The sequence below is a fragment of the Rhinolophus ferrumequinum genome, chromosome 9 (genome assembly GCF_004115265.2).
Source record: "Rhinolophus ferrumequinum isolate MPI-CBG mRhiFer1 chromosome 9, mRhiFer1_v1.p, whole genome shotgun sequence".
Classification (NCBI taxonomy): Eukaryota; Metazoa; Chordata; class Mammalia; order Chiroptera; family Rhinolophidae; genus Rhinolophus; species Rhinolophus ferrumequinum.
The window spans coordinates 18,527,370-19,097,099 of NC_046292.1; the positions used below are offsets into that span (position 1 = coordinate 18,527,370).

The following is a 569,730-nucleotide window of genomic DNA, read 5'->3' on the forward strand; positions in this document are numbered from 1 at the left end:
CCAGGCTGGCCCCAGGACTATCTTTCTTGAGGATGAAAGACCACATGGAGAGGGAGGCCTAACCGTTTCTACTGTCCCAGCTAAACCCAGACCTCAGCCATTCCTCCAACTGAATACAGCTGCCCAAGAAAGCCCTGGAAAAACCAGCAGAAAAATGCAACCAACCCACAGAATCATGAGAAATAATAAGTCATTATTATTTTAAGTCCTAAATTTTGGGTGTTTTTTTATGCAGCAGTAGCTGACTGATACGTAGGGTCACAGTAAATACCACAGAATAGTATTTATGTGCTACTTCCACCTGATATTCTGTAGCTCAGATAGATCCGCTGTAGGGAAGGAATACAAAAATACAGTGATTTAAACAAGATCATTTCTTTTTCTTATATGTGAGAGGTCCGAAGTAGGTGGTTCAACTCTGCCCATCCTCAAAATGGCTCTTCCATCTCTGGATCTAAACTGACTGCTCCAGCTCTTGCTATCTTCCCACCAGTAGGAAGAGAGAAAAATGAGGCGAATGCATGCCCAATCATTTTAAGGTCAAAACCTGATGAGGCACATGTCATTCCATTCACATTCCTCTGGCTCGAACTAGGGCATACAGCTTCACCTACTTGCAAAGGAAACGGGTATATGCACAGCTAACATATGGTAATTCATTTTATTAAAAAAAGGAGAAACTAAATATTTGAGAATAACTAGAAGTCAATTCCATGGTCTGCCTCCAGGGTGAGTATTCTCATCAATATACGAGTGTCCCATAGACTAGATGGTTTTATTTTTCACTGTAAATCAATACGGGTCATCAAGTGTTTATGTACCAATTGGTTAGGATGCTTTAGGCTGCAAGTAACAATATTCAACTAAAAGTTGCCTAAAGAGTTGGGAGTTTTAGTATCTTCACATATGATCTTAGCCAAAAAGCTGCGAAGAAATTATTATCTAAAGAGGCCTTGATATAGACCATTTGGAATCAATAGTTCTTTTTTCTTTCTGCCCTGCCATCTTCTGTGTCAGAGGTCCCTCCTTCATGGCAGAAAGATGGCTCAAGTGGCTCCAGGCAGCATAGTCACAGACAACAAAAATAACAGCTATCACGTATCGGGTGCTCACCGTGTGCCTGCACTATCTAAACATTTTAGGTGTATTCACTCATTGGATCTCCACAACAACCCTATGAGGAAGGCACCTTTATGATTTCATTATGCAGCTGACGAGCATGAGGCAGAAAGATCAAGTAACTCACTGACGATCACACGGCTAATCAGAGGCAGAGTCATGCTTTTCACCCTGATTCTGGAGCCCCCACTTTTAATGGCTCAGCTGCTCTGCCACAGACAGCGTCCCAGGACAGAAAGCTGGGGCAGGGCTTGCCCTAAATTGGCTCTCTCACCTTTAATTAGAGACAAATGCTTCCCAGAAGCCCCAGCAGACTTCCCCTTCTATCTCATTGTCCAGAACAGGATCACATGCCTACCCCAACCCAATCACAGTGGGGGGGAGTGGGAACACATATAATTATCTTTGACCAGTCATCATCCTCCCTGGGGGTGGGGGGTGGGGGGTGGGGGGTGGGGGGTGGGGGCTGGCTGGGCACATTGCCCTCGCGCCTGAACAAAAACCGCCTCTTTCAACAAGGATGCAGGGGGCAAACATCTGCCTGGATGACAATGTTGGAATCGGGCCTTTGCCGGGGGTTCCCAGCTCATTGGGACTGAAATAAGGTTGGCTCAGACCCCAACCCTCACCCTCCACCAGGCTTCTGCAATTTCTCAGGCTTACACTTGTGTGGCTCTCGTTCATTTCCTGCTTCTGCTGAATTCTAGCAGCTGTTCCCTTTATTTTTGCCCTGGAATCGACTCAAAAGCAGGATGCAGCCCATTTCTTCTCCCAAGGATCTATACCAGGCTGCTCTGTGAGCAGAATTTCACTGAAGATGTGTGGGTCTCGGGAAGTTACAGCAGCGCTCAGCATACAACTGGAAGCGGCACTGAGACATTCTGTTCTAAAAGCTGTGGCCACCAGGCATTCCTCATTCACCCTTCACCCAACCCCGACGGCTCCCTGCTGCCCCCACGGGGCTGCCTGCTCCCAACTGCTGGCTCATCTTCCACCTTCCCTCCTTTCTTTTTTTTTTCTTTCTTTTTTTTTTTAAAGATTTTATTGGGGAAGGGGAACAGGACTTTATTGGGGAACAGTGTGTACTTCCAGGATTTTTTCCAAGTCAAGTTGTTGTCCTTTCAATCTTAGTTGTGGAGGGCGCAGCTCAGCTCCAGGTCCAGTTGCCGTTGTTAGTTGCAGGGGGCGCAGCCCACCATTCCTTGTGGGAATAGAACCAGCAACCTTGTGGTTGAGAGCCCACTGGCCCATGTGGGAATCGAACCGGCAGCCTTCGGAGTTAGGAGCATGGAGTTCCAAACGCCTGAGCCACCGGGCCAGCCCCCCCTCCTTTCTTTACAGCTGCCCCCAACCTCATCTCCCCTATGGGCTTCAGGTTCTCTCTCTTGACACCAAGTAATTCAAGCAACTCCACCCTTTCCAGCCTCTCCTCCTCCCATATGTGCTACCAGGCTGCCTTTGCTAGGCCAAACCGAATAAGGGGCCTCAGAACAAAAGGGCTTTTTATTTAACAGGGTCTGCTCTCCCGAGAAGGAAGCTGTGGCTGTAAATACCAACCCTCCCTCTGGACTCCTCCAGGTGCACTTTTCGGAAATTCAAACTTCAGAATAAGCTGACAGCCAAGAGGGTCCTCCCCCTGTTGGGGCCTCAGTTCCCAGCGAAGGACATGGCCACTTTTCCAGAACTTGAGGAGGTAAAATCAAACTGCATTAAATGATACTGTCTTCCTGGACTTTTCTAAACCCCTGTCTCCAAAACTGGTGCCTCTGGACACCTTCAGGGATCACCCCACCTGGCCAGTGAGTTCTCTGCCTCTGGGGTTCAAAATCCCCAGTGATTCCTTTTAGGAGCCTGTTGTGAGCAACTGTGAGAGCTGAAGGAGAGAGAAGAGGGTGGGATCTCCTCCCTACTTTTACAGAGTCCCAGCACCCCACCAATGTCCCTAGAATCATCTCAGGACCAGGATAGTTTGGAACGGAAGCCCAGTGCCCACCCCAGCCCACAAGGAGGCTGAGTCCGCCCTAGCTCCCTGTCCCCTCCCCCCCACACACACACAACCTCCCAGGAATGCAGGTGTTTGGAGCACCCAGCCCCAGGCCCTAGCTGTCCCTGTTTTCTCAGGGTTTGCTCAAATAAGCAACTGAGCTTATCTTCCAGCTGGGGGCTCAGCCTCAGTGTCCTCACTCACAGGCTCAACACGGGTGCATTTCCAAGAGTTTGGCCACAGTCAGGACTAGGGCTGAGTAGGGGAGGAGGAGTGGAGGCAGCTGCTTTGTTCTGGTTGCCCCAGGGTGGTGGTGGGGGAAGCTGGGAGGGAGGGGTGTGTTGGAGAAGGAAAGGAGGAAGGGAAAGGATCTGGCTGGGCCTCTGGAGTGAAAGGGCGGTGAGAACCTGGTGAGACCGCCCCCTTCCCCCGTGTCAGTGTAGCCTCCGGGCGTTTGTAGCCTCTTACATGTAAGTAGCCTCTTGGGCTACTTTCCATGGTGTGCTGTGTCTTTAGTAAAAGTCCTGCTCACACTACACCCTGCACCCACGGTTGCTCTGGGAGCTAGGGAAAATGTTCTCCATCCCTATTCCCTCATTTGGGTCAATTCCTGGTTAGAAATAAAGGCAACAGCTGCAAGAAATCAGCCGAAGCAGGACAGCGGCCATGAGAATATAAACCCTGAGAGCTGGCGAAATCTCCAGGAGGTCCTCACATAGTGAGAACTGGGGTTTGCACCATCCCATCTCAGTCTCCAGGGGCAGAGATGATAGTGGGTGACAGGATTCCATCTTTGGGGCAGACATTCATCCCTCAAAGTGTGGTCCCTGGACCAGCCCCACTAGCAGCATCTGGAAACTCGTGAGAATGCAGATTTTTGACCTCCCATAGAACTACCTAATCAAGCTTACGGGGTGGGGCCCTGAAATCTGTTTTAACAGACTCTCTAGGTGCTTCTGCTGTACGTGGAGTTCCAGAAGCACTAGTCAAAGCTAAAAGTCTTATTTGTTGAGGTGTTATATAACTAGGGCATTCTATTCCCTCTCTGCCAGTTATTCATTTAGGGGCAGGTGTGGGATCCTGTTCTGGTCAACGAGACAGTAGGGTCTTCTGGAAAGAAGCCCCTCTATCCCCTCCCTTATAAACAAGGAAGACACCTGAGGAGAAGCCTTGCCCTGTTGGTTTGCTGTTGGATGCTGTCAGAGGCCATGCAGCAAGGGGTCATAGTGGGGGCTCACAGGCTGCTGGGGCGTTCATCCTAGGAGAGAGGGCAAAGGGCAGCGTGGGGCAAAATAATAACAGTAATAGCCGCTAACATTTCCCAAGGGCTTTCCACATGCTAGTTGCTGTTCTAAGCCCTTCACTTTAGCCTATTTCACCCTTGTAACAGTTCTATGAGGTAGGTCCTGTTGTTCTCATTTTATAGACAAGAAAATTGAGGCACAGTAAGGTTTAAATAAATTGTCCGAAGTCACACAACCAATGGATGGAGGTCAGGATTCGATGCAAGCCATCACACGTGGTGTCCACGGTGGGAACCTTGGCCTTTTCCTAAGTGCAATGGGAAGCTGTTGAAAGGGTTTGAAAGGACTTGCCTTTTAAAAGTCACTAAACTGCTTTGCTCATAAAATTCTCCGGGTGGTTGAGGACAAGCCAGACACACTTGCATGGCCTGTTCTTCAGCCTCTTTCATTTGTCTCTGAGACATCACCCCCATAAACAAACCCAGAGGCTTGGGTGACTGGGATGAGGGTGACTCAGAGGCTGACGGGCAGGAGAACCACAAATCCGTCATTTTGTGGGGGGAAAAAGCAGCACCAAAGCACTATGATATTACCGTGTTTCCCGGAAAATAAGCCCTAGCCGGACAATCAGCTCTAATGCGTCTTTTGGAGCAAAAATTAACATAAGACCCAGTATATTATATTATATTATATTATATTATGGACCCGGTCTTATATTATAGTAAAATAAGACTGGGTCTTATATTAATTTTTGCTCCAAAAGACGCATTAGAGCTGATTGTCTCGCTAGGTCTTATTTTTGGGGAAACACGGTAAATAGAAGAACAGAAAGATGATCTTTGGAGAGTAGAATTGGTGGTGATTTTTTTTTTAAATCTGAATTTTCGCATTTTCTACTGGTTGACTATGTATCACTTATTATTTAAAAGTGAATTTTATTATGTATGAAAAGAAGGAGGAGGGGCCAGTTCTCAGCGCTCTCTGCTCTCTGGGGTGGGAGTGGGGGGCGGTGGGGGGTGGTAGGGCTCTGCTGCTACCAGCTTTAGCTGAAATAGTATAATGATGGCTGATGCTTGGAGACTGTTGACAGCTTGCCAGTCCTTCTCCATGCTTTATGTGGCGTGTATTAACTCATTTAATCCTCACTAGCTTGACCAAGTCACAAAGCTGAGGGGTGGCAGGCTAGAGTCCAGGCTCTCAACTATATGCTATTCTGCTTCTGGAAATTGTTTTCAAACCCCCTGTGGATGAGAGGCCCGTCCTTCCCTCCCTTCCTCCACAGTGAAAATGGCCTCCATTCTGTGCTGTGCAGGATCACTCAGGTGGGGTGTAGGTGCTGGGGGAGGAAATAGAGGAGACCGGACAGGAGTATCCAGCAGTTGTTTGACTCCTTGGAAGCCCAGACAAAACGTATTCTTCCTGTGGGTGTTGGTCCACGGAACCACTGGCCTAGACCCCAGGCTCCTGGGACTTTCATGTATGTGTGGGTGAAGAAGGGTGGTTATTTGAGGGCGGTAGACATCTGAGCATTGCAGTTAAAAATTTGTGGCTTCGAATTCCAGCTCCACCACTTATCAGGTGTGAGAGCTTTGGCAGTACCTCACTTTTGTGAGTCTCACTTTCTTCATTGGTAAAATGAAGATCTTGGCAGTTGTCAGCATCAAATAAATGGCTCTAAGCATAGTGTCTGGCACATGGTAAGCTCTTATTAAATGTTGGTCATTATTATTATTTAACAAGCATTTATGAAGCATCTACTTTGTGCCCAGGACTGTGCCAACAGCAGATGCCCACCCCTCTTCCTCCCGAGGTGCCAGAGCCCGGCAATTGCAATTTCAGGCTCCAAACACCTACAGACATAAGAATTCAGCAGAAGCAAGAAGCCCAAGCTAGAAACCCCTAGCATATCCACAGGGCACATATGGGGTTCGAGCAAAACTTACCTCAAAGTTTTGGGAGTAACCAGGCAAGGCTAATTTTTCAATCTGTGTGGTTTCCGGATGGGTGTGTGACCCTATGATAGCAAATAAGGAATGGTAGGATCTACCTCACAGGCTTGTTAGAAGAATTAAATTCATGATTATGTATAATATAAAGTACTTAGAATAGTGACTGGCACGCAGTAAGTATACAATTGATGTTAGCTGATTTTATCTTTCACTTCTACCATCCTCTCCCTCTGTTTTAGCCACTTTAGACACCCTTTCTGTGCCTTAAATCACCATTTATAAACACTTAAATATCTACATTTTCTTTCCTCCTTTGCAGCATATCTAGCCATATGACCAAATTCTGGCCAATGGAATATAAGTAGAAGTGGTAAGTGTAACTTCCAGGAATTGCCCTTAAATAGAGAGATTGTGTCTTGTTCCTCCCCTTTCCTCTTTCGTGCTAGATGAAACATAGACATGATGGCTGGAGCTGGAGCAGTCATTTTGGGCCATGAGGCAAAAGCTGAATGTGGAAGATTTTGCAGCAGTGAGATAGCAAATAGAAAAAGTCTATGTCCTTAATGATTGTGGTACCACACACCAGCCTGGACTGCATTCTTAGACATTCACATAAGAGAGAAGTAAACTTCTGTCTTGTTTGGACCCCTGTTGTTTTGGATATCCATCACTCATAGCTTAGCTCAAACTAAGATAGGAACAGAACTTGGATTTGGACCCAGGGTTTCCTGACCCCTGAGGCATTCCACCAGTGTAGATGGCAAGCTACCTGAGTGAGAATTACAGGGTGAAGAGCTTGGTTAAATTGTGTATTTGAGTCTCACCTCAGCTCTGCTGATTTAGATTCTCCAGAGCTTGGGCCTGGGCAATTTTATTTTAAGCAAGCTGCCCATCCAGATGTTTCTGATGTACACTCAAGAGAGAATTCTGAGTGTCATTGTTTTTCCTCTAGTAAGTCTTAAGAAAATCATTTTGATCCCTTGGGTGGAACAAAAGGCAGGTAGAGCCGAGGGGCCTAACATAACAGGGGTTTCTACGGAGGGGAGGGCTTGTGGGCAGAGGTCTAGGGTCCAGAACCTTAGCTAAGCTGCATCTGTCTCCCAAGGCAGGTGCTGTGCAGCCCTCTCCCAGGAGGCAGCTCTGTCACTGGGAGTCCTTGATGGTGTGGAGGACCAGCCATCTCCTCACCCCTGCCCTCACATATGGCAGTTGCTCCAAAGTTGGAATTGCCCGAGTGTCTATGGCATACAGACAGAGATGCCCTGTGGAGCCTGGGACAAGCCCTAGGAAGCAAGGAGCCAGGGTTTCTGTGCAAAGCTGTGTCTCCTTCTGCAAGCCACTGTTCTTTTGAGAAAAAGTTCATGCCTTTCTTAGCTGTTGGGCCCTGGGGGAGACAGAAAGCCTGACATGAGGCGCCTGGGGACCACATGATGAGAGCTGAATGCTGTCTGACCTTGCTACAAAGTCAGGTGTGCCCAGCAGCAGCTGTCGTCAAGGGGAGAAGGCACACGTGGGAGAGGGACTGGGCCCAGGCACGTCCTGAGGCCCAGGCAAGCTGCTGGGCATACCGCTCATTCCCCAGAGTCCCTCCTGGCCTTCTAGCTGCCTCTCCCTCTACCCACACCTAAGATACAGGTCATTAGGACCAGTTGCCCAAAGATTGAAAACTCGAGCCAGTGCCATGCAAAGAGCATGGGAGACAGTTGCAGCAACATTCGGTGAAGACTGGAACTCATGGGCAGAGCCCCAGCAGGTACTGGGTCCCTGTCTGAGGCTGGAGGCATCATGCAGCAGTGGGTCTCTGGTCCCCCGCCATGTTCTCCCTTTTCATTGGCAAGTATGAGAATGACCTTGGGCATGATGGAGTGTGGGGGAATGAATGCTAAGCAGTCTGAACTTCAGTGTCAGCTGTTTGGGGTGCTAGCCAGGAGGCCTTGGCCCCTGTGCCCCACCTCACCCTCATCCCATGGGAGGTTGAGTTTAGGCACAGCCCCTCCTTCAGGAATAGGGAGCCATCAGTTGGCTTGCTAGTTGCCAGGCAACCAGGATGAGCCTTCGAGGTCATTTCTCAGACAATTCTGAGCTCTCTCCACAGCCTGTTAACAGATGGTTCCGCAAGCAGTCAGCCCCAGCTAGAAATCGATTGCTGTGGCACTGCTGCCCATTTCCGGCAGTGACAGTGATGAGAAACCTTCCCAGGGCTTCCAGAACTACACTGTGTCATCCTTTTTGTATGGAAAGAAAAGTGGGTGAGGTCAGGCTCTCTGTCAGCTCTGGGCAGTGGCTGGTGGCCTTGTCATGTGGGCAGGGCCTTGGAAGGAGGGAGATTGGAGGATTGGTGACAAGGACGTGCTGTGTGCTAGACTCTCAGATTGGGCCCAGATTGGGAGAGAATGCTTGTCCCAAGTGACTGTCCAACAAAGGGCACCCCTTGAAAGGTAGCTCTTAACAATCAGGGGACACACGTGGGTGTCACCATCTTCCCTTCTCTGTTTTTAGGACCTAGACAAAATTCAAGAAGCTAAGCCTGAGCTGGGCCTTCCCTTTGATACTTCTAAATTGCAATGAGACTTAAATTTTAATACAAGAAATACAGACCATTCAGAGGCTTTTTCTTGCCCCATTATCCTGATCTAAGATAATACTAAGTAACATTTGGATATTATTCCCTGGGGACAGAACTGGCCATAACTTGGTTGTGACTCTTATCATTTGAGATGGCTTCAAGTGACATTCTAGTATGACTTGCATGTCTTATTTGAGGTATGAAGAGCCTCAACTTTCTAATAGAAATATACAGCATTTCCCCCTCCCCTCCCACCCTAGGACAAGGACAAAATTCCTTAAGAATTTTGCAGACATCACGTTTTCTTTCCCCTTGTAATACGTATAATTTATCTTCTGGTATAACTTGCTTAATAGTGACAGTTTGTTAATTCCATCTGTTTCCCCAGAACAGGGTAAAATGTTACATGGTGATGTACTGGGTTCTGAGAGTCTCCCATAAGCCCCAGCTGGTCAAGAACCTAATCAATGGGCCCAGGAACAAAGTGGCTGTGAGGGCAGGAAGAGGCTCTGCCTGGCCTCTGAGTGGCCAAAGCTGTGCCTTTGAGGCTCAGCCAGGCGTTTGGTGACACCTTGTGCTTTAGAAAAACCTACACAGTTCTTCCTTCTTCTGTGTTGGGAAAAACCCAGTTCTTCCTTATTATGCGTCCTTCTCCTGTGTTTTTCTTTCCTGTGTGTCTCCTTTCCTGTGTGTCTCTCACACAGAGCACTTCATTTTTGACACTTCTGGTCACCAAATGTGTGGGAGTTTTTTCCCCACACCAAGCAATTTTGCGCAATACCAGCTGAGTGTCCTGTAATTTAGCTCAATTATGACACCATTTACCTGGAGATAGTGTCAGATCCCACAGGTTGAGAGCTCAGTCCCATGAGACTGTCCTCACTTCAGATGCCAATCAAAAGTAGTAAGTCCCCAGGTTACCCACAATGTCTGTCCAACATGCCTACAAATTGGAGGTTCCCATGACCTCTTCACCCTTGGATTTGATTAATTTGCTAGAGAGGCTCACAGAACTCAGGGAAACATATACTTGCCTTTACCAGTGTATTAAAGGACATGAGGGGGCCAGCCTGGTGGCTCAGGTGGTTGGAGCGCTGTGCTCCTAACGCCAGGGTGGCCAGTTTGATTCTCACATGGGCCAGTGAGCTGCGCCCTCTACAGCTAAGATTGTGAACAATGGCTCTCCCTGGAGCTGGGCTGCTGTGAGCAGCCAGAGGTTGGTGTGAGCTGCTGTGGGCTGCTGAGTCCTGCCGTGAGCAGCTGGTGGCCAGCGTGAGTGGCCGGCAGCCAGTGTGAGCTGCTGTGAGCCAACGACTGGTGACCAACTGCCTCAGCCGGGGGGGAGTGCAAAGCTCATAATACCAGCATGGGCCAGGGAGCTGTGTCCTACACAACTAGACGGAGAAACAACGGCTTGAACCAGAGTGGGGGGTGGGGTGGGGAGGCGTAAGAAAGGGAGGAAAAATATATGAGGAAGAACACAGATGTACAGCCTACGTATCTACATAGGACGAGGTCTGGGAGGGTCCCGAGTACAGGAGCTTCTGTCCCTGTGGAGCTGGAGAGTGTCACTCTCCTGGTACGTGGATGTGTTCACCCACCTGGAAGTTCTCTGAGTCCCATACTACTGAGATTTTTATGGAGGCTTCTTCAGTAGGCTTCATCAATTATTAACTCCATTTCTAGCCCCTCTCCCTTCCCTGAAGCATGAGGGGTGGTGCTGAAAATTCCAAGCTTCTGATCATGGCTTGGTCTTTCTGGTGACCAGGAGCCATCCAGGAGTGTACCCAGTATCATCTGATTAGAACAAAAGATGCTTCTAGTGCTCTTGTCACTCAGGAATTCACAAGAGTTTTAGGAACTCTGTTCCAGGAAGGGGGTGGGCAGAGACCAATACATGTATTTTCTACACAAACTCCCTCCTTCATGGAAGGGCATTGTCCACCTGCAATAGATCCTATTGCAGAGTTGGATTTGCTTTCTCTTCTTCCCTCTGCCTCCCTCTGCACCTCCACTCATAAGCTTACTGAAGCCACTGTCGGGCATTGTCTAACACCAAGAAGCTCATGTTTCTGTGAAGACTGAAGACGTGTGCCAGTAGGCCAGTGCCCCGGGGTTCACTGGTCTTTCCTTGTACCCATCCCAGAGCTGAGTGTTGTTGAACATCCTACTGCAGGCTCAGTTATGGTGTGAGCTGAGGGAGACCACCTTGTGAGACCTGCTGATCTGCAGATTGTGGAGTACACTCTGCACTAGTAACAACTTATGATGCTATTTCTCCTGGGGTCAAATACGTGGGTCCAGGGGCCAGTGGGGGGGGGGGTTAGAGTGGTACATACTTAGCACCCAGAGGGAGAACAAGGTCCATCAAGAGATGCAAAAATGATTTGTCTTAAGTGGAATCTGAGACTGTCACTGGTCACTGAGAAAATAAGTAATAAGTGAGTTATGGTATTGGCTGGGGTGTTGACCTTGACTATGAAAAGGAAATGGAGGCTACTATAAAGAAGACATGGAGAGGAACCTGGAGAGAGCTCAGGTGGGCTGGGATCATCTCGACACCCACTTGTTCCTCCATGCCTGGTGGTAAAAGTAAATGGAGGATTTTCACCTTACATGGGTGAAAATACACCCAAGGGTTGTGATTCTTCAAGAATATAGCTTTGAGTCATGAATAAATCCTCCAGTTGTGGGGCTGGCTAAAGGCACAAGGTAGTGCCAGAGAGAAATAGTGCCCTTAGAGGACCAACAGGAACGGAAGCCCCTTGATGGATCTTGTAATGTTCACGTGTTGTTGGTGGGAGGATAAAATGGCTCAGCCACTTTGGGAAAAGATTCTAACCAATAGAATAGGGTAAAGGTAATGGAATGTCACTTCCATGATTAGGTTACATAAGATTGTAACTTCTGTCTTGCTAGCAGGCTCTCCCTATTGCCTTCTTGGCTTGTACCCTTTAATGAAGCAAGTGGCTATGTTGGAGAGGTCCATGTAGCAAAAAACAGATGGTCTCAGGCCAATAGCCAGCTAGGAATTGGGACCCACAGTCCAACAGCCCTTAAGGAACTGAATTCTGCCAACAACCATGTGAACTTGGAAGTGTATTCTTCCCCAGGTGAGCCTTCAGATGAGACCCTGCCCTGGCCAACAATTGCAGCCTTGTGAGACATCCTGAACCAGAACACCCTAAGATGAGCCCAGACCCCTAACCCACAGGAATCATAAGGTAATGTGGTTTTGTAAGTTGCTAAGTTTGTAGCAATAGATTACTCGTTATAGACTATTCAGAGATATAATTTCTTTTTGATTCCATTTTGGAAAGTAATAGTTTTCTAGAAATTTGTCATTTTGCCTAAATTTTCAATTATATAGGTATAAAGTTGTTCATAATATCTTCTTTCTATTTAAAAACCTGATTGTAAAATATAACTCACATACAGAAAGGTGCATTAAATATAAGTGCACGGTATGATGTATAATTATAAAACAAACATCTGTGTAATCACTACCCATGTCAAAAAATTGCCAGTGCCACAGGAATCCCTGTGTGCCCCTTCTCAACCACACACCTTCCTTTCCTCTTAGGGGTTATCATTCTTGTATTTATGGAAATCTCTTCCTAGTGTTATAGTTTCACAGTTCTTTATAGTTTATCCATCCTTATACAATAGTTTAGATGTTTCTGGTTTTGAATTTGATATAAACGACATGATTCCCTATGTATCTTCTGTATTTTGCTTCTTTTGCTCAGCACTGGATTTGTAACATTAATCCACTTTGTTTTGAGGTTCTAATTTATTTTCATAGCTGTCTAATATTCAATGATATGATTATAACAAAACTTATCTACTTTGCCATTGGTAGGCATTTGAATTGTTTCCAGTTTTGAGCTACATAAATAATTCTTCTCGGAACATTTTTGTACATGTTTCCTGGTGCACAGAGAATGTGTGTCTTAGGGTATTTTTCCAGTAGTGGTTTTGTTGGGTCACAGAGGATGAGTATTTATACCATTTTACTGGAAAATGCCAAACTTTTCCCCAAAGTAGTTGGGCTAATACCAACTGTTTATAAGAGTTCTTTGTGTCATACCTTTGTCACTACTTGGTCTTGTCAGACTTTTGAATTTTATCTAACTGGTATGTGTATAGGGATCTTTCAGGGTAGTTTTTGCACTTCCCTGATTATTCATGGATTTAGGTATTTTTCCATGTATTTATTGGCCATTTAGGTTTCCTTTTTTGTATGTGAAGTACCTATTGAATTTATTTGCCCATTTTTCTTTTTTTTTTTTTGAGATGGTCAATGATTTTTATTCTTTATTCTGTTAGTGTGTTAATGTGGTGAATTGCATTGTATGATATTCTTTTTTTTTAATTAAAATTTATTGGGGTGACAATTGTTAGTAAAGTTACATAGATTTCAGGTGTACAATTCTGTATTACATCATCTATAAATCCCATTGTGTGTTCACCACCCAGAGTCAGTTCTCCTTCCATCACCATATATTTGAGCCTATTTTTCTATTGAGTGGGCTTGTCTTTTCTTGTGAATTTGTCGGAGTTCTTTATATATTCCAGATAGGACTCCTTTATCAGTGACATGTGTTCAAGTATTATTCCATTGTAGGACTTGTCTTTTCATTTTCTTTATGGAGTTTCTGAATTTTGATAAAATTAAATGTATCTGTCTTTTCCTTTCGGTCACACATGGTACCTTGTCCCCTTGTTCGCATAGTTAACACTTCACATTTTTAAAAACGTAAGTTGTTGAAATCTTGGAGGCTTGGGATGATAGCGCATTCCTTCAGAGGGCATTTGCATTGCTTCTGTCAGGTGCTGGGGGCACCACAAGCCCACGGTCATTTCAAATTAAACGTTCACTGAATGTTTGTAGACCCCGACAGGTGATGTGAATTTGGTATGCAATTCTGCATAAGGGACAGCTTCAGGAGGCAACTTCTCGGGGGTATGATTTTTTCCTCCTGCAAGGTCTTTGTAGCACCATGGCTTGGTTCCTTGCAGTCCCCTGCAGGTGCAGGGTTGGCTTCTTCTGGTTCACTCTTGCTCTGAGAGTGTGGACCTTTGGGGTCTCTTATCAGATTCTCCTTGGTTAGGTCTGGGACTTTGTGAGACCATCAAACCCAAAGCCCCTCTCTGCCTGGTTGGCAAATGTTTGCAGGGAAAAACAGCTCCAGACGTTGGCTTACCGCTCTCATTTCACTTAGATTTTGCCTAGTTATTCACTATAAGCTTGCCATTTCTTTTCAGGAAGATGTTTTTAGGAAGATGCTTACCAGAAACATCACTTCCAAAGACTTATGTACTAAGGTATTAATTGGCAAATTAGTTATAAGATGTAAAAATTAAGAATAGGTAATACTCAAAATGGGGGAATTATTAAATTATGGTATCACATATGGCAATTACCATGCTCATTTTCTAAATGACCCCTTATGGCAAAGACTGCTAGCAGTCCACCAAGGTCTACTCTCCTTTTGTATTAGTAGTAGAATTATACAGCTGGCCAGATGAAACCTGCATTTGCCAGCCTCCTTTGTGGCGGGGTGAGGCTATACGATAGGTCGTTGTCAGTGGATGCGAGCGGAAGGCCGCAAAGCACAGGCCTTAAAATGTAGATGCATTCTCCTTCATGTCCATTTCCTTTCCACTGGGCTAATATGGACCGTGTTTTGACCATGGAGATAAGGACATCTTAGGGGATGTCAGAGGAAACAAGATAGAGGGGACCAGGTCACTGAATGGCTACAGGGACACAGCAGCCTCAACAATCTGGACCACTTATTTTAGGATTCTTACATGAGAAAAAAACAAACTTCTGTTAAGTCACTGTATTTGGGGATATCTTTGATACAGCTCTTCAGCCTTTTCCCTAACGAATACACACCCATTTAATAAGGCTCCTATTTCATGGTGGTGTCCAGTTCATTGACCTCAGTTCTTATCTGTATCCTCCAATCTTTACTTCTCTTTGGATCTCTTCTAGATTCTATAGTTTTCTTCCCCCCCCCTTTTTTTTTTAAACTTTTAGTTATTTAAGTGTGTTTTTCCAGGCTCCATCAGCTCTAAGTCAAGTAGTTGTTTGAATCTAGTTGTGGAGGGCGCAGCTCACAGTGGCCCATGTGGGGATTGAACCAGCAACCTTGTTGTTAAAAGCACCGCGCTCTAACCAACTAAGCTAACAGGCCGCCCCTAATTCTATAGTTTATTATGATAATCACGTCCCTGCAAATATGAACTCTGTAGCCCCTCTTTCACTTCATCTTACTTGGCAAATCCCATCCTCTGGTGCTTGTGCTCAAGTATCTGAAGAGCACTGATAAAATCATACACATGGGCTGACTGATTTACTCTTCTCAAACATCAAATGGACTCAACATGGAAAATTCTACTGTATTTTTCTAATAAGTACATGTTCCTTCTCCACTCTCTCAAGATGACTGTTTCATTTCTTTTCCTCGTTCCTTAAATTTCCTACCTCCTTTCCTAGATTTATTCTCATTTGGTGACCTTGCCTCCTTCTTCACCGAAGGAATTAGAGCCTTCAATCACACAGACACTGTTTTATCTTCCCTCCCACTAAATCTGCAAACCCTTCTGCTTCTGCGTGCCCTGAAGAAGCTGTCCCTGCTTCTGACTCTCAATCTCTACCCCTTTTATGTTCTTAAAGTGTTTTCTTTCCAACTGGGAATATAATAGCTTACAAATATCTCTAATATCTCCTATCTCCCCCCTACAAAACAGAACAATCATCGGTAATAGTTTTCTGTTCTGTGTGGCTTAAAACAACATGAATTTATTATGTCAGTTTCTATGGGTCAGAAGTCCAGCATGTTTTCGCTGGACTCTCTGCTCAGGGTCTCACCAGGCTGAAAGCAAGGTGTTGGCCAAGGCTGTGATCTCCTCTGAGACTAGGGTTCCTCTTCCACCCTCACTAGGTTGTGGCAGAATTCAGCTCCTTGCAGTTGTAGGACTGAGGTCCCCGTTTTCTTGCTAACTGTCGACTAGGGGCCATTCTCAGCTCTTAGAGGCCACCAGCTGTTCTCTGCCATGTGTCCCTCCTCACAATGTGGCAGTTTGCTCCTTCAAGGGCCAGTAGAATCTCTCTTTTAAGGGCTTGTCTGGTTAGGACAGGCCCACCAGAGTAATCTACATTTTGATGAACTCAAGGTCTGATGAGGGACCTTAATTATACATGTAAAATCTTTCACCTTTGCCATATAATGCAACCTGATCACAGGAGCAATATCCCATCATACTCACAGATCCTGCCTGTACTCAAGAGGAGGGGATTACACAGGCATGTACATACACCAGGAGGCAGGAATCAGAATTCTGCCTATCACAGCACCCCTTGACTCTTATCTCCTCCAGTTACTGCCTCCAGTCCCTTCTCCCGGACAAAGCAATCTTAAAAGAGTAGTTCAGACATGTCTCCATTTTCCATCCGCTCTTCAACCCAGTCCAATCTGCCTTCCGTTCCCTGAGATTGACCTTTCAATTTATTGGTACTCATCTTGCCAAATCCAATAGGTACTTTTCTCTCTCTCTCTTTTTTTTTTTTTATTAGTTTCGGGTGCATAAAACAATATAATAGTGATACATTTACACCCCTCACAAAGTGATAACCCCCAATCTACCACCCCTCTAACATCATATATATTTGTTACAATTCCATTGAATACATTCCTTATGCTGTATTCCATATCCCGTGACTCTATACAGAGGGTGCCAAAAAAAGTATACACTTTTAAGAAAGGAAAACTGTATTAAAATTGTAATACTCAATATGTACCAATAACAAAAAATGAATACAAGTCACGTCTGACTTCTGCAATTGCAAGAGGTGCTCAAAGTGGTTCCCATCAGCATCCAGACACTTCTGATTACAGCGAACTACTGTTTGAGCAACGTTGACCAAAGTGTCCACTTGCATACATTTTTTTTGGCTCCCCTGGTATATGGCACTTTTCATTTGAATTTTTTCTTTCTTTAAATTTTTTTTATTATAGAAAACTTCAAACATAAGTAAAATAAAGAGAACAATATAAGGAATGTCCATGAACTCAAACAACCAACTTCAATAAACATCAACATGTAGCTAATGTTTCAGTTTTACCCCACAATTTCTCTCCCCTCTACTCTTCTGGGTGATTTTAAAGCAAATCCAAGTTATTTATATCATTAGTAAATAAATCAATACTTCAGTATGGATTTCTAAAAAAATTATTATTGTGTAAAATATGACCACAGGAGCATTGTTAATAAGAAAATTAACAGTAATTCCTTAATATTACCTAATACCAGCCTTCAAATTTCCCTGATTACTCCATAAATGTGTTTTACAGTGGCTTAGTTTGAAATAAGATTCAAACAAGAGCCATTCATTGTATTTAGTTGATATAGTCCTTACATTTCATTTAATCTACAATTCTCATCTATTACATCTATCTATCTATCTATCTATCTATCTATCTATCTGTCTATCTATCTATCATCTAGCCTTTTTTTTTTTTTGTCTTGCTACATGTTTTTTTGAAGAAATGTGATCATTGTTCTAGAATCCTCCACATTCTGGATTTGGCTGCTCAAACCCCTGTGGTGGTATTTCACGTGTTCCTTATCCAATGGGCCCTTTTCTGTTATCAGACTCATGGTCTCAGCAGCATTTAACACTGCTGCCCACGTTTTCCTCTTTGAGATACTCTTCTCTCCTGGTTTTGGTGATACCACACTCTCCTGACTTTTCTTCTGCCTCTCTGGCCAGTCCTCCTCGCTTTCTTTCGCAGTTTGTTCCTCTCCCACCCAGCCTTGAACTGTTGGTGGTTCCTCAGTGGCCCAGCAGGCCCCTTGTCCCTTCACTATCCATGCTCTCTCCCTAGGTTATTTCATCTGGTTCTGAGGATTTTGATGCTATTTGGATACTTTGAGACGCATACCATTTGATCTCCAGCCCACACTTCTCCCCGAAGCTCCAGATCACTTACGTGGAGAGTTACATGCTAGTTCCACTTGGTTCTCTCACTGGCATCTGAAACTAAACATGTGCTAAAAGGAACTCTAGATTTCCTGCTCCCCAATCCTGTTCTGTCTCTGGGTGAATGGCAGCGCCTCTGACCAGTCCCTAGAGCCTGAAACCTGGAGTTTTCCTTGATTCCTGCCTTTCCCTCACTTCTCATATTCAGCCCAACAGGGTCTGTCATTATACCTTTAAATTACACACCATCAGCGCCACCTGCACCCAAGTCCTGGCCACCATCACTGCTCCTGTCTCCTTATTTCCTTCTTCCATTCCAGAACCCTCTCAATCAATTCTCCATATGGCCCAAAGCAATCCCTTTAAAAGCATAAATCAGATCACATAACTACCCTGCTTAAATCATGTGACGAAGTTTTCAATGCATTTCACATAAAATCATGTCTCCCCTGGCCCAGGTACGAAGTCTGTGTCATCTGAGCACTGCTCGCCTCTCCTGTGCTTCTCTCCCTCTTGTTCTCCAGCCACGAAAGGCCTCTCCCAGGTTCTCAAAAATGTCACAGTCCTGCCCTTCCTCTGACCAAACGTTCTTCCTACTACTCGTCATGGCTGGTTTTCCTCCAGCTCCAGCCTGAACGGTGCCTTCTTCTCAGAGGCCCTTCCCCCACCACTGAATGGAAAGGTCCCTCCTGGTTTCTCGCTGTGTCCTTCAGAGCACTTAGCATATATATACTGAGCTGTGCACTTGTCTACTGTCCATCGGCCCCACTAGATCAAGGTCTGTTTCACTGTTGCACGAATGGTGAACTTGTGGAGAACAGGACCCTGTTTGAGGTGTCAGGTTGGGCTAATGTTAACCAGCCAGGCTCCCAGAAGCTGCCTCAAAGCAGCAGCTCTGGATGCTACTAATTATTTAGAATGTGAATTCCAGGGTTGGTGGCTAGATTTAAAATATATATATATATATATATATATATATATATATATATTATATTTAATTGGAGATAAAATTTCTATATAGTAACATGCATAAATCCTATGTGTACTATCCAATGAATTTGACAACACCCTGATCAAGATATAAAACACTTCCATCACTCCAAAAATCCCCCTTTCAGTCAATCCCTAAACCCCATAGGCAACCACTGTTGGTGGCTGGGTTTTTATATCCTGTTCAGGCAAGGGCAGGGGACTGTTTCTATAATACTCCAGCCTATCCACATATCTTGACACCGTGATTTTTACCAATGAGAGCCATTTCTAATATGCAGTGTGCTAACTGGCATAGCCTCTGGGGTTGATGAGAAATGAAATGAGCTGAAGCTCTGGTAGTGGCCAGGACTGGGAAATGGCCCCACTGGTTAAATGACAGCTGATAACCTCCAGCCTCTCCCCTCTCAGTGTGAATTCCCGATCGGAGCAACTGTCTGTCCCTGGAACAGAGCTTAAACTAACACACATCTAACACCACACTGTTTATGCTCAAATTCAGACACTACGGCAACGTAGAACCAGGCTAGGCAAAGGGGAGCTTGGAGGGCTGGCTGGCAGGGCTGGCAAGCCCGCCAGTGGACCTGGGGCTGGTGGTCTGCTGAAACAGTGAGTGTGGTCGACGTCGGAGCACACATCCATTAAGCAGACTCAGACCAAATTACAACAGTTTCCTGACCACCTGCCACCTGGTTTCAGAGCCACCTTTGACCTCCCCTTCTGCCTGCCATAATGCAGGTAGTTTCAGGGGCTCCTCTGGAATGGAAGGAGGAACAGCTCCAGAGATGCATGACCAAGGCTGCCTCCTTTCTCTCTGCAGCCCCCAGACCTTCCATCTTGAACTCAGGGACTCCAGCTGCTGGGTTCAATTCCCATGGTCCTCCTTCCTGAAGTCCCTTAGTCCTGGGGGCTAAGGAGGTGGTTTTCAACTCTCCACAAGTGTCCCCTCCCAAACCCTACCCTTTCCCTGATCACGGAATGCAGCACACAGTGAGACCTCAAAAAAAAAAAAAAGTTCCTTGATGGAAAATTGCTTTCCTGTCTCTCACGTGATCCTTTTATTTAGATACTGTGGGCAGAAATTAGGAATCCCTGTTACAGACGAGGAGATGAGGCTGAGTGTCTGTCTCAGCAGCCTGCCATTTCTTCCAGGATGGGGCTCTGTGTTTCCCTCTCTCCCCACCAACACACACACACAAACACATGCACACACACACACATTTGTATGCATGGGCTCTGGGCCTATTTGCAGAATTGCATGGGGGCAGCTAAGCCTTAGTTTCCTTATCTGTAAAATGGGACATCGTGTCAGATGTTCTCTATTTGCCACTACAGGTCCACTCTTCATCTTTCTCCATTCTGCTCTGGTCAACAGAGGCTGACCTTTCCCAAGGCTGCAGCTCTCACCGGGTTCCAGGACCTTCCCTTGCTCCCTGGGTGGTAAAAGCTTCCTGCTGCTGCTTTACCAGCTTTTCTTGGCTCGTTTAACTCTTCCAACACTTTGTAGTTGTCCTTTCATCAAACCCTTTTCGATGACCTCATTAAGTGTGCCATCTGTTTCCATCCAGGGCCCTGACTGCTACAATAATTGGTGCCAGAATAGCCCTGGGAAACAGATCCTCAGATGGGATTCTGGGATCAGGGATTGGGTTGCTCACACATCTTGATTAGAGAGTGGACAGCCTCCTTGACAGGGGGTAATGGACAATGGTAATCTGTGGCATGTAGCGGCATCACTGTTACTGACTCAATGACTGGTGGTGGCAAGAGATGGACTGGTAAGATATTGGGAGAACAAGTAAGTGCCTGTGGCCCTTTGTCACTATGGTGACAGTAGTGATTACAAAGACTGGAGTGGCCTTCTGCCGCTACATCTGATTGCCCTAGGAAACACACACACCAGATTGAAAGCCTTGACTGAATGAGTTACATTGGGATTTAATTCTCACAGGCCTGGAGGCGATGAGAGGTGATGAGCGCCCCTGTAAGACCGCTGTCCAAAGCGAAGTCACCGGAAGATTTTTATGGTAGGAAAGGCTGTTTCCTTAGACCAAGGGCAGGGGTGCTGTCTTCACCAACAAGGAAGATTCAGGGGGTGCTGGGGTTTCTTAGTTCCACCCAAATGTCCTCATCCCATGTCTGGGGGTCCCATTCCTTCTGAACCAGTGCCCTTCCTTTAGCATAAGAGACTTGGTGGGGTTGTTCTTTTCACTGGCTCTGCAACCCCGGGATCCTGACAGCGGGGCCCAGGCGTGGTCCTTTGCCATATCTGCCCTGTGCCTACACAGCACAAAGATCCCTTCAGAGTCACCCCAGGGGCTTTCTGAATATCCCTCCTTGTATTGAGTGGCAAGTTCAAGGCTTTCAATCTGTTCTTAGCCCAAGTAGATCCAACGGGACCACAGACCCTGACCTGCAACTCTATCACTGTGAAAACAGCGAACCAAAAGCAATAGCACCTCCCTAAGGGAAACTCAAAAATTAGTGCCACCATCAGAGATCCAAAATATGTAGAGGTGGTCATTCCTATCAAGACTCCATTTAACTCACCTATTCAGCTGGTGCAAAAACCAGGTGGGACTTGGAGAATGACTGTAGATTACTGTGAAGTTAGTTAGGTGTGATAATTGCAGTTGTGGTTCTAGACATTTTTACTGGAACAAATCAACACAACTTTTGGCCTGGTGTACATCTTTGACCCCAAATGCTTTCTTTTCTATTCCACTAAGTAAAGATCATCAGAAATAGTTTGTCAGCGACAGCAGTATGTCTTCACTCTACTACCTCAGGGCTTTATCTCGTCTCTTGATTTCTGTCATCATATAGTGTAAAGGGACACTGATCATCTTGATATAGTTCAAAACATTATGCTGTGCCATTATATCGATGACATAATGGCAACTGGGCCCAGTGAGCAGGATATTGCAAACACTTTAGATTCTTAGTAGAGCATATGTATGCCAAAGGAAGTGTGATAAATCCCACAAAAATTCAGAGGCATGTCATGTTAGTGAACTTTCTAGGGTATCCAGTGGTCTGGGGCATGTCAGGGTATCTCCTCCAAAATGGGAGATAATTGCTGAACTTATCCTGCCCACTACAAAGAAAGAGACAAAATGTTTGATGGGACTCTGGACTTTTGAGGCAACATGTACCACATTTGGCTTTGCTGTTCTGCCCATTAACTGGAAAACCCACAAGAATACAAGCTTTGAGTGAGGCCTGCAGTTAACGTAAGACTCTGCAGCAGGTCCAGACTGCAGAGCAAGCTGCCCTGTCACATGAGCTTTATGACTTGGAAGTGACTATGGCAGAAAAAGGTGCTGTATGGACAAGCTCCAATAGGAGAGTCGCAGTAGAGATACAGACCCTTAGGGTTTTGGATTAATTCATGCCCTCCTCTTCCAATAACTAGTCTCCATTTAAAAACAGCTCCTGGCTCACAGCTGGAGGTGGTAGAGGCTGAATGCCTTACTGTGGGACATCAAGTAACCCATGCAACAAGGACTGGACGTTATCTGATCAATGTAATCATAAAATTGGACATGCATGTTAGCATTCTGTTATTAAAGAGTATACATGAGGTCTGAGCAAGTCAAGAAGGCACAAGGAAATTGCATAAACAGGTGGCTCAAATTCTGATGGTACCTGCTCTTATTGCTTCACTGCTTCTCCCTCAACCCACAGTTGGGGAAGTTGCTATGACCAGTCAACATGGAGGCAAAAGCAGACATGACTTCTAAGTGAGTCTGCATGGTGTGTTAGCACCAGCCACAAATGGACCACTGTTGCATTAAAGCCACATTCAGGGTGTCTCTAAAAGACTGATGAAAGTCTATCCTCTCAGTGGGCAGAATTTCTGGTTATACTGATTGTCCATTTTGCCCGGAAGGAGAGATAACCTGAGGTACAAGTCTACTTTCATTCATAAGCAGTGGCTAACAAGTTGACTGGCTGGGCAGGGACTTGGTGTGATGCCAATTGCCATTGTGGTTCTAGACATTTTTACTGGAACAAATCAACTCAATTTTTGGCCTGCATACCAAGATTGGAAAATACCAAGATTGGTCCAAGGGAGAGATATATGGATGAACTGCTTGAAATGGGCGCAGGTGGTGAAGATATTTTTAATCCACGCGAATGCATCCATGGTGAAGGAGGCTTTCAATAATCAGGTGGAACAAGGTGACCCATTCTATAGATGTCAACTTCTTTCCCCAGCTACTCTGGTTATTGCTCACTGGGCCCATATACAATGTGGCCATGGTGGCAGGGACAGGGGCTGGTGAGAGTGGTAGGCAGAATAATGACCTCCCAAAGATGTCCACGTCCCAATCATTGGACCTGTGAATATATTTTATAGGCGAAGAGTGAATCAAGGTTAACAGAGAGAATTAAGGTTGCTAACCAGCTGACCTTAAAAATAGAGAGATGACCCTAAATTATCTGGTTGGGCCCAATGTATTATAATAATCAAGAGTCTTTAGATGTGGAACCTGGAGGCAGAGTCAGTGTGAGTGGTGGGATGGGAGAAAGACTCCACCGGCCATGACTGGCTTTGAAGATGGAAGGAGGGTGAAAGCCAAGGGATGCAGGCAGCTTCTAGAAGCAGGAAAAGGCAGGGCAAACAGATTCTCCTCTAGAGACTCCAGAAAGAAATGCAGCCCAGACAACACCTTGATTTTAGCCTTGCGAGACTCATTTCAGGCGTCTGAACGCCAGAACTGTGAAATAAATGTGAGTTGTTTTCAGCCACTAAGTTTGTGGTAATTTAGTACAGCAGCCACAGAAAACTAACACACCTAGGCTCAACACATTTCCTTCACCAAATCTGATCTGGCAACTGGCATTGCTAAGTGCCTGCCCAAGCTGCCGGCAGCAAAGAGCAAGCTGAGTTTTCTATATGGCATCATTCCGAGGCAATGGATCTCAAAGTGGGGATCTGGAACCTCTGGGGGATCCCCAAGATTCTTTCATGGGTTCTGTGAGCTTAAGTAGACTTTTATATTGATACTAAGATGTTCTTTGCCTTTTTCACTGTCATTCTTTCATGAGTGAGTAGTGGAATTTTCCAGAGGCTACATGATGTGCATACAATAGACTGAATGCTAGAGGAGATTTAAGCCAGACTAAAGTGACTTTCAAAAATGTCAAATAATGCTACTCTTCTCACAATTTTTATTATTTAAATTTATTTAACTTGTTTAATATTTTAAAGCTTTAATTTCTATTCCAGTAAAATAGATATAACCCACATAAATAAAAATGCTTTGTAATGTTTAAGAGTATAAAAATTTGAGAACCACTACTATAGGGGGACCATCTATTGGCAGGTTGATTACACTGACCCCGTCTTTCGGGAAGGGAACAGTTATTTATTACCTCAGGGTAATAAACATGCTTTCCTGATACGGACTTGCCTTTCCTGCCTGCAATGCTTCTGCCAGCACCATCATTTCTGAACGTTCCAGAATGCTGATTCATCACTATGCCATCCTGCACGTTGTCTATCTTCATTTTAGGTCTCACCCATGGAACGCACTGGACTCGCTTAGCACAGTTGACTGGATTGAACAGTGTTATGGCGTCAGCTGGGAGACACCAAGCCGGCAGTAAGGTGGTCAACAGGTAGGATGCAGTACACACTTTAAGTAAGTAGCCAAAATATGGCTCCACCTCTCTCACAGCCAGGATGCAGAGGCCCAGGAACCAGGGGGTAGAGATGAGAGTGTCTCCTCTCACTACTGTTCCAAATCACCTGCTGGAGACATTTTTGCTTTCTATCCCCTCAACTTTGTGTTCAGCGGTCTGGAGTCCTTAGTACCCAAAGGAGGAATATTCCCTCCAGGGAACACAGATGTGGTTCCTTTAAACTGGAAGTAAATCTTCCCACTTGTCATTTTGAGCTTTGTATGTTGCTTAACCAAAAGGTGGAGAGGAGGTCAACTGTTCCAGGTAGGGTGACTAAACTGGGTGACCGGAAGAAAAATGGAGGGCGGGCAGGAGGCTACGTCTGGAACCCAAGACTTACAGGCTGCCTCAGTCTCCCATGTCCAACAATGACAGTCAGCAGGAAACTTGGAAACCCAACAAATCTAAGACCACTAAGACCCTGAATTGCATAGGAAGAAAGGCTTGGGACATCCCACCAGGTCAAGAACTCAGTCAGCCAAAGTGCTGGCAGCTGGTAGAGGAACATGGAAACGGGTGGAGAGAGGGTGCATGATGGCTAATTTTGGCCTCGTGACCAGCCACGGGGGGGAGGGGTTACCAGTTTTTTGTTATTTCCCTCTGCAGTCTTATTGACAGATCCCTAGTGGTAACTAATGTCTTAAGTTAGGCTCGAGGTGAATATTCCTGATGGATGACAGGACGTGGGGAGGATGACAGCATGTGGCGGTTGACGAGACTGTCTACCCTAATGGCAATGACCTCCCCCCCACTTCCATTTTAAAAAGTTGAGGTGAAATTCACATAACGTAAACTGAATCATTTTAAAGTGAACAAACAATGGCATCCAGTACCTTCACAACGTTGTGCAACCATCACCACAATCTATTTCCAAAACTTTTTCGTCATCTGAAACTGAAATTCTGTAACCATTAAACAACAGGGACATTAGTTTTTCATCTGAAGGATGAGCAGTTGGTGGGGGGCGGGGGGCGGCAAAAGGAATGGCTCTGCCCGGATATCCTATCTCCCCTCTAAATTCACTCTCCCCTGGCTCCATTTACTGGAAAGCTGACCTGTGTGGACTGAACTCAGTGAAGTCACTCAGGTGGCTTTCCTTCTGGCTTACAGCCCGCTTTGGCCAAGGGGAGGCTCTAGCAGGATCCAGATTAGAATATGTATCCCCTGGGTCCCTGCCTGGGACTCACCTCGAGTTGTTCCCCCATGGCTGCGGTTCAGGCAGGGCAGCCCCCTCCCATGGTAACAGCTCCCTCCTCTTGCCCTTCAGGTCTAGGGGTTGTAATGGCTTCCTTAGTGTGAGACCCCTGGGTCCCATCCCTGGAAGATTCCCTTAACACTTCCCACACCTCTGTAAAGAATCCCTTAGTTGAAGGCTCGTCTTTGAATGTACCATCCATTTCTTGTTGGGACTCTGACTCATACAGAAGTGGATGGTGTGGTCCCTCCCGATGGTCCTTTTGGCACTGACCACTTCAGAGTCAAACAGCTCTGTACACAGGTCCCAGGCTGGGTGAGAGTTCCTTTCCTGGACAGCCAAAGCCCCACTGCCCTCTGGTGGTCAGCGCCTGGAAATGCAGGGATCCAACTTCGGCTGAGCTAAGTTCCCTGGACGCCTGCACGGTGCTGAGCCCATTTCATCCAGGGGTTACTGGCCCCACTTTACAGGTGAGAACCTTTCCACTGCCCTTAGTACAAACCAAAATCTTAACCGTGGGCTACAAGGCCCCATCTCTGCCTCCCTCCTGTTACTCTGACCAAGCCACACGAGTCTTTTCTCAGATCCCAGGGGGTTAGCTGTGAAGCTCCCAATTCTAGTATTCGGCAACTCTGCAACCTTCTTCACCTGGTTAACCTCAGCTCATTCTCTAGTCCTCTCCTAGGATATCTCCTAGGAAAGTCCTCCTGGCCATCCCCTCCCCACCCCACCTTTCACTGTCATTCACAAACACATTAGGTTTTTCCTGGTCTGTATGTATGTTTGGTCGATGTGGTTCTTCCCCCAGAGGTTGAAGGCACCTGCGGGCAGGGAGCGTCTCGCTTTGCTCACAGCTGTATCCCTGGTGCCTGGTACACAGTCATAACCACAGCAGCAGCTGACGCGGATTAAGCCTTTCTCTTTGCCAGTCATTGAGCCAAGTCCTTCAGGCCTCCAGGCAACCTTCCTCCCCAAAGTCCCTGGTGCCCAGGAAGTAGCCCTGAACTCTATCAAAAACTCACACGGATTTATTAGAATATGAAAAAGATTCGGTTTCTTCTGTACAGGCGGCAGAGCAGCAGCAGCTGTGGTGGCTTTGAACATGGTTGTCCACGTTACCCTTGCATGGTGACTCCTGCCCCAAACTGCGCTTGCATGGAAAGGAGGGCGGACAGATGAGCACCCACTGCCTTCCCAGTGCTCTGGGAAGAGGGACACTCTGACTATTGCACGATCCTGGGGAAGGGAGTACTAGGGGAAGGACAGGCACCAATAAACCTGCGCCTGGCCATCACGGCAGTGGGGGTAGGAGCACGTGCCTGTGAGCAAAGGCCTCTGGGAGCCCAGGACTCTGCCCACCAATCAGCCCTGGCCTGGAGGGAGACGATTAGGGGAGGCCTTCTCCCCTGAGGACTGGGCTTCCAGAAGCTGGGTGCGGCGCACAGAAGAGAAAGGTTCCTGGGGCCAACGGGGGGAGAGGGTGATGACAGAAAGAACAGGCCAGCAGGAACCGAGGGTCAGGCCCAAGAGCAAAGAGGGACCAGGAGGTCCAGCATCTGTGAGTTAGAACCATGATTGGGGTTGGGAATCAGAGCCTTGGGGCCACAATTAGGAGCCCAGGAGGCAGAGAATCGATTTGGGGGAGTGTTAGCCAGAAGTAGACGGTAATTCTCTGGAGCAGGGAGGGCCAGAGCTTCATTCAGCCAGTGCTTTTCAAAATGTTTTAAAAACAGGAATGGCCTCTGTGCAAATAGGTCATACATGGAAGTGTGAACAAACAAAACATAAAAAGGCGGCACTTTCTGGAGCCTGACAGTTCCTCCCTTGACAGCAGCCCCAGGCGGGCCCCGTGGTCCCTGCTGCAGCAGTTTGGAAAGCTGAGTCACATCACTGTCCAAAGTGCTCCAGCTCCATACAGAGAAGCTCAGGGACGCAGAGATGCCCTCAGCCTGCAGCTGAGTAAGGACAGGTAGGTGTGGCTGGCCAGGGTGCCAGAGCTGGCAGGAGGGTGGGCCTACCATGGGTCACTGATCCCTCCCTCCCTCAGATGCCTGCTCCCCCTGGTCTTCTCCATTTAATGGAGGTCCTGGCCTAGGCCAAGACAGGCCTTGGCTACTTCCCTTCCCAGGTGGGATCAAGGCTGGGCCAGAGGCTCTTTGGTTAGAAACTAAGATTGGTTTGAATGAGGAGAGTGATGGTGTAGCGGGGGCCTCCGAGGTCTGGGAAACTCAGAGGCCCTCCCCTGGGAACAGGAGAGAGCCTGGACAGGGAAGGGTCTGCCTCACAGCCCAGCAGCTTTGACAAAGGGACTGGGAAGGCAGTTCTGGTGGGAGGGTGGGTGCTTCCCAGGAGGCAGGGGGAAGCCGTGCGGTGGGGCTGTGGGCCCAGCTGCCATGCAGTGGGGAGAGGAGCGATCCAGGTCAGGATGGAGGAGGGGTGCACCCCCAGCTTCCAGCAGCCCCTGCTCTGGTGGGAGAGTCTGTGGTAGGACAGGCACCGCCCACTGGCCTCAGTGTTATTGCCCCTTGGGGATGAAAGGCTCCCCCTCCCCAGGCTCAGGGTGGGGGCCTGGGTCACTGAGGCAGCGCTGTATCCTCTGGGAACTGGGGCTGTCACTTGGCCCAGGGGTGAAGACATCGTCAGTGCCTGGGGAGGAGGGCTCCTTGGTCCGTATCATAATGCCCCCGTCATCGTCTTCATCCTCAGCCACCCTGGGGTCCCGGTTCAGCCCGAGGACCTTGCCCTTCAGCTCCTCATTCACCAGGTCCACAGACTCAGGCGACTGTGGTGACGCTGGGTCGATGGTGATAACAGGCAAGTCAGCCTTCGGCTCATAGGCCAGCGGGTCTGGGGGCCAAGAGCAAGGCACCAGTTGGCTTCTGCCCCTGAACTCTGCCCAGCACGCGTCCCACCTCAGCCTGTGCCAGCAACTCCCCCAGAACCTCCCTGTGAGGGCAGCGATCTGGGATGTTTCGGAATTACTCCAGGGGGGCCTTTGGGAACCCTCATCAGAGTTTCTCTTCTCTCAGGCTGGGGCCTCAAAGGCAGGACTGTTCTTCTCACAGTAGGGCCTCCGGCGGGTGCTGCTCCTCAGACCAAGCATTAGGGCTCTTTCCTGAGTCACCACTGCCCCAGGGGCCCCGGCCTGAGAGAAGGCCTGCCCTCGTGCCCCCGACGGGTTGGAGACCCCGATGGTGCAGACCCCTCCTGTCTCCCTGCCAGGCACCCACCTCCCTTCCGTCCTCAGTGTCACCCCACGTGGAGCACCTGTTCCTGGGGAGGATGACAGGGCCATTCCCCAACTCCACCTGATGGAGGAGGAGCTCATGACTTGGGAGGAAGAAGCCTGTGCTCCCCACTGGTTCTCTGAGGCCCTTCCTGTTGGAGCCTCATCTTCAGGAGTCAGTGGCACCGAGCGCCCAGCTGCGAGGCCCCTCACCAGGCACCCTGTGCCCTGCCTTACCTGAGCCAATGCGGGCCCGAGACATGGTGGGTGAGTCCAGCTTGTGGGCTGGCACTGTCAGGTAGTTGTTGATCTGAAGGAGAAAGAGCAGACAGCTGTGAGCTTGGGCAGCCCCTCTGGATGGCACCCAAGACTGGTGGCCACAGGCATATTCAGGACGCTCGCTCCCTCTTGGCAGTTCCTCACTAAACTCTTCCACCTGCCTGAGCCATGCTGGCACTTCAGGGGTTCCTGAGGGCTCGGCCCAGTCTCCCCTCAAGCTATGCAATCTCCTGGGCAGCCCTGAACACTCCTGCGCTGCCCTCCTGGTCCCAGTGGCACTGCCCCAGTCTCTAGCTCTACACCTGCCCCTGACGTACAGACCCATACAGTCAACTCAGGAGTGGACACCTGGGCCCTGGATGACCCCCAGGTATCTCAATGCAACATGTCGAAACTGAACTCAGTTCCTTATCTTCCCTCACATTTTTGTTCCTTCCTGGCGTCTCCTGTCACCGCCACCACTACCAGCTACCCAAATCAGAAGGCTAGACATTACCCAGCTCCTTTTTCTATTCCCTCAGCCCCACCTAAAACTGGTGACCAAGTCTTGCTGGTTCTACCTCCTAAATGTCCCTTGAATCTACCTACTCCTTTCTATCTCCCCGTCACCACCCTAATCTGGACCACCTCCACTCCTTTCCATGTCACTCCCTTACCGAGAACCCTCCATAGCTCTCTATGCCTGTAGAATAAAGCCCAAACCCTTACACCATTCACAAGCTTCCTTGAAAGCTGAGCCCTCTCAGTTTCTAGAATGGGCCACTTTCTGTGATTGGGAACTTAGGCACACGTTCTTCTTTCTTCCTGAACCTTCCTCTGCCCACACTCCCCTCACCCTGGCTCTGGCTCCTAAGTTTGCCCTGACCCTGCCCTGTTCAGGGTGCTCAGGGCCCCCGGCCCTGCATGGGCCACTGCGTGAGCAGCTCGTAAGGGAGGAACTGGGCTGACTCATCCAAGAATTCAGAGGCTACACTGCTGCTTAGCACGTCGGGACCACTCAACAAATGTTTCCTGAACAAATGTGTGCCTTTCTTTGTGCTTTTGGACAGCTGTCTTTCCCCTTGGGCCTTAGTTTTCTCACAACAAAATGAAGGGCTAGAGCACATGGAGACTCTTCTAGCACAGAAGCCTGAGGATGTGATGAGGGGCCTGGCCTCTTCACTGAGCCTAACGGGGAGGAGGTGGAGAAGGCTTTCTGGAACCTGCCTTGGGTATCAGCCTTGACAACAGGTAGAGGAGGCCCAAAAAACCCAGATCAGAGTGCTCTGTCTTCAAAAGGGCTTGGTGGGGAGTGCGGGACGAGGAGGAACCCAGAGACCCCGAGAAAGGAGCCACCCCAGTCCCGGACACACCTTCTGCTCCAGCTGCCGGGCCTTCTGTCTCCGGAGCAGCATCTGGTTCCAGGCCTCCTCGTACGGATCTGCCACCAGCGTGTGTCTATTGTAAGACCGCAGCTGTGGGAAGAAGAGATGTCAGGCAGGGCAGGCCCTGGAAGCTGGGCCTGGAGCGGCCAGGGCAGCTCTGGGCATGTGTGCGGAGAGGCCGGAGCAGACAGAGAGACACGGGGCTCCTCTACTGTAGGGGGCCCGGGCAGGGAGCAACCCCTCACCCGCTGCCTGGTCTTCTGCAAGTTGTTCCTCAGGATTTTGCGGATCTCCTCTTCCTTGTCCTTGGAGAGTGCTGGTAGGATGCGGTCTGCAGGCAGGGACTTGGGATGGATGTTTCTGGAACAACATGGCACAGGTTAGATCCTCAAGAAAATTCCTGTGACCCTGGAGCCTGCTGGACTGGGCCAGAAGGAGGTCACTCTGGGGACGGCCCGGGGGGGTGGGCTAAGCCTCAGGTCCTCAGTGCGGCCCTGCAGCTCGCTCGCCAGCTGTCACCCCCTCCCCAGGGTGGCCTGCTCCAGGGTGGTGTCGAGGGGTTAGTGTGGGTGCAGAAGCAGCCAGGTTGGTTATTAGCACTCACTGCATGGAGACGGTGGAGACAGCAGAGGGGATCTTGCCCATGCCACCACTTTCCACCAGCTCAATAGCCTGCTTCATCTCCATCTTGTGGTAGAAAGCGATGAGCTGGGGCTCCTTGGAACGCTCGCCGGCTATCAGACACTTCTTCACATACTTCTTATTAAACCGGTTGAGCCTGGTGGAAGAAGGGAGGAGATGGATGGAGCCAGCTCCCGGGGGGGGGGGAGACACCCAGGCCCCGGGAGACCCTTACCTGCCCCTCCCTGCCCACCTGCCCGCCAGGCCTGCCACCTACTTGTCCTTCCAGTGGTGGTGGCCGTAGTGGCCACAGATGTCCTCGATGCCTGTCAGAAGGTGGTCCAGGAACTGAAACGGGCCCAGGGCCAGGTCAAGCCTCACTACTGGGCTCCTCCCCTACCAAGACTTCTGAATAGGCCCCCCCCACATTCGAAGCTAGTGTGGCTCTGCTCAGCCCGGCCCTGTAGGTGCAGGAGCAGCCAGGAGATGGCGCCCATACCTCACTCAAACTGAATACCAGGGGCACCTCAAGCCCTTGGCTACTGGGGCATGGCTGAACCCCCTTCTCTGATCCCACCTGTGCCTGATGCCTGGAACAGGTATATACTAGAGGCAGAGATGGCATGATATCCCCTCCTTAGGTTCCCGCTGCTCATACCACACCTTCCTAGGAGGAGACCTGCTGACTTCAAGAGGCTTAAGGACTATCCGGCACTGGGATAAGGGAGGAGGGACTGGCAAGGCCTAGCTGCTCCCCAAGCCTTCTCCTGCAATTGAGGGCCCGGCTTCCAATACCTGTGTATGGATCTCCTCATTGATGGAGCGCTTCGTTTCTTGCTTTTTCTTCACAGCCAACAGGTCTACCAGGGGCCGAATGGTCATTCCCTGAGGGGCAGGTGAGTGTCAGGCCCTCCAGGTCTACCCTGGCAGGGAGGCCACAAAGCCTCCCACCTTCCCCCAGGGTCCCTGAGGTCACAATGCCCTCTGCTCTGAGGACCCTCATCTTTCAACCTTCATGCCAGCACTTCTACCTTTGAGGTAGGTCCTCAAAGCCTCCTTTTTCCTGAAGTCTGACAGCCTATCCAGCAGAATGACTCACACACAGGTCACCTAGCTTGGGCCAGGGGTCAGAGGGCCTGGGACAAGTGTGGGCTCCACCACAGATGCATTCTGCAACCCAGGGAAGTAAGGCCTGGCTAATGGGGAGAACCACCTGTGCTCTGCTTCCCTCACAGGACTATGACCAAGGAGCACCTAGTAATAGCACCAACAGCTAATTTAACTGCACACTTGCCATGTGCCAGAGCCAGTTGTGTTTTACTAGTATTAGCTTTAATACCCACAACAACCATATGAGTAGGTCTTTTCATTGTCCCCATTTTAAAGATGAGGAAACTGAGGATCAGAGAGATTGAGTAACTTTCTAAGGTCTCACAGTAATAGAGCTGGATTTGAGCCCAAGCAGGGAGATCCCTACCTCAATGATGCCTTCATTGAAAATGGACTTGGTAAACCATTAGCATATACAACTGCAAAGTCAAGATGATAAAATATTTTTGAAGATGAAAGCAGGTCAAGAGGACAAAAGAGGCAGCCTCCTCTCCTCTTAAAGGATAGGAAATAAGTCCAGCCCCAAGAGGTTTCTTCTACATGTCTTTCTCCTGGGAAGGCAATGATGTTTCCCATCTAGGGCTTTCCAGGATTAGTGTCAAGGAAAGATGGAGGGGATGGTAGAGAAACAGAGGTCCTGACAGGGTGTTTCTCACTTGCCCAAGGTCACAGCTCAGGTAAGGTGGGATTTACACCACCCCAGGCTGGGCTTCCTTGAGGACTCAGGGCGGGTGGTGGTGGACTCTCAGCTAAACCTGGGTCATTCAAATGTACAGAAATCACTGACCAGCAGGCTGGATGGATTCTTTGGGATTTAGTCCAGTCCCTTCACTTCCCAGATGGGGAACTGAGACCCAGAGACGGGAGCAGGGTCTTTCTCAGACAGCAGCAGAGCCTGGGCTCACTCCAGACGTGCTGCTGCCCAGCTCAGTGACCTTCCCAGTTCCCCCGTGTTGTGCTATTTTATTCCCATTTTACAGAGGCATAAACTGAGACCCTGAGAAATTAAATCACTTCCCTAAAGCCCTACAATGAGCATCGTGGGCCTACTGACTGTACCCACTTCTCCTCCTGCTTGCTGGGTTCCCAAGTTAGATAGCATTCTGGCAATTTTATATTCCAATTGGTCACTTTGCAATGACTCATTATCACAACTCCCCCTTAACAAGTGAGGAAACTGAGGCCCAGAAGGGGGAGTGGCTTGCCCAAGGCTGCACAGCAAGCTATTGGTGGATAAAAGACTAGAACCATGGCCCCCTCTTGGGTCATGTGCTTCCTCTTTCCACTGGCAGAGTCAGGGTCCCCAGGCAGGGCTGTTCCACCCTGTCCAGCACCTGCACAAAGACGGTGAAGAAGATGACGGTGATGATGGCGGTGAGGAACAGGTCACACATGGGGAAATGCTTCTTGTCCAGGAGGTAGCCCAAGGAGAAGGCGATGGCCCCTCGCAGGCCCCCGTAGGCGATGATGAACTGGTCCTTGGGGGTCAGCTTCACGATGCGGAACTTGTTGATGAACCAGGTCAGGCCCAGCACGCCTGCCAGGGAGGGGCGAGAAGAAGGGTCAGGCTGTCTGCAGCCCGGCAGCCCCTCCTGGCTTCTGCACCAGCAACTTCTCTGTCTGGAGGAAGCCTCCAATGGTAAGCCCACCCTGCTCACTCATTTCCTGGGTCCCTCAGCCCAGGGTGCTCTGAATCCTTCAATCTAAGAGCTGAGTGGGTGCTAAGGGGCCCCCAACCTGGATGTACTTTAGAGGCATCACAGAGGCCTCCAGTGGCCAAAGGTTGGGAGGACGATGGGAAAAGAGATGAAACAGTATTGGCCACAAGTTGGTATCTATTAAATATGACGGGAACATGGGGTTGCTTTTCTCTGTGTTTGAAATTTTCTGTAATGAAAAGTTACTAAGACATGCATTGGTCTGGGTCTAACCTCAACCCACAGAACTGGAATCTCGGGAGGACGAGGCCCAGGAATTAAGGGGTTTTAAAACAGTGGACCAAGTAAATGTGACGTCCAGTCGGGCTCAGGCACACAGACCTAATCTCAGAGAAGAGGTGAGAGAGATCCAGAGTGGGGAAGGGACATAGTCACTGAGGTGAGGTGTGTCTGGAAAGTGTAAGCAGAACCCAGGGATCCGAGCCTGCTCCCATGTGCAGCCCTGGATGGCAGTTAGGCTTGGAGGAGCTGCACACAGCTTTGCCTTTGCACGTGCTAAAGTCATCTGTGCCAATGCATCTGTGAGAATGCAGAGAACACTCAGGCCTGGGCTCTGGGGGTCTCGGTCCCCTCCTCAGATCCCGACAGGCTCAGAACTAGAGTGTCGCTGAGGCCCCTCCACTCTGACACACTGCGACTGTCTCCCCAGAGATCCCAGACTCCCCACAGAGTGGGCTTCTCTCCCTCTAAGGCCCAGCACGGCCTCAGCATTGTGGAGAGGAGTGGGGGAAGCCCCTGCTGTGCAGCTGTGCTGTGCTGGGAGCAGCCAGGGGCGAACCCCAGCCCCTCTACAATGCCACCCACACACACACACATGTCCCTCGGGCCCAGGACCTCACCCAGCACTCGGGCGATGAGGCAGAAGAGCAGGGTGCTGATGACAAAGGTCCAGTTCCAGTGGTGGGAACCAGCCACGGTGGAGACGCCGAGGAAGATGAAGATGAGAGTCTCGCTGACGCTGCTCCACATCTTCAGGAAATACTTGATGGTCGTGTGGGACTTGTGAGAGATGTTGGCCTCCACATAGGGGCGCATCACCACTCCCGAGGCAATGAGTCTGGGGTCAGGGAAGAGTGAGGTTCGGGGTTCAGAGTCGAGCTGCACCTTCCCAGAGCCCCTCTGCTGCCAGGGAGGCTGCCAGCTCCTCTAGGGGCTTTCCACGCCCGCTCTCTCAGTCCGCTCACTCAACCCTACAGGCAGGCATATTCTTACATTTTTCAGATGACGAATCTGAGACTTGGGGAAATAAAGTCGACAACCCACTGTCACACTGCCAGCGAGTGACAGCTAAGACACAAACTGATTATCTCCAAAGCCTATGCCTTGCCCGTGAGGCCACGCTGCCTCTCTGCCTAACAGGAGTCAATGACGCACACCTGTGGTCTAGCGTTCACTCCCCATAGTGTGGTGTCCCCTGACGCGGGGGCATCTCCACAGGGAGCTCCGTTCTGAGCAGCAGCCCAAGCCCTCCCAGCCTGGAGTCCACTGGCCTGGCCTCCACACTGTCACCCCGACTCCCCCAATCCAGCCCCACCTCTGCACTTCCTACTGGGAACACCTTGGCACCTCACTGCCTCTGCCTTCAAGACCCAGGTGAGGCCTCGGGACCTCCAGGATTCCTTGCTTCAATGGAAGCCTCCAGTCTCCTTGCTGGAGCTGCCGAGGGGAGCAGTGAATGCGAGTGCCTATATATAGCTACGACCAAGGGGTTCCCTTTAAGACAAATGAAGGAAAGACATAGCAGAGCTGAGACTTCCCAGAACTTTAAACAGTGCTTCCAGGGGCAGTCCCAGGCCCCGGAGTGGGGAGCTCATCTCTTCCCTGGTGCTGGAGGCTGGATCCTGGTGAGCTCCCTCATGACCCTACAAGCCTGGGAATCCCAGCAGGCGGCCTCCCCCTGCCGCACCCAGACTCACGCCATGATGCCGGACAGGTGGAAGAGCTCAGCTGACAAGTAGGCCATGTAGCTGTAGAGGAAGACGAAGAGTGGCTCGATGACACGGATGTGAGCGGTGAATCGAGAGGTGAAGGCTGCGATGACCCCGTAGACCACACCCACAAAGACCCCGCCCAGGGACACCACGAAGAAGCTCAAGAAGCCAAGGACGATGTCCACGATGCCCAAATGGTTGTAGCTGGCAAACTCCTCAAAGAGGTGATACAGGACCTGGGGAGGGTGTGCAGGAGAGTCAGTAGGAGAGCGGGGCCCTGACCCATGGCTCCCGGGGGTCTAGCCAGGGTGATCCCTTCTCCTCTGATGACCACAGCCACCAGAAGAGGCCACGTGGTAACACAGAAACCCTAGTGCCAAGCAGGTGCTCAGAGCCACTGGCCAGCGGGCCAGAGGGTCTGGCCTGAGGCTTGGAGTACCTGCTGGTTAAGAGCACAGACTCTGAAGTCTACCTTCCTGGGTTGGAACTCTGGGTCTGCTGTCCCCCAGTGTACACACGGGACAAATTACTCAATCTCCCTGTGCTAGTTTTCCTATCCACAAAATGGGGGCAATAGTAGCAACCTTCCAGGGCAGTTGTGAGGATTAAATTAGTCAGTAAAGGCAGAGCGCCTAGAACCGTGCCTGTGACAGTGGCAGCTGCGACTGGCACTGCTCAGTTTACCTCTGTTTGACCTTGGGCAGATCATGTCCCTCCTTCAGCACAAAGCAGGGAAAGTTCAGGCAACAAACTAGAACAGGACTTCTTAACTAACCTCTGAGGCTTTCTGAAAATACACATGTCCAGGCCATACCCTAACTTGGACTCTCTGGAGGTGGACCCCAGAAATCTCTATTCAACAAGCTCCCCAGGTGGTTGTGATGAACAACAGCCAAGTTCAGATGCTATGGAACTGGAAGCTCTCGAAGGCTCCCCCGCCTCCTGGACTGGGAAGTAAACAGTCATTATAACACGACCGTCAGACATCTAAGTGGCACTTCATATACTGTAAAGCCCGTTGACAATGGTCATCCTGCTTGACACACCACAGCTCTGTCAGGTAGGTCACTAAGGATGCCTGCTCCCTTGCTAACTGAGCTCAGAGTGGCAAAGTGACTTGCCAGAGGGCCCCTAGCCTGGGAGCAGCAGAACTGGGCCCAGAACTTGTTCCCTGACAGCAGTGAATGGGGCCTCCCTGTTGGGTTGAGCTTTAAGGTTCTGCCCTCTTAGGAGCCAGCTCCCTGGCCTACTCCTAGGCAGTGCTGCCAGGAAACCAGATGGGGAGTTTCCAGGCCTGGGGACTGCTGAGGATCCCTGCGAGGGAACCTTCCAAAGCTCCCAGTACCTGGGCAGGACCTGGAGATGGGTGCAGGAGGTGACCTCCAGGGCAAAGGACCGAGACCACACAGCTCACGGGCAACCTTCAGGTTTACTGTCTGGGAAAGGAGGTGCTTGCACCACACCCAGAGCTCCAGAAAGGGCCCGACCTGGGCCAGGCAGGAAGGAGAGATGCTGAGCGCTGGCCAGTCCCATGCTGCCTGGAACACAGCCGTCTGGGAGACAGGGCAGGGCTCTAGCAGAGAACGGCAGGTGTGTCCTCAGCCCTGGGCTGCCTAAACTCACCCCTGGCCTGAGGAGATCCATGGGTCCTTGGGTCCATCACCTGGGCCAGTGGGGCGGGTACAGAGGGCAGGGTCCTCCTTTCCAGACAGTGACTACTGTCAGTGGGACTAGAGAGGCAGTGCAGCATAGTGGTAAGCAGATGGGCTCTGGACTCAGACTGGGAGGAACCCCAGCCACATCACTTATCAGACCTTGGATAAGTTCCTTAGCCTTTCAGTGCCTCAGTTTCCTCACCTGGAAAAACTGGGAATAACAACAGTGCTCACCTCATGGAGTCTCTATGCAGATTAGATGAGGCAATACATATTCAGACAGGAAGTGCTCAATGAACACCAGCGATTACTACCACCATGCCACGTCCTTGGGGAGGTGAGGCTATGGGCCCGTGGGGGCTAGACTGAGGTATCCACTGGATGCAACCCCACACCCAGGCTCAGCGGGAGGACTTTGTCTTTGGCACCCATCAGTTTCAGACACTAGTGCGTGTGACTCCTATAAGATCCCCAGAAGGATGACAGGCTAAGTACAGATGGGGAAACTGAGGCACCATGGTAACCCTGGGCAAGAGGGGGTACTAGAAGAGACCAGGACCAAGACAGGTCTGCTCAGGCCAGGCTGCTGCTCTATCAGCCCCATGAGGAGCCGATGAGGGCAGCAGGGGAGGAAGAGGAAGCCAAAGCTACCGGGCGCAGACAGCCAGTGTCTGTCTCTTCTTTGAGGTGCAGCTGCCTGAGGGGCTGGGGTAGAGAAGGGGGAGTGCATGTGCAAGCACACATGTCCTTGTGCTTTCCTATGTGTGCAGCTGCTGAGGGGTCCAGCTGGGAGGGGGGTGGGGGTGTTTTCACAACACAATGTGGTGTGCACATACACGTATCTGTTTCCTGAGGAAACTGGCTGGGAGGAAGGGCATGTGCAAACATATAGAGAACTGCCACGTGCAGACCCCGCATTGGGGCTGTCTCCTCACTAGACCCTGGGAGGAAAACACTAACTACTCTGCCACTTTGCAGGTGTCAAAGGTGAGGCCCTTGGAGGTACAGTCACTTGCTTAAGGTCACTTAGTAAGCAAGTGGCCAGCCCTTTTTACTTATCACTTTCTGGAGGTTTGGGGGGCAAGGTCCCTTTCCACAATCGCTGCCCCAGAACTCTGCACAAACCGAACTCTAAAGACATAGCCCACATGAAAGCTGAAATGCCCCTTACAGACTAACTGGTCTATACAGGGTAAACTGAGGTACAAAGAGGATAAGTAACACAACCAAGGTCCCGTCACAATCCAAGTCAGGGATGGACCACATGACCTGGTAAGGCCAAATGCTCAGGCCCCGGAGTCAGACAGACCTGGCTTCTACCTTGGTTCCATCATGTTCTATCCAGTTATTTAACTTCTTTGGGCCTGATTCCTCCTCTGTAAAGTGAGAACACTGAGCACCTCCTACGGTTGTCACGAGATTACATGAGACCATCCATCATCCATGTCACGTGCTCAGCACGATGCCTGGCACACACTAGGCAGGGATGGACTTGCTGTTTTATTCCTATTACTAGCGGGGACGCGGGTCACTCTGCACTTGGATTCGGGTCCCTGCCCCTCACCACAGTGACGGCGTCATTGAGCAGCGACTCTCCGAAGACGAGTATATGGAGCAGCTCGTTGATGTGAATTTCCTCGAAGACGGCGAGCACGGCCACGGGGTCCACGGCCGAGATGATGCTACCAAAGAGCAGGTTTTCCAGGAGGCCGATGTTGTTGATCTGCTCGCCGCCCACCTGGCACACGGCGTACATGAGGCCGCCCAGGAAGAAGGCGTTCCACAGTGTGCCCACCACAGCGAAGATCAGGATGGTGCCCAGGTTCTCCGTGAACTGCCGCAGCGGCAGGAAGTAGCCCGCATCCAGAATGATGGGCGGCAGCAGGAAGAGGAAGAAGACGTCGGACTGCAGGAAGGGGGGTTTCTCGCCCACGCCCTTGATCAGGCCCCCCACCAGCAGCCCCACCACAATCAGCAGGCAGCTCTCCGGGACGATGCTCGAGATAGTGGGGATCACATGGAAACCTGTGGAGGGAGAGAGAACAGGAGGCTGTGGGCTTGCAGGGAGCCAGGAGGACAGAAGGTTGGGGACAGGGCTGGAGCTGAGGCAAACAGCTGGGGAGAGGGGCACAGACTCATCTCAGAGGGCCGTTCTGTTGACTCTCTGACGTCAGCTTCCTCGCCTGTAAAATGGAGGTGATAATACCACAGGGTTCACAGGATTGCTCTTTAAACTAAGTGACAATGTTTTTAAAGCGCCTGTTTCAAAGGATATACAGTTGCTATCGGTCACTGTCATAAAATAGCAGAAAGCAGCAGCTGTGTATGCCTCCAGAGGGTGAAAGGTGAAAGGTTCAAGGTGAAATTATACACTGATCACCAAGGCTCCAAGTACCTAGGGGCATTACCTACACCTGACCTCAAGCCATCTTTCCAGGCACAAGTTCAGGGAGGCAGGTGTTTAAGTGGAAGGCAGACCACCGATTGGTGGAGAAGTGACACGGGAGACAGAAGGCAGCACAGAAGAATCAGAACATCAGCGCAGAAAGGAGCTTGGGGATCATACCGCCCGGGGTCTGCAGAAGGCACACAGCAAGCTCCAATCCCAGACTCACATGCTTTCCTGCCAAGTCCAGAGTGCTGCTCAAGAAGCCAACAGCAATCAATCAGTTTGGCATGAGAAACAACCTATTTATAGCCACCCTGTTTCTAGCCCAATCCCTCCTAGCTTAAAGATGGGGCAACTGAGGCTCAGAAAGAAGGGACTCGCCCAAGGTCACATAGCAAATCAGTAGCAGGACCAGGACAGACTCCAGGAGCAGATCCCCCCAGCTCCCATCAAACTCCACAGTCCTGTAAATCAACTCTTCCTATCCCCACTCCCCCTCAAGGCATGAACACGCCCCTCGGCTTGGGACCCCCCCCACCATCTCCTCAGAGCAGGAGCAGCAGGCTCACCTTGGGGCTCCAAACCCACAGCTGGGAGGCAGCCAAAATCCCCTTCAGAGAGGGCCTCTCTCAATGCCAGCTTTTGCCCCAAGTGCCCTCTGGGTTTTGGGCTTGTTTTGGGGTGGGGAGGTGGCTGGAGAAGCTGCACGGTGGGTACCATAACCCCCAGGGTCTGCTTGGTTAAGAGGGTATGACACTTTGTTCAAGGGGAAAGCTCTCGCTTTCCTCCCATCCCTGTAAGCTCTGTGCAGGCAGATTCCATATCTGTTTATAATTATATCCCCAGGGCTGGGGACACTGTAGGTGCTCAACAAATATTGACTGATTTGAAAATGCACAGGGCTGCTACCCACGTGATTCCCAGCAGCCTTTCTGGCCAGGCCTCTGCTCTCATTACCCCTGAAATCCTTGGAAAGGAGAAGAACATCCCTCCCCATGTCCAAAGCGCCTCCTCCTCTCAGGTAACGATAGTGCCAGTATAGCTACAAGTCAAGACTCACACTGAAAATACTATTTAGGCCCAGTGCCGAGCACCCAGGAGACACTCAAAACATGTCAGGAAAAAACCCACATCTCCATCCTAGATCAGAAGAGGACCCCAAAGCCATCATATGCATTCGTTCTCCTGACTTCAAGACAGACCTGACCAAAAGTCACCTCTTCTGCTGAAAAGTCCCTAAGTCTTTGCCGTTTCCACCAGTAAAGCCCCAGTGGGAAGGGGTAGATCACGTTAAGCCCAAACCTCTCTTGCTGTAGAGGTCAAATTCAAATGTTCAGCATTGCCTCTGTCACTAGGTCTTGTTTAATGTCCCATGCTCCCCTCTGTCAACTCTTAGGTTTCAGCCTTGCCAAACTCTTTGTAATTTCCCGAAATGAGCCACATCCTCTTTTACCTGCAGATCTTCGCCTAGTGTCTAGTTTGTCTCTTCAGAGCACCGTTCCTGTACCTCTCCCCGCACTGTGTGTGGCTGACACCATATCTGCCTGCCTCCTTCTCCTCCAGGAAGCATTCCCTGACCACCTGTCTACCCAGGTTAGGGCAGGAGTCATTCTCTGGTGTCTCTCGTCATCTTCAATCCACAGTCATCACCCAAGTTCCTCTCTCTCCCTGGCACCCAGTGAGGTCAGACAACCCCTGCAGAAGTGATGGAGACAGGACAATGGCACTACACCCCCGAGACCTGTATGGCCTCAGAGAGGAGACAGGATGGCACAGGGGTTCAGGGGAGCAGAGCTCCTGCAGGCACAGGCCAGGAGCCCAGCTCTAGCCAGCTGACCTCAATATCCCGTCCATACCTGCCCTGGAGCTGACCACCAATGGCTGCCTCAGGAAAAGGCCGAGTCTAAATTAGAGTCCAGCGCGGGCAGATGATACTTTCCACCTCCACCTAACACGTAAGATTTGTAAAATGCCTCCCCACCCGTCTATGCCATCAGTCCAACCCAGAAAGCTATCCTGTCTCTAGGAAGTTCCAGATAGTGCACTAGAGACCCAGACACAAGTAAGCCATAGCCCCTTGTGGGGGGGGGGGTGGGTGGTAATGTGAAACAAGACAAGAGCAGTCACATGAAGAATGTTCCTTACTCCTAAAGGTGCACCATGAGCCAGGCTCTGTGCTGGGAGCCTGGCACATACCATCTCTTTCGTCCTCACAACAGCCCTGTGGAATAGATGTCCCATTTTTCAGATGAGAAAGCTGGGGCCTGGCAAGATTCAGTGGTTCCCCAGAGTCTAAGGGAGAAGTTCTATTCTAGCTTAGAGCATCTCCTACTTGTAGCAAAGAGAGCTCATTAATCCTTTACTCAACTGCCAGGTATTTCCTCCCAGCCAGGCCAGAGCTGTGCATTGGGGACACCAAGGTGGCTCAGGGTCACAACCTCCATGAGGAGCTTTGCCCAATCTTGGCCCCTTTGGGCCATCAGGCCTCCATCACTAGGTGAGAGACAGCTGGCATTCTTACCTGACAGATCAAAACCTGGAGCTCAGAGGAGGCAGGACATGACCAGGCCACCGAGGCCTGGCTCCCACGCCTCCTGACTCAGATGCAGTGCAAATAAGGCAACTCCCAGAGTACCTAGGGCTGGAGCTATGTTCTCAGAGTGGGTCCCCCGGGGTCTTCCTGTGTTGGCCCTGCCTCTCAGTGACCAGAAGGAACTCTGGGCCCTGACAGGCAAGGGAAGGGAGGGCTGAGCTCAAGCTGAGGAGGAAGGTCTGGGATCCACTCTGGGCTCCAAGCCCACGAGTAGGCAGCACGTTACTGGAGAGCAGCTTCCAGGGGCAAGGGGGTGGATTCTGTCAGGCGCAGAAGCTCAGGGAAGTGGGGGATGCAGGCCTGTTCTGGCTTGTTCCTCTCCCAAGGCCCTGACTCCACCAGATGTCCCAACCCTGCATCCCTGAAGAGTCCCCTCAAAGCTCAGGAAACTTGTCGACACCAGGTGTGATAAAAGGGGCACAGGTGGGACCCCTGGTCCCCTGACAAAGGCCCAGCATCGCGGAGAGATCCCACGATACCAAGAAATGAGGCAAAACTCCCAAGGCCTGAACTTGTGGCACTGGTGATGTCACCAGGATGGAATCAGGGGTGGGGCAGTTATAATCAGACCCAGAGCTGTGAGGGCTGGAACAGACCATGGGGAACATACTAACCTTCCATTACATGGTCAGGGAAACTGAGACTCAAAGGGAACCAGTGACCTGCTAACGATCACATGACTGACTCCACTATGAAAGCCCATGAAGTTCCAAGTCCAATGAGCCCTCAGGCCACATGGTCTCCTGAGAGGGTGTCTGTCATCCCAGAGCAAGGATGGGAGAAGGTGTGGAATGCAACACCTGCGAGCCACAGGGCAAACCCGCTGGTTCAGTTTGGGGCCGGCTCTCCTTCTAGGTGAAGAGGCTGGGGGTGCGGGGGGCGAGGTGTTTCTCAGTCTGTGTCCACTGACAGGTGGCAGCTGGGCAACTGGGGGTACTGGGGGGGGCGCATACACTCACCCCACTCTCACTCTTTTACACACTCTCTCACTTTCACACATGCACACACACTACCCACTCTCTTACGTACACTTGCACATACGCTAATCCACACTCTTACACACTCACCCATACTCATGCTCCCTCTGACACCCACACCCACAGGCTCGCTCTCTTACACACTCACTCTTACACATGCTCATAGTCTTACCCACACTCTCACTCTGACACACTCTCATACACACATGCATACTCCGTGCACACACACACACACACACGTGCACACATACTAGACACTTGACGGAACTCTGAACCGGTGAGGGGCTCCTGGCACCTCTGCAGCTTTTCTGCTCTTCACCAGGAGAACGTTTTATTTACATCACTTCAGACTTCCAATCCACCGAGACCAGCGCAGAAGCAGGCAGACAAGGCTGTTCTGTGTCTTCGTTGCCAGAGTGACCAGACACCCCTGGTCCCCCTTCCAGCATCTCTCCCCTGGCCTGGGTGATGGGGAGTGCTGGGAAGAGGGGCATCCTTGGCCCACCAGTGCTAGGTCACCAGGGACCCAGGGGTATGCAAGGGGCTCTGCCGCCCTAGTTCCAGGCCCGAGGACTGTGAGGCTGCAACTCGGCCAGGTCCCAAGGGATCCTGGTTGCACAACGACTCCATTTCTTTAACTCCCTCTTCAACTGCCCCAGCAACCAGTCCCAACCACAGTACTGAAAGGTAGTGTCTCCCAACGAAAGCCTGGCACTCTACAGTTTACGGCAGTGTGCTCTGATACTTTTTTAAACTCATTTGCATCTCACCACAGCTCTGGGAGGTCACAATTACTATCCCCTCATTTTGTAGATGAGGAAACTGAGGCACAGAAAGGTTAAGCAACTTGCTCAAAGTCAAGTAGCTGGTAACTGATTCAAACCCAGGCAGTCTGTGTTCTTAGCCACTCACTACATTATCCCTGGTTTTATTCTTATTTTGCTTCTTTTGTTTTTAAGGGGAGCATTAGCACCCAGGACTAAAGAAGCCCCACGTAAGATTCCCAGAGGCTCAGACGTGGTATTTCTTTCCACGAGCTCTTCTCCAGGGAAGTCTCTTACCACTGCTCCCCTTCTACTCTGGTAGCCTAATGAAGTCCTTCCTATCTTTTAAGCCTGTCTCCTCCAGGAAGCCTTCCCAGTGAACCCAGCCAGAAGGGGGTCAGTCTTTTCCACTCAACTCCTAGGGCAGGAGGTGGGAATGATCAGACTACTCAGCCCCTGCCTGCCTGATGTGTACTCAGCTCCGGGCTCCACTGGGCTCGAGTGTCCTTCGGGGTAGGAGGGACTCCGATTCTTCACACCATCAACATCAGCGGTGAGGACCAGGGAGAAAGATAAACCAGACTCAGCTGCTGCCCCAGCACGTTCCCAGACAGACCAGCAGAAACAAAGACACGTGGCCCTAGCCACCCTGCCCTGGGTTCTAATCAGGGTGCAGCCGCTGACTAGCTGGGTGACCTTGGGCAGGTTATGTTGTATCTCCTACCTTCAGTTTCCCCATCTGTACAAAAGCCTGTTTCAGAGGGTTTCTGGAATACAGGAGGAAATCAGGTAAAGAACGCCAAACAATGCCGGGACTCAATGTTAGCTATTATTATAATTTTCTTCAAAACTCAAGTATAACATGAAATCACTCTACTTATCATGACCTGTTGGTGTGCACTTGTCCATCACTGGGCTTTAAGCTCCCTAAGGGCGGGAGCTTCCTAGGCATCTGGATCTCCAGTTTCCGGCATAGAAGAGGCATTAACTATTTGTGAATTGACACACAACTGGCTTTTAGATGTGAAGTGTGGGAAAGAGGACGGAGGTGGGGATGACGCTGAAGTGTGAGGAGCAGGAGATCCTCCCAGAGCAAGGACCACTTGAGTTGAGCTTTGAAGCATCAACAGAAGTTTGTCAGAGAGAGAAGCAGGAGAAAAGCCATCCTAGAGTCTGTATCGTCTAAAGGGCCCAGCACAAGTATCCAGCACATAGCAAATGGATGTGTGGGTAATAATTAAATGAAAAAACAAGGGAAGAAAAAGATAGACAGGAAGGCAGGCAGACTTCACCAAGCCTTTGCCAATAGCCAAATATCAGTGCTGTTATGCACGTTAAAGGAGATGATGTATGTAAGACACTTAGCACAATACCTGTTACACGTTTTGTGTCTTGGTCCCTCCTCTGTAACTGGCGTGATGATGCCACCCCAGGGTGGTGGTAAGTGTCACTGAGATACTTTATTTAGAGCTCCTGGACCATGGGGTTAATCTACATTAACATTAACCCCTGTACTCCAATTGCGAGGAGTCCCCAAACCCCATCTGTGCGCACACAGAGGGAGACGCGTCTTCGCTTTGAACTTCTCCCCACTGTTTAAAACCCAGAGCAGGTGTCACCCAATGAATGACAATTTTTAAAAAAATTTAAACCAATGATTCACCTTAAGATACAATCTCTAGTACAGAGAAGAAGAAAAACACTGGACACTCAAGAGGTCTGATGCGAGGCATTGCGCTGGGGCCTCTTACGTAGCTCCTCTCATTTCATCTCATATTCAGACCCTCGTTTGAAAGATGAAGAAACTGAGGCTCAGAGAGACGAAATGACTTGCCCAAGGCTACCTAGCTGGGAAGTGGCAGAGACAAAATTAGAACCCAGGCCTCCTCATTGCCAGTTCTCGTGCCACCCTGAGTCAATGAAAATTAAGCCCATCAGGATCAACAGGAAGAGCATTCAAGTCTGCAATATGCCTCCCCTAGAAAAACAGCCAGAAAACAATCTGTTCTGTACCTGGATAGGAATCATTCCCCATGTGGGGATGGCGGGGGGAGGGGCAGTCTTCTCAGTGCATTTCCCTGCCATTCTTCCAAACGGCACCTCTATTTCTCGACCCACATCTCAGAGAGATAGGGTCCCACCCTCTGGGAACATCAAGTCCGGGTGGGGAATTAGCTAAAAAGCCAGCTGAGAACACAAGCAGCATATGCTGGGCCACCTGAAGCATGATAAAAAAAAAGCAAGCTGGGCCAGGAGGCCAAAACTAGGGTTCAAGGCCCGGCTCTGCCCTTTGGTAACCACTCGGCGAATCATTACACCATGCACGGGCCTCAGTTTCTTCGTGTGTAGACAAGTGAGAATCAAGGGACTGGACACAGAAGCACCATGTGCATTGTGAAGTGGCAGACAAATTTCAGAGATGATTGATAAAGGAGAGGTAAGGACAGAAATACCACAGGCGCTGGAGGTGACCCGGCAGCCAAGGAGACTTGAGAGAAATAAGTGGAGTGACACAGCGACTGGGAGACCTAGCAGGAGAGGCTGCTCCACAGCAGGTACATTCTGATCAGGATTCCAAGTGTGGCAGCTGGCCAAGGTCAGGATTAACCTTTAACACTTAACCTCCCATCCACATTAACCTCTGTACTCTAGTTGCCAAAAGTCCCCAAGCCCCATCTGTTCACACCCCCTTCTTCACCTTGAACTTCTATCCACTTTTCAAAACCCAGTGCAGCAGATGTCACCTCCTCTGAGAAGCCTTCCTGGAAGCACCCAGGCTGAGTCAGGTGCTCCTCCTAGATGAGGAGCCAAGAGCTCTGTAGCTGGTGTTCTAGTTGGTTTGTTATCCCAACACATGGCCCTGAGCCCCACAAAGGTGACTGTTCAGGAAAAGCAGGTTAAGGGAATGACGGTTGCTCCCTAAAGGACTGGGACTGAAGTTGGGTCTCAAGGGTAGGGAACCAGTGGAGAAAGAGTATGAACAAATGAAAAGAGAGGAAATCTCAAAAGTCTTCCAAGGGCCCTGCAGCATCACCCAGCTAGCCTGGAAATGAGACTGTGTGTGAGGGAGACGCTGGCACACAGCTGGAGCAGGTCGGCCATGCCAGAAACTGAGCCAACGGGCCCACGCTGATGCTGCAGGTCTCAAAGGGTCCCCTCACCTTCAGGCCTGGCCCCGAATGTCCCTGAGCTGGCCTTGAGCCTGCTTCTACTCCTGCCCTGCCTTGCAGTCCCACCAGTCTTTCCCCCCAGGTCTCAAATACCGGTTACTACCCCACCTGCTCCCCCATGAGCTGGGGCAGCACCTTGAGGACCTCTAGGTACCCAGCCGCACCTGAGCTCTCCATAAACATTTGTTGAATGAAATTGACTCCAGCACATTCTCCCCACCCCCCACAGGAAAGGCCAAGGCTTGAGAGTCCCCATGCAGTGAGGTGGAGGATGACTCACACAGGAGAGGGGGGCAGGATAGGGACCAGGAAGTAGCAGTAAACAGTCCTCGTGTGTTGACAAGCTCCACAGAGGCAAGAGGCAACAACAGGCCTGGCCAGGGAGAGGTCTCCAGGCAGCCAGGAGGAGTGGCAGCTGGGAGAGGCAGGGCCTCAGGCTCCAGAGATTCTCATGGCTGCTGTGGGTCCCCAGTAGGTGACCATGTGATACACACTGGGGCCTTCTGATTTTTTCAAAATGGAAATATATTGCTCATTTAAATTTAAATATATCGCTCATGGTCATTTAAAGCTTTTTTTAGTACATAAGTGCATTAAGTAGAAGGTGTATAACTTCCCAGTGGTTCTCCTTTCCCTATACCTACTGTACAAGCGCGCCCTCCACCAGACCCCAAATCTACTCTGTTAATAGTTTGGGATACAAAATTCCAAACTTTTCTGCATCTATAGTTTTAAATTTTTGTATAAACGGCATATTCTACATACTGTGTTATAGCTGCTTCTATGAGGCAGAGACTGCACCAAGTACTGCAGCATCTCATTTAATTTTCTCAACAACCCTAATGACAGGTACATTATTATCCCCGTGTTAAGATGAGCAGAGAATGCCGGAGGGATGACCACTTAGCTGCCCCAAGAAGACAGGGCTACAGAGCAGTGTTTCAGACCCAGGATGACTTTACCCCCCAACTCCCACAACCCCTAGGGAGGGACCTCACTGCCTGCATGTCCTCGCCTGTGCCCTAATGTATTAACCAGTCCCTCCTCCATAGCGTTCGGGGGATGGCAGGTTTCTCACTCTGAGACCCTCCACTAAGCCCCAGGCAGGACTTGCCTCTGTCGCTGGCAGTGAAACCAGAGGGCCTCAGTTTCTACTCTCTCTGCACCTTCACCTGACCCTGCAGTACCACTGGCATCAGAAAAATCTAAATCACATCCCTTGCAAAGGAGGCCCTTCTTGGCTTCCCGAGTTTCACCGTGAGTGTGGAAGGGGTAAATAAAAGCACAGAATGCTTGAGCTGGAAACGAACCTGGGATTAGTCTAGTTTCAAGCTACCATCCCCTTCCTTCTCTGGGGCCCCAGGTGTGGAGCTCCCAGCTTGGGCTCTCCCCTCCCTCACCCATCCCCCTCTCTGGCCTTGTCCCTGACTCTTGACTCTTGCAGACAGTAGCAGGAGCTCCAAGCACCAGTCTGCCCCACACCTGGAGTAGGGGAAGAAACAAGAGGCTTGATAAGACAGGTTCCATTTCCAGAAACTTTAGAGCTATGGGAAAGCTGGGTTTTTCTTTTCTTTTTCTTCTGGGGGGGAGGATAGAGATTGCAAAATGCAAATTTTGCAGAATTGAGTATATCAAATACTTATTGTTCTTGGTGTCTCTTCCAGTTGAAAGTCACTTAGCTTAGAAAGCCTAACAATGAATTAAATCTATTATATATATAACTTGAACTTGTGTGCGATATCATCATACTTAGAGAGGTGGCAGTAGGAAAGCAACACAAAGAGAAATTCTACCATTTCCAGGATAATAAGCCCTGCAGAAAACGAGTCAGGCGCCCCATTTTCAGCTGCTACTGGGGAGGGAGAGGGAGCTGCAAAAAAAAAAGAACAAACCTCAGGCAGGGCTGCTGGGTCAGGGAGAGAGAACAGATGCCCAGGGAGGCATGGAGCCCCTCCCAGCTCAATCAGCTACAGAGTTTATTATGTGCTTCATAGTGTCTGGGATGGTAATAAATAAGGGGTGTTGGGCACCCCTCAACTTGGGCTTTTGTCTTTTCTGGTCTCTCAGAAGGGCCAGAAAAACATTAATCAGAGAAAATAACTCTCAGAAGACAGAGCTTGGAGTAGGTCCGAGAAGATGGGATGGCTTCCTGGAGGGGTGGGCTTGGGATGACCCTTAGCTGATATGTCTGGGTGTGTATGGGGTGGACCTGCAGAGTGGCAGCGGCACAGGAACTGAACTCTCATTTTCCCACCTCCAAACCTGCTTCTCTTACAAGGGTCCCTATCTCCCAAGAATCATTCAGTTGCTCAGACCCCAAACCCTGGAATCATCTCCATTCCTTTCTCTCAGACCCCACATCCAATCCAGCGGCAAACCCTATTGGCTCCACTCATTCCCCTCTATCTGTACTGGCCTCCTTGCTTTTCCTTGAGCACAAATACAGTTCTACCCCAAGACCTTTGCATTTGCTGCTCCCTCTGCCTGACACATTTTGCAGCGTATAGGTGGGCAGCAGATTCTCCCCTCCCCCTTCTTTTAGGGCCCTGCTCAAATGCCACCTCCTCGGGAGGTCTTCCCCAAGCCTCTCTATCGGCTCACCCTGCGTTATCATTCTTTACAGCACTTACCACTTCCTGACAGTCTGTATGTGCTCACTGATGGTTTCCCTACATACAACACAAGCTGCGTGAAGACACACTGTCATGATCACTGTTGTTCCCTAGCACCTAGAATAGTGCCTGGCACACAGTAGGTTCACCATCAGTATGTGCTCAATAGATGAATATCTCCTGTCCCAGCAACCTCACAAGCTTATTTTGAGGATCGTATGAGATCACAGATACGAGAGTACTGAGCAGATCCCGGCCTTGTCTGGGTGGGTGGGAGAGCGCCGCCAGCCTAAATACCTCCAAGGGCAGAAACTAGTCACACTCGATCCTGCAGAGCCCAGGGCTTGTGGCCCTCCTTTGAGAGTCTGCTCACACCGTGTGCTTGGTTGGCTGTCTCCCCCTCCAGACCGCTCAAGGGCAGGGACCCGGTCATGCTCATCTTTGACACTCCAGCACTTAGCACGGAGTGTGGCACACAGCAAGGATCAAGCCTTGTTTGTTGAGCCTGTGTGACTATTCAAGGGAAGAATTCCTGGGACTTAACCTAATCTCCAGTGTCTGGCACTCAGATCATGTGCACTAAACGCTAGCTGAACTGGCCGGAACCCGAAGGAAGGGTGGAATTAGGCAGACACGAGGAAGGCCTTCTGGGCAAAGCAGTGACACGTGGAAAGGCAGGACAGGGGGAATGGGCATGGTGTAGGTAGAGGATTTCTACTGGGCGCAGATGACAGTGAAGGCTGGAGAGGAAATAATTGCCTACATGGCCATAAAGCAGTCATTCCTCTGGTCCTCACTCAAACCCTGGGCAGTAAGCAACAGATGAGGCAACAGAAATTCAGAGTGGTCCAGACACCCAATATCACATGCATAGCAGCAGAGTCAGGTCACAAACCTGGGACTGCTGACTCCCAGTCCAGTGCTCACCCAGGGCCAGAGTGTAAAAGGCCTTAAATGGGCTGTCCCGGTGGCTCAGATGGTTGGAGCGCTGTGCTCCTAATGCTGAGGTCGCAGGTTCGATTCCCACATAGGACAGTGAGCTGCACCCTCTACAGCTAAGATTGTGAACAACAGGCTGCCGTGGGCTGCTATGCTGCCATGTACTACCAGGAGTGGCTGGCAGCCATCGTGAGTGGCCGGCAGAAGGCAAGAGCTGCCGTGAGCTGCTGTAAGCGGCCAACCGACGACCGGCGACCGACTGCCTCAGCCGGGGGGGAGCGCAAGGCTCATAATACCAGCATGGACCAGGGAGCTGTGTCCTACACAACCAGACTGAGAAACAACGGCTTGAACTGGGGGGGGGGGGTGAAAGAAGAGGGGGAGGCCTTAACTATCCTTGAGAGGGCATTCTGAGTCAACCTGGTAAGCCAGGCAGAGCCCCCGGAGGGCTCTGACCTGGGGATCAGCGAAAGGTCCTGCCTGCACGCATTTTGGGGAGGAAGTCAAGGGAAATGGTGCAGGCCACCAGGGCACAACACCCTGAGGTGGGGCAGAGCTGTTTCTAGGCTCCAGGGGCAGCTGCCACTGCCTCTGGTATATCCTACCAGGATGGGTGAGCTCTCCCCCACCCACTTCCAAAGGCATCAAGAGACCAGACAGCTGCATTCAGAGAGCGGCAGGGCTTGAGCCAACCCCAGGCTGGGGATCAAAGACCGGAGTTCCAGTCTAGACTCTGCCACCAACTCACTAGGTACTTTGAACAAGGCTTTACGTTTCTTTGGCCTCAGTTTCCCTGTCTTCCGAGGCAGGTTGAGAGCCTTTCCACCTGTGACATCTGACTGATGAGCTCTCTGTCCGTGCCAATAAGCCGTGTCTGGGCCCTTTGCACAAGGCAGCATGGGGCAGTGTCAAGAGCCCTTGTCTGCCACCACGGGAGCTGACTTCTGTCCCACTGCTAAACCTGAACTTCTCCGTGATCTCTGACAAATCACAACACTGCTCTGAGCCTCACTTCCTTCCTCTCCATCATGGGGATAACCAATGCTCACTGCCCAGGGTGGCTGTGAGGAAGAGGAGCGAATAGAGGTAAAAACGCTCAGAGAAAAACAAAAACAAACATCAGTGAGTGGCAGAGATCAATGTGACAGCTCCGCTTTCAAGGAAGACACAGGGGGACAGAGGACACATCTTAGATGGAGGGGTGAGATGGCAAGGGGCCTCTCTGTTCCTGGGGAGCACAGCCTGTCTGCCCTCCAGGCCTACTCTGTGACCCAGTGTGGCTGCCACCTGACTTGGGTTCCACAAGAGCACAGCAGGAAAATCATGACACCAGAGGGGCTGGGCCCTCCACTGGAGCAGAGGCCACTCACTGCCTGGCTCACTCTGGAGACTCAGCCCAGCCCCACAGCCAGGCCCCAGTGAGAGCACATTTACCAGTCGGGCAGCAGCCTGTAGCAGAGGCAGCTCCTCTCAGAGGCTGGGCAGCCGCACTCTGGGGGACTGAGGCAGAGGGGAATGGGCCTGGGCCAAAAGGAGTACTGGGCCAGTGGAGGTGGGACCACGTGCAGGCTGGGAGACCCCAGTGAGAGGAATGGGAGGAAAACATCTGGAAAAACAAGCAGTAATGTTTCCTCAGGGATCTTCAAACCAACCTCAGCCATTAGTCAGGGGAGGCGGGGAGTCCCGTGTGAAGGGAAGCTCGGTCTTGGGAACTCAGCGGCCTGGTTCCTGGCTCCGCCATCGGCTAGCTGTGTCTCCTAGGCACATACTCATCCTCTGAGTCTCAGTTGCTTCATCTGAAAAGCGGGCTCATAATCATTTCTATCTCAGAAGGCTGTTCTGAGGATCTGATGAGATGTACTTGGAGCAAAGGGCTGACAAAGCGCTCAACAACGGGCACGGATCTATCTCTGTATCGCTGGTCCCCAGGCCCAAACAGGGCCTGCTGGCACCAGAGCACAGTTGCCAGGAAAGCAGCCAGAGTCAGGAGACTGGGCCACACTCTGAGGCAGCCCCTCCGAAGCAGAGCTGGGCACCCTGCCCCTGCTATCGTTGGTTCTAGGCTCAGCCCTCACTGGCAGGAGCCTCTAGAGGTGCTGAGGGAGGCTGAGAGGTAGCAGAAGCCTCTGGAGCCCCACTGAACCTGCTTCTTCTCCCCTATAAAATCTGTAAAACTTCCTTTCAGGGTACCTGAGTAGAGGTCACAACAGCTGTGGATGTGGTTGGCCACGCAGAGCAGGTTCCCTGAAACCTGAGCAGCAGTTCTCTCAGACCACCTAGCAGGGTACGCAAAGCCAGAGCTTTCCCCTAAGCAGGTACCCGAGGCATCCATGTCCAGGGGATGCCCTGAAAGTCTCCCTCACACGTCTCCTGAAAACAGTCCAGCTGGCTGAGCATGACAAAGAAAGGGGACAGAGGGCACACTGGAGGGCCTCTCTCTGCCTCCCTTCTCTACCCATTGGAGACGGTCGGTCACCTCAGGCCTCTAGGAGCCAGGAGATCTACTAAGTGAATGGGAGAGCTGAGCATGCTCAGAGGAGGCTGCCCTTTAGAGGACACTGCAGAACAAAGATGAGGACATGGCCAGTTGCAGGCTTTGGTACCAGTGCCAGGAGGGCCCAGGGCTCCAGGAACAGCAGAGGGTGATCAGGCGTATGTTGGCAGAGAAGAGTAACACTAAGAAGCCACCGGAGGTTAGAGAAGGCAGGGCCTTCTGAGACCATTCCAATTCAACCCCTCCATTTCACAGATACAAAGAATGAAGGCCAGAGAGGGGCAGAAACTTGGCCGAGGTCACACAGCGAGGTGGTAGCAGAGCCAGGATTTACACCCAAGATTCATACTCTAAACCAGGGGTGTCCAAACTGCGGCCTGCGGGCCAACTGCAGCCCGCAATCCATTGTTAATTGGCCCACAGCAAATTCCAAAAATATATTTAGTTTACTTAAATAAACCAGGTGAGGCAATATGTACTTTACCTCGAGTGAGTGGCCTGGCTATTTGTATATTTTACCGCATATGGCCCTTGGTGAAAACCGTTGAAAAAAGTTGGGACACCCCTGCTCTAGAGTCAGTCCTCGTCTAAAACACAGTGCCACCCCTCACCTATTCCCACCTTCGTTTAGACGACCTTTTATCAAGCACATGGTGATGCTTTGAACTGCATGATTCTCCTAGTTCTGATGTAGATATCACCATCATCATTCTGCAGCTGACCAAACTAAGGCAGCGAGAGGTGAAGGGACTTACCCACGGACCTATAGCTGGTGTGATTCCAGAGCCATAGCCCAACCAAGCTTCCTCCAGCTTTGAGCCATGGCCTTCTGACTTTCTGTCCTGCTGTGCTGGGAGCAGGAGCCCCGGTTCACTTCAGGCTGTCACACACGTGCTATGTGACCTTGGGGGTGAGCCACTCACTCACTCTAAACCTTTGGTTTTCTCAAAGACCCCCCTAAGCAGAGCCAATATGCCCTGGTTCTGTGTGTGCTCTGCCAGCAGGAGAACCAGGAGCTGTCTGGTACCCTAGTGAGGAGGAATGGAACTCTTCCGGGAATACCTCCCAGGCCTGGGTCTGGCCCGCAGGGCCCTTGCTTACTGCTACGTGCACTGCCTTGGGGGACATAGTGCAGCCCTCCAGCTACACACCACCATGGGAAGGGAGAATTATCACCAAGCCCTATGTTTCTCATTTAGCCTCAGCAATGCCATGAGGTAGGCATTATTTCCATTTTCCAGAGAAGAAACTGAGGCTCAGAGCTTAAAGAACTTGCCCAGGGCCAGCCCGGTGGCTCAGGTGGTTGCAGCGCCGTGCTCCTAAAGCTGAGGTTGCTGGTTCGATTCCCACATGGGCCAGTGAGTTGCACCCTCTACAACTAAGATTGTGAACAATGGCTCTCCCTGGAGCTGGGCTGCCATGAGCAGCTGGAGGTCGGTGTAAGCTGCCATGGGCTACCGTGTGCTGCCATGAGCGGCTGGTGGTCAGCATGAGTGGCCGGCAGCCAGCGTGAGTGGCCGGCAGCCGGCGAGAGCTGCTGTGAGTGGCTGACTGATGACTGACGACCAACGGCCTCAGCCGGGGGAGCGCAAGGCCCATAATACCAGCATGGGCCAGGGAGCTGTGTCCTACACAACCAGACTGAGAAACAACAGCTTGAACTGGAGTGGGTGAGGGAGGCGAAAGAAGGCGGGGGGCAGGGGGGAGAAACTTTCCCAAATGGCACACAGCCAGCATGTAACAAAACTGGTACTTGATCCCAGGCCTGCCTGATCCCAGAGGATAAGCTCTGCCCTCACGCCAGGCTGCTCGATAGGAAACAGCCTGTACCTGCTTCCTGATACCGCTCTGGCCCTCCGAGCACAGGTTCCGGGATCTGGCTCCGATGTGCTGTGTGTAACAGCCTGGTGGGAGGCTCAGAGATCACCAGTGACGAGCTGAGTGAGCGTGCCTTGCCTGCTGCTGACCCACGCACAGAAGTCCCTGCCCCACGCCCAGTAAGAAGTAAAGAATGTCTCCATCGACACCTGCTTCCCCTTGGGCAGGGCCCTGCGCAGATGCCTGTGGCTGGAGAAACTGCGGAAGTGGCCACGCACGGCAAGACAAGAATGGCCTGGGACTCAGGCCGGAGCCCTGGTTCTCCTCAGCTCCGTCACCCAGCTTCCTCATGAGGGGCATGTTGATGACGACAGCACTCACTGAGGGCTCCTTAGTCCTCACAGCTACCTAGTGAGGGAGGCGCTACCACGCCCACGTCACAGATGAGGAACCCTCAGGCTCAGAGAGGGAGGTCACTTGCCCAAGGCCATCTAGCTGGCAGTGGCAAGTCCAAGCAGGGATGGAGCCCAGGAAGCTGACAGAGAGGTGACAGGTTCTCATCCTCTAGGGCGTTTCTCAACCACCTGAACCACAAAGGAAATGAAATGGATAACTATTTTCTCAATTCTCCAGAGGATGGACTGAACTACAACGGTCTCAGAATGTTCACGGGAGCAAGCTGGGGACCTCAGTATGGTACCACCTACGGTTGCTACCAATGGAATGGGATAAACACTGTCCCTGAGTGCCAGTCCCCACACTAGCTCTCACTCCGGTTTCCTAGGATTCAAGGTCGTTCAGTTCCACCACTTTCTGGTGTATGTGGCACTGGGTTAGCAAGTTAACGTCTCCAGATCCTGGGATCCTCATTATAAAATGAGGACACCTCCATCCACATCGCAGGGTCAGGTGAGGCCCACCGAGGTGATGTAGGCAGAGGACCCACAACAGTGTCGTGCCAGCAAGTGCTCCAGCGGTTCCTCCCACTCTGTGCAGGACTTCTGTGACACCACCGCTCACTGACATTCGAATGTGGATCACTCCACAACCTCGCCTGAAAGCAGATACCAGGGCTCGGAGCCTCTCCCCAAACCCCACCCTGGACCAACAGGGCACTCCCAGGCGGGCCCTGCCCGGTTCCCTGGTATCACTGCCACGGGCGCTTTCATATGAGCTGCGGCTCCGAGAGAGGCAGGAGCCAGAGCAGGAGGAGCCACTTCCGCTACTGTGTGCCTGGTACTACCTGCAGTAGCTAAACACTGCGGAGAGTGGGGCCCACCTGGGCCAGTGCTGTGCACACCTTATCACACCAAATTCTTCCTGGGGAGGAACTGGGTGAGTGAGGCACAGGCCCGAGCCCGCAGCAGTCAGGGTGTGGTTTCCAGACTGTTGACTTCAGCCTAGGCCATGCTATAGTCACAGGCCCGGAGGACCCCTCTCTGGATCCTCTTACAGAAGCAGTGAGAACTACGGGTCAGGACGTCTGAACACTGAGCTAGAAGAAGTCTAAGAGAATGCTCAGATCCAGGCTGTCATTTGCCGGAGAGGACAGGGAGCAGGGGTGCTGGTCTGGCTTCTTAGGGAGAGGGAGCAAGCCTGCGTGGGGCTGGGGGATCGATAGAGGCCTAGGTGTGGGGTCTAGTTAAGACAGGGAAGGCAGACTGAGGCAGCATGTTCCTCCCCATCCAAGGCCCCTCTGCCCCACCTTCCTGCTTCCCCACCTTTTTGGGCCAGAGGATGGTGGGCACAGATCACTGCCTGGAAGTTCTACTTAGCCACTCCTGTAGCCTCGGCCAGGGACTGGGGCTGGGAAATTTTCTGCAGTGTCCTTCCTCCCCAGCAGGGAGTCCCTGAAGATAAAAAGTGGGCAAGCGAGAGCCAAGCTCTGGCCCAGAGAGGCTGGGAACCGGGGGTGGGTGTGGGGCTGGGATGCCCTCCTTGGTTTGGTTCTGGCTCCCCCACTTGCTGGCTCTGTAGCCTTCCCTGGGGCCACGGTTTCTTGATGTGTAAGAGAACGAGTTGGGTTAGCTTCTCAGAGGCCTCCTCTAGCTCTGATGTCCCATGACTTGACATAATCACCAGCATACATGCATCAATTTCCATTTTGCTCTGAGATACTTTATCTCATTTAAACCTCACGGCATCCCTCTGAGGTAGATATGAGTTCTCCTATAATAAATATGAGAAAACCAAAGCTCAGGGCCTTTAGGCCCAAGAACACACCCAGACAGGGTGCAACAGAGCCAGGGCTTGCACCCAGGGCTCCAGAAGCCACACCCTGGTTCCAGAGAGAAGGAAGCCTGAGAGCAGCCCTGCCAGGCAAGGGAGGAAGGCCCTGAGGGACAGGTTCAGGAGCTCATTCCACCCTGTCCCTCTCCAAGTTGCTCCTTCCATGCAGATAATGGGATTCTGAAAAGATCAGACTTACTAAAGAAAGTCAGTTGCAAAAGAGAATGGATAGCATGGTTTTATGATAATACTATTTTTATGAAAAAGAACTTCACACAACTGCAGGGAAACGTCCACGCAGATACACTGAACTGTGAAGAGTGATCAGCTTGAAGAGCAGGGGAGTGAAAGGAACGTGGCCTGTGTTTTTCTCTTTGTAGACTTACCCTGTTTCCCTGAAGATAAAACCTAGCCGGACCATCAGCTCTAATGCGTCTTTTGGAGCAAAAATTCATATCATATATCATATTATATAAGACCGGGTCTTATAGTAAAACAAGACCGGGTCTTATATGAATTTTTGCTTCAAAGACGCATTAGAGCTGATGGTCCGGCTAGGTCTTATTTTCGGGGAAACAGGGTATGTAGTGTTTGGATTTTTTTTTTCCTTTTTACAAACAAACAAGAAATCTAGGGGGAAAATTTTCTGAGCACCTGCTCTAAGTAAAAACTCAGCGTTAAACACTTTCTTGTAATAGATTATCTCATTTAATTTTCACAAAAACTCTATGCAGTATAAGAATGTTCACAGTAGCTTTATTCATAATTGTCCAAAAAGGGAACCAGCCCAAATGCCCATCAGGAGAATGACCCAACTGTGCACATTCACACAAGGCAATGCCACACAGCAATAGAAAGAACATTACCTCGGGTACATGCGCCAACAACGAGGAACCTCACGGAGACGTTTAGCAAAAGAAGCCAGACCTGTTGTCTGATTCCAGTTATGTGAAGTTCAAGAAGAGATACAACCAACGGATGATGACGAAAGTCAGAATAGTGGTTTCCTCAGGGGAATATGGGGTACAGACTGGAAAGGGCAGGAAGGACTTTATGGGGGTACACGGATGTCCTCTATCTGTATCTGGGGGTTGTTAACATGGATGCCAACATTCATAAATAATCAATGAGCTGCACACCTTAAGATTAGTGCACTCCACTGTATGTACGCATATGTATGTATGTATGTATGTTATTTCTCAATTAGAAATAGAGGGGGCAAAAGGTTTTAAACAAAACATGCAGGGGAGCATTGTCTCCAGAAAAACGACACTCACGGGTCAGGTAGTCAGCCTAAGGTCATACAGCTGGCTGGTAATGAAACTGTGATTCAAAGCCAGGTCTGTTGGACTCTGATGACCTTAAGCCACCAGGCTATACTGACCCGACTGTGCCAAAGGATACCTTGAATCTCCACCATCTGGGCCTGCACCCATTCAAATGTGGAGACCTGCTTGCTCCTCACTGCTAATCACTGGTCACTGTGGTTAGTCATGTGGGGCCTGGCGCCCCGGAAGCCTCAGCACACTGACAGCTGCGGTTTAACTGGCAAGGCCAAATGGGAGCAGAGGCCAGGCCCACAACTAAAGCTGTGGGCCCACTGGGAGCTAAGCTGGGGGGAGTGCTCTGTACCCGGAGAGGGTGCCCCTGGTACACCCACTTGCCATAACAGGCCCTGGCCCACAATTAATGGAATTTCAGAAGTAGCAGGACAGATGAGCAGCAGAACTGGGCCTGGGTGTGGCTGTGACACCTGGCCCAGTACTCGGGCCGCTGGGTCACACTGCCTCACACTTTCCCATTAGCACCCCAACCCGTTGACTCAGGAAAGTCTGACCGTGGCAGTCAATCTTACCCCTCGTACCCACCAAGGACTAGGAGTAGAGGAGCGTTGAGGAACTTGGCTCTCCTAGAGCTACCCACACTCTGCTTTAAATTCCCAGCCTGCCTGAGCTCCCCTCCCTCCCCCTCCAAAGGGAGCCACCTCCCCCTACTTGGCATGTGTCCCCCTCTCCTGCTACACCCTCCCCTCCCCCCCTCCAACTCCTACACAATCTTTGTCCCAAACCGTTTCCTGCAGTTTCCCATCTGATCAGTTTCTTAAGAGGGATAATTACCCACAGAGAGAGGAGGCGGAAAATGCCCAGAGCCAAGAACACGGGGAGAAACTTCATCTAGTCCAGTCTCCACCTGCCAGGACAGGCTTCGTCCTCAACACAGGCCAGTTATGGTTACGCCTCCCCCCAAACCTCTGTAGTTCCCACGACTACAGGAGAGTCCATGCTCACGTGCATTGAATCAGAGGCCTTCCTGATCTGTCCCTAAGTGGGTTGGAGCCTTGTCGCCACCACATTTTAAGTGGCAGTGCCAGACCGAGAGCCGTCTGCTGCCAGGACCCACACTGCATTGTGCTGCCTCCCTGTGTCACTTCAGCCTGCCTTGTCTTTTAGCTGTTTACAAGTCTATCTCCCACATAAAACTGTCAGCACCGCAAGGCTGGGAACCTTCTCCCACACAGCTGTACCAACACATAGTAGGTGCTCACAGGCAAGCTGAAGAGAAAATGGGACAACCAGGAGCAGCCACCTCACCTGTGCAGAAGGAACAGAGGGAAATGGGTGGGAAAGAAAGACCCACTTACACCATCATAGAAGAGCTCTGAACTAAGGGTTGGGAGACCTCAGCAAAACCCCAGCTCTGCCACCACCCACTATGGCCTATGGGCAAGTCATTTCCGCCCTGGCCTTCTGCTTCCTCCTCTGTGAGATGAGGGGGTTGGGCCAGGCTCCGTCATCGTTCACAAAACCTTTACGAGCCCTTACTGCTAGGTGCTCTCCACAGCACTGTGCTGAACCTCCACAACTCTGCACAGCAGGTGCAAGAGCCAGGATCCAAGTCCAGGCCTTCTGCTCCCCAAGCCCCTGTCATTTCCATTATGATTCCTGGACTCCTAGCTCTGTCTCTAGGATCCCTCCCAACAATAACGTCTGATTCTCTGCTGCTAGGCCTGCCCTTTCCAGGCCTGCCAACTCCCCAGGCTACGTAGGACCATAGGTTTCAGCCGGAACAGGCATCTCAGAGCCCTAGTGCTCAGCGGTGCCACACCTCCCACATGACAGGTCTGGTGACTGCCTGCCTGCGGGCTTTGGGGCTGGGCAGAGGGGACAGGAGTCCAGCAGAGACTGGCACCCACACAGCCCCTCCCTCCGCCACGTGCCCTCATCCACTCCGGTTCCCTATTCACCCCTCCCTGGGAACAGCTCCCAGGCCAGAGCTTCCGTCCCACTCGGGCCTCGCCAGAGATGCAGGTTTGGAAGCTTCGCTCTTGATGCTCTCACTGACCCAGGCGAGTAGCTGTGGGCCAGGGACCTGCTTTGCTCTGCGGCCAGCCCAAAGCCAGACTCTGACTCCCAAGCTGCTCTGCATACCCCTCCCAGGTCAGACCACGTCATCCTGCTTCAAGTCCGCGACGGCACCACACAGCACCTAGAATCCAATCCAACGCCAACTCAAGGTCCACAGGCCCAGCATGATCTGGCCTTTGCCTTCCTTTCCGTCTCCTATCGCGCCACCCTCTCTACTCTAGTCCAGGTTCCCTCCTCAGGTCCCCTGGTCTTTGAAAGGCAGCTCCTTGGCATTTGCTCAGCTCAAAAGCCATCTCCTTAGAGAGGCCTTCGCTGACCATCCCAAGTAGCGTGTCTCTCACAGTGATTTTCTTCAGGGCCCTCAATGCTGCCCGACGTTGTTGTGTCCATCCTTCAACACCCCACACTGGCGTGTGTGCCCCTGACACAAGTCTCCTCATCTTGCTCCTGGCTGTGTTCTGAGCACCCAGATAGTGTCTGACATGGTGGGGGTGAGGGGTTGGGGTGGGTGCGCTCCACATTAGACTGGGTGGCCAGGGAGACCCCTCTGGAGAGATAGTTGATCCAGGGCCTAACTGAGGGAGCCGGTGGTATACGGGCAGTCTTCTCGGCGAGGCTAGGGAAGCAAGTGTGGTGACCACACAGAAGAACAGGCCTCGCAAGGCTCAGTGCGTTGGAAGAACCCAGGGAGGCTGGTGTGAGTGGAGTGAGAGAACGCAGCACGGAGTGGAGTAGAGAGAAGCGTAGGCCACGCCTCCCCTGGATTTCTACCCAAGTTCATCAGGAAGCAACGGAAATGTTTTTAGCAGGGGAGCACCGAGTTCTGGTTTACATGTTTAAATGATCCCTCTGGCTGCTCTGTAACGCTGATCACAGGCAGAGCGGAGTAGAGCCGGGCGACCACTCAGGAGGCCACTGGAGTCACCCTGGTGAGGCTAGGACAGGGAGAGCAGGAGTGGAAATGAAATGAAGGGGCAAGCATTCAATCTGGGGAGCCACCCGCCAACCTGAGAAGCCCTGGCTAATCTGCATCCCTCTGCTGGAGTTCCAGATGCTCAGGAATCCAGCCCGGCCCACCTACCCAGTCTTCTTTCTCACTGAGCCCCAGCCCAGCCCCACAGCCCAGCTGGCTGGGCCTCCTCTCAGGCGCCCACTCTGCCCACTGCTCAGAGCATCAGCTGCTGCTGTGCCCCTCACGTGCTCTGCCACCCCCTCCTCTTCTGAGGGCCTGGTGACCACACCTACACAAGGCTCTGCTCCCTGCTCGTTCCAACCACAATTTCTCCCCTCCCTGAAGTCCTTCTGGACTTTGAGACAGTGGCACAGCAATCATCACGCACTTAATTATTCCGTTTTCCCTTCCGGAGGTAGCGGGAAGCTGGATAAAGGCAGATACCACGACTCGCACCCTTCGGGGTTGTCATGACACTCAGACAATGTGCTATGTGGAGCACTCAGCACGAGGCCAGGCTCTCAGTGGGTCTCAATCCAGGATTGCTCCCTCCTTGCCACCTACGTCTGGCAACACCCACCTGGGGCTCACTGCCCCACAGACGCTTAGCTTTACGCCCAGCCAAGCAGGTGGGTGAAGTATGCCTGGGGGTGAGGTGCAGGGGGTGAAGAATGCCCCAATGGGTGTCCAGAGCAAAGGGCAGTGGCTGTCTCTGCATTATCTATGGCCTTGCATTATTCATGTTACCGCGCCTTTCTCCAGGCAAGCCCAGCAAACTCCTGCTTCACCTTCAGGCCTCAGCTTAAAGCTCTGGGAAGCCTTCCCTGATCTGCCCCACACCCAACGCCTCCCATGCACCCACAACTCTGTGGGCCCCTGCGGTGGCACTTCACAGCACATCTCAAGTGCCCGTTTACATGTCAGCCTTTCCCTTGAGGCTGGGATTATATTTATTCATCGTCCACCTTTAGCACAGCATTTCTCAGTGCTTGCTGAGTGTGTCTCCCCTTCTCCCAACTAGCAACCACCTCATACACTTTAGCTCATGGTCTCAGCAGCCCTGGTGACATTCAACCCTCCCCCACTGTCCTCCAGCCCACACACCTCAAATCATCTGCCACTGCTAGACTCCACTTTCATCTTCTCTTCCTTTTAACGCTACTGGGACAGTGGCACCTCCCATTTCTGAGCACTTACAATGTGCTCGGGGCTTCAAAGACATTACCCCATTTGACTGGGGAAACTGAGGCTCAGACAGGGTGATGCAGTTACGAAGTGGCAGGACCTCCTGCCCTTAACATTGGCACAGTTCACTTCGCACCTCATCCTAGCTGGGTCTATTTTAAAAACCACCATTTATTCTGCAAAATTTCGTGCTTCTACAGCTGCACATCAGGTTGTCATACAAAGTCATGCTTTGCTCATTAAGTGCTTGAAGTGATAAGTCTTGTTACTCCAGCGAGGTGGTGAAATGACTGTTAAGTGGGAGAAATAGCACAGGACTTGGAATGGGAAGCCCTGGATCTAGCTTTAGCTTTGCCACTGTCAGCCCATATGACCCTACACCAGTCACCTGACCTCTCTGGGCCTCAGTTTCCTCATTTGTAAAAAGAGAATAACAGCACCTCCCCACAAGGTTTCCCGATGGATGCTGGAAAGTGCTCTGCCCACCTTAGGGGTGCACTCATTAAAAAGAGAAGTATCTATCCCCAGCCAGCTCAGCCCTGCACTTGGCACAGCACAGGACACGCACCAGGGCGTCAGTCAGTCTTGCTGAGTGATTATTCACAATTGCTGGAAGATTTGGGAGTCAGAGAAAACAAGCCAGTATTTCTCTTCCTCCTGAATCCTAGAGGGACTCCTAAATGCCACCATTTATTGTGTTCAGAATGTGCCAGACTCTGTGCTACTCATCTTACAAGGGCACTCTCCCTGCCACGTTGCAGATGATCAAATTGAGACTCAAAGAGGGGAAGTGATTTGCCCAAAGTTATGGTGCTACAAAGTGGCAGAGCTGAGATTTGAACCCAGGTCAGTCGAGCTGCAAAGCCTATGTTCTTAACCACCCTGTTTCCAAACGCAACTAACTACTCTGGGACACTCCTCTGCAATCCAAAGGTCCTGCCCCAAGGAGAAGCTCCCGGCTGTGCCCAGGGAGAACTGTTTCACTCAAGCCTCTCATCCAGTCCAACCTACCCTTCAAGGCCTCGTTCAATGGTCGCCTCCACAAAGCCTCACCCCTTTGTGGATCGTCCCCGGTGAGGTCTTTCTGCCTCCTCTAAACCCTTACAGCATTCCATCTGCACCTCAAATCACACCCACTTTCTACTGCCGGACTGTTCTGCGTCTTTATCGCATTTCTCAGACCAGTCCCTGAGCTCCTCAAGAGAGCAGTTCTCACACATCTCTGCTAGTTCCCACCAGCCAGACAGGCCCGGAAGGGTGGGGAAGGGTGCTTGCTCCCCTCCCCCACTGAGCTGTAACTTGAGGCTGGGGCTGTGCTCAGCTAGGTGAGCTGGCTCCGCCTCATGTTGGCAGCCTGCCTACCTGGTACAGCATCCAGATTCCTGTGGGCCCTGGCCAAGGACCCAGGAGAAGATCTCATTCCCTGGTTTTATGGCAGAGATGCTATAAAAAGCACAGCACCCAGGCTCAACATTGGCTGTGATGGAGTACAAAGGCCTGAGGAACTTAGCGGGTGAGCGCAGAAGCCTCTAGGTTAGCTCAGAGGTCCCGAGCCTTGTACCTGGTTCTCCTGTAAGGACCCGTGTGGCCAAGGCCAGATGGTTTCCGTTCCAGGAACAGCTCTCTGATAGACACTCCAGCAGGAAGCTGCCCTTTCTTAGGCTTAAAGGGCCCTCTAGAGAGTTACCAATGCTTAAATACCAACGTCTACGCCAAACAGCACAGCCTCTCCTCTTGGTCTAGCTCTTATTGCCTAAAGACCCCTGGGTTAGTTGACAGAGCAGAGAAAGCCGTCTCTCTGCCATTGATTCCTGTGTGGCTGTGAGCACATCCTCGCTGGGCCTCAACAGGAGAAGGAGAGGACTGGATCAAAATATCTCTGGGGCCACAGGCTATGATAAGGTTCTTTCTACATCTAATATTCTAGAGATAGAATAATATTCTCTACTTTCACTCCCAGAAGCAAAGTGGGAGCGGGAGATGTGAGCCCTCAGTCCAGGAAACAGCACAGGGCCATCAGGGCTGTCTGGCAATGTGCCCTCAAAGCCTGGCCCCTTCAGAGGCAATCTCTTGCTCCTGTTGTCTCAAAGGCAGCTACTCTCCTACAGAACCTCAGAGGTGTGTTTGGGCCCTAGCCACTTTAGGAAAAAGGACAGGGGACTGAGTTATCCCCTAGGGTATAAGCTGGGCTTACCATGGAAACCCAGCAGAGCCAGGGGACAGAAGGAACCCAGTACTTTCCCAGCCTGCACAGGGCAGGAGGAGCCTGCTGCAGCTGCTTTGATCCCCAATCCAGAAAAGCATTTCTCTACTTTACAGAGTCCTTTTCCTTCTCTTCTCCCAGGACACAGCTTACTTATTCTAACCGGGTCCATTCCCCTTGCCTCCGAGTTCTGTAGTTGCTCAGGCAAACCCCACTCATCCTGTTAAGTACCTTCTCCCCTCAGCATCCTAGCTCGAGCCATACAATTTCCTACCTGTGCTGTCTCCCTTGCTTGTTGTCTTAGGTTCCCCAGGGAGACAGCGGGCTCTCTGACGACCCATTCATTTCACCCCCTAACCCTGGTCTGGAGGTGGAGATGACCACGATTCTGTACTTGAGGATTCTGTGCTTTGACGTCAGGGCTCATGACAGCAGTGGCCCATCCCCTAAAGCGTGGGGCTGTGGCAAACCACTCTGAGGGCCTCACAGTCCTCAGCCTGCCCAGGTCTCAGCAGAAAAGCTCCCATGCCCCTCTGCCTTTCCTGCTGGAAAGGCCTGGAGTGGCAAAATGACTCACCATACGTTAGCCGTACATAAGGAGGCAGAGCTAGGACTGGGTGGACCCAGGTCCCTGATTCCCAGCTTAGAGCAATTTCCCTTGACACAAACGGCTTTATGAAAACTAAATCTACCCTCACACTCCCACACTCATATATGTGTAGGGAACGTCTGAAAAGATCCACAGGAAAGTTAAAGTGGTAATCTCTGGGGAGTATGGCAGTGAGGGTGGTCAGAGAGGCGAGACGGTATTCTTTTACTTTGTACCTTCATACCCCTCTGTACTGCTGGGGTTTATTTGTGTTTGCTTTTTTTTTCTTTTTACCAGGAACATGTTTTATTTATTCATATTATAAAAATAAATCTGCCACAAAAAGGAGATTCTGGCCCCAGCCCACTCCCAACACACACATAAAAACAAAAAGAAGCCATAACTCAGCCTGTCCAGGTACAACTATAAATTAAGGAGATTGCCTGCTTGTGTGGTTTATGGCTACTAGTCTCATTAATTCACAGTCACAGTGTGGTTGATGGCTTGAGGAATCTTCCCGGGAAAAGCTTAATTCAATTAGGGCTCTCAGCAGCTCCCTGAGGAAGCTCTGGTATCTTGCTTTTACTTACACAAATCAAGGGCAGGCCAAACAGACCCAGACTGTCCCAGGGAGACCCCACCCCGCCAACAGAGGAGGCCCTGGCAAGACCCTCCATTACAGCCAAGCTGAGGGAGGCCGAGGGCAGGCAGGCAGGCGGCTACGGCAGCACCACTTACGCGTGAGCTGATGCTAGAGCCACACCGTGTCACTTTCTGGGCTCAGTCAAACTCCCCGGCCTGGCATTCAGTCTGGCAACTAGCCTCTCCAACCCTTGCTCTCCCTCCTCTCTGAGCAGTCAAACTGGTTTCTGTGTGCCCAAAGGCTTCACGTGGACCCTATCTCTACCTGGAAGTCAGTCAAGCACTCATTCATCCCCCAAATATTGAGGAGCCCTTCCTCTGTGCCAGGCACAAAAACAAAGGCTCTGTCCTCAAGGGGCTTACATTCTTGTGGGAATCTGCACTAAGAATATCTCTCTCTGCCCTGCCTGCTTATCTAATTCCTCTCTATCCTTCAAGATTGGCTCAAGTTCCACCCCCTCTGAGAAGCCGTCCCTAACCATCCCTGTCCCCAGGGACTGATTATTCTCTCAGAACTTTGCTTCTGCCAGGAATCCAGCCCTCCACACGGATCAACCATTTTTCTCCAGGGCCGGGGTTTCACTCTGCTTGGTTCCTGCAGGGACCAGAAGTTAAACGCTGATGGCTGATTTCAGCTGACCTGCCTCTTCGACCCCAGCTTGAACAGACGAATTAATTAGCTGCTCTCAGTCCTGGCTGGCCAGCTCAAAGATATAGCTTTTGTGAATTTTGCCTGGCACGAGGTGAGTGCTATGAAAGTGTTAGCTATTTATTATTTTGGTGAACTTGTGGGCTCTGCCTGACACAGCTGTGATGTCACCTCTCCACCTTTAGTGGCCTGGTCTCAAACAGGCTGAGCACTGTGGAAGGGCAATCTGGGCTTAGAGGTCAGTGTCCCCCAAGGGACCAGGAAGGGGGCCTGGAAAGGCACAGCATTTCTCATTCTGAGCCTCATTCAGAGCTGCTTAAGGACACATCTTTTCAGGAAAGAGCTTGCTAGGGTAATTTGGGAAACTCCAGATTTTCAGCAAGTCAGTATCAGAAAGCAGGGGTCAGGTCTGGCCTCACAGACCCCTAAACTGGCCCTGCCTGTTGGATGTGCTTTAGGGGGAAGAAAATGAAGTCAGCATGATCCCAGGGAAGGGGGGCAGCCCACTGATCCAGGCCCAATCCAATACTTAGTTTGGTTAAAATTAGATTAGCCCATAAGATTAAAAATACCCACATATAATCACAGGCTGCCTTAAAGTATCAGTTGATGTTTATCAGCATCTAAAGAGACGGTTTGGCCCAGCGCGGTTTGTGCAGACAACCTTGGGGAGACATGTCTGACTCAGACATTTGCAGGGGGAGTGAGTGCTGCAAAACGAGGCCCACACAGGCGATAGATGACTCAGGAATAACCCAGGTCCTGGGTTTGCTGAGTGAGCCTTCTCTCCCACCACGGAAGGGAAGGAGGCAGGTGGGGGGGGAGAGGGAAGGAGGGAAGGAGGGAGGCAGGCACCAGCTGTGTACAGGCTGGCATTCCCAAAGGGAGCCTGTGGCCCCTCAGCTATAGTTCCCAGCCCCTCCTGTATTTCTAAATACCAGCCACCTCTGAGAAGGGCTATTTGCTTCACAGTGGGACTTGGAGAGGGATCAGTTTTCCCCTTAAACCCAAGAAATGATCCAGAGAGAGCAGCCAAGACTTGAAATACTAAAACCTTTCAACCTTCCCTGTTCAAAATGATTATGGAAAAAATAAAACTTCCCAACTGAAAGGAAGTCAGGGCACGATGATAACAAGAACATGGGCTCCTAAGCCAGACAGATCTGGGCTTAAACCCCAATGTTTTATAGCTGTGCAAGTACCTGACACAGTCTCAGAAACAGGAGCTTAGTAAGTGGCAGCTAACATAACAAACAAATATTTAACACAAATATTATAAATTAGTAAACAGGCTCAGAGAGATTGTGCTTTGCCTAAGGCCACACAACTAGGCAGCAAAGAACTAAAAGCAGATCTCGGGTCTCTTGACCTGCCCCCTCCCACTCATCCAGCATGCTTTCTGTTGTAATTCACTTCTCTGCCTCCCCTTTCTCTTCCCAGAGGACCTACAACACTTCGAAGTTTTGCTGCTTCACAGAGGCTCTGAGAATGAGAGGTCCCAATGCTGAGTTCATCCCTCACGCTCCTCCTTCATGCAAATACACGTGTGTTGGAGGGGTTGGTAAGAACTCCAACCTGAATTGACCTGGACTCTAGCTCACCCTGCTCCGTCAGCCCTCCCTCCGGCAGGAAGAACCGGGGTTCCTCCTCCTGACAACCATTCAGGTTACTAACCTGGAAGTGTCTGGTCATTTACTCTCCTCAGGGCCCTTTTGGCTCTCTAGTTCCCCTTGATCTTCGCAGTGACCCAGAATGACAGCCAGGCAAGAAAGAGGATGGCGCCTTGAATGAGGAGTCCATGGATGTGTCCTTTGCCACTTACTTGCTAAGTGACCTCAGGCAGGTCACACGCTGAGACTCAGTTTCCTTAGATGTAAAATGGGTATATCAATACCACCTACTACTCTAACCCACAGGACCACTGAGACCATCAGAATTAAATACTGTATATGCAAGTGCTTTGGAAACAAATTACAGTACCAATGAGAATGATTACTGAACTCTGCCTGCCTTTTAGAGCTAAAGAAAGTTGGGCCACCTGCTCCCAACACACAGGCTGTCGCTCAGGTGACCCTGTTAGGCCCCTGAGGGTGACCAAAAGGAGCCCAGCACCCTTCACGCCCAGAAGCAGGGGATCACAATCAGATTAGCCACCCCCTGCCGGTTAAAAGAAACCACCCTTTACCTGTCACCCCTCCTGCCCAAGCAGGGAAAAGCAAGCTCTGCTCAGACCACCGAGAGTGTGCCAGCAAAGGGAGGGCAGGCAGGGTCACTACCAGAAGCAAGGGATAGGCCCAGCCCGACTGTGGGATTCAGGTGCACCCACTTGGACTCACAGGGACAGAGGATGGGCCCAGAGCTGGCACAGAACCCCTCTGGCTTTCTCAGGGCAGGGAGAGCATTCCCACCAACCCCTAGAGGGAGTCCTACAATTCCCCAACACAGGTGTAGAGTGAGTGGGGTACCTGCTTAGTGCAGGGCCGTGTGCATCTGCCGAGGGGAATGCGAGGGACCGCAGATGTAGCTACACCCCTCGAGGAGGCTGTGCCAGGATTCAAACAGAAAGTAAATAGCAATTCAGCATCACAGCAGATAACCTCTTTGAGCTGTTTCCTCATCTGCCCAACAGAGGTAGCCTTCTTCTCATATGCTTTTAGTAGGGATTAAATGAGATCACTTTTATAAAGTGCCTGACACTACTCTGTAGATACTCAATAAATGGTAATTCTTATTAAAACACACACCCAACAGAAGAGATGTCACAGGGCAGGCTAGGCCTCATGCCAAAGTTGTGGATAAACAATAAGGGAGACGGATTCAGGGAGAGAAGTGAAAGCAACTGCTGTGGGCTGGGAAGACCGCCCAAAGGGGGTGGAATCCGAACAGGCCCTGAAAGCTGCACAGCGAACTGGGTGCTACACTGGGCATTCCCATGGTCAACCTCTACATTGGTCCTAGGAGGCGGAGACAGCACTCACCTTACCGACGAGGCACGTCAGGTTCAGAGGAACGAGATCCGCGGCCCATGCTCACACAGGTGTGGAGGGGTGGACCCCAGGCTTTCTGACCAGGCCTTTCCTTTCTACCAGAGCTGGAGGGGCAGGGCAGGGCCGAGAGGAAGGGTGTGCCTCGTGGGTGCTCAGCTAAATGAAGTCTAGGCAAAGAGACCAACAGAGGCCCTTCTGGAGACACACGTCCTACCTGAAGTCTCCCTCCCGGGCCCCAGCTGACCTCCCCTTCCATTGTCCTGTAGTCAGTCAGCTGTTTTCCCAAAGAGAAAAAAGTCACTTCTTTCTTTTTAGAGAGTCCCATCTGGGCTTCTCGAGAGTTTCAAGGTGACCTTTAAGTTAGTTGTTCCTCTCTCCTTCTGAGAAGTGGGAAAGGCGGGTTCTAGTCTTATTTTTACAGGAAACCAGTGGCTGGGTCTCATATCCACGCAAGCGAAGTGGGCAATAATGACCCCCATTCTTCCCTACTCAGACTTGTTCTAGGAGGAAATGGCAGGATACACCTTGCAAAGACGAAAACAAGCTATAAGATGCAAAGGGACAAAGGAAGGCTTTTTTTGTCTCTGGTCAGGAAACAAGATGAATACCTGCTTTATGGGCTCCCAGGCCTCTGCCAGGAGTTCCAGGTCAAGGATATGGGCAAATAAACACAGTGGGTGCCAGTGGTGAGCTGGGTTACAGCGAGGCTCTCCCCGGGAACAAGCCCTGGACTGGGAGCCAGGTGAACTGGGGACAAAGCAGAATTTAGGCAGGGTCCAAATCACAATGTGTGTGTGGGGGGGGGACAGACATACCCTAAGACTTAGTTGGGGTCATTCTCCGTTCTCCTAGTGGTTTAACTCCCCCTCACACCACAAGCTCCTCCCCACCAAGGAAAAAGCAGGAATGCCTGACTGTCAGAGAGAGAAAAAAGGCCCAGAGAAGGGAAGTGACTTGCCTAATGTCACCCACTGAATCAGTCAGGAGAGAAGCATCTCCTGGAAAACCTCAGCTCCAGCTTCACCCCTCCCCCACCCACCTCTGACACTGAGGCCCAGCTCAATGATTAGGATGGGAATGAGGACTGCACACAGCACTTTCTAGTCTTGAAGGACGAGTATCTTGCAAGGGAAGCAGCTGCCACAGGTGACAGAATGAGGGCTCCCACATAGCTCCCACCCACGCTGGGGCACTGAGAGAATCGGCTAGACCCCAAAAATCAACGCCTGGATTCTTGAACAGAGGAAGCACGGCCTCAGCCCCCCACCCTGTCCCCTAAGTCAGCTGGTGCCATCTCTCCTCCCACCAGGACCAGCTCCAGGGCAGCTTAAGTGAAAGGAAGAACACAGTCGGTAGGACACTCCCAAAACCCTGAAACCTTAAGGAAAGACAGCTGGTGGCAGCCTGGGGTTGAGAGATGATTTGTAATCCTCCAGCCTCAGAGGAAGAAGTAGGAGGCTAAGTGATTTGCCTGAGGTGGTTAAAATACCAACAGAGGCAGTTGCCACTCATTGAGTGCTCCCTATGGCTACGAAGCCAGCTCTATGTGCATTAATTTACGTCATCGTCACATCAGCAGTACTATGGCTAGATTCTCTTATTTCCCCCATTTTATACATAAGGAAACTGAGGCTCAGAGAGGATAAGTGGCAGGGTGGTGGAACCCTTATCTAACTTCAATTCTACACCAGAAAGGTAAAGGAAAAAAATGGGCTTTCACTTTTGCCACCTTAACAGGGACCCTTGAGATCTTTCAGTCACCTTTCTCTCTACTTTCTTCCCCGAGATCGTCAGATGCTAGGACTCCTCTGTTTTCAGAGGCAGAAAAATGTCCTTCTGAGGCAGAGACACGGACTTTTGGAACTGCAAAGGCCTTCAGAGATCATATCCAGCCTCCTTTTACAACGGGGAAACTGAGGCCCAAGGCTGAGTTATTTGCCAGGGTTACCCAAGTCAGTGAAATGGCAGAAATGGCAGACATGGAAGGGGACACAAAGATCGACAGACAGGTGGAAATGAGTAACTGGCCCAAGGTCACAGACAGAGATGGGATGAGAAGCCAAGTTTCCTCACTTCTGGACTGATACCCTCACCATGGCACCATCTCTGTTCTCCAGCTGCCCAGGGTCCCTATTACAGGTTCTGGGAGGGACAAAGCCTAATCCCATTAGAACTGGAGACATCAGGCCTGCAGGGACAAACTCCTGATTGCCCAAAGTAGGATTTTTGTGGTCATGCTATTGCCCCCCCAGGAATCACTGAGACCTGCAGTGCGTGTACTGGCCCCCAGCGCTCTAACACAATGCCAGGTGTGGTTGGGAGGAGAGTGATTCAGAGACGATGCGTGTGAGGTCTCTTCCTGGTCTCACACAAGCAAATGACACATCATGGTCACTTCAGTTTCTTACCACAAATTAAGACACAGGTTTAATGACTCAATTGATATGGTCAAAGGTAGACATTCTTGCCAGTTTCACAGGTGGACGAGACCTGCAGAAAAAGGCCCCAGCTCGTTCAAGGTCATGTATTTGTCAGAATCGGTACAAATGGCTCCCCTTGCCCAGTCCTTGATGCCAGGAAGCTGGCTGCCATCAGGGTACAGATGCCAGTGGCCCAGGTCCATCTATAGGCCCTGCTACTGTCACAGCAGCCAAGCACCGCACCAGGAAGCCAGATTCTGGCTCTGTCAAAACAGGGTGCCTTCCTGCAGCATGTCCCAGAGCCTGCCTCCTACCAGCCTGGCATCACCAATCAGCTCCTTCAGGTCCTCGGGTAAGCTGCAAGGCTTTCTGCCAAGAGTCACAAACGCCCCAAACCCAGACCAGCAGAGTCCCTTGCCTTCTACAGATTAGCTGGGGCTAAAAAAGCAAAGGCAGCTTTCAAAGCACCCCCCCACCCCGGACACACTTCCAGGGACTTGTGAGTGATGCAGGTCCCCGAGAGATAAATCAATCACCCAGCAGAACAAAGTGCTCAGGCCGAGCAGGGAGACAACTTTTCAGAAGGGAACAACTTTTCTGTCTCCTTCTCCCAAAAAGATCGTTTCAAAGTCTCTTCAGACCAGAGCATCCCGAGCCCCTCCACCTGTCCCTCTTCCACTTGGTCGAGCAGCAGGCCAACACTACTGGCCAACCCAGGCAGTACCTTGAGACACAGCCGGGTGGCTGCTAACCTGGAGGTGAGCTGGGGCCAGACCAAGCTTCAACCTCCTCCACCCCCAAAACGGACTTCAGAAATTTCCAGGGCCCCCTGTCCCATAAACTGCATAAGGAATGGCATTCCTGGGCCGGAAACTGACTCAGGGGCTCCTGACCAGCCTGGGCAGGCAAAGCTGACAGATAATATTCCACGGATAAAGTAAGGTAAAAAGGTAGGGATCCCTTGTGTTCCAGCACACTGCTAGGTCTCCAGCACGCAGGTACCCTGCGATACTAAAACTCCTTAAACAGGCCAAGTAGAAATATACTCCATCCTGGAACACCCTCCCATGAAGCGTGTAATTGCACTGGTTGCTGTTGACGGAGCAGAATGTGCCACTTGCTGGAAGACACTCCTCTCTGCCTTCCACGCAGCTGGGAGCCTGGCTCCCCTCGGGGTCTGGCCCAACCAGAGGAGACCTGCCAAGCCTGGAAGCCTTGCTGAAAGGACCCAGTATCAGAAGCATCCCATGCTCCAATCCCCCTCTTTCCCATGCATGATGCTGGCTTCAACCTTGGGAGGCCTCAAACCACAGAGCTCAAGTCTGAGAAGGACCAAGATGGCAGAATGGAGGTTGCCTACATTATAGGAGTCCAGACCCTAACTCCTGGGCAGCCTCAAGTGGTAAGGATGGGGCAAGAAGCTCACCAGGCTGGTGGCAACAGAAGCAGTGAAGCAAACTGGACTTACCTATCTTCATGAGGCAGGCAAGCAGGATCCAGAGGGAGATCTCGAAGGGTCTGCGCACATGTGAGTAGTCGATGTCCAGGACTGGAAAGGCCTTTCGTTGTGTGCTGTGTTCAGTGCCCGAATGGTTAACAGGGTGGCTCTGGGGGGTGGTCTCCGGTGGGGCGGTGGTGACATCCCCAATTGAGCGTTCCCGTGGTGGCTCTGAGCCTCGGATGGTGCTGGCAGTAGGACTGAGCTGGAGGCCATGGCTCCTGAGAACAGGTAGCAGCCCCACCAAGGCTACCATCACCAGCAACGAAGGGAAGATTCGAGGTGGAGAGAGGCCACAGATGCCAGACCACAGAAGCATCCTGCCGCTCCCTTGGCCGAGGAGGCCTGGACTCTTAGCAAAGTGAGAGTCAGACCTGGGACATAGGCAGCAAGGGGTCAGCAGGTGGGAAGAGAGCCTGGAGTAGTCTCTAGGAAAAGTTCATGTTTTAGAGAGGTCGTTTTGCGGAAGCAGTCCTCTGGGGGTGGACAGAATCTGGGTTCTCAATCTAGAACTCCAAACTGGGGAAGAGGCAGAAGGACCCAGGAAGGACCACAGGAGACCTAAAGGTCTGGAACTCCCGGCCAGGGAAAGGAGAGAGAGGAAGGGACAGGACAAGTTGGACCCCAGGCAAGGAAAAGGAAGAGGGGAGGCTGGGACCCTCGGCTGAGCAAAGTGACTAAGGAGAGAGAGGGGAATAGACTACGGGCAGGGGCAGGAAGCCGGAGCTCAAGGAAGGGGACAGAAGGCGGTGGGACCCAGTCCAGGCAAAGAAGAGAGGGGTCTGGGAGCCCAAGCTGCGAGGAAGGAGTGCAGCCGGAAAGCGGTCGGGAGCTTCCCCACCCAGAGAAGCGTCGGGGTGCAGGCGCACCTGGCTGAGATTCCGGGGAAATGGAGGGAGGAGGAAGGCGGAGGCAGGCGGCCTAGCGGAGAACGCTTCGGCGAGGGCTGGGAGCGGCTCGCGGTGGGCCAGCGGCTGCACGCCCCTCCTTGCGGCCCCGGCCCAGCTTCAGGTTCTCCGCGTCTACTCCCAGTCCTACTCCCAACGCCGGGCTCAGCGCCGGCGGCGGTGGACTGATGCCTGGCTGAGCCGGTCGCTGCCATTTATAGGTACCAACGAGCAGCCAGCGCAGCGGGCTAGAAGGAACGTCGGCGCCCACGCAGCGCAGCGACCCCTTGCCGCCGAGGGAAGGAAGTAGCCTGTAGCAAGAGAAAGGACAGAGATGGGGGCGGAAAAAAAGTCCTGAATCCACAGAGATTCTAACACGGGTAAAACGCTTTACTATTTACAAAGCGCTATCACATCCACACCCGCAGTCTCATGAAGGCTTCCCAATAGTCTTGCGAAGGATGTATTAGTATTTTATGTATTTAGTTACCCTGTGACCTTGAGCAAGTTACTCCCTGTTCCACAGCTTTCTCATCTATAAAATGGAAATGGTAGCAGTACCTGTATCAGAGGGATACTGAAATGACTCAATGAGATAATCTGTGTTAAGTGTTTAGAACGGAGCCCAGCACATAGAACTATTATTATAGTTCCAGTTTTGCAGATGAGGAAATGAGTGGAGAGAGTTGCTTAGCTAATATGTAAACTAGTTTGCCAGGGCTGCTGTAGCAAAGTACCACAAACTGGGTGGCTTAAAAAAAACAGAAATTTATTGTCTCATATTCTGGAGGCTAGAGGTCTAAAATCAAGGTTTTCTGAGGGCTGTGAGGGAACATCTATCTGCTCCATGCTTCTCTCCTAGCTTCTGGTGGTTTGCGGACAATCTTTGGTGTTTCTTAACTGTTGGCAGCATAACTCCAATCTTCACATGGTGATCTCCCTGTGCCTCTGTCTCTGGGTCCAAAATTCCCCTGGATTAGGGGTCCACCGATTAGGGGTCCACCCTAATGACCTCATCTTAAATTGATCATCTTCAATAATACTATTTCCATAACACTATTTCCATTTCCAAAGAAGGCCACATTCATAGGTACTGGGGGTTAGAACTTTAATATTCTTATTTAATATATATATATATATATAATTTTTTATTGGGGAATAAAAATAATTTGTGTATTGGGGAACAGTGTGTTTCTCCAGTGCCCATCAACTCCAAGTCGTTGTCCCTCAATCTAGTTGTGGAGGGCGCAGCTCACTGGCCCATATGGGACTCAAACCAGCGATCCTGTTGTTCAGAGCTTGTGCTCTAACCAGCTGAGCCATCCAGCCGCCAAGAACTTCAATATCTTTTAGGAAGACACAATTCAACCCACAGCAGTAGTGGAATTGAGATTTGAACGTATAGTGTTGGTTGGAATTGGTAAGATTCAAGAGGTCATGGCTGTACACTGCAATCATTGGAAAGCTTTTAACATTTTTTTAAATTAGTTTCAGGTGCACAAAACAATGTAATAGACATTTATCATTTCTATCCCTCACACAGTGACAACCCCTTCCCCCATCCACTACCCCTCTGACATCACACACAGCCATTACATTTCCACTGTCTCTATTCCTAATGCTGTACTCCACTTCTTGTAACTATATATATGGAAAGCTTTTAAAAACTACGTTGCCTGGGACCTATCTTCAGAGATTTGGATTCAGCTGCTCCAGGGAAGTGCCCAAACACGATGGGTATTTTTTCAGAAGCTCGCCCAGGTGATTCTAATGTACACTCAGGGTTGACAACTGTGGAAAATACTGAAATGCCATCCCTATTTTGCAAAAGAGCAAATCAAGGTCAAGAAAGTCAAAGTGACTAGCTTGGGATCACAAAATGATTTTAAAGGGGTTCATTTCAGTTTAGCAAATATTTACTGGGCCTTTTGACAAGGCTTTGGCTGGACTCTGGCAACACAGAGATAAGACATGGGCAGGAAGGAAGTGGAAGTGATTTTGGGAGGGGTCACGAAGTGGGCACAACTAAGGCTTCTCGGGTGCTGATAATATTCTATTTCTTTACTGGGTGGTATTAACAAAGGTTACGCAGAGGTACTTGTTTTGTACACTCATGATTTGTGTACTTTTCTTAAGATATGCTATCCTTTCATTAAAAGTTATTTTAAAATAATAAAGTGATGTGATAGTGACTGAAGGAGCTGACATTAAACTCAATTCTCTGCACCTCACATTCTCCTGGCACAGGCCCGGCCACTCGGGAGATGACAGAAATGCCTAGAAGAGCCGTCAGAGAAGGCCAAGGGCCTTGTGTCACCTGGGAGCAGGTGAAAGGATAACATCAGCTATACTGGAAATAACCAAAGAGAGGGGCAGCATGTAGGGCAAGGATGAGAATAATGACAATAATACTTTACAATGGTTCAGTCCTTTATAGTTCACAACCAAATGCTCCAGGTTTATCAGTGATCCAAGTGCTGGTGCATAGTGAGGGCTCAATAGATAGTAGCTATTATTCATTTTCATTTTACGATGGAAAAGCTAGGACTCAGAGACATGAAGCCATTTGGCCAGGGTCACACAGCTGTTAGGTAGCAGATCCAGAATGTAAGTCAACTTTCGAATGTCTGAATCCAGAGTTCTTTCAAAACACCACAGGTTCAGTTTAGAAAAAAGAAGAGAGGGAAGGAATGGAGCTAGTGGAGGGACTTTCCACAGATGACATTGGGGCCAGAACCCTGAGATCTATAGTCCTTTCCGGTCTCAAGGGCAGCATTCACAGCTGTGCTCCCATCCTCCCTACTCTCCAGCTCTACCTCACTCATCCTCAGTGAGTGCTTGGGAGGTAGCAGATCCTACAAGAGGCAGCCCTGAGATCCTCCACCGCCTGGAGAAGGTTATAGCATCATGACAGAACTGGGAAAGAGCCCTTGAGAAAAACTACCTGGGACAGCCCACGGCCAAGGCCCAGCCGAGGCCAGGCAGTATAGCATAAGAATTAAGTACGTGCACTGTCTAATGTGGATAGCCAGATTTTCTAAGTTCAAATCCCACAACCACCACTCACTAGTTGTAAGACCTTAGTTAAATCCATTAATCTCCCTGTTCCACAGTTTCTCCCTCCATAATGTGGGGACCATAATAGTGGCAATCTCATGAATATATTATGAATTATATATTATGAATATAATATGAATATATTAACCAGTGCACTTAGAGCGGCACCTAGCAAGTACCACGTATATTTACCTGATTATCTTTATTTACATGTACTGAGGGCCTCCAAAGTAGACTTTTGGTGGTAGGACCACCTGAAGTTACATATTCAGTCACAGAGACACATGGACAGGATAGAAAGAAGATCCTCACATCTGTGAAATTGGTCCCATGATCAGACCACATCACCTGTAGCATGCTATGAATTTAATAATTTTCGATAAATTACATCATAGTGTATTGTGCATACTAAAAGCATGATTTTGTTATAGGTAATCAGTTAACATGTACCGCAATGTCTGTACCTTTGTTTGAGCAAGTCCTCATTTTGTAACCATTCCAGGCCCACACTGCTCTTGACTCAGGGAGGCCATGTCTCTGCAGGTCCTTCCCCCTGCAGATCTAGAAGAGTCTCAGGATCCTGGGCCCCAAATGGCATCTGGTCCTGCATAGGCCATATCTGTTTCCCTATCCCCTCACTGAATTCTTTCACTAAAAGTGATGGGAATTTTATGAACTTGCTGTCGCTGTGACATCAACAGCTACGTGGCAAATAACGTGTGGTACTAGGAAAGGATCCACCGGGCCACTTACTAGTTGTACATGACGGGCAAGTCACATTTGGTTTCTGTCATTCAGTTTTTCATGTGTATGAAAGGTGGGTGGGGTCGTAATTCCTGACTTGTAAGGTTATTACGAGGATTAAAGGGCTGGTGCTTGTCAAGCTCAGTTTACAGCCCTGCAAGTCTCTCTTCTTTCGGTCTCCCCGTCACTCACTCCACCCCAATCACCCTGCTTCCTTGCTATTTCTCAAACACTGCCAGCCCCATTTCTGCCTCAGGGCCTTAGCACTTGCTGTTCCTTTTGCCTGGAACATTCTTCCCCAGATCCACTTGGCTCACTCCCTCGTATCCCTCAAGCCTTTCCACAAATCTCCCTTCTCGGTGTGGCTTACTTGCTACATGATAACTCTAGTCAATAGTGATGCTTCCCCTGGGAAGCCCAGCCGGCACCATTACCACCCGGTCCCCAGCCGTTATATGGCTTCTTTTTTCTTTGTTCCATAACTCTTTTCACCTTCTCACATATGACATAATATTAACCTGTTTCTATATTTTATTGTTTACGGCCATTTCCCCTCATAGGATGTGAACTCCAAGAGGACAGGAGAGCCCTCATGAATGAGTGAATGAATGAATGAATGACAGGATATAGTATTTGCACATAAGAAAACCAAGGCTCCAAAAGGAGAGTCGCTTGTGGACACAGAGCTGGGGCGCCAGGTGTGGATCCAAGTCTGTCTGACTCTGAAGTCCAAGCTTTTCCCACTTCTTTAGGCTAAGAGCCACCATGAAAAAACATGTACACCCTGGGCAACTAGAAGAGAGTTGGGAGGATGGTAAGGAGTTAGAATTTGTGATTCAGCAAGTGGCTTTTAATTAAGCTGAGTTCATGATTCACTCAATAAACATTTAGTACCTGCTATGTACAAGTCCCCATGCTTCCTGCATAGGAGACTCAATGATAACTCTGATAAACACCCATCAGTGAACTTGATATTCGTATGTCCACTCACCAGCTGAACATCCCATGGGCACCTCCATCTCCATAGGTACAAAGCACAGCCCCAGCTTCCCCTGAATTTGCTGCCACTCCACACTCTCACGTACAGATTGCCTGGCCTTGCTCGAGAGGTTAGGATTTAGTAGACTGGAGGGGAAGGTCCCAGGATTTGAATTTTTGATAAGTGCCCTTGAGAGATTTTGATGCAGATGTTCCTGTTCATACTTTGGAACACTCTGGCCTGGACTATTAAACTTTTTTTGAGGGGAGGGCACAGGAAAAAAAAATAAACTTTTTATTGCTCCCAGCTCCAGTCTGCCTTATACACAGCTTTGAGGGAAAACTTTCTAAGCCATGATCATCCCCTGTTTAGACAGCTGCATTCCCCCTTCCCACCGTGGTTCTCAATGTCCTTCATACATTCAGGCCCACAAACTTTTTCCCCCCTAATTATTTATAAGAAAATTTTACAGTATGAAGATAACATAACAAACACCAAATTTTCCACCTGTCTGAATTACCTGTTGTTACAGTTTGTTATATTTGATTTCAATACTTTTTTTTTTTTTAAAGATTTTATTGGGGAAGGGGAACAGGACTTTATTGGGGAACAGTGTGTACTTCCAGGCCTGTTTTTCCAAGTCAAGTTGTTGTCCTTTCAATCTTAGTTGTGGAGGGTGCCGTTCAGCTTCAAGTTGTTGTCCTTTCAGTCTTAGTTGTGGAGGGCGCAGCTCAGCTCCAGGCCCAGTTGCCGTTTTCTAGTTGCAGGGGGCGCAGCCCACCATCCCTTGCGGGCGTTGAACCGGCAACCTTGTGGTTGAGAGGACGCACTCCAACCAACTGAGCCATCCAGGAGCTCAGCAGCAGCTCAGCTCAAGGTGCCTTGTTCAATCTTAGTTGCAGGGGGCAGAGCCCACCATCCCTTGCGGGACTCGAGGAATTGAACTGGCAACCTTGTGGTTGAGAGCGCACTGGCCCATGTGGGAATCGAACCGGCAGCCTTCGGAGTTAGGAGCATGGAGCTCCAACCGCCTGAGCCACCGGGCCGGCCCTCAATACTTTTTTTGCTTTTGCTTTTATTTTTTTTTCAGGTATCTATATACTGTTTTATCAAATTTTAAAGTCTCTTTGAACCTTCATTGACATCAGCCTCTATCATGAATATAATGTACGTCAACCTCCATCAATGACAGGCAACCTCTATCACGAGTGTAATGTATCATTTTGACCCTTGAACATGTATGTCATCACCCCACACTCCCTTCCAGTTACTGCCCCAAACTTGAGATTGTTTTCTGTAATGTCTGCATCATTTCTCTTCTCCCAGTCTCTCAAATTTGGTCCAGTTAGATTTTCACCCCCATAGGGTGAACCTAAATTGCTCTTGTGAATGTCATTAATGACGTTTGTGGGGAGGAAATGTCTCTTCCTCCACCCATCTTAGGTTCTCCAGCTGGAGCCCTATAAATTAGACTGGCCAAGGACAGATCAACAATAGAAAATCAAACAGAAGTTCATAAACATGTACATCGTGTACCCACAGATGAGTGACTCAAAGGTTCAGTAAGAACTCAGGCTTATATACCATCTAAGCAAAGGAACAATACGTTTTTTTTGGTTTTGTTTTTTATTTTTTTAAAGATTTTATTGGGGAAGGGGAACAGGACTTTATTGGGGAACAATGTGTATTTCCAGGACTTTTTATTGGGGAACAGTAATGTGTTTTTCCCAGGACTCATCAGCTCCATCCAAGTCAAGTTGTTGTCCTTTCAGTCTTAGTTGTGGAGGGCGCAGCTCAGCTCCAAGTCCAGTCGTAGTTGTTAGTTGCAGGGGGCGCAGCCCACCATTCCTTGCGGGAGTTGAACCGGCAACCTTGTGGTTGAGAGCCTGCGCTCCAACCAACTGAGCCATCTGGACACCCAGGAGCTGAGCGGCAGCTCATTGACTTCATTCTAGTTGCGGAGGACGCAGCTCGCTGGCCCATGTGGGAATTGAACTGGCAGCCCTGTTGCCCAGAGCTCGGGCTCTAACCAACTGAGCCACCCGACCGCCCCAACAATACATTTTTAGAGAAGTGACAAGACAAAGGAAAAGGACATGTTTCCAGAAGCGGTAAATTATGGGAAAGCAAATATGTGGGAAACTATTGGTAGATAAAGACTAGTTAGTAGTTTGTTCTGTCGATTCCTCTGGTGCTGTCTCTAGGCTGATAAGGGTCTAAAGTTGTCTCTGGTGATTAAGTTGTGTTTTATCTAGTAGAGAGGAGAGGAGGACACTTGTAAATTTGTATCCTGCTTTTATGCAAATGGGAAGGCAGAGAGCTTTTCTTGTATCTGCTTCTTCTTAATTGTCTTCAGTTCAAAATAATCCTTATGCCAAAGTGACATGTTTTGGGGTGGCATATTCTGCCACCCTCCACCTCCATGCTGCTCAATCAAATGGTCATTTCTCAGTCTTCATCTTTCTTTACCTATCAGCAGCCTTCAATACATTTGGTCACTTTCTCCTTCTTGAAACACTTTCCTCAGCTGATGAGACCCACTCTCACCAGGTTTTTCTCCTGCTTTTCCTCCTGCTTCACTGGCTGTTCCTTCTCAGTTTCCTGTTGCTGAATCCTTCTCCCTTCTCCTCTTCCTCCTCAGCCACACCCTCTGAATATTGGGGACCAGGGTTCAGTTCTCATCTTTTCACTGTTCTATATCAATATTCATTTCTCTGATGAGCTCATGCTTTCTTGTGGTTTCAAATAACATCTATATGCAGACCATGCACAGATTTTTATCTTCTCTGCTCTAAACTCCAGACTACCATATCCAGCTGATCACTAGACACATCTACCCAGTTGTCCAACAGAAATCTCAAATTCAGGATGTCCAAAACAAAACTCCAGGCCTTCCCAGCCCCTCCCAAACCTGTTTCTCTCACTGTCTTCCCCATCCAGTAAACAGTCACTCTATCTTCTCACTTAGGCTAAAAACCTGAGTCATCCTTATCCCCTTTCTTTTTCTTTCTTTCCTTCTTTCCTTCCTTCTTTCCTTCCTTCCTTCTTCCTTTTCTCCCTCCCTCCCTTCCTTCCTTCTTTTTTCCTCTCCTCCCTCCCTCCTTTCCTTTTTTATATAAGTTTCAGATGTATGACATTATAATTCGACATCTGTATACACTACAAAGTGATAACCTCCAAAAGTCTAGTTACTGTCCATCACCATACAATAACCCCATTCACCCCTTTCACACACCCCCAACCCCCTTCTCCTCTGGTAATCCCCATCTGTCCTCTGTATCCATACATTTGTTTTTGTTTTATTTTTTGTTTGCTTATTGTTTATTTGTTTTAGATTCCACATATGAATGAAATCATATGGTATTTGTTTTTCTCTTTCTGACTTATTTCACTTTACATTATACCCTTAATTTCCATTCATGTTGTCACAAATGGCAAGATTTTGTTCACTTTTATGGCTGAGTAGTAGTCCATTGTATTTACGTATCACATCTTCTTTATCCATTTGTTTATCGATGAACGCTTAGGTTGTTTCCATATCTTGGCTATTGTGAATAATGCTGATATGAACATCAGGGTGCATATATTTTTTCAAATTAGTGTTTCGTATTCTTCGGGTAAATATGCAGAAGTGGATCATATGGTAGTTCTATTCTTTGTTGAGGAACCTCCATACTGCTTTCCATAGTAGCTACACAAATTTACAATCCCACCAACAGTGTACAAGTGTTCATTTTTCTCCACATCCTCTCCAACACTTGTTGGTTCTTGTCTTTTTGATAATAGCCATTCTAATAGGGGTGAGATGATACCTCCTCATTTTGATTTGCCTTTTCCTAATAATTAGTGATGTTAAACACATCTTTTCAGGTGCCTGTTGGCCATGTGTGTCTTTTTCAGAAAAAATGGCTATTGAGGTCTTTTGCCCATTTTTAAATCAGATTATTTGTTTTTTTGTTGTTGAGTTATATGAGTTCTTCGTATATTTTGAATATTAAGCCCTTATTGGATGTATGATTTACAAACATCTTCTCTCATTCATTAGGTTGCCTTTTTTTTTTTAATGAAAGCACTGTGCAGAAGCTTTTTAGTTTGATGTAGCCCCACTTGTTCATTTTTGCTTTTGTTTCCCTTGCCTTTGTATGACCTCCTTTTCTTTCCTTCTTTCTTTCTTTCTTTCTTTCTTTCTTTCTTTCTTTCTTTCTTTCTTTCTTTCTTTCTTTCTCTTTCCTTCCTTCCTTCCTCCCTCCCTTCCTTCCTTCCTTCCTTCCTTCCTTCCTTCCTTCCTTCCTTCCTTCCTTTCTTCTCTTTCATGTCAATCCTCAGCAAATGCTGTCAATTTGATCTTTGAAATATATCCAGACTGCAACCACCCACTTCTCACCACCTCCACTGCTACCACTCTGGTCCAAGCCACACTTCTTGACCAGAGTTTTACAGGAGACTCCGAGCAGTTTCGTCTCAACAAAGCAGCCAGAGGGATTCCTTCTAAAGCCTAAGTCAGATGTTGTCACCCCCTGCAAAGTCCCCTCTGAGGTCCTTATTATGACTTACAAGGCCCCACCCAATCGAGCCCCCCCATCTCTCTGGCCTCGGCTCTGACTCCTTCCCCCTTATTCCCTCTGCTTTAGCCACCCTGGCTTCCTTTCTATTTATTTTTCAAACACTCCAGGTTTACTGCTTCTGCAGAGCCTTTGACCTTGCTGTTCCCTCTGCCTGGAATGCAGTTACCCCCAGATATCTGCATGGTTTCCTTCTTGGAAACTTCCTTGGAGGGTTTGCTCTGATGTTGTCTCTTAGTGAGGCCTTCCCTGACCCCCACAACCCCCTTTCAAATGTAATACCCCCACCCCACACTTCCTTTTTTCTGTTCCTTCTTTTTCTCACAGCTCTTTCACTGACATACTACATATTTTTATGGCCTGACTTGCCCTCACTAGAATATAAGCTCTACCCCACAGGGATTGGAGACAGAGAGCATAATCGTTGGTAGGACAGACTTGGAGCCAGGCTGCAGTAGATTTGAATGCTGTCTCCATCACTATCTAGCAGTGTGACCCTAGGCAAGTTACTTAACTTCACTGTACCTCAGTGTTTTCACCTATAAAATGGAGGTAATAATAGAACATATGTCATAAGGTTACCATGAGGATCACATGAGTTAATTCAAGGAAAGTGCTTAGAATTATACCTGCTATAGAGTAAATGCTACATGTGTTTGCTGCTATTATTATTATTATTATTATTATTATTATTATTATTATTTCAGAATGCTTGGCTCATAGTAAGTCCTATACAATTGTTAGCTTTTATTGTTCACTGCTGTATCCTCAGAACTGAGAATAACACTTGGCACATAAGAATGAGCTGTTTAATGACTGAATTAAGATACACGTATACATAAACAATATATAGTATTTTGAATGTCTTTTAAATTTATATCAATGGCATCATATCATATATATCCTTCTTCATCTTTACTTTTTCTCTCAATATTTTATTTTTATATCTAGCCATGTTGATATATACAGATCTCGTTCTTTCCTTTTAACTGCTGTATAGCAAATATTCCATCATATTAATATATCTCAATTTTTAAATCTGCTCCTCTATTGATAAGCATTTGAGTTGTTCCAATTTTATGTTATTGTGAATAATACTGCATCAAACACCCATATACATATCTCTTGGTTACGTGTGTAAGAATTTCTCTCCCTCTATACTTGAAAATGGAATTTCTGGATTGTAGGGTTTATACGTTCTTTGTTTTCCTTAAGTAGCTTTTGCCCCTTACCTGCAAGTATGAGAGAACCATTTTCCCCAGATCCTCAATACTTGTTTGAATCAGACTTTATTCTTTGTTACTTTGATGGGAAGAAGATAGTATCCTCTTTTTGAAAACAAACTTTTTACTATGGAATCTCTTCAGATCTACAGAAAAATTACAATAGTCAGGAGAGTTCTCATATACCCCTCACTCAATTTTCCCTAATGTCAACATTTTATGTTACCGTGGTAGATTTGTCAAAACTAAGAAGACAACATTGGCTTATTACTATTAATTAAACTCCAGACTTGATTCAGATTTCACTAATTTCCTTTTTCCAGGATCCCATCCAGGCTAATACATTGCATTTAGGCCTCATGACTCCTTAGTCACCTTTAATCTGTGACCTTGATAGTCTCGAGGAGCACTGGTCTGGTATTCTGCAGGATGCCCCTCAGTTTGAACTTATCTGATGTTTTCCTCATGACTAGACTGGATTTAGGGAAAGAACGGCACAGAGGTGAAGTACGCTTCTCATCACATCCTATCAGGAGGCACATGCTACCCACGTGACTTACTACTGGTGACGTTATCACCCTCAATCACTTGGTTATTGTGTGGTTTCCAGGTTTCTTCATGTAAAGTTACTATTTTTCCCCTTTCCACACTCTATTCTTTGGAAGTGGTATCTAAATATTTTAATTTGCATGTCCCTGCTGTTGGGAGTTCGTCTTATGAAAATTGCCTGTTTGTGTCCTCCGCCTATGTTTCAACGTGTTTGCTTGTCTTCAGTTCTTACCGATTTCTAGGTTTTATTTGTATATAAATTACAATGACCTTCTCCCAGGGAGTCAGTATTGTAATTTTTTTTAAAATTTAATTGGGGAACAGTGTGTTTCTCCAGGGCCCATCAGCTCCAAGTCATTGGCTTTCAATCTAGTTGTGGAGAGCGCAGCTCACCGGCCCATACGGGAATTGAACCAGCAACCTTGTTGTTCAGAGCTCGCGCTCTAACCAACTGAGCCATCCGGCTGTTCTTTAATTTTTTTTATAATGCCTTTTGCCTTGTATAAGTTTTTTCCATACTTACATATTATTTCCTTTATTCTTTGTGCTTTTCGAACCACCTTTGAACACCCAGCCATGATTCAGCAATCCCCTGATATCCATCGGCTCTAGTGACTATTCACATTACCCCTTTGCCTGGAATGCCTTTCCTCCCTTTCACTTCCAGGTAAGCTTCTACCTACCTTTAATGTCCTAAACCACGTGAAACCTCCTGTGCAAAGCCCTCCCCCATTCCCCAGGTAGAATTAGGTTGTTGCTCTCTCCACAGTGCTCCCACACACATTGTCCCCATCTTTGTTACATCACATATTGCATTCTGTTATGCGAGTATTGCCCTGTGCGTCACTGTTGGAGTGTCTTCTGTCCCACTAGATTGTTATTACTCAAGGAGAGGGACACCATGCACTTCATCTTTGTAACCAAGTATTGGACATGATGCTGTCAATACTTATTAGATAAATGAGTGAGGCCATAGTCTGGTTCAGTTTTCAGGCTTTGCTCTTGTGGCCCTTCTAAGATTTTTTTTTTTTTTTGAAACTCTGCACCCACCCTGTATTTGTGAGGATTCCCATGGAGACAAATGGCACACTCAAATTAAGACAATTCAAGAAGTTTGTGTGTATATACACACACACACACACACACACACACACACACACACACACACACACAAAGGGACTAATTTAGAAGGTGTGGTCAAGGTGTAGGAAAATTAAAGGGACCATACAGGAAGCTGGGACAGGCCGTAGCCACCGATTTCTCTGCCTTAAGAGGAGCACTATTTTTCTGTCCAGGGACGGAGCCAGATTGACTAGACCTCCAGAATTGGGAACCGAGGGAATCGAAACTCTGACGTCACTCTCTCCTCCTTCCCGCCACGTCCTGCCAAGACTCCCTCCCCATTGGCCAACCCCAAGCCAAGGCCAGAAGACACAGAGCCATTGATGTCCTCCATCCAAGTCAGCCAACCAAGAGAGAAAACGAAGGAGGAGACTGGAGCTGCAAGTCCACATGCAGGATATCTGGCATATTTTTAAATTGATAACTAAAATGTACATCATTGAAAAGGATATACTTCCTAGCATATTGTGATTACTAATATTTTAAATAAAACTGTTCCATCATCAACTGAATGTAAGTACCATCATGATTTCATACTCACTATCATTCATTTCAAGAAAATACCAGAACAAGCTCCACTTTGACAGAAATGCTACATTATTATTTTCTTGTTGAATATATAGTTACATTTTGCTTCTTCTCACAAAATGTTATCCTAGGGTGATATATTTTATGCTCGAAAGTCTGTTACTGATTACCTGATTCATACTTCAACAGAATTTTATACATAGAATTGCAATATGAAAAAATATGAAATTTAAATAATTTTAAATTTTAATGGACTCTATGTCTTTAAAATTTCTTCTGGATTGAAGTATCATCAGTATTATTATATTAGTACACAATTGATCAAAGCACCATAACATATCTTTAAAAATTAATTTTATTAGGGTAACATTGGTTAATAGTATTATATAAGTTTCAGGTGTACAGCTTTGTAATACAACATCTGTACACTCCACTGTGTGCTTACCATGCAAAGTCTCGTCTCCTTCTGTCACCATACATGTGACCTCCTTTACTCTCTTCATCCTCTCCCCACCCCCTTTCCCCTCTGGTAACCACTGTTCTGTTATCTGTATCTATAAGTTTGTTTGTTTGTTTGTTTTGCTTGTTCATTTGTTGCTTTTTGTGTTATATCCCACATTTGAGTGAAATCATATGGTTCTTGTCCTTTTCTATCTGACATTTCACTTAATATGATAGTCTCAAACAATATCTTTTGATAAATAATTATTAAACAAAGAGTAAAATGATATTGGAAATGCATCTCTTACTGAAATAGGTATTTTGCTATTAGCTCATATACTTACAGATAAATATTAGTTATTGTTGGAATGAGGCTGGATTTAGCATCAGTTTTATGTCTATATGTTTATAAATAGTATCACTGAGAAACCATGTTCACATAAATAATTCGATGAGAATGGAGGAAGTTTTGTTACAATAAAATCATATAGTGTCCTATCATTAAAAGTTATTTTTAATAACAACAAAATTAGAAACTTCTTTGACATTACTGAAAGCAAAGAACTAACAATTGCCAACTTGCACAATGACTTATTGTCCAGTCATTAGAGTCCTTCACCTTTGATTGATGCCCTGGAGGTTTTTACTCCCCGGGTAATGCTGTGGGTAAAAACCTGAATTGGAGAAGCTTTTGTAAAGTGTGAGCTAGGGAAGCGGGAAAGGAGAAAATGGACCTGGACATCAGCATATGTTTCTCAGGAAAGAGCAAACATAAAAACTCAAGATCTGGACGTCGTTCTTGGAAGTATCTGTGCCATGTACCCCTGCCTGCAAGGTGCTTCTAAATCTGGCAGGGTAGTGAAGGAAGCAAATTGCCAAAGTACAAATTGTACTGAGGGGTTGGTGAGTAGCACTGGAGGCATTCAGAGAGTTTATTTCCAGCTGTGGGGTTCCAGGAAAGGCTTCAAGGATAAAGTGGCATGCATATTGCTTTTCAGGTTCTATAGGATTTTAACCAGAGATAGTAGAGAGCACTCCAGTTGGATGAAGTGGGTGAATAGAGGCTCAGAGACAAGAAACCAAAGGGCACGTTTGAGGAATAACATTTTGGTAGAACCAAAGTGGAAGTATAGGCAAAAACTGGGAGAAAAGGCTGGAGACATAGAATCATAAACTCTCAAAGCTAAAATCGACCTTACAGATCACTTAATCCAGCCTCTACTGCTACCATCACCACTCCCTCAAAATCTACTCAGTGCTCAAATACATCTGGTCATGGGGATCTCACTCTTTATAGAACACCCCTGTACAATAGAAATATAATGTGAGCCACATATATAATTTAAAAATTTCTCATACCTACAAAAAAAATATAAAGGAACAGGTGAAATTAATTTTAATAATGTTTAAGTCAACATATCCAAAATACTATTCTTTTGACATGTAATCAATATAAAAAAAAACTGTTGAGGTAATATTACATTCTTTTTTTTTGTACTAAATCATCCATGTCATACCAGCCACATTTCATGTGTGCTCAATGGCCCATGTGGCTAGTGAATGAAGCACAGATCTAGAGGGAACCCATTACATCCTCAGACCACTCTAGTAGTTTGAAAGTTTTCCCTTGGATGGTGAAATAACGCTGGCTTGATTTCTCATTTAAACACCTGTATCTTTCAACTTACCGCCCATTGGCATATATTAATATAGAATCGGGATAGGAATAAGTACTAGGTCATAGGGTACTCATATGAGGGGCACCCAATCTTGGCCTTGTAGGTTTCAGGAGAAAGATACAAAGGAATGAACATGATCAATGCTAAAAACAGATTTGATTATGTTTCGTTTATAATTATTCTTTAGACTGTATTTATATGCTTGAGGTATTCTTCTGTACATATGCTATATTTCACAATTTTAAAACATAGGTCTGCTCTCCAGGAGCAATAAGCAGTGATCAAACATCCAGATTTTGGCTTCTAAAAGCCAATATCCAACAAAAAGAACCAGAGATCTTTGGAGAAGCAGCTGATTCTACGGCTGGGGCAGAGAAAAGACAGGATGAGCCCAGAGCATCTTGTAGGGCCAAAAAGTAAGGAAGTGCTCAAAAAACAAAAGGGTGGAGGCATGGCAAAGGAACACAGGAGTCAACCTGAAAGACCTCCCAATGGCCAAAGTTTGGAAAATTTGAGCAACAAAATAAGTAACAGTATTGAATTATAACCCAAAGTATAAAATAAATGTGTGTTGAGTCCATATTGATATACATAAATGATTGAATAAATAAATAAATGGAGGTGAAGAGACAAATCTTTGAAAAATTCCAAATAATTTATGTGGATGCTATCCCTTCCAGAAGGGTGGAGCTTAATCCCCTCCCTACCCTGTGAGTGTGGGCAAGAGGAGACTTGATGACTAGATTAAGAATAGAGTCTGGAAAGGGCAGAGGAAGTAGGAAGGGGAAGTGGCTGGAAGTGACTTTACAGTGAAGAAAGCTGGCAAATATCACCAAGCGACAGAGGTTAACATTGCCAGTAATAAGTCATGTGGGCATAATAGGATGTGATGAGAAGGGTACTTTCTGTGCCATTCTTCCCCTAAACTCATAACCCAGTCTAGTCGTGAGGAAAACATCAGATAAATCCAAATTAGGAACATTCTGCAAAATACCGGACCAGTGCCCCTTAAGACTATCAAGGTCATAGGAACAAGGAAAGAAACTCACAGACCAGAGGCGACTAAGGGGACATGAGGACTAAATGCAATGTAGTGTCCTAGATGGAATCCTGGAACAGAAAAAGGACATTAGTGAAAAACATAGTGAAATCTGAAATTTAGCTAACGATACTATAGCAACGTGGATTTCTTAGTTTTGACAAATGCACCTTGGTAATGTAAGATGTTAATATCAGGGGAAACAGGGTGAGGGCTACACAGGAACGCTCTTGATTATCTGTGCAACTTTTCTGTAAATCTAAAATTATTCCAAAGGAAAAGTTAATTTTATATATATTATATATATGTGTGTGTATATATATATATGTGTGTGTGTGTATGTGTGTGTATATATATATATATATATATATATATATATATATATATATATGATGTGTGTGTGTGTGTGTGTGTGTGTATGTGAGAAACCTAGGAGAGAAAGGGATTAAAAAAGAAAGGAGGTCTTGCTTATTCCAAGCCCAGGCCTCTGAGGAGGCTGCATCGCAGGGAGCTTTGGGAAGGGGTAGGGTAGTGTAGCTGGCCCAACAGAAATTATAAGTTGAGTCCAGGTTAAGCCTCTGGGACTTTATCCTGTGGCGGTGGGGAACCTTTGAAGGCTATTGAGTAAAGGTGTGGCTGATTACACAGTGACTCAGCCAAGGTCACACAATTCAGCTTCCCAAGACTCTCTACCACCCTCCCCTCCCCAGTATCCCTTCCTTCCTGGTACTTTTCCTTCTTTGCCTGCAGAGGCCGAGCTCTGGCAAGAATCTAAGTCACTAGCACAGAGATGATCACCTCCACTGCCCACCCTGCTCCCCGCACCCCATCCTGGTTCAGTGGTCTTCAGAGGCTCATTTAGAATCTCAAATTGGTAAGGCTTGGATCTGCCCACCCAGCACAGATACCCCAGGGCAAGGAGTTGCAGGGTGGAGCTTATATAAAAATGGACAGGCCCTTGGTTGAGTCATTTCTTCCACCACACCTCCTCTGCTCATTCTTTCCTTCCACAGTAAAATGAAACCTGTCCATTGGCGGGGGAAGAGGGCTTGGGAGCAGAACAGGAGGCTTCATGACTGAACCTTGCATATTGTGCCACCAGGAAAACTGTCCATTATCAATCTCTCTTCAACGGGCCTACTTGGAAACAAATATGTCCAGGTCAGAAGCTGGGGGCTGGGGGCAGGAAAAGAGGGGAGAGAAAAAGGAGGTATGGATAAAAAAGGGGGTTCTACGGAAAGTAACCTCACAGGGTAATCTGACCATAAATTCCTAACTGGGCAGGTCATGGTGGGTAGTTATGCCCCAGGCCTGTAACTTCTTTAGTGGAAGGTTTTTAAGCCAGCCCTGTCCATTTTCTTGTGCATATAGGTTAGCACACCTTTGAAATGCCAGAAGTAATACCCCTCGAAAGGGGTATTAAACCTCAAGATTACTATCTGTAATCCAATCTCTGCCTCGCTTTCTCCAATCTTCCTTAGTGCCCTCGTTATAAGCAGCAAACTATTATTTTCCAGAGCATTTGAGATCTTGCTCCCTGTCCATATATTGTCAGTTTGGCTCAAATAAACACTTATAAAAATTCTCTACAAGTTTGGACGTTCTCAGAGGTGAAGGAATGTATCAGCGTATGCTTTTCCTGCCAGCAGTGGTAGCAATGAGAATTCAATGCTAGAATGTATCAGATTCTCACACCTCAATTAAACAAGTTGTATCCATCCTACGTCTTTTATCCCTCCATAGGAGAAAAACAGAAAGGCTAACACTATTGGGTAATCTGTTCTGTGCCAGGCACTATGCATAATTTCATTTGGTCCTCAAAAACAACTCTGTATTAATATACCCATTTTATAGATGAGACAGCTGAGGTTCAGGGAAAGTAAGTGACGTGCCAAAGCTTAGGCAGCTGGTAAGTGGCAGAGCTAGGAGAGAACAAAGCCAGTGTAAGTCTTTAGAAGCATGGGTTTGAAAATGATCTTAGGGAATATCACCTTTCCGGGGAGGAGGCAATGTTTTTATGGTAAAATCCAAAATTTTTACTGGGTATCCAGCTCCCATTTCCGACCTCATCCCCTTCCATGGCTAGAGTGGCCACAGCATGCAGAGAACCTCTCACCTCAAAGCCTAGAAGGGTATCTCCAGAAAGGTATCCCCCCATATCACTCCCTCACTTCATTTGGGTCTTTGACTAAAAATCAGAGAAGCCTTCCCTGATCAACCCATCTAAGCAACAGCCTATATCACACATATCCCTTTATTCTGTCTCATTTGTCTTCATAGCACCTACTACAACTTGACATGTTTATATACAGTTGACCTTTGAACAATTCGGGAGTTGGGGTGCCCACCCATCACACAGATGAAAATCTGCATAGAAGTTAAATCGACCCTCTGCAAAATCAGATTCCCAAGCACCAATGGAAACTCCGTTGACCTTTGAACAACACTGACTTGAACTGTGCAGGTCCACTTATACGTGGATTTAAACTGTACTTATTTCTCTTATTGTCTGTCTCCACCCACGAGAACATAAACTCCAGGAGGGCAAGGACCTGGTCAATTTGATTCACTGCTGTAATCCTAGTGTCTGACACATTGTAGGCCCCTAATGTGTTGAATGAATAAAAAGGGAAATTCCACTTTCTTTCACTAAGAGCACTTCACCCCTTAGTCCCTATCAAGTGGTAAATCCCCTCTCACCCTTTGCTCTCCCTTCAGAGACTGCTTCCTCCTCACCTTCCACAGCCCAGGGATTGACATAGCCACCCATGCAGCTGCTCTAGCCAGAAACCAGAAGTCATCCTCAACTCTTTCTGCCTGCCCCCTCCACCCCCAGTTTCCAATCAATCACCAGCTCCAGTCCATTCTGCTTCTCACATTGTCTCCCAATCTTCCATGTTTTCCAAGCCATGCTATGCCCCCTCCACCAGGCAGCCCTCCTTTCTTGCCTGGGTTGCTGCATCAGGTTCCTCACCAGTCTCTGCCTCCAGTTTGGCCCCCGCCATTCAGTCTCCACATTACAATCAGAGTGATTGGTCTAAAGGTCAAATCACCTGGGTAAACACCCCATTGAGTCCTCAGCGGCCTGATATAAAGTCCAAGATCTTAATGTGACTTACAAGGCCCTGCCCTATCTGGCCACAGCCTCACTTTTAACCACACTCTGCTCCTGCCTGGTTGAACTGTGCTCATTTCTCCAAATGTGCTCATGACATTTCTTTCTCCTGGGAGCTCTGGCCAACTCCTGATCATCGTTCGGGTCTTGGCCTAGATGCCACTTCCTTCAGGAAGCCCTCCGGCCTTTTCTGCCCCACCAGGCTGGGTTAGGAACATTTGATGTATAGAATCAGGACATCCTCCCCACTCAGAGAGATCCCAGTGGTCACCTGGTCCAATTTCTCACCCTTTCCCATTGCATCCCTGATAGGTGTCACTGCTTAAACACCCTCCATTGCTTCTCCAATGCCTCTCACCCTTCAAGACCCATCTTAAGTCCAGACTCCTCTAGAAAACCTTCTGGAGAGTAAAAAGAAGGCTGCCACTGATTCAGGGTGCTCCTAGCTCAAGTCCCACCTTTTTCCTTTCCTAGTGCAATGTTGAGCGTGTCACTTTGCCTGTGAGAGTCTCAGTTCCCTCTGTAAAATGGAGATGACAACATTAATATTCACCTCACGGTTGTTATAAGTAAAATTATAGATGTTAAAGGACAGTGTAAACACTGAAGTACTCTGAAGATGGTCATTATCTCTCCTGGCACTGTGCTCCTGCAGTACTCACAGGCCACGACCCACCATTTTGCACTTAATTATATCCTACCTTCAATTACCTGCTGTTGTCCTGTGTGGTAGCCTGCTGTTTACAACCAGTACAAAAGCCGGCTGCAATCACATCTTCTACAGCTCGTTTACATCCCCTAGAGTTCAGAGATTGCTGACAAGCAAATAGTCGGGGCATGTTGTTACTGCGATTGTAACCAACTACCATTTATTGATTACCTATTATGCACTAAGTATTTTACTTATTATTTCTAGTTCTCAAAACTACCAAAGAGATAGGTATTTTTATCTCCACTATGGAAACTGAGGCTCAGAAAAATTAAATAACTTGTCCAAGGTCACAGAACTGTTATGACCTTGGGGTCAGGGACCTTGACAATCTTTCTGGTACTGTCTCCAATCAATGTTAAGGAGCTTGTGGCTTTCTCCCTACTGGCTCTTCTCTCAGTCATCAGCTGAGCTGTGTCTAGACAAAGAAAAAAAAATCAAACTGGGGGCTTGGCAGAGGAAGTAGCTGCCATGCCATGAACCAGACACAGGGACAGGAGACATGTGACATGTAAATTAGATATGGTTCCACCAAGAGCACAGTCCCAAAGCCTTGGTCCTGTGGATGCAGAGGGTGAGAGGTGGTCAGGAAAAGCCCTGGGACATCTAGCAGTGTCAGCACTGAACTGCTGCCCAAGACTCTGTGTGAGGAAAGCATATGGGAGTGGGATCTGATGGCCCGAGTTTCCATCCTCCTCTGCCAAAAATTTGATCCAGGAGGAGGAGATGCAGGGTTCATAGTGCACCACTAGGTGGCGATATGCAAGGAGGACACACAAATTACCCGCGTAGAACCATTCAAGATGAATGATTAGAAGGGATTTCAGAACAAGCAACTGTAAAGTAAATGCCTCCTTTTACAGAAGAGATGTGAGGCCCACAGAAGTTATCCAAGTTTCCAAGTTTTATGGTTGAGCCAGTAGCAGAGACCCAGGTCTGTCTATTTCTTTTTTTTTTTTTAATTAAAGTTTATTGGGGTGACAATTGTTAGTAAAGTTACATAGTTTTCAGGTGTACAATTCTGTATTACATCATCTATAAATCCCATTGTGTGTTCACCACCCAGAGTCAGTTCTCCTTCCATCACCGTATATTTGATCCCCTTTACCCTCATCTACCACGCCTCCCTTACCCACTGGTAACCACTAAACTATTGTCTGTGTCTATGAGTTTTTGTTTCTCATTTGTTTGTCTTGTTCTTTTGTTGTTTTTTGGTTTATATACCACATATCAGTGAAATCATATGGTTCTCTGCTTTTTCTGTCTGACTTATTTCACTTAGCATTGTATTCTCAAGATCCATCCGTGTTGTCACAAATGGTCCTATTTCATCTTTTCTTACCACCGAATAGTATTCCATTGTGTATATATACCACAACTTCTTTATCCATTCATCTATCGAAGGACATTTTGGTTGTTTCCATGTCTTGGCCACCGTAAATAAAGCTACAATGAACATTGGAGCATACGTGTCTTTATGGATAAATGTTTTCAGATTTTTTTTTGATAGATACCCAGGAGAGGGATTGCTGAATCATACGGTAATTCTACTTTTAATTTTTTGAGGAAACTCCACACTGCCTTCCATAGCGGCTGCACCAGTCTGCATTCCCACCAACAGTGGATGAGGGTTCTTTTTTCTCCACAGCCTCTCCAACACTTGTTATTATTTGTCTTGTTGATGATAGCCATTCTAACTGGGGTGAGATGATATCTCATTGTAGTTTTTATTTGCATTTCTCTGATGATTAGTGATGTTGAGCACTTTTTCATATGTCTATTTGCCATTTGTATGTCCTCTTTGGAGAAATGGTCTCTTCAGGTCCTCTGCCCATTTTTCAATTGGGTCGTTTGTTTTTTTGTTGTTGAGTGCATGAGTTCCTTGTATATTTTGGATATCAGCCCCTTATCGGAGGCACTGTTTGCAATAATCTTCTCCCATTCAGTTGGTTGCCTCTTTATTTTGTTGATGGTTTCTTTTGCTGTGCAGAATCTTTTGAGTTTGATATAGTCCCATCCATTTATTTTAGCTTTTACTTCCCTTGCCTTTGGAGTCAAATTCATAAGATGCTCTTTGAACCCAAGGTCCATAAGTTTAGTACCTATGTTTTCTTCTATGCAGTTTATTGTTTCAGGTCTTATGCTTCAGTCTTTGATCCATTTTGAATTAATTTTGGTACATGGTGACAGATAGCAGTCCAGTTTCATTCTTTTGCACATGGCTTTCCAATTCTCCCAGCACCATTTATTGAAGAGGCTGTCTTTTCTCCATTGTATGTTTTTTGCTTCTTTGTCAAAAATTATCTGTCCATATTTGTATGGGTTTATTTCTGAGTTCTCAATTCTATTCCATTGGTCTACGTGTCTGGTTTTCTGCCAATACCATGCTGTTTTGATTATTGTTGCCCTGTAGTACAAGCTAAAGTCAGGGAGTGTGATACCTCCAGCATTGTTCTTTTTTCTTAAGATTGCTTTGGTTTTTTCGGGGTCTTTTGTGGTTCCAAACAAATCTGATGATTTTTTGTTCTATTTCTTTAAAAAATGCCATTGAGATTTTGATGGGGATTGCATTAAATCTATATATTGCTTTGGGTAATATGGCCATTTTAACTATGTTCTTTATTCCAATCCATGAGCACGGAATGTTTTTCCATTTCTTTGTGTCTTCTTCAATTTCTTTTAAAATGTCTTGTAGTTTTCAGCATATAGGTCTTTCACATCCTTGGTTAACTGTCTGTTTCTAAGTTCAGTACGCTTCACCTCTAATGCTCATCAGATCACACCTAGATGTCCATCTACTTATGGTGTGATCTTATTCAAGTCGGTGACATTTTTCTGAGCCTCAGTCTTCCTGTCCATAGAGGATTAGTCTAGATCTGTGATGTCAATATGGTAACCACTAGCCCCATGTGGCTATTTAAATTTAAATTAGTTAAAACTAACTAAAATTTAAAATTCAGTTCTCAGTCACACTAGCTACATTTCCTGTGCTCCGCAGAGAGTTGTGGGTAGTGGTTATCATATTGGACAGCACAGATACAGAACATTTCCTTAACTGCCGGTAGTTCTAATAGTGTTGACCGGTATTTAAGGTCCTTCCAGCTTTAGTATCCTATGGACCCTCTGCGAGAGCATTGGAGGATATAGGATTAAATGCGTAAGGTTTCCCAGCTCTCAGCCTGAGTTTTTCACTACATACAAGCACTGGGGCATACAGAAGAAAATAAGATGGAAAAAAAGCCCTTCTTTCGTGGAGCTGACATTCTAATGGGCCTAAGGTACTGAATCCAAAAACCACACTTTCTTCAATCAAGGTACCGTAGAACAGGGTGTCTTAAACTTTAACGTGTATACATCTCTAGTTGAAATGCGATTTCTCATTCAGTAGATCTGGGGTGAAACCTATGAACCTGCATTTCTGACAAGCTCCTTGATGATGCCAGTGTTATTGGTCCCAGAACACATTTTAAATAGCAAGGATTTGGAGAATTTTGTGAAAAGACAAAATTGGTATGTGTGAGTCAACTAAAATAATGTGTTTATATTGTGGATCTTCCTGGGAGGCCTGCATTCAAATCTCACTCCCGGGTAGCCCTTTCTTCATGATCCTCAAAACTAACTAGGTTACGAAGGCTCCTGTGAGCCGCAATCATTCCTCACACTTCCCCTAGCCTGGGGCTATTCATGTTACATTGCCTTTCCTTTTTAAAACTTTGTCTCAGTCTCCCCCATGGAGCTATAACCTGAGTCAGTCTCACTCACTGTTATACTCCCAACACTTAGCCCAATAGCAATACCAGTTTGAGTTGTGAGAGTTATATAGGTATCTTCTTTATATATTCTCAATTTAAGTCCTTTATCAGATATGTGATTAGCAAGTATTTTTTCCATCTGTGATTTGTCTGTTCATTTCACAGTAACTTTGTAAGAACAGAAGTTCTTAATTTTGACGAAGTCCAATTTATCAATTGTTTTCATGCTTTTGTTTTCATATCTAAGAAATCTTTGCCTAACTCAGTTATAAAACTTTTCTCTTCCATTTTCTCCTAGACGTTTATAGTTGCGGTATTATATTTAAGTGTATGATCCACTTTGAGTTAATTCTTATATATGATACAAGGTATGGATCAGGAATTACATTTTTGGATATGGACATTTAATAGTTCCAGTACCATTCATTGAAAAAAACTATCTTTTTTCCATTCAATTGCCTTTGCAACACTGTTGAAAATCAACTGGCCATATGTATATGGGTCTCTATTCTGTTATGTTGATTTTAATATCTATCCTTTCACCTATATCACACCAGGTAATGTGACTCCTCCATCTTTGTTCTTTTTCAATAGTGTTTTGGCTATTCTGGCAAAGGATTGCCTTTTAATATAAATTTTAGAATCAGCTTATCAAATTCTATTTAAAAAATCCTGCTGAGATTTTGGTTGAAATTGCTTTGAATGTATTGATGGTAGAATGGATTTATGGTGGAAAGAATGTAGTTGGGTCTTGCTTTCTTAATCCAATCTGATAATTTCTGCCTTGCAATTGAGCTATTTAGATAATTTTTAATGTAATTTTTGATATGGTTCAATTTAAACTGTCTTGCCACTTGTTTTCTATTTGTCCCATCTGTTCTTTTTTCCTATTTTCCTCTTTTCCTGCCTTCTTTTGTATCAACTGAGTATTTTCTAATGATTCCATTTTATCTCTATTATTGATTTATTAGTTATTAGGTATACTACTTAACATTTTCGTGGTTACCCTAGGATTTATAATATTTATATTTATATTTATATATATATATATTTACCTCATCACAGTCTACTTTCAAAGAATATTTTACCATTTCTCATGTACTGTAAAAACCTTACAATAGTATATTTCGAGTTCCTTCCTACATCTTTTGTACCATTACTGTCATGCACTTTATTTTTAAATATGTTATAAACACCACACAAGATATTGTTGACTATTTTTGCTTCAGTCAGTCAATTATTTTTTAAAGAGACTGAAAATAAGAAAAATGCCTTTTATATTTACTTGTATTTACCCTTTTCAATAACTCTTCATTTCTTTGTGTAGCTCCAAGTTCCCTCTGGTATCATACTCCTGCCTAAAGAACGTCCATTCCCTTTTCTCATTGTACGTCTGCTGCCAGTGCATTTTTCCCAGCTTTTGTTTGTTGCCCTCTCAGCTTTCAGCAATCCTGCATACCTGCACCACAGAGGATGCCTTGTCTACACTCTTGCCCCTCTCCTGTGGTAGCCTGCTGTTGCTCGTTACCTGGTACTGTGCTGGTCATGGTGGCAAGGAGTGGGGTGGGTTTCTCTGTTGTCCTGATCCAACCTCGGTCTTAGGCAGGCTCTATGTGTTTGGCCCTCAGGCTGGATCCTTCTCAGCATCCCTGCCCCTCCTCCTTGTGGAAACCAAATTCTGCCTGTGTTTGTGGATCATCCACAGTATTCACTGACCTCAGCTTGGTACTGCCATAGGATCCTGGGCCCAAGAAGGTTTCCTGCCCCTCCTGGGAAGGTAGCAGGTTTTTGCCCTTCCTCCAGCTGCAGTGGGGCCTCATTTGTGTCTTGAGCTGAGTTTTCTATACACCCACCACCCCAGGCAGAGTTTGCTCCTGCTCCTCCCCCAGAAGAACCAGATCTTTGCTGAGAAAGACCTGGGATGAAAGGGTCTGCTTTCTTCTTATCACCTTTGCTTTGTTGGAAAAAAAGCAGGATCTGGAGAAGCCTGAGGAACTTTATGCTCATCCCTCAGCAGCAGCCAGTTATCTCCTGCACGCCTATACCACTGAGGGGGCTCTCTCTGGTCTCCCGCTATGTCTCCAATCTTTCTTGTGAGTACCCACTAGAGGCCCGTGGAAAAGAACCTGGAGGAAGTGAAAATTCCCCTTGCCTGGACCCCCAATCTATACTAAACTGACATGCTAACTCATGCTTGGTCTTAAAAAAATTGTTAAAATTTTAGCTCATTTCTTCTTACCTGCTTGTCTGACAGCCATCTCTTTCTACTGTGCTTTGACAAATGTGATACAATTTGTGGGTCCCATCTCACCTTTGAGAGGTTTCTCCCTCTTTGGTGTTCTACTGACTTGGTTGCTTTGCAACTCAGCTCTCCGATGCGCTCAAGAATAACTATGACTTTGTAGATGATTTGCCCTTTTCTCCTTGTTAGGGTGGGAGTGATATTCTTGGCCACTTCCTTCATCTGAAGTAGAAGTGAAAGCCTATAAACTTTCTTGAAACTTGCTTTTTTGTTACTGATCAATGTATCTTGGACATCTTCTTATGATAACAATAAAGGATTTACATGGGAAGTCAAGACCACTCTGGTCACAATACACAGGAATGTTGCCAAAAATAATTCCTGGGTCCAACTTTGCTTCACTTGTGTTAGACACTGTGGGGCAAAATACCCATTCATTCACTCAATAAGTATTTACCGAGAGCATCTTGTGGGCAGGTATCCACTAGGCTAGCTGTAGATTCTGCAGGCAGACATGGTCCTGGCTTTCACAGGGCTCACAGTGTAGCAAAAGTGGATAGAAAAAAACATCATCACAGGTGTGGTGTCACAGAAGAGGATGTAGAGGGTGCTATGGGAGATTATGACCCGGGATCGAACCTAATCTTGGTCAGGGAGCCATTTCAGATGAGAGCTGAAGGGTAAGTAGGAGTTAGCCAAGCAAAGAGAAGAGGAATTCTGGTTACTGTGGGTGCATATCAAATGCCCCCAAACCTTATTGGCATAAAACAACCATTTATGATGATCACGCGTTCTCTGGGTCACGAATTCAGGATGGCCTGTCTTTGCACCAGTGTTTGGAGCCTCAGCTGGAAGACCTAAAGGCTAAAGCCTGGAATCATCTATAGGCTCATTCACTCACTTATCCAGTGATTGTTGGCTCGGGGCTCAGCCCTGCTCCACATGGGCCAGTTTGGGCTTCCTCAGGTTCCAAAGGCAAACATACCAAGAGCCAGGCAAGTTAGTATTTAGCCTCCCTGTGCCTCAGTTTTCTCATTTTAAAAATGAAAATAATTATATTACCTCCCTTCATAAGGTTGTCAGGAAGAGTAAATTAGTTAATATTTGTAAAGTGCTTAGAACAGTGCCTGGCACTGCTATATAAATGTTTGTTAAATAACTAAATTGACTTAAGCATAAAAGGGAATGAATTAGCTCTTATAACTGAAAATTCCCAGGTATCTGTCTTCAGGCTGGATCCTGGGGGTCAAAGTGTATCATTAGTGTTCTCTCTCTCTCTCTCTCTCTCTCTCTCTCTCTCTCTCTCTCTCATCTCAGCTCTGCCCTCCCCCCCCATCTCAGCTCTACTCTGCTCTGTGTTCATCTATCCTCAGGCAACTGCTCACCTACTGTTGGCAATGTGGCCACTGCAGCTCTAGGGTTGGAGGAACTAGAAATAGCTACCAGTCCAGAGGACAGAAATACCTCCTTGCCATTGTAAGAAAAGCCCTTCTATTAGCTCTGATTGGTCCTGTTTGAGTCACATGACCATGCCTCAACCAATCACTGTGGCCTTTAGGAAGGAGTATGCTGCTTGGCCAACCTACTTACATATGCAGACCTGAATTCAAGATGTGGAGTTAGTCACCCCAAACCACATACTAAATATGGGGGAGGGGTGGTTCCCGAAGGAAATTCCAGGTTTTCCCCAAAGAATAAAGGGATTAGATACTGGATAGGCAAACAAGCAAACAAAAAAGTCTTTTATACTAAACAAACTTGTAAATATCTAAGCTCTCCAAGCCTCAGTTTCCATGTATGCAAACTGAGTACGGTGCCCACAGAATAAAGTCATGGAAATGATTAAATGAGATAAAGATGGAATAAAACTTAGCACCATACCAGCCATACAGTACATCCTCAATAAATATTAATTATTATTGATAATATCCATGTTAGTAGTAATGGCGGTGCTTGGGTTTAAAATTAAGTTTTCTGATTTTCAGGCTAGTGATCTTTATACATTTCAATCAACTTTTTATAAACCCTCTTATCTCTATAGCATTTTATAGTATACAAAGAGACTTCACCTACAATTTTCTTACTTAATCCTTACAGTAACCATTACTCTATTCAAATGTTACATATTTGGAGAATTGGAAGCTCCGTTCACTTCCTCAACAAAGACTAAGTATACATCACCTCCTATGGAGAGTGGCTTCTCCTAATGCTCCAGCTTCCTTCCCTATTCCCAATTATCTAGACTCTAAAGCAGTGTTTTTCAAGTTGCAAGTCATTATCCATTAGTGGGTCATGAAATCAATTTAGTAAACTTTTACCAGCATTTGAATTTTTAACATGAAAGAAAAAACGCTGAGTGCATCCCAAATAGGGAGCCTGCGTACTGGTTTGTGAAACCCTCCTTCAATTACACATCTGTGTATATATGTGGATATTGGGTCACAGGGTTAAATAGAATTGGTTCCCTCTGTGAGGCCTTGGTAAAAAAGCTGAAAGTCAGTGACTAGTAGAGGATCTCAAACTTTCGTGTCCTAGGACTCCTTTCTAATTTTAAAAATTATTAAGAACCTCAAAAATTTTGTTTCTGTGGGCTATATCTATTGATATTTACCATATTAGAAATTATAGCAGAAAAATTTTACTCCCAGGAGTACACAAGCATACATGCCATTGGCCATCAGATTGTCATTGTCATATGTCGGGTAGCCTCTGGAGAACACTCATGAGAAAATGACAGTGGAAAAGGCAAGTGATTTTTTAGCACTATTATGGATATTGTTTTGAACTTGCAGACCCCCTGAAAGGGCTTTGGAGAATGGTCTACAGGATATTTCTGGTTAAATGTTTCTGCCAAATTTCTAACTCACCCTTCCCAAAATAAATTCATCATTTTCTACCCCAAATCAATAGACTTTCCCAGACTTTTTTGGTCATTGGCACTACTCTTCTTCAGTAGCCAGGACTCAAACTCAGGATTCTGTTTGAGCTGTTTTCTTCATCCATCAGAGTCAGTGCCACCAAATCTCATCTACTTCTCTTCTGTCTTCCAAGTGGACAAGGCCTGGAATTATTATTTGGGAGGCAGCCTTGTGTAACAATTAAGAGCATAGGTTGCAGTCATACAGAACTTGCTGTAGAACTTTGGGCAAGTAACTAACAAGTGGGCAAAATTCAAAAGTACTAAAATATATAGAATAAAAAGTAAACCTTCCCACCTTTGTCCCAGGGCCACTCTGTTCCTCACCTAAGATGTAGCCATTTCTTGAACATAAGCTCTCAGAGTCTCTCTTAACTTTCTGCATGTCAAACTCCAGGCACACCTGGAGCCCCTCCCTGGCTCTCCCCCAACAAAATAGAATTTGTTGCTCCTTCCTGTTGGGAAACTCTACAGAAACCTTACAAAACTTACCAAATGGATTGCTTTGAACATAGGTGCCTTTATCTTTCTCTGTATTATGAGTGAATAGAACAGTGCCTTTTGCCTTTGAAAGCCCGATGTCTACCCATTCTGTGATTAATGCAGCGTGTGTGTTTAGTGAATCTCTGATGACTGTAGTTCCCCTGATCAAGAATTTTCGGAGGGGTGGTCAGATGGCTCAGTTGGTTAGAACGCGAACTCTCAACAACAAGGTTGCTGACTCAATTCCCGAAGGGGTGGTGGGCTGTGCCCCCTGCAACTAAAGATTGAAAATGGCGACTGGACTTGGAGCTGAGCTGCGTCCTCCACAACTAGATTGAAGGTCAACTACTTGGAGCTGATGGGCCCTGGAGACACACACAGTTCCCCAATACTCCCCAATAAAAATTATTTTTTAAAAAAGAGAATTTTCAAAGACTCTCCAGTACCTGTGGGGATATAGTCTACGTTCCTTATATGAGCTTTCCAAGGCTCTCTATTAAACATTAACTCCCCTGTCCCAACTGATCCCCTGGGAAAGCTGGCTCCCCTGGGAAAGTTGGCTGTAGACAAGATGGTGTCTAATTAGAGCATGTCCACCACACTCTGTCCTACTGCCAGGTGTTTGCCTGTGCTGTTGACCATCGGTCGAAATTCTGAAATCAAATATTACATGATGTCATGTGCTATTTCCTACGAACAAGAAATTTATCTATTTATCCAATATGTAAATTTTAAATATTTCCCGCAAGAAATTGTCTGATTTGGAAACTTGAATGAACTCAATCCCATTGCGGCATTCTTTAGAGCAACAAAAGACAATGGAAGTACCCTAAATGTTTACCAATATAGGAATGGTTAAACAACAGTATAGTATCTTTACTCAGTCGTATACTATACAACTGTTAAATGAGATGGACATAGATGTGTTGATCTGAATATACTTTAGATGGAATCACGCTGCGTACCTGGCTTCTTTCTATAGTGCTATGTTTGTGAGGTTGTTTGCTCCTTCTCACTGCTACACAGTATCAAACTCTATGAATATATCCATTTATTTATCCATTCTACCACTGATGCCTATTTGGGTTGTTTCCAGTTTTTGGTTGTTATGATTTTGTTGGCTGTTATGAATATTTTTGTGCATAACTTGGTATATATATATGAACGTAACTTACGTTCAAAGTCCATCTAGAGTGCAGAATATGCATGTGTGTTCAGCTTTACTTGATACCGTCAAATGGATTTCCAAAGTGGTTGTATCATTTTACATTCCTACCAACAGTGAATAAAAGTTCCAGTTGCCTCATACCCTCACCAAAACTTGGTAGTATCAATCTTTTTAATTTTAAATATTTTTTGTGGGTGAGTAGTGAAAGCTCATGTCATTTTATTTTGTATTTCCCTGATGACAGAGGTTGAGCAACTTTTCATATGTTTAATGACCATATGAATTTCCTCTTTCAGTATGTCCCTCCCTGTTCAAGCATCTTATACATTTTTACCTTGCCCTTTATTTTAAAGGTCATCTGTCCTTTTGTTATTGATTTATAGTAATTATACATCGTGAACACAAGCACTTTTCATTTACATGTGTTGCAAATATCTTCTTCCCTTTGTGGTTTGTCTTTTTATTGTAGCAGTAAATGAGGTTGCCCATTCTTCCCCATCTTTGTCAGCATTGAAATGCAATTTGATTACAAAGAAAAAAACAGGGCCGACCCAGTGTCTCAGGTGGTTGGAGCTCTGTGCTCCTAACTCCAAAGGCTGCGGATTCAATTCCCACATTGGCCAGTGGCCTCTCAACCACAAGGTTGCCAGTTCAACTCCTCGACTCCCCCAAGGGATGGCGGGCTGTGCCCCCTGCAGCTAAGATTGAACAGGGCACCTTGAGCTGAGTTGCCGCTGAGCTCCTGAATGGCTCAGTTGGTTGGAGCAAGCCCTCTCAACCACAAGGTAGCCAGTTTGACTCCCACAAGGGATGCTGGGCTCCACCCCCTGCAACTAACAGCGGCAACTGCACCTGGAGCTGAGCTACAGCTTCCACAACTAAGGTTGAAAAGACAACAACTTGACTTAGAAAAAAGTCCTGAAAATACACACTGTTCCCCAGTAAAGTCCTGTTCCCCTTCCCCAATAAAATCTTTCAAAAAAAAAAAGAAATAAACTTTTGCCCAAAAGTATTTCATTGTCATTTTTTAAATTAATACACTTTATTTTTTGGAGCAGTTTTAGGTTTATGGAAAATTGAGCAGATTGTACAGAGAGGCCCATATCCCGGCTTTTTATCCTCTCCTAAATTCCCCTATGACTAACATCTTGCATCAGTGTAGCACATTTGTTATAACTGAAGCAACATTGATACATTAACTAAAGTCCCTAGTTTACAAAAGGTTTCACTCTTTGTGTTGTACAGCAATAGGGGTTTTAATAAATACATAATGTGGGCAGCCGGTTGGCTCAGTGGTTGGAGTGCAGTGCTCATAACACAAGGTCACCAGTTTGATTCCTACGTGGGCCCAGTGGGCTCCACAACTAGATTGAAGACAACGACTTGACATGGAGCTGATGGGTCCTGGAAAAACACACTGTTCCTCAATAGTCCCCAATAAAAAATAAATAAGTAAACAACAAAATAAAATAAATATATAATGTCATATATCTACCATTACAGTATCATACAGCAAGTTTCACTGCCTTAAAATTCCTCTTTTCATTCCTCTCTTCTTCCTTCCTCCCCGAACTCCTGTTAACCACGGATCTTTTTATTGTCTCTATAGTTTTGCCTTTTCCAGCATATCATTTAGTTGAAATCAGCTAATATGTAGTCTTTTCAGATTGGCTTGTTTCACTAAGTAATACGCATTTGAGTTTCCTCCATATCTTTTTGTGGCTTGATAGGTTTTTTTTTATCACTGATTAATATTCCATTATATGGATGTACCATGGCTTGTTTATCCAACTCACTGTTCAAAAGACATTTGGGTTGCTTCCGGTTTGGGGCAGTTATGAATAAAAAGGCTATAAATATCTGTTTATATATTAATAAAACGGCGATAAATATCTGCAGGTTTTCGTGTGAACATAAGTTTTCAACTCATTTTGGTGACTACTTAGTATTGCAATCGCAGGGTCCAACGGTAAAACTATGTTTAGCTTCATAAGAAACCACCAGACTATCTTTCAAAGTGGCTGTGCCATATTACATTCCCACCAGCAATGGATGAGAGTTACCATTGCTCCATATCCTTGCCAGCATTTGGTGGTGTTAGTTTTCTGGATTTTAGCCATTCTAGTAATAGGTGTATGGTGGTCTCATTGTTTTAAGTTGAGATTCTCTAATAACATCTGATGTTGAACAACTTTTCATATGACTATTTGATACCTGTATATCTTCTTTGGTGAGTTGTCCAGATCTTTTGTACGTTTTAATTGGGGTTGTTTGTTTTCTTATTATTGAGTTTTAAGGAATCTTTGTATATTTTAAATACAAGTCTAATACGTCATATGTGTTTTGCAAATATCTTTTTACCAGTTTGTGGCTTGTCTTTTTATCCTCTTAACAGTAACCTTTTGTAAAGCAGAAATTTTAATTTTAATGAAGTCCAGATTATCAATTTTCTTTCATGGATTTAAAAACTCATCACACGACTGAGGGTCACCTAAATTTTCTCTTTTGTTATCTTCTAGAAGTTTTATAGCTTTATATTTTAGATGTAGGTCTATGATCCATTATAAGTTAATTTGTGTGAGAGATGTAAAGGCAGTGTCTAGATTTTTTTTTTGTATGTGGATGTCCAGTTATTCCAGCACCGTGTGTTGAAAAGACTTCCCTTTCTCTATTGAATAGTCTTTGCTTCTTTGTCAACTGACTATTTGTGTGGGTCGATTTCTGGGTTCTCTATTCATTCCATTGATCTATTTGTCTATTCTTTTAGCAGTACCATAGTGTATCGATTATTGTAGCTTTACAGTAAGTCTCGAAGTTTGGTACTGTTAGTCCTCTGATTCACTGGTGTTTTAAAATTTGAATTTCATAATTTCAATGTGTGCTACACGCATACTGCTAATTTCTTGCCAAGTAGATGTTGGTATATGGTATACTCTATTTACAGAGGCATAAAGAGGCTAAATAACCTGCTTATCCAACACGTCACAGAATATTGGCTTTTCAATGTTATTTCAAGAATAACTGGCTCTCTGGGGAAGGAACACTGCTCTATTGCCTACAACTATTCCCCAGTACACATGAAAACACTGGGACTCTATTTGATCTGTCTTTTGTGAGTTTGATTAGCGTAAGTCTTCTCTCTGGTTTTGATTGATACTGGGAACTCTAGCACCACTTAGAATCTAACCATATGGAACTAGGCATGGCCCCCAGACTATGAGTTTGGCCAAAACTCTCATCTTAAAAAGTTCTATGGCAGATTACTCCTGATTGGGTAACCCAATATCCATTCATTGATCTCCTTTCCTTTGTCTCCTCTTGCAATACAGAGGCTGGACGTGCTAAAAAATCACTTTTCAGACTTTCTCAGATCTACCTTATAGGTGGTTACAAAATGTAGTTCTGGTCAGTGAGATATAACCAGAAATCTGTTGGGGGCTCCTAAAAAGTTTTTGCTTTCTTTGTAAAGTCAGCTAGAATTTCTCCTTGTTCTTCTTCCCTGGAACATACTAGATATAATGCTTGGCGCTGTAGCAGCCATTGTTACTACAGTGAAAAACTAAAATTAAGGATGCTGGAGCAGAAAAAATAGAAATGAATTATGTTGAACAGCTGAACTAATTACATCACCTACTTCAGGACTTCTTGTTATGTGAGAAAACTCAAACTCGTGTTAAAGCCACCATTGGTCAGGTTAAGTATTACTTGTGACTGAAAACATTCTCTGCCAACTGTTCTAGTGGGGCCATCATTGCATAGACATTTTTGGAATGCTTCTTTTGGAAATGCCATGGAATTCCTTGACATAGTCTCTTGAATATTCCCACTAGTGGCAATCTTTGCCCCTTCTTTGGCTGGATTGGAAGGAAATGGAGACACTTCATTTAGGAAAGCGAAGACACAGTAGGGATAGGAGAGCTGTATTCATTACCTGTAGCTTTAAGAGCAAAAGGGATCATTCTGACAACCACAACTGCTAACTCTCACCAAATCGGCTCAGGGCCCTTACAGTCTACAGAAATATCACCTCATTTAATACACAAATCTACGTTGCCACATCAAGCAGAGCTGAGACAAATAAATGGAAGTAAGAACTTTATTGTTAATAAGAACTGCCTAATGATCAGAGGAGTGCCAACAAGGAAATGTGTTGCCCTCTGAGACAGAGAACTTGCTTTTCTGGTAAGGGCTGAGCAGAGGAACAAAAGTGCTGAATAGGGCACAGATTAGGGCCCACCTGACTCTAAGATTCAGACCCATGTTTGACGAGGTTGACTAAGTCTTTCTTAGTCTAGCTAAGCAGAGTTTTCGAGAAGGAACAGAAGATCAGTAAGATAATTGGGAGTAGGAGAGTGATTCTGAGGAGAAGGGAACAGCCTGAACACAAATGCAGTGTGCTCAGGTGAGTTTGGATATTCTCGATGGACCAGTTGGACTGGAGTGGACAGTGTGGGCCCCTGGTGATTTGTGACCTTAGACAAGTCACCAAACTGTTCTAGGTCAGTTTTCTCCTTGGTAACATGAAGGGACTAGCTGAAATCAGTGGATCTCAACCTTTTCTCACAGTGACCTGGCCTGTACTCCCAAAGGCTTTACAACCACAAATCCTAAAGGAAGTGAAAGGAAGTAGTACCTGTTTTTTGTTTATTTGTTTGTTTTAACAATGAGATTCTTTTTGTTTTTATTAATTTCAGGTGTACAAAGCAACATAATAGTTAGACATTTACACTCCTCACAGAGTAACCCCCTTCCCCTAAACAATGAGATTCTTGTAGGATAATAATTACCACAGTACAGGTATAAACCTTTGACTTTTAGACAGGCCTGTGAAAAGATGGATTTTTTTTCCCCTCATTTAATCTTTAATTTTTTTTTTTTATTTATTGGGGAAGGGGAACAGGACTTTATTGGGGAACAGTGCATACTTCCAGGACTTTTCCAAGTCAAGTTTTGTCCTTTCAATCTTAGTTGTGGAGGGCGCAGCTCAGCTCCAGGTCCAGTTGCTGTTGTTAGTTGCCGGGGGCGCAGCCCACCATCCCTTGCGGGAGTAACTGGCAACCTTGTGGTTGAGAGTCCGCATTCCAACCAACTGAGCCATCTGGCCACTTGGGAGCTGAGCGGCAACTCATTGACTTCATTCTAGTTGGGGAGAGCGCAGCTTATTGGCTCATGTGGGAATCGAACCGGCAGCCCCGTTGCCCAGAGCTCGCGCTCTAACCACCTGAGCCACCCGTCCGCCCATGAGCATCTTCAATTTTAGATTAAATACGCCCCCTTTTGCCCTGAAGTCCAATCAGGAGATGGTATCAGAGACTACCTCTGCAGAGCTGATCAGTTGGGGTAACATCTGATGCTCTTAGGAGAGAAAAAGGAGCTGCATTCACTGCCACAAGCCTTATTTGATTAATCTTTGTCTGCTTCCAAAAGCCAAATCAAAGAATATTGGAACTGGTCACTGAATTAAATATCGACACAGTATAATAATTGCTTCTAGAGTGTCCTAGACAGATGATTACACATCTTATACCTGAATACTATCAAAGACAGAGAGCTCACAACCTCCCAAAGTAGCCCAGCTCTATTGGTTAGAAAGTTCTCCCTAGATTAATCTGAAAACACCTATGGCTGGGAGGGGTGTCTGATTCTAAACTTAACCCTCCTGTGAGTCTCTGTTTCTTCTACGGAAAAGGGGAGTGAGAATAATACTTGACTCATAAGGTGGTTGTGAGGATCAAATGAGTTAGAGTGTGTGTGAGAATGTATATATGTGTGTGTATATAAATACATATATATACACATATATATATACACATATGTCATACATGCATACATACTCTTATTACCGTGTTTCCCTGACAATAAGACCGGGTCTTATATTAATTTTTGCTCCAAAAGATGCATTAGGGCATATTTTCAGGTGATGTCTTATTTTTTCATGTATAACAATCAACGTTTATTCAAATACAGTCATGTCATCTTCTTCTGGAACATCGTCATAACGTACTAAATGCGTCCATCTGGCTGACGGTCTTAACTGTGGCTTATTTTCGGGGTTGGTCTTATTTTCAGGGAAACATGGGTAGCAGAAAAGAGAAAGAGTGCTGAGAGAACAAGTGAGCTCCTGGTAGAAAATAATCAATAAATAATAACTGCAGCTATTATTAATATTCTTCTTCCTGTCATCCACTCCCAACAAAAAAGTTCATTCTGACAACAAATATTTACTGAGTGTCTGCTCTATGCCAAAGACTGTGCTAGGAGTCACAGAAACCTCACCCACACTTCTCTGTTGGTATTTCCAAGATCCTCTGTGACAATGCCAGCATAGAACAAGGGTTTAAAATGGGGGTTGTGGATTCAAATAATCCAGGATTTTATCCCAACTATACCACTTCCTAGCTATGTGATTTGTGAGAGTATTGCTTCATTCACTGATAAACATTAACTCCCATGGTAAATATTCAATAAATTTTGGCTAATTCAGTTTAATTGACCCAGTAACCCTAACCAGGGTTTCAGCCTAAGGAGCTATGAATAGATAATCTCAAAGTTTCTTCTAGTCCCCAAGTTTATGATTTTGTATATTCAGTGGAACATATGAGGGGAGAGATCAGGAAGCATGACCCACAACATTTTTAGGAGAAAGGCATTTCACAAAGCTAACTTCACAAGGGTAGGTTCTAAGTCCACCATATGGGGAGAAATCACCCTTTGGGAGCTCAAAGACTAACTCATACTCTTGATGTGAGCAGAGCAGGAAAAAACAAGCAACTCACGGAGTGATAAACAGGGGACAAACACTATAAATGCTAAATATGTACAGTCATTAGCCACGTAACGATGTTTTGGTCAACAATGGACCCCATACATGACAGTGCTCCCATAAGATTATAATGGAGCTGGAAAATTCCGACGGCTTAGTGAGGTCATCTGTAACGTGCAAAGTATTACTCACGAGATTGTGGTGCTGCTGGTGTAAACAAACCTGCTGCACTGCCAGTCATATAAAAGTATAGCACACAATAATTGATCATGATAATAAACAACTATATCGCAGGTTTATATATTTACTATATTATACTCTTTATTATTATTCAAGACTGTACTCTTTCTATTTATAAAAAAAAAAATGTTTGCTGTAAAACAGTATGTCGTGTTGGCACCGGTAGACTTGTGTTTAACAAACCTCTTGATTGGATTGCACTATTTTCTCTTGTGCTTGATTTAATCTTGTGTTGTTTTGTACAGTAACAGGCTGTATAGGCTTATAGCCCAGGTGTGTAGTAGGCTATTGCCATCTAGATTTGTGTAAGTATATTCTATGATGTTCACACAACAAAATCACCTAAGGCTGCATTTCTCAATGTTGCATATCCCTATCATTAAGTAGCACATTACTGTATATTCAATCTTTCCTGAGGTTTGGTGCTGCTTGATTCTCACTGGAGGGAAAGATAGTGTTCAAAAGCTCAGACTCTGGAGTCAGGAAAATCTGGGTTTCAATCTGGACTTGGATGTTATCAGCTATGTGACCCTGGGCAAGTTGCTTGTAACCTCTTAGGCCTCAGCTTCCTCTGCTGCAAAACACAGATAGCAACAGTACCTATCTAAGGAACTGTACGCATTACAGTGCTGACATAGTAATGCTCAATAAAAGCCAGTTTATTATTGTTACCCCAACAAATTTTCACCCTATAGGTGAGTAACAAGTGTTCCAATCTCAGAAGATGGCACTCACTGTCTGCCTTTTTCTGACTTGACACTCCTTGTGGGTGGGGGCCTGGTCTCTGCCTTCAGAAGTTAAGCATGATGCCTCCCTTGTCACCTCGGGAACTTCCTTAGAAAGGAGGTTAAAAGGTTGGAAACAGCTTCTTCCTCAGCAGTGCCTCTACCAGTTTCAGATGTATCTTGTCCTCTCCCATCAGCCTGAGGGTTCCCAGAGTGTGTGTGGCTGGCTCCCCTCCAGGCTACTCCGTGTAGAACTGATTCCCTTTTATTCTCTTCCTTCAAGCCTAGGAGACAAGAGTTTGGAATGTGCAGCCTCCCAGAGCAGGAAGGAGTAAGCTGAGCCTAGCTGTGGGGAGCCCTGGGGCCCCAGCCTGAGGGTCCCACAATTCTGGGGCTCTCAGAAGTCATGAGGAGGCTCTTAGCAGGACTGTGTCGGGCTCTGGGGGACAATGGGTTGCGTGTGAGGCTTCTCCCAGAAGAGACGTAAGGAAGCATCTTACGTGGATGTAGGGTGGGAGATGCGTCTTTGTAACTAATGGCAACTGGGTGGGGTGGCCCACTCTGCCGCAGCTCTTCGACGGAGGAAAAACTACGACTCCCAGGATGCCCCAGGGCTTAGCCCGGCTCTCCCGCCTGCCCACTGGCTGCGGGTTCGGCGAGCGAGCGAAGCGGATTGGTCGCGGTGGTGCGGGGCTCCCCCACTAGCAGGTTTAGTAGGCGGAAGCCGGCAGCAGACGTTGACCGGGCGCGAGGGAGGGCGGCGGGGGGGCCCAGCTCGCCATTCTGGAAACGGCCAGGCGCTCTCTCCGTAGCGTTCCCGCTGGGCTGTGAAGCGCCGGGGCGGGGCGGATGACTGCGTGGCGCAGGCGCGGAGCTGGGCTTCTCCTGGGTCCCCCAGACAGCTGGAGGAGATAAACAGTGCTGGAGGAGGGAGGGGAGTGCGTGTATGAGAGCGCGCGAGGGAGTGTGAGTGTGTGTGAGCGCGGGTGTAAGGCGGTACGCAGGGGGCGGGCGGGAGGCGCTGTCCGGCCCCGGCCAGGCGCCGGGCGGAGAGCCTGGGAAGAGGCTAGAGCTGACCGGGCCCCCCAGCCCCCTCCCCGGGATCCGTGCCCCCCCCTCCCCGGAGAGGGGCCGGGCCCCCAGACGGACATGGGCTCCTGAAGTTGCGCCGCCGCGGGGTCCTGGGAAGAGGCCTGGACAGGTACGAGGGCCGCACCCCTTGCCTTCCGGGCGCGGAGGCGAGGACTGGCTCCCGCAGCTCCGGCACACCGGCCCGCTTGCTCTGGGCCGGCCCAGCCCCTGCCGGTCCGGGGGCCTGAGCTTGCCCGTCTCGGGGCTTCGGGGTGTCCCGAAAGGGGTTCAGGCCTTACTGGGGCGTTAGGGCAGATGGGCCTGGGTGGAGGGCTGACCGGGACGGTGGCGAGAGAAAGCTCTGGGAGTCCGGGGAGGCTCTGCCGTGGGAGAGATGGAAATCGTCCCATCCCGGGACTTTGCGGAGTTTTTGTTTGACATCTGATGTGGCGCGGGTCTCAGGAAGAAAGGGGCACGCAGGTGGAAGTGCCGGGAGGGCAATGTTTGACCTGATCTGTTCTCTTAGTTTCTCTCTCTCTCTCTCTCTGTCTCTCTCTGTCTCTCTCTGTCTCTCTCTCTCTCCTTTCTGTGTGTGTGTGTGTGTGTGTGTGTGTTCGTGTTCAGGCTTCTGGCAGTCGCAGATGCCTTCAGTGACCCATCCTGGCACCAAACTGAACTCTGCCAAGGTGTTTCCACCAGGCGACTGTAGCGCCCGTACAAAGGGCCTTTACTTGGGACCGGGCTATTCATCACCCACTTCAAAGGGTAAATAGGAAGTGTGGAGTAGAAGAGAGACTGCGAACCGGCAGGATCCAATTCTTTTTACTGAAAGCTGTAGTGGGACGCCCCCTTGCCAGCCAAGTTGAATTTGCTTAGTGCCCTCTGGCTCTCTTCCGCAGGTGTACTACCAGGGTCTCTAGAAAGGAGGTATCGGTACTTATGACTAATGTCTAATAGCCTCATTTGACTGTTTTCCCCGAAGTCTTTTTCTTTTGTGACTTTCTGTAACTTATCTCTTGAGGTAGTGGAGGAGTTTAAAGTTTTCCTAAAGTTTGTGAGTTTAGAAGCCCGCTAGGATGGCTGTAGCTTCCCCATTCTTCCCAAGGATAAAGTGACAGTCCTTAAGTGTTCCCTTTAAACAAAGCCTGCCAACAGTTTTGAGAAGAAAACTCTTCTGAGGGCACATCTTGACTCAGAGACATTATGAAATCCCCACCTAGGGCACAGGTATGCCCAGTGGCCTGCCCTAAGCTTTTCTGTACCTTACAGTCCTTCTTGAGTGGCTAGTCTCTGTTCACTAAGGTGAGGAACTACTTAAGGCTATTTCTGGTTTTAGTTCTGGCTTATTCTTCTTTGTAATTCCTTATATTTTTAAAGGGATTGAATTGAATCTTGGCTGTTGCTAGATCAACTGTCACAGACCAAGGAATAACTAGTAGGGCTCCTTTGAGCTGAGTCTGAAACTAACAATGGATTTCTTTATCGTAGATTGTTGTATTTCATTGGCAGGGGGGAAACATCCTTTTTTGCCACAGCTTGTGATCATGCTGCTTTAATTCTGGGGTCCTGCTAATCCTTCCTTCTTTTGACCTATTTTGGGGGCACTTATTTTCAAGTCACGTCTCAATTTCTAGAAGCAGTGCTTTGGGTCAACTCTGCAGAATATTTGAACAACAGTCTGTATTTCTGCTTGGGACCCCTTCTTTTGGGGTTGCGGAAGGAAAGAGAATATGTGTAATGATTATGGTAATGGTGTTAACATTTACGATTTGCCAGTTTTGAGTTTGAGTTGTTACACAGCTGACAATTTTTCTAGCTGGAAGGAACTCAATATTGACTTATGGAACATCCTATGTAGGGTATTTTCCCACACCTGGACTTAAGGATCTGGAAAGATGCAACTAAAGATCTTGAAGCCCCCCCCCACTTCCCTCCCCACTAAACATTTGTGGATCTTGAGGGACCAACTGCTGGGAAGACCCAGAACTGTGACTTGAATTATTTTTATTTTCTTCTCTTCTTTTTGAATTAGGAAATGTGGCCCACATGTGGAGTCCTGGGTCTTAGAGAGGACACCATAGACAACATGTAATATGGTGATACTTAGATTTTCTTTTGGGTCACTGGTTTAATGATATGTCCTGTTTTCTTTCTTCTTTCATCCTTACCTTTCCAGATTCTCCACTGCATCTTTGGGCTGCCATTTGCAGATGGCCCACATAATTCCTTTTTAGACAACTAAGAAGAAAGCTCTTCAAAACCCCAAGCCCTAGAAGTTGCCGTCAGAAACCAACCCCTTGGTATTGTGTTTAATTCTGACTAATATGCTGTGAGAGATATGTACTAATTGGCTTATAGCCTATAAAGTGACCGGTGTTCATTGGAAGCCTGGTATATGTTGGGCCATGTCCCATGTAGTGTTCTTACTTTATCTCATTTAACCCTCATGACTGCCCTGTGAGGTTAAAATCATTTTTCCTGTTATACATATGAAGATACAGGTTCAAAGATGTTAAGTAACTTACTTAAGGTCATACAGCTAGTAAGGGAAAGGATCAAAATTCAAACCCACGTCTGTGTCCTCTGGGACTGTGGCACATGAGGAAGAGCTTAAAGGACCGAAGCTCACAGCCTGGGGGATCATGATAACTGCTTTCACATACTTGAAGAACTATCCTGCAGAAAGGGAACTGAACTTTTTCTGTGTGGTTCTGGAAAGCAGCACTAGCATCAAAGGATGGAAATTCCAAGAGGGTAGACAGCTTGGTAGGAGAGTATTTGGCTTCCTAAAAACGAAATGGGCTGCCTTGTAAGGGAGTGAGTTATCCATTATGGGAGGTATTCAAGCAGAGGCTTTGCCACTTTTTATCAAGGATGTGATAGAGGAGTTCATACTTATGTAGGTAATTGGACTAAGTGATCTGTTAGTATTTTAAATTCTGTTATGTGAAAATTATATCAAACTACTATCATTTTGATCTGTGAAAAACTAAAATGTATGTAACATTACTTTGTGCCAGGCTTGCTAGACACTTTTCCTATAATATCTCATTTAATCCTCTGAAATCCCCTATGGGTAGGTACTGTCATTTTCCCACTTTACAAATGAGGGAACAGAGGTTCCAGAAAGTTTTAAAATATGCTGGATGTTACACACCTGGTAGTAGTAGGGCTGGTATCTGAACCTATGGTCTGTACTTTCTTAGCTGTGTGACCTAGGGTAAATCATATATCCTCCTGAGCTACAGTTTCCTCTGTGAAACAAGACTTAGGACAGCACCTACCTTACAATGAGTTTATGAGGACTAAATGAGGTAATATACACTTTCCACTACACCTCACTGATTGTTCAGGTTTAGGGGTAAAAGGGGACCACTTTGGTTTCTTCAGGGTGAATTCAGACCTGACTGAAACCCTGAGTTCTAGGGTTCATTCTTTGTGCTATTAGAAATAGCTGCTGACTCCTCAAAGGGCTTTGTGACATTAGTGACTAATACCTTAAAAACATGAGGACTGAATAAGAGGAGGATTCAGCCAACAGGTTGGAGTATAGGAGGCAGTGCCAGAGACTTTGTGGAAAGAAAATTCTCACCCTATTGTAGAGTTAGATTCAGAGATCACTGTTTGCATTTTTGTATTTAATGTCTTATTTTAGGATGAACAAGGTCACAACTGCTAGAGTTTTGACGGAGCTGGATGCCAAGAATAATAACCTTTAATCCTTCCTGTAGCCATCTGGGGAGGTATTAGCCCCATTTTCTTTGGGGGAGGACAGAAGGTATATAGCAGCTCTCTAGAGGCAGTGTTAGTATCAGGACCTTGGTAAAATTTTGTCCTTCTTCATAACCCCCAGGTTCTATTTTCAGAAAGCCTGAAACTATGCTTATCCCTGAATGTTTTAGGGAGGATTTCTCAGAATGAGAGTCAGGCATTTCTGGTCAGGTAACTTCATCAGTTGATGTCTGAGTGTTTGGGTGCCGTTGGCTTACCTGTTCCCTCTTGAGTCAGACATCTGTATGTAACACAGCTGCAACTAAATTAGAAGGAAGCATTTCCAAATTGATTGGCTTAGTTTTCCTTGACCTTTATGCTAGGAGTAAAGTTAGAGGGTGAAACTTTAAAGGCTTCCTAATGAGACGTACTTTGAATTGTGGCAGGATTCCAAAAGATAGAAGTCAAAGACAAAATCCAAGACTGGATGCTCTTAAATAACGGTGAGAGAGGCCAGTATTATCAAAATATACTCCTGTTTCTCTTTCTGTTCCCTTCCACTACCATAAGGTAATTGTGGCCCTAAGAGAAGGAAGGGAAATTAGCTATGATCACTGAAAAGCAAAGTTCTGAAAACATCAAGGAAATTTTCGCAAAACTCAAATGGCAAAACAGAACTCGTTCAGGCAGAGAAGACATCAAGGTGAATTTTCATCCAGAGCCTTTCACAAAGTGCAGGATTTCTTAGGATGGACTTCCACAGAGATAGCTCCAGTCTGCCCCATTGAGCCTCAAAGATGGCAAAGAACGTTTCCTACCTCTCCTACCATCCCCAACTTGCGCAGATATTGTCTGTGTACCAACTTAGTCTACGTCCCTGAAATGTGCTCTTTAAGTTTGTGTTTGAGGCCAGCAGAGTCAAGGTGATTGTGATTCCTTAGCTGAACTTGTAAGGAATGGTCAGAGGCAAAATTTCTTTCAGATAAGGCTACTTGGACATCATCTAATTAAAGATAGTAATAGTAAGTATTTTTTAATGGCCCACAGCCTGTGTCCTGGAGTTAAACTATCTAGTTTGACTTTCCATTTAATACCTCTAACTTTGGGCAAATGAACTTCTCTATGCCTCAGATCCTTCATCTGTAAAATGAGGGTAATAATAGTACTTGTCTCGTAGGTTTGTTATGAGGAGTCTTGTCAGAGAACACTTGTAAGACGCTTAGATGTTCAATAAATATATTTACCAGGCTCCGTGTCAGGCATTTGACATGAGTGGCTCTTCCATTCCTCATCGCTCTGCAAAGGTAGGCATTATCGTTCACATTTTACAGATTAGGAAACCGAGGTAGACATGCTGTTACACAGAAAGTAAGTGGCAGAACTGGGATTGGAACCTTAGGTCTGTCGGACTCCACAGCCCAACTCTTTTTATTTTATCATGCTAGTTCCAATGACCTTTATGCATTGGAAATACAATTTTTTTTTCTTTTCTATAGGATTGCTCCAATAGAAAAATCACCACAAATAGAGTGAAAGGAAACTTGCATACATATTTTGCATAGTTCAGAATGTTGAGAAGGGGTCAGCTGTCACTCCTGCTGAGGGGAGCTCGCTGCAGTGGAAAGCAGCATGTCCGGAGGAAAGAGAATACAGATGCCTTGGGTTCCATGTCCACTCCATTGCTACTAGCAGTGTGTCCTTAGAATCATAGCATAGTGGCATTGGAAGGCGGTTTGTAGCTCATCTCAGAGTCTGCCTCTCATTTTACAGATGGGGAAATAGGCTGAGAGAGTGACATGCCTCACTCAGGGTCACACAGCCAGGTGGAGACAGAGCCTGGCCTGAAGCACAAGACCCTAGACCCCCGTCCAGTACTTTGTCCTCAGTACCACAGAACGTCATGCTTCAGCTCTCCCTTGTTACATGGGGATGATAATAGCTTTCAAGCTTCCTCACAAAACTGTGTGAAGTTCAAATTAAAAGCGTGTACGAAAGCACTCTAATAGGTGTAAAACACTGTATGTGTGTAAAATAGTCATTCAGCAAGTATTTACGGGCACCTGTTAAGTCCACGTCACCCCTTGGAGACCTAGGAGGATCAATACATGAATCAGATGAAGAGCTGGCTCTCAGGATGCTTTCAGTCTTTTAAGAAAGAGAAGCCACATAAATAACTACAGTTCAAGGTAGAAGACAGACAAAGAAAAGGGTGACAACTAAATTTTCTTTTCAGAAGTTGTGATTTTGAGGGAGAGAAAAGAAGAAAGTTTGAGGACTTCTTTATATTGAGATATAATTCACAAAAATGTAGCCTTTTAACATGTACAATTCTGCAGTCTTTAATACATTCACAAAGTGGTGCAACCATCACCATTTTCTAACTCCAGAACATTTCATCACCACGCCCCCGAAAGAAACCCATATGCTTTAGCTGTCACCACCCATCCCAATCACTCCTATCTTGTCCCTCAATCCTAGGCAACCACTGGTCTACTTTTTGTCTCTACAGCTTTTCCTGTTCTTGACACTTCATATAAATTGATTCTTACAGTGTCCTTTTGTGACTGGGTTCTTTCACTTAACATAATGTTTTCAAGTTCCATCCATGTTGTAGCATGATGCAGTACTTCATTCCTTTTTATGGCTGAATAATTAATACTCCATTATATGGATATACCACATTTTATTTATCCATTGATGGACAATTTGGGTTGTTTCTACTTTAGAGCTATTATGAGCAATGCTGTTATGAACATTCATATACAAGTTTTCATGTGGACAAATGTTTTCATTTCTCTTGGGTATATACCTAGGAGTGGAATTTCTGGATCATATGGTAATTCTATGCTTAACTTTTTGAGAGGAGGCTTTTCTTAAACAATTTCTTTCTTATTGGAAATAATACTGTCACTCACACTTAGTAAGTATTTACAGCATGCCAGTTATCCCATATAAATCTCACAGTAGCCCTAAGGTAGGTGCTGTTATCTCTATATAACAGATGAAGAAATAGCCACTGTTTCTTGAGCACTTACCACTTGCCAGGTATTGTGCTAAGTGTTTTACAATGCATTATCTCATAAATAGGGTTCCCAGTAACCCCATGAGATATATGTAGGTATATTATATATACCTATATAGCAGGTTAAAAAAAAAAAAAGAAAGAAATCCAGTACCTGAAAGGTAAATAGTTTTGCCCAAGAGCACAAAACCTAGTATGTAATAGAGCCAGATTCAAACTCAAATTTCCTTCAGTCCAAAGCTAATTCCTAACAGCTATTTCTATATTATTATAAAAGAATTAAATGCTTACAATAGAATACTTAGAAAGTACAGAAAAATCACCCATTGTCCTAACAAAGAGATGACCACTGGCTAATGATTTTGGCGCATATCCTTTTTACAGCATTATAGATATGTGCACTTTTTGGTTTGTCTTTTTTCCCCCCAAGTCTGAGATGGCCATATGTATGTCTTGAACCTGATTTTTAAACTATATGTGATTTATGGTTTTCCATTTCATTAATCAGTCTTCCATGTTTTGAATGACTATAATAAGAAAGAAAGATTTTCAAAAGGACTTTATTAGAGAGAATGGCAAATATACACAAAGTAAACAGAATAGAGCAGAATAATGAACCCCCATGCACCCATCATCTTATTTCAATAACTGTTAACATTCTGCCATTCTTGTTTTATCTATACCTCCCCTGCTTTCCACCCACCCCATTCCATTTGTTTGGTAAAATTTACAAAACATTAAAGTGCTCTAATCTTTGACTGTACAATTTTGACACGTGGATATACCCGTGTAACCCATGTCTTCACTGCCCATGTAACCACACTCCCATCATATATAGGACCTTCCTATTACTCTAGAAAGTTCTCAGGTGTCCTTTCCTTGTCAATCTCCATGCCCCAGGCCACACTTTTTTTTTTTTTAAACCATAGTTTTGCCTGGTCTAGAACTTCATATGAATGGACTCATACAGTATATACTTTGTTATGTCTGACAACTGTTGCTCAGCATATGAGAGTCATCCATATTTTTGCCTGTATTAGTAGTTCCTTTATATTTTTTCATATAATAACTTTATTGGGATATAATTGATTTATCATACAATTCACCCATTTAAAGTGTACAAGTCATGGTTTTAGTACATGCAGATATGCACAGATATGTGCAACAGTCACCACAGTCAGTTTTAGAATGTAGTCATTACCTCAAAGAGCAACCCCAAACACAATGAAATACCACTTCATACTCACTAGGATGGCTGTAATTTTTTTAAAAAAGCAAGTGTGGTGAGGATGTGGAGAAACTGGAACCCTTGTACATTGCTGGTGAGATTGTAAAATGGTGCAGCTGCTGTGGAAACCAGTTTGGCTATTCCTCAAAAAGTTAAACGTAGAATTGTCACCTGACCCAGCAATTCCACTCGTAGGTCTAGACCCAAAGAATTGAAAACAGGTACTCAACCAGATACTTGACCATGAATGTTCATAGCATCACTGTTCACAACAGCCAGTGGATGAATGATGGATAAACGCAGAAGGAATGGCGTGCTGACACCTGCTATAACATGGATGGACCTCAAAACATTATGCTAAGTGAAAGACGTCAGACACAAAAGGTCACAGATTGTAGAATTCCATTATATGAAAATCGAGAATAGATACAGAAAATCCATAGATGCAGAAAATAAATTGTGGTTGCTAGGTGCTGGGGGGGATGAGGGAATAGAGACTGACTGCTTAATGGGTATGGGGTTTTCTTTGGGGTGATGGAAATCTTTTGGAATTAGCTAGAAGGTGGCAGTTGCACAACATTGTGAATGTACTAAATACTGCTGAATTGTACTCTTGGAAATGATTAATTTTGTGTTTTGTGGATTTCACTTCAAGTTTGTAAAAAAAGGAAACACATATCCTTTAGCTATGACCCCTCTGTCCCCCATCCCTTCCAGCTCCAAGAAACCAGAAATCTACTGTTCTATTTCTATAGATTTTCCTATTCTGGACATTTCATATAAATGGAATTACATGATAATGCAGGCTTCTTTCACTTAGCATGTCGTCCAGGTTCATCCATGTTGTAGCATGTATCTGTACTTCCTTCCTGTTTATGGCCAAATACCATTCCATTGTATGGATAGAATACATTTTGTTTATCTGTTCATCAGTTGATGGACATTTAGGTTGTTTTCACCTTGTAGCTATTATGAATAATGCTGCTATAAATATTCTTTACATATTTTGTGTGGAGTTCCTTTGTTCTCAACAAGTCACTTTTTTCCCCTTCTGATTTTGCATTTCACAGCTAGCAGAGGTGATAAAGACATCCAACTCTCTGTGCCCCACCGTCCTACAGTGGAATCCCAGTGTCAGCTTTGTCTCTCTGGTAGGGTCGGAAGTAAGGAGAAATGTTGTAACCGTGCCGCTGAGCATAGATATCAGGGCTTGTCGGCTCTTAGCAGAATTCAGATTTCTTGAGCACCTACTATTGATCTAGGTACTATTTTGTACTTTCATGTATATTTCATCATTTTTCCTCAAAACAGCCCATTTGAAATAGGTTAGCACCCCTCATTTTACAAATGAGGAAATTGAAACTCAGAACAGTTAAGTAACTTGTCTGAGTACCAGGTACTAACTGGCACAGCGAGCTGGCTGGAATTCAGGCCCACGTATTTTAAGTCTGTGTCTCTTCTGGCCACATTATCTGGAGCCCAACAAGGCCTATGGCACACCTGACATGAGTGGTTCCTGATATTTGTTTGGATATTATCAGTCAATCCTTAGTTCCAAATGAGCGATCTTCCCAGGTGTACTTTGTTCTAAAGGCTGGTTGACCTCAGGCTATTATGTTACTGGTACCCTTTGCATTATGAAGTAGATTCATTCCTCCAAATTGAGCTGTTAATTGAATTTTATTTTCTTATTAGCTTCCTTTATAATCGTAGAGTCCATTGAAGAAAGTATCCCAGTAGCCTAAGTTCAAAGTTTGTGGAAGAGATGGGGTTAAGTGGTGACATGCTAGGCATTTTAGAGCTCCAGGAATACCTTTCGGGAGGTGTAATATCTGCACAGCAGCTCATATTTTCGTTATAACATTGGATCATAGGTTTTCCTCAGTGCCTTAGGTAGTTTTATATTTTTCATATTCCCAGCTCCCTGAAACTGGCTTTCTTTTCACTGAGAATCAACTAGAGCTGGCCTGCGAAATTCTAAATTACAGTAGATGCCATTCTTAAACCTTTGTACTCTAACTAGCGAAAGTTTTGTTGAGCTCTCATGTTCTGCAAACAAATTAGCCCTCAATGTTATCAGAGCTTTCAGTGTGAGAATAAGGGTATGTTCAGTTAACTGAGCTGTCTTAGAATGGAGACTGTAACGTTAAAAGTTGCTTGTGGTTTGTTTCAAGTCCTCATTTTTCATTAGTGATTTCCAAGTTGTTTTCTTGGTCTACTGTCATATGTTTAGTTTGTTTTCCCCACTGTTGTTTTATGCTTTCTTCTAAGATGTAGGAATAAATGAGTATAAACAATATTTAATTTATTATGCTGTGTTTGTTCTTTCTAAATTTAATGTCCTACCTATTAATTTGGTCGTTCAGTTAAATTAGCCTTTTTCGGTCCCTCTATGGAGCTCTGATTACAATAGCCTTGGGGCCATTGATAGTCAATCATTGACAACTATATTGTGTGCTCTTGAACAGAAGGGTCTGTGATTGGCTTGTGCTTTGCCATATTTTCAAACTCTAGCTCAGTACCTGTCATAATAGGCATTAAAAATTTTATCTTATAGATTCTTGAAGTCACTTACTTTAAGTCTTTTTTGCCTTTCGGCAGAACTGAACATTACTATGTACTTTGCTGCACCAGAGATTGAAATCCTCAGGATGTAGTCTTTTTTAGTGTTTAATCATATAGTAACTTCCTTTCGTCAATTCCAAATCATTAATTCATGTTATTCCATATCTATGAGTTCTTTACTCTGTAGAACTATTTTAGAGCCCTCCCTAAAATATGCTTTTAAAATTTGACCATGATTAAATCTTCTCATATTCAAATAACCATGTATTGACCTGATTATTTATATTTGAGAGACTTTTGGACTGAAGTATGAAATTACAAGTAGTTATGCCTCTTGGTAGATTTGAGGGTATTTCTCTCCTAATGTTAATGTTTTAAATAATCTCTAGTTAGAAATATTTCCCGGTATGCTTGTCTCCCTATAGAAGTTTGTGGAAGCCACTGATTCCTGTTTCCTTGAGAGGGGAGAAGGTGGGCCATGCTCCAGAATGAGCTATCTGCCAGTATGCTATCACTTCTTCTCAGGATGGCAACAGAAATGTTCACCAAAATACCCACTGAGATTTGTTGTTTGGTTTTTTTAAACCTCTGTATACTAGGCTGATACTGTTTTAAATCCCAGTTTCCATTTTACCATTTACCTGCATTATAGTGGTTTTATTGCTTGTTTGATTTCTCCACTTTTTCCTTCTCTTGGTTCCTTTTAGTATTTCCAACCCCCACACCAATCTTAGCTAAAGCCCCTTACTTTGAGTCTATGCTCTCTTAATGTGGCTACCATGTCTTTCATCTCAGTATTCCTCCCTGGTAAATTCTCAGTTAATGTTTTGAGAAAATTAATGAATGTGCCGTGACAATTTAGTTGGCTCTTGTGGATTCTCATAGTGATCATTACTCTAGGAAATTACATACCATGGTGGTTAAGAGTGTGCATACTGCTCTGGGTTTGAGTCCCTGCTCTGGCTCCAGCTAATAAGCTGTGTGACATTGTGAAAATTGTTTTATGTCTATAACTATTTCCTCATCTGTAAAATGATAATAATAGCAGCTGCCATACAAGCTTTTTGAGCCAGTCTTCCTCTGCGGCCTTAGCATAAGTTGTTCTCTCTCCTCAGAAGGGCCCTCCTCTAGTTCTTTGAGACTTCTTGTCACTCATGTTTCAGCTTAAGAGTCACCTTCTCAGAGAGCGCCTCTGTATTGGGCAGGATTTGTAGTTGTAAGCAACAAAAACCAACTCCAGCTGATTCTTGAAAGGATATTAGGGAAACACACAAAGTATGGAAGGCCACAAAGCCAGGCTTGAGGAGTGGGCTGGGACAAGGGAAGCTGGGTAGCAGCCAGGAGCCCCAGCCAAAGTCACTTACAGAACCTGTCCATGAGGTCTGTGCTGTCACTTACACAGCTTACACCACTACCACCAGCGACTGGACCTTCAGGGCCACTATAGCCTCCCCTTGCTGCCAGCGTGGACTCTGTTCCCTCGGATTCTTTAATCCTAGTTAAGGTCTGGGGCTGATGTGTCAGGTTGGCTTAGCCAGGACCATGTTCATACCCTTTAGCGTCCAGGGAGGCTCAGAAAGAGAATCTTAGTCTCCACCATTCTTACTTCATAGTGGGAGGGCACTCTGCCTCCCACCAGACTCATTAGATGGGGAATTCCCAAAATATAGGAAAGGGTTCAGATGCTGAGCAGCCAGAAAATTCCACAAATGTGCACTACATCTTCTTTAACCTCAGGTCTAAAAGTAGCCCATCAGTCACTTTCATATCAACTTGTTTTCATCATCGCACTTTTCATTACTGGGTATATTCTTATTTGTATTATTGTTTATTATCTATTCCTTCCTGCTAGAATGTAAGTACTGTGAGAGTCAGGAACTTGCCTGTTTTGTTCACTGCTATATTTCCTGGGCCTGGAATAGTTCCTGGCATGTAACAGAAGCTTCATGTGCTCATTTCTGGAATGGATAAATGAATGAGTAAATGTAAAGCACTTAGCACAATTCCTGGTATGTAGTAAGTGCATAATAATATTTGCCAACTTACTATTTCTTAACAAATAAATTATTAATATTTATATTCCTTTTTTAAAAAAAATTAAAGAAAAGATTTTGTACTTAATATTTCATTTGACCTTCCCAGCAGTCTTCCAAGGAAAAGGTTGTTGGGGGTACTGAATGTGGCTTTTTCTGGTGACGTGTGCATGGCCCTTCGGTGTTTGTTCTCATGCTTCCTGTGCCTGTGAGTCACAGAAATGAGTGCTTACCTGGAGAGGTTGAGAGCCCTGGTCAGGGGCCACGTTAAGTAGTCTACTTAACACCAGATGCACTTGCTGACTTTGGTGTTCTTTCCATTATAATTAGCTTCACCTCATATTCTTGGTAATTGTGGGGGAAATCGCTGGGGCTTTTTGGCTCTGATCATTATATCACAAGCTAGAGCCATAAACACAGTTGCAGGCCAGCGTTTAGTTTATATCAATTTGTTCAAATTCACATTTTTAATTTGCTGGCCAGAGGCCTCTGGAAAAGGCATCGTGAAATTGTCATTGTTTGCAGTTGGCATCCCTAGATATTCTTCGTGCTCGCAGGTTTTGTGATCTGAAACAGTGCCAGTGACTCCCATATCCTTAGTAATGCTCGCTAAGAGGCAATGCTGGATGGCTTGGCCACATCTTCAGGAAAGGTTCTTGACCATTCAAGAGCTTTTGGTCCCAAAATAGATTACGGGGGCATAAGCCCCAAAGAACTCCACATGGGAACATCTAGTCAGACAGCAAGTTTTTTCATTGCTCTACTGTGTGCCTTGCATTAAGAAAAAAACATATCTGCAGTAACATAGTATTTATATAGTTTCCTTTTGTGGTTAGATGCCAAAGCAAAGAAAAAAGTCTGCTAACGGATCAGGTGGAGAAGGTGTGATTTCAGGAGAGTATGCAAGGAATCTTCAGGAGGCCAGCTGATGGAAAGCCAGGGCCCAGAGATTCCAGACGTGGCCTCAGGAGGTCCTGCTGGCTTGGAAGGGTTGGCAGCGAGGCCTGGTGAGCCCTGAGAGCCATCATCACAGCACAAAAGGCCATCAAGGGGAAGAAAGACTAGACTTCCTGTGTGGCTCCAGAGGTGGAACCAGGACCAAAAGTAGAAATAACAGGAGGCAGAACTTTCTTTTAAAATCTAGTGATTTCGTGTTTTTCTCTAGTGTTTTATTTTTTTATTTTTTTCCCCTTTTTCCGCCTCCCCCCCTCCTTTTCCAGTTCAAGCCATTGTTTCTCAGTCTAGTTGTGTAGGACACAGCTCCCTGGCCCATGCTGGTATTATGAGCCTTGCGCTCCTCCCCCAGCTGAGGCAGTTGGTCACTGGTCCTCGGTTCGCTGCTCACAGGAGCTCATGGCACCTCTTGCCGGCTGCCAGCAACTCACGCTGGCCACTGGCCACTCACGCTGGCCACCGGCTGCTCATGGCAGCACACGGTAGCCCACAGCAGCTCATGCCAACCTCCGGCTGGCTGTTCACAGCAGCCCAGCTCCAGGGAGAGCCATTGTTCACAATCTTACCTGTAGAGGACACAGCTTACTGGCCCATGTGGGAATCGAAGCAGCGACCTCGGCGTTAGGAGCACGGCGCTGCAACCACCTGAACCACTGGGCTGGCCCATCTAGTGTTTTATTTTTAATTGCAAAAATTAGTGTACTTTTATAGAAAAAAATGTGAAAACCTCAGAAAGTAGATGGAAAAATCAATCATACTATTATACAAAAGTGGCTATTATTATTTTTCATATTTCCATTTTAAACATAACTGTGATAACATTGTTTGTTGAAAGGACATCATATTATTAAATAAACATTTGATGTGATATAAGCATTTTTCCTTTTCCTTCAAAAGTAGCATTTCAAATTCTGCATAATGTCATGTGGCTATAGATTATTTAACCCTCCCTCTATCATTAGAAATTAGGTGGTTTTAATTTTTTTGCTTTTACAAAATCTGCGATGAATATGCTTGGGTATGGAAGTTTTTTATTTCTTATATCTTATGTTTTCTTATGGTAAATTATCAGAAATTAGATTACGAGGATTTCTAACTGTCAGAGTTGTAGAACAGGAATAGGTTGCGTCAAGAGGTCATGAAATTGAAAGCCTAACTATCGGGATATGGAAGAGGGATTTCTTACCAGATTGGATCTTGGTCATGGTCACTATTATATCTCCTGTCCACTCTTTGATGCTGAGATTCTGCTAGAGGGTTGCATGTTCTGTCTGTGATATTGATGTGGTTTTGGGGAGAGCCACGCTGACGGTCAAGGACTTGAAGTATAATTAAAAGTTTGCCGCAGATGCATACTGAGCAAGTGAAATGACATCTTTCTTGCTGTGTGCTTGTTCTTATTTTCAGGATATGCTTCCATCTTCATACTCATATCCAACCTCCCCATTTTCTGGTGAAGCATAAAGGACTCCTTCAGTGTTTGTTGCAATACTTCCTGTGGCAGTGAGTCATTGTCTCCTCCCACCCCCACCCTCTTCACCATCCAGAGGTTTTTCAACACTGTGGAGCAGGGCCTGCCCACCATGTCATAAATCACAGGCAATAGCCAGTTCACTGGGGAGCCCAGTGGGCTGTTTTAGGGGTAGAATCGGGTCTCCGAAGCCACCTTATTCCATCCCACAAGGTTTGATGATGTTTTCCCCCCCAGGTAATTAAATGTGTGTCGTGTGGACCTGGGCTTGGCTGGAATGCTCAAGGGTCCTGACGATCCTTCTATAGCTTCCTGCTGTTGAATCCATTAAGAGAAGATGGCAAAAGTCAACATAACTAGAGACCTCATCTGTAGGCAGATCAAGGTAAGCTACCCAGACCTCTGAACCAGAGCATGAAATCCTTTCTTCCCCACAGGTTCATTTTACACTGAAGAAACTGAGGTCTAGAGTCAGTGACTTGCCTAAAGTCACATAGCTAATTCGTGGCAGGCTCCAGACTAGAAACAAGCTCTCTTGACTCCTTTATTCCTTTACCCAAGAACATGGAATTCATGGCGATTCCTCTGTCCAAGTGATTGTACCTGGGCTGCGGAGATTACTGGAGGCTGGGGAAAGAGGGAGCCATCAATGTGTTGTGTGTGTGCGTGCACATTTGTGTGTGGGGGGGTGGGGGGTGCAGCAGGAGTAGCTGAAGCTTCTTAGTGTTGCTCCAGCTGCTTAGTTGACCATATAACAGAACCCGAGAGTTGTAGTCCCAGTTCAGTTTAGATTCTCTTCTCTTTTTTGAGGATCTCCTGTACCAAAGCCTGCATTGACCTCTGCAGGATATACGTAGAAGACACTCCAATACTGTGAGATGCGTGGATGATTGGTCAGTCAAGTTCATTTAAGGAGGTAGCCTAGGCTTTGTCAGGGAAACCCTCAGTAAAGGAGCTTAGGGGTTTAATGGAAGAGCTTCGACCCAGACAATATACGCTGCTCTAGTGAGAACCCTGAGCTGGGGTCAGTAGCTTAATCTCACCACTGTCCTAATTAACTACCTATAAGACTTGAGTCATTTTACCTTCCTGTGTCTCCATTTTCTGTTAAATGATAATTTCTGTCAGCCTGCAGGCCGATCTTGAGAATGAAATCCGAAAGAACATGAGAAAGTTCTCTGAAAAGGTTAAGTGCTAAAAAAAACTTTAATTAAAAATCTTTTAAAAATTAAGTGACGTATGCAGCCTCAGCTGTGGTCTCCACCAGAACAATTGAGTGTATGCCTCTATAATCTTGTGTTCCGTATGTTTTTCTCTGCATCCCTGAATCTTTTTGGAACTTTGTCCATTTGTGGGTTTTTTTGTGATTTCATTAGACAGGACCATTTCCCAGAGGCACAGAATCATAGAGTTGGAGGGACTGTGCAAGTTATTTTTTTCCTTCATATATCCCGTACAGTATGCGTCCTAAATATCATGCCCACCCTCTCCAACCTAAAGGTGGAAACATTGCCTATTTGTTGTTTCCAACTTTATTCTTTCCTTTTTTTCAGTTTTGCTTTTTTTTCGTTTTTTTGGTAACCTGACAGACACAACTTAGTGCTTAAGTATATACTTTCCTATTCTCTAATCCCTAACCAAATATAGTACGTTCCTGCAGGCCAATCTCTTATTATCTTTTCTGGCTCCTGTGGTGCCTGGCACAGTGCTGGATATATACCGTAATAGGCACATAGTAAATCATGTTGAATTAAATCAGTGAAACTATGCGTTTGTTTCTGTCCCCCAGGAGCGGGGTGCCCTGAGTTTTGAACGGCGCTACCATGTCACTGACCCCTTTATCAGACGGCTGGGCCTGGAAGCAGAGCTGCAGGTAAGAAATCCAGTTTGCTGCCCTAGGTGCAGGTGGCCAGCTCTCCATTCTCTGCCTACAGAGACTCCGCTTGGCATTTTTCAAGTCATAAACAAGTCTTTCTCTGGAGGTCATACCTAAAGGTTACGTCTCCTTTCCGACAGTTTTATTAAGCAGGTAAATCTGAATCAAGATTAGTCATTGATATGGTCACACAGAAATTCTTTTTGGGTTATATTACTTGCTTTGTGCTTGGAAAAAATCTATTGAATTGCATACCACTGTTTTTACTATTGACTTGGGCAATAATGTCTTTCCTTTGTATAGGAATTTAGAGTTTACAACGCGTTTTCACACACACACACATTCTTTCTCATTTTAGCTTCAAAGAAATGCTGTGGGAAGGTAGATAGGGAATAGGTATGACAGGGAATAGGTATGACAAAAACCAAAACAAAACAAAAACAAAAAACAGGTTTAGAAAGGCCAAGCACCTTGTCCAGTGTTGTCCTGTCCAATCCGTGGAGAGCTAGGCCTTCAGTCTGGAAGTCTGCTTTTTCACTATATCTGACACATAGACACTCTGTAATGTTAGTTCCATTCCCTTTTCTTCCTCAAAATCATGTTTTGAGTCCAACTTTTAGCTGTTCTTTCCACTTAGCGTTATGTGCAGGTTGAGTAAGAATTCTCTGGTTCCTTCAGGTTTAGTGTTTGTAAGTAATCGTGTAGGTCTCAGAAAAAGACTAGAAAGAAATTTATTGAATGTTAACCATGTTATCTCAACGTAGTGAGATTATAGATGATTGATATTGCTTTCTTTTAATTATAAACTTTTATCCATTATAAAATATAACTACATTAATAATAATAGGGAAAAGATAAGTAAAAATTACTTCTTAGTGCCACTTTCTAATACAATTACTATTAGCATTTTGTATGTTTCCTTTTATCTTCTGTGTATTTTTACATAATTGTAATCATACTTTACATTGAATTTTGTATCTTTTTTAAGTTAACATATAATAATCCTTTTCTCCATGTTACCAAGTAGCCTTCCCAATTTTTATTTAAAATTTTTTTCTGATTATAGAAGTAATAAATATCATAGTAGAAAATATGGAATAGACACAAAAATATAGAGAAGAAAACAAAGTCATTTTTGATTCAACCATCTGGAGATAAATATTGTTAATACTTGATATACTACCTTTGTGTATTATGAAGCAGAATACTGGTTAAGAGATGGGCATTGAAACTCGGTAAATTTAGTTTCAAGACCTATCTTCTCTACAGATTTGTAGCCCTGTGCAAGTTACCCCTAGTTTCCTGATCAGTAAAAGAGAGCAATAACTGAGAATTGTTGCAATGATTAAGTGAGATTTGTGAGAAGCACTTAATGCAGTGCCTGGCTCATAGCAAGCTAATTCAATAAAATAGCAATCATGATTCTTAAATCTTCCAGGTTTTTTCCATGCTTATGTAAATTTTTTCCCTACAAAATGGGGCTCTTACCATTTACATAGTTTGGTAAATCCTTTTATACTTCTATATCATGATTATTTTCCCGTATCTCTAAAAAGTCCCTGAAAACATAATTTTTTGATACATTTTATTATTTATCCTTTACATTTTTGAATTTCCATGTTTTCTTCAGAACATAACTCAGAGTACATCCCTGTAGTACAGTTGGGCGGTGGAGCATGGAAGATTTTACCTCCAAGGGGACATTTGGCAATGTCCAGAAACAGTTTGGTTGTCAAAACTAGAAGGGTGCTATTGGCACATAGTGGGTAGAGGCTATGGCTGCTGCTCACCCTCCGACAATGCACAGGACCACAAAGAATGTGCCACAAAGAAGTTTGCAGCCCCAAATGCCAATAGTGCCGAGGCTGAGAAACCATGCTCTGGGGATGCTGAGTAGATGGTGACCCCTGGCCGGCTAGCTTCTCCTTTTAGCTGCGCCTCCACCTAACCCATATTATCTTTGCCATCTCTTCTTGGTTTGATAACTTTGTCCAGAATAGACTTGGAAACTTTGATGACTACAAACCGGATCCCATGTGTTGTTTCCCAAAGTCTGGAACTCAGAACCAATTACGTTAAGGTGAACTGTTTCGATTTGCACTTGCCTAAGGCCCACTTGCCCAGGACCTGTGGGAGCAGTGCACTGGATGAAGCAATGTACACAGGTTTAGGTGTTGAAAAAAAAAAGACCTAGTTTAAATCCCAGCTTTGTCTCTTACGAGACTTAGAGAAGTGAGAGCAGATGGAAAGAAGAAGAGTGAGATAAAAGATAGATTTGGGAGACAAACATGTTAAGGTTGGAAGCCTGTTGGATAGCTTTGTGGAGATGTCGGGTAGGATGGTGCTAATCAGGAGTGAGCTCTGAACTATAGGCAGAAACTGGAGACTTCAGATGTCCAAGGAGCCTTAGAGAATAGGGTCCAAGACCTACTTCTGAGGCACTCCAGCTTTCAGAAGTTGATTACAAGCTAAGGAGATTTTTTTTTTAAAGCTAATCAAGAAAGAGTAGTCAGTGAAGTAGAAAGGAAACAAAACCAGGAGATTGTAAAGGCCAAGTAATGATAGTATTTCAAGAAAGATGGAGTGGTCAGTTGTACTCAGTGCTTCTGGGTAAGATGAGGACAAAACAATGACTGTGGTCTTGACTAGAGCAGTTTTATTGGAGTGGTGGGAATAGATGCCAGGTGGGAGGGTTGAGGAGTGGATTGGAGGTAAAGAAACAGCAACTACAAGTATAGACAACTCTCTTTTCTCTTTGTTTTTTTTTTTAGGAGGGTGATAGAAATTAATTAATGAATTTATTACAAACCTTTTCCCCAATTGAAAGGAAAGATAGGATGTAAGCAGTTAAAAAGAGTAAACTGTAAAAGTTTTCTTGCCCCTCCTCATCTACTCTTTTACTGCTTCACATCAAGGTCATTTTAAGTAAAACTAGTTTTACCTTTCTTTCTTCAGCTAACTACCAGAGCACCTGACTTGCACAGATATATCAACGTTTTCTCTTGTCCTTTGTTTTCTGCTTATCTTTAACCAATGGGGAGTCATTTCAGGAGATTAGAGGAAGAGTGACATTTTTTTTTATTTCCCTTGCTTCCTCCTTTTAAAGTCTTTTTGTTTGTTTTTTTCCCAGCTTTATTGAGTTATATAGACAACTCTTGAACAATTTTGTTTACAAAAGGAAGTATGGAGGTGTAGCTGGAGGTGTCTGTGGGGTCAAAGGAGGGATTTGTAGAAATGCTACAAGAAATGCTAGAGCATATTTGTATGTTGATGAGAGAGAAAGGGATTGCTGATATAGGAGGACAGAATAATTGAAGGAGCACACAGTCCTGGGGAAAGCTGGCTGAGATAAGATCCAGAGTTCAAGCAGCGGGCTTGGCCTTTGATGAAACCAAAGACAGCTGTCATTGTTACAGGGTTCAGGAGGTCTGAGATCAGGAGAGAGGCATAGACTGGGATAAAACCTGGAGAGTCATTGATATAGAGATAGTCTATAATAGCAGTTCTCAAAGTGTGGTCTGCAGATTCCTGGGGATTCCCATGACTTTTTCAAAGAAATCCATGGGGTCAAACTACTTTCGTAGTAATACCAAGGCATTAATTGAAAAAAAAAAACCACAAAAATTAATTCATTAAAAAACTTGCCTCAAAAAAGTGGTGATTAAAACTACTGTCACCTTAACATGAATCAGGGCAAGTAGCATCAAACTGTCATTGAATTATTCAGCCCATACACATGAAATGACCTCCCCAAAACTAGTTTTACTTAAAATGACCTTGATGTGAAGCAGTAAAATTATTAATTTTATTAAACTTCAACCCTTAAGTACACATCTCTTTAATATTCTGTATTATGGGGTGGAAAGTACCCATGAAGTGCTGCTGCTGCATGTTGAACTATGATGGTTGTCTTGAGGAAAAGTACTTGTGCAGTTATTTGAGTTGCAAGCTCAACTAGCCACTTTTTTCATGAACACTGTCTGAAAGAATGACTAGCAATGAAAACTGTGGTTATTCAAGTGTGGGTTTTTGGCAGACCGTTTCATAAAAATTAATAAAATGAGTTATCCCTTCAAGAAAAACAACTGACAGTATTTGTTGCTAAGGACAAAATTTGAGCTTTTAACTAAAAAAAAAGAATATAGGAAAATGTGTATCTGTTACCATAAGCTTGATAGATTCTCAATATTTAACAGACTTTCTTTGGTTTATTAACAAATGTCAACAATTTTGTATAATGAACATTAACATTTGAAGATCTTCAAATTCAGTGAGTCGCTGTTTTGAAAAATGACCAATGTACAATGTAACGAAATCATACATGTAAAAGACCCATATATAATGCAAAATAGACCAATGCGTTTTAATGTAGCAAGGTAACAATAGTTCGTTTATGTGGTTTCAGATTCTACATTGTAGCTTTAAGAAACCATTATTTCTCCAAGGTTTAGTGTAGTATCAAAGAAAGATATCTACAATTACCTGAAAAGACTATTGAAATATTCTTTCCTATTTCAACGACTTATCTCTGTGAAGCTGGATTTTCTTTATGTGCTTCAATCAAAATAATGCATTGCAACAGAGTGAATACAAAAGTAGATATGAGAACCCAGTAGTCTTCCATTAAGCTAGACATTAAAGAGGTTTGCAAAAATGTTAGGCAATGCCACTCTTCTCATTAAATCCTTTTGTCTTGGGAAATGTAGTTACTTTTCCTTTAAAATGTGTTAACTTTATCATTCTATTGGTATTTTAAATTAAATTAATAATATGAAATATTTCAGTTTTAATTTCTAATATATCAATAGATATAGCCCATGTAAATAAAAGTTCTTTGGGGATCCTCAATAATTTTTACTAGTGTAAAGAGATGTTGAGACTAAAAAGTTTGAGAGCCAGTGGTCTATAGAGCCATGAAATTAGATGACTGGATAATATTACTTAGAGAGAAAGTAGGAGGAGAGAGAAGAGGGCCCAAGACCAAGAGCCAAGGTGTCTGAGCATTTAGAGATTACCTATTTCTTCTCTGCTTCTACCCACAGGAAACAGAAAGAATAGGCATAGAGGTGGGAGAACCTGAGGAGAACATGGTATCATGGAAGCCAAGGAGGAGGGAAAGCTCAGCTGTACTGATTTTTATAATCTTAACCCCCAAAAGGCTATCTTATTTTCCTCTTTTCTAGTTTGAGGGTGGAGGGGAGACCTCTTTGTGACCCCACACACACACAATATAGTAATGAAAATGCTGTTAGAAGCCATATGACCTTGGATAAGTCCTTTAACTTCTAGCTCTCATTTCCTCATCTGTAAAATTATACATACACATACATATATATTCATATATCTATAGCTATATCTATATATATCATATATATACAATTATACATACACATATACATATACATGTATATATGTGTATGTATATATGTATGTATATATGTATATATATGTATGTATACATATATATACATATATACATGCACATATACATATATATCTATATATATGTATATGGGTATGTATAATTTTATATATATATCCTGTTTGTCTCTTAGGTTTTGTGAAGAGGAATAAAAAAGTTAATTTATGTAAATCACTTGGCGCAGTGCCCAGCATATTGTAAAATTCATGCTATATAGCACTCAAATATTAGCTATTATTATTGTTATTTATAGAAAGCTTTTAAAGTTTCCTAAGATGCCAGTTCTCAGATGTTTATTTGATGACAATTAACTTTTAAAAACACTTTAGGGTCATTTCCTTCCCTTGTTTTATTTCCTACCCATTGTCACATAACCCCATATTGGTTAACAACGGTTGATTTTTGGCATTAAGAAGAGGTAACTAATGAGGGTTGGAGGTATCATAAAAAAAGTAAAGTCAACAGTAAAAGCTCCTATCTGTTTGTGGTTATTGAGTATAATGTTTTCTTCTTTATTATCTGGGGGAAACGTTTTTCCTGGATTTCCTAATTTACTACTTTATGTGATTTTGAAAAATGCAAAAGGAAGCAGAGAACTTATAGGAGTGCTAAACATTTAGTAGATGCTCACTAAAAACCTATTGGCTTGATTGGCTTTTTTTTATTTTCTGTATTAGAGTTAGCTTTCTCAACCTTATTCAACCATACTATTTCTCTACCTTCCATCTTAATAATCTGGCCTGATTTTTGCTTTTTGACTCCTAGTTTCCATTTTGAGTTACTTTAAAATTCAGAGCTTAGCCAGTCTGGTATCGTGTTACTTTTTCTGCATATTGGTAGAATTTGTACTCTCAGAGATGCCTACTTAAAAAGCATCCAAATTAATTGGGATAACTTTATTTTTTATTTATTCTTTCCATTGTTTTCATCCTACAGTTCCCCAAGCTTCTGAAAAATCTTCTTTTCTGAGCTAATGTTCTTTAATTTTCATATTTCTTTCCTGATAGTTGCTGTCTTCCTGTTTTCTATGACCAGTTTGCATACACCTTTAGGTTTTGAATTATTTTGTCCCTAGTTCTTTCTTCATAAGGAAGATCTGAATCAAGAAATATATCAATCCCATTGCATTCTTCCCTTTTTTATATTAAGAAATTGTCCTTGGCACTCTCAAATCTTGGCACTTTAGGTTTTTAAACTAAATCATGATCTAAAACCACTCAGAATAAAAAAGACTCCACTCGTATCTCTTCTTTGACTGGAGTGACATGAATGATACCTCTTAAACATATTTTTCTTTAACCTAGCATATGACTGTTAGGCCCTTTCTTTTTTTATTATTATTTTTGATTAGGTAAACATTGATGTGGTTCTAATTTTAAAAGCTTAAAAGATCATCTCTCCTTCCCACTCTTTTTCCCAGCCACCTACGCATAACTTACCTCCCTGGAATCAATTAATCAGCTTTAATATCCTTCCAGAGAAATGTTATGCATAAAATTCTCACCTTTTCTCACAAATGTTAGCTTAACATATTTACTGGTTTGTACCTTACTTTTTGGATTTAGAAATATGCTTTTTTTATTTTACCATATCAGTACATAAATATATTTCTAATTTCTAATTTTTTCATGGCTTCAGAGTATTCTGTTGTGTGAATGTGCCATAATCTATTTAAACTGCCTCAGTGATGGACATGTAGATTACTTACAATCTTTTCTATGTACGACATTATCCTTTGCAACATCATTTGGCACATGTGGGTGTGTATCTATAGGATAAATACCTACGAGTGGAATTAGTACGTCACAGAGTATATGTATCTGCAATTTTGATAATTAGTACCAAAATGCCTTTCATAGAGTTTGTACCAATTTATACCCCATCACACTCCTTCACTCTTATTTCAAACATAATGCTTAGCAACTTTTGTTCTTTCCCTAATCCCAGTCTCTTCTCCCTCATGTATCCATCATGATTCTAAGCAATTTCACAAATGAATGAAACATGATGGGCTGGAGAGATCTTAGTTCGGCTTCCTAAGAGAAATGTAGTCTAGGTTGATACCTGAACGATGGATGGAAGGAACTAGCTGGATATGTTGGGGGCGGGGGCGGTATACAGAGAGAAGTCGTAGGCTGGGGGCACAGAATATGAGTGATGCAAGAGAAAATAGAGGGCACTCAGTTTAAGAGAACACAGAACACAAGTGGAAGAAAGATGTCAGATGAGGTTGATGAGATGAGTGTGGGTAGGATGTTCATAATAAAGGACATTGTGAGCTACGAGTCTGTTGAAGACTGTGGATTTTATTATCCTTAAGGGCAGTGGAGAGCCATTGAATGGTTTTTACCAGGGAGCAATATAATCAGAGTTAAGCTTTTTAAAAAAATTAATCTCGGGGAGCGGCGGGTTAGCTCTGTTGGTTAGAGTGCAGTGCTCTTAACAATAAGGTTGCCAATTTGATCCCCACATGGGCCACTGTGAGCTGCGCCCTCCACAACTAGATTGAAACAACTACTTGACTTGGAGCTGATGGGTCCTGGAAAAACATATTTAAATAAACTTTTTAAAAAGTTAAAAAAAAAAAAATTAGGCCCGGCGCGGTGGCTCAGGTGGTTGGAGCGCCGTGCACCTAACGCCGAGGTTGCTGGTTTGATTCCCACATGAGCCAGTGAGCTGTACCCTTGACAGCTAAGATTGTGAACAACGGCTCTCCCTAGAGCTGGGCTGCCATGAGCAGCTGGAGGTCAGCGTGAGCTGCCTTGGGCTGATGTGCTGCTGTGCTGCCATGAGCTACCATGTGCTACCAGGAGCTGCCGGCGGCCAGCATAAGCGGCTGGCAGCCGGCGAGAGCTGCCGTGAGCTGCTGTGAGCGGCCGACCAACAACCAGCAACCGACAGCCTCAGCCTGGGGGGAGCGCAAGGCTCATAATACCAGCATGGGCCAGGGAGCTGTGTCCTACACAACTAGACTGAGAAACAACGTCTCGAACCGGAGGGGGTTGGAGGAGGCGGAAGAAAGGGGGAAAAATTTAATCTTGGCTTCAAAATGAAGACTGCTGAGGTTTCAGCTGGGACAGCCAGACCAGTTAAGAGGCCATGACAGTGATTTCGGAAGAAGTGATGGGTTGCCTGAACTAAAAAACAAACAAACAAAAAAAGTAATCTGGATGGAGAGAAGTCAGTATTTTGAAAGACATTTAAGAGGTAGAATTAACAGAATTCTTAGTGACTGTGGAAAGTTAGGAAAAAAGAGAGTAGTCAAGTATGAAGGTCAAATTTCTGGGCTCGAGTGCAGGGTAAATGGTAGTATCGTTCACTGAATTGGGGAGCACTGCAGAATGACTAGGGTTAAGGGGGAACATGGTGAGCTTGATTATGGCTGTTCTGGAGCTGTAGGCGTTGTGTTGTCTGGAGCTTTCTGGATAGATAGTTTGAATATTTGGGTCTGAGCTTAGGATAGAGGTACACACTGGAGATGTCGATTTGGGAGCAGTCAGTAGCGTATAGATTGGAACAGTAAAAGTGCGTTGTGATTACCTTTGGGAAGTGTGTAGAGTGAGTGGGGGAAAGCCTAGGATAGAGAAATAAAGAAGACCAACATAAGGGCTGGATGGACAAAGAAGAGTATGCAAAGGGTGTCACGAAAGCAACTAGAGGAATAGGAAGGAAAACAGCAGGTAATGTTACAGAACCCAGATGAAAGTTTCATTGAGGAGGAAGTGCTCAGCACTAACAAATACTGTTGGGGCAAAGTAAGATAAGGACTAAGAAGTATGCATTGATTTAGGGCAAGGGAGTGACAACAGTAACCTTGGCAAGAGGTTACTTTTGTGCTGTGGGTTGAGGAATACAGTCATAGGCCACATAATGATGTTTCAGTCAACGACGGACCGCATATACGACAGTGGTATACAATACAACCTAGGCTGTACCATCCAGATTTGTGTAAGCACACTCCATGATGTTGCACGACAAAAATCACCTAATGACATATTTCTCAGAATGTGCCCCCACCATTAAGCAGCGCATGACTGTATTGGGAAGTGAGGAACGGAAAATATCAAGTACAGGCTTCTCTTTTAGTCTGGCTACAAAGGGGAAGAGAAATGGAAGGCTATAGCTAGATGTGGACTTAGCATTCAAGGAAGGACTTTCTTAGATTAGAGAAACTTGAGCATGTTTAATCCCAAGAGGAAAAAAATCAGTAGAGAAAAAGGAAAGCTGAAGGTACAGGAAAGCTAGAAGATTATCTGGGGTTGGGGTTTTGTCAGATGAATGTTGCAAGAGAATGGTTGTAGTAATGAATCGTGGATCGTTAGCGGGGATAGGGAAGGAAGTAAAGACATGAGGTAGCATGTAAGGAGAGAAGAGACAGGTTGAATGGACTTGAGGACTTGCTGAGGATGAAGAATCATTGAGGCATGATGAATATATATATTCATATATATATATATGTTCTCTTTTTTCACTTACCAATATATCTTGGAAATCATTCATATCAGTTCATAGAGTTATTTTTCACTGTGTAGTAGTTTATTATGGAGATGAATCAAGATGTGTTCAATGAATTTCCCATGTATGGGCTCAGAGTTTTTTCTAATAGTTCGTAATTACAGCAGTACCATAATGAATAACCTTGTGCATACGTATTTTAGTATTGCCGGAGATGTATCTTCTAGGGTAAAACCGAGAAGCAGGAGTGCTGGACAAAGGGTAAATGTGTGTGTGGCTTTGTTAGACGTTGCCACATTTCCCCTCATGGGGGTTGTACCATTTTACCTTCACAGCAGCCATGCCTGACCGTGAGTGCCTGTTTCTCCACAGCTCTGCGACAGACTGTGTGGTTAAACTGTGGAATTTTTTACCATTCTGACTGATGAAAAATGGTATCTGAGCATTGTTTGTTTTTAATTGGGGAATATTGGGGAACAGTGTGTTTCTCCAGGGCCCATCAGCTCCAAGTCGTTGACCTTCAATCTAGTTGTGGAGGGCGCAGCTCAGCTCAAGTCCAGTCGCCGTTTTCAGTCTTTAGTTGCAGGGGGTGCAGCCCACCATCCCATGCGGGAATTGAACCGGCAACCCTGTTGTTAAGGGCTCGCGCTCTAACTGCGCCATGCAGCCACTTCTCTCAACATAGTTTTAAGTTACATTTCTCTTATGAGTGAAATTGAATATCTTTTCCTTATGTTTAAGAGCTATTTGAATATAATTTTGCCAATTTTGGTGTAACAAAGAAGGGAATAAATTTATGTATGTACCTGCATATTTTTGCAAACACAGACACAGAATGGATAAGCCGAAACTAATGAAGTTGGTCACCTCTAGGGGGCTGGAAGGTAGAGGAAGGGGAGTAACCCTCCTCTGGACCTTTTTGTAGAGTTTTTGCTTTTAGAGCCATGTTGAGGTTTTGCACATTCAAAAAGTAAAATGAAATCAACAAAGATAGAGAGGGATGCCAACTAACCCAAGTAATTTTTTAACATAATACTTTGACTATATGTATTTTCTTCGACCATATTTTAAAGATAAAATAAACTTTAAGAAAATCTTGATTGAACTCTAGTTAGTAGATTTGTCATTTGTGGTGGTTTTGCTCTAGCAATTTCATAACTATTTGGTGTGTATTATAAAATTGAGCAGAAGAGTAATTATATCAGTGTTGTTGGGATAAATATATCAATATTAATATATAATAAATATAATACTTATAATATTGATATACTAGATATATCAATGTTGTTCCATGCTCACTGTTGAAGAACAGAAATTCAAATACGGAATAGGGAAAGGCAAAGAAGAACTCTGAGGTATTGAATTGGAATTAGCACTATCAGTATGAATTCATGGTTTAAAAAATACGTAAATATTAATGTTTATATATTATTTCCAGCTCTGTTTTCTGAAAAGTTTCAGAGCAATGCTACCTCCATAGCTATGATTTACTGGTTTCTAAATACCACTCCCCACTAAAAAGAACCAGGGATGCGTGGAGAAGTAACTGGTTCCAGGTCTGGGACAAGGAGTGTACAAGATGAGCCTACAACATCCTGTGGCAGAAGATAAACAAAAAGTAAAGAAATAATACGGAAGATGATAGGAATATATCATAAGGACACAGGAGCCAGCTCGAAGGGCATACTACTGGCCAAATCCACGACAATTTGAGCATTAGGATGAATAATGACAGTAATGAATTAAAACCTACTAAATAAAAAATATCTAAGATTGCACTAATAGGAGATGAGGGGAGGGAGAAAAGAAAGTGGGGGGGGGCAGAGAGGAAAAAAAAATACTTCATTTTAGTAGATTGCCAGTCACTAAAAATGAAAAAATGGAAGAGCTAGAAAATCAACATTTTGTAACCATTATACCATACTATACCAATAATTGATGCAAGCAAGAATAATCAATGAGTGATTAAAACTACTGGGTGGAAGTTTGATAAAGGATAGGATATTTGCATAGTGGGGAAGTATTTTCCTCACAGATAACTAAGGGAGAAATAGTAACATTATAGTGGAGAAACCTGGTGATACCACCTTAACCAAGACAAATAAACATCATATGCCACCTGATAATGGGCACCGAGGAGGACACATGATCACTTAGGTAGGTAGTACTTCTGTCACAATGCCTCACCTAACACTAATCACTAGGAAATAATCAGACAAATCCAAACCAAGAGACATTTCTCCAGAACAGCTGATATATTCTTCAAAAATGTCAATGTCATAAAAAACACAGAGGGTTAAGGAACTGTTCCAGATTAAAGGAGAATAAAAAGAAAATGACAACTAAATGCACTGTGTGGTCCTGGATTAGATCTAAGATCAGGAAAATCAGAGGGATATTATTGGGACAGTTGGTGAAATTTGAATATGGACTATATATTAAAATAGTATTGTATCAGTGTCAGAGTTTCTGATTTTAATAAATGTATTCTGGTTAAACAAAAGAATGACCTTGTTCTTAGAAATATATGAAGTAGTTAAATATGTGCAGGGTCCTGAAGTGTGCAACTTACTCTCAAATGGTTCAGGAAAAAAAGTGTGTGTGTGTGTGTGTGTGTGTGTGTGTGTGTGTGTGTGTAGAGAAAGAGAAGGAGAGGGAGGAAGAGAAAGAAAGCAAATGTGGCAATGTTAACTATTAATGAATTAGGGGAAAGATATACCGGGGGTACCCGGTATATACATGACTTGTATTCATCTTTTGTTATCGGTATATATTGAGTATTACAGTTTTAATACAGTTTTTTCCTTTCTTAAAATGTGTATACTTTTCTTGGCACCCTCTGTATATGGGTGTTTTTGTACCATTTTATAAGTTTGAAATTGGTTCAACATAGAAAGTTACAAATGTCCATTAAGAAAATACAGAGAACTGTTGTAGTGACAGCAACTGCAAGATCCAGAGGGAGGTCAAGATTAGAGGATTTATAAATTTAATATTTATTAGGATTAATTCTAAGATGTTCTGGTGTATAGACCAAACCACTTCTCTATATTCCTTGGACATCGTTGCTGAGTGTTCCATATCCTCCTTTAGTTATATGCGCTAGCTCGTCTTGTCTCAGTGAGTTTTATTGTCATAACTGAACAAGAGCCAGATATCCTGGGATTCCAGTTTGTGGCTTGCAGTCCTAACTTTTGGGGGTGGGGGGCACTTGCTTTCATTTTTGGTAGCATCAGCAGGATTTTCCAAGTCTGCCCTAAAGTGCTGATCACACTTTGATCCATTCTACTTCTTTCACTTGTGGGATTTCTTGGCACAGTATTAGACACATGGGAGAGAGAGAGAGAGGAAAAGAACCTGACTTTACAAATAAGAAGAGTAAAACCGAGCATTTCTAAGGTCATATAGTGGTAAAAATAAGAGTAATAAGATTTATATTAGGCCTGTCTGGATCCATAGTTCATATTCTTTCCTCCTCAACCATGTGTCTACTGTTTTAAAGGACTTAGCAAGTATTCTTGTCTTGGTGGATTATTCTCTTGCCTTATTGGTTTTCTTAATATTTTCCTTAAACAAGTAGCAAGCATTATATATCTCACCTTCACAATCTGGCTTGATGCTTTTTGTTTCTTATTTAAGTTGAACATAAATTCACTGGAAACAAGTCAGGTCAAACTAGATTGGTTTTCTTTTTTAATATAGTTTGTAGACCAGGGCAGTCTCGTAGTGTAACCTGATTCTAACAAGTATAGCATAACCTAATTCTAACAAAGACTTGTCAAGAGTTGTTTTGCAATATCAGTTTAGAGAAGTAAATTAGATACCAATTCACCCTCAAAGAAAAAGATGGAGGGGCGATCTGACTTTGTGAGAGATTTCAAGGACTATCCTTTAGATTAGTAAATTATGGCTGTTTGTTGGTTTGTTTTTTAAGTTTATTTTTTATTTTAAGTGTACAATTCAGTAGGTTTTAGTATATTCACAAAGTTGTGCAGCCATCACCACTATGTAATTCCAGACATTTTCATCACCACAAAAAGAAATCCTTTATCCATATTAGCAGTTACTCCCTCCCTATCCCTTAGCAACCACTAATCTTTTTGTCTCTGTGGATATTGCTCTTCTGGACATCTCATATAAATGGAATCATGCAATATGTGGCTTTTTTGTATCTGGCTTCATTTACTTGGCATGATGGTTTCAAGATTCATCCATGATGTAGCATGAATCAGTACTTTGTTCCTTTTTATGGCCAAGTACCATTACATTATATGGATATACCACATTTTATTTATCCGCTTATCAGTTGGTAGACATTTTGGTTATTACCACTTTTTGGCTATTGTGAATAATGCTGCTATCAGCATTTGTGTACGGGTATTTATTTATTTTCTCTCTGGAAGTATTTATGCTTTATATTTTATTGTAAGTTGCATTTTTCTAAGATTGCTAAAATCATAACATCTATTTGTATCTAACGTATAAAGAATACCAGATTTTCATGCACTCCACACATTTTCTCATTGAAGTCTACCAACTCCAATGGCTTAGAGGATTAGAGAGGTTAAGTAACTAGCACATAATTACACAGCTGTTTGAAATTGTAATCCAATCCATATTTTCACAGTTCTCAGAAAAATAATGTATGTCAGGATTCCCTTGGAAATGACAACTTGAATATGAGGACTGAAGTCCTGTAGAGTTGCCCCTTTTTCTGTGGGAACAAGGTTCAACCTCATAGTTTTATGTGGTTTGTTACATCATTTATCATTCAGGGTTCACCTAGAGAAGCCAAATCAATACGATGTGTGTGTGTGTGTGTGTGTGTGTGTGTGTATATGTATATACACACACACACACACACACACATATATGCATATATATGTGTATATATACACACACATACGTTTTATATACATAAACATATATGTACATAATATATGTTTATGTATATATGTATACCTATATACACATATATAGAGAGAGAGATATCTTTTTTTTTTTTTAGTTTCAGGTGTGCAAAACAATTTAATAGGCATTTATCATTTATATCCCTGGTTTTTATATAAACATGTATTTTCAGTTCTCTTAGTGTATACCTAAGAATGGAATTGCTGGGTCATATATGGTAGCTCTCCGTTTAATTTTTTGTGGAACCACCACACTGTTTTTCAATTTTGCATTCCCACTAGAAATGTATGAGCGACTCAACTTCTCCATATCCTCACCAATAATTATTATCTGTCTTTTTTTTTTTTTAAGATTTTTTTTTTTTATTGGGGAAGGGGAACAGGACTTTATTGGGGAACAGTGTGTACTTCCAGGACTTTTTTCCAAGTCAAGTTGTTGTCCTTTCAATCTTAGTTGTGGAGGGCGCAGCTCAGCTCCAGGTCCAGTTGCCGTTGCTAGTTGCAGGGGGCGCAGCCCATCATCCCTTGTGGGAGTCAAACCCAGCAACCTTGTGGTTGAAAGGACGCACTTCAACCAACTGGGCCAGCTGGGAGCTCAGTGGCAGCTCAGCTTAAGGTGCCGTGTTCATAGTTGCAGGGGGTACTGCCCACCATCCCTTGCGGGACTCAAGGAATTGAACTGGCAACCTTGTGGTTGAGAGCCCACTGGCCCATGTGGGAATCGAACCGGCAGCCTTCGGAGTTAGGAGCATGGAGCTCTAACCGCCTGAGCCACCAGTCCAGCCCCTATTATCTGTCTTTTTTATTATAGCCACCCTAGTGGGTATGATGTGGTATTTTATTGTGGTTTTGATTGCATTTCCCTAATGACTAATGATGTTGAACATCTTTTTGTGTGATTATTGGTCATTTGTATATCATCTTTGGAGAAATGTCTATTTGGATCCTTTGCCCATTTTTTAGTTGAGTTATTTATCTTTTTATTGTTGAGTTGTAAGTGTTCTGTATGTATCCTGGATACTAGACCCTTATCAGATATGTTTTGAAATTTTTTTCTCCCATTCTTGTGGGTTGTTTTTTCACTTTTTTAATAGCGCCTTTGATATACAAAAGTTTTTAATTTCAGAAAAGTCCAAATTATCTCTTTTTTTTCTTTTGTCACTTATGCTTTTGGTGTCATATTTAAGAAACCATTGCCTATCCAAGATCACGGAGATTTACACCTATGTTTTCTTCTAGAAGTCTTATAGTTTTAGATCTTATATATAGGTTTTTGATCCATTTTGAGTTAATTTTTATATATGATGTGAGGTAGGGGTCCAACTTCATTCTTTTGCATGTGGATATCCAATTGTCCCAGCACCTTTTGTTGAAAAGACTATTCTTTCCCCCATTGAATTGTCTTGGCAATCTTGTTGGAAAGCAGTTGACCTAAATGTAACGATTTATTTGTGAACTCTCAACTCTATTCCATTTATCAAAATGTCTGCCTTTATGTCAGTACCATGCTGTTTTGATTACTGTGGCTTTGTAGTAAGTTTTAAAATTGGGAAGTGTGAGTCTTCCAACTTTGTTTTTCTTTTTCAAGATTGTTTTGGCTATTCTTGCCCCTTGCATTTACATATGAGTTTTGGGATCACCTTGTGAATTTCTGCAGAGAGGTTAGGTGGGATTTTGATAGGGAATATGTTGACTCTATTGCCACCTATTTCTATAAATAAAATTTTATTGGAACACAGCCACACTCATTCGTTTATTGTCTATGGCTGTCTTAGTGATTAAACAACAGAATTGAGTAGTTGTAACAGAGTCCGTATAGCCTGCTCAGCCTAAAATATTGGCACTTTTTCTGTAAAGAGCCAACCTCTGCTTTAGATGATGGAGTAAATTCATGTTCCGAAGCACCAAAGGGAAGATCTAGGAGTCATTCATTAATTCAGTCATATGTTCAAGCAAATACTGAGTGCCTACAATATGCCAGGAATGTTCTAGCCTCTAGGAGATGAATAAAGACCAACACAGTTCCTGGCCTCATGAAGCTTCTTGCTATGGCCTATAAGACACCCTGAGAATCTGGCCTCTGCTCACCTCCCTGAGCTCATCATGCCTTACTCTACTCCCTTCATCACTGTGCTCTAGCCACATAGGCCTTCATTCTGTTTCTTCAGCTTACCAAACCTATTGCTACCTTTGTACTTGTTCTTCCCTATGCCTGGCAGGCTCTTTCTCCTGATCTTTGTTACTTGCTCCTTCTCAAACATCACTTCGTCAAAGAGGCTTCCCTTGACCACTATAGCTTAAGGAGTATCCCATTACCGTGTTTTATTTTCTTTCTGAACTCATCTTACTAATTTATGTGTTTATGTTTTCTTTCCTACCACCACTAGAGTTCTCTGTCTTATTTACCACAGTAGCCTTTGCATGTATGAGTACCTAGCATATCTTAGGTGCTCAAATAAAAAGACTGAATGAAAAAAGATCGAATGAATAAAGAGAATTTTCAGGGATATATAACGGATACAGGCTCACTATAAGGGAAAACTTTCTAATATGAATTATGGTTGTTGACTTGCCCTACTATACTTATACTTAGATTTTTAGGCAAAACATATAGAAGTTTAAATATGTATTAAATTGCTCCTTTTCATGACTTCTAGGAGGATTTTTCCTCCCCCAGTAATCGTAGTTCACATCAGGCTATACTGTAAGTCTGGAATTATCACAGTGCAATGGAAAGAACATATTTGGATTTGATTTCCAATTCCTCCACTCAACAGTCAAAGTGGCCAAAGTGTTTTACAAATATTGACTTGTTTCCCACAATAGCCCTATGAGGTTCTGTATAATTATTATCTCCTTTTTCACAGATGTAGAACCTGAGACACAGAAAAGTTAAAGAACTTGCTCAAGGAAACACAGCTTGTACACATGAAACCACACTTACTGTACTTTATGGACAATTTAACATATTTTCAAGGGTAATTATGTGACGCATTTATGTGACAGGGCTGACACGTAATACTCTATGTTTTAGTTATTCTTATTACTATTGCTATTCCATATAGTAATTCTTAGGCACACTAAAATTTGAGAAACTGTTGAGTTAAATTAAAGAAGCAACAAAAGGAAAGATTTTATGGAGATTTCTGGATGTTCAGATCATTCTGCCTTGAAGATAACTATCAAATCATTAAGTGAATGGAGGGTGAGTAAAGAGTTTTGTTTGTCTTCAGGACTCACTCCATTCTGTTATATTACATTTATGTGAGTTTAATACATGCTAATGAACATGTATTGTGAAGTTTGAGTGAATTGATACATGTGAAAGCTTAGCACTTACCCTGACGTTTAGTAGGTGCTCAATTAATGTTTGCTGGATTTTAATCTAAATCTTGCTTTTCAGACTCATATTCACACTGTTAAGGAGTTACAGAGAAGCACTGGCTGTCTGTTTCCCATCTTTCCTAGTTGGCATTTCTTGCTCAGGCTCCACTGAACATCTCTAACTTCCATGCTCTTTGGCATTGACCTTTTAAGTGGAACTTCTCTACACAAGGGTTTAAGTCTGAAGTCAGTGGGTGAGGTAAACATGTACGATGGGGTTGCAGTTAAGAGCGGGTCCTTACCTGTAGTTGTGCAAACGGCCACAGGCTTGGTTGGCAAGCCAGGCAACGTCCTACAACATCCTTTAAGCTTGTTCCTAAAGCCTGATGTTCCTGTCTTCTTCTAGGCTACCTCTCTCCTTCCCCTGTGATGGTAGAACTTTGTCTCCTGTTGCCATAGACATGTCCTTGTCCTACGATTCATTCCCTTTTCTCCCAGGACCTTATACATAACGGGTGTTGAATAAGTGAATTGTCTGTTTGGGCAGAACTTCGGGTAGCAATTTAATAGCTGCAGAAATAAGTCTTTTTAAAAAGTAAGTAAATAGGAAAGAATCCAGTTGTTCAAGATGTGTACCCTTTGTGAGTATCCTGGCCACGCGGAAGGGTCTTTGAGAGCGGGGTCTGGAAAGAACACATACAGGTTGGCAAAAGAAGATAGCTCCAGGAAGCCAGCGTGTACCAAAGTGTGGTAGGCACCCTGCATATGTGACATCATTTTATCTTCACAGTGAGCTTGTCAGGTTGACATTAGCATCATCCCCATCCCAAATGAAAAACTCTGAGGCTCTGGGACTCTGAAGAGACTGCCCACACGCCTCGGAAGAGGCCAAGCCAGAGTTGAAGCCAAACAGCTCTTTCACTTTACAAGTCTGCCTCTCGCTGACCAGCCTTGTCTCCTCAGCTTAGTCTTGTAAAAAGTACATTTGGAAAAGAGGATCTCTAGTCTCTTTGGTTATACCAGGATACACATTGATTTGCAGACTTCCTAGCTGTTTGCTTCTCTTTTTGTGTTCCCTTAATGCAGTGGGTCCCGCCTTTTTCCCCTAGCAAGAATGACTTTTATTATTTTACCCCTGCGATTTCCACATTTTTGGTAGATTGTTAGCTAATAAATTGTATTTATTAATAATGTTTCCCATTTTAATACATTTTTTCCACACCATGACTGCTAATCTGAACTCCAGATTTTATATATTTCCAGTCAAAGGCAAAAAGCCATGACATCGCGCCTAGTCTGGGCTGCCCAGTCACCTACCTGTAAAGGTTTCCCACACCCACACTGGGCTTTTACAATACATCAGCTCACCAAAATTGGAATGAACCTAACTGTACAACACTAAGGTAGAGATGAATATGGTTTAACCTTTGGAGGAGTATTCTACAGCCATTTCAAGAGATGTTTATGAGGAGATCATAATAACGTGGGGAAGGGCGAATGTTACAGGTTTGGAGAAGAGAAACTAAAACCGCATCAGCTCTGTGAGCACGGGAGATGTGTCTGTCTGCCTCACTCTCCGAACCCAGTACAGTACTGGCAGGCACACTGAAGTTTTAAGAGAGATAGCCCAGAATTTAAAAGGGCAGTATGGCAACATAGTTAAGAGCCAAGCTCTAGAGTCTGTCAGACCTGGGCTTACGTTCTGGCCTTACTGTTTACACAATATGGGATGTTAACCTTTTCCTCACCTGAAAAATGAGAATGGTAATGGTGCTTCCATCACAAGGTAGTTGCAAAGGTGACCTAAAAGCATAGATGAAGGGCACCATTTTGTCACTGGTACAATGGTGAGAAAGTCCTTAATATATATTAATACTACTATTGCTGCTATTATTATTACCTTTTTTTCCCTCTTTATTGAGGCATGATTTACATACAAATAAAGTGCATAGGTCTCAGGTATTGAGTTCGACCAGTTGACACTTGTGTAACTACCGCCCACAACGAGATAGAAAGTCCTTCCATCACCCTGGAAAGTTCCCGTGGTGCCCTTTACAGCCAACCCTGCGACCTTAAGCAACCACTTTTGGCTTCTGTCTCCATGGATTAGTTGTGCTTGTTCTTATACTTAATGTAAACAGAATGATATACTGTATATTTTTGTGTTTGGCTTCTTTCGCTTAGCATGTTTTTTGAATTTCATCCATGTTGTTGCACGTATCTATAGTTCTTTTCCTTTTTATTGCTGTGTAGTGATACACGGAGATGGATGGACTACACTTTGTTTATCCATTCCCCTCTTGATGACCATTTGGGTTATTTCCAGTCGGGGGCTTTTGAAAATATAGCATCTATGGATATTCTTATACCACTTTTTGGGTGACAAATGTGTTCATTTCCCTCAAATGGAATTACTGTGTCATAAGGTAGATTAAAACTCAACTTTATATGAAACTGCCGAACAGTTCTCTAAGGTGATGGTAGCAATGAGCTCTCTTCTTAATCCAGGTGGAAATAGGGGGGCATTTGAAGTAGTCCCGCACAGCCAAAGACTTTAGAGTCATATTAACCTGGGTTCCCAGCTGGGCTCTGGTGTTTGCCATTTGTGTGACCCTGGGTAAGTTATTTAATATCTGGGACTTGGTCTTACCTGTAAAAAGGAGTGGTAATCAGATCGTGTATGTGAATATCTAGTATTCTACCCAGCAGTGGAACACTAAGGTGGGGACCGTAGTGCAGGCTCTAAGGCGGTCCACAGTCTGTAAAGAATTTTTTTATTAGTCTCAGGTGTACAAAACAATGTACATCCCTCACAAAATGATAACCCCCTATAAAGAATTAAAAAGCAGTAACAAAACAAAACAACTGAGTCCATTTGCTTTTTATCACAAGTACCTATGATTCTATGCAGTATCAGTGATAAAATGCTTCTCTTTGCCTCTTTCTCCATGCTACCTAGAATACATAGTAATTATGAATATTTAATAAAGTTAAACAGGAACTAAGAATTAGGTTGTAATTTGGAACTTAAGTGAGATTTGGAGCTTTTATTGCAGAGTCTTTCCCTGTATACTTTGTTTTCTCCAGGTTCCTCGTGTACAAAGCTCACTCTAGAAACATTTCCAGGATTCCAGGGAGACACCAGAAGTCTGTTCCTCTCTAGGAACCCTCCTTTTAGTTCCTTAAAAGTTTGACATTTAGGGGTGGCCGGTAAGCTCAGTTTGGTTAGAGCGTGGTGCTAATAACACCAAGGTTGCTGGTTCTATGCCCACACGGCCTACTGTGAGCTGCGCCCTTCTTAAAAAAAAAAAAGTTTGAGGTTTTTCTCCCCTTCTTTTTATCCACTTTTTAATTCTGATATGTCATATGCATATTTTCTTCCATTATATTCTTCAACATAATTATAAATCGTGCACCTATATCTAAACCAGCCTTACCTTAGCTCGTCTTAAGCACTCCGTTCCTTGTAAAGTAGCTTCCCAAACACGTATTCTAACTTATAAAGCCTTTTATTAATATTTTTTGACAATACAGTTGATCCTTGAACAACACGGGGTTAAGGGCGCCAGCCTCCACACAGTTGAATATCTGTGTATAACTTTTGACTCCCTAAAAACTTAACTACCCTCAGTATCTGTGGGGTATGGGTTCCAGGACCCCCGCGGATACTCAAGTCCCCCTACAAAATGGCGTAGTTCAGTGCATACAGTCAGCCCTCCCCATCCACAGACTCCCAACCGCTATTTACTGATTCTACCCACTAGAGTACCAGTTTATTTTAAAAAGATATAATTCAGGAACAGTCACACAGGAGAGATGCACAGGGCAAGGTATGTCGGGAGGGGCACAGAGAGCCTCCATGCCCTTTCTGAGCAGGTCACTGTCCCCAAATCTCCATGTTGTTACCAACCCAGAAGCTCTCTGAACTCCGTCCTTTTGGGGTGTTATGGGTGCTTCATTACATAGGTAGAATTGATTAAATCATTGGCCATTGGTGGTCTGTTCAATTTACCCGGAGGTCAGGGGTTCGGAACTAAAAGTTTCAACCCTCCAATTATGTGGTTGGTCCCCCTGGCAACCAGCCTCCATCCTTAGGAGCTTTCCAAAAATCACTTCATTAATAAACTCAGGTATGGTTGAAAGGGGGTTGTTATAAATATCAAGTCATCTTTATCACCCTTATCACTTAGGAAATTCCAAGGATTTTAGGAGCTCTGTGTCGGAAACGGGGATGAAGACCAAATATATATTTCTTACTATAAATCACAGTATCACAGCAGGTTACCTAACCTCTCTGGGCACTGTTTTTCTTATCTTTGAAATGAGTAATGATACCTGTTTCTTAAACAAGATAATGGATGTAGAGTGCTGTATTAGTTCCTGTTGCTGCCATAACAAATTACCACAAACTTAGTGGTTTAAAACAACACAAATTTATTATCCTACAGTTCTGTAGATCAAAAGTCTAACAGGTGTCTCACCAGGCTGAAAGCAAGGTCTTGACCGGGCTATGTTGCCATTCCCCACTTCTCGAAGCTGCTGCCTTTCTTGGCTCCTGCCCCGCTTCTTCCATCGTCAAAGCTAGCAGATCAAGTCCCTTTTACACCTACTCTCTCTGTTCTGTGCCACTAAGGAAGCTCTGACTTTAAGGACTTGTGTGATTATCTTGGGCCCACTGGATAATCTGGGATAATCTTCACATCTCAAGGACCTTAACCTTAGTCACATCTACAAAGTCCCTTTGGCCACCTAACAACATATTCATAGGTTCCGGAGGATCAGGACATGGATAGCTACAGGGGCCACTGTTCTGCCTCCCACAAGCGCTTAGCACTGTGCCTAGCTCTGTAAGCCCTCAGTGGGCAGCAGTCATTCAAGGCCCTGGTACTCTGGGAAATTGCCAACTGCAGATGTGCCCCCAGGCACAAGTAACTTACAGCCTGGTGAGAAAATGAGAGGGCTGAGGACAGAAATGATTCTAACCCAGGAAGTGACCAAAGCCGCCAGTGAGGTTTCAACCAGCTGCCATAGGAAAGTGAGAGGCCTCAAGTCAGCAAGTGATGTGACAAGTTCGAACAGTAAATGTGTCAGGAATGTATGTAAGTGCAGAACCTGGAAGGAACTGGGTTTCAACCAAGATGAGAAAGGTCATAGAACAAAGGGAAGAAGGCAGAGGAAAGGCCTTTTCGGACTAGACAGTCGGAGAATTAGATTTGATTACGTCTCTCGCTTCTTCCTATTATTCCCACTGAACTCATTTGTTCATTTGTGCGACACATGCATGCGCCAGGGACGGTACCTGGCCTTGGGGATGCAATGCACACAGTACACAAAAGCCTGCTTTCTCAGGGCCCAGTCTGGTGAAGCAAATAACCATGTCGACTCAGAGCCGTACTACAGTGTGACAGTAGTTGCCCACCGGAAGGGTGTGCTTTCCTCCCAAATTGACGTGACAGGGAAGGCATGTTGAAGGAAGTGCCTGTAAGCTGAGACCTGAAGAATGAGTTGGAGTTTGTCAGTGAGGAGGCTTTGGGCCACAAGTATCAGCCCCACTCAAATAGCCTGAAACACTAATGAACTGATCGGCTCACTAAAGTGGAAGCCCAGTAGGAGAGGAGGCATCCGGGTTGGTTACCGGTCGCTCTGGCTTCATTTTTCTCTGATTCCCTTGGCTGGGCTGCCCCTGCATGAAGATTTCACTCTCAGGTTAGCTTCCCTCATGGTGGCACTTCCAGGTGTCACATCAGTACACCCCGCATCCAGAGGAAGAAAGGCATTTCTTTCATAGACTCTCTCCTGAGAATGAGAAAACTCCTTTTCCAGAAGCTCCCAGCAACTGTCCCCCCTGCATCTGATTGGGGTCACTGGCTCATTTTTGAGCCAATCCCTGTGCCCAAGTGAATGCTGTGTCCACTTTGGCTTAGGCTAAGTTTTTCAGCCTATCACTGTTGAAAGAACAATGGATTTACATTTCCTGAAACACATGGTCTGACTTGGGGCAGGGAGATAATTAAATGAAAATCAAGGTACCATTAGGGATGAGGGACCGGGAGAGAACAGAAAGAAGAGCATGCAGGAATGCCTTCTGACCTGTTTTCTCCTTCTCCCATGTAAGACTTGTTTCTTCAGACCTTCTGCTTTTCATGGATTCTATTTCCTCATAACTCTAGCTTTGCCATGATTTCTCTCTGTGCTGGCTTTCAACTTCAGTATCTGTTAACTGCCTCTCTCTCTCCATGTTTCTCAAGTCAAATCCCCAAGCTCAAGACTCTGGCCCAATCTGCCTTACTATACCAGACTCCACATACTGGAAGTAAACTCCAGAAGGTCAGGGACTTTGCTTTGTGCACTGCTATACCCCCAGCATCTGAACAGTACCTAGCACGCAGTGAGTGCTCGATAAATTAAATATATGCCGAATGAATGAAAGATCAGCCTTCTAGTTAATTGGCTGCCCTTGGTTCAGATGCTCCTCTTGGCAAATTTTCTGTGACTGAGGTGATGACCCTTGAAGGGACTGTTGACATGTCCCTTCTAGTGGTAGGAGCAGATTTGTTGGATTTCACTTCCATTACTTACTATTATCTGAACTTCAGTTTACTTTTCTGTAATATAGGATCCATGACACCTGACCTTTATGACTCGGGTGTTCAATATCAAGTGAGACCATGAATATGAAAGTACTTTATAAGATACTAGGCAGTTTAATTCAGTTCCGGTCACTCACATGCACCTGGAAAACATTGACGATGGAAAGGTTAGTTTACCTGTTCAGTTCCACTTCTAAGTGTTGAGTTCCCCAGGAGAACCTCTAACTGGCTCCCTTCTTGTCCCTTTCTGTTTGCTTCCCCAGGGTCACTCAGGATGTGTCAACTGTCTGGAGTGGAATGAGAAAGGAGAGTAAGTATGAGCTGGAGCATGTAGTGGGTGCTGGAGAAGGGAACGGGGAGGTTGAGAGAAGGGGGCTTTCCTTCCTCTTTCTAGATCTAAGGAAAAGAGTGGACCCAGGTGAAAAGAGACTGCTGCTCTCTGCTACTGTGTTTCCCTGAAAATAAGACGGGGTCTTATTTTTGCTCCAAAAGATGCATTAGGGCTTATGTTCAGGGGATGTCATCCTGAAAAATCATGCCAGGGCTTATTTTCGGGGAAACACGGTACTTAAACAGTGAAGCTCAGATAGATGGAAGGTTGAATGACCATCCAAACCCTTTTTTTTGTTTGTTTGTTTGTTTGTTTATGAGCTAATGGAAAGTTTAGGAATAATGGAAAACTCTCCAGATAAAATAGAAGAGAATCAACTAATGTTTACAAGATAACCTTAACTTCTGTGACATCTACTGTTTTTCAAGTTCTGTGTGGCCTAACTCCTTATCATCTGGGAATGGGGGGTAGGGGTAAGGGACCCACGCACTTGAGGAGAGGTCAGAACCCCTCACTCTGCTTGCAGCTTGCTGGCCTCTGGTTCCGATGACCAGCACACGATTGTGTGGGACCCACTGCACCACAAGAAGCTGCTCTCCATGCACACGGGACACACTGCAAATATCTTCTCTGTCAAGGTGAGCAGGATAAGCCACAGAGCAAGTGAACAGGGTGACGGGGCTGTGCACGTGGTCGTATTTGCATGTGTGTGTCCCATGTACTCCCTGGGGTCACAGACACCTTTGTAATCTGATGCCTCTGATGGTGGTTCCTGAAAAACCATCTCTTGTCCATATTCGACTTCCTCTCTTAGAGCCAACAGGCCAGCTCTAGATGAATTTATATTTATGTGAGTGGTGATGGTGGGAGGTATGGTTCTGAGCATGAATTTAGATACCAGGCAGACCTGTGTGGTTCCCTTACCTGCCTCTTGAAAGCTGTGTGAACTGTGTGAAATCACCTGACCTCTCTGAGCCTTTTGCTCATCTGTAAAAAGGAAGTAGCTAAGGAAAATCCCCTGGATTCATGAATAAATAAGCAAATAAATCATTTAATTTTTAAAAAGGAAGTAGCAGTCCACAGGGTTGATGTTACAGTTCAAGGAGATGATTGATTTAAAACAGCGTCTGGCACAGCTGCTTTTAGCTGTTGTACCTTTCGTAGGAAATGGGTCTGCTGATTTGTTGGTGGAGGGGAGTTGAGCTAAGGAGAGGTGGGAAGGGAACTTACAAGTGTCTTCAGACCTCTGAAGACCTATTATGTGGGAATGACATAAAACGTGTCCCTTTTGGTCCCAAAGAACAGACATAGGTCCACAGAAGCAACTGTGGGCCTGATGAAGGAAAGAATTGTCTGACACTTAGAGCAATTTGCAAAAGGTAGAACGGGCCCTCTGAGGATGTAGCAAATGCCCTAGCTCTGAGGGATTCTGCCTGCTGGGAACTCAGTTTGCCAGGTTTAAGATTAAGGTTGGAGGAAATGACCGTTAAGGACTTTTCCAGCTCTGAAATGCTATAATAGATATATGTATGTAAGAGTGAGGCTGTCCTTTGGAAAGCCTCACTAATCTAAGAAATATTTTCCTAATTAATATCAAGAGGAATTATAAGATACCTGAAGAAGAAGGCAGATTCAAGAGCTCAAAACCTACTTATTTCCCTAAACCCAAGCTCTGATTCTCGTCTCCTGTCACAGGGACCAATTGTAGGTGAACTTCTGTGATTTTAGAAACAGAACAATGCTGATTCGCCTCTTTTGTGGCAAACAGAGACTGCTTCCTGCCCCTAAGAAGTGATAGGTCCAGTTTGAGTATGTGTGGTCACATCTGGGGAAGGGACCTAAGCCATCAGTTTGGCATCGTAGAGCACAAACCGTTGAGTTCAGAGAGCAGAATTTGATGATAGTTTTGATACTCCCTAATAGTAAGACCTTGAGTGAGGCGCTTATATTCACAGACCCTCAACCTCCTCTTCTGTTTTAAAAAAAAAAAAAAGTGTGGAAAGGATTCCTCTCTCTCCTGGTAGTAAAACACTATACTTACTAACCCGCGAGCTCCCCCTGGTGGCAGCTACAGTGTGTGATGAGTGTGGCGCAGCCACAGGTTCTTCCCAAGGGCTCACCTGTTTATTTCTTTTGTGCACAGAATACATGCTGTCTCCAGACAGGATTAAAGACTACTAATTGCCTCTAAAATGTATTAAATTCCATCAACTCCATCTAGCCCTTGTCCCAGTGAGCCATTAGAGTGTGGGAAGAGTGAATTCTTGCTCTTACATGAACATTTAAGTCAAGTGGGACTATAGTTGTTTAAATGCAGAAAAATAGCCCCCCGCACCCCAGCACCCATACAACCTTGCTGTGTGTTGGGAGAAACTTTTCAATTCAAAAAAAAGATAATTCAATCTTTTGAACTCAAGAAAGAAGAGAACTCAACACCATACCCAAATATTTTTCTTCCCTCAAAACGAGGTGATAGAACAGCATACTTTTTAAAAGATATTATTAAAAGCTGTTTATGGCTGTTTTGTTCTTACCATGTATCAACTGGAGTATTTCGTTCTCGACTTCATCAGAAGGTGGGGTTCTTGTTCTTTTTAGTAGCCACATAGAGATGTATCCTTTTGACACTCAGCCCTTCCCCAAAGTCTAGCATTTGAGCCAGTTCCAACATTTGTCATTCTATCGAATGCTGCTCTGAGCATTTACGCACAGGTCCCTTTTTTCTTTCAGAATTATTTCTCAGAAATGGAAGTTTTGGGTCAAAAGATAGAAATAGTTTTTACCTTTGCTACCTATTGCCAGATCGTTCTCCAGAAATACTTAAATCAGTTTAAAACACCCACTCCCTTAAAATACTGAAAGTCCTTTTCATTTTAAGACTAATTTATTACCTAACCCCCAGGTTATTAAAAGTGGTCATGAGGCAGTAGGGCGTATGGGGGGTCACACAGAGTTTGAACACAGTTCTGTTGAATGTTAGTGCTGAACCTCAATTTTTAATGAGGTTAGAAATTATTTTAAGTACCAATAAGGTAATGCACCTGCCCTGGTAAATGCTTAGTAAATGGTAACAGCTATGATTACTAGCCACTCAGCTCTTACCTGGGGAAGAATCAGAGGAAAAGTTTTCCTTAGGTAGTCCAACTTGACATAGGTCAGGCCCAAAGTAAAGGTGTGTGTCCCAATTTTGACCTTTAGGCCTGGGGACTGATACTCGAGATCCAAAGTTTTCTTGGCGGGTTGTCTTGGGTGGGCTTATTTTCTTACCTGATGTGGAGAAGGAAAGAGGGTGCTAACATCCAGGCCAGTCTCCTTCGGGGCCCAGCCCGACCCCCACTGCCTGCCAACCTCGTCTTGAATCTCTCTGGAGCAGTTCCTGCCTCATGCTGGGGACCGGATCTTGATCACGGGGGCAGCCGACTCCAAGGTGCATGTCCACGACCTGACGGTAAAGGAGACGATCCACATGTTTGGGGACCACACAAACCGGGTGAAACGCATCGCCACGGCGCCCATGTGGCCCAACACGTTCTGGAGTGCTGCTGAGGATGGGCTTATCCGGTAAGGGCCGACGCATGATGGGGCCTGTGCCTCCTACTGCGTGCTGGCTTCCCACGCCCACCTGCCCACAGGCCCGGCACCTTCCCTCCAGCAGAGGTCCGGCCTTGTTAGACTGCCCAGGGCAGCGGTCTGTGGACAAGCACAGCTGGGAACGTTTGCTTACCCTCCGCTCACCTTCCGCACTCTTTACGCTCTCCTGCACTACGTCCCGGCCCACCAACCTTCTCTCCTCACCTCACATGCAGTCTGCCTCCTCTGGGCTTTCACACTGCTGTTCTCTCTACCTGGTTATCTCTGTCCCCAATTCTTTCTGTGGCTGACTCTTTCTCACCTGAAGGAGATCTGCTTAAGAGTCACCTCCTCAGAAGCACCTTCTCTGACCACCCTGTCTAAAGTAGACATTATTCTTTGTCTCAGCACCCTGTTGTATCCTCTGTAACTTTAATCTTCATCCAGTTATTTTATTTTAGTTACTTGTTGGTTTACTTTTGTGTCTGTGCTCCCTCACTGAATAGTAAACTCTCCCGGAGCAGCTCCATGTCTGTCTTGTCCTTGGGTTGGGTCCCTAGAGCCCAGCACAGCTCCTGGCACGTGGAGGCACTTGATATATTTCTCTTGAACGACTGGTCAGTGGGCGTATGCCTGTGAGGGGGAGAACCGGCCAGAAATAGGCAAGTGGACCGTCCCCTTTCCAATGGCCCGTTTTATCACACCTTTGCCTCTACTTCCCCTCATTCTAAAATGGTCTCATGCCCTTCTTTAACGCCTCTGTTCAGATGTGACCTTAGAAATTTTTCTTTGTCTTCCCAACTTGCTTTAACTGCCTCCCTTAAGGTCCTACAGGACTTTGTGCCCACTTCCCTGTTACACAGGAGGAGAGGTATCTAAGTCAAGTATGAACTGGAACACAGCAGCTTCTAAAGCAGGGCACTGAGGCCAGGCAGACCCGAGGTCAAGTCCTACCTCTGTCACTCAGTGTTTGACCGGGGCAAGTCACTTCACGCCTGCACCTCAGTTTCCTTGCCTATAAAATGGGAACTATCATAGTATCTCCCTTGTTGGTCTGAGCTTTGAAATTGAGATAGTGCCTATAAAACCTTAGCGTACATAGTACAATACATCCTCACTTAACGTCATCATCCTCACGTAACGTTCCGTGACTTGAAGCGAAACGACATACCATGAAAACAAGTTTACCATAGACTGATATAAACAAAAGTTGAGTTCCTACAGCATCTCATCAACATAATAATGAAACAACGTTGAATGGAGGAAAAGACACCATTCAAGCACCTGTACTTAGAAGATTAGAAGACGGAAAGCGCTTGGTCAGTGACGAGTCCAACTGTGTTGTACTTGGCCTAACTGACGAGGCTGTGTCAGGGCAGCATCTTGGGCACTGGGTCGGAGCCTAAGCACTGAGGTTCAGGCACAGTCAGGCAAGGTGTCTTGGTAGAAGGCGAACAAAGTGGCCTTCCAGAATGGACAGGATTTGGATGGGCCAGGAAAAGCAGAGTGGACTCCAGCTTGAGCAGAGCTTGTAAAGGCAGGGGTAGACGTGGCACATTCAGGATAAACACAGACTTCTGTGTTTTTATTGACCCACGTTTAGAAAACTGAAGAACAAAATCGGAGAGGGATATGAAATCAGGTCTTGAAATCCAGACTGAGGAGTTTGGTTTTAAAAGTACACTCATTAAAAGTACACTCATGCTAAAAATATTGAAGATTCACTGCAGCTTTGAGCTGCAGAGTTAGCTTAGAAAAATAAGGTGAACAGTGAAGAGATCGTTGCAGACGTCCAGGCGCAGTAGGTAGGTGAGCACACTGAATTCCTTCCCACTCTCTGCCTGTGCTGGTGTGATCGGCGCCGGAGAAAGCTCCCCCCGCTACAGCAATGGGCGTCTGCTGCTGCCAGGTGGACGTTTGGCGTGACCTTTGCCACCTGGATGGGACTCTTGGGCTCCTCTTGGCTCTTGGTGTTTCTAGGTAGCTTTTAGATGATCTCCAGATCCTCTTCTGTCACCTTCATACTTCTTTTGTTTCCTGCAAGGAACTAGATTTACAATGAAGAATTAGAATTAAGGAGCAGAGCAGCCTTAGGAAGCCATCCCAGCTCTGCATTTACTAGCAGTGTCGTCCCAGGCAAGTTATTTAACTTCTTTGAACCTCAGTGTTCTAATGGTACCTAGGGATGGTGTGAGGATTTAATTAGATAATACGTGTGCAACACTTAGGGACAATACTGGATACAAAGCAATTTCTCACCAAGTGTTAGTAATCAGTAGTAATAGTACTCAGTAGCAATAATACTGACATCTGGTTTTGTGTATGTGTGTGGTTTTTAAAGGGATACAGTAGTGTCTATCTTAAGGAGTTATGTTAGAATAAAACAGAGTGTGTGAAAAACCTCCTACAGGAGCCTGGCACCGAGTGGGCACTCAAGAAATAGGCGTGGTTTTTGACATTCTTATTATTTACAGACAGGTCCAAAGCCCCTCCCAGTGCCCCTCCTCCCCGCCATGCATAATGAGGCTTTGGCTTCTCATCTGCGTTCCACCCTGGGCCCCCAGTCCCCTAACTCTGTCCTCTCTCACAGCCAGTATGACCTTCGGGAGAACAGCAAACACTCGGAGGTGCTGATTGACCTGACGGAGTACTGTGGCCAGCTGGTGGAGGCCAAGTGTCTGACTGTCAACCCCCAGGACAACAACTGCCTGGCCGTAGGGGCCAGTGGGCCCTTTGTGAGGCTCTACGACATTCGCATGATCCATAACCACAGGTAGGAACAGCTCAGCCTTCTGCCGACAAGTCCCGGGGAACCTGCGGCCTCTTTCCCTCATTGCCATGCCCTCTTCTTTTTGAGGTGGGTTTTTAAAAAACAAGTTTATTTCATGCTTATTTTGGAAATATGAAAATTGTAATTTAAAAGTTACCCATAATCCACCACCTGAAAGAATCACTGTGTATAATATTTTCTGCTTGTTCTTTTACTATGAGTATTTGTACAGAGTTATAACCTTGTATGTGTAATTTCTTTTTTGTACATGTAATTTAATTTTTTTTTTAATTTTTTTTTTTTAATCAAAAGTAGAATATACTTAGAACCTCCACAGAATTCCCAGCCCCTAGCGGCTCCGCCAGCCTGGGTTTCAAATGGAGTTCTGGGGCAGGTGTAGGAATGTCTGGCCTGCTTTACTCTCGTTCTTGGGTTTGGGTGACCCCTGTTGCTCTTCACACACGACACGAGTTGGATTAGGCCTTGAGCCTTAGCTTCCTCATCTGTAAAATGAGGGTAATGGTATGGTAGTGAGGCCTACCAGTGAGACAGCTGGTAGGACCTCCATGTAAAGCACTGTAATGTGTGTGTCTAGCTGTCTTGTTGGTGGACATTTGGGGTTGCTAAGGTGAAGAAGAAACGGACCTCCTGTATCTCTCAGGAATACAGACTTGGGCGTTCCCCTAGGGACTGTGGTCTGGTCTCGCCGTTGTAACCTATGTGGTTTGCCTCCCACCAGAAAGAGCATGAAGCAGAGCCCTCCAGCAGGTGTGCACACCTTCTGTGACCGGCAGAAGCCCCTTCCGGATGGTGCAGCCCAGTATTACGTAGCAGGTAGGGCTCAGCCTAGCTCTGGCCCCAAACTCTTGGCGGGGTGCTGGCTCTCTCTGGGGCAATGCAGGGAGACAGTGCGGCACAGTGGTCAGGAGCAAGGGTTTTAGAGTCGGACAGACCTGGGCTTTAACCCTGACTGACTGCCATTAACCATCACGTGACCTTTGGCAGATTATTTATCTTTGCTGAGTCTTAATTTGTTTTCTGTAAAATGGGGTTGTAATGATTAAATGAGATAAAGCATAGAAAGCAGTTGGCCCTGCACATATAGTAAGGGCTCAGCACGTGTCGCTGTTTCTATGAGGAAGGTGATTGCTGTCATCATTGATACAGCTGACCTCACACGACTCCCTTTGGGGGTACTGGTAGCCTCACACTAGGGTGACTGGGCCATTCCCTGCAGGTCACCTGCCTGTGAAACTGCCTGACTACAACAACCGCCTAAGAGTGCTGGTTGCCACCTATGTGACCTTCAGTCCCAATGGCACAGAGCTGCTGGTCAACATGGGAGGCGAGCAGGTACGTATGGCTGCCCAAGCTGGCTCTGCCCCAGCACCACCTCATAGCCAGCAGCCAGGTACGTCATGTCCACTGCTGTGAAGCAGACAAGAAGCCTTACTGTAATACATGACATTAGAATGAATTGTGGGAGTGACATGGCATCATCAGAATTCTCAGAGAGGTGCCCTGGCCTGATCGTTTTCTTGAGCATAAGTTTTAGAACCGACAGATCTGTCTTCAAAGACTGACCTTCTGTTTACTAGCTCTGTGACGTTGAACAGGTCTCTTCGTTTTTCTAAGCTTTGGTTTCCTCATCCTCTATTTTCCTAGGAGGAGACCCTCGGGTTCAGAGCATGCGACCAGGTTGTGGTTTAGGGGCTAGCTTTGGGAAGTGTTCTTTGATAATGGCAGGTTGCTAAACCTTCTGTTTGCATATTCTCAGTCAGGAGATTTATTAAGGCTTGCATAAATTAATTTATTCTACAAACACTCACTGAGCACGTATTCTGGGACTAGCATTATGATAAACATAAGGAAGACAAATGTAAAATATAACCCATCCCAGACTAACAGGGAAGACACGGCAAGTGAAACAGTTGATGACGTTACAAGGTAAGGTGTGGTTTTGTACAAAAGAAGTGGGATGGGGAATAGGTGAGCTCCTCAGTTCAGAGCAGAGCTCTGGCTTCAGATGGCTGAGCCATCCCCTGGCCTAAAGGTAACATAGGGATGAGTGGAGAAGCTGTCGAGCAGAGTGGTTTGGAGCCAGACAGACTTAGTTTGGGGTCCTGGCTGTGCCACATGCTGCTTTTATGGCCCTGGGTAAATTAGATTCTGAGCGTACATTTCTTCATCTGCAAAGAGGGTGATGATAATAGTACCTCTTCATGGGGTGGTTTCTAGGATGAAATGAGATAAGTCATAGAAAACACTAAGGAGAGTTCCTGGAGCAAAGTAAGAATTCAATAAATGTTATGTTATAATAGATACTATTTACCAAGGGAAGTAACTAGCAGTGTTATTTTAGGCAAATTGTTTCTCTTTGAGGCTTCAGTTTTCCCATCTGGAAAATGAGACTATTCGCTGCTTTGTGACCTCCGAGGACCTTTTCAACTTAAACATGTGATTCTAATTAATGACAATATTTCAGACAGCCCACCCTAGGGGCCAGGAACTGGGAAGATTTTCCTGCCTGAAGTTTGCTCCAGAGAAAGCTCTCCTGGCCTCGCTCGATGGTTCCCTGTGTTCCTGAGAGCCTCCCCGGTCTTGTTCAGCCACATTCCTACCTCACAGCCTCCATCTATTTTCTTGACTTCTCCACTCTAGGTCTATTTGTTTGACCTGACTTACAAGCAGCGGCCGTACACCTTCCTCTTGCCTAGAAAATGCCACTCCTCAGGGGGTAAGTTCGCCCTTAGAGTCTCCATTAGGGTATCTCTTCTGGGAACCTTGAGGGTGTGCCACCTCTCCCGAGAAACCTGCCCCTTACCTTGGGCTGTGGCTGCAATCCTCCAAAAGGAGTAGATTCTCTGAAATACACTGTATAGTAAGAAGGAAAATAACAATAGGTCACAGAGATCTGTCAGAGGGGTTTGCATCATAACCCTTTTCTCTTCCCTCTGAAAAAGCAGGTTCTTTCCGTGGCTTGGCTCTTGCGGACCTGAAGTAGTTGCCCTTCCCTTATCATCCTGGATCAGTCTCCTCACTGTCTTCCTCCTGGGGCCTACAGTTGATTTAGGCACCTCCTCACCCCTCACTCCCATCCCCAACCCCAACCCCAGCTAAGGGTAAAGCCAAGTTGAAGCTGTGTCCCTCTTCAGCCAGCAGAGGGCGCACAGACTTTTCTTTATGCCCTTGCCTGCCGGTCTGCAAGAACCTGCTTTCTGGGAATGGATCTTACCCTGGGAGGATGGCCCCACAATGCAACCGTCAGACCCTGTGAAGGAAGCTGGAGGGCTGCTGAGTAGAAATGAGGACCTCTTCCTGAGTTGTTGCTGTTCCTTTCTCCCCATCCCTTGCCAGAAGTTCAGAATGGCAAGATGTCCACCAATGGTGTGTCCAACGGTGTGTCCAATGGCCTGCACCTTCACAGCAACGGCTTCCGGCTGCCAGAGAGTAGGGGACATGTCAGGTGAGGCCAGCCTCACTTGTCCAGCCCTCCCAAAACCACTTACATTTTATGGATTGGAGGGAGGGGCATGTCTTACACACCTTCCTCCTGACTCCACCCCAGGCACAGCCCGGAGTCAGGGGGCTGGGGCAGAGTGGTTTCTGGAGGGGGGAGTAGTCCCAGTGCCACTCCTACCTGGTAGTGCTCCAGTCGTGCTCAGACTGAAGTTCTGGTCCCTTGGACTGGGAATCGTGGTCAGGACCCAGAGGCTAACTGCCTCTCGTCACCAAGCTCCCTCCTGAAGTGGTTCCACACAAATGGGTCCCTCCCATTATATTTTTCTCCATCCTGTGACATCTTTGGGCCTCTATTCTCTGCCAGGCCCTATGCTGGCCTTTGAATACAAAGGTGCTCAAATCCCGTAGCCCTTGAGAGAAACAGCATTCTCTCTGGAGGGCTCCATGGGAGGGACTTGGGCAGTCACAGGTTCAGCTCAGCATGAAGGCAGATGGTATCAGCTAGTATGATGCCCAAGAGCTTGGGTAAGGACTACCTTAAACCTGTCCAGGACAGCTTCCTTTCTGCCTCTCTGGTTTTTCACTGCCTCAGAGTATCAGTAATTGTACCCATGACCTCCCACAGCAACCCAGGCCAAGGATGGGAGTAGTCCCCTCTTCTAGGCGACAGTGCAGATACCAAGGGCCGAGAAAACCTGGGTAACCCTCAGGCAGGGCTGCACACTTCCTGAGGGGCTGCTCTGACCTTCTTTGGCTGGCCTGACTTGGCTCTGCTTCTCACCTAGCCCCCAGGTAGAGCTGCCCCCCTACCTGGAGCGTGTGAAACAGCAAGCCAATGAGGCTTTTGCCTGCCAGCAGTGGACCCAGGCCATTCAGCTGTACAGCAAGGCCGTGCAGAGGGCCCCTCACAACGCCATGCTTTATGGGAATCGAGCTGCTGCCTACATGAAACGCAAGTGGTGAGTGGACCTGGGCCAGGGTGAGGGATGAAGGCAGTGGGCCTGGTGGAGCCAAGTTGCTGAGGCGTCCAGGGAAGGAGGCAGTGACGTCCTGCTGCCTCTTAGGACTTCTTAGGCTCAAGCCTCTCCTGCCCACCTCCAGGCTGGTGGTGAGCAGGCACCTGACCCACTCATCAGGAAGTCTCAGGAACTTGAGGAAGCTTACAGTGAAGTGGAACATGTTCACAAGTAGCTTCCACAGAGTGCTTTGTTATAAAGTGCTGTGGCCAGTGGCGAAGTAGGGCATTGAGAGAATTGTCAATCCCAACTGTTGGAGAATCATGCCTTGAATTAGACTTTGAAGGAGCAGCAGAATCGTGCTAGATGGAAATGAGGCATTTGGTGAATACAGTTTGTATTTGTCTGAAATGCTTCTGTGGCTCCTTGACCTTGGGGAGTGCTTTCCTGTGATCTTAGACCCTTTGGACCAAGCACAAACAAGACCCCAGAGATCTGAAGCTGGCTGTGTGTCATGTGGGGTTGTAGTGGCTAGTGGTAAAGGAGCGGGTCCATATCCTGAAGAACCCTTTATCTTTGGGCCCCCAGCCCTTCTGCCTGCAGCACCAGCAGGCAAGCAGACAGGCAGACCCCATCCCCCAGCCCGAGCCAGGACTAGAGATGGATAGAGCTGGGCCCACAGCCATTCCTGCTCCGTCTGGCATCCGTCGGCTCTGCCCAGACAGACAGGCCAGCTGGTGTGCCATCGTCTGGCTGCAACTAGGCAGGCCAGAGAGAGAATCTTAAGAAACCCACCCAAGTCAGCAGGATGGTAGATGGGGGTTTGGGAAGATGCTTCCCCCACAGGCCTTAGCTCAGGCACCAGGAGTTTGCCAAGGGCTCAGATGGCAGCCAAACTCAGGAGATGACGGTTTGGTTTTCCTGAGGTGTTTTGCCTCTCTGTCCCAGCAGTTGGGTGGGTCCTCATCCAGGCTGAGAGCTGTATCACTCCTGCATTCTTGCTAAGAGAGGCTGATGAATTCCTAATCCGTGGGTGGCCTCGACATGTTCTCTGAGCCCCTACTATGTGCTAGGTACTAGGGACACAAAGTTCTGTCGCTCTGAAATCCTGTGCTCCGGAGTGCCCAGCCTCTGGACGGGATAAAAACATGGACATGGTTCATCACTGAAGAGGCAGGAAGCAGTAGGTCTTGGAATGGTCAGGTGAAGTGCTGACCATTCAGAGAAAAGTTGGGTTGCTTTAGCTCGAGATCACTCAGGGAAGCTTCAGGAAGGTGTGGTGCTAGATGGGCTCGAAGTGTGGGCAGGCTTAGACAAGGAGATGAAAAGAGGAGGAGACTGTGGGGGAAGGACATTCCTAGGGAGATGAAATGGTATGAACAAAGGCGTGGGGGTGGGGGACTGACTGAAGAGCTTGTTTGCAGAACAACAAATCCATTTGGCTGGAGCAGAGGGTTCTGGAAAGGACTGGCAGGAGATGAGTCTGTGAGGTAGCCTGGGGCTGGCCTGGGAAGGACTTGGAATGCAGAGCGGTGGCGGTGTTTTTGGCCTCGATTCAGTGGATGATGGGCAGCTAGTGAAGAGTTGTGAGCAGGAGAGGGATATGCTGAGGGCTGTCCTTTCAGGGAGATTGATCTGGCAGTGAATCTGGATGGGTGAGCCCTGGGGCCAGCCTGCTCTCTCCTCATCCCCCGCATGCCTGCCAGTGACCCCTAGAATGTCACATTCTGTCCCAGGCGAGTCTCCCCAGGGCTGCCATCTGCTCCTGCAGGCAGTGGGAGATGTCACCCTCTGGCTCCTGGCTGGTCTCTGGTCTGGCTCTCCCCAGGAGCTCTGAGGGGCACCTTGCAGGCGGTAATTGTGTGTCCAAACAGCGCCTGCTCCCTCGTCACAGCCACTCATTCTGACACAGGCCACGCCATGGAAGCACTCAGTCTGCTGCCTGCCTCCACGCTGGCTGAGCTGCTTGTTCCTGGTCTGAGCGTGGCTGCTCCAAGGGCTGGATGCTCCCTCTGAGTGCTGTAGGAGAGGAGGCTTGGTAGGATAGTTCCCATGTCCGGCCTGCTTTACCCTGTGCAGGAGGGTTGGGAGCTGTGCCTTGGTGGAGGGGCCACCAGCTCTGGGGAGTGCTGCTTGGCACAGTTGAGTCTTAGCCCAGCAGGAAAAAAAACAGCTCCCAAAGGAGAAGTGGCTCCTGTGACCCGTCTGGCTCTCCAGCTGAAAGGTGGGAAGCAGTCGCTGGGTGCTGGGAGAGTGTGTCCTGTATATTCCAGCACAGGTGGGAGAAGGAGGGTCTCTTCCTTTGCCTTCTCCCCACTTACTCCCCCACAAAAAAACCATTCCCACTTCCCTTCATGCATGCTTCGGGAGGTTGGAGAAGTGAGTGGGGGACGATTTGGAGCTCCTGGCGTGCACACCCTCCTCTCCCCCGCCCCCGCTGGCCATCAGCTTCCAGAGAGCTGACTCTGCCAGTCTGTCAGGCCCCATCCTCCAGCCCCGGGAGGTAGAGGCCACAGCTGCTGTGGATCAGTCAGCCAGGACAGAGGGGGGTCTGGCTGAGAGCTTGCTGCCTGCTGGTCAGACCCTGAATCCCCAGCCTGGCACTTCTGGCTTCCCCAGACCACAGAACTGTCCTTGAGGGCCCCCTGCCTCGGACATGGCTTTGAAGGCCAGTCAGGGGGATTTGAGGAGGTGGATGGAGGAAAAGAGAAGGAGGGCTTGGGGAGCCTGAGGCGGGCAAGATGCCAGGCCTTCTGCTGCAGAGCTGCGGGTACCTGGGGTGAGTGGGCATGCAGTTGCATGCTATGTCCAGCAGAGGGCAGCCGGACACTGGTTTTTTTGCCACACACCCACCTCCCACCCCACCCCCAAGACCTCAGGGTTCCTAGCTTGCCTCCTTAACATACTCTTTCTCCAGGGCAGTAAGGCCTGGGCTGAGCCAGGATTCTCTTCATCCCCAACTAGCCTGTCTTTGAGATCTGTCAGAGGTGGGCTGGGGTGGCCACAGGAAACAGAGACTGAGTGGGGACTCCTTGCTTGCTATGTAGCCCCACCTCCAAGCCACACTGTCCTGTCTTCCCAGGGATGGTGACCACTATGACGCCCTAAGGGACTGCCTCAAGGCCATCTCCCTAAACCCATGCCATCTGAAGGCACACTTCCGCTTGGCCCGCTGCCTCTTTGAGCTCAAGTACGTGGCTGAGGCCCTGGAGTGCCTAGATGACTTCAAAGGGAAATTCCCGGAGCAGGCCCACAGCAGCGCGTGTGACGCATTGGGCCGTGACATCACGGCCGCCCTCTTCTCCAAAAACGATGGTGGTGAGTGGGCACTAAGGAGGGGCTGCTGTCACTCTTTCTGTTTGAGGGGCTGCATGACATTCTGGAGAGGATATGGTTCTGGGATTGGAGAGGCCTGGGTTCGGATGCTGATTCAGAAACCATGTGACCTTGAGATAGTCACTTGGTCTCTTTGAGACTCTTCTTGATCTGAAAAGGAGGACTGATAGCACCTTCCATTCAGAGTTTCTATTGAGGATTAGCAGTAGCCTGTTTAAAACACCTGGTATAGTGCCCGGACTCAGGATACGAGTAAGTCAAACCCAGTCAGGCCATGTGGCTCGCAGGGTATGACCCTCTCAGTGGGGCGCTCAGTGGGGCGTCTCAGTGAGAAGCAGCAGCAAGAGTTGTTCTTGTTCCCGTTAGCACGTTTGCAGCACAGGGCGGTAGAAATGCCTCAGGTACGGGGTGTGAAGCCTCAGGTTCCAATCTCAGCTCGGCCATCTGGTGACCATGTGACTTTGGGCAAAGCACTGCATCTCTGAACCCGCTGCCTTACTTACCTGCTCAGAGAGCATTCAAAGCCCTGCCCAGCTCACCTCCGTAGCTTTGGAGAGCAAGCTGGGTGCTTGTAGTGTGGTCTGTGAACGAGCGGTGAGCACACTGGAGGCAGACATGGACTCCCACCTCTCTCCTTTGCAATTTACCAACCATGCGATTGAATCATTTGTTGGAAGTTATGAAGCACCAACCATGTGCCAGGCACTGTGCTGAGTCCTGGGAATACAGCTGTGAACAAGTCAGATGGGATTTCTGTATTCATGGAGTGCATAGCCTAGTGAAGGAACCAAGTGATGAAGGAGAAACAAAGGGTGTGATGTGACAAGTGCCGTGAGGACCTGATAAGGCGTAGGTGTATGGGAAAGGGCTTGACGGCAGTCTGGGGTTCTTGAGCAAGAGACGTTTAAGCTGAGATCTCAAAGATGAGGAGGAAGAGTTAACTAGACACAGAGAGTAGCTGTGGGAGCTGAAGAGTTCCTGGCACAGGGACCAGCACATGCAAAGGCCCTGAAGCAGGCAGGGAAAAGGGCACTGCTAAGGCACTGAGAAAACGAGTGTGATTTTACCCAAGGCCAGTAGCCCACCAGTGCCTCAGTTGGGATCCATGATAACTTGTCTTCCAGAGAGGAAGGGCTTGGACCTTACTGCCTTCAGACCTGTGGGTCTATTTAGAAAAGTCGCCCCCTCAGTCTCTCCTGGTTGTGCTCTACCCTCCCCTGCCTTCCTCTCCCCTCCACAGAAACAGGCCTTGGATCTGTGCATCCTTGGGGCTTCCAGTCATTGTTCAGAGACCCGGCATCACAGATCTCCTCTTGAATATCCTCATGGGCTGGGTCCAGAGGTGCTTCTCCCCCACAGTCATTCCCAGTTTTTCAGGGTAGGGGTAGAAGCAGGTATCCCTACATTGCTAGTACTTGGGCTGAAAACAGGGCCGAGGGTGGGTGACAGATGGGGGAGGAGAGAGAGAGACTGGACTCACCTTTCCTTGCTCTCTGCCCCCAGAGGAGAAGAAGGGAGCTGGTGGTGGCGGCGGCGCAGTCCGCCTCCGCAGCACGAGCCGCAAGGACTCCATCTCAGAGGACGAGATGGTGCTGCGGGAACGAAGCTACGACTATCAGTTCCGCTACTGTGGCCACTGCAACACCACTACGGACATCAAGGAGGCCAATTTCTTTGGCAGGTCTGAGGCCCTGAAAAGGAGGAGGGCACAGCCTGGTTGGCAGCAGGAGGTTGGGGGGCGTGGGGGCAGAATGCTTTTAGAAAGGTCTCAAATCCCAGCTCCGCCTCTGTACCCGTGGGCAAATGGCTTCACCTCTGTGGGCCTCAGTTTCTTCATCTATAAAATGAAAGCAGCCACCCCCACTCATGGAGCTATAACGAGGACTAATGACGTAATCCATTAAAACATCCAGTGCAGTCTCTGGACTGTTCGTTCATCTCCCCGCCTCCTCTGACCCTCTGTCTCCATGTGCTGGAGCTTGGTTTCTTTATCTGGGTGCTTGGAGCCTCCCTCTGCTGGGGGTATGAGGCAAAGGCCCTCAGAGGCTGGCAATCTTGGCACATCGATTGTGTGCCCAGAACTGTGCCCCAGGTACTGACGGAAAGAGCAGTGTCTCAGACACCATCACCCTCAACCCTCCTTTGCAAATGTTGCATTTTCTTTGGGTGGGTAAGACACATGAATGTGGATCGAGAATCTATCCACCAAGATCCCCTAATTGTCAGCGGTGTGTAGGGCAGGTGCTCTGTAGGAGTTAGGGGTCTGGAGGCAGGAAGGCTAGGACTCCTGAGGGATGGCTTAGACACGGGTGTTCCCAGGGACATAAGAGACACAAGACTCCATCCTGGCACCCAAGGAGCTTAGGATGTACTTTGGGAGAAAGTATCTTGGAAAGACCCAGGCAGTCCCTGACCTTGAGTTTAAGAGACCGGTAGGTAGAACAGTGACCAGGGCTCTGCAGTATGGAGAGGAATACCATGTGCTGAGTCAAGTGAAGACCCTGGAGTTTGGGGAACTGGCGGCTCCAGAATTCCCGGCTCCCCTTTGCCCTAAGCCACACAGCCTCTACTTGAGGCTGTAGGGCAGTACCCCACCTGACCTCCCTGCCCTTTGCCCCCCCGCCAGCAACGCTCAATACATCGTCAGTGGCTCTGACGATGGCTCCTTCTTCATCTGGGAAAAGGAGACCACCAACCTGGTCCGCGTGCTCCAGGGGGATGAGTCAATCGTCAACTGCCTGCAGCCGCATCCCAGCTACTGCTTCCTAGCCACCAGCGGCATCGACCCCGTTGTACGGCTCTGGAATCCCCGGCCAGAGGTGAGGGCGCAGACAATGTGGCCAGAGCCAGACAGGGAGGAGGTAGGCATGGGCCCTACGCAAGCCCTCCTCTGGCTGAGCCTGGGAGGGCTGGGAAGAGAAACGAGGAGGGTAGAAGCAGCTAGGGGAAGTGAGCTCTCACTCGAGGGCCCAAGGCTGTGTCAAGATGGGGACCATCGCGTTCTGAAAGTTCCAAATGCAATGAGCAGTTCTGGGGACAAGAGTTGGCTTCTGCCTCCGAGGGGCATGTCTTTGAGCAGACAGGTCGCATACAGGACACAGTGACCAAGGACAGGTGCAGGAAGGGAACCAGACCGCTCCAGCACGTCGTGAGAACGGGACCTCAGGTCCCCTAGGCACCCTGCCCCTCCTGCACCACCGTGGTGTGACCCAGAGGCCGGCCCCTCAGGCACACGGGAGGTATTCAGACTTTGGAGTCTGGTGCGCCTGTTTCAATCCTGGTCCCTTCACTCACTGCCTGAGGTTTGTATCGTCTCTGCACTGGATGATAAAAGGTTGCTTTGAGGATTAAAGTGATGCCTGTGCAGTGTCCAACCACAGGGACACTTAGGACAGTGTGGTCCCTTTCACTCCCAGGGTGGGTAGCCAGGTGGGCCAGCCTGACACCTCCTGTGCCCTCTGCCCCACCTCCTCCCTCTTCCCAGCTGGCAAAACAGAAGGCAAGTGGTGTATCTAATTCCAAAGGCAATTTGCTGCGAATTTTAAAGAGAGATCCTACTCGCCCTCCCTGAGGGGGAGGAAAAGAAGGATACAGAAAGGGGTGTTGGGAATGGCAGCAGCAAAGAGTGGGGTGGGGGAGTTGTGTCTGCAGCCCCCCACCCCACCCCAGTTATCCAGTACGTGTGCCCAACATATCCTGGGTCCCTGTGTATGGGTCCTAGTGTGGTATGTTCCCAGCACTTTCCGGTGCGGCTCCCCACCCCATGTGTAACCTGGTGTGTGTATTCCCCCCAATATCTATCCCAGCATGTGTATCCCTGACATATATCCCAGTGTGTTGTGTCCCCTCCCAGTGTGTATTACCCTGGGCCCCTGGGTGGTATGTGGTCTCCCCGACATATATCCTGGGGTGGGGGGGTGTCCCGTGCGTATCCCAGTATGTGTTTCCCCTCTACCCTTGTACACATATGGATAAACCGATATAAACCCACATGCAGCTGGTGTTCACGGCCCCCTCCATATGTGCAGTTCCGTCTGTGTGTCCCCGCGCGTGTATCCCACCAGTCTGTGTGCCTCCCTGCAGAGTGAAGACCTCACAGGCCGCGTGGTGGAGGACATGGAGGGCGCTTCCCAGGCCAACCAGCGGCGCATGAACGCGGACCCGCTGGAGGTGATGCTGCTGAACATGGGCTACCGGATCACGGGCCTGAGCAGCGGGGGCGCGGGGGCCTCCGACGACGAGGACAGCTCTGAGGGCCAGGTGCAGTGCCGGCCCAGCTAGGCCCTCCCAGCCCTCGTCCCCAGCCCCTGCTACTGGCTGGACCCTCCGCTCTGGGCAGGAGGTCAGGGGGCTCTGTTTTGGTTTGTCTCCCCACCACCCCATTCTTTTCATTTCCCCTGTTTTGTTTGTTAGTTTGGCATTGGGGTGGGGGTTGCTAAAACTTGCAGGCTTTCAGACTTTTAGGCAGATTGCCCCTTGACTGAGCCCAGCCCTGAGCAGAAGAACAGAAGGGGAAGGCCCTCCTTCCGCCGCTCACCTCCTGCCTCCCTGCCTCCAGTCCCTGGAGGGCCCTGGCCTGCCTCAGGTGGGGAGGCAAGGGCTGAAGCTCTCCTCAAGGACCGTCCTACCTTTCCGTGGGCAGCAGGAAGGGGAGTGGAATTCCCAGGCTGTAAGGGCTAGCCTTGATCTATTGCCACTCTTGCTCCCGGACTGGCAAGGCTAACTCCCTTGTGGTCTTCAGGGAAGGTTCTGAAAAAGGATGGGGTCCCACCCTCCCTCCAGAGCCACTGTGTCAGGGTGGAGGAGAAGGAAGGATGGGAGCCCCGGAGTGGGCAAGTCCAGGCCACTGCCTGGTTGCAGTGGGGCACCCTCCCCCTGAGCCGCCTCTGGGGGCTCAGCTTTTCCTGGGCCCTGGCAGAGGGTGGGGCCCCGCACCATACCACACTGCACCCCTCCCCTGCCAGCCAGCCCCTACAGCCACTCTCCTTTCTCAGGCGCTCCTGGCCTCACTGTGACCTTTCTGCCAGAGCGCCCAGCCAGGCCTACTCTTGCTGAGGTGGCGCTCCCTGCTGAGGGCCCTTCTCCCTTTCTGCCCTCCCTCCCACCCCACAAGCAGAGCCGCCACAAAGACCAAAGAAGTGATGGCTTTTCTCTGTCCCCTGCTGCTCTGGGGGGAGGAGGGTGAGTCTCCTGAGCCACTTAGATGGGAAAGTCCCCAACTCTGCCCCCTCCCTCCTGAGCTTTACACTGGATGCAGCCCCACCACTCACCAGGCCTCCCTCTGCCCCCTTGGCTCTCAGCTCAGGAGCTGCCCCTGGTAGATGGTTCATCCTTCCTCCCCTCTCGCTCCCCTCAGTGCTTACTTGGCTCCAGCCCTACAGCTGCAGCCTCTGGGGAGAAGCAGCCTCCCTTCTTCTTTTTCTCCCTCCCTCCTCCCTCCCTTCTTCCTTCCGCCCTGTCTCTGCCAGGTGCCTCCTCTCAGTCAGGCTTCAGAGCAGCCCTGGAGACAGGAGGGCCATGTTAAAAGCTTTTTCACAGTTTTAAGAAGACAGAGGGGTGAGGATAGTGGTGGGGGGTCTGGCACCATCTCCTCATTGCTTTAATCCCAGCAACACAGGTGGCAGCTTCTCCCCCTTTCCCCCCACCCCAGTCCCTCTTCCTACCCCTCTTTTCTCGCTTGGTAATGAAGTATATTTATTGGTGAAGGAAACAGCTGCTGCTGCTTCTCCTGCTGCTGGGACTTGCTCCCCTGTCTCTTCTCCATGACCTTTCTCTAACCAGGGAGGGGAGAGCTGGAGTATTGGGGCTGGGCCCTGGGGCCCAAGAACCAGCAGGGGCCCCTTTGCTTTCCTGTGTTCGAGCTGCCCGCCATTTCCTCTCTCCCTGCCTCCCATCTCCCTCCCCGCCTCCCGCCCCCCGCCTGTCCAGCCCGAGCCCTGCAGTGTGGAGAGACACATAAGCCTTACTGTTCTCTGGGGGCAGGAGCCGAGCCTTTTTGTTGCTCCGCTCCCAGGAGAGTGAGGGTGACGCAATTGATTAAAACCGTTTTGTTCTAGGTGTGGCTGGTGGCATTTGTGGGGTACAAATGGGTCTTGGGACCGAAGTGAGGGTACCTGATACCTCACCTCTGTGGTTCTCTGACTTTGAGTAACCATATCTCTACCAGGCAGAACGAGGCCTGCCTTAGAAGGGTCCCTGTGAGTGGTGGCCCCCCAGCCTAGTAGGACTGAGTCCAGATCTGGCACTAGTGGCTGTGACTTAGAATAATCAGCTTTCACTCTCCAGGCTCTTTTCTCATCTATATAATAAGGAGGTTGGGGTCTTAGTGGTTTTTTCAAACTTTTAAATCAGAACCCAAATAAGAAATGTACACTTTACATTGTGACCCAAGATACCTATACTTATTTGTATGTATATAATGAACATAAGTTTTACACAATAATACTCTTGCTACATGCAATGTGTTCTATTTACCATTCTGTTAAGGAGAAAAAATGCTGGTCATGACCCACTAAATTGATTTCACAACCTGTAGTTTTCTTATATGTCCTGGATTAGAGGATTTCTTAGACCAAAGGTTTCCAGATTTTCTCAGCTCACAGCGCTCACCCCACTCTTAGTGTCTCAGTAATTTTTTCATGGAGCCCCTAAACCAAAAGAAATACCTCACAGTTCAATTTAGTAAGTAGTTAAACCCAAATCTTTTAATAAGAATTTACATCCTGTTAAGTCAGTCATCACTTAAATTAGAAGAAACAATATTGTTATTTCTTAAATAACTACAGTAACGAATGGGATCTGTGGGCTTGTGGGGCATTGAAAAACTTGTCAAACTTTCTAATCAGATTGGAAACCAACACCCTTATTTCCTGTTCCACATTGACTCAGTTGCTTTTTATCATAGAAACTACTAACAACCCATCTTCTTTGAGATGATGTAATCAAATGAATGTAGTACAACCTAATGATGAAACTGTGAACTACTTTGAGCTAGTAGTTCTCTCAGTAGCCAACAGATGCTGAATATCTCTCAAATTTAAAATATCCTACTGTGCCCCCTGTGAATTTGCTGTGGCACCCTAAGGTGCCTTGATGCACCGTTTGGGAACTGTGTTTCAGTACTGTGGGAGCAATAGCTTCACTAGTGAAACTTTGTGATTCTTCTGTTTGTACACTTGGAAAGAACCAGACTGGGGCCAGCAGGATATGCTCGGTTTAGTGCAGGAGACAGACAGGAAAGAGGTCCTGCCAGAAGCACAATAGGCGGTGGTATGATGCAGGTGCTGTGGGCTGGTGTCATTCCTCTGTTCTTAAATTGAAGTCTGCATAAGGTTTTTCAAAACATTTGCAGACTAGGCAAGGGAGGGACAATGTTCCAGACCAAGAGTAGTGTAAAGTCCCAGATTCCTCACAGAGCCTTCAGTTCATCTGCATTGCAGAGAGTGGCGTGGCCCGTGGATTGAAGGGGCACCCAAGCTGTGGAGGACTCCGTGTGCTTGGTCAGAGACTGTAGGATTGATCCTGTAAGCAAGGAGGAGCCATTGGAAGACTTCACCAAGGCCTCCTTTTCATTTGGAGTCAGTACCCCCTTTTTTTTTCTTTTTAAGTAATAGACTTTATTTTTTAAAGCAGTTTTAAGCTTACAGAAAATTGAGCAGATAGTACTGAGAGTCCCAGTTACCTCCTCTCTCCCTGGCTCATTTCCCCCTGTGATTAACATTTGTGTTCGTGGGTTACATGTTACAATTAATGAACTAATATTGATGCATTAATATTAACTAAAGTCCATAGTTTACATTAGGGTTCACTCTTTGTATTGTACAGTTCTGTGGGTTTTGACAGATGCATAATGTCATGTATCCACCATTACAGTATCATACAGAAGAGTTCACTGCCCTAAAAATCCCGTGCGCCACCTATTCAGCCTTCATAAGCACCACCGCCCCCCAAAAAAAGTATTTAGGATTAAATCTGACAAAATATGTACAAGATCTATATGAGGAAAACTACAAAACTCTAATGAAAGAAATCAAAATCAAAATAAATGAAGAGATATTCCATGTTCATGGATAGGAAGACACAGCATTATTAAGAAGTCATTTCTTCCCAACTTGATCTGTAGCTTCAGTGAAATCCCAAAATCCCAGCAAGTTATTTTGTGAATATCGACAAATTGATAGTTAAGTTTATACAGAGAGGCAAAAGACCCAGAATAGCCAACACAAATAACAGAGTCAAAGAAGAACAAAGTCGAAGGATTAATGTTACCCGACCTCAAGACTTACCATAAAGCTACAATAATCAAGGCTGTGTGGTCTTGACAAAGGAATAGACAAATCAATGGAATGAATAGAGAACCAGGAAGTAGATCCACACAAATATAGTCAACTGATGTTTGACAAAGGAGCAAAGTCAACTCAATGTAGAAATGATAATCTTTTCAACACGTAGTGCTGGAACAATTGGATATCTACATGCAAAAAAAAAAAAAATGGATCTAAACACTGACTTTACGTCAGTCACAAAAATTAACTCAAAATGGATCATAGACCTAAATGTAAAACACAAAGGGATAAAACTTCTAGAAGATAAACAGGAGAAAACCTAGGTGACCCTGGGTTTGGCAATGAGTTTTTAGATACAATGTAAACAGCACAATCTATGGGGGAAAAAATTGTTAAGTTGGACTTCATTAAAAACTTCTGCTCTATGGTCTAAAAATTAAAAAGCACATCATCTAGAAAATAAAAATCTTCTAGGAAATCACTGTTAAGAGAATGAAAAAGACAAGGACAGAGAAGATATTTGCAAAATATACCAAATAAAAAATTTGTATCCAAAATAATACAAAGAACTCAACAATATGAAAACAGCCCAATTTAAAAGACAAAATATCTGAATGGGCACCTCACAAAGAGGATATACAGGTGACTAGTAAACATGAAAAGATGCTCAGCCATTATGTCATTAGGGAATTGCACATTAAATCAACAATGAAATAGTACTACACACCGAGTAGGATGGCTGGAATCCAGAAAACTGACAACCCCAAATGCTGGTGAGGATGTGGAGCAACCGGAACTCTCATTGCCGGTGGGATGCAAAATGGTGCAGCCACTTTGGAAGACGGTTTGGCAGTTTCTTACAAAGTGAAATATAGTCTTACCGTAGGATCCAGTAATTGCTCTCCTTAGTATTTACCTAAATGACTTGAAAATTTGAAGTCCATGTAAAAACCTATGCGAATGTTTACAGCAGCTTTATTCATAATTGCCAAAATCTGGAAGCAACCAAGAACTCCTTCAAAACGCACAGCCATACAATGGAATATTATTTAATGATAAAAAAGAAATGAGCTCTCAAGCCACAGAGACATGGAGAAACCTGAAATGCATATTACTTAGTGAAAGAAGCTAGTCTGAAAGCCACAGTATATGATTCCCACGACATGACATTCTGGAAAAGGCAAAACTGTAGAGACTGAAAAGATCCGTGGTGCTCCATTTTTAATGTGCTTCCGCATGTGTGACTCATCCAAAGCTCTCACCAGCCATGCTGATAGGGAGCCTGGGGCTCTGATAAACCCACACAGTGAGTGGATAGCAAAATAGACATTCGAATTGGGACCCCTATGTTTGTGATGGACAGGTGTGGCCCCAGAGGCCTGCGGCTGGCGGTCTTGATGCTTAGCAATGTGTTTGCAGAACTTAAAAGCCATGTAGAAATCATCTAGCTCAGAGGTTCTTAGCCCTGGCTGTACATCAAAATCACCCAGAATACTTTAAAAACTACCCATGCGCCACCCCAGAGAGTCTGTTTTAATTGGTCTTAGGTGGGGTCCAGGCATCCGTCCCTTGTTTTAAGCATCTCATTCTAATTACCACCACAGCCTGAGAACCACTGATCTAGTCCGATCCTGTATTGTACAAATAGGGGCAGGAAAAAGGGATGGGCTGCCTAAGGACCCCAGTGAACTAGAAGCAAAACCAGGACTGGATCCCTAATCTGACTCCTGGCCAATTCCTTAAAAATCATTTTATTTAATGTCATGATACTTTTTGAGCTCCTGCCACATGTCTGGCTTTGGCTTAATGAAAATGCACACAACAGACCTGCCCTCCTGGACCATGCACCGTATCTGGAAGATGGGGAATAGAAAATAATGGGGGTTGTGCATGGTCCCTTCACATTGGATTTCACTGGGAACTGTGAGTCCTCCCCTGTACATTCTGCCATCTAGTGCCCTGCTGTGTGCCAGGCTCTGTCTGGCAGGGGAGGCAGGTAGGAGGAAGGCATTCTGATGGACACAGTGGCAGGCATGAGACTTTCTATTGTTTGGTCTTGTTCTTCTGCCTCCTGCTCCCAAGCCATTCCTGTTTTTATATACAAAATAGGTCCTGGTCCTAAGGAGGCCATAGTTTGCACCTATTTTATGGTGATTTACAGAATCTCAGGCTGGCCTCCTCATTCTTTAATGGCCCTAAAAGAGGTCACCAGCGGAGGAAACCCGGGGTGAAGTTTCAGAACTCCAGCTCTGCCTAATCCGTGCTTAGACCTCGGGAAAGTTTCTGAACCTCTCCGGACTCATTCTCCTCATCGGTAAAATGGGTGTTACAATACCTGCTCTAGTTACTTCACCACATTGTAAGGAGGCTCCAAATCACAGTGAGATTATGCACATCAAAGTGCTTTTTGAGTCCTACAATGGAGATGTGTGGTTTTAACTGCTATAATAGCTAACATTGACTGTTTATTTTGGGCCAGGAACTGTTATTCACAAGACATGAATTACCATTTCCCATTTTAGAGAGGAAGAAACTGATGCCCCGACAGGTTCAATTACTTTCCTAACATATGACAACCACTGACAGAGGTTCAAACCCTGGGCTTGCTGGCTCACTCATGAGTTCACCTATTTAACCATGGTGCTTTACTGCCCACCTGGGAGTAAGAGACTTAGATTCTGGGCTCCGCTGTGTTTTCGATAATCTTGGGTAAGTTTGCCCATCTATAAAATGGAATGGAAAAGGAAGTCATTTTGTAAACTCTGATGTCTAAGGGGTCAGAGGGTCTGTTCTCAAATGGTCCCCTTCTAATCACAGAAAGTTAGGAGCCATGCTGGAAGACAGTTAAGGGTTTCATGGGGTGACCGCCAGTCTCCAGGAGCCAGAGAAGGCAATGAATGGAACAGAAGCAGGAAGGCTGCAAGAGAGAGGACACTGTCCTCCCACACACCACACACACTACATCACGCCCCGCAGTTCCGCCAATCTGCAGCGGTGATTGCCCTGACTCAGCCCTGCTTCCCGGGTTATTGATTGAGGTGGTTCTTCCCCAGAGCCTTAAAGGAGACAATCTATGGCCAACAAATAGCTCCAGTGACATTCCCTAAGCACTTCCTATCTTCTGGGTGCTGTGCTGAATACAGGGACCTATAGGTCCAGTCCCCTTCTCAAGGAGTTCACAGTCTCCTGGGGGAGGCAGACATGCAAACAGCTAATGCTAATACAAGTACACATGAATATTCAATAGGTAGAAACACAGGCTCCGTGCTCTGGGAGCAAAGAGGGAACATTTGCCAGAAACCTTGAAAGTGGTGTAGGAGAGTAGGGGAAGGGCATTCTGCTGAAGGAACAGTGTGAGCAAAGACATGAGGTATGTAGCGCGGGGCTCCATTCTCTCAAGGGCAGACATCACATTGAGGTGAAGTCCTGAGAAAGACAGTGAGAGATGAGGCTGGAAAAGAAGGTTGGGATTTGGGGCCAGACCATGGGGGCCTTGAATGCCAGGATGAGGAGTGAGATGGCCTGAAGAAGGTGATATATGAGCCCTGGGGATTCATACATGGGGCCAGTGGAGGGGGTGCCCTGAGTTCACCCTTCAGACAAGCAACATCTTACCCTCGAAGCTTTCCCAGTTTGACAGTTCCAGCTCTGCCCTCCTTCCCTCCCCCAGCCAGCCCTGTGAGTGGATCCAGATGGTCATTCCTATTTTAGGTCTCGGTGGTGTATGTGTGTATTGGGGGGAGGGGTAGCTATGAGCCCTATCAATCCTATCCTGAGCTCTCTGTTAGAGGAACTTCTTCCAGGACCCCGCTGTGATCCTGAGCCTGGAAGGAAGTGTTAATCTTTGATGGAGATTTCCCATCTGTCTGTGGGTGATAGGGGTGGTGGCAGCAGAGGAGGCAAGGGCACAGGCCAGGAAGGTTTTTACATTGGGTGAGAGAACCAAGGTGATGTGTATGTGGTGGGGAACAAGCCTGGGGGAGGGGCCCCAGAGGAGCAAGAGGAGGAACTGGCTTCTCCCTCTAGGTACCTGGCCCTCCTCATGTGCCTGCTTCTGCACCCGCCTAAGCCAAGGGTAGGATGGTGCAGCCCATCGGGAAGAAAGCCAGGGCTCTCTGGTCAGACCCTACTCCTGAGCACTGTGCCCACCAACCTCCATGGGCCCTTTAAAAAAGCTGAGGCACTGAGAGGCAGCAGATGACAAAGCTAGGTTCCTGCCCTTAGAACTTCTGTAGCAAGCAAGTGACACCAAGGTAGTAAGTATTTGCCATTCATTCAGTTTAGCAAATATTTATTAAGCAAATGCTATGTGCTAGACACTACTAGGCACTGGCTTTACAGAAGTGAACAAGGAGTTTCCAGCCTAGTGGGGGAGTCTAACAATACACAGCTACAAATGTGCTGTGAAGGAAAAGAACAGGGTGTTCCAAGGGAGATTAACAGGGACTTTCTAGTTTAGATTGGCAGCCAGGGAGGGGCTCTCTGAGAAGGCAACATTTAATATGAGACTTGAAGGATAAATGGAAGCTAGCCAGTTAGGTGTTGGGGGCAGGAGGGAGGGGGGATTTCAATCAGAGGAGAACAGTGTGTGCCAAGTTCCTGGGGTATGAAAGAGCATGGCACACAGGAAGAACTGAAAAAAGGCCAGGGTGGCTGAAACATAGTGAACAAATAAGAAAAGGGCATGGTCCAGAAGCAGGGACTGTAGAACAATGTAAGATATTTGTGTATTTTATTTGAAGTGCAATGGGAAGCCACTGAAGGTTGTCAGATTAAATGCAATACTTGTGTTAGTACTACCAAATTTGTGGGAGGCCCTAAGAAAGACTTAGGTTGTTTATTCATCCATACACACAGTAAGTGTTTAAAGGGCACCCAATAGCCCTGTGTTAGAACTATGGTTTGACGGTGATGGTAGAGGAATGTCTAAGGCACAGACCTTCCTCAGAGCCTGTGATTCAGGAGATGGGACAGCTATAATGATTGAATAGGTAAGTAATATAATTTATTCATTCAACAAACATATACTGCACACCTAATGTATTCCAAACACTGTGCTAGGTGCTGGTTGCCGCCCTGCAAGGATCATACATTACACATGGGTCACAGAAGAGGCACAAACATACTCAAAAGAATTTTGAGTGGGTTAGAATCATTTTCAGCTGTGATACCTATGAGGTCTTTATAAAACATCTGTTCAATCCTTCAATAAATCAATAAACATCTAGTGGGCATCTGCCCTGTACTAGGAACTATGCTAGCTACTGAAATCAAGTTCTATAACAGAGAAAGACATGCGCCCGCCCCCCCCCCCCCCCCGCCCCAATGCATTAAAATATTAGGTGCTAAAAACAGGACAGCAGCCTTTCTGTAGATGGTCATTGAGGGAGGGTATTTCAGTGGAAGACAGACCTTCCCAACAAAGCATGGATCTCACTTTCCTGAATGGATTTGTCCATATCTCCCTCTCGCCTGATTTTTAGCTGCTGCCTTCCTATTTGTCCCCCCATTTTCACTTTCTACGCCAGCAGATTCTATTTTCTTTGTCTATCTTGGCATCCTTTAAAAAGCCCAAAGAATCCAACATTTGAGACTGGCTTCTTTATATGGTTGTGTGTGATCTCAGACAATTACTTAACTTCCCTGAGCCTCAGTTTCCCCATCTGTATAATGAAGGGACCGAATCACACGTAAGACCTCGTGATTTACTCCAGCCACAGGTGATATTCACACACTGCTGGGCAAGGCCTTTCTTTGCAAGGCTGCACGCAGCCCTCCACTCCCACCACCGTGCCACCTGGCAAACATTAAGACAGCTCAGATATCTTAGGGCAATTCTCCCCTACTTCTATACACACCACACAATATTTTAGTCTGTCCTCACTTTATGCTACCACTATCTCGTGAGAGATCACAAAATGAAAGGACAAGAAAGACAGACTTGGGTTTGTGTCGTGGCCACTCACCTCACCCGGAGCCTTAATCGCTTACTTGTAACCTGGGGGAAATCCCTAAATTCGCATGTCTAACCAATTTATGGGCATTAAAAATACCGAAGACGTGTTCAATAAAGAGACTGTACCACACCTTTTAGGACCCCTCAGCGTACTGAATTACAGAGTTCTTGGTGGGTCTCCGCGCTAGACTGTGCGCTGCCTGTGGGCAGTGTAGGCGCAAACCCGCGCGGTGCTGGCAGGCGACACGGGCGGCGGGGGAAGCCTGGCGGGGGCGGGGAGGGGGGCGCAGAACGACAAGCAGGCCGGGCCCAGAGGCCCACGGCTCCAATTCCCGGGGGGAAGGCCAAGCCAGGCGGACTCCACCTTCGGGAAGTGACGCCACGGATAAAGTGGCGCCGGAGTAGGTGCCACCGGAGCGGGACGCGCGCGGTATGGCGGAAGCGGAAGGGAATTCGCCGCTCCTGTTGCCGCCGCCGCCACCCCCGCCCGGAATGGCGGAAGTGGAGGCACCAACGGCGGCCGAGACGGACAAGAAGCAATTTAACTGCTCCGGCGTCGGCACCATGGACGTGGAGCGGAGCCGCTTCCCTTACTGCGTGGTGTGGACGCCTATCCCGGTGCTCACGTGAGTCTCCTCCGGCGTCTGCCCGGGAATTGGGAGAGCCCGGGCCCGCGCGGCGTCCTGGGACCGCCTCGGGCCAGCCTCGGGCCGCGACGCGCAACAGGCCCTTCCCTCATTCCGACTCGTAGGCCTCGCCCGGTCACTATAAACCCGCCACCCGCGCGGTGCCAGTTTCTCCTGACGATGGGACACGCTCCCCGCTCTCATTGCACCGGTCTAGTCAGGGAGAAAGACAGTTGTAGACTTGCGGAAAAGGCTCTGTGGCTGGGAAGCTCCTACCGAAGAGGGGCCCTTATCCCGGTCCGAGGAGACATCTTCATTCATTCACTGGTTTCATTCATTCAACGAGCAAATGCTTGCTGATCACTTCCTAAACGCAAGTGAACGCAAGTAATCAATAAGACGTCCTGCCGGGTCTGGAGGAGTTTAGTTGGGACCACACCGGCTCCTGGGATGTCAACATTGAAAGGGCCCCCCCACCCCCGAGATCTGCGCGTCCAACCCTTTGTCTCACAGATGAGACTGGAGACTACACACATCTCAGTTGCAAAGCATGTTTAGGTCCTAGGATGTTTGCCTCCCAGACCAAGGTTCTTTCTGTGTGTCACAAGCGACTGCTAGGCTCAGTCCATGCTGCAGTCTCTTCCTGCAAGTCAGGGGGACTAACCCCCAAGAGACTCCCAGACCCTCAGGATCTAGTTGGCACTGACTGAGGCCTCGGCGGTAGCTGTGGCACGAGCGAAGAACAGAGCACACAAGATCTTAAATGCCTTTCAGTATGTTTACTCAAACATTAATCATCAACACACCAAACAGTAAAAGCACACAGAGTAATACAATAATTGGGTCAAATAGAGTAATGAACCAGTCCCAAAGTCAATCAGAGTCCTCGTCGTGGAGCAAGGAAGAGTGGCTGGTCCGGGAGGTCGGTCCAGCAGAGGTTCTGTACAAGCAGAGCAGAGCAGAGTGGAGGGTTCTCGGAGCAGAGTGACAGCGTGGTCACCTCTCAGTCCAGACCAGCTCTCTGAGCTGCAAACGGCCTCAGTTCTAAATGCAGTTCTGAGTGCCTTTCTGACATCGCCTTATCAAGGCAGCCAGCCAGAGACCCTGACTGTCCTCTTCAGAGCAGACCTTTTGAGTGTAGCTGGTTACACTCAATTACCAGGGCAACCAAGCAGCTACCTGGGCATTGTCTGCTAAGTTCTCTGCACGTGTCCAAAATGGAGTTACTCTTGCTCATTCAATATGGAGTCAGTCTTGCTCACACAAAACTCATTTTAACAGCGTCCAGGGGTGCTCTACACGCAATGCATTAGCCTTTATCAGGAGACAAAGCAGGTGCTCAGGCAGTGCTGCTGCCTTTTAGCGAAGAGCTTCTGGGCAGGGGAGCTGGTTTGCCCTCCTGCTTCAGCCTTGACAGCTGATAATAACCACTCCTCATAGTGCTGGACAGTTAGCCAATCTCTTTCACACCCATTTTCTCTGAATTTCACAGCCACTTTCTAAGGTAGGAATTATCTTAGATGATGAAGGTGAGCTTCTATCATTAAATGTTTTGATCAGGGTCACACGCCAATAAGCGAAGGCATCGCAAACTCAGTCTGCTGCCTTCATAACTTGCACTCTTTTGACTGCATCCTGTCCCCTCTCACCTGATGGGATAGATTTGTTTTCTCTATGAAAAGCAGCCAGTTGGTATGGAGAAGGGATTATTTTTGGCCTTATATGCTGCCAGTCCTAAAATGACCTTAATTTTTGTCTTATATAAAAATACTTCAGTTGTTTTGCGTTTTCAAATGCTTGTGCATTTGTTAAAGAACATCCAAGTCTGACTCCTTTAAAAATAAATTTTTTAAGAAAGTATGTTCATTAATTCATTCAATGTTCTCTTAACGAATTAGCTAAGTTACTTTTATGTGCCCAGAGTAGTTCTTGGTGATAAGAATATACAGTGGTGAATAAACAAGACATGATTCCTGCTGTCATAGAGTTTAAATCATGGTGGAAAGAGATAGTAAACAAGTAAACTAATAAGAGAACTTCTGATAGTGGTTTGTGCTATGAAGAAAATAAAATGTTAATGGAAGAATGAATAACTGGGAGGGATAGAGAATGTATTGGTTTTGCAAAAACCTGTCTTGTTAGCCTAAGATCTCTTTGGTTTTTTTCTATTCTCAAAAACCCATTTGTGGAGTCCTCTGCTCTTTAGAGAGCTGGAAACATCCCCATTCATCTGGGCTTGAAGCAGTCCATACCCCATTTCTATTCAGATCTATGTACAGATGTTCATAGTAGCACCCCGTCAAAGGGCTCATGTCCCTGTCAAAGGACTTGCCCTCCAGCAGGAGGGAGAGAAGAGACGTGTAAACTCACCATCATCGTGCGTTGTGATGATTGCTGACCTAGAATGCAATACGAGGGGAAAATGTGGCACAAGGAACTGCCTTCTGTCTTTGGAGGGGGAGTCAGAGAAGAGAGCTGAATCCAAAGACCTGTCCACCCCCTCAGAGATACCAATAATTCTGCATGGAAAGCCAGATAATAGCTACTGTTGCTCATCAAAACAGCTAAGATTGGATACTTATTCTGTTCTGGGCCAAACATGTTATATGCACTATCTCATTCAGTCCTTACATCAACCTAATGAAAATAGATACTGTCACCCCCACTTTATAGATGGGGAAATAAAGGCTTAGAAGCCAGCATGGGGCTTTTTCTACTGAGATACTCTACCTTTCCAGATAGAAGTTCCAGGATCAGTAATTCCATTCATTCATTCAGTAGTTTTTGAGGACCTATTATGTCCTAGGTGTGCATAGACAGTAGTCCACAAAGCAGCTTGCCTTCATGAAGCTTCCAGACTGATATGTACTTTGAGAGTTTCTTCTTTGGGGCTCCCCCGGGCACAGGACCCTGCTATTGTCTCCAGCCTTTACTCTTAATTTCCATCAGCAGCTGCCAACACAGCCGTGAGATGTGGAAGTCTGGTCAAACCCAGACCTCCCCAACTAGATGAAAGGCATTGGGGTGGGGGAGGGGTCCTGAGGTCAGGGTCAGAGAAGCTACTTTCCCATAATTCTGAGAGTCCATCCTGTGGCCACTGTGGGTCTCATCAACTTACTCTATGCCAGTCCAGCCAATCAGATAACAAGTATTTATGGACCATCTCGTAACAACATTGAACAACTACCAAGTACAAGGAAGTGTGCAAAGCACTTTGCAAGCATATCCTATTTAATCCTCACAGTAGCCCTCCATTGAGGTAATTAATTGTTATCCACCTCTTACTGACAGATGGGAATGAGTAACTCATTTAAAACAAAGTCAGGACTCAACCCAGGTCTGACTTAGAGCCTTACTCTACTCTTAAATGCAGGGCATTCATTCATGCATTCATCCATTCATAATCTAGTCAGTGACTACTTAGCTCCAGCTGTGGGTCAGGCACTGCCCTGGGAGATACTCTAATAAGAGAAAAATCCTGCTCTCTTGGAGTTTACATACCAGCAGGGAAAGAAAGACAGTAACCATGTAAGTAAACAAGATCCTTGTAGGAAGTAGTAGATACTCAGAAGAAATTAAAGCAGAGTAATGGGACCTGAGGTGCCTGGGCTTGTTTGTGGCTACTCTAGAAGGCACGGTCAGGGAAGACCTCCGAAGTTACAGTAGAGCTGAGGTCTGAACAATGAGACAGCCAGCACTGGGAAGCTCTGGGGGAGGTGTGTTCTGGGCTGAGGCAAATGCAAAATAAGCATTGAAATGGGATGAGCATTTGGTGTGTCTGGGGAACCAGAAGCAGGCAGTGTAGCTAAAGAGAGGCATGATGTGATTTCAAGGTCAAACTGTTAGGAGTATAATAGGAAGCCATTAATGGATGTTAAGCAAAGGAATGATGGAATCTGAATTATGTTCTCAAAAGACCTCTCTGGCCCCACCATCCTCTCAAGGGCTCAAGATGCTGACCCGGAAGACCTGTCCTATAGAGAGTCATACAACTGCCCAGTCTTTCTTTTAAAGACCTTTTGAATCATCTGCTTTTCACCACCCCATCACCAATACTCTAGTCAGGACCACCCTCATCTCTTACCAGTATTCCAGAATAGCCTCTGAACTGGCTGCCCTCCTTCCCGCCATTCCTGTTCCCCCCTCCCATGCTCCAAACACGTGCAGCACTTGGCTGCTTCGGAGTTTTGCTTTCTGCCTGTTGACATCCTGTTTTTTCACAGGTCAGGGTTAAAAGTCAGCTGCTCTGTGAAGTCTTTGCTGACTGCCCCAGCCCCCTGTAATAGCTTTCTTGAGCTGCATCTCTGTGGGTTTTGCCACCACCTCCCTAGCAGGGTGTAGGCTGGAGACCAGACCAGAACTTGGCCACTGGCCCTGTGAATCCTTAAATGGATCTGCCTCTCCAGCACCTAGGCCTTTCGAGCCATGGTTCTCAGACAACAGACAGATCTGGGGTTCCTGGGTGTTTTGTATATTGGGATCCATCTGAGATTTGAGTTTTAAAAACTCCCCATGCCTTTTAAGAATTTGAACTTTTAGTTCCTGGAATGCACCATGTTTTTGTCCTGATCTCTACCCTTGCACATATTGTGTCTTCATCGTTTCCTCAGGGAAACCTCTGAACTCCCCCCTAACCACCAACCTCCCACCCATAGATTGGTTTAAATGCCTTCCGCACCTTAAAAAAAAAAATTTTATTGATACATAACATATACTATAAAGCATATAAATCTTAAGTATAGGGCAAAATGGATTTTTGCATATGTGTGCACTTACGTCACACAGCTCAAGATAGATAACATTGCTGGTACCCAAAAGGCTCCCTTGTGCCAGTCAATTCTACCACACAGGTCACCCCTCTTGCATTCTAGCGCCATAGATTACTTTTGCCTTTCCTTGAACTTCATATAAATAGAATAATATGTATGTACCTTTGTGTAATGTTTCTTTCACTGCCTTATATCTGTGAGAATCTGTGTTGTGGGTAGCAGATGTTTGTTCTTTTTCATTATTACTTGATATTATATGGCTGTACCCCTAGTTTACTTACTCGTTTTACTATTGTTGGACATTTGGATTATTTCCAGCTGTTTTTTAAATCAACTTTACTGAGATACAATTTATATATAATAAAGTTCACATATTTGAAGTATGCAGTTCAATGAGTTTTGACAAACATTTCCAGCTATTTTAGACAAAGGTGCTGTGAACATGCTCGTGCAGGCCTTTTGTGAGCATTCGTTTCTGTTGGGTGTGTACTCTGAGGTGGATTGCTGAGGCATAGAGTACACGGCCGGGTTTTCAAAAGTGGCAGAAACAATTTACACTCCCACCAGCAGTGAATGAGAGGTCCAGCTGCTCCTCTGTGTTTCCGTCCTTTCAGTTACAGCATTCAGGGTGGAGTGGGGAGGATGACTAAGAGGAGGGGCATCCCACTGCGCTGTTTATTTGCTTCTCCAGCCCCTCCGGCCACCCTAATGGCATTCGTCACACAATGTTACAGTCACGGCCCTCACACTGGGCGGAGTGTCCCAGTGTTATCTAACCGACTGAAAGACCCGCCGTAAGCTCTGGTCCTTCCCTGTCCTTTTTTCCTGACAGGTGGTTTTTCCCCATCATCGGCCACATGGGCATCTGCACATCCACAGGAGTCATTCGGGACTTCGCTGGCCCCTACTTTGTCTCGGTGAGTCCCCACTCCACACCCTCTGGAGGGTTCCAAACCTTACATGGAAGGTTGGCCTTATCTCCCCGAAAGCCAAGAGAATGCAGATAGCACGCAGCCCTGGCCCTGGCCCTCTGCTCCTCACCAGTGTTTGACCCCTTTACCCCTTCTCTTGCCTCTAGGACAGGCCAGGAGGGCAGTGTGGCCAGAAGGATTCTTAAGTAACTGACCCAGCCCTTTGCCCACCCCTTGGGTACCGAGACATGGGTAGGGGTTAGAGGCAAGAGTGGAGAGTCAGACCATCCAGGAACCACATCTCTGGACCTTCAGAAGGTGGGAGTCACAAGGTGGGGACACAGGGGAGGCTAACATGCTTCCCTGGGGGATGGGTGGGCCTTCTAGACTGGATCAGCTGTGTCCTCAGGTCTGTTTCTGGGGTTGTGCCCAAGATGGGGTCCGTGGGCTTGCTCCAGATGCACAGGCAGCATCATCAAAGGCTGGAATGAAGGTGTGGTGGCACCAGCCTGTCATATTAATAGTCGTCATGATCCTCTTAACATGACAAATGTCTTTTCATATCCATTACTTTCACTGGCGTACACATTTATGATAATTTGTCTTTGACCAGCTCGGTCAGCATACTGCACATCCTATGTGGCAGGTCCAGGACTCGGGAGGCCGCTCAAGCCCCCCTTCCTTTCCCCGTCCTGCTCTGAATGCAGTCAGACTGCCAGATGCAGAGAAGGGCTCTCCGTGTGGACAGCACTGTCGGGTCAGGAGGTCAGAGGCTGTCCTTGTTGATACCACAGAGGAAACTGCCTCCCTGGGATCAAAGATGAGCGATTGACCAGAGGACATGGAGAAAATAAGGCCCAGAGAGGGTGAGAGAATTACCTGGGAGCCACACCAAAGGGCACTCCTGGCTGGCATCTGGAGTCTTTGGTCTCAGGGTTTGTTGCTCTGTGCATTCCTGCCACACTGCCTTCTGCCCACAGAAAAGCTGCTGCTGGCATTTCAGCTACCAACCAAGCCCAGAGCAGGGCCCGGGGCCATTTCTGCCCATGCGACATACCTCCTCCTAAGTCAGTGCACTTCCACCACCAACCCAGCTCTATCTTCTGAGCGACGTGCAGGTTCCCCACTGACCTCTGCTCTTGTCCCTCAACAGGAAGACAACATGGCCTTTGGGAAGCCTGCCAAGTAAGTGATGAACACCCATGTGACCAGCCGTACGGCCAGGTTCCTCCTGGCGGGGTCCTTTATCCACAGGCCATCTAGGCCTTGCCTTAGCTGTGCAAGGTCGTGTTTTCAGCTCCATTGGAAGGGTGAGGAAAGGGGAGACTTGGTCAAGATCACATAGGAAGTGGCAGAGCTAGGACTCACACCCACGTCTGTCTCCCTCCAAAACCTAGACTCTTTCTCCTGCCCCTCCAGGAGTAAACAGTGCCATTTAAGGTGTAAGGCAGGCATTGTTTAGAACTCCGCTGCAAAGTTCAAGCCCTCTGGGAGCCATGGCTGGTGTGCTTGGGATTTGGAAACTTTATTTTTCCTGTCTTGGGGGACCCACCTCAGCTGGGTGACAGTGCCAGAACAGCAGCAGGTGCTCTGTTATCAGAGGCTCCGCCCAGGAGGATGGGACCCAAGGAGTTGGTATCCCACACAGCAGAGCAGCCTGCTGGCTTCTTTGGACAAGTGGAAATGTGGGCAAAGGGCGTCTGGGCTGGGTATCTGCTGCTAGGCTGCTTTTTCAGGCCAGTTTTAAGGGTACCTGTTTTCAGGCAGGAACCCCTGAGCAGCTTCAGCTCAGGCCACTTTTTGGTTTCTCACAGGTCCCCCGTCTCTAGGCTCCACTACCAAGCCATTCCTCTCACAGCAGCCAGAGGGCGCTCTGACCTCCCAGCTCTCCCTGGCCTGAGAACCTTTGGGGTCTCTCCCAGCTCGAGGTTTCTGAGCTTTATCTCCGCGGGCTGCTCTCCCACTCAGCCTAGTCTCCCATGTGGAGAGATGAGGAGAATGCTTTCTGATGGACAAACTCCTTAGGGTGACATTCCAGTCCGCTATGATATGGCCCCACCTGCATCTCCAGCTTCACCTTCCGGCATCCCATCACCCTGTTCCTCCCTCCAGCAGTTCGCGGTTACATGCTCTACAGTTTTGTGCCTCTTCCTCTGTTCAAGCTATTCCCTCTGCCTAGAATGCCTACTCCCTGCCCTGTTCCTGCTAACCCCTCTTCCTTCAGACTAGACTCAGGTGTCACCCCCAGGAAGCATCTTACACCCCCCAGCTGAGTTAGTTCCTGTCCTTCCCAGGATCCACATGGCATTGGACGTGTCACACTGTGTTGTTTGCTCTGTGGCTCTTTCCCTGCACCTGGCTCACCCCTGCATCCCCAGCACCCAGCTCAGGGCCCTGCACAGAGGGGGGGTGAGCCAGTGCCCAGAACCACCCTCTCCCTTCAGGTACTGGAAGTTGGACCCTGCTCACGTATACGCTAGTGGGCCCAATGCGTGGGACACAGCTGTGCACGACGCCTCTGAGGAGTACAAGCACCGCATGGTGGGTGAGCCGCTCCTGAGGGGCACCAGGGCGGGAAACAGCGTGGGAGCCCAGCCTGACCCCGCCCTTCCTGCATCTCCAGCATAATCTGTGCTGTGACAACTGCCACTCGCATGTGGCGTTGGCTCTGAACCTGATGCGCTACAACAACAGCACCAACTGGAACATGGTGACGCTCTGCTTCTTCTGCCTGCTCTACGGGAAGTACGTCAGGTGAGCCTCCCGCCCACCACCCTCCCCTGGGGCTGCTCTCCCAAGGATCCAAGCAGGGCCGTTTCTGGAGTCCTTCAGCCAGCAGGGACAAAACAGATGCTGGTTGGAGCTGTGAAGGTTCTAGAACAATTAGCTGAGTTCCTGGTGGAGAGGGAGGTAGCTGTGCCGAAGTCCAACTCCACCTGGGTCCCCCCCACCAGCCCTGTCACTGGCTCACCCTGAGATCTAAGGTAACGGCCTTGGCCTCTCTAAGCTGAAGCTGTTCTTGGTTATGTCCTTGCTAATGATTCTGTCTCCTCGGGGAGACTGAGTGCAGAGCCCTGTGCTCAGGTCAGAGGAACAAGTACACTGCCCCACAGGGTCCCTTCCCATCATCCCTTGTGTGAGGTGGGGTTCCGGTCAGGTGGGCCCCAGTTGTGACCTGGGAGGACCTTTGCAGCCACAGCCTCACAACCTGTGGGATCAAAGGCATTAGTCCCAATTCATAGGTAAAGGCAGCTCAGAGAGATGGAGTGACCCTCCCACTTGGGGGCCAGCACACCTGGGCAGCCCAGCCACCTCGCCAAGCGTTCCTCTAGCTGCTCTCATCATTAGAGCTTCTGAAAAGAATACTCTCAGGGGTCTTTGTTTAGTCCAGGGCTTTTAGAGGTCCCCTGGGAAGACTGTAATGTGGCCACACAGCCTGAGGAGAAGTAGGATTGAACCCAGAGCCCTGACTCCAGCCATAACACTGCGCTAACTTGCTTACTCCTCCCCTCCCAGTGGGCCCACATGAGGGCTGTGGGCAGACAGCGCTCCTGGCTTCCATGCCCAGACAAATTCCTGGTCCTCTCCCTGGAGACCTCTCCCAGAGAGAGGGGTGATTGTGGATGGAGCCAATAAAGCCTAGAGAAGGTGGGCATGTCTTCTGTACCCACCCAGAGACGTGTCATATCTCCACTAGGAGCCTGGACTAGCCCCTGCCCAGGATCATGGTGGGTGCCAGGCCTGGCCCAGTCCATTGGTTGACCAAGTTTGGGGGTGAGGGAGTGGTTCCAAGCACTTCCCCAGGGGCAGGAGCCCCTTCCGGGTTTGGACGGATGGGGCTCTGGGTGGCATGCCCACCGACGGGGCCTTCCGGCCATTCTCCTCTGACAGTCTCGGGGCCTTCGTGAAGACCTGGCTGCCCTTCATCCTCCTCCTGGGCATCATCTTAACTGTCAGCCTGGTCTTTAACCTGCGGTGATGGCTGCCCGTGGCCCTGGACCCACCAGCCTCCTGAGGAGGCACCTGCCGCCCCTCTCGGTTCCAGATCCTTTCTCCTTACCCCGAAAGGCAGGGATGGACCTGCTGGTTTTGACGCAGGGTGTGGGCTAGGTGGGACGGAATAGGACTGAGGATGAGCGTGGGGCGGGGGCGTTGGTGTGTTGTGTCTCACTGGTCACTCAGAAGTTCCCTGTCCCTCCTTCCCACGCTTGTGACCCCAGCCTTGAGGGCATCCTCCTTGTTCATCTGGTGGAAAGGCCTTAGCTTCCCTTTGTAGAGCTGCTCCTGCCATTGTGCTGGGCTCCCTCTGCCTCAGCCCAGTGCCTGGTGGGGGACGGGAGGACATTTGGACCCACCAGACAAGGCAACACGGGCCAGAGCTAGATTTGGAGCCTGTCCTGCCAGGGCTCCGGTCCTGAGGTGGGTGGGGTACACTAAGGAGTCCCCATAAGCTAAGCTGCCCTGGGGCTTTTACCACTGGCCTCTAGAATGGTTCACTAGGGCTGGGTGGGCCCCCATTTCTGATGTTTGCCAGAAGCTGCACTACGGGTAGTTTGTGCCCCACCTCCTGGGGTCCTCCAGCCCACACAGCCCCCTCTGTCCGCCCTCCCAGGGCCTCCGAGTACTTGGGCTCATTTCTCCCCATAGTGGGGGCCTAGGCTTCCCCAGCCAGGCTGGAGAGATGAGTGACGCTCATGTGTCCAGAGTAACCCCCTGTAGATCAGAGCAATGTAAACAAAGCTGGGTCCCGGCCCCCGGTGTGGGCCTTACACTGGTGATGGCACCCCATGGGTCCAAGATGTTGGGTGCCCTCAGAGCAGCCAGCACCACCAGGGAGTTGAAGGGGAGCTGTTTCCTCCCACCCACCACGTCTCCCTTCTCTTCAAGTTGTGGGAAGGGCCTATGCTGCCCCCTCACCCTGCTCCATGGATCCCTTTGTGTGGGGCTTCCTGGACAGGACAATAAAGTTTTAACTCCAGTCAGTGCCTTGTCTTTGTTTTCTTCCTTCAGTGGTCCCCTCACTTCAGTTTGTATCTCCTTGGGTACCTCTGCCTCCGGCAAGGGATCTGGTTGAGTCCTCATTCAGTACCTGGAGCTTACAGGGATGTCAGCATCCTTCAGATATATCCTGCCCTGGGCCCAGTCTCTAGGAGTTCCCCACCATTCCTCGTCCACTGTCCCAAAGCTTTCTCCTCTCCTTGAGGCAAGTGAGTATTGAAACCCCTTCCATAGTCCCTGTTGGGAGGAACTTGGCAGTAGGATTGGGAGTTGGGGCTGGGCAGAGCAGAGCCCCAGACCTGCCCTCAAGCAGGAGTGCACAGTGTGGGATAAGCCAAGAGACTTGCCCCAGGCCCCAGCACCCACCATATCTGTCAGTCACATTGCCAAGTTCTTGCTGAGCCCCAATGATCGGGTCACTGTCCTGGTCCACAGAGCCTCCACTTCTCTGGCTTTCTCCTCTTGTTACACCCAGCTCTCCAATGAGACGCTGTAGCACCTCCCACATCTGGTCCTTTGCTTTCCACCTGTTAACATCGTGGCCTTTCTTCCCAAGGCCCAGCTTAAAAGCCACTGCCTTGGTAAAGTCTTTCCTCACCCTGCCCGATGCCAGGTGTCACAGTTGAACTAGCAAAGGATTTGGTCTGTGAATCCAGAGGGCCCTTTGTGTTTCTCCTGAGTATGCCATGAGGACAGCTCCAGCTGCTAGCCCTCAGAGCCCTGGTCAGGTGTCTGTCAGCTCATCGCAGTACAGACCCTGCAGTACTGTGGTTCACAGGCCAGGCGGTTCTCTAGACAGAAGTGTGCCCTCCCACGTCAGCAATTCCATTTTTAAAAATCTGTTTTGCATATTGGGGTCTGTCTGAGAGTTGGTTGGGGGAAAGAAAATGTTCCACTACAAAGGACAACCACAGCAAAATGCATAGAAAAGTTTTAAGGACTGCTTCTGCCTAGCAGAACTTTCAGTTACCTTTGCAGAGACTGCATAAATAAGTGCCATGAAAATCACCCAACAATTAGAGTGGTCACTATGTCCCAGGCCTTGTCATAATGTATCGATCATTTATCCTCACCACAGCCCTGTGAGGGAGGTGTACCATCCCCATTTTACCAAGGAAGAAATAAACACAGGGAGGTCAACTGATTTGCTCAAGGTCACAGAGGGAGGAAGAGTGGAACCGTGTTCAAACCCAGCAGCCTGGCTCTGGAGTCCACACTTGGAACCACCCTGCGAAATGGCCTCGCTGGAGCACAAGGAGGGAAAGGGGAGGGGCTGTTTCTCCAAAGGACTGGGGCTCTGGGACCAACAGAAAGTGAAGGGATGCTGGAAGCCAGGAAAAGGAAACACACCTGACAACAACCCTGTGAGATGGCCGCTATTGTCCCTGCTCTATAAAGGGAGAGAGTGAGGCTTCAAGAGATTGTCATTGATCCAAGGCCACAGGGGGCCATGTTGCAGAGCCCCAGTTTTAACCCAGAACTGGGGCCTCTTGACTGTGGAGTTGCCTAGAGACTGGCCACAGTGCGGAGGCACTGAGGCGCCCCCAGCGGGTGGCAACAGGTGGGGAAAGCATTCTGCAGTGGTGGAGTAGGGAGCACAGATGGCTTGGGGTGTTGAAGGGACAGGCAGCAGTATGGTAAAGCTCTAAGGATGTAGCGAACGAAGGTGTTCTGAGCCAGGTGGGGTCCTGAGAGTCAGGCCGAGGGGTGGGTCAGCCCAAAAGGAGGATAGATTGTCTTGGGAAACAATGAGACTTCTGTCAGTGGAAGTATCTAATGGAGGCTGGACTGGTTTGGAGCAGATTTGTACCCTGCTTGCCTGCTGACACCTTCCGGAGCTGAGGAATGACCAAGTGGGGGTGCTAACAGGGTCTTCTGACAGCTGTGCAATAAAGGGATGGAGGGGCTGAATGTGGCGTCCAGGAGACAGGGAGGAGGCGGCTTCCAGGGACTGAGACCCGGGCAGTGGAAGGGCAAGGGAGTTGGGGGACGGATGAGAAAGTGCCCCACCCCAGGGAAGTGGGGAAGTCTGCTGACTGGCAGGAAGCAGCAGGAGGCCTAGGGACCGGGACATGGGGGCTGTTCACAGAAGTGGAAACTTGAAAATAAGGTTTCAGTTGTGGAAGGGCCAGTGTTGAGGTTGAGTTGACAGCAGGAGAGTTGGACAGAAATATCCAAGTCAAGGAGAGTCAGAGCTATAAAGATAGAAGATCAGAGAGAGGAAGGGAAATTCAGACGCTGGAAGAGTAAGGAAGAAAATTTCATGCCTTCCAGGCGTGAGGGCTGCTGAGAGGTGTAGGGCTGGGGGTTAGAGAAACATCCTTGGGAGGAGCAGGGACCGGGATGGCAAGGGGTGCGGATGATGTTGGCCACCTTCCTTCCATTCTGGGAGACGATGGAGGAGGCAGGCATCACAGGATCCCCTCCTGCATGGGCAAGCCACTGACACTGTGTATGCAGATGTATATGTATATTTATGAAGGGCCTGCGGGGATCTCATGGAATTGTAGTGAAAACCATCTGAGGAGGGATTATTATCCCCATTTAACAGATGAGGAAAATGAGGCTCAGAAAATAAGATTGACTTACAAAAAAACTAAATGGGGAAAGCTGGACCTTGGGTCCGGGAAAGAGGAGGGACCCTCAGGTGCTCAGAGTGGTGGAAACCTTCAGGGGCCAGTTGGGGCTACATTTAAAGGCCACTACTTACCTCACCTCCTCTGGGAGCTACTCTGGTCTTTAATCCATGGCTGGAAGAGTGACCAGCAGGACAGGCAGAGTGGAAGAAGCAGACTTGGGGAATCAGATTTGGTATGGCTTCAATTCATGTTCCAAAGCAAATAGAATCTAAAGCCCAAACCCATTCTTAGGATGGGGCAGGATCTGGGAGCAGAATGGGGTGCTCAGAGGGGCTCCCTAGGGTGTGGGAGCCTCACTTTGGGCCTGGAAGAGTCCAGGCCTCCTCAAACAGACGGGGTCCGGGGTTGCACAGAGAGCAGCTCTACTGTGACCAGCACTTCCCAGGAGGCGAATATGAACATGGAGGGGCAGTGGTTGTCAAAAAAGACCATGTTGGAGATGTTGGAGAGGGGACACCTGGTACCCACTGTATTCCAGCTTGTGCTGGGGCACTTTCATTTCCCTTATAATAGGCTCTTCCTGCTCTGCTGCCTACAGTTTCTATAGGGGGAAATTGCCGCTCAGGATGGCAAAGAGACTTGCTCAAGGTCACACAGTGGCAGAGCAGGAACTCACTCTGGGTTGTCTGCCTGCAGTGTGCAATTCTTCCATTACTCTGGTTCTTAGAAAGGTTTCTGACTTTGCTTTCAAAGCAAGTTCCTATCAGCTCAGCAGGCAGGGTGGGGCTGCTCCCCATTCTAGAGATGGGGCAGCCATGGCCTTGAGGGGTGACAGGAGTTACAGAGTAAGTCTGCAGTGGAACTGGGGCCAGGCCTCAGGCATCTCCCACCCAGCAAATCAGCTCTAGATTTTTCTGAAATCAGGCTGAGGTGCACCCCTGGGCAGCCGAAATCCAGGCCTGGTTTTGCATCAGGCCATGCTGAGAAGGTGTTTCCTCCTCCTGGTGGGGCAGCTACTCTGCCGAGTTGAGTCAGCCTTAGTCCCTCACTGCTTTTCTGGTCCCTGAAACTCAACTGCCTGGGGAGCCAGGACCAGCCTACGAAGGTGTTCCCTCCATACTGGACCCCTACAGGTAATACACCGTGGGATGGGGTCCCCTGCCAGTGTCCCGAGGGGCAGGCACTGCCACCTGGTATCCTGAACACCCTCTGGGACCTTGGGGTGGGGGAGGCGGGAGTGTCTAGGACAGGAACAGCCAGACAGATGGACAGACTCTTATGTTGACCAATGAGTCCATCCCACAGTGTTGAAACAGAGCAGGACGAACCAGACACTTGATTCTGCTTCTGGAAGAGAGGTGACTTCAGGAAGGTGGGTGCTGCTGGGGACTCTGGGCTCAGATGCCCACAGCCCAGCCCCAGGCAGACCTGCAGGACAAGAGCAGGGTCAGTTTTGCAGAATGTCTCCCCACCTCCACACTCACACACATACCTGGAGGCCCTTGGGCACCAGAGGACACACCACAACACACAGTCCAGTCACACATCAGCACAGGAGGAAATACACACAGAGCACATACCACACAATACTGTCGCCCAGAAAGTCACTGAACACACCACACAGATAGTCACCCATGCAGCATCACACGGTGACATGACACACACAGACACATGCAGTGCTATGATAGTCACACCCCTAAGATATACAGACTCATAGATCCACAGTACAAAGACATGCCTGCCAGATCGGCTCTGGAAACAGCACAGCTCAAGGGATATCACCCAAGGCTCACACACCAGCCATGGAAGAGCCCCAAACCTTGCATTTGCAACACTCAGCAGGTGTGCAGGAACTAATGTTAGTGTTAAGCATGCAGGCACTCACACAGCACTATATACGATGGGAACCTGCAGGAACCCCAGGCTCCCGGGTGAGCGTGGGGCAGCAGGGGAGAGGGTTCCCTTGGGCTTGGACACTGACTCAGCTGGGAGGGCACAGAGCACAGGCGGCAGGCACAAGCCAGGACCTGCCTTCCCATCGCAGCCCTGCCTGATGCCCTGGCATGGGAGGACACAGGAGGGGCAGGGAGGAGAGGAGAGACCTCCCAGTGGGCTCAGGCCTCGGTTCTGTTCTGTCCATGGCTCAGTCATGGGCCCTTTGCCACGTCCACACACCCACACGCCCCTCAGGGCTGGGCAAATGTTTTGCTTCCGGAGTCACCGTGGTACCTTAGCAGCCGGAGCTGCTTTGCCAGCACTGGGCCTCCACCACCGGGACTCCAGCCAGGTCCTGGGTGGGGGGTGGGGGACCCATGTGGCCAGAACAAAGGGCCCAGGGGTTCGGATAAGAGGGCATCCCTGAGCTTGAGGCCCGTGGGAGTGGGTGCAGCGGTTACCTCGGGGAGGGGGAGAGGAAGTTGGGGGTACGGGCTGGGGAGGAGGTTGCCTCAGACAGGAAGGCCAAATGGGCCAGGGCAGGGTGGAGGTGAAGGGTGGAGGGAGGGGGACCCAGCTTGGGAGGTTCCAGGGCAAGGGCGGTGAGCAGATATGTGTGTGAGCTTGTGAGTCTGGGTGAACGTTTGTGTGTGTGCATTCCCCAGGTGTGTGCAGATGTAGTTCTGTCTTTAATTAATCAAACTTTTACCAACCATTTGTTGCGTGCAATGTACTGGCTTTGGGGGTGAGGACCTGTCCCTGCTTTCAGGGAGCTCACAGTCCGGTTGGCAAGGGGCAGTGTGCATGTGTAAAGTCTGTGGGATTTGTGTATATCTAGGGACAGGTCTTTGTTCCAGGATTTATCTTGTACAGGTGAACCCACCTGATGTGTCCTGCCTTCATTTGTGTGTACAGACCTGTGTGCAGGTTTAAGAATATGTTAGGTCCTTCTCTTGGTTTGGGCATGGACCTGGGCCCATGACTGCATGGGGCCCTTCATGGAGGCATGTGTGTGTCCCTGTCTTTATACAGGTATCAGTATGTATATGTGACCAAGTGTACTTCTCACTGTGGGGAGTTGTGTCTACGTGTGTATCAGTGCATGCATGTTTCTGTACACGTCTTCGAGTGTGACCCTGAGTGTGTTTCTGGACTAGGATATGCATGTGTCCACGAGTGCGTCTTTTGCCAACTTGACCTCAGCCTTCCAGGGGATATACCTGGCTCATCACCTGGTATTTATTTGGGCTGAAAGGGCAGTTGGCTCCAGGATGTGCCCTGCATTTGGGCAGGGCTTGACTTGACCCCTGGTTTGCCCCCAGGGATCCATGTGTGCCCAGTGGGGGCACTGCCCCAACTGATGCCCCAGAGGGGCTACCCATCTCAAGAGGGGGTCTGGGCCCCACCTTGCCTCCGAATGGCAGATGAGTCAGAGCCTGACAGGTTGTTGGACCTCAGCTTCCTAACAGAGGAGGAGCAGGAGGCCATTGCTGAAGTCCTGAAGCGAGATGCCCACCTGCGCCAGCTGGAAGAGGGGCGGGTCAGGTGAGGCAGGGCAGGGAACCCAGGAGGAGGGGGTCTCAGGCACTGGGGGGCTGAGGTGGCCCCCACCCTGCTCCCACAACGTGTGGCCTGTCAGATATCTGGGTAGTTCATGGTTTTGCCCTTTGGTACCCTCCACCCCTGGCCAACTCAGCTCATCACCTCTCCCAGGGAGGCTGCATCAGCTCCCTGCCAGCCTCCTCCCCTCTCCAGTCCACCCGCCATGCCGCAGTTGGAGCTCCTCAGATCTGTCCTTACTATCCCTTGCTGAACAACCGCCCCCCCCATGGCTCCCCAGCACCTCGTGTTAGGGGCGAGCTCTTACGTGAGGTCCACACGGCCTCCCTGACTGGTCCCTGCCAGCCACCCCCATCTCATCTTCCCACAGTAACCCCCACTCCTGACACACAGACACAGTGTCCACCACAGCCACCTGGCTCTGTCCCTGAACACACCCACCCTTCACTTCTAGGTCATTCCTTCTCCCTGGAAGAGCACAGTGACAGAGGAGTATGGGACTTACAAGTAGTGCTGGGAGACAGACAGACACCTCCTAGCTATGTAACCTTGGGCAATGCACTGAGCTCCCCAGCACCACTCTCCTCATCTATAAAATGGAGCCCTACCTTACAGAATTAGGAGGGATTGTGCACAGCAGTCACTTTAATGAATAACTTTTCTACTCTACCTGGAGAACTCCAATTTGTCCTTTAAGAAGCAATTCAAATGCTGCATCCTCTGGAAAGCCCTCTTGGATTCCCACAGACAAAGCTGGCCCTTCTTACAGCCATCATGGCACCTACCTCACTATAGTGTACTTGTCTATTCTGGACTCAGTTTCCCCACCAGCCTGAGCTCCTCCAGAGCAGGGTTCAAATCTGATTTGCTGTTGTGTCCCTGACCCCAGGTACAAGGGCCCGGCATAAAGTGGGTGGCGGGAATGTTGGTTGGGTGAGTGGTGACAGCCACGGCCTCCCCTATCCTCCAGCAAGCTCCGGGCCTCACTGGCAGACCCTGGGCAGCTGAAAATCTTGACCGGGGACTGGTTCCAGGAAGCACGTGCCCAACGGCACCGCCATGCCCACCTTGGCTCTGACCTTGTTCGAGCCTCTATCCGTAGGAAGAAGAGTTCCAGAGGTGAGAGGAGATCCTCAGAATGGGGCAGGCCTCACATGCCCTGGGGTACCGGGTATATGTGGACAGAGAAAGAGCCCATGGGTTCCAGTCCTGGCTGCCCCTGGTACTGTGTGCCTTTGGGTGGGACCACCCCTCTGTGGGCTACAAGAGGTGGGTAGCATCTCCCAGGGTCACACTTCCTATGAAGGGGGTTCACAGAGCTTCTCACCTGCATGCAGGAGACCAGGCTCTAGACAGTGATAAGGAGCCTGAGACTGCTGGAAAAGAGACTGAAGAGAAGCTGGAGCCCAGGTGAGGAGGTGTGGCAGGGAGGGGAGCGTACCTACCAGTCACCTGGGTCCCATCCCTGACAACTACCTCTCCCTACTCCTAGGCTCTCCATAGACGAGGCCCCCCAGGAGACGCTCAGCAAGGCTGAGGTGAGTAATGACTGACTGAATGAACTGATGAACACACAGTGCCCCTGGAGTAGAGGTGGGATGTGCTGGGGAAAGAGCCTCAGCCTGAGAACCAAGAATCAGGAGACCCTGGTCTGGGCCTCTGTCATCCTCTTCTGTCACATGGGAATAAGGGTCTCTAAGGGAATCTCTGAATCCAGCTATTACTCATGGAGTGGAGACTGAGCTGGGTGAGGAACAGGACTCACCTGGGAGTCAGGCACTGTAGGCGCTGAAGTGTGAAAAGGTGTGAAGCACAAGCCCAACTGGTCCTGCAGCTGGTTGTCAGCCCTGCCCTGAGAGCTGTACTAAATCTGAAGCTGGAGCAGCCAGCTGGAACCGATGACCTCTGACCCCATCATTAGTTTTTGACCCCTTCATCTCTAGTCCCCACTGTGACCTCTACCCCATGCTTCTTTCAGGGACCTGATTTCCCCTCACCATATGTCCCCTCAAAGTCTTCAGATCATGAGGAGCCCCAGGCCCAGGAAGGTAAGTGTGAGGATGTGTGTTGGGGAGTACAGACAGGTTGTGAGGATCAGAGACAACTTTAAGAGACCCAATCACCTGTGGTGACCTTCCTCCTCCCCTGCGTTGGGGGTCAGGAGAGGTATGCGGATGACCCCAGGGCAGCCCTGGGGCCCCAATCTGCAGGCCATAGGGGTTGTAAACCAGCCCCTCCAAATTTGCTCAGGGCAAGAGAGAAGGGGCTGGCTCAACAAATTTTAACCTACCCCAGCCCCTGGCCCAAAGGGTGAACAGGTCTACGAGGAGGCGGACCCGGAGCCCAAGCCGCGGTCTGGGGAAGAGGTGGAGCCGCAGCCCCCCCCAGCCCAGGTAGGCGGTAGCGGCCTGCGGCTGCTCTCAAGACCCGGAGCGGATTTTGGGCAGGGATGGAGCCGTCCGGGATCGAGCGCGGTCGGGGAATGGGCTGGGAAAAGGCGGTGCCCCTGTCATTTCTCCCCTCCCCAGATCCAGGCGGCGTCCGAGATCCTTGAGAACGGGGAGGACGCCCTGGGGCCCGGCCCCTCGCTCGACCGCATGCTTAGCAGCAGCTCCTCGGTGTCCAGCCTCAATTCTTCCACGGTGAGGGGAAGAGGGACAGCGTGGGGGACAGGGCGTCACCTCCCCGTATCTCGACGCGTAGACCCTGCCTGACCCCTTCCCCTCGCCCCGGGACCTGACACTCCAGCTCCCAGGCACGCTACCTCGCGGTGCCTTTAACCTCGTCACCTCGCTTTGCCCCGCATACCCCGCGACGTGAGCCTGCACCCGGCCCTGACCTCCCTCCCCTCCCGCCACGCCCGCAGCTGAGCCGCAGCCAGATGAGCCTGTCGGGGGAGGCGGAGGCGGGCGCGGTGCAGGTGCGCGGCTCCGTGCACTTCGCTCTACGCTACGAGCCAGACGCGGCGGAGCTGTGTGTGCACGTGATCCAGTGTCAGGGCCTGGCTGCCACGCGGCGCCGCCGCTCAGACCCGTGAGTGCCCCACCCGGGCGGGCGGGGGCTCCAGGGAGCCGTTCTCACCGGCCAGCCCCATCACCTTGTCTTGGCCTCAGTTTCCCCATCTTCAAAATGGGAGTCACAAAGGTCTTGGGAGGCGTGGGGTTGAGTAAGATGACTCCTGTAAAGCGTTGTACGAGGCCCAGCACGGGAAGCTATGATCCGGGCAGTGTTGGGGAAGCCCCTGGGCAAGGCAGGAGGCGCCAGAAGAGGCTCCCCCTGTATCTTCGGTCCTTACCTCCTGCCCCAGCTACGTCAAAAGCTACCTCCTCCCGGATAAGCAGAGCAAGCGCAAGACGGCAGTGAAGAAACGGAATCTGAACCCTGTCTTCAACGAGATTCTCCGGGTGAGGCTGCCACGACGGGCCGGACTTCCATTCATGAACCGGACGTCCCTTCCTGCGGGGCCGGGTGGCAGGGGCAATCACAGTATGTCTTTACTCGTCGCTGCGCTCCTCCATTCTGCCCAAGGAACGACAGGGAGTCTAGTCGGCACGGCGCTAGTCCAGACCCCCATTAACGCCCTTTGGGGCTTCCCAGGCTTCCACCCTGCAAGGAGCGTAGTAGGACAAGCCCCAGTCAACACTCCGCAGGACCGAAACCGGGGTCATCAGCGGTGCTCCATTAAAGCGCACTTCCTGTCCCCAGTACTCCGTCCCGCAGGCCGAGCTCCGGGGTCGCGTGCTGAGCCTGTCCGTGTGGCACCGGGAAAGCCTGGGTCGCAACATCTTTCTGGGCGAAGTCGAAGTGCCCCTGGATACTTGGGACTGGGACTCCGAGGCCACCTGGCTCCCCCTGCAGCCCCGGGTGAGGCAGCTGGCCCGCGTGGAAGAACACGCGGCACAGATCTCCCTCCTTTACCCCATCTGGCTTTCCCCCCACGCCCCTCGCACTTTGCCCTCGGCAGAGTCTCCCCTCGGCCTCACAACCTTACCACCCGGGGAAAAGCCTTGGCTGGCCCGGGACAGCGGGTTTCGTGGGAGCATTCAGATCCCCCAGGCCGTTCTCTCGAGGCCCCGCCCACAGACCCCGCTCTCTTGCCCATCTGTGTCTGTAGACTCCACTCCCTCGTGGCCCTTTTCCCTTGGGCTCTGCCTCCGCCCCCTGACAAGACCGCCTCTCACAGGTCCCGCCCTCACCCGACGACCTTCCCAGCCGTGGTCGGCTCTCTCTGTCCCTCAAGTACATCCCAGCTGGCTCCGAGGGTGAGTGACCGCCCACGAGAGGCCAACCTGGACAGGCCCTGGGAAGCGGGGGACTCTTGTCCCACAAGGATGGGGGGACTCTGTCTGGGGCAGGGCCTGGAGCCAAGCTTTTTCCGCAGGCGCCGGACTGCCCCAGAGCGGTGAGCTGCACTTCTGGGTGAAGGAAGCTCAGGACCTCGTTCCTCTTCGTTCAGGATCAGGATCCCTGGATACTTACGTACAATGGTGAGGAGCATTGGGACCTCCCCGCTTCCCTTCCTTACGCCTGCAGTGGAGCTTCCCACCTCTGACAAACCCCTTCTAGTCAGTCACCCTTGATCCCCCAGTCTGGGCTTTGACCACAGAGCAGGGGTGAGGCAGGAGGCTTTGAGCAAAGGCCTGGAGTCAGGAGAGTTGAGGACACCTTTGAGGAGCTGCATTTCAGAGTGACTGGCACCTACAGGACTTGTTGCAGAGCTGAGACTTAGACCTGGGAGGTCACAGGGGCCCTTCCATGGAAGAACTGGAAGGCCAGGCTGTGGGGGATGCAGTTCTCTGTGGTTTTCAAAGTAAGCACCAGGGGACCCCTCATGGTGCCTCACCCTGAGATGAGATTCTGAGTTCCCAGCCCTGATTCAACCAGACATTGTTTTTCTCTTAGATTTTGTACTTCTGAGCAGTATTTATCTTGCAGAAAGGGCTGCAAGGCTTTAACAAATTTGGAAACTACTTCTGGGGGACAACAAGGTGCCCAAGAAGATCACGGAGCTGGGGAGTAGCAGAATTGCATTTCAGAGGCATTACTCTGGGGTGCTGTGAATAGGAGTTGTAACTTTTAAAGGCAGGAGACCTGAGAGCAGGCTGATGTAAAGGTCCCAGGGTAGTGAGGGTTTGAGGCCGGATCTCAGGCAGCAGCCAGACGGCATGGACATCGTGAGGGAGTATGGGTAGAACCCAATGACTGGATGGTTCTGGGGCATGTGAAGCGGTGGCCACTTGATGCCAGCCCACCTCCCCCACAGCTCGGTGCTGCCTGATGACAGCCGGGCCAGCCGCCAACGGACAAGGGTGGTACGAAAGAGCCTCAGCCCTGTATTCAACCACACCATGGTTTATGATGGCTTTGGGCCTGCTGACCTGCGCCAGGCCTGTGCTGAGATCTCCCTTTGGGAACATGGAGCCTTGGCCAACCGCCAGCTGGGGGGTACACGCCTCAGCCTAGGAACTGGTGAGTAGGGCAGGGCCCTGGGGTGAGCCAATGCAGGGAGGCAGGGGTTCAATGTGTGGCCTTGGGCATTTCTCTGCCCTTTTGTGAGCTTTAGTGTCCACTGAGAACTGGGGGTGTCAGTGCATAATCTGGGACCAGTCAGGTGTTCCTTGGGACCTGGGGTATCCAACGTGACCACACTCTTCACCCCTGCCCAGGCAGCAGCTATGGGCTCCAGGTGCCCTGGATGGATTCCACACCTGAGGAGAAGCAGCTGTGGCAGACACTCCTGGAGCGACCGTGTGAATGGGTGGATGGCTTTCTGCCCCTCAGAACCAACCTGGCACCCAGGACATAGCTGCCTGACAAGCCTTACCAAACCCTTCTCTGGACCCCCATCTCAGGGCCTGCCCTTGGCAAAAGTCAGTAAAATCTATTCTAAGGGCAATAATGGGCTGATGTCTGCTTAGGGTAGGGGGGAGGAGGTGATGGAAAGAAAGAACCAGGGACGTTAAAGAAACCAGGTGAAGGCACTTTAGACTCAGACATAAAAACTTTAAAGAGCTGGTCCCAGGACCACCCTCTCCTAATACCTCAGCAGTTGCCAAGACCCAAGAGTACAATAGTGTTCCGTTTAATAGTCTTTGATGGTGCTCAGTGAGCCTGAGGCATCTCTGTTATTGGTTCGCCCCACTGGGGCTAGGTCTGGGCCCTAGCCCCCAACCACCAGGCCTCCTCTAGTTACCCCTGGGTTCTGGGGCAGGTATGTCATAAGTTGCTTGTGTCTTCTCCATTCATCCATCTTTGGTCTGGCCTCCTGCCTCTGATGCCCTCATTCAGCCTCTTGGAGGCCAGGGATAATGGCCGTGGATCCTGCTCGCTGTGCCAAGATGGCTCTCCAGATTCGGCATATCATCCCTCCCCTGGGGGTAGCAGGCTCAAAGTGGCTCAGCAAGAAGAAGGCCTTGGGCTCTCTCTGGTATCCACTGTCTGCCTGATGCCCCCTCTGTCCCCAAGGATACCCTGGTGTCCCTATAGTTTCCAAAGAGAAACCTAGGCAGGCCTGTAGCTAGGGGTCAGGATCTGGCATGAGGCGATATGAATGGGTCATCCCAGGAGGGCCCAGGACATACCTGATGTGGGTGTAGATGAGGTCATCTTTAGTGGCACAGGTCAGTAGGACATGGAGGGTGAAGCTGTGGTTCAGCAGCTGGTTGTGGACAAAGACCCATGCAGAGAAACAGGGAGAAATAAAATCAGAAAAAGATGTGTCCAGAGACCCAGGGGCTAGTTCTATTCTACTACCAACATGCTAGGGCAGATCACACCCCTTTCTGGGCCTCCGTTTTTCTCTGTACAATGGGAGGAGTATACTAAACTCCTATGTTAAGATTCTCGGCATCAGAGGGAAAAAGAAGAGCTGAAAGATGGGCAGAGGTGGCCTTTGGTTGGTGGGGGGCAGGGATAAGCCAGCACTCTCCTCCTCACCGTCTGGATGGTGCCTGAATCCACATTCAGTTCCTGTAGCCACTGCACCAGGCCCTGGTCCACTGCACCAGCTATCAAGGATAAACCAGGTAAATCCAGGGGTGCCTTCTGCCCGAAGCTGTCTCACACCACCATTAGTGTTCTCCAGCCAGGTGACAGGTCCTGCTCACCTGGGGGCTCTGAGGCCAGGGCACAAGTCCTGGCCCCTTCATTCACCAGCTGTAGAGTTTGTTGCACCAGGACCTGACACTTCCGTTCCTTTTCAGCCAGGACATCTCGCAGCCTGTTGAAGGGCAGAAAGCAAGTAGAATGAAAGGTGGGGGTTTGGGGATGAAGCTCACCTGAGACTATGGGTGGGTTCCAGGGGGCTTACCTATCAGTCTCTGCTCGCAAGAGGCCCAGCTGCACCATCAGAGGTGGGGAGCCCTGCTCGGATTCCCTTGGGAGCAAGTTCTGCTGGAGCGGGATGTCTTGCTTTGGCTGGGACTCCTCTTTACTCAACTCCTCCGGCGTTGGTAGAACAATATCCTTCTCCACCTCTACCAACCAAGTAGGGTGAGCTTAGACAGGGCGACAATACCCATTTGGGACCCCCAGACACCCGCAGAGGGCACGGAGCTCTGTGCACTGGCTAGGCAGTGTCAGCCTGGAAGACGTTCATTTAGTCACACCCCCACCCACTCCCTCCAGCCCTAATCAGGCCTGGTGACCACGCCCCTTGCTGGTTTCATTTGTGTTCACCACGCCCCCAAGGGCCACACCCTCGCCCATAGGCAGGCTCCACTCCCCAGCCTACCTGGGCCCAGCACTGCCAGGGCTGCCCGTACAGCACGGCTGAGCAATGAGTCCAGCACAAACATCCAGTGTGGGCGGATCTGGCGCCTGCGGAGGACCTGCTTCACCTGGAGAGGAACGACGGGAGATTGCTAAGCCTCAAACAGATGTGGGGCTTGAGTTGGAAAGGCCTAGAAAGTCTTCTTCTGCCTGAAGCAAGTTGGGCCGGCTTGAGGTCAAAGGAGGGGCTGGGAAGGGGAGACTGAGCAGATGTCCCTTCCCTGATGGCTCTATCTTCACGGAGAAGACATGGAATCTTTCAATATCAAGTCTTTGCACATTCCCAAGCACAGGGAGCTCATTACCTCTTCTTGGGCAGCCCTGTGAGAAAGCTCCCTTACCGCATCAGGGAAGGAGAAGAGTGGTCCGTGCAGAAGCAGAGGCCCAAGGCCCTGGGCCTGCAGCTGCCCTTGCAGGGCCCGCAGTTCCTGGGCCAACTGCCTGCGGTTGGAAGTGTGGATGTACTCCCCGAGGCAGCGCAGTAGCTGTTCCACATGATTTCTGCCCAGACGAGGACCCTGAGAAGGAAGAGGGGTCGTCAGCCGGTATTCCCACCTGAGGCAAAAGAGATGCTGGTTGGGCTGGGGTTGCAGGGGAGGCCAGGAGGAGTCCTGTCCATACTCGACCACCAGGGGGCGCTGGGGCGGGTCGCCCACCTGTTCTTGTTCCAGGCACAGATTCTCCGCCAGAGTGGGCAGCTCTTGCTTGAGCACTTCGGCCAGCATGTCCCGGCGCTTGCTCTCTTGATGAAGCAGGCTCAACCCTGAACTCTCCTCAGGGGACACGGGCTCCTCGGCCCCGGGCTCCTCAGGCACCCTGGGTGTAGTGGGGAGCAGCCAATAAAGGGCGGGCAACAACACTGTCCAGCCACCACTGCCCCAAGGTTTGAATCCTGGCTCTTTGACTTTTATGCCTACCTCATAGAGATAAAAGAAATAAAGCCGACACGGGGGGGGGGCACCCTAAATACAAGTGAGAATATTTGGGAGGTAGGCACCAAATGTCATCCTTGCAAGTGGTCAAGATGCCCAGGTCTCTAAGGAGAGCTTTTTCAGAAGGGAGCACAAGGGCAAAACAGATGAAGCGAACCCACCCCTACCCTGGGCTCTCACCGGAGCTGGCTGGGGTCCCCATAACTGAGGCAGCGCTTCGGGGGACTGGGTGGGTACTGAGAAGGTGCCTGAGGGTGCGAAAATGTCTGGGACTGGGCGGTTGAGTCAGCTGAAGGAGTAGGGCTGGCTGAAGGGGCGTCTGAGGGAGAGACAAGGCTGTCAGTTAGGGCGCCTCTTCAGGCCTCTCATCTCCACAGCTCCTCTGCCCTCACCTCTGTGTGCTCACTCCCTCTACCCACACAGTACCTGAGTGCCGTGGAGCATGTCGAGGGGATCCAGGGCTTCGGCTTCTCTTTCCAGGCTGCAGGAAGGGATCCCCCAGCAGTGCTTGAGCACTGGCTCGGAGGCGGGGGTCTGGCTCAAAAGTTCGTAGGAGGAAGGCTTGGGCCTCGGCTGACAGAGAACGGGGCATTGGTGGATGCACCTTGTACATGCCCACCTGGGAAGGGGGGCAGGACGATAAGGGTCAAGTATAGAGGTTTATCCAGGACCCAGTCTGTCCCCAACTCACCTCAGGAGCCAGGCCCTGAGGGCGTCTCACCTGAAACATGGCAGCCTGTGGGCTCCCTAGCTCATGGAAGGGTGGACAACCTGTGGCCATCTCAATTACAGTGCAGCCCAATGACCAGATGTCAGCCGCCTTCCCATACCCTCGTGGGCCCTGGTCAATGATTTCTGGAGCCATATACTGCAGGGTCCCTAGGACAGGAGCAATGGCAATAATGTTCATTTAGGCTTTATCAATGTGGGGATAGCAGGGGCTTTATCACCCTTTGGCTGTACCCACCCTGAACTCTATTATCCAAAACACTTCCCATCACCTACCCTGCTCATCAAACATCCATCTGAGTTTCCTCACTTGTCTTAGGCTCTATCACCTTCACGGACTCCTTCACCCACAGTAGGTTCCATCATGTATCCTGGATTACATCATCCACTCTGAACTCTATCACCCACTTTGGCCTGCATCAACACTTCTGTGCTCCATTTCAGGTACTAAACTCAGTGTCATCAGCTATCCAAGCTCCAATTCTAGATTCCATCCCCTCACCCCTGGCTCAATCACCTGCCCTGGGTTTTATCCCCTATTAGGATTCTAACTCCATGCCCAGAAGAAGCACCATTCCCTGGAAGGCCCCAAAAGTTCTTCTGCCCCAAGTCCGCATCCCCACTCACCACCCCACCCCGTTACCTGTGAAGGTCTCAGTGCAAGGTGTGATGCCCGCCAGCCGCTTGGAGGTACCAAAGTCAGAAATCTTGAGCAGCCCGCTGAACGTGTTGATCAGCACGTTGTCCCCCTGAGTAGAGTGGACTTCAGGCTGGGCTCCTGATGCCAGAACTGTGCCCTATTCTGGGATCCCATCTCCTGGGAATCCCAGCCTGACCCTGCCTCCCCCTGCCATCCCACTATGCCCCTCTGGGAGCTGCTGGCACGTGGTTTGGCTTCAGATCTGAACTTCTTTCCTCTAGGGAACCTTCTTGATGAATTTCCCACCGTTTGCAAAGGGTCTGCCCACTAAGTCTAAACTGCCAGCCTTTGTCTGGGGCCATAGCTCTTCCTTTCCCCCTACCAGTAAGCCAGAGTGGGCCAGCTACAGGGCTTACCTTGATGTCGCGATGCACAATTCGGTTATCATGCAGGTAGCTGAGTCCCTGCAGGATCTGGCGGGTATAGAAACTGATGGTGCTCTCATTGTCCTGCAGGGGTCCCCACACTGACCGCAGCAAGGAGGACAGGCTGCCTGGGTGGGTGCAGTCCAAAGTTATCATTGCCTCCCACAGTTCTCTGCCCAAGCACACCCATGCCATGGCCCAGACTCCATCACCCAACTGCACTGTCAGTTAATTCTGGGCTACACCACCCACACACGCTAGGGTTCGTTTTCCCCAAGGGTTCTCCACGCCTGCCTGGCTCTATCCCTACATCCCACACCTCTAGTTCCATTCCCAGCTGGGCAAGTACCTCCAGGCACTTCCTCCATGAAGATCTTGAGGTAGCCGCCCTGGCTAGCTGAGCCCAGGTAGCGCACGATGTTCTTGTGGCGCAGGCGCTTGTGCAGAGCAATCTCTTCATGCAGGGGCTGAGAGAACCTATGGGCAGGAATAGGCCAATTTGGGCAGAGATGCTTCCTCAACTCTGGCACAAGCCAGGCCACGCCCCCAGGATCTGCCCCGCCCACAAGTTTCTCTCCGACCTTCCTCACTTTATTATCCAGCCCACAGGCCCCTCCAGACCGTAGTCCGCCCGTCTGGTCCCTGACGTTCTGCCCATAGGCCTGGGCCCACTGGGCTGGGACTCTCGCGTCCATGAGCCCGCCCACTTGGGCCCAACCACTAGGGCATCAGCCTTTCCCTGCCTACCGCCCCGCCCACACAACACTCCCAACTCGTGGTCCCGCCCACTTGACCCGCCCACCTGGGCCCTCGCTAGCCCTCCGCCGGGCTCGGGAGCACTGTACCTGCTGTCCCGTTCCGGGATCTCCTTGATGGCGATGCGTACCCGCGTGTGCCGCTCGCGGCCCGCGTACACGACCCCGTAGGTGCCCTTGCCCAGCACCAGCCGCTCGCCTGTCTCCGTGTACTCGTAATCAAACTGCGGGGGTGGGTGAGATGGGGGTTTAGCAGGGCCCGCAGCCCTTCCCCCTCCCCGAGCTCCCAGCCCCCATTTCTCACCTCTGGCACTTCCCCCACGCCCTCCGCCTCTTCCGCAGGCGCCGTGGAATCCGGATTGGTCACCAAGGCCTGGATCAGGCCACAGAACCTGCGGGTGAGGAAGTCAGGCCAGCGGGAGGGGTACCTTGGTCGCAAAATGTCCCCTCCTGTGCCTAGAGCACCTAAGGTACAAGTCCCTTCCTTTCCTCACTCCCCTGGGCATCTGGCCCTCAGAGTACCCCCACCCCGAGAGGCTCCGCATACCACTGGCAGTGCCCTACGCTGGGGAAGCACAGCTGGAAGTCCTGAGCCGGGGGAAGCACGTAGAGGAAGCAGCAGCGCTCATCCCTCTTGGAGGCGCTGGAAAGGTAAGACGAACCTAAGTGAGCGCCAGGCCGGCAAGCAGCAGAGCTGCCCCTTCCGGGACCACCTTAGGACTCGCCCCTCACCTAACACCACAGATGGAGGCGACTGAGAAGGTCCAGCTGGATGGAACGTCCTGTGAAAAGAGAGTTAGAGGGGGATGCCAGGGAGCAGAAGAGGGGTTTGGGGATGGAAGAAAGGCTTGAGAGAAGGGCTGCCTAGCAGTGAGTGGGCGGACTCAGCGGTGACTTCACCTGGGTCTCAGACTCCAGCAGGCTCAGGGTCACTGAGCTCACAGGATTCATGCCCTGAACTTCGAGCCTCGCCGGCAACAGCACTTGGTTCATCTCTAAGACCAGGACCTGCAGATGAAAAGGAGGTGTGGGGACGTACATAGGTCAGAAGGGGCCTGCCCCTCTCCCAGATCCCGCACCCCCACTGCCACCCCATGTCCTCACGGAGCACTGGTTCTCTTGGGGACTGGCCGTCCCGAGCAGCTGGCAGGACTGTAGCAAGAAGTGAAGCCAGAAATGGGCACGGCGTGGAGGTCCTCCAAGGGGCTCTGGCGTGGGTCTGAAGTGCTGGTATAGCAGGAAGGTTTCCATCATGGACACCAGGTACCTGTAGGCACAGCCTTGTCCTTAGCTCAGCCCAGGTGCCAGCTGGCACAGCCAGGGAGAGTACACTGAACATGGGCAGTGGGTGTCATAGGCACTGGTTTGGAAGGGACCAGGTCATTGGCTCAGGGCTCAGTCTAAAGTGCCAGTGGACATAGGTATAGAAGCTGACTCCCAAACCAGGCCAAGACTGCAGAGGGGGCCACCTACCATATGGGGGCGTTGAGCTTGTACAGCTGCTCTGCAGCCAGTGCTACCTGGGTGGGGTCATTAGCAAGGATCTGAGCTCCCAGGTAGAAGCCCACATCCCAGTAATACTGCATCTTCTCCACACAGCCTTTTCGGGCCAGTAGGCAGCCCAGCTTCATGCCTGAGAGAGAGGGGCATGAGCCCTAATGAGTGTGGTTGCAGGTGTGGACAGAGCCCAGGTGTGGGCCACAATATACATCTGGGCAGGAACACAGATATGGGTGAAAATGTAGGTATGGCATGATCTTAAGTGGGAGTAGGAGCTCAGACACAGGTGAGGGTTTGGAAACAAGTGTATGTGAAAGGAACACAAGTGTGAGCTTAGCAATAGTTGTGGGTTTAAGGGCTCCTGCAGGCCCAGGACAGGTATGAGGACCACATGTGGGTTCAGGCAGAATAAGTCCAAAGGGGATAAGCTCAGTCGCAGCTCTAGTCCAGTGTTCTCTCTCCCTGCCTTGAGCCCCTGTTGGGGGGATCCAGGGTGCGGGATTGGGGCTCACCAATGAGCCGGAGCTCATCAGAGTCCTCAAAGTGCTGTCCAGCAGCAATGAGCAGCACAGCGGCATTGATGCCTGAGTGGAGGCTGGGCTCAACGTCAAAAGCCTTCCGATACCTGTGGGGCAGGGGGAGGGATGCAGGGCTAGACTGATGCCCACAGCCCCACCCCTCAGCCCACTTTCCTCTTGCCTGTGCCCCTTACCAGTGATAGGCCTGCTCCCGGTGCACAGCATCCTGGAAGCCAGAGCTGAAGAACATGTCCTTGTAGACACGGCCACACATGCAGTATAGGTCAGGTGCCACAGAGCCTCCACACTGTACCAGTGGCAGCAGCACAGCCAGTGCCTTCTCCCGGTCCCCAGGCCTGTTCCTCCTAGGGGAAAGGAGATGGGCTGGGAACCTGCCTGATGGCCCTGCCCCACTCTGTCTAGGGACCCCCCAGACACTGCACAGCAGGGACCTTTCCAGGGGCCTGACAGTAATGAACCCAGAATAGCAGTGACGCTGGTCAGCACTGACCTTTCTAGAGGTACTGATCTCACATGGAAGTGATTCCTAACTGCAGTGACTCTGAGGAGAGGTGACCTGGGACAGCTGTGACCTCTCCAAGGGCAGTACCTTCACCCCACCCCATCCCACTCTGGGCAGCAGTGATAGAACAACGGGACCATCTGACATCAGCGTGACCCTAGTCAGCAAATTCCCTGAACAGCACGATCCCACACAGCAATGATCTCGCACAGCAGGGACCCATGTTCCCATGTGGCTATGCCCCATGCCCTGCTCTGCCACTCACTGGTTGAGGGCAAAGGTATAGTGGAAGCAGACGTTGTGCTGCTCGGCCACATCACAGGTGGGCAAGGTCTGCAGCGTCTCCACCAGCTCAATGATGGCCGAGTAGTCCTGCAGGAGAGAACAGCACACACCTACATGATGGCCTTCGGTGGGTCCCATAGGCCCTTAGATCCTGTGGAAAACCTTGAGCTAGGGTCCTCTCCCACCCCTGACACCCCACCTTCTTTCGCACGATCCTCTGCGCACCTCCTTCAGGCCCGGCAGGTAGTGCAGACACCACACTGTACACGGAGAACCCACTGTGTGCCCCAATCTTACAACTGCCCTGGGAGACAGTGACATGATCACCCCCACTACCAACTGAGACTCACAGACAATTTGAGCAGCACTGCCAGGAGCTGACCTTGGCTTTGTCTGACACCAAATGCTATGGCCTGACTACCTGTCTGAGCACACCTGCACATCTCGGTAGGACAGCAGCAGGTTCATGATAATGTCGGGGCTCAGCAGCTCTACGCTGTCCAGTCTCCGCTGCAGGCGAGCCAGCTCCTGCCGCAGCTGCTGCCCGCTGAACCGCTCCTTGGCCTGCCGGATGTCCTGCCGAATGGTCTCCCGGAAATAGCCACTGATACCCGCAACAGGGGAGGTAGGGAGAAGGACTGGTGGGGCCTGTCCCTCAGCCCAGCCCACTGCACCCTCTCCAGCCTCCTCCTGGTGCACCCTCTCTGTGGGTCCCTTACCAAGAGTCTGTGGGTGTCGCCTCCAGTAGGCGGGCAAGCCGGCCCACTAGGGGTGTGAGCAGGGCCTCAGTGCTCACCCCAGCCTGCACTAGCCCATCAGCCAGGCCCCTCAGGAGGCCTGCATCACCACACAGCACCCGACCAGTGGCTGTCACCACATAGGGGATCAGCGTGTAGCTGCCAACACAATCCTGGTGGGAGGGAGGCAGGAATCAGTAGAGGTCAGAGGTCAGCACCAGGTTACAGAGGGACAGTGAGGGGGTCAGAGGTCAGCACCAGTGGAGACTGAAATAGCAGGTAAGGGGCACACGTCAGGAAGGGAGGCAACAGAGAGCAGAGGGTCATACAGATGTCATGGTGTATTAGGGAGATCAGAGGTGACTGAGGAGGCCAGAGAACGTAGTGAGAGGTCAGAGGTCATAGTGGAGGTCAAAGGGCACATTGGAGTGAGGGGTGGATTCTGCTCACTGAGTTCTTCTGGAAAACATCCTCCTGCAGAGAACAGACAGATACTGTTGTTCTGGGTAGGTGCCACCCACATCCTGTACCTGCCCCCACCAGCCACCTAGCCACCTACCCGTAGGGCCTGCAGGTCAGGGAGGTCAGCCTGGGAGCAGAGAAGCACGTTGTTGGTCATGCTGAAGCTCTCACGCACACCAAGGTGGTAGAACAGGGAAGGCTGTGCCAAGGAGCTGCTCACCTCCAGCACCACCACGTCTGCGGGCACACATGTGGAGGAGGCCCTAAGCTCTGAAGCCCAGTTTGGTGGGGGAGGAGGCTGAGGATCCATCTTGATTCCATCTGCCTTCCTGTGTGATTCCAGCAGCATCCAATTTTGCTCCTGGCTTCAATTTCCCCCTTTTAGGGTCCCTCTGGCTCTTACACAGAAGTGGTATTTGAGGTTTTGCAGGCGAGGAGTTGGGTCCAATGGGTTGGGCTCCACATCCCACTGTTCAGAGCCTGTGAGCACTGGGCACCAAGGAGAGGAGGCTGTGCCCCAGCCCAGAGCCTGTTCCAGGCCATTTGAGAGGCAAGAGTTGGGCAAACACGGTAAGTCTCCTTCCCTAGGTCCTCAACCCAGTCCTTCAAAGGGACCAGCACCAGCAGTGTGTGTAGATAACGCTGTGAGCGCTCTGTGTGTGTGTTTGTGTGTGTGTAGCTTACTGTGACTGGATCTCTGTGACAGTGTCTGTGAGGGCCTGTGTATTGACATATATGTGATTTGTGAGTCTGTCTATGACTCTGTATGTGTCTTTGTGTCCTCGAGGGCGAGTCAGCCTTCATTTTTAGGCTGCGATTTTATGGACTTCCGGCAAGCACTATGCCGGGACTCTTGGATAAACAATTAAGTATCGGAGGCGGGACAGCAAATTGGCGGAAGGGAGGGGTGACCCGCGCGGGAATAGCCGCCTTCTGGCCCCGCCCCCGAGCGAACCTGCCCAGCCACTAGCCCCGCCCATTGTCTCGGTTACTGGGGCCTCATCACCTAAGCTCCCGGTCGCCCAGAATCCAGTCCGTCGGGTCCCATCGCTTCCCTTTCTGCTTCTCTAGCCTCGGAAATAGTATGCTAGGACCCCTGAACTCCAGCTCCCCATATATGGCTCCTTTCCTGGTCCAAGCTCTACCTCCCAGGATCCGCTCTCATCAACTCCCCGCAAAATCATCCCCAGGCCGAGTTCTGCAACCTCACTCCCGAGATACCGCACACAACCCCGCTTCCAGCGCTGGCCCAATCCTAGCCACGTTCCCTAGGCACCGTGCCGACTCCAGAATGCTTAAGTCCCAACCCTGAACCCCGGAACTGGGCCTAAATCTGCTAAGTCCCGGCCTGAGCCTGGCTGCGCTCCAGATCCCCTAAATTCCACTTTTGTCAGGGCCCCAACTCGAGTTCCTCAGCTTTAGCTTAGTTTATACCCTCCTAGACCTCGCAACCATCTGAGTCCCCCGGAGTCGCCGAGCCACGCCCCCTTCGGCCCCGCCCAAGGCCCTAATACTCACTCTGGCTCCCACCCCGCCCCCAGTGCGCTCTCACCCGCGTTGTAGAAGGAATCCAGCGCCGCGGTGTCTCCCAGCGCCAACTTCCCAAAGGGCAGGGTTCGCAGCTGCGGCCGCGGCCGTTGTCCCGGGAGCTGTGCGCAGGCCTCGCGCAGGCAGCGGAGGGGCAGCGGATCCGCCTCGGCTCCTGTCTCCGACTCTACCCCGGGCTGTGGCTCCAGAGTCAGCACGTAGACCACGCTGAGCGGCCGGCTTCGCGTGCAAACCCGGTCCGGGGGCGCCGCGATCGACCTGCCCCTGCTCAGCGCCTCAGCCAGCGGGTCCTGCCAGCAGCTGCCGGCGCGCTCTAGAGCCCCCGGCCGCGAGCACGGCCCCGCCATGCGGGGGCGCTCGGGCGTCGGGCACCCGGCTCTAGGGACCCAGGGAGGGGCAGGAGCCAGGGGCGACGGATCCAGGGATCTCGAGATCAGGAATCCGGTCGAGATTCCGGTCGGGAATCTCTTAAGAGATCTGGAGATCCGAAGGATCTGGAGGTCCCGTTCCCGGAATCGGGAGTCCAGGGAGAAATCTGGACTTAACTCTGACTTAAAAGGTCCTGAGGATCGGGAATTGGGTCCCAGGAATCAGGGACATCCAGTGATCCGCGGCTCAGAGTCACTTGGGAGATCCCGGGAATCGGACCGACCTTGTCTGCCACGCAAAACTCCGCGGAAGAGCGTCCTCCGTCTCTGTCTCCTGTCCACACATGTAAGCCAGCCCAGCCCTTTCGCGGCGGACTGGAAAAGCTCCACCCTAGGCCCTGGGGCTGCACCACTCCCTAGCGGCTCGGGACTCTGCTTCTCCCCTCCCTCCTCTCCCGCTAGAATCTCTGAGTCCAGCTGCTTCCGGAACAGCCTGTACCCCGTGCAGGCCAACCGCTGTGGATTGCTCACAGCAGGAGCTCATAAAGTTGTGCCCAGCCTAGGGAAGAGCATGAATTGCAGGCCCTGCCGTGCAGGATCTGTTGAATGAATGGATCTCCAGAGACAGGGTGTGCAGAGCTGGGTGAAGAGTGGGTTCTCCAGGGAGGGACTGGAATGGGGGAAGTCTGCCCCTCTACCTGCCAGGAGGTCATCATCCCTAGTATGCGACTTGGCATCTGAGCCCCCACCTTTGCCCCCTTGCCAGGGGCATGCTTTCCCCAGAATCTAATCTACTGACCTTTGACCTCCACCCAGAACGTGACTGTAGGATCTGAGAAGAGTCCCCACACAAGCATTTCTCTCCCCACCTGAAGGAGAACCCCAGCCCTTGAGCTACTGTAGCTGCTCAACTCCAAATTCCCAAGAATCTCTGACCTTTTAGTGTGAATTGGTGAGGCAGCAATCTGGTGTAAACCTCGGTGGACTCTGAAATCAGGAACTGGGGACTTAGAGATGTTGAGTAACTCATCCAAGATCACTCAGCCACATGACAGAGCGGGATGCAATCCCAGGACTCCCTATCAGACTGCGGATATCAGACTCTGAACTACTTATTGCTCTGCCACTTTCTAGAATGTGGCTCTGCCAAATTAACTGCTCAATAAATGCTAACTCAATAACTGCTGTTTTACTATCCTGTGGCCCCATGGAAGAAAAATGTACCTTCCTTCATTTGACCCTGTGTTCAAACAAGCCCCTAGTAGAACAGGCAAGAAGTAGCAGAGGGTGAGAACTTGGGTTACAACAGACGCTAGGGTGGAAAACAGACAACCTAGAAGGGACAGGCATGGGCAACAGAAAGGGTGAGAAAGCTGTACAATTCCCACCACAAAACCATCCACTTGCAATTCCTGGAGGGCCCAAGGGCATTGTCGGTGGATGCTTGAATCCCTTCCAAGTCCTTCACAAAATGTTTCTCTGACCTTGGCTTGCACAGCTCCAGAGATGGAAGCCTTACTACCTTATGAGACTGGAAGGAAAGTCTTCCTTGAATGGAGCTAAAACCCATGTCGTTGCTCTGCCCTCTTGAGCTTTTCCCAGGAACTGGAAGAAACCTGCAAGCCAGGAAAGGGTTAAAATGGTTTTATTTTTAAATGTGTACAGGAGAGCAGAAGCAGTTAGCAATGGGAAGGGGTAGCCAAAGGTCCGGAAACTGTACAGGAGAGATAAGGATGCTGGCTGCCAGAGTGGCCTAGCAAAGCATCATGCAAACCCTGTGGTAAGGGAGGCCCACACTGAGGCCTGAGACCCAGTCAATGCCATACGTGAGGGCAGTGGTCTGGTACATCGCATAGCACCTGTTGAGATTGGCTTGATAGCAGGATCCACACCACCAGGCACCATGGACAGTCACCGCACAGTCACTCCCACTTATATCATGGTCATCATCGTAGGTGGTAAAGGACTTCACATTGTGGTAACTCAGGTGTCCGCTGGCAGGGAGAGGATGGGAGACACAGTGATGCCAGCACCATGCTTGGCATCCTTGAAGAGATGATCTTACAGGAGCCTCAGAGCAACTGAGACGTGGGTGTTATCAAGCCCCAGGATAAAACAGCAGTGCCAAGAGGCCAGGGGTTTGCCCAAGGTTACTCAACTAGTCACAGGAACACGGACTTGAACTCAGGACTGTGGCTCCAAAGCCACCAGCTCCTCCCCTTGTCTTGCCCTCTCCCAGAATCCCCAGCTTCCGTCTAGCTCCTTTGTCTCTTCCCAGCTCCCATCAGCAAGCAGCCTGAGCAACTCTGTCAGGGAGAGCTGGGAGGGACTTCTCAGATGCCTGAGCAGGAAAAGGGGCTCCCCTGAGGTAACTCCTCATAACCACTTCTCTCTTTCAAGTCTTTCCTCAACAGTTGCTGTTTCTCTGAAAGAAAAAAGTCTTCCCTGGTTCCTCTTCTGAAGCAGATAATGCTAACATTCCGTAGAGCCTCAGTTAGCTCCCATGGCCTCCTTCCCTGCCTCCTTGACCATTTTACAGGGCAGGAAACTGAGGCTCTGACGCAGAAGGGACTGGTCCAGGGTCACATAGTAAACAATGGCGCTGGGTTCAGACTCAGGTCTGTTTGCCTCCAGAGCCCAAATTCTTCACTCCTGTCCCACCTTGGCTCACGGTTGCTATTTCTCAGATGAGGACACGGACGCCTACAGAGGGGAAGGAATTGCCCTGGGTCATTATGGAGGCAATGGCAATGCTGGGAAAGAACCGGTCTCCCTCACCTTCTTCCCCTGCTCCAGAGCCACCTTAGGATCACTCACCTGCACTGCCCTCTGAGAACTTACCCAGCACCAGCTGGTAGTGAGTGACCTGCCTCCCCAACAAGGTGGAAGGACTTGTAATGGGCAAAGGTACAGTTGCCATTAAAGTCATGCCGCTCCCAGATACCTGAGCAGGGGGCAAGGAGGAGGAATCCTCTGACCCCAAAATGCCATAGGAATACCCCTCAGGCTCCTTTGACCCTGCTGGGACCCACCCTGGAGAGTCAGCTCATGCAGATTGTCATTCCCCGGCCAGAATTTGGGCTCTTGGCTACCAAATCCTGCTTTGTAGGAGGACCAGGAGCGGAAGAAATCCACGGAACCATCCTGCTACCTCTGGAACACGGAGGGAGGCAGAGGTCCGCACACCAGCCATTACTCCAGGCTGGGCATGGGATGAGGAGAAGTAGGGCCAGTGGCGAGAGTAGGTGCACTGTGAGGCACGGGGGGACACCCCCGCTCTTTGATTGTTGATAAACTGTGAGTCCAAGTGAGCTTTGCCTGTGAGTACTGATGAACTCTAGATTCTCTTATTAACTTTTACTGACACTCAACTTCACACCAAAGCCTGGCAAGCCCTGGGGGAGACTGAAATGATGGAAACATTGTTCCTGCCTTCCAGAGATGGTCAGTCCTGCTGGGAGTCAGATTCAGAATAGCCTTCTTTAATTTACTATAAGAACCAAGATATTAGAGTAGAGAGGTCACCTCCAGAGGCCCAAGCGAGACTCCTGGCCTTCCCCTGACAACCCCTCCCCCCCATTTCCTCCTTTAAGCCAAGCAGTCCCCATGCCCTGTAGAGTTTCCCTCCTAAATATCTCTCCACCCGAGTGACTCTATTCCCGTTGCTGCCACTGCCCCCTGTCTGCTCCTGTGCAGACCTGTGCATCCTCCTAAGCCGCATCCTGCCTCCACTCTTGTCCCGTCTGCAGAGCATCTTTCATGTTGTCATCTTCCTCAAATATAAGTCTGACCTGGTTACTCTCTGCTTAAAACTCTTCCATGGCTCCCCATTGCCCTCCATGCTCCACAGTCAGTCATTCTGTGCCCTCCATGAACTGGCCTTTGCAGAGGCCTTAAATCCATGCTTGACTCACACCAGTAGACCTCACTCAGCCAACCACTTATACCTGCTCTCAGCTCACTCACATGGTCCCCTCAAACCCTCTTGTGCTGTCCTGCCTTCCTGCATTTGTCTTTCCCTGCCCTTCTGAACCTCATCTGTCTAGAGAACTTCTACACAGCCTTCAAAACCCTTTCAAATGACACCTCATCTACGAAGCCTTCTCAGACTTCTTCAGTCAGACTCCCTGGGAGCTCAGTAAACATTTGTCAAGTGAATTACTCAAAGGAATGCCTTGGCTCCAGTGGGCTCTGGCTCCCCCTAGGGGCCAAGGAGCAGAAGTGTCCACTGGGCCTGGCCTATGAGTCCCTTTTCTCTGACACTCACCAGGCAAACACCCCCTGGGATGTCCATGTCACAGAAGACTGGAAGGGCTCTGCCTTCAGGTAGGCACAGATGGTAACGGCTGCTCAAGATGGTGCCCCAGCTCAGCAGCTCCTGGAAGCTCTTGGGGCTTGAGAAAGGGGAGATGAACTGAGAGGGCCCCCAAGTTATGCCCCAACCCCCACCAATGGGCAATGGGAGAGGCTAAGTGTGGGACCCCAGGAGCCCTGTTGGCTCCTTCAGACCCCTGAAAGGCGTTCTAGGGAGGACCAGGCCATGCCTGGTGGTCCACCAACACCCTAGCATTGCCTGGTTCCACGTTCCTGGCTCCTGTGAAGGCTGCCTCACCCTCCTGGTACTGGAGCAGATTCACAGGATATCCTACCCCATGGAAAGACTGAGTGTTAGCTCTGAGGTCTGGGCACCCTCAAGGGGATGCCCGCAAACCACCAGAGGGGAGGGTGCCCAGGACCTTCTAATCCTCCCCACTTCTCCCAGCCTTCCTTCCCACTTTTGGAGGGCAATCACAGCCAATGGCTGAACAGCAGCTGAGCAGAGCCCTCCTCCTCTCTAGCCCAGGGACAAAGCAAAAAGAGAAGAGGCCCTGGTCCCACACATTCACCAGGCTCACCTTTGGGGCCCATCTTGCCCAGTGGTCCAGGTTGCCCTGAAATCCCAGAGGCAGTGACACCATAAGTCCCACCCCATACACAGGGCCAAAAAAACAACAGGATTCAGAGCCAGAAGTCAAATCCCAGCTGCACCCTTAATTGGCTGTGGTTGTGGACAAATGACTTATCCTCTCAGAACCTCACTTCCTCCCTCAGTGAAATGGGGAATGGGGCTGGCCTGGTGGCTCAGGCGGTTGGAGATCCGTGCTCCTAATGCTGAAGGCTGCCGGTTCGATTCCCACATGGGCCAGTGCCAGATGGCTCAGTTGGTTAGAGCGTGTCCTCTCAACCACAAAATTGCCGGTTCGATTCCTCGACTCCCACAAGGGATGGTGGTCTGTGTCCCCTGCAACTAATAACAGCAACTGGACCTAGAGTTGAGCTGCAACCTCCATAACTAAGATTGAAAGGACAACAACTTGACTTGGAAAAAAGTCCTGGAAGTGCACACTGTTCCCCAATAAAGTCCTGTTCCCCTTCCCCAATTAAAAAAAACAAATACTCCTCCTCAATATTAAAAAAAGAAAGAAAGAAAGAAAGAAATGGGGGAAAGTGGGGCCGGCCCAGTGGCTCAGGCGGTTAGAGCTCCATGCTCCTAACTCCGAACGCTGCCGGTTCGATTCCCACATAGGCCAGTGGGCTCTCAACCACAAGGTTACCGGTTCAACTCCTCGAGTCCCTCAAGTGATGGTGGTCTGCACCCCCGGCAACTAAGATTGAACACGGCACCTTGAGCTGAGCTGCCTCCTGGATGGCTCAGTTGGTTGGAGTGCGTCCTCTCAACCACAAGGTTGCCAGTTCGATTTCTCGACTCCCGCAAGGGATGGTGGGCAGCGCCCCCTGCAACTAGAAAACGGCAACTGGACCTGGAGCTGAGCTACTCCCTACACAACTAAGACTGAAAGGAAAACAACTTGACTTGGAAAAAAGGCCTGGAAGTACACACTGTTCCCCAATAAAGTCCTGTTCCCCTTCCCCAATAAAATCTTAAAAAAAAAAAAAAAAGAAAAAGAAATGGGGGAAAGCTCTCCTCCTACTTCACAGAGTCAATGTAGGATGCTGGGTACCCAGCCTGAAGCCCAGCACACGGTTGGTTCCTTGCCCCTTTGTCGTTGCCCCTCAGCACAGAAAGGTTTTTTTAAAAAGATTTTATTGGGGAAGAGGAACAGGACTTTAGGGGAACAGGACTTTATTGGGGAACAGTGTGTACTGCCAGGACTTTTTCCAAGTCAAATTGTTGTCCTTTCAACAACTTGAGGGCACAGCTCAGCTCCAGGTCCAGTTGCCATTGTTAGTTGCAGGGGGCACAGCCCACCATCCCTTGCGGGAGTCGAACCGGCAACCTTATGGTTGAGAGCCCACTGGCCCATGTGGGAATCGAACCGGCAGCCTTCGGAGTTAGGAGCACAGAGCTCCAACCGCTTGAGCCACCGGGCTGCCCAGCACAGACAGTTAACGCTGCACCCCCAGCCTCTCAGTTTACCCCAGGTTTCTGCCTACCCCTGATATCTCTTCCCTTGAAGACCTGGATCTCCCTTCTCCCCAGGATATCCTGGGGCTCCAGGACAACTGGGCAGGAGGACAATTTTGCTGGCTTCCAGTTCCCTGGGTTCTGCAGGGAAATGCAGGGCTGGGTGGGCAGAGTGGTTATAGGGGGAGTGAGCATGTGTCCCCTAGACCCCTCTGTAGTTCTCTATCTCCCAGATTGTAGTTGTCAGGACCTTTGCCTCCAGAGCTTTCAAGGCTTTGTACTGTTTGCATCTATTTGCATCTATTTATGTGCAGAGCCCAGATTATCAAACTCCCACCCTGCTCCTTGAGGCTAGTGAGCCTGGGTGGGAGAAGGACACCCAGGGAGGAGATGAGGGTGGGTTGGCAGGGAGGACAGCATAGGCACCTACCTGGACAGCTGGAGTGGTCCTGGGTCCTCAGGCAGGCAGGTTCCCTGAGCAAGAGGAGTAAAACGGAAAGTGGGATCCACAGGAGGCCCAGCTTGCTGGTGCCCCTGAGAGAAGATGCCAATTTATAAGGGGGCCAGGCTGGTGGAAGGACGTGAAGCAAGACTTCTGTCCATTGTCCCTCCCCAGGGATACCCCACGCAAGCTAGAGCCATCAGGAGGTGGGGGCACTTCCTCCTTCTGCCCCAGAGAGAATGGGCATTATCCCTACCCTTTCCAGGATGCAGTCCAACTTCTGATCTTGGCCTCCAGGGCTCCCGAGCCATCGCTCCAGGCCGCTGCATTCGTAAGAGTTTCTCCCCCTCTGAAACTTAGCTCATTCTGTGCCTTTTCTCTGAAATGTCCTCCTCTTCATCTCTACTGAGAAGCTCCACCTGTCCATGAAGGTCCAGCCCTAACGCCGTCTCCACTAGGAATCCTTCCCCGTCCCGGCAGCAGTATTAATGACCACTGCTACCACTCGCTGGGCACTTACTGCACTCCACAAGTCACGCTGGGTTCAGTTAGTATGTCGCCTCTGACCCTTACACAGCCCTGCTCCTGGTCGTTATTATTGTCCCTGGGTTATAGGCCTGGTACAAAGCAGGTGTTCAATAAATATTGGTCAAATGAAGGAATAAACAAGGAGAAACTGAGGCCCAGAGGCAGGAAATGACTTGTGCACTCTCTGGTACTTATATATGCCCAGAGCCGCAGAGACGTTGCCCCAGCCCCGTGCTCACAACCAGGGAGAGGCACCCTTAGCAAAGTGACGTCATGCCCACCCTCAAGTCCCTTGGGGAGTCCCTGGCAGGGCCTAAGAAACAGCTGCTAATATAGGCCGATGGCATGGGCAGCCGGGGCAGGCAGGCCTGGAGGCTGGGAATTGCTGCCAATAAGGAGGCAGCGGCCATGAACACATGTGAGGGGTGGGATCTGAGCTGGAGAGGGACGTCACGTGATAGGGGAGGAGAGGGAAACCTCATTCGTTCATTCATTTGTTCATTAATTCATTCATCAAACCCTCCCTGAGGGCCTCCTCTATGCCAGGCTCAAAACGTATGGGGGTGGTGAGGGCTGAGGTGCAAGCGGACATCAGGAAAGGTGGAGGCCGAGTTTGCCAAACAGGATGGATCCATGGGATGGACGCTCTAAGGCCATGCAATTCCAGTTCTGGGACTCTGTCCTCCGCAGACTCTCCCACAGGTGGGCCAAGATCTGTGGACAAGCCTGTTTATCATGGTGCTGCGTATAATAATCAACGTGGGAATAACTAGACATTGATGGGATGCAGGCAAATACGTTATCACCATGTGGGCAAGTCATAGGGCAAATCTGATCAACAATGAAAAGGACAAAGTATAATACAATCCCACTTTGTATTTTTAAAGAGCTAAATGTTGTAAATTCACAGGAAATGGTCTGAAACATACTATGAACCATAGTTATTTCTGGGGAGTGGGACCAGGGGGAAGTGATTCTCACTACATAAACTTCTATATAGTCCTTTTGTTCTTTACAGACATTTACTACTTTTGAAAAAGAAAACATCCACTAAAGAAATTTCCTTAACTGAGTGGACAGCCAGCAGGAAGCAGGGGCATTTCCTCCCTAGGCCCCGAAGAGAACGGGCGTTATCCCTGCCAGCACTGAAGTGCTGGTTGGAGAAGCCAAGGGAGGGTGATCCAGAAGGAGAAACTGCATGAAAAAGGGCTTGGAGCAGAGACAGCAAGGCAGGCTGGGTAACAAGAGGTAGATCCAAGTAGTTAGAGGTGGCTTGAGGGGAGGCTTTCTGAGAGGAGAGGAGGCTCTGCTGGAAATGTGAGAGGGAGGGGCGAGGACATAGACTATTGGTATTGTCGATGGTGGAGTGATGGGTAAGCAGGTGAGCCCTCCGGGAGGCCAAGGAGTCGCTGGAACTACGTGTGGACCCCAAGCTTCTTCAGAGCCCTTCCAGCGGCAGCTGGAGACCCTGCAGGGTGGTTAGGCCTTGGGGAGGAAGAGGTGCAGAGGCGTGGCTGCAAGCTGCACTGCTGGGAGGGTAGATGGGTACCCTGACATGAAGCTGATGGAGCACATGCACCTGTTCTGAACCTTCCCCACATCCCACTTTACAGATGAGGAAACTGAGGCCCAGTTAAATCACTCGCTCCAGTTCATGCAGAGCAATTGGGCTCCACAGGCTGAACTTGCAACCGTTATTCTCTATGGCTTCTCAGTTTCCTAGGGCAGTCCTGGGATTAAATGTCAGACTCAGCAACATAGACGGTTTCTAGCAAGTGCCCCCTCGGTGGGAGATGTTACTAGTCAGGGAAGACTTCTGGGCCCAGGGATCAGAGGCGAAGGGTGAAAGGTAGGCATGAGTGGGGCTTTCCAGGAGGGCCTGAGTGAGAAAGGCCAGAAGCGCAGAAATGGCTGTGGGAGCCCCAGGGGTGTCTCCACCTTGGCACTGGTGCAGAGACATAACTTTAGGAGCCAAGAGAGCCTGGAGATACCTCTGCAAGAGAGTTCTGAAGTTCTGCTCACTCTGGAGCCAGAAAAACCTGAATTCAAACCCCAGCCCTGACTCAGCGCTGTGATGTTGAGCGAGTGTACTTAGCTTTCTGAGTCTCCGTACACTCATCTGTAAAGGGGACGGGGAGGGGGTTAAATATGTATAACAGATGAAAGTATTTTAAAATGTGACAGTGACAGTCTAAGGCTGAATTCCCATTAAGGAAGGGACAGTGACCGTAACTCTACCCCACCTCAACCACATGGGACACAAAGCACAGTGTTGGAAAGAGTTCCTTTATTTAGGGGTAGTGTCCAGGCAGGCACAGACCCAGTGCCAAGCAGGAGGCTCGCAGGGATGATGGATGAGGCAGGAGGTGGTCGAAGGATGCTGCCAGCTGCAGGTACCAGGCCCAGGGCAGGAGGGGAAGTCAGCATTGGGCACTGGGACTGCTCGGTGCTTGCAGGGGACAAAAATTGGTGCCTAAAGTTTTTCCCACCCCCAGTGCCCACAAGGGGGGCAAGAAAGCAGCCTCTTCATCCTTCTTCCCCTCAGTGTGGAATCCAGGCCTGAAGGGGGTCAGATTCTGCAGAGGCCAGACAGAGAGGGCAGTCAGGGCAGTGGCCCTGCCTCAGCCAGGCTAAGGACCCCTACCCCCAGAGAGCAGGCAGCAGCTGGAAGAGCAAACACTTTAATTGAGGCTGCAGTGACCCGCCCCACAGCACACACGGCACACAGGGGCCTCTGAGCAGCTCCCCTTCTCAGAGGAAAACCAAACCGCACACATGGCCAAGGTCCTGCCCGCGGCCACACAGCTGCAGGCCAAAGTCTCGCCTGGCTGTCACCTACTGGTTCTCCTCCCTGCTGGCAGCATGAGGGGACAAAGACAGGTGGGCTCAGCTGAGCTCTCAGACAACAAGCCCAGGCTGAGTCCTGGCCCCAGCTAATACCCAGCAGAGAACCCCACAGCTGGAGAAGGGAGAAGGGGTGTGTGGCTCACATGGGGAACACCGGGAAGGAGTCATTGCCCTTGGGGCTATCCCACTAAGACAGTACACCAGCACTTAAGGGGACCCAAGGGGCAAAAGTGGGGTGGGGGAAGGGAGCCGGGATTCTGCTGGCTGGCCAGGTACTCACAGTGTCTGGTAGGTGCTGTCCTTGGCCTTGAGGAAGCGCAAGATGAAGAAGCCCACTGCCTGTAGGCTCAGCACCAGCACGATGCCTCCAATGAAGCTGGCCCCATCAAAGCCAGGGTTGTGGGCTTCAGGGACAGAGGGGATCCCTGCAGGGTGGAGATCATAGCAAGCCCCTGAGGACCAGAATCCCAGGCCTACCCCAGGAACCGACATAGGTCACCTGGAGGCCCCAGTCCTCACTCTGGGAGCCTGGAACAGCAGGCTCAAAAGTTCACATGGATCTTGTGGGCAGTTGGGAAGTGCCTGGTGGGAGGGACAGTGCCCAGCTGGGGAGGGCAGGGCCGTGGTTCCAGCCCTGGCTCTGCTCCTGAATGGCTTCATGGCTCGATACTTCTCACATCCTCTCTGTGCCTCCTGATCACATGGACCAAGTGGCAACTGCGCTCCCTTCCAGCTCCCTCTCCCACACTTCCCCAATAGGATGAGGATGGACCCAGAACTTGGGCATCAGATCCCTTCAATTCCTTTTCAACCTTGGGTCTTGGGGTTCAAAGCCCAGATACAGATGATGTGGTCCCCTTTCAGGACTCCTAAGCTCTGAGACCCTCGGGTCACTGCATGTCACAGTGTCCCCTGAACCCTTCCCTACCGTTGGGCCCCAGGTTGCCTGGGTGGCTCCCAGCTGTGCCACGTTTGCCATCAACTCTCACCAGGGATTCGATTTCAGGCTCTGGGCCCAGAGCCCAGGGCAGGGCTGGTGGTGGGAGATCATTTGGGGCAGTGGACAGGGGCCCAGCTGGGAGCTGGATCTACCTCCCAGAGGGTGTAGCTTGCATGAGGGGGTCTGAGAATATGAAGGGCAAAAGGTGGTCCCAGCTGCAGCTCAGGGAGCCCCAGAGAAGGACATGGGGGGAAGAAGAGCAGAAGAGGGAAGAAATGAGCTACACAAGACAGATCTGGGGCTCGAGCTGGAGGGAGCTGAGCCATCAATAATTCAGCCTCCGAGATCACGTTTCTGGCTTTAATTAACCAAGAGCCTCTTCAGCCATCCCTGCCAAGCCTCTGACCTCCAGGCCCTGAGGGGCAGTGGAGACCAAGGGGTGAGGCTTTTGCCTCTGTCCTGCCGGGAACCCCTGTGTGAGCTTCTCTGAACCTGGAGGTTGCAGTAGGTGGCCACTGATCTCATTGGCAACTTGAGCCGTACACCCTCAGGACCAAAAGCAGTTCCTGAGGGGCCAGGTCACCCTGAGTTCTCAGAAGTGTTGGGGAGAAGGAATGGAAACCATTTCTTGATCACTTTCCTTGCATCAGACACTGACCCAGGTGCTATACACCCTCTCATATAATCCTTACAGCAACTCTGTGAGGTGGTATCCAGCCTATTTTACAGATGTGAAAACAGGCTCAGAGGGAGAAGTCACAGGGCTGAGGTCACGGAACAGATCAGTGCCTGAGCTCAGTTTTGTTTTTTCCTGCACCTCTAGTCCTCCCACCACCATGTGGAGGGACTGGGGGATTAGCTCTTCTAATTTAAAGCATAGTGAGGACTTTGGGAGTTCAGAAGCGAAGGGGGGGTAGGGGAACTTTCTAGAGCTCCAGCCCTCCCGCCCCACAGCGCCACCCCCCACCCCCGCCCCAGGTAGTACCTACCTGTTGTGATTGTCTTCGGTTCATAGGTGGGGTGGTGGTGGGCTGCTAAAGAGACAGGGAATCAATAATAAATCATTCCTCCCATGCCCTGACTGTCATCAAGACCAGAGGCCAACAGCTGGACTTCTGACTCAGCTCAGGTCCTCTGTCTCAGGTTCAGATCCACCCTATATACGTTCAAGCCTTAGTTCACAATTCCTTCCACCAGACATGCCCTCTCTCCATCTCTATCTTTAAGGGTCATCTCTGATGCCACCTCCTCTAGAAAGCTCCCCTACCCCCCCTTCGCTTCTGAACTCCCAAAGTCCTCACTATGCTTTAAATTAGAAGAGCTAATCCCCCAGTCCCTCCACATACCTGTCCTGGATGCTCCAGCTGTACTAATTTACAGCTGAGGACACAGGCCAGAGAGGGGAAGGGAGTTTTCAGTGAGCTAAAGGCAGAACTGAAACTGGACCCACTATTCATGGGCATGGTCTGATCCCTGACAGACACAGATTCCTTCCCGGAGGGCAGGCGCTGGCTAGGGACACCTCAGCCCCCTATCCCCAACTTGGTTTAGGCCAGTGGGAGTCCCCTTACCTGGACATGACTCTGAGTTGTTGTAGACAGAGCAACCTTCCTTGACCACCTCAGCTTGGGCCACACAGTGTCCTGGTGGGAGAAGGTGCAAGGGAGAGGTTTGGGGAAAGGGGCCAAGGCTCTGGGGCTCAGACCTGGGGCACTCGACTTGGGGAGGGCTGAACTCCATACCTGGCTCTTCCGGCCGACATTGTTCCCACACACAGCCAGAGAGGTTGTGTGCTCTGTCCCCCTCTACACAATGCTCACAGAGCTTCAGTTGTTTGCAGGCCCCTTGGACAGCTGGCCAGATGTTCATGCGGAGCAGGGCTCCCCGCCCAAAGCCTCGAGCTCCTTTACCTGCGAGTGGGGTAGGAGCAACACCTTGAACCCAAGCTGCTGCCCCGCTTCTGCTCTACTGTGGCTCACATCCCTTTGCACACGCACACATTCACTGGATCCCCTAATCCCCACTACACTCCTGGAGTTTCCACAAACACATGATTACGCTCACCTAGAACCTCTCTGACATTCACCCAGAGTCCCTTCCCTTTGCATACACCTGGGCTCTCAGATACATTTGAGGCTGCTGCCTCCCCACACCTGAAGCTTCCTAATCCCCCACACCTGGAGCCTACATACATACACCAACCAGCTCCTTCACCCACCTCTGGAACCCTGCACAGGTCTGAAAAGTCCCCATCCCGCCCCGCCCCCAAGCCCTGACTGCTCCTGGGTAAGCCGCTGGGTGACGGGCACGCGCCACCTGCCTCTGCCCGGGCCCCTAACTAGACCCTGGCCCGCGTTACCAGCTACAGCGAGCTGGGCACACAGGAGGAGGCAGCAGCAGCTGCCACAGAGCGCAGCCCGTAAGGCGCGGGGTCCCGGCGAGGCCATGGGGGCGGGGACTCGGGGTCTGCGGAGAGCTGGTGTGGCGCGTCCCTTCAGGACTCGGCTCCGCTGGGGTGTGGGGAACCAGACCAGGGCATCAGGGGCGTGGTCGGTGGGCGTGGCCATATTGGGGTGGGGCCAGTGGCTCAGCCAGGAGGGCGGGACTTGGTGGTCCGGGGCAGGGCCAGGTGAAGGCGGAGCCGGATGAGGGCGGGGCTAGTGGGCGACGGCAGGTGGGGCTGGATTCCGTGGTCTGGGGTGGGGCTCGGACAAAAGGGGGCGGGGTCCAGGACCTGGTCTCTCGGTGCCCCCCTGCGGCAGCTTCACCGAAACTCTGCTGAGTAGCGAGTTACTATCCCTACTTCACAGGTGAAGAAACTGAAGCTCAGAAAAGGTGAGTGGCTAGTTGGAGGTCAGAGTTAATGGAAAAATCTGGATTTGAAGCGAGGTCATTTTTCTGCCTTCTGGGCTCGGCGCAGGCGGGGCATTGTCAAGAGCACCCTCCAACCAGGCCCCACCACAGCTGGCTCCCCGGCTCTGGCTACCCACCTCACTTCACTCCTTGCACCCTCCTCTCTTCTGCCCCTCTGCCCACCACATCTGCCTTCGACCCACCACACCATCTGGCCAAGTCACCGGTCTCATTATTAATGGGGCCGTTAGCAGCCTTCCCCTCTGCCTGGACTCTCGCTCTGGCTCCGACCTCTTCTGGTTCTTCTCCCACCACAGCCACTTCTCAGCTTTCTCAGAGGGCGCCTCCTCTTCCTCTTTCTCCTTTCTCCTTTCCTCTTCCCCTCCCTTTCTTTCCCCTCTGCTTCTCCTTTTCCTCCTTCTCCGTCTTCATCGCTGGTAGCCCAGTTCAGTCCTGAGCCCTATTCCACCTCTCCTGGGGGTAAACGTCGTTCCTCTGCCATCAGTTCCCATTTGAAAGCCAAGTATCTCTCCATCTCCACCCCAGTGCGCCCTCCCGAGCTGCCACACCTGTAACTAATAATACATAGTTAACGATTATTGACCCCTTACTATTAGCAGAATGAACATTTTACTACCCTGTTTCCCCAAAAATAAGCCCTAGCATGATTTTTCAGGATGACGTCCCCTGAACATAAGCCCTAATGCGTCTTTTGGAGCAAAAATTAATATAAGACCCGGTCTTATTTTCCGGGAAACACGGTAAGAGCTTTTACTTGCAACTTCTCATCTAATGTCCACACTGCACTCTATGTAAGGGTTTTGTTATCTCCAATTTGCAGGCTTCAGAAGGAAAATCACCTGCCTAGGGGCACACAGTTACAAGGTAGGGACAGGATGTAGCCCAGGATCCAATGAATCCAGAGGCTGCTCTCCCCTCTGCTGTGTCTCGGTGTGTCCATCTGTGTGCCTCAGGCCACTGAAACTGCCTGGTCCCTCTTCCCCACTCAGAGAGGACCCTTCATCCCCATCCCACCCCAGTCACCCAGCTGGAAACCAGGGTCTCATTCTAACCCCTTCCCCGCCTCAGCCCCCAAATTAAAATCCTGCAGATTCTGCCTCTATGTATCTCTGGGGTCCTACTCCCTCATCTTCCCTTTGCTGGCCTCACTGCCTCTCAGCCTCCAGGCCCAAATCGGCCCTCACAGTGCAGGGGTCTACTGAAACCATGGGTTTGACCATGTCTCTTCCATTGAACAATGGTTTGGCTTCCACAACCCTTTGATTCCTGGCTCTAGAAGTCTCTCCAGCATGTCTTGGACTCACCCAAGAAGATAGAAGAGCCCCTCCACCAACACACACCTTCTTTTATACCTCCGTGCCTTTATCCTATAGCTGTTCTGTCTCCCACAGAGTCCTCTTCCTCCAGAGAGTCCTCTTCCTCCCCTGAGTCCATCTGTCTGGCAAATTAATCCTTCATGACATCACTAAAGGGCCACCTCCTGCAGGAAGCCCTCTGTCATTGTCCTAGAGCAAGGCTGAGCTTACTGCAGCATTCATCCCAGCTGGCAGAGTCAAATCCATCTGCTTTCCCCTCACCAGAGCCCTCACCCCCCTCACCATCTCTTGCCTGGGTGCCTGCAGTGACCTCCTGGTAGGGCTCCTGCTTCTGCTCCCCCTGTCCAGCTTGTTCTCCACTCAACAGTCAGAGCTCTCCTTTGAAAATGTAAGTCAAATCATATCACTCTCCTACTTCCGCCCACAAATGGCTCACTGCTCTCCATGACTTACATAACTGTCCCCCTGCCTACCTCTCTGAGCTCAATTCCTACCCTTTGGTTCCTGACACGCTAGCCTCCTCTCTATTCCTCAGACATATCCCTCCTCAGAGACTTTGCACTTGCTGTGCTCTCTCCTTGAAACTCTTCTATTTACTCCTCAAATGACTCTCTTCATGACCTCCCTACTTAAAAGAGGTCTCCTGGTCATTCTACATCATGAAACCTCCTTTTTCCTTCAAACATGTATCAGATTACTCATTCATGTCCTAGGCTGTAAGTTCCATGAAGGCAGAAACCATGTTTATCTTCTTCCATACTTAACTCCCTGTACACATAAGGGCTAAGTAGGTGTGTATTAAATAATCATACTGTACCATGTTGTGACTGTGTACATGTTTGTCCATCCCACTGGTCTGTGAGATCCTCAAGAGCTCCCTACTCTATCATATTAAGTATCTATTTGTCGATTGTTCTCTCCCCCATCAGAATGGAAGCTCCATGAAGAAGGCAGGGATTTTTGTTCATTGCTGTATCTTCTGCGCCTAGAACAATGCCTGTCAAATGGTAGATGTTCAATAAGTATTTATTGAATGTTGACAATGCAAGGATGTGGCCAGATCATCTCTCTGTCCATAGCACCCACTTCAACCCAAGCCCAGGGAAACTGTCAGTGAATATTGGCTGAATGAATGAATGGGGCTTTGCTAAGAAAGTGTGCAATGACGATGCCCAGATTCTCGGGGCTTGGACAAGGAGCTTGTGTGGGTCTTATCTGTGTCCCTCACACACAAACCTCCCTTGAGAGCCTAGGCCCATGGGATTCCCTAGAAGAGAGAGAGAGAGAAGAGAGAAGGAAAGAAGTCATACCTGGAAGTGAATGCTCACAGCCATCTGGTGGACACCTGGGGAACTGCAGGTATTGTCAGCCTTAGTCAAATGTCACTCCCAGCCCCTTCTGGGGAGATGGTGACATCTAGGCTAGAATAGAAGGCACACTGGACTTGGTTACAGATAGACCTGGCTTCAGATCCCAGCTCTGTCATGTACTGTGTGATTTGGGGCAATTCATTCGGCTTCTCTGGGCTTCACCTATGAAATGGGGATGAATGGGTTGTTGTAAGCCCTGAGGTTTGGCACCAGGTAGGAGGGAAGGATAGGAGAAGGTGTCAATGGTGCGAACAAACAAGAAGGTAGGGCAGAGGGCATGAGGAGGAGAGAAGAAGAGAAAGGGCTGCCCCTTTCTCTAGACAGCAGATCTGTGGGGAAGAGAGACCTGGTTGGCAGTGACAACTTCCAGTGTCCTGTTGGCATGGGCAGTTTTTGAGCACGAGAGAGAGTGTGCACATGAAAATCTATAGCTCTCTTGAATCTATTGGATCTAAAGGTTTCTCAGGGTTGGAATGTCACTGTACTCTTCCTCCCTGGTTGCCTGAAGATTGACCTCCATCACGAATCACCCAGGAACTATCTGGATCAGGAGTTCTGGCCAACCAACTATTTCCATGGAAACATGGTCATCAATGTCCTTCTCTCTGGAAAGGCAACAGTACGTAAGACAGAAATTTGGTGAAAAATAACCAAAATGTACAAAACCACACCAGATATCATCTTCATATTTGGAATTAGAACCCATTTTGGTGCTGGTAAAACGACTGACTTTGACATAAATTATGATTCCTTGGATCATGCAAATTAAAATGAACCCAAACACAAGCTCGGCCTCCAAGAGATGAAAAAGATCTCAAAAAGAATGTGAGAACAGAATGAAGGTCAGGATGATGGCAAAGGCCAATGTTGGTGCAAAAAGAAATGAAGATTCTGCAATGACTTCATCTGTGGTAATTGTGCCGATTTTTCATGAGAGGATTAATAACATGAAAAATTTAAAAAAAGAACTATCACTGCCACTCAGACTAGCAGAAGATAGTTTCTTATACACCTCTTTCATGCCCACCTCCCAGCAGCCTTCATTTATCTCTAAGACCCACTGGACAGTTGTTGGGACCCAGCTCTGATGGGGGAGAAAGTGGAGACCTGAACACCCCTGTATTCTCTCTCTTTGATGACCCCACCTTCCTTGACACCTAACATACTACTACTTGTTTTCCTTCTCTTTCTCTAGATGCTGCTTGTTAGTTTAATTTTTTTATCCAGTCAACAAATACTTGTTGAACACCTACTACATACTATGTGCTGAAAGAGAGTGCTAATCTAGGATAGAGGTCAGGGAAGCCTGCTTCAGAACAAGTGACTTGGGTGCAAAGACCTTAACGACAGGGCTCAAAGCAGAGGCAACAGCCAGTGCAAAGGCCCGGGAATAGGAGCACTCTCATCCACAGTCTGTCCCCTTAATGGGGGTGTTCCCAGAGGCTCCTCCTCACTCCCTGAGGCTCCTGTTCCCTCCCCTGGGTGATGTCACTTACCCTAGAACCCCAGTTACTGCCTGCATACCTATGCCTCCTGGCTGTCCTTCTCCTGTCAGATATACTGTTGGTAGCCTCCCGCCAGTGCCAGGCCCCTCCCGACAATCCTATAAGGTAGATACTAACGTTACCCCTATCTTATTGGTGAGAAAATAGGCACAAAGAACCTAATATACTCACCCAAAGTCACACAGCTAGGAAATGGAGGAATTGGGGATCGAATCCAGTCTACGCTCCTGACCACCTCCATCGGCTAAGCACCCCAAACTCCAACCTGATGTGTAGAGATCATCTTCTCTACGTTGGCCCTCTTTTCTTCCCAAGTACTCTGCCACCCGCCTGTCACCTCTTTCCCCCGGCCCCACACTAACTGTGGGAACTGCAGTGGTGCTGTGTTGGGGGAGAAGTGAGTGGGGCCTAGGATCTGAGCCCCCCCCCCCCGGTTTCCTCAAGTCCTAACCTGATCCCTGGCCCCCACCCCCATTCCTTGGGCCTGGATGATTCCAACAAGGATCAAAGCTAGAGACAGAGGGAGGAGGAGCAGCCAGCTCCCCTTCCCCAGGACTGGCCATGTCTGTCACATCTGGAGATGCAGGGGGATTCTCTGGGACTAAGGACAGAGCTGGGGGAAGATGGAGCTCTTTCTCCATGCCCTACCTGCCAGGATGCCCGAGATGGGAAGTTGAGAGGGGCCTGCCCTGGAACTGAGCTGCCAGGCTTTCTGCTTCCAAGTTCTTCCCAGCTTCCGATCTCCAGCTGCTTCGGGGAAGTACCCCCTCCACCCTGCTGGCTTTCCAGATCCTTGAATAAATAATTCATGTTTTGACATTTTGCCAGGCCCAACCCCTCCCATGCTGTGAGGGTGCTATTGGGCTGACATGAGTGATGTCACCCAGCTTCTTATCCCAGCCCCAGCATCACGAGGACCTGTTCTGGCAGCAACTTACCTGCCTGATCACTGTCAGTCCAAACTGCTCTGTCTCACTCATCCGGTGCCCACTCACCACAGTCACCTGGTAACTTCCTTCCAGGACCCTACAGCCCTCATCACTTAAGTAACTTGTCACCTCAGTACGTACGTCAGCTCTTGTGACACGGTCATGGTGACACAAAGTCCCATCACCTGCACACTCCATCTTCCCTTGCCATCCTCTCTGCCACCCTGTGATCTCTGAACCCCATCATGCCACAGAGTCACCCTGACACTGCTATAGTTGCTCTAGGGGCTTCCCTCTGTATGACAGCGTCCTTCAGCCACCATCCCCCAAGATCCAGTCACCATGCTCATACCGTCACTGCCACCCACCTCCATGCTCCCTCGTACTCCTGTCACCGTCACCTCAGGGCCCCATCTTCTTGACAACCTCAGTCATCCTCACCGGGGACGCCCATTCAACCCCATCACATGGTCTCAGTCTCCTGAATTTCGTCAGCCTGTCTCTGCCTCCAAGGGTCCCATCACCCCACTGCCTATCCGGGTCCCCTTCCTGCTACCTCGCTACACCTTCTGCATCCTCTCTGAGACTTTTCCAAGGCTCTCCCACCTGCGCCCCCGAAACCCCTGGCCCGCAGAGGGCGCCGCGTCAAGGACAGGGCGGGCCGAGTCGGGAGGGGCGGAGCCGCGGCTACGGTCGCTTTTTATGAATGGGGGAGCGGGCGGTGCGAGGCCTTATTACTAAGCCTCTCGACGCGCGCTGCGTCCCAGCGCGACGTGCCCATTGGTTAACCGAGCCTCTGACGTCACCGAACCGGTGGCCGGGGGCGGGGCGGGGTGACTCACGCCGCTTCTCCCGCGGCCGCGGGGGCTTCTCCGGGTCCGCTCACACCCTGAGCTGCCCGGACCCGAGTGGAACCTTCCCGCGCGGCCCGGCCGCGCCCGGTCCCAAGAGGTGAGTAGCGGTCCCCGCCTCGGGCACTAGGCGTCCGGAAGGGCACGTAGAATGCTGGGGCGCAGGGCCAGCGGTCAGGCTCCCAGCGGCGGGCCAGGGTCGGAGGTCAATAGCTGGAACCCAGATTCTGGGCTAGCAGGCGGGGACCCAGGTCTGGGTGCTGACCGCATCAGTGGGGTGACCCAGCGGAGGTGGAGCAGTCCTTCAGAGACCCAGGGCTCTGGAGGGGCTGACGGTCATCCGAGGTTGGGCTGGCAGGAGACGGCTGGAACGGACCCAGGCGTCCGAGCTGGAGGAGGTGTCTGACTTAGGGATACAGACATCCCGGCAGGAGGCGGAGTCAGGCCCAAGATTCAGGTATCCGGGCCGAAGGAGGGGTCTGACTTAGGGTTCCAGGCTTCTAGCAGGAGGTGTCTATTCCAAAGACCCAGAGGTTCAGACAGAAAGAGGATCTGGCCGGGGACAGAAGTCTGGGCGGGTGTGTGTTGGGGGTGCTGAGTTCCCAGGTGTTGTTACCCCAGGAGTGCAGGGTGGGGGCGGGCGGGAGCTTCACGCGCACTCCCTGGGGGCGGAGCCTGAGGCTGGCATTGCTGACAATCGTGCGGGGTCTGGCGAGCCTCAGAAACTGAGCATCCTCCTCCCGGATGGGTATGGAGCAGAGCTGCTCTCAGTTCTAAGATGTGTTTCCCTTCCTCAGTCCTGGCCTTTCCCAGCATCTCCTGGATCTTACAGGCCTCCATCCACTTATGTTAGTCCTTCATCTTGTTCTCCTCTTGTCACACACGTGAGAGAAAGAGGCCTACAGGACCCAGAGAGTTGGAAGGGAGATGAAGAGTCCCACCGAGGACAGGAATCCCCAGGAAAAGAGACCTGAGCTTTTCTTTGGGCATGAGAGAGGACAAAGGTATCCTGGAAGGAGCCCTGGAGCATGCGTGCAGGATAAGGCATCAGGACCCAGCCAAGTATCTTGAGGAGAGACTCCCACCAAGTATCCAGAGAGGGACCTCAGCCCCTACAGATCCCTCTGCCCAGCACCCAGCCCTGCCAGCTTCTCATAGGGTCTTTCTCCTACAGATACCATGATGTGGGGTGCAGGCAGCCCCCTGGCTTGGCTCTCTGCTGGCCCAGGGAACGTGAATATGAGCAGCGTGGGTTCAGCAGAGGGACCCACAGGACCAGCTGCACCTCTTCCTTCACCCAGAGCCTGGGATGTGGTGCTGTGCATCTCAGGCACCCTGGTGTCCTGCGAGAACGCACTGGTGGTGGCCATCATTGTGGGCACTCCTGCCTTCCGTGCCCCCATGTTCCTGCTGGTGGGCAGCCTGGCTGTTGCAGACCTGCTGGCAGGCCTGGGCCTCGTCCTGCACTTTGCTGCTGTCTTCTGCATTGGCTCCGCAGAGATGAGCCTGGTGCTGGTTGGCGTCCTGGCGATGGCCTTTACTGCCAGCATTGGCAGCCTACTGGCCATCACTGTAGATCGGTACCTTTCTCTGTACAATGCCCTCACCTACTACTCAGAGACAACGGTGACGCGGACCTATGTGATGCTGGCCCTCGTGTGGGGGGCTGCGCTGGGCCTGGGGCTGCTGCCTGTGCTGGCTTGGAACTGCCTGGACTCCCAGGCCACGTGCGGCGTGGTATATCCACTCTCCAAGAACCATCTGGTGATCCTGGCCATTGCCTTCTTCATGGTGTTTGGCATCATGCTGCAGCTCTATGCCCAGATCTGCCGCATCGTCTGCCGCCATGCCCAGCAGATTGCCCTCCAGCGGCACCTGCTGCCTGCCTCCCACTACGTGGCCACCCGCAAGGGCATTGCCACACTGGCTGTGGTGCTTGGCGCCTTTGCTGCCTGCTGGCTGCCCTTCACCGTCTACTGCCTGCTGGGCGATGCCTATTCCTCACCCCTCTACACCTATCTCACTCTGCTCCCCGCCACCTACAACTCCATGATCAACCCCATCATCTACGCCTTCCGCAACCAGGACGTGCAGAAGGTGCTGTGGGCCATCTGCTGTTCCTGTTCCTCTTCCAAGATCCCCTTCCGATCCCGTTCCCCCAGTGACGTCTAGTCACTTCACACCCTGGTGACCAGGATGTTAGGTCCTCCAGGGTTTTGTTCTAAGCCCCCAGCTCCACACCCCAAAGACCCAGCTGGTTCTGGGTGTTTCACAGGATTCTCTTCAGATCCCTGCAGGGCCCAGCTGGCTCTATGGTTCTAGAATGTTCAAGTGGTCAGGGTTCCACTCAGAAATGTCCCACAGCCCAGCTGGTTTGGAGTTCCAGAACACTGCTGGCTGTTTTACAGTGCCATTCCAAGTCCCTGGTCTTCCCCCTCCCTTGAACTTGACCATGTCACCTGACTTTTGAGTTTCTGAGCTAGAGTCAGAGAGGTTAGCCACTCAGTTCCCTAGACAGGGGAAAGAGAAAAAGATTTATCTATATCTATATATGTATATATGTGCACTTACAAAGAGAGTATCTAGTTATGATTTATCTATTTATTTATTTATGGGTATGAGGGGAAAAAAAGAGACCCCCACCTTGAAATCCAGGCCATACCAGGGTATCCCCAGTCCCCACACCCACATTTCTGACCTCAGTTCCTAGAGGGGGGAAAGGGAGAAAGAGAAATCATGTATTTTGTTATTATTTTTGCTTATTTTTTATTGAAGAGATCATAGAAACCAGAGCCTTCTCCCTAGGCCTGCCCCTCTAGGGTTTCAGTGGGGGAACACACCAGCCTCTGGTTTTTTATTTTTTTAAGAAGCCATCACCTGAGCAACCGAGAATTCCTCTGCGCTGGGGGCTGGCTGCCCTCTGGTGGCGGTTTGGGGGAAACTGCAGCCTGGCCAGGCAGCCAGGACCAAGACGTGGCAACCCCAACTCCACTCCAGCCTGGCATCCAGCGCCACAGCCATGGCCTGGGGGCAGACCTCACCTTCCAGTGCCCTAGGAGGCAGGGTGTGAGCCAACACCTGAACCCTCTGCCAATCGGGGTATGGCCCCCAGTGCATTCCCGATTCCTGTCCCCGACCCAACTCTAAATAAAAAATGATTTTGTAATAAACATGTTTCTGTCTGTGTGTGTGGAGGGGGTGGAGTGGGGCCTGATGAGGAAGAACATGGCATGGGAGGATTAGGCCAGGTCTGGGGGCCTGTTGGGGGACATGGGAAGCTGGAGATCCAGGCTGGAGTGTGGCTGGCAGGTGACACCCCCACCCCAGGATACCAATCTGATGAGCCCCTCTGCTCAGACCTGGGTACCCCCAGACAAGGGCCCCACCTGCTCCTGGGGGACAGGAACCAGGGTGCTGGACCATTCTTGGATTGAGGATGCCCACATCCTACCCACAGTAGCTTTAGTTTGACAGAAAGTATAGATACTCAAAGCATGTCAGTTTCCTTAAGAAGAACAGCCCCTTATAATGGTGCTGTGTACTGTATGCTGGGCACTGTGCTAAGTGTACTACATGTGTTACCTCATTTATGCCTAACAAGCATCCCAGGACACAGGCAATATCTTCTTCATTTCACAGATGAGGAAACAGGCTGAGGGAGGATTGGTGACCGGTCCACAGGAACACGTTTCCAGAACCTGTGCTCTGTATACTGGCCAGTGGCCTCTCATCTCCTACCCTCCTAAGCCTGGGTCCTACCTAGGACATTCTGGACCCTGATTTGTGTTGGAGTTCATTCTCTGAACCAGCGGCCACATTTGAGAGATGGTTGGATGAGGTCTGGTCATTCTGGAGCTGGAATAGCTTCTTTTCTATGCAAAGGTGAGTGATGGTAAGTGTGTACATGTGCCCTTGTGTGCATCCGAAGACAAATGTGTAGGACCCTGAGTTTAGAAAGGATGTGTTCACCAGGCAAGGGTAGAAACAAGTTTGGGGTATGCTTGAAGAGGAAGCTCTGATTAGCCACAGTTCACAGCCTCTGTAGCTTCACAGGTGGCCAAAGCCTGGAGGTGGGGAGCATTCTGGCCCACCCCTCCATTGTACAGCTGGGGAGACTGAGGCTTGAAGAGGAGCAGCCATTTGCTTGAACTCACACAGCTGTGCCAGGCTAGGACTCAGGTCTTTGTCCATTTCCCTGGCCAGAGCTCTTTTGAGTGGTATTCAAGACCCCTCCCCAATAGTGGCCAGAGGAATCCAAGGGCATGGATATGCCAGCAGGACCTGGGTCAGAGCGGGTAGAGGGCAGGACTGGCTGAGCTACACACAGCTCCTATCCAAGTGGGGAGGCCCCACCAGGTCAGATTGAGCCTTATCTTCTCTCCCCACCTTCCCACCTTCCTGGAAGCTCCTTGGGAAAAGACCCCCACTCAGCAAGACCCCCCATCCATGACAAACTTTAGGCCAAATATTTCACACATCACCAGGGCCCACTGGATTGGACTATTACTCTCTCCATTTTACAGAAGAGGAAGTGGAGGCTCTGAGAGTAACAGGCCGTCATTCATGCACTGCTGTCCTTGTGGGCAGCTTAGATTCTAGCCTGGAAGATGGTGATAAAGAGCTAAGTGAAAAATATGGTAGCGTCAGAGAGTGATAAGTCCTCCAAGAACAATTAAGTAGGGAAGGGACACAGGGAGTGCGTGTAATCTTTAAATGAGGGTGCCCAAGAAAGGCCTTGCTGCAGGTGACATTTGATTGGCCTAAAGTCACACAGTTAGTAAGGAGTTAGGCTGGGATTTGAACCCAGGTCCATTTGATTCCAAATCTGTTTCTTTCCTGGGTGAGGGAGTGGGTTTCAGGTGCAGCTCAGAAACAGCATGCAAGGAAACCGGGGCAGGGAACCCTGTCCCAGGGCTGGGGAAAAGTTGGGGGATCTCCAGGCTACCACCAGACCTTTGGGAGACGTGGTGTAGGGAAGGGCTTCCCTGCTGCCTCCCCATGCTCCCCAGGTGTCCCCTCTAAGGCTCAGAAGGAGAAGGACCAGTGCCCATCCTATCCTGAGCAAGCTCAGCCCTTGACTCCTCATCGCAGCTTCTGGCTCCAGGGCCCAGGGGAGCCTAAATGCTGGCAAACCTCCTGTCTGGGAGGGCCTGTAGTGGGTCCCCATGCTGGGGATCCTCCGCTGTCTGCCCAGCGGTGGTGGTGTGGTAGATATGAGGTATTTCTGGGGGCCTAAATCTGGGGTCTCTGCCATGGGTCCTGGGCCCATCCTGAGGGCTGACTGAATCTGCCTCCAGACTGGAATCTGTGTGCCCTTGTGGTGGGGCTGGCTGGCTTCTCCTTCCTCCCAGATTCTGCAGATACAGCTCAGGTCCTCCCGGTACCCCCACCTCCAGGAAGCCTCCTTGGCTATGGCCTCCTGTGGCTGTGACGATGTGGTTTATATACCACATCTTACCACACTTCTGAGTAAACATATATAGAGAAGTCTTGCCTTCCTTGCGAGAATATGGGCCCCTGAAGGCAGGTTCTGTGTCCCCCCTCTAATGGTCCCTGAGACAAGGGACATGTCTGACCCCTCAAATTGAAGCTTTCTATGTCTCTTTTAGCCTCAGACTCATCTAGTGCTCAGCCTGGGGCCGCGCATGCCTGTGTTGCTAAGCGTGAGCGTGTGTGTTGTGTGTGTGTGTGTGGGGGGGTGCGGGTAGCGAAGCCTTCCAGCCTCTCTGCCTCTGCCAGTTTTCCAGCCCCATGCCTGATCCCGCCCAGCTACAGAGGCCCAGGAGGGTGAGGCGGGCAGTGGAGCCTCCCTGGACTGGGGGAGGCAGAGGTTGGGGCCCAGAGCCCTGCCTTCCTGATGGAGTAGGCCCTGAGGTGGGGGTGAGGCCCATCTCTCCTCCCCTTCTCCCCAGGTCCTGTGTGGGGAAGGGGGAGCAGCCCCCAGTGCTGAGCCCCTGCCGCAGGGCCATGACCGCCTCTCCCTGCAATAAGTGAGGAGACAGCAGCTATTAATATAAGATGAGTTCAGGGGCTCGCAGCTTCTGTAGGCTGGAAAACAGGCTCCCGGGGCCGGGGCTGCGGCAAGTCTCGTCTGTCATATTCTCTGCTGGAGCCTGGAGCCCGCCAACTCTGCATCTCACAGCTCCTTACATGGGCACGTGCACACGGGCACACTCTGGCTGTTCAGAGAACACACACATGCACACTCACCCACATGTGTATACCCAGATGTATCTGCAGACTGGCACACACACTTGTGCACATAGGTATATCGTTGCACACATGTACACAGACCATGTTAACTTCATGTGCACATGGTTGCATGCAGAAACATATACTTAAATGTGTATCATGTCCCTGCACACATGTATACACACAAACACACTTACCTTCGTATACACGTGCACACGGGTCCAAGACATGCTTGCACACCCAGATGCATTTGCACAGCATTGCACACCCACATATGTGCAGACACGGAAACTGCACGTGTATACAGATGCTATCCATAGGTATGAACATACGTTTGCATACAGGACCACATTCAAGGACTTGAGGCATGTACATGCCCTTGTGCACAGGGTACAGTCACACAGGCTCCCCACTGCTGTCAATGCTCAGCGATCGTGAACTCACAGGCAGACCATTGGTTTCTAGCACCATTGGGCTGGCTCAGCCTCCCCTCCCTGCCTCTGCCCTCCCCCAGCCACATGGTAGGCAGCTCTTGCTCCTGCCAACCCCAATGCCTGCCTTCGGCTTTCCACCCCCCAAGGGCCCCCAGATCCCTGATTAACCCCCTCGCTAATTGGCCACCAGCCCCTTGACTTTGCTGCAGGCCTTCTCGGGAGCTGGGAGCAAGAGGCTGCAAATTGGCCAAGCAGTATGGGTCTGGGGAATAGAGTGGGGAGGGGGGCATGGGGTGTGCTGTGATCCCAGTGGCTGGAGCCAGGCAGGGCACCCCTGATACCAGGGCTGGGGGGAACACTAGTGTCATAGTCTCTTGAGAGGGCATTCCTCCGATTCATGTGTATATGGTCCCATGAAACCATCCTTCAGGCACCTTTACACACACTTACCAGTTGTGTGCATGGTCATGCCCCACTCCACTTCTTCATACAAATGCATGTGAGCATTTGCATGTACTCTCAAGTACACATGAACAAACCCAGTAGGCATGCACACAAAATCTTACATGTACATAAATTCACCTGCCAGACATGCCAAGACCATTTATATATGTACACCCAAACACACCTCACCTCTACGCACAAATGCAGTCACGTGTACGGGGCTTGCAAATACATACTTCCATGTTACACATGCCTGAGTGTACTCCTAAGTATACCTGCAGGCACGCAAGAACATACACCCACATATTGAGTGCACACTGGTGGAGTCCAGGCACACATGCACAACCCACTCACATGTGTGGACATACTTGGATGAACAAGCTACTAGGTGGTCATGGCACAGGGAGAAACCCCTTTAGCTCCCTCCGGCTTTGCAGGGAAAAAGCTTCAGGTTAGCGCAGTCTACTGGTGGGGGTGGGGAGTGGTGGAACCCACTCACTTCCAGGTTGCTTTTTCCCACCTCCACGTTAACGCCTAAGCCTGGGACCTCCTCTGAGTTACCCTCAGCCTCCAGGGCTCCTGGACAGAAAGGCAGAGCTTCTGGCTTTAGCCTCTGTAGCTCCTGTCTCCAGGCCTAAGTCCATAGGGTATTTTACTCTTCTGTAGGCAGCCTGGGGCATTGGAAAGAAGAGAGTTTATATTTCCATGCCTGATGCCTACTTGCTGTGTGACTTTGGGCAAGCTGCTGTGCCTCTCTGTGCCTTGTTTCCTCCTCAACTGTAAAATAGGAATAAAAAGCTGTGTTGTAATCCTCCCAGGACTGGTCTGAGGAATCCATAGGGTCATGTTTATGGATGTGCTTTACTCATGGAAGGGTTTCCTATATCATGGTCACCTCCTCACTGAATAGGTGAGGAAGCTGAGGCTCAGAGAGGGAGCAGCAAGGTGGGAGCCTGAAGACCTGACCTCTGACCTCAGCCAGGAAGTCTGCTCCTCTTTCAATACCTGTGAGAGTGTGAGCAAGCGTATGCAGTTCCCGAGGTAAGGGCGGAGGTGGCTACCTGCTGAGGTGGGAGCGTGCGCATACAGGACCCCTGCCACCACAGTACTGAAAATTCTACCACGAGATTCCTTTGGGTGCTGGAAGCAAGGATTTTTTTTTTTTTTTTTTTTGACTTCCAGCTTCCTCTAGACACCCTCATTTCTTGGGGCTGATGGGCAGTCCAAGGTGAGCTAGGAAGAAACCAGCTGACAACCACCCCCAGCAGAATTGACAGGAAATAGTGCCAGGTTGCCCTGGCCACTGGGCGGCCAGGAGGGGGCAGTGAGGAACTGGCAGAGGCAGTGTGGAGGGAGGGGTGACTCCCGAGGACTGTGTGGTTTGCCTGCGATTATGTGTTCCTGTAACTGTGTGCTGATCTGTGCCCTTGTTTGCACAAGGGCGGGGCTGTGTGCGGTGTGTGCAAGGTCTCCAGGCCTGTGATCTCCGGTGTGCCCACTCACGTGCGCAGGTGTGTATTTACACGTGTACATGTGAGTGTGCATCTGAACAAGTGTGTGTGCACGTACTGAGCAGGGTGTGTCTGTGGGAAGCCCCAGTCCACACCCAGGGAAAGCTGATGGTACAACTCTGGTGTCTATGGTAGCTGGGTCCTCAGTCCAGCTCACTTCATTTCAAAGCCAAGAGCAAAATTAACCATCGCCTGTAAAACCGGGCACCAGGAAGTGGGGTAAACAAGAACGGAAAACCTGTGACATGCCCCCTACGGCACTAAAGACGATTCTAGATGGAGAGAGGCTGAAAGCTGTTTAGGTTGCAGGAGCTCTGGCTGCAGACCCACGTGCTGGAGAACCGTGGCTTTGCCGCTGGCCGGTTGTGTGATCTTAGGCAACTCACTTAACCCCTCTGAACCTGTTTTCCGCATGTGTAAAATGGAGGTGAGGGGGAGGCTTGCCTCCTAAGGTTGAAATAAAGTGTATGCTGTCCTGGGCAGGTAGTAGGCACTCAGCAAACGCTGTGTCTCAGGACTGGCCCAAGAGGTGAGGCGACTTGCACAGGGTCACAGCTCCAAGCGGAGGAGCTGGAATTTAAGCTCGGGCCTCCTGCTTCCCAGAAGCACATTCCTTCCCTCCAAGTCCGCGGCAAGGGCGGCTCCCGACACCACCATTTTGTCTTCTCCAGGGGCGGGCGTCTGGCTGCCTGTCAGTCACCGGCCTTGGGAAGCCAAGTGCTGACTAAACACAGGCCTGAGCAAGAGGGTGGAGCGAGGGGATCTGCAGGGGTGAGCTGGCTCCCGAGCCCCCTCCCCTGCACCCCACCCCCGGCGATGAGCTCAGAGCGCTGGCGCAGCAGTTGCTGACAATTCAAAACTTCTGCCCCCTCTCCTGGGACACCAGTGGGTGACTCTCTCTTTGAACAGCAGGCGTCACCAGCAGTCACCGACCTTGCTCCTGCCCCTCTCCCAGGCCACCCTACTGCTTCTGCTGGGCCTGGACCTGGGGTGTCTGTTCATAAATTACCCCCAGGGACAGTTACCCGCAGCAGCTGTGTTTGGAACAACCAACAACCGTTGCTTCCTGGGTAGGTCAGTTTTTTGGGTCAGAATATAAACCCAACCCCCTCACCCGGGAGAGGGGGGCGTGAAGCAGCCTAAACCTTTTATCAGATTCCATTGTAAATCGTTCTATTTAAGGTAAGCTGCTTGGGTCTGAGGCAGACAAGATGCCGGCCAGATGTTGGGAGGCAGCATCAGCATTCAGCCTGTGCTCCTCTCCTGCCCGGCGCAAGGAGTTGCCAGCAGCTCGCCGGCAGCTCGTCTCCCCTGGTCCCGGCTCACTCCCCTCAGCTGAGGGGGCCTAGGGATCTGGGCCTCTAGGTCCTCCAATTTGGGTTTCCTGCTAAATGAAAATGGTTCCCGGCCTTCATTCCCACCTCCCACCTCCCACACAAGGGTGCCCCACCCACACCCCAAGGCCTCCTGCCGGTGGAGCCCACCCACACTGCATATCCCTCCGGAGCTCTGGCCACCACCTGTGGCTCTCCATGCTGCCCTTCTAACCACTTCTCCCATTAAACAGACACACACACACACCAGAGGTGGCTGAATGGCTACAAAGACTTTATCAAATTATTTAAAATGTTGGCATTTATGTATTCCCAACTGTACAGAGATACATGGAATCTTCAGGTCACTGGGGAGCTAATGTGGTACACACATGAGCCTGGCAGGAAAGCAAATGACACCAGGCTTGGAGCCACAGGGTTTTAAAAAACTGGACATCGTTCTAAGGGAAAGGGTCGCTTCCGGGCGTTGGCTTAACCCCACTCACTGCTCAGATCTCCAACTGAAGCTCCTTTCCCATCCTCGGGACAAAGGGATCCATTTTCAGACTGTATCCCCACTACACGTGCTCACGCCCTAAAATCTTGATGTGGCAAACACACTCAAGAATCCACTGGAATAGGTCCTTATAAATGTTTATATCAGAGAAAAGAAGGCACTTCGGGAGCTTTACGGCTCACTCTCCTACATGTACATCATTCTAGACAGAAAGTAAAAATTGGTTAGTTTCTCAAGTGAGTCAGTCAACTGAGTAGAGTTAATACAATAACAACATTGTTCCCTAGTCCTCACTGAGGCACAGAATGAGGTGCATTTCTGGGCAACACCTGGTCCCCAGGTCAGCTGGACCCAGCAGAGCTCAAAGCCTGATGCGTCTAGGAGGCCTGACTTGTCTCTAGAGCAGAAGTCCCTGGCCTGGGAGCACTGCCCCCATCCCCAGGCCCTAAGGTCCGGGATGGCGCTGCGGTGGGAGGCAGGCTGAGCGCAGAGCTGGGACACGATGGGAATGCTTAATTTAAGCAGGGTCACCAAAGCCACAGAGACCTCAATCTGTCCGAGCTGGCGCTGCAGAGCCAGAGGTTCGGCGCCACGAGAAGAGATTTCCCATTAGCCCTGACAACACCGCCTCAGCTCTGCAGTGACATTGGCCAGGGTCGTTTCTGAGGGCGCTCCAGCTTCCGGAGGCAAGGCGAGCTGGAGCGTGGGCCGGCTGCTCTGAGCCTCCGAGGGATAAGGAGCCTGCCCCCTCCACGAGGCCACTCCTTTGGAATGTACTCATCTCACCACCTGGGCAAAGCCACCAGTCTCTTCTGACACTGTCTACTGGAAGCTGGGCCCCTGGGCCACAGGAATGGGGACAGGTCCCCTGGGCTGAGCAGACCAGGGAGGGAGGTGGCTCCTTGGTTTCAGTGCCTAAGAGTCCTCATGGGCCATTGTTCCGTACTCTTAGCAGCCTCAGCTCAGTGTAAATAATCACTAAACTTTGCATTCTACAATTACAGGATTCCAAAGACACATGATGACCTGCATAGGGTCCTTTATCATCTTAAAGGGCTCTGGGTTTAAAGAAGCATTTTTTGGGGGGTGCACATATGCATAAGTAGAGCCCAGAGGGCCTCTCGGCTGACTGGGTCCCAGCCCCCCCAGCTGAGGAGGCTTCGCAAGGCCGGCTGCTACAAAGCGCCAGGCTTGGCTGCATAGATTTTAATGAGAGCGTCAGGCAGAGCTGTGCTGTTGCTCTCCGGGACTTGCAGATCATTACCAAACCAGCTGTAGGATGAGAACACAGCACATCGAAACCCTAGGAGGTCACTGAGCTAATGATCTAATCCTACCTTCCGCAGGCAGTGCCCCTCCCCACCTGCTCCTGCCCCCAGCCTTTTCCATGGTGGACTCTGTCCATTCCAGAAGCCAGGCCAACACCGCCCCCTTCAAGGTCAGAGCAGAACGATAGCAAGTGGCACTAGCTACCCCTTTTTCCGGACAGGAAGGGGGTGGGGGTAATTTAGTCAAAGCCATGAGGCGCAAACCCTGGCCTGGAGAGGCCCCAGGACTCCTATTTGGGAGAACTACTGCCCTCCACCTGCCTCTCCAGCCACTGCTGGGCTGCAGCGGGAGCACTTTCCATGGCCATTTTAGGGCTCTGAAGAATGAAACTTCAGCTTCCAAAGTGCAAGGTGGGAAGCAAGGAGGGGCACACGCAGCCCTGTATGCTCAGCACTAGAGCCAGGTGCCGGCCCCAGGACAGACCCACGAGCGCTGGGGAGAGGGTGGAGGGCGCTCAGCCCCAGCAGGAGGGTTTGCTGACCCCTGCAGACTCAGTTGCCAGGGTTCAAGGAAAGAGGGCGGGGGGAGCATCCAGCCAGGGCACAGCGGCAGTACCCATGATTACACACTCTCCTCAAGCCGGAGGGGTTTACGAGGGCTTTGGCAATTACTACAACCATTTGCTGTGCTGAGTAGAGACAGATCCAGTTTCTCTTTGTTTCAGGGCTCTGAAAGCAGGAGAAGCCAGGAGAAGCCGGTTTCAGCATTAAGAGGCTACACAATAGTTAGGGCAGAAGAGAAGAAACCTCACTGCTGGCCAAAGTTGACCAGTTTTTTTCCTGAATAATAGCACCTGTGTATTAGCTCTGGGAAAAGGAGGGAGCGAGGGAGGGGACATTGCTGTGTGTAGTGAGGAGGGGAGCTGAAAAAAGACCCAGAGGCCCTCTGCTTTTCAGCCCTCCTCACGGCTGCCAGGCCCCCCAGGCAGCTAGCTACCTGTGGTGGCTGCCAGCCTGAGGGACTGAAGTTTCTACAGTTGGCAGAACCTATGCTTAATTGGTGAAATAAAAGGGGGAGGAGTTGAAGAGGAATTGAAAACAGCACCTGTCAAAGCTGCCCACTCCTTTCCTTCTCTCACTACTTCTGGTCCCCCAGAAGGGCAGCTCCCAAGGCCATGTAGTTGGCTGGTGATGGCAAAGGGGAAGCAAAGCACGACAATAGAAGCCATAAGGGTGGAGCAGCACTGACAGGCCTGGCACAGGCCCTGAGCCCTCCTGCTGGGACCCCCACCTATGGTGAGATCTGGAGCAGCACAGAGCCAAGCCGCTCTGCTCAGGCTCCAGCAGGTGCCCACTATTTGGTCCCAGAAAACACAGGGGACTTGGAATCAGGAACTTGGCCTCCAGCTCTGTCACCATCCATCTGTGTGACCTTGAGCAAGTCACTTCCCATTTCTAAGACTTCAGCATCATCAAGAGGGTAGGACTCAAGGAGTTTCATGGTTCTTCCAATCCTGCACTTCCAAATCTCTACGCGTGGCTCCTGATAGCCAGCAGAGGCCCAGATCCCTGTGTGTCAGGGCTAGTTTGGTCATGCGTATTAGAGGTTAGAACTGGGCTGTGGTGCCTAGAGGCACCTGGTGGCAAGGAAGGGGCATTTAAGGGACACTCGAAATCATACTCAGGAGAGGGAGCTTGGGCGGGAGGCAACCACCTCAGCCTTTAGGAAGGCCTCGTTTCTGGGCAGAGGGATTAAGACCTTCTTTAGAGGCTCGATGGCTCCTGGAATAAAGGGCGTAGAGACACAGAAACCACTTAGCGGAAGGCAGCCTCGCCCTGCTCATCAGGGCAGAAGGGTGCGGGGTCTGGCTGCTGGGACATGTGGCCTGCGCTGCCCTCTCCATGCATGGGAAAGGGGCCAGCTGTGACCATGCAAGCTTTAGGGAACGGAAGGTGGCTGGCATTATTCGAAGTAGTTGAGGGCAAGGATTTGGGGAGAAGACCACAGTTAAAAATGACTCCTAGGAGAAGGCACCAACTCCAATTTAAACCCAATCAAAGGGATCAGCTTTGGGGTTTTTCCTTCTCTTCAATATGCAACAGTCTCTTAAAGGGAAGAGGGAACGTCTCATCTCAGCTACTGACCCTCAGGGGCCCCATGGGGCCTGACTAAGGGAGCTGGGGAACACATGCTGATTTGGAGGAAGCACTTGGATTTATCTTTGGTTGCTTCAGGGAAGGCTTTGGCCCCTTGAAGTTCTTTTTTTCCTCCCTTTTTCCCCCCATGGGACTGTTGGGGTAGGCATCAAAGAAGGCAGACAGGAAGGAAAGAAAAGAGGTGGGCAGCAGGCGGCAAGAGTTAATCTGACCAGTCGTCCTCATCAAACTCTGAGGAGTCGTCTTCTGAGTCGCTGTACTCAACAGCGATGCGACGTGACAAGATAGTGGCCACGTCATTGCCCACAACATCTCGCTTCTCTTGTTCCTGCTGCTCTTCAACCCGGCGCAGCTGAAAGCCTGGTGGGAGAGAGAGAGAAGGGTTCAGGAGGTGAATCAGTCTCAGAACCATCCAGGACGGAGGAAAGGGGAATGGCCACTGGTGTGTGTAATATGGGAAAGGACAGCGAAAAAGAAAGATCCTCTGGGAAAACAAAGAGGGAAATGGGAGGCAAGAGAAAAATAAAGATGGAAGTTTATGAAGTGGTAGCCCTGGTGCTACAAGTATCTGAAAGGAAGCCTGCCATTCTTCCCAGTGTCCAGCTCTCAGGCTGGTGAGGACAGTACTTCTCATGGTCTCTCAGCAGGGACTGGCCACCATGCCCCATCCAGAAGGCACGCAGCCTGCCCAGTTCACCGATTACCACAGAGCGCAGCTGCCCGAGGTGGTCTCTTCTAGACAAGCCCTCAGTTCCTTGAGAATCACAAACAGAAGAAACTGCTCTAGCCCCTTGGGAGCAGACCTGGCCTCTGACAGAAAGAGAATAAAAGCTCCATGAGAGTGAGACGATGATGAGGGAGGGGAGGCAGGTGAGGAAAAAGGAGACAAAAGAGGGATGGGGGAAGAAGAAAAGAGGGAGAAGGAAGTGGTAAGAAAGGGAGAAAAAGAGTAGGAAGGACATGAAAGGCAAAGAAGTGGAGGACAAGGAGTGACTGAGTTCAGCTGAAGAAGTACCTTCTAGGACAGTGACTCTTATTTCCTCTGGGTCACAAAATGGACGCAAAAACACAAAAAACATACATTTTCAAGGAGTTCAAAGATCCCAGGTTAAGAATTCTTTACTCTAAACCAGGGTGGAAAGAAATCTAAATGTCTGTATTTTTAGGGTGATGTCTGTCTTCAGGCGGACGCAAGGCCCGAGGTCCCAGTCTCTCCCCGTCCAATGAAAGCCATCCCTTAGGAAGGGCACAGAACGCCTTCCCCACCCTCCAGTCAGTCACCCCTGCTGCAGAAAGACAAGGCTCCACGGTCCCAGACCCACCACTAGGACCTACCTTGACGGATGGCTGAAAGCAAGTCGCTGCGGGCATCGCTCACAGGAGGCAAGGACGACTTGGATTTGGGCGTATCAGAAGGTGGTGGTGGGGGCGCAGGCTGGCCATCTGCACCACTGCAAGGGGGCGGAGGGGGTCCCGGGGGAGGGGGCGGAGGGGGCGGAGGCGGTGCTCCTCCTGCTGCTTGGGACAAGGGTGGGGGTGGCAGAGTTGGGTAGTCAGCTGCCGGCGGTGGGGGAGGAGGGGGAGGGGCAGCAAAATCGGGGTGAGGCGGGAAAGAGGGGGGTGAAGGTGGTGGTGGGGTCCCTGGGGATCCAAATCCTCCAGGTGGGGGTGGAGGTGGGATGCCCATGGCGGGAGGTGGAGGCGGAGGGGCAGGTGGAGGAGCAAAGCCGGGTTTGGGGCCTGGCGGAGAGCCCAGAGGAGGAGCTGGTGGTGGGTGGCTTGGGCTGACCACACTGGATCTTTTGAGTCCAGCTAAGCCAGACCCCCTTTGGTTGTTGTCTGCTGGGTAGCTAAAAGGACAAAGCAAAAAGACCCACCATCACTTTCAGGATGCAAACGTCCACCTACAGTTAAGCGAATCTATAAGCCTAGGTTTATTTTGGTTGACTGTATCATTTCATTTTGGCTCAAACAGAAAGAAGAACCTGGGAACGGTCAGAACAGACCAACAACGAAATGGGCAGCCTTGTAAGGCAACGAGCTTCCCATCAACAGAGAAGTAAGCAGAAATTGAGAAAAACTACCCGAAAGAGGTGGACTTGGGATTTCTCTATCAGGTGAGGGCTGGCCAAGACCACCACTCAGGTTCCCCTCAAACCTTTCAGCTCTCCAAGGGAAGGCACCCTCCTGAACCTTCCTCTAAAAAGAACAGTCAATTTGGTCCTGGAGCCAGGACTAAGAAAACATGCAAGAAAGAACTGGAATAAAAATTCAAACACCACCCACCCACCAGGCTCTGTCCCTCAGGCTATTAACATTCACCAGATCTTGTGAGGGCAGGAAACCCAAGCTAAGCTAACCAAACCTGAGTGGGGTACAGATTTAGGTGAAGGCACCTTCAGTGTTCATGTGGAAAAACTTAAGAGAGATTGCAGGGTCTGAGGGGCAACAGAGACAGGAAATGAACCTGCCATCAGACGACCCAGGTTGAGAGGATCAGGGCGCACCTCTCCTGGGTCAGGTGTGCTCGGCTGCAGCTGCAAGGTCTCAGGTCATGTGTGAAGCTGAAAGGTTTCTTTTTCCACCTTTGTATCTGCCCTGCACTAATAGCTACTCCTTAGAAAAAGCATCCATTTTGGAATTTTCCACAAACTACATGCCTTAGATGCATCTGACAGGATAACCGGCAGGAAGTGACTTGGGAGACAGGAGATTTGGGATTAGTAGGTTTCAAGAGCCCAGAAGAATGGGGCGGGGGGTGTGGGAGAGGGGGAAGCTTAGAGCACAGCTTTAGGTCTCCATCTGAGGGGTCCTCAACATATCCAATCTCTGAACAGTGTTCAAGGCGAAAAGCATACAAGGCATCAGAAAGGGAAAAGTAACTGTGAGGAAACACTGAAATCCAGTCCTCGAGCCCTTGTCAGCCATTACTTGCTAACTCTTCCCCTGTATACCTCTGCCAGGAGTATCAAAATGGACAGATTTTGAGTTCCATCTCTCTTTTCCCTTTGTTTCATTCTTTCTGGATTCTATCCAACAGTGAAATGAACCAGAAGCAGCAGGAGAGAAAGGTGACTGTCTCCTAGGTTCCTACATTACTGAACAGGTATCTGATAAATGCTTTATGGCCTGGTTATACCACTTCAATTCATGCCGAGTTAAAGCTAAGTAAAACACACGAGGTAAGTTGGTGATTTCTATCTTTCAGGTATCGCTAGTAGTAAAGAATACAGGCTCTAGAGTCAAACTGACCTGCTTTCCAATCAGGTTGGAACCTGCCTCTTACTAGCTCTGTAACCTCAGGTAAGTTCATTGACGTCTCTGTGCCTCGCCATTTACTCATCTGTAAAATGGGTACTTTTCTCAAGAGGACTCTTGTGGCGAATTAAGTAACACATATACTGTTTGGTCTAATGCCCGGCACCTTACAAACACCTGATAAATGTTAATTGTATCTATTACCTAGACAGATTTGCCTGAAGTTATTTTAGTGGTCCTGTCCTGTATTTGGAACTCATTTTGTTCTTGAGTTTTTAGCCATCCTGAGTAGATGAAAGAAGTACCGCCATTTACCTGAATTCTGCTGGTGGGGGAGGCAAGCTGTCCTCAGAGAAGGAAGAAGGTGAAGAAGCGGAGTCTGACTGTGGTGGTGGAGGGTAGTGGCTTGCATCCACGTTTTCAACAGAGCCGATGCTGCCATTTTGGTACACCAACGTGGGAGGATACCTGACAATGAACCCAATGCAAAAACTATCATTTACAAAGTCTGAGTAGCACTGTTTTCTTAAAAGACCCCACAAAGATGTATCTGATAGAAAAACTATTAGGAAGAAATAAAATCAGTATATCCCCCATATAGTTTTTGCTATACTGAAATTTTATTTTAGGACTAAATATTCTGTTGTCACTATCTCCCAGGTGTTTCTGCTAGATTGTTTGTAGGAATGGGACTCAACCCAGATGATCAAAACCATGCTATTCCTTTCGCAGTGTTGGCCTTGTCAAACCCAGCAGTTCTTTCAAATTCTCTCCCAAATGTTAGGAGCAGTCTATACCCAAATCCCAAACTCTGTCTTGTGGCAAAGGGCAAAGCCAAGCCCCAAGGCTAGTGAGCTGCAAACACGTGCCTGGCACACAGCCTGGTTTTGAGGTCGGCAAGCCTCTGGAGTGCTCATAAGGCCAAGGAGGCATTTGATTGCAAAACCAAGCTGAGGACAAATGCAAGGTGTTGTGTGGTAGTTAGACGTGCTCTCTCTGCCAGGTCTCTTATCAAACAAAATGAGCTGCTGATTAAAGCAGGGTGCTAGGGCTTGCCTCATGAAAACCTGCCCCCTCAGAGCACGGGGTCTTGGGTGAATTTGCTCTGGGTGAACAACAAACCTCCAAATAAGCACAAATACACCAAGCAGCAGCTAGCAGAATGTGGTTTGTTCTGCTTTACCTGCCCCCTTTTCTTTCCACCATTGTTGGGTTCTAAAGAACACATCTAAAATAGACTCCAGGGAGAACAGAGTTGGGGGGATCTAACTGAATCAAATGATGCTCTGACGTGGAAAACCCCCCAAAGCCTGGAGTCTGATAGGACTTTACAGGTTCGCCAACAAGCATGCCCAGGAGACCAACCATGCAGCCCAATCCAAACCTCTTGGGCAACAGGAAAATGGGAGGCAAAGTCCTTATTTTTACCACCCTCATTCCACCAAAAAAACAAAAAACAAACAAACAAAAAAACACACCCCACCACCTCAAAAAACAAACACAAAATAGTTGGTATATCCTAAACTTGCAAGCTTCTGGCCTCAGAGTCACTGAACCTATGAATGACAAGGGCCTGTCTGAACAGGATGGGACCAGAGAATAAAATGGCCCTTTGGGGGGAGGAGGGGGACAATAAGGGAGATACCCTCGGGGTTGATTTCCCTGTAGAAAGAAAGGTTCGTTTTTCCTCTCACCATCTTCATCATTCTTTAAAACAAATCTCTTAATCCAGGAAGAACAGTGTCAGAAGTGTCAAGATTTTTAAAAGTCAAGATTTTCATGGTAGAGTTATTTCTAAAAGCAAGAACAACTCAACTCTTTCCTTTTATCATTCCTGGACACCCGGCATGGGCTGGCATAGTTCTGACAGCCAGGATGCAATGTATTTAGGGGGGAAACCAGGGCGACATTCATGCCAGGCAGTCGTGGTGACTTGGCTTTGAATGTCACACAGGTCGGACACTAGGATAAGCATCAACCCAAGCTTTAAAACCATTTTCCCCCCTTTTAAACCTCTAGTGTGATTTGGTATTGGGAAATGGGGTCACACTGACATCTACTATTTCTCCATGGAGATATATAGCCTCAATACTGGCCGAGTGACCTTTCCCACACTGTCTCTGAGGTCTGCTTTCAGTCCCTTGGCCAGCCTCTCTCCCGAGACTGACAAAGGCTGACTGAAAAGTTGCTTTGGTGATGTGCACAAATTCTCTGCCTCGCCCTCCCCACTCCTGTGAAACGCCCGGCTCTTAGGCACGACCTTCAAATCAGTGCTCTGGAGGCAAAGGGCTCCCAAGACCACTTTTCTCCCCTTCCCAATCTTTCCTTCGAGGCCCTTAGAATACCAGTGTCTGGCAGAGTAAGGGCACTAGAAGCCATGGTTTTCTTTTCCAGACCACTTTGGTCACCTCATTTAAATTGCTGAGTCTTGATTTATTTAGCACATTTTAATCACCAGATGGATGCACTTTAAAGTAGCTGATTAACAATGGTATTGATCTAAGCCGCACAGCCAGACGTCAGTGGGTGTGAAAGGTGTCACACCAGAGCTGTCAGACCATTGCCCCCAGGTCCCCAGCCCCTTCAAAGAATGATGATACCAATAGTACAAAAGCATCACCTACCCCGAAGGCCCCAGCTTTTCTTTGGATTCCACAAATTCTTGTCCCATCTTCATTTTCTCCCACTCTTCCTTACGTGTCTTGATTTTACGTGGGTTTACATTCCCTCGATTTGGATTATCTTTCTTTTCTTTCTATAATAAAAAGAAACACAAAATCCTTTGTAAAACATTTTCCAAAGTTTTTCATTAAAATTCCATCCACCTTCATGGACGTACACACGAGGTGAACTGCCTAGACAACATACAGTAACTACAGAATTTATAGAATTACTGAGTTTGAAGTGACCTGGAGGTCACCTAATCCAAACCACCTTCTGGGCTCAAACACATTCACTCAATCCCACATTCAAACACCTCTAGCGATGGGAAGCCCACTACCTCTTTGGGTAACTTATTCATGTTTTTGAGCAGCTCTAACTGTTAGGAAGGTAGTAAATAGCTATTCGTTATTCTCTCTGCCACAAAGGTCAGTCAAGAGAGATGAGAAGTACTGACAGTTGTAGATATCTGGGGCAGATATAAGGAAATCATTAAAAAAACAAAACAACCAATGAAGAGTTCTTCAGCCTGTGCAGCTGCACTAGCCCCTGGCACTCTCTGAGGCCTCCTGGCAGCCATGCTAATGGGATTGTGAGGTTGCAACTGGTAGGTCATATGCTTACATACATCACTGGGACTCTAAGGGGAGAGGAGCATCTCCTGAAACTAGGCCTGTGCCCCCAGCCCGGCCCCGCCCCACCAGTAGTGAAGGTGTTAAACTGCTCCTCTTGCAAATCAAACACTGTAGCGCCTTGTGCTGATCTCTGAGAAATGAGCTGCAAAACTGGCAGGGAAGGGACTAGCCTAGCTTGAGTGTCCAGCAGAGTCAGGTGCAAATTGCAAGAGAAATAAATGGTGAATAGAAAAGTCAATTTCTAAAACTCAGCCTGAATATACTCAATTGTTAATAGCGCTGTGGGGAACACACACATTTTTGGTGTGATTTATACTTTCATCTTGGTTGTGCTTGGAGTGGACACATTTTTTTAAGAGTTTCACCTGGCATCCAAGCAAGCAGCCACTCGGAATGATTACTTCACATAAGACTGGCTTCCTTTTTATCCCCCCCCACAACTGTGCCCACTGATGTGCAGAACAGAGCCCCCTTCCCTCACCCTGTGCTTTCTCTTCTCTTTCATGATATCCTTGGTGTCCTGCAGCATCTTCTCCTTCCAAAGATCAAAGAAGTACGAAGGGTCTGTGTAGAATTTGAGTGCCTCTTTCCCATCGTCCCTGGGATAGAAATGAAGACAAGTAGCTATTAGTAGACAGATGAGCTCCTAACCAAATCCAATATTCCAAATACCTACCATTTAGCAGTTTTTACACTCAGGAATCAAAAAGTCGTTCAAACTGATTGCACATTTCCTCTCTCGTACCAGCATTCCAATGCCCCTTGAATGCCACCTCTTTATTTATCTGGCTTAAGAACCTTAGTCTTATTTTCAGTTTCTGCTGGAGGAATTTGCATGGTCAGGACAAAGAATGGGCTACAGCAGCAGGGATCCTGATTATTTCTAATGATCTGCAGGGACAGACATGTCCCTGAGGATATCCTGTTATCCTGGCACATCAGAGGGGATTTCTGCCACGGTTCCCTTTCCTCGTACCAATTCCTCTGGACTCTAGGAAGCATTAGTGGCTTCCCAGCCACCTGAAACCTGTGCACACACGTATAGCTTCACATGTGTACATATGTATACATATGCACATAAATGTGTATATGTGTGCAGTTGTTAATTCTCTGTAAAACCACGTAACCACAGCACACCACCTTCTTCACCCCTTCTAGAATAGCTCAGCATCTGCCCACACTCCCCTACCACAAGGGGGCCCCATTGAGAACACAGCCAGATGTTTTATGACCACAAGATTTAATTACCATCTCAGTGGCTGTGACAGAGCGCAGAGTGAGTTACTGAGTGTCAATGTAAGGGTTATCTGCCAGACTTGATCCCGGCTGGAATCCTGCACTTTGGTATAAGTCTCTCTCACTCTCCAGAAAGCATGTGCTTAGCAATGGACATTTAATTTTAACACTATTCTGAACTGAAAAGAATTGGAAAGGCAGTTCTTCTCCCTGGCTTCCAATCCTATCACAACACACAGAAAGCATTTCCAAATCATACACTAATGATTTTTATATTGAATCTTGTTCTGAGTTAGCTACACCTCCGCTCATTTCTGTTAGGCCAAATTCAGATAACTGAGAGGAGAATGTTAGAAAGGAAAATGCCATTACCTAAAAGATAAACTGGTCTTAATGGCATGTTTATCCTAACCTACCACACAAACCCTGTACCATATTTCCTTCAATATTATCAGGTGTGTACTCCCTTCTGCCCCACAATGCCTCTGCCCAAATCCAACTAAATGACGGAGGCTGCAGAGTCAAATCTCTGTCCTGCTCTGCTAGCTAGCCCCTTTGAAAGCCAAGGGACAAACATAATTTCACACAACAATACTACAGGATAGATGCCATGTACGGTATCTGTGTGAGAAGCTTCCATGGTCCTATTCCAAGCTCCCTGGACCAGGCGGGTGTCCTTGAATTTCACACACACACATTCTACTTTGCAGTATACCCATGTCTCACAGAAGATATCTGCCTCTAGCTATCTGTAATTACTTTTTACCTGTGGATGCAAGCGAGATAAATATTCGCTTTCTGCCCCTGCTCAGTGGTTATGTGCAGGATGATAACACTGCCAGACCACTGGAGAAGGGCTTGAAGTGGTCTATAGGCTACCTACCTTCTTTTTCAAGTCCAGCCACAGCAGTGTGTAGGTCCTTTCAGAGGGGAATGTTGAAAGGATGTTTAAAACAAAGTGAACGATACTCATTTGGAAGAATGCCAGTTACTCCTTAAGCTGTGGAAGGACCCTCAGGGCCCAGAGCAGCCAGTCCACACGGCTGGCCCCACTAACACGCCCAAACATCTGGTAATCTAGTGGTTTCTGAGTAAGTGGGAGCCTTGCTAGAATGTTGCCCCGGGGATGCATGCTATGGGACTTCCTTGGTTCTAGAATAACTAAATTCCTTGGATGGAATCCAAAATGGACCTGGCTTATACCAAATTAAATCTGCAGCATGCAATGCTACAGCGAACTTTCAATATATATTACATTTACTATGAATTTCAGAAACCAAACAATAATAGGTGACAACTGTTTATGTGGCAAATGTTAGCTTCTGCTGCCACAAGCAACTCTGGGGTAAGTAGTAAGCTTTGATACAATTCTCTGATGTAAACAATGTCTTTAAATAAAAAGACAATCTAATACTGTTAGCCACGGGCCAAAAAAAGAGGAGGAGCTAGCCAGGTTACCTGTAAGGGGTAAGATTGTTGAGAGGTGGAGGAGTATCACAGGTGTTGTATGTTTCTAAGACAGGTACGGGGAGAGAGTTTCTGTCAAAAAGCTTCTGGTCTTGAATGGTAGAGCTTCTGAAGGCCTTTCGGGTGTTGATTCCTTGTAGCGACACTGAGAAGATGGAAGGCATTAGAAAATGGACGACAGGCTATTTGAGCAAACACTGAGTCACACCAGCCGGAGAGGCCTCAGCTGCTACATTTCTTGGCTGCGGCTGTCTGCAGCCAGGTTTTTTTTTTTTTTTTTCTTCTCCCCCTCTGGGGAAGCCCCACAAGGCTGTCAGCAGCCCAGCCATTTCATGACTGAACAAAATGAGGCAACACAAAGGTTTACTATGTGGCCAGATCTAGCAGGCCTCTCCTTAGGAGGAATGAATCTTCCAAGTACTTTTATGGTAGCAAAACAAGATTGGGGGTGGGGGGGGAATCTGAGAAAGAGGGAATTGGGGGAATGGGAGAGAGGGAGTGTGTGGGAGTGTGGTAGAGCTAAAAAGGTTTCTCTACACCACCCCGGCTTGTGTCATTTCAAAGCAGAACTCCATAGGTCTCTGTGATTTCTCCCATCACTTTTTTTTTTTTATAAATCAGGAAAAAAAAAATTCTAAGAAACTGCTCAGCAGAGCCTGCAAATGCTGAGCTCAGCTTCCTTACCTTCTTCTTCCTTGGGATCCAGCTGAGTGACTTTAACTTGTAGGCGGTCGACCCTCTCAGCAAGGGAGCTTACCCGAGAGGCAAAGGTATTTGCCTGAATAAAAAGCTCTCCAAAAATGTCCTCTGCATATTTACCTGAAAGAGCAAAGAAACCAAGTCACTAGTGCATAACAGTGACAAAAATGGTCAGAAAAACTGGCTACTAAAGATCATACTCCCCACCTAGCGATCACCCCTCCTCCCCCCAAGACTGTTTGGGTTATATGTAGGTGCCTGCTCTTGGAGACAGAGACAGACGCCCTCCATAGCTTGGGCACTCTGCATATGTTCTAACAGAGTCTTCTTGGCAAACTCTGAACAGTCATGAAACTCAAAGCAGGCTGAGTAAAATCGAAAAATAAAAATACAAAAATGAGTCCTAGAAGGGTAGACAATATGTCTACCCATTTGCCGACAGCCCTTAGCCACTTGCCCCTCTGTAAAAGCACTTTGTAAAATGGTTCTGGAAAACAGGCTGGGAGTTAGAAGGTCCTTCTAGGTGTCTACAATTAACATGGAAAATAAGAAATTACATCCTCAGTGGAGCCTCGGAAGTACATTGAACAACCATGATGAGTTGTGGTATCTTCCAGGAGCCCTGAACTTACCAGCAACTCACAGCAGAGACTTACAACCTCTTCTAAGGGGTGAAAAGGTTATTTTATGTTTCATAACCTAGAACTTTGAAAGTCTTTGCTCTAGGTTATAATCCTTCAAATCTACATCTCAGGGAACAAGTAAAAAGCTGAAACTTTCAAACCCTCCCTGAAAAACAACATACCAGTGGTCTCTTTCCACAATGTCCTGTTTTTTAGAAAAAGAGTTCCGTATTTCCGTACTTTCAACCCTGGAATGTAAGGAGAATTTGCAGCCAAAGAAACATAACAGCAATTTGACGCTACTTCCATATTGTCATTCCAAGCCACAAAGCACATTCTTGCTAGGAATGAAAAGTGGTGCATACAAACAAATACACCATCTGAGTTTCTTACTTGCAAGGTGAAGGCAATAAGTGACTGTGCTCAACCAAAAGACAATTTCTTTGAGAACTATTTCAAGTAGGCTCTGATTTTTAGTTTCCAAACTTCATTCATGCTTACTCTACACCTGAGGGGGAAAAAATGAGTCCGAAAGGCCAAAACCGCACCTTCAGGGTGACCGGCAGCTCACCTTCCCGGTGTAACCTGGGGCGCAAGGATACGACCAATCAACTGCATATTTTGAACTGCTGGTAAATTTAGTCAATAAGGAGTTTCTAATCAAGGAAAGGAGCAAGTCTTTGCATACTGAATGGTTTTGTGATCTAAACAGCCCTGGGAAGCTCCTGGGCTCAAAGGACTCACACTGGCTAACGAGCTGCATTGCTGAATTTCTTCGTGCTGAGGATCCTATCTGATCCTTGTCCATAACATGGCTAAGTTCCTATTTAAAAACATATTGTATCATGCTTATGCAGGTAATGGAAAATTATGAGTGGAAGGCTAAATGCAACATTATGTATGGAAAATAAACCAGGCTCAAAAATATCTGTTAACCACCCAGCTGTTCTGGAGGAAAAGAAAACCCCAAATTAACTTACCTTTAGGTCACTAAGAGAGTACCCAGGATTTCCTGCTCCTCAGTGAAGGTAGCAGTGATAGTGGGTGTAGAGGCTTAGTGCGGCACAGTGGTTTTCAAGATAAAATCTTACAAAGAACCCCAACATACAAAAAATGGTAACACACAGAAGGCTATTTGAAGAGCGAGTGAGGTGGTGTGAAGGCTTCCCCACCGTCACGTCACGTCAGGCCCTAGGCACACTTAAGAAGAACCATAAGAGGACACATGGAAGAAGGAGTGGACTTCAAACCAGACACTATAGATTTAAGTCTCAGTTCTTTCTGTTTATACCTGTGTATGCTTCAGCAAGTCACAAGCCTCAGTTTCCTCATCTGTAACGCAGGGATAACTATATCTAACTCACCAACATGTCGTGGGATTAAATGAGATGAAAATGTAAGTAGTTACAATGACATTCTTCCTTATATCACTCAACCACATCAGATGACTTTTAAGAGTGTGAATATCGGGCTGGCCCGGTGGCTCAGGCGGTTGGAGCTCCGTGCTCCTAACGCCAAAGGCTGCTAGTTCGATTCCCACATGGGCCAGTGGGCTCTCAACCACAGGGTTGCCAGGTTTGATTCCGGTTCGAGTCCCGCATGGGATGGTGGGCTGTGCCCCCTGCAACTAACAATGGCAGCTGAACCTGGAGCTGAGCTGCGCCCTCCACGACTAAGATTGAAAGGACAACAACTTGACTTAGAAAAAGTCCTGGAAGTACACACTGTTCCCCAATAAAGTCCTGCTCCCCTACCCCAATAAAATCTTTAAAAAAAGAAGAAAATAAAAGGCAGTGTGAATATCTAAATATCCTAAGTTGTACACTTAGAAGAAATTTTAAATATAATTCCAGTCTGTAATTTTCATAGTTTCTATTCTTCAAGTACTGAAAATTATTCCAACCTCTGAAAACAGAACAGTGACACTTATATAGGAGGAAAACAAAGTGCCTTGTTCAGAGTTAAATCTCGCTCAGATTACTAAAATAGACCCCCTATCACATCAGGACATTCCCAATAGATATCACATTTTGCAAAAGATTCCAGAAGCAGTCTTTAATTTTTTTTTCCCTTAGCAGAACTCTTCACATGAAATCTTATATGGAACTGGAACAGGTAAAACTGTTCCAGTTTAACAATGTGAAGCTCCTCTTTTTGAAGTCTGAGTGGGAGTCTTGAAAGCCCCCAATGGTATAGCCCCACTGCACTCAGTTAGAAACCCCAATATCATAGCATGATTTCTTAATAAGCCCACAAGTGGGGGTTCCACCCTTCCGGGGGGTCAAAAGTTCTGGCTGGCTGGATGTGCCTTTATTTCCTAAGATATGGCAACCTGATACGTGAAATACCAATCTCACTGCACTAAGGGAAAATAAGAATTCTGGATATGCTATTACGGAGCAACCCATGGCTGTGGAATTTTTAGTTTTGTGCTTTATCCATTCCATAATCAGACTTTCCCTACTAGACTGAGCACTTCTGGCTACCGTGTTTCCTCAAAAATAAGACCTAGCCGGACAATCAGCTCTAATGAGTCTTTTGGAGCAAAAATTAATATAAGACCCGGTCTTATTTTACTATAAGACCCGGTATAATATAATACAATAATAATATAATATAATATCACACCGGGTATAATATAATATGACATAATATAATACTGGTCTTATATGAATTTTTGCTCCAAAAGACGCAGTAGAGCTGATGTCTGGCGAGCTCTTGTTTTCGGGGAAACAGGGTACAATACAACATATGAGCCATGGTCATGAGCCTGGAGCACATGCGAGCCCATTCCTGTGCCCCCCTCTGCTAGACGGAATCCTAGCATCTTTCAAGGCCTGGTTCAAATGTAACCTCTTCTCTGAAGCCTTCCTTGACCCTCCCCATCCCCACCTGTGCTCCCCCTCCCCACAGCAAGTATTCCTTCCTTCCCTGTATTCACTGTGCACCAACAGCATGAAATGGTGGAGAGAACATAGACATGAATTATTCAACAAACATGCCAGGTACTATACAAGATAGACACTGGGGTTCAAGGACAAACAACTTGTGATTTCTGCCTTCAAAGAACTTTTAATTTAATCTAAGAGGTATGGATAATTTTCAATATAACATGGTAGGTAATCATTCCGACATATAATAGAAGCTCAGAGGAGCACTTAGTACACCTGGAGGAGGAGATCCCGGAGTTGGGCCTTATAGATCAGCTACAAGGATGGCAAGGGGTCTCCAGACGGGGTAACAGCAAGGGTACCACGTGGAGGTCTGAGTGTGCTCTGTCTCGGCGGAACTACACGCAGTTGATAATTCACTCTTTCTTGCTTCCTTCCCCGCCCTTTTTTCTCTGTTTTCATTTTAAAGGAATCTTTTTAAAAGATTGTAAAATGGGAGGAGATAGATTGCAGAAGAGGAGGCTGGAAAGGAAGACAGGTCTTGAGTCCTGAATGCCAGGCCAAGGCACTTCGATAATTCCACAGTGAGGAACAGGGGAGATGCAGTTAACATTTGTACTGTCAGTTTAAAAACACTTTCTAAGTTACAAAAGTTAACACAGACTTAACTTCTAAAAATTCAAACAACTCAGAATTATGAAAGTAAAATGTGAGATTTGTGTTTTGGGTAGGCCACTCTGGCAGGGATATAGGTTTAAGATTTATAAGATTTGTGGGTTTATAGGTTTAAGGGGGTTGATCAGAGAAAGAGAGGCCAGACGGAGGCGAGGGCAATAGTTTAGGTGAGAATGAGTAAAGGTCTGAACCAGGGCTGTGTTGACAGAGACAGAGAGTAGGGGAGAGACAGAGAGATGCCAGAAGTCCTTAGAAGTCTGACTTGCCTCTTACTGGCTGTTGTCTCTCTAGGCAAGTTACCTTACTTATCTGAGCCTCCATTTCTTCATCTGAAAAATGGGAACACCACCACCTACTCTCATAGGATTACTGAGAGGATTAAATGAGATGATGTATGTAAAGGTCCTACTAAAACCTGGCATAAAGTAGGCAATCAACAAATGGGAGTTCCCTTTCCCCATTCTCTTTAAGAATTATTTATTTCTGTCTCCTCTGGTAGAGCATGAGCTCCTGGAAGGCAGAGATCATTTATTATCACTGTATCCCCTCAGCATCTGGCACATAAAATATGTTCAATACATGTTTATATGATGAAGAAAGGGTTAGATAGCTCCGAAGTATAAGGAAATCTGGTTTCTGTAGGCACAAGCTGACCCGGCCCTCAGGTCCACTTCCTTCAGAAAGGCAGGTCTGATCACAAGTGGGAGAGTGAGCAATGGCATCCATCAACAGTACCCTGGAAAAACACCTGAGAGGGAGCATAACTCCTGCTGAGTGAGAATAAGAAGCATCATTAGCTAGATGTCCTTTGTCCTATAGAGAAGGAACCAGTGTGTGATTGACTTCCACCCATTTGGCCTTCTCAGAGTGACAGCAGCAGAAATGATGCTTTTAAGAAGCAGTGGGGCTCTCTGCAGCCTTCACACACTTCCCTGTCAGCCGTACTGCTGCCACACCGCTGTCAGTGCTCCTTCGTGTAACATAGGCACCGGCAGGGTTTCATTGCTTCGTGCCGCCCATCCAGGTTTCCCTAAGCCCTGGATCAACCGACATGGCCTCTGAGCTAGGTGAAGGCTTAGGAATCTCAGACCCCATACATCATCTGGTCACAGAGCTCTGTCTCCTCAGGCCCCTGTTGTAAAGGCAGGGTCTATTACTATCTGGGGGACTGCAGGCTTTCTTGATATTCCACTGCCTTCACGAAGGGCAGTGATGCGGTAGGAGGGGTGTCTGAAATAATTCACACCCAGATGCCTTTGCTAAGGAAGATCAGTAAAATGGCATTTTGACAGAGGTTCTTATGGGAGCTGGAGTGGCACTAGACAAACGCACAGCCTATCCAAGCATCTGCCCTTCCCATACCTCGGCTTCAAGCAAACAAAGTCAGCTTGATTCAGAATGAAATCCAAACCACATGCATGTACCCCACCCAAGGCAGTCTCATTCATTCTTGCCAATTAAAAAAAAAAAATTACAGTTGAGCTGGCTTTCCCTCAGCTCCAGAACAGACTGGGCTACCCCCCATCTTCCTCCTAGAGAAGAATGGCTCCAGCTACAATTTGTGTCACTGTTGTGTTCACGCAGCTTGCAAAACTCCCAATACCCCAGAGACTGCAGAAGTAATTTGTACCCTGAACTTGGACCTGGGGGCTTGCAGCACAATTAAATGTGTACCAGGGTAGACAAGTCAGCCAGAATCTCTCTGAGTGCATGTTTGCTTTACTCCTCTTTGGGAAGAAAAGGGGGGTTGTTGGGTAGATAAAGACTATTGGCACATTTGAGGCTTCAGCAAAGTCAGGCTACATCGAACAGCTCGTGCAATTACAGACACATTCCCCAACCCAAGATACTGCTCTGTGAACCTCCCACTTTACACACAGAGAATTCTGCTCTGTCATTCCATCTGCAGTTTCTGCTGCAGCCCTTCCTGCCACCCTTCCCACAGATTTCTTTTGAAGCAGGTGGAGGGGGAGGGGGAGGGACCCTAGAGGGTGGTGGTAGATGAAGAAAGGGTTGAAGGGAAGCATCTGTACCAAAAAGGAGCCTCTCTTTGGGGAGGGGGAGGCAGGATGCATTTTCGCATTACCTAGGGAAGGCAGATGGGGGAGAAATAGGAACACAGGAGGAGAAGGAAACTAAATAAAGAGTACCAACGACCCCTGAGGGCAAAGCACAGGCTCTCTGCGGCACTCACTCAGGCTGCCCAGCTGTCGGATGACATTTGCCAGGGTGATGTTGGTCATGCATTCCAGCTCGCTTCTAACGCTCGGCAGCGTCTGACGGCACAGGTGCCTTGGCTCGATGTTCCTCGTTACTAACGGCATGGTGGACCTGCTTCAGGCAATGTTCTGAATGATGAAAAACAACCTAAAAAAGAAATAACAGGAAAGTATTACTCAACCACAAATTCCAGGCACACTAGGGCTGTGTGAGTCTTTTTCTTTTGTCTTGCTCTGATCTAAAACAGCTTGAAAATCATCTTCTCTCTCCCTATCTTTTTTTCTGTTTTAGACCTCCTCACTTCCCACCCCCCTCCCCTTTTTAAAAGGTTTGCTCATAGAAGGCTTGACGGATAAGTTTAGAAATTCTGAACTGGTGACTGCTGACTGAGGTACACAGGCCGCATAAAAACCTAAAAACCTTAAAATAACAACTATGCTCCAACCAACAAGCGTCTCCAGAGGCAAGAAGGCATGGTCAGAAAACTGCCCATTCAGCAGGTCCTACGTAATGGTGCACAGATCCCATCCGTGGGGTGTCCACCACCAGGACAGATCAGATTCCAGATGATCAATTATAAGGATCAAACAAGAGCTTCTGTCATCTGATAATCTCCACGCTGAAGTGAAGTTGCCCGTCGTGATTCCACTGATCTACATCAGGACATAACTTCTCTGGTTCTTCCCTGACGGATGACTGCTAATGTACAACTGAATACTAGCTGTCAGTATCTATTAACACTACGAAAATTTCGTCTGTAAATTGACAAAATGAAAGAACATCAAGGAAAATTTTACATGTTCAATATGTCAAACATGATGCCGAGTAAACTGTGCTATTAAGATTCCCTAGCCTTTTCTCTTCTACCCAACAAGCTCCTTTCTCTCTCCCATCCGGTTTAACACACCTGGGCCAAAGGGCTCTTAAGACAGCAGGAAGTGTCTGGAGCAGATCCGGAAACCTTCCAGTTACTGTTTCTTATCCGGTCGGCTGAGCCCCTTTCCCTAGGAAATCCCCCAGCACTTCAGGTTCACGCTGAGCTATTGTTTTAGACTTAGATTACAAAATTCCTAGCTTTACAAGGATAGGAGCAGGTTTTAGTCTCAACAAAATGGATATGACTACAGCCAAAGCACACTGGGCTGTGGTCCTGTTTTCCTATCTTGTGAAACTAACGACATCTAAAAACACTCCTAATGATTTTTGTGCTAGGGAAAATGGCAAATTCACTTCAAATAAAAAGGTAACATATCCAAGTCCCCATTATTGCAAATTCCTCTTAAACAAAAAAAAAAAAAGCAAAACAGGTTTACTTACATCAAATCTTAAAACACCAGTTCATCACCAAAAAAGTTGATTATGAATTAAAAAAATGCTTGAACCAAGCTAAATATCATAGATCTTAAAAGTGAACCAACATACTGTCCGACCAAAAGCAAAAAGCAAAAAAAAAAGCCCTTCAGGCTCAAAGAGGGAGAAGCAGAACCCTGTGGAACAGACTGCTCCTTCTTATGGACATTCTGATCTGCTAAGAGTAAAAATAAAACAGGAAGCCAGCAGCTTGGGGAACAAGATTTCCTGTCACCAACAGCAACAGCCCAAGAACCAAGAGAATCAGCTGTTTGCTCATAACTTTGAACCTCCCTTTAATAGTCACTGTGTGGCAGCTGTGCCTATCTTGGGGTGCAGAGGTGTTTCCTGAGTATTTGTCTACTGTCTAAGGAAATAAATTTCATTCCGTTCCTCTAAGTTCCCCTTTGACTCATCAGGTTTTTTAACTCAAATTCTGGACTTTTCCTTTCCAGTCTAACTCTTCTCCTCTTTTACTTAATGTAAAGGGTATCAGATACTAAAGATGCAATCTTTAGTAACTCATGGCAAAAAGAGAGGGTTTAGAGGAAAGGAGGAAGGGGTTAACAAATAAAAGAACCTCTCAGGGTTCTGTATACCACCCTCCAGATGCCCTCAGACTCCCATACTTCAAGCTTTCTGGAAGAACCTGAAACTCAAAAATGCAGTCAGAGATGATTGAAAACCACCACGTGGTTCCCTCCATTGGCAATAATTTCAGCTTCTCAGAAGACCTAAAGGAGCCAAATCCTCTTGAAATTCTGTGTCGAATGTGGCCAATGACAGGGCATTCCAGAAGTTGTCTCTGGACACCTAATGCAAACTGGATTCCAGATGGGGAGGCAGGGGGCAACCTGTCACACCTTGGTTCTTTAGTATTAATGCTTTCCCAAGTGGTTTGGGTAAGCAGACACTAATGGAGCCAACTCTATGTCATATGGGTAGGGTTTACCTGAAATCAAATTTTCAATAGCAAGATTGCTTTCTCTTGCCCAATGAACCAGCTCCCATAACCAGCTAAAGAGTACTCCAGAAATGACAATGTCCATAACCATCAAGACGAAACAATTAGAAAAGTATATCTGCTACTAAAAAAAGTCATTTAATATGTTTCAGAGCCACCAAAGAGAGACAAGAGTCCCTGTTATATGGAATTACCTGCATCACTGCTTATTTTTGTTTTGAATACAAAAGGTTAGTTATATTTTGCATAAGAAATATGCAATAATCATGATCTGAACCACAACAATAACTTGACCAACAACAAAAAAAATCCTACGTTCAGGTGAACATAAACCTAGAAATGGATAAAGACTTCTAGGCTCTTGACTCTCTCTGCTTCAAGCTGTGGAGTTGAGTGAGACATGTTGGGTTAGTCCTGAGTCTGACACCTGACTAGCTGTGTGATCTCAGGCAAATTTCCTAGAGATATTAAATAATATAACATATATAAAATGTCCACTACCAGGTTAAAAAAAGGTAGTTACTTGTAGTTCTACGGACCCTCACCAAATCTTTCAGAAAAATCAGTTTTATTCATTGATAAATCTATTTTAAAAGTTTTGTGTGTTTTTTTAAAGTGTGTTTTTCCAGGACTCATCAGCTCCAAATCAAGTAGTTGTTTCAATCTACCGTGTTTCCCAAAAAATAAGACCTAGCCGGACAGTCAGCTCTAATGCGTCTTTTGGAGCAAAAAAATAATGTAAGGCCCTGTCTTATATATAGTAAAATAAGACCGGGCCTTACATTAATTTTTGCTCCAAAAGACGCATTAGAGCTGACTGTCCGGCGGGGGGGAACACGGTAGTTATGGAGGGCGGAGCTCACAGTGGCCCATGTGGGGACTGAACCAGCAACATTGTTAAGAGCCCTGCTTCTAACCAACTGAGCTAACTGGCCACCCATTAAAACAGTTTTAACCCTGAACTTATTATACAGAACACAACAGTCACATATATTTAAAGATGAAATGTTAGACTTTAATGAAATTTGGTGAGTTTTTTTCTGGAGGTTGCTCCCAGTCATGCTTCTGGACCTACTGACGAACATATACTCTCTCTCTCTCTCTCCCCCACTTTCATACTGGGTTCCTCATCTGAACCACAGAACAAACAAAATTATTAGAGTGACTATTTTCTCAGTTCTCCTCAAGACTGTACATAACTAGCACCATTCCAGATGCACTGGAGAAAAGTTAATATATTACATACAATGGATGCCTAATGGCACCAGGGTTTAATTCTCTCATAGAAATCCAGTTGAGAAAGGCTCATCTATCACCAGTAGTCATTTAGTGGAATATTTGAGAACTGGGCGTTGAGGAACTGCTGAATTAAGGAAGCGTCACGGTCAAATCTGCATTTTAGACAAATCATTCTAACAGAAGCAAAGAAGTTGTATTTGGGCAGGAGAAGGCGGAAGGTAAAGACCAGCTGGGAAAGTCTTCACAGGCTAAGAAGGAGACAATAGAATTGGAAAGACCCACCACAGCTAGCAAATACGAACTGAAAAACCACAGACAGGTTACAGGGGTGAGTCCTGATATATACAAAACTCCTGATAGTTTTGTGCATTCATACTTGCAAGTGATAAAATATATGTTTCTTTATTGAGTATCATGGAAAGAACTAAATGCTAGTGTCAGTTGACAGAAATGAAGAGAAAGTGAAGAAAACCAAGAAAGTAGTGGTTCTTGGCTGAGAAAAGTTTTGAACACATGGACAGTGGAATGCTCTGTCTTCATAGAATCAATAAAGTTCTTTTTTCAGTTATACTTTTACTTTAAGGAAACGATATGCTATAGAGGTGTTTGCTAATTTGGGGATTAGAGATGGTCTTACCTTGGGGGATGTTACATAGGGAAGGAATTAAATTAGAACCGCTGAGAAGATAAAAGTTACAGGGAAGTAGATTTGTTTAGTTAGTTCCTTTCCACTAGAGCTGTCCTATATTCAAATGGGTTCTCTGTAGAAGTTATGAGTTCCCCAGTACCATCCTCTGGATGGCCAGCTATCAGGAATGTTGGGGGGACATTCCTAGACTATGAAGATGTTGAGAGGTCAGACTGGATGACTTCTACAATGGCTTCTAAATCAAAGATGACAGAATTCTCACTCTGGGCTTCAGTTTCCTTATCAGAAAAATAAAGGGACTAAGCTGGATGATCTTTATCTGAAACTCCTGGATTTGCTTCTACCTAAGCTGCCAGAACCTCCTCACTTGGCCAACACCCACTTGCATTCCGAACACAAGGCCAGAGCAGGTCTAGGGACTACAGATAGGGGTGAATCGTGGCCTGAATCAATCGATTCCCCAGGTCTAGAATCATCTAGTCACCAGGACCCACGATCCAGAATGGTCCAAAGGATGCCCCACACAGAGCCCTGAGGTTAAGTTATTTATAGCCTGGGAGGCTCCCAGACTGATCTGGGAGTTGACCACCTAAAAAATTAGCTTTGGCCCACTTCCAGACATCCAGCCAGGCTCAGCATCAACCCCCATCTTTACCCCTGGCTATTTCCAGCCTAAGTGACTTGAGAATGAGTCTAAGAACAAATAAAAGACTTCAGGCATCCCTTCCAAGCCACGGCCGGGCAGTACAATGACTAGTCTAGACTGTCAGTACCATGCAGGGATTCATGCTTTGAATTGACAACTGGATGAGGTGTTCTTTCAGGTCCTTTCAAATAGTAAGATTCTGTTACTCTCTATATTTGAAGTTATCATGGAATATTTATATGTCATATTTGGTCAGTGTAAAGTCAAAAGAAGACTTTGACATCCAGCCTACACTCTGAACTCTCACAACTCGGATCCCAATAGCCTGCAGCAGGAGTGGGGTGAGAAGAGAGGTAGGAATTGGGAGGATGGAAGAAGGTAATAAAGGAAGGCTGCAAGTGAGAGGGAGGATGCACTCATTAGTCCCCCACTCTCTGACTTCCTGTTATGACCAGGACAGAAGACAGATGACTACTTGATCTGGCAATGATCTTTATTAGTAGCTGTTTATTATAAATAAACAACACTTCACTTAGAGTCAAGGTCACTGATAACACCTGCAGATTTCTATGGTCACATCCAAAGGCAAGTATATCTGAGCTATAGCAATAACCGCAACAACAGAAATGCTTCTCAAGGCAGTTCCTCTTTGAAACATACCCCCAAAATGCTGATCAGCAGTAGCTGGGGATGACAACACGTGGGGATGTTGTATGTGTGGCAATTAGAACTTCTGCTTTTTCACTTCAGCATTTCCCACTGTTCTATAGTTAACAGCATTTGCATGGGGGCATATGAGAAGAGTTTTAGTTTATAGACCAGTTTCCTCTTTCAAGAGCTAAATTTCTTTATGTTAAAGAATATGCATTCGAAAAGGGTTCAAGAATTTCAATTGAAAAGTCAAATAATCATTTGACTTCAAAATGATCAACAACACACATGCTTACTGTGATCTAAGTTTATCTAGTAAAATGTTGAAAGACGCTTCACGCCGTTGCATATAGCCATCCTCGTTACCTTGCAACCACCACCAGGATGAATGCCTCATTGTAGACTTAAAGCACCCACCCACTTCCTGTTGAAATACAGGGTGGGGCTGAACCTACAAATATAACCAGACTCTCTCAACACAAGGCATTACTGACAAATCAGGTTAGCTCACGAATGCCCAAAAGAGCTGGTAAGACAAAAATGGAACTCCTGGGACAGAGAAAGTATCTGACAGGGAGAACCAAGAAGAAGAGCTTACTTGTGATGTAAAACCAGGAGAAATTTCCAATTTCATAAAGGAATGATACCAACTATGGACTTACACTCAAGAAACGTAAGGCTCCTTCTTGTCCCGATTTAATTTGGGGAAAGTAGCCCAGGAAGCAGGACTTCTAAACTCCACGACCTTACTCCTTGGGCACACTGTACATCTATCAAAGACCATTCACATCTGGCAATTCCGTAACTTTCCATTATCTTTGGGAGACAATACCACTTTTTGTTTTTACCATTATTACTCTTCAGTCTTTAATCACAGCTTGCTCTTAAAGCTAAAATTGGGGGATCACTTTCCTCTTCAAAATTGGTTTCTTCTAGTATCAACTATTCCATGGAAAACTGCCTCTTAAATGACCAAAATTGGGTTTACTTTTTAGTAGGATCCATCTGGTTGTCCAAAAGAAAATACATTTAAACTGTATCAGAAACCTGAATTCTAGTCCTTACTTAGTCTAATGATGACTGGTAATTGGAGAAAAAAATTTCAATTCATCCTTCTAGTTCAGCTGTGAACTGCACTGAAAAAATGCTTAAGAGATGCTATATGCAAGTGAGATTTTGTTTGCAAAGTATTCTGAACTCCAAAGAAAAGATTTATTCACATAAAATATTTCTTGTATCTCTATCTTGGTCCAAGTTCCTTGTTATGGATCCACTTAAATTACATAGGGTCTACAATGGTATCACTGACGATTTTCAGTCAGACACAAAGTTCATTTTACTTTCCCAGTTTAATGCCAATTTCTAGCAATACCCAATTCATCAAAATGGAATGGTTTGAAATATTCCAAACTACCCATCTAAATTGGCTTACTTTTATACTGTGATTGGATAAATATAAATTATGAATGATTTAACTCAGACCTGGAGAAATCTTACCCTTAGTATTTGTAGGTACTCAAGTACCAGATTTCTTTCTGAGCATTATATTCAGAGGAGTTTAACAGAAAAAAAAACAACTAAGCTGCTCCGAAAAATATATACCAACACACAAAAGTATCAATCCTCAGCAAATCAGTTCACAAGATTACTAGAAATATGTCAATAACTCACAATATTGTAATAATAAACTCCAAAAGAAGTAGCCTTCATTTTTGAGAGCTTCCTTTCTTATTTATAGCCAATGACAGAAGAGAGTGATCTCTAGTTGGTGGTGCTCAAAAATTTGAGATCAGAGGATAGATACAAAATGCATTCCTCTCCAAGTACCTGGTTTGAGTACCTGGGAGCAAGCCAAACCTGGGCACGTGCTGCCATTCGGGAAACACAGTTGGCTTTTATGGAAGAGTGTCTAATCCCACTTCACTACCTTGCTCAGAGATGGAAAGGATGGAGCTAGGCTGTACCCTTTCTTTCCTGGTTCCTGCAAGGAGCAGTGAGTACTGCACTAGGTTAAGCTCCCTACAGACAAGGCACTGGAGCACCCACTGCTGGATTAGATACAAGGGCAGGTCTGAAAATGCGGGAAGGAGATAATCAGAGCCGAATCGCACATCAGGCACCAAGTAAGTCTCATTTCATCCTGCCAGCTGTCTAACCATTCATTTTAATCTCTACGATGCCTCACTTCATACTTCAAGCTTCTCTGCAGTAACTGCTCCCTCTCTGGGATGGAAAGGCCAAAAAGAAACCGACTTTACACAACTGAGAAAGGCCAGGGAAAAAAAGGTTGCAGAGCAACAACAAAAAAGGAAATTCAGCAAAATGTTTTGCTGACAGCTCAGGGCAATATACAAACATACCGCGTGGTCATGGAGCAGGCAGAAGCAGCAGTCCTGGGTGTGACTGTTAATATACCAACTTAAGTGAAGAGAGAGACCTAGCAACCACAACTACATCTGAACACCAGGGAGTGGAATTATGGAGCAAACTGACATTCAATTCCATATCAACTATTCTACTCTGCCAGCTGTAACAAGAATTCATTCCTGAAAAAGTGTCACACACTCATCTGTCACTAATGGCCAAGCCGCCAGCAACTAAGAGGGGAGCTTTACATCTACTTCCTCTCACAAGGTCTGTTCACCACTCAATACATGGGATTTATAAGGAAAAGTCCTTGAGCAGAGGGGAAAGTAAGTACCCATTCTTTTCTTCTACCCTCAGTTTACCAGGCGGTTCCCAAGGCCCTCAGGACCTAATAAGCAGTGGTGCAGAGCAGCAAGAATGGGGACATCAAGAGAGAGGTGTGGGTTTTAACTCACGACCACCAAATTTTAGCTTTGGGACCTCGGTAAACAGTTAAATCTCTTAGTCTGTTTCCTAATCTGTTAAATTCGTATGATGATTCCTAGTTCGTAAAGTTGTGAAGAAAAATGAAATAATGCATGTAGACAATGCTTAACAGTGCCTGGCACAGAACAGATTATTGCAGTGGTGGTGGTGGTGGTGGTGGTGGAAGTACTAGCTCTGCATCTATCTAGCATTTAACTATGGGCCAGGCACTGTTCTAAATGTTTTTATGTGGTTCTCTTAACCATTAAACAACACTACTACTAACCAAGCTTTAGGTTGTATTAATGGTTAACTACTAATTATAGTACTCTCATTAATCAATGAATATTTATCAAGTAGACACTAGAAGACACAAAGTATAAAATCCCTCCCTTGACTCCAAGAGCTTGCAATTTAATTGAACCAGATAAAACCAAAGTAACAATATGGCCAAGTTCAGTTATCAAATGGATAATGCAGTCAATGATGACAATAGAAAGGATGGAAAGATCACTGAATTGAAGGGACTGAGCCAATTTCCTGGAACAAAGGTCTGAACTGGGCAGGATTTGTATATAAAAAATAAAGAAGGGATGGTTTTTCAGGTGGAGATAATACAAGCAGAAGTCTTGAACTCTACCACTAAAAATATAGAGAAAAATCACAATTCTAATGGGCTTTTACCATATTTCATCAAGTCTCAGATGCAGCTGATTGTTAAGATGCATCATGATTCAAGAGACGTTAAAATGTAGGGAAAATGCACATCTCAGAATCAATGAAATATATTTCTTTTTATAATGAGAGGGTGGACAAGATGATCTTTAAAAGTTCTCTCCAACCCTAACATGCTGATTCTATAACTCAGACTTACAAGAGAATATTCCAATTTTACCAAACAATACCATGGGAAGAACAAAATTAATAAATATAAGAGACTGGAACTATATTATTTCTTTGCAAGGCTAAAATCTACCACTGTCTCACTAGTATGTTCATGTTTTCCTTTACAGTTCTAACAGCTGTTTTAATGTCCTTGCCTGCTAATTCTATCGTCTCTGTCATTTCTACTGACTGATTTTTCTCCTAGTTATGGGCCACATTTTCCTGGCAAGTCTGGTAACTTTTAATTGGATGTGGGACACTGTGATTTTACAGTGTTGAATATTTAGCACTGTCATCTTCATTTCAAGAGTGTTAAGCTTTGTTCAGTGACTAGTTCAGTTTGATACCTCTGGGGGCTTGTTTTTAAGCTTTTTAGGGTGGGTGTAGAGTATAGCCTTTACTCTATGACTATTTTAACTCCAGTACAAAGATGTGGCCCTTCTACAATCTCTACTGGACACTCAGTGAGCAACATGGCCTCTCTACTTGGGCAGGTAGGAACTCTAATACCTCCCCACTCTGGGAACCAGACAGCTCATAGCTTCCTCGTCACTCTTTACCCAACCTCCTGGAGTTTGACCCCAGGCATGTGTGTGGTCAGCAAAGACTCAAGGGGACCTTGAGGAGATTCCTAGAGCAGATTTTTGGCATAGCTCTCCTCTTTCCAGAACTCTATCCCACAGCTTCCAGAGGCCTCTGCCTCCCCTGAACGACAATATTCGTCTCTTCAGTTCAGCAAGACCAATGTGCTCGCCTGAGGATCTCCCACCTGCTCCATGGTTAGAACACATATTTAGGCAGAAGCCAGAGTGATCACGTGGCTCTCCTCCTTTATTTCCCTTCTACAAGGGATATGCTTATGGTGATGATAGCCTTGTGCTTCCTATTTAGTCAGGATTGATTTCCACTCTAGTTTCGCAAGGCCCCCAATCATAAAGAGGTATTGTAAAATTTTTCAAGTCACACTAATTTCAACTTATCTTCAGTAAGTGTATATCATGGGTACTTTTAGAAAAAATAACAGCAAAAAGTAGGTGTCTTGAAATTAAATAAGAAAGCACAGCAAATAGAAAGGATAGCATCACCATAAGCAAATAACATACTTGAATAACATATTTAATTAGTTTTTTGAATGATCACAGTTGAGAACAATGAAAGAAAATTTGTTTTTCTTTTTTTTTTTTTTAATTAATCCACATATATAGGTGCTTACCACATTTAAAAAAATCAATAAAACTTGGTGAACCCAGAGGCATGTTCGGTGAAGGGAATCAAGGATTCCCTGACCACTAGTTCTGGGACTGCAGGCTGGTTGATCTCTCGGAGCCGCATCTGTAAAATGGGGGAAATAAAACCTACCTCATAGGATGGCTCTAAGGATAAAATGAGGTAACATATGTAAGCCTCCTAGGCGAGTGCCTAGCGCCCAGTAGGTACTCAGTAACAGACAGCTCTCATCATTACTAATTCAAAGGAATGCTGAGCCTGTTTGGACTCATAGCCTAGTGGTAATGAAATAATCTAAGGAGAGCAGGTCAAGTTAAGCAGCACTGAGCACCATACAAAGGGCTCTCCTAATTGGCCCTCTTTTCTTTGGTCTCAGTGAAGACCTAGTAGTAGGTGGGCCTCTTACCTTCTGAGACAGACTCTCCAGGAGTGTGGAGACAAATGCTAAGAAAGGAACCGATGGCCTCTGCTTACATTATGCCAATTTTAAGGATTAAGACAAAGGGTGTCAGTCTTCCATATCATAGTCAAGAGTCAATTCAGTATTTTCACTTTAGGTACTTTGAAAGCAAAATAGTCTCAAAGGGACTATTATCTGGATTGTGGCATTTCTTTAAAAAACAAAACAAGGCCGGCCTGGTGGTTCACGCAGTTAGAGCTCCGTGCTCCTAACTCCAAAGGCTGCCGGTTCGATTCCCACATGGGCCAGTGGGCTCTCACCCACAAGGTTGCTGGTTCAATTCCTCGAGTCCCGCAAGGGATGGTGGGCAGCGCCCCCTGCAACTAAGATTGAACACGGCACCTTGAGCTGAGCTGCCGCTGAGCTCCCGGATGGCTCAGTTGGTTGGAGCACGTCCTCTCAACCACACGGTTGCCGGTTCGACTCCCGCAAGGGATGTGGGCTGCACCCCCTGCAACTAACAACGGCAACTGGACCTGGAGCTGAGCTGCGCCCTCCACAACTAAGATTGAAAGGACAACAACTTGACTTGGAAAAAAGGCCTGGAAGTACACACTGTTCCCCTTCCCCCATAAAATCTTTAAAACAAAACAAAACCCTTTCATCTTAAAGGCACAAGGCAAATGTCACCACTTCTAAGAAGCCTTCCTTGACTCCTCTATGGGGTCTGAAGTCATTTCTCCCTCTCCAAAAGTTCCAAAGAGGTACGTTGAACCTTTTTTTAATGATAGTCACTACATTCTATTTTGTAACACAGGTTTTTGGAGTGTACAACTCTCTGAATACAGGAACTGAAAAACAAAGTATCTTTAAACCTAACAGAAGTAGTCCCAACAGCAGCTATCTGGAGACAAGGTGGGGTTCTTACATCTGCTCAATAAACATTTGTTGAATTCCTAAGAAGTGCCAAGCATTTATTCACATTTTCTTGAAAATCTCTACTCCTCAAACAAAGCTGCAAGGTAAGTAGTAGCATTCTGATTTGACAGTTGAGAAAACTAAAACTGAGTAAGAGCGATTCTGTAACTTTACCAAAGTGAGTCAGCTTTTAAACCCATGTCCATCTGTATCCAAAGTTCATGCTCTTTCCATGACACCATAAACTGATTCTTCACGAAACACCCAAACCAAGAAATTAGAAAAATATGTCCATATTTCTCGTTTTCATATACAAGTGCCACCAAACCCGACTAGTTTCTTCCCCCTTGAAAAAAAGACTGCAGGCTAACACAAGAAAGTCTTCCTGACATATTTACCCTAGAACTGAAATGGTGTTAATGAGGATACCTACCATACTGCTTTCTCCCTCTCTACACCCAATTTTAGCCAGCTGCTCAGGAGCTCACATCTTTCACTTTAAACAACATAAACACTGGCTCATTTAAAGTGCCAGCCTCAGACAACGTGTTCAGATGCTATTGCTTTTCAAACAAACTCCTGTTTTCAAACAGCTAGGCATTTGGGGTTCCGTCACTTTTGACGGGTTACTTTTATCTATAGGGTCCCTGAGAGTCACTTTAAGTTTTATTCTCTGTGCACTGTTCAGCTCATCAAATCTTGTCATTGGGGACTTTTTTTTAAAAGCAGCTAATCTTTCATCTTCTTTTACAATGAACCAAAACACATTCCTATGGGTAATTCCTAAACTGTATATGTATATTTTAAAAAATAATATTCATCTGACCATTCTTCAAAAAGCACAGTTGTTTTTCCTTTTTAGCCCAAGTAAAGATAATTATATTAGAAGTGAGTTTCCCCCATCTCTTTCTGCATATGGGGAATACTGAAAAGATAAGTCTTTTTTTAATTATTAAATGTAAATAGCTTATTAAATATAATCCAATTACTTTAATTGTAAAAAGGAAGTAATTACAATATGTACATGTATTCTTGCCTAGTAGATTTAATATCTTAAATTAATCTTTTCACCGTTAATACTTTAAATTAACCTTTGACATTAGAAAAATGCAAGAAACTGATGTCTCTTTTAAAATATATATATACATATACATATACATATACATATATATATATATATCTGTACTTTATGGATCTGTGTTGTGATTTCACCCAGAAACAATTTTAGTGGGAACAGCCCCTACTCCCACAGAGAGGGGTAATTAAATACCACCTGCCCCAACTGAACTGTTATTTCTTGTCTGCCGTAAATCATGTTAAAGGGTCTGTTTTAAATTCTAATGCCTTCCTGAGACACAAAGCCAAGAGACGACTTCTGTGGCATTCAAATTATCACAAAAGCTTTACTTAGAAGACAATTCCACACCAAAATCTGTTAGAACCATGTCTTTGGTATAGTGGCCTACATTTTCCATTATCTAATTTCCATTCTGTTACTACCAATCATAGCTCCCAGAGACCACCCCCAATCATTCTTCTTGCTCTCTGGCCTCTAGGCCCTCAAGTTTGCTGTGAAAACTTTTTCCCTCAACAGCCCTCTGGTTCTTTGGTTTTTACTCTTTCTTGGTGACCAACTGTAAATAAATTGCATAGCTAAGTCTCCATGAATTGTTTTGAAAATGGACTCTGTCGCGGTCTGTGCACTGAAGAACTTCTATTAAAATGCAGGGGAAAGGCTTACATAGAAGAGGAATTAAGAAGATTGAACTTTGTCTCCCGCCTAAGAAAAATCTAACAATGAGTGTTAAGATAGGAATATGTATTTAGAAAAATTAAAATTTTATTTAGATTAACCCAGAACTTTTCCCCAACTTTAGAAATAGCAAGAACTGTATGAATATATATGTTGTACAGGTATCAACTGGGGCCATGTTTTTACAACACTTTCCCTCCAATGTAAAGAAGTTCTATTTAAAGTACTAAACAGCATCATGTGTTTTCAGCAACTCTCCAGGATTTCACCAAAATAGATTTTCCTGTTCAGACCCTGTATTAAAGAGCCAAAGGTTCAGCTCTGCCTCATTATACCATTTCCCAAAACGAATGAATGAAACGGAGGAGGCTGCCTGTGACTAACCCCTTTGGTCATTCAGACAGGAGCCATGCTGAAGCCGTTCCCGACTGCAGAAGGCTGGCTTCTGCTGTCATCCAGGCTAACTACGGAAAGCTATTTTATGATCCAAAAGGATAGTGACATGGGTTACTGTGGGTTCCCTCATCCCAAACACTGTAATGGATTCTGAACAGTTACCAAAGGGTAGCAGAAGAAATGATGCCTAATGTCTGGTGATGACCACAGTCCTCCAGAAGGACAGTGCCATTAAAAGACAACGAGAAGTAATCTCAGGTAAAAAGTGCACCAGCAGCTAAAACTAAGCCCCTTTCGAGATTTAAATGATTCGAGTCTCATCTTGATAAACGGGTATTTTTGTACAAAATATATCTTATTAGGCTAGCCCTTGAAAGTTAAAAAGGTGCCTTTAAATGGCTGCTGACCTAAAATTGCCATGTCCCATGCATTAAAGGGGTTGATTTTCCAGAAAAGAACAGGAAGATGCCAAATTCTGTACAATAGAGATCAGAATACTATTTGGTGAACCTATTCTGCACCTGTGGAAGCAAAGGAATGACTGGCTCACACACCAAGAGGGAGGACGGTATTTATGTGGGCTCTCCCTGACCTCTTTGGCAGCCTTTTTTTGTAAGAAGTCCTTTTTTTGAGGCTGAGGGGTGTGCCCAGGACTTTCAACTACCCATTCAAGCAGGGTTACGATTCCCCTCCTCCATAATTAAGTTCCTTTTCCCACTCTCCATGCATGCATGAATTGCAATGACATTGACATGGGGGCCTGATGTTAGTCTTTGAAGGTCATTTGAATCCCCCTCCTTCCAAGCTGCCTGAAAAGCGATGCATCATCTACTTCACAATGCTCCAATGTAGGGTTTGACTAGATGGTACTCAAAGTGGAGTCGCTTAAAGCATAAAAAGAAAGAGGGCTCCAAATTCAAGTTATCATAAAAAGAACAACTCAAAGAAATAAAACATTATAAATCTCAGTTGCTCAAGAGACAACAGTAATAGAAACACTAACCAGCTAACACTGGGTGGGTGAGAACACTTCCACTTGACAATCCCTTTGATTTAGGAAAGTAGAAGAGGTCATTCACAATATGGCTCCCATATGGCTCCCATCTCACCTCCTATCACATCTTCAGACATACATACCCTTCCCTGAAGTCCTACAGACCTTTCCATAGCTCCCCACTGCATCATGTTCTTCTTGCCATCATACTATTGCTCAAGTCTGACCACCCACCACACCCCCACCAACTCCTACCGTCTTCCAAGATTGAGCTCAAGTGAAATATCTCCCTCGACATGCCTTGCACCAAAGGAGGCTGGTTCCCTTTCTTCCATACCCTCTTTAAACTTCCGTGACATCCTGTGCATGCCTAGCGCAGCACACTGCATTCAAATGACTGATTTTCTCACTTGCTCTCCCACTAGACTGAATCTGCGAGGATGGTCATCAGTCATCTCCAATCCCACTGCCTACTACCATGCTAGGCCCTGAGAGGATGCTCAGTAAGTATCTATCAAATGAATAAAGCCACAGTTAGTGGCTCTTGTGTTTTGGTCCTCATGCAGGTGAGGATGGGGAGGGTGTCGGGACTTCGTCTTACAGCACTGCTTCCTGACGGAAAAGAACCCAATCTGAATAGCCTAAGTTCAACCTCGGTTTTAGAATTCAAATTTCTAATAGCTCATCAGATCACAAGACAGGATCTACATACACTCTCCAAGTCCTAGGAAATGACCAGGGGTCTAATCTGGTACAGAGAAGAGGGAGACGTCAAAAATTAAAAACAAGGGGTGGCCGGTTGGCTAAGTTGGTTGGAGCGCAGTGCTGATGGCAGCGGGGTTTGCCGGTTTAGTCCCCACATGGGCCACTGTGAGCTGCACCCTCCTTAAAACAAACAAACAAACAAATAAATATTAAAAACTAAGGCCACTCTGACCAACACAAGCTATCCGCCACCTCCCTTTTATTCATGCACCTCAAAGCTCTTACTCCCTAATGTAAAGAGAAAAAATGATAGTTATCAGCCAAAGATAAATTTCCAAAAAGGCTAAGGAAGGTCGGAATAGGGTAAGTCATCAAAATCAGCACATGTCTAAAGCTTGAAAGAAATCCAGGGTGTCATTAAAATCACCAGGCACTTGGCCTAAAATGTTAATAAGCCTCTGAACCTTTCCTTTCCCTCCCAAATCAGCTTCCTGCTTCCCTCCCCTCAGTTCTTTTTCCCCACCTACCAGCCTGCCTGCCTTTCTCTTTCCCTTACTTTTCCTTTCTTCCTTCCTTTATAAATATAGATAGAGAATCTGGCAAACAAAGGACAGCTTCAAGCTACATGTGGGATTTGTATAAAGTGATTCTTCGTTCATTGGTTTGTTCATTCATTCAATGAACCTTACGTACTTGGCACTGTGCCACACACTGGGAATATCCTCGTAATTCAACACTGCGCCTGCCCTCACCAAGACTGAAAACTACTGAAGGAGACAAAGCAGACAGTACTACTCTGTGGTAAGTGTGACTGCAAATGTTAAGCTCAAGGTGTAATGGAAGCATCCAGCTCAGGCTAGGGGCGGGGGCGGGGGGTCAGTTAAGAAAGGGTGTCTTAAAGGACAAAAAGGTTAGTTAAGAGAAGTTTCAGGTGGAGGGAGCAGTGTGTGCAGAGGCAAACAGTGTTCCAGGAACAGCAAATCGCTCGGTGCGGCTGAAGTGCAGGAAGTCATGAGTGGTGAAACTAATAAGGCAGGCAGAAGCTGAGGCACAGAGAGCCTTGTATGCCACACGACAGCACTCGGAGTGTGCTGAAGGCTACTGGGAACTATTTAAGATTGAGGCCAGAGAGTGACATGATGGATTTGCATTTAGAAAGCTCTCTCTGGCAGCAGCTGGAGAAGGGACTACATGAAGGGGTGAACGACTGAGGCAGTAATCCAAGTGGAAGCACTTCTAATTGATCCATAGAATCTACATAATGGGGGAGTTGCGACATAAGATGATAAAGTGTCCTATACTGAGTTTGAGACCAGGCTGTCACTGATAAGCTTTGTCTCTTAAGAGATTAAATTACTTAATCTCGGGGCTTAGTTTTTACATTCTGAAAAATGTGTTTATGTATGAAAGCAGAACTAGGGGAAATACTAGGTCAGGTATCACCAACCTTAATGTTTTAAAATGTACAGGTATAAAAATTTCTTAAAGCATATGTAAGGCATAAAGAATAGTGATACAGCAAATATCAGTGTACCTACCACCTAATTTAAGAATAATTACCATTAGCTTTAAAGTCCCCTGCATGTCTCTCCCCAAACCCATCTCCTTCCCTTTTCACCCTGAGATAACACTATCCGGAAATGTGTTTACCATTTCCTTGTTTTTCTTTATAGTTTTATCACATTTGTATCTCTAAACATTATATTGTTTAGTTTCACGTTATATGAATTGAATCATAATGTAAATTCTTCTGCAACTTTTCATTCTACAATTTGTTGAGATTCTCTGTTGCTATAGCTGCAATTCAAACATTTCCACTGTTATATAATATTCTACTGTATGGCCATGCCATTATTTATCCAGTCTAAAGCTGATGGCTATTGGGATTTTTTCCCCCAGTTTGGATGTTTTGTTTTTGCTATCGCCAACAGTGTTGCTATGGATATTTTTGTGTATGACTCCTGGAGCACATGTGCAAGAGCTCTTGAGAGTAGATACCTAGGAGTGTGACTCCTGGGTCATGGGGTATGTGCATCTTCAATCAGGAGATAATGCCAAATTGTGTGGCAAAATGGTTGTACGCATTTACACTTCTGCTTGCTGGGTTCTGGTTGCTTTGTATCCTTGCCAACACTTTGTCAGACTTTAAATTTTGCCACTTTGATGTACATAAAACAGTGTATCACTGCAGTTTTAATCAGTATTTCCCTGATTGCTATGAGTCCAAGCATCCTTAACCCTTTTTGTAGAAAGGAGCTACTTTTTATTTTTCTAAAACACTGACATCAAGTCCCTTCTCTGAAAGCCTAGAATGGCTGGAGGTCACTCAGAATGCTGCCTGCCAACAATTAACCAGATGAAGATTGGTTCTGTCAGCACTGAGGTAAAACTGTATGATCAAATCTCAGGCATATTGACGCCTGACACAGAGGCAAACCTGAAATTTTTCATCTGAGAATTGAAGTGAGAGGGATTTTTAGGACTGAGACTGAGAAAAAGGGAATGATCAGGGCATAACGTGTGGTACTGAAGGCCTTTCCGTTCTGCTGGTTCCTTCCCCATGCTCTCCACCTGAGCCACTGCTCACCACAGCGGCCCTCCTGCACTCTCATGCCTCTGTGATTTCATTCAAGACATTTTCTGCTTCCTGGAATACCCACCTTTTTTCTATTTGGGTTTTTTTCCCCCAGCTTCTTGAAATTTATTAATCCTTCCCTGCCCAGTTCAAATGTAATTGCTTCCAGGAAGTCATCCTGACCCTGTTCCTCAGAAAGAATTAATCAAGCCCTCCTCCGTTTCCATAGCACTCTATTATTCCTCTATTATAGCATCCTCCCATATTCCAGTTGTAACAGGGACAGGATAGACTGTGAGCTCTTTGAGGGAAGGGGCTGCCTTTTAAATCCTGAGGTGCTGAGCAGCACTTCTGTCATCCATCAATCCCTCATAAATTATTGGATAAGTGGAAAGAGGAACAGAACATGCTAAGAAAAAATTCTCTAAACAATCTGATTTGCTGACTATGAAAAACAATCAGAGAAAAAGCAAGGAAGGAGAAAGGGAGTGAGAGCTAATGAAGAATAAAATGTGACAATTAGATCCCCTTAATAGAGATCCATGTCAGCAAGGGCAGGAAGTGAAGATGTAAACCTATAGTCACCTTCCTAATTAGGGTCAGTAGCATGGAAAAGTGGAATTTATAACTGATTCTAAAACCTTAGGCTGTATCTTAAAATTCACCTGGAAATTATATGGGCATGGTGTTTTCTGTAGAAGTTGTTTAACTACAATTTCAATGTATTTAACAGTTAAAGGTTTTCAATTTTTTTCTTGAGTCACCTTGGTAAGTTATCTTTTGCTAGGACTATGTCCCCGTTATCGAAACTTTAAAATAAATTGATACCATATTCATAGTATTCCTTAAATTGATTAGCAAAACTTACTGCTATTAGGACAAAATGGCTAGAAGAATGGAATAATGGCTGAGATAAGGATCCAAGACATAATAAAGATTTTAGATTTGAGATTCCACAATATTGAGGCATTTTCATGTGTCTTTGTGTTCCTAGGATATACACTTCTTTTGGACAGAGGATCATATCTATCATAGTCATTTGTACATAATGTGTTCTCAAAAATGTTTGTTGATTCCCTATATCAAAACAAATGCAAAATTGATCATTCAATAGGTATTTTATTATTTTAATAGTTGATTTTGATTAATATACAGTTGACCTGAGTGACATTTGCAGGTGTCTTTAAAATATTTTTTTAAATTAAGTAAAAATTCGTTTCAGAAGCCACTTTCATTCATTAAATTAGATGTAAAAAAAAATTTACCCATTTAAATATAGCAATTCACTGAATTTAAAGAAAAATCAGCCAGTATAAGAAATTTAACAGCTTTGAACTATAAAGTACACATTTTTAAAAGTATTAGAGGATTATTGCTACTATAAAGGCATACTTCATGATTTAAGGGAAAAAATCATTTTAGTGGTTTAAAGAAAAATAAGTTATGTTAGTCATTTGTTTTATCCACTCCTTCTCCAACTCTTAATACCATAGTAGCTAACTGGAAGGAAAACTCTGATTTAAATTTCAGCACCCTTGCCCTGTACCACCTTCTCCTGCCCCAGCAGATGTGTACTTGGTTAAATACATTCTGTCTGAGGAAGGAGAAGCAAAGAGGTACCTACCATGTATAACGTGTACTTTTTTGCCCAAATTTGTGAGGGGAAAAATAAGGATGAGCATTATACATGGGTAGTACTAATTCTGTATTTATGTAAATTGTTAATTCTTTTATTTATGCTTATGAGTTAAAAGTGTAACTCTAGAAATCAATACGCAAAATACCCTGGAATACGATAATCGATAATCGGTTTTGTTGAACTTACAACGAACTTGCAACTACAGAGTTCTTGCCCTTCTACCATGCATAAATATAGTAACTTGTTACCTGTACATAAAATTTCTTGTACCTTGTATCTGTTCTTGTGTTTTGTAATTATTTGTTACATAAAATTTCTTGTATGTTAAAAAATAAATGCTAATTGGGGTGGCCGGTGAGCTCAGTTGGTTAGAGCCTGGTGCTCTTAACAAGGTTGCCACTTCATTCCCACATGGGCCACTGTGAGCTGCGCCCTCTACAACTACTTGATTGAAACTACTTGACTTGGAGCTGAAGGGTCCTGGGAAAACACTTAAAATAAAAATACCTAAATGTAAACAAATAAAATTTGAATTAAAAAAATTAGGCCCATAATGTGGGTGTGCATTATATACGAGAGTACATTATACTCGGCAAAATACAGTAGTTTGATCTTTAAAAATCCAGAGCAGATTGTATTAGGTTGGTGCAAAAGTAATTGCTGTTTAAAATAATTGTAAAAATCACAATTACTTTGCACCAACCTAATACTAGAATAATTTTGAAAGCTTTTTTTAGAGATTGACCAAAAAATACTGTTCCTCTATCAGTGACGGTCAACATCTTTAACTGGACACACAGCTCCAGGAGAGTATTATTGCAAATAAGTACAATTAGAAGAATGGCAGTGGACACTGCCTGGGCAACAGATCAATGAGACAGCACATACACCTTTGATTCTACACTGTCATCCTTTTTAACAAACATTAACAGCCTCCAGTTACCATACAATAAGGTTTCCCCAAATGCCTATGGGAAGTTGACAGTAGTAATACTTCTCTGCCAATCTAGTAATACAGATGCATTTTACCAGCTCCTCTTCTTGTAGAAATCATGTTAATAAAGATGTTTGGGGATTTATGGTTTTAAATGCCAATATTTTTTAAAACTGGACAAGTGTTACAGAAATTCCTGTTGGTATTTTTCAGACTTGGAGGAAATGGAGTTTGACAAAGAGTATTTCCCAAGTGGTCTGGAAGGAAGCAAAAGAATTAACAAAATCGAGAGGAGAAAATGTGAAACCGCATCAGAAGATTTATTGTTGGCACAAGAAAAAAGTGGCTTATATATTGTGTAAATAAGAATCCATGGTAAATAAAATTCAATTATAATGAAGCAATTATCATGTCTTATCATATTTGTTCAAACTGGACTCTGCCAAGAAGTATCCCTTTAGGATGTCCATTCATCTTGGTTTACATCAATAGAGAAATTATTAATAGAATTCCCTCTTACTCTTACTCATACAATAAATTATATGATCACTCTATCCTTGAAGAACCAGAAGGCAGAGCTGTTAAAACAGCTCAATGTGCAGGACGCAGTCACAGCCCCAATTAGTTAACATTCAGCACAGATGACCTCATTTATCTAGCACCATGAACAGAACAGCAGAACAGCACCGTGATTAAGAACACAGCTTCATCTCAGCCCTGCGATCTCCACTCCAGTGTGTGACCTAAGGACATTTTTTGTTTTACTTTTTATTTTGCAATAATTTCAAACTTGGACAAAAGTTGCAAGAATAGTACAAAGAACTCCCCTATGCCCTCCCTTTACCTACGTTCACCAATTATTAACATATTGCCACATTTACTCTTTCTACACACACACACACACACACACTTTTATTACTAATTTTTTAACCATTTGATAATAAGATTGCAGACATGGTGCCCCTATCTCTAAATACTTCAGGAGTCAAAGTCTACTCTTAAGAACAAACTACAGTACAATTATCACATTAGAAAATGTAACAATGATACAATATTATCATCTAATATAAAGTCCGTATCTAAATTCTACTAGCGCCCCAATAACTATAGGAATTTTTTCCCTCAACCTAGGATCCCAATCCACAATCATGGGCAACCTTCTTAATCTCTTAGTCCCTCAGTTTCCCAATATGTAAAATGGACATTAATAACAGTATCTACCTCAGGGGATTACTGGGAGAAATAGAGGAGTAAATATATGTAAAGAACTTAGAACGGCTGCTAGCATTTAGTGCAGGTGTTAACTGCTCTCAGGGAATGACAGACTCCACACAAGGCAGAATTGCCAGATAATGAAAATAACTCTTTAGACACTATACTTCTGGAAGCCATTTTATAAAAATCTCTGTAAAATATATTGTGCATATCCATTATTTCTTAAACAAAATATACTAATCATAACGTACCCTTTTCCTGGTGACTCCGGGTCTGCACATCAGCAGGGGTTCTACGCTACAGAACCTGGTACTGTCAGAGGCGCGTGAAGTGTGAGGGTATGTGCCTCTGCATGGAAACGGCTGTGAAGTTCTGGACACACATCTTGAACCTCCTCCTCCTGCTGTCACGCTTCTGATCATTAGTATGTATCAGTGCATCTAATCTATATTATTCTAATAATGCTGAGGGTCATACAAAGCTTCTAGTTAAAAAAGCACTTTCGTATCATCTCTTGTTAACAAATATCTACTATACCATTTGATTAATTTGCTGACTTGAATCTCACAAGAAGTCTATGAGGTAAAAAGAATATGCAGTACTACTCCCAATTTTAATTACCTTATTACAGATGAATAAATGAAGTCTCATAGAGGTCAAGTGATTTACTTTGGGCCACAGAGCCAACAGGCAACACAGTCAACCCTCACACACCTGGAAACTCTGTTCCTCAATATACACAATTCTCTCAGTGAGGCCCTTGAGGGATGACACTACAGAGGACGTAATGTGAACACGCTTTCTGCAAGCTCTTTGCCACTCAAAAGCACTTGCAGCTTACTTTTAAATGCAAAGAGTTGCATTCTGGTTGGCTGAAACTGCCAGATTCTGACTCTCAGGTGTTCTTCCTCTGCACTTTCCCAAATATTCTTTCTTTCCGGCAACATTTTATTAATAGACTCTGAACATTTGAAACTTGAGATAAATTCAGACCTGGCTCAAGTTTACCTCTGCGTTCTAATAAAGAAAAGACTGGCTAAGAAAACAGTATAAATAGGATCGCAGGGAGAAATGTTTAATGAGTTGTTTTTAAGCATTTCAGGAGTCTAATTTACATACAATTAAAGTTAAATTGCACATCATTCTCAGCTATTCATTAAACCAGGTACAAAGGACCTCAACCTAACAAAATAACCTGCTAACACTATTAGCCTAGTTTCAGCTACTGTATGACTCAAAATAACAGCTGCACCTAAAGAAAAAAACAACATACAACACTCTCACTAGGATTTACCCCAATTAGCGCAAATTAATGAGGTTTGATTGTACCTCCAATGATGACCCACAAAACCTATCTTCCCCGATGGCCTAGAGTCGAAACACAAATGCAGCTAAACCACCTGTCCTAGAAAGTAGTAGTGGAAGCAACACAATGGCAATGACATGGAGCTAAGACCCAGAAGGGTAGGGTTCTAGGCTAGATTATGCTGCTAAATTTGTGTGACCTTGGTTAAACCACTCTACTTCTTTAGCCCCCAGTTTCCTCATTGTTACCAAATGAAGGAGCCAACAATCATGTGGTCTCGAAATACGATGTCTCACTAAAAGGATCCAGAACTCTTTGGATAAAGGGCAGGAAATGTACAAGACAAGTCTGGAACATCCTATCACACTAGAAAGCAAGGAACACTATCAGACTAGGTAGTTATGTCAAAAGGAATCAGGAGCCAACTTGAAGAGGCTCCCACTGGTCCAAGATGGAACAAACTGAACATCAATAAGAACAACTTCAGTGGATTAAAAACATACCAAATATGTTAAAACCCATAAATTCATGATACTTAAAAAAACAAACAACAACAACAAAAAAACACTTACAGATTCCCTTTGGAGTATGTTAGGGAACCAACTTTTTAAAATTTGTAAATAAAAGAATAAAGGGAAATAATCAAGTATTTATCCTGCCTTTCCTACACAAATCAAACTTCAGGGTAACCAGAGTTGATAAGGGCAAGTTTTTCTTTTCTGAAGTATTCTAGCTAATGAAGAAAAAAAAGTGACAGATTTAGAATATCATCATTTGCAAACATCTAATGAAATAAAGGATCTAGGTAATTGTTATCCATGACCACTTACAACACAAAGAGACATCCGGACATTATCAGCCTCCCCCTGGAAGAATACAACACCACTTAGGAGGCATTACTGTCAAAGCAGGAACCTGGTTCAGGTCAACCCTCTAGAGGCAGCCACTACACACACGTAGTTTTTGAACGCTTGAAATGGGGCTCATCAAAATTGGTATGTGCTGTAAGTGTAAAACACACACCAAATCACAAAGATTTAGTATAAAATAAGAATGTAAAATATCTCATTAATAACTTTTATATTAATTATATGTTGAAGTGATAATAGTTTGCAACTATTGGGTTAATAAAAAATATTATTAAAATGAATTTCACTTGTTTATTCATACTTTTTAATGTGCCTACTAGAAAACTTAAATTTCATTTGAGGCTTGAGTATTTCTATTAGACAATGCTGTTCTATATCTAACAACCAGTTTACAAGGAATACAAGTGATAGGGGAACATAAATGAATCATAGAAACTCAATTAGCAAAATCCAGAATGGAAAAACTACAGAACCACCTGCTTTCTTCAACAACAACAACAACAACAAAAAATACAAGGGAAAAAAAGAGGCAAGAGAACCTATAGATTAAGAGGCTTAAGAGCCAAATCAATGTGTGGGCCTTTTTTGGAACCTGATTAGAATAAACGAAATGTTTAGAGATAAAGAAGGGCAGGGATGACAGAGAGAGGAAGAGAGAGCAATTGTGGAAATTTGAGCATTAACTGAATATATGTTGATGTACTGTGTTTATTTGTTTTTTAAAGAGTACTTATCTTTTATTTTTTAGAGCTACACACTGAAATTATTTATAGTATAAATGATATGATGTATGGGATTTGTTTCCAAAAAATCCAACGAGGATAAGGGAGTAGGTAGTGGTACAGATGAAGTAACAGAAGTTTGTATCTGTTGAAGCTGAGTGATAGGCACATAGGGGTTCATTATATCATCATCTCTACATTTGTATATGTTTGAATTTTTCTATAAGTTTTAAAAATCTTTTCCCCCTTACTCTGCCCCCCCCTCCGGTTCAAGCCGTTGTTTCTCAGTCTAGTTGTGTAGGGCACAGCTCCGTGGCCCGTGCTGGTATTACGAGCCTTGCGCTCCCCGACCCCGGCTGAGGCTGTCGGTCGGCGGTTCACAGCAGCTCACAGCCGCTATCGGCCGTTCACACCGGCTGCCCGCCACTCACACCGGCTGCCGGCTGCTCACACCGGCTGCTGGCGGCTCACGGCAGCGGCTCACGGTAGCCCATGGCAGCTCAGGGCAGCTTACGCTTTGAATCTACAAAAATTTATAAAAATAAACCATGGGGTTGGCTAGTACCTCAAGAGGTCATTCAATCCAGTTTTCTGCCTCCAGGAACATTATCTGCATTATTATCTCACTCAGCAAATACTTATTAACTACTAAGTACAAAGGCCCTAGATTTATAGAAGATGAACAGAGATACAAGAAATAATTTCTCTTTAAGGAGTATAACCATATAGGAGAAATGAGACAAGTACATACATATAAAACAAAGTTAAAAAGTGATGGAAGTCATGGTTTACTTCTGGTTAAGTAACTCACAGAAGGCACCACGCAGGAGGGTCACATAACTGGGCATTAACCACAGGCAGGGTTTGGACATGCAGAGACGAGAAGTATTACATCTGAGGTGGACAGACAGTGTGAGCAGGAAATCATGAGACAATTCTGGGGAACGAAGGTGACTGCAGTGTTGCAAAAGCAGTGGGAAGCAAGGCTGGAAAGGCGAGTAGGGTCTGATCACAGAACCTTTTAACTATCAGGCAGAGTTTGTACTTAATCATTACGTAAGAGTTACACAAATGGAGTTACACATTATAGACTACTTAGCAAGATGCTATACATATCACTTAAGCACAATAAAAGAGAATGGAGCTGGGAAGTAGGGACAATAGTCAAGGCAAAAGGTAACAAAGCACCTGAACTAGAATACCAGGGGAACAAGACAGGGAAGGAATGGAGAGTATCTTGGCATGAAAAGAGACAGGGAGTTCAGGGAAGTCAACGGTAAGTAACTAAGGCCTTACATCTCAATGAACTGGGAAAATAGTGGAGCCAGCGTTTGGTAGGTTGGCAGTCCTATCCCAGTTCTGACTGAGTCAATGAATAAATACAAATATGTGAGTCGGGATAAAGGGTAGTAGCAAGTCACGGTATTGGAAGAGGGGAGTGGACAGAACATAAGTTTAACCTTCACGTTTTTTTGGGTTTTTTTATTTGTTTGTGGGGTTTATTTGCATCCCTGGGTGGGCTCAAATAACCTTCACATTTTAACCTACGAGAAAGTCAAGGTCCTGAAGGAAAATGATGCCCATGTGTGCTAAGCATCTTTCTTAGAAAAAGCAGAAGTTCCATCATTAAAACCTGTTTAAAAGGTATAAAAATCCACCTGTAAAAACCTGTAAACATGTCTCCCAAGCAAGTAGGAGACAAGCTGTACCAATGTGGTCACTGGTTCCCAAAAGCAAACAGTCCATGAAAAGCTGGAGATGCAAAAGGGATATACAGGTGGAGTGATCCAATACGAATTCTAGGATTATTGTATGTCAACTATAATTGAAAAAATCTTTTTAATTATTAAAAAAAAAGAATTCTGGGACTGGGGTTCAGAGGTGGAAATACAGATTTGGGAGTTACTACATGGAGGTTGTAGTGAAAGACATGAGAGAGTAGACGACCTCCCAATACAAAAGCATAAACAGAGAGGCAAGGTGAGGGGACAAACCTGGAGATTGACCAAAAAGGGTAGCATCAAGGAAGGCAGAAGGAGAAGGAGACCAATGCTTTGTCACAAAAGCTAAGAGAAGAGTTTCCAGTAGGAAGGCATGCTCAATCCTCGTCTTTCTCCTTAACCCACATAACTAACCCATCATCAAGTCTTATCAGCTCTACCTCGAAAATATAAACAATTACATCTACTTCTCTCCATTTCTTTTTCCATCAACCTAACTGAAGTATCCATCATTACCTGGACTTCTGCAATGCCTTCTGTTACTCACCTCAATCAATTCCTGCCCCCAGATAATCCATTTTCTTTGCAACAATTGGATTAAACTTTTAAAAAGGGAAATCATATCATATATCCATCCACACCCTCCACTTAAAACTCTTTAAGTGACTGGATATTTAAAGATATTGAGTGTGACAATGCTAATATAAGTATACTCCAATGGGGGGAATACTTGTATTTTAGAGATATATGCTGAAATATTTACAAATAAAATGAAGTCTCAGATCTGCTTTAAAAATAAGGGCAAACATGTCTGAACTTATTCTATGAGGCCAGTGTTACTCTGGTATCAAAACCATACAAAGACTTTCCCCCCTAAGATCAGAAATAAGAGTACAAAGTCTGCTCTCATCATTTGGGTTTAATACTGTACTGGAGGTTCTAGCCAGGGCAATCAGACAAGAAAAAGAAATAAAAGGCATGAGATTGGAAAGGAAGAAGTAAAACTCTATTTGCAGATGACATGATCTTGTGTGCAGAAAATGCTAAGGAATCCACAAAAAAACTGTTAGAACCCTTGGTTACAAGATCAATATACAAAAATCAATTGTATTTCTATACACCAGCAATGACCAATACAAAAATTAAGAATTTACAAACAATTTCAAAACAAAACAAAACAAAAAATAATTTCATTTACAACAGCATCAAAAACAGTAAAATACTGGGGCCGGCCCAATGGCTCAGGCGGTTAGAGCTCCATGCTCCTAACTCCGAACGCTGCCGGTTTGACTCCCACATGGGCCAGTGGGCTCTCAACCACAAGGTTTGCCAGTTCAATTCCTCAAGTTCCCGGATGGCTCAGTTGGTTGGAGTGCATATCCTCTCAACCACAAGGTTGCCAGTTCGATTTCTCGACTCCCGCAAGGGATGGTGGGCTGTGCCCCCTGCAACTAGAAAACGGCAACTGGACCTGGAGCTGAGCTGCGCCCTCCACAACTAAGATTGAAAGGACAACAACTTGACTTGGAAAAAAGGCCTGGAAGTACACAGTTCCCCAATAAAGTCTTTTAATAAATAAATAAAAAAAAAAATAAATAAATAAATAAATAAAATACTTAGGAATAAATTTAACAAAAAGATTTATACATTAAAGACTACAAGACATAGAAAAAATTTATTAAACACCTAAATAAATGAAAAGACATCCTATATTAATGGATTGGAAGACTTAGCATTGTTAAGATGGCAAAACTTCCCAAATTAATCCATGAATTCAATGAAATCCCTATCAAAATCCCAGCTGACTTTTTTGCAGAAAATGACAAGCTGAGCCTAAATTCATAAGGAAGTACAAGACACTCAGCATAGTCAAAATAATATTTAAAAAGAACAAAGTTGAAGGACTCACACTTTTTTACTTCAGAACTTACAACAGAGCTACAGCAATCAAGACTGTGTGGTACTGGCATGAGATCAGACATTTAATTCAGATCAGTGGAACAGAATGGAGAATCCAGAAATAAACTCATCCATTTAGAGTCAACTGATCTTTGACTGGGATACGAGAAAATTCAATGGGGAAGAACTGTCTTTTCAACAAATGGTACTGGGACAACTGGATACTCACATGCAAAAGAATAAAGTTGGACCCCTACCTAACACCACACACACAAAAATTAGCTCAAAATGGATCAAAGGCCTAAATATAAGAGCTAAAAGTAGAAAACAGGTGTAAATCTTGATAATCTTAGATTAGGCAGTAGTTTCTTAGATATGACACCTAAAAGCACAAATAACTGAAGAAAAAACAGATAAATTGTACTTCATCAAAATTAAAAACTTCTGTGCTTTAAAGGGTACAATCAAGAAAGTAAAAAGACAACGCACAGGAATGAGAGAAAATATCTGCATGTTATATCTGACAAGAGACTTGTATCCAGAATATATAAAGAATTATTACAACTTAATAATAAAAGGATAAGTAACCCAATTTAAGAATGGGTAAAATATTTAAATAGACACTCTTCAAAGAAAATATACAAATAGCCAATAAACACATGAAAAGATGCTCAACATCATTAGTCACTAGGGAAATGCAAATCAAAACATGAGATAGCACTTCAAACCCACGAGGATAGCTATAATTTAAAAGATAAGAAATACATATTGGTGAGAATGTGGAAAAATTGGAAATATACACTGCTGGTGGAAATGTAAAATGATGCAGCCACTTTGGAAAACAGTCGAGCATTTCCCCAAACATAGTATTATATGAACCAGCAAACCCACTCATAAGTATATACTCATGAGAATTGAAAACATATGTCGGGTGGCCTGTTAGCTCAGTTGGTTAGAGCGCGGTGCTCTTAACGACAAGGTTGATGGTTCGATCCCCACATGTGCCACTGTGAGCTGCACCCTCCACAACTGCTGATGGGTCCTGGAAAAACACACTTAAAATGAAAGTAAAAAAAAAAAGAAGAAAACATACGACCATACAAAATATGTGTCCATAAATCTTTATAGCACTGTTATTCATAATAGCCAAAAAGTGGTAACAACCCAAATGTCTATCAACTGATAAATACATAAATAAATGTGGTTCATCCATACTGGAATATTATTCAGCCATAAAAAGGAATGGAATAGTGACACATGCTTCAATATGAACCTTGAAAAAAATCATGCTAAGTGAGAGAAGCCAATCACAAAAGACCTCATATTGTATCACTGAATTTGTATGAAATGTCCAGAACATGCAAATCCATAGACACAGAGTAGATTAATGACTGCCTAGGGCTTGGGGAAGAGGGGAATGGGGAGTGACTGCTAACATATATGGGGTTTCTTTTGGGGATAATGAAAATGTTCTGGAATTAATCACTATATATTGCCGTGTATAATACGCACTTTTTTGCCCAAATTTGTGAGGGAAAAATAAGGATGAGCATTATACATGGGTAGTACTAATTCCGTATCTATATAATTGGTTTTAATTCTTTTATGTTTATGAGTTAAAAGTGTAACTCTAGAAATCAATAACGATATCTGTATGCAAAATAATATCCTGGAATATGATAATCAGTTTTGTTGAACTTACGACCAACTTGCAACGAGAGGAATTCTTGGCCTTCTATGATGCGTAAATATCGTAAATTTGTTATGGGTACATAAAATTTCTTATACCTTGCATCTGTCCTTGTGTTTTGTAATTATTTGTTACATAAAATTTCTTGTATCATAATATGTTAAAAAAATGCTAAAATTCCTTTATAATACAAAACACAAGTACCTAAATGTAAACAAATAAAATTTGAATTAAAAAATTAAAACGAAACATTTTTTCCCTGAAAGTTTGGGCCAAAAACGTGGGTGTGCATTGTACATGAGGGCGCATTATACACAGCAAAATATGGTAAACAGTGGTGATTGCACAACCTTGTGAGTATACTAAGAAACACTAAACTGCGTATTTTAAATGAGTTAATTGTTTGGCATGTAAATTATATCTCATTTTCAAAAATCAAAAAAAAAAACCCATACAAAGACTTGTACACAAATGTTCACAGCAGCTTCATGTGTAATAGTCCCAAACTGCAAACAACCCAAATATCCATCAAAACAGGTGAATGGATAAACAAATTAGTATATTCATATAATGGATTATTATTTGGCAACTGCTGATACTTGCAACAACATGAATGAATTTCAAAATAATTATCCTGAATGAAAGACGCCAGACTCCCCCTCTCAAAAAGCACATACTGTATGATTCCATTTATATTAACTTCTAGAAGATACAAACTAATTTATAGTGATAGAAAACAGATTAGTGGCTGCCTGTGGACTGGGGAAGTGGGAAGTGGGGAAGGAAGGGGTGATTATAAAGGGGCAGGAGGAAACATTTAGGGGTGATGGATATGTTCATTATCTTGACTATGGTGGTGGTTTCACTGGTATATACATACGAGCTGTGACAATTAAGTTTGCGAACTTGTCACAATGTTGCTCACGTTTTTTGGTAGGTATCAGAGGGATTATTCATTATGAATCTGTGCCAACTGGACAAACAGTTAACCAAGTTTACTATTTGGAAGTGCTGAAAAGGCTGCATGAAAAAGTTAGACAACCTGAACTTTTCGCCAACAATTCATGGCTCCTGCATCACGACAATGCACCAGCTCACATAGCACTGTCTGTGAGAGAGTTTTTAGCCAGTAAACAAATAACTGTATTGGAACACCCTCCCTACTCACCTGATCTGGCCCCCAATGACTTCTTTCTTTATCCGAAGATAAAGGAAATATTGAAAGGAAGACATTTTGATGACCTTCAGGACATCAAGGGTAATATGACAACAGCTCTGATGGCCATTCCAGAAAAAGAGTTCCAAAATTGCTTTGAAGGGCGGACTAGACTCTGGCATCGGTGCATAGCTTCCCAAGGAGGGTACTTCAAAGGTGACCGTAGTGATATTCAGCAATGAGAACTTTTTCGAGGATGAGTTCACGAACTTAATTGTCCGACCTCGTATGTCAAAACTTACCAAATTTTACATTTTAAATATATGTGGTTTATTGTATGCTAATAATATCTCAAAAAAACAGTTGTAAAAATAAAATGAAAGCACTATTAATTCAAGTATTTAAACTGCTTGAGTTCTATTATGCCAGATAATAATTTTAAATAAGTTACATTATTCATGGTCACTATGTGAGGCAATGTATGTGTTAATTGGTTTGATTGTGGCAATCATTTCACAATGTTTACATATATCAAATTACCATGTTGTACACCTTGAACATATAAGATTGTTGTCAATTATATCTCAATAAAGCTGAAAATAAATAGATAAATGTTACATTAACTGTTGAAAAAAAGAAGTTACATTAACTGGGAGGAAGGAGAAAGGGTATTAGAACAAAAAAGACTGGCCATGAGTTAATACTTGTTGAACTTAGGAGATAGATACGTATATAGGGGCTCATTATACCGTTTTCTTTACTTGTGTATGTTTGAAATTTTGCATTAGAAAGATTTTTTTAAAAAACTTCAGGGGCGGCCGGATGGCTCAGTTGGTTAGAATGTGAATTCTCATCAATTCCCGCGTGGGATGGTGGGCTGCGCCCCCTGCAACTAAAATTGAAAACGGCGACTGGACTTGGAGCTGAGCTGCGCCCTCCACAACTAGATCGAAGGAGAACGACTTGGAGCTGATGGGCCCTGGAGAAACACACTGTTCCCCAATATTCCCCGATAAAATTTAAAACAGCAACAACAAAAAAAACCAAGCGCTTCAATTAAAAAAATAATAAGAACAGCTCTTCAAGGCTTCCCATTTTACTTAAAAACAAAACTCCTGATCAGTCATTTTCATTCTTCATTTTCGGTTTGTCACCTTCTCAAAGAAGCCTTTCCTGATCATCTTTATCTAAGTCCCTCCATTACTCTATTACAGCACAGTATTTTATTCTCTTTGTAACATATCACAATTTTCAACATTTTATTGATATGTTTATCTGTTTATTGTCTAATCCAAGTCTTCTTAAAGTGCATGAGAGCACGTACCTTGCCTCCCACAGTCACTGAGTTGTATTTCTTTCTTTTTTTAAAAAGATTTTATTGGGGAAGGGGAACAGGACTTTATTGGGGAACAGTGTGTATTTCCAGGACTTTTTTCCAAGTCACGTTGTTGTCCTTTCAATCTTAGTTGTGGAGGGCGCAGCTCAGCTCCAGGTCCAGTTGCTGTTGTTAGTTGCAGGGGGCGGAGCCCACCATCCCTTGCGGGAGTCAAACTGGCAACCTTGTGGTTGAGAGCCCACTGGCCCATGTGGGAATCGAACTGGCAGCCTTGGGCGTTAGGAGCACGGAGCTCCAACCGCCTGAGCCACTGGGCCAGCCCCCTGAGTTGTATTTCTTGTACTTGGCACATAGCAGGTACTCAATTTGTTGAATGTTAAACTAAAAATTCAATATTGGGCATTGTCCTATTGCCCAAAATTTAAAATTCACCTTTAAGATGACAAAGCCTTACAGAGAACCTACTGTTCGCAAGGGTTCAGGTAACACATATGCATATCTGAAGTGAGAGGATACATGATATAACAAGAATTAAATAGAAAGAAAAAAAGAAAAAAAATACTTTTCCCAAGCCTGCAGAAAACAGTAAATGATTTAAGAAGACTAATTTTTTTTCCCCAGAGAATTCACTTAGGAACAGAAATAAGAAAGTTCTGATATAGTCCCTTCTCTAGATAAAGATGTATAAACAAAGGGGTTCCCCACAGATTGATACTGAAACCTATCACAAGTAACGTTTTTAGAAATTATCTAGGAAAAAAACTAGTGAAATCTTCCCAGTTTGCAGATGACTCTACAGCAGTGGCTACAAGTACGATAGTACAAAGTTGTATGTTGAGAAATGTGGAAAATAGCTTCCATGTAGACAAAAATAATGCAATGCAGTAATGGAAAAATAGTCTAAACTATAATTATCAGATGATGAGCTCTAAAGCTACCTGTTACAGTACAAGAAAAGGGTTTCGGAGTCCCTGGACTTATCCTGAATAAAACTACAAAAAAGCAGCAAAATGCTGGCTGTTATTATAAAAGCTTTGGGAACACAGAACATATTATCCTGCCCTTGTACAAACCAAAGTGTATCTGTACCCAGAATAGAATGTGCAGTTGTGGTCATCATGGCACAAAAAAGGTAAAAAAAAAAGAGAAAACCTAGAAAGGTATCTAAAATGACCAAAGGACAGAGGAGTTTGCATACAGGAGTTTGGATATATAAAGGACACTTTAATATGAAACAAAGAGGATGTGAAATGGTAACTGGAAACTGCATCAAATCTTAAGACATTATAAAGCAGAAGTCTAAAGAAACAATAAAGTATATCTTTTAAAAAATTTAAGCCCAGGTTTTAGAATCAGGAAGACAAAAGTTTTATGTCAAAAAAAAAAAGAGAGAGAGAGCGAGAGAGAAAGAAAGAAAGGAGGGAGGTTGACTGGTTTTGAATTTAGTCCCAGTAGGCTTAGCTGTGTGACCATGGGCACGTTACTCAATTTCTTTGAGCCTCATTTTTCTCATCGGTAAAAGATTAGTGTGTGTGAAGGATTGGTGTGATGATGGAGATATGCACACTGCCTGGCACAGAGTGTACACTCACTACCTAGCAGCTACTGCTTTTATTAAGACCAATAAGAAGTAGTAGTTTACTACCCAATCCAGTAAATAAATAAAACTCATTATTCAGAAGGGGAGTACAGAATGTAAGAAAAATAATAAAAAAATAAAAAAAGGAATGTAAGAAAAAATAATTCAAAGATAGTCTAGATAAATTCATAGGTAACATTTCCATAAGAAACTCCTAAAAGAAATTATGACTTGTGGGCAACACAGACCTAAATTTGAATTAGACATTTTCATCCATTTCCCCAAGCAGAATGCTGGGCTAGACAGATAATGTATCAGATAAAATATGCCATTTCTTAATTTATAACGACAATTGTTAACTTTTATTGAGGGCTGGACTAAGGAATGATGTCATTTAATCTTTCCAATACCCTTTCAGATATGCTCTATATTTTACAGTAAAATTAGACAGGTCCCCATTTTACAGATGAGAAAGCTAAAGCTAAGAAAGTCATTGCCCAAGGTTACATACTGAGCTAGTAAGGAGAGAAGCCTACATTTGAACCCAGATGGAACAACTCTAGAATTTATACTCATAATAACCACAGAATTAGACTGCCTCCTAATCTGCAAGAAATGTTGTGTGTCGGGTACGTAAGAATGAGGTCAATAATGAAGGCGTTACAGTGAGTATTCAAAAATGTTGCCTGACAAGGCCAAACCAGCCAAGGTCACTGCCAGCCATCTACTCAGATTTTGGGTGGCTACATGAACATTGAAATATCAAGAACTGATTAATGAAGATGTGACAAACCTTTTATAAGAAGGGAAGCCTAAATCACTAAACTATGGTCTCAGCTATGGTAAACAAAGGGCAGAGAAAAGGAAACTATATCAAAATGCTAACTGATGGGATTATGGGTGGTTCTTATTCTCTACTTCGTATTTTTTGAATTTGGCAATAATTTTTTTTAAAAGAGCACTCATTATTTTCATAATTGAAAAAAGGCAGGAATAAAAATAAATCTGAGGAAACAATCATTATTTACTTCTGGTTGTGTAATGTGTTGCAATGAGCATGTATTACTTTTGTAATTTCAAAGAGATTTTAAAAACAAATAAATTTACAATATCAGAAAAGTAAATTACATGTAAATAGCAAAGCAAAAAAAAATGGACGTGATGTAAAAATAATCAAATTAGAGCTGCGTTTGTTGGAAGTACTCTAGATACGCGTCAAAAGACTTGGGTTCATACTGACGTAAACATCAACGTGGATGAATCTCAAAAACTATGTTGCATGGAAGAATTCAGACACATATTGCATGAGTCAATAACAGGAGGCAAAATTAAGATGTGAGGATAGAAATCAGAACAGTGGTTGCCTAAGGTTGCCAGTTCGGTCCCCGCATGGGCCACTGTGAGCTGCGCCCTCCTTTAAAAAACACAGGAACAGTGGTTGCCTGTAAGAGACAGTGGGGACTGACAGGAAGGGGGTGTGAGGAAACGCTGAAGGGTTACGGAATTGTTCTGTCTCTTGACTGGGGTGTTGGCTACACATATGTTTACATTTGTCAAAACTCATCTAATTATATACTTGCATTTCACTGTATCTAAATTTTACCTTTAAAAAAAATCTCATTTAGAAAAGACAGGGCTCAATCTCAAATCTGCTATTATCAGAGTTACTTTAAGGAAGTTACTTAACCTCCCCAAGCCTGTGTATCTATAAAACGCAGCTACTAGCAGAATATAATTTATCTCAGGTGCTGGGGACTGACTGTAATAGTATATATCAAAGTGGGAGCTCTGTGCTTTGCAAATTATCATCCAATGAATGCTGAAGGTGCTTTAAAAATAGAGAAGGGGGCGAAGCTGGTCTTATATTTCTCCTAATTTCACAGATGCCTTTGGTTATCAGAAATACCATTCTTCAAAGACTATCAGTATTCTACAAAAGAAAATTTACTTCCAGTTCTCAATTGTAAATAGAAGGGAACATTGATGGGCATGACATAAGACCTCCCTCTACACAGTTAAACACAATTTCTCAAGACATGATTTGAGAGAAAGCTTTTTAGACTGAGTACTTGCTAGAACAATGACATTATGAGGGGAAAGGTCTCAATTCTAAATGCGTGAGAGTAAAAGAATTGCTCTTCTTACTTTACTATATCAATTACAAAGTTTAAAGGTCGCCACAAACCACATCACTTATACGTGTGTAAGTATGTATGTGTGCATATACACACACATATTCACTTAAACTGGAACTAAGTTGAACCACTGCTTCTTCCCAAAAGGTCTATCTTCTATATTCTAAAACTAAGAAACTTAATTCTGTTCAACTGGACAACTAAGAGAGTATGTCTCAGATTTTTTGATATTTTACCAGAAAAGAAAAATAGCTTCAAAAGTAATATCACAGGCAAAGTTAATAGCCTCTCCCATCAACCTCAAACTGCTTTTTTTTAAATTTATTAATTTGTGGAAATCACGATGAAGAACAAGTTTTTCTGAAATACTTCTGTGTCTGAACATTATTTCCTCTGCCAGCATGCAACAATTCTTGTTTCTACTCTTCTCTTTTCTAATTCAATTCTGTTTGGTTTCTAAGTTAAGAAGAGTTTCATTTGCATAAATGGTAACTATTCTAGGATACCATTCATAACTATACATTTCAATTCTCCAGAGTACCATTCATAACTTCAAATGTAACAGGGGAAGAAAACCACTCATTCAACTTCACTTTAATGGTTACTAAGACATGAATGATTACAATGTTATATTGTGGAGGGCTGGCCAAAGCAGAGTGAAGTCCCCAAATGTTACTACTAACTTACCATCACTTTATGGACGCCCAAAGGGACCAAGGACCACTCACTGCCTTGACAATCTACCTATCACAAAAAGTACTGAGCTTAGAAAAACATGCCCATTAGTTAAACGTGTTTTTTAGAGTTATAAAGTACAGGGACATCAAACGATGTATCTTAGTCACGAAGCTCAAAAATTAGCCAAGAATCCTGACAGGTCCTGGCAAATTCTCTATAAAACCAATGCTTGTTATTTTTTAGGTGTTAAACATTTCAGCTATGAGCTTTTCTGAGAAAGTCTTTTATGCAAGGTAGTAATATTCTAGTAGTTTGTTATCTAATCAGTGGTAGGAACTGAATTTACATAGATCTGTCTGCAGTAAATAATTCACCTATCTGTACTGCTCTAATATATTTAAACCAAATAAAATAAAATTTGAACAGAATAAAAGTAATGGGGCTATTTCAAGGTTGCCACCTCCTGATTTCTCTCATTTTTCTTTCTGATCCAAAAGTCAGAGACAAGAGACAACCAGAACGAAGGAATATAAGGAGTGCACACCTGAGGACATTTATGCTTACTTTCCTCTATCACCCCTACCCTTGATTTAGTAGTTCTAAACAGGGGTCAATGTTGCCCTCCAGGAGACATTTGATGATATCTAGAGACATTTCTGGCTGTCACAGTTAGTGTGGGGGCGGGGGGGGGTTGCTAGTGGGTAAAGAACAGGGATGCTGCTAAACATCCTACAACGCACGGGAAAGCCCTCCACAATTACAGAACTGTCCAGCCCAAAACGTCAATAGTGCCAACGCTGAGAAACTCTACCCAAGGTCCAGGAAAGACCTACCTCTCAGAAGACACTCAATAAACGTTCGCTGATCTGAAGTGAAAGACTATGAATGAGAAGAAAGAGAAGTCTACAAAAATGAAGTAGAAGACAGGCCATAATTTAAGCATTAATAGCATCTACTGCATCTTTATTCCATGTTGAGCACCAGTCAGTCATACAAAAACCAACACAGTCTGGCCCCTAAGGAGTTCACAGGTAGGGGAAAGAGTTTTCTAATTTGTCTGGTACTGGATTTGACAATCTGATAAATGCTTTAAGGAAAGAGAAAACATACAAGAGTCACTCAAGTTTTCCTGGGAATGCTTCACGGAATAAATGACTTCTTAGCTCAGTTCTGAAGGATGAGTAGGCATCTTATGTCACAGCTCATACGCCTCTTTCCAAACAAAGAGCCATTCATTTCTTCCATCAACAAAAAATTATGGAACACCAATTATGTTCCATGCATTGTGTCATGTGTTGGAGACCCAGTCAAATTTCAACTTTCCATTCTTCCTTTGGCATCACGGGTGCCCAGCAGTCCACCTCCCTCACTCAAATCCACAACAAGTCTTGCACAGCTACCTATTCCCAATTTAAGAATTGTCACCCTAATTAATCTTAGTCAGTAAGGCCACCACCCAAGGAGCAAATAAAACTTTGAGTTGCCTGTTGACACAGACTAATCGTGCCCAGGTCACACAATGAGGGTGGTGATGCTGGCAGCAATGAACTGACGATGGGTCCAGATCTGCCAACTGTTAGATGTGTGCTGGTATCTTGGAAAGCTATTTTACTTTATGAAATAAAATCTTCCACCCTACCCAATCCATGCCAAGACCAACAGCAAATTAATCAACATGTATTTAGAGCTCCCAAGCCAGATATGAATATTTTTAAATGGTCACTTCTGATGCAAGACCAGTTTGATGCCCTGGCCTTGGCGCATTTCAGTAAACAAAAGAAGCATAAGACATGGTTCCTGTCTTGAAGAGCTTATCCATAATCACAACAGAGTAACTCAGAATAGGAGGTTAGTCCACCGATTTATATCCTTTTACAATATTATCTGTGCTTATGAAAAAGAAACTGGGGCTGTCTGAATAAGAATTGTTCCTATTCCCTAGTCCCGTCACACACCAACTCCACCTGCAACTCCTGATACACTTTTCCACACCCTCCCTCTCCGAGACAGTGAAAAGACCATTCTCAGGAATTATGGAGACACCCCAAGTATGAGGATGAACATGAACTGAGGCCCTCAAATCGGGTGGCTATGTGGCATCCTGAAGGCCAGAACCTCTCCAATACATGCTGTCATGGGGCTTCTATCATAAAAAAGAATTCTTTAACCTCCAACAATACCAGTCACCTCACTCTATAGTTGAAGTGTCCAAGAAAAGTAAAGAGTACATTGAGTTTTTGTAAATTCACTCCTAGAGGTCCTTGGCCATTTAAAGAAATGACTCAAATTCATAAGGCTGGTAAACTCAAGTTTCTCATATAGCATATGCTTCAGATAAAAATACTCTTAAATTAAATATATTAGTAAATTCCTTACCAAGATGTGCAAATTGTGGAAGCTTCGTAAATTAAAAATAAAAATGTTTTACCTAAATCCCACCCAGCAGTGATGACCCCATGCTAAAGACCACCCTGAAAGGAACATCAGCTTTAAATTCGGCAAACATGAATCTACAGATCTTCACCCGGTTAGTCTTTCTCTGAATTATATGGAAAAAGGTGAAATTCTCTTAGTTGCCATACAAATATTGATGAGCACAAGAGACTATAAATGACTCTTTTAAAAAGAGGGGTAGGATGAGTCAAACATCTAAAACAGGGACCACAGAGGGTATTAAAAGGGAAATTTTGGTACTTCAGAAAAAAATGCACATTGGCACATATCAATTAGAATAAGATTGTTATATGAAAGAAAAAAAAAGTGTCTTCTATGTAACACAGTTTTTAGGACCCATGACTTTGAAATTAGCTTGGTTTACAATATTTTTCCTTGCAATTTTTCTTGTCATCATACAAGTTTTATCCATAGAGGTCCATAATCCCTTAATTTCAATTCCAAAATCCAAAAGGCTGCAAAAAACAAGTTTTTCATTATTCATTTGGCTGCAAAACCTGACGTAAAATGACATGAGGCTATTTATAGTATTTATCCCAGTTGGTGTGAACATTCTGATATTTTACTACAGAAATAGTAAATGTGTTTGATTATAAGGTACTGCCCCAGACCTCTCTGGGATATTACATAACCACAGTACCATATTCTGTTCCTAAAATCCAAAAAATTCTAAATTCAGAAACATCTCTGGCCCCAAGAGCTCTTTTTTTTTTTTGGCCACAAAATACTGTGGACTGGTATACTAATTAAGACTAAATCTTATGCAAAAAACATAACCAATACTGAGAATGAAGGTAGATCTTCACATGCAACAAATTCAATGTTTTAGCAACTATTCGCTATACACCAAAAAAAAAAAAGCATTAAAAAGACTTTTAACAAATGTCAAAAATCTAACACACCATTCAAGTGATGGTGACATTTGCATCATCCAATATCTAGATCAATTCCTCTTAGGTTTAAATCGACTAATTTAAATCACAGTTAAAATAGACCCAAAGACTGCAATTGGTAATTATGTTGAGATAAAGAATCATCCACTGATAAATAACGTACCCAGTAAAATGCTCTGGTTTTTAAAAAGTTTCTCAGGGGGTTTAAAATTTTAAATTATTTCATTCTAGAATACAATTTCTGAACATTGAACAAATTACAATTGACTATTGCTGTAGAAGCAGAGCCTGGAACAGGGTCAGCAACAGGGACAACTCTTAAGATATTTAAAGGAAGCAGAGTGTCACTGTTCTTTCCTTCCTTCCTCCTTTAGTTGCTGCTTTCTGGTTTTAGAATTTCAAACAAAGAAATACACATTGGCTACACTGCTAAGAAACGCCCTCTTTCTCAGCAACTTCCTCTTCCAATTTTCTTCCCTACCATTGACACACAAGTATGAGAACAATACACGCGGCAGGTCCTACCATTCTGATTAACCAAAAGCTCTGAGGCTTGAAAAAATAAAGGGCTGCAACTTAAAGTACCCCAATATCTCCTACTCCAGGTCCACAATCTTCACTCATCTAGAAGTCAGATAACAAGGAGCACAAACAAAGAAATATTAGGCATAATCGGAGGGGAACTTTGAACCTTTCACCCCAGGAATCCAAGGAAATTTGAACAAATGGGAAATTTCTCCCATCCTGAGAAAACTTGGCCTTCATGGAGAGGTGAAAAAGTGACTGGGCTAGCGTCACTCTGAACCAAGAGTCAAGTCTATACACCAAGAGTTGGTGAAGCTTCTTCTGTAGGCCACCCAGTCAGGATTCCAACTGAGCTCTCTCAAATTCTGACATAACTTCAAAGTGACTTTTACAATGTAGAAATGGTCCTTTTCAACTCACAGACAGAACAAAGGGGATGTACTTATAATTAACCATCCAAAGATCAAGGCCCAGTCTGTTTCCATGCCAGAAGTCAATTAAAGTGTCTGGGAGCAGACCCCTCCACCCATTTGTGACAAAACTTCTTTTAAGTGGACAGTGACCTCCCCCTTGCACAGTGAGTCTCAAATGAAACATCTTATCCCTGGTAAGCTCTGCACCTTACTTCCTTACATTGTGACCTTGGGTAAGTCATCTAACTCCTCTGAGACCTAGTTTCCTTACGTGTAAATTCTCAAAAGCAGCTGTAAAAATTAAATAAGAACATATGCCTAAGCAAGGTCTGGCACATTACAGCAGGAGCACCATCAATGTTCTCCCTCCTCCTCCTACTCCTCCTGAATTTGGGGGGGGGGGCCTAAATTTCAATCACAGCCCGAGACTCCAAGGATTCCTTCCTCTGCTGACATGGAGATCTATATAAAACTTCTCTATCTCTGGAGGACCAAGAAAACCAGACTCCACCCCATCAGAGTCTGGGGTCCATCCAAAGCCTTTGTGGAAGGTCCCCTTTCGCCAACTCTCCTTACTCTGCAGTACCATCCTATACGCATAGGTACGCACACGTACGTACGTACACACACACACACAGTCCCACTCTGCAACGTCGCAGGCCAGGGGTTTCAAAGAGCACATCAAGTCCTTTATGGCCCAGAGATAGAAACTCCGCCTGGGGAAGACCTTCCCCAAATTCTCAAACATCTGGGATCCAACTCATGTACATATGCCTGCAAAGCCTCCGCTTTGCAAGTGGGGAAACTGAGGCCCAGAGAGGAAAGTGACTTGCCCAAGATCACACCGCGAGTTGGTGGCAGGTCTACGCGAGGTTAAGGAACTTTCGAAACCTCACAGACTCGTGGAGCCCTCTAGTCCTCAAGGGGATCTCCAGGATAACTTCTCCCTAGGGAGAGGAGTGGAGAGAGTAAGATGCCACCCGGCGCTGACCGCTCTCCTGGCCTCTGCCGGTCCGCTGCAAGAGGCGCGGCACCCACTCCTGCAGGACCCTGCGCAGCTCGGGAAGGGCAGCTCGGCCGGGCCCGCCGCCTCATGGCGGGGCCCGCCCGCGGGGACTTGTTGCTCACCTGGTCTCGCGCGGTCGCCCTCAACGATAGACGGGCCCGGCCTGCCGCCCTTCTCTGTCCGCGATCTGTTCCCGCGGGCCGCCTTGCGGGCTGCCACCCTGCCGGACCCCCCCTCAGCGCGCTACGCCCCCAGCCGCACTCGCCCGGCCCGCGTCCGCCATTACGCGATTCCCCGCCCTGGGACGCAGCCACACCCCGCCAACGGCCCTGATTGGCTCTCTGCCCCACCCGCCTAGGGCTTCCGGGTATTCCATTGGCCTGAGTGGAATGCCAGTTAAATAGTTACGCAAAAGACGTACTCAAGGGTACTGTCCGGGGAGCTCCACCCGAGCTACTTCCGCAATCGGAGTAAACAGCGGAGGGGCAAACCAAGTGAAGTGGGGGTGGAGATTAAAGTAAATCAACTTCTAAAGTCAAGTAGGAACATTCCACCTAAGAAAGTGTAAAAAGTTGTACAAAGTGTATTGAAAGACCAATTCTTCTTGTTAGAGTTCAAAGAACAAGTATTTTTGGTGGAGGGGAGGGGCCTAGCCCATGAACTTGTTGTGGACACCCCTCAAGTCGCGGATAGTTTTGTCTCTTCCCTCCCCGTTTCTGGCCCCGCCGAAAGTAGGGTGGAGACAGTGAGTCACAGGATTCAGCCCGCCGCTCAGGCACCCTGTCCGGGGCGGCGCCCGGGGTCCAGGCTTTGGGAAGTGGTTCTGAAAGACCAAGGTCAGGTGAGCTGGGCCCTGATTCAGCCCACACCTCACCTGCGACTTCAGACAACTCCCTGAACTTATCTCGGTCTCAGTTTGTCCTTCTGCAAAATAGGAGCAATCGTGTCTGGAATGTTTGATGAAGATTCGTCCATAAGTGGGTATATGTGCCTCTTGTTGATTATAAAAGGCTGCAGCTGGATAGCAATGAGATTAAATTCGCAAGTTAGCAAAGATACCGTATTTAGTTGTCTAGAGCAACTCTGTAAGGCGGATATCGTCTGCAAAAGAGAAAACTGAAAACTATGACTTACCATGGGTGACCCAGGGAATTTGAAACAACCCTGAGACTCAAACCTGTATCTTTTGGCTTCCATTCCTGTATGTCTCCCGTCCAGGCCTTGTGTCCTCTGAGAAAGACTTCCCTTCCCCAGTCTCTTATCATTCCAGGGAAGGTCTGGAGGGTGCCAGGCCAGTTTCCCGTGTTTCTGGTCACCAGAGACAGGCACAGCCTCCCCTCCTTCGCCCCCTCCCCCCCCCACCGCCCTCGCTATTGTTAATCACTAAGGTTTCAGAGGAAAAATGACCCTAAGGGTGCGCCTGAGCTGTTTCTGGGGTCTTAGGAATCAGGAAGTGAGTAAGGGATGAGAGGTGGGTCAGCAACCCAGACAGAATCCCAAATGAGGACACAGAAGCTCCGAGAGGGGCAGTAATGCCATGTGGGTCCTCAGCGGGGCAGACTCCATGCCAGGACTTAAATCCAGGTCTCTCTGTGCTCAGAACAGGGCTCTTTTCACTGCAGGATTGCTATTCCCAGAAGGGGTGCCTTGGCTGTAATTTCTGGCCCTTTTCCCTCTCTGGAAAGAAAGGAAGCCAAGAAGGGAGTGGGAGGGGGAGCAGCCTAAGGCTTAGAAGGGCAGAGACCACCAAGTGGGTGGTGCCAGTGGCCCCAGTGCTGGCTGAGTCCCTGACCTCCAGGCTCAAGCTGAGACCTGTGGTCTGATCACCAATTACTATTTAAATCCTGACTGTGGCCATTGGGTGTTGAGAGGCAGTAGGTGCCGTGCAGGGGTTAGTGGCTTTTCAGTCAGACTGACCTGAGATTGAATCCAAACTCCACCACTTTGTAGCTCTCTGAGCCTCACCTGTGTCTTCTCTAAAATGGGGACAACAGGGCAGTTGTGAGGGTTCAGTGAGTTAATTGTGGAATTAATGAGTCATGTGTGAAAATGCTTGGTAGCTATTTATTCATTCATGGATTCATCTACTCAATAAAAAATTATTAAGCACCAACCACGTGTAGGGCAGCCTGCCAGTGGTGCAGCTGCTGTGGTGGGTAAAACAGACTCAGACCCTCATGGAGCTTAGAGTTTGGTGAGGAAGTAAAGTCATTAAATGATCAGATGAATCAAAATCTAGTTAGAAACTTGATAAGGAACAAGAAGGCAAAGTACACTGTGTTTATGAGAGTGAATGTCAGAGCACGGGGTGGGGTCCGAAGCGGCTTCCTGAGGAGGTGATGGCTCCGGTGAGTTGGTAAGTGGGGGTTAACTAGGCAGCCGGCAGGTAGTTGGGAGAAGTGTTGCAGGTCAAGGGACAGAGTATGGGAGGCGTCTAGGCCAATGGAGACAGGGGCAATGGAGAGGAAAGACAGAGCTCACTAGGACCTAAAGAAATGAGGTGTTACAGGGCTGGGAAACTGGCTTTGAAAGTCGGGCTGTTCTCCAAGGGTCTCTGCTTTTCTGTTAGTCCCTGAAAGAACGCAAGCTTTGAGGCCAACCCACCTGGATTTGAGTCTTGGCTGTGCCATCTTACCTTGGACTGTGTAACTTTGAGCAGTCACCACACCTCTCTGTGCCTCAGCTACTCTCCTGACAAATGGGCATAATGATAGGGGGTCATAAGGTGAAGGTGAGGACTCAATGTGGAAATGTGTATAAAGCGTTCTGGCACAGAGAAGGCCCTCCGTAAATGGTGGGTGGTCTTCCCAGCAGACAGCGAGGTGAACCTGAGGCAGAAGATTCAGCAGGTGCATTTGGGAGAGAGCTGATGCAAGCGTTTATACACTGGGCATGTTGTTATCTGAAGACTTTGGAACCAGGCAAGCCTGGGTTCAGACCACATTATACCACTTCCTACCTGTGTGACCTTGGGCAAGTGACTTCACCTCACTGAGCCTCAGTTTCCTTGTCCATAAAATGGGCATCATAATTGTTTCTATTTCCCAGCACTGTGAAGATTAAGTGATATAATAAATATGAAACACTTAGCACTGTGATTGGCTCATAATCACAGTTGTTGAATGTTAATTTTATTAATAATTGTTATTGATATCAGCAGTTACTTCCTGTACTAGGTAAGATTCAGGGGCTTCGCTTGAAGGTTGTCCGGCAATAGGAGCCTTAATTTCTCCTTTTAGGCAATGGAGATAGACAAGTTGCTTTCAGAGGGGGGGTGGTGCTATGCATTTTAATAGTAATATTAATAAATACTAACGTGACCATTTACTATATGCCAGCCATGTGCTAGGTGCTGTATATGCATTAACTCAAATCCACATAGTGGGCCGGCTCGGTGGCTCAGGCGGTTGGAGCTCTGTGCTCCTAACTCCAAAGGCTGCCGGTTTGATTTCCACATGGGCCAGTGGGCTCTCAACCACCAGGTTGCCAGTTTGACTCCTGCAAGGGATGGTGGGCTGCACCCCCTGCAACTAGAAAATGGCAACTGGACCTGGAGCTGAGCTGCGCCCTCCACAACTAAGGCTGAAAGGACAACTTGAAGCTGAATGGCACCCTCCACAACTAAGATTAAAAAGACAACAACTTGACTTGGAAAAAAGTCCTGGAAGTACACACTGTTCCCCAATAAAGTCCTGTTCCCCTTCCCCAATAAAATCTTAAAAAAAAATCCACATAGCAGTCCTACAACTTAGGTCCTATTATCATTTTACAAATGAGATCAAGGAAACAGAGAGGTTAAGTAACTTGCCCAAAGCCACTCAGTCAGGAAGCAGCACAACTGCAATTTAAACCCAACCATGAACTTGAGAGGGTCTGCTGCTCTAGAAGGCAAGCCCTCCCTCTCCTGCCCAAGGAGTTAGTTATCACCTGCCCAAAGATGAAATTATTCACTGCCGGAAGCAAATCCCCAAGTTCCAAAGGCCAAGCCTCATTCCTTTCCCACCAGTTCTAAAAAGTAACCCTTGCCTGTTCCCTGTCCCCTGAGGCTAAGAGCAGGAAACAGACCCTCTTCCTCTGCAGCGGAAGCAAAAAGACTTTTAGAGTCACCAGAACTGTGTCTTGAGTCCCCACTATGTCATTTAATGGCTCTGTAATCTTAACCAAGTCATATCCCCTCTCAGCCTCAGTTTCCTTGTCTATGAAATAGGGATGATAACAGCTCTGCCTACAAAGCTGTTTTGAGGAGCAGAAAATATAAGGCCTGCATGTGCTGTCAGCACGAGAGTTCCTCTCCTTGTTGCTATGGGGATGGCAAGCATCTGGGAAAGCAGCCTAAACCAGTATAACAGGCAAAATGGCCATCTCTGGAAACAGTCCTGGGTTCAAGTCCCAGATCTGCTTTTTAAGCCCTGTGCGACCTTAGGCACGTTATATAACCTGGCTGAGCCTCACTTTTCTCATCTATAAAATGGAGTGAATAATACTGATCTTGTAGAGCTGGAAAGAAAACACGAGGATGCATAAAAAGCCATGAGCCAATGCCTGATACAGAGCTGGCAAGAGTACAGCCTGCTAATGGATTCTAGGAGGAGAGACAAATGAGAGGACCAAAAAGAATCACCCTGACCCCTCCATGCCACCCGTCTCTGAGGGGAAGAGGGTGAAGAGCACTATGCTCAGAGCCTAGAATGGTCTCCAGCCACTATCCTACCTCTGGCATTCTCAGCTCATGCTTGATCCACTTCTCTCTCTCCCTCTCTCCCTCTCTCTCTCTTTCTCTCTCTCTCTCTCCCCTCAAACAAGTTCTTCTCCACTGAGCAATCCCAGGGGGCCCTGAACCTCGGTTCCAGCCAAGCTTACAGCCTTTCCCCGCCTCCACATCCTTAATCCACAGCCTTTGCATTTGCCATTCCTTCCACCTGGAATGCTCTCTCCTCCCGGAGTGCCTTTGATGGGGAAGAGGGGGGTGCTGGAGGGAAAGGATCTGGAATGATGCTCCCCCACCTCCTCACTCCCCTCCCCTACATCCCTCACACTGCATGCCTGACCTCCCCCCTCCCAGCATGAGGATGAGGCAGCACTCGGAGGGGGAGGAAAAGGGGGAGGACTCAGTGAAGGGCCCTCTGTGGGGTTTTTCACCTGCTCAGAAGAGGCAGACGGAAATGAAAGCTCTAGAAAAACGCCTGCTGTTCGGCTCCCAAGGCCCCAGCTCAGTGAAGCCTCCCTCCCTTCCCACTGTGCCATCTTCTCTTCCTCCCCCTGCTCCTGCAGGCAGGTGCCACAGTCAAGGAACATGGGTGGGCGGCAGGCCAGAGAGACCAAGGTTCAAATCCCATTCCTGCCACTTACCCAGTGAGTGGCCTTAGCAAGCTCTTTGGCCTGCTTACACCTCATTTCTTTGTAAAAGGACAAAACAATCCCTGCCTCTCAGGCTGCTGTGAGATGCCCGAAGTGCTTAGCAATAGAAATAGTAACAATGATTGCAAAGACACACAGTGCCCAGGTGTGCCGGGCACAGCTTTCAGCACCTTGCACATATTAGCCTATTGAATTCCTCATAAGGTTGATACCATTACTATCCCCATTTTACAGATGAGAAAACTGAGGCATAGAGAGATCATATAACTAGCCCAAGGTCATACAGCCAGTAAGAAGCAGAGCATAATCTCTGTTCTCATCCACCACACTATGGTGTAGTCAGTGATAGTTGGTCATAATTATCGTTAATATTATTTGTCTTTAGCTGTACTAACTCTATGCCCTCAATAAGTACGTTATTCTCTTTCCTCCCACCGTCAAAATCCTGCTTGAATTTTCTCTCCTTTTTGACATCTTTTAGTCTATTCATTTAACGAGCATATATTGCTATCTACTCTGGCTAGGCCTATGCAGGGCACTGGGGACCCAGGGATCAATCCACCCAGTCTCTGCCCTCCAGTGGCTCCAAATCTTGTGAGGGAGAAGACACATACATAAAAATTACAATAAAAGAGGGAGACACCAATTGCAGCAGCGGCTGTGAGTTCACAGAAGCATAGAACCTAACTGGGGAATTGGGGCAGGCTTACAGAGGAGGGATCATTTGAATGGGGTCTTGAAGGGTGAGTAGAAGTTCCTCAGAGTTATAAAGTAGGAACATAGAATATGATGTGTGGTGCTGATCCTACAAAGGGAACTGATTGAATTAAGGCTAGAGAGTAACATGTCTGGGGTTGGTTCTATGTCAGGCCCTGTACTGGGCACTGCAGGTACAGCGGTGGAAAGATATTAACTGGGCCCTCAGAGAGCTTATAGACTTGGTGTGGCGGAGATGGAAAGCAACAAGTAAAGCAAAACTATCAATATTAAAGAAAAGAGGGGCTTTGGGACTACCAAAAAGACTTGTTGAAGGTTCAATGAAGGCTTCCTGGAGGAGTAGTTGATGTCTAGGCTGAGACTTAAAGATCAGAGCCAGATTATGTTGCCTACTGCCATCCCAGCCTATATATAAATTCAACATAAAAAACAATACTAACAATAAAGGTAAACTTCAATAAAGTTCTGATTTTTCCCATGAACGTTATTTCAATGTTGTTTTTTTAAATTATCAAACGTCAAATTATTTTTTTTAAATAATGTTTTTGGTGCCCCTGCTTTGCTGGTACCCTAATCACATGCTTGCTCTGCTCATCAGGTAATCTAACAGGGTGACAGGCCAGAGGGAGTCAGCCAGGTGTGAGGTGGAGAAGGGTGTGGCAGGCAGAGGGAATTTCACAGGCAAAAACCCAAAGGCAAAAGAAAAGATGAGGGGGGTGAGAGGGAGGAAATCCTTTGATGAGGGCTGGTGAGTGGGAAGAGGTGAGGATGGAGAATTGGACTAGATTCTAAGAGTGCTGGGGAGGCGCAGAAGGGTTTTAACTGGGATTTGCCATAAGCAAATGTCCCTTTTGCGAGGTCGCTCTGAATATTTCTAGAGACTTATTTATGATTTGAATCCATTCATTCAAGAGACACCACATACCTACTATGTTTCAAGCACTGACCCAGGCGCTGGGGCTGCAACAGATAATTAAGTGTTCTGCAGACAGAGCAAGACGTGACAGGGACATTGAGTGCCACCCTACAGAGGTGTCTGAATGGATAAAGGCTTGGAGTGTGAAAGTGTAAGATTCACAAAAAGAAAGCCAAGCCCTGTGCTGGACAATGAAGCAGTGAGATGGGAGATGGCGCTCAGGGAACTTGCAGTGGAGAGTCCAGTGATTCATAAGACAGAAGAATAAAGGAATGAAAGTAGGAGTAGAGGCAATGGGTTAGGGGTGAAAAACCCTGATCTTGTAACCTCCTTATAAGATGGCCAAATGGGCAGAGGAGCAGAGGCCCCAGCCAAGCCTTCAGCCCCCCATGCTTTCTCAGCATTGCTGAGCCCTGCAGCTTGTCTTCTCCTGGCTCCAGAAGTCAGACCAAACCCTGAAGGAGAGCAGAGGCGGGTGAGGAGGGGGCGGGCCGGGAGACAAGCCCAGACCTCTTACCCCAGCAGGGCCTTCTTTCCCAGTGGCTGGAGCCAACCCTGCAGAGGTTAGAGGGAAGGTTCAGGAGTTGGTTGCTTTTTTACCCAAACTGTGGCTGCATTTCTCTCTCTCTCTCTTTTTAAAGAAAAGTGTTCCTGTACACGCACCCGGAGGCTTTTGCAGGAGGCGGCTGTTGGAGAACCGGGAAAACAAGCCAAGAAACAAGAGAGAGGAAAAAGACCACGCCTTGCCTGGCAGATTCCTAATGGCCCAGGAGACCTGAGGCTTTACAGTGGGAGTCCGGTTGGGGCTGGCTCGGGTGGGAGGGAAGGGCAGGCCGAAGGACAGCCACTTGCTGGCTGGTGACCTTGGGCGGGATGCTGCCTGCTTCCCTCTGGTGAGAATGGGGAGGAGGGGGCCAGGGGCAGGGCTGGCCAGCTGAGGTCACAGGAAGGCCCCTTCCAGCCTGAAATGCGATCTCGGGATGTGGGGCCTGCCAACCTGCAGCGACCCTGGGCCAGCAGAGATGAAAGGCTGCCTGTCCCCAGCTTCCGGACCCCTGAGGCCCCAGTGCCTCAAACTTGAAGGGCAGTAAAGCTGCTAAAGCCAGCTGGAGCCGGTTGCTGGGCTCCCCACCCCACCTGATGTCATCCAACCCTCCCTTCCCTGTTTTGCAGAGGACACTCAGGTCCAGAGAGGGCTGGTGACCTGCCCGAGGTCACACAGCAAATTGGAAGCTAAGCCAGGACTTACCACAACGTCTTTGGCCTCTGAGTCCAGGCCTCATTCCTTTTCCCAGAAACTTGGCTGCCTGGGGGCTTACTCTGGAGACTTGGAGAGCCCCAGAGTTAGGGATGACAGTTAGGAGCTGCGTCTGTTTGAAGTCACGACTTAATGTTGACTGAAGTGCTTTTTTTTTTTTTAAGGACAAAAAGAACGTTCTCGGTCCCTGCCATGAGCCTGGACTTGCTCTGTTGGCAGGGGAAGGAATGCAGCTTTGGCCGCCACAGCTGCTGGTGGCCAGCTGCAGCCTCAGCTCCTGCTGCTCCCACCCCAGCGGGCATAGGGACAAAGGCCTCTTCTCAAGCCTGGCTCCTTCAGCCCCCTAGAACAGTGGGGGCAGAGCATCAACCAGGAGGCTTGGTCACTGACCAGCTAACGAGTTAGCTGTTCCTCTCTGGGCCTCGGTGCCCTTGCTGGAAAATGGGGACAGAGTATCTATCTGCCTGACCTACTTCTCAGTATTGTTTTGCAGCTCTAAAGAGGTGAAGTTACAGAAATGCAGACCTGGCAGCACCTCCTTCGGCCTGAGGATCTGCCCACTCAGAGACCCCCTCGGCCTCACATGCCCCTCTCCCTGCCTCATGCTTCACCTAGCCAGCCCGAACTCACTCAGCTCAGCTCAGTGGGTCCATCCCTGGCTCTGGGAAGCCTTCCCCTCACCTCCAGACTGTGCTGCTCCTTCAGGGTATTTATCACTGTTCTAATTAAATAATTAATTGTGTAATTGGATCTGTCTCCCCACTAAAATGTGAACCCTATAATAACAATAGCTGACACTGAATGCTTACCCAGTGCCAGAGACTTTACATGTATTAATCCCTGTGGCAGGTACTGTAGGTTCCCCATCTTACAGATGAGGAAACTGAGACAATGAAGAGGTCCAATAACTTACCTGAGGTCACAGCAAGTTGGAGACTGAGCCAGGCCTCAGCACAAAGAAGTCGCAGAACCTGGATTCAAATCCAGCCCCCAGGCTGTAACCAGCACCCCACTAAGTCAGGTTCAGCTTGTGCCCTGCCTCTTCCCAGCTCCCAGAACATCTGGCACACGGTAGGCGCTCCACATATACTGGATGAAGGAATGCACACAACAGGTGATGCATACACATGAGTAGCTGGAGAAAAATAAAGCACCTTCCAGGAGTGAGTTTTGCAGGTGCCATATGTGGAGTTGAGCCATGGTGAGGGTAGGGGAGTGCCCAATACACAGTAGACTCCCCTTACTTCCTTTTTGCTTTCCATGGTATCAGTTACTTTCAGTCAACTGTGATCCGAAAATATTTCATGGAAAATTCCAGAAATCAACAATTCCTAAGTTTTAAATCACACACCATTCTGAGTAGCACGATGAAATCTCGTGTCGACCTGCTCTGTCCTGAGCGGGATGTGCATCATCCCTTTTCCAGGTATGCACATTGTGTGCACGCCCTGCCCCGTTTAGTCACTTTGTAGCCACCTCCGTGATCATCGAATGTCGTGGTATGCAGTGCTTGTGTTCAAGTCACCCTTATTTTACTTAACAACGGCCCCAAAAGCCCAAGAGTAGCGATGCTGGCAATTCCGATATGCCAAAGAGAAGTTGTAAAGTGCTTCCTTTAAGTGAAAAGATGAATACAGGGGCGGCCGGATGACTCAGTTGGCTAGAGTGTGAGCTCTGAACAACAGGGTTCCCGGTTCGATTCCCATATGGGCCAGTGAGCTGCGCCCTCCATAACTAGATTGAAGACAACAAGCTGCCGCTGAACTTCCAGAGGGGCGGCCGGATGGCTCAGTTGGTTAGAGCGTGAGCCCTCAACAACAAGGTTGCCAGTTCATTCCCGTATGGGATGGTGGGCTGTGCCCCCTGCAACTAAAGATTGAAAATGGCAACTGGACTTGGAGCTGAGCTGCGCCCTCCCCAACTAGATTGAAGGACAACGACTTGGAGCTGATGGGCCCTGGAGAAACACACTGTTCCCCAATATTCCCCAATAAAATCTTAAAAATAAAAAAAGATAAATACAGTACAGTAAGAGGTTTTGAGAAAGAGACCACATTCACATAACTTTTATTACAGCATATTGTTAAAATTGTTCTTTTATTATGAATTATTGTTAATCTCTGCCTGTGCCTAATTTATTAATTAAACTTCATCATAGGTATGTATGTGTAGGAAAAAACATAGTATATATGGGGTTCGGTAATAGCTGCGGTTTCAGGTATCCACTGGAGTTCTTGGAATGTATGCCCCGCGGATAATGGGGGACTACTGTATTATTAAAGACCAATTACTAGGCTTCCTTCTGGAGCACAGAGGCCAAAAACCTGGGACATCATTTTTGACTCCTCCTCCTACTTCATCTGTCAGAGCCAATCAGTCCCCAGGTTCTGCTTGGTTTCTCCCCAGTGCACCCCTTCTTCTCCATCTCTCAACTCCCATCTTTTTCTTGGATTTTTACAGCAACTCCTACGTAGGTTTCTCTGTCTCTAATGTCTTCTCCTTCAGAGTGGGCCTCTAAAAATAGCTAATTGTGGGTGCCTTCCCTCTTTACCTCCTCCCTCACTAATGAACCTTCCATGGCTCCCCATCGCTCTCTGGATAAAGTCCACACTGCTCACCAAGGCTTCTGCCACCCCACCCCAACTTCCACCCCTCTAGCCTCACCTCCTGCCCCTCTCCTCCACATGTCCTTTGCCCAAGCTACTCTATGTAGTTAAAGCTAAGAGCATAGAAGCAGACAGACCTGGGTTCAAGTGTTGGTTCCACCACTTACCAGCTGTGAGAATTTGTAAACAAATCAATTCCCTTCTCTAAACCTGTTACCACATCTGGGAAATGGGCATAATTATAATATCTACTTCACAGAGTCACTGTAGGGATGAAATGAATACATAAGGTGCTGAGCAACAGTACCTGATACTCTCAACAGTCGTTGTAATTCATATACTTTATTCTGCCACAAAGAACACTTCTTACTGTCAGTCTTACTTATTCTTTATGACCCAGCTCAGGGGTCACTTCTTGGAGGAAATTTTTCTTGATATTCACACTCTGTTCCCCAAAGTGAAATCAGCCTCACTTTCTATACGCACACTTTGCACCTCCATAAAGCACTTGTAATGTTGTTGCACTCTCCCCCATTACCTCAAGAGTTTCCCGGAGAGCAAGAACACGAACGTCCTCCTTAACTCTAGCACAGAGCCAGGCATACAGCAGGTACTCAATAAATGTTGGTTGAATTGAATGGAGTCACCATTTTCAGTGCCTTTCTCAAGTACCTTGCAGGGAGGAAGCCTGAGTGACGAGACAGCTGGACTCTGCTGGGACCTGTTTGCCCGAGTTTCACTCTAGCTCTGGTATGGGGCACACTGATGTGTGTCGGAGTGGGTGGAGGAAACTCCTGACCTCTGAGCTCTTTCTTCCTGGTGGGGAATCTCCCGTCCTCCAAGGGAGAGAGAGGGGAGAGGATTCGAGGAGGTCCAGGTGCTGAGCAGGGATGAGGTAGGGCTATAGCAGGAGCGGGGCGCGTGGGTGGGAGCTGGCAGACTCCAGCTCCTCTAAGACCAGGGCTGGGCCTGGCAGGACAGGGCCTCACAGCCCAAGTCCCCACCTGCAATGCCCCGCCTCATCCCGTCACCTGGATTAAGTGACTTTTCAAGTTGTAAAACTACATCTTGATTTTCAGGGAACTGGAATCCAAGCCTGACCTTGTCTGGTTGCTGAGCAGAGAGAAAGGGGAGTGTTTCCTTTTATTCTCCTTTCTGTGTAGGCAACACCTTGCAATCCTGGGCACATCAAAGAAGGTACTATTTGATTTTGCAAACCCTGGTTAGAGTCACATTACCTCCAACTCTTGCTTCAATAGCTACTTCTGCCCCTCCCCCCTACTTAAAACCCTTCTCTGACTGCCTAGTACCCGCAGTATAAAGTCCCAACTTCTAACCCAACCCATGATGCCCTGCGTGGTCTGGCCCCTGCATACCTTCTGGACTTTCTCGCACTTCACTCTCCCCCTGCCTTCACTTTGCTTCTTCTGGCCTTTTCTCAGTTCTTCCAACACACCTTTCTCCTTCTTTCGTCTGGGCATTCACATACCGTTTTCTCTGTCTTGAATGCTTTCCACCATCCCCTGATAATTTGTTTTCTGTTTAGTGCTTTGGATGCCTAAGAAATCTTTGCCTATCCCAAGGTCAGGTAGATATTCCCATATATTTTCTTCTAGATTCATTATAGTGTTAGCTTTCACATTGAGGTCCGTGATTCATCTTGAATGCATTTTTGTGTGGTGTGAGGTAGGGATTGAGAATCATTTCCACTCTTTTAATTCCTACTCATTGTTTGCAGTTCAGCGTCTACCTCACCTCCTTTGAGAAGCTTTCTTTGACTACCCCCACAGTAGATCAGGTCCTCCCAGCCCACAGCCCACAGCACCCTCTACTTTATTGTAGCAGTTGCCACAATTGTAATTCAACAATTATTTGTGTAACTAGTTGTGTAACATCTCATCTCCCCTCATATACTGTAGCTCTGTGAACTCAGAGCTTATGACTGTCTTTTTTTAAAAATAAAATCTACTGAAATATACATCCAGAAAAGTATCCATATCAAAATATATAGCTTGGTGAATTTTCACAAACTGCACACACTGCGCAACGGGTACCCAGATTAAGACACAGAACGCTTTTTTTTTTTTTAAGATTTTAATTGGGAAAGGGAACAGGACTTTGTTGGGGAACAGTGTGTATTTCCAGGCCTTTTTTCCAAGTCAAGTTGTTGTCCTTTCAATCTTAGTTGTGGAGGGTGCCGTTCAGCTCCAGGTCCAGTTGCCGTTTCTAGTTGCAGGTGGCACAGCCCACCATCCCTTGTGGAAGTCGAACCGGCAACCTTGTGGTTGAGAGGATGTGCTCCAACCGAGCCATCCGGGAGCTCAGCGGCAGCTCAGCTCAAAGTGCCTGTTCAATCTTAGTTGCAGGGGGCGCTGCCCACCATCCCTTGAGGGACTCGAGGAGTTGAACCGGTAACCTTGTGGTTGAGAGCCCACTGGCCCAGGTGGGAATCGAACCGGCAGCCTTCGGAGTTAGGAGCATGGAGCTCCCACCGCCTGAGCCACCGGGCAGGCCCAAGACACAGAACATTTTGACACCGAACATTTCCTATACCCCGGAGCCCCCTCATGTCCTTTCCAGCTATGACTGTCTTTTTTCTTTCACCTTTATATTCTCAACACCCAGCACAGGCATTAGGCTCTCAAAAAAGTCTTTGTTGAATGAATGGATGAATGAATGAATGAGTGAATGAATGAGTGAATTAGTTGGTGATGCTTAATTCTTCTTCAAAGAACTCAACAGGGAATCCAATCTCAGATCTAGACCCAGCTCAGAGTGACCTGGAAGAGGTCCCTTCTGCTTTCTGGGTCTCAGTTTGCTTGTTTATGAAATGGGGGTGGGTGGAGGCCGGTTGGACTAACAATCTCTTTGGAGCTTTTCCAGATATGGCATTTGAGGCAAAATAAACCCCCCAATACATTGTCAGGAACTCTTGGTTTCCTGCCTGAAAATGAGGACCTGGGAGGATTAGAAACTTGATCCACATCGTATGTTAGAAGCCTGGGCCTTGAGAGTCAGAAAACCTGGGTTTGAATCCTGGCCTGGCCTCTGGGTGACCTTGGGCAATTCTCTTCCCTTCCCTGAGCCCCCTGGGTCTGTTCACCTAAAATGAGGCAGAGGTTGACCCTAAATGCTTGAAGAACCGTGACGCTGGCTCCAGGCCTCTAAGCACCAAGGTTCAGTTCCTGGAGCATGGGCAACTCTGGCTCTGGACTCCTCCCTGCAAGGCACTGTGGGGGGAGAGGGAAGCACACAATGTGACAACTGCCCTGGGGAGGGGAACTCGCAGTCTGGCCAGGGGGACCCAATGTTCAGCCAGGAACCAAATGGAAAATGGGCTGATGGTCCAAGTGATTCTCTGTGTGTGGGGCTGAAGGGAGAGGAACTGGCGTGTTCCAAGTAGGGGTAGGAGACCTGGGGTGGGGGGTGGGGGGAAGGCAGAAATGTCTTCCTGGGGGAGAAGCCTTTGGAAATTGGCAGGGCAGCCCAGGGGCGCTTCCCAGAGATGGGAGGAGGCAGGAAGGAGGAAATTGGGTCCAGGTGACCACAGAGCAGCAACTTGGCCAGCGAGTAGGAGAGGCGGGGCTGGGAGCTTGGGCAGCCGCCCCACAGCTGGGCCTTGAAGGGGGGTGGGGGCGGCTGCTGCCTCTGCCTGGGTCCTGGGAAAGCGCCATCTTCTCAGGCCACAGGCTGGGAAGGAGGGCACAGTTGTGAGCTCAGGCCAGAGGGGCCTCTCTCTGAGCAGCACCCAGGGCCCTGCCTGGCTATCTTGGGGCTGCAGGACAGAGGGTAAGGAGCAGAGTCAAGCCCCAGTCCCTCAGCTCCTTCACATGGCTCTCAGCTTGGATCACATTTCTGCCTCTTCCTGGCTTTACAACCAGGGGGCACTCAGAGCCCCTTTACTGTATCCTCTTCCTGGGACAGGTGGCCGAGGCAGAGTGGTTGCTAGCCAAGTTAAGGAATTGAGTTGTAACTATGATAATAGTAATACACAACAGAGCCTAGAGTTAAGAGCTTGACTGCCAAGGTTCAACTCCCAGGTCTGCCATTATGAGCCATGTGAGCTTAACCAACTCCCTTAACACTTCTGTGCCTCGGTTTCCTCATCTGTAAAATGGGATGATAGTATTACTTATATCATAGAGTTGTTGTGAGAATTAAATGGGATAATAGAAGTAAAGCATGTGGATATAAAGCACTGCCACCTCAGAGGTAGTAAAATGAACAGATTTTGGAATCTCTTCTCTAGTCTGAGCCTCAGTTTCTTCATCTCTAAAATAGTGCTACTGTGTTTCCCTGAAAATAAGACCTAGCTGGACAGTAGCTCTAATGTATCTTTTGGAGCAAAAATTAATATAAGACCCAGTCTTATATAACATAACATAAGACCGGGTCTTATATTAATTTTTGCTTCAAAAGATACATTAGAGTTGACTGTCCAGCTAGGACTTATTTTCGGGGAAACACGGTAATAAGCTCTACTTTCCAGGGCATTTATGAAGATCAGTAAGGGCAAGCTGGTCCCGGAGGCCCTCTCCTCTGCACCCCACCATCTGCATGTTTCAGCTCTATTCACAAGTCCCCGGAAAACAGCTGCCCCTTGGCCACCTGTGAGGCCTAGGAATCTACCGGGGTAGTGGACTAGGCAAGGGCCCATTCAGGCCCCTGAAGCTGGCTCAGGGGACCCTAGGATGTGGAGGTGGTCGAGAGGATGTGGAGGTGGGCTTCAGGTGGGCATGGCCTCTTGGTCTCTCTAACTCCTCACTCAGTGGGGAAGAGCCCAGTAGAGGAGTTGATAGAGTGGGCCCTCTGAAATGCAGGGGCTCCTGCCTCCCTGGTCGCCTGGGCCTAACGGCCGAATCAATTAAGACTAAATGACAAAGCCCTGCATGGCACGTAGTAGACACTTGGGAGATAGTAGGATGCCATCCTTATCTTCACAACAGAAGCAGACACTATTGAGCCCATTTAGAAGATAAAGAAACTGAGACTCAGAGAGGTAAAGTCACTTGCTTAGGGTCACACAGCAATATCTAAGGGCACAGCTGAAATTCAAAGCTGGAGCTGTCTGATTCCTAAGGGGCTGCTAGCCAAGGGATCGGAATCCCGAGGTCACTAGCAGATCCTTGTTGGGCCTGGCCAGGAGCCAGATGCTGGACTAGACATGTTCTCTGTCCCCGGATGATAAACAGATCCGTTTAATTTACCCTCAGAAATCTGTCTGCGAGCCCATCTCACAATCCTCTAGTAGCGTTCTACCTAGTTATTTATTCATCCTACATACATTTGCACACCCCTCCACTGTGTGGAGCTGTATGCAGAGCTCTTGGGACCATGGATGGATCACGCTTACTACCTTTGGAAACTCTGCCAGTCACTTTAACCTCCCTTGAATAAGTCCTGATGCCTTCGGAGCCTCAGTTTCACATGTGTAAAATGGGGATGATGATAAGATACTTTCTTACAAGATATCCCCACGAGGATTAAAGAATATGTACATGAAACACTTCTATAAAGTCTAGCACATTGAAAGAAGCATTCAATGAGTATTAACTATCTGTAATTAAATGTAATGGGGGCATAGAGGAGAAATGTATTATTTTTTTAATTGGGGAACAGTGTGTTTCTCCAGGGCCCATCAGTTCCAAGTCGTTGTTCTTCAATCTAGTTGTGGAGGGCGCAGCTCAGCTCCAAGTCCAGTCGCCGTTTTCAATCTTAGTTGCAGGGGGCACAGCCTACCATCCCATGAGGGAATTGAACTGGCAACCTTGTTGTTAAGAGCTTGCGCTCTAACCAACTGAGCCATCTGGCCGCCCCGAGAAATGTATTCTTGTTGGGTAACAGGGGTCACGTCCTTCATGGAGGAGGGAACATCTATGTCGGACCCTAAAGGATGAAGAATTCACCTGGAAAAATGGGGGAGGACATTCCGGGAGAAATGTACTACATGGACAAAGGCCCTGAGACTAGAAGGATGTGACCTGTCTGGGTGTGGCTGAGCAGAGTCAGCTGGGAGGAGTGATAGGAAATGAGGCTGGAAAGGCGGTTTCAAGGGCCTCAAGTGCCTGACTGCCGAGTTTAGACTTTAAAGGACGGGACAGAGCAGGACTTTAAGAGCTGGGCAGGGACATGATTGTGCCTATTTTAGAAAGATGATTCTAAGTGTAATGTGGAGAGTGAACCGGAAAGGGAGAGACTGGATGTTGGGCAGCAGATATGAGCATACTCCCCGTGGGTGAAAGTCCCCCAGTGGCTCCCCTGACCTCTCTCATGTCCTGCCTGCCCACAGGCTCTTTCCTCTGCGTGGGACATCTTCCCCCTCCCTTTGTCCAGCTAATTCCTTGTTCTCCCTCAGGTCTCAGTTTGGCTACACTTTCTCCTGGAGACTCCTTTAGGCACCCCATGTCTAGATGAGGTCCTCCTTCTCCTCCTCAGTACTTGTGGATTGGCCTGTCTCCTCGACTGGACTGTGGCCAGGGCAGGGACTGTGTGGTCCTGCTCACTACTGTGCCCATAAGTCCCAGCAGAGTGCCCAGCACACGGGGGGCACTCAGTTCATAAGGGGGCGAATGAATGAACCAGCGATGGATGGATAAACACATTAGGGAGCAATGAGGAGAGAGAAGACGGTGGGTGAGAGAACTGACAGGACACACGATTGATGAGAGGTGAGCACAGGGGGAAAAGAGAGAGTTGGCGATAACTCAGAGGTTTCTCCCTTGAATAAGTCCTGATGCCTTTAACCAAGATAGGAAAATGGGTGGGCGTGGAGATGGGGCGAGAGGAGCAGGCCAGGGCTGGAGACTGGGGACTTGATGCAGGCTGTTCCCTGGAATGCTCTTCACCCCTGTCTCCCCACTGGCGAGTCCCCTTCAATGTCTGTGACTGTCAAAATGTGGCCTCCGAGAAACCATGCTGACCACCCTAGGTAGGCCAGCCCCTACAAATCATTCTTTACCAACACACTCTCTGCGTTTCCTTCCCAGCCCTCATGATTGTAATCATGTATCTGTTGATTTGTATTTTACTTGTAGTGTGTCTTCTCCACTAGATCAGAAGTTCCTCGAAGGCAGGGATCATGCTTATCTTACTGAGCAGGTATACCTGTCAGGCTCCCTGGCACATAGTAGGTGTTCAAAAAAAGATTTGTTGTATGAATGAGTGAATGAATGAATGAATGATTTGAACGCCGTGATAAGGAATGTAACTCATCCTCAAAGGAATGGGGAGGCATGGAAAGTTCTTAAGAAAGGCAGTGTCAGGATTCAGCTTGTGTTTTAGAAAGCTCACCCTGGGGGCTGTGTGGAAGATGGATTGGGAGGAAAGGCAGGGGGAATTGAAGAGCCACTGGGGGAGACAAAGACACAGCACCTGGGGCCTGGCTTGGGAGCCCCCCTGCCTGTGGGAGCCCAGAGCCCCCTCCCTGTCCTTCCCCACCCCCGGCCAGTCCTGTTGTCTCTGAGCCCAGCGGCGGGCGGTGGGAAGAGCAGGGCTGGCAAAGCTGACACTCACTAATCACGGCCCTCACCCCGGAGCCGCACTGACTGTCTGGTCTCCATGGAGACACGGCAACCTCCGGCCACTTGTTAATGGCAGCTCAACAAGGCTGCAGCAACAGGGATGAGCCTGACCAGAGTGCCCCAGCCCTGCACCACCTGTCCCAGCCTGGGCCTCTGCAGCAAACCCCAGGGGGTGGGTGCCTGAGTTGGGGGACAAGACTGGAAGCCTGGTGGCTGGGAGGCTCCTTTTACTCCTCTGCAGCCCCGCCTCCCTTGGCACTGCCAAGCAGTGAGAGGGCAGAGACAGCCTCTGCCCTGGCTGACTCCTCCGCAGGGCTGCTGGGAAGCTGAGCTCATGCAGGTCACCCAGGCAGGGCCAAAGGGCTGGAGGGGGATGGTGAGGAGAGTGTGTGGGGGGGACCTGCCTGCAGCCCACACACAAGAGGAATGGAGGGGAGGGCACTTTGCCTGCCCTGACAACCCTCTGCTCTGCTTGCCCGAGGCAGGGACCCGATTGGGAACCATCTGTCCAGAACCTCTTCCCTAGTTTGCTGTCACTACATCTGAAATCTGAAATGCCACCATTAGCAATTCACTCCTTTGGGAGGCAGCATGGCATAGCACAAAAAATACTGGATTTGCAGTCATGCAGGTCTGGGTGTAAGGCCTGGCTCTGGCTCTCTACCTCTGAGCATTGATTGCCCTGTCTATAGAATGGGATAGTAATTGCACCCGCACAGACACACATTCAAACATGCATTCTGCGCCTGCTTTCTCTGACTTACCCTGGAAGCTTGAGCTCAATACCTGTGACTCCTGACATCCCAGAGGCCTTCACCACCACAGGTGAGCTGGGTGCCTCTTCCATAGTTCCCAGGACTGATCCCACACCATTCCCCGTGTTCCTATAACTGTCTATCCCACATTTGTCCTCCCCACAGACTGCCCTGTAGGGTGGGGCAGAGTGAGCCTCCAGAGAGGGTTATCAAATAAACAAAGGAGGTGGGTAGGGGGAGAGCCTCCGTGTGCCCTTTGTCCTCCTTCATCCTCAGGGGCGCTAAGCCCCTAGACTACTTTTGAGGGCCTCTCTTCTCTTCTCTCCTTCATACCTTTGTTTGTCCATCTGTCTGTCCATCCATCCATCCTGCAAACACCCCCCGAGTGGGATCTCAGAGAGGGTCCAGATGCAACCCCAGCCTATAATAGGTGAGGCAGGGGCCAGATTCCCTGGTTCCAAACACCTGAGACACACCCATGGCTGGCTGTGGACCGTGGTGCAGCTGCCTCTCCCACTGTGTTTCTCCTTGTTCACTCCCTAGGCAACTGTCCAAACTGAAAGGGCCCTTGGAAATGGTTTAGTCCGATCCACTGCAGCCAGATGAAGAAACCAAGGCCCAGAGAGGACTGTGGCTTGCCCAAGATCCCACAGCAGCTCTGTTTTGAGTTGACAATGTACCAATTATGTGGGCCTGCTTGGGAGGTGGCTTTTGGCTCTGTTGGCCCTGCTGACAGCTGTGTTCCCAGTGGCAGCTGGAATGCTGGTGGGAGGCCTGTCTGGCCTTTGCACCCTGACTCCCCACTGCAGAACCAGGTGGCTCTGGGGGTGCTGAGGGCTCAGGTGTGGGGGGCTCTCAGAGGGGCAGCGGAATACCTTGAGGGTGAGGGATGACTGGAAGACAAGGGAGATAGCATTGATTTTAGAGACTAAATCAGAAGCCCTGAGCTCATGTCCCAGCTCTGCCACTCACTTGCTAGGTAACCTTGGGCACCTCATTGACCTCTCTGAACCTTAGTTTTCTTATCTGCAAAATGGTGCTAACTTTGTAGTGAAAACACCTTGTCAACAGTGACAGCTGTACAGAAGTGAGGAATTTTTACTGTTGGACTGCCAGACTGAGTCTCTGAGACGGGAAGGGACTAGACTGAGGCCACAGAATGAACCCACTTCTCCCTCCTATGAGTTCTCTGCACTGAGTTAGATACAAACTTTTGGAGCTGGATGAAATGTCCAGTCCAGACTGTTCACTTGCTGAAGGAGAAAATAGGACCAGAGAGTGGGAGCAAGTGGCCCAAGGTCACTCAGTGAGTCTGGGGCCAGTGTGGGCTCAGAGCCCAGGCTGAGCACGAGGTCCCCCTGCCCAGCTGCCTTGCTTACTCATCCAGCCCCTTTGATTCTGTCTCCCCCAGTGAGTGGGCGCAGAACGGGCCCAGCTTCCTTCCTGCCGCCCTGCCCGCCGTCTGCCACGTTGGCAGCCGCCCTGCTGCTGCTGCTGCTGCTGCTGCTGCTGCTGCTGCGGCATCAGCCGAGACCAACCCACCGAGAGTTTGCCCAGAACAGCCAGGATTGCCGGAGCAGGGGCTGGGCTGGCTGACTCTGCCAGATGGGAGGGAGAGAGCCAGCCGGGGGAGGGAGGGAACAAGGGCTGAGCCAGCCTCCCACCTTCCCAGCCCTTCCCAACCTTCACCAGCCAAGGGAGGAAGGCAAAGGCTGTGTGTGGGTGGGGGCTGGGGTCTTGAGTCTGTGTGAGGTTGATAGCTGGGTCTGTTTTGTGAGCATGACACTTAATTTTGCAAGGAAGAGCATGTTGGGATGGTTTGTGAATCTGTGTTTGCCTCAGTGTACACAGGTGACGCTGTGTGTGTGAATTTGTGCTGGTTTGTGCATACAGAGGGCTACTGTATGTTTGTATAAGCACAAGGAAAAGCTGTGTGTGTCCTAAGTGTGAACACATACATGCCTGTGTGTGTGCATGGAAGACGACTGTTAGTGAGAAGGAATCCATGTGTGTACAAAAGGGTCAGCACCTGTGTGTGAGTTTGTGTACTCAGCTTACGTCTGGTGTGTTGGGGGACCCTGTGAATTTATTATTGTGTCCAAGAGAATAAAGACGTAACTGTGAGTTTGGGCTCAACTGTGTGTATCCAAGGGACAGTGATTGCGTGTGCATAGGGAGATACTGCACGTAGCTGTGATTTTATGCATGTCTCCATGCCCAAGAAAGCACGGTGTAACCATGTGGGCTAAAGCAAATGCCCAGGGCACAGGTACATGGTGTCTCTGTGCCCAGCAGTACTTTGTAAAAGTGGTTATCTGCGCCAAAACAGGGGATCACCGTGTGTGGCTGTGTGTACAAGTGAACAGGCAGCACAGGCATTGTGTCCCTGTGTTGCGTTGCACCTGCTCAGGGTGGTGGCAGTGGCAGTGGCGGTTGTGCTATGCAGGGAGACAATATGCTACGGGTTTGCACTCGTTTCTCTGTATGGCATGGCCTGTGTGTGATGGTGTTTGTGCATGTATGAGCACCGTGTGCTGGAAACTGTGCGTGCTTCTGAGTCTGTGGTAAGCGGAGGGTAGGAAGCGGGGAGTACATGGCTGTGTTTGTACTTGTCTGTGAGCCCATATGCTACCTCCTGTGTGCACAGGTGGCCGCTGTGTCCAATTGTGTCTTTGTGTGTTTCATTCGGGTCATCTGAATGTGCACGGGAGGAGGACATGGAGGGGGGATCTGAGTGCGTGCCTGTGCAGGCCCCTTTAACGTGGCAAGTCTAAGAAATGTCGGCCTTCTTGGCAGCAAATCTGGGCTTGGTTCCACTGGGGGTGTCTGCAGAGAGGGGCTCTTAGAAGGGACGTGCTTGAGCGAGAGAGACAGGAAGGGAAGGGGGGGGGCCAGCCCCAGCTTGGGGTTTCCAGGAGGGAAAGCCAGACATTGGAACTTGTCAACGCTACCTCCTTCCCTGCCCCCACCTCCTGACTGCTGCCTCCCCTCCTGGCGCCTGAAGGCTGCTGGCAGCTGGACAGACAGACAGTGCACACATAGGCTGGCTCACCAGGCCAGAGCCCAAATTTGAGCCCCTAAATACACAAGCCTAGACGCCAAAGGTCCAGAGAGGGCAAAGGACTTGGCTGAGGCTTGGGGGAGCACATGTGTTTATATGTGCTGGGGGGCAGGGGGTGCTATTGGTCTCTAGTACTTCAACTCAGACAAGAGCCTAGGCCTAGAGGAGAGAGGAGGCTGTGGGAAGGGTGTGGGGGACAGGAGAGAGCCTCTGGGGAAGGGGCTCTTATTGCTCTAATCAGACTCCCAAGGCTCCACGGCCCCCTCCCTGTTTATATAACTGCTGCAGCGTCTTTGAGAATCTCATTGCCTCAGAAATCACTGACTGCAACTCCCTCTTTGTACAAAGCAGAAGAGAGAACCAGAGAGGGGCAGCAACTGATCCAGGGAACAGCAAAGCCAGGACTGAAACCTAGGTCTTCTTCTTCCAGCTGTGTCCGCTATGCACGCTGGCATGGGCCAGTCCGTCCTATTCTTCCCTTGGCCCAGTTAGCCCTTTCTCCCTCCCAGGTCTTCAGGATATGACAATGACCTCTTGCTTTTTCCTTTTTTTTTTTTTCTTTCTTGGTCCCAAGTGACCTGTCTGGTTGCTTGTTAGTGCGTCTGTTGGTCACAAAGGCTCCAATACCCTCTAGGGCAGCGGAACCTGGAAGAAAAGAGAAGAGTTTGGTTCTGAGCCAGGGGCTACTGGGGAGGTGGGGGTGGGATGGGGAGATGAAGAAATAGAAGGAAAGGAACTCAAGGAGAGAGAGAGGAGGAGAGGAGTGCGAAGGGAGGGGGCTGGGGGCAGATCTGGGAAGTATAGACTCTCCTTTGCCTCCATCACCAGCCTGGGCATCAGGGGCAAACTCTGAGTTCAGAGGGAGTCCTGCCTCTTGGGGGCTGAGATGGAGACCCCAGGGTTTCTCTAAGGCATGGACTCCACCCCCAGACCCTGGGGGCAGCAAGGTTGGAATCTCGTGGGCAGCATTCTGAGCACTTGTGTGGTGTGCGGTGATCACACTCACCTCATGGGAAAGGAGGGAGGGGCTGTAGGTGGGAGAGTGGGTGTGAACTTGGGTATGAATTGACAGGGTGTGGCCTCTTTGGAGCACGGGAGTTGGGTGTGTATGTGAAGTTGTGAGTGTGCTAGGACTCTGTGTGTACACATGTGAACGTGTGACAAATGGGCTTGGATGTCACTGGGTGGGGTGGGGGGGAGGATTGCAGGAATGTATGTGTCTGTGCTAGGCAGATCAATTTTACTATGAGGGAGTGGTTGTGTGCAAGTGTGTGTGTGGAGTGCATGAACCTGAACTTACATGTGCTTGTGGAGGCTGTATACTATGCATGTGGGTAGGTTTACATGCATAGCTGTGTACAACATGTGTGAGGCTGGATTTATTTACGGATCACGTGTTTGAATTGCCTGAGTATATGTGAATTGTGTAATTGTGTATGTGTGCTGCCGTGTCCTCACATCTGTGATTGTTTGGAGGTACACAGTGGAGTTGTCTGTATGAGTCTGGACTGTGGGCTTATGTGTGCGGGTGGTGTATTTGTGGGGCAGTGAATGTTAAGGAATTGTTCAAATGTGTGGTTGTATATTTTGGGGGATTGGGTTATATGTGTGGTTCTTGAAGCAATATTTTGCTCTACTTTTTGTTTATTGTCAAACTTCCCCCACCAGAATGTAAACTCTGGGAGGCCTGGAATTTTTGTGTGTTTTGCCCAGCAGCCTTAGAGTTTAGGATAGTGCCAACACACAGTAGGCACTGAATCACACTTCTCGAATGATGAATGTGTGCATGCTGGGCTAGGTGTGGGAAGCGTGTCATGTGCATGAATTACGTGTGCACGTATCTGGGTGTGTGAATGGATACATTTTGTGTGTCCAGGTATGTGACGTTTTAGGCACAAGTGGCATGTGAGCCAAGTCTGTACACAGGTGCATGTGTGTGTGTCTAGGTGTGTGACTGTGTACCTGAAGCTGTGCCACTTATGCAAGCATTGGGAGTGTTGGGGGCCATGGCTGTGTGCGTGCACAGTTGTGTGTGCCTGTGCACTGTGCACGGGGGCGGGAAGGCGCTGTCGGCTTCTCCCAGCCTTCAGCACTCACTCAGCTTCACCCCAGGTCGCCTGCTGCGAAATGTCAGTGGCAGAGTAGCTAAAAATATCCCCTCTCCTCCTCCTGCTCACTGCTTGGGCTGATGGGGCTGTGGGGCCCCAGCAGGCCCCTTGGGCCCTGGGGGGAGGAGGAACTGCTGGATGAGGGGCAGGGTGTGGGGTAAGAAAAGGAGGCCCTCCTCAGCACACTCCCTCCCCCTTTTCCTCTTGGGCTCCAAAAAGAGGCCCCAGGCTCACCTCTGTCAGGAAGCCCTCAAGAACCCCCAGGAGCGGCCACATGCTAGTGTGTGCGTATGTGTGTCTGTCTGTGGTGTCCAGAGCTGCCTGGGAGGGAGATCTGGCCTCCATCAGACTGGGGCTCATCTGGGCCGTGCCTCTTCTGTCAGTCCAGGGACTCTAGAGGACAGAGCTTCAGACAGTGGGCACCTGGGGATGGCCTGTATCTGTATCGTTCCACTTAATCTGGGGGCTCCCAGTAAAAGAGCTGGTGCTGTTTCCTCCCTAGAACTGAGGGTCAGGGGCACAGCTGTGGGCTGTATGGGCTCATCTGGCACTGGTCCTGGGGCCACTAGGGCCTTCTGACCCCAAGGTACATCTGCTGCTACTCAGGGCTTGTGGGCAGGGAGGGGTTGCAGCTCTGCCCACACCCTAGGCCGGCATGTGTTTGTGTTACGGGTATGTGTGTGGGTGCGGTGGGACATGTCAGGGCCCGTGGTCTTTCAGGGACCTCTTCACATGTTAGGCTCCTGGGTGTGTCTCTGCCTATATTGGTGGTGTCAGCGACTGCCTGCCTTGAGCATTATGGGTAATCAATAAAAGTTTGAGGAGTTGTATGTTTCTCGGTGTACATGTGAGTAACTCCGTGTGTGGGTCTAGGTTTCTCCCTTACATAATGCAGACCTGCAAACTCTAGCTGGAATGAACTGTGTTCATGTGAGAGTTGCTGGCATTAACACATGGAGGTTTGTGTGTGTGTGATTGTGTGTCTCTATCAGATGGTCAGTGACTGTCCTCTGTATCAAGAGGTCTGTGGCTGTGCCTGTGTGTCAGGGTTTCAATCACTTGATTATTGTGTTTCTGTGTGTTTGTCTGCCTGGATGTCATTATGTCAATGGGCATCACTGTGCCTGTGTGTGCCTAAGTCAGTTCGATTTTGTGGATCTGTATGTTCATGTGTCCCTGTGAATGTTGGTGTTCTCCGTGTGGGTTGAAATTTGTGCACAAACTGGGCACCCTCCTCCCCCAGCCCTCGCTTAGTCTCCCACCATTTCTGTGTTGAAGGGCCTCAAGTTGTGCGTGTATCTGTCTGTGTCTCTGTGTGTCCATGAACTTTCCCCAGCCCCAAAGCCTCCAGCTCTGAGATCTACCTTCCCACTCTCTCCTGTTGGACTTTAGGTGGGAGCTGAAGCAGAGAGGGCAGGCAGGCACGGAGCCCACCATAGCCGGGGGCGGGGGCCAGGCTGCCACCAGGGCCCTGCCTCAGCTTTCCTCCAAGCAAGTGCTAAGCCAGAGCCTCGGTTACATGTAAACACCAGCTGTGTCAAGAAGGCGCAGCTTCTTCTAGGTCAACAGACAGCTGTGGGGTTGCTAGGCAACCGCCTGGCTCCCCCCTATAAGGCCCCCACTCCCACTGCCTCTACCTGCAAACCCTCTGCTAGCTCCCCCCATCCCAGGGTATCACCACGCCCCTCTATGCCAATTAAAACAGCAGGGCTGAGGGGGTAGGGGGTCAAGGCTGTGCGAAAGGGGGGCTGTGGGACTGGTTTCAAGGTACGGGGAGGTGGTGGTAACCCTTTCCGTGCCTCTGCCCCCCTCCTCAGTGCACTTCTCACTGCCACCTCACCAATCAGACTAGAGCAGAACTGGAGTGATGGTAACTGATGCCCCCCTCCCCCGCAGGTCAAGCCAGAACTGGAGAGATGCTGGAAGCAGCTGGAGAGAGAGGTTTGAGTTGTATTAGCGGTTGGTCAAGTCCCCTGCCCTTCCCCTGCCAAGCACAGGGGAGGCAGACTGGAGGGCCCGCTGGAAACAAAAGGGTTAAATTCCCCATCTATTTACCCCTCCCAGGATAGACACCCCCATTTCCAAGGCAGCACCTGCGCTCCCAGCTGCCATGCCCACTTGGTGCCCGCATCCAGGCCGGGCAGCCCCGAAACGCCCCAGGCCCTTAGCCTCCCCTGGCTTGGGCCTTCTCTGGGGGAAGCGGGGGAGGGGAGGGTCCCGCAGCCCCGGGCCTCCCGACCGCCCCCGCATCTCAGGCAAAGGGCTCAGGCCCTCTGAGAGGGGGTGCGCGGGCCGAGCCGCGGGCCGGAGTGACTTGGAAGGAGCTGGAGGAAAGAGTGGGCAGAGGCGGTCGGGCGGCAGGGGGCCAGTGCCCGTGGCCGCCCCATTAGTATGCGGCCGCGCTCCGCGCGCCATGGCAACCGTTCCCCCCGCGCCGCGCAGCCGGGCCGCCCCGGGCGCAGTGCGCACCTCTCCTCCCACAGGTGGCGGCGCGCACCAGCGGGCACGCACGCACGGGCACGCACACTCGGGGCGCCCGCGGGCGCCTGGGGGAGAGCCGGAGGCGCCAGGTGCGCTGGGGCCGCCCTGTCCCCGCCCCCCCGCCTATGGGCGTGTCCCCAGGTGCTCCAGAGTGAGCCCGCCCGGGTGGGGGTGGTGGGGGGAGTGTACCTGAGGAGGTGCCACCCCTGCCCGGGTGTGTTCCTCAGTGTGCCTGTCGTGCCTGTCTCTGGTTGTCCTTGAGGGTATATGCCTGTCTGTGCCCTTGTTTTTGCCTCCTCGTTCCTGAATGTGTGTGGCTCTGAGTATGACTGCCATGGTGTAACTGAATGTATGATTGTTTGCCATTTTTGTGCCCCTGTGCCTGTATGAAGGTGTGTGTATGTTTGTGTCCGTTTGTGTGACCATGGCCCTGGGTTTCCTCTGGAAGAATGCCCCAGGTGTGCCTCTGACTGTACATCCGCGTGTGCCTGGATGAATGTCAGTGTGTGTGTGCTTGATACCTTGGTATCTGCCTGTGACCCTGTGTCTGGCATCCTTGTGTGCTTCTGGACACAGCTGCATGTTGTATTGTGTGTATGTCCCTGTGAATGTCCCCAAGAACCCATCTCTTCATGTCATTATGCGTTTCTGTGAGTGCCCTGAGTGTGTGTCCTGGAGTGTGGCTGTGTGTCCAGGGGCTGCTGGCTCTGTGCCCTCCTCAGCTTCACTCCCTGCTGCCTGAGCAAGCCGACACCTGCTCCCTAAGCACTGGGCCCCCTTCCCCCACCTGGCAAGGACAAGGAAGGACGCGGAGACAGAGGCAGACATGGAGGCAGAGACAGAGACTTGGAGGGGGTACAGAGAGCCAAGTAGGCTGGAGAGGTGGTGACCCAGAGTCATGTGATCAGCCTCATAGCCCAAGACCCAGAAGAGAGAAACAGAGATGCCAAGATCAGGACATTAGGAGAGAGGGAGACTCAGAGTCACACAGAGACCCAGAGCACCCAGTCCAGAATTGCTGAAACAGACCAGAGATCAAGGATGTGGCTCCCCAGCGTCCTCCCTCTCTTTCCCTCCCTTCCACTCTAGAGTTTCCAGCCCCAGCTGTGCATGTTCCACATACCTAAAGCAGAGTTCTCCTGGCCCTGGGACTGGAACCCAGCCTCCTCCTTACAGCAGCTGGCTGTGTGTGTGTGTGTGTGTGTGTGTGTGCGCGCGCGCGCGCGCCCCTGCCGCCATCTGTGTGCTGTTCTTGCACACAGCCCTCCCTCATCACACCCCTCCACTGTTGCCCACATTTTCTCAGGATCAGATCATGCACACCCTTCACACACATGCCACACAATCAGCCACACACCAAACCCCAAAACATGCCCTGGTTCTCCCTGTCTCAAACATCTGCACATAGGGCCAGAAGATCCGCCATACACACAGCCCCACCAGCAAGTCTCACTTTCCTAAGCTTTCCCAGCAGCCTTTTATTCCTCAGCAACCCCAGAGGGGTTCCAAACCTCTGCCACTCATAGGGAAAGAATGGACCAAAGCTGTCAATCAGATTATACACACTCAAAGGCGGGGGCCCCATCTTTTGTTCACTGTTGTATCCCCAAGTGCCTGGGACAGTACCTGGAATCTTGTAGATGCTTAAGAAATAGTTGTTGAATGAATGTGTTCACAGTGTCTTAACAGTCACTCAGAGAACCCACAGTAATTTACAGCCACTCAGAGTGAAAAAACACTAATGCATATCATAGTGTACATACAAGAAGGCATCTTATGTACACGTAGAATAGCACCTTAAATAATAGGTGTGTGCACTCAGCCCAATAGCTAGATTAGAGGTTCTCAACTTTGGCTGCACAGAACCACCTGGGAGCTTTTAAAAATTCCGATGCCCAGGCCCCACCCAGCCCAATAAAATCAGAATCTCTAGATTGGGAACCACTGATCTAGATAAATGGACTCAGTAATGTTGACAAAGGGGTTGACAAAAGGGATGGTGGTAGAGTGGGTTTTCACTTTTAATAGTAAAGCACAGACTCTGGAACCAGATTGCTTGGGTTTGAACCCTAGTGTTATTGTTTACTGAGTGGTCTTCGTAAATTACCTCTCTGCACTTGAGTTTTCTGTGTAAAATGGGGATAATAATCGTTACAATAACGCATCATAGGATTGTTGTGGAGATGGATTGTTGAGTTTATATATATGAAAAGTGTTTAAAACAGTATCTGGTACACAGTGTTATATAGTTATATAACTATTTCCTATTCTTATTTCTATAATTAAACATTTTCTATTATAGAATGAATTAATTTTTGGACAAATTTTATGAGTATTTTCCCCCCTTTAAATTGTTAGGAAAAATCAAAGGCTCAGAGTCAGACTCTGAGTCAACCTACTTCTGCCACTTCCTATGTAATCTTGGACAAGTCACTTCGTCCGTGTTTCTGAACCTGTTTTTTCATTCATAAATGAGGTGAATATCTTTCTCTACCTCAAGGACTGTCTTGAGGAATAAACACCTTAAAAAATGGTGGCAAAACCCAAATATCTACGTAGGAGCCATGTTGCCTTGATGTATTCTGGGGTCAGGTGGGGGACTGTGGCTGGTAAGAACAGATCAAATAGGGTGGCCCTCACCCCTTCCCCACCCACCTGGGCAGGGTCTCTGCTGCTCTTCCCCTGCACGCCCCAGGGCCCAAGGGCACAGAGAACATTAAAGGCCAAAGGCTTGCCCCCTGGCCCTGCCGTATCTCCCAAGACTTGTTCTCCAAAACACACCTGGGCCCTCCTTCTTACTCCTTACTAAACCACAGAACCCTCCCCTCCCTGAGCCGCCATTCTCTTGCAGACACCCCCCACCCGCACCCCCCCACACGTTTCACGGAGCCCCAGTTCTCCTCCCCAAGCCTACCTCCCATTCCGGAAACCATAAACCCTTCTCTGGGTTCCCACCCCACTCCCGGTGCCCCTCTCTTTACAGTGAATCCCCATTCCCGACAAAGCCCTCTTCAAGTTAATGAGCCCCCTTGCTGAGCTATAAGCACTTCCCTAAACTCCCATTTCCTTCAAGGGTCTCTCTTCCCACCCCCACTTCAATTCCGGGGCACACAACCCTTTATTGCCCTTCCTTCCATCTCAAGGAGAGCCCTAATCCCTTCCACTGAATAATCCCCCTACTGCCCTTCCCTCTCTGATCCCTCCTTTGCAACTCCCCCATCTGAGCCCTCAGCCCCCTTCACTGGCCCCTTCCTCTGCTCAGCCGGCCTCACCTGGATAGCCTTCCCAAGTCTCTTCCGCTTCCTCAGCAGCCACTGAACACACACATTTTCTCCCTGCAGGAGATTCTTGGGGCTGAAAACAAGCTTTGGCCTCCCCCACTGGTTCCTGTGATGCCACCTACTCCTTCCAACCAGCCTCCATCCTGCCCCCGAGTGAGCTTGCCAAAGCCCTCTCACCTCCCCAAACTTAATGTCTACTCCCAACAGACCTAACTATGTGTGGCTTCTGCCCCCTGCCCCGCTCTCACACGTTTTGCTCCTCCGGGAACCAAGTGCCCCTCCTGCACCCACTTCCAGCACCACACTGGATTGTCAGTTTGAGGGTAGTGTTGGTATCTTTGCCTTCACCACGCAGGAGAGTAAGGACAATGCCTTCATGTGATTCTTGGGGCCTCATGGAGGGCCCTTGGTGGGTGGATGGGCCTTCACATCCAGCACAGAGGATGATGCAGTTTTAGGGATGGTTACCTGCCCGTCTGAATCCTCTGGCCTCCTCTTTCAGACAGGGGCGCCCAGAAGGTTGGGGCGGGGATCTGTCTCCCTCTCAGAGGGAGGGTTCCTCTGATTCTCCCAAAGCCTGGGCCTTGCTGGTTGGGTCAGGAAGGGCAGGCAGAGTGGAGCTGGCCCTTGGGGTCTCCCCGAGCTTCAGCAGGGAGGGACACAGAAGCCTTTTGGACAGACCTTTAACGTACAGTAAGTCTTCAGGAAAAGCTGCATGCTAAAGACCAGCAGCCCAAAGTGGGCATTATTTGGTCAAGGGCAGCCAAGAACTCCCCAAGATCAGGTAGTGGGGAACAGCTCAACTCTTCCAGGTCCACCAGAAATAGGCACAGGGTTAGAGTTGTCTTTTTCCAAAGTTTACAAAAGCTGGGAGGAAATCCAGAACCAGCATTTGGGGTTTGGAGTGGAAAGGGGAAAGCAGAGAAAAGAAATATTGGGGTTACTGACCTTGCACCCTGGAGTTTGTAGAGGCAGATGCAGGTGTGTTGAGGCAAAATGGAGGCCAGGCCATGGGGTGAACCAAAGATACACAAACGGGGTACTTTAGTCCTTGATGGAAAGGGCGTGTCCCACAGGGGTTCTTGGGCTTAGGATGGAACCAGTGTCCCTGAACCAGAGTAGAATTGTGGGGGCCCAGAGGCTGAGGAGACAGGACAAATGAAGGGGCTAAAGTCACAGACATTGGACGTAGGGTGACACGAGGGGGCCTAGAGGCAGGGGAGACTCATGACCTGACTCATAATGGGGGTTCCTCAGGGAGAAGAAACTAGGAACTCGGGGGAGAACAGGGGTCCTAGAGGCAGGCATCCCTGCACTTTGAAAATGGTGGTCCAGGGGCAGGGGAGACCAGGAGACATAAAAAAGGGCCCAGAAAAAGGGAGACCTAGGACTTGGGACAGAACAGGGGTCTCAGAGTGAGGGGAGACCCAGGACCTAGGGCAAAATGAGGAGCTAAGAGGCAGAATCCCCTGCACCTGGGACAGATCAGGGGCCAGGAAGCCCTAGGGGGCAGACTGGGGAGGCTAACTGAGGCAGGGAGACCCAGGGTCTGGAGTAGAATGGAGGTGGGGGAGCCCAGACGCAAAGGTGATTCAGATCTCACGCAGAAGGGAAAACTAAGAGGGAGGGAACACATGGTGCTATTTCAACTCCTCTGGGGACCCAGTGGCTGGTGACAAAACCCAGGCATGCCCCTTCCATTCCATCCACACTCACTCACCCCCTTTCACAAGACACGAGGTGTGTATGGTTTTTTTTTTTTTTTTTGCTTTTTTCATTTCTTTTTAATACAAACTTGGATCTTTGGGTGTGTCCTGCCAACAGAAAACAACAACAACAACAGAAGAGAAAACCCAAAAGAGTGAAAAATAAGAAAGAAAAAAAAAAGCTCCCGCAAGAGGTTCTTCTCCCTCCCCCCCACCATGCGAATTTGCACACCACGGGACCACAGCAGGTTTACAGAATGCAATATACAATCCACGATTTATAATAAAACAGTATATACAATAAATAGGATATTGTTCATTTTTGTCAAACGACCTGTAGATAAATTTCTCAGTGCATACTTGCAGGGGCTCTGGACACCTTGAGGCCCCGCTCGCAACCTCTTGCACACGCTCTCTCTCTCGCTCTCTCTCTCTCTTTTTTTTTGTCTTTTTCTAAAACTGTGTTTTGTTTTTAAGTTTTGTACATTTTTAAAAAGTATTTACAATTGCTGGTTTTGTGCAGAAAGGGCTCACCTTGGGCTTCTGCGTGGAGGAGATGGGCAGGGAGGGGTGGGGGGAAGGTGGGGCTGCAGGGGGTGCAGGTGGGGTGGGGCTGGAGGCAGAGGGGCAGGCGCTCCTGCCAGAGGATGATGTGGACACTGGGAGGGGTCTTGGCGTTGGTTTTTCTGAAAGCTGCAAAGAAACACAAGAGAAGAGGCAGAAGTCAGTGGCAGGCAGATACTGAGCTCTGAGAACAGAGTGGCTCAGAGTGGGACCCTCACCTAGTTCCTACCAGGATTCTGGGAGAAGCTAACCCCATTCTTCCTTCTCCCAGAAACTCCAAACAGCCCCCCACGAGACTTTGGACTGCTTCCGGCCTTCTCTGAGCTTACTCTTCCCATCTGTAAAATCAGTATGTGGTCCAAAGCCTAGTGCCAGGGAAAGAGTCAGGGTTCCAGGCAGTGCAATTTGTTAAGAATTTGGGCTCTCAAGCCAGACACAGCTGAGTTCAAAAGCTAGCACCATCATTTAATACCTCTATGACCTTGGGCAAGTTGGTGCATCTCTCTGTGAGCATCAGTTTATTCACCTGTAAAATGGGGATAACTACCCCATAGGCTTGTTGGGAGGATTCAGTGGTTTAAGGCAGATAAAGCCTCGTACATAACTGCACAATAAATGATACCAATTACTAGTCATTCCTATTTTCCTGGGGCCTGGGCCAGCTAGATTCTCAAAGCCTGGGTTTCCTCATGTAGCAATGAGTTTTGTAATTCCTCCAACCTAGGCTGTTCTGAGAAATGACATAAAGGGGAAGAAGACAGAGCCTTAGCAGAGCACAGGTGTGAACCACGGCTTTTATTTCTTCTAAATCCAACCCTCTCCCCAGCCCCTAACCAGAACCATTCTGTTGCTTGTAGAGGTGAGGAGGTAGTCTGTGAATAAAGGAATGAAGGACTTGCCCAACACAATACCATCTATGTTGGGCTGCCCCCGTTTTCCTGAAGCTCAGGAACTCCCAAGTCCGCAGTACCTACAATCACCTGACACTGGAGGGCTGAAGTACCCTTTCCCCAGAAGGTAGAATTATGTTTGTGGGGCCCTGACTTCCCTATCCAGACCCCAGCTTTGCTGGGATGAGCCGGAAGGTGTCCAGAGGGACAGGGATGAGTGACCATCCCACCAGAATTCAGGGGCGGGGTGGAGGTGCTAAAACTGCCTTCTAAGACTCCTCAGCAAGCCAGTCTGCCCTCCCCCACCCCTGCAGGCACCCCGTAGCCACAGAAAGCCTTTCCTCCAGTGTCCTCTTTCTTGGCTTCCCTTCCTAACAGGGCCACATTTAAATTCTGCTCAGCCTCGGCTGCTGTCTGCTGGGCAGTCAGCCCTGAGGAAGACTTTTGTCCTGAGGCTGGACTTGCCAGGACTCTGCCAAGGCCAGGGGACCAAGGTGGGCTCCCCCGAGGTGCAAGGTGGGTGCAGCACCCCACCTGGTGTCTCAGCCCAGGTGGCAAGCAGAGGTGCGAGAGGGGGAGCATCTTTGTTAAGCTGCCAGGCCTTCTGAAGGCGAGGGGAGGATGGAACATTAGCCTTGTGGTTAAGAGGTATACCCGTTGGTGTGACAGCTGTATCACAACTGGGGTGACTAGGGCAGAGAGTACAGTTGGGATGGATGTCAATTGTCCATAGGGAGGGTGTTAAACAGGAACAGCTGTAGAATAAACAGGGTATCCATTAGGGGGCAGGACTGTTGGATCTGGAAGGACAGGTTCAGCTGGAGGGCGGGGGCGCCTATCTGTAGGACAGCTTTATTGCAGTTGAAGAACAGCTGCTAAGCTAAGGAACCTGTTGGGGTGACAGGTATAGTGTGCTGAGGAGACAAGTGACGGGGAGACTTAGAACAGGCTGCTTCAAGCCAGTTAGCAAGTGGATTATACTGAACCCCTCCCTCCCTTGCTCCCCATAAGGGCCCCTGGGGCAGGCTGGGAGCCTCCTCACAAATCCCTGTCACCCCCACCCCCTCCAGCCCATAGCCACTGCCAGTGACCCTCTCCAAGCCAGGTCTCCATGGTGATCTCAGCCCAGCAGGCAGCTCCTGCCAGAACCATTCTCATGGTGCCGGCGGCCAGGCAGCAGGGAGGCTTTCTCACCCTCTGCTAAGCCATCACAGTCTCACCTTCCTCCTCCCACAGCCCTCCCCAGCTTTCATGACTTGGCCAGAATCTGGGAGATGATGGGGGATGGGGAGAGAACCAAATCTAGAGCCAGGGAGAAGGGAGAATGCCTGTGGCTATGCAGAACCCTGACCTCACTAGGTTCAACTCTCCACAAAACAGAACTAATGGTCATGTGCCAGTGGCCCAGTGCTGGGTACTGGAGACAAAGCAGAGAACAAGACAGACCTGGTCCCTGCCCTTGAGGGGCTCACAGAGCAGAGAGAAAAGCAAAGCAGACCCCAAACCAGGCAATTGTGACGACGCAGGGAGATGAGGGCTGTGCCAAGAAAAGCCTCAGGGTGCTCAGGGAGCACAAAGGGGCACCCAGCCCAGCCTTGGCGGAGAGACTGTGGCTCCTCTACTCACTGCTGAGTGCAGCGCCCTGCATATGCTGGGGTCAAGAATGTCTGCTGACTGAACGACAGAGCGACGACTGGTCTAAGTCCGATCAGTGTGTCAAGGTCCAGCTCAGGTCGTGCACACCTCCTGGACGCTTCCTTTAGACCACTCTGTTACCATAGCTACCGGTGCACTTGTCATTCCCTTCCCAGATCCTCCCGGGCAGACCTGTGTGTGGTACCTCTCTATTCCAACGCCAGCATGTGCCTGATGCCCCAGGACACCAGCCATTGTTCACGAGACTTAACCTTTTAGTGCCTCCATAATGTATGACCACAGTCACATGCCACTGAGTCCTCACGCTCTAGCAGTTTTACCATCTGAGGTACCAGGGCATTGAATGGTCTCTGCCTATTAGTGGGGGCAGGCTCTGGGGGCACTCCAAAGTGCTGCAGATCATGTTGTCTGGAGAGAGCTGCTCTCCCCACACATTCCACATTCATTTAAGCAACCAGCAAACATGTATTCACACCCACTAACTGCCAAACCAGGAACTAAGGTCTAACCACCCCCTCCAGAAGGGGGCCTCAACATCAAACAAAGCAGTGGAGCTGACGGCAGAGATTGTATGGGAACTGAGGCTGATGTGCTGTGTGACCTAGGGCAAGTCCTTTCCCTCTCTGGGATTCAGTTTCTAAACAAAATAAGGGGATTGAACAGGTAATGGGGAGATATCGTTGGGCACTGAGAGTACCCCAAAGACAAGGGGGTCAGAGGCAAACCATAGCTCTCCAAAGGCTGATCCCCCCTCTGACATTCTCAGGCAAAGTCAGGCCAGCGAGTCCCTCAAATGTGGAGAGGAAACTGCTTCCCTTGGGGCTCAGACCACACCTGACAGATGGAGACACACTGACAGGTGAGGCTTCCCACTGGGGATGGGCAGGCTGTGGGTTGTGGGTGTACGGCTCCCCTCCCCACTCCAGGGGTTTTTCCAAAATCTGTGTCCACCAGAGCTGCTCTTAAACTCTAGTTGTGCCAGTCATTTCCTCCTTAGGGATCTTAACCCCAACCGCCCCTACTGCTGGCTGGTCACAGAGAGGGATGCTAGTGGGGCCAAACAGGGTTCACATCCATTGTCGCCCACCACACTTGTGTGACCAATGTGCGTATCTCCTACCTCTCGGTGCCTCACACTGCTTACCTGTCCTGGGAAGAGGTTATCCCCTCTCTAGCCTCCTGATTGGTGATACCTGTGCAAAGATGGGTGTTACCGATGGGTATGTATTAGGATGTGACTGGAGCGGAGGCTGAGGAAAGGGCAAGAACAGTGGGACTGGCTGATTCCCCAAGGGCCCTGCCTGGCCGTCCCATGCTGTGCTTCCCTGCCAGGATGGCTGTGCGTCTTTGGGCGAGTCCCTTTCCCTCTCTGCAAACTGGCAGGGCTGTACTTGGAGATCTCCAAAAACCCAGTTAGCCCTGAGAGCTTGAATTGGTTTATTTATACACCCCTCCCCTGCTCCACTTTTAGGAGTGTATCTGATGACAGTGGGGCTGAGGACTCGTCTTCTACCCATTCCACAACATTTAACCTTTCCTCTCACAATTCTCTCTAGTCTACATGCTCTTCTTTGACTCAAGGGAAAAAAAACAACCCCTGACCCTGAACAGTCCCAGGCATGATGAGGCACTGGGGAGGGAGATGGGGACAGTGCACAGAGATGAGTAACTGGCCTAAAGGAGCTGATGGCATGGAGAGAACATTCCCAGGAAGGGCTGTCATGGATGCATAAAGGGCTGGAGATTAATTGGGCCTGGGAAGGATCCTGGAATGCTTCTTGGAGGAGGTGATGCCTGAGTGAAAGATAGGAACTGACAGGTGGGAGATGGATGGTATGTAAGAAAGGGCAGCGCAGGCCAGGGAACAGCTAGAGCAAAGGCATAGGTTATACTGAGGAAAGTCCTCTCCCCGCAAAACTCCCTTCTGATTCCACAGTCCAGGGCTGGAAAGGGAGGGTGTGTGAGAAGGTGGCCAGGGCCTAAAAGAAGACTTGAACACCCAGAATATCAGGCTAGGAAGTTGGAGCTTCATTTTGTAGGGAAGGAGGCTGGAGAGGGGAGGACGCAATCAAAAGACGTTAAGCCAAGGAGTCAAAGGAGCAGACGTGTCTTAATCAATTAACCCAGTAAATATTTGGCGGGCTCCAGACACCACGCACTGAAGAAAAGCACTCTGGTGGCCACGAGGCGGGGAATGGACTTGGGCAGAGGGTGGACTGATGTTGGCCTGAGACCTCGAAGGTGCTGGGTTCTGACCCAGGTGACCTGAGCTAGGGCTACAGCTTCCGAAGCCTCGTATTTCTTCAAGATCCATTTTTTTTGCCTCCAGGAAGCTCTTGCTGCCTGCCCTGCTCATGGCTCCCAAGGGTGGTCTCTGGTATTTCTGGTGGGAGCATTTCAGTCCCTCCCATGGAGAGTGATGCCCACATATACGCTTTTAATGAACACCTGTTTATAGGCTGCAAACTGCATGAGGGCAGGACACTGCTTATCTTGTTCAGTGGTACCCTCAGCACCAGCTGCAATGCCTGGCCTAGAAAAGTTGGCTGGTTCATGTGCAGTGAACACAGGATTAACCTACTTGCTCCTGCCCTCCAGCAAAAACAGAGGGCACTATGGCAGCAAAAGTTATTATGACAAAGGTGGCAAATCTGCCAGGGGAAAAATTATGGCTTATTACAGAGTCATAGGAAATCTTTTTCAGATTATCTGCACTGAGAGAGAGGACTGGTGTGTCTAACTGTATAGACAGGGATTCTAGCTGACCTTGGTCCTGATGCTCATTAGGCTTTGGGTCCCTTAGGGTGGGGCTTGTGACTTACCTTGTCTGGGGCCCCTTAGGGAGGACTCAGCCTAGTTGCTAAGGCAAAGACCTACGGGGTATTTCATCTCCTGCGGAAAGCCCCAAACCCACACTAGATACAAGATCCTTCTTCCTAGGAGAGAAGCAGGGAGAGCAGGTGATGGAGGGCTGGCTACAGAGTCCTAAGCAAGCAGGAAAGGGTTAGGGGTGTGTGACTCACACAGGTGTTTATCTGCCCCCCATTTACTAGCCACTGATTACGTGCTTCCTATGTGCCAGGGACTGGGCTAAGTGCTCAGGGGTAATCTCATTTAATTCTCATAAAAGACGCAGCAAGGTGATGTGACTCACTAGGTCACAGAGCTGGTATGGGATGGAATCAGGCTCTGCACAGAGGCCTGTCTGTGCCGACAGGCACACTCTTAGCTCACCCTCCCACCCCCCAGTTTCAGGGCCTTGCTCCCTTGGGTTCTCCTTCCAGGTCCACAGGGATATGGGGAGATGGCAGAGGAGCATGAGAGGGCATGTTCACGGAGAGATTAGATTTCCAGGAAATGAGGGCTCAGAACAAGAAGGCCTGGCCTGAAAATGGCTGCAGAAGAGACAAGAGACAGGACTGGAGGGGAAGACAGCCTCAGGGAGTGGGAAGAGGAGCTCAGAAGAAGCAGGGCGGGACTGGCTGACCCCTGACGTGAGGGCCTCTTGCTCAGAGCCAGAGGCAAGATCAAGTGACCTCTTGAGGCTTCAAGACGCAAAGAGACAAAGCCCAGAGCAGCTGGGGCCTGGCCCAGGTCCGGGCATGCCTGCTGACCCTGGCTGGATGGTGGCCTTGGAAACTTGCTTTCTGCTCTAGTCAGGCCCCAGCTGGTGTAACCTTGGAGGACCTGTGACATTTCTCTTGGCCTCAGGTCCAGGCCTGAGAGGGAATAGGGAGGAGAGGGAGGACTCGAGATTCCTGAACACCTTGGAGGGCTCTTTCTACCCTCCCACCCTGTTCCCAGGGTCTGGTAGCACCGATCTTCAGCCATGAGGGCCCAACGTGGAGCCAGTCTGTCTGGCTCTTGCTTTCCATTTAAGGGACTAGAGAAAATGTCTGCCTGGGCCCAGGAGCCCCGCACCCCTTTCCTTCTCTGTCCCATTAGCTCAGCTCCCAGACCAGTCTGGTCCCACATTTCCCACTTTGGCTCTTCTGAGCTTTCCTCGTCTAATTCCCATTGGGATGTGACCTACCCTTGCCCACAGTTCCCTCTGCCTGGAATGCCCTTCCCCCATTCTCCACGTGTCCAAATCTTATCTATTCTTCAAGGTCAAGTTCAAATGCAGCTTCTTCTACAGAACCTCAAAATCCATTTAAAATGTCAGACCCAGAAACAGTCCTAGGGAATATCCAACCAATCTGTCCTTTTCCAGGTGAGGAAATCGGGGATGTGGGGTGGAGAAGGAGTAGCGTGGCAGAGTTCGTGGCTTGGGGGTGGGGGGCAGTACGGGGTTCAAATGCTGGCTCCACCATTTACTAACTGTAGATCCCCTGGGCAAGGTTCATAGCTGCACCTGTTTCCTCAACTCACAGATTGGGGGTGGGGGGCTCGCCTCCCAGGCTGAAGGGTCAGTAAAGTGGGCCCAGCACAAGATGAGTCCCTTTGCTTACCAAAGGGGAACAGAAATGACTTCTGACCCCAACACCCATCTTCCTGGTGTACAAGCTTTGTTTCTCCTTGCCTCCGGGTACCTGCCACTTTCCACCAGGCGTTTTCAGGCTCTTTGTGTACTTGTTTTAGCTTCCTGGGGTGGAAGCTAACCTCTGAGGCAGGGACCAAGGCTGCTTTGTCTCCCCGTGCCTGGCACTGAGATGGGCATGGAAGGGCTCAAGATGTGAGGGTGAGCTGAATGGCTGCTTCTCCAGTGCTCAGCATCGAAAGTGCTCACAGCCTGTTGGTGAATGAGCGCGTCAACGTCCTCTCTGCTTAAGCCCTCTAATGACGTGACGCTCCCTCTGTCAACTCTTCTTCCTCACCATTCTGTTTCCCTTTATCCCAAATCTTCCTCATTCCCACAATACTTTTAATCTGTGCTTGGAACTGGAGGGTTGTCCTAGGTGAGGGAGTTGGTGTGCCATCTTAGATAAAGGGAGACAGCCCTGAAACCACCTTGGTCCAAGCCTCCATCAGTGCTTGGCTGGACCACTGCAGTTGGTCTCCCTTCTTCACCACTCACGCTGCTCCACTGTGACCTTTGGCATATCCCAGCTGAGGGCTCACCTCAGTGGTTCCCTATTTGTCTTGGAATAAAGTTCAAACTCCTTCCAGATGCCCTGCATGACCTGGCCCTGCCTGCCTGATCCCCTCACTCAGTGTTACTATCTTTCTATCAGTTCCTCAAAGCTGAGCTCCTTCCTGCCTCAGGGCTCTACCCACTGCTGTTCCCTCTGCCCAGAATGCTTTTCCCACTCCCTGTCTAGCTAACACACCCCGTCATCCTTGAAGCATCAGCCTCAGGATCTGGTCAGCCTGCTATAGGCTCTCATGGCTTCCTAGTTTTTCTTCTCTTGCAGTCCTTCCTATCGTGATATTTAACAAATGCTTTGCATTACTCTGTTTACTGTCTTTCTCTCTCTAAACTGGAAGCTCCCTGAGGACCAGGATGTCATTTATGGTGTTCACGGTGGTGCCTCCCAATGCCTCGCACGTAGTGGGTACTGGACAGATGTTTCTGGAACAACTGAATCCATTGGTTTGAGGATAGTGCTGTCAACTCCCAGCTCCGAGTGGGGAGCAGGGCCAGAATGTGGGGCTGGATTGCGTCCCAGTTCCTCCTGCGTTCAGGCCTCACTGGTGGTTCCATTATGTGTCTCACTGAGCTGTGACCTGCCCAAACACCCAGCTCCCACACCCACTTATTTTCCCACTCAGAGCCTGGGAGGAATGGTTTTTGGATTATTTCACATTTCTGATTATCCATGAGACATCTCCCCTCCAGTGAGAAGGATCAAGAGTTTGACATTTTAAACCCTAAGCAGCTTCTCCCTGGTCTGCTTCAGATCTGCGGCTCTGCTGCTTGCAATGAGGCACACAGGGAACGGAAGGCCATTTTAATCTTGGCCTGGCTTCATTAGGAGGAAAAATATGCTGCCAAAAAAAAACAACGTTTGGTCCATTGTCTATGCCATGCAGAATTGCAAGAGCCTAAGAGATTATCAAAGGCAATTTCCTCGAACAGATGGGGAAATAGAGGCTGGAGTAGGGGTGGGGGTGGGGGAAAGCTTGGTCAAGGGCAAATAGCAAGTTGATGGCCAACTGGGAAATTGTCCTTCCCCGGGCTGCCTGTCTCCCACGTGCTGCCCTTTGCCACGTTTAGGTACCAAGGAGCTGATGTCAGACAGAGAAAGGGTAATGAGATTCCACTGACATGGCTTTAGGATCCTGAGTCGATTTGGCCTTGAACAGGCTCCCTAGAGCAAGGACGGGGTTTTCCAGTAGCCCTCTTATTCCTTCTCCAAGAAGAGACACTCCCAGGAGGCTTTGGTGGCAGCAGAGGTGAAAGGTGAGGGGCTCAGACAGGCCCCCAGGCCATTCCACCACCACCCACCATGTCTGAGCCAATTCTGTGACAGGTCTGTGGTGCAAAAGTAGGATCTGATGGACCAGTTATGGCTATATTTCTAGAGCAGGTCGTTCATCAAGAAAATGATTTCTCCCACCCCCTCCCCTTTTACCATTTTGGAGACATTTTCTCTCTTTTATTTTCCTTTTTTTAAACACAAAATGTTGAGAATACTAAACTGTGACTCTAGCCACTGAGGTCACAGTGCCTGATAAAAACATCTAAACATCTAGCAATATTTAACTGAGTCTTGGGAAAGCATTTGGCTTCAGGAAAGGGACTGGCTTTTTCTAGGCAGGAGAAATCCCTCCTGGGGATAGACCCACTAGCTGCAGGTTCCCAGGCACAGCAGGATCTCAGCACCCATTCTCCACTTCTGGATCCCTACACCATAAGCCCGACCACACTGAACCTACCTCAAGCCAAAGATGTTGAAAAATAGCCTTTAGGGGGTACCGTGGAAGACCAGGAAAGGAAACTGGGCCATTTGGTGAAATCATTGCAGAGTGTATGACTAGACATACTGGCTACACCTTTAGCCTGGCCCTTGCCAGACTGCCTCTTAGACTAAATGAAGCTCCTCCTAGGGAAACAAGGGAGCCCAGCAGGGTTGGTACCCTGGACCCTGGCAGATAACTAAGCAACCTGCTTCTCCCTTCACTTGTCTCACATAGGGCAATGCAAATGCCCTCCCTCCCAAGAGGTCAAGTGTGTTTCCTGGGATTCAGATGGTGCCCGCCCAGGATCTAGCATGGACGAGGGAAATAAATGCTTGACGAACCAAACTAGATGGGCCCATGCAGTCTATGGTTCTCCAGCCATTTTAATAATAGGGCCCCCTGACCATCCATCCAAGCCCCATGCTGGGTTCCCCACACAAGCAACCCATCTCCTCCCTAAGACTGTTCCCAACATTTAATTCCAGACCCCTTCCTAAATTCCAAATCCCTGTTGTCAGGTTCTCAGTCTTGTCCTTAAATCCTTCCTGCTCATCACTATACCTCTTTCCCTTGGCCAAGTTCTAATATCCTCATGCCTCCCACCCCTCAGGCCTCTGCCCACTATACCCTCATCCCCAGACTCACCCAGGAATAAAACCTCGAGGTCCAGTCGGCACTTCAGTTGGCACTACAGGGAGGTGACGGTGAATGTGTCCTCAGGGTGAGGTTCCGCCATGGGCCCCAGGAAGCCGCTCTTGGGGCCCCCACCCAGGCCGGGATGCGCCTGTGGCATAAAGCCTGGATACCTGTAGGCGGTATCCTGCAGGGGCAGCAGCGAGTCCCTCGGCACGGGAGACAGGGTCAAGTCACTAAGGAGCGGGCAGCCATAGCCAGCAGCAGCTGCAGCGGGGCCACGGGGTGGACCGGGCGGCCGGGCCATCTCCAGTGGCTCCTTGTCGGCCTTGGGCGTGGCCGGTGGGCTAGCCAGGTGTGGGGCACTGAGGCACGCGGCCTCCGTCCTGCCCAGGAAGTCAGCCAGCAGCCCCGTACCCACCTTGCCTTCATAGGGTGGGCTGCGTGCAGCTGAGCCTGGAGGGTACCAATATGCTGTGCCCTTGCAGCTGGGGGAGTCATAGTGGGGCTGGCCCAGCGTCAGGTCCCGGCAGCTCAGGTGGGCCTGGGCTGCAGCCGCATGGCCCAGGCTGGCTCCCTGGAGCCCGTGCTTGAGGGGCTCACAGGCAGCCAGTTTTGTGGGTGGCGGCCGCAGCTCTTCCTTGAAGCCCAGTGTGGGTGAGCACGTGGGTGAGTATGCCTTCTGCAGGCCAGCATCAAACACCGTGGGAGGGTGTGCCAGTGGCGGGAAATGCTTGCCATCCAGCTCAGGGGCACCCAGGCTGGGTGAGTCGCAGTGGAAGCCTTGGCCGAAGGTGCCGTCAGATGGCGTGGACGGGTTCATAGAGTAAGGTCCCATGAAGTCACAGGGGTCTCGCTCGCCCACGCCAAAGGCCCTTGACTGTGAGGGCAGTGGTGACATGCTGCTGTCCCCACTGTAGTAGTCCAGGCCAAGGTCTGGGCTGTCCTGGAACAGCGGGTTGACCGGCTGTGGCTTGGGGATGAACTTGGCTTTGGCTGCCGCGCCACCCCGCTCTTTCTTGGCTGAGCAGGCCCCGCCGCCCCGTCCACCCCGTGGCTGCCGGGGCCCAGTGCTCCGTTTGGATGGGTAGCCTGAGGCAGTGGCCGAGGCAGATGATGGGAAGCCCAGATGTGAGGCCTCGAACAAGTCGACCTTCTTCCGCCGTCCACGACCTGGCTTGGAGCTGCTCTGAAAGAGGACACTCTGGTTCCAGTTGTAGCCGGGGGCAGATGATGCCTCATTCCAGTCCATCATAAGTTTTTCCAGGCTGGACAGGCTCGACTGGCCCTCACTGCTCGAGGCCTCACTGTTGGCACGCCTAAAACCGCCGCCCACTGGCTGATTGAACTGGGTGCTGTCGGAAGATGACTCCGAGAAGGTCTCAGAAACGGCTGTCTGCTGCTTCACCTTCTGTGGCGTGTAGTTGGAGATGTCCAGGATCACGTTGGGCTCACTGACGTGGCAGTCGAAACCGGGATTGTAGAGCTGACTGAAGGCCTCTGAGGCCCAGTCTAGGCCTCCATAGCCCTGCCGGAAAGGCCACTGAGAAGCCCCCGCAAACTGCCGACAGTTCTCAGGCGAAGGCTGGAAGGAGGAGGAAGAGGAGGAGGCGGCAGAGGCGGCGGAGGTGGCAGAGGCTGTGGTGCCCTTGGGCACCATGTAGCCACCGGGCGAGACAGTGCTGGCCCGGCTGTCACAGCGCAGGGGCGTGGGGGCTGAACCAGAGAAGGCAGCCCCCTCAGAGCTGTTGAAGAAGGAGGCCTTGCTTGGTGGCAGGCAGGGGCCACCAGAAGGAGGTGGGGCGTAGCCAGCGCTGTGGGCACTGCTGGGCGAGGCAGGCAGGCTGTTGCCGCTGCCATAGGCAAAGCTGCAATCCTTGCTGTTAGCACAGTCCTGACCCGTAAAGGGCTTTGCTGGGGCGAATACACTCTGTCCAGCCCCAAAGCCACTGTACTGGGGAGGGTAGGTGTTGGTGGGCGGGTGAGTGGTAGGTGAGCGGGCCACGGCTGAAGATGGGGGAGCCAGCTTCGGGAAGGTCTCGGCTGCCCGGCAGTCTGAAGTGGCGGGGGTTATCCCGTAGCTCGCTGCCCGGCCTGGCGGGAAGGTCTGGCGAGTGGGCAGGACAGATTGGAAGGAGGGGTCTGCCCCAGCCCCACTGCTGCCCACTGCCACTGGGCTGGCCTTGGCTCCTCGGCTGGGGAAGGTGGTCAGGCCCCGCTGGGCAGGCAGGGCACTTGTTGGGGGCCCTGCATAGTTGCCCGATGCCTTCCGGGATTCAGGGCGCGAGGCTGAGAGGGCAAAGTCCAAGAGGTCAGAGGAGTCATCCGAATCGAGTAGGGAGCGAAAATATCCGGTGAAGAGGTTTTGGCGCTCCTGGCTGAGCTCAGTCTGGCCCGCAGGTGTGCCTGTGCTGTAGTAGCTGCCACGGCCTGAAGCCCCACTTTCTAGCCCAGTGGAGGCAAAGGCTCGGGCCTCGGTCCCCTGGAACCCACAGTTTCGGCCAGCTTGCCCACCTGGGTGCCCATGGTGAGGGGCCCAGCCACCACCCTTGTCCCCGGCCCACTCAGTGCCGGTCTCCCCAAAGCCTGGGCCACTGGGCACCTGCTCTGGGAACAGAGTCCCGTTCTTCCGGGAACGCCGTTTGCGCTTGGGCTTCCCAGTCACGGCATCCACCTCCCCCCGGCCCCGTTTGCGGGGGTGCCCCAACTCAGTGAGGCCGGGGCCCCCCATCCCAGCAGCTGCCACTGTCACCACCTTCTTTTTCTTGCCAATGCCCTCAAAGAAGTCACTGAAGGAGCATCGGGCTGCCTTGGCCGCATGGCCCCCACCCCGGCCACCAAAACCGCCTGCTTTGCCACCACGCCGCCGGAAGCCCTGCACTCGATGCAAGAAGTGGGAGATGCTCTGGGTGTCAGGTGCCTGATGCACTGACTCGGGCTCACTGGGTGTCCAGCAGCGGGGCGGTGAGCACCGCCCGGCACATTGGCTCTGGCGGTTCAGAAAGGCCAGCTTGGCAAGGACGTCTGAGTACTCAGCCTTGCTGTCGTTGGCGTCTGCGGCGTAGGATGGCTGGGGAGATGCCAGCTTCTGCTTCCGCCGCCGCCGTTTCTTCACCTCCGGCATCGCCATGGTGGCTGCTGCCACGGTGGCTGCCTCGGCTGCCACCACAGCTGGTTCCTTGGGCTTGCCAGGACCCAGCAGCAGGTTCTTAGGAGGACGGCCACGCTTACGCTTGAGAATAATGGGCATCTCGCCAGGTGGGAAGACCACCACCACGTTCCGTCCGTTGTTCTTCATTTTCAGCAGCGGGGTGGGCTCAGCTGACACGCGCAGGCCCAGCTCCTTGCCCTCCACGCTCAGGCTGCTGCTCAAGGACGATACCTTGTATGTGGTCTTGTTACGCCGTCCCAGTGATACGGGAATCTTGGCCATCTTCACCACCATGCGCCGCACACCCCGGCACTTGCTTTTGCGGGTAGGGACCACTGGGATCTGGGAAGATTCTGGCTCCAGCTCTGGGACTGGGCCTGGGCCTGGCAGGGCAGGAGGTGGTGGAGGCGGTGGTGGCGGGGGCTCGGCCAGGGTGGCAGCCAGCCCTGTGGGCATAGGCAGGGGCAGCAGGCGGCCCTCAGGTCCAGCATCTGCCTTGCGCCCCCGTCCGGCTTTCCGCCGGCGACACAGGATCTTTGGCCTATCAGTGCGCCGCAAGGCGTACTTGGGGTGACCCTCAGGCCCAGGGGGGCCATGGGGTGAGCACAAGTCCAGGCGCAAGGGCTCAGCCAGTGGGCAGGGCCCTAGGGACTGCTGGGGTTCCAGACGGCGTCCGGGGACATCAAGCAACTTGGGCAGGGGGTCAAGTGCCTGAGGGTCAAGAAGCTGGGACTCAAGGGAGTCGGGCAGGGTATCCAGGGCCTGGAGGGCCAGGCCTGGCAGCCCCAGAGGATCAGCAAGAGGTTGCAGGGGTGGCAGCTCCAAAGCTTCCCCGAGCGGCTCTAGTGCCTGTGGGTCCAGGAAGCGGGGCTGGGGGTCCAGGAGCTGAGGCTCCGGCTCAGGCGATGGTGGCTCAAGGGCCTGGGCCTCTAGCAGCTGGGCCTCAGGGCAAGTAAGGGAGGCCAGCTCACTAAGGATGTCGGCGTCAGCGAGTTCTGAGTAATCAGGGCCGTCTGGCTCAGGCTCTGGGGGCAGACCGGTGGCCGCAGTCGTGGCTCCAGGACTATGGCCTTGGCCGGGCTGGGGACTGTCCCTAGGCTCAGGCTCAGGCTCGTAGAGGGGGTGGCTGGGCCGCTCAGATTTGGCGTGGGGGGTGGCCCGCTCCTCAGGACTGCGGATGCTATTGGCCAGGCTGGGGGAAGAGAAGAAGCTGTACTGCAGGTCACCAGGGGGCGGGGCGGGCGGGCGGCTCAGCCGGAGCCCCCCACAGTCCAGGTGCACACCGCTGTGCTGCAGGTCCTGGGAGAGCCGGGTCAGGTCCTTCATGATGTCAATCAGCTGCACCACCGGACGCAGGCTCACCCGCCCGTTGTCCCAGCGACGTCGGGAGCTGCTGCCGTCCCCGGCGGGTGTGGGGCAGCGGGCCTGTGAGACAGGACGGGCCGCCCGAGGGGGCAGCGGGTCGTCCCCCTTGGCAAGGACTGGTGGGCGCCGGGTGCTGGGGTCCCGGCGTGGGGGTGGGCGCGGGTTCTCAGAGAAGGTGTGGGCGAAGGCCTTGTCAGGTGGACTGGCGGGGGGCCGCGCGGGAAGCAAGGGCCGGGGGGTGGGGGGGCCGCCGGGGTAGTACTTGGGCTCCCGGAGGTAGTCAGGAGAGCTGCACACGGCACTGGAAGTCACCACCAGGCCCTGGGGCTTCACACGCATCCTGACCTTGTCCTCCGAGGGCCGCCGGGCGGGGCCGGGGCTGACATGAGGGTGCGAGAAGCCGGGACCAGGACCTGCCGGGCAGGATAGGCAGGAGGTCCCTCAATGAATACCCAACTCCTCATCAGCTCCCCATATCCTCAATGAGCCCCTGCACCCCTTTTAGTCCCCCCCCCCAAGCCCAATCCACTTATTGACCCCTACCTTTTCCCAAACCACCACATGAACCAATAAGTGGGCCCCAGTTCCACTTATTGACAGCTCACCCCTTTTAGGCCCTAGTGGGAACAGGACACCTGCCTCTGAGCAGGAAAAACATCAGCAGGGCAGGGTGACCATTCCCGATCAAACTTAAGGAGAGGGCCAGGAAGTCCTATCAAGGGCAAGGCCTTCCTCCTTTTTGCCGCATCCCCAGGGTTCCAGGGGAACCCCAGCCACTCACCCTCGGCTCTGCCACCTGGGCTGTCACACTGGAGATCTCTGTGGGCAACAAGACAGGCAACAGGAGATCTGAATGGTCTGCTGGCCAGAGCGCACTGCCCACCTGACCTATCTACCCGTCCACTGGCCCGGTCTCCTCCACACACCACCCCCAGCTCCCTTGATGCTCCCTCTAGCACACACACCCGGCTGACCTTGAAAAGAGACGGCCCCCGTGCCAGGGGGCTCTGCCAGTCGCTGGCTGTCAGCTGGGGGTGCTGTGGAGCAACTTCGGCCTGAGCCCAGGCCTCGGGGCGTGGACAGCGCCTGGAAAGGACCATCGCAGCTCAGGTTTAGTGAGCACCTACTGCGCGCCAGGCACTGGGCTGGAAGCTGTCCAGGCATCGTTTCATTTAATTCTTCATACCAGTCCTGCGAGGTAGGGGCTATTAATAACCCCATTTTGCAGATGAAGAAATGGAGGCTCAGAGATTGAAGTAACATCATTCATTCACATTATTTATGGAGTGCCTACTTTGTACAAGGACTGGGTAGACAAACATCAGACAATCACAAATGACTTAATTATTACTGGGATAAAAGCTGCAAAGAAAAAGTGAAGAGTGTCTGAGGTCAGAGCAATCACACCAGGGAGTCACCAATAATAGCTCATACTTTGGGGACACTTTCTCTGATGCCAAACACTGGCCTAAGCACTTTATATGGATTATTTCATCTAACCCCCTTGCAAATCTGAGACCAATATGGTTACCACCCTCATTTTCACAGATGAGGAAACCAGGCACTGGAAGGTTTTAAGTACAGTGAGCGCAAGATTTCTGTCCTGTTCATTTCTGTGTGTCTCTCAAAACCCTGATCAGCATATGGCCCACAAGTGTGTTTCAAAACACATTTACTGAAGGGATGAATGAACGAATGAGGCACACAGAGCACTCAGCCCTGCCTTTCCCATGAGCCTCTCTTTCATTCCTCTCCAGAACCAAAAGCGTGACCCAAGGAGGCGGCTGAGGGACGGAGGGAGACAAGAATGCAGAAAGGGACATTTTCTGACCCCTCGTCCACCTTTATCAGAAAGGCCCTCTCTGAACACACCCCCATCCCACCTATGGCCTCGGTCTAGTCCCTGCTATACGTACATTCCTAGAGCACTCTCTACTTTACCTTCACAATATTTATCACAACCGCAATCATTTACTTGTTTAACTGGCTGTTCAGTGGGTCCCCCCAGAGAGTGGGCCCTTCAGGGGCAGAGATCGAGTCTGTCTTGTTTACTGCTGTGTCCCCTGACCCCAGGGCCTGGGCTAAGGATGCTACATAAATATTTACCAACAGACTCCCTGAGGTGGTCTGGGCAGAGCTGGGATTTACATCTAGGCATATGCGACTTCCAAGGGAGCCTGGAGACTCAGAGCCCTGGCTGATCCACAGGAGCTGGCATCTTGGGGAGAAAGGAGCTGAATGGGCCCTACCACTGTGAGGGTCTTAAAGACTGACCCCGACAATGCCTAGTGTGTTTGGCTCTGATCTGATCCCCAGAGCCCATACCCCATAGATACATGGAGACTCTTACTGGCTGCCATACTGTCTGTCCATTGCTGGCACCCCCCAGGAAGACTGCACAGCTGACTAGACCAGGGACAGGATGGTGTGGATAAAGACACTCCCCCACTTCCCTTTGGTGGACACCGATTTGCAACCTACAAAGCACCACCACATATACGACCAACTGAATTCTCATAGCAACCTGGGAGGCACAGTTTATAATGCCCGCATTACAGAGGAAATAGGCTCAGAGCAATTGTGTAACTTGCCTGAAGTCACATAGCTGTTAAGTGGCAGGATTCCTAATTCTGCCCTATGTCCAAAGCTTCCTTGCACTCCCAGCTCCCAGCAACTCTCCTGTAGCCACTCCTGAAAGTGCTCCTTCTAGAGCTGTGGTCTAATTTAAGGCTGAGAGAAACCTTAAAAATCATCTAACCCACTGGCTTCCAAACCCTGGGCCTGGGGGAGCCGTGTAACATTCCAGATACCCAGGCCCTAGTCCAGGGAAGTCTGACTCATAGATCTGAAAGGACATCTGAAAATCTGTATCTTCAATCAGCTTGTCCAGTGGGCAATGTTTTAGTGCCACCTCATGCCTCTCTCATTTTACAGATGAGGAAACTGAGACCCAAAAAGGGAAAGAGACTTTGTCCAAGGCAGGGGGAGGGCCCTTCTATTGCTCATCCAAGCAGAACATCCTTCTGTCCTTCCCTCTCTGCAGGTCCCAGACCTTAGTGGCTCCTCAGTGTCCCACCTACTCAATCATTCAGGGTTCTGTTCTATGCCTGGTTATAGACTGTGGACTGGCCCCTCGAAGACCAGGATCTCTGCTTCAAGAAATCCCACCGTTGCTCTTGCAGGAAGGACATTGGGTAACACCCTCACAAAGGAGGGAAGGAGGTTCAGATTCTGAAATCCCCACGTCTGATTTCCAGCAGTATGGTTGACCCATGGCTCCTGATGCCTTCCTTGAGATGCCTACCAGAAGCCACCCTCCCTGCTCTGCAGACCTCCCACTTAGGGCCAGAGGGTGTGATCTTGGCAGAAGAGAAAAACCTCCTCCCCAGTGGTTGCTTCTGTTCCACCCACCCATGAAGACCTTTGGGCAAGTCCTCCTGCCAGACCTCCTGACTCTGTCCACTGCTCTCTTATAGCCTCCAGGATCTGAGGGAAGCAGCTGGCTCCCCTCCTTACCACACCCAGGCAGCCATTTTCTTGGACCCCTCCCAAGGGCACCACCTATCCCATGTCTGTGAACAAAGTCTAAAGGGTCCTTCTGTCCCTCTGTCTGCTTCTGAGCCTACCCATGGGGACAGCAGGCGGCTGGGAGGGGGCTGGAGGCCCCAACCTGCTGTGCACAGTGCCGGGAAGCGCCAGCCCACATCCTTGAGTCCCCAGCCCCACCCTCCCTGCTGCGGCTGTGACCACCCCACCCCTTCCCCAGACCGCCTCCCCTCCCCCACCCGCAGCCTCCCCAGGGAAGCCAGACTGCCAGCCCCAGCTCTCACTTCCGGCCTCATGACCCTCTCTCCAGCCTGCACACTCCTCCCCCCAACACCATTTCCCTCCCAGCCGGGATTGAAGGCCCAGGGATGTCCTCAAATGGAAACACTGCATCAAAGCGGGGCTATTGCTGCTGCGGTGAGACCCCCCAGCATCTCCCTGGATCTGCCCCGGCAGGAACTAAGCATCACCCCTCTCAATCTCCTTCTCTTCTGCCCCCTCCCACCCACCCAAATGTACCCCAAGATCTTTTTCTAACCCGACTCCGGCCCCAAATCATAACAAAAATAACAATAATAAAAATAATAATGGCAACTGTCACTTATTTGGCATTTAAATGGGGGCACAGAGAGGTTAAGTTATACCCTTAAGGACAAACAGCCATGACATAGAAGAGTTGAGTCTGAATTTAGGTTTGTTGGGCTCCTCTCAACCGAACTTCTTCACTGTCCAGAGAGTCAGCCCCTCTCCTGCAGCCTCCTCTCCTACAGCAACTGTTCTAGTCCCAACCACCAGTTTTAATCTTTGACTTCTAATCTACTCCCTGATAGCTCCCTCACCCCCTCCCACCCCGGTCATCCTGATGCACTACTCTCCCTTGCCACTAGGTGTCCCCTTAGAGCCACTGATGCCCCCAAGGGGAGCAAGCCCCGCCCCACCCCCTGGAGCCATCAGCCCCCCCAACAACACAACACACCCCACCCCACCCTATCCCCAGCCACACAGAGCTCCTTTGTGCAGCCCTCGCCCACCCCCTTCCTGCCAAGAGCTGGGCACCTGGCAAGCAGGTCTGTCCTAGACCCGCCCCCTGCCAGCCCCCTGCCCTGGGTGCCAGGTGTGCAGGCATCACAGCCAGCTCTGGTTGAACCCGAGGGTCACCCTGCCGGGTGGCCCTCCCTTCCTCTCTCCGAGGTCACCCAGGGACTGTGCTTCCCGCCCTGCTCCGCCCCCATCCCCTCCTGCCCTTGGCCCTTCCAGACTTCTGTCCTTGTCTTTCCTTCTGTCTCCCGGAGGACTCCCCTCCTCCAGCCCCACCAGGCCCTCCCCACAGCCTCTCACCCCCGCCCACCTCCTTCCCCAGAGAGCAACATGTTCCACCCCCCCTCCCCGCCCAGGTCTGAAGAACTCCTCCTCCTGGAAAGTTGCTGCTGGAAAGGAAGTGACTTCAGCGATTTGGCCACAAGGCTGGGCACTGCTGAGCCCAGCTCAGCTGAAGGTTTGCCCGGCCCACCTCAAAGCGCAAATGGAGCCATGTGAACACACCACCCCCTGTGTGCACTCAGAACCCTGAACACACACTTCCCCAGTGACACACGGAGAGATGCCAGTATATATACACCGCACCATCCCGGTGTACCCACATATCACCCCCGTGTATTCAGATTCTTATCTACACACCTCTTCAATGTACACTAGCATCCTGTATACATACACCATCCAGTACAGCACACACAACACTCCAGTATTCCCATACCTGCACAGGACACACTGATTTCTGCACACTCATCATACCACACACACAGCCCTCAAACATCTCCTAGCTCAGTCCACTTATGTAACTCCTGTATGCAGAGCCCTCTACACTTAAGGACAGAGCCCCCCGCCCCGTACACACCTGCTTGCACGCATGCCTATGTACTTGCACATAAGATGTCCTGTACTTTTACAGTGGGTACACACACAGCCTTGTATCCTTTTCCTCTCATGGCCCAACCTTTCCACCCTTACAATCCCAGGAGGCCCCGCCCCCAGACCTCAGGCTCCAGGAATGCTCCCTTGGAAGTTGGGTGGGGTCCCCAGGCAGGCTGGGCTCTAGGGAGCTTCCTGGAGCCCTGAGGCTTCATGTGTCAGTTCAGGGAGTTGCCTCTGCAGGGCAGGGTAGCCCCACCTGGCCTCTATAGCTCTTGAGCCTGGGTGGGCTAATGTGGGCCAGGAGTAGGGAGGCAGATTCTGGCCCCTCTCATCCTAGGAGGGCGGCCTAGCATACCTGAACTACCCAGGTCCTCTCAGCACCTCACCTGGACTGGCCTCTCAGCTCTCTGCTTCCAGACTTTGGTCCTGGGGGTCAGGCGCACATATGAGGCACTCTGGTTTCCACCTCTGCCCTGAGTTCAGCTCATTGTCACAAACCCTTTCCCTTCCCAGTTCTCTCAGGTCATCAAAGAGCAGGGAAGAGTCCCCACACTAGGAGGCAGGAGTCCAGCGGCCTTGCTGTATACCCATGGGTCTCAGTATCCCATGTGAAATTTGAGTAAGTTGGGTTAATATATTGATTCTATCAAGGGCCTCTTTTTGGCCTAAGCTGGGAGGGGTGAATCCCTGCTCGGATGGGGAAGTAAGTCCCCTGATCTCCTCCACTTCCTGCGGGTAGCCCAAGCACAGACCTGGCTTCCCCATACGTTCTTACCTACCCGAGCAGGCTGTGTAGACAGGCCCAGCTCAGCAGGAAAGGCCTGTCTTCGCCAGTGATTCGAGGGTGGTCTCCTTCGCAGCCTGAGAGTCGCCCCGAACTCGGGGCCCTCTGCACACACTTAGCAGGGTGGGCTTTGGGGTCCAGGCCGATGGGTAGTCAGGCAGGCAAGCTCCCATCTGTGGAAGCAAACACAGCACCACAGGCATAAGCATGGACACAGGGGGACCAGGAGACCGTCCTAGATGGGGTTCACCTTTGCACACAATTAGATCAGCTCAAACCTCACTTCACTTGGGAGTTGTGAACCTTGAAACATTAGGTTCCTATTGGGAAGCTGTATCTTTGTATGTGTAGGTACACGCATATGCATGAACATGAATACCTACGCTGTGGTGGAGAGAACCTGGTCTTGGGGAGTCAGAGAGTCCTTGGCTCAACCCTCACTAACTATCTGATCTTGGGCAAGTCAGTTAACCTTGCAGGCTCTCAGTTTTCTCATCTATAAAATGGGGAGATCTTGTGAATGGGGAGGAGCACTCTGGGAAAACTTAAAAGCTAGGAGCTTGTTCAAAGTGATGGTGTATATAGATTTCCAGGAGGGGGTGTATATGCAGCTGGCATTTACTCTTCTCTATCAGCTACTGGTTACGTCTCTTGTTCTCTTAAATAGCCATAGCCCTTCTCACCACCCCCCTGCTTCCTGACCATTTGTATGCCTCCTTGAGGTCTGCACTGCAGTCCAGAGGGGGTCTTGGAACCAGGCTTCATGGGCCTCCTTGCAGGTTCTAATTGTCTGGGAATTTGTACCATGTTTTCCCGAAAAATAAGACCTAGCCAGACAATCAGCTCTAATGCGTCTTTTGGAGTAAAAATCAATATAAGACCCTGTCTTATTTTACCATAAGACCGGGTCTTATATAATATAAGACCGGGTTTAATATAATATAATACCGGGTCTCATGTTAATTTTTGCTCGAAAAGACGCATTAGAGCTTATTGTCTGGCTAGGTCTTATTTTTGGGGAAACACGGTATGTGTGTAAGAGATCCTGCCTGTATAAATGTATGTCCGTGTTGAGTTGTCTGGGTACATACACCTGCATGTGGGTTCCTGGGTTTATTTAGCCTTCTGTATGCTTCTCTGTGCATTTCTGTATGTCTGTGCAGGTACATCTGTGTTTATGAGTGTACATGTATGGGATTGTGTATTTGCTCAGTTGTGGTCTGTGTGATCAGCCGTGTGTGTGTGTGTGTGTGTGTGTGTGTGTGTGTGAGAGAGAGAGAGACAGATGTGTACTTGGGTTTGGTGTCTTCAGTTAGACATGTGGGTGTGTGCATCTGGGTCTATTCAGCTTTGTGTATGTCCGGCTGAGCCTGCATTTGCATGCCTGCGAGGACACAGGTGGAAGTGTGTGTGCCTATGTGTGACAAGGTGTGCCCAGCTGTGGTCAGGCTATGAGTGTGTCTGTGTATGCACACACTCTGCTTGGCTCTCTGCATCCCGCTGTGTCAGGAACAGAACCAGCTTCTGCCTGTCTCAGAGCTCTCTGAATGTGTGTGGGGAGAGGGGTGGGGGGGAGCGGCTGATTCTCTGCTGTCCCTGCAGGTTTCCCATCTCAAGGCCTATGACTGCGGGCACTGGTGTCACTGTGGATCAGTGTGGCCTCCCTCCTACTTGTGCATTTCTTTGGGTTTTCAGGGTCACGGTATGACAGCGTGACTGGTCACAGTGTCCTTGTGGAGCTGTTTCACCACGGATGGGTCAGTATGGGCTCATGCGTGTGTCCATGCATGTGTGAGCTGTATGACCTTACATTTGTGTGTCTGTGTGTCAGTGGGCCCTTGTGCCGTGTCATTGTATGTCTGTGCCAGTATAGCTGTGTGAGTGTCAACGTGTGTGAGAGGATCTGTGTGCCATAGTGTGCCTGTCAACCAAGGGTGCCTCAGTGTCTGTGTGGTACCTTTGTGTAACTCGTTAGTACGTGTGTGCGCATGTGAGAGGCCCTTTGTGAGACAGTGTGTGTCTGTGTCACTGTGTTTGTATGCCTGCTTCCTTCTCTCTCTCTCTCTCTCTTTCTCTCTCTCTCTCTCTCTCTCTCTCTGTAGGAGCCAGACAGCTCCCCAAGCCTGGATTAGGGACAATTTATCCACAGGCAGAGAAGGAGAATTCCAACCTGCCAGAGTCTCCCTCCTCTGATCTGTCCCCCCTTTCCCCGTGGTTGGGTGGGCACAGAAATGCAGCCCAGCAGCTCCAAAGCCCTCAGGGAGCCCCCACCCCTGCAGCTCCCCAGAGGCCCAGGAGGGCAGAAAAGATGGAAATCTGGGTGGCTCCAGAGCCTTCCAGTGGAGGTGGACTGGCTGCCCTCATCCAGGCCCCCACAGCTCAGCTCATCTTGGCCCTGTTTTCCTACATATGGTGGTGGTGGTGGGGGGAATCTGCATGGGGTCTGCCTGGCCCTGGGGGCTGAGGGGAACCAAAGGAGCAAAGCTGCTCCCAGCTCCTCCACAACCTGATACATCCCAACTGAAAAAAAAGTCAGCTCTCCCACCCCCTGAAATGTAAATGACTGGGGAACTTGCACTGTGCCCACACAGGTTGGGGGAGCCCCTGGGAGACAGGGGACAGTATGGTGCGGGGAATGCAGCGAGAGGGGGAGCAGGGGCTGAGCTGGGACTAAGGCTCCCTTCACGGTGCTCCAGGCGCAAGGCAGAATCACATGTTTCCCATTAGCTGCTCTGGCCTCCTTGTTCAGGGGGTGTTGGCTGGGGGAGATTTGTTCTGGTTGCAGACACCAGCCGAGACCACACAAGAGAGAGAGAGAGGAGAGAGCGAGAGAGAGCGAGAGAGAGCAAGAGAGAGAGAGAGAGAGAGAGAAAGAGAGAGAGAGAGAGAGTGAGTGCCAGAGGGAGGGGAAAAAAGAGAGGGAGAGCGAGATACACAGAGACACAAAGAGGGAGAGAAACCGAGACACAGAGACATGAGAGACAGAGACAGAAACTGTGAGACAGGCACATACAAACACAATAGCAGAGAGACAGAAAGAGACTGGGGGACAGGGACGGTGACGGGGAAAGGAAGGCAGAGATGGAGGGGCAGTCAGAGGCTGAAGAGCGGGTGTCAGGGAGGCAGAGTGCGAGTCAGACCAGGTGGGACGGAGAGGGACAGTGCCAGAGGGAATGGCAACACTGGGGAGGCCAGTCTGACAGATGGGGACCAGAGGGTGATGGAGAGAGACAGAGGGAGACCTCGCGCAGGGCCAGGATGAGCCAGGGAGAAGGGCTGGGTGAGAAGCCGCATGGGCAGCAGCAGGGTCAGGAGGGCAGGGGGTGGAGGACGCAGGCAGTCAGGTGGAGAAGGTGGCAGTATGGGCCGGGGGAATGGATGCTCTGAGATGTCCGGGCGGGGGTGGCCAGCGCGCCTGGAGCCTCCCGCCTCCTGACCCTCGAGCCTCAGAGAGATAACAGGCCCGAATAGTGCTGACTTGCGGTTCAGAAATCCAATATCCTCCGCGGCACACTAATCGACTACCTGAGCTCCCGGCCCGCGCCGAGCTGCCCCGATTAATCCTGCGGCTCCACAGCTTTAATTAGTTTAACAGTTTCAGGGGCAGAAGAAGCAGGGAATAGGGTCCCCCAGGCCTGCGGGACACAGCCCCCCATGCGAACCCTGCTTGGTGCCTCACCTCCCCAGTCACACCTGCCCCAGTCCCAGAGGGTCCTGTTCCACACCGTCAGAAAAACACTAGGTCCTTCCTCCAGGGGAACAGTCCCCAGGGTTGGCACCTGGGTCAGAAGGTAGGTCATGTGAGACTGAGGCACCCCTACCCCCAACCCATGAGGGCTGGTTTCCTCTGGCCAGCCCTTTGGGGCCCTGTAGTCTCCACAGGAAGGTCCCACCAACTGTCATCTCCACACCACTAGGCAACATGTTGTCTCTTTAGGGTGACAGACAACCTCCCAACAGCATGAGATAATCACACATATCACTCCCCACAACAGCATGAGATGGGCACATGGTGACATCTCACACATACCCAACAGTCAGAGATCGGCATACGAGTCGGTGACTGCCCTCCTAACAGGATGACTGAAGCACATAACCTGTCACTTCCCCTAAAGCATGCGATGGGCACATCTGATACTCCCCGACAGTATGAAACAAGAATATAGGCTGTCATCCTCGCAATGGTGTAACTAACGTACAACCAATCACGCACCCCCACAACCAATAATGGGATGTGAAATACACGGAGAATCTGTGTGCGAGATCACACACACATACAGATAAACAAGCCTCAGCTTCCAGGTGTGAGAAGGCTACAGATCCCCCAACCCACAGTACAAGCCAGGGAAACGACCTCACTCCTGCCCTCCGAACTGCAGCATGGGTACACAACACATCACCCCGACTGCTTCAGACAGGTGACAGCCCACTCCCACCCCTCCCCCAGCAATGCCAGCCTGGGTGGTGCTGTCCTCTGCCTGCACAGGCGTCACAGCTCACAGGGCATGAATGTCACCCCAGTACTGCCAGAGCCGGGCACAGCCGCACGTTGCCCTAGTGACAAACACCACTGGCCCCAGGAGGAGGTGGGGGCGCATAGAGCTCTGGGTGTGACCTTAGTCCCTGGACACCAGGAGGGGAGGCACCATGGTTTCCCTCCAGGGTAACCCAGTGGCCCAGTGCTGGGAAGGAAGCTGCCTGGGCACACAGACAACCTGGAAATGGCACCACCCTAAGCTCCCCCCACCCCATTGCTAACTGAATGTAGTTATCTAGGGAGGGGGCAGAATGAGTAAGGAAGCCCCAGGAACTCTTCCTACAAGACTTCTCAGAGATCAGTGGAGGGGAGACAGGTCATGGGAGACAGGTCATCAGCACGCCCTCAGGGCCCAGGACGGAGGAGGGAGAGGGATAATAGCTTCAAACCCCCACTGCTACCAAGGGAGCCCCTCTTTCTTACAAAGGCCCCCCTCTCCAAATTCAGGCCATACAGCCTGACAAGGAGGCCAAAGTCCAGGGGCATGACTCACCCAGGGAACAGGCCCAGCCTGCTGGCCAGAGGGAGGAAGGCTAGGAGCCAAGGGGCCTGGGTTCAAGTCTGAGCTCCTCCCAGGCCAATGTGAGTGACCCTGGAGCAGCAGCTCAGTTTCTGGCTTTGGGGAGGAGGGAAGGGGCAGCAGCCAGGGAAGTGCCAGGGTCTGAAAATAGCCAAGGCTGGAGACCAGCAAGCAAAGCAGTGGAGGCCATGGGAAGGAGGACACAGCCATCCACCGCTGGTTCCAACACTTCCTCACAAAGAACCTCCGCTTTCTGTACCTCAGTTTGCTCAGCTGTAAAGCACGGACCATAACGTCAGCCTCAAGAGACAATGTGGCATAAAGTGGGATGGTGCTCAAGAAATGGTAGCTTCTTATTGAAGAGGAGAAAACAGACTGAGAGAGGGCAGGAGACTTGCCCAAGCCACAGAGCAGTTAATATCAGCTGAGCTCAGCCTCCACTTCCTGGCTTCCCACTAGAGCTGTTTCTGTAAGACTGCCTAGAGGTCCATAACGTGTGTGTGTCTGTGTGTGTCGATGGGGAGCGGTGTAAGGGGGGATACCGGGGTGCTTTTGGATACAGAGCTGTCCTACTGTCCAGTGAAGTCCAAAGAAACTGATCATACACCCCAACCTTTACCCTAAATCCCACTTGGCCCACCTTTAAACACAAACCAGAGGGCCAGCTCTAAGGGAGGCAGGGGGCCCACACTCCAGTACCCCATGATCAGCAACCAGCACCTGGTGCTTGGAAGGACTGGGGGCTCTAGGATGTCAGTATCCAGGGCCTTCTTGCTATTCCGGAGCCCAGAGAGGGACACGCCTAGCCGGAGGTCACACAGCATGACAGCAGCAGAGACCAGAACCCTGGCTAGGGACAGCCTCAGAGCAGAGTCCTTCTAGCCCTTGGGGGTGGCTGGAGCTGGGGAGCCCTGGGGGACTGAGCAAAACGTGGCGACAGATGGCCTGCCGAGGCAGCGGCGATCTGGGCGGCTGGCAGGCATGCTCGCTCCCGCGCAGGGAAGCGGCTAATTTTAGCTGAGGCCTCGATGCCAGCTTTGTTCCCCCCACCCACCCGCCGAGGGGGGCCCAGCATGCCTTGCGTGCAACCCGCCTCCCCCAGGCACCCCTAACTCCCCTGCCCGGCCCCTTGGTGAGTAGTGTCCAGACCCCAGGGTCCTAGAACTTCTGCCTAGACCAGACCTCATCACACCCAGAGGCAAGGGCTGGGCCCTGGAGGGCCTGGCACCCCCACCCCAGGGCCTGTTTCCCATGACTCCAAGCTCATTCCTTGAAGAGCGACTGCAAGGAGGAAGGCTAGAGGCCACTGCCCAGGCTGGGAGGATGGGCGGGCCTGACAGCAGGGGTTGCCAGTCCTTGGGGGGAGGCAGGACACTGTCCTCCACCAGATACTTAAGGAGACAGGACCCTTATTCAACCCTTACCGAGACAAATTCTTCCGTGCTGTAGTCCCCCTGGGGTTGGCGAGCAATGGGGTGGGAGTCACTCTACCCTTTCCCTCTTCACAACTTTGACTTTGCTCCAAGAACTTCAATTCCTTTAAAGAAGACACAGAGCACAGATAGTACCTCTGAGCCCTTGGGGGAAACTGAGGCACAATCTGAGAAAGCTACCATTGTGGCGTGGGAGGAGACAAATCCCAGGAATCAGTGAGGCCTAAACATGCTCTTCTTTGAGTCCTTATAGCTAGCGGGCGTCTAGAGCCAGCTCAGACCTTGGGACTACCCTCCATCCTGACCTGTGCTGGCAGGAGGTCGACTAGATGGATGGAGCCCATCCTCTGAAATCCTGGAAAAGGAGGCCTGGCACTCTCACTTCCTGGTGCCCTAGCCTCCATGGGCTCTTTGACCGTAGGCGTTCACCTCCCTATCTGAGATTCAACTACATTTGCCCAATGGATTGCCAGGACATCTGTCCCCTACTTGAGAGGAAACTCCTTTGGGGTGATTCTGGAGGGCCCCCCTCTCCCAGCTCCAATCTGGAGGCCATGAGGGAAATGACCAAATGGGAAAAAGAGGAAGACTTGAAATATACATATTTAGAGGGAGACAGTCAGAGAGAAGAAGGGAGAGAAAAACCAAGTCAGAAAATCAGATTCAGGAAGAGACAGAAAGAGGAAGAATGTGATGGCAAGAGAAACAGGACAGAATGAGGATGAAAGAAATGAGGAAGGAGGGGATGAGAGACGGGGAAGGGGGGATATGCACATATGAATATTGGAGGAAGGAAAACAGCAAAAAAGAGAGGAAAAGAGGGACAGGAGGAGAAAAAAACAAGACAGAGAGACAGGCAGGATGAGAGAGAGAGAGAGATACACAGAGGGGAAGAGATGGAGAAGGAGCCTACCACAGACAGGGCAAGGCACAGAGAACTGAGGACACCACAGAGAGCTGGAGAGACAAGGGATTGACACACAGAGACCAACAGAGACTGTCGGAGAGGGTGAGACACTTAGAGAATGGGGCAGGAAGAAGGGGGAGACCCTAAATGATGGGGGGTGTGTGTGTGTGTGTGTGTGTGTGTGTGTGTATAGTGTGTGGCGGGGCAGCAAGAGTAGACAAGAGGCAAGGAGGGAGGGGGTGAGGGGGGGAGATGTCGTCGCCAGAGCTGGGGGGACAGAGGACAGAAATGGAATGTGGGTCTGGGCATGAGGCTCGCAGATGCATCGGCTCCGGTTTCAGCTGGGGCAGTTGGCTGCTGGGGGTGGAGGGAGGAAGGAGCAGAGCTGGCGAGGGAGGGAGGACTGTTGCTATGGCTGCGGGCACGGCAGGGGCACAGTCTGCTGGCACTTGGAGTTCTGGGCATGGTAGGGGGCTGTCTGAGGGGAAATAGGGGGAGATGAAGAAGCCTCGCCCCTGCCTGCCCTTGACGTTCTAAGAGGAAGAAAGTTTCCAGAGAGTGAATGGGAGATGCTGAGAGCTGAGGAAGACTCTGGGCCCTGCTCCACCCCATGGAGGCTGCCAGCAGGGCACCACTCTCCAGGTCACCTGTGGGTACCCTAGATTCCCACCCCTGCCTCAGGCTGGCCCCTGGGGAATCCTCCTTTTCTGTCCCCTCCAGTCTAGCTGAAGATCCCGCATGCTGCTGCTACTGCAGCTGCTGCTTCTGCTTGCAGGGGAGCAAGATTGTGAATTCAGGATCTGTAATCCTAAGGCAGAGCCCAGGCCTACCGGGCTCCAGTTGCCAAGGCGACGGAGGGTCAGAGGGCAGTGCGGGGCGCCTGCTCCTCTAAGTCAGAATCCCAATTGTTAAAGCCCAAGAATAAACAGCTGAAGCGGCCTGGGGGGGGGGGGCGCCAGGAGGGGGGCTGAGGTCTGCATCGGCTCAGTGTGTTGTTGTCAAGCGAGATGTCACTAATTGTCTGAAGGAACGGGCTGAGGCAGCTCTTAACTGCTTCTGTGCCACCGGGAGACACCTTGGCTGCCTGGCCCCATCCCCCGGGCCTCCCAGCATTCCACACGGCCAGCTTGTTGGTAGGGGGAATGCTGGCCCAGCATAATCCTTGCCTCCCTTGCACTGAACCCCCACATACTTTGGCTCCCAACACTCCTCTGTGCCCAGCTTGGAACCTCCCACCTGCAAGCTAAATCTTTTAACTTTGAAGTGTGCAGAATCGGTACCCCCCAATCACTGAGCCCACAGTACTCCTTGTAGTCCCGAAGTGCCCCTTTGGCCTGCAAAAACCTGCCTAGCTTCCCTAATATCTCCTCCCCCTCCTGCCAGAAGTCAGGGGTTCTGGTACAAGGTGTGGGCTGCAGAGGAAGATAGACTTCAGGTTGATCTTGTGGGTGGGCAGGCCCTCCTATGGGGGAAGGGAAGGCCTATAGCATCTTTCTGTGTGAGTCCCTACTCTTTAATCACACACCAGAACCAAAGACCTGACTGCAGCCAGGAAACCTGGGTTCTAGCTTTGATTGTTCTACCTATTGCTGCATGACTTTTGACAAGGTACTTTCCCTCTACAGGCCTGTCTCATCTATCATCCATCCTAAACATTTAGTAGTGCCACGTCTGGAACTGCTGCCCAGAGGAACTCCCAATCCACTGGGTAAGAAAGGCTACAAGGTAGAAAACAATCAGATTCCCATCAGGTAAGATATTCCATGAAAAACAGGGAGCAGTCCGGTACACAGTGAAATTGTACGGTGCACAGCAGCTGGTGTTTGCAGTGGTACTGATATTGCCATTACCCACTCCCTAAAAGGGCGTGAGTAATCAGAAAAAAACTTTGGGAGGGAGGTCAGTTCTGGAAGGCTTCCTGCAGAAAGGGGTACGTGGCAAGATTTGGACAGGTGGACAAGAAGGCAGAGTGCTCCAGGAAAGAGGAGATCTTTCAGGGGCGCTGAGCTGTAAGGTCTTAGGGCCTCATGCTCAGCCCCTCCCAGAGCAGGAAGGGCGAGGTCTTTAATGGTCTCCCCGCCCCATGGGGCGGCCATGCCTCCTCCTCCACCTACCGCGCCTTCGGATCACAGGAGAGAGGTGGCGGTCGTGGTTGTGGAGTCGGGCAAGGGGGCGGGGCGGGGGCCGGGCATCCGTGGGTAGGGCTCGGGGAGATTGGCTGCACCTGGAGTGATGTCACGAGGGGCAGGGTCAGGACTTCAGGCACGCCCCCTGTCCCAGACCCCTGCCCCATGTACGAAGCGTGGTCCCCGGGAGGGGGCGCTCAGGCCGCCTTGCCGCCCTCTCAGGTGACGGGCGGGGCCAGGGCGCTGTCTGTGGGCGGGGAGCTGGGCGCGGAAACAGGGGATCCCCCAGAGAGGGCCCAGCCCAGCCCGGGGCTGGACACGTACAAAAGGCGACTTGTTCTTTCTTGGGATGCCTGCGCCTTCTCAAACATACCTACAGTCACACTCCGGGGACAGCTACACCCACGTATGGCTGCACAAAGCCCGCCGGGCATGAGCAGAAGGGGCTATCGCTAGCCCCAGAGATAGGGGTTAAGAAGCTTGCCCCAACTACCCTGTTTCCCTGAAATTAAGACCTAGCCGGACAAGCAGCTCTAATGCGTCTTTTGGAGCAAAAATTCCTATTAAGACACGGTATTATATTATATTATATTATATTATACCCAGTCTCATAGTAAAATAAGACCAGGTCTTATATGAATTTTTGCTCGAAAAGACGCATTAGAGCTGACTGTCCGGCTAGGTCTTATTTTAAGGGAAACACGGTACCCCTTGCCACAGACTCAACACCACTCACCTGACCTCATCCCACTCCAAGTGACCTGCATACTCCCACAGCCTTAGGCACAGCTCTAGGGACAAAGACCCAGTCACATTTTTTAGCTACCCTCTCCCTCATCTGTAGCTCACCAACTCCTGCTCTGAAGTCAAACCAGCTTCAATGTGAGCTCCACGTTGTGTATGACCTTGGCACACAATGAAGTTCATTAGGGTTACTTTTCACCGAGTACTTATTCTGTGCCAATCCTTGCCATTACCCTTTAAGGTGAGTACTATTAGTCCCTTTTGTGGTTGGGGAAACAGAGGCTTCAGTTCAACAGCTTGCCTAAGGCAGCAGCAAGGATGTGAACCTAGGCAAAGCTTGACTTCAGAGCCCATGTTCTTCCATGTATTATCTTTGCCTCTCATCACACCTGACCTCACACCCTAACACCCTACCACACACACAACCACAGACAGCAAAGCCATCTCAGAGTCGAGGTGTAATTCTCCACCCCACACACATCTCAATGTCACAGTCTAGTATCAGGCAGTTTCTCTCACTAATCAGTGTGTGTGCTGGGGGGTGGGGGAGTCTCCTACCTCTAAGCTTCCGTCAGAGTCATTATAAATGGGGCACAGAGTGAGAGCAGAGCCAGAACGGGCCACCTCTAACCTTTCCAGCAGGCTCACCTCCACCTCTCCTGACCCCAGGATGACAAAGCACTGGCATCCTGGCTGGGGCGCCAGGCCTGCAGCTCTTCCTGACCCCTTGGGCCAGGACCCTCCCCTAGCCCCCAACTCCTGCTGAGAACAAGTCGAAACAAACTCCTTCCTGGGGATGTCAAAGCACCTTTCCTGGGGGAGGTGGCTCTGTGATCCCCAGAGCCTGGCTAGGGAGAAGGATCGGGTTACTCTTTCCCCAGCTGTGCCTGGACTCCTTGGGGCTGACCTTTCACCTCATCCAGGCCAGGACCCAAAGGGGGCTGGAATCCAGCCTTCACCTCCTGTTAACCCTCTGAATTCCTTATCTTTCCATTCTGGAGCCCCTGCCAGGGCCCCAGCGGGTCTCAGGAAGCCCAGCCGGGCATGCCAACCTTTCCCCACCCTCCCCATCCTGGGGTCCGGTTTCCCAGAGGGCTTTACAGAATGCTCCTCCCTGCCCCCTGCCCAAGCTGCCCTGCCCTGCCAGGATCAGATACCTCAGCCCAAGCAGCTGAAAATGACCTGGGCTATTTTCGCTCTGGGATCGTGTTGCAAACTCCCCCTTGAGCTGGCAGCTTCCTACAGCCCTCCAGACTATTGCCCCCCATTCCTCATCTCTCACCCAGAACCACAGCCTAACAGGGCTGGAGAGCTTTTAGAGACCACTGGTCTAAGCCCCTCCGATGGGGAGAGTGAGGCTGTGAGTCAGGCACAGGGCTGGGCAGAGAACCAGGCTTCCTGGGGGCCCGCCCAGGTCTCTTTCTGCTGTCTAGCATAGCCTGCTCTGTACCCTAGATCTCAAAGCCTCTGACCCAGCCAAAAAACCCAGCCGACCTCCTCCAAGCACCAGAAAGTCACACTGGAGGCTACCCACAAGTCTCTGTGCCGCCCTGCATGTAGGAAACAGCTTCTACCATAACTTAGAATTGGGACCAGGTCTGTGCCTGTATCATAACTATGGGGACCATGGGAACATTTTGAAGAGTGCAAAATGGGAGGAAAGACAGAGAGACTGAGGCCCAGGGGAACAGGAGGTGGATTCAGGCTTCCTGAAGTTTATATTGCACAATACTTTCAAGTTCCCAGCAGCCCCTAGACCCAGCTTCTTGGTACCCCCCTCCATTCCTATAAACCCAGCCCCCTCCAGGCCCCTGCCCCTCCACCTCAAGCCCCAGCCCTCCTGGGCAGGAATGTGACTGGTCAGGTCTGAGCTGACCATATGAGTGGCTACAAGGCGACAGACCCCCCATCCTCCCATCCCCCATCCTGGGGGAGCTCACATACCAAGGCAAGGTGGGGGGAAGGGGGAGCTGCTTTAACCCTTTGCAGCCAGGTTTTGGGGTAGAAAAGAGGGGTACGCTACTTCCAATGTCCATTCCCATATGAATGCTGCCAGGTGGGAAGAAGCAGCATCTACTTCACCCAGGGGGTAGGATGGGGGTATTTGCCTCATTTGTTCCTGTTAAGAAAAATTAGACTTTGCCATCCCAACTGTTTAATCTCATCTCCCATGACATTTGGGAAAACAGTCATGAGGTGGTGCTGAGGGGAGAAGGAAAGAAGCATCATGAACCCCAATCTCAGGAGCCCCTAGTCTGATGGGAGAAATACAACCCTGCCCTGGGGAGTCTGATGGGGGAGACCAGGAATGGAGGCTGGGACAAAGAGCTGAGAGCAGAGAGCGAGCATGGAGCTGCGCAGAAGTGGGAGGAAGCCAGGGCAGGAGCAGAACAAGCCAGGTGGGGTCAGATCGGGCAGGCTTCCCAGAGGCCCCTCGGCCCACACCCCTCCCCCCAGGCTGTGGAATCTCGGGGGTCAGGGCTGAGGGACAGCCCCGCCCCCTGCTCCCCTCGGGCTCAGGAATTCCACCAGCCAAGGGAGGGGGGCCTGCTTCGGCCTCAGTCCAAGTTGGCTCCCACTGGACCAGGAACTGCAGCTCTTCCTCGGCCCCCCACCCCCACCCAAGCCACTGGGCTGGCCCCCGGGCCCCCTCCCCTCCCCTTCCCTGGCTGGCACGGTGTGTGCCAGGCGCTGGCAGAAAACAAACCCGCCGGGGTGGGTTTGCAGGGAGCGGGGTAACCTTGACACAGTTGCGGCAGTCGCTAATGGCAGACACACACTCCGCCTGTTCTGGGGGGACTGTTGCCGTTGCTAGGAAACCGGCAGCCGCGTGAATGGAAATGGGTCAGTAAACCTGGGGAGAGATAGTGTGACACTCGAACCACTGCAGCTGCTCCAGCCCACACCGAAATCCCTCCTCTTCAATATTTATCACTCGCGCCTGGGCCCTCAGCTCCGGCCAGACCCTGCACCAGCCTGGCCCTCAGGCCCCCCCAAGGCTCAACAGTGGAGGGGGAAGAAAAGTGATGGGGGGTTGCTTATCCTCTCCTTGGGGGGCCCCCCAGGCGGGATGGAACTGGTTCTGGAGGAGATTGAACAGGAAACAGTCTAATCCCATGGCGGGGAAGGGGTTAAAAGGTCAATTCACGCCTGTTCCTGACTTAGGCACCGTGGTAAAATTACTGCAAGTGTGAACAGGCTTGTGCTGACTGCTTGCCTACCTGCAGAGGGACTGATTAAACCAGGAGACCTCTTTCCCAGTGTGTAAGAAATGGAGGGGGGAAAAGGCACCCAAAATATGGCCAGGATTTGCTCACAGCCTGAACACATCCTCCCTTCCAACCCAGCAATCCCCCCAATATAGCTAAGGCTTCCTAACAGCCAGAATTGATGTCCCCAGGACAATCTGCTAAGTACCCCAAATGGACAGAAGCTTCCCACTGCTTTATAATGCTATCCTGTACAGACACACACCCCAAACAGCCACTCACTGTTCAGAAAACCTTGACAATACCCCAATATAGACACCCCCACAATAGAACATGACATCTGCAATTCAGAACAGTGCAGCTCAGCTCAGCTCAGCTCAACACCTATGAACAGGCAGACAAACCTAGGCGCAGGCAAGACTGCCCTGTGTCAGACTGTGCTGAATCTTCTACCACTGCCCTGTAAGGCCGGGAGCCTCCCTATGCAGCCTGCCCTAACTCAGAGCCAGGTTCTTTGGTTCATCTGTTTTTTTTCTCCCTCCCATTGCTAGTCTCCTTGTTTTGCACACACCCCAACATACTGCCCCTGCAATCGCTCTCTGGACACACCATCTCACAAACTAGCTGCCTTGTGCACTGCACCCCCAATTCCCCGGAGGCTGACTGGTCACTGACACACACATTCCCTTCCCTTAGAAGCCAGCAGTCTCACAGCCCCGCCTGACACAAACTCCTGTTCATATGCACAGGCCTCTCTGCTCACAACAGGGACTCTGGAGAGCAGCAATCTCACTCACTTGGGTGATATGCCCCCTCCACCCACCACAATCTCCGCCAGTGTCCCTGAAGGGTGTGTCTTGGAAAGGGAGGCACTCCAGCCTTCTGGGGTGGGGGTTGGGGGGATACCTCAACAGAAATCTCCCAGCAGACTTAGTTCTATGTGCTCCTATCTCCCAGGATACATCAGTCAACACAGGCTCAGAGCCTGTCAGAGCTGGAAGGTGCCTTAGGGAGTCACTAACCCAGCCTCCTCCACCATGCAGGAAGAAACCGAGGCCCAGAGAGGGGAAACAGCCTGCCCAAAGTCACACAGCTCAAATACTGCAGCCAGCCCCTCACTGAGAGCCCTCTAAGGGCTGGAGAGAAACGGGGGGGGGGGGGGGGGGGCACATTCAGCCCAGGAAGGCTTCCCTGAGGCAACAGAGGTGGGACTAGATTAGTTGGAGAGGAGTAGTCCTAAAGAGGAGTTTACGCGAACTGCCCAGCCGTGCATTCAGACATGGGTACCTGGCAGCTCTGGAATCCTGGCCACATAAATTTGCTTGAATCTGAACTCTGCCAAAATGATCCGGTGGATAATCATCTCCACCCCACTTCCTATCCGAGGGCCCCAGAGAGCTGCCTCCCCAAACCAAAGGTACCACAAGATTGCTGTTCCTAGGCCTAGAATGTAAATTCTAGCGAATCTCTGCCTTTTATTATTTAAATAGATTTTTTTTACCAGGAAGCCTCTGGGATGCATGAGAAAGAGATTTTCTGCTAGGTAGTTTTCATTTCAACTCCATTTTGCAGAAAAACAAATTGAGGCTCGCTGAGGTGGGGTAGTTTGCTCAAGTTCACAAAGACAACAAATGGAGCCTTGAGTTCCTTCCAGTATACAAGGCAGGCCAATCCAACAGGAAACAGGGAGAACTGGGGGGTGGGAGTTGACACAGGCCCAGGCCCAACATCCAGAGCTGAGTGGGAGCCAACAGGCATCTGAATTTGAATCTGGGAGTCTGGGTTCCACCCCCACCCATTCTAACAGTGGTGGAGTGAAAGGTCAGCATGGAGATGGGAGGGAGAGGAAGTGGAATTCCATCACTCTAAGCCAGCCCCAGGGAGCTGGGCCAGGGGCTGCCCCAACTTCCCCAGCCCAGAACTCTCTGCCAGCCTCCCCCCCACAGAACAGTAGCAGGAGCATTATAAGACTTGGCCCCCTTCCTTGGGCCTCAGTTTCCCCATCTGTACTACGAGCTAGTCTAGCAGGAAGGACTTCTAAGGGCCCTTCCAGCTTTAACCTAGTATGGTGACCAGTTCTAGTTCTCAGTCTCCAGCACAAATTCAGAAGTCTCCCCCCAGTCTGAAGCTAGTAGAGAACAATATTAAATATGTGTTTAATAAATAAATGAACACTGAATAAAACCGTCTTTCAATCTTCCCAGCCTGAATGAGAGGCACCATTTACCTTGGGAAGCCAAATTTCACAGGGTTATTGGAGGGGAAGGGGTTTTTACTTATATTACTCTGTATGTTACACAGGTGCCCTTTATTTTCCACCCTTACTATAATATGTGCTAATTGCTTTAAATATTGTGCAACTTTAAGCCCAACAAGACCATGGCCTACGTACTATTGCAGTTTTTCAGATGACCAAAGGGACTTAGGAGTGAAGGAACTAAGGAGTGAAGTGACTTGCTCAAGGTCACACAGCCAGTGAATGGCAGAGAAGGGATTTGAACTCCCCACTTTTGTTTAACATGGTGAGGGTGTGCTGGGTTTGGGCAGAAAATTAGGTTGAACAGGGACCACTGGCAAGGGGAGACAGGGTCCATCCCAGGCGTGGAGGGGCGGGGGACGTTCCTGCTGACTTGCCAAACGATTCATCAGTTTGCAGAGCACCAAATGGTACTGGAACTAGCAAAATTGTGGGCAGGCACCCTTTCCCCTGCTCCACAAAGGGCAGAGTAGACCTTTCCTTCCCCCAACCCACAGTGCCAACAGTGAGCCCTGAGAGGTCACTTACCTACTCCCCGGGATCTCAGGGCTCTTATAAAAGGAAGCCCCTCCCTCCCGGGGGCCCTTTTCTGGACTTCGGGACCTGCAAAATGCAGAGCCACCCCCAAAGAAAGCTGTAGCCGCCGTCGGAAAATTTTCCAGGGTTTTTTCGGCACGTCCGCCCCCCCACCCCACCCCGCCAGTTTCGGGGATGAGGGGTTGTTGGGAGGACTGCCTCGCCTCCCTCCTAGAAGCCCTGAGACGCCTCTTGTAGGGGCAAGAGGGTCTCTATGGTCCACTAGCCCAGCCGTTCTCGGGCCAAAACGGTCCGCCCCCGAGTTTTTCCCCCGCAGCCTCTCTGGCTACCTGGCAGGCCTGCGCTGCCCCCTTATCCCTGCCACCCCCGCCCCCTCCCAGAGGAGGCAGCCGAGCTTCTGACTCCTGGAGGAGGTGACGGGCGAGAGGGAAACCAGGCGGCTGGGGGAGGGGCGTCGCCTGCACCTGGCCCCTCTCCGCGGCCCAGGCCGAAAGGGCGGGACTGGACCCCAGCCAGACCGAAAAGAGCGGCGGGGGAGGGGAGGTGTGCAGTCTCCTCTCCCGCAGTTTGGGGGCGCGTAAGATCAACCCCCACAACCCCCGCCACCGAGGCGCCCCCTAGGGTCGGACTGCGAGGCACCCCTTCCCCAGCCGCGAGCTCAGCCCGCTCCCCCGGCCGGCCGCGCTCTCCAGCTGCAGGAAATTCCAGAAGCTCTCCATCATCCCGGCGCAGCGCGCAGCCCGGGCTGCCAAGGCTCCCCGAAGGAGAGCCACATGCCGGCCGGCCGCGCGGCCCGCCCTCGCTCCCCCCTTCCACCACGGCCCGGCAGCCACGTTGGGCCGGGCGGGGGCCGGGGTGGCCGCCCCTTCCCGCGCCCCGGGCCGGGCGGAATGCGTGGCAGCCCCGGCCGGGGGCTATTTTGAGCGGGAGGGGAGCGGCCCAGCCTCGGTGTTTTCGGCTTTTTCCTGGCCCCCGGCCCGCCAGCTAAGGCCCTCGGCTGCCCGCGGAGTGGGGTGGATCACGTGGCAGGGCAAAGGGGGGACGCCGCGACCCGGCTCGGGCTCGGTCCCAGGCCCGGTAGGCGCCCGGGGGCGGTCCGGACCTGCGCTCTCGGCGGAGGCCCCGCGGACGGATTATTAATAGCGCGCCTGGTTCCCGCTGCAGCTCCAGGACGCTTGCTACCTGCACGCCCCTCCTACGGGGAGCACAGGCGGCCAGGGCACTCCCTCTCCAGCGACGGACTCAGGCCTCACTGGATAGCGCCACGGTGCACCAGTGGCCAATCACCAGCCTCGATTTCCTTACCTGTAAATTGGGGGTAAATTGGGAATAAGCTACCTGGCTTTATATCGTGGGTACCAAATAATATTTTGCTTGATGTGTCCTTCTCCTTGGGCAAAACACTTTCCCTTTATGAGGCCTCAGTTTTTCCATTTATAAAATGAGGAGGTCTGAGAGGACTCTTTCCAGGGGAGGAAACCCTTACATTTGAATAATGAATTTTCATTTACAACCCTTTTGAGTTTAGCGACTATCCAATGGTAATAGCTACCATTGAGCACTTGAATTGTAAGACTCCCATAAAGTAGGTAATATCCTCTTTTGGCTGATAAGGAAACTGAGGCTCAGGAAAGTTAAGTGACCCGCCAAAGATCACACAATGGAAGAAGCCACAGTCAGATAAACTCTAGCTCCAGAGTCTGAGTTAACCATTGAACCATAGTGCCCTGAGACAAACGGGACAAGCACTGTTCACTTTTTTATAGAGGAGGAAAGTGAGGTTCAAAATATGATTTGCCCAAAGTTGCCTATGGCCAGTTAGTGGCAGCACATCCAACACAGGTCTTCCAACTCCTAGTCTAATAATGCCCAGCTTCAGCCCTCTGAATCTGTTTGGCTCCTGCCATGGGGCAGCTAGTGAGGGCCCCCAGGATAAGGTCCTAGAAATGGGCACATAGGCACTACCCCATGGGCACCAAGCTGTGTCCAGGGCCTTGGAGATCACCCTCTGTTCCCAAGGGTCGGATCCAAACTCTGGGGCCCCCAGGGTTCACTAATCCACCAAATTCTAGACTTAGCCTAGCCTCAGCCATGGGGGTCAAAGCATCTGGGGGTTGAGGGAAGATAGCACGCAGGGGTAACGGCCTGGGACAGGGCCTGGAGTTGCTTCCTGCCCCCACCCCTTGAGCAAGGAAGCACAAAGGTTGGCAGGCCCCCCACTCCTCCCCGGAAACCTGGCAGTTTATTTCTGTCTCTGGGCCCCCTGTTTCCACAGTCAGTCCAGGAAGGCTGGCAGCAGCTGGCTTGGAGGGGTGGAGCTCCTGCTCCCTCAAGGGTCCAGCTGCTACCCTGCCCCAACCCCACCTGCCAGGCCAGACTAGACTCCAGAGTCAGAGGTGACATTGGGATGAGTGAAGCAGGAGCTGGAGGCCAGTTGGTCAGGACTCCAAGGAAGGGACACCGCCCCTCCCCAACCCATAGCCTAGAGGCTCTCCCAGGGTGAGTCAGTCTATACCCAGTTCAAGTCTGCTAAGAGCATAACCTCTGGTGTGTCCAACTCTATTTATTCCAGATCATTCTGGCTGGAATGGCTCATGACTCCTCTGGACCCTGGTCCCAAAGAAAAGCCTACTTCTAAACCTGTGCTGCCCAATATGGTAGAAACTATCTATTGAGCACTGGAAATGTGACTAGTTGGAATTGGTATGTGCCATCAGTAGAAAATATACACCAGATTTTGAAGTCTAGATATGAAAAAAACTAAAATATCTCAATTTTTATAATGATTATATGTTGAAAAAATATTCTGGATATATTGAGTTATATAAGATATATTATGAACATTAATTCAGTTATTTCTTTTTACCTTGTGTGGCTCCCATTACATTTCTATTGGTAAGTGCTGTTCTAGATCATATGGTGTTCTGGCTTAGGACCAAGACTTGGCCTGCTCTAGAATAATATCTGTGTGGCTTCAGCTCATCAATTTCCCAAAATCCAGACTACAGCCTGTATGTGGGTCTAAATCTCACCACTCGACCCCACCCCACTCCAGCTTTCTGTGAATTTAGACTCAACCAGAGATGATGGCTTAGTCTGCTTTAAACCATTGTCTAGTATATTTCTTGTTCAACAATTCCCAGTATCTAGATCCCAGCAAGAATATGGCTCTAGACCACCTTCTAGGTCATCCAGCCTGACACCCCAACCTTGTTTGCTTAGAAGTCACTGTCTAGAAAGATTTAAGATCTAGATAACTTCAGGAGGAGAGGTTCTCAATCAGGGGTTGGCAAACTGTGGCCCAAGGGCCAAATCCAGTTTTTATAATTCACGTTTGATTGGACCGCGGCCATGTTCATTCCTTTATGCATAGTCTATGACTGCTTTCAAGGCACAACGGCAGAGCTGAGTACTCATGACAGATTGAATGGTCTACAAAGCCTAAAATTTTCACTGACTCTTTACAGAAAATGTGCCACCAGTTCTAGAGGTCCAACTAGTCCAACCCACAATAAATCCAACTTCCAGCCTGAGACTATGGCTAGTCTAATCTAGATCACTTCCTGCAAGACAGTCCTGCTGATCAGGATCTAAACCAGAGCTGAACATGTGCCCCATGCTACTTGGGTTCCAGATTCTGCTCTGATCTCAGGAGATGGGCCCTAGTACTCTTCTCTGGGATGGAAAGGGTGTCTCCATTTCTGAACTCCCCTAAACAGATCAAGGCTCATTGGCCCTACTCAATGGCCTTGAGAAGGAAGGAGGGTAGATGCCAGAGACAGCACTGGAAAACGATTCAGGGTTAAGTCCTTCCCTGCCAAGGGGGCACAATATAATGAGGCCAAAAAAACAGTCTACCCCTTCCCAGCAGGCTCCAGAGCAGGTCACTTACCTGGGGGTCACGTGGGACAGATAATCAACCCCTCCAGAAGCTAGACCAGAGGGCTCCAAATGGAATCTTTACCTCCAACCATCTGATGCCTCTCACCTCAGGCTGGCGTGGCACCACTATCCCCCTTTCTCACAGTTTACCTCTAGCTCTGCTTCTCCACGGCTTTCTTTGAAAATCCTCCCACACCTGCGTTCCTCCCTGCCATTTCTCCTTCCTCCATCCCAGAAATCCCAGCTGTAACTTTAGCTAAGATCTCAGGATCTGGAGCTGACAAACCCAGGCTTTAATTCCAGCTCTGACTTTGGACAAGTCACTCCATCTCTCTAGGCTTCCTCAGTTTCCTCATCTGTTAAACAGAATAGTAATAATGGTACCCACCTCATAGGGTTGTTGTACGGACTTCAGATCATGATGTATGTTATTTTGCCCAGCACAATAAGCATGCGATATTAGCTGCTATTTTTATTACTATTGATTATCTAGCTTGGTTCCATGGATGGACTTTGGCAGGTTTATAAACCTCGGAATATTTTAACCAAAACTTGTTTTTGTATTTTTTGGAAGAGAAGGCCCCATGCTCTCATCATCTTCTCAAAATGGATCCTTGGCCCAAATGTCAAAAAAAAAAAAGGGGTGGGGGGGCTTTAAGTTCAATCCAAATGAAGAAACAATGGCACACAGAGGGGAAAGGATTACCCCAGGGTCCCTCGGAAAATGTGAGGCAGACCCAAGGCGAGCAATCAGGAGTACTGTCTCCCAGGTCCCACTCACTCTTACCACTAGACCAAGCTGTCTTTCTGATCTGACTTCATCATTTCTCACCTGCTCAGCTATTGACAGCCCCCCAGTGGGCTCCCCACCACCAGATGCCTCCACTACATCTCTTGTACTTAGTGCCAGATTCATCTTCCTCAAATCTCATTCTCATGATGCTGTGTCCCTGCTCCAAAACCTTTAATAGCTCCCTACTGCTAACGACAACATCAAGGCTGAGGTCTTTAGCCTGACATGCAAGAGCCTTCACAGCCAGCTCTGGCCCCTGCCAACCTCCTCGCTGTTGCCTCTTGTCTGGTCAGTGGAGCTGACTTCTTCCTCTCTTCGCTCCCCCTCCTCATAGTCTCCATACCACCTACACAATCACTCAGTTCTGGACAGATTCTGCCCCTTTGCTCAATCACACAGTGTCTCAGGCTCTGTCTGCTGTCCCCGCTCTGCCCTCAGGCTTGCTCCTAGGTCCAGCCACTCTCAGAACTCACCCTGATCAGGCCCCAGCACTGGGGTATGCTGACCCATACCGCAGCTCGGGCTCCAGGAGGCAAGCCTCTGCCCCTGCTCTCCATCCCAGCTCCACTCCTTGACACTGACCCACCTTAGTCACTGCCCATATGCTCTCCAGTTAACCTCTCTCTCGTTCTGTTCCCTAGACTTTCAGGAACCCTACTCTTGTCACAGGGAGTCAGGTGGTTTAGCACTGTCCTCAGAGTCATGACTCCTGGGTCAGATTCTTCTCTTCGAACCTCAATGTTCTCATCTATAAAATGGGGACAGTAATCCTACGCCTCGTATGATTCTCATGAAGGATATATGCCTCATAAACTGGAAGGTACTTTTTCTATTAAAACCTGCTGTACAAATAATACTAACAATAATCTCTATTTATAAGTTTATTTAAAATTGCAACAACCCTGCAATTTTGGCACTCCCTAAGCCCTTTCCCTATTTCATTTTTCTCCTTGGCACTTATCAGCATCTAACAAATCATGTATTTTAGTTATTTTTGTATTAACTGTCTCTTTCACCCCCTAAATGTAAGCTCCTTGAGGGCAGGGGTTTTAATCTATTTAGTTCTCTGCTGTGTGCCCTAGAAAAGTGACTGATACCAAATGTGCAGTTGGTAGTTAAGAAATGAATGAATGAATCGAGTGCTTACTATGTGCCCGGCACTGTGCTAAGCACTTCTCACAGATCACCTCATCTTAGGAGACAGGTAATGTCGTTACCCCTTATTTTGAAAATGAGACCTCGAGTGGCTTACCCTGATCACAGGGTAGGAAGCAACCTAGCTAGGATTTGACTTCAGGGCCTGCCCTCTTGATCACTATTCTCTATTTCCTGTCCAGATTGGGGGGGGGGAGTATTTCTATTTCTACGTTAGCTAAGCCTCTTGAATCTATCACCCTCCCTATCTCCCTGGGGCTGTTACTCTCCCTGTGCCCCTGAGTCCACCAGCCCTCCCAACTCTCTTTCTGACCTCTCTCAGCCATTTCCTCCCACTTCTCAGCCCTAAGCCATGCTGCTCATTTTCACCCCAGGGCCTTTGCTGATGCTGTGCGCTCTGCCTGGAATGCACTGACTCCATCTCTTTCAACTCTGCTGATTTCTCAAGACCCATCTTTTCCAGGAACCCTTGCATCCAGTCTTCACTTGCTCCCTTTCCTGAGCTCATGCCTTGTTGTTTACTGCTGGGAGAACCCAGTGGGAGAGCATATACTGACTTGGTCCATTCCCTCACTGTTTCCAGAATTTGGAGGTCTTGCCCATCTCTGTCCTTCTCCTAGCCAGGTCTCTCCCTCCTTCTTCTGCTGGATTATTGTTCCCACCCCATGCCATCTCTCAATCAGGATTAAAGCTCTGTGATTAAGAGCCTGGCTTTTGCGTCTCTCAAATTCCAGTTCCACCCCTCCCTACTAGCTGTGTTTCTTTGGGCATGTCACTGTACCTCTCTGAACCTATTTCCTATCTGCAAAATGGGGGTATTACGAGCACCTGCCTCATGAGCTAATATGCCTGGCACATAGTACGCATTCAATAAATATCAACCTGTTATTTCTTCTATAGCATTTTATCATGTCACTCATCCCCATTCTAAAGTCTCAGCCTACTCTCTTCCTCTTCTCTGAATAGCCCCCTCCTCCAGAATTTACCTAACTGATGATAGTAAGATTGCTAATACAGAGGGTGCCAAAAAAATGTATACACATTTTAAGAACGGAAAAAATTGTATTAAAATTGTAATACTCAATATATACTGATAACAAAAGATGAACACAAGTCATGTGTATACATTTTTTTGGCACCCCTCGTATATATCAACCATGTATTATCTGCAGCTGGTAGAAATATGTCTGGCACCCAGCAGGTGCTTACTGAATAAATGAGTTAACTAGTTTAATTCTCATAGTGTCCCTATCGGGGACACTATTGTTATACCCATTTTACAGACAGGGAAATCAAGGCCCAGAGAGGGTAAGTGACTCCTCATGGTTAGGATTTAAACCTAAGAAGTCTGACTCTAAAGCTGAGACTCATGGCCCTCCTCATCATCACTATTCCCATCCTGCTCTGCTCCAATGCAACCCCCGGGGCACAACCCTTTCTTTCTCCAGAGGTTGGACCTTAGCATCTAGAAGGATGCTCACTGATCCCGTGCTCCAGAGCTCAAACCCTTCACACTTTATCTCTCTTGAACCTCGCAAAACCCTATGGAGTCAGTGCCACATTATTTCCCCTGGACAGATGAGGAAACTGAGGCTCAGAGAGAAGTCAAGTAACTAAAGTCACACAGGATTCAAAGACCAAACAATTTCAACTGCATCACGTTTTGTGATGTTTTTCTCCCATTGTCTTTTACAACCGGTGATAACTGTTCACACACATCTGCCTTGTTTTTCCAGTCAGACAGCAAGCTCTCTGAGGGTACGGTCTGAGGCCAACCCTTCCATATCACCCCTACCGTGGCTAGCACTGTAGCAGCATGGGCCATGCTCCAGGGGCTTCCTAACTGCTGATCTTCACCTCCCAGACAGGTGCACCCTGACACTTGCCTACTCCCCACACAAAGCCGGTCTTGATTTGTGAGCTGTGTCTGCCCAGACTTGGGGTTGGTGAGGGCAGGGCTGGATCTCCCCTTTAACCTAGACTAGAGGCTCCCCAAAGATGCCATTATCTCACAGAAACTCAGGGCTCCCATCTCCCATCTCCCACTTAGAGCACTAAGGAGGCAGAAGAGCCTGATGGTTCAGAACAAGGTCTCCGGATCCCAGTGTTCCAAGTTCAAAGGCTGGCTCCACCAGGGGCTGGCTGTGTGACCTTGGGCAAGTCACGAGGCTTAACTGAAGCCCCAATATTCCGATATGTAAAATAAGGGTGATAACGACAGGGCTGCTGTGATGATTAAATGAGTCTCTCTTTATAAAGTTGGATGACTGTCTGGTACACAGTAAATGCTGTGTGTTTGTTAAATAAATCAAAGTAAAGGGGTGGCCTGTTAGGTCAGTTGGTTAGAGTGTGGTGCTAATAACACCAAGGTTGCGGGTTCGATCCCCACATGGGCCACTGTGAGCTGTGCCCTCCATAAATAAATAAGTAAACAAATAAATAAATAAGTAAATAAAAGGAGGGTTCCACCTAGACAACTGAAGACACATAGGGAAATGGAAACAGGTGGCAGAGACCTTATACCTCGGGAAGCCCGCGTGGTAGGGACCCACTACTCCTCTCCCCACATCTTCCAGAGCCAGAGGACCCCATTTCCTGGCCCCATCCATCTTTTGACCTACTTCCCCTCCCCCCTCTTCCAACTGTTAACTCATTCCAGACAGATTGTAGCCAGAAGTCAGGCCCTGCTTCTCTTCGTTGCTGCGTGACCTTGGGCAAGTCACTCAGCTTCTCTGAGCCTCACTTCCTCATCTCTAGGATAGATCCTCCCTGGAGGTTTGTCTTAAAGAGTAACTAATAACTGAAATCGTGCCCACGGATGTGTTCACAAGTGCTTGGACATGGTAGTGTCCCACAGGCCTGAACACATGGATGGGTGTGCTGTTTAGGCACTGGGGTGGGAAAGGCGGCTGCCATTAAAAACTGACACCCACTTTCGAAGTTTCCCCAGCAACCCCTAAGCAATACTTAGGTTGCAAGCCCAACTCCCTGTCCTTTAAACCAACCACCCTATGACATTAAAATACTGATTCCTGGGGGGTAGGCAGGGGGGCCTCATGTCAGGCCTCTCTTCGCCAAGTTGCTATATCTAAGGCCCTGAAGCAGACGTGGGGGGAGAAAAAGGAGCAGTAAGAGGGAGCACAAGTGAGAGGGGAGGAGGGCCCCTTTGGAGGAGAACCAGGGAGAGTGAAGGAGACCCCTGGGTTGAGAGGGGCAAAGGGAAAGAGGGACATGTCCCCAAGCCCCTCCCTCTCCCCCATCGCTAACTCAGCAATCACATGGCCTGGCCTTCTACCCCTCTGAAAAGAAAGAGGAGCCAGCGGCAGCAAGTTGTGATAGACCATTACCCGTCGTTAATTAATTAAAATAAACAGCAAATTAAATACAGCAAAATTAAAATAGCACAGGAAATTAATTCTCTACCAGCCCCACCTCACAGGTGAGCTGCTTAAAGGGCCCCTTGCAGTCAGGATCCAGGACAGCAGGGAGGTCACCAGAACCTGCTTTATACCACACCTCCCGGCAACCCCAAGTATCAGTGGAAGAACCCAGCTACCCAAGGGCGTTCACCTGACTCTGCCACCCCAAGATTGGCCTTCTGGCTCCTTAACCCCCAGGGGACTCCCAAGCCCTGGGTGACATTCCTGAACCCAAGCCCTGCTCCTTGGTCAGTGGGCAGGAAGGGTGCTGACACCCTCTGGGCCAGGAGGACATATGGCCCACCTCTACCACCACACAGTTCAGGGCAGGACAGAAGAGGGGACTTGGCCTTCTCTTCTGGGTCCCCTCTGGGGCATGGAGTCAGATCAGATTGTGGCAAAGACTCCTCTCTTCCATGCTGAACTCCTGGCCCCTCATTTGAGCACCTAAAATCTGTCTCTGGTGAACCCCACACGTTGCTCCTTTGTTTTCCTCAGAACGCTCTGGAGGAAAGCACTGCTGAAGCCCCAAATCCCAGGACAGAAGATACCCAACAAAGTGGGCTAGATCAACCCCTAGGACATGACACACAATTCCCTCCTATACAAGACTAATTGCTTCATTGCACAGATGAGGAAACTGGCCAAGGAGGGTGAGACATTTGTTTGCCGTCATCCAATGGCCCAGTGGCAGAGCCTGGAGCAGAATCTCTAACGGGCATGGTCCATGCCACCACCAAAACGTGGGTTCTAGAGCACAGCTCAGCTCCGTGCTGAACCTCCTCTCAGCCTGGCCACCAAGGCCTCGCCTCCATAAGCCCATCCCACAACTGCCCCTTCTTGTATCTCATACAAGAGCCAGATTAGACTCCTCCACTTGACCTCTGACTCTTGTTCACATGGTTCCATCTGAAGCTCCTTCCCCCACCACTGCTTGCCTCAGTTTGACTAGCCTCTTTAGGGTCCAGCTCAATGCCTGTTCCTCCATGAGCCCTGAGAGGTGCTGCCTCATCCTCCCAGGGTGCTTTGCCACCCCTACGCCTGGCCCTCTCTGTTATCTGAGTGAGCTGTGGTTATCAGGTACGTGAGCTTCCTGAAGCCATGGATACCTCGCCTCTGGGCCCAGCACCTGGCACACTACCCAACACTCAATAGGTCCTCAGTAAATGTCCTCATCCGATGTCCCCCAAGTCCTAGTGATAACTGACAATATGGCTATCATTTATTAAGCATTTACTTTAAACCTGGCTCCTGCATGATCCCATCCTCACATGCTGGACCAGCTCAAAGAGTCTATGTGACTTTCTGGGGTTACAGCTCTGGAACTGGAACTCCACTGGTTTTTCTTCTAAATGAATCTCCTCTCCATGCCGCTTGCCTCTTTTGGGTCAGACCACCATCATCAGCCTCCCTGCCTCCAGTGGATGGTAATAATAGGGCTGCTATTATTACCCGCCCTGTCTCCTGTCATTAAAGACTTCCCATGACTTCCTGTGGCCCACTGGACAACATCTAAACTTCTGAGCACGGCATCTAAACTCTGTGACATTTGGCTTCTGCCCTCTTTGCAGATTCTCTTCTAGTCTCTGAACATAACTCCATTTTCCCAGCATATAATAATTTGATTCAATTCCAGACTTTGCATACGCTGTTCCCTCTACCCAGAATACCCTTCTCATATTTTTCCTCACGTGAATTCCTCCACATTTAATGATGGAAGATTATCTTACAATCTAGTCAGACTATATAAGCAACAAACACACCGGTCCCCAAATTGAGAGCTTTATGAGGGAAGGACCTGCGTCACCACAGTATCCCCAATGCTTAACACGAAATCAATGCTCCATCAAAATTTGTTAAATGAATAAGTGAATGTTCCATATATAAGTGTTCACTAAACAGAGAGATGACTAAGCCACAGTCTGCAGCCCTGGAGGTGGAAGGGAAGAGACTGAGGCCAGGAAGGCCCAGGCCAGGTAGAGAGAGCAGTGACAAATACTGCGGGGACTGCTGTGTAGCAGAGCTACACTCCTGGCAGAGGGAGTGTTTGTGAGAGACAGAGGAAGGAAAGTGATGGTGTGAGGGAGGCTCTCAGTGTGCGTGTGCGTGCGCGCGCACGTGTGAGACAGTGGTGAGAATGTATGTGGGGGAGTGTGTGCTGCATTTTTGAATTAGTTTGTGAGAGAGAAGGTGAGGAAGTATGTGAAGAAGGGCATGTACACGTGGGAAGACGACACAGATGTGAAGGAGAGCCTGTTTGTGTGTGGGGCCATGTGTGAAAAGGTGAGCGCATATGGCATGAAGGCTGTGTGTGTATGTGCTGGAGGTTGGACATGTCTGCTGGCATGAGTGTGACTGAGAAAGACAACAAGGGGGCACCTGATGGGTGGTGGGAGTGGGAAACTGTAAGTGTGTGGGCCTGGGAGGGTGCCGTGAGCACGTGCAGGAGGAAATGGCATGCCTGTGTGTCCAATGGGGAGGGCAAGGTAAGAGATGTCAGGGCGCTGCTGAGGGTGTGGCTCCCATGGCCTTGGCCATGGGCCCAGTGCCAGAGGTGGGGGCTGGCCCTGGGGCCACGATGGGGGGCTCTGACTGAGCAGAAGATGCCTCAGTTCTCTTCCTGGAGCCACAAGCGCCAGATTACCATGTCCCCAGGCAGGAAGGTCGAGGAGGAAGCCCAGATGTGTGTGTGTGCCTTACATCTGTCCACAGCAAAACCTCTGGGCATTTATTTGTCTTTGTCTGTGTCCGGGAGTGCACGCCTGTGCTTGTGTGCGCACTGCGGGCTGGTGTCTATGCCTGTCTTTGTCTCTATATGTATCTGGGCCTTTGTCTCAGTGTGTGGCTGTTGGTCTACGCCTGTCTGCAGGACTGTGTCTGGGTTTGTATGTGTGTAAGTGTATCTGTGCCTACGGGGCACTATGTGTCCTTGATCTGTGCATGTCTAAGCAGAGCTGCAAGCATTCCCAGGGAATGCCTGCTTGTATCTGTGGGTCCATGTGGCCTTAGCGTGAGCGAGGAAATGGGCTTTTGAGGCTGTGGGTCTAGATCTGTGCATCTAAGTGTGAACGTGTGCTTGTGTCTCTGCAAGTGAGACTCTGCCATGTGCTGTAGTATGGAAATGCTTATCTGTGTCTGTGGGATGTACGTTTGTGAGACCAAGGATATGTGTGTGTCTCTGTGCCTGTGCCTGTGTGTGTGTACGTGTTGGGTGTGAGGGGTTTGTCACAGACTGGTGAGCAAGTTAATCTCAGACTCCGTGACACGTGGAATAAAATCACGCTCCCATAATGGGATCATTCGTCTTCCTGTCCAAGGAGAGAACCAACTCTTCACCCTCCACGCTGGGGGAGCCAGTGGGGCCAGGGCCAGGCACGGGCCCCCACCCAGGCCCCCTTCTGGCCTCAGCACCCCACCCCCACCCCTCCTCTGCTGCACCAGGCCCATTCTGCCTCCAAAGTGCCCTGGTGCCCACTGCGGGCTGGGCTGGGCTCCAGGACATGTGACCAAGCCTTAGAGGCCTGTCCTGGGCCCCCCAGCCCCACCCACTGCTGAGGAGGGCCCTGCCCCAGAAGGAAGGGGGGTACAGGAAGGAATCTCTGGGCCCCTCCTCCTCCTGGAGGGGAGGGATGAGCTGCAGGCCCAGCCGGGATTTTCCATCTCTCAGCAACAAGATTCCTGGTGAGCAGGCTGCAGGGTTTGGCAGGGAGCCTGCTGGAGACCCGCCCTCACCCACTAGGATGCCTGGGTCCCCAGGGCCAGGCAGCAGTCTGTTCCCTGGGGAGCCAGGAGGGCCCCAGAACTCTAGCCTACTGCTGCCCGGGCCTGTGACCCTTCAAGACTCCCTCTTCCAACCAAAGATGGCTCCACAGCCCCCAGGCAAACCACCACCCATCCTCTGGCCTCCCCCCAGCCTCAATCTTTGCTTCAGAAAGCCATCCCAGTCCAGCCACTCAGCACCACCCACTCCCCGCCCGAACCTCAGCACATGCCCAGCCTGGGTTCTAGACCTCACCTCTGGGTTTGAGGGCTCTCAAGGCCAGGGCTGTGCTTCTCTCAGACTGGGGCTTCTGAGGACAGGGCCATGTGTCCTGCAGCTGTGAAATCCCTCTCAGTCTTAGTGCTCCTTCCTGACTGAGCCGACAGGTACCAGGAAAGGATCTAAAACCCCAGGTTGAGGAAACTGAGGTACTGAGGCCCTATGCTCTACCCACCACTACGAATCAAAGCTAGTAGTCTGGACACATAAGGTCTTTATCCTGCCCAGCAGCTGTGGCTGCAACTCTCTTCCTCATAGGGGCGCGATTTCAGAAGGGGGTGAGCATCAGTTGGAGGGAGAGGGGAATGGCGGACTCCCTTAACCCCAGCTTTGGGTGAGCAGCTAGAGAGCAGGTTTGGTTAGAGATTAAGGTAGAGGAGGAGGGAAACAGACGTTCTAAGATCTATGAGCTGAATTCTTCTCCCTTACATTCCCCTCAAAGCCCCCCAGAACCAGCCTGGTCCCTCCAGGGTCATGCTGTGTGGCCTCAGGCCAATGTCAAGGCCCTAACCCATCCATCAGCTGTTGCCAGGGAGTTTCCACCCCAAAGAGTTCCAAAGGGAGGGGCTCAACTCCCTAGAAGCCCAGATTGATGGGGAAAGGGCATGGCTCTAAAGAGGCAACAGCCCCCTGAACCTTCCCTCCCAGAAGCTGGGGGCTCATAAACTCCTGCAAAGACGCTAGGCTGGTGGGTGGAGCCCAAGAGGAGGTGGCCTCTCAGCCTTGGTACCACACCCAGCCCCACCCTTTCAACAGGCCAGGAGACCTGGGATCCCACCGGGCCCTACAGCTCACAGGGTGTGTGATCTTGGGTGGTGACTGCTCCTCTCCAGGTCTCAGCCTCCCCACCGCTGGTTGCAGGAAGTGGCTTAGATATCCCAGGTGTCCCCACTTCAGCTCAGCTCCTCAGCACTAAGCCCTGCCCTCTTTCCAGTCTAGGGGTGTCACCCAGAATCTGGGCCAGAGGGAGCGAGTCGTTGGCCGCTACCTGGAGGAGTCCCTGAAGTCACCCAAATCAGAACTGAAGAGCCTGTGGTGATTACCCCTCTGTTATACATCCATTTTCCAGAAGAGTGAAACTGAGGCCCTGAGAGAGCATCTGGGTCTGTGCCAAGACCTGAGTTTTACTGGTGGTTAAGAGCAGAAAGGACAGAAAGACCTGGATGAAAATCCCAGCTGCACCAGAAATTTATTATGAGAGGTCCCTTGCCTTCTCTCAGCCTCAGATTCCTCATCTTTAAAATGGGCAACAGCGCCTCCCTGCTACAATTGTTAAAGTGAAAAGAGAAAATGCATGTAAGGGCTGGGCACACTGCAGCAAGTGCTTGCACAATGGTAGCTATCACGACTGTGGGTAGTGCTAACATAAACCCAAGTGGCCAGGGTAAAGGGGAAGAGGGCTCATCCTCCAAACAGATCGGGACCCCCCAGGGCCTCAGCCCAGGAGGGCCAGCCAAATTCCTCGAAGCCCCCAGCTGTCTCCCCTATTCGTTAAAGACCTCTCATTAGTGAGATTTGGGCACCTGCCCCTCCACAAGTAATAAGCCTCATTAGTATCTTAGCCCCAAGCTCTGCGCCCAGAGTCTATGTGTGTGCACACGCATGAGAGTGGGGGGCTGCAACAGGCCACCAGCCAGGAGATAGCATCCTCGCCAACCACACCCCCTGCCTGTCATCAGCAGGGCCCGTCACCACCCAGCTTGTCACCTGCCTGCCTCGCACCCGCACCACCTGTCACCCACCCAGCTCGTCACCCACCCAGCCCGTCACCAGAGCTGCCTGACAGGCATCTGGGTGGGGGCAGGAGACGAGGAGGAGAAGACCACAGGGGTGTGGAACTGGGGGCCCCAGAGACCCTGTAGGACCCCCACTTCAGCTCAGCATCCTGCAGCATTGCCATGGCAACCTCTCAGCCAAAACCACTTTCCCAAACATCCCCCGCCCCCCCACCCAGGCCCTGCTCTTAGCTGAGCTAAGGCTGAGAAGAGCCTGAGTGACAGCAGAATGGGGCAGGAAGGAGGGGTTCATCAGCTGGCTGGCCCTCACTTTGGACTCGGTTACTCCATCTGCAAAATGGAGGGGTGGAAAGGGTGAGGAATGAAAATCCCAGCTGCCATTCCTCACCAGCCTGGATTTGCTGAGCCAGCTGCCAGTTAACCTGTGAGGGCTGGGAGGTGGGACAAAAGGACAGGGGTTTCTGGGTTCTTCCACACTCCTTTGCCCCTGGCACAGCCCAGAGAGGCTGGGCCTCTGGCTCAAGCTCACACAGCAAAAGAGGAAGAGTAGGTTGGAAGGGAGAGAGGGGCTCTGCCACAGGACTGCCAGCTGGAGACACCGCACTGGGTGACCCAAGGTGACCGGGGGCTGAGTTGGCCCCCACCTCCGAGCTGCATTATTTATAAAACCCAGAGCTCGAAGCTGAGCAACAGCTGCAGCTCTGCCCCTGGGGGGCACATGCCACAGTGGAATGAAGAAGACAAGGTGCCTCCTCGGGGAAGGCCCCTGGGATCCCTGGCTCCCCCCACAGCTGGCTGTGGCGGGGGCTGAGATGGGAGAGGGGCAACAGCCTTTCCTCTCCCACTCTGTCTGTCCTCTCCACTCCTCCAGGCAGGCTGCGATAGGATTACTTCTGCATGACTGCCTGCTCCACGGGGTTCCAGAGACCCTCCTGCCTGCAGCAGTCTTTAAAATTCCTCCAGCCCAACCTCGCTCCCTTTCTCCCCGCAGTGAATGCTCCAGCGTCTCGCATCTACCGCAGTGTGCCAGCCGCTGCTGCCACCAAGCAGACTGGGGCCCAGGTCCCTGGTGCCCATGGGCAAAGGAGGACCCACCCTCGGAGTGTAGCCCAGTAACCCTCAGAACCCTCTGATGCTGGTCCAGCCCCACAGAGCATGGCTCAAACTGGGGTCAGGCATGGCAGTTCCACCAAGGTGGATCTTGGCATGCCTGACCATGTCCTCTGCTGACAGAATCTGGCAGCCCCCACCTTGGTTCTGACACCCCCCTCCCTACCTCACCAATCCCTGCTACCCTTGGGGTGGGCAGACAGCTGGGCCAGGCCAGCGCCTGTGGTTCCCCAGGGCACAAGAGGCAGGCAGGAGATCGATCCACTGAATTTTTCAAGGCTCTAATGGAGTCTGCATCCCAGGACTTGGGGCCTGGGACACAGGGGATGTCTCGGGGACCCCTCCCTCAGCACTGCAGTTGCTTCGTCTTTCAGATCTTGCGGGTCATCAGAACCTTTCCAGGAGCCTTCCCCCAGCAAGAAATGAGGCATGAGGGGCCCCTGGGAAAGACATGGGATTGGGGGACTGTGAGCAATACCCAGAGGCCCCCCCAATATCCCCAGCCCTAATGCGGGCAGAAGGAGCTCAGCCTCTAAATCACTCCCCTCATACTGCCCTCTGAGGCGGATTCTGTGCATCTGTAATTAGGGGGTGGAACAGATGGTGGAGATTCCGTTTAAAATCATGCATCTAGTAAAGTAACCTTCACTGTCGGAACTGACTCCCAGGGAGACCAAGCCCCAAGCCTGGAAGGGGGTTGGGAAGCAGGTCAATACAGCACCTTCCTAACTCTTTCCCTGAAGTCCATGGCCCAAAGTCCCTCTCAGGTGAGCCAAGGAGGGGGAGCATTTGGCAAGGACCTAAGAAAGCAAAGGCTGGGGGTATATCCCCTTGTTTCCCCCCCCCAATACGTGCCAGAGTCAGGGCAGGGCTGGGTACTCAGAGTTCTTGGCTGAAACCAGGGTGACCAGGTGCCAAGAGCCCCCAAAGAGGCCCCAAGCCCCCAAAGCCCAGGCCAGGGTGCCCGGAGCACAGGGTCTTGGGTGGGGCAGCTTTGAACCAGATGTACAGCCTCACTGTCCAGGAATGAAAGGCCTGGGGCAGTGAGGGGGGTGGAGATGCCTCCCCAGGCAGAGGAGGTGCTGGCAAGTGGGGGAGGACTAGGCAGCGGAGAAAGAGAGCACACAAGAGTGAGCAAGTGTAAGTGTGTGTGCAAGGCTGAGGCTGGGGGGGGTCTGGGGAGAAAAAGGTGGGTTGGGGGAGCTGTGATGGAGAGTGCTAGGGAGGGAGGGTGTGCTGGAATGTATGAGGGCTGTAGACAAATTGAGGCAGAGCACGTGACAGAGTGAGGGGGTGCAGGGGGGAAGGAAAGAGCTGCTCGCAAGCTCTGAGGGGTGAATGGGTGCCTGCAGGGTTGTGACTGGGCTGAGGCTATATATGTGTGTGAGTACAAGCCGGTGTTTGGAGAGGTGTGGGGACTGTCCCTGGGCCCTTAAAGGGCTGAGAAGAGTACTGAAGCTTGTACAGAGGACTGCCTTCTGGAGGTATTCAGTCCGGGGGTGGGGAGCGGGGAAGTGTGTGTCTGTGTGTGTGTGTGTGTGTGTGTGTGTGTGCGTGCACACACACTGGCGTGTTTGGGGGTATACTGGGGGCCATAAAATGTGGGTTTTGGTTAAGTACTAGGGTTGCAAATATCTGTAGGTAGGCATGTGGTGGTTGTGTGTTTAGAACAGGGGTGTCCAAACTGCGGCCCGCGGGCCAACTGCGGTCCACAATCCATTGTTAATTGGCCCGCAGCAAATTCCAAAAATATATTTAGTTTACTTAAATAAACCAGGTGAGGCAATACGTACTTCACCTCGAGTGAGTGGCCCGGCTGTTTGCGTATTTTACCGCATATGGCCCTTGGTGAAAAACGTTGAAAAAAGTTTGGACACCCCTGGTTTAGAAGCATGTAGGGCTGTGTGTGTATTTGGGGAAGCTGGATGTCAGGAAGGTGTTTGCATGTGGAGTAATTGTGTGTTTGTGGAGGTGTTGGGGCTGTGTGCTGTAGTTGGAGCAGTTGTACGTCTAGGGGTGTTGGAGCTGTAAGAGTGTAGCAAGCAGTTTGTATATTTAGGAGGTAGTAAGGCCGGAGTTGGATCCCTGTGCCCAGACAGGCGATAGGACTGCAGGGTGAGTGTTGGTACCCCACTGGGGAAATGAAGGACCGAGTCCCGGCCTTTGTTCAGGACCCCAACTGGGCGCTACCCGCTAGAACCCCTTTATGGGGGGGGTGCCTGCCCACCTCCAGACCCTGTGCTGAGACAGGCATTCCATCTGTCTCCGCCTCCTCGCTCCCTGGGGGGTAGCAGTGGATCCTAGCCCACCCATCTGCCTTCAGATGGTCGAGGCAGGAGCTTCCACAAAGCTGCCTGGAGGGCATCACTGTGTTTGAAGAGGCATGGCTGGGAGTGGGGGGAACTGCACAGCAAACAGTCCTCATGGAGGCTCCTTTGAAAACCACTGACGCCAGGAGAGAGGAAGAGGGAGGACAGGGGCGGGTCTGTCTGTCCTTGTGCGTCTGTGTGGGTCAGTGCCCGACTGTGAGCTTTGGAGCCCCTTCGCATGTGTTTGCGCTGATGGCGTCTGTTCAAGCAGCATTCTGGCCTAGCAAAACAGCCCTCCGAACAGGCTCCATGCTCACAGCCTCACACAGGCTGCTACCCTCTCATATACCATGCACACTGCCTACACTCACACACTCACACCCCAAACACCGCACCACATCCATACACATGCAGCTCACCCCCCGGGGCCTTACTGTCACTTATATACACCTATCACACACCCCCGCACTCTGCAAAACCAGGTAGCCACACACACCTGCCGCACGTCCATGTATCCACACATACATACCTGACAAACAGCTAGCACACATTCACCCACACACTCCACTTGGCTCTCCCTGTCACACCCATGTGCCACTTCACATGCACTCAGTCTTTCTCACACACACCATAACAGACACTCGCCATCCCTTATATCTGTACGTATGTATACATTTTTGTACGTGCATACATACCCCCTCACCAACTCTCAGCTCTTTCACCCCACCCAATTCACCTGTGTCCGTCCGGTTCCGGCCCTGTACCTTCCCAGGGGGGCTCCCACTGGCTGAGGGCCTCCTGCCCTGCTACCCTACCAGCTGGGTCAGAGTGAGGGGACACACCAACCCCACCCCCAACCCCAACCCCACTGCTCCCTGGGAACCCTAATCTTCATCTCCAGAGGACAGAGCCTTCTCTCTGCTCTGGTGTGACTACCACTGTATGTGTGAGTGTGACTGTATGCGTGTCAACATGTCCTGAGACCTGTGTGTCACTGCCTCTATGTGTAAGGAAGCATAGGTACACACTTATTATGTGTGTGAGATTCGAAATGTGTGACAGAAGAGATTTGTGTCACAAAATGTATGCATGTGTGTGTGAGGCAAGGCCTGTATGGACAGGTGTGACTCTGGGGGGTGCATTTGTACAAGACATACACTCAGTGAGTGATGAGTGTGAGGTGCTATTTTCTGAGAGACCAGAGGTATGTACATCTGGGAGTAGGGGTCAGGGCTGGGAAAGCCGCTCTTAGCAACTCCCTCGCCTACAAAAAGAGCAGGGAGGAGGGGTCTCTGGTCTGTCTGTCTGTCTCTCTCTCTGTCTCTGTCTCTCTCTCTCTCCCTCCCTCCCTGACCTCTTTAGCAGCTGGAAACTGAGCCGGGGGTGGAAGGAATGGAGACTTGGCTGGCCTGGGGGTTTGGGGAGGGAGGCAGGAGAAAACACCTTCCAGATTCTCATCAAATCCCTGTTTGTGGTTTGTAGCCTCAAGTCTCTCCTCTCTCTTTCTCTGTCTGGGTTTCCCTCTTTCTTTATCTCTTCCTGTCCCTCATTCTCCCCCCATCTCTCTCTTTCTCCCTTCTCAGTCACCTGGTCACCCTTGCTGGATGGCCCTGTCTCCAAGTCTCTGTCTCTTTCTCTCTCCCTAGGCTCTTCCATTTTTCTGACTCCTCTCTCTACCAGCACCTCTGTCTGTCCATCTCTTCCTGTCCTGGTCCATCTGTCCGTCTCTCTCCGTCTGCTTGTGCGTGGGTGTCTCTGTCCATCTGTTTCACCACCCATCTGTCTGGTTGTCTGTGCTAGTCCTTCTAAGGGTACCCACTCGCTTCCCAAGGCACCCTCCTCCCCCAGGTCAGCAAAGGCCTCTCCTGGCTCAGGGGGTGGGGAGGAGGTGCAGAGCTGCAGCTTCTGGAAGCTTCAGTAGCAGCTGGGCTGAGCTGGGAGTTCGGGGCCAGCCAGCTGCAGAAGCAGCCCCTCCCCTGGGCTCTCAGGCCAAGGACCCCAAAGCAGAAATAAGAGAGAAAGCAGGGCCTCACTGCAGCTGAGTTTGTGTATGTGTGTAAGGGAGGAGGCAGGGGGCCTCACTTTACCCTCACTTCACCATTACCCCCCAAAGCCAGACCCTGCAGGAGAGGGATCCTTAGTGCCCACCTTACTTATCCCTAGCCAATGGAAGAGATGCTGGGATCCAGGAGGGAAGGGGGGGGGTGCCAGACCTTGTGGGTAGGAGGGGCTGGGAGCCTTAGCTTCCTGTCAGTTGCGGGGGTCCTCCTCCCCTCCTCCTTTCCAGGCAGTCCCTGGGGATCTTTCCAGTTCTGGTCCCAGCTCCAATCATGAGGGGCCGCACAGGCAGTCCTCACTAGTTCCCACAAGGGCTGTTTCCACCTCCAACCTTCCCCAGAGCCTCTGACCTGCAGGGAGATAGGGGATCACATAAGTGTAACCCTCCTCCCCAAGTTAAAGGTGGTTCTGGACATGTGGGGACTTTAGCCCTGTCTAGGCAATGGCTAATCTGAGAGGCCCCAGATAGCCCACCTACCATCACCAGACCACCACCACCACCACACACACACACACACACACACACATGCACACACACACACACACACACAGTGCACCCCAGCACTCATGAACAGCCACTCCCTCTCCTTCGCCCAGCAACTCAGAGGGTTCAACAGGGAGCCTACCCCAAGACCGTGCACCCTTGCCTGCACCAGCGGCAGCTCCAACAGTGCCCCCAGCACAAAGCCAGCAGCTGGAGACAGCCTCTCTTAACACCCTCCCAGGATGCTGTGTCCCCAACTCCCTCTCCAAGAATAGTTCCCAGTTCAGATCCCACAATAGATGAAGAAACTGAGGAAGGGATGGGAGGACACCCATCTGTCTGGGGTGGGTGTCATTTCCCCTGAGACCCTGGGGTGGGATCATAAATGAGGAAAGGGAAAGAAAGGGCGACTGCAGGGGCAGAATCTTCTTTCTTCCTCATCTTCCATGGGCAAAGTCCATATTGGCGGCACCCTCCACACAGCCCTATGGCTGGGCCAGGGCCAGGGCCAGCGCCAGGGCCAGGGGCTGGCTCCCTCCCTCCAGAGCTCTCCTTGCCCCTGGCTGGGCCCCCTCCCGCTCCTCACTTCAGAGCAGCCCTCCCTGCCCTCTCCCTCCCGGAGCTGGCTCTCTCATCTTCAGCTCTTGGAAGCCTGACTCACTGTTTCCCCTCCTCTCTCCCCTCCCTCCCTCTCTCTCCCCGAAGCGGCGCCTCCCCCTCCCCTGGGGGGGCTCTGGCCACAAGGGTGCCTGCCTGCTCCTCTCTCCAGGCTCCAGCCCCCCTCCACGGCCCCCCTCCAGGCCCAGGAGGCCCCCTGCAGCTGTTCCAATTCTCTAGCTACAGAGAGGTGGAGTGCAAAGAGCCTGGGTCCCAGGCCCAGCCCTGCCAAGCCTCTGTGACCCGGGGCAAGTGGCTCCCCTCTCTAGACTTGATATCCTCCTGTCAAACAAGGGAGGGGTTCCAACTGGCATCTGTGGGACCTTAGTGTTCCCTAATTTTATACCACAGTGCCTCCTGGCATAGAGCACCCACAACCTGTGGGGTGCTAAACCTGCTTTAGGTCCCACCCCCAGGTCCAAAGAAGAGCTCTGCTCAGTCCCCAGACATTTGGAGGAGGCAGAGGGGAGACACGGCCCTGGGGCAGGAGCATGAGTCAAGTGATCCCTGGAATCCCCCTGTCTCCCCATTCTCCCTCCTCCTGTGGGAATCTTTCTCTATTTCTCCCACCTGTCCTCCTCTCTCTTCCCAGAGACATTTGCTTGTCTCTCCTCCAAAAAACAATCCCAGCATTTGATATTGGGTGAGAGGCCCTCAGTGCCTGCTCATTTCAGGCTGTGGTGTGGGGAGTGGCACATGCCTAGGCTTTCTTGGTCACCTTGACCCCACCTCCAGGGACTATGATCCTGGCTCTACTCCTTGTGCTTTCCCTCTCACCCCCTCATCACTGGCTTCTGTCACCCACCATCTTCCCCTCTCTCCACCTCCAATGTGGCCGTCTGGGTCTCTCTCCTCCCTACCTCCCCCATTCTAGCCCAGCTCTGGGGGGTAGGGGGCCATCTGCTGACATTAGCAACAATGTTACGCTTGCTCCCTCCTGCAGACCCAGCTCTATCCCATCTTGGTTTCCCCCACATGGCTCAGTCCCAGAGACAGAGCCAGACCAGGGGGACCCAGAGACAGAGCTGGGCTCCATCCCATAATAGTGGTCTGCTTGGTCTCACTCAACCAGACCAGAAGTGCCTGGGCATCTGGTACGAAGGCATGGCACCTCTGGGTCTTAGCTGGCTGGTTGGCATGAGATACAGAGCTATTACACACACACACACACACACACACACACACACACACACACACACACAGTTGACCTACCTAGGGCTGGGGTGGGGGTTGGGGGGGTTGAGGGAGATTAGGTTTGCCTGGAGAAAGACCCTGCCCAATGGGAAATAGAGGCAAGAGTGGGAAGTGGCCCAAAGTCAGTGCTCCAGGCTGATCTGAGAAGAAGCAATATCCCTCTGGGGTTCTGCCAGTCCAGAGCAGCCCCCCCACCCCGATGTCCCCTGGCTTCTGCGGGGGTCAATTTGCCCCTCAAGCCTCCAGCACAGCCGCAACAATCAGGTGCAGATTCCATCCCTTAATCTCCTTTAGGGTTCAAGTCCAACTTCCCCATAGTATGCCTCCACATAACTCCACAGGGGGTTCCAGAAGCCTCCCTGCGAAGATCTAAGATCTAAGCAGGTGGAATGGGGGGGAAACAAAGCCCCCCAACTCCCGAGCCCCATCACCAAAGGCCCACTCAAAAGCTGGGGAACAATGCAAAATAATCCTGGAACCCTCATACCCCCAAGCTGAGAAGCTATGCTGTCCATCCACAGCACCTTGGGGGGGCTGGGGCTCCTTGCCCCCAGGACCCTGGTCCAGACCCCCCACCCTAGCAACCATAATAAACAGCAAGCTCTTTTTCTTTATGACACCAAATTTCTCCAAGCCCAACAGCTCCTTCCATCACTACCTCAGCCATAGATCACATTAAAAACTCACAGAGGGCAACTTAAACACATCACATTTGTTTCTCTCTATATTATTTCAAAAGTAACGGCATTAAAAATGGATTTTACTACAGAAAATAAATATCAGCACGTGGCCCGGGAGCCCAGGCAGGGGGAGAGAGCCCACCCAGAGAATGTCCCTGAGGGCTTAGGCACAGCTTAGACACTGACCAAGGAGGTGGCTAAGAGGCCAGATTACACCCTGGAGTATGGGGGGATGCCCGGGGAGGGGGCAATGCCTGCTCACCTGGGCACCTGCTCCAATGCCAGACCAAGAAGGACAAGAGTACTGGTTTGGATGGGTGCTCATAGGTCCCCCAGAACTCGTGCCCTCACTGATCTTTGCAATCTCTGAAGGGTGGGAGCTCTAGGCCAAGAAGTTCACCAGTCTCTGGGGGTTATTCCAACTATTGACACAGCGAGAGAGAAAAATGAATTCAACTTACTATCCAGTTTGATTTTCCATTACTATAAAAATAAATATACATCTGCTCAAAAGAGGGAGATGGCAGGCAGCATGCACATGCCACCTGGGGGGTCCCCACACAACTTACCACCACAACCCAGCGCCCCCCCAAAGGCGGGGGTGGGGAGTGGAGGGTGGATAGACTGGTAATCTTTCATTTACAGCCCCAGCTCCCACAGCTACACAACCGGGCCACACTGAACAGGAACAAGCCAACAATAGAAACACCCCAAATGCTCCTGGCAGGACTCTGCCCAGGCCAAAGCACATGCCCCCGCCCCGCTGGTGGCAGCAGTGGACAAAATGTGGCCACCCTGACCCGGAGGCAAAGCTTGTCCTCACACCCTGAGCTCTGCCCAGGGAGCTGGGGCCAAGTCCCGCCTGACACCAACTGGTCCGGCGGGAAACGCCTGCCCAGCCAGACATGCACAGGCCCCCCCAAGGGTCCCTCCTTGTGTTCAGGGACCAGACTAGTGCAGCCCAGCCCTGCCTCCCAGGGTGATGCCTGGGCCCAAATTCAGCTGGCCCTGCCAGTCAGGCACTGGTGCAGAACGGAGGGCACCAGGCTCAGCCCCTCCTAGCCCAGCCTCAGGGCCCCCAAGCTAGAAGGGAGGGGGGACTCCCCACCCCTCCACATCTGGCCCTGGCCCCCAGGGTCTGCGGTAGAAAATTCCCGCCCCCGCTTCTCTCTCTCTCTCCCTCCTCCCTCTCTGTGCCCGCTGCCCGCCTCAGGGACAGCCCCAGCTCCCGCCTCCGGCCAGCAAGGCCCACATCCTTCCTCCCTCAGCTGGCCCCTTCGCCTGGCAGGAGGCTGGGGGGTCAGGCTGCTGGGGAACCCCTCCAGCTCCCATCAGTCCTCATCCCCAGCCCCCAAACTCTGGGTTGCTGTCCCTTTTCCTGTAGAACAGGAAACAAGGTTATTTCCTAGACTCAGAGCCAGCCCCCTGCCCCTCTGGCTCTGCCCGGGGACCAGGACCCAGCAGGGGAAGGCGCCCTGAGCCAGAAAGCAGAGAGATTCAGCAATTCACCCCCAGCTACCGGCCCAGGGGGCTGACAGCTGTCACTCAGCACCCCACCCCCTGGGGAAGAGGGGGCCGATTCAATCAGAGCCCCAGAGGAAACACATTGATAGGCGATTATTTATTTATTTATGCAAAAGTGAGCCGACTTTGTTCGCCAGGTAACCGGGCACGCGGCCCAACCCCTCCAGCCCCGGCCGCCCCCAAATCCCTCCTCCGCCCCACACCCCCTCAGGGTCATTAGGTCCCCGCCCCTCAACTCCCAGAGCACCAGCGGAACCTTGGGATTTGGGGGTTGGAGGGGAGGGGCTCCTCCCTCCGCAGTCTCCCCGTTTCCCAGCGCCGTTCCTAAAATCCAGCCTTGTTCTCCGCTCCCACGGTCCCCCCCTTAATTCCCCCCCCATTCTCAGCAAGCTGGAAAGCAAATTGCAGTTTTAAATCCAAAGACGGAGGGAGGGGGAAGGAGGGGGCGCCGGGCAGCGCTGGGCGCGCACCTCGCCCCCGAGCCGGGGGAGCCGCGGGGCGGCCAGGAAACCCGAGAACCCCCCCTTCTCGCCCCCCCTTCTCGTCCACCTCCCCCTCCCCCTTCCCGGCGCTGCCTGCCAGGCTTCCAGCCGAGCCCAGCCGAGCCGCGGGCCCCGGTGGAAACAAAGACCGATCGCACCGCGGGCACCGCAGCCACGGGGTCCGGCGGACCGGACCGGGGCGCGTGGAGGGGGCGCAGGGCCCCCCCTGGCGCGCTGCACAAAAGAGCCCGGCCAGCCGGTCCCCAGCGGGGGTCTAGGGCTAGGGAGGAGGCGCCACTCACCGGAGTGCTGGGCTGCCGGCTCCGTGGGTCCGAGCCAGGCAAGGGGCTTTGGGGGTCGTCAGTCTTCCGGCGGCGGCAGCGACGCGGGCGCCCGGCTGCTGGGGAGAGGAGTCGTGAAGGAACCCTGAGCCGCCCGCTGTTGCTGACAGCATGGCTTGCGCCTGGGCTCACATTCTCCGCCGCTAACTCCGCTGGACACGGCCCCCAGCTCCCGCGGCGCCCCCCCCCCACCTTGATCACTCCTTCGCTCTCTGGCCCCCCTCACTCCCCCCGCCGCGCACACACTCACAGCCCTGGACACCCCCGCCCCCACCCCCCCAATTGCAAACCTGAGAGGGAACGCGCCCCGCGTAGTCCTGCTCCTGCTCCTCCTCCGCCCTCCTCCCTCCCGCTCGCTCTGGCTGTCTGTCTGTCTCTCTGACTGTGTCTATCTCTCGCTCTCTCTGCCTTTCTCTGCTCTCAGAGCTGGGTGGGAAAAGGAAATGAGGACAGAAAGCAGACGCTGGCTTTGGGTGGTGGTAGCTGGATTCCCTCTCCCTCCCTCCCTCTCCTCCCCTCCCTCCTCCTGCCTTCTGCTCTCTCCGCTGCGAGCGGGGCTGAGCGCAGCCTGGCGGGTGGCTCGCTCTGCCCGCCCGCCCGCCTGTCTGTCTGTCTGGTCTGCCTCGCTCGCTCCCTCCCTCCGTCTCTCGCCCTCGCCCTGCCTGCCTGCCTCTCTCCGTCTCCGCCGCCGCCGCCGCTGCCTCTGCGAGCTCGCCTTACCTTCGCCGCTCACCATCCGGAACCCCAGGGGGGAGCGCGCGCGCGGCACGCCGGGACTTGTAGTCCCCGCCCCGGCCGCTCGGCGCGCGGAGCGGGCGGGGTCGAGCGGGCTGCTCCGACGGCGCGGCTCCGAGCCTGCCGGGACCCTAAGCCCCTGCACCTTCGGCGGGGACGCGCCCTAGTTTACGAAGAGATGCTGGTTTTCTCCAAGGATTGGGAACGTTTCCCCCGTTCCTTGTCCCCTGCGGGGGCTCTGGCTGGAACGGAGGTTGCGGTGGGAGCAAAGGGGCGGGGCCTGAGAATGGAATGAGAGTCGAAAGGAGAATCAAGGGATTAGCCAAAGGACCTGCGACTTTCCGGGACGTCCCGATTAAATGGGAGAAGAAGAGAAGAGAGGGGAGGATGAGCTCTCTGAATTTGGGGACGATCTCCCTTTCTGAAAAGGTGTCTTATTGAGTAAAGCGCAAAGGCTTTATGCGGGAGGGCTGCTCCAGAAACCTCACAGCCCCACCAGCGCCTCCTCCTCACTCAGTGACTCCATCTCAAGCTCTGAGCTCTAGGTTTATCACCCACAACTCGTACTTTTCCTAGAAGTCCAAGGGCGGCGAGGGCACAAAAGTCCTGGATAAGCCACAGATAGAGCCACACAGACACACACACACACACACACACACCCTTCCTAAATTCGACTGAGCATTTTCATTGTGTCAGGAAGCAAGATTCAAATTCAACAGTTCAAAGCTCCTGCTGCGGCCAGGGGGCTGGGCTCAGCACTTTCACCTACCTCCTCTTCAGGTCACATCTGTTATCCAGCCCCTAGCTCTGGGCCCCCTGCCTGGCCTATCCCCACAGATGGAAATGTGCACTGCCAGGGCCTGTTTACCAAGGGGAGGTAGCTGGACAGCCCAGAAAGGAGAACTGCTGCTGCTGCCATTTACTGGACACCGCAGGGCCCTTGAATCCTGCAAAGACCTACTCAAATGGTACTGTTAGCATTTCCAAAGATGAGGGCACTGAGGCCCAGGTACCCCAATTAAGAAGTGGTAGAGCCCATCCAGATCAGCGTCTTTTTGATTCCAAAGCCCCCTGCTTAACCTCTGGGCCATACAGGGAGTTGTGACTCCCTAGGACTCTGTCTGATCTTCTCTCCCAGAGTCTGTGTCCTCCCTTGGCACTTCAATTCGACAAATGTTAACTGAGGTATGCAGGGCTCACAGAGGACACAGAGATGAGTAATGCATGGTCACTGTCCTGTCCTCAGTGTCTACCAACACTGGTCCTGCAAGAGCCCCACTTCGCCGGTATTCTGACATTCCTTTGCCCGTGTCTGTTGGCTTTGCCTGTCTTGCCCCATGTCTGAAGGTCCACCAGCACTGCTTTTGTCCTTGACTCACCTGTTTCTGATTCCTCTTTTGGCCTGTGGGATGATGTGGGATAATGGCCAGCGTGTGACAAAGGCAGGTGGTGACATTTTGCCAAATGCAGCTCCCTGTCACCACCTTCCTTACACCTTCACCCCTCCTAACTCCCTCTTCTAGGAAAGTCTGTAACACCCAGAGGGCAAAAGAGGGTGTCTGGGGATCACTCTCTATTGGCCTTCCATGGGGGGGAGGGAACAGCAGCAGTGGAGACATCTAGGACTCTAAATGATTCACCTATTTATCTGGTATCATGGGGCTGGCATGACCAGCTGAAGAGGCCCCCATTTGGGAGCAGCTTCTCCTTGTAGTTGAAGCTTGGGTTCGAAGAGTTATTCATTGGATGGGAAATATTAGAAGGTCAGGTATTTGTGAAAGCAGTGGTTACAATCACTAGGGGTCCTTTGCAGTAACAAAGTCTGAGTCTAACGTTATCACAAATAGATGAGGTTTTGGCATATTGCCTTAGGGAGAGACTTTAAAATTGGGGAGGGTAGGAGAGGCCCAGGTTCCCCTTTCTTTAAGCCACCCCCATCCTTACCCATTAGGCTCTGTCTCAGGGCATGAAGACCACACCCAGTCTTTACCAAGTTTTGGGAGGGAATTGGGTGGGGGTAATACAGGACGGCTTCAGGAAGATAGGAAGCCCCAGGTGGATTGGGATGAAGAGTTTTGGAAAGGCACGGGTGGGGACAGGTTAAGTGATGAGGTGCAGACGGCAAGGTCAGCAAGGTCCATGGCTCCATGAAAGGAGAATAGAAGTTAGGTAGGGTTTTCCACTACCTAACTAGGGCATGCCCCTCCCACTCCAGGCTGCTTTAGCTGCCCCATCCCCAAAGAGAGAAGGTGCCATTAACCACCAAGGTGTTGGGTATCGCTGGAAACCAAGCATTACAGGGTTTCTGAGTCATTTCGGGGCTGGTCTTTCTCTTGAAACCTCCCCAAATTGTTGTAGGTTAGGGGTCTTCCTGGACAAACTCAAGCCGAGTCTTCTTATGGGCTGCTGCTGCCACCTAGCGTCTAATCCCCATATTTTCCTCGGCTGCCATAGTCTAAAAGGGTTAGGATTAGCTACCCAGTGCTTAAACACAGTGTGGGCGTCACCATACGCTAGGCAAGGTAGCGGTAAACTCCGGAGAAAGCTGCCTTGAAGGAGGGGACTAGGTTATGGAAGAGCCCGCATTATCCCTTTCTGGGCTCAGCTCACTCCAACAACTTTTGTTTCAATGTAAGCAGAACGTGGTACAGCTAGACCCTAGGAAATAGAGGTGAGAGTCTAGAAAAAGTTCCAGGGCCTCAGGGTTTGGAGGCCATGTGGGATAGGAGCCAGACAGACCTGATTCTGATTCTGCTTTTACTTGTGTGTCCTTAACCTCTCTGAGTCTCAGTTTCCATATAGTATATAAAATAGAGGAGTCATCCTTTCCCTGTGTTACAGGCAGGGCTGTTGAGAAGACTTAACTGAGCACATGGATGTGAAAGCACTTTGAAACCTGTCAAGGGCCTGTTGAGGGATTATTGAGTCACATGAAAATAATGACAATAACTGAGAGGTCAAGCAGCCTGGAGCCGGGCCCCTGGGGCTCATGGAAAGGCAGAGGGAAGTGAGCCTTGGGTAGAAACTGGTGCTGTCCTCCCTGACCACAGAAGTTCTGGGGTTAGCCCCACTCTTGGAGGTCCCTCAGGAAAGGTGTGGATTGCTAGAGAGAGGTTCATTCCAGTCCACAGAAAAGGAAACTGAGGGTAACAGAGGTTGAGGGCCTATCCTAAGCCACAAGCTACACAGATCCAGGAACAAGAGGGCCATTGGACTGGAGCCATTATTGCCTTGGTTTTCCCCTCCTCTGGACGAAAACAGCTCAGAGCTGGGGCCCAAGAGACCATGGAAGCAGAAAGCACCCCCCCCCCATGGTACAGTGGGAACTAAGGCCCCCAGGTCCCCATTATCCCTCCTCCTGTGCCGGCCCCTCTCCACTCCCCCATCCCTGTAAGTCCTCCCACATTCCTCCAGGCAACAGGAAACCCCAGCTGCAGCCCAGACTTCAAACAGCTCCTCCCTCTGGGCAGGGGGTGTGGGAGGAGAGGCCAGAGGCCAGAGGGCAAAGGTCAGCTTTGTTCTTGCCGTAGGTGGTGAGGGACCCTGAGGGAGACAGAGGGGGACAGGGTAGGGCCCTTGACAGCCACACTGTGTGTGTGTGTGTGTGTCTGGGAGTAAATGTGTGTCCTTGGATTGGCTGACCTGAGTTATGTGTCTGAGTGTATATCAACACATGTTTGTCTTTGTTGCTCAGCCTGGGATCCCACTGTCACGTCTGTAGGTAACATCATGTTTCTGGTTCACAGGCTTGCTCAAAGCTATATGTCCTCCTATGAGTGTGACCTGGTGCGGTTCTTTGTATCGGAGAGGGGTGTTCCTCTCCCACCTCTTCCCTTCCCCTTCTTCCTTCACGTTGGTCACCAGAGGGTTACTTCTGGAAAGCAAATCTGACTTTGTTACCCTCCTGCTCAAAACCCGTCAGTGCTTCCCCTAGCCAAAGGCTTAGACTCCTCCCTGCGTGCATGGCAGGCAATACCCATGCCTCCCTTCCTCACCATCTTCATCTTTAGTCACTAACCCTCCTCAAATTTTTCACGCCAGTCTTACCTACCTAATTATAATTACCTGCATGGGACCATTTTGTGGCTCTGAGCTCACTTAATTCTGTTGAGTCTGGAATGCCCTTCTCTTGCTTTATTTATTTATTTATTCATTTTTTTAAATTAGTTTTAGGTGCACAAAACAATGTAATCGTTAGATATTTATCATTTATATCTCTCACACAGTGACAACCCCTCTCCCCCTCTTGCTTCTTTATCAAGCAAATTTTTACTCCTTTTGAAATTGAAACACCTCCACTGAGAAGCCTTCCAGATTTCCCCCCACCCAACTGAGTTAGGAACCTCCCCTGTTCTCCCACATTTCCTGCATGTGTCTGTCCTCTTCATCCTCATCCTCATTACTGTGTGCTTCGAGAGCAGAAACTTGTGCTGTATGTCCCATCCTATGAGATGGGAAAATTCTGAAGGGACCAACCAAGTCCTTTCCCTGTGGAAACTTTCCTATAGTTTTAAATGTAATACTCAGAATGACCACTAGAGAGCATATGGACATCACTGTAGGATCATCGAGCGTGTGTGTGTGTGTGTGTGTGTGTGTGTGTGTGTGTGTGTGTGTGTAATTAATTGGAAAGAGACTTCTGATACTGTACCTCAGAGAGAAAAACTGGGAGTGGATAGTGAGTCCACCTAGCTCAGTACTGGAGCAGTGGGATCCCAGATAGACTCCCCCAATAGTTCCTAGGCCTCCTAGATTTCTCTCTGTTTCCCCACAACTCAGGAGCCATGCGTGCCCTTTGGCTTTCAGACCCTCCTACCTCTTGCCTCTAATCTTCCAACCTTCTTTTTCCATGCCTCATCTGCACTCTCAAACCTCCCATACATAATTATTTGTACTTGCCTGACTTGGCCTTGCTTTACCATACCTCTGGGCCTTTGCATGTGCTGTTCCCTCAGTGGGAAATGATCTCACCCTCTGCTGCTTCATCTGGCAGACTTTTCTTTCATGTCTTCCAAGAAGTCTCACTGGGCCTCCAGACTGACCTTGCCCCAAGTGTTGTAATTGTTTACTGTTCTGCCTCCTGGGCAGGACCACTTACAGGAGATATCAGTAAATGTCTGTGAAATTAATAAATGACTTGGGTTTTTTTTTTACAAATACAATCCTCAGCATATGTGGGGTTTCTCCAGACCCCTATCTGCGCCATGTCCTCTCTGGGCCTGACTGTGGGTTAGTATTATACTTTCCCATGCTGCTTCATCAAATAAGGGGATGTGACACAGTAGGATGCATGAGATTTTGATGTCACACAAACCTGGGTTCAAATTCTGACTCTACCATTCAGCTGTATGACCTTGGGCAAGTGTCATAGCCTTTCAGAGTCTTTGTTTCCTCTTTTATAAAACGGGAATACTCACACTTCTGCACTGCCTCGGGAGGATCATATTAGATGATGCATGAGAAATACCTAGCATTAGTCAATTAGGTGTCCTCCTCCCCCACCATGAACTTGGAAATAAAATTGCCCTCCAAGTCTTAAGCCAGTAAAATCTACACATCACGGAGGAGAAGAGCCAGGTGGGGGAGTGAATGAGGCGAGAGATGGTTTTGTAAACGACTGAAGGGTTTTGTGAACAGTGGAAACCGCAATCAAGGTGACCCGCCTGTAATCTCAGGGAGGCAGGGCGAGGATGTGATTGAAATTGAGAAAACAGAGGCCTAATCAATTGCATTGTGCTCTATCTGAAGCGAACAGAAGGATGCACAGAAAAGGGGGTGCAAGGGAGAATTTATTCAGCTGCACCAGAGGGAGGGACAGGGAACCAGTAAATACAGGGATTCTAGGCTCAGGCAGCTCTGGTCTCTGCTGAGCAGTGAAGGCCTGGTGAACTCCAGGTGGTTCACTGCCCAACTGGGTCTTCATTTAAACTCAGTGGGCACCCAGGTACCAGGCAGATCCCATCGGGCAGATAAAAACATTTTGGTACCAGGAAAAGACTATTGAGACTAAGAGCACTGATTTTGGAGTCAGAGGAGCTGGTTCAAGCCCCTGCTCTGCCACTTATGTTATATAACCTATTTATTTCACTGTGCCTCAGTTTCCCTATTAATAATGTGAAGATACAATAATAGCCTTCTCCTCATAGGGTTCTGTGACAATTAAATGGCAGCATGTACTTAACAGGATACCTGGCATAGAATAATTTGTAAAAGGCAGTGACAAAGAGAGCTAACATGTATTAAGCATTGTATTGCCATTTCACAGATGAGGAAATTGAGGTTTGAAGAGATTAATAACTTGCACAAAATCTCACAGCTAGAGAGTGGTGGAGGCAAGAATCACACCAGGCAGTACAGCTCTAGAGCTGTGCTCTTATCTGCTTATTCCATGGCAGATGGAAACACTGGGCCTCTGGCTTATACCTCAGGCTCTTGTGAATTTGGTCAGCCAGAGACTATGGCCCTCAGGAAGCTTTGGCCCCTGAGAGTTTGAGTGTGCAGAGTTAAGGCTCCCACCCCTGTGACCAGCTCTCTAAGTAGCCACTTGGCCTCTTTCCATCTTATTGTTCCCATTCAGCAACCCTCAGCACAGGGCTGAACAGAGGGAACTCTCAATCTACATTGGCCACTGTGGGGACAGAGCCAGGAGTGCAGTTTCTAGGCTCTCGGCCTCACGTGGAAAGGTGCTGGCTCAGGTAGTAAATGGCCATCAACTGTGATTGCATGGCCATCAGCTGTGGCTAGTTGGCCGTCAGCTGTAACCAATGAGCCATTAGCCACTAATATAACTGCTGTGGCTATGCTAGCAGCAAAATGGTGGCTAGCAAGAAGGTGGTGGCTGAGCTAGCAAGAGCGGATTGCAGCTAGCAAGCGGCGGAGTGAGGGTTGTGGATTGTGTGGCTCCTGTTTCCTGTGTCTCCAACCCAGCTGCCAGCGAGAATATAGTGGTATGACTCCCCTACGTATGGCTCCGTGGGTCTTCCTTTTTGGCCTCACCATGTCCTGCGTTCTTATGTGGGGAGTGGGAGCAGAGACCCCGCAGGCCGCCCCTCATGACAGCCACCTTATCCCCTTTCCTAAGAGGTCACTCAATTTCAGAGGTTTCCAGGGAATGTTTCTACCAGTATCTAGAAGGAGAAGGATCTTCCAAACATCTACGGGGCAGATTTGATCTCTTCCCAAAGCCCAGAGGCAGTGAGGTCTGGTAGAAAGATCATGGGCCTTAGCATGAGACCTCGGTTCAAATCCCAGCTCTGTTATGTATATCTATGTGACCCCTGAGCCTCAGTTTCCTCATCAGTAAATGGAGGCTAATCATAGAACCAGACTCAGGACTGGAGTAAATGAATGTAAACACATCCGGCATTCAGCAGACACTTAATAAATGAGTTATTATTTATTACTATTATTTCTCTCCAGCCTGTGAACTCCTCCAGGAGTTGTATTTCTGGGGCACTTCACAGAGTTACTGCTTAGTCATCATTTGCCAATTGTAGCAGTCATTCTCAGCCTCTTTCTCCATCCACCCCCTTCGTAAGTCAGGGGTCAACAATTTCCTGATGGCAGAGGTGGGAATCCTTATTCCCTGTTCCTCTTGTTTCCACATGGAGGCACATCAGCTGCCAGTTTCTGAAAGTAGGAGTTGGGGGATGGGACACGTCCTCATTGCACAGGTGCATGACAGGTTGTTTAGCACCTCCAATCCCTGCCCACTCCATGCCAGTAGGAGCCCCCAGTGGTTGTGACAAATGAAACTGCTTCGAAACCTCTCCAAAGCTCTCTAGGGGACAGAGCTGCCCCAAGTGAGATCCAATGTCATAGACTAACTTCCAGGCCTCTCCCTCTGTCTTCTTTTGGGGGAGCTACAGAGGTCCCACTGTGATCCTCCCCATCCCTGCCCCTGTCAGAGGAGGCTTGCAGCTGTGCCTGTGATGAACAGTAAATCAGCTGAAATGAAGTAAAGAATTAGCAAACCCACTGCACACAGACTGAAAGCCACATCAGTAATGAAGGGGACATTTTGATCTCCCGTTGCCTGTCTTCTGTCTCCATTTGTCAGCTCATCCTGAACTCACATGGGGATGAGCATTGGGACTTTTGGGTGTCCTAAAACACCCCTTGGGTGCTCTGTGCTTAGTAGGTATTAGGGGTACTTTCTAATATGCCCTTTTTCCCAGTAGCCAAAGCAGCCCCACTCACCTCCCACTGACTACCCTCCCTCCCAAAGGAAGGGATTTTCATGGCTCAAGGATTCATATCATCATTTTTCTTATTACAAAATCAATAAACAGACACATGATTCAGAGAAGGGGTGAGCCCTCAGCAACCCTTTCCCTCAGTCCTGGGCTTGGACCCCAGTCCTGGACTACAGTATCCAGCAGGAAAAGGATCTAGGAAAGTCTTTCCCTATCTTTGTAACTCAGACAAGAGAATTGAGTAGGAGGTGAATTCTGCGGTCCTGGACCAGGGTGGGATGTCAGGGTAGGTAGAGATGAAATTTGAACCCCATCTCTCAGAACCTTTCCTAAGCAGGGATGGTGAGAGAAAAGACATGCAGTTTAATAAATAACTAGACAGGGTCTGAGCATTTCTTTTTTGTGGTGGTGGGAGCAGGAAGAGTAGAGGTATATAGGGGCCCAAGGTGGAAGGAGAGAAATGGCACCTGGGGCCAGAGTGGATGAGGAATGATCTCTGAGCCTGGATTTGCCCTTCTTTAAAATCAGTGGGTTGCCCTCAGTGGCATCAGAGTAACTGGTGTGCTCTGATATGCTAGGATATAGGGTTCTAAGCCTGGGGGCTTTGGTACCAGAGCCCTGGGGATTGGAAGAGGCTGGCGGGCACTCCCAGAGAGGTCGAAATGGGCTATGTCTCATCCCCAGGCTGGTACTGGGGTTCTGTGGAGGTGAAGTAGTCCTCCAGGAAGGACTGCAGGTACTCGAAGGTAGGCCTCTCCTCTGGGTCCAGACGCCAGGTCTGCAACATGGCCTCGTACAGGGATGCTGGGCAGCCTGGGGGGCACGACATGTGGTAGCCGTGCTCCACCTGTTCCAACACTTCCCGGTTACTCATGCCTGGAGGGTGGAGCTCTGTCAGTCAGGGGGCCCAGCATCTCCCAAAGAGGCAGCCAGTTGGAAGGCCTTCCCCATGACCACCCTTCCACCTCCCTACTCCCCACTCCCCAGCAAACCTGGGTAAGGGACTCGGCCCTTGCTGATGAGTTCAGTGAGCAGGATCCCAAAGGACCACACATCTGACTTGATGGTGAATCTGCCATAAAGGGCAGCCTCTGGGGCTGTCCACTTGATAGGAAACTTGGTCCCTGGAGAGATTGGGGGAGAAAGAAAAGTTAGTGAAGGAGGTCCCTGGGAACAGCTGGATTAGAATAGTGTCTTTAGGATTGGGGTCTCTGAGCACAGAGGTCTCTGGGCTTAACCGAAGGACCCAGTATCTAGCCAGTACTTACTGTGTGTCTAGTATAGTGCTGGGTACTTTACGAACATTGTAATTCTCATGGTAATAACACCTAACGTTTGTACAGTAAATCCTCACTTAATGTCATCAATAGATTCTTGGAAAGTGAGACTTTAAGAGAAACGACATATGATGAAACCAATTTTACCCTAGGCTAATAATTGATATAAACAAGAGTTAAGTTCCTGTGGCATATTTCTGGTCACAAAAACATCACCAAACTTCTAAATAAAGACTCAAAACACGTCTAATATTAAACATTGAAATCAATGTCAGCTATATATACATTAAAGAAAGATGAATAAAAACAAGTAAGATAATTATTTTCCAACCTGCTTGTTCTAGTTCAGGGTCATGGGTGGCCTGAATTCCTCCAGGCAGCTCAGCACCCAAGGCAAGAACCGCCCCCCCCAAAAAAAATGCCCTTCCATCACAGGGCCTCTCACACCCACACTCTCAGACTGGGCTGATGGAGACACACCCATTCACCTCCTGTACACAGCTTTGAGGTAAGGAGGAAACCGGAGAAACCCATGCAGACATGGGGAGGACGTGCAAACTCCATATAGACAGTGGTTCCAGTGAGAAATCAATGTTTTTTTTCCTCATCAACGTTATAACAAAACAACGTTGAACAAAATGATGTTATTTAAGGACCTGCTGTGTAGCCTTTACTACATGCCAAGCACTGTTTTAAGTGATTTGCATGCATTAATTAATTTAACCCTTACAAAACCTCATGAGGTACATACTATTATTATCCCCATTGTACAGATGAGGAAAAGGAGGCACTAAGTAGGTAAGCAACTTATGTAGATCACATAGTTTATAAGTGGTTAGGATTCATAGCCAGGCATTCTGGCTACAAAGTTCACACTCTCACACTTTACTGTCTTTCCCTTGAGAATTGTAGCAGTACCTGGCACATAGTAGTGCTTGATAAATATTTTTTCTTACTGTTGTCTGAATATTTTCATTTTACAGATGAGAACAGACAGCTCACAGATGTTAGGTGATGCCCAAGGCCATGTGGCTGGTAAGTGGAGGATTTGAACACAGAGTTGCCTCTTATACTACATCAGGATGGGAGTGTCCCAGATGGTCTGGGGCGGGGAAGGGTTCCTGAGTATGTGGGGACCCTAGGTAGGGTGAGGCAGGGCACCTTGCCGGGGGTTGTACTCATTATCCTCGATGAGACGGGCCAGGCCGAAGTCAGCGATCTTGCACACCAGCTGCTCCCCCACGAGGATGTTGGCTGCCCTCAGGTCTCGGTGGATGTAGTTCATGCGCTCCATGTAGGCCATGCCCTTAGCTACCTGGGGGCCAAGGTATGGAGAAATGGGAACACCATGGCTTATTTGATAGATCATTTGGAAAACCAACTTTCCAGATGAGGAGACTGAGCCTCAGAGGCAGTCTACCTCAGTCTGCCTCAGGTCGCACAACTGATACAGTGGGTGGGGCTGCACATCCAGGGGTAGTCTAGGTGTTCGAAGGATTTGTGGAAGGGGGGTCTGAGAGATGAAGGCAGCTGTCCCAGTTTACCTGGGCTGCCATGTCCACCAACTGGGGCAGCTTCAAATCCTGGCCCTTCTGGTCCTTGAGGAGCTCCAGCAAGCTACCTGGGGAGAAGAACCCAGAAAATCAGCAGCAAGACCCTACCCCCAGCTCCAGCCTAGCCTTCTCTCCCTGAGCCCCGCCCCTATCCGGAACCCATCTGCTATAACTTGGCCCCACCCCCTGCTCCCAGCCCTTCTCATATAGATCCACCCCAACTCAGGATCCCACAAAGTGCCTCACAGATCTCTCCCAGGCCCGGCTCCTGTAGACACCCTGACTCTGTCCACATCTCATTTCTTCTCTTCTATCTTGCCTCCCTAGACACGCCCCATTCAGACTCCACGCAAGACCCTTCCTCATTACAGATCTCTTTCACAAGCCCCGCCCACCAGCCAACTACCCCCTCCCATGCCAGAGGCTCTGCCTACAGGCCCAGACCCCGCCTTGTCTAACTTGGCCCGCCCCCACCCCCAACACCCGGCCCCACACGCTCGGACTCTGCCCGTTGTTCCTCATCCCATCACGTTTCCACGGAGGTTCCTCCCCCAGAGACACCCACCTTAATTTCGCCCTAAATCCTACCCCTCCCCCGACTCCGCCTTCTGACCCGCCCCTCACCGTGGCACATGAACTCCGTCACGATGTAGATGGGCTCCTCCGACACTACAGCATACAGCTGTACCAGCTTGTCGTGTCGCAGCAGCTTCATGACCTGCGCCTCTTCCAGGAAGGCCTTTGGGGACATGGTGCCCGGCTTCAGCGTCTTCACCGCCACCTTCGTGCTGCCGTTCCATGTGCCTGCAGGGCGCCCACAGCAGCTCGTCAGGACCGGCTCCCTGCCAACCCAAGCCCTCAAGCCGGCCCCGAGCCTCTTGGCCCCAGCCCCTGGTACTTCCATACCCAGCCACACATCCCCGAAGCAGCCGGTACCCAACCAGCGCTCCAGCGTGATGGAACTTCGGCTGATCTCCCAGGCGTCCTTGGCCAGGCCCAGAGTTTGTGGCTTCATTGTCGTGCAGACTGCCGTGAGCAGGTGGCACAGCCCATCGTTCACCTCTGGGGAGTGGGGTGTTGGAGGTCACAGGTGGGCCAGGACAGCCCACACATTCCTCATCCCACCCCAGCCTCCAAGATCAGTTAGAAGGAACTAGGCCACAAGTGAGGTCATAGGCCAGGACAGAAGGCAATCCGCCCAGGGAAGGAGGTGGTACCAAGAGGGAGAGATGATCCCTGTATGGATTGGGGGCCTTCCCATTGGAGGTGGCCTTCAGCTGGGCCTCCAAGGGTCAGGTGGGATTCTCACAGGTAGAAACAGAATGTGGCCCTTCCACGGACCTCATCCTTGCCCTAACCAACTAAAGCAGAAACCTGGGCATGATTCTCACCTTCCCCTCAGCCCTGTAGCTCATCCTCCAAGCCAGTCCTATTCTGCCTCCTAACCAACTCAGACATTAGGGCATCTTGGGCTCAATTAAATGATGGCCTCAGACCTCGGTTACCTCTAGAATCCTACAGAGCAATGTCCTGGGTGAGAGTCCAGGCACTTGGGTTCTAGTCTTGGTCAACCATTCCTGCTTTAGGAGACCCTTCCCTCCTCAGTCTCAGCGGGTTGGGTCAGCCACCTGCAGCACATGCCAGCCCCAATGGCCCGCCCTTACCAATGTAGTGCTGCACTAGCTCCTGCACGGAGTGGAACTGGGCCCGCGTGGTGATGTAGTAGCCACCTGTGTCCAGCTTGCGGATCTTGTAATGCTTCACGTGATCGCCTCTGGCCTGGTCCCAATCCCGAATGGACAGGGAGTAGGCACCTGTGGAGAAGGATCATCTTTGGACCTGCTTTCCTCCTTGTCCGCAGTCTGGAAACCAGGAGAGGCCCAGAAGGCTGCGGACTCTGAGTTGGATGGCTGTGTCCCTTGAACCCACTCCCAGTCTTAGCTCTGCCCCTTCACCCTGTCACCATCTTGGCTCTGACCCAAGCCCCACCGCTCCTAGCCCCACCCTAATGGCTAGTCTGTCCCTGTCCAGGGCCAGCCATTGCAGTCCCCACCTTTGGTGGTCTCGCTCTCCCGAATGAGAAAGGCTCCCTGGGGATTGCCTGGGGAGAGCAGCTGCCTCTCTGCATCCTTCCTCCCGATCTTTCCAAAGTACCACCTGTTGGGAAGGGCCAACAATAGTCAGGTACACCCAGGTCAGCCCTCAACTCAGCCTCCTGGAAAAGTCACCTCATAAGCCAAGATTCCATGTCCTCACCCTTAAAAGGGCACCTGATTTACAGCCTGGTGGTGAGGATCACACAGAAGGGAAATTAGAATGCCTGGCACACGGTAGGTGCCTAGTAAGTTTAGGCTTCTCCTCTCTCTGAGTTTCTCTTAAATTTCTAGAAACCCAGTCACCAGTGACCTGGGTGCCGGTGATCAGGGTGCCAACCAGTCCATTAGTCCATCTCATTACTGCCTCTCATAAGTTCCTTTTACAGATGAGGAATTTGAGGCTAGGAGAGGGAAAATAACCTACCCACAAGGCCAGCTGATGAGCTCTACTGGAAATCTTTTGCCACTCACCCTAGTTCTTTTCCCACTACCCCAGGCAATTACTCAAATTCTTCTCTTCACATCCACCCCCAAAACACTTTTCTCCTTTGACCCAGAACGACACCCTTTCCTGCTTCTCTTCCTCGCTTTCTGACTGCTCCTGGCAGGCTTTGACTGCTGCTTTTCCTCCACACTCTTACATTTGGATGTTGTTCTAAGTCCCAACTTCAACCTCAGGCCTCAAGCATTCCTGGTCTGTCAGGTAGTCTTCTTGGGACGGAATTGTAGCCTCAAACCAACTGTGAAAGTACACTGGGGGGGTTGAAGTGACCACAGGTGTCATAGAAGACTCAGATGGCATTTGATCATTAAATTGCACCATGACTATCTGGGGCTCAATTAAATCGAGGGAGTTGGCAGCCTCAGTGAACTCTGGGATTGTCAATCCACACCTGGGTATTAGATCTAGTTTGGAGAACAGGGGAAGGCATTGGCAAATGGAGTGTCCAGGAGGGTAGGCAGGATGGGGAAGGAAGAACTGTTGATAGACTGCATAGACAAGACACATTGCCAAGGTTTTTCAAAGCTCTGTCCCCCCCGCCCCCCCCACACCCACGACATTGGCTACTTCCTTAATAATTAATATAGTAATAACAGCACTTACTTTGTGTCAGGCTCTGCTTTAATACACACACGTATTCACTGCACTCTTATAACAATGCTGTGAGATAAGTCCTATTATTAACCCCCATTAGACAGATGAGGAAATTGAGATACCTTGTGGTTAAGCAATTGTCTAAGGCCACAGACTCTTACACTGTGTTGCCAGAATAGGAACCCAAGCTGTCTGCTCTAGGGCCTGCACTCTTAACCAGGACACTGTTCTTAAGAACAACACTGCACTGAGTGCCTCTCAGGGCTTTGTGACATTGCCCCCAAGGTGTCAAAACAAGCATGCACCGCCCCCAAACCTTCCATCTTCTGCATCACCACCCCTTCTCTCCTCCATGCGTCCTACTACCCTCCTCAGATGAAGGCCTCGCCCCACTTGAGCTCTGGACCCCATCCACTCCCCTCTGCTCGGGATGCCTCTCCTTCACCAATCAGCATAGTTTTGAAATCAAGGGCTCATCAGCAGCCTCTCCATCCCACAGTCTCTACATATGCCTACATTTCTTCCTTCCCCAAAGGAAACTGTTCTAAGCCCTATCTTGCCATCAACATTCTGCTATATCTCTCACCTTCCCTTCACTTGAAAAAGCACTTCACATTTGGGTCTCTACTTCCTCACCTCCTACTCCTTCCCTGGCTCTGCTGTCTGGCCTCCACCCCACTTCACGCAGAGAGATCTCTCACCAAGGTCACCTCCATTGCCAAATCCAGTGGCAGCCTCTGATACTCCCTCTCTTGTTTCCTGAAACTTCTCCTCTGCCCTCTTGGCTGCTTTGACGTGGCCTGGCCTGGTTTTCCAGCAGCTCCTTCTCCTTCAATGGCAGCTTTCTCCAAAGTTGGATCCTAGGGCCAATCTCACTCCCTTCCCTCTTACTTCACCCTTCTAGGCAGCTTTAATTATTATCTCCACTCTGAAGAGTCCCAAATTTCCACCCAACCCAGATGTGCCCTCTACAAGAGCCACAACAAGCAAACAAAGAAGATTAGTGCCAATTAGGTGAAGATACTCCTTCCTCTGGGCTAATTCAGAGGCATGGCTTGGCGTGGGCTGGGCACCTCTCATGCAAAGTACAACCTAATCTATTTGCTGGCAGTCTCCTCCACCTGGATGTTCCTCTCCATGAACCTCTACCTGACAAATCCCTGCCAGAACCTGACCTGCTCCCGTGTTCCCCACTTTAGCAAATGGCACCATCATCCAGTCAATTCCTCAAGAAGATTTTGGGCCACCCTGGATTCCTCCCCTCCCCATACCCTAGTGGCAAATCAGTCAGCAAGTCCTGATGACTCTCACTCTGCAGTCTCTCCAATCTCCCTTTTCCCATATATGTATGTCTATGTGAGGATAAAAATTTTTTGAGTCTCAGTTTTCTCATCTGTAAAATGGAGACAATAGTAATATCAATAGTGTTATGTGAGAATTAAGTGAATCAAGTAGGTAAAATACCTATCATAGTATCTCAAGTATATAAAGGTACTCCATGAATTATAATTCCCTGCCTTCTTAATAGAATTAATTCTAAGTAATGCCCCCTGACATTTGTTTAGCACTTTATAATTTTTTAAAGCTCATACACTGTTATCACTGATGTATATATATATATATATACACACACACACATATGTATATGTATAATGCTTAGCCAGACTATCAGGGTTCAAATACCAGCTCCATCTACTTACTAGCCATGTGAACCTGGGCAGGATATTTAACTTCTCTGTGCCTTAGTTTCCTCATTTGTGAAACAGGATAATATTAGTTTCTAACTCTGTTAATACATAGAAAGCACTTTGAATAGTGCCCAGAACATAGTACATGCTAGATAAGAATCATCTACTATTATTATCATCTTTATCTTCTTTTATTCTCTAAATGACCTTACAGAATTATAGATAAGGAGACAGGGTGGAGCTGTGACTTGCCCAAGAAGTGACCTTGAGTCTGAACTCCAGAGTCTTATCCATAGGGCTGGTTTCCCCCCAATCCCTACTCACTCTTCAGCCTGGATGGAGTCCACAGGGGCCACGTAGTTGCTGGGAATGTAGCCAGTTCTTCCGGAGCTGAGAGACCGAGCTTCCCACCAGTCACCCTCACTGCAGACACAGAACAGGGGGTGTCAGCAGCAACCCCGTCTCTGGTGCACCTTGGGGCCAGGCAGGGCCACACAGAGGATCAGGTGGGACTGGCCCTGCCAACCCCTTACCTTGGACACACATACCCCAGGGCTTTTGTCTGTTTTGCCCCCAGCCACTGTGGCTGCCCTAGGAGACAATTCCCTGCAGAAGGAATGTATTTGGGAACGTCTAGGTTTCCCAGCTTTCTCCTCTGGCTTCTCAGCTGGGATGGCAGTGGATAGCTAACCAGGTAGATCAGTTCACCACTGAAATCCATCCCCCTCCCAATGGCTACATATTTCCTTCTAGATAAAATCCAGACTCATCAACATTGCTTAAAAAGCACTGCAGAGGGGCGGCTGGTTAGCTTAGTTGGTTAGAGCACGATGCTCCTAACACCAAGGTTGCCGGTTCGATCCCCACATGAGCCACTGTGAGCGGTGCCCTCCACAACCAGATTGAAACAAGTACTTGACTTGGAGCTGATGGGTCATGGAAAAACTTAAAAATAAATAAAAATTAAAAAAAAAAAAGACTTAAAAAAAAAGTCCTGCAGAATCTGCTCCCACCCACCTTTCCAGTTTCTGTTCTCTGTTCTGCACCTCATACTTTATGATCCACCTAGACTGGACCACTTGGTGGTTTCCAGAAGTCATTATTTATTCTAATTCTCTCTCATTCTCTCTTCTTCTTTTTCCACTTTTCTTCAATGTGTATTTATTTTTCTAGTATCAGCTTAGAAATCACCTACTCCAGGAAGCCTGCCCTGATCACCACTGCCCTGGAGACTATGTTTGGTATTCTTTCTGTGCCAATAGTTCCTCATGCCCCCTCCCCCAGTAACAATTACCCAGAGTTGTTATTGTCATATATCTGTGTCCCCAAGTAGGCTGGAGCTTTCTGAGGACAGGGACAAGGTAGAATTCCTCCTTGGGTCTTGCTCCCAGCCCAGGCCATGACCTGAACTGGGTAGCCTGGTCACTTACGTGTTGTTCAGGATGTGGAACTTCTCACCCTTGGTGAAGGGGAGGTCATCTTCTGTCCGGGCCTCATAGTCATATAGGGCAATGAACAGGGTCACACCAGTTCCTGCAGAGTGAAGGCTACTCAGTAAAGTAGAGCATAGGACACCAAGAGGGCTGCACCCCCAGAGTCCTGTTCCCCAGCCAGGTGCTGTGCCTCCCCACTACTGTGGTGCCCTGCTTCCCAAAGGCCTCTGGAGTCCAGTGGATTTCTGATTTGGGCTTTACAGTTTGGTTCCCCATGGATTCGGGACACATACCTTCAAGCTCATCCTTCCCACCCCCCAGTTCACCCACTCCTCCTCTTCCCCACCACCATTTGCATGTGATCAGGGTTCCTCTCTCACATGGGGACTGAGGTATGTCTCCCCCTCAGACTGGGGTTTCTGAGGGTAGGGCTACACATACTCCCTCCAACTGCACACTGAAAGCAGGGCCGTGTCTCCCATAGCATACTGGAGGCTCCTAGGACAAGTCTACGTCTTGCCTTTTCCCAGGGTCCAGGAAATGCCTGCCGCCAGCCTACTGAACTCACCTGATATGCCCCCGATGGTACCCCCAGCAAGGAAGTTGGGGCTGGTGGGCTGAGGGGAGAAATTGTTGTAGTTGGGGATATGGGCAAAGGAGGGCGCAGGCCGGGCCTCAGTAGGGTCAGGGCCATAGCGGTCCGAAGCCCCATAGCTCCTGAAGTCCCCTTCCAGGCCAGCATTCTCCTTGGGCCCTGGCTCCAACTTCTTGCAGAATACACAGCCCATTCCAGGTGCCCTGCTACAGAATGGGGGCATGCCTCACTTGGGGGCCTCTCCCAGATATGCCCCCCTATGCATATATACAGGCATGTGTGTGCATATATGCGCACACACACACACACACACCACTCCCACACAGGCACGCAGCTTCCCCTCTCAGGCCTGGAGTGGTGGGTCTTCCCTAGTGAGGGAGAAGGGTGGGGCGGGGCCTCCCTGGGCTCTACTTCCCTCCCAGCTGCCTTAACGTGTTTGGAGAGAGTGTGTGTATCCTCAGTGGGACTGGTTTTCTGCCTTGAAGTGTTGCTATGTTTATTTATATATTTTTGCCTCCTATTGCTTCAATATGTTGTATTCCTGTGATCCATTCAGAATGCTTGTGTGTCTTCTGTGTGTCTCTAAGTATTTGTGAGTTTGCTTGTACACACATTCAGAAAAGGCTGCACACACACAGACACACGCACAAGCAAACTCACAAATACTTAGAGACACACAAAAGACAAACAAGCATAGTGTCTGGCTTTATGAGTGTGTACATATGTAATGTTTCTTTGCGTCTGTGTGTGTGTGTGTGTGTGTGTGTGTGTGTCTGTGTATCCCTATGCAGCAAGTCTGTATGAGTAGGAGCCTCTATGTATGTGTGTCATCATCATGTGCATGAGCTTAGCCCTGTGTGGACATACATGTGTCTGTCTGTGTGTGAGTATCCATGTGTGCGGGTCTGTGGAAGTCTGTGTGAATGTCTGTGCATATGTGTGTGTCTCTCTGTGTATGTGCATGTTATGTATTGATGTGTGTTTGTGTGAGTGTGTGTGAGGGCTGTGTGCCTGCACCTGGAGATTCCCTGCAGAGGGGGATCAAGGCCATTTCCTGCAGCAGGTCCAGCCTCTGGCCTCTCAAGCTGCCTCATTCTGGCTCCCCCATCTGTTACTTAGCAACAGGGCCCTTGTAGGAGGAGGGGGCGGTGAGGAGTTGTGGGGCCCAGGAAGGCCATCTCCATCCCACTTCCTGACCCTGAAAGCCCTCAGCCCGACTCTCCCCACTCACCCCTCAGGCTCTTACTCATTGGTCAGTGGGGCTGCCGCATGGTCCTTGGGAGGGGCCAGAGACCTGAGGGTGAGACAGAAGGACATGGAAGATGAAGGCTCTGCCAATGTTCCTGCCAGCTAGCTGCCAGCTTCTGCCCTCTTCAGGAAGCCAGAAGGCCTGGGCTCCGCCCCAGCATGACTTCTGCCTTCATTTTGCTTCCCACCGCCCCTGGCGCACTTACATATCCTCCCTCACACAGGACACACCACCCACACTGACTCTCACACTCATATCCACCTGACACACCAACACGTTGCCACATACAGTAACAGACACAAACAAGCAACAATCACACACCAACACTCACAGTGTATACTTGCATGAACGGGCTAACCAACACCACTAATGCACCAACACAAACTAACTCTCACACGAGCCCAAGCTCTGATGCACAGAAGCACATACAAGCATGCGTGCACAAACACACACACACACACACACACACACACACACACTGCCTCTCAGGCTAACAGACTTGTACACTCGGACACTCATATTTTAGTGTTAGACCCATCTGTCTAATTGGATTCCTATCAAGCCACGTTCAGGTTACTCTTGGGTTGCCAGTCACTGTCTTCTGAAAACAAGCCCTTCCTTTGGACGCTGCCTCTGCTCCCAGCCTGAGCTGGGCAAACCCCAGCAGCCCAGGGCTACAACTGGTGGCAGAGTGAAGGTGAACACCTACGTCCAGAGCTTGCTCCTATCCTCACATCAGGGAAAGGCCCAAGTCAGAAGCCAAGGCCACCAGGATCCTGGGGAACCCCCCAATGAGCCAAGCCTTTCAGGGTAGCTGTGTTCCCTGAGCAACATGCTGGCAGGTCATTGAGCAAGGGCTCCCCACGCCTCACCAGAAACTCTGCCATTGCAACACTCAGAGAGGAACTGCTGGAGAGAGAGCTCAGTTTCCTAAGATGTGAGAGGAATGAAAAATTGCAGGGTAGGGTTAACCCAGTAAACGCTGATTTCCCCAGAGGGCTAAAGGCCTCTGTCTTACCTTTCTTGACCCTCAAGTCCAGTTCCCCTTATGGATATACTCCTCCTCTTCTTTCTGGGTCCTGCCCCTCCTACCAAGCACCACTCACCCCTTCCAAGAAGCCTTCCTGGATCCACCAGGTCCAGCTGCCTAGACAATGGCTCTGTCATATCAGTGCCCTGACCCCACTCGAACCCTATCAGCCCCTCTCACCCTGGAAGCGGGGAGCTGACACCCGTGTGGTGAACTGTGAGGCAGGCTGTGGTGTGAAACCTAAAATAGGCCCTGTTCACCAAACCATTGCGGAGATGTTCATCTCAGGACCCATACCTTGGGGCAAAACCACTGTGTCCGAAAGGCTCCAGGAGGTTGCAGGGCTGGTTTAGGGCCAGGGAGAGAATGGAGGTGGGGATGGCATCCAAGGCTTTCAGGCACTGAGGGGACAGGTGGGGGTAAGATGACAACAAGGGTTACAGGGTGAGAATGGAGGTCTTCTCGCAGGAAGACACATGCTCACCTCAAGTGGCACACAGGGCCTATACTCAGATCCACACAGCCCTCCTGACACATTCTCATACACTTACATCACCTCAGCTACCCACAGCACCTCCTGCAGAGACTCTGAGCTCCTCTATAAAGATTCACAGACACGTACATCTTCAAGGATACCTACACCCCCATATACACACACCTCCAGCCCTCACCCATCTACACACATACACACAGCCTCTCCATAAGAATAGCATATACAGAATTTATAGCACTTACTATGTGCCAGCCACTGCATTAAACACTTTACACATATTGCCTCCTTTTATTCTCATAACAACCCTATGAGGTAAGTATTATTATTATTGCTAAGGCAACTGAGGCACAGAGAGATTTAGAAACTTGCCCAAGGTCACACAGTTGATGTATCCTGGCGTTTGGCTCCAGAATCTGAGCCAGTTCTTTCTATTGCCTGGTCACAGACCTGGATAATTACAGCCATTCTTACATACATGCACAGATGCATGGAGCCCCCATAGGGACACAGAGAGATAGATACAGCCATCCTCGAGGTGGCAGACTCACACAGAGCTCCCCTCTACAAGAGACGCAAACTTATACAAGCTCTTAGGTCCCCACGTAGGGACAATGTTGCCATGGAATGGGGTGGGGATTCAGAAACTGTCAGCCTCTGAGAAAGAGGCAGAGGGGCTCTGTGGGCCGAGGAAGAGCCGGGCAGTTCTGACACCATGGGCAGCAGGCAGCAGGGTTCGCTCTCAGGGTTTTGTACTCCAAGCCTGATGGGGCCCACAGCCTGGGGGTAGGCCTGGCCCTCTGAACGCAGTATGTTGAGAGGGTTCGAGGCTGTGGGTGAGGGTGAGGCACAAGGTCTGGCATCCGCGTGGCCCAAGGCAGTGAGGGGGCGCCACACTGAGTGGGACCACATTCATATGCCTTTGTCAGAGGAAAGAGAGGGGGAGAGACAGAAAAAGAAAAGGCAGGTACAGAGAGACAGAAATTGAGAGATAGAGAGACATAAACGCAGACAGAGAGACAAAGAGAAACCCAGTGTGGTATGCTGGTACTATACTGGCACTTAAAAGGGGAAAAAAAGGCCCTGATTTGTAGCATTTGCTGATTTCCATGGTGTAAATATTCCCACCATGGCCGATTTCAGGTTACCGAAGTGACTTCCTGAATGTGGGGCTGGAAAGAGATTTGCAGAATCAGCTCCCCAGAGCCTAAACTAGCAGGCTCTAGCACTTCACTGCCAGAAAGAAACAAAGAGAAAGAGACTGAGACCGAAATGAGTAGAGAGACAGAGACAGAAAAAGAGAAAGGCAGAGATGAAGAGAAAGAGTCAGAGACAGAACTAAAGAAACAAAGACAGAAAAGAGAGCGAGCCGGCTGGGTCCCCTGTGCTCAGGCATCTGCATGAAAATAGTCCCCTCCTCCCCAAATCTCTGTCCTGGCCTAGCTCCGCTCCCTACGAATTCCCAAAGAATTTAGTGCCACCAATTCTTTGGAGAGTAACTTGACTTCCTAGAAGTCTGGGTGGCAGTAACTATTAGTTTTAAAATGCGAATTTACTGAGCACCTATTCAGTGCCTGGCATTGTAGCAAGGCATTCCCATGCATGATCTCACTTAGTGACTCTCTAAGGTGGGTTTTACTATTACCCCTATTTTATGGATAGGGACTTGAGTCTGTTAATGAATATGCCTCTTGAACATCTGGTTGACAGGAAGCGGCTTCCAGAGGCTCATCTGGGTCAAAATTCAGGTTGTGGGTGTCAGAGCTGAGGTGTAACCCTGGAACGTGGTGCTCCAGCCTTCATCATCTCCTCTGTGTGGCCCTCCCCAACTCTTGGACCTCGGGTGAATGACACAGCCCTCTGAACCGCAATTTTTGCATCTGTACCTTCTGTGCAGTCGTCGGGAAGGCTTGAAGAGATGTGGCTCTTGCTCAGGGTGCAGTGGCTAAGTGAGACTGAGAACCACAAGCAGAAAAGCTAAAATGGCCCCCAGGGGCCATTAATCAGTCCACCCCCCTCCTTGTGTGTGTGTGTGTGGGAAGTGACTTGCTGGAGGTCAAATAGCCAGACAGGGGATTCAAAGCCAGGACTATTAATTCAGTCCCAGAATTCTGTTCCCGGCACCATGGCTGTGTTCTCCAAAGCCTGAGCAGGAGGTCATGCTGTCCCCGACTGGAGAACGTCATATTTCCTACCCAGCCCCTGGCCAAAAGAACACACCACCGCTGCCCATATGGCAGCTGGCCACCCAGGAGGGAGCCTGCCTCCTTCCTACCGCTACTCCTGGACATAGGAGTCCCTGGCTCACTCATCCTGTCTTGAGGGCCACACTTCCCAAAGCCAGGGCTTTGATGTTTCCCCCAACTCTGCCAAGTAACTGTAGGATCTGGAGACAGGTTTAGGTGCGAATTCTACCTGGCCTGACAACTAGCTTGAGACATTGGGTAAGTTACTTCACCTCTCTGAGCTGCAGTTTCTTTGCCTAGAAAAGAGGAATATAAATCTCTACCTCATAAGATTGCTTCTGAGCATCAAATGCGGTCAAGGCCCCGAAAACATCAAGTACATAGTAGATGCTCAGTGAACTTTCACTTCTGCTCCTTTCCCTTGAGGAAGGCCCCCTCCAAGGCTGAAAGAGGAGGAGTGGCCAGGCTGAGAAGAAAGAGAAGTTCCCTGGGTGAGGTGGGTGGGCTGAGCTGGCCCAAGCTGCCTGGGGGATTTCACCAAAAGAGAACTGGGACTTTGGGCAGCAGACAGGAAACCGCGATCCTGCAAGAGTTCCGGCTTCTCCTCAGGGCTCTGGGGGGGGCCAGGGACAGGCCAGGGCTGGAGCGGCAGGGCACAAGTCTCAGCCCCATGACCTCCTATCCGTCACCAAGACCTGACCCGCCCTGACTGAAGGCTTCCATTCCTCACTGAGACACTCCACCCCTCATGGAGCTCCGGTGCCCTTACTGACCCCTCTTCTCCCTCACTGAGGCTCCCACCTCTCATTGACCCTCCAACCATCTCCCACCAGGCTTTCTTGAGGCCTTACCACCCCACCCCAGAACACCCAGGGACGAAGGCTTACCCCATTCTGACTCTACTACCCTGGTGGGGCCAGGTGTGAGGGATAGGGGAGAGGGGGATAGGGCAAGGACGGGGAGGGTACCTATCTTTGCCACACTAGCTTTACCCTCTATATGGTCCTGAGGGTGTCAGCTGAATTTTCTTCACTTCTTGTAGGTAAAAGTGGTTTCTCATCTGTTGCTGAAAACATACTCATCAGCCTCTAAAACAGGAGTCTTTAGAAACTTGAGATTCTTGGGAGCTGGGAGACATGTGTGGTCCAGGAGGAGCTGAGGAACAGGAGTTTAGATTCCACAGTGTGGCCAGGCAGGAAGCCCCCACCCCGGGTCCCCCCTTAGGCCTGCTGGAAGGGCCCTTACTCTCCCTTCTCTGGCTCTGGGGCCTCGCTACCCAGCTTCTCAAGGTCTGGCCACTTCCTTTTCCACATCAGCCCGAGGTGGCTGCAGAGAACACCGAAATACCCACACCTATTCTCAGACACTCATGCTCATTCACTCATTCCCTCACAAACACTTCCACACCCTCACTCACAGCTTCACACCCACTGAGGAGCAGGAGCCAGCCCTGAAACCCAGGAATCCCATATCTTCTTGTACCATTGCCCTTCACCCATTCCCCTCTCCAGAAGTTTACATTGGATTTGGTAGGGATGAGGAGGGAACTTAGGCCTCAGTTCTGGCTACTTCCTTCACCACATCAGGGACAAAATGCCCAGGACTCTGGATCCCTACTGTTGGCCCTGTCAGTCATTGACTCCCAAACCTCCATCTTCCCATCTGTGAAGTGGGAACAGAGCTCTGCTCTCCCACTACCACCACCAAAAGCAGAAGGAGGCAAAAGGACTCAGAATCACAGGGTGTGGCACCGTGGGGGTTGGGGACAGATTTCAAACCTGCTGACATTCCCTTAACAGATCACAAACATTTATTTATTAGACGTCAACTGTGTGCTGGTCCTTGGAGGCCCTGTCAGGCTTTCTGGTTTTTGAGAAGGTGAAGGGGAGGTTCCCTGGGGTCAGTGATAAATAACTCTTAACCCCTCCAGGACACTGGGCAAAAAATGCTTTCTGCACCTGATTCTCATGACTGGGGATGAGGTGGGATCTAGCGGTTGGATAGGGGCAGAGATCATTTCCCCCTATAATTCAAATGAGGAAAATGAGGCCCAGAGAAGCCCCATAACTTGCCGAAAGTCACACAGCAATCAAGGGCCAAGTCTACCCAAGTTCTTGAATCTGCAGATCGCCCACCCCAGGATCCCTGAACACCAAGCATCATCGCTTTACTTCTCAGTTCCGCAGCCCGCCTCCGACTGAGGACACAAAATGGGGGCGGAGAGGGGACCAAAGGGGACTGTGAGGGCAATGTGCACTACAGTAGCCAAGTGCCAGGCTCTGCCTCTCCGCCCTCTTGTTGCCATGGTGACAGCCCCTCCCGGCAATCACGGTCAAAGGCAGGATTTCCGTCGGGGCAGCCAGCAATTCCCGGATCCCGAGGGGGAACGTGGACCGAGAGCGCCACTGCGGGCGGGGAAGGGGCACCCAGAGAGGCCTATCCCTGTTGAGGCGGGGACTTCCCCAGGAAGCCGGGACCCACGCCTCTAGCGCCTTGAAGGAGTCCCCTCTCTATGTACAGTCCGCCGACCAGTGCGGGGTGGGGAGGGGGCTGATAGGTAGCCGCCTCCGCTCCACCCGCCCCGCCCCCCGGCTGGCTACAGGCTTCCCCCCCGACTTTTGCCGATTCCAGATTGGAGGACTTCATGGAACCCCGGAATTGCGCCCTACATTCTGCATCCTCCACAGATGGCTCTCCTTGACCCCTTCCAGCAAACTCCCACACCTGATCCTCCCAGTGCCCTCACCTGCTTCCCCTCTTCCAGACCCCTCAGCTTCTCCCCAAACCCTCAATTTCAAGGTTCCCTCAGTTTCTCGCCCAGCCACTTTTGGGGGTCCCTTTAGTCCCTCGCCCCCGATTCAGCCCCCTTCCCCAATTCTATCAATCTCACTGAAGAGGTTCCCTCCGTCTTCCCCACCAGACCTTTTTTTGGGGTCCCTTTAGTCTGCTTTCCATATATTCCCTCACCCTCCTCCCCACATTTTATCACTCTTACTCTCCAGGTCTCCCGTTTTCCTCTTTAGCTTCTTTTCGGGGTGGGGCCGCTTTGGCCCTCAACTCCCTCAGTCCCCCTCCCTAAATTCAGGCTTACCCCACCTAGTCCTCCCTCCAGGGCCGCAGGCAGGCCAGGGGCGGGGCACCGCGCTGCCCCTCCAGCCCCACCTGACGGCCGCCTACCTGGTGCCAGGGGAGGCGGCTTCTGACGAACCTCAGGGCGAGCCAGCTGGGCTCCCAGCAGCCACAAGTGCCGACGTGTGGAGGGAGAAAACTGGGGTACTGCCCGCCTCTGACCGCCGCCCCCTCTGGGCAGGGAGGAGGAAGCCGTCTCGGACTTCTCTTATTGCAGCCGCAGCGGCAACAGCGGTGGCGGCGGGGAGAACTCGCAGTCACGCCCCTGCCCCAAGCTGCCGGCAGCGGGGAGGGGCCCTCAAATCCCAGGCAGGTCCGCCCGCCCCCACTTTCCGCCTCGGTTACGGGGGTCGGCTTTCCCACCCAACTCCTCCCCGCAGACCTGAACCCCCAGGACAGACTTCTTAAGGGCCTCTTCCAAGGGGACAGGTTCCTGCTCCCACCCAGAAGCACCAGCTCTTTTAGAATCATTGCATTTGAGGTTAAGAGGGTTTTTTCTCTAGCATTGAAGCCCCCATTTTGCAGGTGGGAAAACTGAGGACCAGATGAGGACAGGCCTTAGCAAATTTTCACAGCCAGTTGACCTCACACTGCTGTGACCAGAGCCACCAGTCACCATGCTTTGCCATCCTCAGGGGCTGCTGGGTGCTGGGGACACAGAGATGTCGGACAGTGGGAGCTGCAGGAGACCCTATCCTTAGGAAACTGCTTTTCAGAGCAATCAGCCATCAGCCCAAACTAAGGGAGGGGGAGGGTGTCAGCCTCCCCCCCCACACCCAAGTTTTAGAAAAACTGAGTGTCTTCCTCTATCACAGTTCCAGCCTTTCCAACTAGCAGGGATCCCTGAACCCCCTCAACCTGGGGTTCAATCCCCCCTCTGGCCACTGTTACTTTTTTAGCCTTAAACTAAGGACAAGGAAAGTCCCTCCTGTCAGGGGAAGAAGAAATGAGTGTAACAGGGCTGTTTGGTGGAGAAGTGTGTGTGTGTGTTGGGATACGGTGGGAGGCCGGGAGGGTGTGTGAGCACAGATGTGTGTGTGTGTGTGTGCGCGTGCGCGCACGCGTGCATGCGATTGTAGTCAGTGAACACGATGACTGCAATTTTGCAATCAACTGGGACACATTCTGCATGTATGAAAATAGGGATGTCTGTGAATGCCTGTGTGTGCGTGTGCACTTGTACATGCACCAAGGTGTATCCCAATGTGATTGTGGGGTGGCAGACTATGGTGGAATGCAGGTAAGAAGGCTTTCTCCTTAGGAAAATGAGAGAAGGAATGGGGAGGAAGACACAGGGAAGGAGGTGAAGGTGCAGGAACTTGGGAAGGATGGCCTTATGCTTGCTGGGCACCATCTTCTCCACTATCAAGCACTCATTGACTGGCCATTGGTCCATGTGTTTTTTGTTTTAAAGACAACTTTTTGGGGGGACAGGGGGCAATATTGGGGAACAGGGTGTTTCTCCAGGGCCCATCAGTTCCAAGTTGTCCTTCAATCTAGTTACGGAGGCCCATCAGTTCCAAGTTGTCCTTCAATCTAGTTACGGAGGGCGCAGCTCACTGGCCCATATGGGAATCGAACCGGCAACCCTGTTGTTCAGAGCTCGTGCTCTAACCAATGAGCCATCTGGCTGCCCCCGGTCCATGTGTTTAATGAACAAACAAACATTTACCATTGCCTGTCAAGTTGCCATCCTTAGGGAACACAGAGATGAAAGAGACTGATCCTTGTCCCTGCGCGGTGGTGTGTGTGTGTGTGTGGGGGGGTCCCCAAATCTATCAGGCTTTCTCTGTCATCCTTCAAGATCTGGCTCCTCAGGACGCCTTCCCTGATTGCCATCCCCATCCCCAGTAGAGCACTCAGCACCTTCTGCCTGGTGACCACTAGTTCCCAGGGTGTGGAGGTGTGAGATGCATTTTCCTCAAGGGCAAGGATTGGGTCTGGCTCTTGTCAATGCCCCCAGTGCCCTCACAGGATCTGGCACAGAGTCGTAGGCTCTCTGGGCATAGAAATGCATGGATTATTCAAGGAGCAAAGGAATTAACAGGTGAACAAATGAAAGGCCAATGAAAAAAATAAATAATTGAAGGTAAAAATTAAAGAATGAATGAAGAAATTCAAGAATCAACGACTGAATAAGTAAATTAATGGAAAAACAAAACTGCTGCTTTTAAAACACAAATTGGACAAATTCCTTAAAACTCTTAATGGCGTACCTCCCATTTTGCTTGGAACAATAAAAATAAAGTAAAATACAGGAATAATAAAGAATAATCCAAATGCCTTGCCATGGTCTCCCAGGCCTTGTGTGCCTGGACCCTGCCCACCTCTCCAGTCCATTGGGCCTTCTTCTTCCTCTTTAGCCAGGGAAATCCTTTTCAGTTCCTAGAATACATTAAATTTTTGCTTCAGGGCCTCCTCACATGCAGTTCCCTCTTCCTAAGACACTTTCCTTGCTCTTTATAGTACTGACTTCTTTCTACCCTTTACCTGAAGTGCTGCCTCCTCAGAGATGTCTGCCCTGACCACCCCATCTAAGGATCACCCCTCATTCTTGCTCTTGGCACCCAGTTGGTCCCCTGTATGACAGCTGTCACAATCTAGAATGGTATACTTCTCACTTCCTTGTTTATTGTCTGTGGATCTTTCTTGACCTCAAGAGATACCTGACATTACTCACGACAGAGATTCTATGAATCATTTATCCATTTAGAAGAACCTGATGGTTAGGAACATGGACTCTGGGCCCAGACTACTTGGTTTGTAACTATCTCTGCCTCTTCCTAGCTCCATGACCTTTGACAAATTATTTTACCTTTTTGTGCCTCAGTTTCCTCAACTGTAAAATGGGGATAATAATAGACCCCAACTCACAGGAGTCTTGGGAGAAAACAATGAGCGGTTAGACTTGTGCTTGGCACCTCGTAAGTGCCATATAAGTGTTTGCTATCATTCATTCATTTAATCAAACCTCAAATCTTCCCTGCCATTACCCTGTGCCAGGCTGGGTGCTGGGGGCTCAGATAGGAATCAGGTCCAGTCCTTGACCTCTATATAGACTTGCTCCCTATGTGGCACAGGTGACTGGTGAACACAGGGCAAAGAGGCCACAGGAGGGGCCTGCTAAAATCCCCCACTATCCTTCCAGCTCCTGTGTTCACATGTTCCTTTAATTCAATTTTGAAAACTGATAGCAAAACCAAAATCATAGCCCAACAAGCCTGCTGAGACCTCCTATCCATTTCCCATCTAGCTATCACTCTCCTGCTCTCACTTCTGTTTTCAACCAGCCTAGATTCTGTTGTCTCTCCTTATAGTCCTCCTTTGCAAAGACCCTGCACTGCTTGCCTCCCTCTCCCTCCAGTGTACTTGCATGGAAAGCCCCAGACCTGCAGGAATCCAACTATCCACCTTCTCTGGGTGTGGAGGAGAAAAACCACCTGCCATGCAGACAGGGTCACAACTCCCAGCCCCAAAAGGACACTACTCAGGCCCACCTACCCTCCAGGGTGTTTCTTAGTAAGCTGACCCTGGTATCTGCCCAGATGACCAGTTCACACCTTTTCTTCTCTCCCCCAACTTCCCACCTCTTCTCTCCCTTCCTGACTTACATTCCAAATCTTCTCATCTTTTGAGGACTTTACACCTTCCATAACCCCCTCTCCTGCACCATCGTCTGTCCGGCTGTCCATCTCCACAAGATTATCCTCCCAGCGTACAAACAGTTTCTAGAATTTTTCAGTTAAAAATAAAAAACAAAAACCTTCCCTTTGAGAATTAAGCATTTACCTGCCTTTTTAGGAGGAACTGCAGTTCATTCCTAGTTGATGAGGGAAAGCTTTTCTTTGTAGAAAAATGCCAGCTAACACACTAGAAGGAATGTGAGAACTAGAAAAACTCCATTTTGCAGCCCCAATTAGATAATCAATTAGGCAAGAATCATCATCAATGTATTTGTCAGCTTGGGTTGCCATAACAAAATACTGTAGACTGGGTGGCTCAAACAACAAGCATTTATTCCTCACAGTTTTGGAGCCTAGAAGTCCCAGATCAAGGTCTAGCAGGGTTGGTTTCTGGTGAGAGCTCTCTTCCTGGCTTGTAGAAGACATCTTCTCCATGTGTCCTCACATGGCAGAGAGAGAACCAACTCTGGTGTCTCTGCTTGTAAGGACACCTGTCTGATTGGATTGGAGCATCACTCTTATGACCTTATTTAACCTTAATGACTTCCATAAGGGCCCTATCTCCAAACAAAGTCACATTGAGGGGTTAGGGCTTCAACATAAGAACGGGGTGCGGAGGGGTGCAATTCAGTGCACAGCAGACGCCAAACCACTAGGTGAAACGTTTTAAAGAACAGAATGTTCACCAGTGCTACAGGAGTACTGTACAGCTGATCTGGTATCTGCTTTCCAACGGAGAGATCTGGTGGGCACCCCATACTGGTGTCAGCAAACTATGGGTTAACTATGGCCCTCTGCCTGTTTTTGTGCAGCCCTGTGAGTTAAGAATGGTTTTTACATTTTTAAATGGTTCAAAGACTCAAAGGAAGAATAATATTGCGTGACATATGCAAATTACGTTAAATCCAATTTCAATGTCCATAAATAAAATTGTATTAAAACACAGCCATGCTCCATTTACATATTACGTATGGTTGCTTTCATGCTACAATGACAGAGCCAAGTATTTGAAACAGAGACTGTATGATGTCCAAAGCCAAAAACATTTACTTTCTGGCCCTTTACAGAATAAGTTTGCCAACTCCTGCTCTTGACCTAATTTCCAGTGACAAGAGATACTGGGTTTAGAGGAATAAGGTAAATGACACTATGAAGGAACGTTTAGACTCCATCTAGAACATGGAACATTCTAAAAGACAATTGGTTGGGTCACTTTAAAAAGTTGTTGTCATTTAAAAAAAAAAAAAGGCAAGGGTGGGGGTGACTGTTCTATGTTAAAAGAGACCAAAGAGACATCACCGCCAAATGTAATGTGTAAACCTTGGTTAAATACTTTTTTAGGAAAAACCCCACCTATCATTGTGTGTATTAGTCAATGTGTTTTTCTCTCTTCCTCCTAGATTTTCAGCTCCACTAGGCAGGGGTTTTGTCATTTAATCTAGCCAGCACTTTCCACGTGCCTGGCACCTAGTAGGTGCTTGCTAGATGCTGGTTGAAAACAGCAACGAAAGAAGCAGTAAACTTTGCCTGGGGGAGAGGGATAACTTCCCAGAGGAGGGAGTATCTGAGTGGGTTCTGAAGGATAAATAGGAGGCTGCCTATAGGGGAGAACTCTGATAGAGATCCCTCTTCCTCTCAGTTGCTCTGGGGCCAGGGATGACACTCATTCCGGGGGCCCAGACAGCAGAACTCTGACCAGCAGGTGGAGGCTCAGGCAGGCAGAATTTCAGGCTCAGGAGCAGGAAGAATTACAATCATCAGAACAGCTCAGCAGAACGTTGGTCTCAGGAGATGCCAGGGTGAGCAAGCAGAGACCTACATGGACTGATTTCATGTATGGGTAGGGGATGGGCCTCCATGGTGATGCACACCCCAAGCCCCACGGCCCAGCCTTTGTCCACAGTTTCCCCACCTGGTGGCCTCTCTTTTTTTGCCCAGGCTCAGCCTTCCAGGCCAGGTGTATTTTCTCCCTTTGCGGAACCTTGAGCCTTTCTTGTCTCCACCACTAGGGGGCCTTTGACCGGCTTTGTCTTTTAAGGGCAGGCAAGTCACCTGGATACCAGGCAGGCCTCTGATGAGCTATGTGACTTTGAGAAGGTGTCTGCCCAGGTATATTTCCTGATTTGCACAAGGACAAGGTGGGACAAGATGTCCTATGAGCCTGTTCAACTTCCAGATGTCTTGCTTGGAGTCCAGTCCTCTTGTCCTCTCTAGGACTGGGGACTCCTGGAGGACAGCGTTGATACAGACTGAGGCTCCTCTGCCAGGACATCTAGGGACAGACCTGGCTCATCTCCCCACAGCACAGGAGCCAAGGGGTGGGAGGTGGAGGTGGAAGAGGACTGTGGTGATACTCTGACCTCTTTCCTTGTCAAAGGCAGCATGGTTCAAATTTAGGTCCCACAAGTTACTAGCAGTGATATCTTAGTCAAGTGACTTAACTCTAGGCTTTAGTTTCAAAACCAGAACAGTAACATTTGTCTCCTAGGATGAGTAGTAAATGTTGTAAAGGAAATGTTGGCTTTGAAATTACCTTGTACATAGGAGTTGTATGAAAAGCTGTCAGGAGCCAGGGAGCATGGTCTGATCAGGAGTTTTAGAATCTCTCCTGGGGCAGGCCTGCTGGCTCAGGTGGTTGGAGCTCCATGCTCCTAACGCCGAAGGCTGCCGGTTTGATTCTCACATGGGCCAGTGGGCTCTCAACCACAAGGTTGCCTGTTCGATTCCTCGACTCCCGCAAGGGATGGTGGGCTCCGCCTCCTGCAACAAAGATTGAACACAGCACCTTGAGCTGAGCTGCAGCTGAGCTGCCGGATGGCTCAGTTGGTTGGAGCGCGTCCTCTCAACCACAAGGTTGCCGGTTCGACTCCCACAAGGGGTGGTGGGCTGCACCCCCTGCAACTAACAACGGCAACTGCACCTGGAGCTGATCTGTGCCCTCCACAACTAAGATTGAAAGGACAACAACTTGACTTGGAAAAAGTCCTGGAATTACACACTGTTCCCCAATAAAGTCCTGTTCCCCTTCCCCAATAAAATCTTAAAAAAAAAAAAAAAAAAAAGAATCTCGCCTACCAGCATTCCATATCCTAGTTCCTTCATCTGCATAAGCTGATTGATAAATAATCAAAGTAAAATAATAAATACTTTATGTCTGTGTCTAAAGCAGGCTGGGCACATAGTAGGCACTCAATAAATATTTGTCAAATGAAAGATTCATTCTATAACCACTATCTCACTTGAGCTTTGAAGGAAACGGGTAAGCGGGCAAAATAAGGGTTAACTCTGTTTCAAAGGCGAAGCCACTGCAGCTTGGAGAGGGCAAGTGATTTGCCTAAAGGAACACAGCAGAGCTGGGCTTGGAACCTAGTTACTTCTGCTTGCAGACTCATAATTAAGCTCCCCTCCCGTGTAGCCACCTTGTGATCAGAGACTTGCTAGGCTTTGCCTACCTTCACCCTCACATAAGGGTGACCTGGTGGGCAGCACTTGGACAAGCACAAAGCAGGGCACGCAGCCCCCCCATTCCAAGCCCTTCCCAGGGCCCAGCTCTGCTCTCTGATGATGCAGAGGCCCTGATGGGTCACTGCGTTCTTTGAACAGAGGCAGCTTGGCCTTGGCCTAGCTGCCCTTTAAGCAGCAGACCCATGAGCCACAGGATAGGTGTCTCAGAGCAGCGCAATGAAGAAACTGGCTGGGCGCTGGGGCTGCCTGAGCCTGTGGGGCTGCCTCTGGGCGGCTGACCCAGTCAGGGAGCTCATGACAAGTGTACTTGGCAGGTCAGGGGTGTGCGGTCCCTCAGGGCCTGAGTGCTCCCAACCTCTGGGGACTACTGCCATGTTTTTGGTCAGTGGGGCTCTTTCCCAGGAGGTGGGGAGAAGGTTTCTTAGAGGGGGACTCTGCTGGGCTGTGAACAGCTTGGGGAAACCAGTGGGGTCACCTCAGAGCCTCCTCCTACCAGGGGTGTTGACACTCCCTTAGGCTGTCCAGGAGCTGTTTGAGGCCCAGGAGGACATGGGAAGCAGCAGGAGCTGGATGGAGTGCTAGCACAGTATGCTCTGGGCAGGCCTTGGAGTCCATCTTTCCCCTGGAGCAGGCCAGAGCAGTACAGAGGTGCTGGGTGTCAGAGGGGGTGGGGCTGGAGTGTTACTAAAGGGCTGGAGGACTTTCACTGGCAGTGGGGAACTAGAATGGGAGTGACGGCTGCAGTATTAAAGTGGGCTGCAGAGTATTATGGATCTTGGCATGTTTCAGGGGACTGGAGTGTTAAAGTTAGAGCACACATTTTAAAGTTGAACTAGAGTTTAACAGTGGAGTGGAGTCCCAGAGCAGGGACTGGAGCACTTCAGAGGTGATTGCAGTAGTGTACAGTGGGGGCTACAGCACTCGCGAAGGGCTGGGTTATTTCAGAAGGTGCTAGAATAGTGAGTGAGGAGAATCTAGAGAATTCCAGAGGGAGGCTGGAATGTAACGGGGAAGGTGGAAGTCTTCTGGGGAAGATTTCAGAGGGAATAGGAGCATTTCAGAGGGGGCTGGAGTCTTTTATAGAGTGGTCTGGAATACTTCAGAGGTGAGTGAGAATCTCAGTGGGGTTGCTGTACGGCCTTGGACGCTGCCCAGAGAGCCTGCTTCAGCCATGAGTCTACAATGCAAAAGTTTGGGGAGGCCCCTAGGAATCCAGTCTCACGGTCTCTCCTACCCCTAGGGCAGATCACCACCCTCCAAGTCAGCCATAAACAGTCCTTCAGTATGAGCTATAGGTGACCATGGCCTTGGGGGCCAATATCTGCTGTTGCCTCCCAGTCAGGGGCACCAAGGGGAATCCAGTCCCCATATAGCATCCTGCCTGAGTTCTGGGGCTTCCAGATAAGGGTCAGGTCAACTTGGCCATCCCTCTGCTTCTGGGTGAGACTCCCCTTCCTCAGGAGCCCTCTCCCAAGAATGGGACTCCCAGTTGAAGTAGGGCGCACGGCTGGGCACAGAGCCCTCTGCTTTCAGGGGTCTCTTTGCAGTCTACCTGCAGTTCCTCCTGCTTTAGTGGGGGGCTTATTTATTTCCTGAGTATGGGAGGCCTGTTGGGGAGGGGAAACTACTCTGCCTCAGTGGTCCCTGGTATCTCCTGTTGCCCGTGTGATCTGAGGCCCTTGGAGACCAGGAGAGCCCAGTGCTGGAGAGGGTGTCAACAGCGGTGGGGGGAAGGGCAACAGCGTGTGCCGACTGTGGGTGGCCTCAGGCCCCCAAGAGACAGTTCCTGTTTGTTCCATCATGCATAGCTTTAGCTACCTAAGGGGCTGTCACTTCAACAAGTACCAGCTGGACTATGTCAGCTTCCCCAGCTGCTGTCCCCATGACACGCTCCACCTTCCAAAAGGTGGAAGCTCACTCGACATAGGGCAGAGCCCCAGATACCCTCCCTGCCAGAGCACCAACACTTCTGCCTCCTGTGTCCACATCCGAGCCACACACCCTGTGCAATGAGGTGGCACAATGCTGTGGTTTCTCACTCAGTGTCAGACCTGGAGCCGGTATCTCCCATCTCTGATTGGACTATGTCTCCATCAGACTGGAAACTACCCCCTCACTCCCTTTCCCCAGAAGACTAAGGGTCCCTGGGAATGGAGAGACCCTGAGCGTGGGGGGAGCAGTTCCCCAGACATTATCAGAATGGGAGGAGGGAACACAAATATTGTCTCTGAGACAGCGAGGTCAGTCTGGCCTGGCATATGCCCAGGTCTGGAGGCCCTACCAGAACAGGGAAAGAAGGAAGGGAGGAGGGAAGGCCCTATATTGAGCACTTACTGTATGCCAGGCCCTGTTGCAGACCTTATACATGTATTATCTCCCCGTGAAGTAGAGTCATTCTTCCTGTTATAGGGACAGGGAAACAGGTCAGAGAGCTCCAGATTTGCACAAGGTCACACATAGCTAGTGAATGAGTCAAAAAGCTGGGGTTTGGCCCAGGGTATACCTGAACTGACTAACACTGCCTTCTCTTTATAACCCTGACATGGGCCTCTGGGTAAATCCTGACTTTTCCCGCTACTGGTTGGGTGACCTTGAACAAGTTATTTAAATGCTTTAAGCCTCCATGTCTTCATCTGTAAAATGGGTATATTAATAAAATCGATGTTATATGATGAACAGAGATAATGTATGTGAAGTGCCTGTTGTATTGTGTTACTATGCATAGTAAATGTTAGGTAATACCGTGTTTCCCCCAAAATAAGACCTAACCGGAAAATAAGCCCCAGCATGATTTTTCAGGATGACATCCCCTGAACATAGCCTTAATGTGTCTTTTGGAGCAAAAATTAATATAAGACCCGGTCTTATTTTGGGGGAAACATGGTATCAACGTTTGGAACATATGGAAGAGACATAGCCCCACCCCCAGATGAAAGGAAGAGACAAAGCTCTGACCTCAGGATCCCCCAGTCTGAAGGAGAGACTAAGCAAAGCGGCAGAGATCACCTCACTTATAACTTCACCAGGGCCAGGAGAAGGGAGAGAGCATTAACGAATAGATCACAAGCTAGAGAATGAGACAGGTTAATTCTGAAAGACACGCCATGTCAATCTCATTTTCCCTATTTTACAGTTGGGGAAACAGAGACCCAGGGAGGCTGAGTTACTTGTCCAAGAATGCAGTGACTCAATTACTGAGTAGGCCCAAGGCCCTGCACCATCTATCCAGTCCCCTCTGGCCCAAGGTGGGAGCGGATATAATATCCCAGGGGGCTCTTGCACACTCCACCCTCAGATATGTCTGTACGTGAGTCTTCAGACTGAGGAGCAACAGCACATCTGGAGCACCCATGGCAGACTTCTTGGCATCTGGCATGTACTGGGCCATCAGCCTCTGCAAGCACTTATAGCCACTGGCATGGGAGGAGCTACAGCAGCGAAGGGGAACTTCCAGCTGCCAGCCCCAGGGCCTCCTTGCTGTGGATGAAGTTCCTCCACTACCTCAGGTAGGCTGGGGCTGGCTGGCACTGCTCCCACACAAGGGCTCAGCACCTCGAGTTTGCCACCTGTCCTCTTCCTGAATCCTCACAACCACCCTGCCACCTCATGTGAAGACCCTCACTGTTCAGAGGAAACTGAGGGTTTTTTTTGGGGGGGGTGAGGCAGGTGTTGCCCAAGGTCACACTAGGAGGACTTGGCAGAGTTGAGATTGGAAGGCAGAGTCTGCTGGCTCAACCCCAAGTCCTTATTGCTGTCCCGCCCTATTTTTAGGCATCTGTCCCCATCTTAACTCCTGTCTTCTGTTTGGCAGGACCAGAGATGGTGTGCTTCCCCAAGGTCACCCAGCAGAGCACCTGGCAGCTGGGGTCCCAGCTCCACCTTGCCCCCAAATACCCTGTTACTTAGACTTTATTTTATAAATGTCTACTCCTATATCTGCCTTTCCCGCTGTACCCTTCAGAGCCTGGCCCAGAGCTGGCATCTTTCAGTGGTGATTAAACTGAAAAACAACATGTTTACTGAGTATTTACAATGAGCCAAGTATTATGCTCAGGGCTTTATATACATTAGCTCATTTAATCTTCACAATGACCTTATAAGTAGGGTACTATTAGCCCCATTTTACAGGCAAGAAAAGCAAGACTAGAGAATGTAAGAGCTAGGTGTGTGGCACATAGTAGGTGCTCCTGACTTTTACTCTGAAAGGCTGTATGAATGGATGGATGAATTAAGAAGGAGGAGGTGGGAGAGAGGCGGTCAAGGTCACAGGTGTCAGTCTCTCCCCTCCACGTTCATTAACTACCACAGTAGTCCCCATTACACTTTGTGCCTGGCCCTCAACCAACTGATGGACCACAGTCCTGGAGAGCTGGCATCCCTGTGGGGCTCACTGAGATCCTCTGACTAAATAAAGGAGAAATCTTTCTTGCCAAGCAGCTGGCCAATGTGGCTCTGCCTGAGAGCCTGGACTGGAGATTCCACGATGAGAGCCCACCCCCAAGTCCCTGACAATCAACAGAAGATGACAGAAAAAAATTGGCCCACTACTCTCTTACAAGTCCTAGGGAACTAAGAGGAAACTTATTCTTTATTGTAGCAAGAATGATTTCAGTTAGACTGAAGAAGGGACTTACTGACAGAGAAGGGGAACAAGCCTGGAATTCCTTACCAGAGTCAGGAAATGACACAGTGGTCCCTGTGGGTAGCTCCATAGGCTGAGCCCTGGGAAAGGATGGAGCCAGAGTGAGGCAGAACCACAGTTCCCACGGTTCCTGCATAGGGGAACCATTGTCTAATGGAGGAGATATGACATGTCACACTCCAGGTCAACAGCCGAATATAAAGTCCACTGGAGAGGAAAGGGTAGAGTTGGCTGAGAAAGGGGGGCCTCAGAGAAGGAATCTATATGGTCACATGGGAGGCATTCCTGGTTGGTAGAGGGTGGTAAGAAAGGAGTGAAGATGTCCAAAGGGAAGGGAAAGGAAGGAAAGGGAAAGGGAGGGAAGGGAAGGGAAGAGAAAAGAAGAGAAGGGAAGGGAAGGGAAAAGAAGGGGAAGAGAAAGGAACTCTCTACTGTGTGCCAGGTACCATGCCAAGCACCTTACATATAATGTTTCATTTCATCCATTGATTCAACAAGTATTTATTGAATGTGCCAGGCTCTGTGCTAAGGATTGCGGGTACAACTGTGAATAAGACAGACACAGCCCCTTCCCTCTTGGAACTTAGAAGTGGGAGGAGACAGTCAACATACGCAGAATGTCAAAGGGACACATGCTTTGAAGGAAAGTAAAGCAGGCTAGAAGAGAGTGACAAGGAGAACTGAACTGAAAGCTGAGGAGACGGATGCTCACGTTTTGGTGGCATTTGTCAGCCACAGGAAAGATATCTGATTTTGTCATACATGTAATGGGAAACCTCTGGAGGGTTTTGAGCAGGTAATAGGATTTGTGTTTTTAACTAATTTTCAATTTTTAAATATTAACACATTCATACGGGTCAAAAAGAAAAATATATAAAAAGCCTGAAAATTGCAAAGGCTCTGCAAAGTCTTGCTCCTCTGTACCCTCATCTCCTATTCCTTTTCTTCTACAAAGCACATGTATTAGTTTCTTGGCTGTCCTTCCAAGATTTCTTTATGCAAACACAAGCATATATTTAGTTAACATTTATATAGCACTTACTATGTGTCAGAACTTAATCTAAATTCTTTAAAATGATTCACTCATTTAATCCCTATAACACCAACTTTATGTGGTAAGCACTATTTATCCCTATTTTATGGATGAGGAAACTATGGAACAGAGAGGTTTACCCAAGATTGCACAGCTTCTAAGTAGCTGTATCAGTTTCCTAGGGCTTCCCTAACAAATGACCACAACCTGGTGGCTTCAAACAACAGAAATTTATTCTCTCACAATTCTGGAGGCCAGAAGTCCAACACCGAGGTGTCAGTAGGGTTCGTTGCTTTAAGAGGCTCTTAGGAGAGAGCCGTGCTTCTCTCTTCGTTTCAGATGATGGCCAACAATCCTTGGCATTCCTTGACTTCAGATGCATCGCTCAATCCCTGCCTGTCTTCATATGGCCTTCTCTACTGTGTGTCTGGCTCTGTGATCAAATTTTCCTCTTCTTTTAAGCACACCAGTCGTATTGGATTTAGTGCCTACCGAATCAGGTGTGACCTCATCTAAACATGATTACTTCTGCAGTGACCCTATTTCCAAACAAGGTCACAGTCACAGTTTCCAGGTAGACATGAACTTTGGTGGGACACTATTCAACCCAGCATAGAACCAGAATGTGTATTTGACTCAGGCAGTCTGGCTTCTGAGTCTGTGATCGCAATCATCAGTTATTCTGCCACTCAATAAGGTTATGAATATACATCAAATCCCCCCTTTTCCTACCAAAGGTGGGATATCATATACACTGCTCTCAATCTTGCTTTTTTAAAACTTATTATCTCTTACGGAACTTTCCCTATCAGAACACACAGATCTCCCCCATTCTTTTTCACAGTTGTATAGTATTCCATTTAATGGCTGGACTGCATTCTACCTAACCTAACCCCTTACTAATAATAGACAGTGAGTTGTTTCTGGTCTTTTGCTATTGCAAACATAGTGCTGCAGAGAATAACTTTATATATACATAACTTCTCACTTGTGCAAGTGCACATGAAGGATAAATTCCCAGAAGTAGGATATCTGGATGTTTTTATAATTTTGATAAATTTTGCCAAAATGCCCTTTTGGGGACCTATACCAATTTATATTTGCATGTGTGAGAGTACTCTGTGAGAACATGTGAGAAAGCACTGTTTCTTTACAGAAATGCCCACAGAGTGTATTATTAAACTTTTGGACTTTTTTTTGCCAGAATGGTAAGAAATAGTATCCAAGTGGTTTTCCTGATTTTCATTTCTCTCAAGTGAGTTTGAGCTTCTTCTTTTCATATGTTTAGAAGCCATTTGTATTTACTTTTCTGGGGACTGTCAGCTCATATCCTATGCCGATGTCTATTAGATTGTTGGATTGTTGGTCCTTTTAATGACTTTCCAGGGATTCTTTCTAGAGAGATGACCCTTTGTGTGTGATCTGAGTTGCCACTGTTTTCTTCTATCTTGTCATTTGTCTTATGACTAGATTTATAGTGTTTACCCATGTAATAGTTTTTTATTTTTATATAGTTGACTTTATCAATCTTTTTAAAAGGCTTTTTGGTTTTTGAGTCATGGTTAGACTTTTCTCACTATGAGATTATAGATTCTCCCATGTTTTTCTCTAGTGCTTTTATAATTTTTTATTTTTTTAACATTTAATTCTTTGATCCCTTTGGAGCTTATCATGGTACTCGACATGAAGTACAGGTCTAATTTCCCCCCCCAGTTGGCTAGTTGTCCTAACACTGTTTATTAGCGAGTCCATTCTCCACTTTAAGATATCACCTTTATCAAATCTATCAAATACTAAGTCTCTGTACAATTGGGTCTATATCTCGACATTCTATTCCAGTCTATTGGTCTGTTTGTCTTTTCTTGCACCCAAATCAAGTTGTTTTAATTATTTAGGCTTTCAATATGATTATCTATAGTAGAAGGTGATTAGTGTTGCCTTTTCTTTTTTCAGTTTCCTGGTATTCCTCTCTCTCTCTCTCTCTCTCTCTCTCTTTCTCTCTCTCTCTCTCTCTCTCTCTCTCTCTCTTCTTGAGGGGTGGGGAACCTCAGGAGATCTCACGGGATTTACACTACTGTAGGGAAACAGACAATAAACAAGTAAGTACATGTCACTTGGTAGTGCCAAGAAAAAATCATAAAGCAGATAAAAGGACAGAAGGCTAGAAGTAGTATTTAGATGCGCAGCCAGGGAAGGTCCAGTGCTTCCTTCCTGACCCCCCTAACCCCCCACCCACACTGGAGTGAAAGCACAGGCCACATGGATACCTGCGGGAAGATATTCCTAGCAGCACGAAGGGCAAATGCAAAGGCATGTGGAAGGAGCATGCTTGGCATGTTGAAAAACAGCCAGGCAGCCCTTGCAGCTGGAATGGTGCATTCAGAGGGGAGAGTGGGAGGCGATGAGGTAGATCGTGCAGGCCTTGCAGGTCACAGCAAGGACACTGGCTTTTCCTTTGAGACAGGGTGTCATGGGAGGGGATTGAGCAGAAGAGTGACATGTTAGAACTTCCCTTTTAACAGGATGGCTCAGGCTGCAGTGTGGAGAGCAGAATGTACAGGAGAGGGCAGCGGCAGGGAGGGCCATAGGATTTGGGATGAGTGAATGAACTGTAACTTGGTTTCCTTGTCGGTCTCCCCCACTAAACTGTGAGCTTTGCAAGGATAGGCACTGAGCTTATCCGGTGATATATGCACAGAGTGGGCATGGGTAAACATCTGTGGGAGGAAGAAGGGAGGGAGGACAGACAGGAAGAGACAGGAGACGCAGAGTCCCCTGGGGAATGTCTCTGCAAAGGCCACAGACAGTAGAGGGAACAGACATGATGAGAGAGCAGGGACGGAGGTGGAGAGGGGCTGAAGCTGAGCTGGGGAAACTGGTCTCCCCAACCAAGTGCCTGCCCTACCCAGGGTCTGTGACCTCCATCAAGGATTAGGCTACGGACAGTTTATGTTGGAATTCTGCCACCACAGGGACCCTGGACGGGGGCTCTGTCCCTCAAAGTGAGAGGGTTCAAGGGTGAGGTGGCCTGGGAGAGTGAGCAGCTTTCCTGAATTCTAGCACACCGAGGCTCTGGGAAGGGATAATATACCCCCTTACAGATGATAAATTGAAGGCCCAAGAAGGGAAGGAACCCAGCCAAGGCAAACACGGGGCTCAGCTGTCTCAGGGACTTGGTATCTACAAAACAGCTCCTTGGCCACTGCCTAATATTGGTCTGGGTCCCTCTGCAGTTTTGGGGAGTGACCAAGTGCAGAAGAAAGGGATGACTCCTGGCACTCAGCCAGCCCTTAGTTGCTGCCCAAGTACAGCTGCGGAGACCCCAGTGGGGGTGGGAACCAGCTGTGGGAAACAGGAACCATGGAACACTTCAGGACCTCGTGATGCTTCAGGCAGAATGGGCCTGGAGCAGGGCAGGGAGACAAGAGTTACCAAGCTGAAAAGCAGTGGAGAGAGGTTGCAGTTCAGCCTGGCTTTGCCACTATCTCATTGTGTGACCTTAGGCAAACAGCATCTATCTAGAAGCCTGTTTGTACATGTGTAAAATGGGACAGCAGCTCCTGCCTTACAGGGCTGGCCTGGGGATTGAATGAAGCAGTGGTAGTACAGTGCTTCCTTCCTGACCCCGACAACCCACACCGGGTTGCTGGTGTCCCTGCCCCCAGCAGAGGTGATGGGCTGCTCCTAAAGGGGAGCATGAGCTATGAGGGGGTCTTAAGTCCCAGACCTCTACAGATCAATCCAGGCGGTGGGGATCTGGCCACGGCTGCCACCTGTGGGCCTTAAAAGGGCTAGGTAAGCCTGCACGAGCCTTCAGGACAGTTGGGTGGACCTGGCTTTACACCAAATACCTCAAAATATTCACTAGCTCTGGGTCTCAGTTCCAGGGAATTTCCTGGGCATTGGTTGGGGGTAGGCAGAAATTGGAGGTCTTATAACGCGCAGATGGAGTAGGCTGCTTCAAAAGTAGTGAGTTCCCTGCCTCTGAGGTATGTAAGCAGAGACTGGCAAGCACTGGGCAAGGAGTCACTCACTCACTCATTTGACAAACTCCTATTGAGCACCTACTTTGAGATGGGCCCTGTGCCCATCACTGGGGGTTACAGTGATAAGGCACCCTTACTCTCCCCTAACTTGCATTCCAACAGGGGAGAGAGACGTTCGAGAGTGGCGAGAAAGTGTGTATTTGATATGAGAGGGCTGGTCAAGGAACTCCTCTCCCCAACCCTGGGATGAAGTGACTTCTAAACTGAGATTTGAAGGACAAGTATGAATTAAGTGGGGAAGAGAAGAGTGTTTAGGTCTAAGAGAACAGCCCGGGCAAAAGCCCAGAGACAAGAGAGAGCCCCACATTTTCAAGGAGTTTAAAGTTCAGCATGGCTGCAGGTAAGAAGCAAGAAGAGCAGTGGCTGAGCAGAGCGAGGTCAGGAGTCACTCACCAGTCCTCACCTAAACAGGGACCCATTCTTAGGGGTTAGCATCCACCCTGTCCCATGATGGTCAAAGATGAGGAGTTAGCCAGGTGAAAGGATGGGGCAGAAGGGGAACTGTCTGTGTAAACACCTGAAGGAGAGGAAAGAGTTGAAAGCAGCTCAGTTTGTCTAGAGCCTGGCTGGGAGAGAGGGAAGGACACTTGGCTGAGACTAGAGACCCAGGCGTGGCCTTGTGAGTCTTGCTGAGTAGCCTGAGGGCCACAGGGAGCCACAGAGGGGTCTTACACAGGAGAATGACCCAACTTTGGTAGGAGCATCAAGGAAGGTTGTGTGGGACACCCATTAAGGTCCCCGCAGACCCTCAGCACCCTGCAGAACCTCTGGGGAGCTCAGGCCTCGTTGGCACAACTTCATCAGAGCCATCTCAGGAAGGATGAGGAAGCTCATTTGTAAGAGGAACCTCGGAAAAGTGACACCGGGAGGTGGGGCCTGGTCTCAGCTCATCACTGACTCAATGACTCAGGAAGTGTTAGCTCCCAGGACCTTGGCGCTGAAAGGACAATTCTCTCATCCTAGGATGGAGGAGGTGAGGCTCCCAAAGGTTAAGTGCAATTGCTTCAGGCCACAGTGCAAATCAGCCGCAAGGTCAGGGTTAGCGAGAAAGAAACTAGTATTGCATCTTGAGCACCGAGTATGTGCCGAACCAGTGCTGGGCACTTTATATATCATATCATTTAATGCAGGTACTGCTTAATTTTGCAAATGAGCAGAATGAGGTCCAGAAAGCACGACTCTTGTTCAGGGTCACCCAGAGCTAGGGTTAGAAACCAGGTCTGCACACTCTTGGTCCAGCAAGTCCTTCGGGTCTGAGTTGGGGTGAGGGGAAGAGGCGGAGCGTGTCCAGGAGAGTGAGGGGGAGGGTGGGGCTGTGTTTATGGGACTTTCCTCGCTGAGGTCAGAGGCCAGAAATAGCCGCGCTCCGGTGAACACTCTGGGGCACGGTCACACTCTCTCTGCCCCGCCCGCTACGGGGATTGGTCGGGCCGCAGCGAGCGTCCCGTCTGCGGTCTCATTTCCCAGCAGAACGGCGTAAGCCTCGCCAAACTCCGCGCATGCTCTCGCTCTCACGTGAACGTACCCCCGGGAGCCCCCCGACGCTCTTAAACTATCGTTGCTGCAGCACAGCTTCAAGGCCGTCTATGCGGACACCCTACCGCGTTCCCTCACCTTCTACTCCTACAGCATCTACTCCGACAGCAGCGGCGCCCCGCGCCAATCAGAAAGCAGAAGCTAACTCCGGGCACACGTCCATCTGTGACGTCATGCAATGGCCCCGGAAGCCCCGCCCAGTGGCCTTATCTGGAAAAGGCCAAGGGAGGAGCCAATGGGTTGGGGGCTCTGGAAGGGTGAATCGCGCATATTATAACTGACCCGAGAAATACAGGTGGGGTGAATAGATCCCTAATTTTAAATGCAGGTATTCACTCAATCGCTCCTCATCCACCCACTATCCATCTATCTGTCCATCCACTCAGCTAAAGTTATTGAGCGCTTCCTGTGTGCCAGGCACTGTGCTGGGTGATGGCAATAAATCACAGTGAACCCTGTGCAGCTGCTCAGGGAGCTCAGAATCTAGTGAGGAAGTCTGACTGTAATAATTGCTTACACCAATCATGCTTTTATTACAATTGTGATCAATTCTAGGAACAGAAGATACAGGCTGCTGGAATCATGGAGTGTTTAATTTGGGTTGGGGGCTCAGGTCTTTGGAGAAGTTACATTTGAGCTGACTCCTGAAACAACAAGAGTGTTCCAGCCAAAGGGAAGAGCTTATGGAAAGGCATTGAGGTTGGCAGGCACTTGGAAAATTCTGGGAAGGACACAGGCCGCCAGTATGGCTGGAAAAGAATTGGGGGAGGGGAAGCAAGGTGGGATAAGGCTCTGGAGGTTTGAGCAGATTATTCACGACCTTGAAGGCCAAAGTAGAATTTTATTCTAAGTGTGATGAGCAGCCACTGGGGGGGCTCTAACGGGGGTGGGTCACTTGATCTACTTTGTTTTAAGATCTTCCTTGGCTGTGTGTGGAGAATATGTAAGAGGCAGGAGTGGACCGGTAAGGAAGACCTTGTAGGTGCCCTCCAGGCCTGAAGGTAACAGGCTAGATGAGGAGAGGTGGGCCACGTGGGTGGAGGGTCACGAACAGACTCAAATAATTAGAGGATAGAATCTGTTGGCTGGTTGATTGCTGATTGAATGTGGAGGATGCAGAGGGAGATTAAGTCATTTCTTTATCAGACAATTATTTATAGACCCCTGAACACTCAAGAGGATTGTTATATGGATTAAATGAGTTAAAATATATGTAAAACCTTGAATCTGAGTGCTTGGGGCTGGGTTCTGAGGATGTACTTAGACTTGGGTACTTGGGGATGGGTGCGTGGGCTTGCTTCTTGGAGTCACCAAGCTCCATTTCTTTACTGGCCTTTCACAGAAAATCAAAGCAGGGTGATACGCTAGAGCAGTGGTTCCCACACTCATCTGTCTGTACATTAGAGTCACCTGGAAATTTTTTTAAAATTCTAAAGCCCAGGCTGCACCCCAGGCCAATTAAATCACAATCTCTGTGGGGGAGACACAGGTTTTGAAGCCTCCAGGTAATTTCAAGGTGCAGATAAAAAAATTTGGGAACCACTGAGGTAGAGAGGAACAAAGAGGCTACTTTAATGTAGGCAGTCAGGGAGGGCTTCTCTGAGGAGGTGACATTTGAGAGGAAACCAAAGTGTGAAGGAGCTGTTATTGGAAGGTCTTTGGGCAAATGTCTGGCCTAGGTAACTGCATGCCTGAAGGTGCCTTTGCTGAAGTGGGAGAGATTGAGGGAGGAATGGGCTTGAGTTGATAGGTTCCAAGAGAATGGGTAAGTAATCATGGCTTAGTGAAGACCCACTGCTTCTTCCTCAGGTCAGCACCTGGAGCAGCTGAACCATGCAGTGCTCCTGGTAGGCTATAGGTGCTCCATCCTTCTCCTCACATATACCCCTTGAGAGAGGCAGGCAAAGGTTGTCCAGTGGCCAGACAGAAATGAAGCAGAAGCCCAGACAGAATCGTGCAGCAAGGCTAAGGGGTGGAAGCTCCCAAATCAAGCCCCTGCCTCTCTGCCTAGGGCTGGATTCAGAAGGCCTCCCCGGCCTTGACCTTCTGCTTCTGCCCCAGCTGGAGAAATCTTGTTCTCCATTAGATGGGAGTTGGGGTGAGTGGGGGCTGGGTACCATCCTGGACAAGCAAGTGTGCAAATAGAACAAAAGCAGTAAAATTGTACCAGTTCAGGTTTTGTGATTATTTGTCATGACTGGACTGGCATTTCCTTTAGTGCTGGCCCCATCAGGGGAAGACAATCCAGTAAATACCTCCTGAGAGAATGATTTGGGACAAGTTTTCCTGTGGCCATTCCCCCATACAGTGAAAGAAACACTAGGCCCCTGTCAGCCTCTGCCTGGGCACTGGACACCCCACTGGGAGTTGGTGCTTGGAGCTGAGAATTTGGGGCCAGTATTTGACGCCAAGTATTTGGGGCTGGGTTTCTGGGTCTGGATTCTGAGAATGGATGGGTACTTGGACTTAGGTACTTGGGGCTAGGTACTTGGGCTTGCTTCTTGGAGTAACCAAGGCTCTATTTCTTTTTACTGGCCTTATGCAAATAGGCCTGCCCCTAACCTGACTCTCCTCTCTGTGGCTTCACATGAGAAGGATGTGACCCTGACTATCTGCTCCACGGAGACCCCAAAGGGAAGGGAACTAGAAGGCTGCTCTGGGCATCTTCATGGGGTCTCCCTGGGATCCCCATCCTTTCCCCCTAAACCAGAAAACCCATACTCCCTAATCTTTACCCCTCCACCACAGTCATCTGTTGAAAGGAAGTGGCTCTTCAGTTCTTCACAGGAAGCCACAGGCCTCCTCTGCCTTACCTCCCTCCAGCTACCGCTGACCCAGGCACTCTGCTGGCCCAGGCCCCCTTCATGCCTGCGTTCAAGGATGCCCTGCTCCTAGCATCACCCTTTGCCGCCCAGCCAAGTGAAGTGCTTCTCTTATTTCCTTTAAATCCCTGTGGCTCAGGTCTAAGAGCACAGGCTGTGGCCCTGGAAGTGAGACATCATTGCAGAGGGTCCTGAATGCGGTACACAGGAGTTTGGAGATCACAGAGAGAGGAGGGGGCAGGCCCTGCAGGGTTCCTCGGGACCGACCATTCCAGGGAGTTTCAGGAATTCCTGCTGCAGGATGGGATTCATTTCAGTTTCTAGCATCCATGATGGGGCCTGCCCCAAGCAAGGTTGTTGGTAAATCGTATTGCTGCTCAAGGATGGTGTAAGCTGATGACGATTCCAGGATGGGACTGCACTGTCACCTGGTGGCCACACCAGCACATAGCACCACAGAATTGTGGAGGCCTGCATGACAGGGAGTGAGCTGACTTTCGGACCAGGGAGGCCCTTAAAGAAGAAAAGATATCCCTCATAAAGAGATCTTATTTAAAAGCAAGACACCTCTAACTTGAGCACTTAGGAAAGACATTCTAGGTCTAGAGGAGAGTCCAACTCCTCCCTCTTCCATTTTATAGTCTAGGACACTGAGGTCCACGGAGAAACGATGAAGATAGAGGACCTCAGCGTTGTTTTCCATCAGGTCAGCCACACAGGTGGGATCTAATTTTTTAGACTTGTCTTGGGGTGTGGTCCCAGAGTGAGGAACCACCCTGCTAGTTACTAGTCATCCTCATTTGTAACCAAACATGGCGTCTCTTCGCAGCATCACCCACTTTAGTACCAAAGCTGGCAACAAGATGGTTTTTGGCAGCTTCAAAAAGAAAATCTACTCTCAGAGAGCCAGGATCTAACAGGGCCAGGGGATTCAGAAGCATATGCTTCAGGCTCAGCAGTTTTAGAGCAGGAAGTGTCCTGGAAACTATTATATTCAACCCCACTGGTTTTCAAAACGAAGAAGCTGGGACTCAGAGAGGACAAGTAACCTGCCTGAGGCACCCCACCCTGGAGCTGGGCTAGGACTCAGCTGTGTGTCTCTCAGACGGCTATTGCCAGGGAGGAGTCTAAAAGTGCATTAGCATCTCCTGACCTGTTGCATTAGTGAATTCTGGTCTGCGTTCATCATTCTGCCTCATACTTTGTAGATGGGATCACTGTGGTCCGTGAAGGCTGACAAGGGCCAAGGCAGGTGAAAGGAGTTGAGGGCGAGGAGTTGGCGACCGGGAGGGAGAAGGGGGCTCATGGATGCTTTGGGGGGGCTCCCAGTTTGTATACTGTGGGCTCCAAGTAAGAAGGAACTGGAGTGTCCACTGCAGTGTCCTTAGCACTGGCACAGTGCCCGGCGCAGACCAAGTGCCCAGTCAATGCTGCAGAATGAAGGCAAGGAGTTGTCCTGCACAGGCCCAAAGGGACCCTGTGGTCGGTGGAATCTCCCCTTAAAGACAGGTCATTTTCAATGTCATTCAGCCCGAGAACTGCTAAGGCCGCAGATCTAAAATCCAGGGGACACTTATGTCTTGGGGATGTCAACTCTATAGACAAACTGGGCTGACTTAATAGGCCTCAACAGAGTGTGATGCTTGAGACCCCAGAAGTCCAGTCTATCTGCCTCTCCATGGATAGCCCCAGCCAAGGCAGGACTCTGTTTGAGCCTGTATGGTATCAGGTCAGGGGATTCCACCCAGCCTCTGCTGTTGGACACAAGCTGTGGAGACAGTGCATGTGGGGCCTATCATGGCTGTGCACCTCTTCTACAAACAGTGCTTCTCTGGGGGCCTGGGGCAAACCAGCTGAGGCAAACAATTGCTATCTGCAGACGTGGCATTGGACCTGGGGGCAGGACCAAGCAGGATGGGCCTCTTACCCACCCACCCACATCCACTTATAATAGAAGAAGAATCTCTGGATTGTAAGTGGGGCTGGGTGGGAGAGGCCTGAGGACAGCTGGCCAGGACTTTTTTGTGACCAGCGCTTGTGGTTCATAGCCAGCTACTTCCCAGGGTTGCAGATCTCCCCGGAGGCTGGGTTGGCATTGAGGCTGGTACCTGCTCATAGAACAGAAGCACAGCAAAATTCTCTCTCTCTCTTTCCACTAGTGTTGGAACCAGCCCTACCCTCACTGCCATTTAATTTCCAGCCTCTTTGCCCTTCCCTTGTCTAGTTCCTGGCACCCTGCTTAACTCGGACAGGACTCCCAAACATCACATCTCCCCAAAGGCTTGGGTTGGGCTTCCCTTCCCACTCAGAAGGCATACAGGCTCCAGAAGCAAACTGTCCATCCTATCCCCAGAGTTCTCTGAGTGAAGGGAGGCCTTGCTGAGGCCTCCAAAAGCTGTTGTTACACCCTTTCCCCAAGGCAAAGGTCTGGCATTATGTTATCCATCCCTGAGAGACTACTCTGGTGCTTCTTCAGAGAACAGAGACCTGGTATCTATGTTTCTGCCTAATCAGAGAAATATCTGGAAGCTTCTATCACTGAGAACAAACTGAGCTCTACCTCTCCAGGTCTCCTGTGAAATAGAGCCTGAGTGTTCATGCTGTGACAGGGACAGCAGGAGGCTTGGCTGGGAAGGAGTCCCAGAGGAGGGGATGTCTGAGCCGGGTTATGAGTTTTAGAAGGACATTCTAGGCAGAAAGAATGGCACGTGCCAAGGCCCAGAGACAAAATCAGCTAGTTGTATTCCAGAAACTGTGGTGGACTCTAGGGGGAAATGAGGGTGCGGCAGCCCAGAGCCAGATCTTGTTGGGCTTCTCAAAGCAAGGGGGACTCACAGAACAAAGTATTTTCTATTTTTTCCCCACATGAATAAATTAGTTTGTTTTACAGTGGAAAAAATAAAAATATGTCTCCCTGTATCTTCTAACCGGTTGTTGCACTTCTGTCCCCTGGAATAGCATAAAATATTATTATTATTTTTTTATTTTTTTAGCATAAAATATTTTAAACATGTTTCCATGCACTGCTCAATTGAATATGTAAAGATAGCTTTCACGTTCTTCCACACGTCATCTTTTTTCTCATTTAAACATATCCAGAAGATTAAAACATTTATTACATGTCAGCGTCTCCATAATTTCACCACTTTTATAGTACCTGAGTGGGAATGCCTCATTTTGAGTGTTCTGATGTGTCCAGTTCCTGCATGGTGACCAGATGTTTTTGGGTTTTTTAAAGTGTTTCATTCTTTTTTTTTTTAATTTTTAAAAGCTTATTTATTTTTCGGTTACAGTTGACATTGAATATTATTTATGTTAGTCAGGTGTACAGCATGCATAGTGGTCAGACATTTATTTAATTTGTACAGTGATCACCACCGGACCTAGTGTTTTCTGAGAAAAGTTTTTCACCTGGGTCCTTAAAGAGTGTAACAGAAAGTTCTGGACTTCAACTGGAAGGAGAAGGCTGGCAGCTGCTGACTACTCCTCCTCCTCGTCTGCTCCATTGTTTTGCATCTGATTGTGGACAGCGTAGCCCAGAAAGGCGCCAACCTTGGCCATGAGGGTACTGCCACCGCTAGCCCCTGTAAAGCAAACACAGCCAGGTCACTTGGGGCCCAGGCATCAGGCCCAAGAATCCAAAAGTCTGGAAACCATTGGCCAAATCTTCATTTTCAGATGGACAAACAGAAGCCCTGAGAGGGGACGGGACTTCTGTAAAGTGAATTTTATTTATCCCCCTCACCCAACTCGCCATCTCAAATCAGAGATGTGTTTCAGAGGTGAAAAAGACAAAATAACAGCTCATTCTCTTCATGTCTGCGGTGAACACATGGTGTAATTAATAATGCTAATAACAGGCACTTTTGTGGAGACCTCCCTGTGGGTCCTGGGGGGAAGGTCACAAGAAAGAGATTTCATCCTTGTCACAACCCTGTGACATGTGAGAGGACAACCATCTTATAGCACAGGACTGTTCCTAGCCCTGCCCTTCACTTTCCACTGCTGCGGTGTGGCCTGGTCTGTCTTCCCCTCTGCCCATCTGAGAAAGGCTCTGTTTTGGGGGGCTGGGTCTTTGGGCTTTAACATCCAGAGTTGAGTGAAGATGGAGGGTTCAGGAAGGCAGAGAGGCAATTTATCAGGAGCAGTTTTTTCTAGTAATATTTGGAGGCCTCAGAGATAGAGAGGGAGAAAGAGAGCAAAAGAAAAGGGTGGAGGAGGGACAGAGGGAGGGAGGAGGGACAGAGGGAGGGCGGGAGGGAGTAAAGAGGGAGAGGGAAAGAGAAAGAGAGATGGAGGGAGGGAGGAAAGAGAGGGAGAGGGAGAGAGAGAGAGAGAGAGAGAGAGAGAGAGAAATATGAATGCACATTTTTCAGAAGAAGCATTCTGAGTCATGTATCTATCCGTTTCATGGTATTCAATAAATGCAAGTCAAGACTGGGGTTGGTATGAGATTGAATTGGGTTGCCTCACCACTTGTCTTTGCCTCTCTGGGTCTCTGAGATTAAGCAGATTTATAAAATGTTAAATTGAGGATGATTATTATCCCAATTAACAGATGAGGAAACTGAGGCTTGTTGTGACTTGGCCAAAGCATCAGCGAGGCAACTGGCTAAAAGCAAGAAATCAGACCGACTGGGTTTGAATCCTGGCTCTGGCGCAAACTATCTGGGGGAACTTGAGTAAATTACTTAATCCCTCGTTGCCTCAGTTTCCCCACTGTATGATGGGGAATATAAGTATACCCGCCGCAGAGAGTTGAGTTAGCTTGCGAGAAGGACTTAGAAAAGAGGGCCGTGTGGCCCTGGTGTCTCTGCCCGAAGGCCCGGACCCCGACTCACCAAGGCTCTGCAGCGTGGCTACCAGTCCCCCGGCGGGCACGCCGCCTCCGTTCGCCACCGCGGACCAGCTCATCAGCGAGGCCGCCACCGAGTTGGCGGCGATGCCCGCGCCCGTGAAGCCCAGCGCGGGCAGCCCCGCGGCCAAGAGCCCTGGAGGAAGAAGAGGCAGTGAGCGAGCGCTCGCGGCCGGCGTCCGCCCCGCCTTCCGAGCTCGCCGCCACGCGGACCCACCTCCTCCGACCGCCATGTAAGTCAGCGTGCTCCAGAACCCGGAGCCACTGTCCTTGGACTTCTTCGAGTTTTTTCTTGTGCCTGTCGGGAGAGCACACAAAGGAAGTGGAGAGGGGAGCAAGGTACCCTACTCTGCGCCTGATGTTCAGGGACACCCGCAGAGCTGGGGGCCACCAACCCGGGTTTCGGAGAACCTCACTGGAAGGAAGAGATATTTTTCCCAAGGCTCAGTGCCTGGCACATAACAGGCATTTATTTTACAGGCAATAAATGTCTGTAAAATAGAGGAATTGATAGGGCTTCGAATCTGGGACTCTGGTTACGACAAGCCTGCGCTGTTTATTGTAATAGCTCCTCTGGTTCGAAGGCACGCCTGGGTTTCTAAAAAAAGGTTTCTGAAACTCTCCACTTCTTTCGCCTAAAGTCCTTTCTTACCTGCCTCCACCCCGCCGCAGGTGTAGAGCAGCAGATAGCACAGGAAGAGCGATACCGCCTTCTGCTGCATGGTGGCGCTGCGCGCAGGCTTTGTCGCTGGACCTGGGGATGGGGAGAGGCAAGAGATTGTCGGGAGCTACACTCGCTCGGCTGTTTTCTCTCCCGATTGGAGTATGAGTTCATAAAAAGCAGCGAGGTGCTCTGGACTGAGCCCAGAACCCCTCTACGGAGCCGCGGGATGTCTGTTTCCTCGAGGGAACAACCGCGGTGATGTTCCTGTCTCACTAGGTGGGAGGTAAGGTTCCTGGCACACAGCCTGTGCTCAGTGATGTCAGCTATTATTAGCGTTACTGTGGTTTCTGTTCTTGACTTTGTCGTCGCTGGCCTTGTGACCTCGGGTCTTCTCTGAGCCTCAATTTTCTTATCCCTAAGATGGGGGTATTAATAGAGTCCATTTCAGAGGGTAGCCTTGAGTTTTGAAACTGTGCACCACTATATCCCTAGCGCTTAGAACAGTTCCTATCTCATAGAATTTTCTAAAAAATGGTTGTTGATAAACTTATTTTTCCAATGCATTGACTATTTACAGGCACCAAACATTCGCATCACATCAACTTCATTTTTCAGAAAGAAAGCACAGAGGGGTTAAGGAGCTTGCCCAAGGTCACACAGTAAATTGTGCAGCTTAGACACACACTCGAGACTGGCAGAATTCAAAACCTATGCTCTTTCCATTATACCACAAAATAGAAAAATACATATGCCCCCGAACTCACCTCTACTGTGATTTTTGTCAGCTCAATGCAATTATCTTGAATTAAAAACAAACAACCTCCCATGTATTCCACTTACTCAGCACTTGATGATACAAGGTCATTTATACCCATAACAATCCCATGAAGTAGGTACCCTTGTTCTCAACCATGTGTTATAGAGAAGGAAACTGAAGCTCAGAGAGTTTAGTATTCCCAAACCCACCCTGCCAGGAAGTGGCAAAATCAAGATTTAAACCCGCAATTGACTGATGTCCAAACCCACACTTTTAGCAATCACAAAGTCCAAAGAATGGATTTTGCATACAACTATAACTGGGGATGACTGCCATTTACAATTTTTAAAAATTTAAAAATACCTGCAATAAGATTGATGTCCTAATAAAACCGTCACAATAAAATAGTTAACAAGTAGATTACAAGTAGATTACTTCATTTACCCTCAAAGATAAACTCACTGTCACATTAAATTCCACAATAAAAGGTGTTCAGAAATGGTCCAGTTCTTTGGCAGGGAAGGTAGCTTGATCTCCATTTTGCAGATGAGGAACTAAAGCCCCCTAAGGTGAAGTGACAGGGTTAAGGGCATAGATTGCTGACTCAGCATCTATTACATTAAACTGAATCTCATGCCTCTTGGGGTTTTGCACCTCAACCCCCTAAAAACCCCAACCATCCCCTCTGACCAACCTTAGCCCAGGGCACTAAAAGAGACTCAGGGGTGTAGCCTCCCTGAGGGAATGGGCATCCCGGCTCTTGGGGAACGAGGCTTCCAGGCAGGCAGCCTAGCAGAGGGTGACCGCTTGATTTGATACCCATACCTCATAGTTCCTGGGTTTACCTTGAGGAAGGAGAAGGAATCTTCCTGCCCAGAGCCTGCTGATAGATGTGAGCAGCAGTGAGGTAACAGCAACAGCTCTCAGGCTGAAGGCTGGCTTTTTATAATCACACTCGAATTACCTACCAGCCCCCCTTACCAGTGGCCAATCCCTGTCAGAGTTTCCATTTCCTGCACTCTGCAGAGTTTTCTTTTCTCCTCTAGTTTGGCTCAGCGACAGCCTCTCTGCGTTCCCTGCTGGCCGAAAAATGTAATTCAAGCCGAGGGCTTTGAACAGCAGTGTATTCAAAACAGGTCACACTACAGTGGGAGCTTGGCCATGCTGGGTTTAGTGACGCCGGACCAGTAGCTCATCTTGGGGCTCAGAGGCCTTTCACAATTTAATTCAATTAATAATAATAATGCCTACCATTTATTGAGCACTTGCTGCATGCCAGGGCTCTATGTAATGATCTCTTTCCCATCCCACAATAGTTACGTGAAGTATCATATCATATACTATTTATAATCAATGCTCAATTTGCAGAGGTGATTAAGATTTGTGGAAATGAAGTCATTCCATTCCATTGTTCTCTCAGGCTGGCTGCTCCTGGGTGATGGGCATATGGTAAGACCAGTGAAGCCCATGTTTGTGTGGTCATGGTCATACATCCCTGTCCATAAAATGGTTTCTCTGACCCAAGGTAATGGATTGAGCATTCTTTAAACCTTTGCATAGTGCTCCTGTAAGAAATGTTAAGTTCCGGTAAGGATGAATCATTGCCTTCTCCAGTGAGGGGAGCTGGTAAGAATGACCTGTCACCAGGTGGCTGGCTGCTCCCTCTGACCAATGTTGCTACACTGCTGCCTGCCACTGGCTGGTTGGCTATTTGTTGGCAGTTGCTAGATCAGCCTTGGTGAGAGGGAGCCCAAGTTGTTGGATCCATTCATAGCTTCCTTGCCACCATGGCCACTCTTTTATAGGTCTTTTGCAAAGCACAGAGCGGCAAAGTTTAGAAGTTGGCTGACATCCACAGGATGGAACATCTGACCATCTGGCTGGAGTGCTTCCTCTGTAGGGGATGGTCTCTGGTGAGGATTATTGTGAGACACAAAGATCTGCATGCTTTGTGCCTACTCCTATAGCTCCATCTATATGCCCCTTACCCAGACCTGCCTATCTCCAAAATTCCAATCTTGTTCTTTCCATGCCTTTGACCAATTAGCCAAGCCATTTGCCACTTATCAGGAATTAGTATATATTTGAACCTCAGTCCATGTCGTCCTCCATACAAAGGGGATGACAAAGTATACTTGTTCATAGTTCTGCCCCTTGGGAGGATTTACCACTGTCCTTCAGGGCGGCCCCCAACTGGGGCTGCCATAGAGTGATCCATTTCCAGCTGGTGCCGAAATACCTCACTGACCTAGGTATCTGGGAATTGGGTTCAACTCCTTTCCTCCTTTATCAGTTGGTTACAGGGAACCTTCCATGAGCCCATAGGTATGGGTTGAAGGAGAGATGTCAGATCAACAGTTAGGTACCACAGGAGTTTGAGCTGCCTGTTCATTTGATTTACTGATGCCTTCTGGACTCTTTGAGCCCAACCCCAAATACACCACTTCCATCATGTTGGATTTCTGTCTGTGCCTGTCTGATAACATCTAGCTTATGACATATAGCCACTTGGCATCGAGTGATCAGATGCTCAGTCACTACTGGTCCCAGTGACACATCAGGACTTTTATGTTCAAATGGACCATGGTGAGTATGGCCTTACTCCAGAATCCTAGGGGTCCTCATTGTAACCCTTCTGTCTGAGCTTTCAAAGACTCCCTACAGAATCTTTATCCTAGATGGATTCCTCTAGCAACTGTGTATCTGCAAAATCATAATCCAAAGTGGCAGCAGAGCTTGTCTTATGGTTTGAACCTGCTGTACAGCGCTTTCTTGCTCTGGGCACCACTCACAGTTGGCAGCTTTCCAGGTCACCCAATTAAAAGGTGGGAATATAGTTCTAAGTGTCTGTTTTCTGCCTCCAAAATCCAAAAGAGCCCACTAAACATTGTGCCTCTTTCTAAGTGGTGGGATGTATGAGGAAAGATAACTTGTCCTAGCATTCCCTAAACTGCTGAACTCCTGAAAATGTTTCAGTGTGGCAGGACCATGAATCTTCATGAAATTTATCTTCCACTCTCCGGCAAACGTGGTACTTTTACCACTTCCTGTTCATGTCCAATGAGCATGATGTCATCAGTGTAGTGGACCAGCATGTTGTTCTGTGGAATGTCAGGGCGATCAAAGTTCTGGAGACTACATTGTAACAGGGAGTTTGAAAGTTGACAAAGCCCTGAGGGAGAGAATGAAGATGCTATCATTGTGACATTGTGATGTAAAAGCAAATTGCCTTTGATCATCTCTTCTCATGGGCATTAAAAAGAAAGCACTTGTGGGGGTTGGGGAGGTGAGTGAGGGGATTAAGAAATAGAAACTGCCAGTAATAAAATAAGTCATGGGGATGTAAAGTACAGCATAGGAAATATAGTCAATAATATCATAATAACTACGTATGGTGTCAGATGGGTACTAGGCTCATGGAGTGATTACTTCGTAAGGTATATAAATGTCTAATCACTATATTGTGCACCTGAAACTAATATAATTTAAAAATGAATTAATAGGGGGCCAGCCTGGTGGCTAAGGTGGTTGGAGCTCTGTGCTCCTAACTCCGAAGGCTGCCGGTTCGATTCCCACATGGGCCAGTGGGCTCTCAACCACAAGGTAGCTGGTTCAACTCCTGGAGTCCTGCAAGGGATGGTGGGCAGCGCCCCCTGCAACTAAGATTGAACAGGCACCTTGAGCTGAGCTGCGCTGAGCTCCCGGATGGCTCAGTTGGTTGGAGCGCGTCCTCTCAACCACAAGGTTGCCAGTTTGACTCCTGCAAGGGATGGTGGGCTGCGCCCCGTGCAACTAGCAACAGCAACTGGACCTGGAGCTGAGCTGCGCCCTCCACAACTAAGATTGAAAGGACAACAACTTGACTTGGAAAAAAGTCCTGGAAGTACACACTGTTCCCCAATAAAGTCCTGTTTCCCCTCCCCAATAAAATCTTTTAAAAAAAATGAATTAATAAAAAGAAAAGAAAGCATTGGCCAAATCAATAAGCATACACAAGTGCTAGAGCTTGTGTTGATATGCTCCAGTAAAGATACCACATTCAGTAGAGCAGTTCTGATTGGGGCTACCATGTGGTTACATTTACAGTAGTCCATCCATCATCCACCATAATGCATCTGTTTTCCTGGAGACCAGACACGTGAACTAAATGGGCATATGATGGGGAACACAACCTCAGTTAAGGTATTAGATCAGAAATAATACTGTAGAAATAAACTGTAGGGCCGTGTAATGGTTAATTTTATGTGTTAACTTGGCCAGGTCATGGTACCCAGATATTTGGTCAAACAGTAGCATAGATGTTGCTGTGAAGGTAGTTTTCACATGAGATTTATATTTAAATCAGTAGACTTTGAGTAAAGCAGATTATCCTCTATAATGTGGTGGACCTCACCCAATCAGTTGAAGGCCTTAGGAGGAAAACGACTAACCTCCCCCACCCCCACCCCGACTTGGAATAGGGAATTCTTCCTTCAGTCTGCCTTTGCACTTGAACTGTAACATTAACTCTTCTCTGAGTTGCCAGGCTGCCGGCCTACGCTACAGATTGTGGACTTGTCAGACTCCACAATCCCATGAGCTAATTCCTTAAAATAACTCATTCCCTTTCTACATACATACACATCCATTTGGTTCTGTTTCTTCGGAGAAACCTGACTAACAGGCAGTTGCAGGGGCTTCTGCTTCGCTTTTCCTATCCTAACAGCCTTTACTCCAGAGTTCATGGAATCAATGAGAGGATCTGTCAGCTTCTATGGACCCACTGGACTTAGGCTAAACTCCATCTATCACTTGGCCTCCTTTCGTTCCTCTTCTAACCAGAGAACTATGATGGCATTTTGTGTCTCCTAGCTTCTGTGTCAGCTGAGACTCTATATTGTTAACAATCTTTGAAAATTCTGAATATCCTCCTTTTCCAATGCACAGTTACGGATTGGAAGGATATTTACTATGCCTAATTATGGTGTCATGGTAGTCATTCCTTAAGTGGGCATGGCCGAGGGATTCTGGGTCTGTGAACTTAGATCTAGAATCTAGATGAGGGACCTTCACTTTCCATTGTGGTAGCTGATGACAGTCTTCTGCTTACCAGCTCCTGATTTTTTTTTTTTAATATAAAAATTAAGGATCCCCCAGTCAGCGGTCCAGCCATCCTATCCCCATAATCAATTTTCCATAGATTCCTGCCCGTCAAGTTACCCATATCGTCATTCTGGCGTCATTCTGCTGCCCATGACAATGATTATATTCACCTGGCTTTGGGCACCCCTTCTCCAATTCTCATATCCCAACATCACTATCAATATTCGAGATCCCAGTTCCATGGCAGTATCGCTTACTTTTCATCCCAGCCCCCCAAAGACAGACCCCACTGAACTACTCTGTGATGCTGGTGTGCCCTTTATCGGTGAACTCCTTACTGCCTTAGAGAAGATAGTATCCTCTGGCCCCTCCTGGAGCACATAGTCGGGAGCTGAGTTCATGGATCCTATATTTCCGCCTCTCTAAATTTTCTGACCTCTTCTGAAGTATTCTACCATGGAAGTTCTAGCATCTTGACCTCATTTATTGTAGGCCCTCATCCTGCCCAGGCTTTAAGAAACCCTCCTTGCAAACTCTTAAGACTGCATTTCATGTATCTATCACTGGATAACAAACCACCCAAAACCTAAAGGCTGAAAACAATAGCAATTTACTATTCCTCACAATCTGGGTTAGGCTCAGTTGGGTTTTCTTCTGCTTCATGTAGTGTTTGCAAGAGCTGAAATGTCCAAAATGTATTTTTCACTTACATAAATGGCACCTCAGCTGGGACAGATGGAACACCTGAGGGTTGGTCAGGCATCTCTGCTTCTCGATACGGTGTCTGCACATGGCTAGCTGACACTTCTGCACAGTATAAAGGTTAGATTTCTTACATAATGGTTGGCATCCAAAAGGGAGGAAATAGAAGCTGCCAGTCTTCTTTTTTTTAATTTAATTTAATTTTTATTTATATTTATTTTTTTTATTTTTATTTTTTCAGTCTTCTTAAAGGCTAGGTCTGGAACTGGAACAGTGGCATCTCTACCATCTTCTGTTGATTAAGGCGAGTCACAAGGTCAGTCCAGAATCAAAAGAGAGGGGGGACATAGACTCCATATTTTGATGTGAGCGGTGGCATATTCTTAGAGGGAGGGAAAAAACTGATGGTGACCATCTTGGGAAGCTATCTACCAGAGACCAATTCTAAGCATCCTTGCAAGAATACTAAAGCCTGAGTTATTGGAGAGTGGTCCATGATGGTGTATTCCCCATTAGTCAGTCTTATATTCTGCCTTGCCTGCCCCCTCACTGCCATGTCAAAGGGTTCTGGTTCCTCCTAAGATCACTCCCACATATAATATATGTGGGTAATGCAAGTCTTTTTATTTCTTTGATGTGTAGCTTATTTTAGGTCCAGATCAGGACCTAAATTTTCCCTCTCAGGATTTGCTAGGAACTGACTCAGGTTATTTGAGGGTGTGATGGGAGCAGGTCTTGAGAAGAACAAATGTCATTTTATAAGGACCTTGCTTCATGAGAGATCATTGCATAGTCTCAAGGAAAGGGGACACTTTCTTGTTCTTCCTTGGCAAGAGGGAAGGGGTTGCTTCTCCTGTCCAGGAGAACTCAGGAGAATTTATGAAAGAAAGTGTTAGGTTTGTCTACCCTAAGGTCCCTATCCCAGTTCTCAGGGTCCTATTCTTTCCCTCTCAGGGCCTTGAATCTGACATAAGAGATCTACTGAAGCTGTGCATTCAGAGTCCTTTGAAACTCTGCAGCTTATAACCTGCCTCATCCTGGATGTGATTTTCCACATAGTCTTCCCTTCACATTGAAAGATTTAATCATGGTGATTCCAACTGAAGGCCAAGGTTATTATCACATCACTTACTACCATCAATGAAGTCCCTATTGCCTTCACATTGGTGAAAACTCTGACCACAAAATCACACCCTGAATGTCCGTTTTTTGGGACCTCTGCTGGTACTAAATGCCGGCCTATGTTCCCTAGAAAATAGAGGCTGAATCGAAGGTTGTTTGCTATTGCTTTCTTGAGGGTTGCAATCCCTAGGAAGGAAAAGTGAGAGGAAAAGAGAAGTGAAACAAAGAAATACAAGCTGATACATTACTTAGCTGACCAGAGCCCCAGAAAAATCAAAGCCAGTGGTTTAGTCACATGGGATCTCTTCAAAGAGGGCATATGGAACCACTATGTCGAAATAGTCCATAGTAAGGAAGAAGGGTGAGGGATTTATTTGTCAGCAATTTTTCACTATCTAGTCTTGTAGTCCCCAACGGGGTCTGCACTTTGGAACTGTGTTAACTCATTCTGCTGGGCTGTTGCTGGGGAAGCCAGAGCCTCCATAGGTCTAGTTGGGTGAGACATGAGAGCCAAAGCTGCGGCACTTCCCGCTTTGGAAGGCTTGATTTACTTCATGCCCAAGACTAGCACTTGCCTCCTGATGGTGCTGAGGCAGCCAGCAACATTTGGCGATGAGGCCGGATGTGGACTGCTGGGAGAATCTCAGCTGAGTCTGGTATGGTTAAAGCAATGACTTTGGCATTTACTTAGAGTAAGATGGAAATAAAAAGAATGAGGGGTGGGAGAAGCTATTGGAGGGATTTGAGCGGAGGAGTGACAAATCTGACAAGTTTTAACAGGATTACTCTGGCTGCCCAGGAGGGCAGGGACAGAGGCAAGGGGACCAGTTAGGAGTCAACTGCAAAAATCCAGGTATAACAGTCAGAGTTCTGTTGGAGAAGCAGAACCATTAGGATTTATATAGAATAAAGGATTTATTATAGGTATTTGACATTATGCAATCATGGGAGCTGGTTAAACAGTTTATGTACAGCTGTTGCTTGTGCATCTGATATTGGGCTGGAAGTCAGCAGCGCAGTTCTGAAAGGCAGACATGAAGTGGTAAATGGCAAGGTCATGAAACTGGCACCCATGAAGATGAACTGGAATCCACAAGGACAAACTAGCTCTTCCACTAGCTTTTCCACCGCTAAGCCTCCAATTTTGAAGATGACCCGCAGGAGAAGCTGATGCCCTTTGTCAACACACACCTAGTCCTGGAGTTGGAAAAGCTGAAAGTAGTGTGTGTGTGTGGGGGGGGGGAGGGCGCTAGAGGAGCTTGACACCAACACAGGGAGCCAGCAGATCAGTGGAAATGTGCACGAACTGCAGCAGCATTTGACCCAGTACTAGCGTTCCAAGTGTAAGCATGGCTACAACTTCACTTCCATTTTCTGAATCCTGCCCAAATCTCCCTTTGGGGCCAATTTACCCAAACTACACAGGAAAGGAATTCTGAGAAACATAGTTCCAGCCTAGCTAATAGATTGACACAATACAAGACCCACCACACCAGGTGAGAAATTACAATGACTTGTACCAAAGTATTGGCAACAGGGGTACAATAAGTGTTTGAATTCTGGAGGTATCCTGAACATCCCTCACTATCCGAATCTGAGCTTGGATGGTGAGTTCTGATGCAAGGGTAGTCCTCTTGAATGTGATGAGGGAGAAGCAAACAGGCCTACCTCTCACATCTGCAGGTCCTGGGACAAAGGTATAAATGGAGGAGCACATGCCACGTCTAAATATTTAAAAACTTGTGATAAGTTTGCATGGAGATAGATGATTATTAGATTAGTGGGGTGGTCATATTGTAAGATATAAAAATGTTGAAGTATACACTATATTGTATACTTGAAACTAATATAACTAATATAATATATATCAATTATACTTAAATAAAAAAAAGTGCCTAAAATATCAAAAACATAAATATTTAAAAGCTTTAAATAAAAAGACAAAATATATTCTATCTTTATACTTTAACAAATATACCTTCCTAATGACAAATTGAAAAATATGTGTAGGCCTAGTTTTTTTTATTTTTTAATTAAAGTTTATTGGGACAACCAAAATGTCCTCCGATAGATGAATGGATAAAGAAGTTGTGGTATATATACACAATGGAATACTATTCAGCGGTAAGAAAAGATGATATAGGAACATTTCTGACAACATGGGTGGATCTTGAGAGTACGATACTAAGTGAAATAAGTCAGACAGAAAAAGCAGAGAACCATATGATTTCACTGATATGTGGTATACAAACCAAAAACAACAAAAGAATAAGACAAACAAATGAGAAACAAGAACTCATAGACAGACAATAGTTTAGTGGTTACCAGATGGTAAGGGGGGTGGGGGGTAGGAAATGAGGGTACGGGGGATCAAATATATGGTGATGGAAGGAGAACTGACTCTGGGTGGTGAACACACAATGGGATTTATAGATGATCTAATACAGAATTGTGCACCTGAAATCTATGTAATTTTACTAACAATTGTCACCTCAATAAATTAAAAAAAAAACAGTTTATTGGGGTGACAATGGTTAGTAAAGTTACGTAAGTCTCAAGTGTACAATTCTGTAATACATCATCTATATATCACATTGTGTGTTCACCATCCAGAGTCAGTTCTCCTTCCATCATATATTAGGTCCTGTTTACCCTCATCTACCACCCCCCACCCCCTTTACCCTCCGGTAAGCACGAAACTATTGTTTATGTCTATTAGTTTTTGTTTCTTTGTTTGTCTTGTTCCTGTGTTGTTTTCAGTTTTATACCCACATATCAGTGAAATCATATGGTTCTTGAATTTTTCTATCTGACTTATTTTGGCACAGGGGTGTCCAAACTTTTTTCAATGTTTTTCACCAAGAGCCATATGCGGTAAAATACACAAACAGCCGGGCCACTCACTTGAGGTGAAGTATGTATTGCCTCACCTGGTTTATTTAAGTAAACTAAATATATTTTTGGAATTTGCTGCGGGCCAATTAAAAATGGATTGTGGGCCGCAGTTGGCCCGCAGGCTGCAGTTTGGACACCCCTGGCTTAGCATAATAATCTCAAGATCCATGTATGTTGTCACAAATGGCACTATTTCATCTTTCCTTATGGCAGAGTAGTTTTCCATTGTTTATATATACTAAATCTTCTTTATCCTATCATCTATCTAAGGACGCTTTGGTTATAGGCCTAGTTTTTATATGACTGAAATCTATCAAAATGACTACATTTAATTTTCATAGTATATATCTAGGTATTCTGTTGATGTAATGGAAATATTTGGATGAGGAATAATGAAAATAAGTACATAATTAATAAATTATTATATACTTATTCCTATTCCGTATAAGTCTTCTCTGTGTGTCCTCACAGGGTGGAGGGGGCAAGGGAGTTCTCTAGGGCCTCTTTATAAGGGCACTAATCCCTCATGACTTAATGGTTTAGCCCTCCTGAACCAATCAATCACCTCTCAAAGTCCCCATCCCTAATCCCATCACATTGGGGATTAAGTTTCAACCCATAAATTTTGGGAGGACATAAACATTCAGTCTATTGCAATTATTTAAGAGAAAAATATACTTCTATCTTGTTAAAGCCACTGAAAACTTGTTCGCTCTCTTTGTTTCATACAGCAGCCTAGCCTTATCCTAGGTGGCAAATTTCATGGAGGTCCCCACACTCAACATAGTAGACAGGAATGGTTGAAGGGTGTGACTCCTCATGCTTGAGGTTGGCACAGGGAGCAGTGGAACATTTTCTCCCATAGCCTTGAGCAAAGCAAGTGTGGCCCATATTCCTGGAAGATATGAAGAGGCCTTGTGGTCTAGATGAGGACACAGCAGCAAACCACATGGGCAGATGACTTGACACTAAATGGGAAGGAGGATGTTAGAAGGGAGAGATGACAAAGACTAAATACTCCATATCCCCCTCACAAAGACTCCTTCCCCCGCTCCATCCCACCTGTTTGTGGTTCAGAAGACTCCCAGAGGGGCCGGCCTGGTGGCTCAGGTGGTTGGAGCTCCGTGCTCCTAACGCCAAAGGCTGCCGGTTCGATTCCCACATGGGCCAGTGGGCTCTCAACCACAAGGTTGCCGGTTCAACGACTCGACTCCCACAAGGGATGGTGGGTTCCGACCCCTGCAACTAAGATTGAACACGGCACCTTGAGCTGAGCTGCTGCTGAGCTCCCGGATGGCTCAGTTGGTTGGAGCCCGTCCTCTCAACCACAAGATTGCCCGGTTGACTCACACCAAGGGATGGTGGGCTGCGCCCCCTGCAACTAGCAACGGCAACTGGACCTGGAGCTGAGCTGCGCCCTCCACAACTAAGACTGAAAGGACAACCTGACTTGGAAAAAATCCCTCAAGTACACACTGTTCCCCAATAAAGTCCTGTTCCCCTTTCCCAATAAAATCTTTAAAAAAAAAAAAAAAAAAAAAAAAGAAGACTCCCAGAACTTAGATGAAGCCCCTGGGGAATGTGTGGAGGAGACCCTAAATTTAAATTATTCCTGCTGCTATTGTCCACAGCCAAATTTCAACTTGTGTACTAGATCCCATCCCCCCTCGCCAACTCAAAGACTTTGTTCCTACAAATTTGTCTTTTTTCTCCATCAATTTCCCTCTTTACAATTTCCCCCTTTCCATTCTCATTTTGGGGGAGATCCTCCCTTTGACCCCCACAGCTCCATTTGAGAATTATCCTATTTTTGTTTCCCAATTCTTCTCTATACTCCCTGACTCTGCATCCTTATCTCCTAGTCTCTCTTTCTCCTTTACCCCCGCCCCCATTCTGTCTTTAACATATCCCAATCAGGCTTTTCCTCCTGCCAACCCAATAAAACCACTCTTGTCAGTCACCAAACACATCCACCTTGCCAAAGCTCTTCGCAGCCTTTAATACAGTTGATCACTTCTTTCTTGAAGCTCTTTCTTTGCTTGACTTCTGAGACTCAAATCTCTCCTGTTGTTTTTTTTTTGTTTTTTTGTTTTTTCCCTACCTCACTGACTGTACCTTTCATGTGCTGGATTGCCACTCCTTCCCTCCCACAGCCCATCCTTGATTCCCAACCTCCTAATGTTTGAAGCTCCAGGCCCATTTTAGGAACTACTCTTTCTTCACTCTCCCCAGGTGATCTCATGGCTTTTAAAACTATCTATGTGTTCACGACTTCTAGATTATACTTCCAGCGTTCACTGCCACTCTGTATCCCAGGTTTGTATCTCTAACTACCTACGCATCTTGCAATCATCTCAAAATTATGGCCAAAGTGGAAGCGTTGCTTTTCCCTTCTATATCTGTACCTCCACTACTCTTCCCATCTCAGTGAATGCCATCACTCTTCACCCAGTTGCTCCAGCCAAAAACATAGGACACATACCCTTCATTACTCTCTGTTGCTCACACTAGTGTCTAATCTCTCAGCTGGTCATTTAAGTTCTAGTCTCAAAACTTATCTTCAGAATCTTGGATTTGGTAATGTTTTCTAAAGTTTTACACCAAAAACATAAACAGCAAAAGAAAAAATAGGTAAATCGGACCTCACTAAAATTAAAAACTTTCATGCGTCAAGAGACACTATCAAGAGAATGAAAAAGACAACCCGCAGAATGGGAGAACATATTTGAAAATCATATATGTTTAAAGGAGTAATATTCAGAATACATAAAAACTCCTACAACTCAACAGCAGAAAACAATCCAATTAAAAAATGGGCAAATGCTTTGAATAAACATTTCTCCAAAGAAGATGTACAAATGACAAATGAGCACATGAAAAGATGTCCATCATTAATCATTGGGGAAACGTTAATCACAACCACAATGAGATACCACCTCATACCCACTAGGATGACTATTATTAATATTATTATTTTTTTTAAAAAAGGGAAGTAACTGTTGGCAAGGATGTGGAGTAATTGGATCCCTTATTCATTGCTAGTGAGAATGTAAAATGGTGCACCCACTGTGGAAAACAGTTTAGAGGTGCTTCAAAAAGTTAAACAGAGAATTACCATATGACCCAGCAATTCCACTACTAGGTACAGACACAATAGAATTGAAAGCAAGGACTCAAACAGATACTTGAATATTGATACTCATAGCAGCATTATTCACAGTAGCCAAAAGGTGGAAACCACCCAAATGTCCATTAATAGATGAAATGGATAAACAAAATATGGTATATACACACGTATAATGGAGTATTATTTGGCCATAAAAACAAATAAAGTTCTGTCTGACACAGTTAAGTTCTGACACACACATATGGATAAACCTCGGAAACATTATTATGCTAATTGAAATAAGCCAGACATGAAAGGACAAATATTGCATGATTCCACCTATATGAGTTACCTAGAATAGGCAAATTCATAGAGACAGAGAGTAAAATAAAGGTTGCCAAGGGCTGGAAGGAGGGGGAATTGGTAAGTTATTGCTTAGTAACTGAGTTTCAGAGTACAGGGTTTGTTTGGTATGACGAAAATATTCTGTATATAGATAATAGATGGGTGAATATAGATAGTGGATATAACATATAACAGTGTGAACGTATTTAATGCCACTGAATTGCACACTTAAAAATGGTTAAAGTGGCAAATTATATAAATTTTACCACAATAAAAGAAATGAAAACAAAACAAAACTTTCTCAAATGTGACCACTTTTCACCATCTCTGCTTTTTTTTCATCTTTTTCTCCCTAATCCCAGTCACCATCACCTCTGGCCATCTAACTGGTCTCCTCCTTTCCATTCCCATCTCATTATTTTCCATACAACAGCCAGACGGATCTTTTAAAACATGAATTAGATCCCAACACTCTCCATCTCAAAACCCCCCAATGACTTCCCATTACCCTAAGAACAAAATCCAAACTCCTTAATGCCCCATAAAGCCCTAGAGGATTTGGCTGCCAGCTGCCTCTGTAACCTATATCCTACCACTCTCCCTTTCACTTCTCTGGGCCATCCACAGTAGTCTATTGTGACTGATATATACGCAGCTCTTCTAGCCTCAGGCCCTTTACACTCACTTTTCCCTCCATCTGAAATACTTTCTCCAGATCTTCACATAGTTGACGGTTTTCACTTCCTTCAGGTGCCTGCTCATAAACCACCTCCTCAGGGAAATCTTCTGAGACCCTTCTATCTAAAATAGAGCCTCTCCTATTATTCTCTGTCCCTTTTCCCTGCTTCATTTTTTTGATCTGAGCATCACCTGAAGTTTTATCTTAGCATCACCTGAAATTATATTATACATTTCTTTACTTGCATTATCTATCACCTTTCTCCCCCTCCCGGGGAATGGAAGCTCCAGAAAAATAGGAACCTGGTCATACTTGTTGAAGTTACTTCCAAGGGCTAGCACTGTGCCTGATAATTACTAGATGTTCAGTGCATATTTATTGAATAAATAACATAGAAATTAAATTCAGTTACATGTCAAATATATCTCAATAAAGCTGGGAAATTGATTAATTTTATTAAAAAAGATTCAGTTTTTTTTAAGTTTTGTTTTTGAGTTTGCAGGCCAACAATTCATACCTGCAATAGAAGCCAGTTATAATTTTGATCAACACCCCCTCTTCCACCCTGGACTTCCACCATCCTCCTTTACATGAAGATTTTCTGAAGATTGTGAATCGGAGGCAAGCAATGACAGGCTGGGAGAGCTGACCCAGTTGAGGCTGTGTCCCCTCTCTGGACTTCCATGATACCATGAGCACCGCACAGTGTATTCATCCATTATTCTGTCAATAGTTATTTACTTTTCCCCCCTCTTCTTTTGCTACTATGAACAATACTGCCTGAAATATTATCTTCTATTGCTCCTTCAGTGGCACACCCAACTGCTGTTACCAAAGACACGTGGAGGAAGACTAGATAAGGGAAGAAGGGACATATTTTGACACGGCAAACATTCAGCAAACATAAGTGCATGTTCAAGTCAGTTCAGGAAACATCAGTCACTGCCCTCACTTTAGTCTCCCAGTAGCTGATGACACTGTTGACTAATGTCTCCTGCTCTTCTCTTGGCCCCTGTGAAACCATTCTCTCCTCTCTGTACTCTCTTGTTCTTGGCTCCTTTGCAGGCATCTCCTCCTGACAAGAGCTCTAACTGTTGGACTTCCTTTTGACTCGGGAGGGGGCACTGCTCTCCTCCCTTGATGGGCTTCCAAGGTAATAGCATCCAGTCTAGGGCATTAAACACCACATATATGCTGATTGTTTCTCCCAAACTCTACTTCATCTTAGACCTCTCCTGTAAGAGATACACAGTCTAGAGCCCACTGCCTACATAATGTCTCTCCTTGGATGTCCCATAGGCATCTAGAACTTAATATGTCAAAAACAAAACTCTTGGTTTTGACTCCCTCTACCCTCTCCCTCTCCTGAACAGTGTTCTCTGTTCCTGTGGCATGTCTTTTCATTCATAGTGCTTGCTCTTGGTCTTTGCCACTAGGCTGTTGGCTTCACCAAGGCAGGGATCACATCTGTTTCACACACCAGTGCACCCCCAGTGCCTAAGCTAGAGTTTGGCACAAAGTAAATACTCAGTATAGATTTGTTGAAATAATGGATTAATTAGCAAATGAATTCTCTATTTCCACCCCAGACTGAAGAAGGTTGGGGGAGCTCGTGAGAGGACACAGAGAATGACCCAGATATGGTCCTTCCACTCCATAATGCCATAGTCTGATGGATGAAAAACATGTAACTAGGCGATTGTAAAACTGGTAAGTAATACAGTGGAGATCAGAACTGGAGGCAGTAGGAACATAGAGAGGCCCATACTCCAGTGTATGTGAGTAGAAGGGAGGCTGTGTTTACATGATCCAGGGCACCAGCAACTCCCTAAAAGAAATAGTTTCTTCTAATAACGAACGTTTATCTAGTGTACCAAGTTCCATGTCTTGTTTCTTGTTTATTTTGTTTGTTTTTAATGTGCTCAAAGTTGATGAGACAAAGAGTTAATGGGAGCAGGCTTGTGAGCTGGCAGGATGGGACAGGCAAAGAGTTAACAGGAGAGAGCTTGTGGAACTGCTTGGCTGTGACTCCCCTGGCTAGCACTGCACCTGCAAGCTGACAAGCACCTTACATCCATCATAAGTGAGAACAGAACAATTCCCAATCGCAACAGCAACCCCCTGCAAGCTGACATCCATCATAGATGGGAACAGGACAATTCCCAGGAGAAGACTATTGTAAGGGCATCCCCCCCTGCAAGATGACAAGCATCCTACATCCTGCATGGAAAAATGTAAAACCCCAGCACCCCTTCTCATCAGCTCAGCTGTCCCCATTGGACTCTACCCTGGCTAAACTTCATTTGTCAGTATCCCTCTCTTACCCCTCTGTCTCCACAGCTTTCCCTCTCAGACTATCCTGGCAAAACTGCCAGTTCCAAACAGAATTCTCTCTCTCTCTTTTTGACTTTCAATAAATCTTTTATCTGGATACTCTTGTAGAGTCCCGTAAATTCTTTTATATTCTGTGAATGACCAGGCGTTAATTCTACACCAAGACAAAAGTCATGGAGATTTTAAGGGATAGAGCTGGGACTCAAAGCTAGGCAGTCTGACTCCCAAGCCTATATCCTTTTTCCCCCCAATAATTTGAGGTGAAATCCACATAACATAAAGTTAACCATTTTAAAGTGAACAATTCAGTGGCAGTTAGTACATTCACCGTGTTGTGCAACCACCACCTCTATCTAGTTCCAAAACATTTCCATCACTTCAAAGTAGAACCCTTTACCCTCCATGTACTGTTTTTGATCCTCATAACGACCCAATTGTACAATGAGGAAAGTGAGGCTCTGAGCAGTTCAGTGATGAAGTCCAAGGTCACATAGCGAGTAAATGTGGAGCAGTGATTTTGAACCTTAATTTTCTGACTCCAGAGCCTCACCCTTTGATTAATACACATCTTTGGGCAAACCCACAAGGAGGGAGGGGGCTGGATTTGGGTTTTAAAGAGAGTCAATTTTGTCAGGATAGGGATCTAGAAGCTGTTAAGTGCGCACTCAATTGTAAAAAATGCACGTTGAAGTAAAACTGCAGCTATTATGTACAGGCGGTTGACAGGGACTTGGGAAGGTCAGCCCTACAGGAAGCTTTGCCGAAGCCTCAAGAACAATAAATTCCTTAACTCCTCTGGCAGCCCCTATAAGCACCAAGCTGGGAGCTGAAGAGAGGCAGAGTAGCCAGGAGGGTGTGGCTTGCCTTTAGGAGGCTTGGCAGGCCGTCAGGAAACCCCAGGCTGTCGTTTTCTAGAGAAGCTGAGGGTGCAACTGGAGAACACAAAGTAGGAAGCGGACCTCAGTCCAACAGCATCCCACGCTAAGAGGTCCTCCTGGGCAAGAGGATTCTTATGGGTGGAGGGCCTCGCCTTAGTATTCGTCTTCTCTCCCTCTCATCACTCTAGCATCCCTCTTCCTCAGCATAGGGGTGCTCTCTGGGACTTCCTCCTTTGTCTCCGGAGGTCCACGACCCTAGAATTCCCCATTCTTTCTGGGTCTCAGACAGAGAGGGCATCCTCTAAGCTGCCTCTCATGGTTTCCCCTTATCCCTCGAGTGATAGGGCTGTGCGAGCCCCTCCCGCGCCGACGGTGGAAGGATTCTCTCATAAGCCCCCACGTTCTTCAATCTCCGGGTGGTGTCAGAGTTCTAGTTCAACAATGCGCTACATTCCGCCCAACCGCGCCCCTTCCGCTCCCAGAGGGCAGTTCCATGGCAACCAAAAACATCACAACTCCGAGGAGGTATCGCGAGAGACGCGTTTGCGACCGCGGCCGGGGAGAGGCGGAGCGAGGGCGGGAACAAAGAGCGAAGTAGGAGGAGTCTAGGCGCTTCCGAGGTCGGAGCGGGAGAATGTCCCTCCCAGCAGCGCCCCCGCGTGACTGCGCTTTACATAAGCGAGGCCGCGCGCGTCAGAAGTGGCGTACGCCGGTCCAGATCGAATCAGAGTCATCAGAAGCTCCGTGTTCGGCCCCTTTGTGTTTGATGGACGTCAGAATGAACCAGTGAACGGGCGTTCAGCGCCGCCGCGCCCGCCCTGGTCCGGCCGCACCCGCCGACCCGCCCGCTTGCTGCATCCCGCAGCCCGCAGCCTGCCGCTGCCGCTGCCACCGCCGCGGCCACCAGGTTGTGCTTCAGACTGTCAGATAAAGCGGCGGGCCGGGCCGGCGGGGCAGCGAGCACGGCCCGGGCCGGACATGGCGGCGCTCTACGCCTGCACCAAGTGCCACCAGCGCTTCCCCTTCGAGGCGCTGTCTCAGGGGCAGCAGCTGTGCAAGGTGCGCGGGCTGGGGCGGCGGCCGGGAACTGGGACTCTGGAGGCGCGGCCCGGAGCCCCCTGTTTTGCTGTGATGCCCGGCGGGGCCCCTCGGGTAGGGCGTGGCAGGCTCTCCTCGCTGAGGAACCGCACCCGCCCCGCTGGGGGCTGGCGCGTTATGTTGGGGAGTCCCGGACCCCGTCCAGGCCCCGGCGGCCGGCTTGTCCGGGTGCTTAGCAACCGCGTGGGATTGTTCTCGGACCCTGTGAAGTCGGGGGAGGGGACAACAGGTCCCCTGCTGGCCCCGATCAGCCGCGCGAGAGGTCCTTGGGCTGGTTTCCCTGTCGCCGGGGTCTACGTGGTTGCAAACTGAGGGACCCCCTTGCCCCTCCTGGGATTGAATTCTAGAGTTGGGTGCTGCCTGGGAGGGGTGTCTCGAACTCGGGCGCCTCATAGACACTTTGCAGCCAGTCTTAGAGTTGGAGGTGGAGAAAAGCCCCGCAATCAAGAGCACGAAGCAAAAGAATGGTTTTCCAGCGTCCAGTTGGTGCCCTTATGTCCTCGTCCTAACCAGCTGTTGATCAGTTTTTACCCCTGATGGTCCAAGTTCTCTTTTTCGTTTAGATTGCTTCATCCTGCTTTGCCAGTTTAAGTGAATACAAGAGCTGTGTGAGGCGGCAGTTAAAAGTCATCAAACCAGCCTTCATATATGTGTTATATATATGCAAGCAATAATGATTTTTAATCCAGGACTTCATTTCACAAGTGGACCTGCTCAAAAGTCACCGAGTGGCAGTGGCACAACTGGACTAGAAGACAGGACTTCTGAGGCTTATTCATTCATACCTTTGTTTTACAATTTATGACTACAATGTAGTCCCATGTAAATTCTGACTTAACTCCCACATCAATTCAGGGCAGTGATGCCAATATTATGGAGGGAAAAAAAAGGTTAAGTGACGCACTTAAGCACAGTGGCTATGCTGGGAATAATACCCAGGTCTATTGGGTACTGAAGGCTATTAACATTTTCTACTGCCTTTAAAAATTATATCCTCATTTCATTTCAGGAATGTCGAATTGCACACCCTGTTGTGAAGTGCACCTACTGTAGGACTGAGTACCAGCAGGAGAGGTACAGTTCATTGACCATGAAAGAAGTTAATAGGATTTTTTTTCTTTTAAACTCTGTAATCGGTTGAATTTCAATGTATAGATCTGTAATCAGTTGCATTGTTATACATATCTGTAGTCAATTGTATTATACACAGGTTCTGTAGTTTTTTTATTGTAACACATTGACAGGTGTAAAATACACATTGTTCCCTAGTTATGTATTTATGGCTTAAATTTTTGAAGTTAATTTTTTTCCAGATTCTTGGTCATTTTATATTGTGGTTATGATCTTTATGATACAAAGAAACCACAGTAGTAAAACATGAGCCGTATGTTTCAGTATGCTTATATACAGAGCTTGAAGAATTTATAACCCAAAAGAACATACTTTTGGAAATGTGACAATCCTGATAAAGGGTTTGTTAGTCCTGGTCAAATTTGAAACTTACTTGCCTTTACCTTTGCCTTGTGTGAATCTCATTTTGCAAAGTGTGAAAAACACTTAGGTGTGAATGAACACATCTTTGGGTGACTTTTCTATAGCAGCAAAGTGGTTTATTGGTATAGTAAGTTCAACTTTTAAGGTCATAGATAGTGCCTTAAGCATGGTGGGGATCTATTTGCTAGCTCCCCCATGGAAACATACAGTATATACTACAGAAGCTTTCTGTTTTAGCTTTTACATTTAGGTTTAGGATCCGTCTTGAAATAATTCTTGAGGGTGAGATATGAAATTTGACCCTTAATTCACACAATACTTAAAAATTAATTCAAGTTGGATCATGGAAATATTTTTCCTTTGCATGTTTTCTAAGCTGTCAGGATTATTTCTGTGTATTCAGTAATCTAAGTATAAACTAAAATGTTCAGCATCACAGAATCACTGATGCTAATCTTTCTAGAGGTCAATGAATGTACTTCACTTCTTGCACTGCCTTTTTAAAAATGTTGGAATGTTGCCCTGGAAAATACTTTGTTTGAATATCTCATTTTAATTTAAATGTTTTCTACTTTGAGGTTTTTCTTTTGTCTGTTTTAACTTTATGGTCACTTTCATAGGAATTGTATGGTAAAACAATCACAAAATAGTGAATAGGCTGGATTTTTGTGTGATTTTTATTCTAGCTCCAGAATATTGTTTGAACTATTTTTACATATCAAGCATTTGTTTGTACCTCCGTTTATGAAAGGTTAGACTTTGTTTGAAGATGATGTTTTTCCCCAAGGCAGTTTATCAGTTCAGGCATTTAGGTAATATTATGACCTCTGGATCTTCACAAGGCAAAATACATTTTTATTTCTGTCAGTGCTTGGCTCTTAGGGAAATTACAAATATTGGTCATGGCATCTATGTCCCCACATCTGGATATTTCATATACTTTTACCTACAGAGGAGAACATAAATGGAGAAAGGTCAACATGGATAGAATCTCTGAATTTGTTTATATTCCAAACTCATATACTTAATCTTTGCCTCAAATTTCTCAGCTATTCATCTAAGTTGAGGAGAATTAATTTCTTTTCTGCTAGTCCATTTCAGTCTAACATAATATTCTTTTGAGGGTCCTCTCTATATCTAATAATTTTACTTAGTGATACTTGGAGATGTTATAATCAGAAATAACTCACTATTTTAAACCAAAGCCTCATTTTTATCTGAGCTAATAAAATTAATAACCACAAAATAATAAAAGAGCTATTGGCCAGATACTCAACCTTCAGTTAACCAAGTGTCCAGACCATATTTCACCTTGGCACTTAGCAATGAGCAAATTCTTTGGGCTTAAGGAGGACTCACTATTCAGATATTCTAAGTGAAACAACTTTTTTCTTATAAAAGCCTGTGTCTTTTTTCTTTCTTAACAGTAAAACCAATACAATATGCAAGAAATGTGCTCAGAATGTACAGTTGTATGGAACGGTAAGTAGGATTTCTCTGTACCTAACAGTGAATGCTCAGGTCTCTTGGAACCTTACATTCTGTGGACTGTTAATGTAATTACCATATTTTTATTAGAAGAACTAGTTATATGTAATTACTTGATCATAAAAATGTATCTAGTGTTTGAGTTTTCGAACTTAGCTAGCGCTTAGTATTGAGTTTATAATCACTGTGTCAGGATTGTGATTATAATTTTCCTGAGAGGCTTCGGTATCCAGTATGGAAAGAGGAGGAGAAAGATGGATCCTATGACTTAACCTCTTTGTTTGATAACAGTTGACTATTCATTCTGATGAATGATTTTTTTTCTCTCAGTGTTAGTGCCTGCTATGTCCTTGCAGGCACTTCTCCCAACATGTTTATACACTGATAATGGCAAAGAGGCCTTTTCAGAAATTTGGAAGCACTTGCTGGTTTCTTCAGAGAGCTGGTTCTATTGAATTTCTCACAGAAGTCACAGCATATACACTAATAGGTTTTTGTTATTTGTTCATTTATTTATTTTAAAATCAGTAGTCTTCCACATAAAAACACTTTAAATAGTGTTAGGAATTGGGCTTCACTTGATCAATGTAAAAGGAAATTTATGATGTTGGGAATACATTTTTACCATGACTAGTGGATTGTGTAATAGGAATCATTGCTTTCAAAAGGCATCGGTATTTTATAATATACTCACTTGACCCTTTTTTTCTTTTTAAGCCCAAACCTTGTCAGTATTGCAATATAATTGCAGCATTTATTGGCAACAAATGCCAGCGCTGCACAAATTCAGAGAAGAAGTATGGACCACCATATTCTTGTGAACAGTGCAAGCAGCAGTGTGCATTTGACAGGAAAGATGACAGAAAGAAGGTAAATCTCTGTGTTTTTATTTTTTTTCCTTTCAGAAATTAAAGTGGGCCAATTGTGTTAAAAAGACATATAACAGAGAAAGATTTCTCACCTCCTTTTCTAGATCTGTTAATGACCTTGACGAAGATATTCAGCCTTTGTTTTCTTCATTTATCAAATATGGACCAATATATCTAACACCTCATGAGTTAGTATTTCATGAGAATCTGAATTGTAGTGATAAATAGCCCACATAAATGAAGTGGTGATTGGCATAATTGTGCAGAACTCTGTAAAAGAGAGATTGTGACTTAAGCAAGATAGAACAGTATTGTTAGTTTTCCTGTCTGACTCTTTAAATATTTCTGTTTGATTGAAGTTGAAGGTCGCATGAAGATGGCATAAAGGGTGAAATGATGGTACCTTGGTGGAATCAAAATACTTTAGATTTGTTCTTTTTAAAGCCCTCCAGTGGGTTCCAGTTGCACTTAGAATAAAACCCAAACTCCTTCCATGGCCCACATGGCCAATATCTGACTCAGTCTCATTTGCCATCATACTCCCCACCTCTTACCTTGTTCCAGCCACACTAGCCACCTTTCAGTCCTGCGGAACTGCCAGTCTCATTCCCATCTTCGCACTGGCTGTGTTTTTCCCCATACACCCTTTTCTAGAGTGTCTTAACTGGTTTCTCGTGTCACGTCTCAGCTCAGATGCCATCTCCTCACAGAAACCTTTTACTAACTCCCTCAGTCACTCTTTCTCATATTATTATTTTATTGTCTTCGTAGCATGTAACGTTATGAGAAATTGTCTTGTTTATTTGCTTACATGTTTGTCTGCCTCCACTAGAATGTGAGCTCTTTGTCCATTTGTTTTCTGCTATATTTCCAGCAGTCTGGCGCACATTAGGTTTGTTCTCTCCCCGCCCCTCTATATATGTAAATATATGTATATTTAATTAATAAGAGTCATACTTTGTTGAAAATTATCTCCTCTCCCTTTTAATTGTCTTATATGACATGGCCAAAATATTAATCTGAAATTATCTTCCAGTTTATTGTTATTTTATTGAGAAAAATTATGGTTCTCATTTTCTACTTTTTTAAAAGTGACTGAACTGATTGGTTTATATATTTTTTATTGAGGTATAATTGACATACAACTTTATATTAGTTTCCGGTTATCATGTAATGATTTGATATTTGTATATACTGCAGAATGATCACAGTTAGTCTAGGTAACAGTCATCACCATACACAGTTACAGAATTTTTCTCCTTGTGATGAGAACTTCTAAGATCTACTCTCTCAGCAATTTTCAAATATGCAATACAATATTATCAACTGTAATCACTATGCTGTATATTACATCTCCATGACTTATTTCGTAACTGAAAGTTTTTTGTCTTTACCCATTTTGCCTACCTCCCACCTCTGGCAACCACCAATCTATTCTCTTTAATAATATTTTTTGAATGAAAAAATTTAGTATGGAAACTCTTTTTCAGTGTCCAGAGGTGCTTTTCCGAGATGCTTAGGCTCTCAAGAGCTGACTCTTGCTAACCAAATTCATTAATTTACAATGGGAGGATATAACTTTCCAGTGACTAAAATACTCCTGCCTGCCAACCAGGATACCTCTTCCCTGAATTAAGATACTGTAGAAGCTGAATTAGTAATCAGGAAGTAGCATATAATAATAGTTGGAGCATAAGCATTTTGCAGTCCCCCAGACCTGTGCTCGCTGAATGGTCCTGGGCAAGTTACTCCCCTAATACATCAATTTCATCATCTTTCCACTGGCAATAACAGTAGCTAGTTCACAAGGACATAGGGAGATTTAATTGAAATAGGTATATAAAACCCTTAATTTTGAGCCTAGCACGTAATATAACTCAATTAATGGTACCTATTTATTATTAATTGGATTACACTAGAATTCATTAAGTTTCTACTTTCTTAGTTACAGTCCTACTTTAAGAGTTTGGATATTTTTAGACATCCTCAGTCACGTGTTCATAAACTTCAGGAGGGCTCAGCTTAGGAATTGAAGGTGGGTGATCTGGACTCAGAATGCCTGGGTTGAAATCTTGGTTCTGTGACTCTGGGCAAGTTAACCTATCATTGCTTTAGTTTCCTTATCTATAAATAAGGCTGATCAGACCTCATTGTTATGACGATTGAGTTGTTAGGTGTAAAGCCCTTGGAAAGGAATCTGGTACATGATAGATTTCTTTATGATACTTTAATTTTCAGAGGGTAATTTTATATTTTTAAAGTTTATTTTTAAAGGAGAGATCTGAAATAAAGTGTCCTGTGGTTTGGTGTTCTATTTTTAAGTTCAGTGCTGGCTGTCTTTCAGTGAAGTTGCCTTGTTCAAACCCTTCTTCAGGGAAAGTTCTTTCCTGAGCAAGTTCTTCCAAAGTGTTTTAAAATCAGGCCTTCAGGCTATATCCCATAACCATGAAATGAACCAGATTGAAGTTTGGTTTCAAAATTCATTTATATGTTTATTAACAAGTAATTAAATGCTTATCATGTATCAGACACAGTTCGAGGTATTGGAAATAGACCAATGGACTAAATAGAAAAGACTTTACGCTCACAGAGCTTATATTCATGTGTATGAGACAGAGATGGGTGAGAACAAACAAGGAAATAAACACAAATTTTAGATGTAAGGGCTATAAAGAAATAGAGTATATGGTAGTGAGTGGCTGGGGAGGCTAATTTACTTTTGAGCTGAAACTAGAATGATGAGAGGATAGCAGCCATGGCATCTCTGGTGGACAAAGATTCCATGGATAGGGACCAGCTATGAAAATACCCTGAGGCAAGGGTGAGCTTGGCACATGAGAAGAACAGAAGGTAAGGTGAACAAGGGAAAGAGAAAGGGAATAAGGTTCTAGAGGCAGGTAGGAGTTACATTTAGGTCAACACAGGCCATGGTAAAAAGTTTGGATGTTATACTCAATAGGATGAGAAACCATTGTGTTTTAAGGCGAGGCGAGCTATAATCAGATTTACATTTAAGAAGCTCTCTTTGGCAGGTAGGTGGAAATGGTTTATAAGAGTCAAGAGCAGAATTAGGGAGCTCACTTGGGTGGCTCTTGAAGTTGTGAGATAAAAGAATAGCTTTCCTTGGATGGAAGCAGTGGAGTCGGAAAGCAGTGCATAAATTCAGACTAATGGACTTGCTAATGGGTTGGAGAGGGAGGGTGCAAAGAGTTTTTTGTTAACAAGATAAAAATACTTTACATGCATGATGATATGGCCTACTCATGTTCAAGATGGGGCACAAGATCTAATTTCAGGAATAAGACATGAAAATAGAAGGTCCATAGAATACCAGCACATTCCTCCCCACCCTGAGTAATTCCAGCCAGCTCTTCTCCTTCATCACCTGCACTAGGCTGCCTCACAAATAGTTTTGCAACCTGGGTGCTGCACAGAAGCACCCCAGCTTCACAGAGGGTTTTGGAAGCCCTCTTCTGCTTTCCTAGCCCTGTGGTCTGCTCCTGGTACACGGCTACTTCTGCCCAAAGGGATCAATTTTTTTCTAATTGAAAGTGCCATGGTAGGCCACCTCCAGGTACTGGGGCCCTGGAAACTACTTGCCCATTGGTCTTTTTCTGGGGACATTCTGTCTGAGAAAAGATATCCAGCATATCATTTTGTAAGCCATTTATAAGGTATTAAAATTGAAGTATAAATTTTATATTTTGTCTTCTGTTTTCTCTGTGCTGAATTTTCCTTAACAAGCACCATGGAGATATTTATGTCTTGAAACCCTTGTGGGAACTTTACTCCAGTCTGTGTTTGTTAAGGTGAAGAAAAACCAAACAAAAGGATGCATAAAATTAGTAGCTTATATTTATGAAGCAGCTTTTCTGTGTCTGGCACCATGCTTTTACCTGCATTATGTCACTAAATCCTTGCAACAGCTCTCTGAAATAAGTACTGTTATCCTGCATTTCACAGACAGAGAAATTGAGCCTGAGAGAGCTCCAGCAACTTATATAAGTTCACACAACTTGTAAGTGACAGAGCTGGACTTAGCCCAGAGGTTCTAGCGTCTAGTACCGATGTTCTGTGGTACCCGTGTACTAGATTCCCTCTTCTTTATCTTTGTCTCCTGTCTTTCAGGTAGATGGGAAATTGCTGTGCTGGCTGTGCACACTTTCATACAAACGGGTCCTTCAGAAGACCAAAGAGCATAGGAAGCACCTGAGCAGCTCTTCCCGTACCAGCCACCAGGAGAAGGAGCAGTACAGTCGACTGAGTGGTGGCAGCCATTATAACAGGTAACCCCCAAATGAATAAGATAGGATAGAGGTGCTGGTAGGTTAGATGCCATGCTCACGCAATTAGCCATAGATGCCATTTTGTATGAATTTTTCTATTCTCTTTAGTTACTAGCCTATAGCAGGAATCTCCTTCGTCATATTTTATAATTCATGTATTTTCCAGGGGCCAGAGAGACACTCCCATAAGGGGTCAGAATATCCTGACTTGGTTTGTATTGTGTCTGAAAAGTTTGTGGAACTTAGCTCCACTTTCACATGTAATGTTCTCCTCATCCTTTGAGTGGTTTGTCTCCCTGAAAGATTGGACATTTTACTTTCTGAGGGATGTAGCTTTTTTATGCATATTTGGCAAGGAGGTTGATAGATGTTCCAGGTTAGTCCTAGTGGCATCTAGTCAAAACAATGTCCTTTCATTGTTGTCCTAAGCTTCCTTTCAGAGTATCTATAGTGTTGTTGAGAGTTCTGGCTCTGGATTGAATCCTGCCTTTGCCAGGTTCTCTCTATGGGATCGAGGGTAAGTTTTTTCATCTGTAAAATGAGGGAAATAGTAGTATGAGCTCATGGAGTTGTGAAGGTAAATTATATACCGGGGGTGCCAAAAAAATGTAGACAAGTGGACACTTTGGTCAACAGTGCTCAAGTGGTAGTTCGCCGTCATCAGAAGTGTCTGGACGCTGATGGTAACCACTCTGAGCACCTCTTGTAATTGCAGAAGTCAAACGTGACTTTTATTCATTTTTTGTTATCGGTATATATTGAGTATTACCATTTTAATAAAGTTTTCTGTTCATAAAATGTGTATACATTTTTTTGGCACCCTCTGTAGTACATGCATAGTGATTAGTTTTATAACTGACATACAGGAAGCATTCAATATATTTTGGTTACTCTTTGTTATTATTACCATTATGACTTTGTACATCTAGCAAACATTATTAAGTGCTCTCATGGGCCACGGACTCTGCTAGGAGTGCAGACATAAATAAAAGCATCATGCTGCTCACCGAGAGTATGCAGTCTGGTAGGGAAGGCAGGCCTGTAATCAAATCATTGCAGTCTAATTCGATGGAAATGTGGAAATGTTAATTCTGCAGTGAAAACATCAAGATACAGGCATGAGAGGCAGTAATAATTAACTGCCTTAGGAAGTCAGGAAAGGAAGTCTTGGAGAAGCGCTGGTGTTGCAGCTGGATCTTAGGATGAATGGAGTCATCAGCTCAGGACTGGGCAGAGGCATCCTAGGCTGGGAATAGCATTTACAAAGGCATGGAGGGCATGAGACCTTGCGGAACTCTGGGGAATTGCAAGTCCTTTTATGTTGCTGGAGCTTATGGTTGGGAGCTAGGGAGTGGGAGGAAAAGGTATCCTGCAGACCTGGTAAGGAGCATGAGCTTGATCCTGGGGTCTGTAAAAAAAATTAACTATGATTATTGTGGAAAATGCACTGGAGGAAAAAGAGACGGGGCCTAGTTAGGAATCTTTTTTTAAATAAGAGTCCAGGTAGAGATGTTACTACGAGAACCAACCTGAGGCAGTGACACCAAAGATCAAAGAGACAGATTCAGGAAGATGCTTCCGAGGGAGAATTAGATAATTTGATGAACAGATAGGTGGGCAGAAGCTGGGTGAGAAAAGGATAATTCTCAGGTTTCTTACTTGGATGAATAGCTAGATCCTTAACTTAGAGAGAATATAGGAAGGAGAAAAGAGAAGTTCAGTTTTGAAAAGTTGAGGTTGAAGCACCAAGAATTGTTATTTAATGGGCGCCTACCCTAGAACTCAGGAGAGTTTTGAACATGGGCCATTGATAGCACATAAGAGTCAGTGGGAATAAAGATTAATTAAAAATGCAGATTTCTGTAGCCCTACTCCAGAGTTTATAATTTAGTGAGACTTAGGATAGAGCGCAGGAATCTGCATTGTTTTATAAACATCCCAGGTGATTTTGATGTAGATGTAGTGACCTGGTGAACACTTTTTCCAACCACTATGACAGGTAGTTGTTAAAGCTCTGCTCTTAGATGATATAACTCAGGCTGATGGCTGAGAACAGAATTCAAGAAGCGCTCAAGAAGGATGGAATGAGTGTTTGCAAACCATATATCTGACAAAATGTTAATATCAAAAATACATAAAGAACTCATTCAACTCAATAGCAAAAAGGAAAAAGGTAAATAATCCAATTAAAAATGCATAAAGGGACCTGAATAGACATTTTTCCAAAGAAGACATACAAATGGCCAATAGACACATGAAAAGGTGCTAAACATCCCTAACCATCAGGGAAATGCAAATCAAAACCACAATGAGCTATCACCTCACATCTGTTAGGATGGCTATATCAAAAAGACAAGAGATAACGAAATGTTGGCCAGGTTGTAGAGAAAAGGACACCCTTATATACTGTTAGTGGGAATGTAAATTGGTACAGCCATTGTGAAAAACACTATGGTGGTTCCTCAAAAAATTAAAAATAGAACTACCCTATGAACCAGCAATCACTTTTGGGTATATATCCAAAGGAAATGAAATCAGTATCTCAAAAGATACCTGCACTCCAACGTTCACTGCAGCATCATTCACAGTAGCTAACATACCTAAATATTCTCTGATAGATGAATGGATAAAGAAATTGTGGTACATATACACAATGGAATATTATTCAGCCATAAAAAGGAAGGAAATCCTGCCACTTGTGACAGCATGGATGAACCTGGAGAATATCATCCTAAGGGAAATGAGTCAGAGAAAGACAAATACTACATGGTATCACTTTTATGTGGGATATTTTTAATTTTTATTTATTTATTTATTTAAGCTTATAAGAGTTTATTTGAGCCAAACTGACGACAGTTGCTGAGAAGCAAAATCTCAACGGATTGAGAAAATGCTCCCCTATGTGGGATATGTTTTAAAAAGCTGATTTCATAAAATAGAATGGTGGTTTCCAGGAGCTATGGGAGGGGGAAATGAGGAGATATAGGCCAAAGGGTACAAACTTTCAATTATAAGAAGAATTAGTTCTGAGTATCTAATATACAACAGAGTAACTTTAATTAGTACGATATTATATACTTGAAAACTGCTGAGAGTAATCTTAAGCATTTTCACCATTAAAAAAAAAGTTAACTGTGAGGTTATGGATGTGTTAATTATCTTGATCTTGGTGATCATTCCATAGTGTGTGTGTGTGTGTGTGTGTGTGTGTGTGTGTGTATCAAAACATCATATTGTATCCTTTACATATATACAATTTTATTTGTCAATTATTCCTCAGTAAAGCTGGGAAGAGGAAGGATGGCATGGTCAGTGGTATCGAATATTGAAAAGAGGTCAAGTAAGAAAGGGTCTGAAGCATCCTTTGGGCTTCTCAATTGGGTATTCATTAAAGTGAAAGGATTGCATACCAGTTTCACAGGATCAACTTATTAGGGCTAAAAGTGATTTTTAGTGTTGTTGTAGGACTCTGACCCCAGTAGATTCACAGAGATATAGTGAAGAAGAACGGGACTAGGAGTTCAAATATGTCAACTGGTATCTAGTTCCAGCTTTACTATTAACTAGCTGTATATCCTTGGGTAGGTCAGTTAACGTTGAAGAAGCCTCAATTTCTGTAAAGTAGAAACAATACCTTGTGTATACCTCATACATTTATAAGATGCATGTGAAACATTGTAAAAGTACTATTTAAACTGTAAGATAGATTATACTTCTTATTGAAGTTTTATTAACTCTGTTCTCATAGTTATTAATAAGGCAGATAATATTTAATTAAGACTAAGAATTTTGGGGTCCTGTGGAAATGAGCCATTGATGTATCCAGGACCTATGAAATCAGCACCTTGGTGGATTTTTGTTTTTGTTTTTGTTTTTTTAAAGATTTTATTGGGGAAGGGGAACAGGACTTTATTGGGGAACAGTGTGTACTTCCAGGTCTTTTTCCAAGTCAAGTTGTTGTCCTTTCAGTCTTAGTTGTGGAGGGCGCAGCTCAGCTCCAGGTCCAGTTGCCCTTGTTAGTTGCAGGGGGTGCAGCCCACCATCCCTTGTGGGAATCGAGGAATCAAACCGGCAACCTTGTGGTTGAGAGCCCACTGGCCCATGTGGGAATTGAACCGGCAGCCTTCGGCATTAGGAGCATGGAGCTCCAACCGCCTGAGCCACCGGGCCCCACCTTGGATTTTAATAATCAAGAATAAATAGCTCTTGCATAGAAGAGCTATCATATTGCGTTGGTCTCATTTGACATTTTCATTGTGATGTTTTGTTAATCTTTGATTTCTAATGTGTGTCTTTCTACTTTTGCCATTAAAAGCCAGAAAACACTTTCTACGTCTTCGATTCAAAATGAAATTCCAAAGAAAAAATCCAAGTTTGAGTCAGTCACAACCAATGGAGACAGGTGAGCCATTTGAAATGCATACACAGTTCCTGAAACAGGAATATATTTTAGGGTGTGCCTTGGAGCTAGTCTATGGTTGTCAGTGAACCTCTTAGGGGCACTACACTAGCTACTGGTATCTCTTAAATAAGCAGTAGTGATTTTTTTTTATAAATTAAATCTTGTCATTAAAAGACAAGAACATATAATTGGATTTAATAGCAATCAAATTCTTTAGTCCACAAATAACTCTCCACACTAATTCTAAGAAGTCAGCAGCTGGATGGTTTTCATTGTGATCTGTGCTTAAAGCCTCCTCCAGGCATTGTAGGATTCAGTCTTGACAGGCAGAAGAGAGGCAAGTTGGAGTTAAGGCAGTATTGCTCAGTCTGAGGGATGATCCATGCTTTCTTAGTCTGCAGACAGATAGCCCAGTGCAGACACTGGATCAGGAGAGAATGAGTGCATTTAAATATTTTTGTTTCATTTTAAGCCTGTCTAAATGCATATTTTTATTCCTTTCATCTCTCCTTCTCAGCAATGCTTCCTCTTACGAGCTGCTTTGTCCTAATACCCGGAGTGTCCCGTCCATGTTGGTGCAGTGGATTGCTTCCCAACAGAGTCTTGGGGCCAACCATTTTTTTGTTCCTCCAGGGACCAGCATCCTGAAGTGAGACCACCTGATACACTCTTCCCTAAAATCCTTGCAATCATTTCCATTCTGAAAACTCCCCCCAATCTCAGTTCTCCCTCCTAGCTAGTGGTGCATTTGGGAGCAGACCAGCATATAAGCTTAACAGGGCTAAATTTTGTTTATTTAGGGAAGTACAAAGCATCTGTGAAGTTTAACTTTCCTGTTACCTTCTTCATCAACTTGATTTCAGACCCTGCAGGGTGTCTTTTTAACTATTAGTATCACTGATTTTAAACTTCATTAATTGAACCTCCTGGAAATGCTTAACTTAGATATTCAGATTACATAGGGAAAAGAACCATAAAGCCCTTCTTTCCCGTCAGTTTTACCATTCTCTGAGCAACTAGTCTGGCCATTCCAAAGAAAGTAGTTGTGGCACAGATTGTCCCATCACCTCTGCCAGGTTCATGATCCTGCAAAACTACTTCAAGGAGTGAACCTTTCTGAATGCCCTGCCTTTGTAAAGGCCTAAGCCAAGACCCACAGCCTTTAGGTTCATCATTTCTGTTTTGTGTTCACTTATGACCCAGGCTGCATTTGAATGACCTGGAAAAAGTTCATTCATATCCTTTAGTTTAAACAACCAGTCCTTAAAGTTTGCCTTCTTTTAGCTTATTTTGTTCTTGAGATACTGCCACTATTCTTGCTATCCATTGCTATGGATACACCAAGCGAAAAACTTAAAGCTTTCTGTTCAGAGTGTTTTCTTGCATCTGGTCACCAGCAGTGATTGTTTTCCTCAGGTAGGATACTGATCCTTAAGACTTAGGTACATGGTCTTTCATAATATCCTCCGGAAAAGATCTTAAAAGATCATTTTTCTTCTTGAAATGTTACATACTTATTTTTAAAAATAGTTTACCCTAATAACTTTGGAAAATTTTGAAAATTTTTCTGCTGCCACACACATTATTTTCATACATCCTACAAGTTCCATTTGAAAGTTCCTGCGTTAGTAATCTAACAATCTGTTCCTCTTGTTTGCATTTCTTTCTTTAAAAGTTCATAACACAAGGTAAATTACATTGACCCTTTTCTTTTTTACTTTATATGTTTTTTTTTTCTTTTTTAAACTTTTATTTATCTTAAGTGTGTTTTTCCAGGACCTGTCAGCTCAAAGTCAAGTAGTTGTTTCAATCTAGTTGTGGAGGGCGCAGCTCACAGTGGCCCATGTGGGGATCGAACCAGCAACCCAGGTGTTACGAGCATTGCGCTCTAACCAACTGAGCTAACTGGCTGCCCCCTTTATGTTTTTTTCTTGCTTTTCCTTCATTTTGAAAACATTCTATCAAGGCTTTGTTTTTTTGACAGTCCTTTTTTAATATCATACAAACCAAAACTCTTTTACGAATATCTATCTTGAATTTAATTCTGTATCAAATATTACCAGTCTACTGTAGTTGCCTCCCAGTTTTTAATTAATCACAACCCACTTTCCTGGCCCCACTTTTGAAATAGTCCATATAGTTTTAAATTTATGTTCCTATTCTTTCATTTTTTTTACTGCCTCGTGTCTTCTGTAGGTTGCTGTCTGACATCCATTGACCTTTCTATGCTATCACATTCTCCTTTTTTAAAAATATTGAGGCATATTTGAGTATTTTTTTCTCCTTTTCTTCTTTAATCATTAGCCTTTTCATATTGTACAGAGACAATACATTATACATTACTTTAATTACTTTAGGGTTTTGTTTGTTTTATAAAACCGTTTCTCTAATGGTTTTATACTTAAAAAACACCTCTTCTTCCTTCCTTTTAAGATCCTGTAGAATTCAGTCTCCTTATATTTTCTAGTTTGTTGAAATTATAACAGAAACTTCAATTTGAGGAAAATCTGAGTTATTTCTAGCTTTCTTTCCCTGAGAAAATACACCAGCTGCTTTTTGATCACATTTGTTTATTTTCTCTTGGCAATTAAGCATTCTCAACGATGGGTGACACCCAGATACACCTTGTGGTTTCTTGTTTCTAAAAGACATTCTTTTTCTTGTAGTTTTAGTTTATTCTCCATCTGAAATATACCTGAAAGATTAGACGTACTCTGTGTGGCGTTTGAGGACAGACCCAGGACCAATGGGTAGGAATGACAGGGAGGCAGTTTTGGGCTCAACCCAGGGAAGATTGTTCTTATATTAAAAGCTTTTGAAAAAGGCAAGAAACTTCCTGGAGAAGTAGCGAGTTCCCTGTCATTGGAGGTATGTGGAAAGAGACTGGATCTGATTTTCTGCCTTGCTAACCTACCATCTTTCATTTTGATTCCCATCAGTTCTTATTAATCAGAAATTAGAGAGTTAGGAGGGCCAGGCCCTAACACAGGATAGACACAACCTGTTTTATCAACACTTTATTGGTATGGGAAGATTCCTCCGTCTTTCAAGAAATAGGTAGAGCAGAGCTTTAGGAGCTTTCGGGACAACAACAAGTTGTTTATACTAGCCCATTACTCTCTATTTCATTCGTCACTCTATTAATGGGTTTAAACAGATTCTTTTGGGTTGAGGGAAGACAGTCCTTTGGCAGGTATTAAAACTAGTGGAGACTGTGATGGGGCCTGTCAATATTTCCTCCTGCATGCCTTATTTTATTGTTTTGCATTTAGTCTTTGTTACCCAGTAATTCTGCATGTTCATCAGTTATGAAAGCATTGATCCATTCTTCTGACATTCTTCTCATATGCTTCATATAGACTGAGGGGCAATATTCTTATCAACGGATTATGTCTCCCCATTCTAGCCATAGAAATGTTTGGCTTGGTAACTATGAGGAAGTATGTCCAATGGTTCAGCTTGTTATTTGGAGCTTCCACCTGTGTAGAGAAATGCTGGTTATTAGATGTGGTTTAAAATGTAGGAAAGAAACAACAGCAAGGGCGAACTAGAATTATTGCTATATTGATACAGGGAGTTGGGAATCAGTATTCCAGTGTCTGCTTAGGAAAAACAGGTTTGGGTTTTACTTCAAAGGTTGCCCTGGGAAAAGGAAAGTGTTTCCTTTGGGAAGTCTCCAGAGAAAGGCAGGATTTGAACCTCTTGGCAGTGAGTCTTTAACTTCTTTTAGATCAAAGACACCTCTGACCAACCAGTTCAAGCTGTGGCTCCTCACCCTAGAAACAACCCATTGTGCACATACAGTTGTACATAGAATTGTATGTACAGTTTCAGGGAGTTACAGATTCCCCCAAACTGGTCCTGGTTAGGAGACTCCACTAAAAGGACAAAGTTCACCTGGCAGTCTAACAAAATGAGGTGCTGTTAACTGGGAGGGATCTGTTGAAAACCCAGGTCATGATGTGACTCGGCAGTTTGCCTCTTCTTTGTTCCTTTCCTAACTGTCACAGAATTCTTGATACTGGAAGTGGCAATCAGTAGGCCACTACATGGGGGAAGTTGACTTGCTTCCTATTAATTTCATCATCTTTTTATCATTTTAAAGAAGGACTGACTACTCCTGGGGTGGAATGTAGCAGCTTCTCAGCAGCTATACCATATACAGTGCTTGGGGGCAGAAAACAAAAGAACCAAAAGATGAGTTCTGTGACCAACATTAAAGAAAAATGCATGTGCTTACAATTGATCATTAATCCAGATTTTAGGGGAAATATCTAATCATAAAAAAAATTATGACTGTGTCACACATAAATAACTGGGGATCTTCAGTGAGCCTGAAAGAGAATATCCTTGGCTCTTATGAAATTAGTCCTGAATGTGAGAGAAGATGCTGCAGGTTGTGGCTTTGGTTGCTATAGTTACCTGATGACCACCTTGCCTGTTAAGTTTAATGCTGGGAATTCAAATAGTTACTCCTGCCCTTGAGCTTGTAGTCGAGTGGCCTATGATGTGTCCTCAGATAGACAACAAATTTTTCCATTCAAGTTACAATTTCTTTTTCCCTCTCCCTTTTTCCATTCAGCTTTTCCCCAGATCTAGCTCTGGACTCACCAGGCACTGACCACTTTGTCATCATTGCCCAACTGAAGGAAGAAGTAGCCACTCTGAAGAAGATGCTGCATCAAAAGGATCAAATGATTTTAGAGAAAGAGAAGAAGGTAAGGTTTAGTTAATGCCTCTCAGGCCAGAAGATGCGAGGGTAAGATATGTGGGACAGGGCATGATGTGAACTCTGTTTAACTGATATTTGTTGAGTACTCACCACGGATGCTTTGGGAGAGATGCAGTGGCAAAGTTGGGATATCCTGGGGAGAGGCTTGCTGTCTGCCAAGATAACTCATGGCATGGTATTTCCGTAAAGAATCCACGTCAGTCACGTGGGTTTAGAAAGTTGATTTTTCTCAGTATTTGGAGGGAGCTTCCACTTCTCAGGGAGAACTCATGATAACCAAGCTTCCAGGGATGATGTATAAAACTACAATGCTCCCTCTTAATCACAGTGGGGCACATAGCTGAGTACTATTCTTAGTGTGAGCTTCCTTGGAAGGTTGTAATCAGAAAGTGCTGAATGAGCATGGAGTTGGGACAAGAGAAGGTAGTTACATAATTGGAATTTTTAATGCTCTCAGGCTAAGAGAACCTGATGCCTGCATCTCTATTATTGGGATGGCCATGTCTGTGGGACAGTAATACTCAAAATATGTGGGCCAGGTCTCCCTCCTCCCTGGACCATGTTCAGGTAGGCCTTCCTTCATGACTCTTGTGTCACTTTGCTTCCATGGCTGACAACTCCCTTCCTGAATGACCCACTCTTTAAACTCGTTAATATCTTCAGTAAAGTCTTATTCTGGTCTGAGTCATCCTCCCTCTTTAAGGGAACTTTTTACATCCTTGTTCTGAGTCATGTCTAGTTATTTATTTTCAGGTTCTTAGAGACTATCTCATTTTTGCCTTAGTATATTAATAATGCTGATAATACTAGTTGCTGACTTCTATTGGATGCTTACTACGTGCCTGATTCTATTCTAATAAAGTGCTTTAAATGTATTAATTCATATATTCTTATAACCACCCTTTGAGGTAGGAATTATTTTCCTCATCATTTCATAGATGAAGAGTGCCTCCAATATTTTTCCTCTTAGGGTTTTTCAACTTCTTCAACTAGCTGTTTTCTCCCCGAGGCTGTATATTTTCTTGTTCCAAGTTTGGAATGCTGTGATTCATTCCGATGGCTAACAAAGACATTTATAACCTGAAAACTGTCACATGCTTTCTTTCAGTCTAATTTCTACCTCATTTTACATTAGAAAATGGACCCAAGAAAATTAAGTGACATGCCCAATTCACACAACTAGTAAATGGCAGAACAAAGGAATAACTCACGTCTTTCTGACCGTACTGTTTTTTCTACTGTGCTGTGCGTCCTTCTTCCAGTAAAGTGGAGATTCATGGGAAGAGACCAATAGTCTTTCCACTTTGCTACATGATTATCAGATGAAAGTGGACTCAAGTATATTTTCTTCATGCACTAGAGCAGAATGGCACATACAAGGATTTTTGCAAAATAGAGACAAAATGAACACTTGTTTCTCCTGCTTTGTAAAGTTAGGATTTTAAAAGGAGCAGAGACAAATGGTAGATTGTTCCTATAACTTGCAGGATCAAAGTCATAGTCCTTGGCTTGGAATGCAGGCTCCTTCATGTCCTGCCTGCCTGTCTGGCCTCATCTCCTGCCACTCTCCATGCTCATCAGTCATGTGAACAAGCTCTGTGTTTTCTCGCAGTCTCCGCCTGTACCCAGGCCGTTCTTTTTGCTTGGGTGCCCTTCTCTTTCCCTCATGTTTCAGTTGCTGCTTGTACCTTAAAACTCAGCTCACACTTCATTTTTCTGATTTAAGTATTTCTTCTCTGTGCTCCTTGAATAGCATAGTCAGTAGAAGAAGGCCTGGGGTTTGAAGTCTAGCTCTGCCATTTGCTAATATATATGATGTTGGCCCCGTTACTTAACCCTTTCTAAGCCCTGTTTTTCCCATTTATAAAATGGGAAGAATAATATTACCCCCACGGAGTTATCATAGTATTGAATGGAGTAATAAATGTTTGCCTTAATGTTTGCCTGGAACAGGGTAAAAATTCAGTAAATGGCAGCAACTATTATTCTCATGGCTTCTCTCAAAACATCAGTCAAATGGCATTATAATCACTGATTTATTTGGATGTGCGTATTAGGAGGTTTACATAAAATCGTTAAAACCTGCTAGTGGTTAATTATCAGAAATACTACTTCAGATTTTGTGTAATTTTCAGAAAATCTTTGGAAAAAATAGGATTTGGAATTCCCTGGCTTTGGTTTAGGTGTAGATCTTCAGGAGAGGCCTGGATTTCATTAATTTCGGGGACCATTTAGCTCTCTGGTATCAAAATATTTTTCATTTGCACAGAAATTTCTTCTGGTCACTCTGCCTTTTTTCCCCTCAGATCACAGAGTTGAAGGCTGATTTTCAGTACCAAGAATCTCAGATGAGAGCCAAAATGAACCAAATGGAGAAAACCCACAAAGAAGTCACAGAACAATTGCAGGTGACTGCTTATTTTGTGTGGTAATGCATGTGTATTTAGCTGATTGTATTTTAAGTGGTCATCTCTTATATACCTTCTTTCTCAAAGTATTGACAGATCACACTAATCTACATTATAGGTGTATTTTATTGTTTTACTCTTGGATGTGTTTTGAAATTTTCTCCTCAAAAACAGTCGAATTAATAAATGTGTTTTTTTGATTTTGGATAAACCAAATGTGATCCCAGATGTCTGAATCATAAATTCTGTTTATCCAGTAGATTAAGGCACTCCATGGTTTGTTTGTGTTGGTAAAGCAGCCTTTTGTAACAGTGGATCCCAAAAGACAGAAGTACACTGATTCCCCTCCAGCAAATATTTTCTTTCCCCTGAACCTAGCCCTAGAGTCTTCTGTTGTTTTCTACCTCTGGAATTTGTTCATCTCTTCCTGACCCTCTATATTGTCTGCCTTAACATCTGCATGAAAAACATATCCTATCCTATTAAAATATCCCTCTTGCACTGATTTATTTTTTATTTTTTTATTTTAAGGCCAAAAACAGAGAGCTCCTGAAGCAAGCAGCTGCCTTGTCTAAGAGCAAGAAATCTGAGAAAACAGGAGCTATCACCTCTCCGTGAGAGACCACAAGGAGGCTCCGTGCAACAGCTAATGGATTCCTGGGTTAGGGTTGGCGACTTGGCTGGTCCCTGGGAAGTGCAAGCTTTCTTAAGAAATTTCTATTTTATTACAGTTATCCTTGTGTGATTGCAGTGGGCTGAATGGAAACACCTGGTTCGTGCTGTGTTATGACTGCATGCTTGAATGTTAGGGGTTTTAAGCTCTCTCGCTCTCTCACACTGCCAATCCTCTCTCCCCTTTCCCCTACCTTTACTTAGTACTACTAGCTTTGTCTCTCTCTTGGTACTCTATTTTCTTCTTCTCTCTCTCTTTTTTTTTTTCTGTGGTGGTCACTGCTCAGTGTTATGTGCAGAATGATTTTTTTTTTTTGTCCATCATTGCATCCTGCCATACCCATGAGCAAATAGTTCGGCATTAATTCCATATCACTGCCACCCTTTGAACTTTGAAAACTGCCACGTTAAGACTTGGTACAATGGATGAGGCTTTCTCTCTCCAATAAACCTTTTGCTTCAGGGTATACTCTTGGGTTTTTTTCCAGGTATATTATGTATGAACTTTGTACTATGTATAGCCAGAGTTTTATTTATTTTTTAAAAAAAGAAACTTTCTTGATAAAGGAATAATGGTAGCCTAGCTTGTTCTTGTAAAAGTGATGCCTCTTTAACAACAACAAAAAAAAGTCCTATTCTCACTTTTAGTAAAAGAATCAATTTTCTTTCTTGTTACCTTGGTAGTAAGGTAAAAGAATCAATTTTCTCATGTTACCTTGGAGTCTTAAAAACTGATTGTTAAGGTGAAACAATTCAATGTGTAAGTATGGAGTAAAGTGCCTTTTGGAGGGTTTCTTGGAAGAGCATTTAAGAAGATACTTAAGGGAGGTAGCAAAGACTTGAGCAGTCTGTCTTTATAAGTAAGGGCAGAAAAAAAGGTTGTCCAGGTTGTACTGGACGCTTTCCTCCCCTCCCCTTTCCTGATGGTTTTATGTGACTAATTTTAAATTCTCACACTGCCACTTTTTTAAAAAAAAATACCCTTTACTTGCTTATATCAGTTGTCATACTGGGCCATTGTCAGAGAACTTTTTTTATTTTTTACATGAGCAGATTCAAAATGGGCTAATATTTGAACTACAGATCATGCTCAAGTATGGACTCAGAGTCTGGTGGGAAGAAATGATATCACTGTCCCTTTTTCCCACTCCTCCTCACCCACCCCGGCCTGGACACTCCCTGCTTTTCACAGACATGTGTTGAAAACAGGTGCGTCTCAGAAGCAGCTTGGCCTTTGCAAGAATTGTTCGTGTCCTGTTTTCCCTTCTTGACCCATAGGCACATGGATTTAGTTTTCTAGGACAGAGGATAAATTGACATTTCTAGCCATACTCTCAGGTCCTCTGGGGGATGTTTGTGAAAGAAATTAGAGCTGTGTAGTGTGCCATGAAACAGTAAAACCTACCTGGGAATCATTCATCAGGGGGGACTCGAGGTAATCATGAGGGCAGATGACATTTGTATCTCGGTCTACCAGAACTGTAGCAGTGAGTTTAACTTGCTAGGCATTTCCTAGAAGCAGCTGCTTCTAAGTTGTGATAGCATTCTCACCAGTGAAACCATGCACATAATGGGACAGAGATGTGGAAATGGGTGGCTTCCTTCTGATAACAGAAACAATGGACCATGTTGCTTCTATATCACTCTAGTAGGGGATGTAATTTTCCCTTCTAAGCAAGGGAAAGGGCAGTGCTAAATAGTTTTATAACTTTTTGAATGAGAAGCTTTTAGGTAAAGACAAACTGTCAGATAATATTTTTCAGATGCATATATGTTGACTGGGGAAAAGATTGTGAAAAAAGTTACAGTCATGGTTTTTGTTTTTGTTTTTAATTTTAAAGACTTGAGAAATTCTGTTATTTGGAGTGACTATAAAAAACACATACTTAGTTTTATACTAAATCTTTTTTTAAGGTCTTGGCATTTAATATAAAGCAAATCCATGCATTTTCTAACTTTCCACAAGTTCTAAAAAGGGAAGAAAGAAACCTCAGTCTTGAAATTTTGGTTTTTAAAAATCATGACACTGTTTTATCATGAAATCGAGTAGCTAACTTTTGGTAACACCTTTTGTTTATTTGTATGTTTGTAATAATGGACATTTTAAAACACAGGAATGTGTTGGTTTGTACAGACTTTGACAAATGTGTGTTAATAAAAATTCATATTGACTCAAGTATAATTGTTGGTGCTTTTTTTCATTTATTTCCTGCTAGTTCACCAATAAAACATATATCCCCTTAAGCCAAGAAAACAGTCAATTTGTCTTGCTTGTCGACTTAAGAAATTAAAAGCTTAACTGTGCTAAGAGGGAATTGTATGTCCCTCAGAGAATAAACTCTTTCTTTCTGTGATTTTACTTATGCAGTTTAAGTGCTTGTTTTGTTATAAGCACTATGCTAGGCAATGAGGATACAGCAGTGAAGAAAACCAACAGTTACTGTCCTCATGGGGCTTCCACTTAGTGGGGTATTGGACAACACCATTGTTTCTTGATTTTATAGTTATCATTATTCAAAATATAATAAAGGATGAATCTTAATAAGGTATGAGTGAAAGGTTTTTGAGATGTCATCCTGAGAGGAATGTATTAATTTGAAAGCTTGGTGCTAGTAAGTTTTTAAATTAGTAACAGGTGCCTTACAGACATTGTCATTGTCACATCCTAGTTACTCTGTAGACTCAAAGACAACTTATAATTTCTAAACAAATAGAAGATAAGTTTTATTTTGTAGGTGCTGTGGTCTGAATGTTTGTGTGTTCCCCAAAATTCGTTTGTTGAAATCCTAACTCCCAAACATGATACCGTGTTTCTCTGAAAATAAGACTGGGTCTTATATTATTTTTTTGCTCCAAAAGACGCATTAGGGCTTATGTTCAGGGGATGTCATCTTGAAAAATCATGCTAGGGCTTATTTTTCGGTGAGGTGTTATTTTCAGGGAAACACGGTAGTGTTGGGAGATGGGGTCTTCCAGAGGTGCTTAGGCTCTGCCCTCGTGAATGGAATTAGTGCCTTTTTAAAGAAGGCTCCAGAGAGGCTCCCTTGCACCTTCTACCACGTGAGGACACAGCAAGAGGTGTTGGCTATGAACTAGAAAAAGGGCCTCACAGTCATGCAAACCTGCTGGCTTCTTGATCTTGGACTTTGCAGCCTCCAGAACTGGGAGAAGTTTATCTTGTTTATAAGCCACCCAGCCTGTGATATTTTGTTATAGCAGTTCAAACAGACTAAGACTGTAAGCTATGTTTATGACCACTTTTATTGTGTGAACTATCAAATTACACATTTATTCAGTCTTGAAAACCACTGTACGGGAAGAATATAGTAGAGTATAGTGAAAGACATCTAAATTCTTCAGGGAGGTTCAACCATTCTAAATAACACTCAAAGTAATTCAGCAGACTTGGGTTCCATCCTTCGCAATTTCAGACCCTATGGTACCTGTAGTATAGCTATCCTCAACTGATGGCCAGCAAGATCTTGGAGGAGGGGCTATTTTGGGGAAGGCCAAAACTGTCAGGAGATAACAGGGTGTTCTGCTTATTATTCCTGCATAACAAACCACCCCAATGTTTAGTGGCTTAAAACACCCATTTAAATAATGCCTATGAGACCCTGTTGATAAAGAATTTGGACAGGGCACTGTGGGAATGACTGGTCTTTGTTCCACAATGTTTGGGTCCTCAGCTGGGAAGATTGAACAGCTACACTTAATGGGGCTGGAATGGGGCTCTGAAGGCTCTTTGTACTTGTATATCTAGTGCCTGGGCTGGGATGACTGAAAGTCTAGGAATGCTGACTTGAGCACCTACCTGAAGCCCCTCCGTATGTAGCTTGGCCCTCCCCAGCATGGTGACCTCCATGTAATCAGATGTCTAGGATGGCTTAGAACTCCAAGCACAAGAGATCCAGTGAACAAAACTAAAGCTGTATTACATCTTCTGACCTGTCCTCAGAGGTCACATTACCTCACTTATGAAGTACTCTATTGGTTGAAGCAGTCAAAAGTCCGTCAACTCAAGGGGAAGGGACATAGATCCCTTCTCTTAATGAGAAGGTGATGAAGTAGAAGAGCACGTGGGATGGAAGCAATTGTGGTAGCTATCTTTAAAAATATAATCTGCCACGTAGGGAATGAATTTTGGAACCAAACTAAATTCAAGGGAGCAAGGCAGAAACAGCAATGGTTTGCCTTGGGCTTACCTTCAAACATCACAGTCCATCATTTCTGCAATACCCTTTTGGTAACAGAGGTCACATTACTAGCACTATTCAATGTGTAATGGGGCTACCCAGGCACTTTCATCCCAAATGGCAAAAATCATTGGGGTCCATTCTGGAGGCTGGTTAACAAACACATTGACCTCTGGCCTATAGGAGTGAGTAATAACTATGTGAATCTCTAGATTTTGAAGACAGAAAGCTGCCATTTTTGGGAAAATATATTTCTTAGCTATTACTGGCATCAATGACTACTTTGCCTACCAGTCAGTGCTTGCCAGGCTGTCTGGCTCTGTAGCCAATTATGAACTCTACTTGAAAAGTGAGATTGTGCCATGCTATAGAGCTAGGTGTGTTCTGTCTCTTACCTTAGGATTGTTGTGATAAATAATGTATATACCTAATAGTCTTCAAAACAGTGCTATTTTGTAAGCTATTATTGTACATGACTTCTATAGAATCCACATTTCCTGTTTCCTGAGGAGGGAAGTAATAGAGTGACAAATTAGAATGAACACATAGGAGGTCTGACAATTAAGTGCGAGAACTTGTTGCATTGATGTTGCTAAACTTTTTTGATATCGGAGGGATTATTCATTATGAATTTGTACCAACTGGACAGTTAACCGACTTTACTATTTGGAAGTGCTGAAAAGGCTGTGTGAAAAAGTTAGATGACCTGAACTTTTCGCCAACAATTCATGGCTCTTGCATCACGACAATGCACCAGCTCACACGGCACTGTCTGTGAGGGAGTTTTGAGCCAGTAAACAAACAACTGTATCGGAACACCCTTCCCACTCACCTGATCTGGCCCCAATGACTTCTTTCTTTGCCTGAAGATAAAGGAAATATTGAAAGGAAGACATTTTGATGACATTCAGGACATCAAGGGTAATATGATGACAGCTCTCCATTCCAAAAAGAGTTCCAAAATTGCTTTGAAGAGTGGACTAGCTGCTGGCGTTGGTGCATAGCTTCCCAAGGGGAGTACTTCGAAGGTGACCATAGTGATATTCAGCAATGAGGTATGCAGCACTTTTTCTAGGAGGAGTTCGTGAACTTAATTGTCTGCCTCCTATGTTCACTTGTTTTTTGCTTTCAGTGTCATTCTATCCCGTCAACAGAACACTCATGCAACCCACAACTTTGTATCTTTTTTTTTCAACTCCGTATTACCTACCTCCTGCATGCCACTTCATCGCATTGATCTTTAGAGTGACATCTTTTTAAAGGTTTAGTAAGATATATTTGAATACAGTAAAATTTACTATTCTTAGTTATAGATCAAAGAGTTTTGATGGATGTATGCATTTGTGTAATGACGACAATCAAGATAAAGAACATTTCCATTAATCCAAAAACTTCCCTTGTGCTCCTTGGCAGTCAATCCCCTCCCCCAACTCCAGCCCTTGGTAAGCATCAATCTGACTTCTATCCCTATAGTTTTGCCTTTTGAGAATGTCCTATAAATGGAGTCATTCAGTATGTAGCTGTTTGTGTCTGGCATCTTTCATTTAGCATATGCTTTTGAGATTCATCCATGCTGTTGCATGTCCCAGTAATTTAGTCTGTATTTCAGTAGTTTGTTCTTTTTTATAACTGAATAATTTTCCATTGTATGGATGTATCACAGTTTATCTATTCAGCAGCTGCTAGACATATTTAAATTATTTCCAGTTTGGGGTTACTATGAATAAAGCTACCCTACACAGTTGCATGTAGGTCTTTATATGAACGTGTGTTTTCATTTCTTTTGGGTAAATACCTAGGAGTGGGATGGTTGGATTGCTGGATTGTATGGTAAATTTATGTTTAATTCTCTAAGAAACTGCCAAAATGTTTTCCAAAGTGGTTGTACAATTTTTCATTCCCACTAGCAATGTATAATAAGTGCTAATTTTTTTAGACCTGGATTTTATTTTATTTTATTTATTTATTTATTTATTTATTTTTTAATTGGGGAAGGGGAACAGGACTTTATTGGGGAACAGTATGTATTTCCAGGACTTTTATTGGGGAACAGTGTGGTTTTTTCAAGGCCCATCAGCTCCAAGTCAAGTTGTCCTTTCAATCTTAGTTGTGGAGGGCGTAGCTGAGCTCCAAATCCAGTTGCCGTTTTCTTTTTTTTTTTTTCCAATCTAGCTGGGTGGGGGGAGGGGGGCGGCGCTCAGCCCACCATCCCTTGCAAGAGTCGAACTGGCAACCTTGCTGTTGAGAGCATGTGCTCTTAACCAGCTGAGCCATCCAGCCACCCGGAAGCTCAGCGGCAGCTCGTTCTCTTCACTCGAGTTGTTGTGGAGGGCACAACTCACTGGCACATGTGGGAATCGAACCAGCAAGTCTGTTGCTCAGAGCTCGCACTCTAACCAACTGAGCCATCTGGCCGCCCCCTAATTTATTTTTAATTGTAGTTGACATGAGCTCTAATTTTAATGCAGTCTTCTTTGCAACCTAAGTGAATTTCTCCATTGACCCTTCCCTACCTTTCCGCAGAAAGCTTGCCATGTTGGTTATAATGGTACTTTGTACTTAAAAGGTAAAACTTATTTACTGAAGTATAGCATACATACAGAAGTGGGCATTCATCACACATATCTGACTTGATGAATTTTCACAAAGTAAACACACCTAGACGATCACCACCCAGATCAAGTAAGGCTGCTACGAGCTTCCTACAAGTCTACCTCATGGGCCCATTCCTAGTCATCCCCTTTCCACCCCGGAACTAACTACATGCTGTTCTGACTTTTAATAATCTAGATTAATTTGGCTGGGTTTGAACCTAATAAAAAAAGGGATCATACAGGATATACTCATTTTTGTCTGGCTTCCTTTGCTGTACGTTATATTTGGATGAGATCACCCACATCATTCACATAGCAGCAGGCCATTTAATTTTATGCTCTATAGTACTACAATTTATCCATTCTGCTGATGGACAGTTGTTTCCAGTTGGAACTAGTAAAAAAAGAAATCCTGCTCTGGCCTTCTTCGTGCCTCAGACTGGAAACAATTTGAATGTCCATCCATAAGAAAGTGAATAATCAAATTGATAAAATACTATTTAGCAATAAAAAGGATCAAACCACTGATATATGCAGCATCATGGATAAATCTCAAAAAACATCCTTAATTCAAACAAGCCAAACACTAAAGGATACATAAAATATGATTTCATCACTCTGAAGTCCAAGAATAGTCAAAACTAATCTGTAGTGATGAAAATCAGAAAGTGATTTCTGTGGATAAGTGGAATTAATTAGAAAGAGCATAGTTCGAGGAAACTTGCTGGGGTGATGATGAAAATGTTCTATATCCTGGTTTGGGTGGTAGTAACCTGGGTATGTACAAGTGTCAAACAAAATTCATTGACTTGAGGGGTGGCCGGATGGTTCAGTTGGTTAGAGCACCGGCTCTTAACAACAGGGTTGCGGGTTCAATTCCCACATGGGCCAGGGAGCTGCGCTCTCCACAACTAGATTGAAGACAACGACTTGGAACTGATGGGCTCTGGAAAAACACACTGTTCCCCAATATTCCCCAATAAAAAGTAAAAAAAAAATTCATTGACTTGAACACTTCCTATCTATACATTCTATTGTATGTCAATTATGACTCAATAAAAATTAATACAGAAAAATGCCATTTAGTCCTAAAAAATGCTATTATGAACATTCCTATATTTGGTTTTCGGAACACATATGTGTGCATATCTGTTGATTATATAGTTAGGACTAGAATTGTTGAGTCATAGAATACGTGTGAATCACAGCTCTGTAGCTTCATATCTGTATCACATTGAGCAAGTATCCAGAACCTCTACAGAACACAAGTTTCCTTATCTGTTACCAAGGAATTAATCTCACCTTTATGGTGCAAACCATGAAAACTGTTTTTGTCAATTAACAAAAGGACATAATGCTGAGAAACTTTATTCTCTAAAACCACAGATTTTCAGAAAATGTGCTAATTGAAATATCAATAAGAATTGAATATTCCACTCGACTGGAGAATCTGAGTTACTCTGACACAGAGAAACAGCCTCAGTTTTCCAACCCAGATGCAAACCTTCAGATAAGGGCTTTCCAGGTACAACATTCCACGTTAATCTTCATGTTGTAGTTTCCAAGGAAACAGGATTTTGAGTCCTCTTATCAGCTCAGGCCTGATGAGAATCCCTTTACACATAGCCTGGTGTGCTTTGAGGCTATATCAAAACACCACATCTTTTCTCCAAATCCTAGAATAACTATCTCTTTCTGTGCTTGGCGGGATGCCCCATGATTCCTCTGGTGTGCAGTCTGCCTTGCAGCATTAAGTTAATAAACCTAACTTTGTCAGACCACAGGTGGTCTTTATCACATGGGCTTTATCTTGGGGATTACTGATAAATGTTTGTACAATTTGTTCACATTGCCTGGATAGGCATTTAAGAAATGGTAGTTATTTTTAATTATTCATCTATAAATCCGGTAAATGTTCATTTGACATCTAGTATTTGCAAGGTACAAATGTATTGCTATGAGAGATAGCATAAGGCACAGCCATCTTTTAAAATTAAAGTGGTTTAAAATTAAAACCACTTTTAATTTTAGGTGGAGAAAGAAAACAACAATAACCAATGTCTTCAGTTGCTAGGAGAAAAATACCTTTACTGAACTTCACTTTGCATAGAGTGAAATGTAAATGAAAACATTCTCAAGACTATTTTAGAGGTGAAAAAAAAGTACAATTTACATAATTTGCTGTAAGATTTGACATAAAACTATGGATTCTGAGAAATGGTAGGGTTTTAACCAGAATGAGAGCCCCCAAATGTCATCTGCCTCTTTTTATAGAGGAAAGAAAAATGCTCTTATAAATGCTCCAACGAAAAATAGAGATCGACTGGCTTATAAAAGCTCTAAAGCTGAAAGCAGGCTCATTCAACCATTTGGGGTCCCCTCCCACACAGGCAAGCAGCTTCCTCTCTTTACCATTCCCCAGAGATTACAAAGCAGGCTGGGCTGGGGTGGAGAACACAAGAAACAAACCTTGCCAGTTCCCCTTCACTTCTCCCTGTCTTGATCTCCCAAACTCATGTCTTTCCATTTACCATAAGCTCACAAAATGCAGTCTTCTGTGGGAACACTGAGGTCATATGCTCCAAATTACTTAAGGAAATTATTTTAAAAATTCGAGGGTCTAGTTCTCCAAGAAATCCTGGTTTGGGATATAAATGAAAACGTTATTTGGGAGGGATTTAGATGGAGAATGAATTTTGGAATATGAGAATGGGTTTTAGGAAAGTAGGGAGATGATGATGCAGTTAGCTTAGTGTTTGGGTTTTGCAGTCAGAAAAGCAAACTAACCTCTGTGGGCTTAATTTTTTCAATTGTAAAAGGAAAAATAATAACGCTTCCTTTGGTCAGTTACTTTATTTCAACATTTAAAAAATCGATTGTTCATTATCTATTCTGAAGGCAAAAATATAGTTAGGACATGGTCCCCTTGCTGTGAAAGAGCTTATGAACAATTGAATTGCAGTGAGGATTCACACATAGTACGTGATAAATCTTCTTATTATTTTATTGTTTGATTAGAAGAGGGGTGGAGGGAGAAATGAAAGTGGTTTGTAAATCGTAAAAGTGCTCCGCTACTAACAAAGCGGTAGGTAAACGAAGTACAGTGAGGAATTTCAGAAATTTGGTTACGGATCTGAGTTTCAACGTTATCATATACTCCCATATTTGGGCCTGAATTCTCAGAATAGAACAGAATAGGATGTTAAGGCTGAGATCATCTGGTACAATTTTATGCTAATCGAAAATTCTTGCCTCCTGTCACCGAGTCCTGGCGAGAAACAACACAGCCACCCCAGCTCCACCAATCCCAGCTTCAACGGTGTGACGTCATCGCCCCGCCCCGCATTCCCAAGGCCCAGGGCGTCCAGTCTCTAAGCTACCGTCTCTGGTCCCAGCGGCAGCGGCGCATGCGCACTGTGGGGCAGGGCGGGGAGGACGCGTGCGCGCTGCGTGGGGGCGGTGCTAGTGCGCACGCAGCCTCGGCCCCGTCCCTGCCCTTTTTCTTCCCGGTTTCTCCGTCACTCTGCGGTCCGGTTTGGTAGCTGCTTCCGGTAGGACCCCGGTGCAGGGCGAGTCGGTCTCAGCTGTTCGTCATGTCCTACGGTCCCTTAGACATGTACCGGAACCCGGGGCCCTCGGGCCCCCAGCGCCGGGACTTCAGCAGCATCATCCAGACTTGCAGCGGCAACATCCAGCGGATCAGCCAAGCCAGTGAGCCTGGGGACGGAGCTGGGGGGCGGGGGCCGTCCTGGGGACAGGCCTGGATGAGGCTGCCGGGACGCGGAGCCCGGCTGGGGCTGCGGCCAAGGCCACACCTGAGGCCTTCTCAGCCTTTCCAGTCTGGAGGCGGCGAGCTGCCATCCCGGAGTCTGTCAGGGCCGGGCTCCCCCGAGGGTTCCGAGCCCCGGCTGGAAGCTCGAGTCTCGTCTTAGGAGTTATGCCCTCACGGTGTTGGGGCATAAGAGCAGTGCTGACAGCCCCAGGTGGGTGGGGGTATGTGTGTCACCCCGAGAGCAGTCAGTAAGTTGACTTGGCGCAGTGGTCAGCCGAGTATTTCCTGTCATCTGCCTCCTCCCACCCCCGGCCCCACCTCTCTTTCCTCTTTGGCCAGTTTGCATCGGGAGTTGTTTACTGTTTGAGACTTTAGGTTTACATTCTGCTCAGTTTCTGGCTCCTTGGAAATCAGCAGCTTTCAATTAAGGGAAGTGGAGCATGGATGTGTTTGGATGACTTAATACACAGTTCTTCCTTTAATGAATTTGGAAATCAGATACAGTGATTTGTATTTGAGGAGTAAGATGACTTCTGTTTTAATAAAGAGAATTCACCGAAAACATTTCAATTTACATTATTTTGTCTCTTGTAACAAAATATCTGCATATATTTTTGGTTTTCAAGCTGATGGAGCTTTTGTTTTCCTTTCCTATTTAGCTGCTCTTGAACACATGTGATACAGAGAAGCTCAGGGACTTGGCCACAATCACATAGCAAGTAAGACGTAGTAGAGCTGGTGGTGGATTTCAGGATGTCATTGCTTGTCTTAAAATTCTGTCCCCACCAGTAGGGTCTGAGTGAGACTGGCTGAGTGAGTCAAATACAGGCTGTTTCTTTTGCCTGGAAATCAGCTCAGAGCCTTATCAGCAGGAGGTCAGCAGCAGCTTTACTTGGAAAAAACGGTCACCATCGTTCATGTTGTTTATTGTTGTGTTTTTGTGTACTTGGCTGTACTTTGTGACTAGGTAGACCTAGTTGGTCTTGAATTACAATTACGTTCTATATTTTAAAAAACAATCTTATCACTTTGCTTTTAAATTTAAATACTCTTATATGATGTAGAATTTGAGCAGCCGGAAGTTTCTGATGGGAGGGGATTGAGACTGGGTGATTTGAAAGTGGAAAGAAGAATATGTGGCCTGTTAAATCCAGAAATTAAAAAAAATAATATGACTACTGGTTAGAAAATACAATACTTTGTGTTCCAGTTATTTTCGTGTGTGTGAGGGAGCTATAATATATGTTAGATCAGAAAATTGAAGTTCAAGGCTAGAAGTTCTTTTGAGGCTAAATCTTATTTTAATGTCTATTTGTGAAATCATTCTACATATATTTGAGTATCAGGCTATGTAGTAAGTAGTATTGAAACTGCATGGATTGTTTCAAAAGGGTTTCTGTGGAGTACATAATAACTGAAATATAAAGTTAAAAGGGAGCAATGCTATAGAAGAGATATAAACAACATGTAGGTATTCGGGGGAGATAGAGATCATTTTCAGTTGGGAAGGGTCAAGGAAGGCATTATGGCATTTGAGCTAGGGCTGGAAAGATGCTGGGAAGGATTTGAATTTTTGAGGGTAAAGAACAGAAGAGCATTCCAGGAAGGAATAAAACGAACAAGGCCTGGTAGTGGGAAAGCATCGGGTATTATACAAAAGTAGAGTGATTTAATTTGGCTACAGTGGTGGACTTCAGAAAGTAATGGAAGAAGATAGGGTTAGAAAGGTAAGTTGGGGCCCAAACAGGATGGACTTTAAGTGCTAAACTAAAGGGGTTTGGATTTAATTCTTTAGGAATGTGTAAATTGAATTGGGAGAGAGACACTATAATCAGAGACACCAGTGAGGGACTGTGAAAATAAAAAGGAAGGAAAGGATTGGAGAGGTTTCTTTGTTGATAGAATTGATAAAATGTAACTGTTAAGTGGGCATTGGGCTCAAGGGATCATTGGAGTCAAGTGAGTTGACTTGGTGCAGTGGTCAGAGGAGTATTTCCTGTCATCTGTCTCCCCCGCCCCTTTGGCCAGTTTGCATCGGGTGTTGTTACATAATGTTAAGAACATTAATGTGGGTCCATACTGTGTGCCAGGCAGCATGAAAAATTATTTGCATGCATTACCTGACTTAATTTTCTAACAACCTTGCAAAGTAATTACCAATATTATTTCCATTGTGTAGGTTAGGAAACAGACTGAGAAAGGTTAAGTACTTACCCTGCTAACAAATGGCAATACCTGAATTTGAAACCACATCTCTTATGATCAGCAATTAACCTTTTTATAATTTTTAATGAGTATTACACATTTGTAGCAGTTACAAGTGTGTTGTTTTTTTTACTCTCCGTAGGAAACTATGAGGAATACCTGAGGCCGTCAAACTTTGTCCTCTTGTGGTGTGTCTGCCTCCCCTGTTTGATTGTTAGTTCTTCTGAAGCATGGGACATGACTTAACTCATCTTTATATTTCTAGTACTTATGTCAGTCCAAACATATGATAGATTTATTCATTCACTGTTCAGCAAATATTCTTTGAGCACCTGCTATGCACTGGTGGAGAAACAAGACAAAGAACAAGACAGACAAAATCCCTTCCCTGATCGTGTGTGTCTGTGTGTGTGTGTGTATATATATGCACACATGCAAATACTATGTAGTAAATCAGTACTATGAAGAAATAAAATAGGGCAAAGAGATAGAGAGACGAGAGAGAGGGTGGGTGTGCTCTTTTAGATAAGTTGGCCAAGGAAGGCCTCGCTGAGGAGGTGACATTTGAGGAGACACTGAATGACGGGAGGGAGAGAGCCAGGTGAGTAGCCGGGGGACGGCGTTCTAGGCAGAGGGACTAGCAGGAGCAAAGACCTTGGTGTGTTCTAAGAATGGCAAGAAGGCTAGTGTGGCTGGAGTGCAGTTAGAGAAACGGAGCACAGGAAGAAAATAGGTCTGGGAGGTAGTCAGGGATCATATCATAGAGGGGCGTGATGCTTAATAAATTGTATTGAGTAGATTTGAAGGAATGAGGTTTTTCTACCACCTTGGAACACTTCCTGCCTCATTCTCCTTGAACGGTGTGGTACCTACCACATCTTACTGACCCTAGGCAGTGTTGGAATTCTTCCTTTGGGATTGTTTGGTGAGGAACTGGGGATTTGAAATTGGTAGGGTGACACTGCTTCTACCCAGTCAGCACGATGAGGCGAGTGCCTGTTGCCCAGACCTCTCCAAGACGTGGCCGGCATAAAGTACACAGTCGGAATGTGAGCGCAGACATATATCCACATCCTTCCAGCCCGGCCAGGACCTGTACCCACTGAGAATTTAGAGAATAGCTATTCTTTTTCCCTAACTGTTCAGCCACGTACGTGGGTTTGGAATTGCTGAGCATATCTGGCTGAAATACAGCAGGTCATTGTGTGGGTTGACAGGTACAGCTAAGGTTGACTGCCCGGTTATAAAGGTTTGTTATCAGTAGGTGTGAGGTACAGAGGAAAAGTACTTGACTCTGCCTGTTGTGGAACGAAGGGTCTGGGCAGGTATTCCCGAGGCAAATAAAGGAAAAAACTGAATAGCCTCTAAGTGATCTCTGAAAAGATTAAAGAACAGCATTTCTGTTCCTTCATGTTGCTAATTTATTGATATTGTTTTGTTTACCAAAAAATGAAAAAGCAGTGGAACTTTTAAAAACTGATTATCCTGAAATTCTGTGGGTTGTGCTTTCAAAGTTATTTTCATACTTGCCCCTTGCTTTTTATTTCGTTACCACCCTCTTGAAGTCTTCATGATCTCAACATCTGTATTCCAACAGCATACTCTCAAGTGTCTCTGTTCCCATTGTAGTTCAGCTATCAGCAGTACGTCTGCAACCCTGTTTTTATTATACCACTCACCTCCTCAAGAGCCTCCAGGGGCTCTGTATCGTCTGCTGCATCAAATCTTAACATTCCACCTTGCTTTTATCCTCTCTGTCATCTTAACGCAAATTAACCGTATTTTCTACTTCACCCTCTGCTGTGTAGGCAGGCCATCTTTCTTAACATCCCTAAACGCTGAGTTTTGCCCCAAGTTTTTGCTCATTCTGGTCCTCCTTTCTTTAGTATCTTTCCCTACGTCCCTAGCGCTCCAAATTGTACAAACCCTTTGAGCTGTCCTTAAATCCTGCCACTTGTAACTAAGCCTTCCTTTGCTTTTGACAGAGGAAGTCCAAAGCGGCATGGGCTTTAGGATCAGTGGATCTGGGACTGAGTCCCCGCTCCTCTCTGTACTGTTAACCTTGGCAGGTCATTTCCCTGTCTGCCCGTTACCCCATTTGTAAACTGAGTAGTATTGTTACTGTGGGATGTTTGGACGTGCCTCGTGTCGTGTCTGGTGCACAGTAGACATTCAGTAAATGGTGATACTATTGGTTGGGTCCCCTGCCCCGCTGTAGTTTAGTAGTTAGGTGAGCAGGCCTGGGAGTCCGACTGCCTGGGTTTGAAGCCTAGATCTGCTTCTGACTAGCTGTGTAACAGATCGCTTTACCGCTCTATTTCTCAATTTTCTTGTCTATAAAATGGAGTTACTAATAATACCTACTTCATAGGGTTGTGAAGATTAAATGAGGTAATTTATGTAACATGCTGAAACAGTGCCATAGTGTGTAGGAAATGTTAGCTATCATTTTGGATCTTTTTTCTTTGACTTTGCAAGCAATTTCCTTTCACAGTTTAGCACTTACTTATATTCTGTATTCTTTAATTCATGTATGCTTTTTGACCTTGTCATTGCAATTAGAGAGATCACTATTAATTTTGTGGGGATAGAGAGACCGTGCATTGTACATTTCTCTTTAGTTAGCCACAGGTGCCTGGCACAGCAATGGATATGTAGTTGGCATTCAATATGTACTTAACTGATTTTATCATTGCTAAGTACATTTTTCTTGGTCTCGAGTTTGATAATAATAGCTATCCTTAATTGAGTTCTTTTACCTGCCAGACACTGTTCTCAATTTAGCTTCATACTATCTCATTTCATCCTCACAACAACCACATGAAGGTTTGCTTGTGATTCTCATTTTTTAGGTGAGGAAACTGAGGCACAGAGGAGTGGAGCCTTTTGCTCAAGATAACAACTCTGGGAAGTGGTGGAACCAGGAACAACACATAGACAGTTGTAATTCAGAGTCTATGTTCTTCACCATTACACATTCTGGCACTGGTATAGTAAATGGAGGATTATACCTTTGATATTTAGTACTCACAAGTTCAGTTTAGTTTGGAGCTTTACTATTGTAATATAGTGGCTACTTGTAAAAAGTCAGGTCTTTTTCATTGTAGCTATATAAAAACAATGTAAACCTAATGTTCAGAGTAAGACAGGAAATGACTTGTCGTAATCACCACATAGGCTATCATTTTCTCATTTGGTGTAAATAATGTTTTTTTCGTTGAGTTTATGTTTTAAATACTGAATTAGAGCATTAGTCTTTTAAATGGAGAGAAATTTTTTCCCGCGTGTGATGGCAGTTGCTTTCGACTTGACTAGACTTGGATTTGGATTGAGGTTCATTTGGAGATTCAGATTCTGCTTTAAGCTGACATCAGCTGAAAGCACATGAAAAGTGTGTTCAATTTAATTTAGAGTAGTCCCTAGTGTGGATGTTAGCTGTAATGTACAATAAATTGATTTCCTTTGTAGTCTTTAAAAGTTTTAGCCAGGACATGCTTTTAAAAGTGAAAGATCAGTGATAGGAGAAATTGAGGCCTAGTTTTCAAAATCACAAAATTGCTGATGGAGCTGAAGGACTGTCTTTACATTTGACCTCGCATCTGATTTCCAGGATTATGTAACATTTCACAGAAAAGACCCAATTATTTTCATCTAAAATGTTGTAACAAATTAACCTAAAGTAAAATTTTTTTATTTGTTAGAATGATTAGAAAAGAGTTTTCTTATGAACCGAGTTGACCAGAAAAACCCTTTTAGATTCAATCCATTTTGATGAAAGTCTTTCCAAAGAGTATCACTTTTCTTTTTGACATTTTAGGTCCTCTCAAGTGAAAATAAGTGTATATGTAAACATTCTATTTATTTTTTGTGCTTTAAGTTTATTAAGGGATACACTTAGATGTAAAATAAATGGGTCAGTGAGACACTGTTTTTGAATAAATCCCTGATATTGGTGGTTATGGAGGGCACTCTGCAAAAAATTCTGCTTCTTTACCTTCCGGTCAACTAAGACACTACTGTCCTTATAATTTGAAATTTGGGGTATCTGATACCTGAGTATCAGATTCTTGCTGGAAACTTTTAGGAAAATATCTTAATATTCAGGAATTTAGAAAAGAGTTGATGGAGGCTTAGATTAATTCTGGTGCTTAGTTGGCAAATGATCCTATAAAGTTCCCACACTTCCCCAACTCCAACAAACATGCAAATTCAAGTAATCTCAAAAAAAAAAAGTCTATATGAAAAAAGTTCTCAGCTGAGAATACAAAGAACAGCTGATTTTTAATTGATTTTCGCCCCATATCCTATAAAATCCCCATTGCTCTCTAGAGTATTTAATAAGTTTTAATAGATGATTAATAACTTGATACTTTGACATAGTTTCTAAGGCGAGTACTGTACTTTATAAAGACAGTCAATAAAATGAGATCTGTTTCCTTGAACATTTGTAAGATCTTCCTGTATGTGTCATTGTATCTTCAACCAGCTATTTTCTAGAGGGTGTGTGTGTGTGTGTGTGTGTGTGTGTGTCTGGTTATGCAAATACAAAAATGAGTAGAATGTGGTCCCTGCTCTCCAGAGGCCTATAGTTAGTCCAGTTCCATTTGTACATAGGTGGAGTCTCTCCAAGCTGATCTCTGGCTTGGGAAAACATTCTTTGGTTACATAGTATCATTCTGGGACTACAGCTTCTTTGTTATTATTGAATTTTAACATTGAGTAGTGGTGGGCGTACTTAGAGATCATATAGTCCTCACAGAGTTTTAAAGATTTAATGAGAAAAACAAACCCATCCTCACATATAGTAAGTACTATGACAAATAGTACTCAATATATGGTGGTTAAACCTGAATATCATGTACAATTGTTGAAAAGAGACCCAGCAACATGAAATGACTTGTGTGGTGCCACACATCCAGTTAGTGGTCAGGTCTGGTTTCGAGTTCAGCGCTCAGTATTGCTAGCTCTTGTTCATCCATATCTTCTGCCTTAAAGAAAGTGTCATGATATAAAAGGGAGGCTAACTCAGTCAGTAATTACTTACATACCCATGAGTGCCTGGCACGCGGCTGGACTCTGGTGACATAGGAATATTCTCAAAGGTGGGGGGGGGTTGAGGAAGGAAGCAGGTTAGAGCCAAGACATCAGCCTATCTACAGCAGAGAGCTATTAAGTTAGGGAGGTATCAGATAGGCAGGGTGGGGCTAAGTGGAACACTGAAATTAAGGCCTGCCCTGTGTCACCACATTCTATTTCCTTTTAGCGTCAGCCTTTTGAGACAACATAATGTGTCACAAAGAATACAGTCATTGAAATTAGCCCTGGGTTTGAGTTCTGGTTATGATGACACTCTGCTCAAAACCCATCAGTGGCTTCCCATTTCATTAAAACCCAAAGTCCTTGCACTAGTTTACAAGGCCACATACCGCCTGGCTCCCCTCTAGCTCTTTGGCCACTTCTCAGCTCACCAGTCTACTCGCCCTGGCTTCCTGTTTCTTCCTCTGTCACACCAAGTGCTCTTGCCTTGGGGACTTTGTACTTAATACTCTCTCTGCTAGAAAGCTTCTCCCCCAGATATTTGCATGGCTGGATCTGTCACTTCCTCTAAGATCTTTGCTCATTGTCACCTTGTGAGAAGTCTTCTCTGACCGCCCTGTATAAACTAGTACCCTCTCCCCACTCCCTGTCCTTCCAGCCCTTACCTGAATTTATTTTTCTTTGTAGTACTTACCAATACCTGATATATGCTATTATCTATCTCTTCCTTAAAATGTAAGCTTCTTGAGAGCAAATGTCTCCTAGAGCGTAGAAGACGGTAGTATAGGTACTATGAATGAATGAATGAATGAATGAGTTCTGTAACTCTTGTGGACCCCAAGAAGAAAGAATCATTTGATATGAACCCAGAGAAGGAATTTTTCTGCTGAAATAAACTCCCCATGGTCAACTGAGGGCCCAATTTTATGAATAATAGTCTAGTGGCCATTTGCTGACGGGCTTCTCAGCCCTTGGCATGCTGGGAAGAACTTCAGACCGAACTCTGGGCTTCCTGCACTGTGCCCCCTTGTTTACGCTGACTTGAGTCAACCACTGCAGGGAACCCATGGTTTCGTCTTTCTACCAATGGACTGAGACCTGCCGGGTCTAATCAGAACTAGGAAAATAATATCCTCATTTGCATCTATACTGACCAATCAGAACTGCATGATTTAGACCAATCAGAACTGTACAATTTTGCAAACCTTGTTTACATGAAAGGGGCCAACATGGGAACTGCGGGCAGGAAAATTCTCTGTAAAACGTGACATCTCCTTTGTCTTGTGGGAGAACAATTTAGCTTGCTACCTGAATTTGTGTCTCCTGGAATGCAGCTCTTTTTGCTCAAATAAATGCTTTTATGTCTTATCACAGTCTAAAATTAATTTTGGGCAACACTCTCATGAGCCTCAGTGTGCCCATCTGTAACAGTGGGATAGTAATGCTTATTTAAAGGCTTATTGGGATCAAAGGAGATCATGCTTATCTACTGTAAAGGAAAAACACTCCTCCCGTGTTTCCTGTAGTCTCAGTATTTCTGACACTAGTTGTGAGGTTTTCCACATACCAAGCAATAATCAGATTCTCTGATGTCCTACAGTTAACTCAATTCCGACACTGCCTACCTGGACTTAGCATCAGATTCCACAGGGGCGTACTCCCACAAGACTGCTGCCTCCCCCCTCCTCCCTGCCCTCCCCATGCCCCATACCAGTTGTCAGAATTCGAGGTTTCCATAACCTCCTCCTCAGGTTTGATTAATTTGCTAGAGCTGCTTACAGAACTCAGGAAAACATTAACTTACTAGGTTTATATAAAAGGATATAATTCAGGAACAGCCAGATGGAAGAGATGCCTACGGCAAGGTATGTAATAAGGGGCTACTTTGCCTCCTCTGGGCTCAAGACACCCTCCCTGCATTTCCACCAACCAGAAGCTCATGAAATCTATAGAGCTTCTATTTTATAGAGGTTAAGCTGCAGCCCGCCACCCCACCATTCCTCTTCCTTTAGGTCGGTGGGTGGGGCTGAAACTTTCGGCCTTCTAATCGCTTGGTCACTCTGGTGATCAGCCCCACCCCAATCTAAGGCTATCTAGGAACCCCACCCTAAGTCACCTCGTTAGCATAAACTCCTTGTGCTCAAAGGGGGCTCTTTTATGAATAACAAGACACTTCTATCATTTAGGAAATCCCAAGGGTTTAAGGAACTTTGTGCCAGAAACCTGGGACTAAGACCAAACATATTTTTTATCATACCACATAAAGTACATAGCCCAGTGGCACATAGTAAATGCTAGTGTCTGCCCTCTTTCATAAATTATTTGTATGGCTAGCCAGTTGATAGCTTTGGTGATATCCTGATTCCTATTTGACTTAGATAAAAAGAAAACCTTACGTTAGTGATAAAAAATGGTTATTTATCTTATATAATGCTATCTTAGCAGAATGCAATAATTATAGTGGTTACACTATAGGGAAGTTTGTCAAAAGGCAAATTTTTTTTTTATTAGCTTCAGATGTACAAAACAATGTACTAGTTAGACATTTACACCCCTCACAAAGTGATAACTCCCCTCCCCCAATCTACTACCCCTCTGACGTCATATATACATAGCTGTTACAATTCCATGGACTCTAATCCCTATGCTGTACTCCACATCCTGTGATTATATGTATATTAAATTATAGTTGACATTCATTATTATTCAGCTTCAGCTTCAGGTGTATACTGCAGTGGTCAGGCATTTACAAAAGGCAAAATTTTAATCAAGTGAATTCTGTATTTCCATTATAAAATTGGAGTAACATTTTTGTTAGAAAAACATGGTCTCAAAATAAGATAAAATCATAGTTTGAAGAGCTACAAACCTATATATTCTTGACTTTGAAAATTTTGCTTTGTGACATCCATGATATGATTTTTTTTGGCTAGGGAGAAATAACTTGTACCTACTGCTAAAGACTGTGTTGTTCAGTTTCTACTTAGGAGTAGAGTAGCCCAGCAATCAATTAAAAAATTTTGCTTACTAATTGTTATCAGACTTAGAGGCTATTAGCACATTAGTGTTACCTTTTTATAAGGTAAATGGTACTTAATAAACCTTAGCTTGCCTTTTTACTACTCTGGGAGACCATATTATAACTGTAACTCCAAAATTTTATGTTAAGGAACACTCTATCATAAGGAACAATTAATTTTTAGATGTCAAATTCTAATAAGCGAGGGTTCTTTCTCATTGGCCATGGAAACGTATATGTATTATCCCTATAATATATACAAATGATATAATATACATTGACTTCCTCACTAAGCTAGGTATTCAGGGGTCTGGTCTTTCTTAAGTGAAACTTTGGCATTCATCCTGAGGATAGGAAATGCCGTCACAAAGGAGACTGTCTTTTGGCTAAAGGTACCATATACCTATCGTGTTATATTATCTCTTGAAGTTCTAGTGAAACTTGAAGATAGTTGTGTTTCCTCTGGGCAAAGAGTACTCTATTATGTTCAATTCTTCAGCTGCTTGTAGTAGAAGACAGTGAATGCTCTCAAAAAAGCATGCAAAGGAAGGGAGGGAGGGAGGGAAGGAGAGACGGAGCTATGGATGGATGGATGGATGGATGGATGGATGGATGGATGGATGGATGAATCCTACAACAAAATTCCAACCTCTACAAATGAATGATGAGTGAATGAAAGAATGAAAGAAAGAACGAATGAATGAATAACTCTCCCTCACTTTCCTGGCCAACCAGAAAAAGAAAATAGAAAGCAGGACACATAAGAAATCAAGGATTCCATTTCTGTTGCAGAAATCAGTGAGGGACAGGGTGGGGTGTTAGATTCCTGGGCAGGGTGTTAGAGTGTTCCTCCTTACTGATACATGATCAATTCCTCTGGATCTTTGCTTTCCTAATCCAGGGCTAGGGACGTAAACACCCAGGATTCAAACATGGTCATTCCTAGTCTTAGCAAAATATCCAGGAAAAGGTAGAGAGTTATCTGAACAAAACCGTGTATGACTGTAGACAACACAGTTGAAAGAACACAGGTATGTACGTGAGGTTGAATGTTGTGTCCCGCTACTTATTGTATACCCGTTACTGGTCCAAAAGTTCATGTGCCTGATGCTTCAAAAGACTAATATTCAACACGTAGGAGTTTGGAGTAAGGCAAGATTTATTGATTGAGATGGTGCCCAATTGAGAAGATGGGGGCCTTAGAGGTTCCTCAAGTCCATTTTAAGAGAGTCCAGAATTCAGGCTTTTATGTCGAGGGGAGGGAGAATGAGAGAAGCAAGAGGTGATTGACAACTCTAAACATCCGGGCGCCAATAGGGGTCCAAAGAAGAGGCAAGATGTTTAAACCTCTTTGTTCCTGGTCCATTGACCTGCTGATCTGGGTTCGGTCTTGACGCTCCTGCAAATCTTTGATAAACAGTCATTATTTTGTACATATTTTCCTACCTCTTTGGGAGAGGCACTTTTTGGCAAGGGACTGTTCCTCCAAAAACTCAAGCCTCAAGCAGAATTTAATTATTAGAATCTAATAATTAGCATATTTATAACAGGAGCTATTGGCCATGGGAAAAATGCAAGCTTCAATTAAGATAAAGTCAGAGGGAGTGAGCATTTCACTATTACATACTCTTATATAAGATACTTCTTTAAATATAGAGGGTGCCAAAAAAATGTATACACATTTTAAGAAAGGAAAAAACTATTAAAATTGTAATACTCAATATATACCAATAACAAAAGATGAATATGTCACATTTGACTTCTGCAGTTACAAGAGGTGCTCAAAGTGGTTACCATCAATGTAATTTTAATACATTTGTGTATTTTACATCTGTATATTTTCTCACCTCCAAAATGACAATATAGCTACTTCAGATTGTTGCTGTGAAAATTAGTGAGATAATGTAGACAAAGCTCCTAATCTAGTGCCAGACACATAGAGGAGCTCAGTCAGTGGTAACTTGTATTAGTAGTAAATACACATTGCTTTTCCAAAAATGTTTGCTATAGAAAAATTGTGTACTAGTGGGTTTAACTTTTTATTGTTGTGAATTGATATTTGGTATTAAGGCCCTTCTAAGGGTGAAGACATTTTTATCCAGTGCCATGAGAAATCTGGAAAAATCAATAAGTTCTTTAGGGGTGATGAAGAAAACCACCACCCTCCACTTAGTGACGTAGTTACTCTATAGGAGAAAGGCGAACCTCGGAATTAGTTTGAATTAAAGGGAATGTATATGCTAAGGTTTTGATCATAGCAAGTTTTCTGTTAGTTGCATGTACCTATTCAGGATGTGGAGAGACATGAGTGATCTGAGAACTAGAGTGCTCATGATGAATGTATTTTTCTTTTAAACAAATCTTTTTCCCTCCCTCTCCCCAGCTGCTCAGATAAAGAATTTGATGAGCCAACTAGGAACTAAGCAGGACTCAACCAAGCTACAGGAAAATCTGTGAGTAGCTTCCTCACTAACAAGTTTTACGAGGGCCCTGGGAGGACACACTTAATGTCCTTGCTGCATGGCAGCTTAGCTGCCAGGCCTGTGAAGTCAGAGGAGAGGCACTGGGACATGAGGTAATAGCTGGATCTAGAAGAGGGGCAACACAATATATTAATGGGTTGTGATCTCCACTGCCTCTTAAAGCCCTTGAACTCCAGTGCTTTCTTCCCTTGGGCAGTTGAGCAGAACAGTTCAGGGAAGTAGAGAGGGGAACCCTCCTCTTAAACTGTATTTGATCCTGCCTGTTAGCAGAGGAGTCCTGATCTGCAGAGATCATCTAATCTAGTAGGATTTCCACCTATAGATACCGTGTATATCATATATGTATAAAATATGTATAAAATAACACCGGGTCTTATATTAATTTTGCCCCAAAAGATGCTTTTGGGCTTATGTTCAGGGGATGTCATCCTGAAAAATCATGCTAAGGCTTATTTTCCGGTTAGGTCTTATTTTCGGGGAGACACGGTGATATTGGAAAAATTTGTTCAGAATGACCCAAGGGGAGTCTGAGTGAGAGAATAATGGACCGGTAGTAGGGACTTGTGATTCTTTTTATCGCATTCTTCTTGAGTCCATTGCTGCTTTTAGAAGTTCTGTTCTTCATCTTTCAAGTGTACTGAACAATGTTCTTTGTTTCCTGTCCTAGACAGTATGAAGTGAGAAGACTCACTACTTTGAGCTTTTCCCAGGGAGATGTGAAATAGCTCTGGATATGTTAGTCCACTAGGGGATGTTCAGGCTCCTGATTGACTCCCTCTTGTTTTTGACTCCCTCTTATTTTTTACCTTGGAGGCCCCTTTGCAGTAAAACAAACTGAAAAATGGTAGTGTGTTTTCTCTGTCTTTCCTTCAAACCTTTGTAGAAATGGCCAGATAGCAGAGGAAACCATGACTGACAGGAGCTCTTTTTGTATCTCCATACTTTTCAATTCCACTTAATATATTATGTATTCTTCCCTCTCTAATGTCTTTCCCCCTCTATTCCTTAAATATGTTTTACACTGTATAGGGCTTCTTTGTTTTAGAGGGAAGAACCAGAAAGTCAAGCATAAAGGACCAGCAGGGGAGTCAAGGCTGAAGCTGAAAAAGCACCAGCTTTTTAAGCAAGAATCTGGGAGTCGATCTTTGGAGGTTGTTCCCTAGGGGAGGATCTGTGCTTTTTTTTTTTTTTTTCTTCCCCTTCTTCCGCCTTCCCCACCCCACTCCGTTTCAAGCTGTTGTTTCTCAGTCTAGTTGTGTAGGGCGCAGCTCCTTGGCCCATGCTGGTATTATGAGCCTTGCGCTCCCCTGGCTGAGGCAGTCAGACGACGGTCAGCCGCTCATAGCAGTTCTGGCTGCTGCCCACTCACGCTGGCTGCCGGCCACTCACTCTGGCCACTGGTCGTTCCTTGCAGCACACGGCAGCAGCCCACGCGGACTTCACGGCGGCCCAGCTCCAGGGAGAACCATTGTTCACAATCTTAGCTGTAGAAGGCGCAGCTCACTGGCCCTCGTGGGAACTGAACCGGCATTAGGAGCACTGTGCTCCAACCACCTGAGCCACCAGGCTGGCCCAGGAGCTGTGTTTGTAATGCACATTTCGTCCAATTGCTAGTGCCTGGATTCTGTCTCTAGGCGGTAGACTGTGACAGACAATACCCATGCAGAACTCCTGGGCAATTCAGTGTGAGAGTTTTATGAAAGAGATCAATGTGTTAAAACTATCAGATTTAGGTATGGGGGCAATTGCTCTTCTTACATTTCTGTAAGAACTGCTGATATGCCTTTCTTTTCTCCCCAAAGAGTTAAAATACCCGATCAGCAGGTTTCATTGAGGCAGGTTCTTTCTGCTCAGTAATATGAGGAAGGCTTGAAGTAGGTTTGACTGGTTAGTATTTCTGGAATTTCGTTGTGAACCTGGGCATCTAGGAACCCATTTCCACAAGTGCCCTTTCATTCCCTGTGTTGTGAGACACTCTGAGAATAAACCGGTACTAACTATAACAGCTCTCAAAAAGGGATTCTATCCTGAAACATGTCTTTTTTCTCTTAGGCAACAGTTACAACACTCTACAAATCAGCTTGCCAAGGAAACAAATGAATTACTGAAGGAATTAGGGTCCTTGCCCCTTCCCTTATCTACTTCAGAACAGGTTGGTATTTTCTGGGTTTTTTGTTTGTTTTGTTTTTTAATAGGAAAAGAATGTTTTTTAATGGAAAGGCAGTGTGTGAAACAAAAATAACTTGATCTTTGGTGCTAGATGGACCTTCTCTAAACCTCAGTTTTTCCTATCAATAAAATGGGGATATACAGCTGTTGTGACAAGAATGAATGTAGGCACCAGATCTTGCAAAGTGTTTGGCACTTAGTAGGTACTCAGTGTGTGTTGGCTGCCCCTGTTATTGGTAATGATAATGTATTAATAAAATGGGTATCACTGAAGAAGAATCTCAGTGCTTGCATTTCTTGGGAGGTTGGCTAGTAGCTCTGTGTTTTTAGGCTTGATCCTAATTGGCTTTGTATCCAGTTCCTGTACATTGCAATCATGTCTCTTATATTTTGCATTTTCATGTTCCATCATGAGTCATTTGTAGGTTTCAGGTTGAGGAAATGCTAAGGGGAAAAGTTTTCTCTTTTCAAGTCATTTATTCAGTGGTCATTTAAACCCTTTAAAAACACACACTTTTTACAGGGACTCATTGTTCCCTTGATATGCCATGCCTTTTGCTCACACATTCCAGAAGTCAGAAGTGCTCCCTCCATTGTGGCTTGACTCTGCCTATTATTCATGGTCTACCTCAAATCCTCTCCCTTTCAGGGGAAAAAAGCCTTCTCCATCTACCTAAGCCTGTTGTGAGTGCTTTTTGCTTTTGGCTTCTACACTGTTCCCGGGGGCACTTAACTTATATTGCTTTTTATTATTGCACTTTTTAAATGATGATGTCCTATCTCTTATGGCTCTAAAGATGAAACCTACACCTTCCCTATCCTGGGTTGTGTGTGAGTCGTGGCTGTTGGAACATAAAATAATTTTAATATGTTGTGGCCATCATTTTTTAAAAAAGGACATAGAGTAGAACTAGAGTGTGTACCATATAAGAAGGGTAAATATACTTAACATGAAACTTTTGTTTCATATATATGTGTGTATATGGTACTAGGTCAAGAAGTCACATTCTTCTTGGTGTCACCGTCAAAAAACTTTGGAAATCGCTAATTTACCCCATACCTGGCAAGCTGTTTAATAAAGTATATGTTCAGTCTTTGGAGGTTTGATGCCACCTAGCAGAAAAAAGAGGATCCAAAGCTAGATGCTTTGTCATCCTGCTACAAAGTAGTTACGATAAAAAGTAATCATGTAATCACCCTTTGGTTAGCCATATGTGTTCTATTTGTTTTAGTTGTTACTCATGTTGATATTTTAATTATGGACCAGTTCCCATATCTCCATATTGTTCCCAGATTACCCCTTTCCTCCTCCCTGCTGTGCACTTAGGGAATACATACCTGCAGATAACAGTAGTAATAAAAAAGTAGTCTAAAAATCAATCAGGTGCATATAGATGATGTAATACAGAATTGTACACCTGAAATCTATGTAATTTTCCTAACAATTGTCACCCCAATAAACTTTAAAAAAAAAAAAATCGGGTGCAAACAGTTTATTGAAAGTACTTAAGAGTTAAATAGTAGCCTAAGCTAAATATAAATAGAAAGTGAAATCTGCTACTCCTCCTCCCCCCAAAAAAATAATGGATCTAATGTATTCCAAAATCAAATAGAATTTATTTTTAGATTATGCATGCTATTGTTCCCTTCCATTATCTTGGATCATTAAGAACTTGAAATAGACCTACAAACATATTCCCTCTGGTGAAATATAATTCCTTGATTCCCTTCTTCCTACTGTGCTAAATACTCTTCCCTTTCAGTTCTTTCTTCATCTGATTAATATTAGCCCCATTACTCATCTTTTTGCTACTACTATTCTATACATCAAGCCATACATTCTACTTTCAGGTTTTTTTTTTGGTTGTTTGTTTGTTTTTAATGTACTTTGATCAGTGATCTTCCTTGTTGCCAAACCCAGTGGCCTTTTTTTGGGTTCTTATTCACTTTTCTTCTGATTCATTTAATCCTCTTGCCCATCCTATCTCCACTAACACTTTCTTTTTTTCATGATTCCATTTCATTCTGTCCCCCAACTCTGGTGATTCCTTTCTGGCCTATTTTCTCTTATCCCAGGTTGAGTCTCAGCCTCCTTTTCTAACTCTATAGCTTCCTAGAAATGGGCATGCCCCAAAGCTCTGCCATTGATCCTCTAATTTTCTCACTTTATGCTTTCCCCTCAGGAGTCCCATCTACTTTTATGATCTCCCTGTGACCATTATGAATAAGACCCCCAGATCTTTTCCAGCCCCAACCCCTAAGCCTCTAAGTACTTGGCACATATTGCTAATTCCTGTTTTGACATCTCCTCTTAAATATACTGCCTTTATCTAAAATTTGATGTGTTTTTTAATACTGAATTCCTCCCATTTCACCCAAACCGCTTAACTAAGCTGACTGGCACTACTATTGTCATAGAAAAATTTGAGCCTTTTCACCTAATATTCCCACTCACACAAATTTGTCCTGATTAAAAAAAGTTCTGAGAGGAAAAGAAAAACAACTATCCGGAGCCAAATTTCCTGGATTTAAATTCTACCTGTGCCACTTACTGTGTGACCCTGGGCAAATAGCTTAACCTCTCTGTACCTTGTTTTCTGATCTGTAAAATAGGGCCTATAACAGTACCTAATTAATACAGATTGTTGTATGGATTAATTGAGTTATATGAAATACTTAAACAGTACTGGCATGTGGTAAGCACTGTATAATATATGTTAGCTGTTACAATGTGGCTCACTTCGGCTTTCTTTCTCTCTCTTTCTCTCTCTCTCTCTCTCTCTCCCCTTCTCTCTCTCCCTCTCCCTCTCCCCCTCTCCCTCTCTCTCTCCCTCTCTCTCTCCCTCTTCCTCCCTCCCTTCCTTTCTTTCTTTTTCAGTTACAGTTGACATTCAATATTATTTTATATTAGTTTCAGGTATACAGCATAGTGGTTAGAAGCTTTATAATAGTTAAAAAGTGTGAACAATCTAGAAGGAATGTTTACATGAAATTTGCTATTATGGAATATTATGTAACAAAGACCACAATTTTGAAGAGTATGGTAACATGGAAAATGTTTATGATATACTTAAAAGAGAATATTTTGGATAGTGAGATTTTGGGGAATGATGTATTCCCCCCTTTATTTAAGTTACAATGTTTATGAAAAAATAAAAATTCCAGAAAAAGGAAAAAAAATTCCTCATCTAAATTTTTCTTTCATTATTACCATCTTTCTCCCAGGTGTGAAATTTGAGTAATTCTTGCTATTTCCCCTCCCCCCACAGCCACTCACTAAGTCATAATGTTTCTTGAATTCATTTCTTTGTGTTCTCATTACTGATACCATATCCTCCTAACTTTAAACCTAGACTATTGCAGTCATCCTTTTGACTTGTTTCTTTTTTCCATTCCATGTTGTACACCATCACAGACTAATTTTTCTAAGTTACTATTTTTTACCCGTCATGTTCCCTGCTCAGAAATCTTCATTGTTCCTTGTTCTTTAGAGGTTAAATCCCAAAATCATTAGCTTGACGTTCAAAACCTGCTGTGGTCAACCCCTTCAGTTTCATCTTTTAGCTATTCTCATGAAAAAACCTTTGGTTCCAGCCAAACTATCTCCTTCTAGACCATTTTCAAATCTGCCACCATGCCTTTGCACACACTGTTCTGCCTGGATTTGCCTAACCCCTTCCCTCCGCTTATTTACACCTTACTCTTCCTTCAGTGTCCCTCTCCTCTTATGGTCTTTTTGACCACCTGAATTCTTACTGATTATACCTCCCTCTAAACTTCTATAGTACTGATTGGATATAGCAGTTATTTATAATGATTTGTTGCTTGTATGTCTGCATCCTTTGTCTACAAATACATGGTAAGCTGTTTGAGGTCAGAGATGAATTTTTACTTCTGTGTTCTCAGCACACAGCAAGTGCTCTTAGTATGTGTTTTTGAGACAGAATCAGTCAGCTTCATTAAGGTAGTCTGTAACTATACAAAATAGCAAAAAAAAAATCTGTTTGGGTCCAGTCTGAGTCCAAAGGTATTTATTCTGCTTTTCATTCTCCAGGGAACCAAAATTCTGAATTGTAGTTCCCTCTGAGATTACTTTACAAGGTGCATGTCACCTAATTCCCAGGTTTCTCAGAATGAAAGAAGGAAAATTTTCCTGGTTGGGATTTTTTAGGGGGTATGATTTTGCTTTTTAATAGGTATTAAAACCAAATGATTTGATGTTAATATGAAATTTCAAGTTCTTGTTTAATTTCTTTAGCGCCAGCAGAGACTTCAGAAGGAACGCCTCATGAATGACTTCTCTACAGCTTTAAACAATTTCCAGGCTGTTCAGAGAAAGGTATCTGAAAAGGAAAAGGAGAGTATTGCCAGAGCAAGAGCTGGATCTCGTCTTTCTGTAAGTTTATTCCCAAAAGAAGACCTTTGCAAATTTCAGGATGTTCTTTCTTAAGTTTTATTTTTTCCTCTTTGACCATTAGTCTTTGTTTACTATCCCCACAAATAATAAACATAGACATTAGCTGCTATGAAAATGCCAGATTGGTATAACCTATGTTAAAAAAAAAAAGTGTGCATATGGTCACAGACTTGAAAGGAGTATGTACAAAGGTTATAAAAAAGTTACAGGTAGAATTATGTATAATTTTTTATTGTTACATTGGTTTTAGGTTAAAACTTTAAAAAAGAATGAATCTGTTTTTTAGAATATAGCAGGCTAGGTTATTTGGAAAGAGTTAAGAAATAGTAGATTTTAAAACCCAACTTCTCACAAGTACCAAAGAGCCATGAAAATATTAAAGTCAAAATCTAAGAGAAGGTAAGAACCATAGAGGTAAACAGAGCACTGAAACTGCTTTGCACTGAGTACATGTACTGAGGCCAATCTTGAACTAGAACTTCAGTTTTGATGTTCTCATGGCACGAAGGGGAACAAAAGTCAAAGCCCAGGGTTCGTGCAAGGTGGAGAATCTAAAGGAAGATGCTCCTCAAATTCAACTAAAAGACTATAAGACTATAAAAGGCTGTAAGACTATAAAAGGGCCCTAAAAGACTGTATTCTTAGGATATAAGGAAAACAAAAGTAAGCCCTTCTTTCCTTCTTCAGATAGCAAAAAGATTGCATTGGTCCTGAGCTGAGATGGTGGAGGAAGGCAGGAGGGAGGAGAAATCCAGACAATAAGTTGTACCAGTAAGTCACCTTTAGGCAGATTGGCTTCCCAAATTCATACTACCTGAATGGTCCAAAAGCCTCAAGCGTCAAGTAGTCCAGGACTGTAGGTAGAGTACCTAGGTGCCAGGCAGAAGCAAATACACACCCTCCCTGGGTAGACACCTTTATTTTAGCCCTGAAAGAATACCCTCAAACAATTTCTGAAGTGTGAGTAGCATTATGTTAAAAAATAACCAAGTAACACAAAGAAACAGATAACCCTGAGTGAGAACTAGTAGAAACAACAATGAGGTGAAATAGACCTACCAAGACTTCATGTATTAGAATTATAAGACAACTATACTTGCTGTGTTTAAAGAAATAAAAGAACATTTTGAAAAACCTGGAGGAAGGAGGAAACTACACTTTGGAAAATTGTCAAAAGATTTTTTTAGAATTGAAAAATAATACAGAAATTAAAAACTTAATGGATGAGTGATTTCACTAGAAAATAGGCTAGAAGATAATATCCAACATGTAGGACAGGGGGTTAAGAAGTTAAATAGGGAAGAAAGAAATGAAGAATGAAGTGAAAGATCTAACAAGAGTTTTAATTGGAGTTAAGGAACAAGAGTAGAGCAAACAGAACAGTGATGATATTTGAAGAAATAATGGCTGATAATATTTCAGAAAAGTTGAAAGACACTGATCTATAGTCTCAAGAAGCCCAACCAATCCCAGGATATAGAAATCAAAGATGTATCTCATCTAGCTACATCAAGGAGAAACTTCAGAACATCAAAGACAAAAAGAAAATCATAAAAATAGCCAGGGAAAACAATAGAAGACTTCAAAGATGCAATAGTTAGACTGACAGTTGACTTCTCAACAACAACAGTGGAAGCCAGTAGAGTGCTATCTTTAATATTCTGAAGGACAATTACTGCCTACGTAGGATTCTAAACACAATGAAAATAGATATTCAGAGTAACGAATAAGACATTTTCAGTCAGAAGAGTTTGCTAGCAGCATACCTTACTTATGAACAGTCTAAAGAATTGTACTTTTGTTACTTCAGGAAGTTGATCCCAGATTATTAAGTCTGAAAAACAGAAAGAAATGAAGAGCAAAGAAAGTGGTACATATGTGAAAAGACAAACCATAAGCAGGGAGAAGATATTGCCATATGTATAACTGACAAAGGACTAGTATACGGAACATCTAAAGAATTCCCATGAATCAGTGTGAAAAAGACACAACCCAATAGAACAACAGTTTCTCAAACTTTTTGATCTCAGGACCTCATGACACACTTAAAAATAATTAAGGACCCCAAAGAGTTTTTGTTTGTATGAGTGATATCTATTGATATATAGTATTAGAAATTAAAACTGAGAAGTTTTAAAAATGTTTACTAATTCATTTATAAATAATAATAAGCCCATTACATATTAACATAAATATAAATAAGATTTTAGTTAAAAACAACTTTTTCTAAAACAATAAAAAATTTAGTGGGCACTGTTTTCATTTTTGCAAATCTTTTTAATATCTGGCTTAATAGAAGGAAGCTAGATTTTCATATCTGTCTCAATATTCAGTTTGTTGTTATATGTTGTTTTAATTGAGGCATTTGAAGAAAATCTAGCCTTACAGAGATATGTAATTAGAAAAAAAGGAGTATTTTAGTTAACCTCTTCAAATCATTGTTGTTCTTCTTTGATACTACATCAAAACTTGACAGAAGTTTGTTTCATTGTGGAATCTAAAACCATATTGATGACTTTTTCATACTCTGCTACATTAAAATCTGTTGGTCTGTCTTATACTTTGATTAGGTCTTTTATCCATGCATGATTTTTACAACATCATTTGGGAAAATATTGGTTCCCTGAGGTATGCTGGTCTTCCAAATGTTGATACATTTCATTATAAAATATAAAAAAATCATATATTCAGTTTTATCAGAAAAGACTTTAAGTATTGGAAGTTTACAAGTGGTAGATGGAAGAATTCTATTTTTATTTGAAAACTAGACTTTATCACTGGCAACAAACACTGCCCATTGTTTTCCTTGAAGTGAAAGGCTCACATTGTTTATTTTCAAGAACTTGTGTGCCAAATACCCATCTGAATAACCATAGATTGTCAGGCATTCTTTTATGTGTTCATTTATATAAAAGTTTGTGTATATATAAACGTATTTTATTTAAAAGTTTATATATTTTGAAACATTTGTAAAAGTTTTATATGTAAATATAAACCATGTTGAATAAGTAAAAATGATGTTCCCTAAAAAAAGGTAGCTAGTTCACCCAGCAGCTCAGTAACACAAATGCTTTTCCTGGAGACCAAGATCGTATTTCTGAGTGCAGCAGAAATGCTTTATGTATATTTCCCATTTTGATGTACGCAATATTAAAAAGACACATATTGAGGTGTTGAGATTTAATTAATAATTTCAGTGGCTTCATTAAGGACAAACTGGCTTTCGCCCCTTCCCCCCGCCAGTATGTGGTAATGAAGAATACAATAATCCTAGTACACTTTGATGCCACTGTCTTGATTCATGTTCAAGTGCCAGCAGTTTTATCCACCTTTGTTTTTGTTCCACGAGTGCAAATGTCAACACAGTGGAAAAGGCAGATAACATTTAATATTATTTTGAATGATGGTCAGACAAGTAGAAAAATGCTCATCTTCTTTAGTAGTCATGGAATTGCAGATTAAAACCCCAATGAGGTACTATTTCATGTCCAAGAGAAGGGCAAAAACTGTAAATCCTGTGACCACCGAGGCCTGTTGTTATGGATAAGATGCAATAGGAACTTTGCTAGCTGGCCTGTGGTAGTATGTATTGGAACAACCCCTGGAAAACATTTTGGCTGTCCCTTCAGAACACAGGCATACCTTATGACCCAACAGTTCTACCCTAGAGAAAACTGTGCATGTTGGTACCAGGATAGATGTACAAGAATGTTCATCGCAGTATTATTTGTAGTGGTCAAAAATTGGAAACGTCCAAATGTCCATCAACAGTAGAATAAATACATTGTGATATATTCATATAATATCATACAGCAAAGAAAATGAATGAATCAGTTACAGTCAGCATCAAGGATGGATCTGCATAATCTGGTGTGAGCCCGTCAAAACCCAAAAGAATGCAAACAGTATAATTCCATTCATGTAAAGTTCAAAATCAGGTAAAATGATATTAAATAAGGATTCATATCACTAGGTGTGTAAACGACAAGAAAATGATGATCACAAAGTCAGGATAATGGTTACTTCAAAGGAGAGGGAGTGGGTTGTAACTGGAGAAGGGCACATACTTAGGCTTTTAGACACTAGCAGCATTTTGTTTCTTGATCTGGGGAAAAAATAAAAATTAAAAAAAATAAATCTCCGCATGGGTAGAATTTTGAATTTCTTTCATTTTGCTTGTCCTTTTAATTTTTGCTAGTGTAAAAAAAGGAAAGCTTTTTAAAAATGGGAATGGTTTGCTCTTTTAACATTTTTTTCTTAGTTTGTTTTTAAATTACAAAATTACATGCATTAGACTGATTTTTGGAGTGAGTTTGCCACTTTAGTACCTACGATGCTATAAATGTCCATTTAAAAAAGTATGTACATGTTCTGAAAATTTGTTTTCTTTCAAGTTTTCAACTCTCCTTTAATCTACCTCCCTCCAAATTTTCAAATAGGTTATCATTATTATTTTTTAATCCTCTCTCCTACCCATGTTCTCTCCATCCTGTTCAATATGGTTTCTCTTCTGAACCCAAACTGGAGTGCAGATTTGCTTCCAACTACTTCACACCATTTCCTAGTCTAGACAGATTGCCAGAGCCCTGTGCCATCTTATAGATTCTGTTGGAGCCAAGGCATGTTGCTTCTTTACACTCTAGCTAAAGGAAGCCATTGTTTTCTGTGTCTGTGACATGTTTTTGATTAACAGCAGCAATATTGCCCTCTGCTTTCTAGGCGGAGGAGAGGCAAAGAGAGGAGCAGCTCGTCTCATTTGACAGGTAAAGGAATTATTCAGACAACCTGCTGGCTAGTGGAGATGGGATTCTATACTTCGTACTTTTAATTTTAGAAATCAGTAAGAAAAGGAGGAGGAAAAATCAAAAGAGACCTAGGGTGGGTAAAGTTTATTCTCATAAAATAAAAAAAGTCAAACCATGGGCTTTTTTAAGGTCTTTGAATTATGGAAGGAATAATTTCAAGGTGAATAAAAAATTCCAGGAATCCCCTGATATCTATGTGTTGGGGAAAGACCCTGGCTCACTACGAATAAAGTCACATTTGTATGAAGCCACAAATCTACAGATTAGGAGGTCTAGATCGTTTTATTGCTAATTCAGATTTAAGGTTATTGGGTCTTTGTTTACTCTTCTCTGAGATGGGGGTAGTAAAAGAAAAAGCAAACAATTTTTATCTGAACGATATCTCCTTTTTTCTTCAAATTGAATCAGCTACAGGAGATCCTCAAATAACGCCGTTTTGTTCAATGTCATTTTCTTATAACATTGACGAGATGCCCTGGGAACTTAACTCTTGTTTATATCGATTAGCTTGTGGTAAAACTGGTTTTGTTATATGTTGTTTAGCTTAAAGTTGCAGAATATATCAACACTGAGAACTTAATGTAATTCCATAGAAATGTATTTATGCTATTAGTTCCAAACTTAAAATGTTTTGTCATAGAGGTATATCTATGTCACCCATTATATTATGAGGACCTCAAAGACCTGGGTGTTACCTTACTTAGTTTTGTATCTCTAGCATGTGGACCAAATTCTTTAACAATTGTAAAGATGACGTATGATTTATGCATACTGTTGGAAAAATGCTTAATACTGGATTTTCAGTGTTTCATGTCTAGTATAATGTGTCACATGCCTTTCTTCTAAACATGGAGCCTGAAAATAAGAGTTATAGCATCTCACTAGCTTTTTTACTTTAGTTTTCTGTTAAGAGGCATTTAACCCAAAGCATAATCTTAAGGAGACTTCTGAAAACCAGGAGATGTGATTCTGTTGGACTACTTGGCAAAGCACTGACAGGTCACTTAGCCTGCTCTCCTCTGCCCACTTAGTACCCACGACAGCAACACAGCTTGCACTTCCAGAGTGCCCTGGAACAGAGCAGGCCGGCATACTTCATTGACTTCAAATCTCTGCCTGCTTTCCTTATCTAGCAAGTCCTAGCAAGACTGCAGAGTGTACCCTGAGTGGAAACAACGAGTCCCATCCCTCAGAATTCTGCTTCATCTCAGTCTTGCTCATGAAAGCTGGGACGTTGTTTACGTGGTGTTATTAGCACTTTGCCTCTGGGTATATGAAGAAGGTGGCCCTTGGGGATGTTGTGTGATACCAGAGGAATCGGAGCCCTGGTAGTGTCTTCCGTTAGGCTCTGCTGGCAGTGGGAATGTTTATGTCTCATGCACACCTTTGCGAGGAGGAATCACCTAGTGTGCTTGTCTACCTGCAGCCATGAGGAGTGGAACCAGATGCAGAGCCAGGAGGATGAGGTGGCCATCACTGAGCAGGATCTGGAACTTATTAAAGAGAGGGAAACGGCAGTTCGGCAGCTGGAGGTGAGAGCCAGGTTATGGTCTTTGCTTGACTCAGTGTATTTGGACTCTTTAATCCACTTGGATTTTCTCTTAGTGATTATGCAAAACCATGAAATGACTCGTTGTATGATTTGGATATTATGTCTCAGTGTAATCATGGTGAACTTGAACTGCTCTTAAGATGGTATTGACCACGGTGCCCAAGAATACCCAAATCCTTTCCTCACTCACGGTCACTTCTGTGGTTTTCATGAGGAGATGCATGGAGAACAGAGCAAACAAATGTTTTATTGCTCACTAAGACTTTACCCCCAAACCCCAGTGCCAGCCTCTAGGTTAGGTAGGGTTCTATGGGGAGCCCTTTTGCTGAGTCTGAATAGCCCAGAATAAAGGCAGGCCAAAGGTTTGCTCCATTTTTATGCCTCCCCTAATCTAATCCCAAATTGTGGCTATCACTTCAGTGGGTCAGAGAAATAGGAACAGTTCTTGAAATGGGGGTTGAGGGAGAGGTCTGAAGGTCTTTCTTACCTAAGTTTCCAGCTTTGCACAGTGACCAGTAAAATAGTGTTAAACCTGAGTAGTTTTCTCCATGGCAGTAGAAGACTGCCATCCCTGGGGGGCAGGCAGTGGGGAGTGCAGGGTTATAGAGATGAGAAACTTGGAGCTCCTCCTTGACCTTCATCCGTGGCAGTGGTTCTGAACCCTGGCTGCACATTAGAACCTCTTGGACATTTTTTTAAATGTCCCAGCTCTCCCCTCCACACACACCAATGATTAGTTTGGACTATGTGAAACTTCAGCTTGTTGTAGGTTAAAAATGGGCAAATATCCGTAAGAGGCCCTGGGCGCAGATTTTTTTTTTTTTTTCCAAATTTCTCAGATGATTGTGATACGCAGTCAGGGTTGAGACCCACGACCCTGGGTCCCATCAGTGTCTGGTTTTCGATAGGACAGTGCATCCTCAAGTTTGACTGTTTTATTGCCTTCAAAGATATTGTATCTTTTTTTTTTTCCCACCGACTACCACTCATCATCGACTTGGTTCTCTAACATTAGAAATACTGTTATAGCAGGGAGTAGAGTGAGACATATTGAGCTAAGGAAAGGAATAAACTTAGTGGACGTCAGGAATGTCATGGGCACTTCACATTAAACAGAATTAAGTCCAAATTCCTTACAAGCTCGATTTTCATATCCAGTCATTTCCTACATCGAACAACAAACCCTATTCTAATGGAAAAACAACACTCCTATGTGTCGCCTCTACTGTCACACTACACTTCTGACACTTCTGGCCACCAAATGTGTGGGTTGTTTTCCACATCAGACAATTCTGCCACACCAGATGGGTGTCCTATAATTTAACTCAGTTCTGACACTATCTGCCTGGAGTTAGCCATCAGATTCCACAAGATAAGGGTTCAGTACCACACTTGAGATCCAGTCACAAATATAGTTTGGCACCTGTGCTTCTCACTGACAGGCTATAAGTTGGAGGTTCCCACGACCCCCTTCTTGGGTTTGATTAATTTGCTAACGTGGCTCACAGCACTCAGGAAAACAGTTTACTTACTAGATTACCAGTGTGTTATAAAGGAATATAACTCAGGAATAGCCAGATGGAAGAGGTGGATAGCACAAGGTATGTGGGAAGGGGTGGGAGCTTAATGCCCTATCCAGGTGTGCCATTCTCCCCTGACCTCCACATGGTCACCAACCCAGAACTCTCAGAACCCCGTTGTTTAGGGTTTTTATGGAGGCTTCATTGTGTGGACTTAATTGATTAAATCATTGGCCATTGGGGATTGATTGAGCCTCAGTGCTTCTCCCCTCTCCAGAGTGGGATTGAAAGTACCAACCCTCTAATCCCAGGGTAGGAGCCCCTGGCAAGCATCCCCCATTCTGAGGACCTTTCCCAAAGTCAAGTCATTAACATAAACTCTGGGGTGACTGGAAGGGGCGTGTTCACGAATAACAAAAGACTCCTTTATCTTTTATCACTTAGGAAATAGCAGGGTTTTGGGAGCTCTGCGCTGGCAATCGGAGGAAGACCAAATGTTTATTATAAATCACACTATCACACTTGTGTCCTGGCCAAGCTGAGCTGTTTGCTCTTTAACTCAGTTATCTTTCTGTTTATATGGCTTCTCGTTTGCTTTAAGGCACAACTCATGTCCTACCTCTTCTGCAGTCTTTCTCCTCTGCACAGTGTTGTAAAGCATTTATTAGTCATTTCCCATATAAGCCCTTCCTATTTATCTTGCGTACTGATCCCCTCAAACCCCAGTTAGCTATTAAACCCTTTGTATCCACAGCAACTAGGAGACTGTCCCAACTATAACAGACTCTTAGAAAGTAATTGAGGTTCTGGCAAGAAATATTCTTGCCAAGTTATGATTAGGAAGTCATTGCTTTCAAGGGTTTTTATTGTAGCGTTCTGAGAGACAGTGTATTGCAATTGAAAGACCATGGACTTGAGAAATAAAATCCTGGCTGCAATGCTTGGTTTTCTCATTGACGGGCTATGTGGCTGAACAAGTTACGTGACCTCTCTGTGCCTCATTATCCTCAAAGATCAAAGAGACATACTACTAATCAAAGATACTTTACTTCAGAGTTACTGAATGATTAACTCAAATGTAAACGAGGCATAGTAACATTGAAAACATCATGACTTTTAATTCTCAGTTCTGCTACTTGCTAGCTGTGGAGACCTTGGGACATGTCATTAAATCTCTCTGAGCCTTGATTTTCTCTTCTGTAGAGTGGGGAGAATACATGTCTCCCATTTGGGTTGTCATGAAGACTAATTAAGTTAAGTAATAGTTAATAATAGCTAACACTGTGAAGTTTATTGCACAGTTCTAAGAACTTTATGTATGATTTATAAGCCTTAAAAACACATGTTACATTAATAGCTTTAGGTAAGTTACTAACTTTCGGGGAGTAGAGGAAATGAATCTTCTAACATGTTGTTCAAAGTTCACTGTGTTTTGTGTTCCTTAGGCCGACATTTTGGATGTCAATCAGATATTTAAAGACTTGGCCATGATGATCCACGACCAGGGTGATCTCATTGGTATGTATTATTGATACCTTTAACATAAAGGTGTGTTGCTAGTATTTGTGTGCAAAGAAGTCAGTAAAATGTGTCTTGGGAATTTAGAAATGCCATTTAAAAATTATTAACTTCATTTTCTTAGCAATTTTCTTATGTGGTAAAATACAGAGGTTAAAGCAAGGCCTCCATGAATATTCAGCTCCATTCACTTGCCGTAGCCTCTTGGTAAGTGTTTGGCTGTTTAGGGAAATAGCTGCCAGCTTCCCAGCTTTCTTCCAGAAACTTGCACAATTTTGGGATTAGTAACTCCTTTTTTAAGCTTTTTATTTGGAAACGATTTCAAGTTTGTAAAAAGTTGCAAAAATAAAAATGCTACAAGGAACTTCTTAATAACCTTTACCCAGACTCACCTCTTGTTCACTTTCATTTGCTTTTTACTTGATCCCACTCTTTCTCTCTTAATGTTAAGCAAAAAATGTTAACTTCCACAGCTGAAAGTCTTTTTAAAAGAAAGGGTTTATTAGGCCATTGCTAGCAGAAAAAGAATGATCTCAGGGCATGGAGTTGACCACCAGCACGTGGCTAGGCAGGAAAGACATGTCCGCTGTCCCCGAGTTTTGTATGTGTTTTTATACATAAATAAGAGGGAGAGAGGTGCAAACCATTCTGAAAGGATTTACATTAGCAATCCACCGGGCACAGGAGGTGAAGCGGGGCCAGTTCTGGGATAGGCACAGCCACATCCCAAGGAAGCAGTGTCTGCTCCTGCGGATTAGCTGTGGGCCGTGGGCCGAGATTGGGAAATTCATGTGTAAATAAGAAACGGAGCCTCCTGGGCTTCGATGGCCCCTGGCTATTCTCTCTTTTGGGTAATTGTGGAAGTAGCCACCTGGAAATTCATCCTAAATTCCAACAAGTGTACATGAATGTGAGCTGTCTTATAAGAGTTGGTCCACAGGTCTTAACAGGCTAACTGTTCTGTCTTTTCTCTCACTTTCCTGGCCTCTGTAATTTTAATTTAGAACATCTCAGAATTTTTTTTTCTTGTCATATGTATATGCGTAATTTTTTCTGAACCAGTTGTGGGTGAGTTGCATACTTCACAACCCTTTCCCTTAAATACTTCAGTGTTTATTTCCAAAGAATAGGGCTGTTCTCTTATGGAGTTAGTAACTTTTGATTGCATGGCTGGATAGTTGGAATAATGGTGGTGAAACAAGGACCCATAACCTCATAAGTCTGTTCAATTTGCAGTCTTGAAACATCTGAGTTTGGTGAAACATCCACTGTTCTTCTCTTTTGCAGATAGCATAGAAGCCAATGTGGAAAGCTCAGAGGTGCATGTAGAAAGAGCCACTGATCAGTTACAGCGAGCTGCTTACTATCAGGTAAAAAAAGCAGGTACCAGAGAAAGTCACTCTGTGCTGCAGACTTTAGGGGCCATCAGAGTATCCTGACACATTCACAACAGCTGCAGTCTTTTGCTTAGGCTTAAGCTGGAGGCAAGTAGTCATAATTGAGTCCCAGTTCCATTTTTAGTATTTTCCTTTGTAGAGAGATCTACGAGAATGCATCAGACTTGGAATAAATTTACCTAAAAAGCCTTAGCTGCAAAGCTAACCCCATAGCTAGCATGATACATAAATCTGGTTTAAGGCTAATTTTATATCCTAAATGGCCGAAATGTGTTTCAATTAGGATAATCACTGGTACAAAGTAGGACTTTGCAGATACTTCATACTGACTGTTGCCACAGAGGGTGGGCATAGAATCAACTCCAACTGCTATTAATCTATGAATAAATAGGGGTTAATCATCCTTTCTGTGAGGTGATCCTTCTTTTACATATTAGTTGAAACTGGTTTTACGACCTATCTGGGTCTTTGTCTCAGTCTATTAATATTGGGAACGAGGTCCTCCTCATTCCTCCATTTGGTGTCGCATGGCTTTTAGAAATAAATAGTATTTCAGTCATTTTTCATGTTCCTAGAATAGCTGTATTTTAGCTGGAAATGTTCCTAAAGTAAAGGAAGTATTAAGTAAATTATCTACATCCACTCAGTGTTATATTTTATGGGAATTAAAAGATGTTTATGAAGAGGTTATAGTTTTTATGCTAAAACGTTAAGTGGGAAAAACATCAAACGTCATAAGTATAATCTCAATTATATCAAAAACAATTTGTATACCTAAAAGATCAGAAGGAAATATAATCAAAAGGTCAACAGTTTTATGTTGTACGTGATTATTTTTTCTGCTTGTCTGTATTTTTGACAATGAACATAAAACTTTACAATAGGTGTAAAACCTTTATTAAAGTACACATGCACAAACAACTTACTTTATTGCAAATAACGCCTAGCAGCATTGACATACACGGTTCCTTTGCTAAACCCTATTTGGGAGCCTGGAATTAGAACTGACACTACTGCCTAATGCTGGTAACTGCTGAGATTGGGGAAGGTCTCCGTGCATTCATGCATGGCCAGAATTAACTTTGAATTACCAGGAGGCGGATTTATGAAGCACTCTTGGAGTCTTAGATATAAAAAATTTTATTTGTTTCATGAGTGTCTTCTGTACGTATTTCCCTCCTCAGAAAAAATCTCGCAAGAAGATCTGTATCCTGGTGCTTGTCCTGTCAGTGATTGCTGCTATCTTCGGACTTATTATGTGGCTAGTTTATGGAAAGTGATCGCCTCAGAGCCTTCTCCCACTGAACTGTTTTCAAGGGCAAGTGCTTGCTGGAGTCTTACCAGAACAAACTGATCACAAGAAGAGAGCATACACCAGAATGTCCTGTAATCATTTAGTTAGAAACTAACTACTAACTAGTCTTTGGAATTAGTGACCTATGGAGACAGTATTTATCAATTTATGTACACATTTTATTGATTTTCCAAATTAGGAATTAATTTATGTAGATTTTGCTTTCTCTTCTATTCTGATTGCCCTTCATCCCAAGTGTTTACTGAAAATTCCATTCTGGATGTTCTTCGTTTTGACAGGTGACACTACAGTCTTGTAAATTGTCTTTTTATGTGTATACAAGATTTACTTTTTTGCTAGCAACTGAGATAGAATTACTCTCTGGTACCCAGTATACTGGAGTTTGTCAAAAACTGTATAATAAGCCAGCAATTTTTATTATTTAACATTTTACTTTGTAAGAAACCTGTTGTCTATCTGCTTTGAAAGATTTTAGCAGTGTATTTAACTAGAAAGTAAAAAACTGCACGTGCGATAAAGAGTAAATGAGAAGTAGCTGTTTGAGTTGGCCGGTTGTTGGGGTACGTGTCGATCTGAATTTAAAGTTTACTTTATTATCTGCTAGTATCACCCACAGCAGTTCACACACACACTAAACCACTCTGTTCGATTTTTGAAAAGCTTCATTTAATTAACATTACTATACTCCAAGGGGTTCCTCTCCTACCTGTCTGAATAGAAAGGGATAATTAAACAAAGCATGCTTTTCGAAAGCAAACAGGGATTGTTTGGAATGATTCTATCCTTTTGTTGTTGTTGCTAAGTTATGGCTCAACATTCCTGGTGAATGATGAATGTTGCTGTCAAAAGGCTGCTTCTCCCCTTGTAAGTGTTGCTGGGCATTTAATGGCAGGAAGATTTTAAAAGCTAGACTGAAGTTGGTTTAAAATTTAGTTCTGTGAACCTAGCAATAAAGCAAAGCAAAGGTTCATTTTTGTAAATAATACTGGTTTGGAATAGTGATGTTAGACATCTTAATTTATGAACAAGAAATTAATCTCTCCATGCATAGTTTTAGATAAGAAATGTTTCAATAAAAGATTGTTGTCTTGTAATATAAATGTTGTCCACCTCCCTTTTTCACAAGGCTAGAGCAGTTAAAGGGAGTGTAATTTTTTTAGGCTCTCACATAGATGTGAATTGGGCCAACAATTTCAGTTCATCCTTTAGTGAATTAGAAGATTTGGCTACCCTGGATATATTTATATTAATTTCTTCTATTCCCTTTAATCCTTTAATGTTACTTGATCTTTTACTATACTAATGTGAACAGTAGGGAAACAAGGGCCCAAATGTGTAAGTTTCTTTGCACTCTCACACCATTCTACCCACTTAATAAAAATAAACATTTTAGAAGCTTTTGTAGTCTGTTTTTATCAGTTAACATCCTAATGTGGTAGATATCAGGTAATGTGCTATTCTGAGAAAAACTGAGACCTGCAAGAAGACTAGAGATCAAGTGAGGATTGGTTTGGGGGTGGAACAGGTGCTGCTGCAGCCCCTTCCTTGAAAACCAGGATGGAGCTATTGGGGTGTCACAGTGGCCCCAGCAGCAGCTTTAGAGCTTATTCCTTGGCTCTACGATCATTGTCCTTTCTGCTCCAAATTACAGCTGGACTTGGATACATCATTTGTAACATTCTAGGCAAGAAAGTCTGGTGAAAAACTATTTCAGTTTGGGTAAAATGAAGCCACCATAATTCTGTTTATTTAGTACTACATACGTAGTGGTCCAATGGTGGTGGTAATAGTGGTCACAGGTAGCAAATATGACCTTGGCCTAGAATTTGAATGGCCTGGAATTTGTGGCAGTGCCGAAAGGTTATGGTAGATGGTCCTAATAAACCGGTTCATAGAATCCTCCTTATTTGTGTTTTGTTCATTGGGGGAATCATGGTATAGGACAGTGGTTCTTAACCATGGCTTCACATTAGAAACAAAAAAGACTGATACCTGGGTGCTCCTGCCACAAAATTCTAATTTAGTTTGTTTTGAATATAGCCTCGGCATATGGACTTTTAAAAGCTTCAGATAATTCTCCTGTGTAACCATGGTTGAGAACTGTTTTGGAGGTCAGAAAACAAGCATGGGTTACAGAAGGCCTGAAGAATCTTAGCTCTGCCATTAACTTGCTGTAGGTATTTGGGCAAGTCATTTAACCCACAGGCCCCAAATTTTCTCAATAGCTCTATTCTAGCTGTGAAATTCTCTGATTTTAAAAGCCACAGGGGTTTGGTCTGAACATAGAAATTCTATGTTTGCCTCTGTATCCCTTTCGTCTTCCTCTTTTCTCCTTCCTTTATGGAATGTTCTAGAAGTATTGGACAGATCCAGTATTCTCTCTTCAAGTGGATTAAAACTGTAGTACTGTATAGGGCAAAGTACAAATGTCAGGCTGGCTACTTCATCTGGGAATGTTCCAGAACAAGAACTTACCAGCTGCTAGACTGATGCTCCCAGGGTAGGTTTGTTTTGTTTGATTTTGCTAAGGGGTGGTGATACACTGCATTGTACCATTGGGCAAAAATATCAAAAGGAAATTACCATTTAGTCAGTGCAAAGTAAAACATGCTGAGCCGCCTCCATTCAGTTCTGTTTTGTTTTTCGTCTGTTCAGAGGCTGTCCTCAATCATAGAAATGAAACTTTTGCTTTTGGTCACTAAATGCAGACCAGAACCCAACTCAGATTTCAGTCTATCCTGTTTCTTAGGAGTAGGAATCACCTGTTTCCTTTGGGCTGTATAAAGCATGTTTAGTGTATCCCTAGGTTTAAAAGAATTTTTCAGTATTGACTTCTAGTGTTACAAAACACAACTAGTTTAGAATCTCCAGTTAACCAGGAACTAGTTTGAAAGGTTTTGATTCCCAACCCCTGATCTTAACTTTTAGGCCAACTGAGTAGTTCATTTTAATACTTACCCAAAATGAAATTTGATTGACAATGTAGCACTTAATTTTTAAAGATAAACTTGAAATAATAGAATTTTTAATGTTGGACTGTGATTAAGGACCAAGTTTTTACCAGTCCATGGAGAAATGAGGAAAAGGATGTAGTGGGCTTTTTAAAAGTACCACCTTTGAGGCTCAACTAATGACCTCCTCCAACTTTTTAAAAAGGATATTGAAAGATGGTAAAAATGGAAAGGTGGTGATGTTAGATGGCAGTCTTCATTTTTAAATCTCCTTAGTTGGCAAAACAAAAGTTGATATTCCTGTATTTTTTTCCTGGTCCATGACATCTCTGATGTCTGTCAACCACTCATCTAGACTAGCCCCATCACCTACAACTGAAGAAGTTGAGGCCAGGAATGGCAGTCTATTACAGGAATTCAAAGGCTTGAGGAAATGCTCTACATGTGAATGATTATCTGTGGGGTAATATTTGAGCTCTTGATACCAGCAATTTACTATGCTAAATGTTAACTGTTTCACATTTTACATTTGTTATGCCCACAAAACCATCTAGGAGATACATGTTTCTTGTCCTCTTTTTATGGATTAGGGAAGCGAGGCAAGTAAGTAATTTAGGAGTGATGGAGCCAGGATTTGATCTCAAGCACTCAGACTTCAAAACCACACCTTTAGATGCTAAACACTGTTAGTCTCCATGCAGCCCTAATACAAACTATCCTGCTCACCACCTCTTTCATGAAGCTTTCTCTAAAAATCTGGAGTAACAGTAATTTCTATCCAACTTGTCATGAACATCTTTTATTTCATTAGTACCTTGTGAACTTTTCATTAACGTCCTATCTGTAAACACACTTGTTAAATGAAGCCTCCTGCTTGTACTATCTGTACACACACTTTTGTTGTTTTAGTGTCTCCACTTGATCACTCATATATCAAAGATGTTTTAAGAAAGTTTTCTGACATCAGTATGCTCCTGATGTTTTTAGGTTCTATTCTATGGAAGTGCCAATGTCTAAGAAATTAATCTGTCTTTGTTGAGATACCAAAATCCAAAGGCAGCTAGACCATCAGTCTTCCCATTTCAAAAGATGAAGGGCCTAGACAGCTGTCCTCCAGTTTGCTAGTCTATACTGACATCATTGGCGCCCACACAAAGAGCATTTTGCTTTAAAAGGTCTAGGTAAGTGTAAGGTGTCATTACATCACAAGCCAGTGTGAATATCAGCTGTGCTGGAAAGGGAACATGGCCAAGGAGTAAAGAATTTAAGGGTAAGAATATAGCTTTAGGTTTCTTGGGTGTATAGTTAGCAATAGAAAGGATTAAATCATGGACCACACACAGAAGCTGAGAAGTTGAAAGGCAAAGTTGACATGTTACCAGGTCACTCATAGCTAGAAATGGCTTCAAGACCACCTCATGCCTGAAAGGGGCATGGAACCTCAAAGGCTTGCACAATCTCTGTAGATAAAAGTACCTTATTCTTTTCTATTACACTTAAAACACTTTTGAGACTATTGAATGCCTTCTCAAGAATCACGTCCTTGTGCTCAAAGGAGGGAGTCATTGCCTGTTTTCTTGAAACCAAGTTTAGAATTTGTATTTTCCTCATCAGCCTAGTCTTTGGAATCAAGACTGGAAAGGAGATATTAACTGGTCCTTTGATAAGTCATCTGATCAGTTAACATCCTTGGTAGGTGAGTTTATTGTGCTTTTAAAGGCTAGAGGAAAAGGTGATTCTCCTACCTGCCTAAGAATTGATCATTTTAAAATCCAAGTTGTTAGGTTGGTGCAAAAGTAATTGCGGTTTTGGCAATTATTTTTAACATTTTAAACTGCAATTACTTTTGCACCAACCTAATATGTTGCAGTTAAATTTTGATCCCTGGAGATGTCATTAAGGGCAAAATCTTTTGAACAGGCTGATGTTCAAATTTAAAATCAACAGGACCAGTAACAGGAATCAAGAAAAACATCACAGAAAGACGTAACTTGCTGTGCAGTGCCTTTTTCTGGGTGAACAGTAATTTTGCAATTAGTTTCTTTAAAAAAAGGAAAAAGCAGGTCAGATAATCCAGGTTTTCTACAGAAGTAAAAAGTCTTGAGCATCAGTTGCATGATGATAAATATGTTTGTACTAACATCTAAATGTGAGAGACAGTGGTGATTAAAGAGCATGGCCTTTGGCATCGTACAAATTTAGGTTTGAATCCCACTCACCACTCCTAGGGTGAGCCTGGACAACTCAATCTCTCTGAGCTTCCCCTTAGGGATCACAATATCTATCTCAAGAGTGTTGTGAGGATTAAATCCATATACAAACTTGCCCAGAGAATTCAGCACCCAGAAGATAAAGCCAGCTGTTGGCCTAGGGCAGGCCTGAATCCTAATGCTTCCTTTCACGATCTAGTCACCATCACCAATATTTAAAAAGTCAAAGGGGTCACAATTTAACCATTACATTCATACACATTAAAGATTTGGATGCCTGCCTTGAGTGGATCCTTACCTGGCTCCAGCTTGTCCAGAGTTTTCATAAACAGACTAGATTTCCAAATGATCTACAGTAGCCCTCAAGGCCCAGATTTGGATTAGGAAGGGGAAGTAAGTGGGGTACAAGCAGCTCTGCGGAGTAGGACCAAAAGATCAGAAACAGAATGAGTGATCACTCCAATCTCTGAGCTCGGGTGTAAGCCTGCAGCATGGATGGAGGAGCCGCAAGATTTAAGAGCCCAGAAGCGAGTCTGTAAGGAGGACGTAAGAGACCGATACTCCCTTTCACAAGCTCCTTTTCCTCAAACACCTCCCGGCCAAGGAAAGCCCTAGCCTCCGGAGATTCTTCCAGAGAAGGCCAACAGTCTCAAACACTGAAAAAGACCTCAAAACCACATTCTAGTCTCTACCGCCACTACTAGTCTCGCCCAGTATGTGCGAGTGAAGACGCGTGCGCGCGCACGGGCGCGCGCTCGCACAGACCCCTGGGATACCATCTCCTCTTGGTCTTCCAGTTTCCCGGCATGCTTCGGGCCCGCCAAATGGGAGGGGGAGACGCAAGATGGCGGCAGCCGCGAACTCCGGCTCCAGCCTCCCGCTGTTCGATTGCCCGACTTGGTGAGTGGCGGGACGACCAGAGCTGGAGTGGCCTGGCCTGGACTGGCTTGGGCTGGCTGGGCGGCTCATTTTTCGCAGCGAGCTGAACAGCTCAGAGATCGGGGGACTGATTGAGGGAGAACTGCCCGTCGGGCCGGGCGGCGTGTGGAGGAACCGGGAGCCTGGAGCCCGGGCCCAGGCACTGAGGAAACCCAGAGTTGAGGGCTCTGAGGCGCTCGCTTAGGCAGTCCCTTGGGCAATCAGCCGGTTGCCGTGGCGCTTTGGGCCGTGGCCCTGAACTTACCCCAACTCCTGACTGAATGTCTAGTGCTCTTGTGGAGCACCGTGCCTGCCCTGTTCTCTTGTCCCGAGCGCGCACGAGCTAGCTTCCCGGCCTCAGCCCAGTCTCAGATCCCGGCATCCCTCTGTTGTGCTGCATCCCTGATCCAATACTTGTTTGTCGCTCGCAGACTGGGAGCTTCCTGAGGGCAGGCACGGCTCTGACATACCCTGCATTCTCAGCAACCAGCGCGAAGCCGGGCACAAGTGGGCATCAGTAATTGTTGGAATGAACCCCTTTCATCCTTTCTCAAGATCTTGGAAATAATGGAATAATTTAATGTAGTCTTTAAGTAGGGTACAGGATGAATAATTATGAATTGCCTTGTAAGGAGACCCATCTGAGTTAGAGCTATTTCTGCAGTAACTCATCACAGTGTATTTATGAGTTACTCTTCTCTGCCTCCCGTTATATTGAGATCCTCAAGGGCAAGGGCTGTCTGATGCATCTTTATATTTACAGCTCCTAGGCCTAAGACAGGCACATAGTAGGAGTTCAGAAAAGATGTTTTGGATGTAACATTGCTATCCCTGTTTCCCCGGGCAAAATGGGCTTTTGTCCAATGCCCTGTCCTTTCAACAACTGCCATACAGGAGTTGGGGCAGGATTGTGAGTTGACTATATTGCATCTTCAATTAGATGGATGGATACATTTTATGCACATGTAAGGACTCTGGCAAGATTGTTCTTTTTTTTTCCCCTTCAAACTTCAAAGGAACAAACACGGGAAGCAAATGAATGTGTGGCTATTTTCTAGGACCCTTTGCACTTTTGTAATACCCACTTGTTTCATTCTACAGATTTTGTGTCCACTTTGATTCCTTGCTGCATTGATTTCAGAAGTTGGACCTGGACAGTAAACTTATAGTTAGAAGAGACTGTTTGAGATCACCTTCCATTTCCTCAGTCTGTTATGTACCAGGCACTGTGTTAGGTGCTTTGACATGTGTATCTCCCTTAAATGCTGTGGTTATAGTAGTATAGAGAAATGTTCCCTTAAACATGCCATTGTAGAAAGACCTGTTCAAAGGTAACAACTCTCTCTTGTATTTATTGGTACTTGGTTTCATGCACATGATATTGGATTACTCTTGCTCCCTAATTACGCATATATACCTCTGATTTGGTCTCAGAGCTCAGGACAATACCCTTTGCTCATTCTGTGATGAAACTAATCTTGATCAGCCCAAAGCACTAACTGATTTATTCAGCCTTTATATGATATTTGTGGTAGTGGCAAAGCTTAGATTCAAACTCAGGTGAGCAGACTACCCCAGCAATAGTGCTTGCACTCTCTATGCTGCTTTCTTTCTGAGGTAGCTATCCAATATTAAAATATAGGTTTCTTTGGTGCTGCTCTAAATACAGATCCACTAAAATCTGTTTTAGAGCAATTGAATCACTGGGGAAGTTAAGTGTCATAGTTTAGAAAGGAGCTGTAATAACAGAGAAATAGATGACATTTCTGCTTGAACATGAACTAATTATAGGCTGATAGGAGAGCTGCAGTGTTGAATGGGACAGTGGTTGTAAGTGGCGTTTACGAACTCAGCCTGAAAATGCTTTATTCACTCTTATTTTTCAGGGCAGGTAAACCCCCACCTGGTTTACATCTGGATGTAGTCAAAGGAGACAAACTAATTGAGGTATGGAAATACATGTCTTCCCTTTTTTTCCCACCACACTAAAGATTTTTGCCAGTGACTCACTTTTCCACCCCCTCTCCTGTGTTTTGTTTTCCAGCAATGCTACTTTCGTTCATCCTGATTTTTTTCTATTAAAAGCACACAGTGATATAACACATTCAAACCTCTTGTCTCCCACAGACACTCAGGTTTTTTTTACTTCTCTCACCTTCTAAATGAAGGATTTTTAAGAGATCATGGGCCCCATTCAAACTGGAAGCCCTATAACTTGGTGAATTCCCTCTCTCTGAGTACATGGAGTTGTGTGGAAGGTGTAAGATATGCAATAACTGAAGAAGATAGTGAATGATGCAGATTGAGTCTAACTTTTAAGTTGCTTTTATGAGATTCAAGCCCAAGCCCTTTGAAGAAGGTAGTAAACTAAGATGCATAAAAAAGAGACTGGAATGGTGATGAAATTCATTCATTTATTTAAAACATTTCTTGAGGGCTGACTATGTGTCAGTCTCATTGTACTCGGCATAGGGACTACAACAGTGAGCAAAGCAAACAGTTCTTGACCTCAAAGAAATCCTCTGGTGTAAAAGACAATCACACAAAAAAATTACATGATAATAATTGAAATAGGTACCATAAAAAAAAAAGGTTAGCTGAATTCCAGCTTTATTACAAGTCTCTAGAATGAATACCATATAGAACTTCAAGAGACGTGAATTTTGATTAGCTACGAGGTTGTTTTCGTTTTTGTTTTTAATTCTTATGGTACCGTTTATTTACCAAGAAATGAAGATTACGCCTGCTGTGACCATCGAGTTAAGTCTCCATGTCTTAAACCAATTTTATGTTTACTTTTTCAGATAGAATTTAGGTTTGATGCTCCACTTTTGAGTGCAGTTGTTTTTTTCTTCTTTGGTATATGTATTAAAATCGTTGTTCCATGGTTGAGAAGCTATCTGTGAGATCTCCTGAAGGATATTCTATAAATATATTGTTGTAACTTCAGGATGTTCTAGGTATTTGCAAAGTATTAAAGCATGAGTTGTGATGAATTCTTTTCTTTTTCCCCCCTTCTTCCTCCTCCCCCCATTCCGGTTCAAGCCGTTGTTTCTCAGACTAGTTGTGTAGGACACAGCTCCCTGGCCCATGCTGGTATTATGAGCCTTGTACTCCACCAGTCTGAGGCCGTCGGTTGCTGGTCGTCTCTCACAGCAGCTCACGGCAGCTCTCACCGCTTGCCACTGGCTGCTCATGGCAGTACTCAGCAGCCCGCAGCAGCACTCAGCAGCCCGCGGCAGCACTCAGCAGCCCGCGGCAGCACTCAGCAGCCCGCGGCAGCCCACAGCAGCTCATGTCAACCTCCGGCTGCTCACAGCAGCCCAGCTCCAGGGAGAGCCGTTGTTCACAATCTTAGCTGTAGAGGGCGCAGCTCACTGACTCATGTGGGAATCGAACCGTCGGACTCGGCGTTGGGAGCACGGTGCTCCAACCACCTGAGCCACCGGGCTGTCCCATGAATTACTAATTCATCATTCCCCTTGCCAGTCAGGTAGAGCCCCTTTGTCGTGGGTTCTTCTATCTTAAAAGTTACAAAACATCACAATTATTTAATGAAATAATTTTGCTAAAATGTCTGTTTTTTACTATAGTCCGTTCCACAGATATAAAATACTGTTGCTAAATAGCATGAAGCTTTGAAGACATAGGAATCTACTTTATTACTAGAATTTACTAAGTCTTCAGTTTGCAATAGGAAGAGACAGACAAGGAGGCCTAGCCTTAATGATACCATATTCTTCTGTGAAATAATTTATATTTTCAAAGTTCTAAGTTGTCAAACATCCCTCTGATGACTGGTTTCCATTAACTGCTAATGTATTTTCTGTCTTTCATTGCTGTTAGGTGTGCTGAGTTGCCACACAGTTGTTCAGTTACAATCATTAGACATCACTGTATTGTTTCTGAGGAATAGATCTGAAATGTGCTTATTTTTGAAGATTTAGGCAGCACTTGATACTAACCGAGCTATCTATATCCTCGCCTGTGTCGAAGGCTTGTGATGTGTTGTGATAGCTGGGTTTAAGAAGTGCAATATTAAAACAAAAGCCATGAGTCTTTTAAGCCCAGTGTGTCAAGTCACGCTCTGAGTTATAACTCAAAGGTACAACTGAATAATGGGGACTAGTCACAACTAGTCAAGAAATTGGGGCTTTCCTGGTCTTTTCAAAGACCAGTGCATTATTTCATTCACTTGGACGGAAGAAGCACATTGTCCAAGAGTTAACACATTTCCTTGCTTCTAAGACGTACTTTTTTCCTGCTACATTTTCCTGTTTCTGTAGTTGAGATGACTTGAATAGTGAATGTATATATTTAATTTGGAGGCCCTTTCTCTTTTCTCCCCCTGTAAACTGCTAAATCTCTGGCATGTCTTTGCACCTTAGAATCATAGAAATTTGGTCAGTGTTGTACTAGAACTCAAGAGCTGGTGGTCACATATATTGTTTCCTTAAGACTATAGCCTATGAGCACTGTGGTGAGCAAATTTAAGTTTGTGTGGACATCATCTATATGCATATAAATATGAATGAGAAGTGCAGTGCGATTCAACCTGCATAGATCTTACTTACCTAGAGAGAATAAAATGTTGAAATTTCAGAGCTCGCTCAATTCTAAAGCAATGTCTTATATTTAACCCAAGTCTTAAAACTTGGGTCTAAGCAGGCACGGGGATGATTGTCTTAGTGGGCTATCTGGCTGTTGTTAAATCTTGGTGCTGCCTAGCAGTACGAGCCTGGAACAAACTCTGCCGGCAGCAGACGGGCACAGCTGGACAGGGTTTCCCAGAGGTGACCCATATACCTATACTAGCTTGAACTGAGAACCTTATGGCTAAGCTTGAAAGAAACTGGGTAAGTGATTTATTTAAAGAAAAATTAAGAGTGTGGCGCATAGTCTTTGTTCATTCCTTAAAATGTTCCTTGCCATATGGTGCATTTTTTGATGCAGGTGGAGTGAAGAAAATATATAATGTAGTGGTTAAAGGAGCATAGACGCTGAAGTTAGACCGACCCGAATATCTAATCCAGCTTATAAACATCTAGCTGTGTGAACTTGAATATGTTCATTAATTTCTTTATGCCTTAATTTTGTCATCTATAAAAACAGTGGTTGTGGGGATAAAATGAATGCATAAAACTCATAGCACAGTGTGTGCCTCGTAAGTGCTGAGCACTTGTTACTATTATGAGTGTATGAGGTGTATTTCTGATTTTGTAAAGGAACCACTAAAGCAGAGGGGCAAATATTAGCCCACTGTGAGTTCAGTGACAGCCAGGAATGAAACAAGCCTCTTGATTCCTAGCCTCGTACCTTACTAACTTGACTGTGTTCCTCTACTCAGCTTTGCGCTGTCTTTTCTCAGGGATTTTAGAAGGAGTATAATATGAAATGTGAACTAGAGCTTAATGAGACCTTGTAAGGTTTTCCTTCAAAAAAAAAACACACACATATCTTAATAGGGGTTATTCTTCAAAATGGTCAAATTGTAGACTTTTAGAACTAGAAGAAGTGTTAGCAGAAATTCATCTGGAATTCTTCATCTCTGACAGCCCAGTCTACAGCCAATCTGTGGCAGGCTTTCCTGACCTAGGATTAAAAGAAAAATGGTAGTTTAATGAGTTTTCCTAAAGCTAAATGCAGCTCAAAGGATAGTCCTTTATCCTTGCCCTTCCTACTTTATTTTCTAATAAAATGACCTTTTTTTAATAAAATGATTATGATGATACTGATTGGTGGCAGTTTTGTTTTTAAATCCTCATTTGGCAAAATAAAAAGTTAACAATGCTATGTCAGCCCACACAAATTTTTAATAATAGTTTGCTGGTCTATGAAATGCCCTTTTCTGCTTTTATATTGGGGCATTACAGTAAGTCCTCACTTAACATTGTCCATAGGTACCTGGAACTTTGGCAGAACGAAATATAACGAAACCACTTTTACCATAGGCTAATTGATATAAACAACAGTTAAGTTCCTGTGGCATCTCATTAGCATGATAACAAAATGATGTTGAATGAAATGATGTTATTCAAGGACCTGCTGTATGTAGTTTTATTTTCTCCAGTGCCACAGCAGCAGCTGGAAATGTTTTGGAGCTCTTTTCTTAGAATTGTTTCAGACCGCTGGCACTATTGTTTAGAATATTAGTATTGCATGTCATTCATACCTGAGTTTAAATCCCAGCTCTGCTGCTTAACCAGCTGGGCTGCTTTGGATGAGTGACTTCATCTCTCTGAATCTGTTTTCTTTAACAATAGAGGTGATATTTGCCTCATATAGTTGTTTTGAGGATTAGATGAGATAATGCTTAAAATGCCTAGTGATAATAGTCTTTCAATAAATGTTAATCTCCACACTCCCCTCCCCAAACCTGGAAAATCTTTGCCTTGTGAGGTGGTTCCTTACTGGACACAGCAAATACCCATTTAGATTAACTCTGAGTAATATTTTATTTTTGTGGCGAAAGTGAAGTGGGATAAAAAAGTTCGATTTAGAGCTTCATACATTGAACCTCTAATTCTAGTTCCTAAAGAGCGTCCCAAAAATACTTTGGGCTTATGATGGCGTGATTAGAATATAGCTAGGTATTTACACCCCCTTCCTTTCCTAATCAATTGATAATCTTCCTTTGAATGTGTATTTTCTTAAAAGCAGTCATTACTTTATAGACATGCTTTATGTTCTTGTTTCCTGCTTGACCTAAAATTAAGATCCAGTGAAATCTTAAATTTCCAAGGGACAGAAGGCATCTTTGCAGGCCACTTTCATCCAAAAGAATTAGGACAAGTTCTTTTCATATTTGGCCACTGTGTTTGGGGAGATGAATTGCCATCTACCCCTCAAAATGTTAGTAAATTATTCTGAGCTCTTAAAGAATAGTAGGAAATAATTTCTTTTTCACGTGGGCAAGGAATTTTATCTACTCGAGATCCTCTACTTATTTGATTAGAAGAATTTTTGCTAAACCCTGTTGAAACCAGATTGAAGTAATATTTAATTTAATATTTATTTAGAAACTGATTATTGATGAGAAGAAGTATTACTTATTTGGGAGAAACCCTGATTTGTGTGACTTTACCATTGACCACCAGTCTTGCTCTCGGGTCCACGCTGCCTTGGTCTACCACAAGCATCTGAAGAGAGTTTTCCTAATAGATCTCAACAGTAGTAAGTAACTTATATCCCATCCCGTCTCACACATTCCCTTTCGGGCAATGTGAAATGCTCTTTGGGTTCTTCAGGTTCAAAGTCGTGTTTTATTGCTCATCAAGGAAAAAGTTTACCTTTGGTTTTTAAATCAGCCCTTCTCTACTCCTGTGATATCGCTTATTTTCCTGAAATAATGGATGACTGGAGAGAGAAGAGGGTTTTGGGGAGTACTTTCCTGGAGGAGGCAATAGGTGTATAGAGAGAGGACAAAAAAGAAGCTTATTTTCCCAGGAGTTAGGGACTATGGGCATCCAAGTGTTTATAGGACCATGATAAATTGCAGTCCAATTTTAAGCAGAAGCTATGATTATAGTAGAGTAGTGCCGTAGGACATTTGAAAAAAAAAAACTTGTTTTGAGCAGAATTTAATTTTTTATAATGGGTTCTTTATCCCAACGACATTTTGCTTTGACTACTACTAATATCCATTTTAATTTCATGAACACACTCCAGCTAATAAGATTTTCAACTTTGCCAAAGATAATCTTAGAAACGCAATTGAGACTTAACTGCATGGAGCCCTGAGGTTTGTTCATTTTCCCCATGTATAAATACCGTGTAAAATGTTAAGGATCCTGCTTCCTGGGCTGACCATGTTCTACTCCTTACCCCCTTCCCTAACACAGACACACACCCCACCCCTATCTGCTTATGTAATGGTTTTGGAGAGCCTTGTCTCACAAGTACTTACTTGCAAATTTATCTCATCTTTTCTCTCCATTTTATAACATGCAGAATGCAGACATGGAAAAATATTCAGACTCTCCAGTAGGATTTTGACTTGCCTTGGCATTGATATTGCACCTGTTTCAGCCAGCCTCCTTTCTTGTCCTGGGGAAAGCCCAAGCGTAACTGCCACCAGGGCCTATGTTCCTTAGACTTGGGGCTGGAGAGGTCAGACCACAGTGATGCCTGTCTCCCGCCTTGGGGGTCATGGTTATTGCTGGGTTGGAGCCATTCCTACTGGACCCAGAATGGAGCCAAGCCTGGCTGGCAGCAGAGAGCAAGCAGTGGTATGTGTTATGTGGGGTAACAGCAGGTCTGAAGATGTGTAAGAAATCCACTGAAGAGATTCAAGACCCAGTGAAGGAGTTTTCCTTTTCATTGTGACCCCATGACAAGGGATGCAAAGTGGACCCAGTGTCGTTTTCATTTTAAAAAGCAGAACTGATATGCTGGGAGGAGCTGCTCTCCCTTCTACGACTCAGGTTGGTTTTTCTTTTCTGTCTTACGTTTCTGATTTGGTTATTCCCAGCACACGGCACTTTCTTGGGTCACATTCGGTTGGAACCTCACAAGCCTCAGCAAATTCCCATCGATTCCACAGTCTCATTTGGTGCGTCCACAAGGGCATATACTCTCCGTGAGAAACCTCAGACATTGCCATCGGCTGTGAAAGGAGATGAGAAGATGGGTGGAGAGGATGATGAACTCAAGGGCTTACTGGGGCTTCCAGAGGAGGAAACCGAGCTTGATGTAATTCCACATCTATGTCATTATTTTGTCTTTTGGGACTCTGGTTTTTGCAATATATAGCTATTCTGTGCAGCGTGAAATGCCAGTGACTTATCAGCAGGAGGTTTCCTTGAGCCCAGTAATGGGCCATGGCCACTTGGGCAGTATAGTGTGGCGAGCTGTGACACACTTTGGAGAGCTGCATTGTGTGGATTTGGTTATGTATGACCGGGGTAACAAGGAGACTGGTCTCTTGCCAGTAGACCCTCGTGGTTGTCTTGTGCACCTTCACTGGGTGTTAGAAGCCACAGCTGGGAGTGAAATTTCTCTAGAGCTGCCCTGTCTAATGCGGTAGCTACTAACCACATTTCGAGTACTCAGTAGTCACATATGGCTAATGATTTCCATGTTAAATAGCACAGATAGAGAATATTTTTAACATTCAGAAAGTTTGATTAGACAGCACTGGCTTAGACTGAAGCTTGTCCAGATAGCCCAGGAATCTTCTGAATAGAAATAGACTGCTTTTTTTCTTATGGGCCTGGCTGCCCTGAAGGCCATAAATTTGACAATATTTAGTTTTAAAGTGCTAAAGTTTACCTTTTCTAGAGGCTGATCCCAGTAGTTTGTGGTGTGGCTGTCATCCTTTATATGTCTGTCAGTGCACTGGGTGACTGGTCTATTCGGGTAGACCAAGTGCAAGCATGTCCTTAACTACCCACATTCATTTACTGTGCTAGTACACCAAGGCAGTTTCCCAGGCCTTAGGAAGAAAAACACCATGGAAATCTGATGGTTTGGAAGCTGTTTTGTTCTAAAGAAGTAGCCTCATAGCCAGAGGTCTTGGTGGCAGTCACTTGTGCCCGTTTCTCCTCCAGGCTTCTTTCCTGCTTCCGTATCTTTTAAATTTGGTACGTTAGGTCCTCTGTGGGTCTTCATTCTCAAGACATCTGGACTTTCTCAAACTGCAATGCAGATTGGAATAAGTCCAAAGGATTGGGAAGAGGCAGGCAGCAGTGCTGAGTTAATCACTGTAATGGATGGATGGTTATGAATAGAAATGGGGCCATATGCAGAGCTGGGCAATGACAAAATATTAAATGGACAGGCAGTGTCCTTATGAGTTTTAAAGGAGAGAGCTACTGGGAAAGAAGCTGTCAGTTGACCTTTCTCATCCGGTTTTGCTAGTTTAAAACAATTCTTGGAGTTCCTTCCAGTCACATTCCTTTAATTCTCATCATGAAGACATGATAGCCTTTCTTGGAAAAAAACAAAAAGCAAACCAAAACCTCAACTCCAGGATTCTTGCTTGTATAGATGACCTGTTTTCAGCTCAGGGCCCTTCCGTTGGAATATCGCTGCCCCCCTTGAAGAGGGTGTTCCACAGTCCTTTAAAGGTGACTTGCTAATGTTAGCAATCTAGGGACAGTAATGAGTCTTTTCTGAATACGAGAGAGAATCTTGTCTGCCTGGGGAGGTCAGGGTCAGCCCCTAATGCCCTCCTGCCTTTTACTTAGTCATATATTCTTCAAATTCCCTGTACACTGACTCTTGTCTTTCCTGTGTGAACCCTGGCTTAGAACCTGACAGAGTTCAACACTGCCCACAACAAGCGGATTTCTACCCTCACCATTGAGGAGGGGAATCTGGATATTCAGAGACCAAAGAGGAAGAGGAAGAACTCACGGGTGACGTTCAGTGAAGATGATGAGATCATCAACCCAGGTGAGGTTTCTTCCTAGTTTCTTTTGATGAAAAGCTGTGGTCTCAGAGCGTAGCGTTCACAACCCACAGGTCAGTTGGAATGTTTCTCAACAAGGTTTAGGGTAACAGGTGCTATGTTAAGGGGGAAGATTTTTACAGTTCACTGGTGGAGTACCCTCATCACTCAAGCATTACCCACTTGCAGTGTGAAAGAAAGAGCTAAAGGAAGGGCCCGTATATTTCAGTATCCAGAGCAAGGCTCTAATTCTCCTCTTCTGATGCAGGACGTCCGTGTCATAGTGAAGCTTTAAGTTAAGTAGAGGTGTTTGCTGTCTTCACTTCAAAGCAGAACATGATTGTCTTTATGGGGTTTTGCGTATGATGGTAACTCTAAGATTGGAGAACCTTTTGCTTCCACTATTAACCACATTGAAGACTTCCACCTCTCTGGAGGAAGACATATTTGTAGAGAGTTTGTATAGAAATGTCAGCAAGATGAGAATGTCAGTTTATGGTAAGGCCACTAAGTTTACCAATTTGTTCCATCATTCCGCATTTATTTCTGAGGCTCAGTTATCTCAAGGACTCTGGTAGGTGGATGACAGAGCTGGGAGATACAGTTTATACAGTGAAGATGGAATTGGGATTCAAAAAACCTTGTTTGAAAATAAATCTCAATGGATGGGAACAGGGATCCCAGACTAACAAGTTGCTTTTATTTCCCAAAACGAAATACAGTCAGAATAAGTCCTGCATTTAGGTTCAAAAGAGCAATTATTTAAATGGAGTGGCTGGTTGGCTCAGTTGGTTAGAGCGCGGTGCTCATAACACTAAGGTCACCGGTTCGATTCCCACATGGGCCAGTGAGCTGCGCCTTCCACAACCAGATTGAAAACAACGACTTGCCTTGGAGCTGATGGGTCCTGGAAAAACACTGTTCCTCAGTGTGTTTAAAAAAAAAAAAAAAAAGAGGGAATCTTAAAAAGAAAATGCAGTTTGAGTCGTTAGGGGGATGTGGAAACTAATCCAGTGCAGTTTAAGTTTGTATTCATAGAAAGGGGGGCAGTAACCCCACTGGCCTGTGTTCACCCAACTATGTTACCAAATGTAAGCATGGCCTAACCACCAAATGTGTTGTGTACTCCTGAGTGAGGAGGAGACTCACAGCTCTGGAGAACAGTCCCCGAGTGCTGGGGTGTACGGGAAGCGTGTGTGGGTGAGAGCACGTTGGAGGAGGAGGCATGGCCACTGTGCTTGCCTGATCTGAAGGGGGGAGCCGCACGCAAAGCCAGAGCCAGTGAGTAGCAAGTATTTGTGTGGCTCAGCATAAGAAAAACAGCAATGAATCCTTCTGGTACTTAGAAGAATTAAAAGGATTCCTGTGGAAGAGATTGGGGCATCCATTCTAGGGACAAGTTCACTTTCTGATGGTGTGAGATGTGGGATGGATTGCTCCTCAAAGTAGTGAATGCCCGAGGGAAATGTCCAGGCGGGGGCTGGATGACCAATCTAGGAAGCTATTCCTGGACCCCAGAACCTATTAAGAGAGTTTCTAGGAGTTGGATCTAGAAATTTATAATTTTAAACAAGCTCTTGTACTGATGAACAGCCAGCAACTTGGGAATCAATGGACTAGACAGTCATTAAAGTCTCTTTCAGGACTCAGGGTTTGATCTGCTCTGTTTTTCTCCGGGAAAACCATTGCTCCAGATCTTTGTTAAGGTAGTGTATTCAGGCACAGGATGGCATAGTGGTTCAGAGCATAGCTCTGAAATCAGAGGGCGTGGGTTTGAAATCCACCTCTCCACGTAGCAGCTGTGTGACCGTGGCCAAGTGACTTAATAGACTACTGGCCTCACCGGACTGGTGGGAAGGTTAAATGATTAACATACGTCAAGTCCCTCAGATCAGTGTTCTGCATTCAGTAAGCCCTTGATAATGTCAGCTGTTATCCCCGTCATCATCTGCCACCCCTCTTCCTTCTACCCATGTAACCTTTCCTATACCAGACGTAGACTTAGCAAGGAATTTGTTGGTAGGTCATCCAGGCACAGAGAGCTCCTAGAATGGGCTTCTCCTCTCTCTAGGAATAGAATGGCTAGAGAATGAAGAGAGGCTGAGAGGCCTGACCTCCGTTCTGCCAACACAGGGCAGGGTCCCCCAGAGAGGCTCAGCCCCTCCCCTCTGCAGGCCTGGTACACGTGTGGGCACCCCCTCCAGTAATCCCTCCTCTCGGGCTTCAGTTGCTCTTGCGCTTCATTCAGCTTTCCTTGCTGACGGGATGGGATGATTGAAACAGGCCGCCTCTGGGGATGAGGGAAGATCAGGGTGCCTTTTCAGAGACCTTGTCTCCTTCCTAAGTCTGGATATCTTTTCTCCTTTGTTTCATATTGAAGACATTCATTTGCTCATTCATTGAACAAAGATTGGTTGTGAACGTAATACTAGGGTACATTCTTTAGAGGCATCCTAATATGTGAAAAACCACTTCAATCACCCAGGGGTTAATTGTTCAAATTAAATAGGGAATCTTTGTTTTTCCAAAGGGATGCAGAGGGGTTCCTTTAAATTACAAGCACCCTCAGTGCATTGATAATAAGATGTACAGCGTGTACTCGGGGAACAATTCCTTTCCTATGACTATATTAAGATAAAGCGGACTTGGAATAGTTTTCTCTGGTAATGATAATTAGTCTGCCTGCCGTTTCCACACACTCAGCCTTCGGCGAGGAAGCTCCTGTCCCTCCCAGGTGACCCAGCCCCATCGTCCTGTTTGCTCCAGAACACTGTTTGGCCACATCTCTTGAGGCACCTCTGTTGTGTCCTAGCCTATCTGGCTTCACAACTGTGAAGTCCGTAAAGGCAGGACAGTATCGTGCTCTTCATTTCCATGCCTAACATCCAGTGAATGAGGCATGAGAGAGTGACTCACTGCAAACCCGTCCCTTACTTGGTCTTAGCTCCTTGCCCCTGCAGAGTGAATGAAGCTAGAAGCTTTGTAGGGTAATGTGTATAAGCAGCGAAAAGGGAGTTGCTCTCCCCCACTGCCGGGGCAGGGAGCTTCAGATCCTTTAATAAAAGTCTAGATTACATACAGTCGCTCCGTTCAACAGGCCAAGTTAAGCTGGAAGCTGGGTCTGAATCCTGATTCTGTTATTTGCTAATGAGCAGGCATCAGCAAGGTGGACGTTGTGTGATCTCTTGAATGTCATTGTTTTGTCACTGACATGGGATTCATAATAGCTGCTTTTGTTTCTCCCCTCAAAAGAGGGAAGTCTATGGGATGGGACAGAACTTGGGGAAGGCAGCACAGTGGTCCAGAGCCAGGCCTACTTCTCGCCGCTTGGACTCCAGTCCTGGCTCCTCCACTCTCCAGTAGCGTAACTGGGCCAGTCACTTTAGTCCTCTAAGCCTGAGTTTCTTATCTCATCTATTAAGTGTTTATTGTAGTACTCACCTCATAGATTTGTTCTCAGAGGGCTGAACACGGCACCCAGCACACAGTGCACACTTGAAATGCTGGTTGTGTTTTACTGTTTCAATGAGTTGTGGTCGCTTTGTTCGCAGCGAGCCCTGCTGCCATAATCCTTCCAGTAGAATACCAGACTAACCCTTCCCTCCTGTCTTTTTGCAGAGGACGTGGATCCCTCCGTTGGACGCTTCCGGAACATGGTGCAGACTGCCGTGGTCCCAGTCAAGGTAGGAAGCAAATTGTAACAGTGTTGGAAATGCCAGAGAGTCTGGTTTAAAAATCCACCCTTTTGTGTGTAGGTAAGTGTTAAATGTGTGTTTAGTTTTAAAATACATTCTTTGCTCCTTTCCCACTTTTCATCCTGTGGGAATATTTTGACTCCATCTATGTCTAGAAGACCCTGGAGCGCCATAGAAAGGCTGCAGGTGCCCAGCCAGCTTGACGCTGCATATAAGTTATGGTGCGATGTGAGTCTATATATTTACCTCCCAGCAGGGTGCAGACAGGCCCAGGTTTCATTAGCCTTTCCCTTCTGACTCCCAGTAAGCGGTTAGGCGAGGAAGAGGCATTGCTGCATTGCTGCGTGGCACCTCTGGCTTTCGCTGTGCCCTTACTTTGTTGAGGGAATGGTACAGATAGGAGAGCCAGCCCAGACCTGGATTGGGTTTAAAAACCAGGTATGTGGCACAGCCAAGAAGTGGAAGTTGCAAAGGGGTTCTGACACCCTGGCAGCGAGGACTGTCCAGAAGGAACAAATAGCCCTCGAAGTAGTGAGATCCCTGTAAATAGAGGTGTTCAAAAAGTGATGGGAAGATGCTGGTCAGAGGCTATCGAGCTTTAGTTTTAAAAAATTTTTAGACTATAGTAGGCTTAGATTTATACAATGTGTCAAGTTCCTGGTTAGTCTTTGTTTAATCCAAAAGGAGTAGAGAAGTGTGGGGATCTTTCATGAACTTTCTTTAATGTACAAAAGTACAAGATGAAATTTTTCTGTGCAGCTGCATAGTGTTCATGTCACATTTCCCCTTGAGCTCTTTTCCTCCTTCTGGAATGTTCTGTTGTCATTAAAGTAGAAAACCAGCAGACATTTTTACTTTTATGTCAAGTTTTATTGTGGTCTTTACATACAATAAAATGTACACATTTTAAGCGTACAGTTTGAGTTTCGATAAATGTGTAAACCTGGGTCAACACCACCATACTCGATACATAGAAAATTTCCATCACAGCAGAAAGTTCCTTTATGTCCCTTTACTGTCAGTTTCCTTCCACTCCCAGCCCCGGGTTACCTGTAAACTGCTTTCAGTCACTACAGATTTGTTTTGCTCTCAGATTGTTTAAAAATTGGGCTCCCAAAACATGAAGATACTAACTTCTTATACACCTCCCTCCCCCCAAAAAAGAAAAATTTAAATACCTATTGCTACCTATTATCACCTCTGTTTCCTAGTTCCCTAAGAGGGCGTTTTAAAACCAAAAAAAGAGAGGGAGGGGTGTAACCTTAGGATGCAGAAAATCACTTAAACTGGGTAAGTTTTACTTTATAAAAAGCACATTCCCTTCATTTTTCTCAGTGTGACATAGGGTGGTAAACGCTTTGTGTGAAGCCATCACATTAGGTGACCACTGTAAGGTCTTTTCAAACCCTGAGCTTTCAGGACAGTGAAATAGGTGCTCTGGGAAACAAAACAAGCTAGAGGTGTAGGGGTCTTCCCCCATTTTTCTAGGACTGGAATAGAAAAGGCTGATTTGCTCTGCTTTTTCTCACCTCTTGTCTCCTCTGCTCCTTACAAACCACAGAAGAAGCGGGTGGAGGGCCCTGGCTCCCTGGGCCTGGAAGAATCAGGGAGCAGGCGCATGCAGAACTTTGCCTTCAGTGGAGGACTCTACGGGGGCCTGCCCCCCACGCACAGTGAAGCCGGCTCCCAGCCGCACGGCATCCACGGGACAGCACTCATCGGTGGTTTGCCCATGCCGTACCCGAACCTCGCCCCTGACGTGGACTTGACTCCTGTCGTGCCATCAGCAGTGAACATGAATCCTGCCCCAAATCCTGCAGTCTATAACCCCGAAGCTGTCAACGAACCCAAGAAGAAGAAATATGCAAAAGAAGCTTGGCCGGGCAAGAAGCCCACGCCTTCCTTACTGATTTGATACTTTTGGTCATGGAGAGGGGAGGGGTGGGGGGGGATTGGGTGGAAGGGTGATGGGGGAGCTAATGAACTAGGGAGAGAAACTTTCCGTGTGTGCAGTATCATCTTTCAGAATGTCTCCTGGGGTCCTAACCATGTAGTGTCAAAACTGGGAGTGGGGTTGGAATATCCCATAAAGACCTGTCTTCAGAACACTTAGTGCTGATAAATGTTTCATATACCCTTTTAAATAGACTGCCCTGGCTCTTTCCCAGGCCTTCTGTTACCTCCTTTTTCTTTTCTCCCTCTTCCTAGGATCATTTTTATTTAAAGTCACATACCCCGGGGAGGCCCTCAGGTTGAATCCAGAGCTAGGGAGGTAGCAATCGCATCACCAGCCTTGTGGGTCCAGCGGCCTAATTTATATTTACTATCCCTGCAAGTCCTAGATAGCAGAAGGGTTGCCACAGATCCGAGGTTGATCAAAAAGTATTTAGAATTCTTAAGGTTTAAACTCAAAAATGTTTTCCTGGATCAGTGGTTTTGAGGTCCAATAGTTAGGCTTTTCTCTTTTGTCCTTTCTGTTGGAATGAGAATATTTTGATTTTCGTCTGTGAGCAGTGCCATAGACACAGGTTGATCGTTTTAAACGTACCACTTTGTTTGAACTTTACCTGTTTTTCTTGTCAAACCTGAGTACTCTGCTTGCCCAAGTTTCTCATTTGATTCCAGAGTACTGTCCTCAACTCTCTAAGGCTTTACTTTCCTTTTCAAATGTGTTATGGAGGCAATTTTTCAAGGATATGACGAGTTATACTGTTTCCCCGAAAACAAGACCTAGCCGGACCATCAGCTCTAATGCGTCTTTTGAACGCATCTTATAGTAAAATGAGATGGGGTCTTATATTAATTTTTGCTCCAAAAGACGCATTAGGGCTGATTGTCCGGCTAGGTCTTATTTTCGGGGAAACACGGTAGAACAATTCCAATTAATAAAAAAGGTTTTACTTTGCAAGTAACTGATGTCTCTAAGAGGGTGTTTTTAGATGTGGGTTCAGAGGCTCTTTCCCCCCTTGTCTGAGAGCTTGTGGTCCAGAGCTCTAAGACTAGACCTGGCTAACAAACATAGGAGACGACCGTAGGAAACGATATGAGCTTTGTACAGAGATTTGTACATTTGTGTAATAGGCCTTTTCACGCTTTATGTGTAGCTTTTTACCTGTAACCTTTATTACATTGTAAATTAAACGTAACTTTTGTCATTTGGGTGCAGTTGTGATTCAGTCCCCATCAGGATTCCCACTGCCAGTAGGGGATGTTTGTCAAAGGTATGTATGGCTCTTGTGCTTGGGAGGTGATGCTCTGTCCCCATTTACTACCACAAATAAAGATGCCCCCTGATGCAAGCGCCAGTTCTACTTAGAGATTGCAGTCCCCAGACCAGCCTCACCGAGCAAAGTGGGTTCAGAGGTGCCGGCTGCCCTACATCAGGAGGCAGAAACACAGACCTGATGGGGAGACTTGCCCTGGGGTGGGCGTGGTTTAAACCTGGTCACCCGCCCTCTGGTTACAGTTGCATGTTTGAGCAAAAGGAAGCTAAAGTTGAGTATGTTTAGAAGGGATTTCAGCCAGAGTTTGGGTTGAATAGATGTGTCTTGCATACTGGAACCTTGTTGCAGGAAGCGCACTTCGTGTGTGGTGAGAATTATGTATGTGGCTTTGGATGAAGATGCCAGCTAGGTTCCAGATCCTTTGGGTCAAGAGTGTGGGCTAGCAGGAGCAGGAGCAGCCTGGTGAAGAGCAGAGGTCCACAAAAGCACAGCTGTACAGGAAGTTCACTTCCCTACCAGCTTCTATAAAAATTGAGTGTCCTTATCTTAGGAGGGTATCTTCCCCTCATTGTAGCAAAGGTTACAACATGTCAGTCACTCATTGAGCACCCACCTACCCTGCCAACCATTTACAGCATGTCATTTAATCCACATAGCCCTGAGAGGAATACTGTTGTTGTTTTTAAAGATTTTATTGGCAAAGGGGAACAGGATTTTATTGGGGAACAGTGTGTACTTCCAGGCCTTTTTTCCAAGTCAAGTTGTTGTCCTTTCAATCTTAGTTGTGGAGGGCGCAGCTCAGCTCCAGGTCCAGTTGCTGTTTCTAGTTGTAGGGGGCGCAGCCCACCATCCCTTGTGGGAGTCGAACCAGCAACCTTGTGGTTGAGAGGACGCACTCCAACCAGCTGAGCCATCCGGGAGCTCAGTGGCAGCTCAGCTCAAGGTGCCCTGTTCAATCTTTAGTTGCAGGGGGTGCTGCCCACCATCCCTTGTGGGACTCAAGGAATTGAACTGGCAACCTTGTGGTTGAGAGCCCACTGGCCCATGTGGGAATCGAACCAGCAGCCTTCGGAGTTAGGAGCATGGAGCTCTAACCGCCTGAGCCACCGGCCCGGCCCAGAATACTGTTTTTATCCCCACTTTACAGATGAGAATATAGGCTGTGACAAAATAAACTTCCTTATGATCCCACTGTAGTGAAGTCAGGATCGAAACTATTCCGAATGCAGAGCACAGGTTTACACAGCCTCCAGGGTGAGTTAAGGTGAAGGATGTGTGGCCCACAGATGGCAGGCACGTTGTGCTCAGTAGCCCGTAGCTAGGTTGATTTATAGCTAGGCATTTGTTTGGAAATTAAAAATTTTTTTCCCCAAACTGAACAACTTCCTCGAAGGTATATTAAAGGATTTAGATATAGTTTAGATAATAAAATAAATCCTTTCTGTTGAGAGAGATTATGCCCTGCATTATTTGATTCTAGCATTTGAGTTGGAGAGTGAAACTTGCATTGGTGTTCAAAGAAGGCTCAACAGAGTATATCTAAGCCTGCAAATCTATATACCCTTCCCTTCAAGGGCCCAGTTGACTTTAGTGGAAGTAGGACTGCCTGAATTTGGCAGTTATGTGATGTAAGGAGGTGTGTATGTGTGGGAACTGGGCTTGCCTGGCACCATACTTCTGATTTCACCCAGTCATGTTTTAGTGCCCCTCAAAGATGAGCCCAGCAGGAGGGGGCTCAGATGCTTCTCGCCTAAACGCAGCGCTCGACGTTGACCATAGATAAGACCCCCACCCCGTTCACAAGGATCTGCAAATGATTCTCGCTCAGTGGAGAATGATGCTGCTGAGAGACGTCTCCCACACGGGCCCACCCTGGATGAGAAGTGACCATTGCTTTCCCCAAAGTCCTATGCCCCCTAATGGCCATCTGCCTAGGGGACGACGCATGTTACCCTGCACAGGGCCGGAGAGGCAGTGAAACCGGGGAGAAGGACACCTATTGACAGGAACCAGCCCATTCCCCAGGAGATCCCAGCTCATGATCCACTGGTGACAACTTGCCTAAAATATGCTCACCATTATCTGCAAATCATAGAATTTTGGAGTCACAGGATTATGAGATCTGTCTGGATCCTTCATTTTGCTTGTGAGCAAACCATGGCTGTGGGGACTCACTTCTATGAATGAAATGGGTTAATCATGGAGGAGCTGGGCATACGGAAGTGCACCTGCCTACAAGACGCCCCGTTCAAAAGGGAAACATGCATACTTACAAGTCTGTTGATGCCGAGAGCTGTAATCGAGGGATTGACAGGGTGAGGACAGCAGATGAGCAAGACCTTGGGGTTCAGGCAGGCTTCTAGGGAGATGACATTTGAACAGAGCATTGAAAAACAAGTAGGGATTTGCTACGTGGAGGAATATGGACCAAGGTTCTCCAGGCAGACAGGCATGGAGGAGGACTGGGGATGGCTAGTGGGTGGGAGGAAGGAGGAATCAGAAAGGCACAGGCCAGACCCCCAGCTTTGCTGGGGAATTTGAAAGCACCAGGAAACCACTGAAAGAAAAAGGTTTTTTTTTACTTAAAAAAATTAAAGACATGCTCATGTAAAAATATTGGAAAACCCAGACACACACACATAGGGAGACTTCCTTCGGGAGATTTTATATAGGGGCTATGACTCCTGCTGGCAGCAGATGAATAAGACAGCCCCTGACTTCAGGTGAGGCTCCTTGAAGCAGGGAGACAGGTGTTCTAGTGCTCTCATACAGTTTAGCAAATCTAGAGGTAAGTCCAAATGTTGAGAGAATGTGGAAAAGAAAGTTCCCAAATATATGGTGATGGAAGGAGAACTGACTCTGGGTGGTGAATATACAATGGAATTTATAGATGATGTAATACAGAATTGTACACCTGAAATCTATGTAATTTCACTAACAATTGTCACCCCAATAAATTTTAAAAAAGAAAAAAAAAAAGAAAAAAGAAAGTTCCAGTAGTTTTGTCTGCAGGAGGGAAGGGGGATTAAGAGGAGAGGGTCATGGAAAGTTTTAGAGGGGTGACCTTTGTGTTTCCAAGTGTTGGAGGGGATAGCACTCTGTCATGCAGGGACTCATGCGGGGTTTCTGGGCCCGCTCCCCGCAGAAGAACACAGGACATGATGAGGCCAAAAAGGAACACCCACGGAGCCATAGATAGTGGAGTCATACCACTATAGTCTCGCTGGCGGCTGGGTTGGAGACACAGGAAGCAGGAACCACACTATCTGCAACACTGCCGTCCACTTCTCTCTGCCAACCAACCTCACTTGCTAACTGCAATCCGCTCTTGCTAGCTCAGCCACCATCTTCTTGCTAGCCCTCATTTGCTGCTAGCGTAGCCACAACAGTTATATTAGTGGCTAATGGCTCACTGGTTAGAGCTGACGGCCAACTAGCCACAGCTGATGGCCATCCATTCACAGTTGATGACCATTTACTACCTGAGCCAGCACCTTTCCTGGAAACTGCACCCCTGGCTCTGTTCCCACACACTCCCAGCAGGGGCAACTGCAGGAGCAAAGGGGGCGGGGTGGATTAAAGCCCCCAGCATATGATGGGGGTGGTGGGAAGGCTCTGGAGTGTTCACCTACTGACTTTGGATGGCATCTGTTGCTGTGGAATAAAATCATTGCCGGGGGAATTGGATTGAGACGGTCCACCTCTGAACAGGGGCAAAGGTGCAGTTTCAGAGTCAGCCAGCAGGCGGGGCCCTGCCCCCATCCTTGGAGCTGTTCCAGTAACTGGTGGGAACCCCAAGGCATTGGGAGAGAACAGGAAAGAATCTGATTCCTTGCCGGTCACCCTGCCGGCACTTTATGGCTGGTATTCCCCCTTAGTTCTCCCAACAGCTCTGAGAAGAGGTTGGTAGTGTCCCATTTGACAGCTGGGGAACTCGAGGCTCAGAGAGGGTCCCCAGACTAAGGTCACAGGGGCAAGTGGTAAAGCAGGTATTCCGAACCTGGTCCTGATGGTTTGGACTATAAACAGCACGGGAAAGTTCCTGACTCGTGTTGCTGCTTCGCCTGTGCCCTAGGTCGGTGAGAGACTGGATTTTGGTCCTTTTCTGATTTTTCTCCCTATCAATATCCTACCCCTTCTGTCTGCCTCTCTGGTCACCTTTGGGGTCTGTGGAGCTCCAAGTACTGTCTCCACACGTAGGCCAGGTTTGGTTACATTAGTGACTGATGGCCTGGGGGCAAGGTTACTAACAGGTAGTGCAGCTGAGATGTGGAAGGAGGCTCTGAGAAGAGACACTCATGGCCTCGTCTCCCAGCCCGCCTGCTGCGACCTGCCCTCACTCCACCCCTCTCCCCATAACTACAATTTCCCTCCATCTAGCCACGCTGCCACCTGGTCTTTGGAGCCTGTCTCTCTTGCCTGCAGTCATGCCCTCTCCTGACACGGTCAAGACTGCCCTCTACTCTGGACTATTCCCAGCAACAGTCAAGCTTGCCATTACTGCTGTCGCCTTAAATAGAAACAAAACAAAAAGCTTCTCTTAATTTCACTTCCCCACCAGCTACCCCCACTTCCCTTTCACCCCCTTTTTCTGCTCCAATTGGCAATATAACTCCTGGAAAGAGTGGTCTCCTCTTGCCATCTCCAGCTCCTCTCCTCTGCTCACTCTTGAATTCACCTCAGTTCACCAACACTCCATGCAAACCGTGCCTGCTAATGACCCCAGTCAGTCTTGACCGACTGATCAGAATATTCCAGAGGCCCCTCCTTTCCTCCAGAGTAAGAG

General features: G+C 47.4%; 15 protein-coding genes, 1 long non-coding RNA gene and 1 other non-coding gene across 56 annotated transcripts; 9 read left to right on the top strand and 8 right to left on the bottom strand.

Annotated features, from left to right (window-relative positions):
* Nucleotides 1-26,739: 26,739 nt before the first annotated feature.
* Nucleotides 26,740-75,237, bottom strand: SLC9A1 (solute carrier family 9 member A1). Its single transcript, XM_033113670.1, has 12 exons — nt 74,083-75,237; nt 39,202-39,662; nt 35,968-36,218; nt 34,891-35,108; nt 33,668-33,870; nt 32,019-32,108; nt 31,501-31,571; nt 31,207-31,380; nt 30,848-30,962; nt 30,591-30,692; nt 29,197-29,269; nt 26,740-28,580 (listed from the first exon to the last, which is right to left on the bottom strand). The coding sequence occupies exons 1-12, from the start codon at nt 74,429-74,431 to the stop codon at nt 28,249-28,251; spliced, it is 2,439 nt and encodes an 812-aa protein (XP_032969561.1). The 5' UTR covers nt 74,432-75,237; the 3' UTR covers nt 26,740-28,248.
* A 39,518-nt stretch (nt 75,238-114,755) lies between these two features.
* On the top strand, nt 114,756-176,148 carry WDTC1 (WD and tetratricopeptide repeats 1). Of its 4 annotated transcripts, none has more exons than XR_004423854.1 (18): nt 114,756-114,872; nt 116,284-116,407; nt 129,028-129,123; nt 129,329-129,476; nt 130,881-130,964; nt 155,932-155,978; nt 156,526-156,637; nt 159,373-159,560; nt 162,160-162,342; nt 163,079-163,173; nt 163,577-163,692; nt 165,001-165,076; nt 165,697-165,805; nt 166,587-166,760; nt 169,840-170,075; nt 171,597-171,774; nt 172,778-172,912; nt 174,177-174,313. XR_004423854.1 is itself a non-coding variant. In XM_033114222.1 (18 exons), exons 4-18 carry the CDS (start codon nt 129,429-129,431, stop codon nt 174,372-174,374), a joined length of 2,034 nt encoding a protein of 677 aa, XP_032970113.1. In that variant the 5' UTR covers nt 114,757-114,872; nt 116,284-116,407; nt 129,028-129,123; nt 129,329-129,428; the 3' UTR covers nt 174,375-176,148. The 4 variants fall into 4 exon arrangements, 3 of the variants coding, with proteins under 3 accessions (XP_032970113.1, XP_032970111.1, XP_032970112.1); XM_033114222.1 differs by having other exon boundaries at nt 114,757-114,872; nt 165,700-165,805; nt 172,720-172,912; nt 174,177-176,148; XM_033114220.1 differs by having other exon boundaries at nt 114,758-114,872; nt 172,720-172,912; nt 174,177-176,148.
* Nucleotides 176,149-184,702: 8,554 nt separating this feature from the next.
* TMEM222 (transmembrane protein 222) lies at nt 184,703-195,636 on the top strand. 2 transcript variants are annotated; one of them, XM_033115515.1, is made up of 7 exons: nt 184,703-184,960; nt 190,562-190,646; nt 191,794-191,825; nt 192,455-192,568; nt 193,085-193,181; nt 193,264-193,394; nt 194,532-195,636. In XM_033115515.1, the coding sequence occupies exons 1-7, from the start codon at nt 184,767-184,769 to the stop codon at nt 194,617-194,619; spliced, it is 741 nt and encodes a 246-aa protein (XP_032971406.1). In that variant the 5' UTR covers nt 184,703-184,766; the 3' UTR covers nt 194,620-195,636. The 2 variants fall into 2 exon arrangements, with proteins under 2 accessions (XP_032971406.1, XP_032971407.1); XM_033115516.1 differs by lacking the exon at nt 192,455-192,568 and having other exon boundaries at nt 184,705-184,960.
* A 3,072-nt stretch (nt 195,637-198,708) lies between these two features.
* On the top strand, nt 198,709-207,606 carry SYTL1 (synaptotagmin like 1). 3 transcript variants are annotated; one of them, XM_033114665.1, is made up of 16 exons: nt 198,709-199,350; nt 199,523-199,589; nt 201,475-201,697; nt 202,683-202,831; nt 203,050-203,122; nt 203,205-203,250; nt 203,691-203,760; nt 204,008-204,105; nt 204,241-204,354; nt 204,579-204,745; nt 205,020-205,116; nt 205,418-205,576; nt 205,896-205,974; nt 206,094-206,199; nt 206,976-207,181; nt 207,379-207,606. In XM_033114665.1, exons 3-16 carry the CDS (start codon nt 201,513-201,515, stop codon nt 207,516-207,518), a joined length of 1,689 nt encoding a protein of 562 aa, XP_032970556.1. In that variant the 5' UTR covers nt 198,709-199,350; nt 199,523-199,589; nt 201,475-201,512; the 3' UTR covers nt 207,519-207,606. The 3 variants fall into 3 exon arrangements, with proteins under 3 accessions (XP_032970556.1, XP_032970555.1, XP_032970557.1); XM_033114664.1 differs by lacking the exon at nt 199,523-199,589 and having other exon boundaries at nt 198,712-199,350; XM_033114666.1 differs by lacking the exons at nt 198,709-199,350; nt 199,523-199,589 and adding an exon at nt 199,620-200,504.
* A 133-nt stretch (nt 207,607-207,739) lies between these two features.
* MAP3K6 (mitogen-activated protein kinase kinase kinase 6) lies at nt 207,740-219,999 on the bottom strand. Of its 4 annotated transcripts, XM_033114661.1 has the most exons (30): nt 218,541-219,999; nt 217,209-217,225; nt 217,086-217,115; nt 216,977-217,000; nt 216,509-216,699; nt 216,225-216,393; nt 215,770-215,876; nt 215,176-215,346; nt 214,976-215,088; nt 214,437-214,596; nt 214,068-214,230; nt 213,864-213,971; nt 213,696-213,745; nt 213,511-213,606; nt 213,268-213,355; nt 213,054-213,187; nt 212,558-212,685; nt 212,200-212,336; nt 211,787-211,892; nt 211,136-211,293; nt 210,841-211,033; nt 210,595-210,733; nt 210,139-210,298; nt 209,824-210,000; nt 209,445-209,550; nt 209,022-209,187; nt 208,819-208,931; nt 208,649-208,719; nt 208,294-208,370; nt 207,740-208,083 (listed from the first exon to the last, which is right to left on the bottom strand). In XM_033114661.1, exons 1-30 carry the CDS (start codon nt 218,881-218,883, stop codon nt 207,993-207,995), a joined length of 3,786 nt encoding a protein of 1,261 aa, XP_032970552.1. In that variant the 5' UTR covers nt 218,884-219,999; the 3' UTR covers nt 207,740-207,992. The 4 variants fall into 4 exon arrangements, with proteins under 4 accessions (XP_032970552.1, XP_032970551.1, XP_032970553.1 ...); XM_033114660.1 differs by having other exon boundaries at nt 217,086-217,225; XM_033114662.1 differs by lacking the exons at nt 216,225-216,393; nt 216,509-216,699 and having other exon boundaries at nt 217,086-217,225; nt 218,541-219,997.
* A 658-nt stretch (nt 220,000-220,657) lies between these two features.
* Nucleotides 220,658-226,179, bottom strand: FCN3 (ficolin 3). The gene is given in 9 exon segments (XM_033113814.1): nt 220,658-220,898; nt 221,718-221,770; nt 221,772-221,848; nt 221,937-222,099; nt 223,181-223,291; nt 223,783-223,837; nt 225,358-225,451; nt 225,741-225,844; nt 226,172-226,179. Coding segments are annotated over 9 exon segments (906 nt in total).
* Nucleotides 226,180-228,562: 2,383 nt separating this feature from the next.
* On the bottom strand, nt 228,563-238,803 carry CD164L2 (CD164 molecule like 2). Of its 9 annotated transcripts, none has more exons than XM_033113329.1 (8): nt 238,668-238,803; nt 237,781-237,924; nt 237,304-237,397; nt 231,810-231,977; nt 231,639-231,710; nt 231,057-231,101; nt 229,408-229,552; nt 228,563-229,131 (listed from the first exon to the last, which is right to left on the bottom strand). In XM_033113329.1, the coding sequence occupies exons 3-8, from the start codon at nt 237,371-237,373 to the stop codon at nt 229,116-229,118; spliced, it is 516 nt and encodes a 171-aa protein (XP_032969220.1). In that variant the 5' UTR covers nt 237,374-237,397; nt 237,781-237,924; nt 238,668-238,803; the 3' UTR covers nt 228,563-229,115. The 9 variants fall into 9 exon arrangements, with proteins under 9 accessions (XP_032969220.1, XP_032969219.1, XP_032969218.1 ...); XM_033113328.1 differs by having other exon boundaries at nt 238,618-238,752; XM_033113327.1 differs by lacking the exon at nt 238,668-238,803 and adding an exon at nt 238,071-238,390.
* Nucleotides 238,804-238,902: 99 nt separating this feature from the next.
* Nucleotides 238,903-242,043, top strand: GPR3 (G protein-coupled receptor 3). Its single transcript, XM_033113320.1, has 2 exons — nt 238,903-239,012; nt 240,087-242,043. Exon 2 carries the CDS (start codon nt 240,092-240,094, stop codon nt 241,082-241,084), a length of 993 nt encoding a protein of 330 aa, XP_032969211.1. The 5' UTR covers nt 238,903-239,012; nt 240,087-240,091; the 3' UTR covers nt 241,085-242,043.
* Nucleotides 242,044-249,080: 7,037 nt separating this feature from the next.
* Nucleotides 249,081-319,728, bottom strand: WASF2 (WASP family member 2). 3 transcript variants are annotated; one of them, XM_033113539.1, is made up of 9 exons: nt 319,708-319,728; nt 269,088-269,260; nt 262,690-262,824; nt 261,997-262,150; nt 259,784-259,901; nt 258,631-258,761; nt 256,322-256,474; nt 254,084-254,598; nt 249,081-253,108 (listed from the first exon to the last, which is right to left on the bottom strand). In XM_033113539.1, exons 2-9 carry the CDS (start codon nt 269,215-269,217, stop codon nt 252,951-252,953), a joined length of 1,494 nt encoding a protein of 497 aa, XP_032969430.1. In that variant the 5' UTR covers nt 269,218-269,260; nt 319,708-319,728; the 3' UTR covers nt 249,081-252,950. The 3 variants fall into 3 exon arrangements, with proteins under 3 accessions (XP_032969430.1, XP_032969427.1, XP_032969428.1); XM_033113536.1 differs by lacking the exon at nt 319,708-319,728 and adding an exon at nt 311,590-311,761; XM_033113537.1 differs by lacking the exon at nt 319,708-319,728 and adding an exon at nt 270,431-270,563.
* LOC117026644 (uncharacterized) lies at nt 272,869-290,387 on the top strand. Its single transcript, XR_004423799.1, has 3 exons — nt 272,869-272,994; nt 284,443-284,520; nt 290,084-290,387. It is a non-coding gene; the product is annotated as an uncharacterized LOC117026644 (long non-coding RNA).
* A 23,771-nt stretch (nt 319,729-343,499) lies between the features above and the next one.
* On the bottom strand, nt 343,500-407,452 carry AHDC1 (AT-hook DNA binding motif containing 1). 11 transcript variants are annotated; one of them, XR_004423831.1, is made up of 7 exons: nt 407,001-407,264; nt 406,672-406,766; nt 364,573-364,750; nt 359,311-359,541; nt 353,833-358,749; nt 347,489-347,537; nt 343,500-343,927 (listed from the first exon to the last, which is right to left on the bottom strand). XR_004423831.1 is itself a non-coding variant. In XM_033113986.1 (7 exons), the coding sequence occupies exons 5-6, from the start codon at nt 359,498-359,500 to the stop codon at nt 353,876-353,878; spliced, it is 5,064 nt and encodes a 1,687-aa protein (XP_032969877.1). In that variant the 5' UTR covers nt 359,501-359,541; nt 364,573-364,750; nt 404,626-404,785; nt 406,672-406,766; nt 407,001-407,264; the 3' UTR covers nt 343,500-343,927; nt 353,833-353,875. The 11 variants fall into 11 exon arrangements, 10 of the variants coding, with proteins under 10 accessions (XP_032969877.1, XP_032969880.1, XP_032969881.1 ...); XM_033113986.1 differs by lacking the exon at nt 347,489-347,537 and adding an exon at nt 404,626-404,785; XM_033113989.1 differs by lacking the exon at nt 347,489-347,537 and adding an exon at nt 359,118-359,155 and having other exon boundaries at nt 359,311-359,422; nt 407,001-407,263.
* A 6,979-nt stretch (nt 407,453-414,431) lies between these two features.
* Nucleotides 414,432-433,686, bottom strand: FGR (FGR proto-oncogene, Src family tyrosine kinase). 8 transcript variants are annotated; one of them, XM_033115392.1, is made up of 15 exons: nt 433,511-433,686; nt 431,412-431,488; nt 427,955-428,058; nt 426,610-426,672; nt 425,352-425,584; nt 424,781-424,883; nt 423,675-423,773; nt 420,524-420,627; nt 420,135-420,284; nt 419,377-419,532; nt 419,095-419,274; nt 418,462-418,538; nt 418,079-418,232; nt 416,633-416,764; nt 414,432-416,516 (listed from the first exon to the last, which is right to left on the bottom strand). In XM_033115392.1, exons 5-15 carry the CDS (start codon nt 425,569-425,571, stop codon nt 416,308-416,310), a joined length of 1,584 nt encoding a protein of 527 aa, XP_032971283.1. In that variant the 5' UTR covers nt 425,572-425,584; nt 426,610-426,672; nt 427,955-428,058; nt 431,412-431,488; nt 433,511-433,686; the 3' UTR covers nt 414,432-416,307. The 8 variants fall into 8 exon arrangements, with proteins under 8 accessions (XP_032971283.1, XP_032971285.1, XP_032971286.1 ...); XM_033115394.1 differs by lacking the exon at nt 431,412-431,488 and having other exon boundaries at nt 426,625-426,672; XM_033115395.1 differs by lacking the exon at nt 431,412-431,488 and having other exon boundaries at nt 425,352-425,581.
* Nucleotides 433,687-457,787: 24,101 nt separating this feature from the next.
* On the bottom strand, nt 457,788-461,956 carry IFI6 (interferon alpha inducible protein 6). 2 transcript variants are annotated; one of them, XM_033113259.1, is made up of 5 exons: nt 461,811-461,956; nt 460,197-460,298; nt 459,762-459,842; nt 459,531-459,680; nt 457,788-458,273 (listed from the first exon to the last, which is right to left on the bottom strand). In XM_033113259.1, exons 2-5 carry the CDS (start codon nt 460,264-460,266, stop codon nt 458,170-458,172), a joined length of 405 nt encoding a protein of 134 aa, XP_032969150.1. In that variant the 5' UTR covers nt 460,267-460,298; nt 461,811-461,956; the 3' UTR covers nt 457,788-458,169. The 2 variants fall into 2 exon arrangements, with proteins under 2 accessions (XP_032969150.1, XP_032969151.1); XM_033113260.1 differs by having other exon boundaries at nt 461,791-461,877.
* A 16,977-nt stretch (nt 461,957-478,933) lies between these two features.
* FAM76A (family with sequence similarity 76 member A) lies at nt 478,934-501,725 on the top strand. Of its 2 annotated transcripts, XM_033115423.1 has the most exons (10): nt 478,934-479,167; nt 480,216-480,280; nt 482,128-482,182; nt 482,906-483,058; nt 487,186-487,343; nt 491,659-491,745; nt 492,263-492,394; nt 496,328-496,463; nt 498,784-498,885; nt 499,417-501,725. In XM_033115423.1, the coding sequence occupies exons 1-10, from the start codon at nt 479,087-479,089 to the stop codon at nt 499,501-499,503; spliced, it is 1,056 nt and encodes a 351-aa protein (XP_032971314.1). In that variant the 5' UTR covers nt 478,934-479,086; the 3' UTR covers nt 499,504-501,725. The 2 variants fall into 2 exon arrangements, with proteins under 2 accessions (XP_032971314.1, XP_032971315.1); XM_033115424.1 differs by lacking the exon at nt 492,263-492,394.
* Nucleotides 501,726-509,870: 8,145 nt separating this feature from the next.
* Nucleotides 509,871-542,951, top strand: STX12 (syntaxin 12). Its single transcript, XM_033113702.1, has 9 exons — nt 509,871-510,058; nt 522,764-522,833; nt 524,916-525,015; nt 529,291-529,428; nt 534,169-534,212; nt 535,681-535,786; nt 538,772-538,844; nt 540,132-540,214; nt 541,426-542,951. The coding sequence occupies exons 1-9, from the start codon at nt 509,941-509,943 to the stop codon at nt 541,519-541,521; spliced, it is 828 nt and encodes a 275-aa protein (XP_032969593.1). The 5' UTR covers nt 509,871-509,940; the 3' UTR covers nt 541,522-542,951.
* A 3,658-nt stretch (nt 542,952-546,609) lies between these two features.
* On the top strand, nt 546,610-564,875 carry PPP1R8 (protein phosphatase 1 regulatory subunit 8). Of its 2 annotated transcripts, XM_033113700.1 has the most exons (7): nt 546,610-547,617; nt 549,522-549,582; nt 554,655-554,808; nt 556,106-556,326; nt 557,886-558,030; nt 561,644-561,708; nt 563,282-564,875. In XM_033113700.1, the coding sequence occupies exons 1-7, from the start codon at nt 547,562-547,564 to the stop codon at nt 563,633-563,635; spliced, it is 1,056 nt and encodes a 351-aa protein (XP_032969591.1). In that variant the 5' UTR covers nt 546,610-547,561; the 3' UTR covers nt 563,636-564,875. The 2 variants fall into 2 exon arrangements, with proteins under 2 accessions (XP_032969591.1, XP_032969592.1); XM_033113701.1 differs by lacking the exons at nt 546,610-547,617; nt 549,522-549,582; nt 556,106-556,326 and adding an exon at nt 555,586-556,058 and having other exon boundaries at nt 554,693-554,808.
* Nucleotides 551,584-551,748, top strand: LOC117027876 (small Cajal body-specific RNA 1). The gene has a single exon (XR_004424003.1). It is a non-coding gene; the product is annotated as a small Cajal body-specific RNA 1 (non-coding RNA).
* Nucleotides 564,876-569,730: the final 4,855 nt, after the last annotated feature.

Coding starts and splice junctions, on each gene's coding strand:
- SLC9A1 (XM_033113670.1), bottom strand. CDS start 74,431: ATGCTTCTGTGGTCTGGCATCTGTGGCCTCTCTCCACCTCGAATCTTC. Junction 30,963..31,206: donor GTCTCCACCGTCTCCATGCA/GTGAGTGCTAAT, acceptor ATGTTGTTCCAG/AAACATCCATCCCAAGTCCC. Junction 30,693..30,847: donor TGCAGAAGACCAGGCAGCGG/GTGAGGGGTTGC, acceptor TTCTTCCCACAG/CTGCGGTCTTACAATAGACA.
- WDTC1 (XM_033114220.1), top strand. CDS start 129,429: ATGGCAAAAGTCAACATAACTAGAGACCTCATCTGTAGGCAGATCAAG. Junction 130,965..155,931: donor GCCTGGAAGCAGAGCTGCAG/GTAAGAAATCCA, acceptor TTGCTTCCCCAG/GGTCACTCAGGATGTGTCAA. Junction 171,775..172,719: donor GAGGCCAATTTCTTTGGCAG/GTCTGAGGCCCT, acceptor CCCCCCCGCCAG/CAACGCTCAATACATCGTCA.
- TMEM222 (XM_033115515.1), top strand. CDS start 184,767: ATGGCGGAAGCGGAAGGGAATTCGCCGCTCCTGTTGCCGCCGCCGCCA. Junction 191,826..192,454: donor GCCTTTGGGAAGCCTGCCAA/GTAAGTGATGAA, acceptor GGTTTCTCACAG/GTCCCCCGTCTCTAGGCTCC. Junction 193,182..193,263: donor AGGAGTACAAGCACCGCATG/GTGGGTGAGCCG, acceptor CTGCATCTCCAG/CATAATCTGTGCTGTGACAA.
- SYTL1 (XM_033114665.1), top strand. CDS start 201,513: ATGCCCCAGAGGGGCTACCCATCTCAAGAGGGGGTCTGGGCCCCACCT. Junction 205,577..205,895: donor GGCTCCCCCTGCAGCCCCGG/GTGAGGCAGCTG, acceptor CGCCTCTCACAG/GTCCCGCCCTCACCCGACGA. Junction 206,200..206,975: donor CTGGATACTTACGTACAATG/GTGAGGAGCATT, acceptor CCTCCCCCACAG/CTCGGTGCTGCCTGATGACA.
- MAP3K6 (XM_033114660.1), bottom strand. CDS start 218,883: ATGGCGGGGCCGTGCTCGCGGCCGGGGGCTCTAGAGCGCGCCGGCAGC. Junction 215,089..215,175: donor CGGGAGCAGGCCTATCACTG/GTAAGGGGCACA, acceptor CCTGCCCCACAG/GTATCGGAAGGCTTTTGACG. Junction 212,337..212,557: donor CATGGAGGAAGTGCCTGGAG/GTACTTGCCCAG, acceptor GCACCCACCCAG/GCAGCCTGTCCTCCTTGCTG.
- CD164L2 (XM_033113321.1), bottom strand. Junction 231,978..237,780: donor CATCTCGGGCATCCTGGCAG/GTAGGGCATGGA, acceptor CCCCACTCGCAG/GTAAAGGAGCTCGAGGCTTT. Junction 231,711..231,809: donor ATGTCGGCCGGAAGAGCCAG/GTATGGAGTTCA, acceptor TTCTCCCACCAG/GACACTGTGTGGCCCAAGCT.
- GPR3 (XM_033113320.1), top strand. CDS start 240,092: ATGATGTGGGGTGCAGGCAGCCCCCTGGCTTGGCTCTCTGCTGGCCCA.
- WASF2 (XM_033113539.1), bottom strand. CDS start 269,217: ATGCCGTTAGTAACGAGGAACATCGAGCCAAGGCACCTGTGCCGTCAG. Junction 262,825..269,087: donor CCGACAGCTGGGCAGCCTGA/GTGAGTGCCGCA, acceptor TTGCTCTTTCAG/GTAAATATGCAGAGGACATT. Junction 253,109..254,083: donor GCTTTCAGCCATCCGTCAAG/GTAGGTCCTAGT, acceptor CTCTCCCACCAG/GCTTTCAGCTGCGCCGGGTT.
- AHDC1 (XM_033113985.1), bottom strand. CDS start 359,500: ATGCCTGGACAGCTTCCAGCCCAGTGCCTGGCGCGCAGTAGGTGCTCA. Junction 358,750..359,310: donor GGGGGCCGTCTCTTTTCAAG/GTCAGCCGGGTG, acceptor CCTGCCCGGCAG/GTCCTGGTCCCGGCTTCTCG.
- FGR (XM_033115393.1), bottom strand. CDS start 425,571: ATGGGCTGTGTATTCTGCAAGAAGTTGGAGCCAGGGCCCAAGGAGAAT. Junction 423,774..424,780: donor TTCCACATCCTGAACAACAC/GTAAGTGACCAG, acceptor CTGTGTCTGCAG/TGAGGGTGACTGGTGGGAAG. Junction 418,233..418,461: donor TGGTGGACATGGCAGCCCAG/GTAAACTGGGAC, acceptor CTTGGCCCCCAG/GTAGCTAAGGGCATGGCCTA.
- IFI6 (XM_033113259.1), bottom strand. CDS start 460,266: ATGCAGCAGAAGGCGGTATCGCTCTTCCTGTGCTATCTGCTGCTCTAC. Junction 459,843..460,196: donor CTGCGGCGGGGTGGAGGCAG/GTAAGAAAGGAC, acceptor CTCTCCCGACAG/GCACAAGAAAAAACTCGAAG. Junction 459,681..459,761: donor TTACATGGCGGTCGGAGGAG/GTGGGTCCGCGT, acceptor TTCTTCCTCCAG/GGCTCTTGGCCGCGGGGCTG.
- FAM76A (XM_033115423.1), top strand. CDS start 479,087: ATGGCGGCGCTCTACGCCTGCACCAAGTGCCACCAGCGCTTCCCCTTC. Junction 480,281..482,127: donor ACTGAGTACCAGCAGGAGAG/GTACAGTTCATT, acceptor CTTTCTTAACAG/TAAAACCAATACAATATGCA. Junction 492,395..496,327: donor CCAGGGACCAGCATCCTGAA/GTGAGACCACCT, acceptor TTTTCCATTCAG/CTTTTCCCCAGATCTAGCTC.
- STX12 (XM_033113702.1), top strand. CDS start 509,941: ATGTCCTACGGTCCCTTAGACATGTACCGGAACCCGGGGCCCTCGGGC. Junction 529,429..534,168: donor GAGCTGGATCTCGTCTTTCT/GTAAGTTTATTC, acceptor TCTGCTTTCTAG/GCGGAGGAGAGGCAAAGAGA. Junction 534,213..535,680: donor CAGCTCGTCTCATTTGACAG/GTAAAGGAATTA, acceptor GTCTACCTGCAG/CCATGAGGAGTGGAACCAGA.
- PPP1R8 (XM_033113700.1), top strand. CDS start 547,562: ATGGCGGCAGCCGCGAACTCCGGCTCCAGCCTCCCGCTGTTCGATTGC. Junction 556,327..557,885: donor AGGAGGAAACCGAGCTTGAT/GTAATTCCACAT, acceptor ACCCTGGCTTAG/AACCTGACAGAGTTCAACAC. Junction 558,031..561,643: donor TGATGAGATCATCAACCCAG/GTGAGGTTTCTT, acceptor GTCTTTTTGCAG/AGGACGTGGATCCCTCCGTT.